Below are 576,716 nucleotides of genomic sequence, written 5' to 3'. Positions count from 1 at the left end.
TACCTTCACTCCTTCTCTGTGCTTCTGTTTGTCCAAGCCAGTAGTCCTTATCTCAAAACATGGAAGTTATGACAAGTCTCCTAGCTTCCAGGAGCATTTGCGCTTAAAGTGTAGCACTCGGAGACCAAAGATCCCAAATAATGTCTTGTAGCTGATGAATTTCTAAACATCAGTGATATCAGCGACTTTCAGAAACATGTCACAGCAAGGTTCTCAGGAGTTGTTTATTCCACCCTAAGACACGGCAAACAATTCCCATCTACAGCAGCTCCAACATCTGCTAATGAGTGCTCACTACCGGCAAAATACCTCCCAACTGCTGTGCAACTCCACATATCAGAAAGTATTCCCTTGAGTTCAACCAAATCATTCACCATGAAATTTCTATCCACCAATCCTAGTGTGTTCACTGGAATACACAGAGCTCTAAGTACTTCAACATGATCGATTAGGTTATTTGAAAAAAACTCGTGACGGCTCCGTGACCCATCTGTCTTTTTGGCTAAACTCCATTTCCATCAGCCCTTCCTCATGTAATATTATGAATCCTCTCATTGTTGAGAACTATGAAGACTCTAAGGTTTTACCCTGTGTGCAAGCTAACAAGGTAGCCTGCCACAGTGTCATATGCTGGCCCAAGACACAAGACTCCCAGGTGAAGACAAAGGACTTACTCCTTATGGCTCAGCAGGAAGCGAGAGCTTCATGTTTGCGTCAGTTCCTCTTGCTCTCCGAGCCCATGTGGACAGGGGCTTGAGTGAATGCAATGCACACCGTGAGTTTTGGTCACTGTGCTAAACTCTGAGCTAAAGAAACCCCCAATCTTATAAGGAACCTGCTGGAAAGCTTGCCCAATGTTTGCTCTGTAGGGGACACTTTATTATCTTTAATATCCTTATTGTCCTGGCCAGGAAACAGATCTGCCCTATGCCCCAGAGTGATGTCATATTTCTATCTTCCAAGCTGTTTGCTGCAGCTGTAAACACCCTTGAAATGATAGTCCATGACAAAGCTGTCAATGTCTCTTGTTCAGAGGATAAACAGAAACACAAGAAACCTCTGGGGAATTGTGTCCCAATATGCACCCTCTTGATTTCGTTGACCCCCCCCATACACTCAACTGGGACAATGCATTCTATACCTGTGGCACCCAGAACTGAGTACAGCTTTCCTGATATGTCTTGACCAGCACAGACTACAACAGGACAATCACCTTCTAAGGTCAGAACACATACCTTTACTAATGCAGCCAAGAAAACGTTGCTGATTTTGAGACTCCATGATTTCCAGATAGTCTGGAAATCTTTCATTATTACTTTGGGTCTGTGGACTCATGGCTACTTTGTCAAGGGAGGGTGATCTCGGAAGGAAAGTGCCATGTCAGGAATCCCACCACCTCAGCCTCAGTTCTGGCTTGGGTAGAAAGGTTCCAGAGGAAGGGAGGGGACAACAGCCCAGCCCAACCCCGCAGTCTTTCACCCATAATGAGCTTTCAGTCACCCAAACCTGTAGGGCTTCCTCACCTGAGCAGTTGTTCAGCTTTCCCCCTTCTATCATGGACTTGCACAATTCGTTATATGAATCTTTTTTAAAAATGCTTTATTTTGCTTTTACCCATGCTAAAATTGATTTTATCAGCTCTGACACGTCCTTTCAGCTCTTTTTAACCTGTTTGGTCCCTGGGTGTGTTAAGTACCGTGATCCCTTCTCTCTAAAGACTTGCTCAACATCGCCCTACAGTCACTTTTTTGCTTTCAGTTATTAATAACGTCGGGAAAGAAACGTGTCTCAACCACAAGGAACTGACGTTTGTCATTTGAGCGACATATATATAAATGCATACCTGTGCATGCCACACATAGGCGTGTGCCCACGCCTCCCACACTAGGCAGAGGCCCACGGCGTGCGCTTCCCCGGGCTCGCACTCACATACACAGCACACAGTACACAGGTGATGGTGTGTACTTGGTGCCACGTGGTAACCGCTGAGAACACTTGCTAGGGCCTAGGCATCCTGTGGCAGGAGGTTGGCAGGAGGCTTGAATATCCTGAACTAGATATGGCTCTCACGGAGCCTCCTGAACTAAGAGTTCTCAGAACAGACAGCAGGCTAATTTGTTGAGCTTTTATTACAGGCCAACACCTTCAGATGAATTTGCTCTTATTGTCACCAAGACACGGTGGCACAGGTCTTATCTTCACTGAATATCAGAAAATGAAGACCCCCCAAAAAGTTAAGCAATATGTCCACGTCACAAGGTTAGTGAGCACCAAAACCAGAACCAGATCCCAGGGCAAACTGATCCAGGCTCCTCCTGCGGCTGCTCTAACCTCCTATAACTTACTAGTAACCTCCCAACCTGCAGCAACCTGGCCTCAGCCTGCTTCTCCCCTGCCACAGTCTGCTGCATGTGTCCAGAGGGAAGCTCACAGCTTGGAGAGTGGCACCCATCCAAGTCCTGCTTCCTCACCTGGACCACAGGGCAAAGCCACTGCCTGTTCGTAGTCATCTCGCAATCCTTTCCCCACATGACAATGCCAGGTCTCCATTACCCACCTCGGGTGAGCCCTACCTCACCCTGGCCCCTTTTCCACCAGATGAGAAGTTCGACTTCTAATTCACTTGGTTCACTTTTCACCAGCAACTTATCAAGAGGCAGAATGGCATTGCGGTCAGTCAGTCACTCTGCACAACCAGACCAAGTCCAGTCTTGGCCCCTCTGCTTTCCAGGTACGTGATTTCAAACATTTAGCCTAAGTCTCAGCTTCCTTATCTGTAAAATGAGAATAATGGCAGTGTCTACCCATTGGACTTCCTAGGTGATTTGAATGAATTGACGAATGTGAAGCCCTTAGAACAGTACACTTGGCAAACTGTGAACACGACATGTATGCTGGTTCTTGCATGTGTTACCTGTGGGATCCACATTGACAAAACAGGCATGGCCCCTGCCTTAATGCTAACACTAGAGTGATGCTAAGCACATAATTGGACAAATAGCTAATTAGTTAAGATGAGCACTCTGAAGGAAAAGTACAAAGTGCATGAGAGCATCTACCAGGAGGGTCAGCATGAGAAGGAATCAGCTAGATCCGGGGTCAGTCATTTATGGCTCAGCTCGTTTTAGTAAATAATGTTTATTGGTACACAGCCTCCCCTTTCCATTTATGGATTGTCTATGGCTGCTTTTGCTCCACAACCTTACAGTTTAGCAGAGACCTTGTGGCCCACAAAGTCAAAAATATTTACTACCTGGCCCTTTCAGAAAATGTTTGCTGACCCCTGAGCCAGATGAAGAGGGAAAGGGAGACACTCCATATAGAGGATGCAGGAAGGTTGGCCTGGGGTTCAAAAACTGGAAAAATGTGAGTCCCTCGGGTGTGAACACCCCTACTTCCTGAACCTATAAACCCGTATCTAAAATTCATGTACATATACACCCAGCTTACTTTCCTCCCTCTGGCTTCTAAGGAAAAGGCAAACGTCCCCTGCATTCAAGACTGCACCCTCTTCTCTGCTCAAGACATCCTCTCCTCTAAGCACTCCCTCCCAATTTCTCTCTCTCTCTCTCTCTCTCTCTCTCTCTCTCTCTCTCTCTCTCTCTCTCTCTCTCTCTCTCTCTCTGACAGTTTCAATCTCTCATGCTTTACTGGACTGCTGTACTCACCTGCCTCTCTCAGGTGGAGGCAGCCACCATCACCTTTCCAGCCCACCCAGGCCAAAGCCCAGGGGTCATCTTTGACTCCTTCTCTTTCTCCTTCTCCTCCTTCTCCTTCTCCTTCACAAGCACTGTTGACTGCTTCTCCATAACAAACTCCTATTGCCCCCACGCTCTCCATTTCCAATGACTGTGTCTATTTCAGGCCCTCTTCTCCCCTTCCTCCCTCCTCCCCCATAACTATGCATCCTACCTCCAGCCCCCATCCTTCCCATCTATTTTTCCCCTCTCTGCCTTTAGGTCATCATTCTAAAATGCAAGTCTAACCATGTGACTCCCCTGTACAAACCCAGAAGTGGCGCCCATTTATTTAGGGGTAAGAGTCCAAACTTTTAAACAAGATATACAAAGTTCTACATAATCTGCCCCTACCATGTCTCCAACTTCATTCCTGGCAAACCAGTACCATCTACTCTACCAATCATTTCTCTTTCTTTGTGACTACCTAACACCTTTGGATGCCCTTCCATGTTTCACAAGTCCCTCACTTTATGTGGAAGGCTGAATGAAGAGAATATCAACCAGATGTTCAGTTTCCCAGCTTCCCTTGCAGCTAGGGTATAGGATGCCTGAGATGACATCAGCTTCCCCCGTCAGATGAACTCAAGTGCAAGTCTGAATCTGAGGCCAGCAGCATGAAAAAGAAAGCACTACACAGAATTCATTCTGATGAGGGAGGATACAGTAGTGCCCTGGCTCTAGTGGCAGTGCCCAGTGCCCAGCACTGTGATATCATTAGTGAAAGCCACCATGATTGTGTGCAGCAAAGGGGCAATGCTATCTCCCCTATACTGCACAGCTCTGCTGTGCCACTTTGAGAGTGGTGGTTCCTGGGTCCATAGAATCAAGCCTCCTGTTTTCCATACTCCTAGAAATTCTGTGAGTTCCCTATTCTTTGATAAATTCATTTTTCTGCTTAACCTAGCAGAGTTAATTTCTGTTGTTTAAAACAAAAACTCCCTGATATGCCTGTATAGTCCTTTCTCACATTTCACTCCCAGGGAAAACAAACCTCTTTCTCTTTCGTGCTCCATCATGTCCTAACACACACACACACACACACACACACACACACACACACACACACACTCACACAGAGAACTTCAAGACATGTATGACATTAATATTTATGTCTGCATGTCCGTCACCCTCTCTACTATGAACTTCATTCATCAAACACCTCATGTTTCTACTAATTGCAAGACACAGCTCTAGGTTGGGGACATAGAAGTGAAAAAAAAGAAAAAGAAAAGGTCTCGTTCTTTATTGAGCTTATATTTTAGAAGTCAGAAATTGCATCTTACTTGTATTTCTCTTCAAGTGTCCACGATAGTAGCAGAAACAGAGAACATACTCAGTACATGTTTGACTTTTGTGTCCCAAGCCACCCCTCTGTCTCTTCAATTCAGACCACTGGCTAAGGTTTCGTGGCACCCATGCCCTTCATCATGAGCGCCGCTTTACCACCAGAACAAAGGCTGCGGAAGGGGGTGCAGACTCCATGCTATGCCCTGATCTTGTTGGCTTTTTCCTAAATCCCTGGAACAGGAATAACTATCTTACTCCTTTTAAGTAGCACGAAGCTGAAAGATGGATAGTTGCATGTTCTGGTTATTCGAGTGATAGGTGACCATGAGTTTGATTTACTGGTCGTACTTCATGTCCCCTTTAGCCTAACTCATTCCAGAACATAGTAGGTTTTCCATAGACTTGACTTAGTTGTTAAATATAAGTACATATATATGTATGATATATGTATATGTATGTGTGCATATCCTCACAAACAGAACTTGTGAAGAAAGCCACAGCATCTAATTTTTGCAGAAAATTCAGAATAGCTTCTGATTATTGAGTTTGCTCCATTTCCCAAGAAATCATTTTAACCTTTAAACACAGAAGGTCAGCATTGCCTCTTCCTGCTCATGCATAATTCCCCCTGCCCTCTGCTCTTTAGTGCCTGAGCAACCCGAGAGAGAGAGAGAGAGAGAGAGAGAGAGAGAGAGAGAGAGAGAGACAGAGACAGAGACAGAGACAGAGACAGAGAGAGGCAGCTAGAGGAAGAACACAAGTCCTCAGGCCCAGACTGCCTCCGTGGGATTAACTAAACCCTCAGAATATGTTGTCTCATTTGCTACATTATTAATAAAATCACAAGAAGTTTGGGAGAAAACTTTTTCCCCACCTAGAAAATTAGCATTTATGCCACACAAATGCAAACTTAGGAAGATGAACATCAATAAAATAGAAAATGTTTTCTTTGAACCTTATTCTTCAGTCAATGCCAAAGGAGCATGTTGAAACAATGAAAGGAGGAGGACTTCTCAGGTTGGGTTAAGTCAGGGTTGCCAGGTCATTTGGACACTGTGCGTGGCCCCACATTGGAGCCAGGGGAGATCCAGGCCATCCCAAACATCTGGAGTGTTATCACAGATAGTGGGTGGCAGCACTTTGGAAGTGGTCATTGACAGGGCGTCCTGCAATGGATGGATAATGGTTCACAAAACCCAAGGAGATGTAGATTTACTGAAATGAGGCCCGGTTCAGACAGGCAGGTTTGGTAATTTTCTGAAAGGCCCAGACTTGGAGATGTCATCAAAATGATGGAGTGAGGTGAGCCTCTATAAATCTCCCCTGGAATTTACAACTAATCGAACAACAATAACTCCACAAGGGACACCCTGCACAGCAGATATGCAAGACGAACAGGCCCACTACTGAATTTACCTAAAGGTGGGAGAATTGCGCTTAGCAGGGCAAGAGGGAAGGGAGAAGTGTGGAGACAGAGTCGCGCTGGCCTAGGACGCAGACCTAGCTCCGTGCTCTGAGCTCACTGCATCTGGGAACTACCGCAGCTGCAGGAGAGGGAAGAACTTGGACTGCTAGGGCTCCGCTTATGGCCCACAGGGCTGAGGGGGCAGCATATAACACGGCTGAACCCAACGCTCACGGCAGAGACCTCGGAGAAAAGACTGAGGGAAGAAGGCTGAAAATGGTGGTTTAAGCCCTCACTGCTGAGCAGAGAACTGAAGCCTTAGGCACTGAGACTAGGCGCCCCTTCCCTACCCTCCCAGAGCTCATCCTGCCACTACCTGCCCAGTGCCAGAAGTGGAGCAGTAGCAGAGTCAGATCAAAAGAACAGAATATTTGCTGTTCTGAGAACTGTGGACTGCAGACACAGATTTGCAGCCCAACTAGTTCCGGCAAAGGGGAAGGAGCTGGGGAAGCAGGACTGGCAGTGGTGGTGGTGGTCGCTGCCATTGCTCTGGGCCATCTCTCACAACTCACCCCGCCCCTGACCCCACCTATCTGGGCAGATCCCTGCAGGAGTAAACAGAACTGCTGAAACATACGGGCTCTGAATCTGGTGCAGAAAGAGCTTTGGAACTTCAAAAGCTCTCCACATACCAACACTGGACACTGTGCCCTATGACCTAGGTGAACTTCTAACAGAGGAGAAGCCCGTCTCCCAGGGAATCCCCTCATTGTGTGAGAAGCTGGAATAGTGCAAAGAAAACATAGCACTACTGTGTGAGCAAGGAAAAATAAGGCTGCAGTCAGAGAGAAAATAAAACATTCTACCAACAAGCACTGGAAAACAAAAGAAAGACCTCTTCCTATCAACCGGTTGCAGAAGCCACTCCTATAGATGTCTAGGAAGAGAAATAGTAAATCATTGATTGCCATGAATAACCAAGGCAACAAGATAGCTCAGAAAGAAAGTGACAAGTCTCCAGAAAAGGAACTTAGAGATATGGAAATATGTGATTTAAATGACAGAGAATTCAAGATTGCAATTCTGAAAAAACTGAACGAGATGCAAGAAAACACAGAAAGGCAATTTAATGAACTCAGAAACACAATCAAAGAACACCATGAGCATTTTACGAAAGAGATTAAAATTTTGAAAAAGAAGCAAATAGAATTTCTGGATATTAAGAACTCAATAGAAGAAATTAACAATAAAATATCCAGCTTAGGTAGTAGAGTTGACCAGATGGAGGAAAGAATCAGTGACATCGAAGATAGGAACCTGGAATTTACACAGAGGGAAGAAGAAAGAGACTTGAGACTTAAAAGAAATGAAAGAACTCTACAAGAACTTTCTGACTCCATCAGAAAGAGCAATATAAGAATAATGGGCATACCAGAAGGAGAAGAAAGAGGGAAGGGAACAGAGAATATATTCAAACAAATCGTCGATGAGAACTTCCCAAACTTGTGGACAGAACTGGATCCTCGAATCCAAGAAGCAAATAGAACACCTAATTATCTCAATCCCAACAGGCCTTCACCAAGGCACATTGTATTGAAGCTGTCTAAAATCAATGACAAAGAAAGAATCCTCAAGGCAGCCAGGGAAAAGAAGACGGTAACTTACAAAGGAAAGCCCACTAGATTATCATCAGATTTTTCAGCAGAAACTCTACAAGCTAGGAGGGAATGGAACCAAATATTCAAACTATTGAAAGAGAGAAATTATGATCCAAGAATAATATATCCAGCAAAGATGTCCTTTAGATATGAAGGAGAAATAAAGACCTTTCCAGACATACAGAAGCTGAGGGAATTTTCTAATACACGACCTGCACTATAAGAAATATTAAAGGAGGCAATTCAACCACCATCAACAGGGACAATTTGTGGCAACCAAAACATAAAAAGGGGGAGAGTAAAGGCCTGAACCGGAATATGGGAATGAGAAAGTAAGAGTGCTGAAGAAAATGGAATACTCTAAATATCAAACTTTCTTTTACATAAACTTAAGGGTAACCACTCAGAAAAATCCAGAACTGAAATATATACTGTAATAAAAGAAGAAACAGAGGGAAACATTATAGAATACCACTACACAAAAATAATAGACAACAACAAAAAGGCAAAGAAACAACGGAGACACAGCCTTACCAGAAAACTAAAGATAGAATGACAGGAAATCCTCACGTATCAATAATCACCCTAAATGTAAATGGACTGAACTCACCAATAAAAAGGTACAGAGTAGCAGATTGGATCAAAAAACTAAACCTAACCATATGCTGTCTCCAAGAGACACATCTCAGCTACAAGGACAAGCCTAAACTCAAAATGAAAGGGTGGAAATTGACACTCCAAGCAAATGGTACCCAGAGAAAATCAGATGTAGCCATAATGATATCAGATGAAACAGACTTCAGGGTGAAAAAGATAACAAGAGACAAAGATGGACATTTCATAATAGTAAAGGGGACTATACAACAAGAAGACATAACAGTCATCAATATTTATGCCCCCAATCAGGGAGCACCAAAATATACCAAGCAACTACTAACAGAACTAAAGGGAGAAATTGACCAAAACACAATTATACTAGGGGGCTTAAATACATCATTGACAGCTATGGATAGATCATCCAAACAGAAAATAAATAACGAAATAGCAGCCCTAAATGACACATTAGATGAAATGGAAATAATTGACATATATAGAGCACTTCATCCTAAAACATCAGACTATACATTCTTTTCAAGTGTCTTAAGGATAGACCATATATTGGGACATAGAATCAGCCTCAGCAAATTTAAGAAGATTGAAATCATACCAAGCATATTCTCTGATCACAAGACTTTGAAATTGGATATCAAATGCAAAAAGAAAGCAGGAAAAAACACAAATACATGGAAATTAAACAACATACCTTTAAAGAACGACTGGGTCAAAGAAGAAATTAGAGGAGAGATCAAAAGATACATAGAAACAAATGACAATGAAAATACATCCTACCAAATTTTTGGATGCAGTAAAAGCAGTTTTAATAGGGAAATTTATATCATTACAGGCCTATCTCAAGAAACAAGAAAAATTCCAAATAAATAACCTCATGTTACACCTTAAAGAACTAGAAAAAGAAGAACAAGTGAAACCCGAGATCAGCAGACGAAAGGAAATAACAAAAATCAGAGCAGAACTAAATGAAATAAAGAACAAAAAGACAATAGAAAAAAATAATGTGACAAAGAGCTGATTCTTTGAAAAGATTAACAAAATTGACAAACCCTTGGCTAGATTCACTAAGATAAAAAGAGTGAAGACAGTAATTAACAAAATCAGAAATGAAAAAGAGAAAGTTATCATGGACACCACAGAAATACAAAGGATCATCCAAGAATACTATGAAGGACTATATGCCACCAAATTCAATAACCTAGAAGAAATGGACAAGTTCTTAGAAACATATAGACTTCCAAGGCTGAACCATCAAGAACTGGAAAATCTAAACAGACCGATCACCAGTAACGAAATTGAATTAGTCATCCAAAACCTTCCCCAAAGCAAAAGTCCAGGACCACATGGCTTCACTAGTGAATTCTACCAAACCTTCAAAGAGGATCTAATACCAACCCTGCTCAAACTCTTCCAAAAAATTGAAGAAGAGACAGTACTCCCTAACTCATTTTATGAGGCCAACATTACCCTGATACCAAAACCTTGTAAGGGCAACACAAAAAAAGAAAACTACAGACCAATATCTCTGATGAATACAGATGCAAAAATCCTAAACAAAATTCTAGCAAATCGAATACAACAATGCATTAAAAAGATTATTCATCACGAACAAGTGGGGTTCATCCTCGGGGCACAAGGATGGTTCAGCATCCACAAATCCACCAATGTGATACATCACATAAACAAAATAAAGGACAAAAATCATGTGATTATATCAATTGATGCAGAAAAAGCATTTGACAAGATACAACATCCATTTATGATTAAAATATTTAATAAAATAGGTATAGAAGAAAAATACCTTAACATAATAAAGGCCATATACGACAAGCCCTCAGCTAATCTCATAATTAATGGTGAAAAACTGAAGCCCTTTGCTCTACGTTCAGGAACACGACAGTGCTGTGCCCTATCACCTCTGCTTTTCAACATAGTATTGGAAGTCCTTGCCAGAGCAATCAGGCAAGAGAAAGAAATACAAGGCACAAAATTGGGAATGAAGAAGTTAAATTATCACTCTTTACAGATGACATGATGCTATATATAGAAAACCCTAAAGACTCCACCAAAAAGCTAATTAGAAACAATCAACGAATACAGTAAAGTTGCTGGCTACAAAATCAACGTACAAAAGTCCATTACATTCCTATATACTAACAATGAAATCTCAGAAAAAGAAATACAAAAAACAACTCCTTTTGCAATTGCAGCAAAAAGAATAAAATACCTAGGAATAAACTTAACCAAGGATGTGAAGGACCTATATGCTGAAAACTGTAAGACATTTTTGAAAGAAACTGAAGAAGACACAAAGAAATGGAAAGACATTCCGTGATCATGGATTGGAAGAATCAACATAGTTAAAAAGGCCATATTATCCAAAGCAATATACAGATTTAATGCAATCCCCATCAAAATCCCAATGGCATTTTTTAAAGAAATAGAACAAAAAATTATCAGGTTTGTTTGGAACCACAAAAGACCCCGAATAGCCAAAGCAAACTTAAGAAAAAAGAACAATACTGGCTTTAGCTTGTACTAGATGGCTACAATAATCAAAACAGCATGGTATTGGCAGAAAAACAGACACATAGACCAATGGAATAGAATTGAGAACCCAGAAATAAAACCACATAAATATGGACAGATAATTTTTGACAAAGAAGCTAAAAACAAACAATGGAGGAAAGACAGCCTCTTCAATAAATGGTGCTGGGAGAACTGGATAGCCACGTGCAAGAGAATGAAACTGGACTGATATCTGTCACGATGTACCAAAATTAATTCAAAATGGATCAAAGATTTAAGCATAAGACCTGACACAATAAACTGCATAGAAGAAAACATAGGTACTAAACTTATGGACCTTGGGTTCAAAGAGCATTTTATGAATTTGACTCCAAAGGCAATGGAAGTAAAAGCTAAAATAAATGAATGGGACTATATGAAACTTAAAAGCTTCTGCACAGCAAAAGAAACCATCGACAAAATAAAGAGGCAACCAACTGAATGGGAGAAGATTTTTGCAAACAGTGCCTCCAATAAAGGGCTAATATCCAAAATATACAAGGAACTCATGAAACTCAACAACAAAAAAACAAACAACACAATTGAAAAATGGGCAGCGGACCTGAAGAGACATTTCTCCAAAGAGGACATAAAAATGGCAAATAGACATATGAAAAAATGCTCAACATCACTAATCATCAGAGAAATACAAATAAAAAGCACAATGAGATATTACCTCACCCCAGTCAGAATGGCTATCATCAACAAGACAAATAGTAACAAGTGTTGGAGAGGCTGTGGAGAAAAAGGAACCCTCATACACTGTTGGTGGGAATGCAGACTGGTGCAGCCGTTATGGAAGGCAGTGTGGAGGTTCCTCAAAAAATTACAAATAGAATTACCATATGACCCAGCCATCCCTCTCCTGGGTATCTACCCAAAAAATCTGAAAACATTTATACACAAAGACACGTGTGCTCCAATGTTCATGGCAGCTTTGTTTATGGTGGCCAAGACATGGAAACAACCAAAATGTCCTTAGACAGATGAATGGATAAAGAATTTGTGGTATATATACACCATGGAACACTATTCGGCGATAAGAAAAGATGATATAGGAACATTTGTGACAACATGGATGGATCTTGAAAGTATAATGCTAAGTGAAATAAGTCAGACAGAAAAAGCAGAGAACCATATGATTTCACTGATATGTGGTATATAAACCAAAAACAACAAAAGAACAAGACAAACAAATTAGAAACAAAAACTCATAGACACAGACAATAATTTAGTGGTTACCAGAGGGTAAGGGGCTTGGGGGGTGGGAGATGAGGGTAAGGGGGATCAAATATATGGTGATGGAAGGAGAACTGACTCTGGGTGGTGAACACATAATGGGATTTATAGATGATGTAATGCAGAATTGCACACCTAAAATCTAAGTAATTTCACTAACAATTGTCACCCCAATAAAATTTAAAAAAAGAAGAAGAAGAAGAAGAAGAAACACACAGAGGCAATTGGGGGAAAAGAGGAAAAAAACAAAAAAAAAAGAAAGAAAAAGAAAGGCCCAGGCTTGCCTGCAGGGCCAAGCCTGCAGCTGGAGAAGCTCAGGTGAACTTAGATAGGTGGAGGTATCCAAGCAGGTCACGCTAATTAGTGGGACTAATTAGTCATAGAACCCAGGATTTCAGTAGCTTTTTAGCAGCTGTGTCAAACAGTTGATAGGCCAAATGTTACCTCCTCAAAAAACTCTTCCGCCATTTAAAATACTGTGTTTCCCCAAAAATAAGACCTAGCTGGACAATCAGCTCTAATGCATCTTTTTGAGCAAAAATTAATATAAGACACGGTCTTATTTTTCTATAATATAAGACCAGTACTATAATATAGTATAATATAGTATAATATAATATAATATATATAATATAATACCAGTTATATTAATATTTGCTTCAAAAGTTGCATTAGAGCTGATTGTCTGGCTAGGTCTTATTTTCAGGGGAACACAGTAGCACCCCATCATTCCATTTCCCATTGCCCTGCTTTCTCCTTTTCTCTCACCACCCCCCACTACCAGCTCATATCATATTGTCTACTTATTTTTATTGTATATTGGGTATTACATTACATTACAATCCTAGAACTCAAATTGTTTGAGGATGATGTCATTTTATTCACTCTGTGTCCCTAGCTCCTGGATCAGTGCCTTGCACCAATATTTACTGAACTCATAAATAAATATATTCTGAAGTAAAACTCCTAAGTCTTTTCACTTGAATTGCTCATAAGCCAGGTTTATCTTATCTGTATTTATGCCATGTGTATTTTTGAGTAAAAATGCAGCATTTTATCTTTCAAGTTTTGGTTCAGTTATCCAGACTTTCAAGTTTAGCAGGTTTTGATTCCAACACAATATGGGTCCCCTCACTCTCATTTAAATCCCACCCCCCAACCCCAAGGAGCATGCCATCATCCTTCCACCCAAATTGTAGGTAAAATACTGAACATACAGAGCCTACTGACCTGCCAGTGGATTTGTCCCCTCAAGCCTAGATTAATTGTTCCTGAACATTTGAGCCAGGAATCATTGAGATAGTGGCTCTCAACCTAAGAAATGAACTTATAGAGTAAGTGATCAGATATTTCAATTTTACATAAGGAGATTCTGGGTCCACAATGGGGATGTGAGCCTCATCACGAGGTGATGGCCTCTCTGTGACATCATACAGAGTGCAGTGATGAGTTCATAAAGCTTCAGCCTGTCTGTTAAGTAGGGGTTTCCATAGCAACAAGATCCCAGGGTGGCCTTGGACCAGCACCTGAATTCTCCATCACCCATGCCAGACAGGTGGAATCCATCCATAAAGCTTATCTCTTCGTTACCTTTGCCCGTCCTGAGTGTGGTCCATGTGCAACACCTGAAGGACCTGGAAGCCAGCCCAGGACCCCTGGACTCTCCCTTCCTCACCGTGACCTTCCTTCTCCCTCTTCCTGAGGCAGCATTGTTCCCCTGTTCCCTTCATTTTCCATTCCACAGGGACGAGACGGGTAAACTTATTTAGAAAGGCTGCATATGCCCAAAAATACATTGATGAGCTAGAGCCAACAGCTACTCACAAACGAAAGAGAGGTTTCCTGGCACTTCTGAGAGCATTAAATCCTTTGGCTCTTTTTCAGTGACCAGCACAGAATTTACAGAGAATACGTCCTGAAACAGCCAAAACTACAAGGGTAAAGGGCAGACCCAGTTACAGTATGTATCTGTTGAATGAAGAATGAATGATTCAGTAAATGAAACAAAGTAAGTGGACATAGCAATGGAAACTGTTGGTGATCATTCGCTTACCTTTGTCTCAGTGGGGACATCAGGTGAAATCAAAGCTGGTGCCTCCCCAATTCCTGAGGAAAGGTCGGGCCAGAACAATCCCGTGTTGGGGTGCAGGTCACACTTCAGAGGTCGCTGTGGGACGAGAGGAAACTGGTGAGCAGGCCACATCCTTCCTGAGGCTTCCTCCTCTGCCCTATCCTGCTTCCTTCAATCCCCTGCTCTTGAGAGCACCCCATCAATTAATCACTTTCTCAGAATAAATCACTTCACAGAATCGCTGTGTCAGGTCCTGCTTCTCCAGAACTGGACCTAAGACAACAAACTTCTACAATGTACAACTCAGTGTTTTGTACTGAATCTGGCCCCTCCCCACAGGTATAATTCGCCCCACCCTTCCACTCATTGCTGGTCCCAGAACTCAATGTCATCAGGCTTCCACTTCTGCAGACTGCTTAGGTTCCACAGCCATGACGTTACGGCAGCCATGATTATTCACCAACCATAACGCAAAGACACTTAGAAGTAAACTGTCTGGAGCCACAGTTTTAGACACAAGGTGAGCAGCTTGGCTTGTGAAGCCAAGAAAGACACAAGAGTTTCAAAGCTGCCAAAAGGTGTCTTCAGTTATAGAAACAGAACCCTCTGTTGCAGTCGTTAATTATTTATGGAACAGATTTGGAGAGGAGGAAAGGGCAGGTGGTGAGACAAGCAATACAGAAATGGAGGCAGAAAGATTCGTACTCACAGGTGGTCCCCTTCCCACTCTTCACCCAAGAAAGCATTCACTCAGTCTGCCCTTCATCACTGCCACCTCCCCTTTCTCCTTTCTGGGAGGCCCAGAGGAAAGCAGGTGCTCTGGAGTTCAGAGCTCTGACTTTCTCAGCCTGCCCAGTTTTAGATTCAGAAGAGCTTCAAGCAACAAGCCACTCAGTATGGTCTGGAATTATTACTGCGCCCCTGTGGTCCATATCAGGGGAACTCTCTACGCAGCCAGAAAGCTCCTGGCCAGCTTGCCCCTCCTTTCTCCTCAAGGGCTCCTTCCCCACTCACCTACCTGTTTCCTACCACCTTCTTCTTCATTCTCAGAGGAGCTTGCCTCCAACTTCACAAAATATGTAGAAGACAGCAAATGTGAACTGAACCTCTTGTTTACACACACACACACAAAAAAAAAAAAACAGAATACAGACAACACAAAAAACACATAACACACAGGCACACACCCCACCCACATCACTACCCACCCTTTCCTCCTGAAAAGTGGGAAGAGGCAGCCCTTCTCCTCACACCCCCCCTTCTATTGCTTCCTTTTATATCCTGTTCCTTCAGCCCCTCCAGCTCAGCAGGCTCCTTCCTGTGAGCATCTCAACTGTGCTGGAGTTTCACTTCTTAAAAAAATGGGAAGAGTCATAAGCAACAGCTTACCTCACCTCCTATATACAGTGGAAATAGAAAGCATCAGATGGGTGCTGTCACCTCTCTGCCAGCCCCGCCAGACATTTACACACCTAGCTGAGCCCCAACATGGCTGTCCCCGCTGCCAACATCACCCCTCTCCCACCTCCCAAGGCAAGTCCCTTTCCCTTAATTAAACCTTGTCTTGAGTATGTAACTTTTTCCTTTGCCAGCTTCTCTCTCTCCTCATCTTGAAGTTTGGTTCCTCCAAGTTAGGTCCCAGCCCTCCTCGGGCTCTTCCATTTGCCAGCTTCCAGAGTCTGCTCTGGTCACCTCCACACCTGCATCTCCAGCCCTGCTCTTGGGCCTGAATACATCACAGGAACAACAACTTCCTAACAGACAAGGACCTTGAACAACACGTATCTAAAACTAAAATGCTCACAGCTCTCCTCCCACTGGCTCCTTATTGTTAATGTCTCGTTTTAGTAAATAAGCATTTGCAGCCAGCCAGTTGTCCAAACCAGAGAAACTTGGAAATGGTCCTTGACCTTCTACCTCATTCTCCCTTAACCAGTAAACCTCTAGGTCCTATTTTATGTCTCTTAAGTGTCCCTCAAATCCATGTCTTTCTCTCTGTTTCTTCACTGAGGCCCCATCATTGCACCTTCTAACTCTGGAAGAGCCTCTGGCCTCACATGTGGCCCCCGCCCCTTTTTCCCACTGCAGCTAGGTCACTCTACCATGCAAACTCCAGCTTGCTACCCTCTTCTATGCCCTTCCCTGAACGTCTGCTCCCCCACCCTGCAGGCCTCCTCCCAGGAGAAATAGACTCAGAGAAGAGAAATTGAGCAGAATACAGCAAATCCAGGGGCAGGGAAATTATTGATCCGTGCATTTGTTCGTTCATTAAATTATACCTTCAGAACTTGGCCTTAGTCCTTCTGGGAGTCTCCAGGCCCAAGCACTTCCTTTCCTTGTTTATTTCTTTCAGAACACTTACCTCCATTAGTATTGTTTTTGTTGTGGGAGTGGTGGTGGTTTGGGGTTTTTGTTTGTTTGTTTGTTTGTTTTGGCTTCAGACTTTTTAAAACAAAATAGATCTCGCCTTTAAGAATATACATTTCTTAAAGGTACACTATCTGTCTATTTTATGTGGTACCCACAGCCCCTTGTACAAGGCTGGGCATACGCTTGTCACTCAGTAAATATTTATGGAAAAATGGAGGGATGGATGGATGGCCAAATTGGCACATGGTAGTTTCTGTCCAGAGGCAAGTCCTCCAGCCCTAGTTTGAGAACAACTCTGCCATCATCCATCACCAAGTATTTACCAAGTACCAACTATACTCAGGGTACAGGGCACTAGCAACAGAGATACTGAAAGTGTCCTTTCTACACTCAAGTCCCTCTAGAGAAGGAGACTGAGGTGCAAAGGGCTACCTGCCAGCAGTGTGTGCCCAGGACTCTCCCTTCCGGGGACTGGCTTTGCCTGCGGCATGCCCAGCAGGGCCGCCAGCTTTAGAGTGGGAACCACTCCTCTGCCCTATATTCATCCAGACCCCAGAGACCCTGTCCATGCGCTCAACCCCTAGCAGGAAGGAGAATGGGCCTCCACTCGGGACTGATGGAGTTATCACTGGAGAAGGCTGTGCAAATGTATAAGAAGAAAAGGAAGGAAGGATAGGAATGGGTTAAAAAAAAATCAGTGAAGAGGAAGAAGAAAGAGAAAAGCCAGCTGAGGCTACATCTCTCATTTCTTCTCTACATCCCTGGCCCCGGCTCCAGTACGGCTCACTGGGACAAAGTAAGGTCTTTCTCACCCTCTGCTCCTACCCTCCCCTGCTACAATCCAAACTCCAGCCAGGATCTGGAGCTATCATCCAAAACATAAATCAAACTGTACAGATCTGTGACCCCCCTACTTAAAACTCTCCTCGGCTTCCCTCACATGGGAAATAAAAATCCAAATTCCATGTCCAATCACGAGAAGTCCTACATGAATAGATACCTGTCTCTGTAGACCGAATCCAGCTACACCGACCTACTTTTACACCTGAAAACACCAATCTTGTCGCAGCCCAGGGCCTTTGCTCTAGCTGTGCCCTCACCTGGGTGGCTCTGTCACCTGATCTTCGCCAGGTTGGGTCCTTCTTGACAGTCAGCTGAAACGTCACCTCAGCAAAGGTGATGTTTCCTTGGCTACCCCTTCTACAGGAACCCGTGTCCGCTCTAGTACATTCCTGGGTTTTAGTCTTTAGCACAACCCTCACCACTATTTGAACCTTTCATGTCTACTTTTTTCCTATGGTCCCCTATGGATTAGTTTTCTATTGCTGCATAACAAATTACCACAAACTCAGCAGTGAAAAAACAATACCTGTTACTAGCTCTGAGTTCTGTGGGTCTGAAGTTTGGGCATAGAGGGACTGAGCTCTCTGATAAGGGTCTCACAAGGCTGAAAGAGAGGCGTCAGCTGGGCAGCGTTCTCATCTGGAGCTTGGGGCCCTCTTCCAGGTCCATGCGGTTGTGGCAGGATTCAGTTCCTTGCAGTTTGAGGACGAGGGTCCCCATTTCCTTGATGGCTGTCAGCCAGGGCCTGCCTTTCACTCCAAAAGGCCACCCATATTCCTTGCTACGTGACCCCTCCAACTTTCAAACCAGAAATAGAGAAGCTTCCTGACATAAAGGCCTTCTTATACTTTGAATCTCTCCCACCAGGAAAACCCAGTCTCCTTGAAGGGATCACCTGATTATGACAGGTACACCAGGACCGCCACTTTTAAGGTCAACTGTGCCATATAATATAACTTAGTCATGAACGCGATTGTCCCATCATGTTCACGGGCCACATTCACACCCAAGGGCAGACGATTCCACAGGGCATATACACCGGGGGTAGAGCGCCTTGGAGACCACCTTAGAATTCTACCTACCGTACCCCATTAAGCTGAGCTTTGCCTGCCCTGTGATCTCTGCAGCCCAAGGCCCAGGACAGTGCCTCTAACCACACAGAGCACATGCAGAAAATGAGAATGTTGCACAGTACAGTGTGGGAAGGCACCGGGACTACTCAGCAATGAGTGGTGCCCAGCACCCAGGGGCCCAGACCAGCCCAAGCCCTGCCTGCCTGTCCAGGAGCTGAGGGAATCCGAATCCCGCACACCTGAATCTCGCCATGGTCACCAGTACGCATAGCACATTTTTGGAAGCCTCTGACCTGGAATACTTCCAGCACATAGAATATATTCATTTTTTTTTTCATTACTGAATGGAATGAAAAGGAAGAGGGTGAGCTCTTCTGGAAACTAGAGATGAAAAGAATTAGAAGGATTGGGTGTGGGGAAGCAAAACAGAAGCTGTGAGCCAATCAAGTGCCTCCTGCTAACCTCTCCCCAAGACCTATCCAACACCTATGTCCCAGTCTCAGCTCACAGGCAAGCCCACCTCCTCCAGGAAACCTCCTCTGCACCGAAGGCTGTGTCAGAAGGCTGCCTTTTGACATCTCTCTATTATTGTGGACAGCAGGTCAAATCCCATCTGCTCTTTGTAATCTCCACACCTGTGTCTCAAGTCCCTGGCTCATCTTCACTCTCCTTGAGGAAGGTGGCTGTCTCATGCATCTTTGTCTCTACCCAGTGCAGAGGGAACAGACTCCTCTACACCTGCTTGGGGTATTGGAATGGCAGTTAGCCTGGGGTGGGGTAGCCATGGGGCGAAGCATTCTGGAGTAGAAGGCTGGGGTGGAGAACAGGCAGCAGGAACACAGCATGAGGGCCCTGGCACCATGAAAAGGGGACAGAGACAATAAGGTCAGAGATGGCATAGGAAGGAACATAAGAAGAAGAAGGCAAACCAAGAGATCCAGTCCTTATTAGAGTGGTATGAGAACCCATATCCAGCCAACTGGCCAACTCTGAAAACTCGGGCTACTTGCTTGTCAAAACCTGCCCAAAGAGCCATGGGCACTCAGAATTGTCTCCTTTCTCCCTTCTGTTCCCTCCCAGTGGTGGTCGTGGTCAGTGTTGGTGCAGATAAAACAATACAGTGATGGTAGTGGTGGGGGTGATATATTTTGCCCTTGATATCCAAGGCAGTAAAGAAAAATGATCTCATATGCTGGGAGGTTGAAAGGTGACCGTAAGCCTACGACTGAGACTGTCACCAGTACTCAAACTCCACTTGGGCGCATGAACAGGAAGGTAATATTTATGCCAGAAAGACTCTCACTAGACTGAAGATGGGTCAGAAACTTACGAGACCCCTGTGTCTGGTTGTGGGCTCCCCATCAGGGAGTCCAGCACATAGAGAGAAATCAGAGGGCAGCTCCATAGTGAGGAGCTGGCCAGGCAGCAGAGCCTGGGAGAAAACGAAGCTGGGATTCTTTGGGGGGAAAGACAGGCAGGCAGGATTTAATACAATCTTCAGGTATCAGAAGAGTTCTTAGGCACTGCAGGCTAAGTCTTGGCAGTGACTGGGGAGGATCGAATAAGGGAAGGAACTTAATCCCCAGTATAAGGGATTTAGGAAAGCTGAGGGGGAGAATTTCCTGATGGTGAAGGTTGTTAAAAGTTGCAGTGAGTGGTCTAGAGAGAGACTGGGGTCTGCTCTGGAAGCTTTTACAAGTAGAAGAGATTATGCTCTGGCAGGGCAGCTTTTCTCTAATCCTGCCTGAAGGCAGGAGAATGGGCACGATGACCTTAGGGTCTCCTTCAGACTGGGAAAGCGGGCCTTCCCATCAACAGTGCAGCCAGCACTGCTGAGCAGGGCATGCGCTTTAAGGAAGGCCCAGAGCGTTCCCGGAAATAAGAAGGAGCCAACCCACAGGAGATCTTCTTTTCTCTTCCTATTGTTTAGCCACAGCTGCCTCACAGCAATGGCCAATGTCCTTTATAATTTCAAGTCTGATCAAGGGCAGTTTAGACAAGAAAGCCACGAGCAGCCACAAGACCACTCAGAGACAGATTGTTCTCCACTCTGCAAAGTGGAGGCAACAGAGCCCAGGCAACAGAACCAGGGCTGTGGTCTTCTCCCAGGAGGATTCTGCACTGAACCATTCATGTGACAAACTTCCCGACCTGCCCAGGGAGTAGCAACAGGAAATCTGAGGGCATTCCCAAGCTGGTGCCACCAGCCAAGATGGCAGAAAGGGCTGCACAAGCTCCAGCTTTCCCAATACCACAGTTCCACTTCCTGTGAGTCAATGGACATGCCTCTGGGAACGCTACCCGTGCCCAGCCGTTTACCATGGCAGCCAGGGAAGAAAAGCATGTGATCTTACGGATGACATGGGACACTCCCCTGGGAGCCATTGTACAGACTGAAAGCACAGAGCCCTGGCTGGGATGTCCTCAGAAGGCTTCTGGGCTATACAGAGATCCAGGGAAGGGTGACATTGGGACAGATAGGAGAATACCATCGATCTTCTGAAGAGGTTTCCAAAGGAGCTGCCCAGCTATGTGAACGACTCTAAGGGCCATAGTTGATTCAATGTGTCCTGTAAACGAGAAAGTTAACAAGGGATGACTGTTGGCTTCCTAGAACCTGAGGGTTCTGTGTCTATAACCCTCAGTTATAGTGGAAGTGGGCACGTCTTTTATTTTCAAGTCAATTTCACCAGTGAGGGAAGAACTGCTTAACCCGTAAGCCTACACCTTCACAAAGATTGATTCTTCATCCCCTTCTTAAAGCTCAGCTGAGGTCCTTCTGGTGCCTTTTCTTTGTCCTCCATCTCTGTTTCGACTCTTGCATCACTTGTACCAGCCCATCACTGCTTTCCACCACTCAGTACTTGATAAGTCCACACCTCCATACCCTCCCCCACAGACAGGGCTTTGGAAACAGTGGCCTCCCTTTAAGGTCACCTTTCCTTCTGAGGGCTAAAAGACTTCTATCTGGACTACATCACCCTCAGTTAGCAAAGGTACGGGACTGGAGCAAATGACGATGAATACGTAAGAGAAATAGCATGGGAATATATTACTCTGCCCGTTGCACATGCTAGGAACAGGCAGGAACTTGTTGCAGAAGCACATTAAGCATGCAGTCAGCTGTATCTTGTTGCCCAAATAAAGCTATTTCATTTCATAAAGCAAGAGAGCAAGTCAAGTCATTAGGGAAATAGAAATGGGGAACTTAAATACCTAATTGGAAGCTCTATTGCACTTCCAAAGTACCTTTGGTTTTTCTAAAAATTCAAGGGAAACACATTGAGCTTGTAATTGCAGATAGATCAATGCCACATTCCTTCCTGCATTAGCACAGAAGGAGAGTCCCTTCCTGTGGGCCCATCCCAAGCCCAGTTATTCTGCATAAACAGTAGTCAGGACCCAGAAGGAGACAGGAAACGCTGACAGGAGAGACAAAGTCCTTTGGCTTTCCACAGAAGGCAGGGGCCCATAGCCCCAGCACATTTCTGGCTCTTGAAGTTTAACTCTTCTCCCTCACAGTTAGAATTTTGATGTGTCTCAGGAGGATTGAGGGGCATTTATCAACACCCTCCAATGGAGAGGGGCACACAGAATCAGCAGAAGTCATGGGAGGAATAGGCTTCCCAAGCTAACATCATGGAGTTGCTGAAAATTCCCAAACCCAAGGAACAGAACTCTAACAGTTGAGTATCAGATACTCTAAGTGTACATGGGAGGGACATCTAACGCCTCTGGGCACAGCGTGCTGCCATGTCCCCTCAAGAAGCCAGCCCTGCAAACACACACAGGCTCAGGCCTTGACTTTGTCTTCTGATCCCTAGGATGGGCTCACACTTCACTCTGATGGCATTTCCTCATTCCATGGAATGTCTGTGGTTACCTTTGTTTTTGTAGAGGAGAAGACAAGAAGATAAAGTTGGAAAGCACTTTTTGCCCTGCTCTTCAGGAAAGACCTTCAGTCCTCTGACCTGTGGTTCATGCAAACAAACATTTCCACTAGAGTGACTGTGAGTACATCAGCGGGGCATGCACATGACATGACGTGACATCTTAAGTGTGACTAGGTCCCTAATCACATTGGAAATGAAACCACAGGCATATAATGGAGGACATGAGACCAGTGCCACCCAGTGCTTTATGCAACGTACGGTGTTGGGCATTTGCTTTTGAGTCCTCACAAAGTCTGAGTGTCGGCAGGACACGACACTCAGCTACTCTCCCAACTTAAGAGACAGTGGGTCTGTATCTACTCAGACTCTAGGTTTCCCCAAAGACTTGGACCCCCTAAGAGAGACAATATGTCACTGGAGAAATAGAAGGATGTGGAAAGAGGAAGAGGAGAAAAACCGAAGTAGCAGAGAGAGTGATGAGTGGCAGCACTTGTTTGCTGAACTAGTTATTACTGAGCTGTTTGCCATTTAGCCCCATGTATTTTTAAAGCATACAGTTAAGGAGCATTTATTAAAATGTTTTCAAGTTGTCCTTCTAAAGAAGAGACCCTGACAGGCCACTCAGTATACTGCAAAGATGGGTTAAATACTATTATCCCTGCTGCAAAGATGGGGAGACAACAGTGTAATGGATTACCTTAATTTCCCAGAGACATGCGGTGAATTCATTACTGGGAGGGAAAAAAAGGAAAAGAAAAAGACAATCAAATGAAAGAATCCTGAAGCCTGGGCCGCCTTGCCAAGGGAGCCAACTAGTTTGAGGGAAGCAGAGGCAAGCCCCAAACCTTCTAGGCAGCTGATCCAAAAATGCAGTTCTTCGGAACTCAGATACCTTCAGGAGCTTCGAATTAAAATGTGCAACACCAACAAATTCGCCACACATGAAACCGTGAGCGCTCACCAATCTGCCTCACACTGCACATTGGGAGAGGAGGGGGGAAAAAATCCAGATCCTAATTTAGTTCAGAAGCTTGTTTTCTTACACTGACAAATCCTTCTAAAAATGATTTCCTGATTAGAGTCAAACGGTGGAGGCCAAAACTCTCTGAGATTGTTGTGCTGTCAGCATGTTAATGGTGTTCCTTAGCAACTCTCTCCCTTCCACTTTTCGGAAGAAACAACACCTCTGCCAGGAACACAAAGCTGGAGAAGCCTCAGCTCCTCTGATGATTCATGGCTTGGGAGGGAGACACAGACATCTGAGGCCAATGTGAGGGGGGCACGTTGGCTGGTGGCAGGTCCCAGGCAGGTGCCCAGCTGGGCAGAGAAACTGCAAGAGAGATGGGTCACCACGTCTCTGTATCGCTCCCGTACTTGGAACTATCATCTAAAATTTCACAAGTTGAAACGCAAATCCTGATACATATACCAATCTAGTGTCTTTCTCTCCAGACTCAAAGATGCAAAACGCTAAAGAGAGATCAAGTCGGTGAAGAGTAAGGAAAAGGTTTTCCTGAAGTGATTTTGTTTTTATCATAAACTTTGGAATTTTTAAAACCGGTTTGGAAAGAAATGAAAATCAAGACTTGAATGTTCAGCCATAGATTGAACATTTATTACACATTAACAGTATGCCAGCTCTGTCCTTTGTAATTTCAGAACACTTCTTTGAATTTCAGAACACTGTCAATGCACCCTAAAGATGGAAGGGACCATCAACTTCAACGACCTCATTTTCTAGATGAGAAAAGTGAGGCCTCATGAGGGAGACTTCCCTGAGATCATAAGGGCTTTATTGGCAGATATGGAGCATGAATCCAAGTATTTCCACCATGACTACTAATTCGCAGACCAGATGCTTCAAAACTGGACTTGGAGAGTCTCCTTTGGAGAGGGGGAGAAGTGAGATTCAATTTGCCAATATTCACATCCTTGGAGGAAATGATACTCATCGTAAGCCAAAACATATTGGTAAATTCTCTAATTTAGTCAGATGATGTCTCACTTTACATGATAAATGTTTCTAAAAAGTTGCATGCAAATCAAATTTTTGTAAATTGAATTACTTTTTTAAAAGCACAAGACAGATTGCTTTGTAAAGGAACCCTGCACTGAAAATGAGAAATATTTCTGCAATTTAAATAATAACTACTTCCATAATTTACTCTCTGCTGTAATTCATAATTTAATATTCCTTGGTTTTGTTTAGCACCATTTGTTCAAAACAAGAAAGATCTATATTTATGCAGCTAGTGTCACTAAAAAGTTTCAAGTACCTTAATAATAACTAATGCTTTCCTTCTATACATCCCTTAGAACCAACAAGGAATCAGTATTCCCATTGCAGATGGAAAAAGCCAAGGCCAGGAGTAAGGATAGATCCAAAATCGTGCAGGAAGTCAATGCCGTAGATAGGCTGTGCACATGTTCTTTGTTATAAATCCTGCTTTTTTACCTACAGGGTTAGGATATTGTGGTCAGCTATTGCATTAGAGTTCTCCAGAGAAACAGAACCAAGAGGATACATATCGATATGTAAGAGGATATTTTTAATGTAAATTGGCTCACGTGATTATTGGAGACTGAGATAAGACACAATATGCCATCTGCAAGCTGAAGAACCAAGAAAGCCAGTGGGTACAATTCCATCCAAGTCCAATGGCCTGAGAAAGGCGAGGGGGCAAGGAAAGGGAAGGAGGGCCGCAGGTACAATGCCCACAGTGCGAAGGCAGGAGAACCAGGAGCTCCGATGTCTGAAGGCAGGAGACAATAACGTGATGTCCCAGCTCAAGAAGAGAGAATGAACTTGCCCTTCCTCCACTTTTTGGTTCTATTGGAACCCTCAACAGATTAGATGATGCCCACTCACATGGGTGAAGGTGGTCTTCACTCAATTTGCTAATCAAACGCTAATCTCTTCTGGAAACATCCTCACAGACACACCCAGAAATAATGTTCTTACCAGCTCTCTGGACATTCATTAGCTTGGCTGAATGTAAAAATCAACCATCACAGCTATTATCTCTCAGAAAAACATTTCCCACATCACAGATGCATGGACTCCAAAGAAATTCATGAGCCACCTTGAAGGTATGTATTTCAGGAATCCAAGAAAGCCTCATACCTCCCTCTCTATCCAATCGCTTGACTCACTTAAGAAACATGGAGAATAAAAGAGTCTCAGTCAACCCACGACAAGTGTCTTTACTGATTCCCCATCACAAGTCCAGCCCTTTGACTGTAGGAAAGAAAAGGGGAGAATGTCTACCCCAAGGCCTCCTACCCCAAGACATTAAGCCCACATAAAGAGAAGTGAGGCAAGCACGTGAAGCTCCATCAGAGCTAAAGTCTGCACGTTCTCCCCCACTAGATTATAGCACCCTAAGGAGAAGGACCTTCTTTATTTTTGCAATATTAGCAGCTTGCCTTGGAAAAAGTCAGTACTTGGTGAATTTTGGGGATCGTATTAAATTATGAAAGTGAAAAGTAGTTGGGAAGGATGTTATTATCTACATGTTTCTGGAGAGAAGATAGAGAATAGATAGAACAAACATATGTGTGTCTCCAGAGTGAACTTATCTCCTCTGCAATGTGGGAAGATTAATAATAATGCCAACCTCATAGAGCTGTTGGGACACTTGAGTGGCATAATAGATCTAAGGCAGTTAGCATGTCTCTGGAAAACACTGAGCACTTAATAAGTAGTGCCGATCATTTATATCACAAGGATCACAGGCTGTGGTGACAGAGGGACTGATGACGGATCAATGTGAGGAAGAAGTTCCCCAAAGTATTAAGGACAGCTCACTCACCAAAGCTACCACACGGGCCAATGCTCCCTAACCTGGAGACTGATGGTCATTTCTCAATGAAAATGTCAGGGAGAGTCCTATGCTAGGTAATAGTGGGCTGATAGAACCAGTTCGTTAGTATGGCTGAGCATTGGAATAACATATGCAGTGTTTTAAAAACACAATTCTGGACCAATCCAGACTTCTTTAACAATTATGGAAAGACCCAGAATTTGTATTTTAAGAAGCATTCCCAGTGATTTTTATGCAGCTCATCAAGCATGGATCTAATTACCTAAGTTGCAGAACCACCTGTACAGAGAGAGTTTATGGTCCCTTCCAAATTCTGAGGCTCTGGGCATTTCTTCATCTATCTTGATCACCTTCAGATCAGAGTCATGGAAAATCGTACAAGTTGATACAGTCAGAAAAATTGGGTTTAAATTCCTGCTCTGCCATTTCCTATCTGTACGACATAATATGCATTGATTATTCTCTCAAAGCCTCAACTTCTTTGTCTATAAAATAAAGATGAATACCTTGTGTGAAGGTTCTAGGGGGCTTTCTGGCATATAAGTGCCTGATAAATATTTTATGAATGTGGTAGAAAAGTGCGTCACATAGTGTGAGGAAAATAATAGGGTCTTTCTCACCACCACCCCAAACTGTTGCATTATGTAAAGTGAGCTCACTTAAACCAAGAAAATGCACAGAAGATGAGAAAGTGGGACAGGAGAACCATACAGGGGCACCAGAAGAGCAGTAAAAGAGTTTGGAGGATTCTAGAAGGAAGGAGGATTCCCAAAATCTAAAGTAGAACACCAAGAGAAAAAAAACACAAAGTATTACATTTCAGTGGGAAAGTAAAGGAGGGTGAAAGTATCATAGACCTTTCTGGATTTTGTGGAGTGTTCTCAATCATTAAATGTGCATTTAGAAATATTTATATTTTCTGAAAACCAAGAGCCTTGGTGCACAGGGAGAATGAAAAGAGCAAGGGACAGGGTCTAATTAATCATCAAGGAGCTGTCACATTGACAACTAGAAGAATTGGAAAGTTACAAAGTACCAGCACCAAACAGCATCAATCACCCAACGATGGTAAATAAATTAATCAAAAATCATTGGGTACCAAAAGGTCTGAAGGAAAAATAAAAGGCAGAAGAGAAAAATGATCAGGAGCAGCAAGTAAGCAAAATAGCAGAGCCTGACCTGTGAAAGCTGAAGCCATGGATGCTGGCAGAGAGCCAGACAATCTGCCTTCCATGGTCGCCAACCCCCAAGCAAAGTGCGGAGCACAACTGGCTATGAAAGCAACTATGGATGCCATTGTCTTTGCAACTGTTGCCCCTTCTGTATTGAATGAAAAATCCACCTAGCATTTAGGTCACCATCCTTGACATTTAGGTCACCACTAAGAAGTGGGTGAATACAGAATATATCGGGGGAACCATGAAGAGGCTGGCTTTGCTGTCCAGGAGAGTAGGGTCATGACTGGGGGACAGTGACAAAGGGTTAGGGCGAGTTCTGTAAGTACAGCAGCATCCCTCTGCCCTGAACAGTTCTGACTGTCTGGGTACACAACACTGTCCCTTCTCCAGACACCCTGGGAGGCGCTGTGGGGCGAGATTCCAAAGCGCTGGGCAATCTTCCCAGGTGTCCCTGCATCTGCTCTAGGGCTGGAGTCTCCAAAGATGAGCACAGCAGCCGTAAGCACGCGAGGCTCCGAGGAACTAGTGACTACATGGGAGGCCCGGCAAGGAAAATAACACATGAATAATATCTGACTACAAATAAGTTATCTACAGCTCATGTGCACCCAACCAGGAGATAGACAGGTAAGTATCAAACAGATAATGCGAATGGATATATTTTGGAAACTGAGACATTATATATGTGTAACTGATTAATTGAATGAATCAGACTCATTAGGGTGCAACCGAATTCAGTGTCACAGCTCCACCTTTCAACCTGTTCTATGGGATCGTTCCTTCTGGGTCCTGTATGAATTTCCTGCAAGTCTCATAACATTTTTTGTTAACTCTCAGAGAAAAAGTAAACACTTTTGAGGGGCACATTAAAAAGTCCAGCCCTATGGAATGTTAAAAATTCCAAAATCTCCTCCAACGTTAGTTGCACTGGTCAGCCTTGGAGCCCTGAGGGGGGAAGTCACCTCCTTCACTCTTTCTTTTTGCTCCCTCCTCAACCCTCTACAGCACTGACTGGTGGCCCCACAGGCATGAATACAAGGGAGAGAGAGGGAAAGAAAGGGGCAGGGAAGGTCCTCCTGGAATGGTGCAGATATAATCCAGCTTAGTGCTCGTGGAATACAGGGAATGTTGTCCAAAGCTAATTGTTTTCTTCATTGAGGTGCTTTTGTGGGGACCCCAATCTTTCAGTCTCTTGCAAAATCAATGCTTCTTGTGGTCTGCCGTGCTCCCTCAGTCACTAGCACCCCTTTCCTAGGTCCCCTCATCTCTCCAGGGGTCCTTGTGCAGACAAAGCAGCTGGACCCTGTGCAGGCTAGACTTCCTCAGAACTTCTCTGCTCTACAGGAAACGCACATCCAGGTAGTACCTAGGCCAGGTAGCACCCCAGAAGGACAGACTATCCCCAGAGCAGTTCTGATTCTTTCCTCTCCGCTGCCTCTTCCCTGAAATGACCAACCGGGTCCAGAGAACACATGTAAAGCTTCCTGAACAGCCCCCTTGCTTACAGGGGGAAGCTTGCACCTCTCCTTCCTACTTGGGATATGGGGGGAACAAATCACCAAGTGTTGACAACTTCCCCCAAAGGGATCCTTAATCCTATCTTCCACTTATTTTCCTTTATACCTGGAGGCAGGTGAAAAGCTCATGCTGACAGAACAGCTTGGGGTCACCCCCTTGTAAGTACTGTAGAGATGGGCTAGCCCGTCTCTTTAAATTGTGAGGGTACTTGGCATGTATTTTTCTCAGACTTTGAGCAATACCTGACGTTGCTGTTAATATTGTTTTTATTATTATTCTCCATACCAAACTCTTTGCCCTATTAATTACAGTTGCTCTTGGCTATACATAATTCCCTATTAGGAGACAGTACCTCACCGAAAGATGACAGAGCACTGTAGCTCTTTTTTTTTTCTTTTTTCTTTTTTTTTTTTTTTTAGGGAAGAGAACAGATCCCATTGTCTGCAAAGCTTCCAGGTCATTTTTCTAAATCAATTCTCTAGGACCAGGCATGGTCAGAATAAAGCCTGCACAGCCCTGTTCCAGGGTGGTAGAAAAGCACCATGCTTCAATAGCTCAGTGGTCTCACACCAGCTTTCAGTGGCCTGCAGCTCTCTGAAGAAGGAACTGTGTCTTAAGGGTGAAAAGTTATTGAGTTTCCCTGCCTGACATTCTAGTTTCTGGCCTTCTAGAAACAGAGAAGCTGTTGTCACAGTGCCAGGACGTGACAAATGATGTGAAGGGAGTGTTATGATACAGCCATCCATCCACCGTCAGAGGCCAGGACCACAAGGGGACTGAAAATGAACAGGGAAATTGTTAATTGTGTAGCTTTCAATCTTTCCCAGGAAAACTTCAGCGGGATGTCTGTTTTGCCCCCATCCAGAGAGGCAGAATATTCCAAAAGCCTCTGGGAGGCATGCGACCCGCTAGTCAGGAGACGGGCAGAGTTCGGGCTTGGGGACTGGGGGAGAGGAAACCACCCCAGAGATCAGTAAAAAGAGAGGAACACTGCCCACAGAAGCATTGCAAAAGCACGTGGCTATTATACCTGGGGAGAGAACTCAAGTTACTCTTCATAGGACCTCTGGATCAGTCCCTTAGCATTTAGAGTTGCCAGAACATGTGAAATTAAGAGGACAGTATCCTACTTTCCTAAAAGCAGGGAGCTATTCTTAGGGACCCTCCAGGCTCTGAGACCATGTGATGCAAGCATGTGACGCCCTTTCTTTTCTCCAATTCTCTTTGCCTTTGGTGTAGAGTTGTTTATTTGGGAATCGGGAAATGGGGGATTTCATGGTCCTAGATTTAGTCTCATTCACAAAGAGTTAAGTGGAATGGAGGCTAAATAGACATATAACAAAATTCTATTTCTATAAAACACTGAAAAATGCTAATTTATGGTGGTGGCAGATTATTGGTTACTAGGGACTGTGGGGGAGCAGGGAGTGGCCGGAGCAGGACTTACAATAGGTAGAGTTCTAAGGATCTCTTGTGGAGGATTTACACATAGCTCACTATCTTGATCATGAAGATAGTTTTAGGGGTGCTTACATAAGGCAAGCCTTATCAAATTATACGCTTTAAATATATGAAGTTTATTGTATATCAATTATATTCCCCAAAAGCTGTTAAAAACACACACAGTGGAACCAGCAGCATCAAGGAGCATCAACCATTGCCCCCCACAGGGATCCCCGTTACCCTAGCTGACCAGTATTCACTGTCCCAGATGCCTCGAACATCTCCCACACCCTTCCCTCTGCCTCTTCAAACTCTCTTTGTCCTTCAAAGACCAGAACAAGTCCTGCCTCCTGCAGGGAACCTTTCAGGACGTCTCTCGCCCTGACTCAGTGCACATAGGTACAGGCTACACTTCTCTATGATGGTATCTTGATCATCCAAACAGAAGCTGAGCCCCAAGACCAGGAACCCTTGTCATCAGGGATCCTTCCTTTTCCTTCACAGGCCTGGACCCTAGAAGCTTCAATGAATACCTGTTGATTGTTTTGTTGATGAATCTCCCACTGAGAGATCTCCCTGAAGGGGCTACTCTTCACTCTGTGATGCCCTGTCACTCATTTTAAGAGCGAGTGCATCTTTGTGCCTTGGGCATTTGTCTCCAATCAGAGTATGCCTCAAGGAATGTCCACTGTGCCGGTTTTAGTCCTTGCAGCTGGCTACAGTGCAGAGCTCACTGCAGAGACCCAGAGACCATGGGCCACATTGGTCTGCTCTGTGCTTCTCATCCCCCAGGGGGACGGCAGCTTTGGTACAGAGAAACTGTACCCACCCTGTTGTTATCATTGTCTCAGAACATAACACAATGTCTGAGCTCTTTGCCCAGTAGAGTAAACCAAGGCCAGGAAGATAACGTGGTCAGCTCCAGGTTACTCGCTGAACCTTGCTTCTTCATTCTTACTTTTATTGCATTTGGGGCTTTTCTCAAGAGAAGAGATCGTAAGATAAACAGAAAGGACAGACGTTCCATCGCCTGCCCCTTCCCTAGACCAGAAAGGAGTCATCACAAGTTTTCCATGCTCTTCTACAAATGCTTCATAATCCAATGAGCTGCTGCTCAGCAACTGGGTGGCCAGATGGCTCCGTTGGTTGGAGCACAGGCTCTCAACCACAAGGTTACCGGTTCGACTCCTCAACTCCCACAAGGGATGGTGGGCTGCTCCCCCTGCAACTAACAATGGCAACTGGACCTGGAGCTGAGCTGTGCCCTCCCTTCACAACTAAGATTTGAAGGACAACTTGACTTGGAAAAAGTCCTGGAAGTACATACTGTTCCCCAATAAAGTCCTGTTTCCCTTCCCCAATAAAATCTTTAAAACAAAACAAAAAAATATTCATGATCAAATGTCTCTTCATTTGGTTAAAAGTAATCTCTTCTGCACTTCACACTCCAATCAATTGGTTGTTTTGTTTTGTTTTTTTTAAGTCAATAGTCAATAATAGGCTGACAGCCTTAGAAGTGGATAAAGATATTAGCAGGAAGCCTGCTGTTCCAACGAGTAGCAGACAATGATCGATAGTTTTTATCTCCTAATGACCGGATGGTGATGGGGTAGCCTCTAGCTAAGAACTTTATTGACAAGTCCGGTGTTGCTTTAAGGAGGGAGGGAAAGCCAATTTTTATGAAACCCAAGGAGAAAGGTACCTTTCAGAAACACCTAGATGCCAGTCCCTATGATCCTCGCAGTTGAGTTGAGCTCAATTCTTCTCTCTGCACCTTGCAGTCTCCACGTTCTTTTCTCACACTGTCCTAACCTGGCATCCCTGCAGCCTCCACTCAGGCCAGAAATAACCTCAAATATGTCTGACAGCAGACAGAGGGGCCTTAGTCCATGAAAATTATTTGCATCCTACCATTCCATCCCTGGAGATCTTTGAGGAGGTCCCTACCTCCATTCATGTTTATTTCAAACTCTGCAGTGACCATGGAGCGTCCTCCATTAGCTGTCCTCTAAATTCCTCTCAACAGTAGCCTTTTCTTCTTTTTCAACACATCTTCCTCGTGTATCAGCCAAGGCATGGAGCATCTTTGCTCCCCACCCACCTTCCATTCATTAATTCCTTCTTCTTTCCCTTCTCTGAATTGGCTTCCTCCAGCTAACAGTCTCTTTCCTAGCTACCCAGACCAGCCGTTTTCATACATTTTCACTTAAAAACTCTACCAGATACTATTATTATTAGTGCCATTCTCCACCTCATTTCAATGGTATCTTGTCCCTCTGACCTTTCCCATTTCCTGGCACAAACTGCTCAATGCCATCTCACTCAGGGACCACACTGGGATGGGTTTGGTGATATCCCCAGTGGCATGAATTCTCAAATCAATTCCCAAGAAAAGAAAATGTCTCCTGGGCAGCAGAGGCACCCGAGAGGTGTTTGGCACATTTGTGAGCGAAGCGTGGAGCACAAACGTGCACAGGTATGCCTCGTAGCTTAGTAACACATCCCTGACGGTGCGTCACATGGAATGCAGATTTCCCTCTTCTGTCACAGCACAAAAGGCACACTCAACACACGCAGTCTTAGTTTTAGAAGAAAACTCAGAGATGTGAAAATTCAGCATCCCTCCCCACAGGATGTTGATGGGTACCATAGCTCTCTTTCCAAGGAATTCCATGACCGATAAGCATGGTTGATTAATTAGATTTTTAAAAAGTTAAAACGATCTCTTTACTGCTGAAAGTCTCACTGCCATCCATTTGCTCAGATGAAAAGTTCTCTCCAAGCCAGAGGTATATTATCCATCACTTCCCAATTGTATGCTCATGGAGCCCTTTAACCATAGAATACCACACAAGGTTATCGCATTCCACAAAGCACTCTTTGAGAAACATGTCCCTAAATCATACAGCACACAGTTTCACTTACGTTCACCGAAATGAGAATCTGTTCTTTCCAGAGCCCCAGTTTAGCCAAGCACGTCAGTTTTTCTTTGCTTAATCATCACGTGGCCCCAATGCACCATGTCAGTCTATGCTCAAAAAAAAAAAAAAAAAGAAAGGAACATAATGAAAGTTAAAATTACTGACAAGCACTGAAATCAAAATTATCCCACAATAAGATTACAGCATGAAATACCTTCCAGCAACAAGCCAAAAGGCAGAAAACAAAATTATATTTAAAACTTAAATTGTACCCCTACCACCTGTTTAGCAATCAATACACCATTACTCTGTCTATAGAAGTGGTTTGCAAGTAACCATTTCCAGGCTGTGGTGGGGAAAAAGGCAGGATCGGAGAACAGCCTGGAATTCTTTACCAGCCCAAAGTAGAAACTTAGGTATCTGGATTCCTGCCAGGGAGAAGCACGGCCTGCAGGCCCCATGCTGTAAGCAGATGTAATCACACCATCCAGTTAGACCATGAAACCGGTCATGGAGCCAACTGAATCCTTTTCACAGCTACGGGAAGCTGGGAACAACATCCCAAACTAGACCCTCTTATCCTTCGAATGTCATGAAACTGCCTGTTCCTTTGCATAAGCACTGTAGCCCAACTGGCCAAGAAAACACACAGTACTTATCAAGAGGCAACAGAATAATGAGAGATCTGAGTTCTAGGCAACAATGCTAAAGGAAATAGGCAGAGTTAGCCCAAAGGAGAGAAAACTCAGAGTGTAAAACTGAATGCCTTCCCATGGGTGAACAACTCTTGTGTCATGAGGATTTGCATCATTATAGTGGCAGTTACAAGGAGGTCAATTTGGATTCGAGGTAACAAAACTTTCTAACTGTGCAGATGTCAGCTTGCTCTGCAAGGGTCATATTGCTCTTTAGGATCTACAAAGATTGCCTTGTGCAACCACTCCATAGGTTTTGAGAAATCCAATTTCCTTCCCAAGCATCACTAATGTGTGTACCCGTGTGGGGAGGGATGCTGAATTTTCACATCTCTGAGTTTTCTTCTAAAACTAAGACTACGTGTGTTGAGTGTGCCCTTTGTGATCCAGCAAGAGAGGGAAATCTGCTGGAGAAGGTTTTGATACATGTGAGCCACACTGCAAGGCATCAACACGCCATGGGAACTTTCCTGTACTGACAGATAGGCAAGGTCCGATTTAGTAGTGTGTATTGGGATTCTGCTATTCCGTGAGGGATGGAGATAAACTCTCTTCAAGCTGTGACCTGAGAGCGTGTGCCAGCAGCTTCTAGGAGTTGAAAAGTATCCTCCTGGAATGTTAGTTCTGTGTAATGAAAGTAAGAAACGTTCAATCAAAATAGCTCAGAAAGTTAACACTTTGCCATTACCACCCTGGCTCCAAACAGGTAAGCAATGATCTATTTAAAACAACACAAAAATACCGCCAGGCTGAAACAAGTAAATGTCTTAATGGATCAGCAACAGAACAGCAATTCCGAAACATGAACAGCTCTAAAATCACAGACCCAGACCAAGGCAGTGGTAACCTGGAATTCCAGTCCTCTGAGACAGTAGGCGCTAAAGCAGAATCACCACTTAAAGCTAAGGGAAAGATTTCCCCCCAATATTCCCCCTAAACGCACACATATTGCTTGAGAAAGGAGGCAGAAAAGAACTGCTCCCAAGTGCTCAGGAGGCAAAGCAATATAAATCCAGTGCCAAGATCAGGAAGCAAGCAAGTCACCCCCTAGCTCTGGAACAGAATTAATACTTTCTCTGGTTGTATAACTGGGCCAGAAACAAACACCACCATTACAGCATGGGCTCAGGATCTGGGATTTGGATTCTGTCATGGCAACCACGTAACCACTCAGACAGGAGGCAGCATTCTCAGGCGAAAAGAGAAAGAGAGAATAACAAAGAACAAATAAGACTGCCCCTCAAAACGATGCCATAAATCATAATTCCAAACCATGTAAAGAAATGTAACACTAAGAAAGAAAGGAAACAAAAGGAGCGATTGAAACACAAAAGCAGTCATTGTCCCTGTATTGAAGTGTGGAAATAAGTATGTTCAGTTGGACTAATGAAAGAATGACATCCTTTAAATGAGAAAAAAAAAAAATCTATGGTGAAAAGGCGAAAATGAAGCAAGAAAATGATATGCAAATGAAATCAGTGATAAGTTTCAGAAATAAAAAGGGTTAAATAGGACTCCATCAGTACATACATACATACTTACATAGGAGTTCTACCTTACAGTAGAATGACAACTCACAAGTGTAGAAGGAGTGATGGAATCAGAAAGTTGTCATTTGACAATGGATTCAGGCAAGATTCCCCAATAGATTCTTATGTTCTAGAATGAAGTTTTAATAAGGAGGAGCTTATGTACATAGTCTCAAAGATCCTCCTCTTAAAAATACCTACTAATTAGCTTGACAGTGGAGAAACCAACAGTCTTAAACCTAAGAAACCTAATCATCTTGACGGATAAAAATTCACTGTTTTATCCTTATCACTAATGGGAAAAAAACATCATGTACCTTCTGAAATTATGCACTGAGAAGAACACAGCATCACTTCTGTGACATTCCTGCCAAAAATTGATAACCTGGGTCTATTGATGAAGAAACATCAGACAATATCCAACTGTGAAACAATCAACCAAGTAACCGACCTGTTCTCCTAAAAAAAAAAAAAAAAAAAAAAATTAGTCATGGTCACAAAAGACAAGGAAAATGAAGGAAGTGCCACAAATCAAAGGTGACTAGAAAGATATGGCAACTAAATGAAATGAGCAAGCCCACGTTGGCTCCCACACCTATCAAGAACATTACTGGGACAAGCCAGGTTTGTGAATGGGCTCTGTTATCATACATGCATGACAGTAGTGTGACATCAAGGTTAAAGTCCTGATGGCCTGATGTGCAGTGTGGCTTCCGAGGACGGCGTCCTGTTTTTAGGAAACACAAGTTGAAGTGCATAGAGAGAATGCAGTACCATTGTGTAGTTCATCTCAGATATATGTGCAAAAAGAAAGTAATGTGTATGTGTACAGAGAGACAGAGAGAGAGAGAGAATAGTAAGGCAAATGTGGTAGTGTTTTAGGGCATAAAGGTGACAGAACGCCTGAATGAAAAAGAAACACTTAGAAGAAAGTTGAAGTTTAGATCCACCAATCAATAAGTTGCCAATTAATGTTCAGCAAATTGACATTAAGCCAAGTCATGTGACCATGCAGAGCAAGAGCCCGATACAGAAAGTTAGATGATCATGTTGACCCATAGAGGGTGGAGGCAGACAGACGATCGCTCTCTGCATGGCAGGTATCGATGGCACCAAGGCTTTTCCTCATTGCTTCTTCTCAGAGCCCCAGCAGAACCAACGCTCCCTCTTAATGACAAGCTTTTAGTAAAGACCCTTTCCTGTCCTGAAATGAAAGTCACGGATAACCTGTCTTACCCACATAATTTTTAAAAGTAGAAATATGTTGTCCTAACTATATGTCAATGGAGAGATTAAAGGAAATAATTCACAATAAAATACGTAGCTCATTTCGTCCGTGACCATGACTACACTACAAGGCATAAAGTCATCAGATGTTCACCGCTGGAGCTGAAAGAAGCATCATGAATGTGACACGTGAAAATGCAGCCTGATTCAAGGGTCACATATTTGAGACTCAGATTGTCTAAGCACTGTTTCTATCAGTGAGTTCATTTTTCAAAATGGTGAGATCTTGGTAAAGTTCTGAGCAAAACAAAGTACACCCTTCCCTCATTTCACAATAGAACTATATTCTTACTGAAAAAAAATGCATCAATTTAAAACATGCAAAGACAACCACCAATGCAATGCGCTCAGTGTAATGTAGTGGAGAAATACACAGAATAGAATGTGTACCATAACGTTTCTCCATCCGTAACCGCTCAGGACAATGACTCACTAGAAGACAATAAAGTGGCCAAATGCTTATATCTTTACAGACTCATCAAGAGGGAGGCAGCTATGAGCACAGATTGCTACAGCTATGCTACGGGGCACCTCCCATGTCACAAGAGGCGTTGCCATTGGTGATAATGATTTTCCACGATCAGAATGCTGTGAACAATTCTTGGTCAATTTCTGAACATAATCAAATGCAATCTTTTCTCAACTTACACAGTAGACATGGTCCCTGGGAAAGTCAGTGCAGGTTGGAGCTGCACACAAAACACTTTGTGTTATATACATAGAACCGTTAAGATCTAGTCTCAAATAATTATCAAGCAGTTTTTCACCTCCATCAACATCCATCGAGACATCTGAGATTCATGCAGGACGTGTGACAATTTCTCACGTACAGCACTCATTTCTACCCTTCCTGCCCCCATCACTGGGTCAACAATATGTCCTCACACATTTCCAAGTGGCCCCTGGGAAGCACAACTTCAGAAGTCAAGGAGGTTCCATAAACAACCAGTTAAATCGGGAACAAACTCATGAGCACATGGTTTGCAGATCTGCAGACCCCTGACCGACAGCATTCAGTCCTGTCCCAGCAGACACCAGTGCTGAAGGAGGTTGGATATTTCAGCTCAGAACATTTGCTTTAAGCCCTGGTGCAATGCTGCACCCACCAAAGGCAACTGGTACAACTCTATGAATGAATGAACAGGTCACTTTTCTGATTTGCTTTAACAAACAATACAGATGTTTCTGGGAAGAGGTCAACAAGATCAAGTAATGCCAAGTGTAAATAAAAAAGGGAACATGCCCTTAGATTCACAGTTAGAAACGGAGACGTGTCACAGCTAGGGAACAGAGCCAGCTTTCAAAGGTGTCCTTGTGGCAGCTGCTGCGGTCACTTCTCTGCTCTCAGGCAACCCCACCTTTCTCAGGTTTGAGGGCCAGTATCAGTTCTGTGGGCTTGCTGAAAAGGGGTCCCAAGAATCTCTCTTGTTCAGCTTCTTCCTCAGGGGTGGCCATGAATAAAATCTAAAAGGCATTACGGGATTCTCCTCAAAGCAGGAGAGGGTGAGCAGCAGAGATCTTTCTGGAACTTTCCCTAACTTGGCTGATTGAGCTTCTCTGAGCATCATGAGAATGCTCAAGAGACTAAGCCCTTGAAATCAGTCACCAAGAGCCGAATCACAGATTCTTTCATCTTTGTTGAATTTGATGTAAACTCCTGACTGCCTAACATATTGTAGGTGTTCAAAGAATCACAACTGTGATTGTTATTATCTCCATTATTTTTTTGATCATGGACAGGGCAGAAAATTCAACAGCCTGTCAGTGATATCCTAGGTCTCCCAATTCGGTCTTTACAAGATGAACCTGGGTCTGTGAATCTGTAAAGATCGTTTTCACCTGATGAACATTTTACTGTCAATCGTTCCAACATCTTTTACTGAATTTTTTTCAAAATGCAGCAAACCCACAGCAATTTAAGCAATTAAGTGCACAAAACAGAATTTCCCAAAGACAGATTATGTGCATGAATAAAAGATCACAGACTGGATACCCCTTGGAGACCCACCTCCCGGTGGGGGGAGTGGAAGGCTCATCATTGTTTTCCAGAACACTTGGATCCATTAAAAAAACAGTGCATGCACCTGACCTCTCTTCCCTCCTATTTTCCAAGTATCCTCCTACCTGTGGAGGAGTGTGGGGGCCATCAGGAAAAGCCCTTCACAGAGGTCTCTTTTGCCCCATCTCCTGTGAAGCTCAACCTCAGCTGAGCTTTAACCCTGTCCCCCCACACCGGACAGAAATGTCTTCATGGATCAATAACTGATCTGAATTCAGTCCTCTGAGTAAATCTCTCCCTCCTCGTGTCTCCCTGCCTGTTAGCAGGCCTGCTTGGCACAGGTTTGGGTAGAGTTAGGGCCTCGACCAGATCCCTCTAAGGCTGGCGTCACTGGGCACTGAGTAAACAGATATATTCATTTACTTTTTCAAAAATCAATGTTTATTTGCAACAAATGCATCTTTTGCAGCAAATGCATCTTTTTCTGGGCCAGCTCCCCAGAAACTCTAGGATACATTCAAAAGCCATTCAACAGAGGCATGTCTGAGTCTTGCAACACGGATGCAAAACAAACGGACCCCTCTTTCCTCTATTCCTGGTTCCCGATATTCAGCATAAACACAGATATTCCTTTTTCTTCTTGTGCTGAGTTTTGCGCAGTTAGATCAGTTAGGCCTGTGAATGAATATGACGCTGAAGAGTCAATCATGGCCGTACCCAAGGGGTCAGCTCTTCAAACTGACAGCCCCGCTCACCCAGCCCAGTAAGCATCTGGGGCACTTGCTCCTCACTCATGTCACTATTTCACCCTGGGGTGTGTGTGTGTGTGTGTGTGTGTGTGTGTGTGTGTGTGTGTGTGTGTGTGGTCTCCCCCGACTTGAGGGCAGAGAAGTCTAATGAAAATCTGTCTTCCTTACCCCTCATAGCTCTCAAAATAAGAAATGACACACATTAGCAACCTAAATCATGTTGAACAAAGGAATGAATGAAATAAAGTACTTCTGGCTCAGTTCCCAACTCTGAAAAAATAACTCCAAGCATATGTCCTCCCAGCATACTTGCTGAAATGTCTCCATGAGATTCAGATGCTCGCTGCTGAGACCACAACCCCTGTGCCTCTCTCCCTGACCTGAACAGGAAGAAACCAGGTGTCCTCATCAATTTCCTCCAGTGCCGGGGAAAAAAGGGTGCAATCTCCACACATGTGCCACCTGACACTGAGAGAGGGAGGAAAAATGATTGAAATAAATGCCAATTTTGAAAAGCATCGCACAAATGCAAAAATACTCTCACGTTACCCAGTGTGCTTCTGGGCTATAGCAAGTGGCATACACCATAATTACTACAGACCATAGGTACACACACACACACACACACAGAGACACACACACGTGTGTGTGTAATGCCCGGGCAAATGAAGAGCATTGATGTAATGGCCACCTGAGCCCCCAAATCTCTAAGCACGAAGAGACTGGGAGACTGTCTCTGGAATAGGTCTTGCTAAACCTGTTAGCTAGAGCTGGGAAGTAATCTAACCAGTTTCTTGTGACCGTTTCTGTTGTGAAGGTGATAAATCTATGGCCTACTTAGTATTAAACTTCCCATCAGGGAGGGCACCGCATGGCATGCCCCACAATCACACCAATGCCTAAGAAACACAGGTATTCGCTCCAAGCTCTGAGCTCACTGACACTTTCTTTTCTGAGTGTAAAGAGATAAGTCTTGAAGTTGTAAGGCTGAGAGGTCCCCAGGGATGGCCATGACTTCCAGGTTTCAGAGACAAAAGAAAAAGACGAACAAATCTAGGTAGGAAGGCAAGCCAGGGAGTATTTAAGCCAGTTAGCTAGCAGAGAGCCAGCCAGTAAACCAAGAAGTACTTTTGTTGGACCCACCCCACCAGTCTACCAAGCACACACGATAAGTTTGAATGCCTAGGGAACACAGACTGGACTCCACTATGCCCTCACTACATACACCATAGCACAATAGTCATCATTGGACACTGATCTATGCCTAAAAAAGCAGGCATTCAGTAGTTACAGAATCATCTACGTATGAGCCAAGGTGAGACATTTGTAACAGGCACTATTGACATTATAAGGTGTGTTAGTCACTGTTAACCATGAGCCTCTCAACTCAAGCCTACTATTGAGTTTATGCCAAATGATTGATTAGGAGTGAGATTTAAAGGGTGGTAGGTAAGGCTGGAAATGAAGTACAAGGAGCAGTCTGATGTTGTTGTTTTTTTGTTTTTTTTTTTTTTTATCTGTGAGACGATGCTCAGTGTCCAGCAGCAGCAGAACAACACAATCGAGCTGGGTGTTTTTCACCAACCAGAGCAAGGCATCTTAGGAAAGAGGTACCAAAGGATACATGTGTCCTGAAGCAAAATTGCTAAGTGCAGCCCCTGGAGACCAGATGTGCCCTGAGGAGAAACTAAGCACAGCAGATATCCAAGAGGATTCTGGAAAGACCTGGTACATAATACCCGGAATGGGTGTCAACTCCAACATCGTGTAAAAGAACAACAGAAATAAAATGGCAGCATTCCATTAAAATGGCAACCAACCTGACATTGCCCAGAGGTGGTCAACCTGAAAGACTTATCATAATGAGAATAACCCCACTGCAGGAAGGGCTGTACTTGCATGGGTATGTAACCCCTTATGTGCAGTTCTGTCTAGGGACCTGTGTGATTGGTGCCTGAGAAATAAATGTAATAGTGAACGTATCTGTTGAAAATAGTTATTCCGTTCTTGAGCTCAAGCTGTTGCTAACTCTGTTCCACAATCAAAACCGTCAAATCCCCACAAGAATTTGACAAACCTCCACATGGCTTCCTGTTGGCAAACTGGGGAACAGTGAGACCAGAGTGAGAAGGAAGGCCAGTGTGCACTATTTAAGGAAGTGTGAACTACAGTGTCATCACAAAAATACCTGTGTCTTAAGCATCCACGCCTTGAACACATGTATCCACCTGAGAATTGTTTTTGCACGAAAATGCCTCACCATTGCCTCCTAATGGTGGTTCTGGAAGTTTGGTTCTAAATGTTTACTTCTGTGGATTCCTGACTCCCACTACCTGAAAAAAATGAAAGCTCTCCCAGGAGGCTGACGGGTCCTGCATACAAAAAGACTTTCTGCCGATGTCCCTCACCCATCCATCAAGCAGACATGACAATTTGAGTGCAGTTGGTAAGCACAGATTGGACTCATTCTACAGCCACCCACACATAACTCACTAATACTTGCTGAGCTCAGAGTTTGGGGACTGGGGGTGGGGGCAGATGAAGGTATCCTGAGGCAAATCAGATAAGTATAACCCATAGAAACCTGACATGTCCTGGAGAGAGAAAAAGTATAACAGAAGAAAGAAAGGGAGGAAGAGCAGAAGTGGGGTCCCCTGAGAAATTCACAGAGCAACTGAGGAGAAGGGTGCACTCATGAGACCGAAACAATTCAACACTGAGTGTAAGGCATAAGCTAGGAGTTCTTTACCCTGGTCATACATTAGAGTCATTAGAGATCTTTTAGAAAACACGGTTATCCTGCCCACCCCCATCCCAAGAGATTGTAATTCAATTGTTCTGGGGGTGAGATGCAGGCAATAATATCTAAAAGCTCTCTGGGTGTTTCCAATGTGCAGCCATGGTGGAGACCCATTTATTCTGACTGCAGAACCTGGAAGCGCCAATGAGAGGGAGACTCCTGAGGGGAGGAGTCATCAGAAAGACTTCTCAGGGGGAAAGGTGGAAAAGGAGGGAAAGACCAGCACTAGAGGCTAACAAGAGGAAAGGAAGGCTGGAACATGTCTGATTATGAAGTCCTTCAACGCTAAGCCCAGTAGTGCAAACCCGGTCTCATAGATAATAGGAAGAAATGAGGTGGCGTGGTACATCCTCATACACACAACGCTTTACAATTGACAAGATACGTTTCCATCCATAGTCTCATTTGATACTTTCAACAACAATATGAGGTAGGCAAGCAGGAGAAACATAAACATATCCATTTTGCCAATGAGGAAAAGGAGACTCAGAGAGTTTGAGTGACTCAGTGTTTGCAGAAAATTAGTGCAGTGATGGCACGCCGTGTGAATTACAGTGTGGGAGAGACGATTCCAGGAGGTCCCTGAGAAGACTGTTGCCTTCTCATAAATGGGAGATAATATCAGTCCACAGCATGGCCGAAGCCTTGGGAAACACAGCGGAAAGCATCTAAGAGCTACCTTACTGCTGTGTATCCCTTTATTTGTGTTTGGTGCATGGGCGGGCGCTAATCTTTAACACAGCAGGTTAAAGTTGGGACAACTATGTCTGCATTAAGAATTGGGGAGGCTGCAGAACAGAGAGGATGGAGCACACTTGAGCGGACATGGCTGAGAACTTGACCAGCCAGCAAGGAGAGACTTCCTGTAAAACCAGGAGAAGATTTTCCCCTATTCCTGTAGTTTCCTTGCAAGAGGAAGGAGCTCTATTACTGACAAACTTTGGTCTCTAGACGTTTCTCACCATGTCACTCATTTGACTGGTGAATTTGAGAAAAATAATTAAAGATGTTCAGCCGAAGTCTTACTTTATCACTTGTGGGAACCAGCCAGTCTATGAAGAACAGGAGTTCTTCCAAAACTCTTGCTGCACAGTCCTTTCTCTTTGAAAAGCCCTGTCCTGTTCAGTGCTACTAGGCTGGGTGGAGGAGCCTGCCTGGTTCTGGGGCTTAGAATTAATAAACGCACTTGGGTAATAGACTATACCCACGAAGCTCCAACTCAACTGTTATCAATGATACATTTCGAACCCATTCTTACTCTGCAGTTTATAACTTCTTCAGAGCCAGGGAAGACAAAAAGAGTCCTACTCATTGGGAATTTCCTCAGAGAGCCCAACAGCTCACAACATTACTGGAGCAGGAACACAAAGAAACTCTTGGCTTAAATTTCATGACACTGGAAGCTTCAGGGTGGGTTTTCGTCCCCCGATAGCCACACAAAAAAAGAGAACGGTGATGATGTTCCAAAGGGGACCGGTAGCTTAGTTAATCCACCCCCAGGCCCTGTGGGGGAAGCTGCCTCTGATTTGGCTCCAGGATCGTCTCTGAGAAATACCATCAGGCCACACGAGAGCTAGATTTTGCAGGTGTCTTGTTTAGTTACAAACTATTGCCTCCCTCAAACTCCTTCATCCAAGCAGCCAAATAAATAAATGATTGGCAGGTTCTATTCTGTGATTTTTTATAGCACTGAGAAAGTGCAGAAGCCAAAACAAATTATTTTAAGATTCTTTTACCTTAAACAGCCTGACAAGCGAGCTGATTACAGACTTTACCTTTAAACAGCAAAGATGTTGCAAAGAATCATTTTTTTTTCCTGAGATGAGATAATTTTGTAATCTGAGTTCCTTCAATAAGGCTAAAGTCCATGCTTTTTAGGGAGCAAGGGCCAATATTCGCGCTCTGCTTTTACATGTATTGGGGTTAAACAGCTAAGTCTCAGTTATATATACAGTAGTCCTCCTTTTATCCACAACTTTGCTTTCCACAGTTTCAGTGACCCCACGGTCAACCACAGTCCAAAAATATTAAATGGAAAATTCTAGAAATAAGTCATAAGTTTTAAATTGCACACTATTCCAAGTAACGGGATGAAATCTCATGCTGTCTCACACTGTCCCACCCAGGACACGAGTCAACCCTTTGTCTGGTGAATCCATGCTGTATACACTCCCTACCCCCATTAGCCACTTAGTAACTGTCTCAGTTATCAGATCAGTTATGAGAGAGAGAGAGACCACATTCATATAACTTTTAGTACAGTATATTGTCATATTTGTTCTATTATATTGTTAGTTATTGTTGTTAATCTCTTAGTGTGCCTAATTTATAAATTAAACACTATCATAGGTATATATGTAGAGGAAAAATAGTATATATAGGGTTCAGTACCATCAGCAGTTTCAGGCATCCACTGGAGGTCTTGGAACATATCCCCTGCAGATAAGGGGGGACTATTATATATACATTCTTTGAAGTCCAAGCTTTTCACAAGGTCTTAGACTAGGTTGACCTTGATCTTATAGAGTCTGCAGCTACCCACTCATACCAGGAAATTTGTCCTCTTCACATTGGGTCATAAACTCATTTATCAATGCCATCTCCTTTTACCCAAGGCTCTTGCTTACTTCCTGCCCTACGGAAGATGTGGGATAAGTGCACATCTTCAGCCCACAGTTAAGTGACGTGATTGGTAGAGAAAAGAGAAATTCAAATTTGGGGTTAGCGTGATTCTTTTTTTTTTTTTACAATTTCTATTTTTAACATTTGTTTTAGTAATTTGCTCTCCATTTATCCCAGTTACATTTTTAAGACCCCACTTTATGAGCCCGCTTTGGCTGCATATCTAAATAAGCTCAGCCATGGTTCAAATTTATACCAATTTCTTGGTTTTGTCCTTCTCTTCTTTCCTACTCTTTGGGGCACAAATGGAAGAGGGTGAGGTAGGTGGAGGCAGGGTTTTGGTGGCTCAGGAGATCGGAATTTGGGCAAAAGTTTGTGCTCACTAAACGTGTATCCCCAGATGTGGGGTGCTAGAGTCTAAGTCACTGTACCTGTGAAGAAAGAGAGACTGCATGAAGCCCAGGGCCAAATACAGGAGCCTACTGTCCTATTTCCCTCCTCATTACACATAATGAAGTCCCAGAGAGATTTTCTTCCATAGCAGGGGAGCTAGGAGAGAGCTGTTGTCACTTCCAGAGTTGAGAACATTTTGCTGACACTATTATTCTTAAATTTCCTTCTTTCCAAGTTTATCCATCTGTCAATGTCTAGTTCAAATCTTTCTTCCTCCAGGAAGGCTTCCCTGACTTTTCCTTCTAGAAGGAATCACCCCTTTAAGAATAAAGTCCAGTGAAGCCAAGAAGCATCTCCCATATCTTCAGCCCTATAGGTAATGTGAGCATCTGATTTAGCTGATTGAAGATTTTTCCCAGATTGAGATACAAGATAGAGATACGACCTCACACCTGTCAGAATGGCTTTCATCAACAAGACAAATAGTAACAAGTGTTGGAGAGGCTGTGGAGAAAAAGGAACCCTCATACACTGTTGGTGGGAATGCAGACTGGTACAGTCACTATGGAAAATAGTATGGAGTTTCCTCAAAAAAATTAAGAAGAGAGCTACCGTATGACCCAGCAATCCCTCTTCTTGGTATCTACCAAAAAAATCTGAAAACATTTATCTGTAAATATATACATACCCTGATGTTCATTGCAGCATTATTCAAGGTAACCAAGACATGGAAACAACCAAAGTGTCCTTTGATTGATGATTGGATAAAGAAGATGTGTTACATATATACAATGGAATATCACTCAGCCATAAGAAAAGATGAAATACTGCCATTTGCAATAATATGGATGGATCTTAAGATTATATTAAGTGAAAAAGTCAGACAGAAAAAGTCAAGAACCATATGACTTCACATATGTGGGATATAAAAGTGAAAGGAACAAACAAGAGAAACAAACAGACAAAAACTCATAGACACAGACAACAGTTTAGTAATTACCAGAGGGTAAGGGAGGGAGGGAGGAATAGAGAAGAAGGTAAAGGGGGTCAAATACATGGAGATGGAAGGAGAAATGACTCTGGGTGGTAAACACACAATGTGATATATAGATGACATATTATAGAAATGTACACCTGAAACCTACGTAATTTTACTAACCAATGTCACCCAATACATTTAATTATTAAAAATGATAATACAAGATAGAGTATATAAAATCCAATGGGGAAAAAAAAGACCAAGGAACAACATGAGTTCAAACTATGGCGCATTCAGATGAAAATGAGGGCTAAGACATGACTGAGAATCATGTTCTGACTCTACTTGATGAATAAGTTCTTCTAACAAAAATCTAACAAGCCCTCCACACCAGTCCTACATGAACTCTTATAGAGACAAAGAATGGAGTTCTTCTCCCCAACTCACGTTGGAACCTCTCTGAAAGTCAAGATCGATTCCTTAGGTAGGCTTGTATTGTATTTCCTTGTGTGATAATGGAGAGATGTTATTAAGATGAACTCTTTCATTCATTCTTTCAAACTATCTATTCCAATATCAGTACAATGAGTACCAATACCCTGATTTTATCTATCATCTACCTATCTCTCAATCTACCTATCTAGCACCTACATAGTACAAACGTTTAAGCAGCTGGATGACATTTTAACAAACCAAGCACTCCCAAGCACAGGTAGTCTGTAGCCTGACCACCAGAAATTGAAGCTATTTGTTCATTCACTTATTCATTCACTCATTCATTCATTCAATTCTCTATCTTGGAATATCTACAATACACAAGACATTGTTCTTGAAACTGGGTATACAGCAGAGACCACAACAAGCAGACTTCCCACTCTTTCAAAGAGTCTGCGTTCCAACGAGAGAGACAGACAACAAGAAATCACAACAGCATACATAAGACAATGTAGTGAAAAGTGCTATAAAGGAAAATAGTGTAGTATCAAGGGGTACATGGTGACTGAGGATGTTACTTCAGGTACTAAGAGAAAGTCTGAGGGGGTGACATGTGGGCAGAGACTGAATAAAGCGGAGAAATGAGCTATGTTAATGTCTGCAAGAAGAAGCTTCGAGCAGGAGGGAACACCTGAGTGCCAAGACTGAAGTAGGAGATATATGAGGTGAATAAATCCAAGGCCTGTGCAGGTGGAAAATGATTAGCAAGAAAGAGGCAGGGAGGAACTGAGGTCAGGGACGACACCGGGTTTAATGAAGAACGGTAAGCGCATCGACTCTATTCTTCATGTGATAGAAAGCCGTGAAGGGTTTGGAGGAAAGTCATAGTCTGATGTACGACTTACAACGCACACGCTGGCTGCTCTGCAGAGAACAGAACAGACTGTTCGGTGCCCAGAGTGGAGGCTGAGAGCCCAGGCAGGAGTCCCTCTTGCTTGTTTCTGCTGCTTCCTGTGTATTATCTTCCCAGCTCAGTTGCAATCTGTTCCAGGGCAGACTGTTCTGGTCTGTCTGGAAAACCCACTGCTTGGCTCCAGGAAACCTTATAGAGCCCAAAAAGCTCCTTACATCCCCCTCACCATGTTTTCCTTTCCTTTGCAACCCAATCAAATGTGCCCATACATCACTGTTTCCCGGGCACCATCCCCTTCCCCCAAATGCTCAATCCGCCCACACCCACTGTCATGTCCTACTCAAATGGTGCTAGCTAACTAACCTCCCAATGCTGGTTCTCACTAAGGTGCAAACGGCCAGTAATCTTATTATCTTACCTGTCCAAGGGGCATTTCTTCAGTGTCTCTTCCAAAAGAATGGATCTCTAGCAATGTCAGTTCAGAAACTACAAACAGATTTGGTACAAAGTATTAGCAAGATGTTAGGCCTTTCACAAAAGTACAAGAAAAAAAAAAAAAAACATGAGACTATATATTTCAAATTTGAAATTATTTCAAAGTGATCGTGAATATGGAATTCATTCAGTGCCTGGACTGGCAAAGCCCTAAGAGGCTGTTTAATGGAGCCAACCCATTTTAGAGATGAAGGTATGGAAGTCCCAAAATGGTAAGGCACCGGCAGAAAACCCACAGGATTGGTTCATCCTAAACTCTGAAAATTGTAAAATACTTTGCAAATGGATAGAATGATGCTGATAACTCTTATCATCGTTATCATTTTGCTAATTATCCTCCATCTCCTTCCACCCCTTCCTCTCTATGAAAACAACATTCTGTGGCTCAGAACTCACTTGGCTTTTTGAGTCAAATCCTCAGAGACACAACCCTACAGATGCACATTTTGACTCACCCATGCCCTCTTCAGTAGACCCAGCCCCCAGAAAGAAGAGGTGACTTGGCTTGGCTTGGAAAAATATAAGTAGTTCCAAGCATGGTCCCTAACATGAATCACTGAGAAAGTCATCCATGTCATGTTACCTGGGGACATTTACAAAAACATCCTTTTGCTCAAAAAAAAAGAGAGAAGCCTCTTTAGTTGTCATTCACTGGGCTCAGGTACATTTTGGGGGCTGGCTTTTCAGAGGTCCCTGGTCACCTCAGAGAACCTCGCTCCTCCAAATAGAGAAGGAAGGATCCCATGCTCTAGAGGCTGAGTGATGGTGACACCACTGAAGCAGCAGATTAAATATTTTTGTGATTCCATAGCAGAAAACAAACTGCTCAATGAATGACAGGAGCTGCACAGATGCCACCTATTAAATAATTAAAATAAAGTAGAAATTAAAAATAAACAGTGGGAAATGATTTGAAACACACACAACCAAAGGAAGCAGAAAGAGTAACTTGGGAATGAAGAAGTGAGTAAAATTAGATTTGAGTTATTTCTAAATTCAATTGCATTTAGATTAACTGGCTGTCTTTCTCCCATTGTCAGCACGAAATAAACAATACCTTAAACTAAGAAATCCTAGAAGCAAGTGCAATACTAATGCAGACATGGTGCCTCTTTTGACGGTGGGGGAAGTGCCCAGATTTGGCTGATTAGGACAAGATGGGCAGACACAAAGTGAGATTCAATGAAGGTAAGTGAAAACAGAATTTGTGGTGGTCAGCAAAAGCTGTGCAACGAGCAATCACAGAATCTCCGTCACACAAGGAACATTTACCTCTCTCATAGCTGTGGATCACTTGTGAGTTTGCTGATCTCTCCTGGGCTTGTCTAGGTGGTTCTGCTTCAAGCAGCAAATCAGGCTGGGATTGGTGTGTCTCAGCTGAAGTCTGTGTTCTAGTCTATTCCATGTGTGCTTATTATGGGAACCAGCCTGAAATGGCAAGAGCTACCAGGTGCAGCTTGTTTCATGGTGATGACAAAAATTTTAAGAAGGTTGGTAGAAACACACAATTCCTCCAAAACATCAACCTGGAACGGGCACACTGCCACTCCTACCTACATTCCACTAATCCATGCAAGTCCCATGGTCAAGCCCTATTTCCATGGGATGGGAAAACACACTCCACCCACTCCACTAAGCAGTACTGCAAGGCCACCTGGGAAAAGATGTGGATAGGGAATTCTCGTGCACGAAGAACTGCAAACAGTGACTCGGTCTACCACGGGTTTTACTGAACACAACCCTTTTCCAAGCAAATTGTTTCTCAGGTTCTTCAAAATGATGTTCTATACCACAGTTGGACAAACAATGGCTTCCAGGCCCAGTACATCCTGCCACCTATTTGTGTGTGTTCTGCCAACTAAGAATGGTTTTTCCATTTTTCAAATGAGGGGGGCAGTCAAAAGAATGATGTTTTGAGACACATTAAAACTATCATTCAAATATCAGTGTCTCTGAACAAGGTTTTATCATAGCATAGCCACACTCATTCGTTTATGTAGTAGCTCTGTCCCTTTTGCACTATGAGGGCTGAGTTGAGTAATCAGAAGAGACCGTGGCCTACAAAGTCTAGTCACTAGCTGGTCCTTTAAAGACCGAGTTTACTGACCCTTGGTCTAGACCACTGCTGTCCAACAGAAAAATTACGTGAACCACATATGTAGTTTTATATTTTCTAGTAGGGACATTGTAATACTGAGATTTATAATAAGAAATATATACTTGGTCTTCACCTCATTTCTGGCACAAAGCTTCTAAAACCCTTGGAATTTCCTAAATGACAAGAGTATAAGAGCAATAAAGGTGTCTGGATATTCATAACAAGCACCTTTCAACCACACCTGAGTTTCTGTTAATGAGGTGACTTTTGGAAAGTATTTAAGGATGGAAGCTGACTATCCGGGGTACCAACCATGTTATTGGAGGGTTGTAACTTTCAGTCCCACCTCCCAGACCTCCAGAGAGGGAGAAGGGGCTGGAGATTGAATCGATTGTCAGTGGCCAATGATTTAATCAATCTTGCCTATGTAATAGGATGGGGTTCAGAGATACAGAAAGGGTTTAGAGAATTTTCAGGTTGATGAAGATGCAGGAATTCAGGGGGAGTGGCATGGGAACTCTATGCCCTTTCCCATATACCTTGCCCTCTGCATCTCTTCCATCTGGCTGTTCTGCATTATATTCTTTTATAATAAACTGGTGGTCTAGTAAGTAAAATATTTCTCTGAGTTCTGTGAGCATTTCTAGCAAATTAACCAAACCCAAGGAGGGGGTCCTGGGAACTTCTGATTTATAGCTCATCAATCAGAAGCACAGGTGACAACCTGGACCTGTGCCTGGCCTCTGACGTGGGGGCAGTCTTGTGGGACTGAACCATTGACCAGCGGGATCTGCTGCTCTCTCTCTGGGTAGATAGTGTCAGAATTGAGTTACATTTGTGGCACGCTCTGCTGGTGTCAGAGAATCGCTTGGTGGTGTGGAGAAAACCTGCCACTGGAATTGGTATCAGAATCATACACATTAAAAAAGTAAGGAGCAGCAGATGAAATTAATTGTAATAATATATCTGTGTAATCAAATATATTTAAAGTAGTACATTATAAAAAAAGTATTAATGAGATAGCACTCATTCTTTCTTCATAGTGAGTCTACCAAGCCTGATGTGTATTTTATACTCACAGCACATCTCATTTCAGACTAATCACATTTCAAGTGATCAATAGCCATATGTAGCTGTTGGAAACCATACAGGAAAGCAAAAACGTAGACCACTTTTATCTCCCCTTTGAGAAGCTTAATCCTGTTTTCTTTTTTAAAATCTCTTCTTAAATCAACATTTTCCAAATAATAGCTAAGCCTTGAATGACTGCAGAATGTATATCTCTAGCCAACATTATGCTGTTTCATGCCTTCAGAAGAGCCCCACCCACTGCAGATGCTCCAAAAGAAATTGTTTGGGGGATAAATAAGCGTGAATGAATAATGCACTTGTCCATGTCATGTTTCTGGAGTCAGTCTTTGGCTTCTCCCTGTGTTGGATTCCTGTTCCTCTAATTAAAAGTTTGCTCCTTAACTGTTGATGACCAGGTACCTCTCCTTGGATCAACCCTCCTTCAGATAACAACTATAAACTGTGGAAAACATTTTTAAAATAGTGACATGAAGGTATCAAAAACAAGAAGGAACTTAAAGGAGGATGAAGGGAATAGCACAGGGTTAGTTCTCCATTTTTACATGTGTTTTACCCGAAGGCAGACTACACTCAGCATCAGGTCAGGCTGCTAAAACTTGATAGAAATCCCATAGTCTTACTGGCATGAAGGACCAGAGGACAGAATGCAGGATGCCTATAGCTGCTGGAAAGGGGAGAGCAACGCCAAAGAGAATGAGCCAAGGATGGGAGCCCTATATATGTATTGCATATAAATTCTGCCCAAATCTCTGGCTGTCCCCTCAACATCACACATGTGGGTCAGACGTGAAACCACCCTTGGGTCAGACAGGAAAGAAACGAGCAGAAAACTGTGCTGCTACTCACAACAGTGGAGAGAGAGTGGAGAGTTTTAGTCCAGCCAAGTTAAACTTCAAGTGAAAAAAATAAATCAATACAAACACCCCTTTTCTCAGGAATAAACAGAAGACTCCAGAGTGTCTACTAGGTATCACTTAGGATGTCCTGGATACAATTCGAAATGATGAGACACTTTACTTCTCTGTAACTTCCTGGAAAATTCCTTCAAGACCCAGAGTACATCCCGATTTTATTAAGAAGCTCTTCCTGCCCCATTCTTTAATCACACCCTCCTTTTCCCACTCAGGGCATTCCTCTCCATCGGAATACACATCACAACTTAGAATACTTTATTTCTACATTAATCTCTGACCCTCACTAGACCATGCACCGTACAAAGGCATGAGCCTGATCTTGTTCCTTTTGGTATTCGCAATGCCACTCCCCATAATAAGTGTCCGATAAATGAGTCTTGCATGGAGGGAGGGAAGGGAGGAGAGAGACATATTTTTTTCTAAAAATTAAAGGTCTAAAAAACGTATGAAATCCTTTTGACCTAGATTCAAGCTTCCTCTAATTCTCACATGGCTAAAGTTATAAGTAACAATAACAGCTCTTCACATTTCTTAACATTTATAATTTACACAGCACTGAACAAAATTTTACTTAATCCTTTTGACAACCCAATTATACAGTATTACCCCACTATTACAGATGAGAAATCCAATCATCAAAAACATGCAGTGCTGGCATATGACTAAAAATGAACAAAATTTTGACCAGAACCTAGGATTTTGAACTTGAGGTTTGTTTTATTTTGTCTGTTTTCACAACATATAACCCCAGAGGATAATAGAATGGGTGAAGGCTTAGTGCTTCACTCCCACACACAGGACAGCCATCACCACCCCTGAATACTCTGCCACAGCCTACTAGGTGTGCCGGCTGTGGGGGCTTCCTGGGGTTCAGGCATCACCAGCTCCTGACCTAAATCCAAGACCCAGCTCCCACCTCATGAGTCCAGTACTGCCCTCAGGCTGAACTGTGCAGAAGTGACTGTAAATTTCCGTCTGATTCCTTCTGCCACTCAGCTCTGCGCAGGACACAAAGGAGGCTTCATGGAAGATGGAATGTGAGGTGAGTCTTTGTGGATGGTTAAGAGGATAGATGACAAGGGATGTGCAAAGTGCTTGATGGAGAAAAACTTTGTAAAACAACACTGCCAAGGTGGGGAAGTCCATAGTTTACTCCCAGGTTTTACAGAGACTGGCACCGGTGGGGCTGTCATGGGTTAAAGGAGCCCCGCCCCCTCCACCACCACTTCCTCCATTATGACCTTTTGCTTTCCAAACATGGGTCTGCCATTCACCTTGGACATGAACCTGTAAATGGCTTTATATCCAGCAGACAGCTTTGAGGGGCAAGAGTGATGCCTGCAGCTGTTGACACAAAGTAAGAGGAAGTCTCCGAGATCACCCAGGCAGTGTCACCCCACCCTCGAGCAAGAAGCTCCCTGTCATACCTGTACACATGCCTGCTCGAGTCCCCCTAGCGAATGACAGGTGCTCTATCTCCAAAGGGAAGCCTGAAAATTCATGGAGCATCTTGAAACGGCCAGTCATTTTTGGAAAATGCCTGTCTGGGCACGGGGACCTGCCTGTATCCGATTCACTGTGAGCAGTTTTTAAAAATAGATTCCCCCCATTGCTCTTGTGGTGATTCTGATCCCCTGGGGATAGAGAGTGGATCTTTGAAAAAACATGACTCCCAGACAAGCTCTATACCAGACAAGCTCCATCAAAATGACCCAGGGAGGGGTGTGGGAACTGGTCCTTTTAAAAAAGAATGAAATCTTACCATTTGCAACAACATGGATGGACCTAGAGAATATTATGCTAAGTGAAAGAAGTCAGACTGAGAAAGACAAATACCACATGATCTCACTTATATGTGGAATCCGAAGAACAGAACAAACGAACAAACAAAACAGAAATAGACTCAGAGATACAGAGAAAAAATTGATGGCTGCTAGATACAAGAAGGTCTGAGGGATACAGGAGAAGATGAAGGGATTAGAAAGTACAAGTTAGCAGTCACAAAATAGTCATGGGGTTGTGAAATGCAGTATGGGGAATGTAATCGATAATGTTGTAAAGATTATGTAGGGTGCCAGATAGGCACTGGACCATCAGGGGGATCACATCACAGATTGTGTAGATGACTGACAACTGTACTGTCTGTCTGAAGCTGAAGTAGAATAATATTGAATGTCAACTATAATTATATATATGTATGTATATATATACATATATAGTCACAGGATGTGGAGTACAGCATAGGGAACAGAGTCAGTGGTATTGGAACAGCCATATACGATGTCAGAGGGTTAGTAGACTTGTTGGCGTGATGACTTTGTGAAGGGATGTAATTGTCTAATCACTATGTTGTGTTGTACACCTGAAACTAATAATAACAAAACAACAACAATAATAAACCTGCTCAAGTCGTTCCACAGCAAGGCAGGCTGGGGAACCACTGAATTGCCATATTCTAATTTCCAGCCCAAATCTCCATCAGGCCACTGCTTGTCTCCCCCTGTGCTGTCCCCTGCAGCCTGCAAAGCTTCCAGGGTTTCTCCTTAAGACACCTGCTCTATGTCTGAAAAATAAAAGCCATGATTTTCCCTTAAGTCTTTTTTTTTCAAGACTAAAGGGAACATCACAGCAAGAAAAAGAGTGATTTGCCTGCTAGGAGCCTCCAGAAATTAGTCTCAAAATAGTATTTGCTTCAGGGGCTTTTTTTATTATTATTCAGAAACAACGTCTTTCTAGTGTAAAGGAAACTCAACCTGATTTGTTTCACCTATGGATCAACGTATTCAAGATGCTGAGGAATATCTTTTCTGAGAGTCAGTTTTGTTTTGGCAAGTGACCCTGTGGAAAATCCAAGAAGGAAGTAATTCAGGCAAACCCTGGATCATCTGAAGGTTCAGGCTCCTGACGCTTCTCAGCGGGGATGAAAAGGGGCTCCCTCTTCAGAGGCAGCCTCTCCTCCGTTCAGAGGTACCGAACAGCAAGGTGAGATGCTCGCCTTCATCGGGGTCGGATCTGGATCTGGGAAAAGGGATCATCTGTAGATTCATGTCCTGGGAACCTCCCTGGAGTGGGGTGCTGAGAGGGACAGCAAGGGGCTGCAATGCACGAAGTTCACCCCTCGATCAGAGCCCTGGCGTGTGAGAATTCACTAGTACAGGGAAGCGAAGGCTGAAAAGTGTGGTTACCTGGGTGCAGTGGTACAACATGACACGCGGGTGCTCACACCTACACTGGGTTTATCTTTTCATTGCTCACGTGTTGGTCCAGTCAGTCCCAATGAGGTGGGTAGGTTTTCCCAGTGGGCAACCCCTTTGCGTATTGACCACATTTCTTCATGACAAACTTGATATTTACCAGGACCTTAATACCAATGTTGGAGAAATAAAGAAAGGCATTAAAGTAAACCAGCAAACATAACCAATGTTATTTCTCCTGGGTAGAGACAGTCAGTCCAAAACTGCTGGGCCTCAAAATTGTGTTAATGCCTGAGAGAGAAGAGGAAGGGGACAGGTTCAGAATTCCAGCCATGGATATGGGTATCTTTTACCTAATATTTTCACAGCCCTCAAAACTCTTTCTCATGCTTTATCCCAACTTAGTGTCAAAAAATCAAATTCTGTAGGCAAGATAGCTACTGTTATTCCACTTTACAGATAAGAAAGTTAAGGTTCAAAATTTATATCATTTCCAAAGGTGGTAGACTCAAATTCTAACTTTCTACTTCCTAATTCAGGGCTCTTTCCAAAACACCTTCTTCATGAAGGCTAATGGGACTACATATCAGAGCACACTGGGATCCAGAAGCCCAAGCCCTCAGCGTTCGAGGCCCACATTCCAAAAATCTTACCCTTCCTGTGGTTAGCATGGCTTTGTTTTGGAGAATTACCTGGAGTCATAGCCGGGGCCTCCTCTCGCCATCAGCAAATCTCATCCATGATAATTGGATTCATCGATCTCACAACAGGACTTACACATTACATGGGCCTCCCTCTCTCTTCTGCAGTCAGGGGCAGAGCTGGGGGTTTGGGAGGGGAAACTAAGGTCTTCCAACCCCGAAATATTTAACAAGCTAGTCTGGATGGGGAGAGAGGAGGGCCAATTTCAGAAACCAGAAAGAGGAGAGGTCAGAAATAAAAATTACCAAGGAAATGACTTAGCCCCCATCACACCCCACCTAATTCAGGGGAAAACTGAGATGGACCCACTTTATAACTTCTTCTAGCTGTGTGCCTTCCCCTGTGGCTATCAATTTTACCTAATTCCTGCAATTATTGAATGAAAAAAATCTGAGGTAAACTAAGAGTGGGGATGGTGAGGGATCATGAAGGAAGTAATTCAGGCAAACCCTGGAATTGCACCCAAGTGAGGCCATCATCTGAAGGTTCAGGCTCCTGGCTCTCCCCATGTGGCAGGGGACCTGAGGCAGGGGGCGCCATGGGGTGGGTTGGAGAGCAGATGGAGGCAGAAGGCCTGGCCTGGGGGCAGCAGCAAAAGATCCAGAATCAGTGGTCCCTTGCTAGCTAGTATGGTGGTGACCTTTTACAAATTGTAAAAGAAGAAATGGGCCTTGCTTTCTCAAGACACTTTATGGCCATCTACTGGGAAATTGTCATAATGGTGATATAGTGTTGGATGACTAAGAATGTGAATGGGGCTTCCTAGGGTAGTACAGGCACATTGCACATCAAGAGTGGACCCTTATCTCTGCACCAGTCACGAATAATCCACGCTGCATTATTAATTAGGGGAACAGCACCTGGGACCTGGGGAAGCTCAGCCTCTCCCTTTAGGGCTCCCGCCAGTCCTCACTCAGATAAGGACACCTTGTCACAACAAAAGAGGGAAGGGGAACGAGGACACTGAGCCAGGACCTGGAGTCCAGAGGCTCTTGTCTCTGTTTCTCAGCCATTGGTCCTTGCCAGCCTCTTCTGCTCTCTGGCCTGCTCTGCTATTTCACACATTCGCCTCTAGGTTCCCTCTGACATCCACAGTCACCAGTGTAAAGTTAGAGCAAAGAAATGCGCAGAGGAAAAGACACTTCATCTGGGTATAAGATTCCCCAGGCACACATCATTCGTTCCTTCTTCTTTCCTGCAAGTATAGCCTTCTCCTCTAGAGGAGTGGAAGAGGAGGATTCTTTAGCGACCTGGGCATGAGAAAAGTGGAGAAAGACGAGACCAATGATGTATAAGAACTTAAAAATCCTAGAACCAATGTATGGCAGAGGTGGGAGGGATCTGGTCCCGCCCCCTGGTTTACAGACTGTGAAACTAAGGCATGTGGAAGAAAAGAACCTTGCTGGTGGAGAGCCAGGATTAACTCGAGTCTCTAATAACCTGACCAAAGCTCACCCCTGAAAACTTCACTCTGGAGCTTCAGGGTACATCAGGCAACTCATTTCCTGATGTAAGCTGGAGAGATGTAAGCTGGAGCCTCAAACAGGACCCAATCCATTAAGCCTCAGACCTCCAGCCCACAGGCACCTGCCAACATACATGTGGGTGACACATGTGAAACATATACAGACAGAAACATACCACCCAGACACGAACAGCACTTAGGCACACAGGAAGATGTACACAACACATGTTGGGATAGGCAAGTTAAAGCAACACTAGCACTCATGTATTAAGCTCCCTCTATATGCCAGCCTCTGGGCAGGGTCATTCATATTCATTAGCACATTATCTTCCCAACATTCCCACTTGCCAGCCCCATTTCGCAGATAAGAACAAGAGGCTTGGTGAAATTAAGTAAATTATCAAAAATTACACAAATGCTAATTGTCAGAGTGAGGTCTCAAACTGCCTGTCCCTGAAGTCCATGTTCTTTCAATTATACTATAAAATCATACATATATAATATATAATATATAAACATATACATAATAACATGTATGTTATAATAAAAATAGGCAATATTAGTATAGATCATGGTAATGATTAAATAGATGGCTAATAATGATAATAATAGCTCACTTTCTAAGGTACTACTCTAAGCCATTGATCATTCTAAGCCCTTTCTATGAATGAACTCATTTAATCTTCACAGTAACACTCTGAATTAGGTACCATTTTATAGATGAGAAAACTACGGCCCAGAGAAGCTAATTTCCCAAGGTCCCCTTGCTGGTAGGTGGGAGAGCCTGGATGTGAACTCAGTCACTGGGCTCTGCGTGGATCAGGAGACCCAGGCCCGTCATGGGGTCTGGAGCAGCTCTGAGGATGACCCCCTCCGTCTTTCCAGGTGGCTCTCATGCAGGAGTTGCTCCCACAAGCTCTCTGTCCTTGGCCTTGCTCACCTTTGCTGAATTGGCAGCTCCAATGGGCAAGCTCAGAGGCAGAGGGCTGGGTCTCCTGGGAAGGGAGAAGCACAGCTGGCCCTGGAGGTTCCCTGGAGTGTCCCCAGAGAAGGGGGTCAGTCTGCTTGTTTAACACCTGAGCCCAAGTGGATGAGGCCATTTTCCAGGTGGCTAAGTCCAGGCTGAGGCTGAGGCAGAGCCAGGCTACTGATGGCTTGCTTCCGCTCCCTGCTCAGACCTTGTACCTGGTCTCTCAGGCTGTTTGCCTCCACATGCCCCCCTTTCCTATTGAGAGAGCCCCTCTTCTAGCCCCTCTCTTTCAGCCGTTCAATCCATTTTGTGTGAGAAGAGTGAGGAAGAGATCAAGCTACAGAGATTGAATACACAGCCACGATGAGAGAAGCAAGAACCACCATCTGTGGCACAAGGGGGTGTGGAGGGGATAGGAGCCCAGACCCTGCGCTCTGTCAGCCACACAATGGGCCATATTCAGCAGGAGCCCTCCTGGCCTCTAATCTAGCGGGAAGAGCATCTGTGCAGTCTATTAGCATTTATTTTCCCTTTCTGCATTGTACTGATAACCCAGTTTCTGACCCAACCTCTCACTTTTCTTTTCACTCCGCATTATAATTCTGCTTTCTTAAAATCCTATTCAGCTATATTTTTTTTCTTAAAAAAAAAAAAGGAACTCTCTCTACCTTTTCAAAGCACATCAGTAATTTTTTCCACCTGAACCAAGGTGACTCCTACAAAGGATTCACCATTCTGGATGGTAATGATGGTTCAAGAGCTAAGAGACAGGTAGCATTCCTCAGGCTGTATTTATCAATTCACTAATAGAATTCAACATAAAGGATGAGCCTGGACAGCGAAACACACAGCTGTCACAGAAACCAGATGCTCAGGACAGGCAAAAGGTTCCCAGTCCACTCTGCCCACCAAAGAGCCGAAACTGAGCACATCACAGACAGACTTTCGCTGCACTGTCCTGTGATCACCCAGCGGTCAGCGTTGCTATTCACCCTGCTATTTGTTTTTAACAGAATTTGCCCAAAATCAAATGGAGAGTTGAATCAATGTTTCATAAGTGTGAAAGCAGACATTTCATGAAACCCTCGTAAGCTCTTCTGAGAAAGCTAGCAAACTGCTTGTCATCATAGAAAGTGTCACCCTCTGCCGCCTATGCATTTGTTCATGACCGCAACCTCCTAGACAGGAGTTAAACGTACTCATCATTGGAATGTTCTAGAACAACACCTGGATAAATGAGAAGATGGCTGGGATGAGACCACAGTGCCGAATGTCAAGGTTGTTGTCTGAGTCTGAGTTTTATGCCATGCGTGTGCTAGTTTGGTGTTGCCTATTTATATTCCTTCGGTGACCTAAAAATAACTCGCAACATAACAAAGTGAATAGGCATTTCTTTTTTTTTTTTAATTTTTATTAGGCTGTATTGAATAAATCTTTTTTTGTTGTTTTTTTGTGTGTTTTTTTAATTTATTGGGGTGACAATTGTTAGTGAAATTACATAGATTTCACCCAGGGGAAATCGCCTGGACTTCATGGCGATGCTGGATGGTGGGACACACATTAAGAGGAATTCTGATTCACAACTTCATCATAAGGAGGAATTTCTCACAAAGTCTGACCAACTGCCACCCTTAAGAAATAGAAAAGTCTCCGGGAAATTGGCCACGTGTTTATAGGACAACAAGAACATGGGGTGAGTGACACCCAATTCTGACCCAGCAGGCTTTTCCTTTTCTTAGAAGGCCCTCTGCTTCCTGAGCACAAAAGTGTGAAGAAGATGAAGGACGGGATTTCAAACAGCCTCTTGATGAAGGCTAGCCTCATGTTGGTCAAGGGAAGTAGAGGAGAAAATGTTCTGGCTGTGACACTTAGGCCATTACTTCCTCCAGTCCATTCAGCCCTGGTCAGATAATCCTAAAGGCCAAATCAGAGGGACTTAGATTTGGAGTCATTTCCTCAGGAGTGGAGGCTGTGGTTGACACTAGCGTTCACCCCCTCTTTACCATGTTTCATGTAAACGTCTGAGAAACAGCCACACGTAGACACTGGACTATGGCATGACATAACCAGGCCCACATGGGGACCAGGCACTGGCTCTCAAATCTCCACGTGCCCATTTAGAACTGGAGGCTGATCCCAGGCTGGTGATAAGTGAAAGGTGCTGAAGAAGTGTCCTTGCCACATGCCTACTCAGAAGGATGGTCTGTAGAAATCCAAATTGCCCAGGGTCTCAAACTCAGAGGTCTACAGAGAACAGATGGGTTGTGCAAATGGGTGAAATGGGCTCAGAAAGAACCTTCTGTGGCCAACAGGAGAGCGTGGGTCCTGGCTCAAGGGCAGCCACTTCTCAGATCTGGCATCAAGATGCTGCTAGACAGAAATGCAAGCCCTGTGTTGCCAGACAACCATGACTTTCAAGAGACAGAAAATCTATTTTTTTTATGTTGTCCAATAATTCAACATTTTTAAAACATTGCACAGGCCAGACCTGGACCTCAGGCTGTCAGGGGCAACCTTGGTCCAAAGAACATTCAATCCATGATCTTTATGATTACCGGGCATCTCCCCAGTACCTGTTTGGACCAAGAGCTTGTTTCTCCAGTGAAATTAGGTAAATCATTCTGCCTCTCTGGAGCTTGGTGCCCCCTGTGTCAAACTATATTCACACTGTGGATAAATTGGGGTATGTGTTATAGGTAAAGGCAATAGGATTTGCAAATGGTTTGGATATGGAGAATAAAAAAATTAAAGATGGTGCTTAGGTTAGTGGCTCTCAAACAGGTAGATAAGGAGGCTTACAGAAAAATCAAGAACTTCTCAAGTCTGAGTTGTTTATTAGACATCCAGTGGCCACATCATGTATGGCTCTGCAGACTGTCCCTACAGAAATAAAAACATGCTTTATGGTTTCCCCAATACTACCTAAAAAGTCAGTGGAAGTCGATCGAAAATCTACAAAACTGCTTATAATAACATTGACCTTATCTAGTGACCAACTTGACGTACAAGTCAAGATTCATGCTTTATATCACCAGGCCTTCAATGATATGGTACTAATGTTCCAGAACAATTATTCTTATGATAAAGTTGTGAGAAATATGCCTTGTTAAGCTTTTATAGACCTGTTTAGACGCCTTACTAAAGAAACTGTTTCTATCTTTCCCTAGAAATCGCCCTTGGTGTTAGCTTTCCCTACTTCATCATCACAGGCCAAACCCAAGGCACAGAGAGTCAGTGACCTGGACCCCACGAGCCACGGAACAGGCAAAGTAGTGAGGCGGCCTCCAGATACACACCTTCCTAAATGCACTGAGGACGTGGTCACCTGTGAATGTGAAGAGCTATACACTGACTCCCATTAACTGAGATTATAATTGTATACATGAAAAGTTGCTGACTGGCTCTTGCATTATAAGCAGGCCTACGGTGTTTCTACCTGACAGAGCTCAAGCATTTATAGTAACTGCAGTACTTTTTACAGTGGCTGCAATTTTTTGACAAAGTGCACACTCACTACCGACCCCCTCCTCATTTCCTGAGCCCTTTTGTCCTCCAAGGCACCTGTCAGTGTCTAGTGACTTCTCAGCTCTCCTCCCAAAGGACATCATCGGATGTCCAGGTATCCCAAGAAGGAGCAGAGCCCTGAATGCAAACAAAGGCGACTGAGCCTCTGGAAGAAATTCGACCCAGAGTAGGTGTTCTCACGTCACATGGGTGGTAAGTATTGGCAATCATTCATGCCAGTCGTCCTTGATTCCAGCAAAAAATGGAAATAGAAGAGGACTGTGACATAGAGAGCACCTCCTTTTTTGTGAAACTCCTCCTCCTTCCCCGACAGCAAGAGCACATCTAGGGGGGGGGTGGGGGGGAGGGGAGGAATGGGGGGCTATGCTGGCCTCTCTGGCCGCGGATCTGGTTCAAACCCTGCTCCACGTCAGACAGAAACTGTTTGCTTTATGAAAGGCCCCTAACCAAACTCAGCCTATTCGGATTAATATCAGCCCACGATAATTGCTTTCCAAGTGTCAGGAGCAATGACCAGGAGAAGTGAAAGCTTTATTTAAGAGTGTCGATGTTTGCGTCTATATGTTTGGATCTTTGGATGTCAGAAGATCATAACAACCATTGATTGGAGTTTAATGATCGTTCACTGTCCAGATATGAAACTTGCTATTGTCCCAGTGAAGGCTTCTAGAGAGCAGAGCTATAAAACACGGATGTTCGGTTTGGAACGCAGAAAGTCACAAGGGAGTGACACTCCTGTGCCAACATGAGAGGAAGACAGATAAGCTATAAAACTATAAAACTATTGTTTTGAAACCCATCAGAGAGCTGAGAATGTCAAAGCCTAAATGAATTAAATTCTAGAAAGCAATGAGCCCTTCCTTGGAGAGTACAGACCCACCACTACTCTCATCCGTGGAGAGTGGTAAGAGAAGAAGGAATTCAATATAGACAAAGGTAAGGAGAAACCAGCCAAATATATTATAAATCCCTCATAGCCATGTGTGAGGGGGTGAGACAGGAAGCCCATGTATCCTTTCTACACAATAATTCAGTATCCATGTGCTATTTCTTTCCCATCGGCCTTCACCAAGTGTGTGGAGTAGTATAAAAGGCTGGGGGCAGGGCAGAGACCTGAAAGAGATGTCCCCCCTTCCCCATCCAAAGCATATGGGACTTGCCCTGAGAGCAAGACTGTGACCCATTGCAGGGTGGGGACAGGGCAAGAGAGATGAGAAAATCTCCCCGAGACACCACAGACTTACACAAACTGCCTAGGAGCAATCCACTGAAGGCTGGGGTTCATGAACTTGAAAACAGGACAGTAGAAATTATTTTGATTGAGAGAAGTTTCCGGAACAGTGGATGGAAACATTTTTTTTTAATTTTAGTGGGAATTACACAAGTGTATACAACTGTATACACAAAAACCCATCAAATTGAACCATTAAGATCTATGCATTTTATTTTATATGAATCAAATATCAATAAAATATGAATAGATGAAAATATGGAAAGCCATTACTCAACAAATTTATTGAACATCTGTATATGGCAGATACTTTGGTGGGAATAAAAATAGGCTCACAGTATATATAGATTGCCTTTAGAGAGTTTACATTCCTTGAAAGAGTGAGTAAGCAGTTAGGACATTGTTTTCTCATGGGAGATTTAAAAAAACAAAAACAAAACAAACCCATGTGAGGGTCTGAGTTGATATGAACAACATAAGGGAAATGTATGGGCCTAGTTTATATGTCTTCCAGATTCACTGCGCCCCACGCATCCACACAGGCCTCAGCTGTGTGGTCAGTGAAGAACCACGGCCACCGTTTTCTCTGTGTCTCAAACACACGGGGAAGGGGATGACTTTGGTAAGGCTTCCTGTTCATTTCCCCGACAGAAGCCTGTGAAGCTGCAGCACCCATGTCTGAGCTGACCAGATGTACAGAGACTCTGACTTCCCCTGGAGCTGCCAAGAGGGGCTGGAGAATACCATCCAGAAATTCCAGGCACTCAGAAATTCCACGGAGTGAAGTTTGACCCATCAGAGACAGGAGCTAGAAAGAGCCAATAGATCAATTTCTTTCCCTTTCTCCACCCCCCTCCCCCACTGGACTATTCTCAGGGGCTGTCATTCCATAGGACCCCTCGGCAGAAATCTCTCGTGATAGAGGTAGGCTATGTTTGTGTAAAGCTGGGGCAAACTGAGAACCCCACAAAAGCCCCACTAGCATTGACCCCCCCTTCCTTGCCTGCCCCTCTTCCCTTTTTTCCTCTCTCAGGCTACCTGAGGATTAACCAGCAACACAGGAGCCGGGCCTCAGGCTCCGCTTCCTACATATCCAGACTCATACCTACATGAAACTGTTTCCAAAAAATAAATACATAAATAGTAATAATAATAACAACAATAATACTTATTGAGTTTTTAACCCTGTGTATTTTCCTAAGGGCTTTGCCTAAGTTAACCCTATCTAATCTTCACAATAGACCTAAGCAGTAAGTATTTATTACCATCCTTATTGTACAAATGAGAAAACAGAGACACAGATAGGTTAGCAAGTTGCCCAGAGCTACACAGTTAGCAAAGCAGCAGAAAGACTGGACGGTGAGAGCAGCCTGGTTCACCAACCCACTTCTTAATCGCTATGTTGTCATACTTCCCCCTTAATATTAAATGAGACCCAATCAGTGAGCACTCCTGGCATGCTGCCTGTGAGCCTCTTCAAGAATCTGAATGTCAACTAAGACGCTGGAAGAACAGATCTGAAGCTCGCGTAGGACCTACATACCGTGTTTCCCCAAAAATAAGCCCCAGTTAAGATCATCAGCCAGACGGACGCATTTAGTGCGTTACGACGATGTTCCAGAAGAAGATGACACGACTGTATTTGAATAAATGCAGATTGGTGTGCATGAAAAAATAAGACATCCCCTGAAAATATGCCCTGATACGTCTTTTGGAGCAAAAATTAATATAAGACCTGGTCTTATTTTCGGGGAAATACCGTTGTACAGCCCAGGTCCCAGAAGTATTTCACCTCATTTCTTTAAAGCGACTCATTTGAAACTGTGCACAGGTGAGTGTGCGCACACACTCAGGTAAGCAGGAGTCCCCATGAGGCACACCAGCATGCTGGATACAGGAACAGAGGACAACTGCCCTCTTTCCTCTGTCCATCCCTCCCCCACCCCTGCAGTCCTTGCAAATGCACCAAGAGACTTGTCACACAATAATGAAACACTGAAATGTGACAGATTCAATTACAATTTATATTTTCACTTAACAATCAATTACCTTCCCCTTACTGGACGAACATCATTAAGCCTTGATACCAGCTTTGTAGAGAAATTGTCTCAGGGAGGGAGAAGCTGGCCTAGGGTAAGCTGAACAGGGATGTTAGTCTCCCAGGAACCCGGGGAGAAGGAGAAGGAAAGGCACTGAGCAGGGAGGGTAGATGATGAAGGGCTGGCTTCCTGGGGCTGCCCAGAAGTGAGCAGGGATACTTTCTCTGTCTGTGCCAAGAGAGAGGACAAGGGGACCCCCTCCTTATTCCTGCTTCTGTTCATCTGTCTCTGGGCCCTTCCCCCAAGCTCTGAAATGAGCAAGAAAGGTGAAGCCCCCAATACATGTCACCCAGGAGCAATTGATCTCTGAAGTTAAATGTTTGCAAAGCAGGGATAAAGGAACTTGAAAGCAGCACTGAGCAAGACAGACCCGCTGAGGACCTAGCAATGGTACACAGGGCAGAGGCAGCTTCTCTGTGCAGCCTCCACCAAGATCCTTCAAGAGATTTGGGGCGATCAATGCACACACACTTGCTCCCTGGGTGGGCTCGGTAGAACTGAAGGAGCTCTCTGGGGTTCCGCGTCTTGGAAGCTGCAGTGATAAACCCTACACAGATGCAGCAGCCACAAAAGAGACTGAAAATGGAAATCCCAGCTCTTCAGGAGGAGGCAAAGAAGGAGAGAGTCTCAAGCAGGGTTCTATCTCTTTCTCTATCTTCTCCACAGGGGTGCGGCCTCCCTGCTTCCAGCATCTTTCCTTCTAAGTCTTTCTCCATGCTGCAGCCAGAATGCATTCTGAAGCACACACATCTTACCATATCACTTAAGACTTAAAATCTCATCCTCTAAAATAAAGCCCAAATTCCTTAGCATGGCACTTGAAGGGGATCAGAATACACCACCCCAAAATATGCCACTTTGACATAAGGATTACTGTAACTTCAAGGCTACTGAGAATCAACAGATGCAGAAAGAGTTCTCTGCTTCCCCAATCTGGCTAAGCACAGGGCATAAATTTCCCTTTGTGAAGGGGTTTACCACCCAACCCCCAACTCCAGGAAGGAAAGAGCAACTCTTATCACTGGAGATGGAGAGTCAACACTGAGATGCGTTTGCATAAAGAGACCCTACTAAAATAACCTTTATCTTCCATTAGTTCCCCTCATATATTCCCTAGGTACTTCCCCACAATTTGTTGTTCTTGAAGCCCAAACCCTCTTTCCTTTGTAAAATGGTATATAACTACCCAAGTCTATTTCTTTGAGTTTTACTTCTTTTCTGTGAACTTCAGTGCACGGAAATATTAAAAATTATATGCCCTTTTCTTTATTAACCTGTCTTTTGTTATTTTAATATGCACACCCCAGGTACTGAACCTAAGAGGGTGACCAAAAAAAAAATGTTTTCTCCCCAACACATTCAAATTCCTTCCCATTGCCTTTATCTCGCATACCCTACAACCCTCTCCTTCTCCAAACTTGTCACAGTTCCTTCACCAGTGTTACCTCTTAAGTGCCTCCTGGAATTTACATTAGTCTTGCATTTCCCCAGGTTCTCCACTTAACCCAACTCTTATTAAACCTTTGAGGTTTCTTCAAATAGTTCCCTCTCCTGAAGCCTTTCAACACCCCCAGACAGTTCATGGCTCCTTTATCTTGCTCCCAAAGATCTTTGTTCACACTATTCGCTCACACACGATTGCAATAATTATAGTGTAACATATAGTGCACAGTGAGAACACGAGAGGAGAACTGCTTAGGTTCAAATCCCAGTTCTGTCTCTTTCTAGCACTGTGCTCTCAGGCAAACTTCTTACCCATTCAGTACCTCAATTCCCTCACCTATAAAATGGGATTGATATCAGCTATCTTATATCAATAAGGTGGTTGGAAGGATTGAATGAGTTGCTGCACGAAAACCACTTGGATGAAAGTATAAGCATAGTAAGTGCTCGATAAATGTTGGTTATTAGTTACTTGATTTTAAATTAACTAAAAGTTTTATGAAAGTGTCAGTAAAACCTTAATGATCTTTATACCCAATGTCAAAAAGGCCTGTCACAGAGCCTGGCGTTTCATAATTTCTCAAAATGTAAACAAATAAATAACTAATATCGTGCTGAATGAATGAGCAGTCAGTATGCAGAGATATTGTGAACACAGAAGCTGCTGGTATTCCAAACTGTGAATAGAGGGTTTCGTGGAACATTTCAACTGCTGATCCTGTCAAATGTGCTTACATGTAAGTATTGTGAAAACATTTTAAGGGCTGATGCTGTCAAATGCGTTGAGGAACCTCTGTGAATGTTGACATTGTCAAATGAGGTGTCCAAGATGGTTATATGAAAACAATGCAGCAGCGATGCATGTGACACATAGATCTATATTAAAGACATCGTACCAAGAAGAAGGTAGAGTCCTAATAAAATACAAAGTTCTACCTTTCAGCTCGTTGTCTTAAAACTGTGATGAATCCAGAAATGAGGCACATACTAATTATTTGAAAAACATTATGTTGTCCTGGGTCGGGGGAGTGAAACTTAAGATGAAGGGCCCCTAAAGAGGGGATCCCAGAAGGAGAAGCAAAGGCATGGCCCCCACTCACAGTGAGGACGGCCTCTCCTAAGTGATGCTTCTACATATTCTTCTTCCTCCTTTTATGGGGCTGGTGGCAGCATACGCAATGAGAAAGGTGTGGCTGAGATGCTCAAATTGCAATTTGGGTCTTTGGTCATAAACACTAGTCTTCCATTCATCACGCCAGCCCCAGTGAGAGTCAGAGAGGAGATCCCCTCTGTGTCCATGGGGTCCTGTAAGTGACAGTGGGGTTCCCGGGTACGGCCTCGATGAAATGACCTACAAGCCTATCCCTTGCCCAGAGCTCCCCTGCGATGCCATCGTAAATTCCAGGATGATGGGATTGTGTCCTACACACTATGTCAGTGCTATTTCTGAAAGGTAGCCTTTATGTCCTAGTGTAAAGTCAAAACAAACACAAAAAGATAAAAATACCCTAGTGTTTATACTGTATTAGCTTGTCTCTTATAACCAAGAGGGAGAAACCGCAGTGTTGTTTTATATCTGCTAGTCACATCACATCTGAAGTTTAGTGTCCAGGTTAGGAAAGGGAATAATAGCATTACCTAAAACTTTTGGCAATATGTACATAAAAATGTGTACATCTTCTGCTCCACTAATTCCTAATCTGGGAACTAGGCAGTTTCTCCCATTTGAACATTTTTGAAATTTGGATGCAACGTTGAAATTGACATATGCGTGGAATGTAGTGTTTCTTTTTTAAACTCCCCACAAAAGTACTATTAAATTGATGCTGTGTCTTAAATCAATCGTATTAGTGTGCTCAAGCTCCCATGACAAAATACCACAGGCCGAGAGGCTTAAATTAATTTTCTCAAAAAAAAAAAAATTTTTTTTTTCATTTTTTCACATTTCTAGAAGCTGGAAGTCCAAGATCAAAGTATGGGCAAGTTTGGTTTCTTCTGAAGCCTCTCTCCTTGGCTTACAGTTGGCCACCTTGTCACTGTGTCCTCATATGGCCTTTCTCTGTGCAACCCCATGTCTTTGGTGTCACATCCTCTTCTTATAAGGACACCAGTCATTTTGGACTAGGCCCCCACCCTAATGACCTCATTTAACCTTCATTAACTCTTCAAAGGTTCTATCTCCAAATACAGTCACAGTGGGAGTTGGGGCTTCAACATATAAATTTGAGAAGCGTATAATTTAGTCATCATCAATAATGTCTTAGAATCAAGAAAATACAGCGTAAACTTTATACTCAATTTTATAAAAATGAGTTCTATTGAAGAAAACAAGATACATTGTCATACCTTCTCTGACGGCAAGAATGCTGTGGTAGCCAGTCTGACCCAATACTGACCACCCCAGAGGCCAGGGCTCAGCCATAGATGGGCGGTTACACCCACAGGCCCCTTCAGTTCAGAAATGGCTCCTACCATATTCTCTATTGTCTCAACAATAAGTTTAGACTCCCTCTAGCTGGCAATTGTCACAGACGGTCAGGAGCCCACATTTTGTTCCTGACCATAATGAGTCGTGTAATTTAATCTTTTCTTTTTTTTTTTTTTCTTTTAACCACAGGGTAATCTTCTCCTATTTAACTCCTATTTCTCCTTAAAAATTAGTCTATCATCTTTTTCTCTGGAAAACTTTCTTGACCATTTTCACATGCCTAACAAATATGGGGTAGCTGTCCCCTTTTGAGCTCTCAGTGCCACTACAAGCTTTGTTCTACCTATGTACTATTATATATGAGAAAGAGTGAGAGAGAGAGAGAGAGAGAGAGAGAGAGAGAGAGAGAGAGAGAGAGAGAGAGAGAGAGAGAGAGAAGAGTGAGCCCCTTAGTACCAGAGACTCTGTCTCAGTCAACTTTCTACCTTCATGGCCCAAAACAACCATTTATTAGCTACATGCCCTCTGTGCCTCAGTTTCCTACTCTGTAAATAGGGGCAATCACATAACCTACCTCATAGGATTGCTGTGAAGGAGAAATGAAATGGTGAAATGTAGACAGTGCTTGCCTCAGAATCAATGTTCGTATGTGACGGATTACGATGACTATTATAAAAAGCAACACTCAGAGAATGTCCAGAGGATGGAAGAAAGCTTCACTGAAGCGAGGGGTATGTGTTCTCCACCTTTTCCCTCCCCTATGAGGCCCAGGTACAGAGGTCTAGGCACAGGATTCATTGCTTTAAAAAGAGTTAAAGCAAATAAATGGATTTTATCTTACCTGGCGGCAGGGTGGTGGGGTGGTATTTGGGTTTATAGTGACAAGCTGTAAGCAGGCTGTTACGAGTTTAACCATAATTGATAATGGGTACATGTAAGAGATGAATAAGTATCCTATATAACATATGGAAAGTCAATTCAGTTCCTTCAAAGCTCTTTATCCGGGTCAACAAGTTGCCTGCAAATAAGCAAGCATTCCTTTCTCTTATGCAGTGTGGCTCTGCTGGTGACGTGTCCCCATGGGGCAACCTACCCACACCTCCAGGGAACACCCCTGTTACCGGTAAATAGTGTACAAGTCAGGACCACGCACAAGAAAACACTGCCTTGGGCAACAATAGCTGCTCAACCTGACTCTGAAATCCCACCTCTGGGAATATATCTGCAGAACATTATTCCAAAGGAGGAAACTCTCTGTGTATGAAGAGGTTCACTGCATTAGTGTCTATCATCTTAAAAACACTAACAACCATGTGAAAATAACGCAATGTGCCCTGGCATTTACGACAAAATAGTCTACGGCTACGAAGAGGAGTCATTGGAAGTCTATGTTTCCAGTCAAAGGAGAGACAAAAGTTGTACCTGCACTATTACCTTCTCTGTGTAAAAATATATGGGCTGTGGCCAAAACAGAAAATATGCCAAGAGGAAGCTGGTTGTCCTGGTAAGAAGGAAGGAAACTGGGGAAACGGAAATGTGTTTTCCATCTTAAAAAGAAAAAGTCCTCAGTGCGTTTATAAGAAGGTTTGAACACTAAGAGACCCTTCCTCAGCCAGGTCCCAGCCATTCTGGGAACACTCCCTGAGTCCTGTGGCGGCCATTGTCCCAAATCTTCCATAACATCCACAGTCAGAGAGAGTGGGCCACGAGCATTCTCTGGTGCGGATGAGGCTCGTGACAGATGGTGGCTGCCTGCTGTCTAATTGTCAGGTGCTTAGGAAAGCCTTCCCTTTGCTTCCCTCTTGTTTTGTACACTCAAGTCATTAATTTAATCAACCTGTGCTCACAAAATGTTTTCGAAGAGTTTCTCCACTCGTTTCTGTGACTCAGTGACATTCACGCTGCACTTTGGCCAGAGGAACTCCAAGAGTTCCACCCAGTCAGCTCTGAGGAGGGGGGATCCAGGCGGTGCCCCCAGGCACTGAATATTCATTGCCAGTGGAGGTCAGTGCAGGCGTCATTTCCATAAGTGATGTTTTCCTGAAATGAGTTCTGCTTCACTAACGTTATAAAATGTGTGCAACTAGTTGACTGCGCGATCCCTACGTGATGGGGTATAAACAGGAGTTGTCTCCAGTCACTGCCTTGGACCAAGCCTCATCTGATGTTCCATCCCCATCCCTTAACACCTTCCTCAGATGTCATGACTCGCTGGCCACGTTGGCTTATTAAAAGTCGGGTAAGTTGAAAACTTCCATCTCAAACCTAATTTAACTCTTGCCTTCTCCCCTCCCTCCAAGCGAGGCTGACAGGTCCTGAATGCTTGCAGCGGGGACTCTGGACCCTTAGGCGCCCCCAACCCTTCAAGGCCTGGCCACTCTGGTCTGGGCTGGGAAGGGAGGGGAACTAAGTCACTCTGTGATGGTCTCAGCTCTCTGCAGGGCACAGGTGGACTTCTCTGGGGCCACGTCCCATCCCTTGAACACCTCCCCGGATGGGAGGGCCACCTCCAGCTCTTGCTTCTTACTGTGTAATATGGACGGAATGTTTGTGTCCCCCCAAAATTTACATGTTAAAATCCCAACCCCTAATGTGACCGCTATTAGGAGGTGGGATCTTTGGGAGGTGATTCGATCATGAGGGTGGAGGCCTCATGAATGGGATTAGTGTCCTTATGAAAAAGGCTCCAGAGGGCTCCTTCGCCCCTTCCACCATGTGAGGACACAGCAAGAAGGCAGTCAGCTTATGCACCAAGAAACAGATCCTCATCAGATGCCTAATCTGCCAGCAACTTCATCTTGGACTTCCCAGCCTCCAGAACTGGTAGAAATAAAGGTTTCCTATGTAAGCTGCCCAGTCTACGGAATTTTGTTACAGTGGCACTAACAGACTCTGATACTATATGCCACACACCCCAGTGTACTTCTGCTAGGGTGTGCCATCCACCCGGCAACAGGCACAACAGACAGGGCATTGAAAGCCCAGCTGTCCCCAAACTGGACAAACAGACCTCTGTTTACCTCTGTGTGCACGCTACCCTCTCTCCCTACGTTCCTCTTCTCCTGCTCTTCCAGGAATAAGGTCAGATCAGAAAGTTGGTGATCTAAGCAGACATTTGATCTGGAGTTAGAATATGAACTTCATCTTCTTATTGAGAGCACCCCAATTCTCTTGATTGCCCTCACTTGACTTGGGGTAAAGGGAAGGTGAGGGATTCACCCTCCTAATGAATCATGTACGATGATGACTTCTGCTCAGTGTTTCTCCCCTCTCATCTCTTCTCACGTGTAAAGTGAGGAGGGGCTTGTGGAAGAGCCTACGGCAGCAAGACTACTGTCAGCCCCACATGTAGACAGTTCTCTCCAGCATGCACAGAACTTAACTCTTGGTCCTTGGTGTCAGCCCCAGTCACCAATTCTGGGTCAACAGGATGTCCATTCGACTTCCTGTTACATGTGCAAGTTTCGATGTGGGTCCAAATTGGCCTCTGTTTCTCTTGGGCTTAGTTCACATTTTAAAAAACAGTGGAATCTGGTTTTACTTGGTCTAGGCTTTGGTTAAAGAGTCAAGTTCAAGGGCCAACTAAAACCAAAGCAGGGCAAGAGGAGCCTGCTCAGGGCACAGCCAGGTTCAGACGGGGAGAAAAGGAAGCACCAGAGGAGCCCCCACCCTCCATCTGTGGAACCACCTGACACACGGACACCCCAAGAGACCTCCAGGGCTCCTAAATGGCTCCATCTTTCCGACACGCCCGGCTGAGTCACAGCTGATCTCATTCAGGCAGAGCATCAGTGTCTTCCACTAGAACCAGAAACTATCAAACCTTCTTCAATTTGGGTGACGGTGGGGAGTTCAGTGGCAGTGGGGCACCCACTTCTGCCCTTCATAAGCTGTGGGGGCCAGTTATTGGTCTCTTCAGGCTTCGACTTCTTCTGTAAATGGGAAAAACCATATCTGACCTCAACAGGACGCCTGAGGATTAAATGAGATACACTTTGTTCTATGTGAAGCACACAGGACAGGGCTGGGCACACAGTGGGCAGAATAAATTCCAGTCTATCCCCATGCCCCAGAGAGACCACAGTGACCAGGAAATAAATGGTCTCCTGCCTTCAAATCTATCCATCCTCCAGCCACTTCTTTCCAGGGCCATTGCACCAGTCTGGTCCAAGCCATTATCATCTCTTACCTGGCCCACGGCAATGCCACCAAACGGAATCTCTGCTCCCTCCCTACACACTGTCAGGATGATTCTACTAAACAGCAAGCAGACCCTGATTCTGCACAATACCCTGCAGTGGTTCCTGGCCTCACCGGAGGCAAGGCACCCAACCGCCTACAGGCCCAACTTGCTCTCCTGTCCTTTCTCCATTCCTCGGGCTCAGCAGGCCTGTGCCTGCCTCAGGGCCTTTGCACTGAACCGTCCTTCTGCCTGGAATGTTCTTCTCCCTGATATCCACACTAAGGTCCCTCCCTTCTTTCAGGTCCTGTATCAAATGTCCCCTTCTCAGTGGTCTCCCTGACCACACTATTTAGCATCACGTCATCCCCCGTCTGCCCCACTAGCTGTCCTATCACATTCCCTATAGCATCTTATCTCCTAACATGCCACGTAATTTGCTGACTTACCTGTGCTCTGCCCCTTACACACACACACACACACACACACACACACACACACACACACACTAGACTATAAGTTCCATGAAGGCAAGAATTTGAGTCTGTGTTGTTCCCTGCTGTATCCCCAGCCTCGAGGACAGAGCCTGGCACATACTAGTAGGTGTCCAATAAACAATCATTGAATGAATCACTAACTGAACAAAAGGACAGGATGACTCATGAGCAGGAAATGTAAGACCCAGTTAACTGCTCAAAACCCTGGCTCAGGTCTGTCCTCAGCATAATGTTGACAATGGATCAGAGGAAGCATGAAGTCAGCTTAGGAGATGCTCCAAGCCGAGTCGCTGGTCCCCACCCCACCTCGACTTCGTTTGGACCCAACACTGGAAATCCATTTTGAAAACATCCTCTTTAGTCATTCCAGTCAGTTGTTTCCTCCAAATTCCAACTTGTCTGGGGACCACATCCAAAGTGCTCACAAATGGAAGCTCTGTTAAGCACAAGAAAAGTTCAATCGCACTTTAACCATTTTGACTTCAGAGGGCAAATATGCTGCCTCAAAGCCTCCTCGCGACTCCCCGTGGATTCTCAGGTACCTGCTGCCGCACACTCTCTTTGCCCAGAACCTTGATTCACACCTTGAATCGAAGAGAGACAACCCTTTCATGTGTGTGATTCTCTTCTCTTCGCATGAATTGCAAGTATAGTAACAGCTGGATGTAAGGCAACTCTGACTAAGTGGCAGGTGCTTGCTCCATCTAAAGGCATTTAGATAGATAGATATTTAGATAGATAGATATTTAGATAGATAGATAGATAGATAGATAGATAGATAGATAGATAGATAGATAGATGATAGATAGATATATAGATAGATAGATGATAGAACAAAACAATTTAGACCTGCAAACTGCCAGTTTGCAGCTCGAGTCTTAATTGCAAGCTAAGCCCCTATAGCAATGTTATATAGTAGGCACCTAGTAAGTACCTGTTGGTATAAAGTATCAAATACTAGGTCATAGAAAATGGCCTCGCTCAGTATTAGAGTCCTGTTTCAAGTAGTGATTCTCCCACTTTGCAGACGTAGTGTGTGGAGACTTCTGCTTCTCACCCTCTCTCGTGTGGTCCCATGTGGGGTAACCATGAACCCATTGGTCATTGGGGAGAGGCTCACACTCTCTGTATGGAGGTAATGCCGAAAAAAGGGGGTACAGATGAGAGGATGGGGGCTGGAGGTAGGCAGGGAAGAGACTGGTTCTCGCTCTAGCGTAGCCTGTGTCCCACACTGGATTTTTAATTGGTGCTCAAAGCACTTCCTTCAGGTGTGTTCCATCCATGCTTTCCAATCACATGTAAGTGCATACACACACACTTCACCAACCGCTCTGGCCAGCCTTCCATCTTTCCTTTCCTAACTTCCACTCTCGCTTAACCTACTCAGTAGCTTTTAGAAATCCTCAGGACATTTGCAGCACTAAAACAAGTGTATCTCCATTTTATTGCACCTGTATTTCTTGTAAAGAGCAATTTCATTGTGTGTCTCCATTGTATTCAATCTGACTTCTGCACTCTGGAACTTCTTCAAACAAAGCTCTCCTTGTGAAGCAGAAAACACAGCTGACAGCCTCCTGCTCTCCTGTGTTTTTTCCAGAATGAGAAATATGCACAGGCTAAGCCTGGAGCATGCCAGCCCAGTAGCTGCTTGGTCCCAGGGAAGGGGAGAGAGAGCAGTCTCCACCTATAAGCAGGAGTTACAAGGCCCTGTACCCCTCTCCTGATTCCATCTACTCCCCATAAACCCAGAAGGAGAATTAGGGACTGGTGAGTGGGTGAGTGAGCGAGTAAGTGAGTGAGTAAGTATTTGCATTCTTACTATTGTCCCTCGAAGTGTCTTTTGGCCTAATCTTACCTCCATCCAAATCACACTCCACACACTTCCAGAGTGATCTCTCATGTCACTCTCATACTTAAGACTGTTCAGTGCCCTCAGGGTAAATCCAGTCTCCTTTCCTGATGTGAGTGCCAATGATGTCTCCACTCATTTCTTGCCCTTACTCCCCTTTTCTCTCCCCTCCAGCCAGACCCACCTTCTTCACTTTGGTAAATGCCACCTTCTCTACCACCTTTGGCCTTTGGTCTCCATGCCCTGAACACTCCCCTGCCTCTTATCCCTTTATCAGCCAGTCTTGTCTTTGGTTGAATGAAGAAATGGGTGAATAAATTATCAAAGGGAAATGTGCAGTCTGGGAGTTCAAGAGAAATATTTGGGTCTCACGTTGACTTTGGGGAGTCACCATGTGGCCCTTAAGACTTCTGGTCCACGACTGAAAGGGCAGCATCTATGGTAGGTAGGGGACACTCCTGAGGGTCATCCAAGACTTTAGTGTGTCCCTGACAAACTACGATGACACGCTCCTAAGGACTAAGCAACTTCCCCCATCACTTCCCCAGGCCCCCAGCTCTCTTTTAACCACGTCGAAGTGAGTCACAGACAGAACCACTTCTCAAGCAAAGCTTAGTTTCCCTTCTCAGTAGCCACCTCCCACCTCTGTCTGTGAAAGAGCATGTGTCCCATCAGTGGGACCACACCACCTAGGGCAAATCTTCTAGCAGCTCAACTAGCAGTACTGTGGCCAGAACTAGCCAGGTAGTCCATCTGTGTTACCTGCAAGGCAGTGTTCTATCTGCAGGGCACAGAATATTCACACCACTGGAATCAAAATAAAGCCCATTAGAGAAGAAAACTCTGGGGTCTGGGAGGGAAAGAGCTTAGTTCACTGGGGCAAGAAAAGCACCACCCATGTGTGTGGTTTCACCATGTCCAAGGGACAGGGGCCTGAAGAAGTCCCTTAGAGTCCTAGAAAGACTTACTTTGATAACCTAGGGAGTTGCTTTAATAGGCAGTTAGGAGATTGGATTTGTTCAGAAGAGAGCATAGGTCTATTTCATTTTGATCAGAAGTTTCGGTGCATAAAATGTTTTGTAACAAGAAAGGTGAAAAAACAAATTTTCCTTAAATAGTTTTTTCTCAGTTTGAGAGTTAATATGAACAAACTTGTTATGGGTTGAATTGTGTCCCCCAAATATTCATATGTTGAAGTCCTAACCTCAGGACCTCACTGCAGCAGAACGTGACCCTATTTGGAAATGGGGTCACTGAAGATATAATTAGCTAAGATGAGGTCATTGGGGTGGGCCCTGATCCAATAGCCTGGTGTCCTTCGAAAAGGAGAAAATTTGACACAGACATATGCACACAGGGAGAATGCCATGAGAAGATGAAGGCAGAGATCTTGGTGATGCTTTCATAAGCCAAGGAATCCCACAGATTGCAGCACACCACAAGAAGTTAGAAGACGAGCCTGGAACAGGTGCTCCCCCACAGCCTGTAGAAGGACCCTCCCCTCCTGCCAACACCCACATCTCAGACTTCCAGCGTCCAGAACTAAGAGACAGTCAATTCTGTTGTTCAAGCCCCCATTTGTAGTCCTCTGTAACAGCAGCCCTTGCACACTAATCCAAAAAGCAAGCAAAAGATCTAGAAAATATTTTTCCTAGTCCATGTCCACTCCACACACCGTGAACCACCTCTGAAATCTCAAATGTGCCAGAACCTCAAATCCACAGGTCACTAAAGGCTTCCCAAAGCTGCAGGTGCCACGCAGGTCAAATTCACACCTCACTCCTGACCATCATGGCACGTCCTTGACTGTTTTTGTGACAAAGGGACCATGCAATAATGTCAGTATGAGTGTGGGCTTTGAAACCAGACCTGCGTTTGGCTCCCTGTCTGGCCACCTACAAGCCGTGTGACTGGGGCACAGATGGCCACTGTTCCTTGACAGCAACATGGAGCCAGCAGCCATACCTGCCTCATGGGGTCATTGTAAAGAGCACCTGAGATAATAAGGGGTACAGGACAGTGCCTGGCACATGGTGAGTACCCAGAAATGAGAGCTAGTATGATGCTGACTCAAGAAGATAAAGTTAAGGTTGGGAACATCCCTTAGAATAATGAGCCCCTAAAGTGAAAAGAAAAAAAGATCCAAAAACACTACGTAACTGGCAAAAACGCCAGTTACTGACACAGCCCAGTGAGCTCCTGTACAGCATGCGCTGGCCCAGCAGAGGGTCTGCCCCAAGAGCCAGGAGGAGGAATGAGCAGATGGGGCGATCAGCTACAGGGCCTGGAAGAAGAAGGAACAGAGAAGCTGGAGGTCAGAGCAGCTCAGCACGGGTGCTGACAAGCAGCACCGAGAGGAACTGCAGCCGTCACCTGAAGGTCAAGCAGCCTGTCCCCCGGCTGAAGGGACATAGAAGTCCTACCCCGCAGGGCAGACCACGGCAGCCTGCTACACACCTGCCAAAGCAGAGAGAAGACACCATAGGTCACGCCAAATAAGGAGAGAGTTTGCCTGGAAGTCACTGATAGGAAATAGGTAAATAGTAGCAAAATCTGGGCATGTCGAGCACAAGGCTAAGAAAAGACATCTTCGGGAGAACCCTAGGGAGTGACGTGCTGGTAGGTGTTTAACAATAGGGTGGCAACAGTGCCGGTTTTCATGGTGTGAGCATTGCCACCAGGGCCAATTGGAAAGTACCAAGGAGACCGCCATCAGTTCACCAAATCCCTGAAATGCCACAGTTGGCTCTTCTGAGCCTAGAAGCTGGCTGCAGCACTCAGAAACCCACGTGACATTGGAGCAGACCCTTAAACCTGGTCCGTCAAGATGCTCCTCACTGCCTGCCCTCTGCGCCTGTGCTCTCTGCCCACAGCAGCTGCTCTCCTCTGCTCCGTCCCTGGCCTGCTCTGGCACCTGTGCCCACCATCTCCCCTCTGTCTACTCCCAGAAGGTGACTTGGTAGCTTGGGGTAAGGGATAGAGCCACGGCAGGTATAAAACTGGGTCCCAGCCCCCACTCTGCAGGTGAGGAGCCACACAAGGTGTCCTGCAGGAGTATGCTGGCTGCCCAGAGATCAGCTGTCTGTAGGGTTGGATAAAAGGACACCCACAGACCATGAACCCCGTGCTCTGTACCCCTCAGGCCCACTCTGGGGGTGTGAGGTGTGCTTTGCTTCCCTCTCATACTCCATTTTGCTCAGGAATGGGGAAACGTTCTCCAGCCACACCTCATCAATCACCACGTCCAGAAATGTACTGACACCTGCCCCACTCACTGCAGACTGGAGGGTGCCTCTCTCTGGATTGGCCAGAAACCTGTAGAGCCGATATTCTGGACCATCTAGTCAGCCGTAAGTCATGCTGCATTAGACCATCTACACTTGGATTTTTTCCTTCTGGGGCAAGACCCATCCTTAGCTTACATCTGCCTGTGGGCTCCTTCAAGGGTCGTTTAAGAAATTTACAGGGAAATGTTCTTTTCTCCCCAGGGAATTAGGTCTAGTGGAAAATGTGACTGCCTGCCAGGCTGCCCAGGCAGCGGGTGAGGTAAGCCTTCAGCTCTGACAACTGTCGGAACTTGTGCTGCCTGCAGTCTGCCCATTGGTTAGCACACTTCAGCCTCAGGGGCGCCAGAGCCAGCTCAGGAATGCTCATGCTGGAGGCTATGCCAGGCAGGGCAAGTGCCCTGGGCCACAAGCTGAGAGACTGGCTCCCCATTTGCCCCCACGCTGACTCACTGTGACCTTAGGCAAGTCACCTGAATCCTCTGGGCTTCACTGTCTTCATTGGCACAGTGATCCCTTCTTGTCTCCCATGTAACATTATGAGGAAGAACTCAGGGCATGAGGGGCATGAGGTGCACTGGAGATGATTTACAATCAGTGTTCCTTAAGATGCTATTTACAAAGGCAAAGTAACGGTGGGAATTTGCTGGCGCCAAAATGGGGTTTTATCTGAAATGCTTTATTGATCATCCAGACACTGCTGACCTCAGTAAATCCTGCTGTGTACAGTGGGAGCCCTAATGTTGGCGTAGTGAGTGCCTCCCCAAGTGCGTCTCCCAGCTTGATAACACTGGTAGGACCCCTGCAAATACCCCCAGTGTGCCTGACACATCCAAACAGAAAAATGGTCATGAGTAAAAAGGGGTCGTAATGCAAAGTGTAAGTGAATCCCTCCCACCCAGCATAGCTCCACCACCAAATCACAAAGCGCCATTCCATTGCATGGTCTTACAAATGGGGAAACAGGCTGAGCTAAGCAAGAATGAGGGTTGTTTAAGGGGCCACAGAGGGTGCTTTACTCCTGTGGATTTAGGAGTGAGCTTAGCAAGGACTAAAAGTCAGCCATCACCATGCTCAAAGGTAAAGAAGCCAGAGGAGGAACACTGCACAGCTTTCACGAACACTGGCCGGCTGCAGAATTCTGCTCCTGACTCACAGAAGCCAGATGTCCACCCCATGCTGTGGTTTAGTGTGGCCTGACCTCCAAATGTTTGCATAGTGAGGACACCTCCCATGTCCACAGCCAGAAGCACTTCTCATGTCTGCGGACAGTTGGAACGCAGAGGACAATTGTGTAGCCCAGCCCTACCGCCCACCCGGGTTTTCCTTAAGCTGGAAACTGTATCAGAGATTTGCCTTGTAGATGTATCCCAGCTGGATCCCAGCAAGTCTCCATAAATCAGAAGGGGAGATTGTTTTGAAGCAAAAAGTCTTTCTCACATAACAGAGCTCAGGCAGATGGCAATTATTTATTTTAATTAAAAGAAAAATAGATAAGTTTAGTGAGCATGTTCTATGAGCAAAGTACTGTTCTAAATGTTTTATGTACATTGACCTCACTAATTCATTTTTACAGTCTTATGAGATAGAGACTTTTATGATCCCCAGTTTATAGATGAAAACCTGAGGCCTAAAGGTGAAGTGATTTTCCCAACATTGTTAAAAAGTAATTATATCCATTAGGTAACATTAGCTGCTATAATAAACAAACCCTGAAATCTTCCAGGGTTGACATGTTAGAAACGTGTATCTCACTCATGGACAGTCTCATGGGTGGGACAAATGGACATTCAGTCACACACAGTCACTCAGGACCCCAGTGACAGAGGTGCAGACTGCCATCCTCACCATGAGACATTCAGTGTTGCTCTGGGCATCTACCTCCAACCAGCAGATGGGGGAGGAGGGACACAGAGAGTCACATGGCAGGTGTTTGTGGGCCACTCTCAGAAGGGGCATATGTCACTTCTACCCACATTCCAGGGGCCCAAGCTCAGTCACATAGACCTACCTGGTTACAAGGGAAAGCTGAGGCCTGGTCACCATTCTACACTATGAAAGAAACTCAAATCTTGAGTAGTCAGCCAGACACCTCTGCCATGGCTTTAGAGTTGAGATTCCAACCCAAGTAGCCTGGCTAGAGAATGTGTCTTCTTTATCATTGTGCTACCTGATCTGGGTTCCAGAGTTGCTGGGAAAGTGGTCATCGGGTTCAGGTAGAGCTGGGAATCCGGGCAGGGCTGAGAATGGGAGGAAGGTGGTAGTCATCTCTCAAATGCTCAGCAAGTACCAAACAGCCTTTTTCAATGATCTCCTCCACACAACTGTCATCGGGTCTGAAATCCCACCATTAGCTTGACTTTCTTGGTCATGGGCTCAATATTTAGGAATTCTTACAAAGTGGCAGATACCTCTAGGAAGGGTCAAACTCCAAAGCTTCTTTATTTTACAACTTCCCTAAATGAGTTTATCAGATGCTTTTACCAAGGGGACCCCAGGGTGAGTCTACAATCCAATGGGAATTAGAGATTTTGTAAGATGGAGTGAAAGTACTATAGGTATGAGAGGTGGGAGGCATTCAAAATCTAGGAATAAGCCTTAAGTGGCCAGGGTCGGTGAGCAGTCAGTGTATCTAAGCAGAGAATGTTCTGTGCTGGGGTATGTGATGATTTCAAAGTATGTCCACAAATTCCTTCATACTCCTCCATTCAAGAGGTGGAGGCCAATTGTTCTTCCCTAAAATATGGGCTAAACTTAGTGACTTGCTTCTCATGAAGGGAGTAAAGTAGACATGATGGTGTGTTACCTCCAAGACTAGATCATAAAGGACACAGAGTTTCCTTCCTTGTTTTCTCCTCTTTCTTGGGTCACTTGCTCTCAGGAAGTTTGCGGCCATGTTTTGAGGACACTCAAACAGTCTTTGGAGAAGTTTACGTGGTGAGGAGCTGAGGCCTCCTGCCAACAACCAAGTGAGGGAGCCATCTTGGAAACAAATCCTCCAACCCCACTTAAGCTTTCAGATGACAACACCCCCGCCAACATCCTAACCCTCAGACAAACCCATTCAGCAAAACCACTCCTGAATTCCTGACCCACAGGAACTATAATAGAATATATTATTGTCACTTTAAGCCACTAACTTTTGGTATGATTTGCTTTGCAGCTATAAATAACTCATATAGGAGAAGGAAGGAAACCAGTGGAGGCAACACATTCCCACTCGTGGAATGCCTTGAATGCCAAAATGCTAGCTTTCATCTTAATGTATTATGAGGAGCCAATGAATGTTTCCACACATGACATGAAGTAGAGAAAAGAAGCAGGAAATCATTCCTTTGACCACAAAGTAGAGGAAAACTCATTCTCCCAATGTCTCAAGATGGGGATTTGCCTTTTTCTAGTGCAATAGTTCTCAACTAGGGGGTGAATGCCCCAGGTGACACTTAGCAATGTCTTGAGATTTTGATCATCACAACTGGTGATGTAGTACTACTAGTATCTAGTTGGGAGACACCAAGGATGCTGCTAATTATCCTACAATGCGCAGCTCAGCACGCACAACAAAGAACTATCCAACCCAACTGTCAGTGTGCCACGATGGAGAATACCGGCCCTCTCCTTGAACACCATCTCCCTTGAAGCACCTGTGCTCACTGGGCCTCTCCAGGCTTAGAATCACCATTTGGACTCTCACACTGAGACACTTCCCTATTTTGAGGTCTCAGAAGAGGAAAATAAAACCCTCATTAATCAAAAAGACATTGCCAGATTCCTGGAGGCCAAAGCATAGCTGTGGGCATTGGACTAACCTCTTTCACAGATGCTCAAAGCCAAGACATTATAGATTACACTGTGCTAACAAATTAACTCTGAAGTCTCAGTGCCTTTACACACACAAGATTTCTTTCTCATTCACATAGTCCAGTGTAATCCACGCGTCTCGCCTCTAAGCAGTGACTCAATCTCTACGGCCACTTCCATCTCTGGTTATTCTATCTGCTTGCATTGGCCTTCTCTCATGGCAGGTAGTGAAAAGAGATAAGAAAAGATAGCTCATGGCCAGTCCTGGAAATGCCTACATGCCACTGGCCAGAACAAGTCACAGGGTCGCATCTAACTGCAAAAGAGGCTGGGAAATGTAGTCCAACCATGAGCATGTGAAGATTAGAAAAGTGGATGTTGATTAGCACTAGCAACATCTGTCCTTTAATATAGTCCCTTTTAGTCCTAAATACCCATTCCCGATACTCAGGACACAGGCCTGGGCCAAGCCCATTCGTTTGATGCCAAGAAAACCCATTATTAAAAGATCAGGCATTGCCTGCGGTCATAGTCAAGTTGTCATGGAGGAGATGGAAGACGGCCCAGGACTCCTATCCATTATCTTTGCCTCCACAGTCAGCTATACAAGAACCGTCATTACTCTTTGGTTCAAGAAAATAATGAGAGACCTACCCTCCTAAACCCCCCAATCATAGACCCAAAGCAGATAAACTCTAATTAATGAAAGGACCCTCTTATCTGTCATACTTGATTACAATTTTGTATCTCAGTTGTCAATTCCACTTGAAGGGTTTTTTAACTTCATATATTTTTCCAAAATGAGAATCAAACCTGAAAGTTACTTCATAACACAGCCTTCCTGAGTCCTTAATATCCTTAGTACTAGAACATTGTATAATTCTTTGCAACCCAGCTCAAGTAAAGGTCTATCTGAGCCTGTGCAAAAGCTGAAAGCTTAGTCGTTTGATAAAAAGCAGAGGCTCTAAAGGTAAGGATTAAGGATAAAATGGGAGTTCAACTGCACACTATTTATATACATTCTTGTGGATATATATTTCATTAAAGATTTTTTAAGAGCCCATTCTGTATTCCCAATTTAAAATATTCAAGTGAATACAATATTCTTGGGATAAAAATGAAGGTAACTCCATTTGACGTCTGTACCCCAAATGGAATCAGCTCACCCGAGCCCCATTCTTCTAAGCCTCTGTTCAGTAGTCCTGTTTCTTTTTCCTTTTCCTCTCCGTCCTGAGGAGCTGCCCTCTCTGCTGCTAACTGTCACCCCTGTGGGTGTGCTCTGTAAGCCTACAGAGCATGCTGGAATGCGGTCTGAATACAAGATGCTGCAGGTAATAAAGTTTATCGGAATGGCTTGTCATTATTTTTGCATCATTATACAATTACTGCAGCTTTGGAAGGTAATAAATCACTGCACAGGTGACAAATTGAGAAGCTAAGAAGGACAGTTATTCTCACAGATAAAGCAACTGCTGACACTAACGAGATGTGGTAACGTGGTGTTCAACCTTTTAAAAAACGTCCTGTAGTCCAGCGAGGTGTCAGTGGGAAAGCCATCTGTATCTGAAAGCATGCCAAGTCCATTGCTAAGACCACAAAGGAGCTCGAAACTCCAACAGCTCCAAAAATGAACATCCCAGTTTCATTCCTTGATGGTCCAGTGGGAGTATCATAACACCAACCACCAAACTCTAGCAAGTCTAAGCTTCATTGCCTCAGCTGTGGGTGCCCAGACAGGCAATTATTCATTCATCCCAACTCTGGGGTGTCTCCAAAGAAACCTGCATCGTCCTGCATACATATGCGTGGGCACGCATGTGTTTTAAGTTGTCTAAATACTAAACTGTCTCCGCATAATTTCCTAATACATTAAATTTTGTTTTGTGTTTTACTCTTGGGTAACAAAAAATAGCACAGCATATTTTCTGAAGATTCTAAAAAGCAGATCTCTAAAGTCACACAGGAGGTGTTTGAGTCCAAGAAACAATGCCCTAGGAAAGAATCATGAAGGATAAGAAGGGTTTGAAAAAAGAGAACTGGTTCAGCTCCACTCTGATGCTGACAGCGGTGCTGCTTGGGGTGTTGCCGTCTCCCTGCAAATTTATCCATGCGTTCCTTGAGTACAAGGAATGCTGAGAAAAGAGCTAGGGGGGAACCTCTTCCAGAAAGTTCCAGTGCAGCCATATATTTGTAACCAACCTACAACACTAAATAAGAAAGCATCTTTGGTTTTGATAAAAATCAGCCAACTAGTGCTTGGAAGGGGAAATTCTGGGTCAGGAAATGACACTCCAGAGAAGTGGTTCTCAAACCAGACCAAGGGCATGGGCGTCACTTAGGAACTTATTAAAAATCCAAATTCTTGGGTCCTACGTCAGATCTACTAAATCAGAAACTCCGGGGTATTATACAATTAAGAAACAATTAATCAGAAAGGATGCCCAGGAGTATGCACCTCTCTGAAGCACCAGGTGGCCTATTGTGTATTTTCCCTTTGTGCACAGCTACCACATCTGGATGTGCAAGTTGGGCACTGCACAAATTCTCCCTCATCGGGGGATAATTAGGGAGCTGAAATATCGGCCATGCTGGCTTCTAAATCATGAGTTTAATGTGCTACATATGGCCTAAAAGTGTGCTTTTTTTTTTTTTAAATATGTGCAAAGACATTATGTGGGCTGGAAGCTCATGTTACATTTATTCAAGTAAATCGCAACCTTCAGGAAGAAAGAAAATGAGCAGCAAACAAAAATCAGGTTCTCAGCCTTCCAGATAGATGAATGAGCAGCTTAACCAAAAAATGGTAATTTCATTTCCCATAGTAACTTGAACTCACTAAAGCGAGGTTCTCGTAGCCAATCTCCACTGAAATTAAAACGAATTGCAAAACAAAACCCTGAAGCTCATGGCCTGCAGGACATTTTCCCAACTGCACCCATCCTGAAGTCAGAGTTCTGCAAATATCGAAGTAATTTTTTGCCTTGTTGAATCCAGCTAAGTCCAGGACCAGGAAGCCATCTCACAGAACAATGGGGACGTGGGGAGGGGCTCAGACCAAGCCCACGTACGGAGTGTCTTCCTCTCATGGGGAAAGACAACAGGATATATTTTATAAGCCTCAGTAACTTCCAAAATAGCCATCAAACCTTTCATCCACACAACCTCCCAAGGTCCTGGCATCTCCCAGGATGGGCAACCTCCTTTTCAAATTAAACAAAGTGAGTAAGTACATTTAAGAGGGTACTATTCTTCCTCTGCCCTCACCCCTTCCAGAAAAAAGGCCATGGGGAGGTGGCCCAGCTCATGTCTGCTCATCCCTGTGACTCTATCACACCACTGAGAAAACCCCATAAGATTAGCAAGATTGGGGTGGGGGAGTTATTTCCTTCCTATTGTTCACCACATGCAGAAAAATGATCATTTTGTATGTTGCATGCTGGGTGATCGATTTCAATCCCCTGGAGATTTCCTGGGTCTGATGAGCACATTCATTCTCTTGTTCCTAATCTATTCCTTTGATTTGCACAACTTGAACATACTGTCATCATTTTAAAGAAGGGGAGAGAAGAGGAAATGAGAAAGCAAGGGCAGAAGGAGCAGGAGAGAGGGAAGGAGAAGCTTGATTTTGTCATTCCCGGGCTAGAAATCCCCCTTTATCTATAGTACAAACGTTCCCTACGCCCCCCACTCAAGACCTTAGCACCCTGGTCCCAGAACTTGCCTGCACATGTCTATGCTGAGTTTTCACGGTTAAATATAATGACAATGATAATATAGTAATATCATCATTATCATCAGAGCTGAGCTGGTCTAAACTAAATGCTAGAATATGCCTGACACTCAGCTTGAAGACTTACAATAATCACATGTGTTTGGTTACTATTATTATCACTACTTCATAAGTTAAAAAGTGGAAAATCTGGGAATTGGGCTCCAGCAATCTGATCCCACATCCCCAAGTTCCTAATCATTATGTTAATGTTAAATGTTTCCTGATGTGGAACTCCTGCGCCTTTCTCTGCCCTGAGCTCCTTGCACATCTGGCAGTGACAGACCAGATGAAGCTACAATTCAGGAATGACGTTCCTTATCCCAAACTACGACTGGTTGCCCTCTTCTCAGCCTCAAGTCGGAGGAGACCTTGTATATACAGAAACTGGATATAAAATAATCAAAAGACACAGATAATCTCTGGTCCCAAGAACCCCCTGAATCCTGGCATCAAACACAAGATTTCACAAACTAATTGCTCAATAAATATTTGTTGAATAAGTAAGTTCTCAGATGCATGTTCAGTAAATTGTTGTGCATTTATATAGCAGACAAAGTGCCAGGTGATTTCTTGAATGTTACCTCATCTAAGCCTTAAAGGAGCTCAAGGAAGTATTTATACCTCTGTAATTGGATGAGGGCACTGGCGTGCAGGAAGAAAAGTGGCTTCCATCTTGCCTGGAGGTTGTGATAATCTGTGTGTTCATAACTGGAGGAAGGAAAGAGTTTATGAAAACCAGAAGCTACTTAGGGAAGCTAGATTCTTGGTCAAAGAGAATCTGACTGCTTTATACTCCCACCCAACTCAAATCTCTTTCCCTCATTACCCAAATGTTTACTTCACTGCTGAATTTCGATTCCTCAAACGGAAATAGCTAAAATGGAAATACCTCCAGGAGATTTATGAGGTGTTCCGATAGCATAGCTGCATTTTAAAAATCCTTTCAATGCTTACAGGCTTAAAATAACCGTTTTATTACACTCATCGTTTTGTGGGTCAGGAATTTGGGAAGGGCTTGTCTGAGGGGTTCTCACTTGGGGTCTCTCAGTATGTTCAAGTTTGCGGTTGTAGGGAGATGTCAGCCTTGGCCATGTCATATGAAGTGAAGATGGCTCACTCACATGGGGAGCGGGCAGTGCTGGCTGTGGGCTAGCAGAGGCTCAGATGAGGTGCAGACTAGAGCCCCTCTAGGTATTCTCTACAGCATGTTGGCCTCTGGACTTACATGGGCACCGACCTGGCTTTTCCCCCAAGTGAATGTCCCAAGAGGACCAGGCAGAAACTGCATGGACCTTTTCACCTCGCTTGGAAGTCACCCAGAGTCCCTTCTACTACATTTTTATAAATAGCCACATGCCCAGATTCAAGGAAAGACCATCTCTCTAGGAAGGTGTGTCAAAGAATTTGCAATCATTTTTTAATGCCACATGAGGATATTAATCCTTCACCCCAGGATAAATTTGAGTCAACCTGATTCCTCTGTAGGCAAGTCAGTCTCCACAGATGGCCACCATTGATTCCTTCCCCCACTGTTACACACGTGCTGCTTCACCCAAGGTGGCATCTCTTTTCCCTCACTTAAATCTAGACTGGCCTTATCATATAGCATGTGGTAGAGTGACCACAGTAATTGGTCCAGCCTTTCAAAGGACCAGCAGCTTCTACTTCTTCCGTGGGAAGTCAGACACCATACAGGAAGCAGACCCCCTCTGAGACTATCATGCTGCGAGGAAGCCAAAACTAGAAGCCTAAGCTTGTGACGAGGTTTCGTGATGAGGTCCTCTTCTAATGGAGGAAAATCAGGGAACCCAGCTGGGAGCCAGAAGCAGAGTCCCAGACATGACCCAGCTGAGCTGCCCCAGCCAGTCACTGGCTATGTGCACCTTTCCAGTCAAAACCAGACATCATAGAACAGACACAAATTGTCAACTGTCCCCATATGCCCTATCCAAATTCCTGACCCACAGAAATTTGAGCACATAAAATGACGGTTGTTTTAAGCCACTTGGGTTTAAGACAGTTCATTGAGCATCAGTGTATACATGAAGCACTTTCTAATCACTTCCCAAGACTAGTCACATCAGAGGCTTAAAGGGGAGAACACGAAAGCACTGTGTTCAGAGGACTGCCTGCGGGCTGCAGTGGGAGCTGGGCGAGGTTGCAGAAGAGAACTTGAGAGGAAATCAAGAACATATCCAGCTTGTTTCAAAGTTTTGCTCCTAGTAATAATAATAACAACAACAACAAGAAGAATAATGGAAAGAGGATTCTCCTCCTTCTTTAACTTCTCCTTCATCACCACTGTCCCTCCTCCCAGGACGTGGGGAGGTCAGAATAGTATGTATTAAATTGAATTTTTAATTTATTTTTACATATGAAATATTTTACACATACTGAAACAAGCACAATACAATTTAACAAACACCCTTGTACTCACCACCCAGCATTTAAATAAACTTTTTAGGAGCAGTCAAGAATCTTAGTCCGTTTTCATAGCATTACTTTTTATAGGAAAATATGTTCTACATTCTGAAAAACTGTCTTAGGGATGAATTCCTGGGATACCCTTTGGCAGTCAGTAGTGGGGTTAAGTGTCTGCTTCCCAAGAACCTCGGAGTCTGGAAGGCCCCCAAATAAGGCCAGTGACTTTCATTTTCCATATCCACAGCCCCACCAGCACCACCACTCAGTGTCCAGAGCAGTTACACAAAGACCCCCAGTGGACAGCTTGCCTGCACTGCTTCTTGGTGAACCACCCGAGCCTGTACCATTAACCTCCCACTATTTACCACTATTTCCACCTTACCCATAAAATGTACTTGCCCTGTGTTTCATCCCTGAGACAGCTGATAGCCAACCCATTTGATGAACACCCTAGACCTTTTACTAATGGCTAAGTGTGTCACTTTCCCAAGGTTGGATGTTTGCAAGTTAATAGATACCATCTAGAGACAGTGCAGGACAACCCACGGCAGGAAGGTCATGACAAGAGGAGGTGTGGGTGCATTGGGGTCTCCCATTTCACCTCCAGACCCACTCTTTATTCTTCTCTCCCTGGGAAGCGGACCTCTATGGATTACATGAGGGGCTCCCTTGCTTCTAACTTTCTATTGGATTTGGTCAATGGCAGGGCACCCATAGGACATGAGCAACAGGGAGGAGAGTACAGTCCAGGTGTTTATGCTGTTGGTTCCCTCCCTGTGGGGTCACCACAGGCTATCCCCAACCAAAGCCTACACTCTCATTAGACAGTCAATCTACACAGCCCTCCCTTTCCTGAGTTCCAGGAACTGCTCCCTACCCTTACTTTTTCAGGCCGAGGAGAAGTAAGGCGCCTGGTGTTCCTGTCCTGAGACTCTGAATTATCCCCTGTGGGGTGCCTTCATCCTGCCTGCACCTTTGCACTGACTCTGTTAAAAGTCCTCTCAAAGTGCTTAAACTGCGTATGCCATCATATTCCTGCTGGGAATGAATATAGAGGGAAGTGAACAATATATGAGGGAAATGAAACGTCTCAGCATACCTCAAATCTTGTCACTTCCCCTCTTTTGGAGAGATGACCCAGCCAGGAGCCATCAATAACACAGGTAAAGTAGCCCTGTACCCATGCCCAATAGGGAGATAGAATCCTAAGGCCTCTTTCAGTTCTGTGAGCCCTGAGCCCTCCGCCTTTGGCTATCCCAGGTGTATGAGGTAAGCATGGGACTGCAGGTGAGGACACTTCCACACTCCTGCTCCCACCAAATGCAGTCACCCCTAATTCTGAGCCACTTTCTTATGCTTTATGCTTCTTCATAAAATGACAGGACATGTTATAAGCAAAATAGGCTTGCTAAATATAGTCTATTCAGCCTGGAGAAGACTAAATTATTCATAACCAGACCAGGATATACAATGCACGCTAAACACAAATCCATTTTTGATTTTGGTATTTTTTTCTGGGGCCTGTGTATTCAGTGCCCTTGCATTGATCTATAATACCCCCCAATGCCTGCATTTGCTCAGGAGGAAGATCTCGGCATCGGGACCAATTACCAAGCTGTGAATAACCCCAGTCTCGCCCTCTATAGGACAGCAGGATCCACAAGGTCGTCGATTGTCCATCCTGTGCAATGCGGTCCTCGAGGCATGTGCATCCCATAAAAGGATGGCCAGACACTCCCTGCAGAGCCCCAAGGATAAACGAGCCCTGAAAAAGACATCATCGAAACCTGGACAGCTCAGCTTCTATCACTCCAGAAAAGGCAAGTTGGGACACTGTGATGGTGACAACTAAAGCCACTGAGTTCGTGACATGATCATTGCCTAGAAAACAATGTACAAGCCCCTCCCCCCAAAATGGAGGTCTCCACTGGGCTTGTGCATTTCAAATTATTTCCAATCCAAGCTCCCATCACACAGAAGGTGCTGATTAGATTTTTCTGTAGGATGAGAATCATTGTTATTAATACAGATGTGTCTGAGACACCTTTCTACTTACTACTAGTGCTTTCCAAATAAGATAAAGTAGAACCATGAAATAAAACACAGATCTCAGCTGTTCTCTTCTTTCTGAGTGTCACTCCAGGAACTGAAGACTTAGGCAACTGACTGACCTAGAGGCTTCCTGGGCACCTCAGAATATTCCATGAAAAAGTGGGGACGTGTACAGAGGAGCAAGCTAGAAGGAGAGATTCCTAGGTAATGATTGCCAAGATATGATGTTTCTGTCCTAATAGTACAGAAAATCTGTCATAAATAGATTACTCAATACTAAAATGGATATAGATTTTATGAATAGTAGTTAGAAAGAAAGATGTTTAATTTGAGGACAGAATGTGATGTTCAGATTGAAATGGACAGCAAGATTGATAATGTGCCTATTTCCAGATATCCCACTGTTACTTAAGGCCCGTGGAGATTGGGGTAACCTCTACTTCCTAGATATGGTCACAGGTTATGTAGCTTTAAAGGACAAACCTTCAGCCACTTGACTTGTGTGATTTGATGGACAGTCCTTGACCTGCCAGAACCTAAGGTCAGAGGGTCACTGGACAGACCATCTGACGAGGGGCAGTGAGCAAAAGCAAAACTCGATGTATGTTTTCTCTCCTGACAGCAAAGCTCCTGCTCAGCCCTGGACAGGGACCCAAACTTCAGAGTGTTTCATCTCGGCTTCCTTTCCAGTGTGAACAGAACATGCTATATTGATCAAAGAAAAGAGCCTGGGATGTAAGACTCGTGGAGCAATCAACCCCCCTGGAAGCTAGTGCACATTTTGTTCCATTGCCTGAATCATTGGATGAAGAGCATTCTGAAAATTCAAACCAGCAGGACAAGTCCCATCTGAAGACAAAGTGGTGGGGGGCACTGGAGTCCCTGGGAAACGGGCCTGGGCTTGAACCCCAGTTCACCTGCTTGTCAGCTGGGGGCCTCTATGCAATTAGGCAAGAATCAATACCTATCTCTTGTCTATTGCCTGGGAAGGCTGTGAAGGAATACATGAGAAAGCATGTTGTAAACAGTAAAGCACTTACAACTATGACAGGTAACTATCATTTTCACCTTGGAAGCCATTACAGTCTTGAAGCCATGACAGGCCCACATGAGTTTTCCTTAAACCAGTAGTTCCAAGAATGGTCCCCTCATCAGCATCACCTAGAAACTTGTTAATAGTACAAATTATCAAGACCCAGATGCAATGAATCATAAATCCTGGTGCAGGGACAAAAGGAAGGTGGAAAAAAATCAGTGTTTCAAATCACGCTTAAGTGTGAGAACCACTGCTCAAAGGAAATTGTGACATGTCTGATGTAGGTGAGTCTCTATCCCAAAATGACTGAGACTGCCTAGCTCAGCCCACCAGGCCCTCTTTGGCTTGGGACAGACAAGGGGATGCGTGAGACACGGAGGAGAGGAGAGCCCATCCCCTGTACTGTACTTGGGGTGCAGGGCGGAGTTCAAGGAAAATAAGAGCCTCCATAGACAATGGGCAAATGATCAGAGCGCCCCAGAATGTGCAACGGATTTGCCTTGCAGAGACTGGCACATCGCCAGGGGGTGGTAGGCGATGGGGAGGAAAGTAATCAGTCTCCAAGGACGTTCTCTGGATGTAAAAAGGCAGAGATGAGGAAAAGCACTTGTGTGGGGTTGAAAGAGGGAAAAGGAGGTGAGCACCAGAACGGCAAGCAGGGTATGTGGGAGGGGTGTGAAAGAGAACCAACTCACTGGGTCCAGGTGGCTCCCGCAAGGGCTCCTCTGAGCCCGAAGCTGATTTCCCTCTCTCAGTACAGATGCAGAGTCTCTTAAATTAATAAACTGCACAGACCCTTCCAAGTTACATACTGTGCTTAATCCTCAAGCCTTCCCTAAATCTATCTTTTCTCCCCTGCCAACCACATCAGGCCTATAAATAGAGAAGTTTCAGGGAAAGGAGTGGCTGAAATTGCATGATTTATTAGGATGATTATATATTATTTATGTAAGAATTACATACGTGATTATTTAGCATTATAATCATGCCTATGTTCTAGCTTTGTTAACCATAAAATATCATTTTTGCTTTTAAGGTTGTTATGGTGTTTTAAAAGATTTTAATTATTTGTAATTTTATTTGAATGCACCCTGAGGTTTTAGAATGAAGAATGCTGCTCTAAAATATCTGATAAACAAATATTTAGTCTCTACTATCATTTCAAGAGATTGGCCTACTGTTATAAAGTTTGGTTGTCCCAATGTGTGATTGAGAAGGATACTGTATGGCTTGAAACCATCATGGATAAAAATCATTCATTCTTTCATTCATTCATTCAATCAGTAAAAATGTACTGAGTGCCTACCATATGCCAGGCACTGTGCAAGGAACATCTTGCTGTACCTACAACAGATGGAAAGGGGCTCTAGGAAATGCTTCCAGAGGAGGACCTCCAGTCTACATTCTCTGCAGACTGTATTATTTTGCCTTACTCTAAATAAGGGTATTGTTCAGGGAAGGCTGTAATGCCTTGCGCTCTTAGGGAGCACTGTACTGGTAACAGGTATTCTAACATAGGTCACTAAATACTACAGAGAAAAACCTGATCAAGGATTTGTGTCCCTGGACCCTGGCTGTGCAGGGACTGAAGCTCAGGCCAGGAGATGTGATGTGTGAGGCCAGTGACCCCACTCCAGGGACCATTGGTGAAGTTCTCATTACCTCCTTTGAGCGTTTTTCTCCCTCACGTCCCCCTCCCACCTCAGGCCCGACAGCCCTAAGAGAGCACCCAATAGCCAGTCTAAGCCATAAATAGGGCACTGAGAAACAGAATAATCAAAATGCATGTTTAAACAAATTTGATATCTGAAGTACTTCAAACATCATCCAAGTAATCATCATTGGGGAGATGAAAATGTTGTTGGACCATGTTACATTTGCTTTATGGTGTAGTGTTTATTTTCTTTTTAATTACATATCAAAGGTTCTTTTATCGATTTCGTGTTTAATCCCCTAAAGGTTTAGTGTTTAGTCTCCTTGGCCTCAGGAGAGAAGAACACATAACCTTAGTCCCACTAAGGTGGCTCTAACTTAGACCTCGCTCAACAACAATGCTACTTAAAAACAATTCCTATACTGTTGAACTTTGGGGTATTTGCAGAAGATAGTTTTAATACAAAGGTTGTCAGAATTCCCTTCAAACCTACTTTCATGACAATTGCCTGCCTCATCCACCCATGAGACACGAAGGGTATTTGAGTCAATGATTCCTATGCAATTGAAGAGAATTTTTCAAATCTACTCAACATGGAAGTTATTCTCCTCCCCACAGAATCCAGGGTCAACAGCAGAACTCCTATTTCTGCTGCAGCAAAACAAAAGATTCAGAAAAGTAGAAGATAAATGCCATTTCTAACTTCTGCAGCCAACACTTACGGTAGGCATTTTGCTGACTACTTACTGGAAAAATGAAAACTCTGTTAGTGCTGCCTGAATAGGAAACAATGTTACTAGAGCTAACCAAATGCAGCTGATAAAGACACAACCTAAATATAACTCTGAAATCATCACATAACAAAGACAGTAAGAAGAAGGATGGAGCAAAACAGAGAGAAAACTATTAACAAAATGGCAGTAGTTTAGTCCTTACCTATCAATAATTATTCTAAATGTAAATGAATTAAGTTCCCCAATCAAAAGGCTTAGAGTGGCTGAATAGATTTTAAAAAGCAAGAGCTAGCAACTGCTATCTCCTATAAGAGACCCACTTTAAGGATACACATAGGCTGAGAGTGAAGGACAGAAAAAAATATTTCATTCAAATGGTAACCAAAAGAAAGCAAGGGTACCTGTACTTATGTCAACAATATAAAAAATTTAAATCAAAAACTGTCTTAGAGATAAAGAAGGTCATTATTTAATGATAAAAGGGTCAACTCAACAGGAAGAGATAATAATTACAAACATATACATCCCTCATATTTGTCAATATTTGATATGTATATCAAATATTGACAAATATGAGGGGAGAAATTGACAGAAATACAATAGTAGCAGGAGACTTCAATACCCCACTTTCAACGAACAGTTTACTTGAACAACAATATAGACCAAATGGACCTAAAAAATATATTAAGAACTTTCCACCCAACAGCAGAATACACATTCTTCACAAGTGCACACAAAATATTCTTCAGCCTAGATCACATGTTAAGTCACAAAATAAGTCTTAACAAATTTAAGATAGAAATAATACGAAGGATCTTTTCAGATCTCAAAGGAATAAAACTAGAAATTGACAACAGCCAGAAAACTAGAAAATTCACAAATGTATGGAAACTAAATGGCACACTGTTAAATAATCATTGGGTCAAAGAGGAAATCAAAGAGAATTTTTAAAATGTATTGAGATAAACAAAAACAAGTACATACATACCAAAACTTATGGGATGCAGTAAAAACAGTACTAAGAAGAAAATTTACAGCAACAAACACATTTTTAAAAGATTTGAAATGAACAATCTAACTTTACATCTCAAGGAACTAGAAAAAGAAGACAAACTAAGCCCAAAGTTAGAATAAAATGAAAATAATAAAAATTAGAGCAGATATAAATCAAATAGAGAAATAGAAAAAATAATCACTAAAACCAAGTATTCGTTTTTGAAAAAATAAAACAAAATTGACTAACCCATAGCTAGAGTAAGAAAAAAGAAAGAAGACTCAAAAATAATTGGAAATGAAAGAAAATGACCCAGAAGTAAAAGGGATCATACGGGACTTTTACGAACAATTATACATCAACAAATTGAATAACCGAAAAGCAATGGATAAATGTCTGGAAACATACAACCTACCAAACTAAACCAAGGAAAAGTAGAAAGCCTGAACAGACCAACAACAAATAAGGAGAATGAATCAGCAATCAAAAACCTCCCCTCAAAAGAAAAATCCAGGACCAAAATGATCTGCAGATTCAATGCAATCCTTATCAAAATTCCAATGACATTTTTCACAGAAATAGAAAAAGCAATTCTAAAATTCATACAGAACCACAAAAGACCCCGAATAGCTAAAGCAATATTGAGAAAGAAGAACAAAATTGAATGCATCCCTCTTCCTGATTTCAAATTAGCTGTCGTCATCAAACAGGCACTACTGGCATGAAAACAGATGCAAAGAACAATGGGACAGAAACACCTGTGTGTATAGTCGACTAATCTTCAACAACGTTGTTCCAGGAAGGAACAACGGGAAAAAGATAGATTCTTCAATAAATGGCTTTGGGAAGACTAGATGTCCACATTCAAGGGAATAAAGTTGGACCCTTAGCTTACACTATGCACAGAAATTGCAGGTTTAAATGTATGACCTGAAACTGTAAAACTCCTAGAAGAAAACACAGGAGGAAAACTCCTTGACATTAGTCTTGGCAATGATTTTTTTTGATATGACAAAAGCACAAGCAACAAAAGTAAAAAAAAAAAAAAAAAAAAAAAACACCAAGTCAGACTACACTGAACTAAAAAGCTTCTGCACAGCAAAGGAAACCACCAACAAAAATGAAAAGGTAACCTGTGGATTGGGAGAAAATATTTAAGCCATATATCTGATATAGAGTTTAAAAGGGTTCTGATACCAATTCCAATTTGGGGGATAGGAATCTTTAAACACACACACACACACACACACACACACACACAATTATTGCAGATCCGGAGAGTGTCCAAGGAGAATTTGTCTCAATTCTGACACTATCTTCCCAGAGATAGCATCAGATTCCACAGGTTAAGGATTTAGTCCTCCAAGCCTGCCCCCACCCCCGCACCCACCCAGTCACAGATGCCAGTCACAAGCCCCGGTTGTTTGTTACCTGTGCTTCTGACCCAATGGCTATACTTCAGAGGTTTCCAAGATCCCCTCCTCAGGTTCCACTAATTTGCTAGAGTGGCTCATAGAACTCAGAGAAACATTTCACTTATTAGATTACCAGTTTATTAGAAAAGGGGTAACGGTGAGGATTGGGGGAAATGGGGACATGTTGTTCCAACCGCACAAAGTTTCAGTTATATAGGATAAGTTCTAGAGATCTTATGTACAAAACAGGATGACTATAGTTAATAACATTAATTGTATATATGAAATTTGCTAAGAGAGCAGATCTTAAGTGTTCGCACCACAACACACACATACACACACACACACACACACACAAAAGGTAACTATGTGAGGTGATGGATATGTAAATTAACTTGGCTATAGTAATTATTTCACATTGTATATGTATATCAAAACATCACGGTGTAATTACATACTATTTTATTTTAAAAAAGAAAAAATTTAAGTAAAGACTCACAAACATTAAACTGATGAAAGAGAGAAGAAAGCACAAGCTGAATGAAATAATATGAAGTCTATTGGTAATTACATGCAATGTAAACGCACAAATTATTAATTACTTTTTAATGGTTATGTGATGTATTCCCTAGAATTGGTAATACATTTTTTTAAAGATTTTATTGGGGAAGGGGAACAGGACTTTATTAGGGAACAGTGTGTACTTCCAGCCTTTTTTGCAAGTCAAGTTGTGGTTTTTTCAATCTTAGTTGTGCAGGGTGCCATTCAGCTTCAAGTTGCTGTCCTTTCAATCTTAGTTGTGGAGGGTGCGTTCAGCTTCAAGTTGTTGTCCCTTCAGTCTTAGTTGTGGAGGGCGCAGCTCAGCTCCAGGTCCAGTTGCCGTTTTCTAGTTGCAAGGGGCACAGTCCACCATCCCTTGTGGGAGTCGAGGAATCAAACTGGCAACATTGTGGTTGAGAGGACGCAATCCAACCAACTGAGTCATCTGGGAGCTCAGCAGCAGCTCAGCTCAAGGTGCCGTGGTCAATCTTAGTTGCAGGGGGCAGAGCCCACCATCCCTTGTGGGACTCCAAGAATTGAACTGGCAACCTTGTGGTTGAGAGCCCCCTGGCCCATATGGAAATTGAACCGGCAGCCTTCGGAGTTAGGAGCATGGAGCTCTAACCACCTGGAGCCACCAGGCCAGCCCGGTAATACATTTTTTAACATACCTTTATTGATGAACATTCAAACCATTTCTAATTTTCCTTATTAAAACCACTGCATCATTAGTATAAATACACAATGAATTGTATATGATTATAACAAGTTTATAGAGGGAACAATATAATAATAAAATATTTAATTCATATATAAATTAAATATAAACGATATATATATACATATATATATGTGTGTGTATATATATATATATATATATATATATATATATATATATCCCTGAAAAAGTGTATTTGGTGAGATTAAGAAGTCTAAAATGATTTTTCTGGCATAGACTAGCACAAACATGGAGTACATAGAACACAGAAGATGTGCTCATGATACAGAAATAAAACCATGGCAGCAAAAGACAAAGAACAAAGTAAAATTCTGAGGGAGAAATTTCTCATAATCCCATGTTTCTAAGAGATTCATCAGTTTCATCCCAAAAAGGAACTCAGACCTCAAAAATGCGTAGCAAATAGAATTACTTGTGTGTACTCTTAGGTTAACTGGTTAGTAAGCTCTACCTAGTTCTTATTTAAAAGTCTGAGTATCCTCCATTAATCATTTTGTGGTCATTTTCCAGCTTGAGGTGAAGAACTGGTTTGAGAATTTTTGTGGATAGATTATCTCAACCAGGGAAACCCAACTGCCAATTTCAATCAAAACAATGATGCCCAGAGTAGGCAAATCAAGTCAGTTAATTCTTTCCCAGTACAGGGACTGAAGAAGGTCCAATTCTGTCTGAAGATTTGTGCTTCATGTTACACTAGCCCCAGATCTGAAAAAGAGGGCTGATATTCCAAGGGAAATCTCACCCCATTGTTCTCAGAACAAGTTACCAAAGGATACTTATCCCACCAAAACAGGCAACACGTCTTCGAGGCCTCTGGCCTCCTCCACCTCCCCTCACCCTCACTGGTCTTAGTGGACTTAGGCCAGTACTGTCCAATAGAGGAAGAATGGAAGACGCATACAATTCTAAATTTTCTAGTAACCATACTTAAAAAAGTAAAATGAAACAGGTGAAATTAATGTTAATAGTATATTGTATTTAACCCAACATAGTGAAAATATAATTGTTTCGATATGTAATCAACATAAAAATTATTCATGAGACCTTTCCCATTCTTTCTTTTGTACTGTCTTCAACATGTGCTGTGCGTATTTTACACGTATAACATGTCTCGACTTGGACTGGTCACCTTTCACACTCTCAGCTGCCACATGTGGCTCCTGATGTCTCTTTTGAACGGTGCAGACTTTAGAGGGTCTCATTTAAAGTCCTCCCTACCTGATCATGACACCTACACTGGTGTCAGGCACCAAGCCTGGATGCCCGTACTTGGACTCACCATGGCGTTTGCCAGTGTGCCTGTGAGTCTGCAATGGCCCACAGAAAGCTGGGCCTCTGTGCCCACAGCACCTGGCTGGCAGCCAATGCCACCTGCCCCCTCAGCTGGGCAAGCCAGACCTCTCTCCTCGTCCAGCATCTGCTATCTGAACTTCCTATCTGAGTCTTGATGGAACAGTTAAATCCTTTCAAAGTTTTTCTGAGGGAATGTCTTATTTCTTCATGTGAATTACAAAAGGCTATTTTTAAAATCAAAGAACAATCTTGAGGGAGAAGCAGCTTTCTCACCAGTGACCTGTGTGTGTGCTGTACTCTTAAGGATCACTGGCCTCAGGGAAAAAAAGCCCATCACATCTCGGAAGGTGAGTGTCGAGGCCTCTTGCTGCCCACTCACCATCCACAGGTCAGTGGGGGCGCCTGCCAGACAGAGAGCAAATGAAGATGGGATCTAGAGGCGTAAGTGGGAAAATGTGTTTGAGATGTGCCTTCGAAACTCTAACCCAGGGTGTGGAGGAAGCTCAGAACCTCCTGTACCCGGAAGCAGTGAATAGATAACAGACAATATGGGAAATGATTTGGTGGCCCCTGTGACTTCCTCACAATGATCACAATGCCACCATACTTAAGACAGGAAGCCCAAGAGGAGACACTTGTCGTCATGCCAGAGTGAAGAAGGAACGTGGGAGAAGGAAAGAATACAGAATGGCAGACAGGGTGTGATGGGCGAATTGGCTGGCAGCCCTCTCGGTGTAGGTACAGTGCTCAGGACTGGGCATGCGCGATTGGGCACCAACCAGTCTATTCTTCAGGAGCCTTTGGACTCTCAGAGCAAGCTAACAGCCAACGTTAGCCTGACTTCTCTAGCACCCACATTCCACAAGGCCAGCAGTGATGCTAAATGACAGCCCTGCTGGAAGACTTGATCAATCAACCCACTATTCATATGCTCAACAGATGCCTATTACACCAAGGTCCCCAATTAGCTTCTTAAGAAGATCATCTACTCCCCTTCCCAAATAATTGTGTTTTGACTGGTATTTGGAATCCCAAATCTTTGACCCCACCTTTCTCCCTTCCCTGTTGTTTACCACCCAGGTTGCTGAGTGTTCATTATATGAACAAGTTTCTGTGGGAGCACAGAGCACAGAACTAACTCCTGCGGAGGCCAAGATTTCAGAGCAGTGATATAAAAGCCGGGTCTTAACAGTTGTGTGGAAGCTTGCCAGGCAGAAAAACGAGGCAGGAACGGCTCAGGCAAGAGATGCAATAGATGTAAAGCAGCAGAGCCAAGAGGAGGGGTAGCAAGGTGGAATCTAACTTTAAAGACTTCACGTGCTGCCCCAGGCCAGCTCGGGAAATGGACCTACATCCAGGGCTCTCGCCTAGTTTAGGTTTCTTTTGGCACAGGGCACCTTTGGAATGTGTTTGGTCTCTTCTGTAATTTCACGTGCAAACGTCTGATTTCATATCACCTTTTTTCTAAACAGGCACAAAAATCATCCCCAAAGTTGACATGCCCAGATCTTCCTAACAGCCCCATGCCTGTGAGCCACTCACAAACATCGTAAGTGACTTCAACGTTCCCCACCAATGCAGCTGGAACACTTTTAATGCTTACAGTCCTGTATCACCCTGGTTCTGAGATCCTCTTCCAATTAAAACCTGGTTACACTTCTCCTTCCAAGTGCGAAAGGATCCAATTAAAGTTAATGAAAGCAATCAGTCTGCAAGTCTCGGGGTGTTTTGCCCCATTTGTGAATACAGGTAATAATGCCACTGACCTCGTGGAGGGAGAAGAGGCACCATAGTTCTCTGCAAGTGAGCCAGGCCTGAGCCAGCCAGCCAAAGAAACCTGTAATTTAGGCGGTCACGCTGCATGGATTCCCCCAAAGCTCAGGGTGCCATTAAGCGCTATCCGTGGGAATGTGTCCTTTCAGGAGATTCAAACTCATTTGGCTGCCATATGGCTGGCGCTTAGCAGGGCCTCCCATAAGCCTAAAATCCTGGGACACTCTGCACTTATTTTCAAGAAGCCGTTCATTGCCTTACCCTTGCGTTTCTATCTGGCTTCCAGAAGGCAGTGCTTACTCCCAGAATGCCACCAGTAGAGCCCCCAAAGCCCCTGAGGTAGAATCAGCTTAAGTCCGCTGTCTGAGTTCCTATGATATTCTCCAGCCCTCGGTCCTAACGCTCAGAGCACCACAGGCCCCTTCTGGGTATCAGCTCAGAGGGTCAGCCTAGGACCCTTCAGGAAGCATCGGCGAGGCCCACATCCCCATGCCAGGGAAGCTATGAGGACACATCCCTCAGACACTGCACACACATGCCATGAGGGTTACTTGTCACTATTCATTTCCATGGGACATGTCCTCCCCACTCCACTTCTCCTGCCCAAGTTCAGTTGAAAAACCACACACCCATCTAAGCTACATTTGTTCCTCGCGGTTCTGTATTTATTTTGAAGGCTGACTCACTCGACAGTCATTTCTTGGCAGAATCATGCAGTTTTGACCTCAAAGCAATTGTCGCATGATTTCTGTTTCCCCAGATCACTGCCTCAGATATGAGAATCTGACCCTGACCCCATCTGGCTCTAGTGCATGAGCCATCCCTGTTCTCGGGGAGCTTCAGCTCTGGCTGGGGAAACAAAGCTGACACTTGTGAGCAGCTGGAAAACCGAACAAGGCAGTAAATAATTAAGTGCTACTCAATTACATAATTGATTAATTATAACTAATTGCTACTTAAATGAACTGCTCCAGTCCACATTGATCTTCCTGGCTCTGACCTCCTAGAGTGGCCGTGGTCTGAACCGCTGACTCTGGCACTTAAACGTTGTCCAGAACATTCCTCCTATCCTGTCGTGTATAAGTCTCCTCTCTCATGACAGAGTGTCTCCAAGGGCAGGACCAGTCTTTCTGAGCCAAGAACAGGCCGTGGTTTCTCCCTCTTCTATGCCCCATGGCAGAATCAGCCATTCAAAGCATTAGACTTAGTAAACACTTGTTGGTAAATGTCAACAATACGGACTGGTGTTCTTTTAAGCAGTGTCTCCTAGCAGCCCATGCCCATGTGTGTAAACCAGGGTCACACAGTCATAACTGGTTTTGCTTAGCCCCCTAGCATGCCCTTGAGAATGGCCCTTCTTGTGTTCCTCTATTCTGTCTTGTTAAGCCACTGAGATAGTGCTTGTACAGTCATGTCACGGTCCTGCTAGGATCTGTTCTGCGGTCACCACTCTGACTGCTCATGCAAAACCCTTCTTTCCCTTATGACTTGTTTGATTGATGATGTGAAGGAAGGGAAAGCCAGGGAGTCACCCACCTTTAGGGTTCCAGGCCTCCCTCACTAGGCTCTGAGCAACTGGAGGAATCTTGACTCATCCAGGGGGTCCCCTTACCTGGAGGAGACCACTGTCTCAGTCAGCTCTTGCTGCCATAACAACATGCCATAGACTGGGTGGTTCAACCACACGAGTTAATGTTCTCACAATTCTGGAGGCCGGACGTCCAAGACCAATATGTCTGCAGGGTTGGTTTTATTCTGAGCCCTCTCCCCTTGGCTTGCAGATGGCTGACTTCTTGCTGTGTGTTCACATGGTTTTTCCTCTATGTGTCTGTCCTAATCTCCTTCTCTCGCCAGGACACTGGTCGGACTGGTTAAGGGCTCATGCAGATGAGCTCATTTTACCTTACCCACCTGTTTAAGGGCCCCATCTCCAAAAACAGTCACGTCTGAGCTACTGAGGGTTAGGACTTCAACGTTTAAGTTCCGTGGAAGACACCTTTCAGCCCACAACAACCACTCATGATCTAAGTGCTGACTAAGTGTTGCGGACTTGGTGGAATGGGGTATGACCGATGGATGGATAGAAAAATAGGACAGGTGCTAAACGGGGGGTACAGAACAAATGGTGGGAAAATGGGTTGGGAGAGTCTTTCCCACTCCTGGCCTCTTCCTTCTACTCCACCACATCCTTTTCTTTCTCCCTGGAAGCGGCCTCTTTTTTAAGGTGATAATTCTTGTGTTCCCTTCACAGCCCATGAATGGACACAATGTTGGTAAATGAGTGGAGAGTAGCAATGAGGGATGTGACCCCCCAAAGTCAGTGTGTACCTGGGGGTGCTGCTGTCCTTGTTTGGGCTTCTGAGGAGCCCTCCAGCTCTCCTGGGGGAGAAAGCAGAGACAGAACCCAGGTGGGGCTTCCCACGTGACTGGGAAATTCTAATTCAACACTAAAATGAAGACTTTATAAATAACCGACACTGAAAAGGGAGACAAAGCTCCGGAATCGGGGCCTTTTTCTTTTCATGTTCAGCAAAATTGTTATTGTTGTTCAACAGCAGTCACACTCCCAGCAGCAAGAGAAGCCCCGTAATTACGGTGGGGCTGAGAGAGTACTCAGGGTCAGCAAAACAAAGGGGGAAATTGCCTGCACAGATTGGCTCAAATATCAGGGTCAATGAAGAAGAAAACACAATTTGTTCATTTGGAAAATGACTCCGGTGACGTGAATGCCCTACACATTGCTGGAATTCAGGGGGAAACAGGGCAACAGCCTGAGGGAGGCCACTCCTGGGGAGAAAAGGCAGCTTGCTGCCTTTAGACCCAAAAGCAATTTGTGGGCCAAATAAATGGACAGCAGAGGAAACCCTGTGTTGCCCTGATGAGTTCAAGCATTTATGTCCCACAAGTCAGCAGGGCTCCAAGGGGCTCTGAGTCCTTTTTGAGAGACAGCATCTTTGAGGGTGCCTGGCCCCGCTCCCAGAACAGGCAGCACTACACGGGCACTCCCAGGGCACAGGGCCCTTTGGAGCAGAGCTGAGGGGTGTTGCCAATGCTCCTTTTCACCTGCAAAGCTCATGGACGCTTCTGCATTTGTCAGCCATCCCAGGACCCCACTGTGAGTCCCTTTCTCATCTGCACAGTGGGACACTGTACACTTGCAGTGACCCACTGTAGAGGGGACAGTGAGAGACCTGAGTGCTACCAGTATGAACCTTCATCACACAGTAGCTTCTAAGTCGGATGAGCACCCATCCAATTTGCCCAGAATGGTCCAAGTTTACACCTATGGTCCCAGCATTATCATTAACAGCTAAAGTGTCCCCATTTGAATATTAAATTAAATATCCTCTGGAATATTAGAGGAACCGATCCCCATCCTTCCATGCCCTTCAGCCATGACACTTCTGATGGGTTGGAGCTCCACCTGGAAAAGTCACTTCAGATCAGAAGCCTCTGCACAGTGCAAGCGGATCCTCCCTTTAGGAATTACGAATATAGGGCCAATAAGAAAATAGATCAGTGTGGATGTGGGCTTCACTCATCTCCAGGTTGCTGCTCAACCAATGGCCCATGCTGAGCACATTTTGCCATTATCTCCATGGTCTCTGGCCCACAGAACTCCCCACCTCCCCCCAAGGCGGGGCCCTTCCTGGAGATGAGCCCCCTCTCCATTCTCTCCTTATGTTCCCAAGTACCTTTGCAATTAATCCCCATCCTCAAATGTAACCCAGATATCCTACCTGGGCTAAGACCTCACAGATTTACCCTCAGACACAGAAACAAATAACCAAAGTATAATTAGGGTTCTTGTCATCACTGGGCAATGAGTAGGAAATAAGTAAAGGTTTTGTGCATGAAGAGATCAAAGTTGGAACTTGAGGAATAGGGAGTCTTTGGATCTGTGAGAGACATGCAGCAGGAAGAAGGACATGAAGAGCGTGATGGCCCTGATGTGGGAAAGAGTGAGGAACTGCCAGCGGAGCCTGGGCAGGAGGGGGCACCGGGACAGGGATCTGAGGCCTGGCCCTGACCACACCCCTGAGAAGTCTAGGTCACCTCACGCTCACTCGCCAGCTCCCACAGATCCCGCATCTTTACTATCCCATTTAACGACACTGTCTTGCATTTAATTGACTCTTAAATATAACGCTGCTATTATGGACAAAGTTTAGTTGTCGCTAATTAGGTCATTGAAAATGGAAATAAAGGGCAAATACTGAGCTGCTCACAATCATTCAGTAAAACAAAATGACTTTGTCATCTGAAAGAAAAGGAGGAGAAAGAGGAGGAGGAGAAGGAGTAGGAGGAAGAGAAAGAAAGAAAAAAAGAAACATGGGACCCCATTAGTCTCCTCCCAGGAGTTTCCGTCCAGTCTGGTCAGTTAATGGGTGAGTGGACTCATCAGCACCCAGGGAGGCCTAGGCTATCTGCTCCCGGCATTCTGTGCTCACCTACATGATCTCCCAGTCCCCACTGCTTTTCTATTTGCACAGGAACTGTCTGTGCATTTAAAGTTCCAATTTTTATTCTAATTCTAATTGTGTTTGTGAAAGGTCCTCAGCAATACTAAGGATGAAGTTAGCTGAAGAGTGTTGTTTCCCTAGCCCACCTGCAGAAAGCACTAAAAAGTGGGTAAGACCTACCACTTTAGAAATAGAGAGAAAATATAAAGGATTTTTCTTTTTAATCCCAGCAGCTATTTAAAGGATAAACAGTAAATACAAGTGGAATTATACCAACTAACCATATTACCAGCAGTCAATTGCTGTAGAATAAACATTCTTATTTCCAGGGCGTTCTAATATATGCAAAGACATGGAAAATGGCACCAGAAGAATTTATCACTGACATTTGCTAAATTAGATATTCTCGAGGTTTGCTATATGGATGACAACATTTTTAGCACTTCAAGGTCCTTGCAAGAAAAAGTCTCTATAAAAATTCAGAACGGTATTCTCATCATCAACACTTTAAAAATGACTGTGATTGTTCCAGCACTTTTAAAATCAAAGAGACCGAAAAATAAGGGGAAAATTATATGTGTACTCTATATTTCAATTTTTATACATGAGATTCAAAACATAATATTGTGATGTTTATTTCAGATAAATTCATTTTGACCAAAGACTTTTCTCTTTCTAAGCCAAAGTCAATGCAGAGATCAGCGAGGACCCACCACCCAGAGGACACCCAACAACATCTCGCCAATTAACCCGGGCATCATGCTTGACGGTTCAGTGCCCAACCTGTTCAACCATGCCGACTCTTTTGGCTGCTGTCCTAATTAATGACTAATCTATAAAACGGGAATAATGACGCATACCTCGTACATGCTACACAATCATAAGGATTGACTCAGGTCACATACGGTACCTGGCACGTTAGGTGTTTGGTAAATGTTTAAATTGCATGTTTCTTTTTATTTTTCCCTGACATTCTATAAACGCTTATGATATTTACTCTGTGTCTCCAAGGCTATGTACAAATACATATGAACAAAATAAAAAGACCTTCATGTGTGATAAAAATCTCCTAATGTGGACATTTTCCAAAAGCTAGTCAAAGGAACTTTGACCAAACTGATACCTCTGGGTCTTGGGTATCAGTTTGAGGGTCTCTGACGGAAGCATTCATTTTACACAATGGCTCCTGAGCAAACATCTGCTGTCACTATGGTCCATCTCTGTCCCGGAGGACAATCAGATTAAAGTCCAGAAATGGACTGAATTGCAAATGCTTTTAAACTGTTCAAGTACAAATGTATTTGTACTCCTGCATCATTTTTGTTTCTTTTCCTACTTTAGATTCTCAACATTCTACTTTAAGAAAAATTCTCAAAATTATGATGGTTGCCCCCAGTCTCCCCCTAACAGTAGATCTGGACTTCCTGGTCATTTGGTCCCCAATCTTTCTCTGCCATCCTTCCTCCAGTGGCCTACCAGCTGGACTTACCCTCTACTGAGTCTGTTTACTAAAAAATATGTTTGTTTTTTTTTAAATCACCAGAAATCTCCAGGATTCACAAACAATGAATTTCTTAGGGCAAGGGCTACAGCTTGTATTTGTTCAAAATCCTCTATAAATAGTGTCATAGCTAATTCTCAACCAATAATCTTCGAATGGAACTTAATCTTTTCTTTTTTAAATGCACTGAGGCCAGCAGATAGTAACAGTGCTGTGATTTGGGGCCTAGATATTATGTGCTGAGATCTTAAGTCAAGCTTACTCTCTGAAAGACGAGCCTCACCCAGACCATCTCAGTGCCACCCACATTTGGCCCTTCCACAGTGCCATATGCAAAAATGAACCTGCAGCAGGGGATATGTAGCTTCTGCCAGTGACCCAACCCTCTAATGACCAACGATGGCTGCTAAGAGGGATATACTGAACTTTGTAAAACTACTATATAGCCTAAATAAAAACTTTGACCTTGCTCTTCTTTGAAGTTTCTTCCCCCAACTTCTGCTATGTTTATATTAACCATATATAGTTGTGTATACAACTATAAGTGTCACTTATTGTGACTCACCACGATGAAAAATGAGACCAGGAGAACCAAGTACTTCAATTAAGTTTTTGTGAGTCACAAACATTAAACCTAGAAGTGCCTTTGGAATGCAACCCCTGTCAAATACCTCATTTTACATACTAGGACACTAAGGCACCAACTGATATTACCTAACACTTCATGGTAAAATGGAACCCATTTACATATAATTCTATTTTATGTAACATTAAATATAAGGCATAGACGTGGCCTTTGAATGACATGCAATGAAACGTATCGTACTGTAGTCATGTCCATCAAAGCCCCGTTTATCTACCATACAAGGATGGACGCAAGGGAATTGGAAACATCAGTTAGTGTTCTGATCTGTGAGTAATTCCTAACCACAATTTAACTTTAACCAACTCCACAACTTCTTTGGTTTTTTGTGTGTGTATGTGTTTTGGCAGAAGACCCACAATGCATAAAAATAAAGTACTTCATCCTGGTTTTTCTCCTCTAGGGTGTCTCTTTATGTAAGGATGCATTATAGACTCAGACCCATGAAAAGCACTAGAATTAGATTTCCGTGATCGTTTTATGGGTTGAGGTCACAGATGTATCCTGAGAGGCCATATTTTCTCCCTGCAGAAACCTGGGCACTGGCTGTGTTTACTGCATGGAGCTCTCATCTTTGACCTCTTCCACTTCCATGCTGTAATATTGTTCCACGTGCCCACCGGGTGTGGAATAGGACATTCTCTACGTGCTGTAGGTACTTGACCAATAGTGTACCTTTGTAACTTTCTTCACAAATCAGAGTTTCTAATAAAAAAAGAAATCACTCTTCTCAGATAGCTCCCCACACAACACTTCCCCTGGATTTTCAACTCTTAAGTTGTAGCTATTATGCAAAGGTGACATGTCACTTATTGTGACTCACCATGATGAAAAATCAGACCAGGAGAACCAAGTACCTCAATTAAGTTTTTGTGAGTCACAAGCATTAAACCTAGAAGTGCCTTTGGAAGGCAACCCCTGTCAAATCCCTCATTTTACATATGAGGACACTAAGGCATGAGCGTTGAAGAGACAAGCCAAAAGCCCCACACAGGGAGTACGTTATACCTCAGTCCTGCTCTCCGGACGTTTCACCATGAGGCCTTCCACCCGTCACCAATGCCAGTCACCGACATAATGAATATGCACTCAAAGCTCTAATGTGCCAAAGTGATTTTTCAACACTGAGTCTATTTTCTGCTTTGCCCAACTAACTTCCCACCTCCCTCGATGAGCAGACATATGCTGGAATTCTACGGTGTAAACTGTTTTTTCAAGGAATGCCTTTGTTAAATCCTTCAAAATAGGTGCTGGCAAAAATAACCATAAGTAACACTCCGCATTTTAGAAAACACTTCACTGACATTATCTCACTTGATCAAGTAAATAAAAGTTCTACATTTAGGGAGAGAAACATGGAAAAGGCAGAGAACGCTGAAGGGCCCATAAGGAAAAAAAAAAAAAAAAAAACGAAAAAGAGACTCAAAAGTATGGGTGGGACTCAATGAAAATATGTTTTTCCTTTTTGGAAGGTGGGAGCCAGAAGGCCTCCAGTCTCTTACCCATTTACAATCTCCCTCTGAAGAAGCTCAAGCCTGAGAATCTGTCTGAAGAAAAAAATCACCTGACCTGTCCTGCAGGTGCTGAGCTCAGAGTTCCCAGGGCTGGATTTGCAGACCACACTCCCAAGAACCCTGCACGACTCACAGGGGTCTGGACAAGGCAGGGGTCTGCATTTGGGCAGAAAGTAGAGATTCTGAGCACAGAGGCTTCACTCTAAGGAGAGGTCCGCTCTAGCCAGGAGCCAGATCCAGCCTTTTCTGACCCAGATGGAATGGTCACTTCCTAAGAGCTGGCTGGAGCCCCTGGATTAAAAGGTCAAGGTATCTTTTTTTTTCTTTTTTTTTCCTTTTATGATAGAAAACATACTTATAATGTCAGGGGAAATCCCACTAGCTAATCATATCAAGTACATTTCTCCATAATCTCTGGTGTGCTTTATCCACATTCACACACAGTTTTCACAGCCAGAAGAAGTCTACATAAAGCTGTATATCGTTTTTGTCATGTATTATTATCTGTTTTTTTTTTCCAAGTTTCTACAGTTTCCACATCATAATGGTCTTGATTTTTACAATCATAATTTAAGGGTGGGGAAGAGAGGGTTCAGATTATCCCTAAATTGGTAAATAAAAAGAACTTCTGGGTATAAAACTAGTAAGTCAGTTTAACATGGAACTGCCAAGCTGACCACAGAAGGAAGCCAGGGTCTGATTTGTCAGATGGAAGCTGAGATGCTGGAGACCACCAGCAGAACTGGGTGTAGCCTCAGGGAACCAGGGCTATGATATGCCAGCTCTAAGATCAGGATGTGTCCCAGCAGCACCCGGGAGAGAGAGAGAGAGGCAGCTGAGACAAAGCGTTCAGCCACCAGGGAGGTGCGCGCTTCTGTGAGCTGGAAGTGGTACATAAGACACTACCAGGGCCCCACCTCTGTATGTGAAGACACCATCAGGTTTCTGGGTACACAGAACTGAACAGCAGTGACCATATCAAGCTGCATAACATCAGTAAGGCCTTGCCCAAAGGCAAGATGGCCTCCATCTAGAATGTGGCCTTCTCTCCACAGAACATGTGACATGCCACTAGAGAATAGCTTAACCAGGATATGTTCCCTGCTCCCTGGGGCTGGTTATCTTGCTTGTTCATAGCTTCATGCTCTTCTAGAAAAGACTGACATAAATGCCCTTATACCTTCAGCCTTTTTATTTAAGGGATTGTGAGGAGGGCTGAAGATTATATTCTCATATCTCAGGGGCTTTTTGCCCACAGGGCTGAAAAATCCCAAAATGGTGATTTACAGAGTGTCAGAGGAATCCAAGAGTGAGAGCACAGAGTTCTCAATTTTAGTTTAGGGACTCCAACTCTGACACACGGAGGCCACTGAGCTGCATGGGCAGAGCCTATGATACCAGGGCACGGTGCCAGCATCCCCACCTGGGATGTCACCCAGCTGATCCCCTGTGTCTTCCCCTCCTCTTACCCTCCGACATGTCTGGAATTAGCCCCTTAAAAAAAGCTTGAACTGCTCTAGATCCAAACTATGGCAATATTCCTCTCATCTTCAAATCTCCATTCCCCATTAAATTTAAACTTGAATTATGTATTTTTGCCTTCCCTCCAGATAACATTGTCTTCTGCAATATGAAATTAGATTGAGGTGAGAGGAATAATTGCTGAGTTGTTTGAATTTCAATCATTACACTCAAAGAAGCAATGGTAACTCAACTAACTCTTCATTAAAAGTACTGTATTTCATCCAAGATAGAACATGTCAGAATAAAAGGTTCTTGGGCATATTTCTGTGGTGCATGTTCTTAAAACACTAGAAGATTCAAATTTTCCCAAGTATATTTTACCTTTTAACAAAATTGAAACTAATATGGTTGGTTATCTCAAGGGAAAAGCCATTCTTTTACAAAGCAGAAACCAGCCTGTCAAAGGTGACCTGCATGGGGGTTCAGAGAGATGCCAGGAACTCACAGCACATCCATTTTCTTCACTTGACTCCCAGCATTATTAAGGACTTTGGCTTGGCCTTATTGTTCTGGCTCTGTCTCCTCCTGGCTAACTCACAGAAGAAGCTAAAAATCTCTGAGGAACAGCTCTCTGTCCACAACTCCCTTGGCCGGAGACTGAACTATGCCTGTACTGGCCCAAGGGAGGGTTTGGGCTGCACGTATCCAATGTAACATCTCCAGAATGGAGTATATCATCTCCACAATCCCCTCTACACACACATCCATGCACATGCAGAGCACGCACGCACACACTTAGGCAACACATGCACACACACTCTCCTCTTCCTATATTCTTCATCGCAATGAGTGGCCTCTCTATCCTCCTACTTGCTCAAGCTAAAACCTGGATAATTCTAGATTCTTCCCTTCTCCACTTTCCAGTAGCCATGAACTCTCAGTACCACCTATGCTAACCTTTGAATACCTGATTCTCTACCTCTTGACCAGAGTTCTCTCATCTGAAGTATTATAGTATTGAGAGATACAATAAGTAAAGGAAGGGAATTCCTCAACACCTTAAAAATTCAGGCCACTAAGCAATTACCACATGCACTGTGCTGGGTATAATAGGAACACTCCTGACCTCAAGTCAAGTTCACAGCCTACTTAGACACGTGCTACCTAACCAAGAAGAAATGAGAGAAGAAAGCAGTGTACTGATAAAATGACAACCAAATATAATAACATCCCAAATGAGTTATCTAGAAGGGAAAAGACTGATGGGGCAGGGCTTATCGAGGAAGGCTTCCTGAAAGAAGTAGGAATTGGAGCTAAGCCCCCAAGAATGAGCAGAACTTGAATCTGTGAAGTAGAAGGAACCGTGCAACAAAGTTTTGTAAGCCAAAAGAACAATGGGCTACACAAGCACACAGGAGAGTTGATTCCATGTTCGTGTTGGTAAGAAATGGGGATAAAACAGGATGAGCCAAAATAAGGAGGTAGGTACTTCTGAGCATGGGTCTCGGCAGTTACAGAGATGTGGGAGGAGAAAGCAGGGGGGCTTTTCGGAGTTCCCTGGAGAAAGGGGTGAATGAGTGTGGACTCTCCTCCTTGTCGAGTTCAGAAAAGACAAAATGACTGAGTAGCCAATAAAACTAGGCCTGGAATCAAAACTAGTTTAGCCTCTAGCTAAAGCCACCTCCTTGGCTGAGGCCCCAGCATCTTGTTTTGTCTATTGTCAGCCTGTCCAAACTACCAGGGTAAGTGCCATGGGCATACAGCCCTTTACAACCGGTGGCCAACTTCTCCAGGGATTCAGAAAGTCATCCACTAAGAGCTCTGAAGTCTATAAATTCCAGGGTCGATGTACACGACATTGGACATATGTGGGGTTAACAATAGGGAGTTCAGGAAGGAACATCCAATAGAAAAGCCTTTTATTCATTCAGGAAAGGAAAGGGTGCCTCACCTGACCGTGCAAGGAAGAACAGACCTGAGCTGCACATCCCCTCAGGCGTGGAAACCCACTAACCAGGTTCACAGCATTCATATTAGAACCCAAGCAATAGCAGAAAGAAAGCATGTTTACTTCCTGGGGCCTGAAGAGGTTGAGCCAATTAAAAAGGCCATGCTTAGTTTTTGAAAGCAGGTCCACACCTGGTATCTTCCAACCTACAGGGCAGGTAATTCATGGGGAAGCACTGATGGCCCCCAGGGTCATGTGAGTACCTCCACGCCAGAGAGAGAGCAGCCAAAAGAAGCTGGGGCCAGAGGTGGAAATCAGACAAGGGGAAGAGTGGGATAGGAGAGCTCAAGCTTGAAATTGGGACCCATAACTATTTTCCCAGCCTTTGACAAAACAGAAAGAACCATGGCTGACACTTGGGACACATGTATTTTAATCCCTGCTCTACTACGTGCTGGTGATGACCTTCGAGGATATTGCTTTCCCAGTCGAGGCTTCAGTGCACTTCCCTTTAAAACAGAAATGACGAGACCTCTCCTCCAACCACCACCCCTGCAGAGGGTTTACTAAAGAATTCAATACGCCAACAAGAGCCAAGGAAGCAGTGTGTTGCTGTGTGGCCCGATGCTCAGATGTGGGTTTGCTATAATCATGATGCACTCAACACGACCCCAGGCCACAGAAGTGGGAATATGGTCAGGTAGAGTCTGGCACTGCCCTTGAGGAGTTCAGAATCAGACTTGGAAGAGAAGGCCATCACTAAGGCGATAATTACATGGGTTAAATGCTCCTAACCAGACTGTTACGTGCTGCAGAACAATGGTGGCAGAGAAGATATCCCGGGAGAGTTTGAACATGAGCTGGACCACAAAGGGTCCACAAGGAGTAAAATTTGGAAAAATGGAAAGATGAGGATGGAAAAGAAAACAAAACCTACAAAAATCAGAAATGTAGGCCAAAAGCCCAGCTTTTAGAACTCATTCATGGCTAAAGTACATGGAAGCACCCAGGGCTGCAATTTTATTTACTTATTTATTTATTCATTCAGTCAGTCATTCAGTCATTCATTCATTCATTCATTCATTCATTTTCTTTGTGAGTGACATCAAGAAATCTGAAAGTGCTAAGGTAAGGACCCCCACCAAAAAAAAAAAGATTACTCATGATTCTATCACGAGGAATAACTGGTGTTATTTTACTATATATCCTTAAAATCTTTTTCAAGTATACTTCTATAAGATCATTTTTAAATGCTTATATAAATTTTACTACATAAATGTAAAATAGTTAACTCATTCCCCTACTGTTGGGATTTTAAGATACTTCTAAATCATACAAATAATATTTCAAAATTTGTGTTTGGAAATGTGGATTCTAGAGTAAGAGTAGGTGCAGATGCAGTCTCCATCACTTATTATCTGGTTGCCTCGGGTGAATTTATCTCTATAAATTCCATTTCATATTCTTAAAAATGAGGATGAAAACAGTACCTAACATACAAAGTAGAGAAAAAAATTGTGGTAATATTCACATAATGGAATACTACTCAACTATATACAGGGATGAGTTATAGATACATGCAATAACATGAATAAATCTCAAAATAGTTATGCTGAATGAAAGAAGCCAGACAGAAAAAGAGGGTATCTGCGGTATGGTTTCACTTGCATAAAATTATAGAAAATGCACTCTATAATGACTGAGAATGGTGATGGCACATACAGGAACAGGAGGAAAGAATTGCAAGGGATCTGAGGAAACTTCTGGGTGTGGTGCCTATGGTCAATGCTTTAACTGCTGTGATGATTTCGTGTGTACATACCTATGTCCAAGGTCATCAAACCGTACACTTTAAATAGTATACACCCTGCGTGTGCTATGCGCAGTGTACTGTGTACAGTGTTTCTGTGTCACTATACTTCAAAAAATTTGTAAAATCTTGTTTTAATTTATACTAAAATAAATGACCACCAAGAATGTACGGACAGGCCTTTTGTCTTCTCCCTCAATAACAATGGATATTTCTTTATTTTAAACATTTTTGCCAAACTGCTAAACAATAAAGTTTTCTCATTGTCATTCTAAATTATGTTACTGTGATTGCAAATTAAGTATAAAATATTCCCTTATTTTGTGCATTTGCATTTCTTTTTATGAATTACATGTTTGTATGCTTTGCTCATTTCTGTTGTTGTGTTTATCCATTTCCTTACTTATTTCTTATTGTGATTATGCAAGTATGTTTTTCCAGACTTACCTCATGCAAATACATGTACTTTTTCAGGCAAAAATAAGATCATACTTTATATCCTATTTTGTAACCCACTTTTTACACTAACACGATGTGAATATCTCTCCATGTCAATAATGTGCAGCTATATCATAGTTTTAATGGTTAGAGTAGCAATTCTTAATGCTGCCCGTTAAATCATATTTCGGTTTCAGAAAATGGAATGAATCTCTCCCTCACTTCCAAGGGAGTTGAGAGTAACTTCATAAATCACTTTTTTATTTGCTACAGCATCCTAGAAACTACAGCAGATTCTTCGATGAAAGACAACCAAGAATCCTCCTCACCCTGAAAGGGAACTGTATGCAACTGACTTTTGCTAACATTTCTTACAGTTCCCCTAGAACAGTGCTGATAATGACATTGTAAGCTAGCCACACTTGACTTGAAAAATTATGAAAAGATCACTTTGTTCCCATTAGCCTCCACTTCATTAATACCCGAGATGGGGACCACTCGAGTAAACAGTGAACAATGTTTGGCTCAAGTAGAGATGTCTCTTTGTCAAGGTCTAAAGCAGAGTAAATCAGCAGCCCTTCCTTAAAGTTCAAAGGAAATACTTGTATTAAAATTAAAAAGCTGTTCTTCTTAAAGGTCAGACAAAAAACTGGTAATGTCCTGTGAGAAACACAATCATTATTCAATGCAATGCATTGCTATGACATTGGGCTTGAGAATTTAAAAGTGGCACACAGCTTAGGAGTGAGAAGTGATGGTTTACCTAGCAACAGTCATCTATCTGCTTTGCAAGTTACCTTTGACTGACACCTAATATCCAGGCTCCATCATCCAATGGTCTGAAAGACTTTCTCAAATTGGGATCAGTAGAACCTTACTTTAAAAATCACCATTCCGTTCCCTTTTGGACTGTGTTCCAACAAGTCAACCATATAAGTGAGGAAATATTCAGTCTGAAGGTCAGATTGACTGACCACACTAGCTGAGACATTTAGGTTTTGAAACCACTGGTCAGAAACAAAGCATTATTTTTGAAAGGAGAAAACCAGATATTGGGTTGCAGTAACCAGTCCGTGGCAGCCCTGGCATTTCAAGAGGTCTTACACACACACACACACACACACACACACACACACACACACCTTATGATTAGAAAGCCACTGAGCATTCAGTAAATACTGGAGCCTCCCCTGTGCCTTACGTAATTTCGGGTGCTACTAAGAATGTGAAGTGGAGCACCATGGGCACCCGTCATCAACAGAGTGGATGAGGAGATGGGCTTCCTAACCAGGCTGAGGGGGTTAGATGGAACTAGAAAGAAAATGATCTGCCTCTGGGTGGTGAACACACAATGCAATCTATAGATGGTGTAGTATAGAATTATACCCTTGATATCTATACAGTTTTACTAACCAATGTCACCCCAATAAATTTAATTTTTAAAAAGAAAGGGAAAAGTTCACTGTGAGCCTAAGAAACCAGTGACTGCAACTGGCAGGCTATGGGAGAAGGTTGTTTGCAAGAGAGGGTATTTCCGCCTGACAGGAGGAAACATGAGGATCCGAGCTCACCCATCTTGCTACCTTTAGGTGCATAAAACCCAGGCTGGAAATAAATATTGTGAGGAATATTTTTAAATCTCAGTGATCCTTAAAATAAACTGGAGGGGGAAAAGTGCATTTCCAGTAGCTAAGCAGACGAGCACTTTTTCCATAAAGGTGATAAAAGCAATTACACCTTCACAGAAAAGCTCTCAGTTTGTCTATGGATGTTTCCTCCCCCAATGTAACACTTTATCAAGCTCTGAACAAATATTAGGTGTTTCCAATAAACTAGAAATGTACAGCTCATTTGAAAATGAGAGGAAATCTGCACAGCCAGAACTCCCTGAGAGGCAAAACCCTGGTGAGTGAGGAGCTGGCACCCTTCAGATTAGGTATCAAGCTGAGTGGTCAGGAGGAAACAGAGCAGCTCTCCTGGAGAGCCCCCTAGAATGACAATGACATGGCATGTCACAGGAATCAGGGCTCTAAGGGTTGAGACTGGACATGTGAGGCTGATAGGCTGAGAGAAACACAGGCCGGGCAGTAGGTTCAACCATCCACCCACCATGTGGTGCAGTCAGTGGGGACAGGAGGACACCCCCCCCAACTCCCCACACTTGGTCTGAAATCTGCAAACAGAGGGAAGGGTTTGGGCTTAAAGAATTAGAATCCCAAATTGGGAAAGGAGACTTGATGGTCAATTTCAGATCCTTTTCTGAGATATGAGCTTGGCAAGAAGACAGAGCATTTAGGAAAAAGGAGCCAAAATGAAGGACTGAGGAACAAGGAAAACCTGGCCAACCCCACAGGGAGGTTGTTGCTGCTGGAAAGCTGGTCTTAGAGCTTAGCTTGTTCCCTCGGGCAGGAGTCAGAGGTCCTGCTGCAGATAATGGTGATGCTTGGGCCAGATCCTATCATTGTGGATTGTCTGCAAGGCCTCCTATCAGAGGCCCTAGAGCTCACAATATGGGAGAGAGGTGGAGAGCTGGCGCCTGTGTACTTAGGATAAATACATTAAAATAAATGCAAGATAATAAATATCTTCCAGTGGTGACAATGGAACCAAGGATAACTGGTATCCCTGAAGTAGACACAACACGCAGCACAAAATACATTAGCGATATAATAGGAAAAAAATTTCCCTAAATGAAGAAAGAACTGAATCTACATAATTGAAAGAACATTCCAAGTGGACCATATTGTAGGAAATTTGAGATAGACTGAGCACTAACAAGACCAATCTTGGTAAATTACTGAACATTAAAAACAAAAAAAGAAAAAAAAATGAGAGCATTCCTTAAGCATTAGAAAAGAAGAAACAAAGAAAAATTTGTTCAAAAGGCTGATAAATAAGGCTAGCCTCTTGTTTCTTTACAACAACATTAAAATACGGGGGGGGGGGGAATGGAAGCATATAGTACACATGAGTTTCTGAAGGAAAAGAGTGTGATCCAAAAATTGTAGGCCCAACAAAGTGCTGTTCGAGTATAAAGGTGCCAGACGTGCGTTCACAGACTTGCAAGAACTCAGGAAATTTGGCATCCATTAATTAATGCCTTAGGTAAAAAAAAAAAGTGTGATGACAAAAGTCTAGCCAGTCAAGAACAAATGGAGATGTGTGGTAAAGGCCCTCTACTGAACCTGAAAATTTAAAAGGAAGTTAAACAATTTTACATACACACACACACACACACACACACACCTTATGTCCATGTGGATGGGTTAAAATGTAAAAGCCTGACATTGTTAAAGAGGGTGTTGAACATATGGCACTCCGTGACCACTTTGTGACCTCCAGCATAATGTAGACTAGAAACGTTGGGTGTAGATATCCTTGCCTTGTTTCTTAGATGAAAGTAAGCATTCACGATTTCTCTGTATGATGTTTGCAATAGGTTTATCATAGATTCCCTTTATCATACTGACAAAGCTCCCTTCAATTTCTAGTTTGTCAACAGTTTTTATCATGCATGGGTGTTGATTTTCTGCATCTGAGATGATCATGAGGGGGGGTTTTACTCTAATGACAAGGGGACCGACATTGGTTGATTTTCTAAGGTTAAACTGCATTCTGGAATAAACCACAATTGGTCTTTTTTACATATTGTTACATTTGATTCACTGATAACTTGCTGATTATTGTGTCATAGATAGATAGATAGATAGATAGATAGATAGATAGATAGATAGATAGATATAGATAAATAGATAGATAGATAGATAGATAGATAGATAGATAGATAGATAGATAGATAATTAGTTGTAATTGTCTTTTCTTATATTGTCCTTGTCAGGTTTTAGTTCTTTGGATTGTCTTTATTATTTGTTTTGTGTTGTTTTTTTTTCATTGATTTCTGCTTTTATTTCTTTAATATCCTTTCTTAGTTTGATTTAAATTTGGTCTTAGTTTGAATTAAATTTTCTGGCTTCTTTAGATGGAAGCTTAAATAATTGATTTCAAACATTTCTTTATTTCTATGTATTCTCCTATGTTTACCTTTTCTCCTAAAAGTTTTGTAGTTTGGCTCTTGCATTTAGGTCTATGACGCACTTCAAGTTAATTTTTGCATATGGTACGAGGTGAGGGTCAAGATCCATTGTTCTGCATATTGCAATAATTCTACCACAACTGGTTGAAAACATCATTTCACCACTAAATTGTATTGAGCCTTACAGAACATCAATTGATCAAATTAATGTATATCTATTTCTCCACTCTCTTTTCTGTTCCATTTATCTAAATGCATATATCTACGTCTGTATTATATTCCCTTGGTTACTGTAGTTTTATAATAAGTCCTGAAATCAAACTTTTTTTCCTTTTTCAAAGTTGTTTTGGCTATTCTAGGTCCTACACATTTCTGTATAAATTTTAAAATCCACTTATAAATTTATAGAAAAAGACTACTGGGATTTAATTGGAATTACTTGGAATATATATATAGAGAACTAAGTTCTTGACATTATTTTATATTTTAATCCATGAACATTGTTTACATCTCCAGTTATTTGTGTCTTCTTTAATACTTGCAACAATTCTCTTTAGTTTTCAGGACACAGCTCGCACGATTTTTGTCAAATTTATCCCTATGCATTTCATATTTATCATTTTTAATAGCTGAGCTGATTTTTAAAATTTAATTCTGGTTGCTCATTGTTGCGTATAATAATATATAGAATATATACAATTGATCTTTATATTGATCTTGTCTCCTGCAACTTTGCTAAGTTCATTTGTTAGTTCTTATAGGTTTTTTGTAAATTTCTTAGAACTTTTTTAGATAGATGATCATTTTATCTGCAAATAAAGTACATTTTAACACTTTATTTCCACTTTAGATTTTTTTTATTTTTATTTTTTTTTTTTGCATTAAAACACTAGCTAGCTCCCTCATTACAATGTTTAATAGAACTGGGGAGAGCAGACATTATTGCTTTCTTTCTGATCTTGGGTGAAAAGCATTAATTCTTTCAGAATCAAGTATGACATTTGCTGTAAGTTTAACATAGATGCACTTTATCAAGTTGAGAAAGTATTTTTCTATTTCTGGTTTACCGTAAGTTTTTATCATGAATGTCATATGCTTTTGTTGCATCAATCTAGGTGATCAGAGGGTTTTTCTTTTTAGTCTGTTAATGTGGTGAATTACATTGATTAATTTTCAAATGTTGACTCAACCTTGCATTTTGGGGTTTAACTCCACTTGGTCATGATGTACTATTCTTTTTATGTATTGTTAAATCCAATTAGCTAAGTCTCAGAATTTTTCATCTATTTTTATAAAGGATATTGATCTCCCAATTTCTTTTCTTGTAATATCTAGCTCTCATTTTGGAGTAATTGGAGTAATTCTGGCCTCATAGAATGAGTTGGAAAGTGCTCCCACCCACAATTTCCTAGAAAAGTATACAGAATTGGTATCATTTTTTTTCCCTTAAATAATTCTAGGATGTACCAGTGAAGCCACTTAGACCTAGAGTTTATTTGTGGGAATTTCTTTTACCACAAATACAACGTTTTAATGAATATAGAGCTGTTCAGTTTATCTATTTCTTTTAGAATTAATTTTGGAAGTTTGTCTTTTGAGGAATCTGTCCATTTTACCCAACTTGTCAGACTCATGGGCATACAATTGTTCATAATATTCCTGCATTATATTTTGATGTTTTTTGGGTGTTTAGTGATGTTCCTGCTCTCATTTATGATACAAGCAATTTGTATTTTTTTCTCTTTTCTTCCTGTTTTATGTGGCTTGAGGTTTATCAATTTTATTAATCTTCTCAAAGGACTATATTTTAGTTTCATTGATTGTTCTTATTCTTTTTGTTTTTCTATTTCATTGAGTTCGGCTCTTTATTGCTTTCTTTCTTATGCTTACTTTGTGTTTCATTTGTTCTTTTCCTAGTTTCTAAGGTAGATCAGCAAAACTGAAAATGTGACCAGCAAAACTAAAAATTCATAAAGGATCAGAAAGTATTTTAGGCTTTGAGATTCATATTATCTCTGTTGCAACTAATTAACTGTATTGTTGTAATATGAAACCAGCCATAGACAATGTATAAATAAATGAACATGGCTGTGTTTCAATAAAATTTTATTTATAAAAATAGGCAGCAGGTTTTATTTTGCCTATCTGCCATAGTTTGACAGTTCCCAGTTTACATCAGTTTGAGGCCTTTCATCTTTTCTATTATAATATAGGCACTTACTGCTATAAGTTTCCCTCTAAGTACAGTTTTAGATGCATACCACAAATTGTGATATGTCATATTTTAATTTTCATTGGAAAATGGATAACATTTCGGTTTTTGGCTATGAATCTGATCTTTACTATTCTCAATCGCCACCACCTCTGTGGGCTCATAGTTTCTCCTTACTATGGTGTTACTAATTAAATGCATACCAGCCTGGAAATCTCTACCATTGCTATCCAAGCTTCTGTACTTTCCCTTCTCTGGGTCCTCCATGAGAGGCAGTGTCAGTTTCCACAATTTTCGAAGACAACCAAACCCCAGGCCACTTTCCAATCTCCCTTCTCCAACTATGTCTCCTCCACCTCTTGAGTAAAATGGTTTGATCCTTTGTACCAACACCTGCCCACTAGCCTGAAACATAAATGTTGCAAGTTTACTTATCCCTGAGGATGGACAAACTGGGGAAGGGACTGCATTCATTTAGGTCCCTAAAAAGAGGGCATCAGAACAGGATTAGACATGAAAGGGATTGGTTGGAAGAAGGAACAGGAGAATGAAGAGAGTGTCCTCAGATTAAGAAACTGCTCTGACATTTCTGAAAAAGGAGAGGGAAGAAAAGAACATTCAGGGGGGACGAGTCTTGGCCTACAGAACCATTTCAAGAAGGTTCAGCAAGGCTGTTGGACATCCCCGAGCCGAATTCATCTGTTGGAGCAATAGCACATCATGCTGGAACGGGCGTGCCTGCGCATCTATGCCATGCTTAGTCATTGTCTGGGAGCAGCCCTCAGGAAGTATGACCTTAGTGTGAATACAGGGGTGGAGCCCATAAAGACCTTGGAAAAAGCGTTCAAATTGTTCAAAGCATCTGAATTCTTCTATCTCCTGCTAGTAAAGGAAATGGGTGAAAAGAAGCAAGCATACGCCTTTATTACTTGTTGGTTGACAGCTGCTACAATCACCCAGAAGCAGATCTCACTCCTCTCACTATAAGTCATCAGTGCCAATTGAACCACACACCATTGAAAGACTTTCTACACGCTGACGAAGCTTGGCCTTTCTAGCAATCACACCTGGCCAAACAATACTTGACATACATATCTTGCCTTGCTCTGAACTTCATGAACCTCAGAAAATGGGCCTGCTCCAATGAAACAGTCCAAACAGGCCTTATTACAAAGGCCTCTAGATGTACTTCTCAGCACTTTATCAGCAGACTGTGCCTGCGATCGTGTGTGTGTTATAGGCACCACAGCTATGAATTTCTTGACTGTTGCCCATTAGTAAGAGCCATGGAAGCACTAGAGAATGTGTTCGATGCAGTGATGAGTGTGCATAAATTCTGTGCCAAATTAGATGGAAATCTAGATCAGGTAATGGGTCTTTGAAAGCAAAGAAAATTCAGCCCAATGGACATTTTAGTCTGCACAGGGAATTAGTGAACCCAGAGTGGACAGAGACTAAACCAGTCAGAACAGAGGCAATCTTGTACAACTTCTTCAGAAGCAATTTTCTCAGACACTACAGCAAATCTCCTAGAGGTCCATAGGCAAAATGTTTCTATGGGTAAACTGAGGCAGGAGAGTAAAACCCAAACCAAACACCATCCTCTCAACACCCTCTCCCCTTCATGTGTACGCTACTGAGCCACATCACTGCCTCTTTCAGCAAACCGATTATTACGTAGATGTGCCTGCAATAATCATTTAAGACCTACAGTTCTTTGTTTCTGATAATCTCTGCCCCTTGGTCATTCAAATGCCTTAGAAACAGCTTTCAACCTTTGAAGGCTCTGTGGTGCCCCAGATGTGCATCTGCTGCCTGCAGTGTGCACTCCAGTGGTGAAGTGTGAGGCAGTACCTGTCCACACAGATCAGCCCAGGGTTCTGTACAGCTCCTGGCAGAGGCCAGAGTGCAAAATTGATTTTTAAATTTCCAGGGATATTTATCAATGGTATCCTGGGAGGCGCTTTAACAAAGCACTCTAACCTGCAGAAATGACATTGTGCTATTTTTAAGACTATTTTTCCCATTTATTTCCTTCACTTATTCAACATGTACCTATTGAGGTCCTGTCCTGTGCAAACCCTCTGCTAGACACCTGGGATACAAAGACAAACAAGGGGCTGTTGAAATAGTCCAAAGGAGGCACTTTGCTTTGGATTATGGTCATGGAACCTGAAGGGAAGGAATGTGGGTAGACTAGAGAGAGATTTAACAAGACTAAGGCCCAGCCAACCCAGAGCACCCACTCTATGCCAGATGTATCGTTTTCACTAGCTAGTCCAGACTAGTCCAGACAACTGTGACTTTTCTCACCTGGACTATTTCTACACCTGGCGTCACATACCCAACCTTCAGCTGAAACAATGAGTGAAAAGCAAGACTGACCAGAGATGAGGATGGAGAAATCACAGGGGTCAGACACAATCATTTACATTAGTTTTTCTGCTAAAGACAATGAAAAGCCAAAAACTTAAGCAAATTTCACTATGGAAAGGTCACTTTGTCATATGTGCAGAAGTTGGACGGGAGTTGAGCTAGACTGGAGGCCAGGAGACCAATGAGAAAACTGGTACAATAATCCAAGTCAAACTTCCTGGTAGCCTGAATTAGGAAAGTGGCAGTGAGACTGGAAAGCTACTAAGAGGGCAAAATCGTAGGATCTGGTAGACAACTGAATGTAATAGGTGAGAGAGAAGAGGGGATCACAGAAGATGCCTGTGTTTCTGGAGACTGTATGGATAATGGTGTCATTTCCTGAGCTAAGGACCACAGGGGGAGAAGCACACAGAAGGGGTGGACAGGAAGTGCACGTTTTCTTCCATGTTCTGCTGTAGCTGTTCATTAGACATCCAAGCGGGATGTCTGGTAGACATGGGATGTAGGGATCTGGCATGAGGTAAGGATTCTAGGCTTGAGTATGGATTTGGTTGAGCATCTCTTTGGTAATAAAACCACGATGGGGTGTGAAGTCTTTGCAACGATGTCATCCCCCAACAGAGGCGCAGCAGCCTCTCTTAGGCTTTTAAGTAGGTACCAGGATTGTGTAGCTGAGGGGAGGGCTGAGATTGGATTGCAGAACTCAAAAATCCCTTCAGCTGAACCTCTGAGTCATAAGACTTTTCTACCATCTAAGAATCATTTCCTTTTTCACACCATAAGAAAGTTAAACTTAACGTTAAGGTTAGACACTCTAATACTAAGACATAAAAATTATACTTCCTGGAAGACTATATGCTAACGCATGCTATTTTCCAGGCTTCTCCTCCTCTCTGGGACCTCCACCTCCTCGTGACACTTTTCTCATCTTTTTTCTACCTCAAACCCTGACCTTCCAGCCACTACCTCCTTTCCCCCCCTAACCGCCTGTTTTTTCTTCTGCCTGCTCTTTCTTCTGCCTGCCCTAGTAATTCCCATCATATATTTCTGTGACTGATGAATAGGAACTAAATCAGAGTGCAGTCAGCTGTACCTTTGAATCATGAACTCATTTTGAGTTGTCTTAATTGAACCATCTCCCTGGGAAAGATGAACTATAGATAACAATCAGGAAGCCTTGTGCAAAGGGTAAGGAGATGGTCTTCTAAAATGAATATATGTCAACATCAGATGACAAGAACCTTAGGTTCACCTAAACTTATTCAGTCAGCCAGTCTCCACTCAACAAATACTGACTGGGTTCCACACCACGTTGAGAACTCCAGGAATCCAGGTTTGTGGCTGTCTCTGCCCTCAAGACTTTTTTCTCTGCCTTCGTGGAGAGAAAGCTTGAAGACTATTCAGGGAAGGATGAGCTTGAAGTCAGTTTCCTTGCAACACCAAAGAAGGAGATGATGGGCTGAGAAAGGGACCCAGGTGTAAAAACCCTCTCAACATGGGTTAGTTTCACCTGCTAGAAAGAAGTAAAGAAGATTGCAGCAGACACTGGCTAGTTATTTTCCAAATTGTGTCTCTTCCTTTGCCTGACAGAGCTTCCAGGCTACATTTCCCACCCTCCTTTGCAGTTAGGTGTATGAGAGTTCTGGTCACTCAGTTTTACTAGTGCCAGTACAATTAGGCCAACCCTGCCCCAATGACGGCACAGCTGGAAATGGTGTGAGCCAGTCAGAGATGGCTTCAAGAAGCAGAGTCTTCCTATCATTGGAGGAAGTTGTGTCCAGGCAAAGCCAAGCCCTGATCCACAAATTCCATTCTCCAACTATTTCTAGGACCATATGTGCCCATTTCACCTTCCAGACAAAGAATAGTTAAAAAGCAGAGTCTGCAGGCACTAGAGCCAGGATACATCTTAGCCTCTCTCCAAGTCCTGCTCAGAAGTCTGTGATTATTCAAAATCAAAAGGAGAGAGACAAAATTCAACTTAAACTAAATTCCAGCCAGTGTCCGCACTTGGGATGAATAATGGCAAGGCAATCAGGTTCTGTTATCCTTCTATCACAAGGAAAAATCATTGGTTACCTTCAGCAAGTCTATGTATCACTATTCTAGATGTCAGTCCTAGAGAATACTAATTTAGCCTGGGCTCCTGCTATGAAATGCAACCCAGCTGATATTCAAACATGCATAAACATCATCATTTGCTAATAGTGGCTAATGGCTTTAATCACGGAATAAAACAAATCAATAATTAACCTTAGCAGAAGTGCAACTTGGATTGAAAAATAATGAATTCACTAATGGTTCTTGCTGCCATTAGTACATATATGTCAAGGTAAATATGCAGAAATGTGCCCATTTCCAAGTAGCTAATCTATTCATAAATTGTCAGATTATGACTTCAATTTGGACTTGAGGAAGGGCAATAAATAATACATCCACCAAGATCTCTCTAATTTATTTTTAAAACTGTAAGCTTACACGTGAAACCATTTATTTACCACCTGTATCCCCATTACATTCTGGGTATGTGCCAGAAGCAGGTGGCAGGGAGCAGTAGAGCGAGCCCCCTGGGTTAAGGAGCCCATGTCCCAGAAGAGTAGGTAACTACAGCAACGTGATAATGGCTCGAACAGAGGGCTGCTTTAATGCTGGGGTTGCACGCAGACAGATGCCCTGGAGCTTCCTGGCAAAGCCTGGAAAAGATAGTGATTATGATAAAAGGTGAAAATTGAGTTCATCCTTGAAGGATGAATAGAGGTTTCCAGATAGACAAAAAGCAAAAGACCAAAAGGAACGCAATATCTCTAAGACTCTGCAAGTACATCCACGTGGCTGCAAAGTCGGGACTCATAAGAACACAACAGTTGCTGGAGTTGAAGGGACAAAGTGGGCCTGATCAATCACATAGGGCCTTGGGTGTCTTGCTGAGGTTTGTTTTATTTTCCCCCAACAGGCAATGGGAGCCACAAAGGACTGCCTATTAGTAATTAGAGAAAAGACACACAAGCATGGAGAATTTTGTTCGTATGCCTTTGAGAGCCAATAGAGACAGGTTTTATTTGAGGAAATGTATATGTATCTTGTTTGTCTCGAATCATAAACAATTACCCTGAAGGCTCAAATGACTGAAAAATAGTCAGGATTTGGGAAGTGTAGCGCTGGACAACAATTGTGATAAATATAGAGATTTCTGCCCAAAGGCTAGCCTGTACTTGGTCATATTCAGTTTTATTTACGAGTGAATATGATGTTTTGTGGTATTTTATTTTTGACATAAGTACAAGTTCTTTTAAGATATTGTGGCAGATTCTCTCTCCCTTTTATAAAGGGAGATATGGCAAATATCTTTGGTTACCTACCCAAGGGCAATCCCTTCTTCTTATATTTTGGGAGAGCCCTGATTTTTTTCCAGTATCCACTCTTCCTTCTCCTGACTTGGGTAAATTCTGATTGGTCAAAGTCAATCATTCAGGTAGCATTCTTCCTTGCTAGTGATTGGTTTAGGCACAGGCCTGTGACCAAATTCTGGCCAATGATATGTAAGATGAGATCTGCTGGGGCTTCTGGGAAACATTTTTCTTTCTGATAAAAGGGAATATACTCCACCTTATTCTATTTCAAGAATTATTAGGAGCCTATCAGATATTGTCAGGGAAAGTACACTGAAGACAATGCCAATTCTTAAAAATAACAAAGCAGAAAGATGAAAAGAGCCTGAATCTTCCATTATGCAGCTGAGTTACTGAAATAACCAACTTGGAGACACCGTATCTCCATACTTCTTTATGAGATAATAAATTTCTTCTTTTTTAAGCCAGTGGCCCAGAGCATCCTACTATCACAGATGGTCCACAGGAGGCCTGGTTTAGCTGGTACACACCGATGCCACCATCTCCATTGTTATAGCCAGAACTTATTTTGATAGGACAGAGCCTATGCTATTAAAATATTCCACTATTCCTTGTCTAGGGAACCTGCCAAAAGTCACAAGGAGTATTTTGAAAGCAGCAAGAGAAAAGGGATTCATCACATACAAGGGAGTGCTGGGTGGATTTCTCAGCAGAAACCTTTCAAGCCAGCAGAGAGTGGGGATGATATATTTAAAACACTGAAAGAAAAAAAAAAAACTATCAACCAAGAATATTATACCATGCAGAGCTGTCTTTCAGAAGAAGGAGAGATACTTTCCCAAACAAACAAAATCGGAGGGAGTTCATCACTACTAGAACAGCCTTATAAGAAATGCTGAAGAGTTCTTCGAGCTGAAATGAAAGAATGCCAATTAACAACATAAAAACATGAAGGGGCAAAACTCATCAGTAAAAGTAAATATGTAGTCAAAGTCAGATTCTCTAATATTGTAATGGTATACATTACATAAACTGATATATATATATATATATATATATATATATATATATATATATAATCAGTTTCAATTCTACTTTAAAAGTTAAAACACAAATGTATTTCAGAAAAACTATAAGTAATGTTATTGGATACACAATGTGAAAAAGATGTAAATTGTAACATTAATAACCTGTAATATGAGAAGGAAAAAAGAAACAATTAGTTTCTATTACTATGAAAGTTGTTATCAGCTTAAAATAGGATGTTATAATAATAACATACAGTAATCTCATGATCTGCAGTTTCACTACCCACTGTCAACTATGGATCAAAAGTACTAAATGGAAAATTTCAGAACCAAACAATTCATAAGTTTTAAATTATGCACCGTGCTGAGTAGCGTGATAAAATCTCATGCCATCCTGCTCTGTCCTACCCTGCTGTGAATCATCCCTTTCCCTACGTATCCACGCTGTGTACACTACCTTCCCACTAGTCACTTAGTCGCCACCTCAGTTATCAGATGAATTGTTTCAGTATCACAGTGCTTGTGTTCAAGTCACCTTTATTGTATTTAATAATGTCCCCAAATCACAAGAGTAGTGATGCTGGCAATTCAGATGTGCCAAAGAGAAACTGTAAAGCGCATTCTTAAAGTAAAAAAGTGAAAGTTCTCAACTTAAGACGAAAAGACATAATCATCTACTGACGTTGCTAGGATCTACAATGAGAAAAACATCTTCTATTCATGAAATTGTGAAGAAGGGGAAAAAAAAATTCATGCTACTCTTGCTGTCACACCTCAAACTGCAAAAGTTATGGCCACATTTTGCATAAGTGCGTAGTTAAGATGAAACAGGCATTAAATTTGTGGGTAGGAGACATGAACCGAAAATGTGTTCTGAATGACAGCAACATGTTACACCAGAAGCGTTAAGTCTATATAAAGAAAGACTTCAGCAAGTGATCGCCTGAAACAAGTGATGCCGAGCTATTTATTGCAAGTAATGAATGGTGGTAAAGAAGGTGGTTAAGATTTGGCACTATCCATGGTTTCAGGCATCCATTGGGGGTCTTGAAACATATGCCCCATGGATAAAGGGAAACTACTGTATTTTACGTAATCCTCATGGTACTCACAAAGAGAAAAATGTAAAGTATATACAAAAAAATGAGATTAAGGATAGCATACCATAAAAAAAGTCGTCAAATCACAAAGAAAGACAATAAGATATGATAAAAGGAACAAAGAAACAACAAAATAACTAATAAAAAGGCAACGGTAAATTCTTAGTTATCAATGATTACTTTAAATATAAATGGATAAATTCTCTAATCAAAAGACATAGAATGCCAAAAAAAAGTTTAAAAAACAAAATAAGATCCAATGACATGCTGCCTATAAGAGGCTGAATTTGGCTTTTAAGGACACACATAGGCTGAAAGTGAGGGATAGCAAAAGATATTACACTCAAATGGCAACAAAAGAAAGCAGTAGTGGCTATATTTATGTCAGAAAAAATAAATGTTAAGCTAAAAATGATCACAAAAGACAAAGCAGGTAACTGTGTAATGATAGAGAGGTAAATTCATCAACAAATTATAACAATTATAAATATTTATGCACCTAACATCAGAGCACCTAAATATTTAAAGCAAATATTAACAGTACTAAAAGAAGCAATAAACAGCAACACAATAATAGTAGGGGCCTTAATATCCCGCAGCCAATGATAGATCATCCAGACAGAACATCAATAAGGGAACAGAGGATTTAACTACTACATGCCAAACTAACATAACAGGCATAAACAGAACATTCCATTCAACAGCAGCAGAGTACACATTCTTCTCAAGTACACACAGAGCATTATCAAGGATGGATCATGTGTTTTAGGCCACAAAAAAGGCTCAACAAATTCAAGAAGATAGAAATTATGTCAAGCAATTTTCCAACCACAGTGATATGAAATTAGGGTTTCCAGGTGGGAATTCCTGCCCGTTCTCAGGAATTTTTTTCACTTTCCTGTTCCCAAATCCCGAGAAAAGTTGGTCAGGAAATCGGGAAAATCAGCTCCTTGAACCCAGGTGGTTAGTAGTATCAGCCGTCACTTTGTGGAAACAATTCATCGTGGAGAAAAAACGGTTTATATCTCGGGATTCAGGAATGAGAAAGCGACAAAGATTCCTGAGAATGGGCAGGAATTCTCGCCTGGAAACCCTATATGAAACTAGAAATCAATAACAGAAGTAAATTGAAAAACTCACAAATACATGGATAATAAACAACAATCCTGAAAAAAAAATAGATAAAAGATGAATCAAAATGGAAATCAAAAAATATTCTGAAACAAATGAAAATGGAAATACAACACACCAAAATATATGGAATGCAGTAATAGCACTTCTAACAGGAAAGTATATAGCGATAAATGCGCCCATTAAGAAAAACATAATTATCTCAAATAAACAACCTAATGTTACATCTCAAGAAACTAGAAAAACAAACTAAACCCAAAGTTAGCAAAAGGAAAGAAATAATAAAAATTAGAGCAGAAATAAATCAAATGGAGAATAGAGAAACAACAGAAAAGAGAAACAAAATTGAGTTGATTTTTTTGAAAAGATAAACAAAATAGACAAACCATTAGCTAGACTAACCAAGAAAAAGAGAGGACTCAAGTATATAAAATTATAAATGAAAGATGAGACATTACAACTGACACCACAGAAATACAAAGGATCATAGAGACTACGTGAACAATTATACACCAACAAACTGGACGACCTAGAAGAAATGGATTAATTCCTAGAAACATAAATCTTACCAAGATTAAATCATGAAGAAGTACAAAATCTGAACAGACTATTAATGAGGAAGGAGATTGAATCAGTAATCAAAAATCTCTCAAGAAAGAAAAGTCCAGGACCAGATGATTTCACTGGTGAATTCAATCATCTAATTAAAAAATTAATGTCAATCTTTCTCAAACTATTTCAAAAAATTGAAGAGGAGGGCACACTCCCAAATTCATTTTATGAGGCGAATATTGCCCTCACAAAAAAACAACAACAACAACAACAAAGCCAGATAAGGATATTACAAGAACAGAGAACTACAGGCTAAGACCCCTGATTAATAATAAATATAAATGCAAAAGTTCCCAGAGAACCTAGAATGAGGACAGAAGACTTTACTGTATTTGGAAAACAAAGTGCCGTTGTCAATTTGCAGATCTTAGAAAGAGGGCTGACATTATTGATCTGTGATAGAGCAATCAACCTGATTGCAGAGCTGACAATGGATTCTCTAGGAGCAGTCTGGAGGCAGGGAGTCCAGAGCCATAGTCCTAACAGGAGCAGTGGGGATGGAGAGGAGGGGACAGCTCAGGGGATATCTAGGAAGTGATGCCATGAAATTTGGTGACTCATTGGTTATGTGGAGTAAGAAAATGGGGAGACTCAGATGAGCCTGTTTATATACCACCAGGTCATTGTAGAGACATTCTGTGACATCATGATGGAAAAATACTACGACATCTTGACACATAGGTACTTCATATCATAGTGACAGATAAGTACCATTTATCATGGTGACATATAAGTGTACTGATGATTATATTAGATACACCATAGATATGATATATTTTGCACTGCCTTTATAGACAACTACATGGCAAAACCATGACAAACATTTATCATGTCTTCATGACATATGGTGGGTCAACATGAGGTAGAGAAATAGGCTGCTGTATTGCAAACAACATCTTAGCAACTAAAAGACAAAAGTAAATGTGACAAATTTACTGTGCCATTGTAATAAGTGATCTTGAGTGGATTAAGAGATCCACTCTTAATGAAAGTGATATTATTCTTGTACATAGTTATAAAGCTAACAATGTTTTTAAACAATGGAGAAGTTTTGCATTTTGCTCAAGCAATCATTGCAGTAAGTGCTTAGAACTCTTTACTCAGATTAGCAGTCATTGTGATGGCTGCTGTTACCATTATCTAGCCCCACCTCTCCATGGAAGAAGCAGCCAGAAGGGAAACCACAAGGTCCTTTAGCATGAGCACCAAGTGTTTTTCATTACTTTTTCCCCCTTTTTGCTTTTTATGTGATGTAGCATTTACTATGTTCCAAGCACCATTTTTAAGTGTTTTCACATTCTATCTAAATCCTTATAACAACCCATTGAGGCAGAAATATTATTCCCACTTAACTGATGAAGAAAATAAGGCACAAAAAGGCCACACAGGCTAGTGGATGGTGAAACAGATTCAGACGCAAGCCGCCTGGCGTCCACCTCTTAACCTCCTCATGAAAGCTGCCTCTGCATCCATTGAATGCTTTCAGTTGTAACAGAACTCATCTCAAACTGGCTTGAACATTGTAAGGACTTTATTGACCACCATAACTGAATTAGGTGTGGCCTCAGGCAAAGCTTGATTCAAAGGCTCAAGGGATATGACCGGGACCTGAATTCTAACGCTCATATTCTCAGCCTTGGCATTGGCTCCATCCTCTGCAGGTTCTCTCTGATTGTTACCAGGTAGCTATTCACAGTCCTTGGACATGCTTCCAGATTCTAATCCAGAGGAAGAAACAGGTCCACATACCTGCTATCTCAAACAAAATTCCGCTGGCCCTTGATGACCTGGATTAAGTCATGGGATGTTCATCAAAGTAATTAATGTGGCTAGCTGCAAGGAGGATGGTTGTGGAGTCAGTGAGGTGCATAGATCCAACTAACCAGGGCCACACCTCTGACAGGAGATAGAGGTAATCCCTTCTAAATCACAGCCATGGAAAATTTCCTTTTGGCAGAGAAAACGAGGGAAATAAATCCTGAGGATAAAACCAACAATTTCCATTATACCATTGTATCCCCACCACCTAGATTAATACCTAGCACAGAGCAAATGCTCAGGGAATGTTTGCTAAGTGGGTGGATGCATGGATGGATCAATTAAAAACCCCCAACTAGAACAGAAGAGCTGCACTGGAACATTTTCCAACCTTTACAAGATCCAAATTATAAGAGTTACCAGAAAGAGTTACATGGATCATGGGACCAGAGAGAGAATGGCCTGAGACATGGTTCCTCCCAGAACTCACAGCTTTGCCCACAGACTCTCTTCAGTGATTATAATTAGGCTGTTGGTTCAGACAACCATTCTTGACTCTTAAACTTGACAGAGGAAGGCTTATTTGCATCTCTTCAGGGTTATTAGTGAATCCAACTCTTATGGGATTCACAGAGTATAATGTAAGTCTCAATTGTCTCTCCCCTTGTGCAACCCTGGTCCTCAGCTGCTTCCTATGGAGAAACTATTGGGTTCCTACCTCTACTTGAAAGTCTCCTGGATTTTGTTTAAGTGTGTTTTAAATGATTCATTCTGGAACTCTTCAAAGGTCACTGAGGAAGGAAAACATACTGCTCATTAAAGGAACATATTGGTTTTCCTCATTTCTAGCATGGAATACAAAAGTTCAGGCCCCACTCCATCCTAGCCTCCTGACTGACATCAGCCCACCTGTTCAATAATTAAAGCCCCCTGCAGCACGGGCTCCACAGAGGCCCTGGTTCCTGGACACCCCCTTCCATGCCCCAACCCCACGAGGTGCTGCGCTCTGGCTCTGAGCTAAGTGACAGACAACACATTTGGACTCAATTGTCAGCTTTGGCCTCAACACCCCCAATGACACACAACTTGCTATATTGGCAGTTCCATTCCATGTCCCAGCCTAGGTCCAGTGGAACTAAGGTCTATTCTGTATCAACACCTAACCCCTGCGTCCTATCAAGAGAGGCCAGTAAGACAGGGAGCAAGAGCCTTAGAATCATGGGAAGCCCTTAAAGATTGCATTGTCAAATACCTAATAGCACAACTGAGAAATATGAAAGGGAAAGGGGAGAATAACTTGCCCAGGGCGCCACAATGGGATAAAAATCAGAACCAGAACTAAAGTCGTCCAGTCCCTAAGCCAGGGCTTTGTTATAACACTGAACCGGTTTTACAAACACATACTTGCAAAATGGCCATCACATTCCTCATGCTGCATGTCCCTCGAGGATCCCACAAGTGTCTGTGTGTGCACCCAGGGGGCACGCGCACACAGGAGAAAGGCATGATAAAAAGAGAAGACTTGAGGACTTTCATGGTACATTTATAGGGACATAGCACAAACATCCCTCCAGCCTGGTAATTGCTCACCTGCTCAGAGAGATCATTCATGGGAAGAACTTAAAATATGACAGCCCACTTCTGTGCACAGTGACACAAACCTATTCCTTCTGAAACACCAAAGGCATTCAACACTCAAAATGCAGACTCCTAAAGTCCTTTGCCCTTTTTCTGTGGACTGTGCCTCCTACTCCCCCAGCAGCCCAGGCAGGCAAGGACCAGCGGTTAATGGCTGCAGAGGTAAGGTGAGAATCTGTCGTGCCCTTTTCTCCAGTGTTCCTGCACTTATTTAAAAGCCATTTCATTAAGTTTAAAGCCCCAAGACATTTGTGACTATACTGAAAATCAAAATCACTTAGGAAAGTAGAAAATTGGGATGGCTAGACTCTGATTTGGAGAGAGACATAAGCCAAAAGAAGAAAGAGCTCACCAAAGCTCAGGTGACTGCCAGTTTTTCTTGGTCATCCCTGCCAGGTATGGCTGAAAGTAGAGATGCTTTCTAGAACCATCATAACTTCCATGAGGGCATCTGCTTACCATGCAGTGGGAGGAACAAATGACTGGGGCTCACTGGACAGTGACAGCCAAGCACAGCTCATACTCAGGAACGTGCCCTCCCTGGACAAATATTCACAGAGCACTGCATACACCTCTTCTCTACCGGTTGACTTAAGGCTGGAATAGAGAAAGTTCCTCTCTCTGCTCCACTTGGGACCTGTGGAAGCCTCACCCAGTGCTCAGGACACAGAGTTACCATGTTTGCTTCATTCCCAGCCATGCCTCTTTGCCTCCCTGTGAACCCAAACCCTTTGCTTGTGATCCATTAGTGCCGCCGGGATGTGGGTACATACATCATATCTCATCTTAAGTCTGAACCCCTGAAAGGTAGACTCTACTTCCCTATTATTCGCTTCCTGCCTACTGCAGTGCTAGGGCATAGAACAGCCAAGCAAATGACCGAACAGACGAAGCTTTTGCCGACATCGAAGTTACTTTATACATGGTCAGACAAGTAAGTCGAGAATTGTTACAACAACATGGCTAAACATTTTTGATATCAGAGAGATTATTTATTATGAATTTTTTATACCAAACGGAGAAACAGTTAACCAAGTGTACTATTTGGAAGTGCTGAAAAGGCTGCATGAAAAAGTTAGAGACCTGAACTTTTCGCCCACAATTCATGGCTCTTGCATCACGACAATGCACCAGCTCACAGGGCACTGTCTGTGAGGAGTTTTTAGCCAGTAAACAAATAACTGTATTGGAACACCCTCCCTACTCACCTGATCTGGCCCCCAATGACTTCTTTCTTTACACAAAGATAAAGGAAATATTGAAAGGAAGACATTTTGATGACATTCAGGACATCAAGGGTAATATGACGACAGCTCTGATGGCCATTCCAGAAAAAGTTCCAAAATTGCTTTGAAGGGTGAACTAGGTGCTGACATCAGTTCATAGCTCCCCAAGGGGAGGACTGTGAAGGTGACCACAGTGACATTCAGCAATGAGGTGTGTAGCACTTTTTCTAGGATGAGTTCGTGAACTTAATTGTCAGACCACTGTATGCAGTGGTCTTATCAGACCACCTTTGTGTGTCTTTCATAAAGTACGTATCCAGTGAATGTTTATCTGCGGAAATGTTTGATCGGTCTTTTCTTTCAGAAAGCCTTCAGGTTGATCACTGTGGTCTCTTGCTCAGAGACACATAGTCTGCCTATGACAATCCAAGACGGGGTGAGCAAAGCCAGTTAGAAGCCCTTTGTCTGTAGGAGTCAGAGTTCATCTTTCCAAATGCAAGGAAAGGGAAGAAGTGATGTCTGATCAATTCTAAAACAACATCAGAGCCTATTGCAAGGTCAAAAGTCAGCAAAGCCCGATTTCCAAAGTCGGGATGTATCTGAAGAAGCAATGCTTAAAATCTCCCAAGATGAAAACAGCTGGAAAATGATGTTTGAGGGACTCAGATTTGACTCAGCAAGTGACAGTTCAGCAAGATGAGCTGTGAGTTGAGCAGTGAGACGAGTGATGAGCTCATCCTCCAGCCACCCACAATCTGACCCAACGTGCTACAGGGGGAAAGGTGGAGGCTCAGATTGGCTTTCTAAAAGGTGGACAGAAATAGATGTGACTCAGCTGACCCCAGGGTCCAGAGCAAAGGTTTACTTGGATATCTAATGCAGCTGGGTCTGAATATAACATGGTTTTGAGACAAGGGTGGGGTGAGGCAGCCAAAGAGGAAAGGTAGAAAGGCAATTTGTAAAATCTTTGTATTGTGATAAAAATCCAATGCAGTGGGGCTGAGTGAGGGCTTGAAATTTCATCAGTTCTGTGAATCATCCCCAGAGTGCAGGGGAAGGGGCTGGGTTTTATCATGTCAAAAGTCAACAATAAAAGAACTGGCCTGCAGTCGGGGAAGAGCCAAGCTGACATTTCAGCCTGAGACGCATTCCTTTTAAGGGCCAGGATTTTAAAGAATGTGCTTTCCTGCCTCTTCCACAAGCTCACACAGGCAAAGGCAGGGCAGGAGAAGCTGTGTGTGCAGTGAGATGTGTTTTTCTCATTACCCTTAGAAGCCTTTCACAGCTTGCCCACTTACGCCTCCCTCCTGGCACCTTTCCCAGACAGAGGGCGCTTGGCCGGAAGGCTATCAAGGGGAGTCCACTTTGGAAGGAAGGTGAGAGGGAATGTTTTCAGGCCCAGCTATTTTTGAGGACTCGCAGTGTCTCAGATTTACAATGAGTGTGTGAGTCAAGAGGAGAGTGCTGTTCTGCCTCAGGAATCCACAGATTACCTTCTGATACGTAAAAAGCTCAAGTCTGCATGTTGTTTGAAGTGTTCTGGCATATATTCATTCATTCATTCATTCATTCATTCATTCACTCATTCATCCATTTATTTAACAACTGCTTCTGGAAAACCTTCTCTTTACCCAAACACACACAAAGGAGATAGTGTCAGCCCTGAAGCCACATCTCAAACAATCACAAAGCCACCACTCATGATGTTTTTCTGGTCATGGGTTGCAATGCTTTGCTTACACTCTGGTCTCTACCACGAGTAAAAGAAGGGGCCTGGCTATCTGGAACACTAGAGAGGACCATGTCCGTATTCTAGAGCTCTCAGCCAATCAAGCAATAAATATAAATTGAACATTGCACGGGTCTATACGGGTCAGAATATGTTTCTCGTTAAACTGAAAATATGGGTTTGGTGTACGAGAGTTCGCTTTGCAGACAGGTTGGATAGGGTTGCTCCAATCCAGACTACTGGTGATCAAAAAGCCAAAGGCATTTCAAACCTTCTGGATACAATAGAACTTTCAAAAGAAGTTTATTGGTGAACATTTATTTTGGTTGCTCAGTTAAACTTGAATTTTTTCATTGTAACAATAGGGGTCCTTTTTTGCTTGGAGCTTTATAATATTCAGCCACTGTGAAAAATCTCCAGATAATTTGACAAGTGATTTCTGCACTGGTACCAAAATGACTTACAAAACTAAAGTCTAAGAAAGCATTGCAACTAGCCAGAATGTCTTAGAAGCACTTATGCTACTTAGTAGAACTCTCTAAGGACAGTGCCCAAAGTAAAAGCATTTTCCCAGTTTCTAAATTATTTCATAAATATGACTTGCATTTTACAGTGTAATAACAGTTAATATCAATACAGTAGTCATTCCCACACAAAGTTGTATGAGTTTTGAGACAAAAGTTATATACTTTTTGGTCTTTGTTAAGAGGGTTTTGGATACTGAAAGGCACAAACCATGATTATGAACACATACGTTCACACACATGTAACAAATACCAATTCTTCATGACAACTCTAAGAACAGATATTCCCAGATATTGGAAAGGATATGCCAAGCACACTGCCTGCAGATAAGCCCCCACTCAATTCAGGCATCAGTCATATTTCCTAAACTGGAATGTGAAGGTAAGAATCGGTATGAGATATTCACAGGTGTTCTGCCACACAAAGGTTCAGCCGTCAACTAAGGCTGGGAAAATGGTAGATTAAGCCAACCCAAATAAGTCGGCGTTTTGTTTGTTGTTCGTTTATTTGTCTGCTTTTATTGCTGATCTTGAAGGACCTTTAAGACGCTAACGCACACTGTGAATTTGCAGATGGGAATGGAGTATGTACCATTTTCTACACTTAATTGACCACAGAACGCTTTTCGTCACGGGATACCCGTCTTCTGGGAAACACTTCTATAGAGAACAAGTGTCTCCTTCTGGGTTGCAAATGTTTTAAGACTCCTCTTGATGCTTTATCATTTTCTTTGACTCACCCCTGTAAAGACAACCCCTCCTTTGTGCCCCCACAGCACTCTGAATATAACACACTGACTTCCAAATCTTTTTCCATTTTCATACACCTTATATATCTAAAGTTACATGTGTGGATATGTACAGATCTCGCTCTCCTACTAGACTGTGATCTTCAAGATACAAATGATGCATTATTCACCCATATGTCCTCAGGGCCTGGTCCGTCATCTTCATACTGATTTTGGTAGAATCTTTTTTTAATTTTTTTTTTCAGTTACAGTTGACATTCAATATTATTTTATATTAGTTTCAGGTATAGAGCATAGTGGTTAGACATCTATAAAATGTATGTAGTGACCCCCCTCCACCCCAACTATTCTAGTACCCTCCTGGCACCATACATAGTTGTTGCAGGTAGAATCTTTCAATAAGTGAATGTCACTATTTAAAAATAACCTGCTTTACTGAAATTTCACGTGTATTGGATTCTCTATTTGAAGAATCTCATCTGATATATGGTTAATACTGACCTGTCTAATTCATTTTGCCACATTGTCTTCTGTGACTCAACATACGTGTTGGATTACACATGGGTGCTCTACAATTGTCTTTGTCAGGTTCTGTGCTGCCACATAATCTTCCCCCTGGTAGCACTCAAGGTCTTCCAGGCAGTGGCAGCAGCCCCCCATCATGCTCCCACTTTCACTGCTTCCTTTCACAGACCCTCCACGAAGCCAAACAGCACAACTCCACCTTCTCTAAACAGGGCTGATGTTTCCCAGCCCCTGAGCCTTTTCTGCTCCATTCTCTCCACCCGCAGTCTTATAAGCATTTATCTAAAGGCTACTGAGGTCTGGGGATTGCACCACGTGCTGGGTTACAAAGATGAGTGGATACATTTGCTGTTCTCAAAGAGGTCACAATGTCACATAAACAGAGAAATGCCACACAGTGTGTAACACGCTGTGACAGAGTTCAGTGCCAGGTACCATGTAACACAGCAGGGAGTGCTGTGCTAACACAGATGTATGTCCTGGGGCAGGAGCTTCTTAAAGTGGATCATTCCTTGAACTACAAATTACTAGTGGATCAGTCACTGGTCCTCAAAAGCAAGAATCTGGGCTGAACCCCCTCTCTTCTACTTCTCATTTCCATAGAATAAACATAGGTTTGGTCACTTAGGAGATCCGGCGTCCTCATCCATGCACTGCATTGGATGAGTTATTCCCGAGACTTTTCTACAAATCATGGCTATCTGAGATTAGGGAGGAAGACAGTAGGAAGGAGGAAGTTGCTTAGCAGGGCAGCCTCAGGGTATTGGTGATGGCATCTTACAATTGGTGACAAGCAAGATGGAGGTTATGGCATTGTCACTGCCCACACCTGAGTTTATTCGGTTGTTGTCCTGGTGGCAAGGTTACATAATTGCAAACCGTGGTCTTTCAGTCACCAAACCATTTAAGGAGCATTTGAGGAAGAAGGAAAAATGAGTCCTGGGTTCTTACCGTTTGGAAAGATTAAGAAAGTATCAGCTCTAGAACTTGTAAATGGGCATCCAGGTCAGGGAAGACTACCCAGATTGACAGTGTAGTCTCTTCTGGGAAGAAACGCTCATAATCACTGCTCTTAATATCATAAAGGGAGGTATTGCACACAGAACCACACACACCAGCAACTCTAAATCAAGGAGTCATTCAGATGGGCTTGTCTTGTGAAGACAGTTTAGGAATATTGCAAGCAATGTATTTTGCTTGTATTTTTATTTTCATGCATGTACAAGTGTCTACATAAGTCTTAAAGAGCTCTTTCAATAAGTATAAAATTACAATTCTAAATTAGAAAGCATTGTGGTCATAGTTTAATTGGCAGTATTTGTTTCCTCAGAGGTACATAAAATAATGGTGCATCTTAAAATCAATAGCTTCTTAGACGCTATGAAACATGGAGGGCTACGTGTTTATCCAGTTAACCCACTGAATCCTAACTGTAATTAAGTTTTCTCTTTCTGTATCGCCCCAGTTTTGTTGAAAGCTTCTCCAGTCCATTAGCTATCCACCTGAGCTCTGGAAAATATGTCAGTGTTCTTTGTGTTCTCTGGAAGAGAACAGTAAAATGTGAAACGCTTTAATATTTAATACTGGCCTGTTATCCTCATTTCTGTGCTCAGGAATTAGATGGGGATGACTTCATTGCTCTCCAGGCAGCTGCATTGATGGAATGGGCCTCACTCTGTGCAACAGATGTGCTCCTGGAGTACACGCACTTAATTTAGATATTTTTAAAATTCAATTGTGCTCCCACAGAAAAACAGTTTGCTTAAGACATCTCTCTCTCTCTCTCTCTCTCTTTCTCTCTCTCTCTCTCTCTCTCTCTCTCTCTCTCTCTCTCTCTCTCTCTCACACACACACACACACACACACACACACAGACAGACAGACAGACAGACTTTCACTTGAGAGTCTTACAGACAAGGATCAGAAGACTAGTTAGGAGTGAGCCCAGGTCTGCATGTCAAATTTCCCAACCCTGATGGCCACCTCCCCCCAACTTTTGAAGGACAGTTATTTCTTTATATTTAAAAGCCCAGAAAACTTGAAAACTCGTTCCACATTACCTGGGGTGACACAGTGTTACTAACAAGTATGTAATTCATACATCTACAAGCTTTTGCTATAGGCTTTTGTGTCAAGAAACAGGAAAGTGAAAACCAGATACTCAGCCTCGAGGAGGGGATTGCAACTGATGGGATTTTCGAAACAAGAAAATGGTCCAAGTCCAAGGAAATGGTGTTCAGTCACAGTATCTTAAGAACGTTCACTAGAAGGATTTTTCTCCTCCTGTCATTCTGAAAATCTTAATGGGTTTGAATTGATTCACTGAGCCATGCCGCTGAAATGGAAAGGAAATGTCAAGCCTCCGTGTTCCCAGTCATGCATTTGAGGACCAGACCCAAATGCACTTCAGAACTTGTAAGTTCAAATGTGTTTTCGCACACGGAAACTAAAATCATTGGACAAGTCTTCCCAAACACCGACAGTGTTCCCTGTCTTGCTCTGGATCCCTCTCCATGGAGCAGACAGTGAAGCAGACCTGGTTCATTTTCATTTTCAGGCAGTTGGCCATGGGAAAGAGGTGGTCAGCTTCACACCTGAGGTTATGGGAGAGCCCCTGAGCAGCTTTACTATTCCAAGGGGCTCAGGCTGTACTTGTTGTGAGATCAGTGTGACTGATACCATCACACCATAGTCTACACACACCTTCGCCACAGAGGGGAGATAGACAAATTGTCAGAAAATATGCCCAGAGGCCAGTAGTGGAAATAGTGGCAGGGGGTGTGAAAATCAGTGCAGCATTTTTCCAAGGACCAGGGGCCATGAACTCAAGTTTCCACCAATTAAAAAAGATGCCACTTCCCTATTTGCCCCAGAATAGGAGTTGAGCCCACACTACTGAGCAGTGCCGCTCTGACTCCACCTTCCCAACAAGAGAGGAGAGAGGGGCTGTGAGAGGTGAAAAATACCAACCACAAAGGTATCTCACCCCAACCTCCTCCCCCACCTTTCTGGACACAGCTGTGTGCACCCCCTCCCCCAAGTCCACGGCCACTTTTCTCATTTCTGATGACCAGAGAAGTAGTTTTTTTTTTTTAAGTTTCAAAGTAGATTATCCCAGCAGAGTGCTCAGCTCTGAACTGTCCCCTAAACTACACAGATCTCCAAGCCGGAAATATTCCCTGTCAGTGCCGGTAGATGAGAAAGTAGGGATCATCCTACATATTTCTGATTTACAGGTTGCCCAGGGAATGTCCCAAAGCTGGAAAGCTGAGTTCCATTAATTGGTTCCTTGGTCTGAGGCCAAACTATCAGGCAACACTTCCTGCTAACATGTTGGATTTTCCAACATAGAATTACTTATTCATGAAGTTATTTAGACCTAAATACTATTCAAGCTTTTTCATTTCCTTACCTCCCCTAATAATGTATGATTGGGATTATACATTTGATTCCCAATTATGAGCTAAGACTTACCTCTGGGGCCACGATATTGTCTTAGAAAATGCAGAGTGAACCCAAAACAAAGCCAATAAAGGAAGCATCTAAAATTCCTTGGCACCACCATGCATTTTGAGTCTTATTTAAAACAACTATTCATTTTAATGACTGTTCACATTTATTTTCATAAAAATGTGTTTTACATAAGCCCCAAAGTTTCATATACAATTAATTCCCTTCACAAAGAAACTGTTTCAAATCCAGAATGGTCATGCTGGTCTCCATGACCGTGGAGCTCGTTTCTTTCAAGTTGTAGCTGCCTTTTTAACACTGTAATTAAGCTTGGGGGAAAAATCATAATGCAAACCAAATAAATCCTGCCCTTCATGCAATTATGTATGGTATGTGGTAAGGAAAAAAATGATCTGGCTTCGTTCATCTTAAAATACACTTGGCAGCCACTTCACTTAATAAGCTCCTTTCTCTTTCTGAGAACAAGAAAATCATGAAGTCCACGCAATCATGGAGGAATGCTGGCCCCGCAGGAGGGAAGTGACAATATCCCACAGCACAGACCTACACACAGGGGCTCTGATTGCTGCTCTCAACTGGCTTCTTCGTGGCCATGAGTTTGTCTTTAAGTTTATGTCTGTGGGTCTTGGTTTCCTTATTGTTTCTGCCTTTGGCAGAACCTAATTTTTACGTGAGGAGACAAGGCCCAACAAAGAAGATTTACAAATGCGCATGCTCCCACAGAACACCACGGATCTCACTGAGCACCGGTCTGCTTGCCAGTGTGCCAGGGTCTCACCTTCTCTTCCCACCCTTTCCATTCCCCAGTCACGTAGGACTTGGCCTGAGATCCTGTCCTGCTGGAACCCCACAGAGCTCATTCACTGGGGCTTGCACCCCACACCCAGGAGCTTCTGCATCTGCCATGACATGACCAGCCCCAGTCATACATAAGCAGCCCGCCTGCATCTTCCCCTCTCTTGTTCACAGACCTTGGAGCACTACTGGGAAAGCCACCGGACGGGCCACCCTGCATCTACCACTGGCTCCACTTTCATTTCCGTTGCTGACAATCACAGCGTCTAACCTGGAAGTCCACAGCTATTGAACATCCATTCTGTCTCCAATTCTTCCCTCCAACCCAAAGAACACTGCGGCCAGAGCGAGCGTTCTAAAATGCCTGTCTCATCACGTCAGCTCCCTGCTCGGACGCTTCCATCAGCACCACTGCTGATCACAGTGTGGACAGAACCTTTCACTGACTTTCAAGAACCTGGATCCCGCTTCTTTTTCAAAGTTATTTTTCCCACGTCTGCTTGCTAACATGGTGTAGAAGACACACAGATTATGCGCTGATCCCTTCAAATAGCCATCTTTGGTTTCCTGCCTCGTGCCTTTGCTGATGCTGTTTGTCCCACTTGGGGGGCCAAGTTACTATCCAGTTTGTATCCTACTTACCATTCAGGGCTTGGCTCAAATACCACCTTGTCCCCGTAACAAGAAGTTTCCTCTTCCCTACGTGAACCCAGAAAACCCTAACAGAGAGCTCTTTCTTTGTTTCAGCAACAAACACCCCAGGCCCGGGCTTGCACGCCTGCTGTCAGGAGGATGTCTCACTCCACACACAATCCGAAGGCTCCTGGAGGGCAGAAGCCACATCCCATTAATCTTTCTATTCCTCCTGCCTGGTAAAGTGGCTTGCATTTAATGGGCATTAAATATATATTTGTTGACAGAATAACTGAATAAAACACTTCCCTAGAGTTTTATAAAGAAGAAGGTTGGAGAGGGAAGGAGAGAAGTAAGTTTGCTTAATTCGTTCTGGATCATGTTTGGCACTTCAGCACATTGAAGTAAGTCGCACGCCTTTAAGTCTCAGATTAAATGTCACCTCCCACATTAGGTGAGGTTAGGTTCCTCTTGTGTGCACTACTAACACACACACACACCACACACTCACTCACTCTGACATGTGCGTGCTTCACACACCTGCACACACACACACACACACACACACACACAGGCTATGAGTGGTGTGCGGGACAGAGGAGGGGGAGGCACTTCTTCCCCCCCAAGCCCTCCCCAGGTGTTTTCCTCCACATGAAGTGAGCTTCCAGTAGGATCATCCTCCTGTCCTCTCTCTCTCCTCGCCCTCTGCTCACTTATGCTGGGTTTATGCTAATTCTCATAAAGGGGAGGAGAAGGGAAACTTGGGCCTGGGGCACCCAGTCTCCTCCCTCTCTCCTCCTTCTTAGAAGCAAGTTCCTTGCAGGAAGCCCTGTGCCAGCTGTGCTCCTGCTGTGAGTTTTGCCAGGATGCTGGCTCTCCTGCTGCACGTGGGAGCCTTGCCTGGCCCAGGCTACCTGTGACTCATGGACGTGCTGGACAAACTCTATGATTCAGTATCAGGCACCTCACATGCCTGAAGTTATAAGCTGTGTTCCCCAATAATAGGTACTTCGATTTCCCATCTGCCTTACCCTGTCATCTCATTTCTCATTTGGCTCAGAACTTGGGTGAGAAAGAGGAGAGTCATTCATTGGATCTTCTACAACCACTCGATCTTACAACAATTCCCTATTTACTCATCAGTGTTCCACTCTGGACCCTCAGCTCTGTAAGGCCTGGCTCTTTTCTTCAGTGCTTTGCACAGTGCCCACCAATGACCGGTGTGTGTTGGATGCTAAACCCCAACAAAGATTAAAGAAGGAATGAGTTGTCACTGCTATTGAGAAACATTAGAAGAAAAGAATGAAAGGAGGAAAGAAAAAGGGAGAGAAGAAAGAGGAAAGGGAAGAAGTGTTACAAGAAAGAGACTGGAGAGGAAGAGAAGAAAGGAGGGAATAAGAGTAGCGATGAAAGAAAAAGAGGAGAAAGAAAGGGAAAGAGGGGGAGTCTAGAAGGGAAATGAGAAAGAGAAGAAATAAAGTGCCCAAGCCGGGCCACCCCATCATCCACTACCAGGGTGCCCCTCTGGGAATCAGAGCAACACCTTGGCTGGGTCTTCTCACCCTCATCTCTCTTCCACCCACTACAGGGAGCTTGTGTTCCTTCTCCCCTCCCAACTCCAGCTCTAATTGATTCATCTGAAAAAATGAGCACTCACTTTCCTGCCTCTCTGTCCATGGAGTCGCTGGGAGGAGGAATTAGGATGGATACATCTGAAGTGCCTTGAAAAGAGAAAACCTCACCAAAGCGGGCTTAGTAATGTTGGAAGCCATCTCTAGGATTCCCCAAACCTGCAAAGGTCAGGCCTGAGCCAGTGGGGAGCTTAGAGGATGGCCTCTAATAAAGCAAAATCCATCCGCTCCTCCCAGCACACCTTCCCCAGGCCCGCCCCTACTTTCTTCCCTCGTGCCTGCTTGCTGTTCAATTCTCATTATCCTTCTGCTAATCTCGGGGAGCCGGGCACTTGATCAAAAGGATTGGTCCTGTAACTCACCCAAATGCATCACAAGCAGAGACATTTATGACTGTCCCGGGATATATATTTCCATGATCTACTCCTCTGTGAGCTCGCTGCCTTCCCTGGGAGTCTAGACATCTCATTTCAAAGGATATTTGAAAGAAGGAACCTGAGGCCTGTTATAGGTCTTCCTTCCAGGACTCTACTTCCCTGCTCCCAACGGCTGAAGACAAGAACCACAGAAAATAAGCAGGTAAAGTAAGGTTAATTATTTTGTATCTGTCTGGTCTATAGATGAACTAGTATCACCAGGCAGCATTCACAATTCAATACTCCCTGGGACTCTGACACAATGGAGATTTTTAAAAGAAACGCAGCTCTATTGATAAGAACATGACATCCTGTTTATATCCAAGTTACATCACCTACAAAACGGCTTTTCAGTATTTGCACATGCAAGGTACATTGCCAATGATGTTTAATGTTTCTGTTCTTCTTATTAAAACCTTAGTTTTCCTCTTTGAGCTTCAGATGAGTTGAACAACACCCTGTATTAGCATGCTAGGGCTGCCATAACCAAGTCCCACAGACTGAGGGGTTTAAACAACAGAAATTTATTTTCTCATAGTCGTGGAATCTGAATGTCTGAGACCAAGCTGTCAACAGCTTTGGTTTCTCCTGAAGCCTCTCTCCTTGGCTGGTAGATGGTCATCTTCTCCCTGTGTCTTCACACTGCCTTCCCTCTGTACATGTCTGTGTCCTAATCTCCTGTTCTTATAAGGACACCAGTCACACTGGATTAGGGTCCACTCCAAGGACCTCATTTTAATGTAATAGCCTCTTTAAAGACTCTGTCTTTCAGTACAGTCACATTCTGAGGTGCTGTGTCCACACCACACAGGTGCCTCTCTCTCTTCTCCACTCACCACTCCAGGACCAGCTACAGCCCCACTTTCTCCCCACTTTTTCCAGAATTCTCTAGCACAAAAAATCCCTCCACCTCAGATCACCAGCAGTGTTTCCAGTTGGCCCTGAGCATGGGTTTGTGTTGCCACTACGTGAGATCTTCTTAGCTCTCGTGGAACCCCCTCGGGCGTGAAGATGCCATAACCTCGCCTCTGTCCCTCCAACATGCCCTGCATCGTCAGCCCTCTGTGTCTTTGCTCACATGATGCCCTCCCCCAGAGCTCCTCTTACTACAGTGCAATCCACCCTGCCACCTGGCTAAGGGGAGCACTTCAGCCTCTGCATCCACAGCAGCAAACACATGACTCTTTCATTCCTTTGTCCATTGAAGCCCCACTATGCACAGAGGGCTGTACCCATTTTGACTCCTATTCTCAGACTGTGAGTTCAGTACAATGACCCCCACTCTGCAAGTGAAGAAACAAAGGTTCCGGTGAAGTGACTTGCTCTGGGTCAAGTGATAGGTAAGAAAAAGAGGTTGTGAGTTTCTTAGTCTATCTGGCTCCAAAGACAGCTCTTTTTGTACCCCAGCCACGGTTCTCAATTGAGGAGAATGGATAAATAAAGCATGTGTCGGTCACATGATAGAACACTGTCCAGCAGTAAAAAAAATAAACTACTGCTACACGCAACAACATGAGATATGAGCAACGAAGCCGGACACAAACCATAAATGTATGATTCCTTTTAGACGAAGTTCAAGAACAAGCAAAACTGATCTATATTGATAGAAATTAGGATCATGGTCACTTCCAGGTGAGTGGGGTGGGGGACTGACTTAGCAGGGGCCTACGGGAGCCTGCTGGAGTGCAGGAAATTCTCCAGACGTATCTGGGTGGTACTCATACCAATGCATACGTGTGTGCAAATTCATACACTATACTATATCTGCATGTGATACCTCAACCATTTTTTTTGAGTCTCAGGGAGGACATGTGTAGTTTTTAAAATATATTCAATATTACAATTTCATATTTGGAAACCAAAAGAAAGAAGAAAAAAAAACACTATTGCTTTTGAAACACACACTTTAAAGGAATTTTCAAGATTTATGTTTCTCCACAGGAGACATATGTTTAAAAGGCAGAGACACACTGCACTTTACTGTTCACATTCTGCCTCAGTTCCTCGTGTACCTCTGGCTCCCCCACTAGACTCTGGGCATCCTTGAGGGACGGCACCATCTTGGTACAGTGACAGCAAACAGCACAAGGCCTGCTGAGCGCACAGGAAGGGCTTAGGAAGAGATTATTGAATGGGTCCCACAAACTGACTGCTGGCCAGCCCTGCCCTGCAGAACCCATGACATGCTGAGGCATCAGAGCATGTGGGTCCAGCACTGTCTCCACTCCCAACCCCGCCCATCATTCAGCCACATTTTGCAATTTGGAAAAAAAGAGAAGGAAACAACTTCTGTGGACAGCCTTGCTCTGAACCAAGGGTTGGCTGCTCAGCAGACCTGGCAGGACACTGAGCTGCTGAGGGTCTGACTCCACCCCACTAATCATATAAAATTTCCCCAGCCAATGCCTGTGGGCAGTTGGCTCTACACACAGACTCTGAGCCCAGAAGAGCTGCTAGAAGTTGTTCTTGCAGGCAATGGCCTTTGCTGTTCTTAGAACAAAGCCTTTAATCTGTGTGGCAAGAAGCTTAGTGTATTTCATGCTGTCATTCTCATCGTGAACTCCCAGGGAAGGACGGTAAACGTGAACCTTCCTATACTGAGCACCCAGCACATCAAGCCCCTAGCCTAGGTTCTAGAATATGGTGGGCATATACAAGTAAATTCACTCCCCCTTTTCTGAAGATTCATGATGAGAAGAATAGCATTCAGGAGGCTTGCTTTTATCAGCCAACCAAGGCACAATTGCTTCTCAAGGAATGACCCAACACATGGGATTCTCAAGAGAATGAAGTGTCTTTGGTGGCTGATAAAGCCAAGCTCTTTGAATAGCTGGGCCATGCTGAACACTGGAGAGAAAAATGCAGAAGCTAATTTGCTCTCTTTTAAGGGGGCAAAATGTGGGTTGGTGACACCTTCCTGCAGCCCTTACTCTGTTTAAGTTCCTGCCAGGCTGTCAGCTTTTAATTACAGGTAGATGACAAGGCATCCTAGGGTTTAGTGAGGCCCCAAACAGTACAGCATCTTTCTTGCCTGCATTGCAAAGGTACCTCCTCATCTTTGTCAGATTCTGGGACAATCTCGGGCTTCCACTCACTGCTTTGTGTCATTCCTTTATAGAATTTAAAAAAAAAAATGGAAAAACCTCTAGGAACTGGTTGTAGGCTCGTGAATGTCCAGCCTCTTAGGACCAGCTGGACAGATTAATTGGCTGATCCTGTCTATATATCACAAGAGGTAGCAAACACATCAAGAAATCTAGCAATGGGGAGACAGGGAGAGGAGACACAAGGAGGTCTTTTCCAGGGAAGCCCCAGAGACTGTCAGAGTGGAACATCCCTTACTTCTAGTCTATTCCTTCTACCCTCATTTTCGTAGATGTCCCAGAAAAGGGCAGTAGCCAAATTCATCTTCCCAGAGATGACAAGGTGGGAGTAAGCCTTGGGCTCTGTCAAGTCTTCTTACTCCCAGGCTAAGTCTTCTTAATAACCAAAGCCAGGAGCTTCTCTCTCTTTACAATGAAGCTACAGGGATATTCTCCCAGTTAAGTCTCTCACTCTTTCTCTGCTACGCAGGAATGAGTTCTGTGACCCCTCCATAGATGAGGGCTGAGTGTGGGGTGCAATATGAGGCCCACTGCCACCCTCAGCTTCACTTTATAGAAGTTGCCCCATCTGCCATGAGACCTGCAAGCCACACAGCTAGCAGACTTATTCCCATAATTCTTGGCAACAATTTTCATCTTGATGTAAATAAAAATCCCTTTCACATTGATTCATGACATTTGAGGGTATCTCTAATGTCTGAGGTACAGTGAAGTTCACAGAGGTGAATTAGACATGTTTTCTGCCTTAGTCTGGTAAAAAAAAAAAAAAAAAAAAAAAAAAACTTGTATTCATAACAGAATACAAGTAGACTGCAAGAACTATGCCCAGGAAGCGTCCAAGTCTCCGTGGGGGTGTAGAAAAAGGAGATTCCTCTTAGTTGGAGGAATCAAAAAAAGGAACCATAGAAGAGGGGACATTTGTATTGGACCTTAATATAGATATATCCAGATATGTGAGAAAATAGGAAGGAACTAGCCTGTCAGGGTGAGAGGACTCAGGACCAAAAATGAAGAGATGAGAAAATGCAGGGGATGTTCAGAAACAGTAAGTATATTAGCTTCACTAGTCAGAGTATGTGAAAAGAAGAAAGGGGAGATTAGACCATTTAAGAAATGGTTTAAGTGAAATCTGAATCTCAGAAGACCTTGAATGTCATTTTGGAAACCTAGACTTTTTAAATTAATCTATGAAAGTTATTGAAGAGTATGATCAGGGCAGGGCCAGGGTCAAGGTGGAGGAACTAGGAGTGGCTTCATGAACTATGTCTTCAGAAGAAAGATCTGGAAGCTGAAGAATCAAAGGCAGACAATACAGAATCCCCATCTCAGAGGAAGAAAAGTTCTGCTTCCTTTTCAAACTCTTCGTAATCTCTATTTGCCAGTTTTCCCTTCTCTCTTTATGCAGATTTCCCCTCTCTTCTGGTTGTTGCTTCACAGATCACAAATTATCAAGTCTATCTCTTATATTAAGAAAATCAAGTCTATATAAACCTCCCAAAACTTTTCTTTACAGGCAAGCTTCTCAAATATGATAGCAAGCCTCCTAAAATGAATAATTTTGTATAAACCCCATTTTGAAAACACATGGTATCCACAATGTAGTCCCTTAGAGAATGGGAGTAAAATATCAGAACCTTAACTTGTATTTATTTTATCTAAAAGTATACAAGTGAAATTATGTTTTACTAATCCAGTAGAACTCTGCTATCAATCAATTAGCTGAGTCCAAAAAAATTCAATCATATAGAATTCAGGGTGGTGTTCTTGCAAGGTTAACAAAAAATAGCATTTAGGGATCAATTTGTACTGTCCTAGACAATACCAGATGGAAAAGACACATTACTTGTGAAGGACATCAGCAAATGTCTTAACAGCCCTAATAGAAGACAGAAGACAATAGAATATTCCTTTCAAAGAGATGAGATAAAAGTAACTGTCCTCTTATAATTCTATATCCTGCTAAACTATCACTGAGAGCAAGAATAAAGACTAAAAGAATTTACCACCAACAGACTTTTGCTGAAAGAATAATTTTATATAAAGGATGAAAATTAGGAAAAAGGGAACTGAAGCCAAAGGAGTGGAATGAAGAAGAAATGATGACCAAGATATGAGTAAACATGTATATAAACCTAAACAATAATAATATAAATAAAATATGATTAATTTGGATTCATAAAAATCAAGATGGAACTAAAAACATTGATGATGGAAGGTTGTGATAAGTTTTAAAACTTTGTAAATTCTTTGTATTGTTCAGGAAGAGGATACAGCTATGGATTAACTTTGACTGCTAGGTAAAGTATACACAAAATCATTTTTGAAGTGACCATTAAAAATGGGAAAAGAATATATTATTTTCAAATAATTAGAAGGGGTAATGAAGAATAGAGAAAATGCTATCTGTCCAAAGAAGGCAAGAAAGGAGAGGAGAAATTAAAGCAAAGAAAAAAATAGAATAAATCCAAATATATCAGGAATCATACGAAATTCAATAAATTACATTTTGCTATTAAAACTCAGATTATCAGTTTGGATAGAAAAACTAAATCTGATTACATACCATTTACAAGGAACATGCTCACAACAAAAGACAGCTGTCGTATGTAAAAAGAGGGAGAAAAGATAAGCCAGATAAATACCAACTAAAAGAAGTCTGGAAAAATAGAGTTTCAGGAGAAAAGCATTAGTAGAAACGAAGATGCTCACTACCCAATAATAAAAATAAACCTTTCCCAGGACGGTATCACAATTCTAACATTATTCACACCTAACAATACAATTGCAAAATATGTAAAGCGAAGATCCACAGAATTACCATGTGAAATTGACAAATCAGTAATCACAATGGGAGATTTTAGCACCTCTCTCAATAATCAACACAATAAGAACAAAAATGAGCAGTTACAGAAGATCTGAATAACATAATGAAAAATTTGATCTAATAGAAAGAGCCTTCTAGACACATTCTCTGTCTACACTTGCTCACCTCCCATTTACTTCAACCAACTGCCTCTTTTGAAACTGCCTCCTTTGAAACAAGGGCCCAAGATCTATACCTATGACTTCCCAATTACCAAATTCTTCTGCTGCTGCTGCTTTTAAAACTACTGGTTACTCTCGCCATGAAATTCTCTGATAACTAAACTTCCCTGACCCTAGATTTGTGTTCACGCTAACTCTCTTCTCATTCCCCATTTCGTTTGTGTTTAGCTTCATCTGCTGATCTTCCTACGGTTCGGTCCTCATCTCTTCTCATCCTGTTCCATATAACCTCCCTAGCAAACTTATTTTGTACCATGGATTTATGTCAGAAATTCAAATTTAGGAACTGAGGTTGAGTCCAAGAGCAAACATAGATGCAGGTGTAGGCTTAGGTGTGGGTGGAGGCCTGAAATGGTGATAGTCTCCCCCTAAATTCAGAGTAGGGGCCATGTATGTCTTATTCACCTTTACATGTAACTCAGTTCCTAGCCTTTAATAAATATTTGATAAAGGTTTGAGACTTAATTGAGCACACACTGAGGTTTGCATGTTCTCTAGGGAGCCCCAGAAATACAGTCTATTGAGGGATGGAAAGTTAGCATTAATCTCTGAGCTACCTCAGGGCTCTGACTCAGGCCAGGAGCTGTAGCCCAAACAATAGCCAAGATAATGGTCAAAAGGTCAATCGAAGCCAATCCCCCAGTGAGGCCACTTCCTGAACGCTGCTCATAATGCTTTATAAAGCCAGAACACTGCGTTAAATCCATGGTGTTTCTGCTTATTTCTTCCTGTCTTTTTATTTCCCCTTCCCTGGTTCAGAAACTGCCCTCCTTCCAACGCCCACACAGCGGTGAATATGCCCACAGTCCCTGAAAGAGATGAGACATAGGAACCCTTTGCATCAACGACTGTGGACCAGGGAAATCAGTCCTCAGGCAAAGCAAAGTGGCCGTTTTCACAGACATTTTGAAAGCACACAAGCCAAACCCCAAGCTGCTGAAAAATTGGTCTCCTGTCCTTTCACATTTCTATAGCAATAGAAGTTCATTTTCTCATCATATACTGTAAATTACAGGCTGAAAAGGTGGGTCATGTGTGACTTGAGCCTATATATAGCTGATTTTCCTTTGCCTCCTCAGAGGGGCCATTCTTAAGAGTGGCTTAGCTCCATGCATCCCCGGCAGAGAAACAAAAACATCGGAACAGAAATCAAATCTCTCTTCAGTGAGCTCAGGGACAGAACCTGGAGTTCTTCATGCCATTGAATCAGAGAAGACCCTGCCCAGTACACAGAAACTTTTCTACGAGGCAACATCTAGATAAATCCACTCCTAGTCTCTCTTCATCTCTCTTACGCACCCCTTCTGCAAATAGCTCTGAGCACTGCCCCAGCATCTTGTAAGATAAAAATCAAAGCTGAGCAAATAATTTCAGATTCTCGTTTAAACCTTTCCCAGGTCGCTGAATTCATTGTCTCTTAAAGTGATATGCCTTTGCCACAGGCTCCTGAACAAGCTCAGGATGACAGCATTCCCCCAACCCACTGAAGAAGTATTTTATTTAGTGTTTAAGGAACTTTTCACAGGGCACATGGAGGGCACTTTTTAATCAGTCAACAATATTATTTTTCACCAGCTGCACACCTGACATGAAATACATGCAAGAGTGAATGAAAAACATGAGTTTTGTCCTCAAGGAGCACAGTCAAGTGGAATAGACAGAACGCACTTTGTGGAATAACAGAGAACAGAAGAAAAACGGGACTAAGAGTTCAATGAGTGGAATCGAGGGAAAGCATGACAGGAGTGCCAGGGCAACTGTCTGTAAGGACAGAAGGCTTCTTGGTGAAAGTTGGGGACTGAGCTGGAAGGCTTTGGAGACACAGAGAAGATTAAGGGGAGAATAGTGTGAACAAAGGCAAGAAAGCAAAATATAAACCATCTTTGGGGAGATGTGTCACCTGGATGTGTCACATGCAGGAACATGCATGATCAGTGTTATAGGCTGAATTGTGTCCCCACCCCATAAATTTCATATGTTGAAGTCCTAACTACTAGTATTTCTGAATGTGACTGCATTTGGAGATAAGGTCTTTAAAGAGGTGATTAAGGGAAAATGAAGTCATGTGAATGGGCCATAATCCAATACAACTGATGTCTTTATAAGGAGAAATCAGGACACAGATAGGCACAGAGGAAAGAGCGTGTGAGGACACAGAGAAAACGCAACCATCTACAAGCCAAGGTGAGAGGGCTCAGAAGGAATCAACTCTGCCAGCACCTTGATCTTGGACTTCCAGGCTCCAAAACTGTGAGAAAATAAATTTCGGTTGTTTAAGTCACCCAGTCTGTGGTACTTTGTGATGGCAGCCTTAGCAAACTAATACAATCAGGTTCTCTTGAAAAGAGCTCTCTGGAGGCAGCTGGAGGCTGTCCCAAGAGTTCAGACATAAGGTCATCTTGGTCTGATGCAAGGCAGAGGCTGTAAGAATGGATGTAAGGGAATCAGAGGGTAATATAGACCAGCCTTGGCCACTGGTTGCATGCAGGGATGAAGAAGATAGAGCTTGGATGCCTTGAATCTGAGGAAGAAGGACCCCAGAGAAGCAGGCTACCATTTCAGTTCCTAGGGATGACCTACTCTGCAGAAATCTGGTGCCCTCTACCTGCCCTTCCACAACCCCCAGTCTCTATGCAGCAGGAGACTCGTCCTGGGGAAACCAGTCATTAAGGGAGTCTCAAAAGCAAAGTGTCTGTCTCGTCATTCAGTCCCTGGGGATTCTGGACTCTGCAATCGCTCAATTCTGAGAATCTCAGCTGCAATCATTGATGAATTCAAAGCCCAGACACCACAGCTTGTGCTGGAAGAGGGGAGTTGGGAAAATACTGTAACCCCTTGAGAGGAGGTGGCACCCAGGGACATCCCACCACTCCTGAGACACCTAAGGAACTTGGGCTAACAGCGGCATGTGCTCACTCTGCGCAAGCACTAAGGGCCTTTCATACATCAACGTGTTTTGTTCTCCAAACTGCCCCATGGTGTGCAAATTGTACCACCAATGCAGGACCACTATGCACCCACCAGAAGGGCTACAATGATAACGAAAATCTCAAGTGTTGATGCAGACATGGGGCAGCTGAAAATCTCCTTCATTGTTGGCTGTACAACACTGTGGAAAACTGTCCAGCATATCAACTAAAGCTGGACATACATATACATGATGACCTAGCCATTCCACCCCTCAGTATATGCCCAATAGTGCTGTGTGCATATGTGCACTGAAAGACTCGTGCCATAGCAGCATGCTGCACCAGAACTAGTTCAAATTAAATGGGAAGGAATAACTAGAATTACACACAACAGTGTGGAAGAATTTCACAAACATGAGGCTGGAGAACAGGAACTCAACACAAAAGGCCACCTATTGTGGGATTCTGTGGAAAACTCACAAAGAGGCACAACTAATTAAGCTGCAGGGTTAGAAGTGAGGATACTGGTGACACTTGGGGTGGGGGTGGAGATTGTGTACCCTCTCCCGCACCAACATGGCGGAGGTTTGTGTGGTGCTGGTGACATTCTGGGGGCTGGTTTTATGGGGTTTCCGCTGTAAAAATTCAATCTGCTATACACTTATATTTGTACACTTTTCTGTATGTATATTTCAGGTAGAGTTTTTAAGAATTATAACCCCATATGCTGGAAAAGTGACTCTTTGCATTGAGAAAAGCAAGGCACACAGGACCTAAGTAACTTTCCCAAAGTCAGATGGCCAGCACAAGTCACAGCCAGGACTTGAACCCAAGTGGTCAGGCTCTTAAGTCCAGCCCCTCAGCCACTATTCTTTGCTACCTGTTAGGAGAAGAGGGGGTATTAGCACATGTCCTGCACTGAGTGTCTTGTGCAAACCTTATAGAACCCTAAGCACAGTGCTTGGTACTTAATAGATGTCCAGTATATATCTAATGTTGAATAACAGAAAGTGGTTTCCAGTGATCACATGATTTCCACAAGACACAGCATGGCCATGCTATAAGAACCACTCCAAAAGGGCAGATGGCTAAAGATAACTTTATATCACGGACGTTTGAAATGATTCTTTAGACCTAGAAGCCATTTCTCACCCCACCCCTCCTAAAGACCTCACAGAACACACGAGCCCAGCCTCTGGGTGGAGCACTTCTGTCAACAATTGATGATGGATTCTCTTTCCCGGGGCCTTTTGGAAAACCTGTTTCATCCTGGCATTTAAAAAGATATCTTCATGCCTTAGCAACCAACTCACAGGTCAGGAGGCTGCTGGAAGGATGTAGAACATAAGATATGAGATATGAAACCAGTGGAGATCAAATTGGACAATATTTTTTCATGAGAAGGGCTGGCACCTGACTTCAGTCCATTCGTTCACACACCCATTCATTCAATGAGCTAGTGACGTCATGGCCCAGTACGTAAACGCAACCGACACAGTCCCTGCGGACAATGAGCTCCCCGTGCGGCAGAGGAACAGGACCGAAAAACAGCAAACTTAACCTCCATAAGCCTCAGAAAGTTCCAACCTCACACCATTGCTGAGAGCTACGTGAGATCATGCAGGAAGGGAGAGACTAGCATATGTTAACCACTTTATCGTGGCTAGCTGTGGTTATTATTTGAAGTTACACACTGCAGAAGTATCGGTGGGTTTCAGTGAGGATTCAAAGGAGAAAGTGGTCAACTGAATTGGTGCAGGGTGATCAGGGAAAACTTTCTAGATGTGCTTCTCCAGCAGGCCACTTCACAGTGAGCATTTCAAAGGCATCAGGGGGCTTTCGTGCCCGAAGACTTCCCCCTCCCCTATTCCCACCTGCTCCAGGCCTCACACTTGCTCATTCCACAGAAAACATGGGAAACCGGGCCCAAGCATATTCAGGACCTCTCTGTGCAGAGGGCAGAGGTTCCAGCCTCAACTCACTGTTCTTCAGTGAGCTCAGTACCCCCTAACCTCACTGCTCTCTGCCAACCTGTTCATCTCATATCTCCAAGCAGAGCCTGCCTCTGCCATCTCCCACTCAGCTCACGAATTTCCTCTCATTCCATGTCTAGTGTGACTTTGCAGAAGCAGACTTGGATTTTCTCTGAGAGGCTGACGCTGACCACCCCACGGCCCCTGAGAACCCAACTCTGCCTCCACTCACTCCCTTCTCAGCCCCCACAGGAGCCCAGTCCTTATTCCTGGGGTTGCCCAAGCTTCTCAGAAGCTTCCCATGGCCCAGCAAGGCTTTACACATGGACACAGACGCAAGCATAAGCAGAGCATCTGGGGAGCCCATCTCCCCACTCCCAATATCCCAGGGTAGAAAAAAATAGTGCCTGTCAGAAATGTGATAGAACTGTCAAAAGTACATCGAAACAGCTATATAAATTGTGATCTTTATGTCATAGTTCCATTTGTTCTGTGACAGTGTAAAAAGAACAAAATTTCCATCAAGATGGAAAATAAAACAAGAAACCACTTCAATGGTATTTGAAAACAATGTCTAATCTGAAGTCCCTTTTTTTCCACCCTGGCCATCTCTCAGTGGTAGCCACCATTCCATTACATCTCTCTTCCTCCCATTCCCCATCTCAGCACACTTTCTCATCTCATTCCCCTCTTTCTTTTCAACCTGGACCTTTTTCCTACACCTGGCTCAGACAGGGGTCAAGAGATGGCAACCAACCAAATCTGGGGACAGGTCCAGATAGCACCCCAGAGTTGCCCTCAGCTCACCTCTGCCAGCAAAATTCATAACACACCAAACCACGAAGACACCTAGACCCTCCAACCATAGGATTTTCATGTTTAAATTGCTCTGAATGAAGACCAGGGATGGGGCTACTCTTCTAAAATCCGCCAAGAGAAAATTCCCCAGAGCTGGTTGCTCCATTCACTGTGCTCATATCTGTTACAGCATTGATTATCCCAGGTTGTCTGTTTTCCCATTAAGCCTCAAACTATATAAAGGCAAGGGACCGTGATCTTTCACCTCTCCATCCCTACATTCAGCTCGATTTCTGTCCCAGAGGAGGAAGGAGCTCAAGAAATCGTTATCAAATGACAGAACAAATGAATAAAGGCTGGCATGAATGCATGAATAAATGAATATCTAGATCACATGGAAAAAGCAATAATAATATTTTTAACTAATGTTTATTTGTATCAAAGGAATACATGCACATGGTCTACATAAAACTCACATAGAACTACACTTAAAAGAGAGACAGCAACCTCCTCTGCACCTCCCTCCGTCCACCAGTCCTGCTCTCATGAGACCACACTCCCATCTCTTTTACCTGTTTCTTCTGAGAGTACCTTCATATACCACTGTGGTAGAGTGGAGGGTAAAAACACCATGTCACATTTACAACAAGCTCTAAGAAGAGAATCCCAGCATAGTCCCCTGGAGTTCTGGAGCGAGGCCATGCCATCTGCAGCAGCGAACTATAAACCCCTCAAAAAGTAGTTCCTGGCATGATACTAGGCTCTGGAAGAGACAGAGAATCTGCTCCTGGGGATCCAGGAAACCATGTGGGCAGAACCACCCACTGTAACTGGGTTCTGTCACACCCACCACATCATAAGGTCAGGTGGGCCCAGAAGCAATCTCTAGTAAGATCAAAGTTGTACATCTGGGATAGGGCACAAACAGAGCCATAGGGCACAAGTAAGCTGCATGAGCAGATGGCTCAAACTGCTGGCATCCCTTGAAATTGCACTGACACCCCTCCTTCAGTCCCCACCTATGGCTACAGGACGGGTCCCTTATGACCTGCTGACAGGAGCCAAAAAAGATTGAGCTGTTTACAGATGGGTGGCTTAATAGGTGGGTGCCGACCACAAAGGGGCTCCCGTGTCTCACTCAGGGTCATGTTTTCCCAGAACCCACCTCTCTCTGGTTCCACAGCTGTTTAGATCGTAAAAAATAATGGCAACATATATATACACACACACATATATATTACATATATATGTGATACATAATATATTATATATAATATATCATATACATATATTAGTTGTAAAATACAAAGAACATAAAATTTACAATTTTAACTATTTTCAAGTATACAGTTTCATGGCACTAAGTACATTCGCATTTTTGTGGAATGATCATCACCATCCATCTCCAGAACATTTTTCATCTTGCCAAACTGAAACCCTGTACCCATTAAACACTGACTCCCCGTTGCCCTCTTCCCATCACCTGGCAACCACCATGCTACTTCACTTTCCTTTTCCAGGAGACTTTTGCTTAGGAAGGTAAAAGTACTTCAAACCAGGAACTTTCTGAAAAACTCATCAACTCTTAAACACAAAGCACCAATTGGCAGTTTATACCCAAGACCCTTTGACCTCCTCTCCTCAAACTCCTCACCTTGGTGTGTTTTCCAATCCTAAACTACTAAGTCATGATTCTTATATAGCTTCTTCACTGAAAGATCCACCTTAAATCAGACTGGACAGAGTAAACATTCCCACTTTCTTCTTCCCCCAGTGAGACGCAGCTAGACTGCCCAGGTGGTACCCTCCTCACAGTAAGCAATAAACTCAGCTTTGCTGACCTATAGGTTGTTGTGGTGTTATTTTGGGATCTAGCATGTGGCACCCCATACGTATGTACATTCTGGTCCTGCTTCTCTAAGTCACCGGGTATCTTAGGGCAAGTGTCCTAACTTCTCCATTGGCTCACAGTAAATCTGGAGATGGTAAATAAACACATGCCCCTAGTTATTTGAGACAATACGAAACTGACCTACTGTAGCCTGAGGCAAAGAAAAATAATAATAATCCATCCACAACACAGGCATTTGCAACCTTGAGCTAATCACTAAATCCTTTGAGGATTCCTGTAAACATCATTACAAAACAGACACATGCATTTACTCTGGGCAATGAGGAAACAACAGCCATTTAAACAGAGAAAGTCAAAATTGGGAAGAGGTTGGGAGCAAAGGAAACAAAAAATTACGATTTATATTAGGATGAGAAATCTAGAATATTAGAACTACAGTGAAAGAGTTTTTTCAATGGTTTTATAAACTGAGCAATCATTTTTTTCTTCCCCATTGCCAATACATTGAAGCTAATGGTAAAAGCATTAATTTATCATGAGACTTTAAAGATCTCTCTTGTCAGTAATGAAATAAACACGTGATAGGTTAGCCAGACAGTTATTGTTTATAGGGAGGTTATTACAATAATTAAGATTAATAGCAAATACTTGTTGTGTTTGTGGATTTTTTTTCCTTGGGAAATAACTGTAGCCATATTAAATAACTAATTAACCCACCTCCACATCGGGCTATGAACACACGGATTCACAAGGCACCCCCTTATTCTCCAGTGCCCCATAACCAAATAAATAAACAAGCACCGCACAAAACTAGCTCACATTTTGAAAGGAAACTTAAAGTTAAACCAGTCGCTGGATTTGTGACAGGGCCTAAAATGAAAATCAAGGCTTTCGCCTATTCACATTCTTTAGAACGTTGACGAGCCTGCTGATGGCCGATGAACCGGAGATTCTGGAGCTCCCTGTCTCCTTGTGAGTGTCTGTGTCGGTACATAAATAAATACATATCTCAAGTATTGTATATTTTACATAATAACTTGAATAATTTTATTGTCATGCATAATGGGATTTTTCACTCTTCGGTCACAGCACTCATAAGAGAAACCTTAAAGCCTTAAGTAGTAAAGCCTTAAAGCTATTTTTATTGAACGTCTTCCAGAGAAGCATGAAAATGGATAGGAATGTTTCCACACATTAGAATGGTGTTTTTTAAGGGAGGAAGGAGCGACAAAGCACTCACTTCTCCTCACCCAGAAATGCAGGTGGTCACTGCCAGGAAACACGTGAGGTCATGTACTGTGTCTTCACACAGGACACAAGGAGAGGGCAGGGCCACACATGAGATGGTCACCTGCCTAGAGCCTGTCACTGAACAGAAGCAAAACATGTTTGGAAATGAAGAAGTCTTTGGCAGAAACGGGGAGAGGATGCGCCCGCTTCCTCCCAACTTAACCCTTCTTCCCAACTGAAGCCCCACAACTGTATTAGGATCACAGGCCAGAAAAGCAGCCCCTGGCCAAGTGCTGGACCGTGTCTAAAGGATGGAGATGGTGAAGGTTGTTATTGTCCCGAAGGGGCTTCGCCCCTCCACACCTGGTCATTAAACTCTACCCAAGGCACCTCCTTTCTACTCTCCCTTCTCTTCACACACCAACACACACACACACACACACACACACACACACACACACACAGACGTCAATTGAAAAAGTAATAGACTTCCACTTTTTCCTGAACACTCATTTTCAAACTGGTACATTATATGCTTTCCACAATGAATGTGTGTTTATGTAGATGGGAGAAGGAGCAGAGGGAGGAAAATAGAAGGTATTTATTGAGCCTGCTCTGAGAGAAGCCCATCCCTGAGATACGGCCCATAAGTTGGCAAAGACACAGCTCCTGATCTTCAAGAAGCCCACACCATTCTTCTGTAAGGAAAGCACCTTCTTAGTAAAAGAACACCTCACACTTTGTAAGTTCTGCTCTGAGAAAGGGATCTTGGGAGAGGGGCGGTGTAAGAGGCCTGGACTGCCTGCCGACTCAGCCTTCCTCTGGGATCCCTCCCTCGGGACACACACCACACAGCCCCCAAAAGCTCCTGGTGTCCCCAGAGCAGCAAGGGCTCCCCGTGGCTTCTGTGAGCCCCACTGAAAAAGGCTGAGTAAACAAAGTCTCTAATGCGTGCTGACAGTACAAAGAAGGGTAAATACAGAGGGAGAGAATGGCAGGTCTAAGACCCTGAAGCTCACACACACCAGGAATTGGACCCACCCTGCTCACCTCCCTCCCAAGGCAGGAAACTCTGAGCCACTCCAGCTGTCTATCCTCCAGCCGACACACCTAAATGCAAGGCTCTGCCTCAGTTCCTCCCTTCCCAGCTCCGGGCCGTCCCCCTCGTGGCAAGGACCACCTTGCTTCGCACCCTCTTAACTTTCTCGTGTCTATCAACCCCAAGGCTAGAATAACCGTCACTCTGTGAGCCACCTGGGGTCCCATTTGCTTCAAGGGTCTTGCCTCATAGAATCATGATGGGCAGGAGATCTGACCTCCACTTAGGATAAAGCTCACCCCTGTGAATATTCAGAGTGTGGCCTGGTCTCTTGAAGGGCCACAGTCATAGAGCCTTAACAAACATCCTCCTGGAGAAATGAGACAGGCAGGGAGGCAGAGTTCATTTACAGGAAGGTACCCCACCCCCAAATGAAACAAAGCAAGTGAGATGCCATGCAGATCACAGGAAGGAGTAGCTTTTGGGAGGAGCTGACATCTGAACCTATTTGGGGCCCACAAAGGAGTTCTATCTACAGGCAGAGATGGAATAGAAGGATGGCATGTAAGGGAGAGATGGAGAGTATGAACAGAGGGATGGTGATAGAAATTCAAGAGATGTTAACAAGATTCAGGATCAAAACAAGGTGGGGGGAAATTCAAGCATGCTGGATAGAACATAGGAGGAACAAAGATGGGGCATCTTCTAAAACCAGAGTAAGATTGCCATAAAGTTAAGTCCTGAGCCCTCCAGGGCTGTTGACGTCCAGGGCTGTTTGCATGGATACTGTACACTGTTGGCCAGAATCCACAAGCGGTGGGCCAGGAAGGCATGCCGTTGGGTAGCGAGAACTGGTGCGTTCATGCAGAGTCTGGGCAGGAGATGGGGTGTAGCCTGTCAACAGCACATAGATGGTTGTGATGGCTGTGAGAGGGCTGAGTGTGTGCACAGCAGGCTTGATAGTAGCCCAAGGACAGAACCACGGGGAACAGTAATTTCTAAGGGGCAGGCTGAGCAGGTGCAGGACAAGGAGTTTGCGTGATAGAGGTGGAAGGAAAACCAGCAGATGGAGGGGCTCAGCGACTAAGGAAGGAGAGAGCTCAAGACCAGAATCTGGCCTTCACATAGCTAGTGCCAGTGTCACCCTTCCATCCATTCTCCAGTCTACTGCCACATTAATCCTCGGAAAGTGCAATAGTGACCATGGCATCTGCTTGCTCAGAATGCCTCAAAAGACTCTACAGCATCTTCAACAGGCACAAAGGTTCTCTGTGAACTGGGTCTCACAGAACTTTCCACCCTCCCCCTGTAATTGCTCCCACAGAGACACCCTACTCTAGTTAAATCACTCCCCTCCTTCCTTCTCACCATTCTTTTATTCATGCTGTTTCACCTTCTAGAATGCCTTTCCTGCCTTGACTAGCTTGCCTGTTAGAGAAGTTAGTGAGCATGCTCCCTGAGGCTGTCTTGTAACTCCATCACTTTGAAGTCACCCAGAAGCTAACATGTGTATACATTGAACCATGCTGTGGAAGGCACAGCTGGAACGCCTAGTCTCCTCTCTGACCCCCGTGGGACATACTAGCCAGCCAATGGTCAACAACCACCGTGAGCAATCACACAGCCACCTGGACACACAGAAATGTGTGGGTGTGAGCGCACGGCCCACGACCACGGGAACCATGTGCTCCCTACAGCCCCGGAACAATGGTCCTCGAGCCACTATTAACAAGCCTGTTGGCGTCTCTCTGGGTCTCCATTGTCCTTCTGAGTAGGAAAAAAAACAATTTGCCATTTTTCCATAGCTGGCTCCTGGCTCCTCTGCTCTCGCTTGGAGAAATCAGAGCGTTCCTACAGAACACTTGGAGATCTCCCAAGGCGAGGCCCAGTATCAAAATTAATAAAAAGCAAGTATAATGGTGCTGCTCTCGGCTCTGACACAGTTCGGGAATCCTTATCAAACAAACACCAGCGTCGGAGGAGAGGTCACTGTGGATATTCCAGCGCTAACATTCAAACGTTAATAACTTTACTGCGTAGATTAATTTTAAATGTCAGACCACATTGCTGTGTAAAGCTAAGGGGCTCGGGGGTGGGGGGGAACGTACTTTTTTAGGCTTCCTGACAGCACCAGCACATTCCGTGTTTGATCCCTAGTGGGGTGGGCAGGATCAGAGAAGAAGGTATTTCTTTAACAGTCGCTGCCCCTGCCATGCAAACATGTCGAATAAACAGCATCTGAACGCATCGACCGCCTAGCTTCTCCACCAGGAAAGTGACCAAACCGACAGTAATGAGATTTTACATGGAACCACAAGGCTGTGCGAGGGCCGAGACCTAGTCCAGGATGTCAGGTTCCAAGTCCAAACAAATGTGTGTAACTTGGTTAAGAGCCCCTGGAAAATAGCATTTGTAATGGAAACAGTGGTAATGCGGGCACTGACCTGGCCCTGGGGCAACAGGCAGAGCTGGGAGACTGCCTGGGAAGCTCTGCATTGCACAGGGAGGACGACGAGGGCGCAGCCCCAGCCCGGAAAAAGGCTTGAAAGGAAAAGGCAGAGACTGCAGGAGGCGCACAGAGGAAGGAACAGCTGCTGCACACAAAACCCACCCAGCGCTGCCAGGATTGCAATTAAAAATTCACATATTTTGGATGGAAATTCTCATATTTTAAGAGAACTTGGGCAAACCCCTCCTCCCACCAATATTAGCAATGCAAAACCAGCAGTCAAGACAGACCCAAATTATCATTCATTTTGCAAAAAGGATGAAAATTGTATAGCACGAAGTCCAAAATTCGGAGGAGCGAAAACAATCATTAGTGTGCACCTGGCAGGCCATGGTCCTGCTCCCCCAGGCTCTGGGGACCCAGGACAAAGTGCCTGTCCTCTCCCCGCAAAGCCATGGGCTATCACAGTGCTTACCAGTTGCCAGGGGCTCACGGGATTCTCTTTCAATTAAAGAGGCCACCCTTATTGGATAAATGTGCAGGCCGAATTCAAGAGGCACTAAACCTATAGTAGGATAAAGCGAAAGGGCAAACAGCTTGCCAGGAATCCCAACACAAACATGGCCCCAGGCCTGATGCACCTGGATTGGACTCTGCTGGTTAAGCTGACAAATGGGGTGAGAAAGGGAAAGAGAGGGCCAGGACTGAAAACGGCAGGCTCCTCAAATCCAAAGGAAAGCGAAATCCTCAATGAGCAGGGTTCGGCATGGAGCTGAGCACATGACAGCCAATAAGTCTCTGGCTAAAATCTTTGAAGTTCTACCTCCAAAATGAATCTCAAATACATCTCCCCACCTTCTTCCCCACCCTCACTCTCCCTATTCCACCCTTCTTCCCCACTGCCTGCAGAGTGATCTTCTATAAATTACCCATCTTACTATGTCAAGTGGCCACCACTGCAGGCAGGACCCGTTTTCAGCTCCAGCAAGGCTCTCTGGGGGCTGCAGCAAGGCAGTAGCCCCCACTGGACAGGCTAGTCACAAAAGGTAGGAAGGCAAGAAGCATGATGAGGAGGAACTAGTCCTATCAAATCATAAAAACATGTTTATACATATAAAAATGCTATGGATGAATAGACTACAAATATAAATACAATATAAATGTAAATGGATTCTGAATTCCAGCAGCACACTGCCAGGGCTAGCTGGAGTCTTTTCATTACAGGCCCCAAGACGAATGGACCTTGGCAATGTTCGTAGACCTGATGCACAGAGCAGGAACTGCTGGGATAGCACCAAGATTAGCAGCCAGCACCGTCCCTCTTACCAGGTTAGCATACTCCCCTACAGCGGCTAACGAAGCAGGAGAATGGAGCAATGGCTCTCAACTCAGACATATTCGATTCAAATCTGCCTATGGGTTCCCAGCAATAAAAACTCAGGTCAGTTGCTTAATGTCTCTGAGCCTCAGTTTCCTCACCTTGCTATACTAATAGTACCTACTTCATAGGTTTGTGGGGAGATTTCAATGAGATGATTCACATAATGCAATTATCCCACTGCCCCACGGTTCAGTAAATGTTCTTTATTGTTTTTAGAATTAGGAGACCAAGACCAAAAAGGAGGAAAATCTCTCGCAAGGTCACAAGCAGAGCTAGAACCACAGCTCTGGTCTCCAGATTCCCCATTCTGGCTCCTTCCCCGCAGCAGGCTCCTCTGCGGCAGAAACATTACATCAGGAGCCAGAAGGTAATAAACCTAATTGGGCCATTAGGACCAGTCACTTCCCTCTACATTGAGCCTTTGGGGGACGTTACGGGTGATCAATATAATAAATAATGTTGCATAGTCTGGAGCACGTCTCAAGGGAGCATCTTGGAAACCAAGGAGAGAACAGAACTGAGATCATAACAAGAGATTCAGAGACAAAGCAAGATCTCTGAGCATGACTGAGTTTCAACCTTACCTACCTTGCTTTGCTCTGTGTCAGACACGGCGGTGGGGGTGGAGAGCACGGACAGGTAGCCCAGGTGCTTCAGGTTGGGTAGTTCGGGGTTTGGGGTTACCCCAAGCATTCCTCCCAGTCATGGGACCAGTGCACAGGGTCACAGGGAATAGTGGTAAGGCTTCAGTGATCTCGGCCATGAGCAAGGCTTCCTTGTCTCTTAGCGAACCTTAAAACACATGAGAAAACCTCACAGACACAAGGCACACCTACAGTGGTGGCCTCGACCCCAAGCACATTCACTGGCTCACTGACGTTCGAATCATGTAGAAACATCTGTCCTGAATAAACGCTTCTCTGGTTCCCTAGAATAGCTCTGGGTTCAAAGGGCATTATTGGAATTTACAGAACCAGTTTGGAGGGAGAAAAGTGTCCTCTGGGAATCTCTAGGCAAATCAAGAAGCTGACCAAGGTACCAGTAAATCAGACGTCTCCACATGTTTGCTGGGATTTCACTACAAGTCATGGCCGTGACCTACGGGCATCATGGAGCTTCTGAGAAGCTGGCACCACAGATCCACAGGTAACCCCAGTGTGGGTGCAGCCCAGGTGATACTGGAAGCGGAATGATTGAACCAGAAACCTTTGAGCGCTTCATGCTAATGAAGATATTCAGTGGTGTACACGAGAACGACTACAATGGCCGCGTCTGCCAGCGGGTGAACACGCTGTGAGCTTGGACTTCAGTCAATAGCTCATTCAAGCAGAGACATTCATCCAATAAACACAGAGCCTGCAGGTGTGAAACGCTGTGATATCAAGCCAACAGGCAGAGAAGCCATTGTCCCATACCAAAGAAGGCTATCGCAGTCATGTGCAGAGGGGACTCAAGGATATACAGCTCCTCAGCAATAAAACGACAAAGATTTAGTCCATAAAGGACCTCTAAGCAAGCGCAGAATCAGGAACACAAAATTTTCTCCAGGTCAAAATTCTAAAGCCCAGAGCTGATAAGATCAGAATAGCACAAGATACCCAGGAGAAATGAAGAATTGCAACTGGAACAGAGCAGAGATTATTATCTAAGTGAGAAGGAATTAGAAATTAGTAACAGCACCCATTATGTCATCACTTAACACATTAAGCATGCTTATATTCCCTGTCTGGTAACTATTTCTAGAACTTTCTCATTACATCTCCTCAATTACCCTCTACTAACATCCTCACTGTAAGTCCTCCTCCACACACTGCTGTTGACAAACATGTGGCTTGGGTGAGTGCTCACATCACTTCAGGACATTGCTGCCAAACCTGGCAAAGCCAGGCATGGGGTCTCCTTGGAGAAAGCCACTTCAGCACGGTGGCTTCTGCCTGAGAGCTCTCCACCATCCACTCACCAGGAGCCTGCTCACACACGTAGAATCACGCTCCACAGCAATGGTACCCACAGACACAAATCCTGCCCCTGTCTCATCTTGGCCCCCGCAGCTCCCAGAGAATACCTGCCACTCATGACCTTGGGTCTCTGAAATCTCCATGCCATACCTATTGGAGTAAACATGGCGGCCTCCTGGGAGAAAGTGAAGCCAGGGAGTAAGGAACAAGCGGTGGACCTTCACGCACTGGGTTTCCATTGTTATTCCCCAGAATACAAAAAGGCCATCCCTCAGAAATACCATCTCCCAAAAGCATCAGGCCGGGAGGGTCTAGGGCAGTTTGGTTTCTGTGTCTGAGACTATGCCTGTGTGTGTCCGCGTTTGAGGCTTTGTGTGCGTTGTTCTGCCATGACTGCGGGTGGGACCTGCCTATGCGTATGTGCCCTATCCGCGTCTCCCTGCTTCGCATCTCTGAGTCCGAGCCTGTGCCTCTGAGCTAGCATTGTCCAAGACTCACCATGTCTGTGATTCTTCCCATGACTTCCCACGTCCAGAGCTATACAATTATGTCTGTGCATAATGATTGCCTGTTATATGATTGTTTGTTTAGACCTGTGGTTGTTTCTGACTGTACCTGCCTTGGCGAAAGTTTCCTGCCATTGTGATTATATCTGACTATGAGGGTGACATTCACAACATTTAACTACTGGTCCAGCACCAACCAATCAGAACAGATGCCCACCATGAACGACTGGTACTACTATCTTGAGGCATTCAGCTGGACCATACAGTTTATTGAACAGTCTCAATTCGGTGATGTCTAATCAGAAAGTGCTTTATTTTTTCCATCACTGCCTTCAAACATGCTCTGTCAAAACCCTTCCCTGTCGGGCCGCTCAGGTGGTTAGAGCTCTGTGCTCTTAACTCCAAAGGCTGCCGGTTCGATTCCCACATGGGCCAGTGGCCTCTCAACCACAAGTTTGCCGGTTCAATTCCTCGAGTCCCGCAAGGGACAGTGGGCTCTGCCCGCTGCAACTAAGATTGAACACGGCACCTTGAGCTGAGCTGCCTCCCGGATGGCTCAGTTGGTTGGAGTGTGTCCTCTCAACCACAAGGTTGCTGGTTCGACTCCCACAAGTGATGGTGGGCAGTGCCCCCTGCAACTAGCAACGGCAACTGGACCTGGAGCTGAGCTGCGCCCTCCACAACTATGACTGAAAGGACAACAACTTGAAGCTGAATAGCACCCTCCACAACTAAGATTGAAAGGACAGCAACTTGACTTGGAAAAAAAAAAGGCCTAGAAGTACTCACTGTTCCCCAATAAAGTCCTATTCCCCTTACCTACCCCCCCAAAAAAATAAGTAAAAAATAAATAAAAAACGCTTACCTGTCAGGTAATGACATCTTGAAGAGATCCCACTGGTCTCCAGTCGTGCCTGTTACTGGACGTCTGGTGCAGCCCACAAAGTCTATCTGATTTGAACCCAGAGCAGAGGCGCTTCTAGACTGAGAGAGGATGGAGCAACTGGCTTCTTCCTCACTCTTCCTCTCACCCCTCTTCTAGAAACAGAAGTCGGGGTGGGGAAGATGGTTGGTGACCTCTCTCATGATTGGTCACCCATAGCAGTGGGCAGATGTCCGTTATTTTGCCCTCCATCTGGTTCATAAGCCACTGGTGTGGCTGTAATGTTTCAGATAGATGGTACCTGTGGCTCTCTCGGTGCTGTGTCAGTGTCACCACAACTTACTCCATCCCTGAGGACACTTCCCTCTGGCCCCTTCAGCAGTCGCCAGCCTAGCTCCCCCTCAGAGGGCATCACTGTGCCTGGACAGCCCCATGGCCCCTGAGTCCTACTCTCCAGGCTCCTTCTCAGGGAGCCATAGGAGCCACTGAGGCCTACTTTCCTATCCTCAAAAGACAAAAGCCCCCTGCTCTCACTCTTTCTTCAAAACATCTCCCAGTTCCCTTCCTTACACCCCCTGGCGACATCTCCAGGGGACAAGCAGGCATGAGGCATGAGTCTACCTACCCCACTGTCAGGTAGACTCTGAAACTCCAAAAGTCAGGGGTCAAGTTCTCCCAAGATCTCTCTTACTCCCTCTACAATCCTGACCACTGAAGATAGGCCACTGTATGGAGACCTTTCTCACATGGCTTGGGGGATCACAGGGAAAGTCTTCTTGCCACAAAGCTCACACTGCTGTCAATTTGAACAAGAGTATCTCTCTCGCTACCTGTCTTCTTTTATAGAAAAGAAAGCTGGAAGTGTAGGGTCAGGTGAGAGTGCTGATGCTGGGGTCAGGGTTTGAGGAGACATCTGTTCCCCATTGTTAGCAAACTCCATCTTTAGAATGTGGGGTATTCAGCCCCCCCTCCTCAGCTTTGGAGAAAACTAACAATTCAAAAGTAACTGGGAAAACTTCATTCCCCATCCAGTTCCCAACTGTCTTTTTTCCCTGACCTGTACCACTTCTTGTTGTCTCATGTTGCCTATTGTTGGTTTCGAGCTCTCTCTCTGATCATGCTCCTGGAATTCTGTCTGTCTTTATGCCACATGTTTATGACCATGTCTGCCTGTCTGTGTGATGAGGGACTTTTCTTCTGGAACAACAATCTGCTCCCTCTCATCCCAGGAGTGGCTAGATGACCCAAGCTGGGCAGTTATAGCTTCCCATATCCCAGCCATATAACTGGTTTAGGCATGGGCATGTGCCTCAAACTGGGCCAATCAGAGACCTTCTCTGAGAGATTTTTCTAAGTGGATCTGGTGGAGAAAATCCATCTCTTCTCTGTGCTCGGGGGCTGTAAGGACCTAAGCCTAATGCTCCCTGTATCATTGGTTCCACCTCATAGAACCAGCTACCATGTTTCCCTGAAAATAAGACCTAGCTGGACGATCAGCTCTAATGTGTTGTTTGGAGCAAAAATTAATATAAGACCTGGTATTTATTATATTATGTTATATAAAAACCCGGTCTTATATTATAGTAAAATAAGACCAGGTCTTATATTAATTTTTGCTCCAAAAAATGCATTAGAGCTGATTGTTCAGCTAAGTCTTATTTTGGGGGAAACATGGTAGCTTGAGAGAATGAAGCTCTCACACAGAAAGAAGCAGAGAAAGGAGAGGGAGTAAAGAGTAGGGAGTTTTGAGGCTGGCTCATCTCCTGCCTACCATGTTTCCCCAAAAATAAGACCGGGTCTTATATAAATTTTTGCTCCGAAAGGCATATTATGGCTTATGTTCAGGGGATGTCATCCTGAAAAATCATGCTAGGGCTTATTTTCTAGTTAGGTCTTATTTTGGAGGAAACATAGTACTCTGATTTCATTCATTATATCCCCTCTTTTACTTAAGCAATTGATCTGGGGTTCTGTCACATACAACCAAGAATCCTGATATCCTGTCTCACCCTCCTGATCCAATCTTGTCTCACGCTACCCCCAACCTACACTCTTCATACCTCTTAAGCCAACCCCAAATTAGTTCAATTGAGCAAATATTTACCAAGTATCAAGTTCATATAGGACTTGAAGTACAGAAAGGAAGGGAAAACTGTCCCTGCAGACAAAGAGCACTTGACATGAGTTTTCAAGAATGGGTGAGATCTTCTGGCAGACAGAAACGAGGAAGAGCAGAGGAAACAGCGTGAGTGATTCAGAACAGGAGAGTTGTAGCTGGGGAGTCCAGCTTGGTTGGAGACTGCAGCAGTGACAGGCAAGAGGGGCAGAGCTGTTGTACAGAAGGCCTGGTCTGCCCTGGGCGAATGCTTGCACTCAACTCCAGAGGTTGTGGGGAGTCGTTAAAGAGGTTAAGCAAATGCAAGATCCTTCAGAACGCATGCCTCAAAGAGATGCTTGAAGGTTGATGGAAGCAGGGAGACCAGGCAAGAGATCATGCTGGTCTGAACCAGAGCAGCGGCGGGAAATCTGAGGGAGAAATGAGAACCCAAATCCCAACACAGAGCCATACCCCCTATTCTGGACTGATGGTCTGCCCTCAAGGATCAGTCTCATTCTCACCTACCTCTGCTCTTCTGACTTGCATGCCCCTCACCCGGAATGTCCTTTCTTCTTTCCTCCTTTCATTTAAGCCCTCCCTATCTTTAAGGCTGACTTCAGGAGCAGCATTTTCTGACTCCGGTACTGGCCACCCTTCTTCTCTGAACCCAGACCTTTAGACTACAAAAATTTAGACCCCAAAGATGTCCTGGTTTCCCATCTCGACCCAGGATTCCATAGTTGTTCTGTGTGTGGGTGTATGGACATGGATGGATACATATGGACGTATCGAGGTACATGTCTATTGGGGGGCCGTCCCACACACTCGGGTGGGCAGGGGTCCTGTCAGTGTCCCCTTGGAACCCACTGGGTGTGCACACCCTGAAGGTGCTCTGTCAATACTTGTGTATGTAGGACCCAAGATGACTCTATACCAAAGGCCCTGATCAGTTCTGGCCTTTTCGCAGGAACAGGTCATGTGGACACAGAAAGGGACAGCAATAGGCTGCAGGTCACACAGTGCATCAGTGACCAGGCCAGGAAAGGGGTCAAGGAGGCCCCCTGACGCCCCAGCAGAGGAGGTGCTTCTGTCCCACTTAACTCCAGTCTCTAACTGCACGGACCAAAGGAAAAGCTTTAGAAAAATCGGCTCAGTAAGGAGATGTCCTCTCCTGTTCACTGCTGTTTTATTTTTTTAAGAACAGGTAGTATGGCCCTGCTCTTCCTTTAGTTTACAAAGATTTTATTCCTAAATGAATTATGAATAATTAAAACTCCACTCCATTTGTTCTATATTGTTGTTAATTGAAAAATTTAAGAGATGCATGTGCTGTCACCTCAGGTGGCCCTGAGAGAAGCTGGTGGAGAAACGTTGGCACCTCCCAAGCCTACTGCCAGCACGACCTCTGAGTGGGGCATTTGGTCAACCGCTGTAAGCACCCCTCTTGCCCGTCCTCACTGCTTCCCACCAAGCATGCTGAGAGAATGATGTCACTTCTTTCCTTAAAGCACCTTTCTCTTTGCCCATGCAAAAGCCAGGAGGTGAAAGGAGTATATTTATCATTTGAAAAATGGGGAAAGATGTACTCATGTCTCTCGAGTGGCTTCTCAGGGTAATTTGAGACTCAGGTGCCAGGGTGACCTGCTGGGTATGGATGTCATGTCTTCCAAGGACACCACATAAAATCTGAAGTCTGATGGTCAGACTAATCACACTGCCCAGCCCTTACCACCCACAGCTGACAGTACAGACCTGGAGCCGAACAAAGCAAGGTCAGTATCTTCTCCCTGGGACCTGGGCCCAGTGCATGCTTGCCCAACTTGGTGAGACTTCCCTTCCATCCTTGGGACCTTCCCCTTATCTCTGAAGTTCTTTCTGTCACTGTCTCCTTAGAGCATCAGGCTGCCCCCACTGCCTGTGTACCCCCACTGTTGGTACTCAAAAAATGTTTGCTGAATGAATGAGTCACTTCCATGGGCTGGGCTAACACTCCATGAAATCAGAAGCAGACTTAAGTATGTATTAGGCAGGATACGCTAACTATTATAACAAACAACCCCAAATCCCAGTGGCTTAACACCATAATAAACATTCATTTCTCATTGACCCCTCATGCAATAGTCCATTGCTCTCCTAGGTGGCTCTTCTCAAGCAGCAACTCAGAGTCTCAGGGCCCTTTCTTCTTGCAGCCTATCCCACTTCCTGCAAGCTCCTTGAAGAGCTCTGCACTCGGTGGTGGACAAGGAAAGAAAATGGACGATCCCCCTGTCATGCCTTGCCATCCCTGCTATCCTCGCCTCCTGGTGCAAAGCTCCCCGTCAAGATTCCAGAGACTCTTCCTTCCAGGTCTTCCCCACCTGGCCGCTGCAGCATGAGCTCCTACAATGAGAATGATCTCATTGCTTCAGGCACACTCAGGACAGCCTCTCCACATGTTCCATCTTAACAAGTTTCCCTAGACATGAGATGAACTATTGGGGTTGAAACAATACCCCCGGCTACAAGGAGAAAAACTGGCTGGGGTGTCAGTCCTCTTGGCTGCTGCTCTGTACTTGGTGGGCAGAATGGCCCCTCAGCCTAACGCCACAAAGGCCAGGCTGAAGTGTCACTGCCTAGATGAGTGACTGTTTCCTGGGCAGCACGTAACCAGTGAAGCTGAAGAACATGGCTGCTCCCCCAGGACCCTGGTCCAATTTGAGTTTTGTTTCTCTTTTCCCTTTAGGCAGTCTTGTGAGAGGAGTTGAGACTTTATATCCAGGAATCCAGGGAGAGCGCCATTCTAATGAGCTCCTTTTCTCCTTGGTTTGTGAGCAGTGGTTGCTCGAAGTTGTGCCTTGCTGTGACTTCTGCTTTCTGCATCTCGCTCCCCCACCTTTAATGTTCCCCTGATCCAATTTCCTTTGCAATACATAAATAAATAAATAAATAAAATGTTTTAGTTGAATACAAACCCACTCACTGCAAGAGGCCTGGGTGACACATAAACTCAGAAAGATCCGTTCTCTTCGTTAAAGCAGCCAGTCCTTAATCTCCACACTTTCTTCTTCCCCACAGACTGCCTTGATCACATGGAAGTAAAACCACAGCCTCCTCTCCCTGGGGGAGCTCACTCCCAGAGGTTCAGATACTAATAAACCTCAGCGTCAGAGGATCACACAGGCATCGCAAGCGTTAGAGCCAGCCCAGGGCCTGGGGGAAATACAGGCGGCAGGAGACCAAAGGGACAGGAGTGGTGGTCCAGGCAGCCTCCCTCTGGAGTTTGCTTTTTGTGTGTCTCGGCAGCTCAGGCAGGCACTTTGAGATGCTCCACAGTGAGCATGGAGCTGGAAGCAGCATCCTCTAAGCATTGGACTTGATCAGGCCAAGGTGGGGGGTGCAGGTATTCCCTGCACCTGCTTCCCACGAGAGCCATGTGACCTGGTGACACTGCTTGGGCAATGCCCTGTACCCACCCCGCCCGGCGTCACCTCCACATGTCTCCTGGGACCTCCCAACCCCAGTCCAGGGAGGTGCTGGCTGCCTCCCAAGGTCCTCCCTGGCTCTCAGACTGGCAGTGCCATCACCCACGGCCAGGCTGGCTCACGTATAGGTACCACAGCTTCTCAGAAGAGCACTGGGAGTGTCCCTGCCTCACTCAGTGGACTGAGCCACACCTTTGTATCTTTTCAAGGCCAGGAGAGAGAAGAGATGGTTTGAAGAATAATCACTGTCCCATGGGGTACAAACCCACAAGGATTGGTTAATCAACCTTGAATCTAAACTATCTGCAAGTTGTATTTATTTCAAATATGCATGGAACAAGTGTTTTCTTATTGGCTTGAATCAATCAACAACCCATTGGCAAGTACAGTATCTATGGGAATGAGTGCACCCATCCCTTCTAAGGATCAGTGAGGTAAAGATGAAGCTATCTCCCTACTCTCCAAGAGCTCCGTCTAGTTGAGTGGATCAGACACACACCTGAAAAATGAGACAAAATCAGAGCAATTTAAGGCCAAACGAGAATTCTAAGGAAGGCAGAAAGCAAAATTATAATAAGAGCTACTATTCCCAGAACTCACACCCACTCTGTGCCTCAAAGATCTTTAATCTTCACAGTAACCTACTGAAATAGGTATTATTATTAACATTATCCCTCTTTTGCAATGAAAAAACTCATGCTTAGAGAGGTTAAGTGATTTTCCTGAGGACACACAGCCAGTATGCGAGAGAGCTGAAATGTAAACTTCACTCTAATGACTCCAAGGCCTGTGCTTCTACCCACTGTGCAATCCCAGAGGACACGTGCCAGTGGAGAGAAGACTCAGAGGCAGATCTCAACACATAGAAGGTAGAACTAATAGCCCAGGTTCCCAGAGATGGAATAGGCTTTATCAAGTAAATGAGCCACTCCCCACCCTGTCCCCCCACCCCTACCCAGGGAGAGGTTCAGAGGAGCCCTGGCAAGTTAAAGAATCCAGGCCTGAAAGGAGGTCGGATAAATGCATCTCCATATGGGAGATGTTAGGGAAGTCCATTTGGAAGGCCTAGAATTTGATTAAATAGAAAGGTCAGGAAGGTGGCAAATATGTTGGCCAAGACACAGAGGCAGGAATCACAGGTATGTCTGGGCTTGTAAGTGAAGCTGATTTGCGGAAGCAAAGATTCAGTGTTGGCCAACTCTCCCCTTGCAATGGGCAACGCCAAGCAAGGGACTGGGTTGGGTGAAAGGGACTGATTATTAGAAGCAGCCAGGAAGATTTGAAGAGGTGGGAAGGATGGGGAATAATGAGTGCCACATTCTGGGGAAAGCCATGGTGCAAATTTAGAAAACACAGTCTCTCCCTTCAAGAGCAAGGAGCCAGCCATCTGCATCCAGAAACAAGAGGTCTGGCCCCTACGGGGACAGAAACAGGGGAGCAAGAGCCAGGCTGGGGGTCCTTGGAAGTGCTTCTGGCGACAGTGTCAGTGTAGCAAGTGTCTTTCCTGCAGCCACATGAGTTAAAGGCACAGGGGTTTGGAGGCAAACATTGGTGAGAGTGGTGGGCTCAGACACCCCAGAGGCACCGCCTTCCCCCCTCCCCATGGCACAGCAGAGCTCTCAGAGAATAAACAGAGAATCACACCCTGAGACCAGAATGCCCAGCCCTGGCCAGAGCAGGGTAACATGGCGCCTGTCCCAGAACGTCCATCTGGCAGAGACGAGGAAATTGCAGGCCTGAATCTGCTCTTTGCCATTTTCTAGAAATGGCTTCACTGGTTCACTTGTTAAAAAGAAAGAAAGGAAGGAATATGGGCCAATTCTGAAGCCTAATTGCCTTCGCTCTCCACTAGAGCCCATGCTTTTTCCGGCAAACATGCTCTCCTGTCACTGTGCCGCCAGACACACTCTCCGCTTCCAATCAGCCCTGAAAATAGCCGTTGATAGAGATAATAGGAAGAACAAAGAGAAATTTAGAGGAGCAGAAAGAAAGAAAAGCCATGCCTAAATGGAAGCACAGTTGTTTTCATAAAGAAGCCTTCAGTTAGTCCCTGATTTGTCTCCAAATAGCAAGGTGTTAAATAAATCCCAAGAAACAGGCTTGGACTGCAACCAAGTGTTCTTTGACTTTTTTAGGTCATAGACTCCTTCAAGAATCTGCACAAGCATGGACCCTCGCTCTCACCAGGAAAACACACATAAATATATTCCATATATTAATTCAGGGGCTCTCATAGACTTCCCCAAAAGTCCCAAACACAGACCCTGGTTAAGAATCCATGATACAGGCAATCTCTCTTAAAGGCTTTTCTGCTTGTTTTTCTCTCTCTCTCTCTCTCTCTCTCTCTCTCTCTCTCTCTCTCTCTGAGTGTGTTTACAAGGGAAAGGTTGAGCTGCATTTCTTAAAACGTAATCAAAGGGATTTTTTTTTTAATTGTCCAACTTGAAGTCTTAGAAGCCTTTCTGCAAATAAATAAGCATGAGGGTTTGTAATGCAGGGACTCAGCTCCCGCTCCCCACACAAGAACAAGGATATGGTGAGGCCAAAAAGGAACAACAACGGCCACAGATAGGAGAGTCATACCACTATATTCTCGCTGGCGGCTGGTCAAGACACAAAAGCAAACATCTGCCAGTACCCCAGCGAGGGGTCTTCCTGCACCCCAGTCTCGTGGCTGGGTGAGACACAGGAAGTAAGATAAACACTATCCACAATCCACTTGCTAACCGTACTTGCTGGCTGCAATACGCAGTTCACTTTTCTGCCAATCAACCAACCCCCTAGCATAGCCAGGGCAGTTATATTAGTGGCTATTGGCTAACCGGTAACAGCTGATGGCCACCCAGCCACAGCGAATGGCCATCTGATTACAGCTGATGGCCATCTAATAACCGAGCCAGCACCTTTCCATGTGAGGCCAAGAGCCTGGAAACTGCTCTCAGGGACTCTGTCCCAGGTTCATAGAGGGGGATAGTTCCATGTGAGCCATTCTCAGCAAATAACAGACACCAAGAGAGTCAACACTCAGCCCTCGTATTCTCAGAAGAGCTGGAGTGGTGAGTCCCTCACATGCAGGTCTCAGAAGAAAAAACATACCACCTAAAAGGCCAATAATTGCCACGGGCTATGGAGGGGCTGTGGGAGCCCTGAGACTCACACCTGGGAGGACAGTCTCTGACAGAACTTCCCAGACTTTACTGCGGATCCAAATCACCTGGGGTTTGTTAAAACGCAGATTCTGACTCAGTAGGCCTGGGATAAGGACAGAGTTCCTGCATTTTTAACAGTATCAGGTGACGCTAATGCCACTTTGAGTACAAGAATCTATGCAATTACCTGCCCCTGGCTGAAGCCCTAGCAAACCCCTGAATGTGTGCTCTCCAAGATGGAGCATTGTCAGCAGAAAGCCCCGAGATATTAGCCTCTGAACTGAGTGTGATGCCACCAAAGTCTCAATGACAAGAGTGCCCACATAACCCAGGGCTGGACCTTCCTCCCAAGCCAACCAGGGATGGCACCTCTTCCATCTCTCCATTCTCACCCCAACAAGCCCAGAGCCATGTACACAGTAGGCACCCTTTAAGTGAGTGAGTGATTGAGGGCCCCATAAACTGGCACGATCAGTTCTCTAGCAGGAAGGGAGGTGTGCTCTACAGTCCTGGATCTCTGGGAGGCGGAAGGTAAGGCTGAGGGACCATCTGTGCTCAGAGGTCTGAGTTGTAGCACATAATGCCGGCCAGCGGGCATTTATCAAGCATGAACTGTGTGATGGATTCCATGCTGGGTTCTGGGAGGAGGGGCAGGAGAGGGAACTAGACTATCAAAGAGAGGAGGACTCTTGTTAACTTTATAGTCAAATCCTCTCATTTTACAGCTGGAGGTGTTGAGACCCAGAAGACTTGATGAAGGACCAAATAGCTGATTGACACCAGGGCCAGGAACAGAATGCAGGTCTTCTGACCCCCTGCCCAGCTCCATCTTGTCCTGGGGTCTGGGGAGGGTGTACACAGTGGTGCTTAATGGAAGCTGACAGACAGCTTGAGCAGAGTGAGTCTAAGGCACCTAGGAACCCACACTCCAATGCCCAAGGTCGAACACGCTCCGTCCAGCCCAAGGCAGGTGGGGCTGTAGCTGAAAGAGCTCAGCTGCCGCCTGATACAGCAGAAGGACTTCCACTTACCAGAGAGGCCCCTGCTGGGGATCAGTCAGCCATGGCCGGGCAGGCTTCCTCCAGAGAGGATTCGCGGTCATTGAGGGCAATCCTGTGCCTCATCCTGCCCTCCAGGCAGCCCCCACGCAGCACGGCACAGGCCCCAGCACTTGCAGGTGTCAGGGAGCATCTGTGACATAGCCCAGGAGGGCAGAGACAGGCCTTCCTGGGAGCAGCGCTAACTCAGGACCTCTCCCAACACACTACAGACTGTCAGCCTAATGCGCCCGCACTGAGTGCCTGGGGGAAAGTCAGTTCCAATCAAGCCGCGATGTGTGGCCTGCGGACAAACGCAGGGCGAAGGCAGATCTGGCCTCTGAAGGAAGCCAGCCTGGCCCTCCTGCTCTCTCAAACAAGCTCACTCCTTGAGAAGGGGGAAAATGAAGACGGGGTTTTCCCCATGGCCAGCAAAGGGGTCCCTCTTTCTTGGTTTTGCTCAAAAACACCATTAAGACACTGCAAGTCTGGTTTCCTGAAGACCCTGAGCTGCAGACACTCAGAGCACCAGCGAAACTTTAGCCAGTGTGGCCCAGCCTCAAACTCCTGGTCTGTCCCCAGGGCCCAGGGCCCTCAGATCTATGGTCACAGCCCCTGAGTAAATCACACAGGTCCCTTCTGAAGACAGAATCCATTCCCCTACCGATCACAGATCTCAAACACCCATTTCAAAGAATATTCTACGATACCATGAATGCCACTCCGTGACTGAGACCATCAGAGAAGCTGCCTTCCTCAGGAAAATATGCATGGGAGCAGGCGTCCATCTCTAAGCCGTGACTCAAATTAATTCCCCAAATAACTAAGCACCTACTATGTGCTGCCCTGCGTTCTTCAGTTTCGAGGCTGAGGCAGCTTGCCTGAGCGGGTCTTCTCTCATATTAACTGAAACCAAAGCTCCTCTGTCCCACTTTCTACATCCAAAACACACTGCAGGGACTGGGGATGATGTGGCTAGATTTAAAAGCAAGTGCCTTCATCAGCCTTTCAAAAACTACACAAGGACCATGTGGAACTCTTCAGTCTGCCTTCCTCCCCCTGGAAACCATCCTTACTATCTCCTCCCGCTCCCAACTCTGTGACCATGAAAGAAATCAGCATCCAGCCCAAAGTTCACAGAATCGGACCTCTCTGCTCCCTCCCCTGATATGCACGAGGAGTGACCAATTCCCCTCCGAGTGCTCAGGAAGCCTCACTTTCCTCTGATGTCACTGCCTAGGATTGGTGTGAAAACCACAGGAGATTCTTCGGATAAAGTACTCAGCTCAGGGCTGCTACCTAGTAGGCCCTCAATAAATGGCAGCTGTCATGGCAATGGTTCTGATGCAAGGAGTAAGATGTAGACTCAGGTGCCCCATTTCGCCTACCTGAGTCCTCTCTGCTCCTACCCTCACCAGGCACGGGAGATAGTTATGGTCAACCTGGAATTAGAGACCCACGGTTCCCTCTGTTCTGCGCTGAACCAACAGCCACCTCTGTGTCTGGACTATACCATCCTAAAATAACGGCCCACTGAGACAGGCTATGTCAATGGAACACCCCAGGTTGGAGGCCTTGAGACATTCTGAGTGATGTCATTGGGCTGCAAAGGCTGCTGGTGTGTATGATGTGCTCCAACTGAGCAAAGCACAACAGAAAAGTACCCTGTCAATCACCTCCAAGGGAAGAGGGCCTGGGCAAACCTTAAGACCGTCCTTGGTGCTGCTATTGGAGCCTCGTGTTATATACAGACTATTTTTAGCTCATATGTTGTACACTCTGTTATATTGTCAAAACTGATAGCTGAGTATCCTCGTGGCACCTACAGACCACTCATTCAACTGAGAAAATGTTGGAAAATGTTAAAGGAGTTTCTTCCAACCACGGCCTGAAAAGCGGCTATGTACCATGTGTCATGGCCTCTGATTTTCATGACAGGTGCGTCTGTCCTCTGACCTCCATCAAGGGTGTCCTAGCCTCTGAACTCTGCTGCTGGGATTCAAACTCTGAATTCCGCGGCAGCTGACATCTTAGTCAAAGACTCAGCCGGAGGCAGCTGAGTCCAGGGAGTCCAGTTTGGCAAAGCATTTGCAAAAACATGTATTACAGGGTAAGAGGTGATGGGATGAGAACTCCATAGGCACTGGGGGCCTGGAAAACCAATTGTGACTTCCCATTATGCAATCCCACGACTATGGCGCCCTCCTGGGTCTCACCCCTTGGGAGCCACTGCTTGGGGCCAGCGAGGGGGCAACACCGAGGGTGTCTATCAAACTTGAGGACCCAGATCAGCCCATTTCTCGGATTTCCCTGAGATTAAGGTGTTCTTAGTTTGGTTAGCTGGTTTCACATTTTTGTTTGATATCCTCCTTCACTCACTATGCTCCTCTAATTGTACACCTGCATTCTAGCACCCAGCATGCTCTATTCTGCCCAGAAGGCGTCTTCCCCTCTCTCTCATCACGCAGCTCCTTCTACTCACTCCTTAGAGCTGCTCTGTAGGAATGGCACTTTCACAGCCGGGCTGTCGCAGGCCACGCAGCTTAGGATAGGCCTTTGTTTTCTTTGCTCTCAGAGCCCCCTGCACTTTCCCTACACATCATGATAACAGTTTTCATCTATTGCTTGTTTGTCTCCCTCATTAGCTTGCAAATTCCCTGAGATCGGGACATGCCTGTTCTGTTCACCACTGTTTACCAGCACCTGACAAGGCCAGGCGCAGAGTCCAGACAGAGCAGGAATTCATTAAGTGATACTCTCTGAGTCAAGTGAATGAATGAGTGAATACTAAGAGGGGCCCAAGAAGAGTCTAGGCTGAAAGCCTCCATAATTCTTCGCATTCCTTAATCCTATCCATTAAAGAGGAGGACCTTTTAGGAAGACCCTAAAACAGGTGAATCACAAGCCTCTTTGCAAACATAAAAATAAAAAAAACTGAGCAAATGCAAATGTAAATGTGTGCCCTTTGATGACTGAGGAAGAACCAGGGTAGGGGACAACCCAAAAATGTCTTTTCAGACACTGAGAGGATTCCAAGCAGATCCATGCAAGGCCACTTCAAGTCTTGCCACCCCAAAGAAGTAGACACATAATCAAATTCCAGGACTTCCAGTCTGCTACTGACAAATGCTAAAAGCTTGGTGGGCCTGGCACAAGCCCCCCTCCCCTCGTAAGCCTCTCCTGACTGACCTCTCTCTCTCTTCTGCACTCCCCTCACTGCTTATTGTGTCACCGTGGGGTCCTGTGTCATCGCAGTTCACCCTAAGAGGTGAGCTCTGAGCTCTACCCAGCATGACCATAACCAGAGCCATGGCTGGGCATGCTCCATCAAGGCTAGTTGCTTTATTACTTGATCGTGATTATAGGAATAGTATTTTTCAGCAGGAAAGGCAGATTAAGAAAGGTGCTATAACATGACACAGTTAGCAGAATAAAATGTAGGGTAAAAATAGAGAAGATAGTAGTGAGGCCCAGTGCCAGCTGCCTACTATAAGAATGGCTTTGAATTTGGTGCTATTTCATTTGTTCTCCTGAACCACTGTGCACTCCCAGTGGGTGTCTGGCACAGTGGGAGGTTCTGGGTGGTAAAGGGGGAGAACTCAGTGGGGGGTGCACAAAATAAGCAGGCAGAAGCTCCCAGTCTGGTTGACACTAAAGGCAGGCACTAGTATTACTGCAACAGGGGGCCAGTCATGAAGAGACCAGGGAGGGCTGTGAACCGGCCTCACACTTGACAAGCTTCTCCAGCAAGTCTGCCCTCAGTGCCAGCATTCTGAAACCTTCTTCTCTCCCTGAGGTTAGAAAAATTACAAACGAGAGGTGTAGCCAGGCAGGCAGACAAGGGGACTATCAAGGACAGGGTTAGAAGAAAGAGACAAGGCAACGGGCCACACCTACAGGAGAAAGGAGAGGAAAGCAACACAGTAGGAGGGGAGAAGGAGTCAGGCCCAAAAGTCTTAACAGGAACTGCTCCTTATAGAGCTGAGGACATCAGAGCTTGTTGGAGCCATAAGAGTCATCTTCAGGCAAAGGAGGGAGATAAGAACCCCAGATAGCTCCCAAGGCCCAGAGGTGCAGGGAAGGGAGGGAGGAAAGGAGAGAGGGAGAGAGGGAAGAAGAGAGGGAGAGGGAAAAGGAGAGGGAGAGGGGGAGAGAGAAAAGGGGGAGGGAGAGAGGGAGAGAGGGGGGAGGGAGAGAGAGAGAGAGAAAGAGAGAGGGAGAGAGGGAGAAAGAGAGAGAGAGAGAGAGAGAGATCTCACTGAGAGAACGTTGCTGCCCAGATTGTCATCAGGCACGACGCTGACCTCCTACAAGAGGACACAGCCTTGCCCCAGCCCTGGACAGTCACTAGTCTCCTTCTGTGAGGAGCTCACGATCAGGATCTGCGGAGGATCCCAGATTTATCCGATTTGGAAGCTAACAAGTTGCCACAGTATTATGGATGCAGGTACCTGTAGAAGACGAGATATTCCCCGGTCAGCAAAAAAGCTATTATTCCTCAAGGTCCAGCAAGCAGCATGCCTATGGCATCTGCATTCCTCTTGCCCACCCAAGGCCCATGAGGGCAACGTGGAGGGGCCCAGGCGAATGCTGCACACACAGTAGGTTTGCTGCACAGCTGAGGGCCTCCAAGCTTAGGAAACCCCAACCTTTGAAAATGGGCATGAGCCAGCCTGACTTTTGCCCTGCAGGGAGACATTAACTTTACTACACTACACAGTGAAATTACCTGCTAACTGCTCTTTACCCTGCATCTTCCCAGGCTGTTTGCTAAACAAATATCCGAGAAGACGAGTCTAGAACAAAGGCTGTCAGTGCCTCTGCTCACCAGCTGTGCAGAAATGCAAGAGACCCACGGAGAATTGTCTTGCAGCACTCACAAACTATGACAGAGAGCCCTCTCTTCCCCTGCCTTATCCCTGGGAGAGCACAGGACGGAGTAGGCATGGGCGCTTCGTGAGGAGAAATCCACATGCCTGATCTTGGCAGAGACTACCTCCCATTATGGGGAGGCTCATCCTGAGGAATGCCTCCTCTAAAACGTGGGTGGACCAGGGTACAGAGAAGCAAGGAACCATGCTGAGCAAACGAAACTCCCCTTGCCCTCAAGGGAAAGCTACTCGAGGGATTTTTTAGGATTGCCTAGAATCTGAATCACGTTCGAGGCCCCTCTTTACAGACCCCAAGCTCTTTGTACTCTGTCTGTGCCACACTCCATGCCCAGCCCCCAGTAATGGCATTCCTCAAAGTTATCCAAACAAAGCCTCAAGGATCCTACGTTCCAGGTTCATGCTCTAAATAACCAGACGGGGAAGGGTGCCTGCAAATGTGCTCCCCTCGTCACAACAAGCAAGCAGTGAGAAGGTGAGATCTGGGGCATCTGGCTTATCTTCTATGTTCATTAAGGAGATTATTAATTCACAAAACTTCCTCTTAGAAGACAAGTCAGAAGGCCATTTCAGTAGCTCCTCCAATCATTTTGCCTTTTCTTATAGGAGGAAAGCAGCAGCCAGGATCACTTGGGGTCACTCTTCAGACTTATAAATTCCCAACGATTACTCACAGCCCAACACCCCACCCTGTCCTTTCTCACAGGATTTACAGCAAGGGTGCACAGGCCATGTCACAGGATTCCCCATCTGCACAGCCTCCTCCTAGAATCTCTCTAGAGGCTTCCATAAGCCCCTAATCTCCTCCCTCTCTCCTCGGGATCTCTTAAATAAATGTTATGTGATCAATTACTGCATTGCCCTATTTAATTGATTTATATGCACTTTACAAAGCTTTACACTGCACTGGAAACACATCTATCATAATATTTGACTGAATTGTAGAAAGGAGAAGGGAGAAAGGGAATTAAAATTTATTGAGCACTTATTATGTGCCAGGTAATGCATAAGGTACTTTACATACATTATTGAGTTTAATCCTCACAACTGCTCTGTGAGGTGGGTGTTTTTCCCTATTTTGTAGATCAGGAAACTGACACTTACAAAGCTTAAGGGACTTGCCTAAGGTTGTGAAGCTATTCGCTGGAAGAAGCAGGATTCAGCTGTAGTTCTGATTCCAAGCTAACATACACTTCAGGATTTAAAAGTCAAGTGTTTCTATAAAAAGTTGTGAATGAGAAATATATCCTCACTGTAGCATTGTTTCACTGAGGAAATAAGATTCAATTTGCATTGTTTCCCTGTATCACATCTTTTGCTATAACTGAATGTGCCCAGGTGCACCATTTCACACCAAAGGAGAATGGGGGGTGGGAGAGGAGGGGCGAGGAAGGGGGTGCTGAGAGATAAGGTAAGGATGTTTGCAAAACCTAAGAGATTTCTCTCTAACATGAACACTTTCTAGAAAATGTCAGCAATTAAAAAAACTCAGGAGGGAGGATGTAGAAGAGGGTAAAGGGGGTCGACTATACGATGTTGGGAAGAGAACATACAATGTGATATATAGATGGTGCATTACAGAATTGTACACTTGAAATCTATGTAATTTTACCAACCATTGCACCCCAATAAATTTAATTTAAAAAAAAACACCTCAAACTATTTCTATTTAAGACCATTGTGAAACGGTATAAAGAACATTCATTCATTCAACTGATGGGGAAACTGACCTTAAAATGGTTCCCTGCCACGGGGAACTGACCTAAAATGGTGGCCCGAGCGGAGAGAGAAGTCCCCAGCCTAAGCCCCAGCCCACTTCCGCATAATCCCCTCCAAGCTACACCCCGAGCCAATCACCAGAGGACACCTACCTCTTCCCCAACTCAAGGAAGTCCCTAACCCATAAAAACTTGCTCAAAACCTTGCTAGGGGCTCAGTCTTTTGGGAAGGATCCCGCTGAGCCCGCCAGCGTAATATAAAGCTGACTCTCCTAACTCTCTGAGTGCCGCTTGGGTTCTTTCGGGTCTTGGATTCTGCAACGCAACAAGTGTTTATGGGCCATAACTCACTTTGTGTGGACACAGGAGACAGCAAACAACATGCTGCTCAAGGTCTCTTGGAGCTCGTATTCGGCAAGCTGAAGTGATACTCAAAATCTGCTACAGCCCCATAGGCACAGCCCGGAGCAGGCAGACAGACACATGGCCCAGTGTTGGGCAGAGTCCAGGGGAAGGGACAGCTGATCGAGAACCTGAGTGACAGGAGGAAAAGCCCTGAGCCTTCCCTCATGACACAGGGTGAACATTTTCAATTCAGTCACATGAAGCCCCAAGACCAAAGTAAGTCTTGCTGTATTAGTCTGGGTTCTCCAGAGAAACAGAACCAATAACCCTATTATAGATAGGTAGGTAGGTAGGTAGGTAGGTAGGTAGGTAGGTAGGTAGGTAGATAGATAGGTAGGTATTATAAGGAAAGAAATTGGCAAATGAAGTTATAGAGGAGAAATCCCAAGATCCGTAGGTCAACAAACTGTGACCCAGAAGAGCTGATGGCATTGTTCCACTCCAAGTCCAAAGGCCTGAGAACCAGGACAGTCAATGGTGTAAGCTCCAGTCTGAGTCCCAGTCCAAAAGCAGAAGGGCAATGTCCCAGTTCAAAGATAATCAGAAAAAAAATAGTTCCTTCTTATTCAGGAGAGGGTCAACCTTTTTCTGCTATTCAGGCCTTGAACTCATTAGATGAGTCCCACCCACATTGGGGAGGGCAATCTGCTTTACTCAGTCTACCAATTCAAATGTTAATCTCACCCATAAACACCCTCCCAAACCTAGAACACACCCAGAATAGTGTTTCACCATCAAATTGACACAAAATCAGCCATCACACTTGAGAAAGTATTTACCCTTTTACTAAATTAAGCCAAAATGCTGAGATCAATGAGTTGTGTCTGTTCTGTAGTTTTTCTGTCTCTTCTGACCATACCATCCACTGTCACTTCTGGTGGTCACTGTCCCTGCCTATAGAAGGACCGCTCTTCACTTCTAATTCACTCTGGGTTTTAAAACAAGAATGCTGTCATTGGAGTTTAAGAATCTTCAATGAGTCTATAGACATGTAAACAAAATGCCTGAGATGTAGGGCTAACACTCTAGGACATCTCTTTTATCTTCTCAGGGGACCTTTTTGCTTCTATTCTGATTCTTAGAGCCATGATCTAGCTAGGGGAAGTTACCAGATAATATGAAGACTTTCTGTATCAGCATGAATCAAACAAAATTGAAATAATAATGTGAGCGCAAATCAGTAGAGATGTTTTCATAACTTTGGGGGTGGGGCAATTAAGTATTCAGGAATTACAAAACACAACAAATGTGAAAACAGGTAATTAAACAGAACTGATTCCTATCCTAGAAGGAAATAATTTCCTCCAAACCCAACAGAACCAGTCCTCACTGTGAATTCCCATGTAATAATCTAGTTAGATCCCACCTAAGAGTTTCCAAAAACAATGGTGTTTTACTTTTTAAAATGATCAGAACATTCAGTACTTAACACAAAAAGTAGCAACCATTCTGTTTGGCACCATTTATCAAGTGTGACTGTCAAAATTTTTATAGCTTCAAATTAACAGCAAGGAGCTGTAATTTTTGTGTTTGTTTGTTTAAAAGACCAGCAGAGATTTTTCTTTTTGCTTGTTTAAGCTTCATTTAATTCAAGCTCCAATCTGCCCCTCTTTGATTGCATTTCCAAATCCTAAATAAAAGTGGTAACTCTTTCTGCCAATTGTAACAAACTGCTAGTGCCAGTTATTGCTTTTTGGAAAAAAAAAAAAAAACGGGGGGGTTGGAAGCAAGCAAAAGCAAAAATATACATTATATATATAATACATGTTATATATAATATATATTATATATTATATAATATATACATATATTATGTATATATGTATAATATATACATATACAGTATATATAATATATTATATGTATATAATATATACATATATGTGTGTATGTACATATATATGTATATATGATCTGTGTATATCATATATACATATATAATATATAATATTATAATAATTATAATAGTTATATTATAATATAATAATAATAATATATAATAATATAATATTTTTTTAATATAACAGCTTTATCCAAAGGAGGGGAGAAAACCCTGGCCTCTCAAATCCACCGCTGTATTTGTAACAACCTATTTACTGAGTTCATGTATCTTCTTTATTGTTCTTCATAAACAGGCTATGTGAAAAATGAAAGAACTTCCTCCCATCCATGTCTCTCTTATCTCATAATTGTTTTGTTCTGAGAGGTAGGGGAGACCCGTATAAATGTCTCTGCTATTTTATCTGTCATCTCCAAGCCCATTCATGCTTTTCTCCAGGGCTTTGACTCCTGTTCTGTTTCTGCCTGAACCTCTATCTGCTTACTGTTTTCTGTATCAAACCCTGCTAAAGTGTTTGAGATTTCATTTCAGAGGGTGGTGTAAGAGAGATAAGAGTCAAAGGCATTTTAGAAACCACTTTTCAGCATATCTGTGCTGGGTAAGTTGAGGTAGAGGTTCTTAGAAAACTGCTCACCTGTCATCACAGAGAACATCCTGCCTTGGGTCTGCAGTGTCCCTGCTACATGTCCCTTCTTCGTTCTTTCCAGAGGGCCCTGTGGGCGGTGCCTCCTCCTCCTGCTGCTGCAGCTTCAGAGGCCCTTCAGTCTCTCTGAGATCCAACCTCATAATCCTTCCCTGGAAAGCTGAGGGACAGACAGGTCTGAGAGCCTGTAGAAATGGCTTGCTGAGGATTTGATGGAATTTGGTAAATGTGGTTAATTTAATTGTCCTGTAAATGTAGGAGATACAAACTCCAGGAAGAGGCCATGGAAAGAAGTTTGGAGAGGGAAAAAAATGGGTCAAAAAAATTTCTCTGTCACCAATCTAATGACAAGTGTCCCCAATCTGGGGTGTCAGAAAAGGAGAAACCTTATTTAGGTGAACAGTTTGCAAACTGGAGAAACACCACCTACAGCGGAAATGGAAAGTGTGCTCTGCAAGAGGAAGGGAAGGCCACCATTTATAAAGTTCCCATCCTGGTTCCTGATTGGTCCATTTTTATGCAAATCAGGAATCCAAATTCACACAGTCTGATTGATCCAAAAAGCACTGTCTTGGTTGGTTGGCTTTCCATGTTCTGGTTGGTCAGTATAAATGCAAATGAGGATATAGCTGCACAATTCTATTGGACAGGGCACGTCTCAGCCCATTGGTGGACAAATGATACTGGGAGGTCCTTTATAAGGGTTGGTTCAGACAACCAGAAAGCAGTGTAGGAGGCTAGCAGTTCAGTCCGGCTCTTCCCTGAAATGCAGTGTGCATAAGAGGCCTCTGTGCACAATGGCTGCTAGTCTCTGCTTATGATTTGGGGCCCAATTAACCACAAGGAGTCCTTCTTGGCAGATATATTCCTTCTCAGTGTTCACAACTGTTAACTAACTCTTGATTCCTCAATGATATTCAGAAGAGTAAGCATCTCTGTTAAGAAAAAGAACAGGTAATATGAGGAAGGAAAAGAAAAAGCTACTCAAATAAAATGGCCAGGGAAGGCCTCTCCAAAGAGGTGGAGACCTGAAACACAGGAAGAAGGCCAGCCACCAAGGCGAGTGTGGTCGGGAGCATGAGGAAGCTGGCTAGGTGAGGTCAGTCATGCAGCTCAGAAGGGCCTAAGATGTGAAGGGAGCTCAAAGCAAGCCAGGGTGTCAGGAGCATGGTGAGCAGGGAAGGGCCTGCATAAAAAGAGGATGGAGGGTCAGCAGATCTGGTTGGCCATCGAAGGAGCATGCAGTTACTCTGCGTGCAGTAGGAAGCCATTGCTGCACTTTAAGCAGGAGAGGGCATGATGTAACTTGGATCTCGAGCAGCATGTCTGTCACTCCCTGTGCATGTACCCGTGCCGTCCTTTGTGGAGGGAAGCCTAACTGGAGAACTTTATGTTTGTCCCAACTGAGTTTCTCTTCATTCCGGCCCCTTTATCCAGCCTGTCAGCCAATAAGCCAGCTTCCTCCCCCAGTTGTGTGCTACCAATATGGGGGCAGCATTTGCTCCATGGCTTTCTCCAGGCCAGGAAATGTGACAAAATGGGGTGAACAGCAGAACCCTCAGTCATATCACCTGAGAGTTTTTTGACAAAAGATTTTAAAAAGCAGATCCTTCGGGAGCCATGATTTGCAGGACCACATAGTTCATCTTCCTAAACAGCAAAGAGGAAATAATTCTTTTTAGGGTAATGGAAATACTCTGATACCATAATGATGGATACATGTCATTATACATTTGTCCAAACCCACAGAATGTGCAATACCAAGAGTGAATCCTAATGTAAACCATGCACTTTGGGTGATAATGATGTGTTCGTGTAGGTTCATCAATTATAACAAACGTACCCCTAAGATGAGGGGTACAGATGGTGAGAACTACGATGGTGAGAACGGGAGGGGGAATGTGTGGGGGCAGGGGGTCTATGGAAAATCTCCATACCTTCCTCTCAATTTTGCTATGAACATAAAACATCTCTAAAAAAAAATTAAATCATTATTTTAAAACGTCTGGAAGCTGTTTGTCAGACAGTTTACAGTCTTCTGAATTCATTCACTGCCTTAGGTACTTATGGGGATGTTCTATGTATCAGAGCCAAGTACCAGAACCAAGCATCAGAATTTAATTCATTTAATATATGTGATTTAATTTCCTTTCTTCATTCTTTCTCTCTCTCTTTTCGCCTATCTGTATTTTGTCATTTTTAAAGTGAACATATAATGATAATGAACCAAAGGAAAAGGCAGCTTCAAAAGCAGGCCTCCTTTTACACCTGCTCCTGCTTCCTTTTCCCCAGATCTCGCACCCCAGGCTAGGCACCTTGTTTGAGAACCTTTACATTTCTGCTGCAGTGCTTGGACCTGAAGTTTCTGCTCTGCTCTTGGTCCTGGTATTCCCTCTGAGCCCCACCTGGCCTCCCCAGGCCCCCAGGAATCCCCAGGGCTGGGACCTGGGTGTCTATGCAAAGTCCCCTCATCTCACCAAGATAATGTGGTTCTCAGTTCATGCAACACTGGAGAGGCAGCAAAGAAGATAAATGGAATTTCTGCTCAATGAGTTGATAATAATAAATAAGGCCTTTTCTCCAAAGCCTTGAAACTTGTTGGCTCATTTCAATACACAAAATTATTCATTTACAAAAAAATCCTCCTCACAGACTGGAAGTAGGTCTTGGATTCATAATCATTCACCCCATTTGGCAGATGAGGAATCCAGGACCCAGCTCCTAACCACCAGCCAAGCAGGTGTCCTGACTCCCAGGCCAGTGCCCTGTTGAGAGGGTACAATCACAGCCCAAGCCAGCAGTGGAGGCACAGGCCTGGAAAGTCCCCCCGGGATCCTCACACGTCTGTGCTGATTTCTCCATCTTCCCCTCAAACTGCTTCCCTCCTCTGACTCTGAGCTCCCTGAGGACTCATCCAGTGTCTCTTCCTCCTCTGTCCTCCCAAGACTGAGCAAACTAAGGGCAGGGCCCAGATGCCCCACTCTGCCTCCCTCACACTGAATATGCCCACAACAGAGTCCCCGAAAGGCCCCCCAACACTTTGAGATTGATGATGCAACCTGGCAGAATAATTTCTCTGGTCCAGGCTCTTGCATTTCCCAGGAGAAATCTGCCTGGCGAGGCAGAGGCAGCCATGTGGTTCCAAGCAGGGAGAGGACATCTTTCTCCTGCTCTGCCTCTGACTGTCAGAGCTTCCAGCCTCAGGTAACCATGGTAATCACCAACATTAACCACAGTAGTGACAGGAGCCTCAGCAGGCTGGCCCTGACCTGCTCCTGCTGCAGATTGTACACTGGCTTCCTGTAGCACACAGGTCCCCGGGTTGTACCCCCGTACCCCTGCTGCCTGTGCCCAGGGACTGTGAAGGATAGTTTATCTACCAGACCCAGGAGTCAATGCGGGAGGGAGAAAATGGGCTGGAGCCTCCTGCACCCTTAGCAGGGCCTGCAGCAGGCAATGTCTGGGATGTGTCTCGAGACCTTGGCGGCCATGTTAGTGGTGGCCATGGACCAGTCTTATTCTCTGTATACCCTGTGCAATTCTAGCCCTGCCTCTAACTGTGGCAGCCACCAGCCAGTCACTACACGAGGCCAGCCCAACTTGAACCTGTGAGAGCCTCTCAAGCCAGGAACTAGGGGCATCTACAAGTACTCGTTCACTGCCCATTACATAAGGGCTATGCCCAGAAAGCCACAGTAGAACCATGAGAGCCAAATTAGAGTATTTCCACTCTGACCTACCCCACAGTACCCAATAGCTCCAATGGCCCCATAGCTGAGGTAACAGGAGTCAGCTTTCCCTGTCTCCACGTCTCTAACAGCAGCTACATGTCCTGCCAACCTGGCCTCTCCTCGTTCCTGAGTCCTGCCACCCATCTTCTCCCTTCCTCTAACTACTTTTCCCAGTGGCACAGAGCAGAGGCCCTGCCCAGAGTCTAGGGGCCTGCCCTCTGCAGCTCTGAGGGTCAGACCACACTCCCCACAGAGGAACAAAGCTGAGACTGCTGCTTTTCTCCGGCCTTCAAGTGCTAGGAAAAGGAACAGCTTCTTTGGGCTACCAGACTCCCTGCCTAGGTCATCCCAGAGTTTGTAACAGGCCTAAGACTGCATCTGGAATTCAAGGGCTCTGCAAATTCCTGACAAACAATGCTAAAGATTCTGGAGTCCAGATGCTTCTGAGAAAGCTTTAAATGGAAAAGAGCAAAGGAGTGAGTTTCCCAGGAACCCCCAAGCCCTGGCTGCGGCCCAGCCCCGCTTGCAGCCCTGGGAGCCCAGTGTTGGTGACTGAGAACGACATGGCACTCCCTCTAGTGGCGAACATCCGGCACAGAGCCCGGCGTCTCCCAGGCCAGCCTGCCCTGCAGTGCAGACTCTGAACAGGACCAGACAGCCTGCCCACCTCTCCCAAGTGCTCAGCTCTGGGGAGCGGGACACCTCACCTGTGCCAGAGAAAAGACCGTGCCACAGAAAGGGAGCCCTTCCAGCCTCAAAGCCACTCCCTGCCAGCTCACAGCAGGATCGCCTGGCCCAGAAGACGCCACCACAACTGCCCTCTGCCTTGGTGAGGCCAGTAGCAGGTCAGGAAAGCTATGTGGCCTCCCTGAAACAAACTATCTGCAGCACACCAGCCCCTGAGCCATGTTGCCAGGTTGAGCAATCTCGTCTTCGCAACCCTACCCGAGCAGGAAGCTTCGCAGTTCCCTCTGAGCTGGCCCTCCAGACCTCTCAGTCTCAGGCACCTACCCTGCCCGGTCACCACCGGAGATGGCTCCTGTGTCCCACCCACCGCCTGGGGACACAGCAGTTATTCATCTCTGTACCCCCAGCATCTTGCACTGTGACTGTCTGTTGGATTCATATAAGACTGAAGAAATCAAACAGTATTTGCAGGGACAAAACACGTCCCTCCACACAGACACCCCCTGGATTGCCGGAATCCCCACAAAACTCTCTGCGCCCAGGGAGTTTCTGGTCTGTCTTAACTGCGCTCATCCTTTCCACATCTCCTTTCCACGCTGCTCTGCCCCCACCCCACCCCCCACGAAACCTAGTTCCTTGAGGATAAAGGCCATGTCTGACTCATTTTTGGGTCAGGGTCTCCAGCAGAATGCTGAAAAAAAATATTTAAGCGAAGGAAGGAGGGATGAAGAAAGGAGGGAGGGACAGAGGGCGAACGTATTACCCAGGTCCAACCAAAGCTGGCATTTGATACAAACCCACTCTGATTGGCCTGTTCCGTCTTGCTATCGTCGGAGGGCCAGGGGCGCCCTGACTTTAATTTCATTAATCGATTTTAGCAGCTTTATGGAGATATAATTCACATACCATACAATTCACCCATTTAAATTGCAATTGGATGGTTTTTACTATATTCAAATACCTGTACATCCATCATCACCATCCATTTTAGAACATTTTCATCACCCCAAACAGAAAGTCCACACCCATTAGCAATCAATCCCCATTTCCTCCAGACCCCCCAACCCTAAGCAACCACTAGTCTACTTTCTGTCTCCATGGATTTGTCCATCCTGGACATTTCATATAAATGGAATCATACAATACATGGCCTCTAGTGACTTCTTAAACTTAGTATGTTTTCAAGGTTAATCTATGTTGTAGTACGTATCAGTATTTCATGTTTTTATTGCCTAATAATAATCCATTATATAGATATATTCATTTTATTTATCCACTTTTCAGCTGATGGACATTCAGATTGTTTCCACTTTGGGCTTTTACTAATACTTTTATTTTACAGTAAGAAGTAATAAAACTGATGCTTTTCTTGCTTCCAAAGAGGATGTGAGGTAATTTACCATAAATATGCCAAAGATACAATAAAATCTAAGACTTTTCACATGGACTTTATTGAATTTCCTCTGTGGGTCAGGCAGCATGCTAGGTACTTTCACCAAACATTATCTGTTTTAACAGAAAATTTTGAACAAATTTTTGTATGATAATTAAGTCCCAAATTTAGCATTCAGCATCCAAGGCAAAAAAAAAAAAAAGTAAGGAAATATACATTACAAAGTTGTCCCACTGCCATCACTGCTGGGTTGGAAACAGCTCTCTAATTTACTCTCTTTCTAGAATTAGGAGAGCCAATGCTGCTTTTGGTTTTCAATCAATCTTGGAGTCTTTTTGTTCCCATACTTGCTTCTCCCCCTGTACTTAGTAAACCACTGACGTCATTGATACTATTCTGTGGTTTACACAGCACTTTCATACCCGTCGTCTCTGTTAACCCAGTGAGGTAAAGAAACTAAGCGGGTATTACTAGCTCCATGTGTAGGGCTTTGGCGTTTCTTCAATGAATATTTGTTACCAGTTTAATACTATGGGTCCAGTACTGTACTAGGCCTTGGGGATACAAGATGAACAATAGAGATATGGCACTGACCTCTCAGAACCAGACAACAAACAAGTGGATAACTAAGTAGTTCCAAAATGTGAAGTGCTGGGAATGAAACTAAAAGAGAATTGTGATGGAAAACATCAAAGTGGATGGAGAATGTGCTCATGTGGAGTGGTCAGGAGAGTCCCCACTGGACAGGTGGCTTTTCAGCTATGACCCTAAGGAGTCAGCCACGTGGTCACAGATGGCTCCTAGATTTTGGTTTTGGAAACTCGGTAAATAACAGTGCCATCTAGAGAGATCCAAGGTATCAGAGTAGATAAACACTGTGCCTGCTTTCTTCCATGAACACATTAAAATTACAACTAAATTATAGAACAATCAACCTGGAGAACCATCTGAAGACTGGCTGAACAGAAGTTGTATAGCTAAGGATACAAAGAAGAAGCCACGTCGAGACTGGTAGGAGAGGCAGACGTGAAAAGGGCTGGCGCGAAACCTCCGTGTGGTGGTTTAGAACTGGGCGGGCTACCCCCACTTCCCCCCAGAGATTCCCCCCAAAGGAGCGAGAGCCCCAGCCCCACAACAGCCTCCCCAGCCCAGAGCCCTGGTGCCAGGAAGAGGAGCCCCCTCAACACCTGGCTGTGAAAAACAGTGGGGATTCCAACCATCCCGGTGGGACAGAAGGCTGTGGGAAACCCAAACATCCTCTTAAATGGACCACGCATGGACTCTCTCACTCGCAGGCACTTACCTTGTGTTCGGAGGGAGGGACAGCAACTCAGGAGGTGTTAGAGACATACAGGGGGCAGACTGACATATGTGGCTTCAGAGCAGGTCTGGAGGACAGTTGCCATTTTCCCTGTGAGAGGGCCTCCTCCCACTCAGCCAGCAGACAAGCACCATCTTTCCTGTGTCGGGCCCACCTCCACAGGCCACATCTGAATCTGATTGTCCTAGGGAGCTCTGCTGCTCCACTGTGCTGCCTCATGGGGACCTCGCCCCACCCAACTCACCCACACCTGAGGCACTTTCTCTGAGAACAGCCAACCCAGCTTGTATTGCACTCTTTCGGCTGGAACCTGGGGGAAAGAATAGAGGGACCAGACGGAGTGGCAGAGATAACAGGGGCAGATCGGGAAAGACCTTACAAATCAAGAGAAGGAGCTCGGGTTTTATTCTCAGTGCAAAAGGATCCAGTGAAAAGTTTTGGAAAGGAGTGATGGGATCCAATTTAAATTTTGAAAAGTGCCATCTACTGAGGTGGAAGAGAGTGAAGAAGGAATGTGTGGGGACAGAGCCCCAGAAAGCAGTTTCCAGGCTCTCCCCCTCATGTGGAGAAGTGCTGGCTCGGATAGTGGATATGGCCGTCAGCTGTGGCTGGTTGGCCATCAGCTGAAGCCATTAAGCCATTGGTCACTGATATAACTGCCGCGGCTACGGAGGGGAGCCGAGGAGAGTGAAGGAGGAGACTGAAGTAGAGTAAGGAGAGTCGAGGAGAGTTGGTCGGTTGGCAGCAAAGCGGACAGCAGGTCGCACGTCGTGTAAACCCAGCCTCCAGTAAGACCATAGTGGTATGACTTCCCTACCTATGACTCCATGGGTGTTCCTTTTTGGCCTCACCATGTCCTGCGTTCTTATGTGGGGGGCGGGAGCAGAGACCCCGCAGGCCGCCCCGCCGGACGCCCCGCACGACAGAATGGTTTTGAGGAAACATCAAGAGCTCTGTTAGAGACATAGTTGGTTTAAGATGCTTGTGCAACACCCACCTGGAGATGCCAAGCAGGTGATTGGCTGTGGGAAACGAGCCTTCCTGGGGATGCAAATTAGGGACCATCAGAATAGAGGCGACATTAAAGGCATGGGTATGGATAAGATCACCTGGGGAAATCTTTGGAGCTTTTGGAGCGTTTCAATATACCTGTGCCTCCCAGCTGCCAAAACAATAAACCAATTCCGTCTTTTTAGAGGGGAAAAAAATTCACAGATGATTCTGGCCATTTGGAGCCATGTAAACAAAACCCTTGGATTAGGCAGCTTTTCTTCCAGTCAATCATGGCCTTGTTTCCATGTGTATACATACAGGGACACAAACCACTCAGATCCCCCTACCAGAGGAGGGCAGCAAGTAGGCTGTCCCCCAACGTGGGAAAACATGTTGCTTTCAAGCAGTTAGATTGCATGGACCCCCATTGCTGCAGAAATGTTGTTACAATACAACCATGATGGACCAAGACACAGACTGGGATGACATTCGTGGGACTTTCCGAAAACCAGAGGTTGACTCTCCCTGAGTCCACACTCAGTTACGAAAAGGAAGAAACGCAGCCAGTTGGATCATCCAAATAGTCCCACACGCCGTCATCATCCTCATCCTAACAGAGGACACTTGTTTTGTCCAATAAAAATCTGCAGAAAAATTTCCTGCTTTTATTTTTCTGATAAATTGGCATTTACTAAAAACTTTGCTTTGGCTACCTTAAGGAGACATGGCATATCCCTGTATTTCTGATACAGTCACGGTGTTTTCATGATTTTACTAGAAAACCAAGAATCTCATCCCCGAGGTAAAAGCACGTCCAACTTTCCTTGTTGATGAACAGGCTGATACAGCCTGTTCTCTGAGCCACAGCGTCCCTGCCTGAGGGGTAGGTGGTGGGGGGAGGCACAGGCCAGCTAGCGGAGGAGGAATTAGCAAGGTTTCGTTCAGATGCAGCTTTGTCTGATCATTTCTGAATGATGAGGGTGATTCAGATACAAAGAAACTAGTGTCCGTTGCATTTTATTTTATGGAAGAAAAGAAAGAGCTCATCAGTCACCCAGGCGTCAGTTATTATCATAAAGAGCCAAGACTCAAGGTGGACAATGCAAGAATGAAAGAAAGGAATCCCATCTTAGTCTCAGGAAAACCAAAGAGCCAAGGAGGCTACGGCAAGGACACATACAAAGTAAGTGGCAGAGCCAGCCTGGGTACTCAAAAGGCCATGTAATTCAGAACCCGACATTGCAGGAGCTCAGGTAGAGACGGCCTGTCCAGGGGCAGTGAGAGCAAGCCACAGGGGGAGAAGACCTCGACCTGAGAGGATCCTGGTGGATTCGGAGAGGCAACAGAGGGTGCAGACCAGCAGGAAAGGGCCTGAGTAAAACTCCAAAGCTGGAAGGTAGGGGTGTGTTTGGGAGAAAGCTGGAGGCCGGCATAAAGATGCAGGAGGAAAGGCAGGAACCCAGCAGGCAGAGTGATGAGTGAGCACCAAGGGCCAGAGAAGAATCAAGGCTTCTTTCCTCAGGCAGGGTCTAATCTGACCTGAAGCCATGTATGTACATCTTTCCACCTTGTGATGCCACCAGGAGCCCTTAAATTAGCCTGACTGGACCCCGTCCTGGTTCCACATTCACTCTGTAAACACATGGACAAGCTGGCTTAAAACTGTAACGTAATGTATTGGAACTCATACGTGCCCTCCTTTGCCAAGCCTCAAACCATGTAGATATTTGGAGGGAAAGAGAGACCAGGTTAACAAACTGTGCAGTTCAATGCCAAAATAAAGCACAAGCCCCCTTCTGCCCACTCCAATTCCCCAGGATAACTGATTCTCGTAAAGCCACGGCATTTACTGCCCACTGCTCATCTTTATTTTAAAAGATCATAAGGGAGCACAAATTACAGTGTGCAAACCACCTCTGGCTCTAGCTGTTTCATGAAAGGTTGGCCCCTGAATCAGCAAAAATGTGTTATTTTATTTAATAACATATCCAAAGGGTAAACTTTCTGGATTCCTGGCCCAAGTGCATGTAAAGAAAAATTCAGGAATTAAGATAGGGAACGTGAAAGCTTATCCACTTGCCAAAAGTCTATTCAGAGTACTCACCAGCCCTTTTTTTGGCAAATACTTCTGTTTTAAGTGGGCTTAACGCTTAAAAAGCTTGAAGCTTAGCGTAAGGAAAGCTAAGCCTGGGAAAGTGTCCCAAGGCCTGCAGGTCTCACTTGTGGCTTGGCTGCTGTGGCCACACGGAGAAGATGGAGCAGGGCAGGGCTGGGGCTGTGGGGACCTGACCCAAAGAAGGTGAATTGCTAAGTGCGAGGGGCTTGTCATTCCATGCCAACACTGAGCTTATAAAGTGCCATGATTTTGGAAATGATTCGCGTGTAATTTCAGAAATCCAGATATTTTTTTCTTTTCCATGCGTCCCTTCAACCAGGCTGGATGATGACGCCTCATGCCCAATGAAGGAGGAGGAAGGCTTCAAAGAGGGTCACAGAGCAGGGAAACAGGGTGTGATGAAAAGATGCTTCTAAATACCTGAAAAATGAAGCAGAACATAATTCCATTGTTAGTAGTGGAGCCGGAAAAGAGGGGGAAAGGAAGGTGAAGAGGTCAGATGTGAATGTCTGGCTCCTTCTAATGGTTGAAACTTCTGAGGTAGAAGAGAAATGGGTGGGTTTGCAGGGAAAGCCCCGCACACGGCAGCTTACTCCTGACTTCCCATGGTGTACCTCAGGAAAAGCGGGGTGTCCTCAGAAAATCCACCTCTTAAGGAAGGTATCCACCTGGGTACTGAGTGGAAAATTAGGAATGGCTCAAAGAAATGCATGGGGGCCCCACGATGACACCCCTTCTCCGCTGCTGTCCCAGGAGCGTTGTATAAGGAACAGGGTCTCGGTCCCACCAAGCCCCCAGGGGCACTCGCTATGCTCCACCTGTGCCAAGGAAACAGAATACGCCCCCCAACAGTGGGCATTTCAGCAATGGATCTGGAAAGGCCAGAGACTGCCCCAGAACACCTGGGCAAGCCCCTCAGCCAGAGGACAATGTGTGGACCAGGCAAGCCCATCAAAGCCAGGAGACGTGAAGACGTCCTGAACACAGGCACCACCCCCCCCAGGAAAGCAGGCAGGAGGAAGACGGGGAGAAAGCCCACATGAGCGGGAGTCGCAGACCTGAAGAAGAGAATGCATTTTAATTGATTTATTTACTGGGACATGGCGAGAGACACCATTTAAATAACGTTACCTTTCATTGTCAAGGTTAAAGACTGTTCTTGGGGATGGGGGTGGTATTTGTGTTTTTGTTATCATTGCCATCTTTCCTGCCATCAGCAAGAAAGCAGAGGAGACTAGTTGTAGAAAGTTTTTAGAAGCCACGTTTCCTGCACCCACTATTATAATAGTTGCCAGTTGAATTTCAGCCCCTCTACCACCTACAATGTCTAAAGGGGCTATTACGAATGGGTACCCAGGGCAGAGGGGATGTCAGGATTGTGCCACTTGGCAAGGTCCAATCAGTAGCAGCCACTCTGTCCCAGTGGGGATCCAGCTGTGTTAAAGAAGGTCTCTACCGGGGCCAGGGGCTCAAGGACAGGGCACTCCGCCGAGTGGCTGACAAGGGCCAGGGAGGATGTTTAGCACCAGCCACGCTTTCACCTCCAGGAGAAATGACGTTCCAGTCAGGAAAACTAGGACAGACAACCAGCTTTTGGTCTGGAGAGTCTTGCTCTAGGTTCCATGGAAAACAGCAACTCAGGGGGTCCTCCTCGTGTGGCCCTTCACAGCAAGGATAGCCTCAGCACCCACCCATTCAGATATTGCCCACCCACCTTACCAGGCTGGGCTCCCAGGGAAACAAAAGCTGCTAATTCCCCAAAGATGCCAGCCCTTAGTGAGCCCCCACTTCCCCCATCTTCCACAGACACACTGAGATGAGATAATGAATTCAAAAGCACACCGTAAACGGCAAAGTGCTGTACAAAAGCTGGCATAATTATTAATATTAGCAGTGGTTTTCTTTTTCTTTTCAAGAGAGAGGTGCCAGCATTTGTGTGTTAGTAAATCATAAAAAGGCTTCCTGTCTGAGCCTTCTTCCCTTCTCTCTCCTTTGGCCTGTGAACTCTCAGGCCTACCCAATGAGTCCTGCTGATGAAGATATTGTTGGTTATAGTGGGTGAACAGGTTGTGACTCTCAGGGCTGGGGCCACACAAGGTCTTTGTCAACACCTGCCGGTGGAACTGAACAATCCAGAGAGCTGCCACCCTTGTGCTGATATGAAAAAGGCTGTGTGAGCTGTTAGATGACAAACAAGCATTTAAGGAGAGTGCATCTCATCCCTGCAGGCTTTTCAGTTTCCCAGGGGGCTCTCAAACCTGACAGTGACCAGCCCGAGCCTCCAGACATGGGTGAAGGAGAGCCCAACTGATCAGCTAGTGATTGCTCAGTTGAAGATATGCTTAACCAAATCCACAAATCGATGTCTGAGTCCAAAGCCCACACCTTATGGGGGAGGTGCTAGACTCAGGAGCGGGAGGTCTGAGTTCTAGTTCTTAATTGCCACAAGTTACATGTGTGACTTTGGAGAAGTCCCCTCCTTTCCTTGGACTTCACTTTCCTCATCTTGTAAATTCAGAAAAGTAGATAAAAAAGATTTTGAATGTATAAACCCACATTCAGTGATTCCATCTATCCTCCTGTTCCCCTGGGCAATGCAGAGAAAACAAAACCAGACAAAACAATTTAGCAAAAAGAGCAGCCTGGTTTTTGATGAGAGTCCAGTGAGGTTAAGATTGTTTTTTATAAGATTTTGCAATTATTTAATGCTATTAGAATATTGTTTGTAGAATGATTGACAGTTGTGAGTAAAATGTGAGTAAATCTGAATGAAAACAGCCAATAGAGCCACAGGTAGGACCCAGAATGTGGTCAAGCCAAAGGGCTGCAGGAACTACCCGATGAGACTTGCCGTATGCAGCCTTGAGAATGAGAAGAGAACAAGTGAGGAATCCAGGCCCTTTGAATTCTGATTACAGCCAACACATGTGTACCTCTAATTTAAGTGGAATCCATGTTTTCAAACAGTTACAACACAATTAGTGCTAAACTCACGCTCAAAGTAGCTTAACTTTGAATCTCTAACAATTTGCAATGCCTCAACTTTAAATGGTTGTGGTACATACACACACACACACACACACACACACACACACACACACACACTCCTCCCTCCCACCTCTAGGAACAATTCGAAGTTTTCGTCTTAACATGTGGAGACATGGAGTAACAAAGGCAGCCAGGACCAATCTTTAGGGACCAAGATTCTGGAGAAAAGAGAAATTCAATAAGTAAACCCTAAATTTCCCTCACATTTTCCCTTCAGGGCATTTGGCAATTCTCAGGGGGTATTATTGAGACAGAGAAGAGATGTTGGTCTAGAACCGCAGTTGTCTTGCTGGTTTGAGAAGATAAAAATTGGAGTTCAAAGCAATCATAGTAGCGAGAACATAGGGAACCTTTATCATGGAGAGAGGGCCCATAGAGAAATAAGCCTGGCATTTTGTATATGATTTCCCCTTAAGGAAATTTCTCATTCCTAAGCTTTCCATGTGATGAGCAATAGGCAAAGAACCTAAGCAGTAAACAATTTCTAAAAGGCTGAAAAAAACAGAGTTTGAGCAGTCTCAAAATGCTAAGGAGAAAAATTGTTGAAGTTCAGTGCCCATCAAGGAGAAGAGGTTTTAGTAAATAACCTAGATTTTCATTGAGACAGCTAAAGGATTATACACTGAAGAAAAAAAAAAAAAAGACAAGCCAGACAGAAACCAGCCCTCACAAAACCGAAAACCCAGCCCCAAAATATCCCAAATCCTGACTTGGTCAAGGTGATCTGCCCTCTCTTTAATTGCCTGCTTGGCAGGCGCGGTGTTGGGGGAATGCTCTCTAAAGGAAGGCAACACTATCCAGAGACTCAATAATTTTTCATTCACATGTCTAGTATTCAATCAAACATTATTCAGCATACCAGGAGACATAAAGTAAAACCAAGCTGAAATATCAGAGACTTTAGAAAAAAGACATATAGGTGACCCAGGTACTGAAATTATCAAACAAAGACTTTATAAAATCTTTATAAATTTATAAATCTAGGAATAATATGTTCAAAAAAATAGATGAAAAGATAGAAAACTGGAATCTATTTCAAAAACAAGTAGAAATTCTAGAACTCAGAAATACAAGAACTAAAATCCAGGGTTCAATAGATAGGTTGTAGATAGGTTTAACAGCAGATTAGAGGCAGCAAAAGAGAGGATTTGTACATTGGAAAATAGGTCAGTAGAAAAATAATCAAATTGAAGTAGAAGAAAAAAGATTAGAGGGGTGAGGGAGAGAGAGAGGGAGAAAAAGAGAAGCATAAGAGACACAGTGAAAAGAACCAACATAGGTGGAATTTGAATCCCAGAAGAGGACAAGAGAGGAAATCGGGAAAAATCAGTATTTGAAGAGATAAAGACCAAGAATGACATCAACGTACAGTTTCAAGGAGCTCTAACAAAACTCAAACACATAAAACAAACAAACAAATAAAAACTACACAAAGGCACATCATATTACAGTTTCAAAAAAAAAAAAAAATGACCAAAAAAAGAAAATCTTAAAATAGCCAGAGGAGGGGAAAAAAGCAATAAGATCTACTCAAAACAAACAAACAAAGCCAGAAGACAATAAAATGACAAAGCTAAAATGCTCGCAGTGAAGGAGAAGAATAACTGCTAGTCTAAAATTCTATATCCAGTGGAAATACCCTTAAAAATGAAGACAAACAAAAATTTCAAGCAAATAGAAATTAAGAAAATGTATTGTCAACAAATACTCATTAAAAGAAATACTAAAGGAAGTTATTCAGACAAAATGATCCCAGTTGGAAGAATAGTAATACAAAAAGTAATAGAAAGTACCAGAAATGGTAAATGTAAGACTAAATCAAAATAAGTATTAACTATTTAAAAGAATAAAAGTAATAATACCTTGTGGGATTTTAATACATACAGAAGTAAAATACATGACCAAAACAATATAAAAGGAAGAATATGTTTGGGTAAATGGAAGTAGTAAACTTATTAATTAAAGGGTAGATTCTGCTCAGACATATGGGAAATCCCTAGCAGAGTTTGGCAAGCTATCATCCATGTGCCCAAATCCAGCCCACAGCCTATTTTGTATATCTTGGGAGCTAAGAATGGTTTTGCATTTTTAAAGAATAGCTGAAGAAGAAAAAGGAAAAGAAGGAGGGAGTCAGGGACTGTATTTGGCTCTCAACACCTAAAATACTTACTATCTGTCCCTTCACAGAAAAAGTATGCCAACCCCTGCCCTAGGGCAACAGTAAACAAATAATAAAAGAATATATAACTAACAAGCTAATAGAGGGAGGAAAGATTTAATAACCTGAAGTTTGTATGCACCTAAAAACAAAAACTAAAACATGCAAAGCTAAAACTGACAGAACTAAAAGGAAAAATAATGGATTTATCATAGTAGAAGATTTCAAATACATCTTTCACCTACTGATTGAATAATCAGACAATAAATCAGCAAATACAAAGAAGACCTGAACAACATGATAAACAAACTTGACCTTGCTGGCATATATGGAACACTGAACCCAATAACAGCAGGATTACATGCTTTAGAAGCATGCATGGGATAGTAAGTAAAATAAACCATATTCTGAGTCCTAAGGCAGATTTCAATAAATTGCAAAGGATTGAAATTAAACAGAGTATGTCCACTTACTGGAGTGGAAAACTCCTAGAAATCAATATGAAACATTTTTAAAATCCACAAACATTTGGAAATTACTAAATAACACTTCTAAACAGTGACAGTTAGCAAAAAAACATATCAGAAATTAGAAGTTTCCATGGAAATTAGAAAATATTCTCAACTGAATAGTAATGAAGAACCAACCACATGTTAAACACCTGTGACATCAACCTTAAAGTAGGCTTCAGTGGAAAATTTATACCCATAAATGTATATTTTAGAAAAAAGAATGGCAGAACATCTGTGATCAAAGAGTTAGAAAAGAACATCAAATTTAAAGCAAATAAATTAGAAGGAAAAATAGTAAAGATACAAGCAAGAAAAAATGAAATAGAAAAAATATAGAATAGAGATAAATCAACTAAGCCAAAAATTGGTTCTTTGAAAAGACTAATAAAATTTGCAAATTCCTAGAAAGACTGGTCCAAAAAAAGAAAGACACAAATTAATAATATCAGTAATAAAAAATACTATTGCTAAAAATTCACACAAATATTAAAGATGCAAGAGATGTTATGAATAACTTTGTGCCGATAAATTTCACAATTTAGATGCAATGGACAAATTCTTTTGTAAAAATCACAACCTGAAAATACTGACACAAAAAGAATTAGGAAGACTTAATTATCCTAGCTACTAAAGCTGAACATTGCATTCCTGTGATCCAGCAACTCAACACAAAAATGTGACTTCGTGCATATGTGGGATATAACACTGGGATATAAAGCAACAAAGGAACAAGACAAACAAACAAACAAGAACTCATAGACACAGACAACAATTTAGTGGCTACCAGAAGGTAAGGGGGGAAGTAGAAGAAGGTCAAGGGGGTCAAACATATGGTGATGGAAGGAGAACTGACTCTGGGTGGTGAGCACACAGATGATGTATTATAAAAATGTACACTTGAACCTTACGTAATTTTACTAACAATTGTCACCCCAATAAATTTAATGAAAAAATTCAAAAAAAAATGTGTAAGGAATGTTCACAGGGACACTATTTCTAATAGATAAAAACTAGAACCTACTCGAATACTTCTCAATAGTAGAAAGGTTAACTATATCATGGTATTCTCACCCAATAGGATACTTACTATATGCAACAATGTAATGACTGAATTACTGCCATAGGCAACATCATGGATGAATTTCACACACATTAATGAGGAGCTAGAAAAAGTCAGATACAAAAAAAAAAAATACATACTGTGTGATTCCATTTACATAGTAACACTAATCTACTTTGACAGAAGCCAGATGTTGGTTACTTTGTGGCACTAAGGACTGGGAGGGGCAGAGGCAGGCCTTGGGAGTGTGGATCCCATTCTCTGTCTTGATCAGAGTTTGTTCACTATCTAAAAATGTATCAGGATGTATCTTTGAGATCCTGCATTTCTCTGAATGTATGACAACTTAATTTTTTTAACTTACAAATAAATACTAAATAAGTCTCTGACGCAAGTTTGTTTCGGGGCATCTGTGTCTTTCCCATAAGTCGTAGACAGCAGTACTAGATTTCACCTCTTTATACTCTTACAAATAGAACGTGAGTGCATTTTAAGAGCTTCCAACCTCGCATCATGCTTTTCCTATACCTTTATTAGAAGAATGACTCTCTTTCTGGTTAGGAATAAACAGTTCTCTGTATCTCATGGGTCTACATCAGAAGGAGGAAAGAATGTGAGGTTAGAAGGAAGGGGATTTGACTCTTGCCCATTAAGTCCTGTTAGAAGGACCAGCTCATGTAAGCAATGGCAGCATACCTGATGGAGGAGCCAACAACAGATTCTGAACTTTCTGACCATTGGGTTTTCTAAAATGGATATTTACAATGGACACCATTTGAGCATTCATTATTCAGTGCACTTTTCATTCCCAAAGGGTTAGATGACTGAATGGTGTCTTTCATGCCAGAAAGGTGGCGACTTGCTAAGGACTGAGATTCACCGGACCAGGCCTTCCATGCAACAGCTAGTTCTTGAGAGGAAAGAAAATCTGACTAGAAACAAATTAAAAAGGCAAAAAGGTAAGGCTGTTTTTGCCATGGTAACTAAGATTTGCCCATACCTAGATTTATTTTGTTGACTGAAGTGGTTTTGTGGGTATAAGTGATTTTTGAAGAGCAAATTAAAAAGATTTTTTTATAAGCCCCAGTAGACAACCACAAACTATTAGCTAATAGCACTTGCCATCTCTAAAATAATTACTTTTGTTATAATCTGTTTATTAATGAAGTGATCTGCAAAATGGATAATGGTTTCTTAAGATTTCAGACACAGGGCTCTTCCTTCTACTTCATTTTGCTTTTTTCACAAAAGTATACTGTGAAGTAACTCGAAATTTGCTGACAGATTTTAAGTAGAATAATTTCAGAAATGCATGTGCAAGTAGGTTGAATAAACCCATATTTCTTGTATTGTGCCCTTAAATTATTCCCTCTGGTGATGGAAATGTTCTAAAATTGGTTGTGGCGATGGTTACACAGCTCTGTAAAATTACTTAAATTGATTGAGTTGCACACTTAAAATGGGTAAATTTTATGGTCTGTAAAGTATAACTCAATAACGCTGTTTTGAAAAAAAAGGAAAAACTCAGTTGAACATTTAAAAAATTATTTCCTCTGTTTTCCCTATCTTGTCACAGGAATGCTGAGTGTGGGGAGCATTCCAGGGAAAGATGGCAAGTACACAAAAGCTAGATCCAAGCATAGGAAAAGAAGATCCAAGATACCTAGTGGGCCACAAGCTGAACAATAAACCCATCAGCAGCAGGATGCTATTTTTAAGAAATCAAGCCCCCTATTGGGAAATTTTCTGAAAAGCTCCTCTTATGCCCTAACACCAGAGTTCTGGCAAAAAAAAAAAAACAAGTCCTGGTTATTCCTAAACTCAGCATTCCTCACTTACTACTCCTGCTACTTCCTTTTATCATTGATTACCACCTTGTTTAGTCCTTATGTTGTCTAGTAAAGGCTAGTAGCCACAGAAATGTGAACTTTGACCTCTCGAAGGCAGGAGTTGTATTGTACTCCTCCTTGTACTCAGGGTCAGTGAAAACCCTTAGCCAGTGCCTGGCACAAAATAGTAAACTGCACTTAGTAAGGGCAGTTTCTGTCCTTTCTAGCCCAGTGGCTGGCACAAACAAGTTGTTCACAATGTTAGTTTCCTTCCCTTCTAGACTCGCAGGGGCTCAGTCAGTACCACCCTTATAACACAGGCTCAATGAACGCTGCCATGGCACAGCTGTGTGAAGCATCTAGAAACCACCTGCCAGGAGGGTCAGCGGGGTCCCAGCAGGTGAATAGGAGCTGAAGTCAGTGGATTAGAGGCCCCTCCCTCCTCTCCAGGTATCCAGCCCCAGCTCAGCACAGTCCACTCATGGCCTCTCCCTCCAACCAAGTCCTTCCTGCACCCTATGGACTCTCTTGCTGGCAAATACTTTCTGGTGTCATCAAGGACCCTCCTCCACATGCCCCCGAGGCCCCTCTTCAGACAGGCTGTGCTCAGCTCACATGCAGCTTAGCTCTGACCTCTGACCCAGCCTAGCACAGCTGAGCACTGTGCAGAAGGAGAGCAGAAAATGCTGACATACCATGGTTACAAATGGTCAAGGTGGAACATGCTGGAAGGGTGACCAGAGAAAAAAGATGATACGCTCATTGTCATGTGCCATATCCCAGAGCAGCAGCGAGTGACAGAGCCAGGACTAGAACCCAGAATCCTCGACTGTCGGCCCAGTCTCTGCCACGAGTTGGTCATATGACTTTGAGCATGGCTCTGAGCCTCAGGGTCTCCATCTGTAAAATGGGGCACTGACTTGTCTCTCCCTCCGCTTTGCAGTGGGATAGAGGCTGTGGATGTTCAAATGTTGAAGGAAATGTTCCAGCACAGAGGGCCTGAGCAGGAGACCTCTCCACTGCCCACCTCAGCTGGGCCTGAGCTTTAGTTTGGGGGGGAGCAGGCTTCAGACATGGCCACTCTACGTCTTCCCTGGGGCCTAAATGCCATGTCATAATGCTGTTCCTGCCGCCTCGTTGAATTACTAGGTGTTTAACCTGCATTTCTGGAATTCTTTCTACACTCTCCCTGACAACTCTGTTACTTTTCATGAAAAGCAAACTTTTGCAACTGTGTAACTTTTTTTAGTCTACAAAGATTGTCAGATATGAATTCAGAAAATAACACTGTTCCAAACTCCTGTAGCTGAGAAGGTCCAAGGTGACAAAATCCAGGAGGGGAAAAAGCTGAGGACGCTGATGGATGGCAGGGGAGGCCAGTTAAACTTCATAGTAGCAGCCAGAAATGTCTGACCTATGTGATATTTTAGAAAAACAAGGTGCAATAATGTCACCACTAAGTTAACATCATTAAAGAAAAATGTTTATTAGTGCTCAGAATTATGGGCTCTAAGAATCATATTAACATGTGTAGTACAGTGTCAGAGGGCTTTTAGAGTCAGAACCCAGTTCTAATTCCTGCCCCACTGTTTCATGGTGGTATAGTGTGTAACTTAACCTTTATGTGGCTCTGATTCTCCATTTGTTAAATGGAAATGATTTCCAACTCTTCAAGATAGTAAGGGATTAAATTAAATGAGACAATATGTAAAGGGCTTGTGGTTGACAGAGTAACAAACCCCCCAAAGATAATGTCGTACTATGAATACGATGTTTTACATGGTAAAAGGAACCTAACAGATGTGATGAAGCTCAGGATCTTGACATGAGGAGAGGAATCCGGATTATCTGGGCGAACCCAATGTAATTGAACGGTCCTTCTGAGAGGGAGGTAAGAGGACCAGGGTCAGAGGAGATACGATAACAGAAGCAGAGAGATAGACAGACAAAAGATATTACACTGCTGACCTTGAAGATGGAGGAAGGGACCAAAAGCCAAGGAATGTAGGCAACCTCTTGAAACTGGAAAAGGCAAGGAAAAAAGTCTCCAGAAGGAACTTGACCTTGCAGACAACTCGATTTTGGACTCCCACTTCCAGAACTGTAAGATAATAAAGTCGTATTGCTTTAAGCCACTAATTTTGTAGTAATTTGTTACAGCAGCCAAGGGGAACCAACACAGGGCTTCAGTGCCCACTTTAGCACTGTGCCTGGCACATCTGAAGTTCTCACAAAATGGTGGGAGGAATAGCAGCTTGTTCTCTCTCCACCAGGTCACGTCCAACGACAGGTGCCCCTATCTCCCGTACAACTCATCTGTCTTGGACAGCTGTGAGATGGCAGCAGAGAGTTCATTCTCACCTGGACCTGGAATCTGCCCATCGGGCCCTTTGAAATCAGCCTGGATCTCTCTGCTCCACACATGCCTTCAGATACCCACATACAGTTAACCCAGAGGCTTCCCAGATAACCTCTGAGTCTGTACTGGGCTTTGGGCAGCTACCCACAGCACTGACCAGTGCCACATTCCTGCATTTTTCTCTCAGACTGCAGCTACTGCCTCTGGGCCAGGGATTCGTGCAGAGGACTGCACCCAAGAGCACAGTCCTACCTTTTGTCTGTTTCACCACCTACCATTACTCTTAGCTGAGTACTGAAGCCTATTCTTTGGGCCTTGTTATGCCAACCAATAGATTCTCTACACATCATCTCAAAATTTGTTAAGTATTAGCGACGTCATCTGCATCTCTAATAAAGACTGTGGCCTTTCCCTAGAAATTTACTTTCACACTGACGTTGACCAGCATCTCTGGATATGGCCACATAACAATACCAAAATTGCCTACTATGCATACCCATCTGCAGTTGGAAGTTCTTCATCCTGTGCACAGATTTGTCCTAAGATCTTTGACAAATACCAACCTGAGGTATGATCTGCCTCAACCATAGCTAACACAATTCCCCGACATAATGATCTTTGAAGACTACCACAAAATTGGGAATATGGTTACCGCACTGTGGCTTGCTCTTCAAGAATCCACATAGGCTTCTAGAGAATTCTCCATTTTCACGTGCTCACAACTCAGCCTTCAATAATCAAATGTTGAACCCAAGAAGGAATGTACCTAACCTTGTGGTTAATTGGGCTCAAATTCATACTCAGAGCCTAGCAACCATTGTTGACAGGGGCCTCCCTGCACACCAGGAAAAAAAAATGGCCCACTGACCCGCCAGCCTCCTGCACTGTGCTCCTGCTCTGTGAGCTGACCCTTATAAGGACTGAATCATCTTTCAACCAATGGACTGAGACCTGTCCTGTCCAATCTGAGCTGTATAGCTATAACCTCATTTGCATCTTTACTGACCAATCAGGGCAGTTTCATAATGACAAACCAGGATGTGAGATTCCAACCAATCTGGACAGTGCTATTTGGACCAATTATACTGTGCAAATTTGGATTTCTCATTTGCGTAGAAATGGACCAATCAGGGACTGGGGCAGGAACTTTCACTATAAACATGGGTTTTCCCTTTGTCTCAGAGAGCACTTTTGGTTTCCTCCTGAGGCTGCATCTCCCCAGTTTGCAAACTTTTCACTTAAATAAAGTTTCCCCTTTTAATGCACCCCAGACTGGGGACTCCTGTTGGCAGTGGATTGGTGGCAGCAAACTTTGGTCACAGCTTAATGAAGGTGAAAGGATATTTCCACTTTCATAGTTTGCAGAATCTTTTCCACTCTTTGTTAGTGACAGCTATATTTTCTCTTTTCCGGTGTTTCATTTTCCTTTCCAGGCTCCATGTTCCTTAAAGATTATCAGCAGAAGTTCTACAGCTTCAGTGGTGAGCTCTCTCTATTCCCTGGAGTGTAATTTGTCCTGGTCAAGACATTTCAGCTCATTTGGTGCTTGTGATAATATCTTTCCTCATCTTGAACTTCAATTTTCTCTTGCCACAGTTTTCTTTTTCTTTTTAGTCAGTAGACTGTCCTATGAGGCAAAGAAGAAGGCGGTAAAATTCTGTTTACTCGCGGCTATTCTATAAAATGCAAATGGCACCATGGTACTTGATCTGCCCTAACCCGTGACGCTGCTTGTTCCCCTTTGCCTCCAGCAGTGATTCTCAAACTCCTCCGGGGCACTTGTTAAAAACCCAGATTCTCCAGAGAATTCTCCTCAGAGGCCCAGTCAATTGCTAGGGTAACACTAGCTGTGAAAACAAACAAACCCAAAAGCGTACAACAGCTCAAACACAATCAAATTTTATTTCTCCTTCTCTTGAAGGCCAAAAATGGTGTTCCAGATCAATGGTCGTTCTCTCCAAACAATAATGCAGGGACCTGGGTCTGCCTCAATTTTATTGTTCTGCCATCTTTAACATGCAGCTTCCAAGACCCCTGTGCTTGCCTGCAACGTGGAGAAAGGAAAAGAGTATGGAGAACATGCAGGGCAGACTTGAACGGGTCGGGTCTAGAAATGGTACTTACTACTTCCATTCGCAGTCCATTGACATGAGTGCATCTAATTGTAAAGGAGGCTGAGAAACAATATAGTCTAACAGCAAAGGAGGCTGGGAAATACAATTTAACTGCAAAGGAGGCTGAGAAATTGAGTCTAGCCTAGGGAGAAGAGGAAACAATTATGGTGAAAAAAATCTGTGGATGTGGACAAAGGGTTAGGCTTAGGAATCTGCATTTTCACAAGCCTCACACATAATCCTGATGCAGGACCCCAGTTTGAGCATTACGACCCCGTGTACCCCCAGTGCAGAGCCTCCAAGGCCCTTTGTGAAGTGGCCTCTTTCCTCTCTCTCCCTTTCTGCCCTCTCCACCCTGCTCTAATCACATGAAGCAATTGCAGCTTCCCGGCCTGCCCTGCTCTCATACCTGTGTGCTTGGCGATTCCTGCTTCTGTTGTTCATTTGGCGAATTCCTGTTCATCCTGCAGGACTCAAGTGTCATCTCTTCTGTACAGCCTTCCCTGACCTGCCTGCCCCCAAGTAGCCCTGGCAGTGCCTTTACTAATGTCCCTGTTCTACCTGTACTGACTCCCATTATGGTATTGATCGTTCTGAATGACGTTTGTTTACATGTACGTCTTCCCATTAGACTGGGGGATCCTGGAGGGCAGAGACCTTTCCTTAATTACCTCTGTATCCTCAGCACCTGGCACTTTGCCTGGTACCTAGTGGCACTCAGTCAGAGTTTTCTCCACAGAAATCCTTAGCATCACACAACTTGCCACAATTACCTATCAGGTCCTTTCTTGATTTTGTGCTCATGTCAAATAAGAAAAACCTTTTTGGTTATCCTTACAATTTTGCTGTCTTAATTAATTAGATCTAATAATCAAATGAGGTCTGTGTGACTCTACTACATTTATGCCCCTTCTCTCCTTTTGCCAGTTGCATTCAAACAGCCAACTTTCCAATAGCCATTTTAGTTTGATCAACACCCATTCCCACCGTACTCCTTCTCTTCGGGAGCATTAGCAATTACAAATTATAAGATTTCTATCAAGAAGAGTTCTTGAGCCATCTTCCCTTTTGGAGTCTCATGTCATGTTCTCTGATTTGGCGGGGACCTTCAGAATCCTGAATTCCTGAATTCCATTAAATACACCCTCCCATGCCCACTCTTCCTTGCCCTCGCTGGAAGTCATGAAATCCATGATGATTGATGTGGTAGTCTGCCTCCAAGATGACTCCCAATGATTTTACCTCCTGGTATTGACATGGTATTCACAGCCTTGTGTGCCTTCTCACATTAAACCTCTGTTTGTCTATGTTGTTCATCTGAGATTAAGTTATAAAAGACATTGCAGCTCCTCTCTCTCTCTCTCTCTCTCTCTCTCTCTCTCTCTCTCTCCCCCCCCCTTTCTCTCTCTCTGTCTCTCTGTCTCTTTCTCTCCCATCCCCATCCCTTCTCCCTCCCTCTCATCATTTGCTGCTCAGGGAAAAACCATCTGCCATGTCTTGAGGCAGCCCTGTAAAGAGACCCATATGGCGAGAAACTGAGGCCTCCAGCAAACAGCCATGTGAGTGAGCATAGAAGAAACTCCTCCAGCCCCACTGGAGCCTGGAGATGACTGTAGCCCCAGCTGATGTCTGACTGCAACCTCAATGGGAAATCCTGAACCAGAACCACCCAGCTGTACTGACCCTTGGACACTGGATGAGATAATGAATGTTGTTTAAGAGATACGTTTGGGGGAAATGCGTTATACAGCCATGGATAACTAATACAGTTGGGCTTCTCTCTCTCATTCTAATTCCACCTTCCAGACTCCTTTACATCAGACTTTAGTTGCATGAGAATGTACAACCATCGGCCCGGGATGCGTAGAGCTTAGCAGTGCACCTGGAATGTGCTTAGGTAGTGAAAAGGCACAACACGATACCCAGCTTCCATTCTGGTTTGGAGACGTGTGTCCAGAATAAGCCAGCCATGTCCCCCATCCAGCCAATGAGTCATGTCAGACTCCCTACAGATCACAGAGCATCTGCCCCGGTCTATGTGTGTCTGCACTGACATTTTCAGACTCAGGATTCATCAGTTCCCACATTTTATTTTTGCTGTGAGGATATAAGAATTTTAAAAAGGAAGTTAAAGGTTTAGAACAGTGTCTGGCACATAGTAAGTGCTAAACTACTGTCGGCTATTGTTGATATTTTCATCAGCAGGACATCATTATTTTATATACTGTTGCCGCAATGAAGAACTCAGTTGCTTTTGAACAGTACATACCCATCTACTGCTACATACTGATTTTGAGTCCCAGGAAGAACAGCCTTGATGATAATGATGAGGTCCTGTCTGCAATCCTTTTAAAATCTTAAACTCGGTTTAATAAGATGTATATGCAGATTGGTATATAAATATCCCAGATTCCAAATATTCTTCTGACTCTTTCCAAGGCCCCTTAGATTTTTCTAAACCCACCTTTTCTAATGTTTAAGTTCTGGTTGTTTCTAGAGAAATTTTACGTTAATCAGAATGCTCTGGCTAATTTTGAAATTGACCTGAAGCTCTATTTACATTATCAAGGGATTAGGCTGTAGCTAGGAGATACATGATGCTTTCTAAGAAAATTCACAGCCACTTTAAGAAAATGTGTCCATTTTGCAACCCTTTTCCTGAATAGGCAATAAGTAAATCTACAAAGGATAGAAATATTTTTTTAATGAAATCACCTGGTAAATATTTTTCAAAGGTTTAGAAGGAGGGGAAAATGTTAACATAACACGCCTGTCGTGTTACACTTTTCCACGTTTAGCATTTGTCTTCAAAAGTCTAGGATAGAAACCTTTTATCTCAACAATACATTTTTTCCATTTATAACAGTCTCTGATTTTTTAAGCAATTTCTATTCAAAACATCTTTTATTACCTGATACAAATGTGCCTTCCTTTATACAATCAGATAACCTGGCACATTTGCCCTTTTTTTCCCTTAGAGAGTCTAATTGTAAAACCTATTCATCTCATGTGCTGGATGTTGCTAACCCCACCTCCCCGCTTTAGGTGGGGTGTGTTCTGTTTCACTCCTAAATGTCTCCTTTCATCCCATGCTTTAACTTGTAAGTTGCTCAAGACCTCTTGAAAGCAGGTAGGTGACAAGTCTTAAATAAATAAAAATAAATTAATGTGTTTTGGACTATGAATGGAATCTCTAATAAATCAGCCACAGATTAAATATCAAAGAGGAAATCTTCATGTACGGGAAACCCATGAATCCTTTTGTAATGCAAACTAGGAATCCTCCTGTTTTATCATTTTAGATTTTCACATATTATATTTTCTTACAGGAAAATTTCTTACCTGGCCCACATGGTGACTTTTATCACAGACTCTGGCTATTTTTAAGACCCTTAGGAAATATTCGGTAGGTACCCTGACTTCAGGCCCTGTTGCTTTTTATTTCCTTGTCTCTTCCGGTTCCCTGAGGACAGAGCCCCTGGGCTCCATGTGTTTCCACTGGGCAGGACCTCACAAATTCTTCCTCCCAGACCCACTGCACAGAAAGTATATGCAGCTTCACAAATTCTAGGACAGATAAACATGAAGATGAAATATAGGGTCACGTATTCCGAAGGATCCAAAATAGCTAAAACCATTAGCTGCTTTCTGCTGCAAAATGAGATTTATTTCAGCCCCTGAGAGTGTGTCAAGCTTGATTCTTAACACCTCCTTCTTCTGGGAAAAAAGTGAAGTTGTTCCCGGGGAGTGTGGGGGGTGGGGGTTGGAGGGGGCTGCCTTTTGCCTGCGAACATGGCAGGCAGCCTCAGCTTGGGGGTATGGAAATAAACACTAACTCCTGAGACAGAGTCCTGGGCCTGCCCATGTTCATTAAATAGCTGATGAAAATGAGATTTGTTGCCAAATGCTCTGCTTCGTGGTCCCTTTCCCTCCTGCTGTGCTCTCTCCACAGCGCATGTGGACCGTGGACCGTGACAATCTCTCGGGGCAGCCTGAGGCCAGGCAGAGGGCAGAAAACACGAGAATCTCTCTCCTAGAGACAGTCACCTGCCCTGAATGGATGGCCATTGTTCTGCCTCTGGCCCAATTCAAGGCTTCAAAATGACCACATTAATGACATGGTCCCAGCCCTAAGTTCGGCTGACAGCTCAGAGGGAGCTGAAAGAGTGCACCAATGGATTCTGGAATCAAATGGGGAACAAGCAGGCCCTTTAGCTCTTTATCCTTAAAAATTGCTCAAAAATATGTTTAGGCAAAGGACTAGAAGTATTCAATCTTCTGTCAAAGTCTCCTGAATTTTCCCTTTAGTGAACCTGCTTCAGTGAGTGAAAGAACCCTCTAACACTGAAACAAAATTTTTCTTACAACCTCTCACAAGACCCTATCCTTTGGGTCTTCTTTTTGCACGCTCTCACAGAGAAACACTGGCCCTTTCTTAAACATCGAAAAATGAAGGTGAACAATTCAACACCCAATAAATATGTATGGAGCAACCATTAAATCCATCTCTTCAACCAGGGTGGATAAAGAATCACCTTATCGATGGGGAGAGTAGAGGCTGCTCTTTTAAAACACCCAAGCAGGGTTTCCTGTCAGTTTAGGAGTCAGAACCACCCTAGGAATATTGTTACTGGCTGTCTCATTAGCAGTCCTACCACCTGCAAACAAAAGGTAGTGGAGGGAAAAAAAGAAGAAAGAAAAAAATAAAAGGTGTTGAATTCCTACCATTGAGAATGCCAAAAAAGACACCATTGGCTGTATGGTGTCTGAATCTTAGAATCCAACAGTTCACTGATTTGGGCAAAGAATGTAAATACAATTTTGTCTTCACCCTAAGGAAATGATTGTTAATGAGTTGTGTTTCAGAAAGTGTGATACAATGAAGCATCTCCCAATCCAGGGACTTACCTCCTTCGCCCTCCTAGGAGGCCCCTGCCTTCCCCTCTGGCTGGTCTGAGCTCCTCTGCCTCCCATGGAAACCTCCTCCCTCTTCGGGTCCTGTCTGAGACCTGCCTCCTCCAGGAAGGCATCCTAACCAGCCCAGCTTTTACAGATCAGCCCCTGGCCCCCCAACAACTCAGCACAATGTCATTTCCTGATAACAACCTCTGTTACCTTAACCTCTATCAAGAACGAGAACCAAGTATCACATTCAGTTGCCTCGATCCCTTTTGGTGTCCAGGCAGGTGAAAATGAGCCTAGTGTAAGCAGCCTGGTATTCCTGAGAGCGCCCAGCGCAGAGCTGAGCACGCAGGAGGTTCTCAGCAAACGGCTAATTGAATGATTAGGATGTGCCTTTGTGACACATCACAGAGCAGGGTGGCCACTGTGAAAATTCAGCAGCTGTGACTTCTGCCTGCTTTAATCAACACTGTGGCGTTGAAAGGCTGGGCACACAGTAGGTGCTAAATAGATTTTTTTTGATTGATTAACCACTGGAGGGACAATGACTTATGTAGGATTTATTAATGCTTTTGATGCCAAATGGGGGTGGTTTTAGTGGAGCATAATGTTAGAAAGGCAAAGCAGCAAACACAAAACCCCAACCTGTGGAGAGGCTGGCTCCTCTCTGTTTATGCCCACTGTGCTCCTGGAAACAGATGTCCTCTTAGCCCTGAGGGTTTCTGATGAGATGTCCACGCTTCCAAGTGACCTGTGCGGTCAGTAATCAAAGAGATGCTTTTCCCTCCTCTACATCAGTCCTCCATCCTAAGACTGATTGCCAGTTCTGGGTCTAGGCCTAGCTGCTGATAAAAGGCAAAATCAGCAATGACTGTGTCTACTTGAAGGAAAAAAAGCACTGGGTTAATGACAAAAGAAGTTGCTTCCATGCATTGAGTGTGGTGAAAAGAATAGAGGCCTTGGAACGAACCAGGTTCAAATTCCACCTCTGCCCCTTATGGCTGTGTGATTGCAGGAGATCACCCTCTCTGTGACTCTCTGGGGTTGATGACACTAATTCCACAGGTTGCTGTGATGATGAACAAGATGTCATGAGTAGAATACCTGGTACGATGCTTGGCATGTAGTAACCACTGGATAAATGATTGTTTTGTTGTGGTTATTATTACAAATACAAAAAGGAGAGAAGTCCATCTGTGCCACAGTGGGCCTATGTAGCACTCCCAGGCAGGCCTTCTGTGGCGGCCATTGGTGCCTCGCTAGGTGACAGTAGCCTGTCCAGCACAAAGCCCTTGTCTGATTGACTGTCTGCCTGACACATAATGGTGTATGCTCTGAGTAGGGATGGGATGTTCTGGAGCATTCCAGCCTACTGCCCTGTGCATCGCAAGTCCATTGCTTCACAGCCCGTCTGCTTGGAACATACACATTAGTCCTGATCCAGAGCCCCTGTCAGGACGTGGGGGGCTGGCTTTCGAAGCACACTCCACAGAGCTGATCCTGTAAACCAGGGCCAAAGGAGTTCCCATGTGCAACACCCAACAAATCCCATGTACCATGCAGAGAGATCCGTGCCAAGCATGGATCAGATCCCACGCACCACGGAGAAGGACAGTGAATAGAACAGATCGCAGACCCCAGCAAGGTCTATGCAGAAAGAGAGGAGATCCCCTCCACAACACAGCGGTATGTCGCCAAGACCCTGGAGGAACTGGGGCAGATGACACAAATGACAGCGCTCTAGATAAAACAGTGCTCTTGTCTAGACCAGAGCAACCCTTCCTAAGCAGCAGTGTCCACACCCAACAGTCCCCAGCTGGGCAGAGCCTCACTGCAGAGGAAGGAAGATCTTGGCGTCAGACTCTGGAAATTCTTATTTGCATTCAGTCTCTGGGATGAAAGAAGGGTGTGGTGAAGAGAGGGTAGAAATGCCCATTGTGAGTCTAATTCACACAGCTTTTCTCATTCTCCGATGAGCCCTCACCCTTGGTGAGCTGTTGTCAAGCTCCAACCCCAGAGGCGTTGCAGCACTCCTGGACTGGCACCCTTGGCATCACCGAGTCCACAGGAGGACCCCCTCTGTGTGGATGCAGGTCCAGCACAGGCTCCCTTCTCTGGTGACAGGCACCAGGGAAACTGGGAGAATCCTTACACTCGCACCTAGAGATACTGCTAAGGAACCATTCTTGGATGCGTATTTTCTTCTTTCACTTGAGGATCATTCAAAATGATCTGCAAGACACTGAGAGGGATATAAATTGCCCCATGGTAACCACGCCCAGACCCTGCAGACTGTAGCCGCTTTTCCATAATGCCTACAGAGGTCCAACGTGGTGGCCCAGGACACAGCCCAGGGCTTCCTGCTTGCTCACAGTTGGTGGGTTCATGCTGATCATTTCAGGGGACATAACTGAACACTGACTCACCTGTGCCTTTGTTCTCCTTCTCTCTACCTTGAGTTGCTTGAGATTTTACCTGCGTAATTTTGAAAATCCCAAGTAATCCCTCTTTCTCTGTTCTCCTATCTACATTACTCTTCAATCAATTTCCATGCATCATTTTAAGAATTTAGCATTCAAACCATATCTGTCGTTCCCCTTCAGGTGTCCGGGACACTTATGCGCTGCCCCCCCACCGTGCACCCCCTACGAGGTAGCCTCTGTCACCCTCTCTTAATGACACACCACTTTTGCTGGCTGACTCCATCATCAAGGGTGGATTCCTCTCTGCAGAGCTTTGCTCTGTCCTCTCCCGGTCCCCAGGCTTCACACACCAAAAACTTCATTTGATTTTTTTCTGTTTTTCAGGAAATGCAGTTACTCTTTAACACCAATAGTCCATTTCCCTGGTGTCTTCCTTCCCTTTCACAGTCCTCCTGCCACCCTCAGTAGATTATTATTATTTATTATTTATCAGCCGCTACACTGTACTCTGCTGCCTACAAGATATTAAAAAAGACACAATCCCTGCACTGAGTTTACAGCCAAGGAGAGCAGAGGCCTGGATTCAGACATCACTGGAGTGAGGAAAGAGAAAGGGACTTACAGACGAAGTCCTGGGGCTTGCCCTGGCCGGTGGGGCGGGGCCCGCAGAGCCCGCCCCAGGCTGACTCCTCCCAGTTAGAGCCACAGAGCCCGCCGCTCCCCACCTAACCACACCCGGGTTCCCAACTTCCACCCAGGCTCAGGCCTCAGCCGCAGTGCCTGGGAGGAGGTGCGGTGGGGGTGGGGATGGAAGCCCACAAGCCTTTACATTTAGGTTGGGGGTGATGGGAGGGGGAGGTGGGGGGAACATATTTCCAATGAAATTCAAAACCAGATGAGGTTTTGAATGGGAGGGGGATGTGGGGAAGCGGGGAGAGGTCGGTGAATAAAAACCAGATCTAGAGAGTTACCAGGGAAGGGAAGACTGGTGCTGAAATGAAAAGTTCTGGCGTAAAGGAGAAGCCCTCATTAGGGGCCGTCACGGGCCTCCCGCCAAAGCTTTCCTATTAGGGTTGAAGTTAGGGCCTGTGTAGACAGCACGTGTAGACAGAAAGGTGATAAAACTAAGACAGTAAGTGAAGACAGCGTGAGGGAGAGACGGGGTGGGGGCGGGCCGGGGTGGTCGGTGTAGACATGCAGGGCTGCTGTGGCCTCGGTGGGGGCCGCCTGAATACACTGAGGTCCTGTGGGTTCGAGGCGGTTCGTGTACACCGGAGAGCGCGCGTACACTGCGGAGAGGACAGTCCCGACGGACCAAGGAGGGTGCGTGGACAGGATCTGCAGGGCTAGCCGGGTTCTGCAGAGATTTGGGTGATTCCTGCTCCTCTCCGTGGCTGGAGTGTCAGAGGGAGGGCGGAAGCTGAAAGACGATGGGACTTTTCGTTCTCAAACTTTTCTGTCAGTTTCCTCAGGTGTTGGGAGCAGACAGGGAGACCGCCCCCACGCAGTCCCTCACCCCCGGGCCCGCGAGGCGGGAGGCAGGGCCAGCAGGCGACCCACGCGCCGTGCATCCGCCGGGCGCTGCCGCGGAGCCGGGCGAGCGCGAAGCCACCGCGGGGGGGGCGGGGGCGGCGGGCCGCGGGATGGACACGCCCGCCAGCGCTCCGCCCGGCCCCGCGCGCGGCTGCGGGGTGTCCCTGAGGCCCCGGGAGCAGCGCCGGGTGCCCGGCCGGGGGCGCCCCGCCTCCCCCCGCCGCCCCCGCCCACCCGGGCGCCGGTGATTGGCTCCGCCCGCCCCTGGCTGCGCGCCGAAGCCCGCCTCCCTCGCAGCTAAAGCAGACGGTACCCGGAGCGGAGCGAGCCAGAAGGGAGCATGGTCCCCGCGCCGCGGCCGCGCCAGCCCCCGCGCCGCCGCCGCCGTCCCCGCCGCCGCGGACCCAGCTGCAGCTCCAGCCCCGGCCCCGGCCCCGGCCCCGCAGCGCCCGCCCGCAGCCCCGGCGGCCGCCTGGCCTGAGTGCAGCCCCCGCCCGGAGCCCGAGCCCGGAGCCCGGAGCCAGCCCAGCCCCGCGGCCGCCGCGGCTGCGGGGAGAGGGCGGGGGCGATGCTGCCGGAGCCGCCGCCGCCGCCGCCGCCTCGGTGAGAGCCGCGCCGCGCGTAGCCGCCCCGGCTGACAGGCTGAAGGACTGACTTCCCTCTCCGGGCATCCTCCCTGGGCTGCCGGGAGGCGGCGGCGGCGGAGGAGGAGGAGGGAACGGGGGAGAAGGCGGAGGGCAGGACGCAAGGAGGTGGACCTGGATCCGTTCCTCCCGGCCAGGACCCGAGCGGCCCCAGCTCCCGCTACCCGCCGGCGCCGTGCGCTCTCCATCAGCCCTCCCGCGCCCACCGGAGACCCCCGGCTCTCTGCGCGTGGGGCCGGGGCCGGAGCCCCGCGGCTGGAGGTAAGAGCCAGGCTAGGGCGCCAGGGATGCGGCTCCGAGACCCGGAGTCCTGGCGGCAGCGCGGGGCCGTGCCGGGCTTGGGAGCGGGGCCCGGGAACCCGGAACGCGGGGCTGGGCGCCCGCGGTGGCGGCGGCGCAGGAGCCTCACGCGTCTGGACTCGCCAGGCTGCGGGAGCCCTTGCGCCTGCGCTGCTCCGGGGGGGAAACGGGGGAAAAACTTCCTGCCCCCGGGTGTGTACGCACAGGGGCGGCCCGGGACCGATGTCGCGGTGGTCGGGGATGCTGGAAGCCAGTGTGACCCCGGGCCCCTGGCTGGGCCCGGCAGCGCGAGTCCCTCTCCAGGCCGCCTCCCCTGAGCCGCCCAGGGCCCGGGCGGGGCCGGGGGCCAGGAAGAGGCACCCGAGGGCTGGACCCGGGGGGCGGCCGCGCGCCCTGCCCTTTGGGGAGGTGCGCGCCTCTGCGCCGCAAGAAGCCGGGTTGGGGTTTCTGCCCCCTCCTGTCTTCAGACCCCGCAGGTGGGGACCGGGTCTCTTCACTCAATCTCAAGTAACTTTCGAGGTAGAGGAGCTTGAAAACCATCGGGAGGGGACCTGCACGGACCTTGTTGTGACCCCCCCCCTTCCCTTGACACCTTATGGGTGCCACCGTGTTTGGGGACGCGGAAAAGCGAGCTTACGCGGATGGTGAGGAAGCAAAGATGTGTCAGGTGGGGAGGGGTTGTTTATGTGTAGGATAGTGTGACCCAGAGATGTGCAATGAGGGAGTGTGGACGCGCGCCCCGACTACTCCCCCCGCGGGGGGCGCTGGGTGGCCGAGGGTCCACACCCGGGTCTCCCGGGCCTGGAGCGGGCCGGGAGCGCGAGGGTTATTCGCGGTCGCGCCGCGGGTGCGGGCTCCGGGCAGCGCTGATCCCGGCCCGGAGGGAGGAGCGCGCTCGCCCGGCGCCCGGAGTGCGGAGCCGAGAGCCGAGGTAGGTCCGAGGTAGCTTCCGGGGCAGGTCGGGTCTGCGCTGGCTGGGGGAGGCGGGGACGCGCTGCCTGCCTGCTACCAACCGTCACCGAGGAGAGGGGATGGAGGCAAAGAGCAAGTCTCGGGTGCCCGAGTCGCCGGCTGATAAGCCAGTTGTGGTTACTGGGCTCTGGAACCCAAGGCAGACGAGGTCAATTGGCCGGTCCTCCTGCGGGTCCCCAGGATGCTGATGGGTGCGGAGCCGCCGTCTCTGCCATCCCTGCCGCTCAGCAAACGCTCTCCTCCCTCCCTACGGTGCTTGCGCCACGCCGCGCCCCAGGCGAATCGTGGACGCAGGTATTTATGTAGCATTAGGCGAGACCTCGACGCTGGAGGGACCGCGCCGCTGAGGACTCGGAGCTGCTGGGGCCGCGAAACTTCCACTTCTTCCACTTCGCCAGCTCAGGGACATTCAGGCGCCACAGCTGCAGGCTCCTCTCTCGTCAGCTGAGCTACGCTAGCATTCGCACTCCTCTTGCAGTGACAGATTTGTCCTGGTTACAGCTGTCTTTACCCTAATTTCAGGCTCTTTAAAGTCATTTGTCTAGTCACTACAGAGTCCCTTCCCTTGCCCTGTGGTCTGATCTCTAACTCAGCGCTCGGAAGGCAGATTTAAGGACTTATTTCCGTTTAGGAGGGATGACAGCAGATTTAATTAGCCCACCTCATTTCTGATGTGTAAAAAAATTATACTAGGGGATTTGATTGCAGAGCTAACTTTTACATTCTCTTTTTTTTTTTTTTCGGGGGAATGGGGAGTGGTGGAGTGGTGAACACTTGTACAGATTGTTTATCCTGACATTGGGCCAAAACGTCTGGTAACACACAGGTGAATACTTTACAGGCTGGCTGGTAGGGATTTGAGTAAGTCACATGCAGCCCCGGAGCTGTATGCCACTGATGAATATAATTTCCCACCTATACATCGTTCTGAGTGTACTTGATATATCATCCTGCTGTAAGTAGGAGAAACACTAGCATATGTGCCCTGAAACTCTATGGATTTAATGGCATTTAAATTGGTTTATGAGCTGATACATTTAACCAATTTTAATAACTTTTCTGCACAAGCATCTAATAAACCATATTTGTCCGTGATTAAGGAAAGCATTTTCTTCTATGCAGTCTCTCCATTTCTGCCCAGTTAACGGAAATAGGTCTCCAACTTTCATTTGCAAGCAACAATCCAAACAAAACACCTAGAGTTGTACTGAAAGAAAATATCCTATGGTAGCCATGGTAACAAATAGATTAAGGGTTATTGGTTTTTATCTGTATGTGATGGGAGAAAGGAATCTAGTGTTGTGTCTTTTTAATTATGTTTCTAATGAGTGGTGGTCATACTTCAAGTACTCAGCGTGGAAGATAAGCAAGACGAGAATTCAGTTTTGTGAGAGGTTTATTGAAACGAGGACTAGTAGAGCCCGAGAATGACTTCTGCTGGCTCCTCATGTGCAGAAAGCAAATGGATAAAACCTTTCTCGTTTTTCAAATAGATGAGAATTAAGTCAGTTCATTTAAGATTTAAAAAAAAGTATTTTACTTTTAGTAAAGGAGCGTTTTAAATCCAGCTCCTGTTTTCTAGGGGTAAACAGGTTAGAAGTGTGGATGTTGCTGTGGGTTGAGTGTTACAGTTGTTACGCACACCTGTCAGTCTAAGTGAGGCATATCATTAGTCTATTCAAATCTCGCCTATTTCAATATTCATGTATTTCCATGGTGATCCATTCCATCTTTGTTTACTTAGTCAACCTTATAAATCTTTGGCATCAATTTCAATTGTGCCATCTTTTTTTCTTTCATTTATCAATTGATTTGGCTGCAAATCATTCCCATTTAAAGCATTTCTTTTTCCCCCCGTCTAGTTCCCAAAAGTTTACACTATTCTCCGTTAAACACAGTTATAAAGGGGTTAAATTTTTTAATAGACTAAAATAACACCACTGGTGCTAATGTAATTTTTTAGCATCTCATTTGATATGTGTGTGTGCATGGGTATTTTGTTTTTCTTCCTGAAGGTTTATGGTAAATCTATCTCGCTTTATGGCCTGGAGATGTCAATCTAATCCAGCAGAATTGACTAAAGGTTTTTCTTCCTTTCCTCCTCCCTTCTTTCCTTCCTTCCATCTTTCTTTCCTTCCTTCTTTTTTCCCCCTAACCCATTATGATTCAAGGATTCTTTGTTTTCAGTTATATCTGGCTCAAACAGACTTTGGGATTTTGTGTATTGGAATGGGGTCTGTTCTTCTAGGATCTTTTCTCTTCCAGTAGGATCCAAAGACAGAAGGCTATGGAGCATCAGAGGGTTTTTCAAATGCAGTATACATTTAGTCACAGCATATAGTATTCCTAGGATCATAGTAACTTGTAAATTCACTGAACAGGCAGTTTTGCTGAAAGTGAGTGATGATTTTGCTCACCCACTTTCAACTTTGGTTTCTAATGATGCAGGCCCATGCTAATCATACTCTATATACTTCAGAAATCAAGGTAAGCATTAACACGCTAGTGACTTATTAGGATCAGACGAAGTAATTAGAACACTTAAGTTCAAAGTCAGATAGAGAAATGGAATTATTACCAACCTTGTGATTTTTATAATCAGTCAACCAAGTGCCTTCTTGGGGGTAGGAGGAGGAAGAAACACTGCAAATAAGAAAATCCAGCCATTGGTTTTGGTGGCTGAGGATAAACCAATGCAGAAACCACGTGGGACGTCTAGAGAACAAGAAATCTCTTTGCAGACAGAAAAGTCACATGTAGACCCAAATGTTTAGAGACTGGAAGAATATTTGTAGGTTGTACAGGAGATGTCATTTGTTATTGTGCAGGAAATCGGGGGTCATTTCCTAATATGCTAAAAAAACAAAAAACCGGTAACATAATCTCTGGCAAGTACTTTTCACTTGAAGAAATTTTACCATAGAATGGTCTTAATAATTTTGTTTAAGAAGGAAAAGTGTGTCAGAATTCTTTGTCTGCTCGTTGGATCAAAAATGCTGAGATTCGGAGCACTTTGAAAGCAAGCTCTGTGGTTCTGCCTACGACAGCTACAAGCTTACTTTCCCAAAGTCCTAGGTCACAGAGGTAGTCTGTCCCTTCTCCAAGGAAATCACTTAAAAACAGGGAAATTGAAGCTGCAAATTAAGATGAGGCAAGTTGATCACTGGAAGTAGTAACACTGCTGTTTATGAAATGAACTTGATTATCTTGCGGCATTTCCACCTTTAGGGAGACAAGGGGAAGATTTCTTATTTCCCATGAGGGAGCATATCTGCATGAAATTCAAATTGTCCAGAGACTGACTGCAGGAGCCAATGATGATTCAGAAGCTAGAACAGGAACAGTCCAGGATTTTTATGAGAGGGTATCGGGTTTGAGCCAAAAAGTCAGCTCCCCAAACATGTAAAGGCTGCCATTGGCCCTGTAAGTGTCAATTTTTATAATTGTATTTTTTTATAATTATATTTTATAATTATTATAAAATAATTTTTATAATTATTTTATAGTTGAAATGTTTAAATCATTGAGTCTTTTAAGGATACACACACAGGTACGTATATATAATATACAATATATATATAGATATAGATATAGATATAGATATAGATATAGATATAGATATAGATATAGATATATGTATATAATACAAAATAATAAAAAAGTGGCAGACTGCCACTTTTATTTCCATGTTTAAATTGTGGTTTTTAAAAAAACCACGTAACAGACCTTACCATCTTGATCACATTTAAGTGTTCAGTTCAATAGTGTTAGTCTCCAGAACTTTTCATCACACGAAACTGAACGTCTCTACCCATTAAAAATCAACTACCCATCTCCCCCTCCCTCAACCCCTGGCAACCACGATTCTACTTTCTGTTTCTGTGAATTTGGTGACTTTAGATACCTCACAAAAGTAGAACCTTACAGGACATGTCTGTGGACATGGGTGTGCAAATATCTCTTTGAGGTCCTGTTTCCACTTCTTTTGGATAAATACCCAGAAGTGGGATTGCTATAGTTTAACACTTTTCACACTAATGGGTTCCATTGATGTCCTGTTTAAGAGATTTGGTGAAAATGCAGTCAACAGCACACAATCAGATAAAGAATGCAGTAGGTGTGACTGACATTTGTTCTTCTTTTTCTGTGCGTACGTTTCCTTGCAAGTCTCAGCAATCTCTGACGTGTTGAGTCTAGGGCTTGCCTGAGTTGCTGCGCTATCGCTGAGTGGGTGAAAGCATGGGCTTAGTGTAGAAGCTGAAGTCCAGTCTCTGGTGCCTGCTGCTCTGTGACCTTGGAAAGCTCCTTAATCTCGGGAAGCTTCAGGTTTCTTTCATGAAAATGGAGGGAATCATTGCGGCTGAGAAAACCCTGGTAAACCCTGCATCACAGTGCCTGGCCTAGAGCAGTCCTCTAGAAAGGAGAGCTTAGGTAAAGAAGTAGTGATAGAAGAGGCAGCTGCAATCCTGAAGATCTCAGAAGCCATAGATACCAATCCTGTTCAAGTTCATCGTAAACAATTTCATGGGATGCCAGAGTGGGAGTATATGTATTGTACTCTGTGAGTCTTATTAACAGGACTTATTCTGAAGAGCGTAAGAGAGTGCATCACAATTGCAATAGTTTAAAATATCCTTGAATGGATTTGACATATGAACTTCTAATTCCATTTTTGGTATCATAATTTTAGAGTTGATGTGGATTTTAGAGGTCAGCTAATTCACCTGTTATTCAATCACCATACAGATATGTAGCCCCAATAATATAATAATATAATTAATAATATTAATATAATAATAATAGCTTCCAGTTATGGTTGCTAACTCTATTTTAGTACTTCCCATGTATTATCTCTAGTCTTCATATCAACACTGCAAGGTAGGGATAATCCACATTTTACAAATGAAGATGAGACTCAGAAAGGTAATCAACTGGCCCAAAGCCACAAATCTAGCCACGTTGTACAATAGTTGTGTTTGAACCCAGTTCCATCAGCTACCAGTCTGTCTGCCTTGTCTTTCCTTTTCCGTATGTAGTGTGTGTGTGTGTGTGTGTGTGTGTATTTCTAATACTTCAAACTGGATCTCAGTGCATTGACACCACTTCACGTTGCCTGTTATGTGCCAGGTACTGTGTTGTCTGGGCTAATTAAATAAATAAAATAATTCTCTTATAGGGAAAGACATGAGCTTAAATAAGAATGTTTACCAACTCTGACCAACATTCATCGTCCTTTTGGATTTGCTCACCTGCTTCCGTTTACTCTGGTTTCTGGAATGCTAATGAGAAAAACTTTTAGATGCTTGAATGGCATCTGTTCCATATTGAGCCAGCATAAGAAATAAATAGCAAATCATATAGCAAAAAGCAAATAAATAGCAAAAAGAGCAGACACAATGTAAGATTAGGATATATCATGGGCCAGTAAAGACGGATCTGGGCTCGTTCACTCTCGAAACTCCAGTGCTTAGTATAGTGCCTGGCACAAACCTCTTTAGTAAAAATGTTTGCCTGGATAAATTTATGTCCAGAGACAGTATCAGGTAATAGACATCAAAGCCTTCATTTGGGGTAGTTTTTACTCCGTGGCTATGTAGTTATCTGTCCGTGGTTTTTCACTGTGTGGAATTTTAGATGCTATATTTGGCCGTATATCTATTAAATATGCTTGTTGATGAATTCTAACTAATCTAAATGGAATCTTCTAGGATTTATGACTTGAGACTTTGAAGACTAATTTTCTTGTAGCTTCTTCATTCCATTGAAGACTTGAATCTATCTCGCACTTTTGAGAGTTGACACAAAGCCCGTTCTTCCTATCACACTATTAGCAAGGTATTGTCCCCACTCAGATTTTTTAATTTGTGGTATTTCACAAAAGGCATTGTTTTAAAGAAGCATGAAACACCTAGAAATCACATAGACCACCACAAAAGGGCAGTAACACTGCATTTACCAACTTCAGTCTTATTTTTTATTTTTTAGATTAATCTGCGTGTTTGTCTATTGGAAATGGGTAGAGGATATGAATCAAGCCTCACAAAGACGTGTTTGCTCCCTCTTTCAGCTCTTCCAACCCTCGTTCAGCCAAGGAGTGGCTTCCTCAGGCTGAGATTCACTGTGAGAAAGGCATGGTTACAAACCTGTAACGCAGTGATGGCTCAGGAAATGCCAGGCGAGGGTGAGACTGCAGAGGGCTGGCTGTCCCTGGGTTGGCACAGGCTGCTCCTGTGTGTCTGCTTGTCCAGCTCCACTGCCTCCCCCTTCCTTTCTCCCGGGGTTGTTTCTACCCTAAGGGTAAAATCAGGCCTGAGGCTTCCTTTTTCTTAAGGCATCCCCACAAAGCTCTCAGAAGCAGCAGGGTGGGGTTGGGGATGATGAGGAAAGAGCAGACAAGAGGACGCTGTCTTGTGAAAAGCCAAAGCCAGGGCAGTGGGTGGCTCGTCCTGCTCAGAATGATTGCTATTTCAGGTGGGCTGTGAAGAAGGGTGCATGCTCTGCATTTATGTGTATTCCTGGGAGTCTCCCTAATGCTGAGAGAGAGCTTCGGGGTCTGAGCTCAGGAACCTCACGTCCACATTCATCTTGAGGCCCTTTTGTTTCAATTCTGCACTGTTTTGACCTCTTGAGATCGGAGTAGGTTATTTTGCCATTGAATTAGCATGTTTGTTTGGGTTAGGTTACTTTGTCGTTGAATTAGCTTATTCGATGGATGTGAAGGAACATAAGATGACCGTGCTCTAATTCTGGCTTTCTTCACCAAAAGCCAGGGCCGTGGAATGGGGAAGTATAGGTGCCGCGTTTGGAAGCTGGGTTGGTGAGACCTGGAGGCAGCATGCCTCGTGTGTGTCTGTCTAGCCGAGCGTGCTAGCGAAGAGCCTGCTGTAAGGGGAGTGCTGTCATCTATTCGGCTCATGCTGTTGCAACCAGCTTTAATAATCAAAACTTGAATAATATTCAAACTGTGAAAGGAACATATTTCTTGCTGAAGCCTCGGTGTGCCTAGTAGAAGCGCCAAAGCTTCTCGATCTACCCATCTATGGCAACACATTCCAAAAAAAGGGAACACCTGGATTGCTTCATGCGACGTGGGGAAACTGCCTTTCTCCACAGTCAAATGACATGAAGATTTAAAATTTCCTCCTTTGCCCCCAGAGGAGAAAAATGATGTTCATGGAAACCATGCTTCATGGAAGTCACCACCTCCCTTGTAAGCTAAGGAGACGTTTCCTCCCCAGCCCCAGGTATCTGACAGGGTCTGCTCTGGCACCCAGAAGGAAAGGTCTGGCGGTTCAGGGGCCCACAGTGCTCTCTGGAGGAGAAGATGAGAGTTGTGGATTGGGGCCTGAGGGGAAGGTGGCAGGCAGTCCTCAAAAAGACTAAGAGGAAAGCAGCATGAGCTACTGCCCTGCTGGGATAAAGACATGCAAACCTTCATTCTGTGGCAAGGGCTCAGCCCTGCTTTTCTTGATGATAGCCCCTGCCTCTCCGATGCTCTCTCCCCCCACTTCCCATGAAAAAGGCATTCCAGAGCCACCACCCTACTCAGGTTCCCACCTAGGAATTTAAAGCTTGTCTCCTAGATTCTGCAGAAACTACAAAAAGCCATCTTCTTGGGTGAGGACTCTTGGGGGAAGACGTGGGGGTGGGGCGCATGCTCACAAAACCATGATGTCCCAATTCCAGAGCTGTCACTGTCAGCTGTTTTTATTCCAGGTATGCCTCTCAGGATGTCTGGTCTTCAGAAACAGTTTTTGATATCTGGACTAGACACCTGGGCCAGATATCGTCACCTTGGTCCTAGGAAAAGGGGGAGGCACTTGCCTGTCTGACGCTTTACTCCTGTGCTCTGCGTGACCAGTGGGCCACTAAGATAGGGGACATGAGATTGACATCTAGGGACTGAACCTGTGACAGTGGAGAGGGCAAGACTGGGTTCTCAGTCCTGCACAAAGTGGCAATGAGAACTTACTTACTTTCAACTCAATAACAAACAAAGAGACTGATTTAAAAATGGGCAAAGATCTTGAACAGACATTTCTCCAAAGACAATATACCAATGACCAGTAAGCACTTGAAAAGGTGCTCAAAACAACTAATCATTAGGAAAATTCCAATCCCAACCACAATGAGATACCACTTTACACCATTAGGATGAGTATTATAAAACAAACACACACAGGAAATAATAAGTGCTAGTGAGGATGTGGAGAAATTGGAACCCTTAGCTGCCCGTGAGAATGTAAAACAGTGTAAGCACTATAGAAAATGGTATGGCAGCTCCTCAAAAAATTAAACATAGAATTACCATAAGATCCAGCAATCCTACTTCTGAGTATCGACCGAAAAGGAGTGAAAGCAGACTTGAGTATATATTTATATACCCATGTTCATAGCAGCATTATTCGCAATAGGAAAATGTGGGAGCAACCCAAGTATTCCTCAATGGATAAACAAATGGATAAATAAAAGGTGGTATATACATATAATGGAATAGTATTCAGCCTTAAAAAGGAAGGAAATTCTGACAACTGCTACAACATGGATGAACATGAAAGACATTATATTAAGTGAAATAAGCCAGTCACAAAATGACAAATACTGTATGATTCCATTTATATGAGCTACATAGAGTAGTTAAATTCATAGAGACAAAGTGGACTAGTGGCTGCCAGGGGCTGGGGGAGGGGAATCGGGAGTTGTTGTTTAATGGGTGCAGAGTTTTAGTTGGGATGATGACAAGGTTCTCTAGGTGGACGGTGGTGATGATTGCACAACAGTTTGAATGTACTTCATGCTGCTGAACTGTACACTTAAAGGGTTAAAATGGTAAATTTTGTGTTACATATTTTTAGCACAATAAAATAAACCAGACTTCTAAACCTATTTCAAACTGGTTCTCCTAATAAATTCTTTGAACAATTTGCTTAGGGAAAAAAGAAGGCATTTACTTTAACAGTTGAAAAATGCTTATCGAGCACTTGCTGTGTACCTAGTTCTGTGCTCGGCATTGTGTTTATTTTATTTGAGGTATAATCATTGAGGGCAATACAGTAAAATCCACAGATCTTAAGTGTTCAGTTCACTGAGTTTTGATAATTGAATATACCTGCATAGCCACCATCCAAAACAAAATATAAAACATTTCCATCACCCCAGAAAGTTTCCTTGTGCCCCTCTACGAGCAACTCCCCTTCTCCCCAACCACTTTCTGATGTCAGTCACCATAGATTAGCTTTGCCTGCTGTTGACTTTCGTATAAACAGAAACACACAGTGTGTACTCTTTGTGCCCAGCTGGTTTCACTCAGCATACTGTGTCTGCCCTCTATCCATGTTGACACGTGTCCCAGTAATTCATTCTTTATGTCTAAGTAGTAGTCCGTGGCACGTTCCACAGTTTGTGTGTCCGTTCTCCTATGGATGGATCCTGGGTGCTGGGTGCTGTGTTGGGAGACAGCCCTCAGCAAATGAGCATGTTAGCTGGTCACCTCGGCATGTCCCGGCCAGGTGGGGTTGTCATGCAAGTTCTCCATGCTGAGGGTCATCCTGCTTCACTGGCAGCACACCCAGAGTTGAAAGTCTCCAGGTAATGGTGTTTTGGTGATTTACACTAAAAATATGATATCCAGTAGACTAAGTACAAGTGTTGCTGCTGAACAGATTTCTCCCCTGAAGGCACGTCACACAGAAAGCGAAATCTCTATCAGGAGGATGCTGGGTAGTCTGAAAGGTCCGTGTCCTTGAGCTGTAAGTGCATCATGCCCTGCTTAGGCAGTCACCTGCGGAACTGACCAGATGCCTGCAGGGCACCCTCCCCTCGGGGCAGGGCTGAGGTGCTCAGTCTCCATCTGGGTCCCTTTCCCCCTGGTTTGGAGCCTCAGGGCTGGCTGACATGTTCTTTCAGTAGCCATGTTAGCACTTTAGTCTGAGACAGAAGCATGAGAGCTGGTCTCTCTTTGTGGTGTCTTTGCCCTCTGTTTTCACCCATTCTCTGGTGAGTCTATGAGCAGTGTTCCCCATTTCCACATTGGTGGCCACTGTTTCATCTCATGAAGCAGTAAGCCCTTATGTTAAGAGCCATGACCTTCAATGCCAGGTAGATCTAGGCCCAACATCCTAGCAGGGCCATCTAGAAATAGTGAGGTCTTAAGCAAGTTACTTCCTTTCTTAGAACCTAGCTACCTCCTATGACACTAATACTAGCTTTGCTGCCCTATGCACTGCCTGCAACAGGCCTGTAAGAGGTTGGAGGTGAGAGGGTAATTCCTTCCTTCAGGAACTCAGACAAAATTCATCTGTGTGGAAGCTGAATTGAATTCAGTTGCTCCCCCTATTTCCACATTCCCCGGCAGTGCCTCATCACATGACGTAGACCGTACAAGTGGAGAGTGCGTGGGTGACAACTTAAACTGTTGCTCTATAGTAGAGAACGGAGACACAGGAGGGACTGATCAGAGCAAGCTTTGGGCACTGAGAAGCCCCACGGAGCAGGGAAAGTTTGGAGGACCCCAAAGGCAAGTGGATTTATGATTCAGCAGCCACACTCTGTACCCCTTGTTCCCATCCCAAGCCCACTATCTCACAAGTTCTACTCTCCCTTGTGAGAAGTAAGCCTGGAAGACCCAGCTTGGGTTTGCACAGTGGTTACTAAAGGACGCGTTGCTCTGAATTCGCCTCTGAGAGATGTTGGTGGCATAGTTGGGGGATACAAGAGCCCTGTGACTGTGGTTGGCGCCCTCCACAGCGCCCACAGTGTTGATGAGCATGGGACGGGGAATGGTGTATGGACCCCATCTCAGCAAACCAGGGCCTGATAAGTCATGCCTGCCTCCCCCTGGGCACAGGGAACAATGTCCCTGACTTGGCTGAAGAGCAAGAAGAGAGTGTTGTTCTCAGGGGGATGTCAGCTGGCTCCAAGGAGCCATTCTGGCCAGGCTGGGGGCACCCTTGGTTCCCCTCTCCCCTCTTCCTTCTCCAGAGGCTCCTGCAGCTCTCTGCCCAGTTCACAACCTGCCTATCCTATAGGAGGAGCCCCACCCATAAACACCACCTGATGCAGGTTCTCCATGGAACTGCTTCCTGGAGTCCCCAGCCGACTGTGTGCTCCTGGGGGAATTGATTGCCTCACCTTTCCCTCATATTCCTTTGCTGCTTTTCCTCTAAGGGCCTAGGCCAGTGCTGAGCACATGTCACAGTTAGGACAAATGAGGCCCCGAGAAGGGGGACGCCACCTAAGACTTGCCAGGCAGAGGCAGAGCTGGGACTGGAATCCCAAATCCTAAAGCGTGGGAAGAGCAGCATGAGTGGTGCGAGGAGGGGCAGCAGTGAGGGATCTGGAATTCCTCAGAATTCTCTCTGTGGACCTGGTGCTGTAGCAAGCTGTTCTGGGTGGAAAAGTACAAACCCGGTGGTATTTTCTCTCACTCTGTGGCTTATTGTCACGTGGCAGTAGGCATGATTTCCTAAAATGTGTGACAAGATAAAGGATCCCTTCACCAGGATGTGAAATGACTGCACAAAAAGATGATCTTTGCTGTTTCTGCTACAAAGCAGACACACATCTTTCTGGGCCCCTCACCTGGGAGCTTGTCGTAAGCCCTTGGGCCTTGGGGTCTTTGGTGAAACCCCAGCCTGTATTTGATTCCGAGGCTTTGCCTATGCCCCCCAATCCTTTCTTCCCCCACTCCTCCCCACCCAGGTTTGTGTCTCCTCTTTGCCCAGCTATGAAGCGCAGTCTGGCTGGGCTGGGGTTGGCGCAAAGGGGGCATGAAAGCCAATCCTTGCCTTTTTCTGATCAGGAAACTGTAAGGAAAAATACAAAACACTTGTTTGGGGATTGAGAACAAAATGTCTAAAAACTATTCTCTCAAATAACCAAACTCACGATAAAGTGACTTTATTGTGAGTTTGGTTATTTGAGAGAATAGTTTTTAAGAAGCAAACTTAGTTATTTAAAAGAAATGAGGGACCGATTTCTTTTATACACGCACATACACATACGCCTGCGTGTGTGTGTGTATATATACATGTGTATGTGCGTATATATATGTGTGTGTGTATGTGTGTGTGTGTGTATATATATATATATATACATATGTATGTATATATATATATATATACATATGTATGTATATATATATACCATGTTTTCCCGAAAATAAGACCAAGTCTTATACTGTATTTCCCAGAAAATATGGACCAGGTCTTATATTAATTTTTGCTCCAAAAGATGCGTTAAGGCATATTTTCAGGGGATGTCTTATTTTTATCATGTACAACAATCTACGTTTATTCAAATACAGTCATGTCGTCTTCTGGAACATCGTCATAACGTACTAAATGTGTCTGTCTGGTTGACTATCTTAACTGGGACTTATTTTCAGGGTAGGTCTTATTTTCAGGGAAACATGGTGTGTGTGTGTGTGTGTGTGTGTGTGTGTGTTTGTGTATACAAAATGGTATCAAGTATGTAAAAACAAAAAAAACATAGAAAAAAGACTGAAAATATGCCATGTTAGCAATAGTCATCTTTCTACCTTTAAATTCTCCAGATTTAAAAAATAATAATCATATTTTTCATAATGGGAAAAATAACTTGTTTAACAAGGGAAAGAAATTTAACTATAATAATAAGGTGAATTTTTGCCACCCGTAGTAAGTCTTTGTGTACATGCCCACACAAAACCATGAAAAGGACAGGCCATCATGTGGAAGAAATTTTTAAATAACCAGGTTTTAAGGAAGAGGAAGGAACAGAATGGTTCCATATAATCCCACATGAAAATATCCCTCACAATGAATCTCAGACTCACCTTAAATGAACACCCGGTTCTGTTTCAACCTGGGGCTCCTTCAGGAACCGAGATCGGGGGGCTTTCTTCTGAAAGGTAGCTAAGCTAAACACGTCCAACCTTTAAAGCCTGCCTTGTTGAACGCAGTGCCAGCCTTCTCAAATAACTGTGCCCCCAAGTGGTCACTTGTACCTGTAAATTACATCCAGCAGAAAGGTTGCAATTAACCAGGTCCTGGACTACAGGTGACATTTTTTTTTTCCAGATCATCACCCAGAGTCAATCACAAGTTGATAATGATGATGATGATAAGAATACACGACACAAAGGAGTGAGAAAGGAAGAAATGCAAATTGTGTGTGTGTGTGTGTGTGTGTGTGTGTGTGTGTGTGTGTCCGTCTGCGCGTGCGTGCCTGGAGAGTAAAGACGGAAGAATTTTCTGAATGTTTACCTTCCCCATGCCCCTCCAGAAAGGGGGGAGAGAGAGAGAGAGAGAGAGAGAGAGAGAGAGAGAGAGAGAGAGAGAGAGAGAGAGAGAGAGAGAGAGAGATTCCAGTTGCAGAGGGCCCTGGCCAAAAGGCTGTGAGCAGTGCCCTCTGAAGAATTCCGGAGACTTTGCTCTCTTTCTCAGGAGCGCTGGCTCCCCCATGCCTCTGACTGCCTGCTTCTCTGCAGCAATAGTTCCATGATGGTCTCCTTGGCAGTCTGCCAGTGGCTGTAAGTGTATAGAGAATTGTGTTTTAATAGAATGCTTTACCTCTGATACGGATTTAAAATGAGGAAGAAACTTTCTGTTCCTCAGCTACAGTGAAATGCATTTTGCTTCTTGTGAAATGCTGGTGATTACAAACTCATCTTACATAATTTTATTATTTCCAATTGCTGCCTGTCAATCTCAGGTGATGGTTTCCTGAGAGCAGAAAAGTGGCACATTCTGAGTGATCATAAAAAAAAAGAGAAAGTCACCCAGTCATTAGCAAATCGTACAGAAGTTTAGAAAGGAGAATAATTGTCGTTGTGACGATGCTGTTGAAGATAATCAGAAATTGCATCGCTAAGTGAGACACGGGGAAGTGAATTCAGTTCCGTTTAATGGCATTTCAGAAAATGTATTTTCTCTTTAACAAAAGGTTGATGTTTGGAATTTTCTTTAAAAAAAAAATCTTTAAATCTAATGAAGGAATTCTCTTAAATAACCCGCCACATTCTCAGAAATCTCTGACACCCCCAAGGTGGTCCACTGTCAGGCCCACAAGAGGGCATTTTCTCATCAACTACTGTAAAAATGATTTGTTTCCTAAAGAGAAGCTGGGAGGCCTGGGGGAAGGAGAATGTTAATGAGAAGCAGGGGATGGAGAGCTGCTCACAATTGAGTTGTATGTATGTTTCCACTTAATACGTCCTGCCGGTGTGTGAGCCAGTGCTGCCGGCCAAGTATTCTGCTCACTGCGTTTACTCTGTTTTTAATGTCTTATTCCCAGAATGACTGGGCACCAAAGGAAACCTTTACAAGAATTTTCTCCAGATACAAGATAGCATGGGCTAGTGTGTAGCTAGTATATCGTGTACATAGCTAGAATTCATTCCTAGAACTGGTATCACCCATCAGTGACTTGGGTACTAAATTTGATTTCCTAATATTTTAAGACTCTGGACAACATCCTCCCATTCAAAGAGCCCTCCCTCTACCTTCCCCAGCTCCAAGTTCCTTCCTTTGTTTATTTAACAAATATTCATTGAGCACCTACAACTATGCGTTCACATTGAGCCAGGCTAAAACCCTGTCCTCATGAAATACACATTCTCCATAGGAATACTTAGCATAAAAAAGAAAACAAGTAAATATTGGAGTATTATCTGGATAACTCTAAATGCTATGTGGAAAAGGAAAGGGGTAGCTATATTGAATTGGGTAGAGAGGAATACTTCTCTGTAAAGAGTAACAAATAATATTCTAGTTTTGTTCATTTGGAACTAATATTATTTGGATTACAAACATATAAATACTTTAAACTCCCTTTTTTCTTCAAAAAAGTTGCAATGTTCATTATCTTAATGAGCCATGAAACATGATGAAAATGGGGGAAGCAACATGGCATTGCCTGTTATTCGTTTGTTAAATAGCATTTTAAAATTACCACCTACTCTTCACTCCATCATTTCAAAAAACAATGAATGTTTTAACACCAAAGAGTAGAGTGGGAAGAATATAACTGCAGAATATAGGACAGTTGAATACATGTAGTGTTTTGGAAAATTCACTACTTATTCTTGGATTTTCTCCTTTTCCATGGACTTTGAGAACTTCATCACAGACTGTCCTGTTCATGATAATCATCTACCTTTTCCCCAAAGAGGAGGACCGAGATATGGAAGGTACAGTAATGGCAGTTCTATTGGCACCAGTTCCACGAGCTGACCCAGCTCACAGGCAGACGTATAAGACGCAAGAACAGAAGATGACATACTCCCCACCCTAGAGGTTCTAGGAGACTTGCAGGGGAGTCCAGCCCAAGAGCTATGATGCCCTTAGAGATCCCTGTGACATTTTCTGAAGCCAGGAGTCAAAGCTCTACTTTGAATACATGATTTGGAAGGTCAGAGCAGTTTGGGCTGGGCAAGTCAAGGTGGGCTTCATGGTGGAGATGAGCCTTCAACTTGGCCTTAAAGGAGAGATAGGTATAAGAGGGTCATGGAATTTAAGGGGTTGCATGTTCATATTTTTTTCAGTTAATGTGGAAAATTTTTTTCATCATAAAAGCAATACCCATTGTGGAATACTTTCAGGAAGAATGAAGTAATAATCTCTAAAAACCTATTATCTAGAGGTGGCTATTATTAATATTTTACCATATTTTCTTCTAGGCTTCCTTTTGGTTTGGATTTTTACAATAGTCAGGGCTACGTTGGATATGAAATTTGGCATCTCGATTTTTTTACTTCGGAACGCATTCCCATGTCATTAAAAATGATTCTTAAACATCACTTCTTAATGCCCGTAGCCCATCATGCCTACAGTCCGCTTTGCTCAGCCATTCCCATCAGACATCTTTTTATTTTCTTTCTACTATAACATTCTAGCTGGTATTCTTGTGTAGTATTTTGGTTTATAATTTTGTGTCAGAGAGGTCTGACAAGGACCAGCTCTGAGGATAACATCAGGCTGATTACGGTCTCCATCCAAGCCTCTGTCTTTTACATACCACGTGGACATAATAGTACCAGCCTGTGGGGTGGTTGTGAGAGTTGCATGACAAAGTGATTTGGATAGACTTCTAGAAACAGAATTACCAAGGTTTGATCTTTTAAAAATTATATTACTTTCCAATTATAAGAGTAATGTTCTTTATAAAGAATTTTAACGGAAAGAAAAACCATGCCTAATTTTACCACTAAGAGATAAAAACAATTAACGTTTTAGAATCTATTATTTGTCACTTTTAGCAGAATTGGGATCATACTATATCTATGTCATTTTTATCTCCTGCTTTTTTGCCCTCTTAACCTTGTACTTATTTTCCATTGTTATGCATGCAGAAACATGATCTTAAAAGGCTATATTTCATTATATTCCGTTATATTAATGTGCCATATCTTATTTCACCAACTTCCTATTGTTAAATATGTAGGTAATTCAGTGATTTGCTGTTATAAATTATCTTGCAATCAGATATTGTCGAGCATAAATATCTGCAGACAATTTGGATTATTTCCTTAGGATTAATTCCTAGAACTGGTACTACCAAATCAGAGGTAGGAACATACTGAAAACTGTCTTGCCACATTGCCCCCAGAAAGCCTGTGCTATTTCCCCTCCCATAAATAGCACATCAACAGCCATTTTACCGTACTCTTACCTATTATAATTTTTTAAAAATATCTCCATCTGTTGGATAGGTGAGTAATGGTATCTCGTGGTCTCAATTTGCACTTCCTTGATTACCAGTGGGCTGGAGCATTTGTTTCTGTGTATTGACATTCTTGTCCTTTGCCTGTTCTTCTATTTATATTTATCTCATTCTTATTGATTTGTAAGAGCTCTTTATGCATAAGAAGATATTAACCTTTTGATATAATGTTAGGAATATTTTTCCCAGTTTGTCATTTGTCTTTTAAATTCATTTATGGTTTCTTGGTTGTATAGAAGCCTTTAATTTGCTTGTCATCCTATTTATCAGCTTTTTTCACTTTGATGTTTCCTCTTGTTTTTATGCTGAGAAAATCTGTCCCTGTCCTGGCTCTCACTGTCTATTGATTTACATTTTCTTCTGCTTGTTTGATTTCATTTTACAAATTCAGCTTTCTCTCCAGTTCTAAGTTATCTCGTTTTGTTATGAGATATAAGATACGAATTTAACTTTTTTTTCTTAATAGTTAAGTCATTCTTCTGGTTGTTTATTGAAAAATCTTTCTTTTCCCACGATTTGAAATGCTCCTTCTCTCATACACTAAATTCTTGTACAAGCGAGGGCGTGTTTTCTATCTGGCTTAGTGCTATACCACATTGTAATAATTATAGGAGCATGTGTATTGTTTTAGAATCTGGAACTACAGGTCATCTTCATTATTATTATTTTCCAAAATATTTTAGTTACTATCTCTGACACATCTAATAGCCCGATGTACTTCGGAATCATTTTGCCAAGCTAAAAAAATATTTTCTTGACTTTTTTACATGATAGTCATACGAATTAGGTGATGTTTATAAATTGATTTATAAAGACTTGACCTCCCGACCATAATATTGAGTCTTCTTGTTCAGGAACACGCTATTCCGTTTATTCTCTCTCTCTCTCTCACTCACTCTCTCTCTTTTTGCTTATTTAAGTTTACTTTCATATCTCTCTGTAAACATTTGTGGTTTTCTTCATATGAGCTCTTCACTGTTCTTAGAGATTTCATTCCTACATGCTGCATATAGACAGAGTGAGATTTCTGTCCAATTGTATTTTCTAATGAGTTATTACTGACAAAGAAGAAATCTGTTTATTGTCTATGTATTTATTATGTACCTTGTCAGGTTATTGAATTTTATTATGAATACAATTTTTCAAGGCTTTTAAAACATGCTGATTATTTTACCAAAAGATTGTATATACAACCAGTGGTGTCTGGGAGAGCTTACATTATCATTCTTAAGAATCTTCGTTAATTTGGAGGAAAATAGCATTGTAGCCTACGTACCATTTCAAAGAACGTTTTTTCTGATGCTATTCCTGAGTCCTGGTTCACATAATTTATTGGGAGCATACAGTCTCAGTATGCAATACCTGTGTGCAGTCCTCTCCTGAAGCAATAGATAGCTAGGTGGCCTTGATGTGCTGAAGGGTGCATTTTTGACGTAGGAGTTAGAGGTCCATAGCCCTACCTTGTGGGAAGGGCTACTCATGAAGGAAAAAAGGAGGCACAAGCTCTGGACATATGTCCCAAACTGTTAGGGTACAGCCTGCTAGTTATTGACATTAGCTTTAATTTTACCCAGATGTACACTTACAGCCAGACAAACTCGACTGTGAAGAAACAGTCAGCAACCACTTGCCCCATTGTTGAGCCCTGAAGGACATTCAAGATGTCCATTCACAGCACAAAGACAACCCCTCAAAGTGAGCAAAATAGAAGAGAAAGGCCGACCAGAAATATAACAGTGATCTCTAGGCACTTCGTTCTCAGCAGCTTACTGAGCTCACGTCACATCACCCGCTTCTCCAAATTAAGGAGAAGTTATGTCAGTTATGGGGAAGGGAAGGATTTCTCCTACCCCGATTCTCCCTAGCATATGGCTCAGGGTGGGAGTGGAATCTCCCCACAGCCCCACACAGAACGCTGGTGAATGTACCGATGATGTGCCTTTCTTCCGTTAGACAACTCCACTTTTACTCTTCGATTTTTATGTCAGTTGGGGAAGGTTGTTTTTCTCCCACTTGAAAAATCTTTCTCAAAAGGAACACGTTGCCATCAGCAAGTCCTCTATATTGTAACTATCTCCTGGGAAGTCAGCCCCTGAGGCAAGGTATCATCCGCTCAGTAAAACTCAAACCCATTATTGGTGGTTCAACAAATATCTAAGTACCTTCCGTGTGCCAGGCATCGTGCTTGGCATTGGAACATGACGGTGAGCAAAGACACGCCTGGTTCTTTCCCTCCGTGAGCTTCCAGTCTGCTGGAGGAGACAGATGCTTGTCAGTTCAGACAACAGGCATACTGCACTGTTAAAGGGAGCCTGGTCTCAATTCAGCTTGGATTCTAGAAGTAGGAATGACAGATCTGGGGTATAAAGGAATGCTTGACCTCAGGATTTAAAGGAAAGTTGCACTGGGGAGGAGATCATGCATTGCAGGCAGAGGGATAGATGTACTGTGGCCCTAATATGGTGTGTTCAAGGAAAGGCGAAAAGACCAGGGAGGCTAGAGCTGAGAAAGCAAGGGGGAGTGTGACCAGGAGATGGGAGAATTAGGCAGGGAGAGACCATGCGGGGTGTGGTTGGCCACGTATAGAATATAGCTCTGTTGTTATTGCAAGGGCACTGACTGACTTTGATGGTTTTTAAGCCAGGGAATGGAATATTTGAAGAGATCGTGCTGGCTGCCATGTGAGAACCTACTGAAGAATACTAAGGAATAGCATGGGGTACAGTTAGGGGATGATTCTCAAGTCCAGGCAAGAGTGGACGGCAGCGCCTGGGACTGAGGTGATGGTGCAGATGGAAAGAAGTAAATGAGTTTGAGACACATAAAAGGCCAAGTTGGCAGGCCTGGGTGGTAGGGTGGATGACAGGAGAGGGATGTCTCAAAAGTGATGCCTAGATTTCTGGTCTGAGGAACTGGACACCTGAGGTGCCACTGATGGTGTTGGGAACACGGGGAGGGGTCACGTGTGTTGGAGTTTTGTTTAGGACCAGGTGTAAGGTGTAAGGGCTGCTGAGACGTGGTGGTGGCAGGTGTATGTTAGGTGTGTGCGTCCGACTCTCAGAGAACAGATCAGGGCCAGAGACATACATTTTGAGGGATCATCCAAATTAGGTTCAGAAAGAAGAATCTTTGAGGTAAGGAATGAGCTGGTAGGCCAGCCAGCACGCCACACTCCTTTTGGGCCCTCTTGCTGATTCTCGCAACAACCACACTGTGGCTTCCAGAGGTAGTGCTTTCCCAGGTATGGAGGAGACTTCCTGTGGCTCCTCCGGCATGTGCTGCCTGAGTCAATACTGGAAGTTAAAAGGGGCATAAACAAAGAGAAACCACACATCTCAACCATCCAGTCTGTAGCTTCTTGCTTGCCTTCCAGGCTCATAGGTCCCACCCTTCAGGGTGAGTCTCTGAGTAACGAGATGGAGCCAGGGTCACTCCTACCCACTCCTGCCTCTCTCCTGAGCCTTCCGTTCCTCACTGCACTCCCTCATTTCTGAATGATGAGCCAGTCATTTTGTTACATGAGCCAAGAAGAACATGATTTGCTTCAATTCAACATCATTTTATAACCATACATTCAATAAATATTTATTAAACACCTGCTACGTGCCAGGCACAGTAGCATGGATAATAATGGTGACAAAAACATGGTCATACTCCTCCCAAGGCACTTCTTGTCTAGGGGAGGAGACAAAGATGAAAGAGATGGGGTTTTCCCGTTGCTGTGACAAATGCTGTAATAGAAAGATGTTCAAAATTTCATATGCTGTCAGGCAAGGGAGGGCCCTAGTCAGTGAAGTCAGGGAAGGACTAGGGTGATTGGAATACATGACAAGTAGGAAAGGGCAGGGGTGGGGCAGTGAGGGCATTTGGGGCAGAAGAAACAAACAGAGGAGTTATTTGGGGAATGTGAAATGGTTTTCCATGACTGGGAAATGTCGCATATGTGTTGGAAAAGTGTGTGTGTGTGTGTGTGTGTGTGTGTGTGTGTCTGTGTCTGTGAGAGAGGAGTGGGGTGGGATGGATGGGCATGGGTGATGGGGTAGATACAGGGAGATGGAGTTGTGATGTCTAAGCTGCCAAGGTGGACAGCATCCAGATAATGCAGGGCCTCAAGAAGAGAATCGTGAGGTTGGCCAGATTTCCTTTTGTTGTGTGTGTCCGAAGAGTTTTCTCAGCTTCTTCCATTCCTGCTGTCAGGAGAGGAAATGACACAAAAATATCCTTATTCTTCTTGCATTGGGAAATGAAAGCCTAGACTGAAATTTTAACAGGTACTGCTGGTTCTACCTCCTTTGCTTCCCAGATGTGAAAATGGCAGCTCCCAACATCAGCAGTGCTGAGTGATTTGTCCTGGAGGTCTCCTTGAGCTCTTGGAGCAGAACTGAGAAACTTAAGTCTCTATCTGACTCACTCAGGCCCTGTGCATTGGCCCGATCTAATAATTAATAACCTCCTGGAGGTGCCAGAATTTAAGTCATGGATGGTTTATGACTCATGCTCTCATTGGAATGACCTTTAATTCCCTTTAAGGTGTGTCTTACTTCCAGGCCCTTAGGAAACATCACAGGGCTCTGACTTAAGGCAGCTGGGGCTGGGCTTCGTCCAGCACCTCTGAACAGATCCAAGGGTGCTGTAGGGTTGTGAAAGGGTAACCACTTTCACCTGGATCTGCTCAGAGCTTGTTAACAGTTGAGGAATTTCGGAGAAAGACTATAAACAAATCTATGTCATTGCTCTGAATTGAGGTACCAAGCAATGTTTATGATTCTCATCAGCTCTTTATTGAATGTTCAACCCAGTTGGTTGTAGGCGTTGCGGGGGGGGGGGGCAGAGGAAGGTGAGTAGAGGAGACAAGAAGCATGGTGGAGAAAAGACAGATGGGGTCGCATTGTGCCATGTGGGTCTCCTGCGGGGTCTCTGCTCCCGCTCCCCACTTAAGAATGCAGGATATGGTGAAACCAAAAAGGAACACCCACGGAGCCATAGGTAGGGGAGTCATACCACTATAGTCTTGCTGGCGGCTGGGTTGGCGACACAGGAAGCAGGAGCCACACTGTCTGCAACCTGCTGTCCACTTCTCTGCAATCTGCAACCCGAACTCCTCCGTGCTAACTGCAGTCCGCACTTGTCAGCCCAGCCAGCATCTTCTTGCTAGCCCCCATTTTCTTGCTAGCGTAGCCACAGCAGTTATACTAGTGGCCAATGGCTCACTGGTTACAGCTAACGACCAACTAGCCACAGCTGATGGCCAGCCAATCACAGTTGATGGCCATTTACTACCTGAGTCAACACCTTTCTATGTGAGGCCGAGAGCCTGGAAACTGCTCTCGGGGGCTCTGTCCCCACAAGGAGACAAGAAGCATGGTGGAGAAAAGACAGATGGGGTCACATTGCCAGCCGGTGGAATGCAGTGCTCAAAGCTTGACCAGCAGATATAAATGGTGTTTCATGGGTGAATCGTCCTCCTGAGCTTAGGAGAGCTCATAGGATCTGACCATCCTGTCTTGAACGAAAGGGTGCCTGTGACCCCTATACCTGGGGATGGTGCTCTAACAGTCAGAGAGAGTGGACCAGAAGCATCCTGGAAGGTCTTCTGAGTACCTGGCCCTGGATGAAAGAGTTTCAGAGGTTCTTTCAGAAGATAATTATCCTGCATTTGGTAGAGGGAGAAAGTGATGGGTATCGGGCTGGACCATTGCATGGCACCTGCCCAGGTCTCTTCTGCTCAGGGTCCAAGGCAATGCTATAGAACTCCTCTACCAGGTCTGATGAGGCTGACTGGTGTCCACGTGTTGTCCAAAGATGGCTTGTCTCCTTCGCAAGAAGCTCATAGCTCAAGTGCCCTTTCACAAATGGGCAAATGACAGGTGTTGGGACTGTCGAGGGAGAGAGCTATTTCAAGCTGGTTCAGGAATCCTTCCCTCTCTGCCTCTGACTGTTTGACTGTTTCCAAGTCACCTTTAATGTCGTAAACCACTGCTTGTCACTTTGCCAAATTCCTGTGCTCTTACTTAAGCATGATTCACGCACTGGATGTTTTTGACATTTGAAGATTACTTGGTTCTTTGGGCAATTTTCTTGTTTGCCTTCAGGAAAATGCCTGCAGTTCTCTATTTTATTTGGGGGAAGGTGAGTCCCAGAATGCATGTAATGAACTGGTTCAAGCAGGAGAGGCTGGGCCTGGTGACTTGGCGGGGTGTGGCTGAGCTATCAGGCTTTTGCTCCTAAACACATCAAGGCAACTCACCTTCGTGTTAGGGGTCTCTGTAAGTAAAGATAATCCATCTTCAAAATCACATCAGAACTGAGTGGGCCTGTGAGTCCATCTCCGCATGGAAGCCAACCATGGGACCAGCCCTTGGGTGGCGGGGGCACTTGGGTGGTAGCTGGTCTGCCCCTTCTGTCCCAAAAATACCCGCATGTTGTGCAATCCTTTTTTTGTGTGGCAAAAGTCCAGTCACTCCAGACCCATGGACCCGGTTGTCACAATATTGTTCTTTCCACTCCACTGAGCCAGGACTGCCATTACTAGGGAGAGGTTAATTAAGATTTCATGTAATTATCCACTCATTTATTAAGATCCACCTGCTTCTCCCACCTCCCCCCAACCGCCCTCACCCCAGTGCGAACACTGAGTAACCCCACCTTGAACAAAACCACTGACCTACTGGGAAGAACCACAGATTCGTTGCCACATACTGCCTGTATCAAAAGGTTGTTAATCTTTTTCTGTTAGTTCCCTATTCAAACTATCCACTGCTCTCCACCCAAACCTAGTGCTCCAGACTTGGCATTCAGGACCTGCAGTTTGTCCCTAACCACCCTCCTTTCCTTTCTATGGTTTCCCTCCCTTTCCCATAGGTTTGAGGTGAGGATTGGGTGCTCTGCTGTGGGGTAAGATGGCGTAAGGCAAAGAGATACTGAACTGAGGCAGTCTTTGATAAGTAGCCAGGTAATTTCACTTGGCAAATGGTGTGAGAAGAGTCTGCTGCTCTCACAGACATCTGCAAACCCCATGCCGAACCCCCAACCCTCCAAGGTATGGTGTTCCTTGGATGGACTCCACTCCATTAAAGCACTGAAAAACAGGATTCTTACAGACAGGGTAAAGGATTATGGGTAATTTTGTTTCAAAAGAAAGAGGCTGGGGAGGGACTCAATTGTTATTAAAGGGTGCTCCTATGGAACACCGTTGAGTTGAGAGAGAGAAAGAGAGAGAGAGAGAGAGAGAGAGAGAGAGAGAGAGAGATATCTCCTGCTCTAGCCCTTGTGGGAATGGACAGGACAGGTTGTGTCGTCCTCTACAATGTGTGCCTCAAGGCTCCTCACTTGACAAAAGGCAAATGACCGACCAAGTCACCTGGCCAGTGAGTTGGTAGCAGAGACTCCAGGCTCTATTCGTGCAAATATAAGAGATGCTCCATGGAGTTACAGTCCTGGGCTGGACGGACTGCCGTCCCCTTCTGCCTGTGAGGTTCACGTCACCCTGTCCTTTGGAATGTTCCCAGCTCTCCATCAGTAATGCCTCATAGATCTGTTGTTGGTGCATTTATTGAAAGTCTTCCTGGAGGAGCTGCTTTTTGATCTATGTGTCCTATCAGTGTACCCAGTACACTGCCAGCAATACATACAGTGACCCTCCTCGCCAGGTTCACTGTTCTTCCCCCTCCCGGGGCTTCATCTTTGTTCTCCTTCTCACTCTGCTCGTTCTCCTTGCGTGATGTCCTATACTCCCATAAACAACGCTTCCCAAATCCATGTCTTAGCACAGACCCTACTCCTGATCATACGACCCATTAAACCATCTGGCCCGGGGTCCTCTACCCTGGACGTCCCACAGGCACCTCCATTTCAACCCTTCTGAAACTGACCCCAGTCTCTCTTCCTATGTCCACCCTCAGCTCTTCATCCTTGGCCTTGGAGGCCATCCACCCTGTGTGAGATGGAGTGGGCACAGGCTCTGTTAGGAACCCCTGGGGAGGACGTGTCTTGAGGAGGCTGGCACTCCTGAGTTGGGACCGGAGGCAGATCCCTTCTCCCTCCTGTCCCTGTGGCCTGTAGAGGACGATGCGGGACGGTCGGAGGGGCCAGCCCAGGAGGGCTTTGGCTTCGCACTGTTAGACTTCAGCATGATTTAGTGCCCTGGCATTTCTGAGCTAGTTTACAGTAATCAGGCATTTGTTAATGTTCCCTTTCTCCTCCACAGACTGGTGCTGACACAGGAACTTTCTTTGTTGATTAGGTTTCAGCCGTGCTAAACAGTAACCAATGTGGGGTAGTGGGAAAGGTGGACTCCAGCGGCCACAGGAACGTGGAGAATGTGGATGCCTGTACTGTCACTGTCACTCGCTATCTTTGTTGACAGCTTAACCCCTAGTCTCAGCTGTTTCAGCTGTAAAATAGGAAGAACCATATCTTCCCCTTTAAGGTCACTGTGAAGATGAAAAGAGAAAGAATATAAAGCATTATGCTTGACTCATAGTATGCACTGAATAAATAGTTATTCCCATTTTATTGCCCCCTAATACGCATGTTAACTCTGGCTTGTTGGGACGTTTGTTCCCAAAGGTGCCCGATGAAACTTTTCAGTGTAAAAGAATAGATATGTAATGAATGGGCTTTCTCTGAATAAGGCTGAAAGGCAGTACGGCTTTTGTCCCCTGCCCTGTCACATTTCCCCATCAGACTAGACTTCTTTAGAGTCTAGAGTTGTAGACTACAAATACTAGTAAATTGTCCTACTGACTAAATTAAAATAGGTGGAATCAGAAACTAGGCTTTTAGATTCCCAAGTCAGTATTATTCACCCCAAAAGAAGAGAGTCTATAAAGTCAAACTTGTGACAGGATTTTGAACCCCCCTTGAGCCACCTCAAAACCATCTCACCCTTTCTTCTCACTTTCTCATGTTCTCTTCCATCATTTTTGCCATATTTGGAGTCAGTGAAGGTGGAGGCCAGGTGAAGGCCCCCATTTTTCAGGTGCTCCCTTTGGCCAGATGCTTCCTGACTAGCATGGGGACAGCCACAGCAGGACCTGCTGGGTGGTCTCCTTGCCTGCACTTTCTGGGGAAGCCTGGCTTGGGCTTGTGGCTGGATGTTTGGTGGCAGTATGACTGCATGGCTGTGTGACCCCTGCCCCTGCGTTCTGTGCTTGGCGGGAGGCCAGAAGCCAGCTCAGGACATAAGAATGGGAGGTGGCATTGTCCCCAGCCAGCCCCAGAAGCCATTCTTCCTGGGGATGCAGAGAATGGCCCAACACTGGGACTCAGAGCAGGAAAGCTGATTTATCTCCTTTTAATCACTCTCTACTCGGACGGTTTATGTTATTTTCAGGACATCCTCTCAATTTCATTCTAAAAATATGTCTTCACTCTATTCAGAATAGATTTTTAATTGTCCTTTTGCTGAAAAATGTTGAGCAGAATTAGTCTTCAGGATACCAGTGGCCTTAATGCAGAGCCCGGTTTTCCGTTCACTGCCCGAGGTGTACCTCCCAGCAGAGCTGCAGTGGCTGCGGGTCAGGCTGCACTTTGGGGGGCGGCCAGTTTCTACACGCCAGCTTACTTCTCTTCCTTAAGGGTGTTGTTACTGGCTCCGAGGTGGTTTGTGGGAAGGAAAGGTCTGGGGGCGGTCTGTCATTCTGGAACTGGCATTCTGGTCCCAACTGGCTCTTGGCCGGCTGGGTGACTTCCCACAACTCCCTTCTCTCTGACCTTCAGCAGCCTCCTCTATAACGTGTCACAAAGACCAGGTCAGCACCTCCCCATTTGTTCACTTCATGGAACATGTGCAGAATGAAATCGTTTTCCACACACGGAGTTTCATGATCCTCATGGTGACCAGCCCAAGGTCTCTGGCTGCCCCAGGGGCCGAGGGACCATTTGGCAGCACATGGCAGCCATTGCCTCGGCCCACCATGGGGACTCTGGGCCAGACGACCTGGAAGCCCCACCAGCTCTGACCATGTCCCCTCCTGTCCCCTCCTGCCCATGGACCCTCGTGGACTCCCGCACTCTATCAAATCAAAGCCACCTCCTTAGCCATTCGAAGGTGTCCACAGTGGGAACTCACCCAAGGCTTTGGCTGCCCCTTGATACTCCGTGTCCTCACCCTACTTGCTGTCCCCAAACTGAAGGCCTCTCGCCCTTCTGACTACAGGGGCCAGAGGCTCACTGAAGGGAGGCAGAATCCCACGGAACTGAAGACTGGCTGGTGCCAAGGACCAGATGACCCTGTTGTCCTCCTGCCGGCAGGAGCATGAGTTACAGCCTCTTCTCATGGCCCTGCCCACCAAATGGCTTCCCCTTTCTCAGTCCTACCTTTGCTTTTTTATCTCTCTGCTTTTTCTGTTGCTGATGGATAATGTATATTTCTTTGTTAAGAATGCCAAAGGAAGAGAGTCTAGTGGGCTTAGCTAATTGGCTCTTCCCCCACCGGACAGAGCTCTTGATGCTAGGGCAACTCTATAGAGTACCTGCTAGACTATGTATAACCGTGTGTCTGAGTGTGTGTGTGTGTCTATGTCGTGCGAGTGTGTGTGTGTCTGTATCTGTGTGTGTGTGTCTGTCTATGTGAGTGTGTGTCTGTGTGTTTTGTCTGTCTGTGTCTGTGTGTGTGTCTGTCTGTGTGTCTGTGTGTCTTGTCTGTCTGTGTGTCTGTACATCTGTGTCTGTGTGAGTCTGTGTGTCTGTCTCTTGTGTGTGTATGTGTGTGTATATTTGTATCTGTGTCTATGTGTGAGTCGATGTGTCTGTCTGTCGTATGTGTGTCTGTCTTGTCTGTCTGTGTGTCTGTGTCTGTGTGTGTGTCTGTCTCGTGTATGCGTCTCTGTGTTTGAATCTGTGTGTATGTCTCGTGTGTGTGTCTCGGTGTGCGCACGCACACAGGTGGGCAGTCAGCAGGCAGAGGTGCTGCCCTGAGTTCCTGACAGATGACGCTGTGCTCCCTCTAGGAGCCTCTAATTTCCCATTCAGTGCCAAGCCTGTGAGGGATCCAGTCACTCGCCCACACCTTTGTCAGTAAAGTGCCAGCAAGCCATTTATGTCCCTGTTTCTTAGAAAATGAAAAATTCAAGTGATTCAACAAAAGCAGCCTATGAATGGGTCTTACAGATTTGCCTTTCAGGATGGCGGTGCCTCTGCAAACTGGAGGCTCTGCCAGAATGCAGGCCAGTGCCCAAGGGGTGGGCAGAGGCACAGCTAAGAGGAGCCCACCTGAGGCAGGCACAGTGGTTCTGCTGGTTCACCTGGAATGAGCTCGGCCCTTGAGGGGAACATGGCTGTTCCTGGTGCCTAGCCATTGCCTGGCTATGTGACGAGGTGGGCAAAGACCTCGGAGGATTGGTGAGGGCTCCACCCTGGGATGTGTTAGTCCTCTTGCCAAATGAGAAGATGTGTAGGCATGGCTGTGGGAGCCCAGTGATGGCAGGACCCCACACTGAAGCCTGAGGCTGGTGAGAATGCGCCTTTAGAGATGTGGGTGGATGGGTCATGCTAAGAGCGCTTCTGGTAGTGATCCTCTTCTAGCATCATCCAGGCAAAGTAAGGGCCCCCCGGGTGTGGGTGGAGTGTGCAGAGGCCTGGGCCGGGCTGGGTTCCATCACCACTGCAGCCTGGAACTTCAGGCCCCAGGTAGTGGCGCTGGCTGGATTCCACAGGTGGTTCCCAGAGAAGCTATCTGGGTCATGGGAAGTGGATTTCGCCCACCTGCTTATTGTTTGTCTTCTTTCTGGGAATGGAAAAGCCTCTGTGATTCTCTTAAGCTGCCATGCTGATGCTGGGTCTGGGCAGGCCTCTTCTGGGGCCTGCTGCCATACGTGGTATTTACTGAGCAAGAAGATGCCGCTGCATGGTCACTCACAAGTGGACCCCTGTGAGCCAGCACCTCATACCAAGGGTCATTTTTCTTCACAGAAGGGGCTCCTTCTGCCCTTCTAGGGGCTTTCCAGTGCTCTGTTAGCCCTCGAAGTCAAATCCTCTTTAAGAACTTCTTAAACAGCTGCAGGATTGATGCATTTTGTCTCTCAGATTCCCAAACGACTTAAAGAACTCCAGAACTCCCTCAAGGGGAAATGACCTCCGAGATGTCTGGAGTGTTTGCTTTCCCTATGGCTTAGCGGGTCTGTTGCTGGTGGTGGAGTCAGTCAGGAGAGGCTAGCCTCAGTGAGGGGATGGGAAACTCATGGGAACTTCAGCCAGCTCTTCACTAGCAAGTGTGTCCAAGCGTCTTGCCCTCCTAGGTTGGGCTTATGCTCAGGAACTCCTTCTGAGCTCCTTCTCCATGCTGGGGTGTCCCAGCCAGGTAACTTCAGCACAGCCATGTCCCCCCATGGCCCGGTCTCCGGCAGTGACACATAGGAACCCACAGCACATCTTTCTCCGTGAAGAATAATCTGGAGCTTTGCTACAAATGTCCTCGAAAGGGTTGCAGTGGGAGCCCACGTGTCACGTCCCCAAGGTGCATCCGCACACCATCTTTGGCACTTCTTACCTCCTGGAAGTTTCACCGTCCAGACTTCTCCCCGTGCTACTCACCACACATAGTGCCTTTATTCTCTCCTCACTCACCTCCTTTCCAGCCCTCCACCCTTCACCCCGCACAAGCCTGAACTGCTGTCCCCTGCACACACAACTCCCTGCAGACAGTCTGTGTCTCTCCCGCTGCTTTCCTTGTAGTCAAGCCCCGCCCACCACTCCTCCCGCTAAGGATGGGTAGAACCGGTAATTTTAGATCAAGTGCATGGGGCTTATTGTTCAAGGTGATAAACGCATCTGTTTCAAATTACATATTTTTAAAGTCCAGAAGTGACTGTTTACATCGTTTTCCCTAAAATGGAACTTGGGGACCTCTGAGCATGTGTGTACACATGTGTGTGCATGTATGCGTATGATGGGGAAATGCATGGCTAGTGGAGATCGGGTGACTTGTGCTCGTTAGTCCTCAGTTGGTTTATCGCTTTGGTTCACTCTGCTGTATACTTTTAAATCACTTTTATTATTTGTCATATGGTTTCATTTATACCCAACATGGATAGCTTTGGCTATAAAAAGTGACAAAGACAGGAAACACAAAGAACATTTATGTTGAACCACCCAAGCTAATAAGGAGCCTAAGAAGATAATTCTGTAAATTTGCTTCAAAGTCATTTTTTCCAGGTGCATATATTGTGATCATCTGACCGAAGCTCTTTTATAAGTTGTCTAAATGTCTTTAGTATGTTAAAAGAAGGGGTTTGGGTGGGGGCAGAAAATACATTTGACTAGCTTGTCTTTTTGTTGATTGGAAAAAATTATTACCAATAATGTGTTATTTTAAAGAACTCATAAATCTCTCTGAATCCCGCTTTATCTTATCATTTAAATAGCATGTGAACATTCCCAAAACAGTGTGGTTGATTCTTCTTAAGCTCAAAATGCAAGAATTCTAAAGATCAGGTCACAAAAATAGTTTTATCTGTGTTTGAAACTGATGCACGTAATTAAGTTTTAATTATGTTTAAATATATAATGGTCCCAGAACCAAAATGTCATTTTTCATTTGTCAACAAATCAGTCTTTCCTTGCACAACTAATTTTAAGGAAATTAAATGTTGTGTATAACTTGTTAAATGGAAAAATGTTGAAATATGTCCTTAAATATAAAATGAACATTATTAAAAATTGCCTTTTAATGCTCATTTAATATAATCTTTGAATAATATATTCATATAAAATATTTAACTAAAAATCTTTTATACCATGCAGAAATGATAAAAATGACTTTTTTTTTTTACTTTGTAAAAATTACTTTGTTTGTAAAATTACAAATTATCTGTGAATGGAGCTCATTAGTCAAGCATTGGATTGGAAATGCTGATCTAGGGACGCAAAACACAGTAGGGGACTTGCAGTAGGGAGCAGGGGTGAGAGAAGAGAGGTGAGCTGCAGGCGTGGATGGGAGGGACCAGCCTCATGTGGTATGGAGTGTGCAGTTTCTTCTTGGGTTCTAGTAAATTCCCACCTCACCTGCAAGAGCCTGTTTCCACGGCAAATTCCAAAAGCTGGCCAGAGGTCAGAGTACTGCCTAGGGTTGCTTCCTCAAACCACATCACAGTGAAAGTGCATCCCTCAGAGATGGGAACCCCAGGCAGATGGCAGGTCTGAGTCCCGTTCCTGTAGCCACCAGTGAAGTGTGTGTCTCCCCAAACAGCAGCCCCAAAAGGTACCTCCCAAGGCTAATCCCCAGCTAAGCTGCTTTGCCAGCCTGCCTTAGATTAGATGGGATGGACAGGGTGCAAGTGACATCATTTCCAAGAAGTGGCTGTCACATGACTTGGCAGAGGCTAGCAGTCAGGCAGGATATCATTCCTAACAACATTAGTGAGAGCTGGACGGACCACAGGCACCGGTCATCTCGGCCAGTTCTCTTTCTATAGGGGGCACCAATCAAGGCCCAGAGGATGGGAACAGGCTTGCATGCAGCCTCATGGTGGCCCAAGAGGGTCGCATGTGTGCATTCTTCCAGGGAATCTTCAAGTGTGGTCTAATTCAAGAGCATGTGCCATTTAAAAAGTACTAATTGTAGAGGATGATGATGCCCTTCCAATGCCCTGGGAGATGGTCTCAGGGTCATGGGGAAAGGCTCTTGTCAGAAGGGAGAAGGGAATTAAGTTAAGCAACAGCAGAAACCATGCTTCTGAGGTCGGAGCTCTGTAGGTACTCAGTGACCCATCATGTGGGAACATTTATTTGTATCTGTTCTACTTGGTTGACTTGCCACAGCCCATCCTCAAATGTATCAATCCCAGGTACCATTATTTATAGAATCATTGACTTACAAGCTCCCCAGGGCTCCTCTGCCAACTGACTTCCCAACCACTGCTGGTCACCTCTAGGGGCTGGAATGCGCTGCCCTCCCAGCTTTCTATCCCTTCAGGAGCAGCCTGACTGAGGGGAAGCCCATCCACTAGTTTCTCCCTTTGGTGCCAGTTCTTTCTGCCCCTCGGGAGTCACCCAGAGTGCCCTTGGACTGCCTGTCATGGGTTAGCCTTCAGACGTGTGCAGATGGTGACGAGACCCTGTTGCTGCAAATAAATGCCAAGGAAACAATAACACTTCCTTCCCCGATCTTCGCACAGACTTTTTACATCCTCTTAGCTTCTCTGTCACACGTCTCTTAATGGGCTTCAGTTTGTCCACATCCCACAGAAAGTGTGGCCCAAGAACCAAATGCAGCACTCAGAGCGATGACCAGGGTAGCCAGGCCAGGGCTGCCAGCTGTGTGTGCCAAGGTCTCAATGAACAGCTGGGCCTACTTAGAGCTGACAGCTCTTCTCCAGGCTTCTGTGTTCCGGGGGCTGGGGGGCGATGTTGCTTGACATGGGGGTGAGGTGTGCATGAGGGGAGGTAGAAACTGACCTCTAAAACGACCCCAAATGTCATTCAGAACATTTCTTGCCAAAGCGTTTTTCTGTTCTAACCAGAAAAGTAATGTGAGTCTTCTACAGAGTGGTATAGACTTGAGACGTCAAAGGATTTCCTTACTGATACCCAGGCCTCCTGATCTGGTGTTTCACAGGCCAGAGGCCTCTCCGAACGTCCCCACTCTCTTTCCCAAACCAGAGGACCTAGTTGGAGCTCAGGGTCCCCTGAAATTTCACAAGAAGGTGCCAGTTAATTAGACAGCAGGAGCATCATGCAAGAGCCTCTTCTAAGAAGGGCAGCTGGTGTCCTGTTGATCATGCAAGGCTGAATATTTTTACATTGTTCTATATTTACACCAAACAGGAAGTGAACTTCACAATATGGCGTTACCACAGAAAACGAATGAATCTGTCAAAACTCACTCTTCACTGAACAGTGTCTTTACCCCACTTGCCGGGAAAGTCTATCAATTGTGGGAAGTCATGCTCCGAATGATGTGTCCTGATGAAAACCTGATATTGGTGGAAATAACCTTTTAAAACATTCTAGGTATTCACAGTAACTTTGTGTTCTGTGTGAGGTATAGAACGCGGGGTGGCAAGTTCTGCACGTCCATATATGTGTTTATTAGTTTGTAACCTTCCACTGCGGCTTTCCATTATCACAGCCAAATTGCAACCTTTCAGCGCCTGTGGACAGTCCTGTTAAAATGGCCGTGAGGGAGGGATGGCTCACACGGTCAGGCATTTTGGTGTCACACTCAATTGGCTAAACATAGTCATTTTGGGTTCTATTATTGACTAATTTGGGTAATTCACCCACTGAGAAATGTTTAAGGATAAAAATGCAAAATCCTGTGGGTTCATGAGCGAGGTCCTTGATGTCAGTTCTGTGACATTTTTAAACACAGGAGGCTGTTCTGAAGGAACATTCTGGCATGTTGTAGTTAAGTAAAACAATGTTGAGAGCCCATCAGCTGTCTCTCTGCCCATCTTCCATGCTCACGGAAGTTCCTATCAGGGTAGCTATTTTATACCTGGGCGACTCCATTTTAATAGAGAATGCCATTAACAAGCGTGCCAGAGTGTGTCCCCGTCTGGAGCCTTGATTAGCCATCAGCATGCTCACAAGCTCATTTCTTGATTGGTGTTGAAATATGTCACACCCCAATGGAGCATTGCAGACTGTCGCCGCTGATGGATTAATGACAGAGCACCTGCCACACGGCCTCACCCATGACAGCAGCTATCCAGAGGGAACATTTTTGTTGTATATTTTACAGGGTTTTTTTTTTTTTTTTTTTTTTTGGCTTTTTCTGCAGGAGACCTTGGGATGCCAAGTTGGGCAGCTTCTAGGCATCTCCATGGGCTGAAGTAAAGGGGCACAGTCACTCTGGGACAGGTTGCTATGTCTTTCTCTGTCCCCTGCATGTCACGTTTGGGAGCTTGAGGCCCATGTTCCTCTAGAAATGTTTTTGAGGTGTCTAGGGTATGACATAGGCATAGAATTTTACTAGTTTTACCCCACTTTCGTCCCTCTTCCCTTGCATTCCATAATCACTTGACCCTGTCTTGTTAGGAGGGATGTGTCCTCTTACCTATCCACGCCAACTGTGACTGCGCACCCCCTGTGTGCAGCCACCATTGCCAGAGTGAATCTGGGTTATAATTACCTTGGGGTCATGAAGGGCAGCCTATTGCCCCCACCCTCCATGCCCCTCACACATTATTTTATGTTACCCGGGCTAAGTCATGATGGATACTCAGTATGAGTGGCTGAAATGAGTCAAGCAGGAATATCTGGCTGAGTGGGTGGGAAGAGCCTTTCTCTTGTTCCTAATTATTGCTCAGCACACCCTGAAGATTACACACGATTTCAAAAGATGCAAGGAACAGTATGAGGGCTTTCACTCCCCAAACAGAGCCAGTAGCCTCCAAATGCTTCTTTGGTGTTCGCTTCCCAAATGGCCCATTCTATCCCTTTAACGCACTTTTCCAGACAATCCACAGAAGGTTCTGTGCTCCCTCTCTCAGCCCAGGCTTGAGTGAGGCTGGGCTCTGGGCTCTGTTCCTGACTCTCCTGCTAACTCACGGTATAAACTTGGTTGGGCAATTATCTTCTCCTCTCTGGCCCTTCGTTTCCCCATGAACACAATGAGGGGGTGTGGAACAAATGACCAATTCTTTGAATTATGATTGTGAACATTCACCTCTCACCAACACAAGCCTGTACTTGGGTGCATATGTGCACACACGCACACACACACACATGTACAAACATGTTCAGCCGGGTCCTGATCCTTCACTGATGAGCTCAAGGTCATTGCCCTCCATGTGAGTTCCTTCTGTGCAGCCCAGGGAGTCATGGTTGCTGACATTGGGTCCTGGGGCCCCACAGGTCCTGGGAGAGGCTGCAGCCTCACCATGTAATCCGCCATTTGGCCCTGAAGGATATAGCAATGCTCTAGTCATGGGCTCTCACTGAGCTATGTAAGTGTTTCTCTTTTGCTTTATAAGCAACATCACTGCTCTACCAAAAGTTCAGAAAATAGAGATGAAGGGAAGGGAAATCACCTATAACACCGCTTCCCCAACAGCTACCACTATCATTTTGTAAGTTTCCTTCCCGTGATTTTTCAAATTTATATTTACCAATCTTTTCTCATGCTTGGCGCTGTACTAGGCACTTTACATATATTAACTACTTGAATCTTTGCAACAATCCTCTGGATAGGAATGAACAGGCCCTATGTTATAGAAGAGGAAACTGACTCAAGGTTGAGGGCCCTGCTGAGGATATTCAGCTACCAGGGCTGGGATTCAAACCCTTGCCCTGTGACCCTAGACCCTCCTCTCCTTCCACTGGCACAGTGGTTCTCAAATGTCGCCTGTATGAAAATCACCTAGCAGGCTTATTACCACACCAATTGCTAGGCCCACCTCCAGAACTTCTGATTCAGTTGGCCTGGGCCTGGGATTCTGCATGTCTGACAAACTCCCAGGTGTGGCTGCTGCTATGAGCCTGAGGACCACACTCTGAGAACCACTTTTCTAGATCCTGATTTCCCTACTCATTCCAAACGCATTCCCCTATGTTGCTATTTGGTTTCACGAGCATTACTTCAGTGGCTGTATGGTCTGGTGTGTGTTCTTTATAAGAAATGTATTGATTATTTGATGCTCTGGAATTCACAAATCATGCCTTTAGTTCAGCTCCCAGGAAAGCCTCTCACAGCCTTATCCCTCCTGAGAAGGGCTCTCTGGCCAAAAATGACAGTACCTTGGATCATGCCATTTTCAGTTATCTAAATCTGACCCGTTCAGCTCTCACCTCCACTAGGAAGTCCCCCGGCCTGCGTCAGCCCCTAGGAAGCTCTTCCTTACTGAGCACAGTAACATGGCTGTTGCTGTGGTTGATGGCCTGGTTTAGAACCTGGGGATGAATTTTGTCTCTTCTAAAGAGTGATCCTCAGATCCCAGAGTCATACCGTCAGCCCTGCAAGACTTTTGGAGGACATTTAGTCCAGCCCCCTCATTTTATAGATGATGAAATGGAGATGCAGAGGTGAAGAGAATTGTCCCAGGTCACACACAGCACTGTCCCTATGAACTCCGTTTTGAATTAATTCATGACAACTGTAGATTTGGTTTTTGACCTGAGAGTTGATAGACATTCACTGCTTAAATGACTTCCCAGATATCCCTACCCTGAAAGCATGCAGGCTTGAGATAGACCTGGTACAGCAGCTTTCCCTCCTTCCCTCCCTCCCACGCAGCCTGGGGACGGCTCTGGAGCCACTGTCACCATCCTGCCTGAAGGTCCTCTGGTACCTGTGCGGGGCCTGTTCTAAACATGCACAAAGGGTCCACTGGGTGCAAAGCCCCCTAGGCTCTCCTGACTCTCCAGGGGCTGGAGCTGAGTTTACAGGTACCCAGTGTTTGCAGATGGGTCCTTTATCTAAAAGTGCGACCTGTGTGTGACGCTCAGGATAGAGAGCAGCAAAGGGATGAGTAACGTGGAAGAAAGCCACAGCTGGTCTTTCTCTGTGGGAAGGAAGTGTGTCTGGAGGCTTCTATTTACTATCTAACAAGTGTATTTTCTCTGAAGCAGGCTCAGAATGATTATTCCCTGTGGCCCCACGTCTGCCACGTCCTCTCAGGGGGCTGTCACGACAGGCTCTGGGCTGCCCTGAGCCCTGAGCCCCTGCACCTGCAGCTCTTCCTTGGTGGTTACTGTGAATATGGATGGCGGAAGATGATTCTTCATGTCAAGTTTCCCTTCTTTTTTTTCTTATTGCAAAAGCAATATATACTCAGTATTAAAAATCAGAAAATAGGAACGAAAAAGAAGTGAATGAAAATACCTATAATACTACCTACCCTAAAAATCACCACAGCATAAAACTATGGATATCAATTCTAGACTATCCTGTCCCTCTTTTTCACTCATTCTGTCTTTCATTTAAGGTTTTCATTTACATATAAACATGCTATTTAGTGTTTTGGGGTGGTTTTGTTTGTTTGTTTGTTTGTTTATTTGATTACCATAAATGAAATCATGCTTATATATATTATAACCTGCTTTTTCACTTAGAGTATCCTGGGCACCTTTCCATGTCAATGCTTGGAGATCTAACTTCCCTTTGTTAAATAGCATTCACTAATTAATAATGCTGAAGCATTAGTTTGTATAGTTCTCTTTTATTGGCCATTTAAATTATTTTCAAACTTTGCCCTGTATAACAATGAAAAATTCCCAGTTACCTCCAGTTAATTCACTGGGCATATTTTAAATGGTGAAGCTTATTTATTCATTTGTTCAAGCAGATGTTTATCAAGCTCCTGCTACGTGCCTCACGCTGGGGTTACCATAATGCACAAGACGACAAGGTCCCTAGCCTTGCACTTCCAGAGAAAGAACACGTTTCATCAACAAGAAACAAGTAAATTTGAAAAATCCCTGCAGATTGTGAGAGGTGCTGTACAAAATCACCAGACTGATGTGCTAGAGAGATTGAAGGAGGAGGGGATGGGAGGGCAGCGAAAGCCTCTCTGAGGAAGCATGTTTGAACTGAGACCTGCAAGAGAAGGAGCCAGGCCTGAGCGAGAACAGGAGACCGAGGCAGGAGGTGCTGGTGTGGTTGAGGAATGGGCAGGAAGCAGGGAAGAGAAAACCAGGGAATAACTGGTCTAAAAAGAGGATGGAGAGGTTGGGGGGACCCCATAGGCTGCAGTTAGTATGTAGATAGATTTGATTCTGGGAACAATGTGACATGGCAGTGGCAGGGAGATCAAGAAACAGGAAAGGATTTGAGATTTACTTTGGAATTGGAACCTGTAGGCTGTGATGATGGAGCCTGGAGGGAGGAGCAGGGAAAGAGGGGGATCAAAGGGGACTTCTAGTTTCATCCATGAAGAGCCTGGTGCTGCCTCCTCGCTGATATCCAGAGTGAGTGCCCTGAGTGGTCCAGATGATGGCAGGGGAGCCTCCTGCCCTCTCAGCAGGGTGCAGAGCACCCTCAGGTCTGCCAGAACTTGCCTCGGCTCTGAGGGCTCTCTGGCCCCTGGAGGACAGACATCTATTCTAGGCCTGGGTCTCTGCCAGCAGAAGGGTTGGCTCTGTGACAAGAAAAACCTACAAATCATGTACTGAAATATATTTACAGGGTTACCAGGGCACCTGAATTATGGGGTTAGAGACCTATTAGGATGTTGCCCAGATCCTGTAGTTCTAAGATTTCTTTGCTGCACCACCATCCCCAGGAGGGAGTGTGGGGTTGGGTGAGGGCAGGGCAGTGGCCACAGAGCCCACAGACCCACACTTCACCTTACAGTGCTGCCCTGCTGTCCTGGCACCTGTGGGATATGGGGCTGGGAATACACTGAACTCCTGCAGTCGCTGGGATGAGAAGGCCACCGATAAGAGGCACATCACATAGGCAAACAGATTCCCAGTCAGATTTTACAAAGCAAACATAGCGTCTTTTACAAAGATGAAAAATGCCACTGTTAAAGTGCAGTCAGTTTCCTCCCTGTTTGAGAGTGTGTGGGGGTTGGGGGGACGGTATATGCCAGTCTACAGAGTCCTTTAGAAAAGCCAGACCTGTGGGTCACGGTCCAAAGCCAGGAACTTGATGCTTTCACACAGCGCAGAGCCACTTTTTTGTCGTCTCAGTATGAGAGAAAGGCCTGTCCAAACCTTGCTTTCAAATGAAGGCACCAGGCAAGAATGCAACCGTAATTAAAACTCTAGGCAGTCAATAAATTACAGCTCCAGAGTGGGCTGAAGTTCTCCTGATTTCATGCTTGGGCCTTTTAGACAGGAAGGAAGAGAGATTGAGGTTCCTTTCCCCGGGCTATTTCTAGTGAACCAGTTACTGGCATTTTATACACATTTTTGCAAAAGGACAAATATTTGGGTCAGATGGAATGGCTTTGCAGGGGACTGTGTTTTGACATGCTGTAAATAGTTGTCCGTGATGGGGCGAGGCCGGCTACACTGAGCTATTACCATGATTAAATCCTCATCATCCTCGGGGCCTATTGGCTGTTGGTCCCCTGTGAGCTGAATACAATCATCCTGTCATCGTGTGGCCTGGGCAGGCTGTGGGGTGGGGTAACGAGTAGCCATGGAAATGAGCTGTCTTCCCACCTGCCTGTGGGAGGCTCTGGAAAGCAGAGACCAGGTCTGGGCTGGGGCTGGCTAAGGAGACGGATGGCGTTGTCACATACAAGAACAGCCCCTTGCCCTCACAGAGCTGATGGAAGCATCATCCCATAACCTCATGTACTGGGCTAGTGTAAGGCAGAAATTGGGTGTGATGGAGAGGAGGGTCTGATGAATTCATTGGTGAAAGCACACAAAAAGTGGCAGCATGCGAGTATGGCCTTCGGAATGGCGCACGTCAGCAAGTCTGGGGGAAAGGTGGGTGCATTCTGGGTAGTGGGAACCATGTGACCAATGGCATAAAGACATGGAAATGCTTGGTGAGCATCTGAGGCACAAAGTGGGCTGTTGGGAGATACAGGGTATTGGGAAATGACACTGGATCTGGAGACATAGTCAGATTTTGAATGATCTTGAAGGTCATCCTGAAGCTTGTCACCTTCAGGCTACAGAAGTCTTTGTAGGGTTCTGCGCGGATGCGTGATGGCATCACATTAGAAAGATGGCTGCCAAGTGGAGGCTGAAACTAGAGGCATCAGGGTGAAGCTAGAAGCAACTGGAAGCCATAGCATCCCGGTGGATTTGACAGTCCTAAACAGGACAGTCGTAATGGGCATGACAAAGAATCAGCAGGGCTTGGGAATCGGTTTGGGTGACAAGGGGAAGGAGAAGTCAAGTTCAACTCCCAAGTTCGGGAAATGAGCTGCTGTTGCACGTAAATCAATTTTCTACTCCACTAAATTTATTCATTTAAGTGCCCAAACTTAAATTAACTCCTTTTGGCTAGAAAGCTTTCTAAAGGTGACCATTGAACATCACCTCTGCCTTTTCAAGCCCAGGAAGTAGAACACAATGTAACCACAGTCTGATGGGACTGTTGCTATGAATAGTTATGACTGCCCTCATTGCCACACGCCTTGAGGCCTGTTGAGGTGTTTAGGACCCTTTTCCCCAGCACTGAATAACCTTAGGCTATTGTACTTACCTAGTTCTGGGCCTTCACTTAAAAAGAAAAAAAAAAAAATTTAAAGCTATTGCTTCCTCCTGTTCTTCTCTTATTTGCTTCCGGCTGTAATTTCTCAGTTAGGACCCTCATTCTCCTGCTATTTCTAATCTTCTACCCTGAGCATTTCAAATCTACAGCTTTTCTTAAAAAAAGGTATATGGCCATTGCGATGGCTGTTTTCCTCATTAACTGATGGTTGCTTTCAGGTCCTTTCACGTCCATAGCTTTACTGCAGATGACTGATCTCTGAGTATACTGGGATGTTTTCAGATTCCTTTGGTGTATTTCTTACCCCCAGTGCCTGGCACTGCACTGACTGAATTGTCCATACGTAGTAAACACATACAGATTCACGAGATGTAAATAGCTTTCTGTTTATTTTTCCCATCTTCAAAGGAGTTTACCTTCAGTCCCTTGAAAGCTGGTGTGACAAAGCCATCTGGGAGAGCCAGTGTTTCCTCCGTTAAATATGGTGTTAATTGTTTGGCGATTGCACTGTGTAAGCCGGCATTTCAGGAGCAGAATAACTGCCTTGCCTCATTGTCTGTGGATTTAGGCACTGAGTGCAGCACAGAGAAAAGCAGATGAGTCACAAGTGTGGATCTGCTGGGCGGCTCTTGTCCTACACAGTACAAAGCCACAGGTGTGCGTTCAGCTGTGCAGAGCAGGAAGAGTTGCCTTGACGATTTTGAGTGTCTCAGGGTCAAGTTAGTTATGTGTAGACTTGAAAATGCTTTGGCGATGCAGCCAGGCTTTGGCAGCCGTGGAGAAAATAAGAATGATTTTTACTCTTTGCCGTTGGAGCACCATTTAAGCGCATGTCTTGCTAGGTCAACGTTTTCATGCCTGTAGCTATCCATTTAAGATATGCCTTAGACTTGGGTGCTGTTTCTCGGACTAGAAGCTGGGTCTGTTTATTCCTTTGCAGTTGCTAGGGGCATTGTAGACCAGAAGAAAGGGAATGGAGGGTGAATGATTTTAAGTGTATTTACCAAGAGAAATAAAAACAGCAAACGCAAATTCCCACAGACCAGAAAGCAACTGGTTTCTACCCAGTGTAGCAACAGCTCATTGCCAAGATCAAGACTGTCTGAAAATCGATCCCCTGCACAGTGGTTTAGGGAGTTGCTGGCTTGACTGAAAGACCTAGTTCAGCGAAATGTGTGGGAAAGGTGTAGTAAGTAGGCCAAGTCTATATGCAAACCAGCATCTGGAAACATCCATTACTTAAAACAACAGACTGGGGTGAAATCAACAATTATCCTACTCTAGTTCATCTTGCAGCAGAGTGTATCTCAAAACCTCATTTAATACCATGAGGTTGAGGCTGAATTCTTGATACATATGATTACAATTGCAATCACAAAAATCCTGTGGTATCCTGGTTCCTTTGAGTGCGGAATTTAAAACGCCAAGATCTAGCTCGTCATTCTAAGACTATTTAACAGATAGAACCAGGAAATACATTTATTTAATAAATTATGTGTTCAAATTCATATTTCCAATTCAAATTTAATACTCGAAGTTTTCTTCTTAACGTCTTTGTATTTTGAGTATTTGTATCGCTCGTCTCAAACTGAAATTTTGAATCCTATACATTAACATGCTTACCTATTTGTACATAATACACATGAACACATGAAAGAGTTTTAAACTTACACCACCAATATTAGTCCTAACATAAAACTGCTGAGTGAAGTGTTTTTTTGCATTTCTTTTGACCTTAAAATATATCCGATTACGAAAGCATGGTCAGAGTACCATGTTCTAAAGTCATTCTTTGTATGATTATGTTATCAATCTGATGAACAAGTTCATTTGTTGACACTTATGTTGGGTCGTAAGGCTTATCCCTCCTCCTTTTAAAATTAATCTTGGTTTTTTTAGAAAATGTAAAACATTTGCATGGTTTATAAGTCAAAACTCTATAATAAGGTAACCTCCTTAGAAATCTTGATTCCATACCTGTCTTTTCTACCCCATCCACCTACATAGGTAACCATTTTGTTAACTTTTACTCTTTCCAGTGTATCTTTTTGTAAAAATAAGCAGATCTGATATTTATTCTTATTTCCCCTTCTTTCTTAGACATGAGTGGCATAGTATATATGCTTTTCACATTTTTGGTCCACTTTTCAACAACACCTTGACGCCTCTCATTATCAATGCATCGGGCTGTCTCCCTTCTCCCTTGTGTGTATGTTGGGTTGTTTCCAATCATTGACCAACAATGCCACAGTGTGTAATCACTTAGCACATGTTTTTACATGCATGAGAAGGTGTATCTTCAAGTGGGATTAATAGGTCAAATGATAAAATACCTACGTAGTTTCATTGGGTCTTACTAAATTCTCTTCTCTGGGGGTGGGACCGTTCTGCATTCTCCCAGTGATATGTGAGAATGCCTGGGTGTCCACAGCCTTAACCACAAAATGCTTGTGAAACTTTTGGATTTTGTCAATCTGGTGATGGTATTTCAATTCTGTTTTCATTTATATTATTGTGATAAAGATTGAGCAGTATTTCAGAGGTTAAAGGGCCACTTTCTCTTTCTGTGAACTGTATAGCTCTTTAGTTCATTCTTCTGTCATTTTGGCCTTTTTCTTCTCAATTTTAAGAGAGTTTCTAATATTAGAGAGATTAAACTTTTATGTCTGATTATAAATTTCAAGTGTTTTCCTTTCTTAGTTGGTCATTTGTCTTTTGACTTTACTTATATGCGTGTTGCCAGGCATTTGTCTCATTTTTATGTAGACAAATGTATCAATCTTGCATTACTTCTGGAGTTTGCATCATAATTACAAAAGGGTTTTCCTCTCCCAGGTTATCAAGGAATTGAGCCATATTTTCTTCTAGTGCATGTATAATTTCATTGCCCATTTAGATTATCTAATCCATTTGGGGTTTATTCTAGTGAAGAGTATGAAATATGTATTCAGTTTTGTTTCTCCAAAAGTCCATGCATCTTTCTCCCAAACTCTTGAGATGCCCATTTTATCATATACCAAATTTCCACATGTACTTGGGTCTACTTGCCAGTTTTCTATTCTGTTCACTGATGTGTCAGACCTGAGATTTGTGAAGACCACTTTGACCCACCTCTGGGTGGGGGAGAGTGTATCTCTGTCATGTCTTTCCACAGTCTAGGGTCAACCCAACCCCAGGGGTGAAAGCCCATGACTGAGTACTTAACCTCAGTGTGGAACAGCTGCAGTCCATGCGATTAGACTTTGATTGACATCATACACTCTGCAACCCAAATCATACCACAGCTTCATTAAGGGCAACAGTATTTACAGAAGGAGACTGGGGTATACCTAGCACATCTAGTCCTTGGAGAAGATGTTCCGAAAGCTCTTCCTGTGTCATGCTGGACTGTTAGGCACCATGTACCAATCTATTTTGGGTCACTGTGGAATTGCTTTTGAGGAACACACTTTAGTGACAGGTCACGGTCCTATATTGAGGAATGTACTAAGAAAATCCCTGTGAAACTCAACAGTGTTGCTGAACATTTGCTATACCATTCTCTCACTCCTGGTTTTATCTCACTTTTCTTGTATTTATCCCGATTTCCTGATATTATTTACTTCTATCTTTTCTAAAAATATTAATGCACCTTTGCAAACTGTTTTGGAGTCAGGGTATATATATTTTTAAGGAGAAGGCAAGGAAGGGACTCTCACAAGACTAATGGCAATGCATGGCTGAAATATGCAAGCGATGTGCAGTGCTCGATTTCAGGCTGGATTTCCTGCACTTTGCAAAGATACCTCTCTTTGAATGCAGGAAAACACCTTTGCTTCCAGGTCAAGCAGCTTCCATCCTTTAAATCTTATCATTTTAGATCAGAGAGGCATAAATGCAGAAGCATTTTTAAAGTCGATACACGTTCAGACAAGTGTTCTTCTGAGCAAAGCCAACTCGAGGCATTTGTGTCCGACTTGATTGAACAGGCCTGCCGCCCGACTCAGTTTTGCCTTCATGGGCCTTGGCTGGGGCGAACGCTGCATTGCTCTGTGGACCAGACGCAGACCTTTCTGCTGGTGGTCACCACCATCCAGCCATTGTTTTCTCACCTCCTTGTACTTCTCCTTTGGTTCAGCAGCCCTTGTAAACTGTGTGTCGACCCCAACACCTTTAAGAAGCCTTGGTTACCCCATTCCCTTTAAATCCCCTTTGCTCCAGTCTCCCCAATCCTGGGCCTTACTTGTACCTAAAATGACTAAATTGACCTTGCTTTCCTGTTTCATAAATTTGTGCCTTTGTTGCAGGTGTGTGCACAGAATACCAGAGCTAGAACACCACTACCTGAGTGTCCTGTGTGGTCAGTCCTGTGGGTAGGACGTGGACCCGCCCTGCAGGGGTGCTGAGAAAGATGGCCTGGGCACCAGTATTCATGATGCAGGCTTTGCAGGGGCACAGTGAGTGGGGAAATGGTGTCCTGAGACGGCTCCATGGGGAGGCTCAGAGCTGCAGGGACAATAAACCTCAGAATTAAGCCCTTGACACTGGAGAATGCTGGTTCCAAGTGTGCGGCTTCCTCCTGTGCTCTGGCACTCTCCTTTTCTTCCCCAAATGAGTAAACTTCCCTCTTCGCTTCTAGACACATCTTCCTTTGGTTTCTTGTCCTCCTGTTTTTTTTCAATGTTTGAAGAGAGAAAATAGCTTTGCTGAAGTCATTGCTTGGGGGCTGCCTGCCTTGGCTGCCTTTGATCAAGCCTCCTTAAAACGATGCAGAGTTGCTCATAACTGATCTGCCTGCCATGTCTCCCAGACTCTGCGGACTGCCCTGCCTTGGACCCAGCTCACCCTGTTCTCCGAGGTCTTAGCACATCGGCCCTTGTCATGTCGTTATTCCTTACGCAAAGGTGCATGTCCGTATTCAAAAATCTGAAATAGGAAAAGCCCTAGAAACAGGAAATCATGTAACAGCAAAAACTGACCCAACCTGACATGAGGCCATTCAGAGTCCTGATTTATCCCATTAAGTGTGAATATTCATACCTTTTTGCTATAGAAATATTAATACGTCTGATTCTGGGCCACCATTTCAGCACCTCCTGGGAGTATCAGGATATATGGCATTTGTATTCTGAATTCCAAAACAGATCTGATCTCAAGGACTGGATGGAGGTAAGGGATTATGGATCTGCATAAAACCAGAGGCTTGAGATACCTATAATTTCAGTACACGTGACAGATAACTCATGCGTGGAAATGACCCATGCACAGTGAGTGACTGTACACAATGTCCAAGACTTTGAAATTTTCCAAACCTAATCAGTATAGGAAGGGCTTCCTTATTCCTAAAAATCTACAAGAGATGTGTGAAGCCTAGACAAATCAGAATGTAACTAGATGTCTCACAGTCCCCAGAATTTGTCAACTCTGGGTACCCTGACAGCAGCAGTTTTCTAGAAATCTAATGATAATAAGATTTTTAACGCTTTCCATATGCCAGGCACTGTTCTAATCACCTAATTTGGGTTATCTAATCAAATCCTTGTGACAACCTTTTGAGGCATAAAAGAGCAATATTCCTTTACAGATGTGAAAACTGAGGCCCAGAGAGATTAAGTGTATCCATTACAATTCAGATGCCAGAAAAGGAACCTTTGTGGCTACTTAAGCAGAAATTAATAGAGGGAACTGTGAGATTCCAACAGCATGAGAAGATCAGAATCTAGGCTCATCCTCAAGGAAGTGATCCCCCAGCACAATTCTGCAGAACCAGACCCAGGGTTGCTTTTCTGCAGTTGGAAGGTTGGGAATCAGGGCCCCACTAAGGGAACTACAGACCTCAGAAACACCCACCTTAGCTGCCATCTAGGAACCAGCAGGGGTAACTGCAACTGCTGGCTTCAGAGTTTCATCTGCTACATAGGCACTCGGCTTTTCAACATACCCACAAAGCTGGTGACTGGTCTCCTGGCCTCTGCTTGAAAAGAGAACAGCAGAATCGACAGCCATATGGTCCCATCTCATTTCCTTGGCCTGACAGATCATATACAAGAACCTAAAACATCTGGAAGTGCAAGGAAGGATACCATTTTAGCTTTCTAAAGCTATAGGAAGGCACAGCAGGAGGAGGGTTGACTGGATATTGATTGAGTCAATGTGTGGTTCCATGCAGTAAGTAACTTCCCCAAGATGGCACAGAAAGTGGTAAAACCAGATTTGAAGCCTGGCTCCAGAGTCTAAGCTCTGAATTCTGCTGCCTCTCCTATCGCATGAGCTCATGCCAGGGCTGGCTGGACCCCCATGACAAGTTTTCTCCACGCTCTCTTCCTTCAGCAGGTCTCCAGCTGGACCATGTGCCTGTAGGAGACAAGGTAGCCTGTAGAGCTAGACTGAATCCTGCTGGGGCTGGGATGGATAATCTCCATCTATCATGTATCAGTTACCTACTGACCCATCGGTGCTGCTCAACAAGTCACCCCAAAACTCAGTGGCATATGAAAATAAACATCTAGTATTGCTCATCTAGTCTGTAGGTTTGTCGGTTCTTCTGGTCTTAGCTGGGTTCACTCGTGCCACTGTGGTCAGCTGTGGTCACTTCGCTCTGTTACCTTGGCTGGTCTTTCTCAGACTTGGGTTTGGCTGACAGATCTCGGACTGGGTAGGCTGGTCTCTCGTCCTCCAGCAACCCAGGCCAGCAGCATATTTTTATAGCAATTTCTGGGAAATGAGAGAGAAAGTGAAAATGCACACGGACTTTTCCAAACCAAGTCACATGGTCATGCTCAGGGTCCCGGTGAAAAGGTCACTACAAAATTACAAGGCAAAGGGTGTCAGAGAGGCTATTAGTTGGGACCATCAATGTGAGCATTCTACCTTATTGGGGACCATGGGCACAATATTTAACCTCTCAGACAAGACCATACACCTGGGTGCCTCAGAAAGCAGTGCTTGGATGGGAGGCACGGAGGGCCAGGCCTTCTGGAACCTGCAGGGTCAAATCTAATGCAGAATTCAGCACCTGAGGGCTGTCCAGGGAGATTGTGCATAAACTAAACTGTCCATTCCTTTGGCTGGTTCAGTTCGGTGCTCAAGCCAGGCTCACCAGCTGATTCAGTGTCGCAGCCATTAACTTGTGGGGCCTCTGCTTAACAGAGCTGCTTCTTAACAAAGACAGTCTTTTGACATCTCAAGCGGCACGTCTGCTCACTCGCCAATTAAAACACTCCTATCCTCAATGTGGCGAATACTGGGGAAAACAACCCTGTGATTCAGAACGCAAGTAGGGAGAACATGAAGCGAGTTACTCGTGAATCAGGCGCCAGCCTTGTACTCCAGCTTTCATCTGGCTTCTCAGTGAGACAGAACACGACTCTCCCAAGATTTCCCAGGTGGCGCGGCCTCTGCCAAGGCAAGACGTGCCACCGCCAGGCAGAAATGGTTCACCCGTTCTGCAGGATCATGTGAAGGGTCAGGGTTGTTTTTCCGTAGCTTAGATTTCGGCTGGTAGCTCTTACGTTTTCTTAATTCATATTTAATAACCTGACAGAGCTGTCCGGTGGCTGTATTCCAGGGACAGAGGGAAGGCCCAGGTCCCCCCTGCAGCCCATATCCCTCTGTTCCCTGTTCTGAAGAACAGGAGGGACATCCCCCTAGCGGAGGGTTCAATTAGCAAATCTGATATGGGAAGGCACCAAAGAAAAGGGCATTCCTCCCATTTTTTTCATTTGGATCCATTTCCCTTTCAAGTGAAGTTGAGCTTCAAGCTGTGCCTGGGACAGAGGGCTCAGTAAATGTGAGTTCTTGCCATCTTTCTCATCCTGGCCTTCCCTGGAAGCCTTTCTGGCTTTGTTAAGGGGGCCCTGCCTCTCTGCTTTCATCCCTTCAGCAAACATTCACTGCAGTTTGTATAACTCCATAGAAGCTTCACCATGCGTGTGCCTTGCAAGCTCTCACCCAAGCCTAGAGTTTCCTGTACCCCACTTCCTCTTTCCTAGGCAGTCTTAGGACCCCTCTTTGGGATCTGAGGTTCAAACAGTTCTGAGAATACCACCTAGAACCACCTCGGTTATTCACACTCTCAGCCATCCCTTTGTATCCTCAAGGTTTTTTATTCTCAATTTGGAAGGAAGTATAATTACAGCCCTCGGTGAAAGGAGCCGCTCTCCCTTTGCTCTTATTCGCCAATGTGCAGTAATATTAATATTATCAACCATAAAAATGAAGCAAACACATTTAGAAAGCCCACAAGATAAAATAAAGGGAAATATATCCCTCAAGCCTGAGATACTTCTGACTTCCTTTTGGAGCACTCTTCTTTCCATCTCCAGGTGGGTAGAAATTAATGAGACGAAGTGGGCTCCACTGGGCTCTGAGAAGACGGGGTCCCCAATGCCCCCACCCCACCCCAGAGCACTCGAGCCGCTCTTCTGCATATCGCCTCCATTTATGCTGGGACTATGGTTTCTTTGTGCATTTCTGTCTTCTCTATGTCTGGGTTTGTCTCCCCTGAGAGATTCTAAACTTCTAAAGAACAAAAACCATGTTGTCTCCTTGTATAGGAGTGTGCGTTTCTAAAAACTAAGTAAAAGTAAAATTATAAAATGTTTCCGATCTATGCCGACAAATGTTCTCTTATTGACATGAGGGTCCAGTGTCTGCAAATTGTCTGGCAAACCGACCGTTATCAGCTGGTTAACAGAACCTAACCGTGGCTTCGTCCTCATGTCCGTCCAGCTGTGACTTTTGCCCCCAGAACTACCTGTGCTACATAAGATGACAGAAAAATGCAGCAGTGGCCAGCATCAGGCTGAGAGGCAGGCTTTCTCTGAAGGTTCAAGATCTTGTTTGTTTAATAGGGCCTCTCCCATATTGAGACTTTTCAGAAATACTGTTGAATACTATTGAAAAATAGCAGTGTGGGGTACAACATTTTCCTCCCTGCCATATGGGATTTCTGGGAAAAGGACCCGCCCTATATGCGAGGCCTTCGCTTCATTTCAGACATTGTAGGATGAGGGAAGAAGCATTTGTGTAACGATCACGGCCCTGTCGTGACCCGATGCAGGGTCATCACTTGTAATAAAAGTGGGTAGCGTTTACTGAATGCTTACCACGTGCCAGGCCTTATTCTAAACATTCATGCGCTTCATCATCACATCTCATCCTTACAAAAATTCCTTTGAAGAAGAGACGCTCATTTGCCAGTAAGGAAACTGGGGCACAGCAAAGAAAAGTGACAGGCGGCCGGTTGGCTCAGTGGTTGAAGCGCGTAACATCAAGGTCACCAGTTCGATTCCCACATGGGCCAGTGAGAAACAACGGCTAAAGCTTGGAGCTGAGCCGCCGGTGGGCGGCTGGTTTGCCCAGTGGTTAGAGCGCCAAGGTCACCAGTTTGATCCCCACATGGGCCAGTGAGCTGCCCCCCCCACAAGTAGATTGAAAACGACTTGACATGGAGCTGATGGGTCCTGGAAAAGCACACTGTTCCCCAATATTTCCCAATAAAAAACAAGAAAGGAAGGAAGGAAGGAAGGAAGGAAGGAAGGAAGGAAGGAAGGAAGGAAGGAAGGAAGGAAGGAAGGAAGGAAGGAAGAAAAGAAAGAGGGAGGGAGGGAGGGAGGGAGGGAGGGAAAGAAGGAAGGAGGGAGGGAGGGAGGGAGGGAGGGAGGGAGGGAGGGAGGGAGGGAGGGAGGGAGGGAGGGAGGGAGGGAGAGAGAGAGAGAGAGAGAGAGAGAGAGAGAGAGAGAGAGAGAGAGAGAAAGAAAGAAAGAAAGAAAGAAAGAAAGAAAGAAAGAAAGAAAGAAAGAAAGAAAGAAAGAAAGAAAGAAAGAAAGAAAGAGAAAGAAAGAAAGACACATGACTTCAAAATCCCCCAGCTCGTCCTGGTGGAACTAGGAACCAGCCCACTCCAGCCACACCTGAAAACACAGAGTAACAACATCATCTATAAGCGCACTCCTTCTGGTTTGAACAGTGCTTCATGGTGGGCAAAGCACGCGGCCCCATTTTCCCATCAGAGTCTAGATGCAGAAGCATCTTTGTGAGGTAAGGAGCATGTCACAGGCCCCAGGCACTGGAGTACAGGTCCAGGTCTTGACTTCACCCACTGTTCATCTCTTGCATTCATGGCTTCTTTGCTAAACATTCAAAAAGAAGGGAAGGAACTTCTCATCAGATCCTCACAACAGTCCGTCTGCAGGTCAAGCAGTAGCATCCCCAGAAAGCTTAGGAGAGGTGCTCTGTGACCAGCTAGGGATGGGGAAAAGCGTCTCCACCTTAAAGCACTCTGATGTACATTTGTTGAGCTTACTGTTGTATGTACTTGGTCTAGTACAGCAGCTCTGCGAATATAAATGGGGGGAAAGATGTGCCTTTCTTTTCCAGGTGAAAGTTAGTGTGCCCTTCGACTGATGAATGTAAACAACAAACCACAGCAGTATTAGCAGTACCTGTGACTTTGTCACCAGTAGGAATCACAGATAGTTTTATCCTTGTGGCACATGTCTCAAAATATCATTTGTGCTCATCACTGCTTTGAAATTATGGTAGTTTTCAGCATGACCCTAGACCATTTCATGCCTTAATAAAGAAGGACCTTTTCTATTTTATTAACGTTTTGTTTTTTTAAATATTTAGATAACTTGGTTGAATATAATTGGTTTCTATTATCATCCTATGTGCTTTATTTTATGCATTCAAAAGCATTATTCTGAAAAGGGGTCCACAGGTTTCACCAGGCTGCCAAAAGTGTCCCTGGTCCCAGGTGAACTTCTATTAACGGTTCCCAGGAAAGCACTTGGGGAGATTTGAAAATGAGAAATGCTGGGGGAGGGTCGTGTGTGTGTGTGTGTGTGTGTGCGCGTGCGCTCACGCTCAAGCACACTCTGATTCTTGCTGGGAGTGTGGAGTGGGCCTTTCCCCTGGAATCGCAGCCCCTGCAGGGTCCTGGCAGCCCTGTGATGGATGCCTCCCTGAGTTCTGCTTCTCTGAGCACCCTGAAAAATGGAAACCAGCGCCCCTGACTCATGGTGAAGACACAGCTTCAATTAAGCCAGAGAAACACAATTTATTACCAACATGTTTTCAGTTCCAGATGATGCTTTGAAAAGGTCAGCTTTTTCTAAATATGAATATTTAGAAAAAGCAAGATCATAAACTTAGAGGGACTTGGTATTTTGTTGTGTGGGGTTTTTTTTTGTTGTTGTTTATTTTTTTCTTTGACCAAGAAAATTCAGGCTCACTCTCACAATGGGCAAACTTTTCGCTTGACCTGCATTTTACTCTTTAAAAAGGAAGTTGTTTTAGAACAGCATTTGAGAAATTTTCTGTCAAGGGGATTTTACAGCATTTGAAACCAGGACAGCGAGCCCTAAATGTGGGACCAATGGCCCACTTGCTGTCTGATGTCCTAATGGCACATTAGGAGAACATGTCTGCTTTGATGATCCAGTTCCGTGCCTAATTGTTTTGTGTTCATTTCAGCGGGTGGCTACTGTTTTCATTAAGGGCTTTTAATCGGCGGGTCATCTTTTGAAAATACAAATTTAATGGAGTCAGTTCTTCCTTTAAAACCTGTACTGGCTCCCACTTGCTGCAGGGGAAAGTAAGAAATCCTTAACCTCATGCCCAGGTCCTTTCTGCTCTGGCTGCAGCTTTTCCTATTGGCCTCCTAGGTCAACGTTTCCCTTCTCCCCCATCGCTTCCTGTCCCATTCACATAGTAGTGGAGACTTACTGGATTATCTTGTAGGGTGAGCTTGGTAAAAGAGTAAGCTAGTGTGTTTAGTCTTTGTTTTCATATAGAAATCATTTTTAAAATGACTTTATTTTTATGCTAGGATGGATTTTATTTAAACCCCCAGATTACGAATTGGTCTATAAAATGTATAGTCTTGATGTTTTGTACACCCTTGATGTACATTCTTCACAAAGTTCTGGGTTTATTTTTGAAAAGATGCAGATTGTGCATTTTAAAGCAGTTATTTATTCCGCATTTTCTGTTTCCTTTTATAATCATATCAAAAAATGGAATAATGATTTACTGATTTCTTTGCCGCAATCTCCCTTGGTTGGTAGAATGTTCTGCCCATAGTTTCTCTGTGATTTTCGCTAACCCTCTAATCCTGCATTTTCCTATAGTCTTCCCCCTTCCTACATCTCTTCTGTAGTGAATGTGTTTTTCTAATTCCATACGACAAATATTTCTTGATGCCTACTGCCCACCAGACAGGATGCGAAGTGCCAGGTGTAGAGTATGGAGTAAACAGCTAGGCTGTCCCCGGTAACCCTTGTCATCCCATCCACGAGCGAGCCTTTAGCTTATAGAGAGCTAAAATTTTTACACCGAGTTTGACAACTCGTAGAAACAGAAGTGGGAGTGGGGGGTGGGGAGGTTCTCGTTTTTCTTTTTTCTTTTACGTCACATCCACACCCAGTGTCCTATCAGTGCATAGTCTCTGGAGACAAACTTATTGTGAAGTAAATAAGACCATCTTTTGATGCCTCCAGAAGAGTCTCTCTTCTTGGGACTGGCTCCTTTTGGTAGAGTTGTCTTTAGTCTCTTAAATAATCAGTGACAGTGTTTTGGTTTTTCCATAAAATTGGACCACTTGTACAGTCCATGGCATCTTGAGATACTCTATGAAAAAGTTAACTAAATATACAGAGAGTGCCCAAAAAAGTATGTACATTTTTAAAAAGGGGAAAAAATGTATTGAAATTATGCTGATGGTAACCACTTTGAGCACCTCTTGTAACTGCAGAAGTCAAACGTGACTTGTATTCATCTTTTGTTATTGGTATATATCGAGTATTACAATTTTAATACAGTTTTTTCCTGTCTTAAAAGGTGTACACATTCTTTTGGCACCCTCTGTATATTTTATAAATACTATGTATTGTAGTTCAGAGTTACATTTCAGATCTAAAACAATGCTTCTCAAATTTAACCCATTGAAACACTTTTAACTTAAAGCGTTTCAAGCTTTGCTTGGTATGATTGGTTGTTGGTTGGTCTGTGATGACTATTATTATTATTATTGATTTGTCTATCTGTTTTTAGTGAAGGCATTTGTTAAAAATAAATACACAAATGAAAACCCAGTTAATGGAAATATTTTCATTATAAATTTTATTCACTTCTCTGCTCAAGAACTTTTCTCTGAGGGCAGGTAAGTTTGCCATTGGGTGAAGCGTCGACAGAGGGATGGTCCCCCAATTTCCTTAATTCTACCATAGGATGCTAAAGCATGCCCTTTGGCTCATTTGTTAATCATTGTTATGCACTGCACTTGTCTCCCCTTAAACTGATGTGTTGAAGCCCTAACCCCCAGTCCCTTAGAATGTGACAGTATTTGGAGAGAGCGTTTCTAAGCTTTTTGGAGAGAAAGAGGCAATCAAGGTTAAGTGAGTCGTGTGGGTGGACCCTAATGCAATCTGACTGGTGTCCTTATAAAAAGTGAAAATTTAGACTTACAGAGCCCCACCAGGGATGTGTGCACACACAGAGGAAAGATCCTCACAAGAAGGTGGCCATCTGTAAGCCAAGGCGAGAGGCCCCAGAAGAAACCAACCTTGCTGACACTTTGATCTTGGACTTCAAGCCTCCAGAACCGTGAGGAAATAAATTTTTGTTGTTTAAGCCACTCAGTCTGTGGCATTTTGTTATGGCAGCCACCACCAAGCCTATTTCAAAGGATTCCACTTTTGACCAGATTCCTGTGTCACGACAGAAGCCGGCATCCTCTCCATTTTTGTAAATAGAAAAGCCAAGACAGAAAAGACCCAGGCAGGGACAGGGCTGAGAGGGAGCCACCTCCACAAGACCCCCAGTGGGGTCCCCTTAGTAGCCAAGTGTCCATAGAGCTATGCTGGGGACCAGGGACGATGCAGGGGGAAAAGGGTATTCTGGAATCCTGGGAGCAGTGAGTGGGGCTTTGTTCAGGAGTGTTCGTTCTCCTTGGATCTTAACAAAACATCTGAGAACTGAATCTAAAACTCTTTCTCTAGTAAAGCCATGTGATGCGTGCGTCTAGCACCCACGAGTGAAGAGCCGGAAACATTCTCCCACGCCAACTCTGCAGGTTTCTGGCTATTTGTGCTTTGGTGTAAATGCTCACGTTGCGTTTTCTGTTCCTGCCACATTTAACACTTCAGCCTGAATGCAGCTTTATCGCTGCTTTGGGAATTTTCTACAACTTATTTATGAGTATTAAAATTCTGGAGTCTTCCCCCACACGAAAAAAGGGGGTGGCTACTTCTTGATGTTGAAATTGTCCCAGGATTGCAGCTTCAGGATAACCCTGCGTGGAGTCCAATAACTTGCAAGGCTAGACAGTGGATGCCCCCAGGCTGGTGTGCAATGTGCTGACAGGGCCCCAGTGAGACAGCTCTGGGCAGAGGGAGGAGGAAGCAGGGTCACTCTGGGTCATGCATGCCACTGAAGGAGCAGGCCTGGGCAGAGGGAGCTGGGTGGCAGCCATCAGCATCTCGGGTTTCAGGTGCAGTGCAGCTCGGATCAAGTGCCTTCCGAGGTCTGTTTGCCTTTCCCAGGTGTTTGCTGAGACCCTCCTGTGTGCCTCGCTCTGTGCCTGCATGGTCCAGAGATTAGAATGGGTGTGCCTGAGGCAGGAGGAGGAGAAAGCAGGCTCTGCTCTGCGACAGTGCAGATCACAGAGAGAGTGACCCTCCTGTAGACATAGGGACCAGTATAGGATGCTGTTTGACCAATGGGTGCACTCAAAATGGGCTCTGAATGAGGAATGGCCACGTCTTCGGGGACTGGAGTGGCTGAGGCCATCTTTTCCTGTGGGTAGTGGTAGCAGGATCCCTAGGAGGAGGGACAGCCAGGGGTCATTAGTCAGTCCTTCATCTCCCGCTTTTCTCTCCTGTGGCTCTGCCACTCTAGGGATTTGGGCATGTGTCTGAGCTCCTTCCCCACCCAGGAACCCCACTGTGTGGTTGAGGCTTCTTTGGACCCATGGAGTTCCCCGCCCCGCCACAGTGTCCCCAAGGTGGAGGTGGCTCTGGAATTCCCTATTCTTCTCTTTTTTTTTTCCATTAGTTTCAGATGTATAAAGCAATGTAATGGTTAGACATTTACACCCCTCACAAAGTGATAACCCCCTCCCCCCAGTCTACTACCCCTCTGACATCACATACAGCTGTTACAGTTCCAGTGACTCTGTTCCCTATGCTGTGCTCCACATCCTGTGACTATATATACACCAGGGTTACCAAAAATTTATATACAAGTGGACACTTTGGTTAAGATTGCTCAAGCAGTAGTTCGCTGTAATCAGAAGTGTCTGGATGCTGATGGTAACCACTTTGAGCATCTCTTGTAATTGCAGAAGTCAAACGTGACCTGTATTCATCTTTTGTTATGGGTATATATTGAGCATACAATTTTAATACAGTTTTCTTTTCTTAAAATATGTATATATATACATATATATATATATATATATATATATATATATATATATATATATATATATATACATATATATATAGGCACCCTGTGTGTGTGTGTGTGTGTGTATTTAATAATAGTTGACATTTAATATTATTCAATTTCAGTTTTAGGGGTATAGCACAGTGGTCAGGTATCTACACCATCCATGAAATGGTCTTCCTAATAAATCCAGTGCCCATCTGGCACCCTACATAATCTTTACAACATTATTTATTATATTCCCCAAACTACCTTTCATATATCCGTGGCTATATTGTGGCTACTAATTTATACTTTCTAATCTCTTTACCTTCTCTCCCATTTTAACCCCCCTTCCATCTAACAACCATCAGGTTTTTTTCCCTATATCTCTGAGTCTTTTTCTGTTTGTTTGCTCATTTATTCGGTTCTTTAGATTCCACATATAAGTGAGATCATATGGTATTTGTCTTTCTCAGTCTGACTTATTTCACTTAGCATAATGTTCTCTAGGTCCATCCATGTCGTTGTAAATGGTAAGATTTCATTCTTTTTTATGGCCGAATAATACTCCATTGTATAAATGTACTACAGTTTCTTTATCCAGTCGTCTATCCATGGGCATTTCAGTTGTTTTCAGGCATTTTGGCTTGGCTATTGTGTATAGTGCTGCAATAAACAAAAGGGTGCATATATTTTTTCGAATTAGTGTTTTGGATTTCTTTGGATAGATACCCAGGAGTGGACTTGCTGGGTCATAAGGTAGTTCCATTGCCAGTTTTTTGAGATACCTCCATACTGTTTTCCATAGTGACTGCATCAATCTGCAATCCCACCTGCAGTGCACCAGGGTTCCCTTTTCTCTACATCCTCACCAACATTTGTTGTTTGTTGGTTTATTGATGATAGCCATTCTGACAGGCGTGAGGTGGCATCTCATTGTGGGTTTTATTTGCATTTCCCTAATGATTAGTGTTGTTGAGCATTTTTTCATATGTCTGTTGGCCATCAGAATTCCCTCTTCTTCTTTTAGGGCTGCCACAGGATTGTCACAGAGTCCCACTGGTGCAGGATGGCCAATGAGAGTTCTTTAGGATCTGAAACACCAGGAGCAAGGGCCCCGTAGGCGATGAAAGACCCCTCTTAGCCTGGAGTGGGCTGTTGGATGGGAATCCAAAGAAAATTCAGGGATTCCTGCTGCTGGGGAAGAGAGTGAGTGTCAGCACATTGACAACTCACTGCCCCCGGGGCTCCAGGGTAGGTCTGAGGGGCCAGCACTGCCCTAGAGAGGGCTCACTTCAGTTGCTCACTCAGCGACACCAAAGCATCTATCAGAAGCCCATTTATTCAGTTTGCCCATTTATTCATTCATTTAACAAATTCACATTGAGTGTATGCTTTCTATTAGGCACGGATGCTCTAAGTTAGAACAGCAGTTGGCAGACTTTTGCTGTTAGAGAAACTCGTTTAGGCTTTGAGGGCCATAGTTTCCATTGCCACTACTCAGCTCTTGTAGGGTGAAAGCAGCCACGGACAATACACACATGGGTGTGGTTTTGTGCCCGTAAAACATTAGTGACAAAAACAGGCATTGGGCTGGAGTTGGTCCATTGGTTGTAGTTTGCTGAGCCCTGGACTAGAAACACAGAGGTAAACAAAAGTGGGCATAGTCCCTGTCTGTATGGAGCATTTGCTATAGGCAAGGAAAACAAATCAATTACATCATCACAAACATATGTTTTAATTGTGAGCACTAGTGCTTGAAGGAAAGATATATTCTCAAAGCTCTACAAACAAGGTTATGATATAGTCTCAGGACAGGAAAGCTTTCCTCAAGAGTTGATGCTTGAGTTGGTCTCTGAATCAGCATTAACCAGGTGAAAAGAGAAAGGAAACAGCACATGGAAAGGCCCTGTGACAGGAGTATGGAACATTTTGAAAACTGAAAGAAGGCCAGTGGATGGGAGGGCGGAAGTTATAGAGGGATACTGGAGAAGGGTGAGATGAGGCAGGAGAAGTCCGTGCACAGACTTGGGGCCATGCTGCAGTCTCCCTGAGACTAGTAGGGGAAATTAAAGCAAGAGAAAACAGCATCAGATTTGCATCTTGACAAAAGTGTCTCCGGCTGCAACATGAGAAAAGATCGGAGAAAAACAAGAGAGGATACAGGGGGAACATGTAAAGGGATTGTTGCAAGAGAAGAAATTGTCAATGGAGGTAAAGAGAAATAGATGGAGACAAGAGGTCTTTCAGAAGGGATGCTGATGGGGTGGGTATGAAAGGAGAGAGCCTGCAGGATGGCTCTTGGATGTCAAGGTTTGTACAATTAGATGGGTAGTGGTGCTGTCTACTGAGCCTGGGAGCACTGCAGAAGTCCCTGGTTTGTTTTGTTTTGTTTGGGTCAGAGGAAGGGGCATAATAGTTTCAGTGGCCTTTGAGACATCACAATTAGAGGAGTCAGATAAGCAGGCGATGTGTCCAGATCTGGAGCTCAGAAGAAAGGGAGGAGCGGAAGATAATATGAGAAGTCATCAGCATATGAAGGGTGAATTGAAGCCTTAAACATGTATTAGGTTTATGGGGGAGGAGAATCGAGTTAAAAAAGAGAAGAGGGCCTCAAGGAGCTTTTATATTTAATAGCCAGAGAGAGAAGGGTGACAGCAAAATAGATTGAGAAATAACCAAGGGAGTAGGAAAGAAATAGATTGTTGTGTCTTGGAAGCTACTGGAAGAAAGTGCTTCAGGCGAGGCTTGAGTGCAGCCCGTACACACAGCACCATGGGACTGACCACTGATGCTGGTGCCAGTCTGACTGCTCAGGGCATCTACTGTGATTGGTTAGTGCCTGTGCCACACCAGTTGTTAAATATCATGACCATCATCCCTGCTTTTCAGTGTTGAAGGCTTGTGGGGCAGCAAACAAGATGAAGAGTGGGGACATTCCATTGGGTCTGGCAAATCGTCGGTGACCTTAGCTAGAGAATTTGAGGTGGAGCAAAGGGCTGAGGGGTGAGCAGAAGAGGGAATGGGAGGTGAGGGAGTAGACAGGAGGCCAAGGCAGTCCCAAAGAAGTTACACTGGGGTGCAGGAACCTGACTAGGGCAGGTAGAGGGGAAGCTGTAATGGCTTAGGGGGCTGAAATTTTTCTTTAAGATATTGAAATTATGAGAGGGACTTATTTGTTCAACATACTGTATATTTAGTCACTTATCAGATTCTTTCTGTATCTCATTCCTTTATTCATTATATGATCCAACATGCTTATCTCATCCTTGGGAGAGATGTTTACTATGTTATGAGCACTAAATTCATTTTATTTCCTTCTTTCCTTTTCAATAGGATTTATCGAGCACTTATTAGTTCCAAGTACTGGACTGTCTCCCAGTGCTATAGAAATGAATCAATTCTAGCCTTGTGTTCACAGGGCGTGTAGTTTGGTGCAGCAGTTATCAACCAGGGGTAGCTTTATCTCTGTCCCTTCCCTGGGGGACACTGGGCAATGTCTGGAGATGGTTTGTGTTGTCATAACTTGGGGGTAGTGGGGAGAAGGGCATCTAGTGGGTGGAGACCCACAATGCTGCTGAATATCCTACAATGCAAAGGACAACCCCCAAACCAGAGAATCATCCAGTCCAAAATGGGAAGAGGGTGAGAAGTGTCTCAATCGATGTACGCATGTGGTAACTGCCAGAGCACAGAGGAAGGGTCCTTAGGCATGCCCGGTAGAGCTGGCCAAGTAGAAAATGGTGGGCAGATAGGACAAGTGGAGGCAACACCTGTGGAAAGGCATGGAGGTATGAGGGAGCGTGGTGCAAGCTCAGGAGCTTCCAGCAGCTCAGAGCGGTAGCCCATGGCCAGAAAGGGCAGAAGTCACTCGAGTAGAGCTGGAGCCATAAATGCCATGCCAAGGATTTTGAATATTGTCTACTCAATAGGAAACCACTAAAGGACTCCAAATGAGAGGAAACCAATTTGTGCCTTAGGTAATCATTCTGGTGGCAGGTGAGATCAAACAGTAATCACTAACGTTGATTGAGAACATACCATATGTCAGGCACGCTTCTGAATTAGCTCATTTAACCTCCCAAGAATCCTATGGAGGAAATGCCCTTGTTACCCCATCTTACAGCTGAGAAGACTGAGGCAGAGGAGTCATGAGGCTTGCTTAATGTCGCATGACTAGTAAATGGGGGAGGCAGGACTTGACTGAGACAGGGTTGTAAACAAGCAGGAGATAACCTGGGGTTCTTTCTGTGTCCCCCTTTGCACCTGGGCTCTGGAACCAGGCTTGAACAACCACAGGGTCTCAACTCATAATTCCCATGTTCCAGCACTTCCTGCGGCTGCTCCAAGAATTCCATGCCTGAAGTTTTGAGGAGTGTGGCCTTGAGGTAGCCAGTTTAATTCTTCCTGATTAGGAGTTCTTATGTAGCTGTTAATGTTTTAGGCACTTGTGGTTGAAATGCCCCCATCAAAATACAAGCACTTGAGGAAAGTGTGGTTGTGGGGAAACAAACAAAATCATTGCCTGCTGTCTGAGACCTTTACGTGGACCCCAGTAACCATATATAAGTCCTCCTTCAGGACACCCCCACGCCATCAGCAAATGCACCCTTTCTCCTCTGTCTTTGCTGGGGGATAAAGGTGGATTTGCCTGACTTATGAAATGTAAAGTAGGTCTCAGGGCCCAAAGCTACGTCATTAACCAACGCAGATCCTGCTTTCCAACTTTTCATTACAGCGGCTCCTCCTCCCGTGACGAGGGATGGTCGAGTGTGACAGCCCCTGGCCAGGACTGACAGGCATAGAAAGCAGGAGACTGGGGTTTGCAGGTGGATGGGACTACTCCAGGCCAGAGGGGAGAAGAGACTTTTGCAGCTCAGGGAGGCCAGGGGTGATAGACTGAGGTGGGTCCAGGGGTACATTTTAGCAGTGTGTTCCTCCTGCGTGGAAAGACGATCAGGCACGCATTTTCACATTTATGTAGGCTTTTAAATAAATTTATGTCTCCCTTTTTTTAGGCAGTGGCAGGTTTCTGGCAGGGCTTAGGGAATGCAAACTTGTCTGTGATCTGGAGGGAAAGCCCTCCTGAAGAGAACATACTAGAGGTAGTGGCTAGAATAACTACTATTCTTTGAGGTTGGTGTATGGAGTCCACAGCCCCAAATTATCCTCACCTGACAGATGAAGAGCCAGAGGCCCGGCCTCTGTCACATGGGGTGTCCATGGGAGAAGCCATGGTCACATGTCTGGGCTTTTTTCTGGGTATTACTTCTTCCTTCAAAGATTCCGTGGTAGGATAGAGAACTCACTGGGCTTCAGTTTTTCCATCTGCACAAAGAAGGGTTTGTTGGACTAAAACCCTTCCGGTGTCCCTAATGGCTTTGATTTGTAGATGAAATCAGGTATTTTCCAGAATGGTGACTGGGCACCTACAGCGCTAAGAAAACTAACTTTACAACCAAATATAAGGTAGTTCCCCACTTTCCCAAAGAAAAGGTTTCTAAAAACATTTTTTAGCCAACCTGACTATACAAGTTTTTGTGGAATGTAGATGAAGCAAAGTATTTAATTAATATCTTTAGTTACACATCTTTAAAATTATAAAATAGATAAAATATGAATTTTAAAATACTGCTTTTTCCCATTATATATTTTATGGCTCATTATTCAAACCTGTCATTTGCAGTTTCAACTCCGGCGTGTTTTGTTCCCAGTGTGTTTTCTGTTTTTGATCGCTAGAATGGCTTTTTGAGTCCTCTGTCAGTTTTCCAGAGCTCATAATCCTCACTTCCGTCCACGTTTTCACAAGATGGCACTTTTTGAATCCAGGGATCACACTTTCCTTTACAATTTTATCCCAAGCCACAGGTCCCAATTCCCATACGTTGAGGCAGTTGTTTTTTTTTTTCTTTTCTTTTTCATTTGCCTTATAGGTGAATATTCACAGTCTCTTGCAACAATTAACCATGTTTAGGTTTCTTTTTAAAGTGATCTTTAAAAGTCTTACAACAACACCCAAATACTAAAATTATGAAGTCATAATTCCAAGAATAATTACTACATCTGTGTTAACTAAATTAGGTGGGAGAGTACACTGGAAGATGAGTCTTTGTATTGATACAGAATCTATCAATTGATATATTGGATATGTGGAATATAAGGCAACACCCTTTTTGTTCTGAGGAATCATGGGGATAAAGGGGAAAGAAGGCCATTGACAAAAAAAATTTAACTTAACCAAATTCTCCTTTAAAACCCATCAGCTTGTTACACTGTACATGTGAGCGTTTCTTTACTGACTAATTGGTAGCCAATGTGTGTGGAATGTAGGTAGAGGTCTCCAATGGAGACAGATCCCAGAGGATGGTGCTGGGTCGGCTGGGCCCCCAAAAGCTCTGGTCATCACCTTTCCCCACCTTCCATGTACCAGGAACTGCAAGCCCCTTTTGGCCACCTTTCTGCCTATACGCCACTGGGCTTTTGTGTCATTTAATGAGCATAGAGTCGTTTGGAAATGTGCACTATGCTCCACAAAAGGAAATAGTAACATAATCAGCAATGATTATATTCCAGCACTTCAGCACTATTGCTACTATTAATGTCCATTATCACTATATTGCCTGAAATGTGTTCAACTGTCATAGTCACTGATCAAGGTGCCTGTCCTGGAAAATGTGTGTTCTCTCCGTCTGGATCATACTATATTTTGCTGTTACTGTTTTAATTTTTTTTTTTTTTGGTAGATAATTGGAACCTGCTACTTCATACTTTCAACGGTAATGTAGTGGGTGAAGCCCTGAGTGGTGCAAAGCCTACGCTTCCATCAGGGAAATGATGTAATTTCCACTCAAAAGTGACCATAATATTATTCAGTGATTACATGGGGGTGGGGGGTAGTCTGTTTTTGTTAGACTTTTGAAAGTGGCAAATTGAATTCCATCCACGTAATGAGATGTTATGAGTTTCCAGCACAGTGTGTTTGCACATGTTGGCGTGTTGGGGGCTCATTTCCCCAGGGTCCTTCCCAGCCCAGGCTCCCCAGAGCCTTTGCGGACCCCTTGGGGCAGACCTGCAGTGCCAGCGTGTTCATGTCCTGGCAGCAGCTCTCAGCCCCTGAGTTGGAAAATACTCCAGCTTCCTCACCCCCCTGGTGGGACAACTCTGAGACAGGCCCCTCTCTGTCCCCCACAGGCCCCGGGGCCTGCCCTGGTGACCTGCTTACTTAGGGCAACCTGTGTTGGCTCCCTTCACTTACCTGTCTCACTTCTTCACTCATCTACCTGAGCTTTCTGGGATCACTCTCCAAATAAGCCGCTTGCCTCAAATCCTTGTCTAGGTTCTGCTTCCAAAGAGAGGCACCCCTGTCCTGTCAGCTCTCTCCTTCCCATTTTGAACGCCATCAGGGACCTCCCTGGATTCCTCTGTCCTGTAACCCGTTTTGTGCAACCCTTAGAGAGAAGTCTCTGTTTTCAAGCGTCATCGTCCTGAAAAATGAGAACTCTGAACTTTTTTTTTTTTTTTTTGGTCAGGAAGGTAATGAGTATAATTCATTTCTCCCACCTCTTCTCTTAATGATTATTACCCCATTCAAAGGAGACAAGATGATTTAATCCAGGTTGTATTTAAAATACCCGTGATCAATGTCCTCATTCTGAACATGTATCTGCGTGCTCTTAGATAATTTATATATAATTTTAATAAATTTGTCAACAGCAGCCCTTCCTCATCTTAACAGGCTGATGGCAGACAGATCATTTAATTTGCTCCTCAATGTTATTTTTCATACATGGTTGCTGCACGGCCGACAGATAGCAGATGATCCCATTACGAACACATTGACACAGCATGTACTGTGGGGAAGAGTAAATTCAAGGACTCCTATCGTGGCAGTGTGTGTCTCCTTCTCACTCGCGAGGGGGGGCGGTCCCGGAAACCAAGGCACCTGAGCAGGTGCGGAGGCCTCGGTCCAGAATTCAGGTGCTCAGGGAAGCCCTGGCTTTACCTGCCCTCACACAGGCCGTCAATGCCCGGCCCTTTCCCCGCCTGTGAATCACCTGCTGACAGTCCTGCCTCTTTCTGCGTGAGGGTGTCCAGTCCGCTCACTGGGCAGGCTGGAGGTGATACCCCAAAGCACCGATGAGAAGGGGAGGCGATAAACAAGTACCCCAGCTTCCTTCCTTACCTCCTGCCCGGCAGGATTAAGCCCCAGTTGGCTGCAGCAGTAGCCCACTCCTTACTGCATGCCTAATGGGCTTTTCTCCTGTCCTATCTCGAATCCCTATTCTCTCATTGCTTTGGATTAACCTCGCCCCCACCCACCTCCAAAACAACAAACAAACAAACAAAAATCTTGCATTCAAATTCATGTTTGGGGTCTGCTTTGGAGGGGAAGCGAAATTAAGATGCTCGCCCCTCTGAATGTATCCATGTTGGTCTTTCAGACGCTCTCCTCCTCCAAGATCTAATTAAGCCCTAATGTGGAGCTCACTCAGCCCGGGAGCTTTCCCTCCTCTGACCACTTTCAGTCTTCCAAACATAGTTAAGTTAGCACCCGACCATTTGTAGCCTGGTGCAGTCCTGTATTTCTGCACGTGAGTGTGTGATGGGGTAAAGGCCCACTCTGCCAGCTCCTAGCTAACCTGAATGTCCATCTGAGACCTGATGGCACTCCAGACACATCCTAATTTGGAGTGAGGGTAGAGGATGAGGAGCTAGACAATGCTGAGAGTGAACACTTTGGGGGTGGGGAAGTACAGAAACCACTCCTTTCAAAGACTAATGTGAGCGCTGATGGATTCTTTGTGCCATTTCTGTCTGCTGGGGTAATGGGAAGGCCAGTACGTTGTGTTCCAAAGGAAAAATGTTCCCTAGCCTTGGTAATCTTTGCCATGCTGGCTTGTGACAGAGAAAACAACATTACTTCTAAATTTTCTCAATGGAGTGAGATGTGTGTAATGTGTAATAATCTATAAATAAGCCTTTAGGAAGCATCTATGTGTTTCTTTTTAGATGTGTTCAAGCCAACTATAATTTAATATGAATTCTAGATGATATGTAATATTTTTATTTGCTACTTCATTGCTCAATGTTTCATATAAACCTGAAGAGGAAAAAAACACACAGTCCCACATATAAAAGAAGAAGCAGATGGCTAAATGTGACCGTGGGAGAGAAGCAGTGAATGGAATGGGTCCCGAGTGGAGGCTTCCGCCCTGGGCCTGGACCCAGATGGAATGGAGGGAATTTCGGATGTGTGGTTACCTGTGTTTGTTAGCCATTTGTTTTTAAGCCACTGTGTTTTAAGCAGGCCATTAGTATTCAGAAGAATCCACAGGTATCTTTGTTATGGCTTTTTTCTATCTTTTAAATGTACATATAAATGAGTATGTATTATTTATAGATGTCTTTGGACTCAGAAACATCGAGCTTGAGAAGTAATTCAGCAAGGAATATTTGATTTACTGCTCGCTGGAGAGGAGAGGGAAGACAGGGGGACTTTCCACAGGAAGGAAGGCTGGATTGTGATAACTTGTTTAACCTTTCTAGGAGGCTTTCCTGGAATCTTCAGTTACAGTTAAACTGTAGAAAGATGACCGGGTGAAAGAAAGAATAGCAGCCAGGGGTGAGGAAGCCACCATGGTCATCTTAGCTCTCCTGCTCATCAGCTCTATGACCTGAAGCTTGTCACTCACCTTCTCTTGCCTGTGGTTTCCTGCCTGTGGTATCTGGACATGAGGCTGCACCAGGCTGCAGCTCAGTGATGTGGTGCATTCATATTGACTGCTCTGGGCTCTGGCCCGATGCCTAGGTTGCTGGGTTCTTTTGCAGAAGTGCGGTGAGGTTGGTGAGCGGTGGTTCCGTGCTTTTACACACGGGACATGAAGCCATGTGTGATCAAGCCACTTGCACACGCTGGTAAAGATCAGGAAAACGGAATTTGCTTCTAATTCTGTTTGCAATTCCTAGGCTGTTTCTAGATTGGCCAAGAAAAACAGAGCACTTAGGAAATTCCTGGGAATGACTGCTTTCTGCCTGGGTACGGGAAAACATGCCTGTCTGGGGTTTATTTTTAAATGGATAACTCATCATATCTGGGTAAAAACTACTGTAATCTTCAAAGGCTTTTCTTTCACAATTTTTTTTTTCTCTGAGAGTATGGAAACAGCCTCAGATCTATTCACATAAAACAGCTTTTTACTGAGTAAGGTAGCAATGCCTCTCAGACCCTCTTGGGGGCAGGAAGAGTTTTTCAGCTGCTGGCTCTATAGTCTGGGGTTCAGAGGAGAGCTGAAATCAGGGAAGAGAAGCCATAACTGGCAGCATCTGCCCTCAGGCCTGGAGTTTGGTCTACCAAATGCTGGGGAAGAGGAGGGAGGAAGAGGGGTGAAACTGTCCTCTCAGAGGAAGTTCGGGGAGATAGCTAGAGGGAGCAGAGAGTGGCAGCTGACCAGTGACAGGTCTCCCAGGTCTCCTATGCACAGGAGGGGACTCCCAGGTCTCCTATGCACAGGGCCAGCCCACTAGCTCCCAGAGAAGATCCCTCGCCATTCATTAGTCCCGCACATGCTCACTACATGGGAACAAGACACCCTCAGTGTGATTCTCAGGCCTCTCCATGGCACTGTAGGTATTTTGGGGGCACTTATTCTGTGCTTCAGTTGGCCAGCATGGCAATAATAAAGGTCATAACCACCCGTTATATGTGCCATGGGCTATGTTAAGCCCATGGCACATTTGAGCATTTAACTCTCAGAAAAGCATGGATGTTCAACGATATCCCCCCTACTGCACAGATGAGGAGGTGGAGGCGGGGTCGGGGTGGGGTGATGGGAGTCACCAGTGTGATCCCCCTGCCATTTACTAGATTTAGACCTAGGTCTGTTGGATTTACGTCCTCCAGGCTCCTCACCAATGCATGGCCTGAGCCAGCCCCTGGGCTGGGTGTGTCAGGGACGAAGACAGAAATCCAGAAGGAAGCTCTGACGGCCATGCAGGCCATGCCTGAGACCACAGGATTCAGATTGGGAGAAGGGGATCCCAGACCTCTCGGCATCTCCATGAGGGGACCAAAAACCCACGGAGCCTACAAACCCATCTTGTTTTACTCTGTGACGTCACTTTTTCCCCATCACTTCTCTCCAAAGCTGTCAAGAAGCCAAGGCCCAAAGGGACGGGGCTGCTGAGGGAGCCTGAGCAGTAGCAGCCGAGGCTCATTTCAGCCCTGGCAGTGAGCGGACATTGGATCCAGTGAACTTGTTTTGTGGCTGCGTCTCCTGTCCTCACGACTGTCTCCAACCCCCTGACCTGTAGAGCTATGGCCCAGAAAGAGGGCTCAGGGTGTTTTCTGATGAGGCTGGCCAGTTCAGTGCTTGAGATACAGGTCAGAGACTCCCCTGAAGAATTGAGGGCCAGTCACTCTGAGCCCCAGTCACTCTGAGCCCCAGCGTCGGTCACCAGGAAAGGGATGGGGCAAGTGGAAGGGAAGAGGGAAGTCCTACTCTCTCCGGGCTCAGCTTGTGAGGTCCAGACTTGAGGTGGGCTTTTGGCTGGGTGTGAACTCCTCTGTGGTTGGTGCTAAGATGGGGGCCACCCCATGGAGCTGGGATGGGCCCTCCTGGACAGGAGGAGCCAACTTGTCTGGCCACATACTACTTCCTCTTCCTACTGCTCTTCCCCACGTCCTGGCTGAGTGTTGTGTTTCACTCCCCCAAACTAGACAAGTCTCGTTGAAATGTTCTAGCCTGGCCCCAGGAGTGTCAGGGAGAACCACAGCAAGAGACTCGGCCATATCTGAGTCAGAGTTTGAAGCGGGCAGCACTGCTATGGACAGCGCGGTGGTGGATATGTTTCCTCCATCGATGCTCCACCCACCGGGCGACCTGGCAGGTGCTGGAGAGGAGGGGACTGCGTTGCTCTCATCACCAGGAAGAAGAGGGAGACCTGGACCCACCGCCGCCCAGCTTGGGAGCGTCGGCAACTGGCCTCCCTGTCAATAAAGTGGGATGTCCACGCCTGCCCTTCCTCTCCCGGGGTCCGCATGGCCGTCTAATGAGGGAGAGAAGATGCAGAGGCACTCCAAAGAGCCCACAGCATCCGCAAGTGTGAAGCGTCGTCATGAAAAGCTTAAATTTATGGGTCTGCAGGAGAAGCAACATCTGGGAAAAAATTATTGCAATTGAAAGGGAGGATGCAGGCCTGTGTATAAGAGGGAAACGTGGAAGCAGTGTCTGATTTTTTTTAAAACTGATTTGTATTCCAGTCATGAAACGATGGTATGAACTTCCAGATGTTCAAAGCAAAATTGTCGAAAATGCATTGACTCTTATAGGCATCTTCCTTCCTTCAACACAGCTTTACTGAGCACCTACTATGTGACAGCCACTGCACACTCTGCCGACGTCTTAAACGCTACTGTGGGCATGTCAGGAGGTTAGCGACACCCGCACCCCACCCCTCCCTCATCTTGTAGTCTTCAGAAAATGCCAGGGCCGCACCAGTTCTGGTTCCAGTGACCGGCAAATCTGCATTAACCAGGGCGCATGTGCTGGTGCTGTGTGGTGGGCTGAGTTGAACAAGTCTTAATTAATTGCTGGGAGTCGATTTGCAACGTTTTTTTTCTGCAACATTTCAGTCTGGGTTTGTGACAGTCTTGTCATGGCATAACTTAGGTTCCCATCAGGCTGCAAACACCCCATTTTCCTTATCTTCCCATTCTCCTTGCCCAGTGCAGATGAGAAGGTCCCAGAGAGGGGCCATCAACAAACCTCCTTGGGTGACATAGGTGTCCTTATCGTGATGTTCTCCAGTGATTTGCCTCAGGAGTGTGTACTCTACAGAATGAAGGAAAACTTCCAGGGAGGTGTTTTTAGGAGCAAAAGGAGAGAAGGCAGGTGGGAGGGGGTTCAGGGGGGGCAGTGGATGAATGGCCACAGAAGCAGAGGAGAGCTTGGGGTGTCTAGGGGACAGGAGGCCCAGGCGGTCCAGGACCCAGGGAAGAGTCTGGATGAGTTCTCTGGGGCCCAGGCCAGGGAGGGCACCTGTTATGGGCTTGAGCACAATCCCTCTGGCTGCTGTGGAGCCACTGGGGGCCTGTTGCTGTGAACCAGGTGAGAGGTGGGGAAGCCTAGCCCCAGGCAGCAGTAATGGACATAGAGAGAACAGGTTACCAGGTCACCCAGCGCACTATTTGAACAATGCTGTGTGTGTGACAGGAGCTAGAGAAGGAGGAGTTGGGGCTTTAAAGACAGGGAGGTGGCAATGCTGTGACTTGAGATAAGGGTCCAGAAGTAGCAGATTTGGAGACAGTCAAGATGTTAATGCATGCATTCCCCATGGCAGGGGGGGGGATATAAATTGATTCTTGGAATGGGAAAGGTAGTGCAAAAACCCTTAGATGTTACAATGGCTTATGACCCTCCGAAGCTCCACCCTACCCGACAAAATCTTATTCTTTAGAATTGAATTTCTTTCATTAGAAAGAATTTCAATTTAATTTAATTTCTCTCTTGGGGGAGGGAAGATAATGGAAAAAGGTTGAGAAACACTAAGTTAATAGAAATGGAGAATTGGGGAGCTGCCTTACTGCTGACAGAGGTTCTGTGGTTGAAGTGGGGGCAGTCTGTGGCCTCTGTGCTGTGGGAGGGGCTGGACAGGGTGAGGGGGTCACTTGGGAACCTGACCACTACCAAGGCACCTGGAGGCTTTGAGAATCGGGCAGCCAGTGGGTCATAGGGTTGGTTTGGGCTCCCTGGGAACTGCTGAGGACCTCTGCTGACACCTGTACTTCTATTCAGTCTGGGAGTGGTGACTCCAGCGTGAACACAGGACAGCTCTAGTCTCCTCCTCAACGGGGGTCCCAGGAACAAGGTGGCCGGGTAATTGGGAGCAAGGCGTGGGATGGGAGGCACAAATCTAGAATTCCAGTTCTGGCTCCCTCCCTCATTTTTTGCCATTTAACTTGCAAGTCTTATTTTTCACAAGCCTCAGTTTCCTCATCTATAAAATGGGGGAACTATTTGTCATCAACTCCTAAATTTGTTAGAAAAGGTAAATGAGAAAATATGAATGAGTTAAACTTCGTAAACTTCAAGCATTATGAAAATTGTGTGATTGCATCTCAGTGAGGAGTCATGGCCTCTGAAGTTCCTGCCTATCTTTGAAGAACACATACTCACACAAAAGCTTGCCAGGCGTGGTATCCCTAACATTAGAGTAAGTAATGGATCTCATCAGTAGCCATTTCTAGCTCCTTAATGGAAAGAGGAAATTTCTGCCTTGCGCCGCGTGGGCTCTCGTAAGGTACTCCATCTTTGTGTCTCCATCCTGTCCTCTTAAAAGCAGTGCTTTCCAGATCCCTTGGTCCATGAACTGTCATGAACCTGATGGATAAACCTTCTGAGAGCATTTATTTTGGGATTGGCAAGATGCCTGCAGCCTCTGGTGAACCCATGGTTGATATTACAAGGGGATGGCCTGTTCTTCTGTCTTCTCAAAAGAAAGAGTATGTGAACCAGCAAGATACATTCAGAACAGACATCCACGACCCATGGCAGGTGTGCTGTACAGCTCTGCGCCTGGGCTGACAGGAGGCGGGTGTGGTAGCTGGTTTTCTCGCTACGGTTTTCAGCCTCCAGTTCCTTTGCTTTTTTCTTCTAAGGAAGAAAGAATCCCCATTTCCTAGCTGGTTGGGGGATGGCGAGCTACCCAGTGCTGGAGATATGATTGGGTAGCGTGGTCAAGACCCAGGCAGGGCTGCTCTGTAATCCTGCATTAAGGAGATTCCATAATTGGTTTCACCTCTTACAGGAATTTCTCTCAAAAAACAAACAAATCCTGGGGCCCTTGTTTAAAATTCTCTTGGTTATCAATTTGATTCAAGTCAGGAAACATCTTTTTTTATAGGCCTAAAGTTCGAATGGGTCTCAAACATTTCTTTGAGTTTAATTTTGAAGAAGTCCTAGCTTTTAGGCAGTTATTTAACCCAAAGAGCCCATCCAAGGGTCTTGCTTTCATATTGCCTTTTATGCCCTGTCAAACTCAAAGACCCATTTCACAGGTATTGATTTACTACCCACTGTATTTTTTAAAACTAAGTTAAGGACTCCCTCATCCTTTGGCTTTTGAATTTTATTATCCTTAAGGCTGGAAGCTGTCATTTGATGATGAAATTAGTGGGAAAGGGCCAGTTTGACCAGAGATATCAGAAGTCAAGTCCTGAGATAGCGTCTTCCTCTCACCTGGAGATGGAAACCATACCTGTCTATCTCCCTGTGGTCACCTGGGTTCATTCCTGAGACTCATTTTCCCAGGCCATGATCTTTGGAAACAAGGTTTTTACAGCGTTAACTTGGGAACAAAATTATTACTAGAAATCGGTTTGTAGTAACTTATTTTAAAATCACTTCAAATACCATGAGTGCCATTACAGTAGAATGTGTTTAGGTACATGGGTATAGCATGTAGGCCATCTAAGAAGAAAGGATAATGAAGGGTGGTGTATTACACACCACCATGTGATGGGTGCCATGGAGCAGAGATTCAAATAATAAGATACTCTCTTTCCTCAGGAAGCCCAGGATTTGACCGCAAGGGGGAGAGTTTGGGTAGAGGAAGAAATGCAAGAAGAGGAAATAAATAAAATCTCTGCAGCATGAAGTAATGCTGATGTGAGCTGAGAACCCTTAGAAACCCCTCACGGGAGGACCTTCTGGCTGGGGTGGGCAGCAATGTCCTAAGAGAGAGGCTGCTTGCCCAGGTACTCGGACTAGCAATACTGAGATGAGAAGGAGGATTAGGTACCCATTTCTCTAGTTTTCAGAATGGGAAAGGAAGGTTCCTAGGAATTACATAACTTATCCACGCACAAAAGTAAGAGTTGGAATTCTAATTCAGATCTCATTCCAAAGTGCTGCTTTTACCCTTCTCTGGGAATGTATCCATTAGAGCCTTGACAGGAAAAGACACATTCAAATGTGTGATTTGAAGCGAGTTAAATGAAAGGATTATTCACAAAAGTGTAGGCCGGTGTGAAGGGATCACAGCAGTACAATACCCCAGGGCTTATAATGGGTGTGGGGCCCTTATACCCTCTAAGCCTAGGGCAGGGGAGGGAGCTGTTTGTTACTGGAACCCAGACAGGGAGCTCTGTGGAGCACTCCCAGGCCAACCAGAGCCGTGACCTTCAGTTGAGGAACATAGCCAGCCCACGAAGGCGCTGCAGGGAAGGTGGGAGTTTGGGGAATAAGCATCCGACCACATCCTCTGGCTCCTGCTGCTACCTGCATCGGCTGAACCTAACCAGAGGTTGCAGGTCTCAGAGCGCGAGCGATGCCCTCCACGCAGATCAGAGGAGCCTCCTAAGGCCCAGAAGAGGGAAGACAGAACACCTGGAGGGGCAGACAGAAGAGTTCCAGCAGAGCCTACACATTTGAACACGTCAGCTCGTGTTAGGATCTTTTCATAAGCACATTAGGGAAAAGTCCCAATAAACTTGGCTTTGCATGTGGTTTATTGTTGTTCAGAATCCTGTAGTTATCCCCTCTAGAAGTGGCCTCCGGGGACCACAGAGGAGGAAGGATGAGGCCACTGTCATCAGAACAAGTTAGACAGCCCTGGTATTTTGCCTCCTTCCACTGCTCCTCCAAGCGCCTGTCTGGCCTGTGCCATATTCATCCGGCGCAACCTGGGTAGTTGCACCATCTGGGTTAAAGAGAAGGGAAGCACATTAACGTGACATTGGCTTCAGAGAGATTTGTCACAAGAGAATGAGAGCTCCCTCTACTTGGTGTCTTTTAATTAGCGAGTAGCCTTTACAGTAGCCTACAAGGCCCTACGTGATCTACATACTCACCTCTCTGGCCTAATATCCTGCTAGAATCTTCTTTGGCCAGCCACAGTGGGCCTTGGTGATGCAGGGACCGTCATGCCCCCACCAGGGTGTTTGCACTGCCTCTTCCCTGTGCCTGGAATGCTGTCCCCCAAATACCCAACTCCCTTCTCACCTTCATGTGTGTGCAGATGTCATTTTCTCATGAGGCGTCCCCTGACCACTTCCCTGAAACTGCATCACAGGCCCCCAGCTCTCATCCTCTGCTTTACTTCTTCTCTAGTAAGTAGCACTGACTACCTTTTAATACGCTATACCATTGGTACTATTTTCTTAAGTTTGTGCTTATTGTTTGTTTCCACCCACTTCTAGGAGATGATCTCCATGACAGCAGGAATTTTTGTTGTCATTGTTCACTCATGCATTCCCAGTGCCCAGAACATAGCACGACACAGAGCAGGCACCCAATACATATTTATTGAATGAATGAACGAACGAACGAATGAATGAATGAATGAATGAATGAATGAATGAATGAATGAATGAAATTCTCAACGATCTAAAAATAGTCTGACCGCTGTCTCCCAGACTTCTCCACCAACACGTCTCTGCCAAAGATCTTTCCCAGAAATACATCGGTCATCTTATTATCACCAGTACTGTCAATATTTTGTGGCCAAAGGAATGGATTTATCCATGTGTTTCACATACACTTGGTAGAGGAAATGTACTCACGACTTTGGCTCTGTGTCAAAATTAAATGGTGACCTTGGCTTACTTTGCTTCCCCGCAGAGGTTATTTCTTAATCGTAAAGGGAACACTCTATCCTTGGGAAAAATAATATTTTTGCCACTTTCAGCTTTAAAATGGCTATTTGATATGGCTGGCATGTGTCTCTGTCAGAGGCAGCTGAAAAAGCTTAGGTTGAAAGGCTTTGAGAAAGACCCCGTGTGTTGTCGGAGAGAAGCTCGCCATAAGACGGAATTAGTTTACAATAACTTATTTACCTGTCCAAATCCTTCATATCACATTAAAGCTTTCCCCTGCTATCTGGGACTCTGGAGTGCTAAGAGGAAAAAGGGAAATCAATTGATAATGATATATTCAGTTTAGAAAAATATATTGATTCCCAGGTAATGACAGTCGTGGGTTTTTGCTGGGGAGAATGCCATTTCCTGTCGTGAAGATGGCTTTCACATAGATTCCATTTGAAAGAGGGAACTAGGAATAGCCCTGCCTCTCCTTAATAGATAGCCTTTTTCTTCTAAGTATTAAATCTATCTATATATATACATTTTTTTAACATCTCTCCAGGGAACCCATCCTTTGCCTCCTCAAGTTCTTCTTGCCCATTGTCTAAAAAAACTAACAATTTGTTTTTGTAATTCTAGAGTTTGTGTCCTGTTCTCTTTTCAGCATTAGATTAAAGATTTTCATTTCTTATTTTTTTCCATCTCTGGAGTATCTTGGTTTGGATTAGATGGAAGACAAAGCTACCATGCTTCCCCGAAAGTAAGACCTAGCTGGACAATCAGCTCTAATGTGTCTTTAGGAGCAAAAATTATTGTAAGACTCAGTCTTATTTTACTATAAGACCTGCTCTTATTATAATATATAATATAATAATATAATAATATAATAATATAATATATAATATAATATATACAATATAATATAATACCGGGTCATATTAATTTTTGCTCCAAAAGATGCATTAGAGCTGATTGTCCAGCTAGATATTATTTTCTGGGAAACAGGGTATTATCCTCTCCCTTATTTAATGTTAATAGGTCCATCATGGGGATTAGGGCTTTGTGTGTTTGGGGGCTGGGAAAAGGACATCTAGTGTCTCCTCCCTGGGGTTCTCTACTGCCCACTTGGCCCCCTTATCTGATAGTGCCGTGGCCGAGTTTGGGCACAGCCTGTGTGAGATTGTCCACACTGGGAAATCCAAGATAGGGACAAGTTTCTACTTAGGGTGGGGACCATCTACCATGTTTCCCCGAAAATAAGACTGGTCTTGTATTAAGCTTTGCTCCAAAAGATGCATTAGGGCTTATGTTTAGGGGATGTCATCCTGAAAAATCATGCTAGGGCTTATTTTCCGGTTAGGTCTTATTTTCGGAGAAACATGGTAAGATACTGGAATTCCAAAGAGATCATTTTGCAAAAGCTGGTAACTATTCCTCACCGAACTTCCACTTTCCGCCCCCCCCATCTCTTTCTAGACTGTCTGGCCTTCTGGTGATACTCACACTGAGCTAAGTGTCGGTGGCCATCGAGGGTTTTGCATCCTGGGGACAAATCCCGAGCTTGCCAGAGACGGACAGCGCAAGGTAGGTGTCTGCTCAGCTCACCTGAGCTGAGAAATAAAGGCGTCAGACCCGGGCACAGTCAGCTGTTTTCACTACCACTGATTTTCTGGGGGAAGAAAGGAAAAGGTAGCTAGTCCTCTCTCCTTATCGGTTGGTGGCATTTTTACCATAGATGTGAGATTAACTGGTGCCCAGAGCCTAGCTAAGCCATCTGGACCCAATCTTCCTGGAATCAACCTACGAACTTTGCTGAATCTCTTCTTCACCTTCTTAGTTCTCGGGTTGCCCAGATGGTGGATTTGGGGTCAGCCAGCAGCGAGGTGACCCTCAAAAACTATAATTCTTCTTTTGTAATTTAACTTTTCTCATTATTAAAATAGGATTGTAAATACCATTAAAATATTATTCGTTCATTATAAAAAATATTTTAAAGATAGCACCTATAGTATATGAATTATTATAATTTCAAGAAATAATTATTTTAGTGTCTCTCTCCAGGCGTTTTTCTATGCACAGCCATAAAGTGTGCACACACACTCATACACTCTCACACACAAGTGGGATCACACTATATGTACTCTTTGGTGGTGTGCTATTTTGACTTCCCAATATGTCACAGGTTCCTTTTTATATGTCAGTAAATGCAAATCTATAGCATTTTTAAAGGCTTCATATATATGATAATCTACATGATTTACTTAACTAGGGCCCTAATGATGGACATTTAGTGAATTTTCAAAATTTTGTCCTTACATATAATATCACAATAAATATTTTTGCATATGTATCTTTGCATAGTGGTTTGATTATTTTCTTGGATTAAATTTATAGAGGTCTGGCCTAAAATTTTGATTTAGGATTCTCAAACCTAGATTATGAAGACCAGGCAGCCAGGGGAATTTGGGGGAACATGGCCCAGTTTGTGAGGGCAGAAACCTGATGAAAAGAATCTGCAAGGTTGTTTTAACACCCACCCAGCATGCCGGGAATGTGCCTGCAGAAACTAGGGAGCCTGGAGCTGGAGTTGCCAACATTCATCCCATTTATCATTGCTCAAGGAGCAGGGCCTGGGCCTGGAATGAACGCTGCAGAGTGGGGGCCTGGGCACTGGGATTTAGGACAGTTGAACCTGAGCTGGTCCAGCCTAGCATGTCTTGGTGGCACTTGAGCCTTTAAAAGTCCATTAGTCAAAGCCACCTCTACATAGCACAAGGACTGGATGAGCACAGGTCATAGCTGCCCCAGGACTGCTCATTCTCAGCAGCGTCACATCCTGGTATCCTCTGACCAGGAGCCTCGTGACCTCTACCTGGGGCCAGCTTATGGCCTGAACTCCATCCAGCTTCCTTCCTCAGCAGGACTAGAGCAGCAGACCAACAAGACTCCTGCCATGTCCGATTTTCTACTGGCCAGAAAGCTTTCTCTTTGGACTCAGAGACAGTGGGGTTGGGGATGGTCCTCCATTCCCAGAGCTCTTGCACAGAGACAAGAAAATGCAGCTCTGGGGTCCTGGGTTTCAGGTAGCCGTGATTGTCAGCAGGAAGTAGGACGAGGCTCCAGGCTGAGCCTGCATCAGCTGCCAAAATGGAAGAAACATCCACTGTGTATCCAGCCTGCTGCTACCCAGCAGCCCCGGGGGGGGCGGCCAGCAAGGACAGATGCGTTCCTGCCCTTGAGAGCTGGTGGGCTATTGGCACATGCCTAAAGGCACCACTGACCAGCTGGATAGCTGTCCTGGTTAGTTGTCCCAAGAGCTAGGGAATGGCAGTCAGATCGGAGAAGGACAGTTAGAAAACCACACAGTCAAGCCTAGATTTGGTGACCATAGCCTTCCCAGCTCCTAGAGGAAGCAGAGGCAGAATTAAGCATCTGGGAAGAGATTCAGGAGGTGATCTTCACAGAAGTCAGCTTTCCCAGTCTATGCCTTCAAGTTGTAGACAGTGAGTGTGGCAGGGGTGAAGGAGAGAGAACAGTGGCAATGTGTTTGATCGTTCTTATGGTGGGGTCTTCTGTTTCCTGCCACTGATGCAGGGTGGCACATGGCTCTTATTCATCCCAACCTTGGAGGTGCATGTATTTCAGGGTGGGGAGGGATTGGCATACCTAAGAGGATACATGCCTTGGGCACATATTAAATCTCTGTACCTGCCAGCCTGGTGTCCCCACTTGAACTCATGTTGGCTTTCCCTGCCATCTGGTGGGTACCTGGAAGATGGAATCCCATCTGATTCATCTCTGTATTCTCCCGTCCCCCACTCTCAGCTAGCACTGCTGGGGCTTTCAGTAAACAGCACTGTACCAACCACCACTCTTCCTGGGAGCCTCACAGCACGCCGCTGGGTGCTAGGTTGCGCTTTCCCCTCCCATTGCAGGACTCCCATTGATTCCCAAGAAGATAGGAAGGTTCCACAGGCCACTATGGCCCCTGGTGCCCAGTGGAAGAAGCTATCACTTTCCTATGGAAACTGGGCCAGATCACTGGGCCCCGTGTGTCCTGCTCCACAACGGGGCCTGTTCAGATGCAAAGCATGGAGGGCTGCTCTCTGCTTGTCAGCGGTTTGATGAAAATTACCCCGGAACCCGGAACGTGGTGCCAGAACCATCTAGCGGGAGTGAAATCTGATACCTACCTGCACTGCAGTGTGTAATCCTGGCTGGGATGGGGCTGAGAGGAGGGGACACTGAGCACCTAGTTTGTGCAGAATCTAAGGCTGAGCCAAAAATGGCATTAACACGCAGACACCCAGGCTTTGGAGGTGGTGAAGGGCAAACATCGGTTCCCATCTGTGCCGAGGGGCGTCCTGTGCACCTCCGCAGCTCCCGTCCCTGTGACTGTCTTAGTACTGCCCCCCGAAGCCCTTTGTCCCCCTGTGCGTCCTGCATCCTGGGAGGACATTGCGAATGTCTCCGGACTTGGAATTGTTCCGCTAGAGAATGTCCTGTGCTGCACCTGGGACTTCCGCACTCCTGACAGCCTCACCCAGCAAAGCTGACCCAGAGATGCCCTCCCTGTTCTGATCACACTCCCTGTGCTTTGCTTTCCTCATGCCCTCACTCCAGATGCCTTGCTTCATTGGATCCCCAGGCCCTCCTCCTTCCCTTTCTTTCTTACCATCCCCCTCTCGCCTCCATGGCTTCCACCCCAAGGACAGACCTGTGGGCAGACATTTCTGTGCTGCTGCCACCAACACTGTTTGTTGTCCATTCGTCCTGTGTTCTTACTGCCTCTCCTGGCCTTGCCCTGGGAACCCTACGGGCCATCAGAGGATCCTCTTTTCTTGCCCATCACATTGATGTGCCCACATTTCCTTTCCTGGGCCGTTGTCATTGTGTCTCATGTTAACTCATGTTGCAACGGACCAGGTTCTTGCTTGTCCTTGCCAAGTCTAAGCAGTGGTTCGCAACCCTGACTGCATATTAACATCACATAGGGAAATTTTTAAAATCCGGATATTTAGACTTCACACCAGATCAGTTCAATCATCTCTCTGAATGGGACCCAGGCATTAGTGTATTTGTGAAGCTCCACAGGCAATTCTAATGGAAGCTGAGTCAGAGCCCTGCCACGCCCGGAGGCCAATCTGTGACCCACCTGTAGCAAACATATGGGGCTTTGTACGCAGGGTTTCACGGAGGCAGCAGCTCCTGGGCCGTTCCCTGCTCTTCTCTCCGCTTTTGATTTACGTTGGCTTACATGTATCCTTTTAAGTCCCTGGCAATCCTTTCTGGAACTCCAGGAGGTGAAAACAAACAGAATAGAAAGCTTCCTGCTTTTCCCTGGCTGGGCCTTGGACACAGCTCCCTCCCGTCAGGCCTCCTAGGACAGAGGGTTGGAGACCCCTTCCTCCCCCACAGCGTGCAGCGATGTCCTATTCTGGACGGCCTGCAGTGGGGGATGGCAGCCAGTTCTGCCAGGACCTCCCCAAGGCCCAGGAAAGAGAATGGGTCAGTTCATAGCATCTGTGTGCTGAGACGGGACTAGGGGTGGCGTCACTGCCCAGGACAGTGGCTGTGCCACCATTGTCTGCCCTCTTGGGTCTGTGAAACTCAGCCACGGAGAACAACACACTGAAATTATTGGTCAAAGGCAGGAGATGCTGGGGATGGGACCTTTCTCCATTTCTGGAAGCAAAGCAGTTCAGGAACAGCATACACCCGGGCAGTTCCCTTCAGCTGATGGCCCTGGAGTGGGGCGCACTCAAGAGCTCACTCTAGCTGCAAAACCTCATTTGGCACCTGGGCTAGAAATAGTTCATCTGCAAACCTCAGTTTATTTTTGTGGCCACATTTGATTTTCTGTGTGACTTGTCTCCTTCCTTATCTTGCACCTGCCCCAGTGGCCAGGCTATAGGAACAGTTGTGATTCTGTGCCCCATGGGAGGGCACCAGGTCTAGGAGGCATGGGGGTGACACCCTGCATGCATTCTGCAAGCTTTGCTGTGCACCGTCAGTACTCAGAGGGAGGGCTGCCTCTTTCTGATTTGCACAAAAATTCCGAATAGGCCTGGTGTCCCCGGGTGGTGTCCCCGCCAGAGTCCTGCTCAGGGAAAGCACTGTGCACACCTGTCCAGGGCCTGTCTGTGGGCTTCTGTCCCTTATTGATGACCTCATGCAGCCGCAGGTTGCTCAAAAGAACTTTCAAGGGTTTGTCTTCTCATCGTAAATCCCCTCTTCCTTCCTCTCCCCGCCCCCCACAACATGACAGATAATGTCAGGAGCGCAGAGGCTATGCAGGGGTACCTACCACCATCCATTCCTTCATTTCTTCAGGCACTTACTGGCAGCCGCACCGTGTATTGTTCTAGGTCCAGGGTCCAGTGAGATCAGACAAAAGTCCTGTCCCCAAGGAGCTGGCAGCCCAGTAGGGAGACCAGCAAGTAAATGCATTCTTGTAAAAAGATGTGGCAAAAGCAACAATAGGAATTTATACAAAGTGCTATAAGAGAACAACTCATTCACTCGAAAGATGTTTCTTGAGCAGCTACTATATGCCAGGCATCCCTCTGGGCCCTGGGGATACAGCCGTGACCATTTGAGACAAAATTCCTGGCCCCGAGCTCATGTTTAAGAAGATGCGACAATAGTTTAGTGGTTACCAGAGGGTAAGGGGGGTGGCGGTGGGAGATGAGGGTCAGGGGGATCAAATACATGGTGATGGAGGGAGAACTGACTCTGGGTGGTGAACACACAATGGGATTTATAGATGATGTAACACAGAATTGTACACCTGAAATCTATGTAACTTTACTAACAATTGTCACCCCAACAAATTTTCTAAAAATTTAAAAAAAAAAAAAAAAAAAAAAGGATGCGAGTGCCCCGCAACTAACAGTTTGGTCAAAACCACAGGCTTCCAAAACGAGGTGGCGTTAGGCTGGAAATTGAAGTCTAGGGTGTGTGTGTTTGTGTGTGTGTGTGCAGGGAATGTTCCAGGCAACAGGAACAGCTTGTGCAAAGGCCTGGCGATACAAAAAGACGAGAGAGCTCAGAGACTCTTTGGGCAGCCACTGCCCCACCCCTGATTTGTTCGAATGTACACGACCAAGGTCATAGAACTTATTTTATCTCCTTGCATAACCTAGTGCTTTTAGGTTGCAAAGTGTTTTCACATTTCCTGTACTTGGTCCTGAGATGGACCCCAGAGGGCAGACAAAGAGGGTTTATTATGGCCATTCATTATATTAGGTTGGTGCAAAAGTATTTGTGGTTTTTGCAATTATTTTTAACCTTTTAAACTGCAATTACTTCTGCACCAACCTAATGCCAAGCAGCAAACTGAGGCCCAGAGATAACCAGCATGTTGCCCAAAGTCACACAGCCGATCAAAGCTGAGCAGGACCTAGAGTCCTTGTCTCCTGGTGCCTGTTCCAGAGGCTCCTCCTGTCCCCATGCCAACTGTTTCTCCTGGTATTGAAGCCTAAAGAAGTCTGGGCAATTGTCAGTCATATGCCTGCCCGTCTTCTACAAACATTAAGTGAACATCTGCTACGTGTCAAGCCCAACATTGAGTGACCATCCTCTGGGCCTCAATGTCATCCCAACCCAACCCAGGAAAAAGCTGAAAGAGTCACGACTGGGTTGTCCTTCCTCCCACCTGCCATGACCCTAAAGACCCTGGGTCAGCCAGACCCAGGCTGTCACCCACTTGTACCACATTGAACAGGGAACAGAATTACCGCCATAGGCTGGACGCCCTCCACGCACTCACTGAGTCTTCTCTTCCAGGCCACTCAGAGGTGCATTAATTACAGCTGCCAATACAGGTTTTTACTCTTACTTGTAAGTGAGCTGGATGCTAAAAGAATGGGGGAGACTTAAGCCTCATTCGCAGAGCTAGCGCTGCCTGTGGAAGACAGTCGCAGCTTAGCAACCCTCACGGGCCCTTCCTTTGATTTGTAGCAACTCATTTAGATAAAAGCATCTGGTTTGTAAGGTAGCAACAACAACAAAATCATTAAAAGCATATTTCTGCTTTTACAAAGTAACCTAGTAACAGCCCAGGAGGTAACAATTAACGTGCCCCCCTCCTCCAGATACACAGACTGGTGCTCAAACGGGGAGATGAAAGTCAGGACACAGAGAGGGTCTACCGGGGTCCCTCCTCAGATCAGCGCTTACGGATGTGCAGGAGGCAGCCCCCACCAGCCCCCCCATTAACGCGTGGTGGAGGCATCCTGCCTCCCCATTCCAGAATAAACAATGCGATTATTTATTCAGCACCAGTTCAAAGCTTTCTCAAATGCACTCAAAGTGCTCTGCCATCTTGCGTAGGTGTGTGCTGAGCTGCGCTGCTGCCGACTCTGGGAATCTGATCAAGTAAATCTGACCCCGTACCAGCTAGCCAAACTCGCCTCCCATGACCCCCATCCCAGCATGTGCGTGCACACACATGCACACACACACACACGTGCACACCGCATGGCCTCTGCGCCCATCCAGACACACCGCTGTGCTCCTGACTGACCCTGCATTGCACCTCTGGGCACTTGTCCTGCTAAGCCCAAATCTCCCAGAAGAGTCGCTCACATCCCTACCCATCTCCTGACAAAGTGCTCCCAGCCACCCACCCGTGGGAATTTTCTCTCCTTGGATTTCCTGGCACCGTTACTCTCCCCAGCACCCATTAGGTTCTTCTTGGGTCAAGTGCGGTCCTTTTACTGTCCAGTGTGCTCAAGGCTCATGCCCCAACCACTGGGAGCTCTCTTGGGCCCAGAGAGCTCTCTGAAGAGCTGAGCACTTACTGAACACTGAGATGAAACTGATAATAGGAAAAGTGAACTCACGTGGCCTCTAGCTGTGCTTCTAGGCTGCTGGGTCCCTCAGCCCCTCCTCCTCCTTCTATCACAGAACCCTCTCACTGGCAGCTGTTTCCTTGTCTGCCTTGGGAGACAGCTGGGCATCCCCTGAGAGCAGGAGCTGTGTCTCAGTCGCTGTGTCCCTCCCCAAAGTTGGCACAAAGAAGGCTCTCGAATGTTCATGGGATGAGTGTTGTTGGCATGCATGCTTCACTCAAAAGCATCTCATTTAACCTGTCTCACTGTATGCTCAAGGACCAGCCATACCTGTCAGAGCCGCTCACAGCTGCCCACCATAGGGCAGTGAGGACAATGTACTGACCATGTCCTTCCAAGGCCGCTGCCCCCTGGGGACACCAATGCGCCCCAGGCTGGAGCTCTCCCTTCTGCTATTACAGGCATAGTTCACATCCAGGAGGGCCCGCCTGGAACCCAGGGTCTCAGTATGCTAAATTTCACATTTAAGCTACCTTTAGAAAGGTGTGTCCCATCTTCAAAGGGGCCTCACAGCATTCATTCATTCGTTCGTTCATTCATTCATTCATTCATTTGGGAGACATTTATAGTAAGCAGCATAGTACAGTGGTCAGCACAGACAGAGGAACCTGGCTGCCGGGGTGCTAATCCCAGCCCTGCCCTTTACCAGCTGTGCAACTAACAGACCATTATTACACCTCCCGTGCCCCCGTGGCTTCATCTGAAAGACAGGGTTCATCATACTATCTACCTCACATGGTGGTTGTAAGGATTAAGAGAGTTAACATAACACAGCACCTACCCTGTTTCCCCGAAAATAAGACCTAGACAGACCATCAGCTCTCATGCGTCTTTTGGAGGAAAAAAGTAAGACCGGGTCTTATATTAATATTTGTTCCAAAAGACGCATGAGAGCTGATGGTCCAGCTAGGTCTTATTTTTGAGGAAACACAGTAGCATAGTGAATGAAACCGAGTTTTGACACAAGAGTTTGCTCTCCTAAATATCCTAAGTATCCTTAGTATTCTAAGGCACTAAGACCCAAGCCGAGCCATGGACTTCATTCAGATTCACTTCAGGACCAGACCCCTTCGAGGAGGGGGTGATGTCCCCCTGCTCCCCACCACGGCAGCCAGTCAGCCTGCCTTTGCTTGCTGACTGCATTCAGGCAGCAGGGGACTGCTCCAGGCAGCCTAAACCCAGACAGTAGATGAATGACCGTCAGAGATGCTGGCACTTGTGCCGCCCAGGGCTTCTACTGGCTAGCTTGGGGACCTGGAAGCATGTCCTTGCCCCTCTTTGGATCTCGGGGTGTTTTTCATCTGTATCATGAGGGGGTTGGATTCATGATTAATGCCCAAGAGCCAGTCAGGCTCTGTCCCTAGGAGTGACACTCTGGATATGGCCACATGGGGGCTTCTGGGACTTTGCCACAATTAGTACTGTGGCTTCAGAAGGTTTGTCAGCATGTCCTTGGGGCATCTGTCATTAACAATTATAGAGTCATTATCTGGTAAATAATTCATAACCAGAGATGGGACAAGCTGCCAATAAACAATAATCCATTTAGAATGAGGCTTGGCCAGGGTGAAGGCAGTGGGGTGATGCAACTCACTCCTGGTGTCAGCACTGCCTGAAAAGCCAGCTCAGCCCTGGCCTCTCTGAAGCCCTCTCTCCCCACTTCTGACCTGGGCAACGGCAGGATTTAGTCTCTGGAATAATAGTGGGTACTGAGTGCTGCCCAAGTGCCAAGGGGTGTGCTAAGCAATTTCCATGCACCTTCTCCTCCAATCCTCCCAACAGCCCTAGAATGTGGGGATTGGTATTGTCCCCCTTTGCAGAGAAGTAAACTGAGGTTCAGAGAGGCTAAATAACTTACCCGAGATCTGATCCAAGGTTGGGTCTGGGATTCAGCTCCGTGTGACTTAAGAGTAACTCTAAGCCAGGAAGTATGTCCCAATCCCTCCCACTATGAGCTTTAACCTCTCCGTCATTTGTCTGGCTTTTGTTTCCCTGTGACCTGTGCCCTTCCAGCGAAAGTAGGAGTCCTGGAGGCCTATGTTCACTCTCATGTCTCCCTCACCAAGGGTGGGGCCCAGGAGGTGTTTCCTAGAGGCTGAGGACCACAGCCTGACTGGGCTGGCTGGCTAGTTAGTGGTGTCACTAGGCTTGTCAGTGGAGGCCGAACCAAGGGCACAGAGGAGGGGAGCAGGAGGGGATGTCTTCTAACAGGATGTCTTCCTGTCTCTGAACTTCCTGTATCTTCTCATAGGCCTGGTTCACTTCTCCTTATCAGGGGAAATGCTGCAGCCTTCTGGCTGCTCCCACAGAGAGCTCCATCTGGGGAAAGAGCTTTCGCCCAAATGGCCTGACCCCGGGCTGTGTGGGTTGTCGGCCTTTAGGATTAGGTTAGCTCTGCCAAGAGCTGTCCCACTCCTACGCATACTGTCACCCCACCAGCAAGGCCAGCAACCCGCCCTATGCCGGCAGGACCATTTCAAAGGCCTGCCAGAGATTCCCAGTCGGGGAGGGGCCCCGAGGGTGTCTGTCTGACTGCTGAGAGTCTCCAAGGGTTGCTCATCCCTGCAGGGAGGAGTGTATCATCAGCACCCATACAACCAGCCCTCCCGAGGTCTGAGGTCACAAAGGGTCTTGGTTACACATCTCAGGTGACCAGAGCCATCCTACTTGGGAGCTTTAAGGAACGGGATGGAGTTTCCGGATGGTAGGCGCTGTAGATTGTCACACGTCTGGAATGTTACACAGACCTCTGCGGCCAGGCTTTGTGGTGGAGGAAGCCACAGTGGTTCCCAGGCATGCTCAGGTCTTAATAATTGCGGTCACCAGCCCCAGAAGAGGCCCCTTTTATCCTTCTGACCTCTCCTGTGGTCACGGGGGTGGTCAGGACTGGCAGACACACAAAGGCCAAGAGAAAGGTCACCTTGCTGTGTCCTAGAACAGGTTGAAACAGCCGGAACCGTCTCATCTCTTTGAACAGAATTGCCTCACAGGAGGCAGTACTCCTGTCCTGCTAGTCAGGCTCCCCCCTACCCCCCACGCTGACAGACACACATTCCTTGACCGTTTCCTGAACTCCTTTGTTTCCAGAAACCGAGACAGCTCCCACCCCTGGCATCTCCTGCCTTTGGCTAATGACCTCAGCATGTTGTTCAGCGTGGAGCCAAGCCTCACAGACCGAGGAGGTGGCACAGCCACTGTCCTGGGCAGAGTGACGCCACCCCTGTCTGTCCCCTCGTTACCCCAGTCCCATCTCAGCACACAGATGCTATGAACTGACCCATTCTCTTTCCTGGGCCTTGGAGAGGTCCTGGCAGGACTGGCTGCCATCCCCCACTGCAGGCCGTCCAGAATAGGACATTGCTGCACGCTATGGGGGAGGAAGGGGTCTCCAACCCTCTGTCCTAGGAGGCCTGACGGGAGGGAGCTGTGTCCAAGGCCCAGCCAGGGAAAAGCAGGAAGCTTTCTATTCTGTTTGTTTTCACCTCCTGGAGTTCCAGAAAGGATTGCCAGGGACTTAAAAGGATACATGTAAGCCAACGTAAATCAAAAGCGGAGGGAAGAGCAGGGAATGGCCCAGGAGCTGCTGCCTCCGTGAAACCCTGCGTACAAAGCCCCATATGTTTGCTACAGGTGGGTCACCGATTGGCCTCCAGGCGTGGCAGGGCTCTGACTCAGCTTCCATTGGAATTGCCTGGGGTTTCTGCTGACTAATGTAAGACGATCTACCTCTCGCTTATCCCAAAACATTGGGAGTGGGGGTGCACATCTACCTGTGTGTGGGGCCTCGTTCCATGGGCCTCCTACTTCCTATCACCCTGGCAGTTCCAGCCTGAGGCCCTGCGTTGCCGCTCCACAGATGTTAGGACGCCCCCACTTCCCACTGTTAGGACAGGACTCTGTACCACCAGGTGGTGGTGGATGGATTGACAGGAACAAAACTATCTTTTAGGTAAGCGGAGGACAAGTTTTCAGCTCTGCTATCAAAGTGCAAGAGAAATCGGCCTTTGTCAGGAGGCAGAGAGCATGGCGTGTCGTGGGCTATAACAGATAGAAAGTACAACCTTCCGTCAGCCCCCAAGAAATGCTGCTCTCTCACGCGTGTGCTCACATGTAATCTGTCCTCCTGTTCTCAGTGAGGGGTGCTGCGGGGCTGCTGAGTGATATGCTGTGTTGGAGGAGGTGGCAAGGATCTGGGAGTCCTTCCCTACTGCAGTCCGCCCTGGGGGTGGCCGGGCCCTGACACTACAGCTGCTCCCGGAGAATCTCCAGGGAAGGAAATTCCATCAGCTCCCAAAGTCCCCGTTCTGGTGGCTCCTGAAGGCTTTTCTTCTATCTGACCTAAATCTCCCTTGCTGCAATTTAAGCCCATTTTCCCTTGTTTTGTTTTGAGTGGAAATAGAGAACAGCTAGTCCCCAGCTGTCTCTGAAAGCAGGGTGAGTCAGAAGTCCTTCGTACCTCCTACTGAGCTGAAGCATTTTCAGAAACCTTCCCCATTGAATCCCTGCCCGATAAAGCCACTGAGAGAACAGCCTTCAGGTTAATGCAGGAGACAGGCTCCATGCGGGGTTGTGGGGGGCTTGGTGGTGACAGAGCCCCTCCTGTGGGCTGAACGCTGAGGTGGCCCTTGGGGTGAATGGGGGAAGGTGCAGGGGGGTGATGGGCGTGAATGCATCGCACTCCACAGTGAAAAGTGCCAGGATGGAATGGGGGGGGGGGCGGGAGTGGGGGAGCGAAGCTTCCTGCAGGAGGTGACACCCAGGTTAAATTCTGAAGGAGGGAGGGAGTCAGCTGGAGGAGAAAATGGAGGGCCCTCAGGCAGATACCAGGAGTATTCTCATCCACTCCAGGTCTCACGTTGGGATTTGAAAAAAAATCGTCCTTTTACTCGTATTCTCCTTTACCCCAGGGCTTGAGTGGATTCTTTGCAGCTTGCCTCAGCCGATGGTGAATGAAGAGTCCCACGTCCTCACACATTCATTCACTTTTTAGTGAACATATAACAGGGGGAAAGCCACCGCAGGCAAGAGCATATACGCAGTACACGTATTCTGTGGGGTTTGCACTGACTGGGCTTTCCATCTCCTGGACCGCTGGGCTTCATCTTGTTTTTGTGCCTTTTTACTTCTGGGAACAAATAACCTCGACTTGTTTCTGCTAAATATTTGTAGGCCATCGAAGCCAGTTCCTGGAAGAGATGGGTTTATGGGGAAATTTTTTTTTTTTAATTTGATTGGAAAGCAGTAGATCACAGCTAAGTTCTGACTTTTAAAAGCAATGATGCTGAGTGTCCCCGACAGCACTCAGGCAGAGTCCCGTGAATGCAGGAGAAGAATTTTTATTTTTCCGAGGCCAGTGGAATTAAAACCTTCCTGCTCTGTAGGGAAAACAGGAGAGAAACCGAATCCCATTTTCCTAATCTGTTATCTAACTGAAATCCTGAAGTGTAAGCAGCGTCATTTGACTTTTTGTTTCCATTGTTTGGTCAAAAGCCCCTTCCAAACTACTTGGCTTGAACGCAAAGGGACAAAAAAAAAAAAAAAAAAAAATGCTTTGATTGGATTCAAATAATGGAATTGCCATTAATATCTTCCATAAAAGATGATTGATTCTGACTTGGATTTATGGGAAATGGGGGCTTGTAAAAGTAAACTAAGTGGCAGTCATTCAATATTTATGCTGGTTTATGCACCCCACCCCCAGCGCTAGTTAAATGGATGGGCTCCCAGCCTAACCCCCACCCCCATGCCAGCAGCTGGGTCACAGGGGCCTCTGGAGGGTGGGGAGAGCAACCTGGGCCCAGTCCAATTGCCAGCAGTGCCAGTCTAGGACGGCAGACTGCACCCTGCCCCTTCTCCCTTCACATTATCTCCTAATGTGAAAATTACTGCCCTTTTTGTCAAGAGGCTGCATGTGGGTGTCCTGGGGAGACCAGCAGCTTTCACCTGTGCTCTGTGGAAGCCCACTGCCCCTAATAGGACCGAGGACTCCCTAATGGCCCCGAAAGTCTCTCCCTCTCCCTGTGTCCCTTAAGAGGCCCACCCTTCTATGGGCATGTGCCAAGGTCCTGTGCAGGTGAGAGGGTGTATGAGCCCCTACAGCCTCTAGCTCTGCTGGTCTTATAGCCCAGCTCTCAGATGGTTAGACCTTTAGTGCACGAATGTGTGGACTGGTGGTTTCAGAAGGAGTTTTTCCCGTGACTCTTTACTCCTGCTCGGGGGAAAAGCAGAGGTGAGGCCTAGGTCCTCCAGGAAGGAGGTGGCAGGGCCCTAAGTTGCCTCAGGCTCTTCTTAGGAAGGGCTGGTGATTGAGAATGATAGGGGATGTCAGTCATTCACAGTGCAAATAGCTCCCACGGGTGCCAGCCTCCCAGCCAGCTGGGCCATCAGCTCTACTCGTAACCCTCTCACTCTCCGGTAGCTGTCTTTCATCCCCATCCTAGCGGTTTGAAACACTTATCACTGTCTTCCAGCTCTAGGTGCTATTGATCTCTTGTCCTTCAGCTCTGAACTGGCAGCTCCCAGACCTGTTTCCAAGGTCTGTCCAACATATACCATGTTCCTCCCCAAGATGCCCCTCAGGTGCCATAAGACTTCGCAAAATTTGTCATCCTTCCTCCAGCCCACCCCCGCTTCCCGAGCTCCCCTCCTTCGGGAATGGCCACACCATCTACCCAGTCCCACGGGCGGAAATGCATGAGTGACACTAGTCCTGTTCCCCCATCTCTCTCCAGCCTCACGCCCTAGGCTCTCAGCTCTGTCCCCTCAGCTCTCTCCCACCCATCCTTGCTCTCCATCGTCACTGTCCTTGACTTGGTTCAGCAGACCCTCACCGATTCTAACCCAAATGGCTGCATGGTCTCCCTGCCTCACTCTCTGCCTCCTTCCAACTCATCCTGAACACTGGTCTCCAGAATGGTCTCTCTAGGGTACAAATCACACTGGCAGTCCCTGGAGGATAAAGCCCAGATTCTGCCTTTTGAAACCCCCATCACACCCCATGCTGAAAGCACCATCCATGACCACACCCTGGTACTTTATATCATGTGCCTTTTCCATGATGTTTCTTCTACCTGGAGCCAGTTCCATCGCCCTCTCTGAACCTGCCAACTAGGTCCTCTCTCTTGGCAGAATCAGCCATTCCTTCCTTTATGCTGCCATGACATGCTGTTCAGACCTTTAGTGCAGGAAAGGAAATGGAACTTTGAGAGCCCTCTGTATCAGAGATGTTTGGGGCTGCCTGCCTTGCCAAGACCACCTTCTGCAAATGTCCACACCCATCCACAACCCCTGCTGCTGATAGCAGGTCATGTGACCCCATCCCTCCAGCCTCAGCTTATTGGATGAGGGGCAGAGTCCTGACTTTCAGGGTGCCCTTCCATTGGCTGCCCAGCAATGCAGGTCCTGACTTTCAATTCACTAGACCAATAGGGTTTACCTCCTCTAGAAAGGGAACTAAGGAAACTAAGGGAACCAGAGTATTCCATGTGGGGCCAGCACGTTAGCTGAATGGTAATACAGATATAAGACAAGAGCAATTATTCTGGGAGGGTCTATGCATAACAAGACAGTCTCAAAGGCAGCTGACTGGGAAGGAAAGGAAAAGGGAGATGATGTCCCAGGAGAAAGAGAAACTTGAGTGAGAAACAGCTCATTATGGCTGGTCCCTGAAGCTCTTCTTGTTTCTGCCCATCTGCTGGTGTCCTCTGAAACCTTACCTTTGTCTCATAATACGAGCTGGTGTGGGTGGGTTCCCTGTAGTAAAAGCAAAAGAACCCTAACTAGAATAACTACTTTTGAGTGCCTTGCAATAATCCTGCCAACTAGGAATGATTGACTTGGTTCAACAGACCCTTACCAGGTGTAAAAATTGCCATTTTTACAGATGAATCAAGTGAGATTCAAAAATACTGGGCAACGTGCTCACAGTCACAGGGCAAGGAAGTAACAGAACTGAGATATGGGCCAGTCCTTCTCACTTACACCCGACGCTCTTTGTCAGCATTTGCTGCCTCCTCCGTTAGCTGTGTTCAGCCCCTCGTCTCCCGCTCAGGGCTCTAAGCTCCTCAAAGACAAGGGCTGCATCTCATTCACCATTGTGCCCCACGGCCCATCACACGCTCTGGCATGACGCAGGCATCAAACGTCTGATGGATATGATTCAGTTTTCTTGCAACCCTCAGAGAAAGCATTGGACTCTGAGCCCCAAAGCCAGAATTCAAGTCCTGACTCTCTCCACTCTGGTTGTGGTGGATCTTTCATCTCTCCCTCACCTGCCACAATGGATATAGTCTATAAGTTGTTGGATGAGGTGATTTCTGAGGTCTTTTCCTGCCATCACAGAACACGGCTCTGTTATCTGTGCCCTGCCTACCTCACAGGAATGATGTAAAGTAAAAAATACTCCACACGCTTGGCCAGCTGGGTGTTTGCCCCAACCTCTTCTTCAAATAGTACTGCTCTTTCCCACTCTGTGTGTTGGCTCAGCATTATTCCCCACAGCCCCCTCACCTCCGCCTTTTCTTCCACTGCTTGCTGTTTCAGAGGGATTTCTGCCGTGGCCGAGCGGGCCATGATTCCATGCTCCCCTGATAGCCGCTGAGCCTAATGAGGATGAGATGCTTGTACATATTTTCATTCTTTTTTTAAAAAAATCGGCTATTAATTTGTCAGAATTATTCATATTTTACTGATGATATTTTTCATGTATCTAATCAGGGAGCTCATGAATAGAAATGAAACTATTTAAATACAGAGATGGTGTACATTGTAAGATCTTGTTTTCTCAAGCTGTTTCATAATGCAGTGAATACATTTATTTCTTCTAAAAACAGGTTTTGCAACCATCAAAAGTGTTTTTTTTAAAATCTTTGATTAAATATGACTGTATTCCAATACACTAAGTTGGTGTGAGTGGTGAGAGTGTGTGTGTGTGTGTGAGTACGCATGTGTGTCTGTGGCCACTTGCAGCATATACATTGTTTTCTGGTCTTCTCCATAGGGACAGGAGACTGTTTTCAGAGAGAAAAGTAGAAAACACATTTGGATCAAATCTTTAGGATGGATGGATGGCAGAGTGAAAGTACAAATTGAAATTGGGCTGAATAATATTCAAGATAATTATTTGTGCAGTGTAGACTTTTAAACTGCTCAAAATTCCAGCAGCACTTACATACATTGAAAGAGGCTTAGAATCATTAAACAAAGCCAGATATTAAATATACTACTGCTATCTCTCGAAACATTAGGAAGTAATGTAAAACACATGGCATGTACTCAATGGAAAATCTGAGAATACAAATTATAATAGTTGTCTTATAAGACCTCTGGGAAGCTCGAGCTAAATTGCTTAATTCCATTAATAACAAACTATTACTCTAGCTATTAAAGTAACATAAGGTAATAGAGATCATGTCGAGAGATTGCACTGAGGCTCTTTCTTCACCTAGCACAAATTTATTCAGGGGCATTGATAGATTTTAATTGACTATGGCAACTGAATAGCAACAAAGGAAATTGAATGTCTTTTGAAAAGCTCCACGTTTTGTAGAAGCAAATAGCAACACCGAAATGAGGGTTTGGGGGTGCTGGGAGAGGCGGGAAGGACATTGGAGCGTGTCTGCCCTGGCAGCTTCTCCACAGAAATGCTTTTCTGTGACCCTTACAAAAAGCTTCTTGAGAACAGACAGGCCACAGGCCCAAGCCCCTTTTGGGCAAGTACCTCTGAAATGAAACCAACCCAGCCTGCTGTAAATGTACATGCTTTGTCATGAATATCCATGGGGTATGCTTCCAAGACACAGAACTGGAGGGACCTTCATGCAGGCTGCTACGTCCTCTCTAGAGAGTTCTGAGAAAAGGGCTTGTTTCAGCCTGAGGGCCTGGCAATGAAACTAAATGAGCCCCATCATGGCTTTGAAGCTGAGGACCTGTCAGCTGCCATCTAATCCCAGATGGATTCTGGTGACCTGTCACCTGCTTTTCTCTTCCACTTTTGGGTCCCCTGCCCACGCCTCATGATCCTCTTCTTGCCACACCCCACTACCATCAGCATGTCTTTCTATCCTGCATCTCACAGGGGCCTTGCTTTATAAAAGTTACTTTTTGTATTAGTCTGCTCAGGCTGCCATAAGAAAATACCACAGACTGAGTGGCTTAAACAACAGACATTTATTTCTCACAGTTCTGGAGGCGGGAAGTCCAAGATCAGGGTGCCAGCATAATCAGATTCCAGTGAGAGCGTTCTTCCTGGCTTTTAGCAGCTGCCTTCTTGCTGTACTTCACATGGGGATGAGGGAGGGAGAGGAAAGAGAACATGAGCACGTTGTGGCATCTCCTCTTATAAGGACACTAATCCTATTGGATCAGGGCCCCACCCATATGATCTCATTTAACCTTAACTACACCTGGTTTTTGTGTTTGTCCTGAATATGGTCTCATTTCAATCTGGAGGATGCTCCTTATCTTCTACTCTGGGTGGTAGCAAGTATAAGGTTCAGCCCTGTTGCTCCTTTATTGAGATTGGGGACATTCTCTCTCCCAGTGTCCCATTAGTCCAAGCTTATCTCCAGGACATCACGGAGGAGCTTTGGAAGGCTGGCCTGCTCCACACACCATGCCCTCGGTGCCCATAGTCCCAGCCAAGATGCCAGCCCTGTCTCCTCTGTCGGAGCCAGGCTCTGGGTGTGATGCCCAGGAATGGGCTCTGCTCGTGGCTGTGGGCACCGGCCTTGCTGGGGCTGGGAGAATCTAATCCCGCTACTACTGTAGCACATGCATGTATTTGAAAACCTCCTTGGCAGGCAGGACCTCCTAATTTTTTTCACGTCTTGTGATTAGCGTTGCAGACTAATCCTAGCACCAGACTCAACACCAGCTGTTCTGCTTATTTTTACTTATAAACCAAATCCTGGAGCTGCTGCTGCGTTGGCTGGCCCATTCCTCCCTGAGCTGTGGCCAGTCATCTACAGCATGACCTCAGGTGAGTTCTCTTTCCACCTGGCTACCGGTGTCCTGCACACTGCCTGGGCAGCACTGCCCCGTGGCAGAGGGCTAGTGAGGGCCACTCAGTTCCAAAAAGGACGTCTACTTACCTGCTAAGACGGTTTGATAGCAGCAGTTCCTGCAGGCAGACTGATCTTAGAAATTTGATTTTGCATGCCAAGACATCAGACATCACTGGATATCACATACAATTTCTATCTCTAATAAGAGATAGTCAAAATAATACATGCAACATTTAGATACCAGAACTGTGAGAAAGATACAACTTGACCATAAAACAAACACACATGAACCCCCTTCTGAATTTAAGAACTAGAATCATGCCAGATTATTGAAATTAACTGTTTTTTGCTCCATTCTTTGCCACATCCTTTAAATTTGAAAAGAGGTCTACAGGGAGAGCAGTGGCCTTGACACCCATCTCCTCCCACCCCCCCACCTCCCCATAGGGACCCCCAGTTAGCAACAGTAGTACCTCTACCCTTCAACCGGGAGGCCCGACCACGAAGCAAAGCTTTGGTGGCCTCCCGCCCAGCAGGAGTGACCAGAGCTGTCCCGTGAAGTCCAGGGAGGGTGACAGGACAGGAGCTCTCCGCTTTGTGCATTTCTCTGGCGTGTCCCCTTCTCCCCGTGACTTCGATGGCAGTGTGTGGAGGAAGGTTATTTACAGCAAACAACAGAGGAGCTCAGACCCTACATCCATGGTGCCATCAATTTGCATGTCTATGAGAGTTTCTCACTTACCTGGAAGGCCCTAAAAACAAATCGGCTGTATGGCATCTGGGACATTTGCCCTCTGAGCCCTCCAGCGTCAAGAAGAATTGTGATTGTCAGAAATATCATATTCCTGTTGAAAGCACATGAAATCAGCTCTGTATATTGGGAAACATAAGTCACGGTTATATTGGTTCTGCCACTACATAGGAATCACGGGCTTCTTGTAGGATAGGGAACAAAAGCAAACAGAACTATGGGCCCTTTTGGAATGACTTAATGTCCAGTCACAGCCACCTATACCCAGCCGTGCTGTTTCTTTTGGTACAATATTTCTGGGGCAGGTTGGTTTCTTACTTGGCAATTGCCAGGTACTTGAAAACATATTAGGTTGGTGCAAAAGTCATTGCAGTTTTTGCAGTTATTTTTAACCTTCTAAACCACAATGACTTTTGCACCGACCTAATAATGAAAGGAAATCCCTCTTTGTGACTCGTTGGAGATCTCTCCATGGTTTTGCCTCTCCAGCGCCCACTGTCCATTTGGTTCTCTCCCCTTCCTCCTTTCTGTCCACTACTTCTTCCATCGCTTGGTTCAGAATTGCTGAGTCAGGGGACCACACAGGGGAGACGATCGTTTCCTGGCTTGGAGTGGTGCTCAGCACCCCAGGCAGGGCACATGAGGGTGTGCTCTCCATATCCTACCCACCCCCCGGAAACATACTAGTAACATAGGCTTGTGTGGGGGACAGTGTGACAATGACTCAGACAGGAGGAGCATAAACAGACCTAACCTTACTTCTGCCCAGAGAGACAGCCCCGTCAGAAGGTACTAGACGAATCTCGGAGGGAAACCAAGACATGGAGGAGTCAGGGAAGGATTGTTAGCGCCCCACGTCTCCCACTGGGTCCCACAAAGCGATGTAGCCTTGCGATGTATGGAGAAAAGTGGAAATACAGCTGGGTGGAGAGAGAAGGCTGGACTGAAGCTGGTGTGTGTCGGCCCACGACGAGAGGAGAGCCCTGAGCTGGCAGCATGACTGTGGTCAGGCATGGGGGTCTGGGGCTGCTTCCTCAGCACTGAAGTGAAGGGAAAGCCACTGTCGTGCAGGGGACCCTGCTCACTGCGCCATTTGTCGTGCAGGGTCTCAGCTCCCACTTCCCACCCAAGAACGCAGGACACGGTAAGGCCAAAAAGGAACACCCATGGAGCCATAAGTAGGGGAGTCAAACCAATATATTCTCGCTGGCGGCTGGGCTGGAGACACAGGAAGCAGGATCTACATAATCTGCCTAACAGCCGTCCGCGCTTGCCAGCCACCATCTTCTTGCTAGCCCCCATTCTTTCTGCTAGCATAGCCACAGCCGTTATATTAGTGGCCAATGGCTTACGGGTTACAGCTGACGGCCAACTAGCCACAGCTGCTGGCCATCTGATCACAGTTGATGGCCATTTACTACCCGAGCCAGCACCTTTCTATGTGAGACCGAGAGCCTGGAAACTGTTTTATTGGGGCTTTGTCCCCACAGCCACCGTATGGAACCAGTCTGGAAAAGAAGCCTGTGTTTGGTGAGCACTCAGTAGAGAATGTCCGGGGGTTCAAAGATTGGCCTAAGGGCCACAGGAGGGGTTGACTCAGGATTACAGGTCAGAATTCTAGGCTCCCATATCCTGGCAAGGAAAGCAAGAGCCTATGAGCTCGCAAATTCAAATTCTGGGCATGATAGTTTTATTTGTTTATTTGAATGTAAAAGTTATCACCTGGAAAGCAAGTAAGGATTTCCCTGACAATCAGGAAGTCTGTGACTTGGGCAGCGGTTAATTTTCTTTCTCTGAGGTCCTCATGTAGATGCCATTCTTCCTTCTCTACCCTGGCCTCAATGCCAAGTGGGCTGGGGGGCTGGAGTGCCACCGAGGGGCCGTGACATCCAGTGGGTGTGGCAAATCAGAGCAAACGCCCAGCCAGGCAGGATGCTCGGCAAAGGAGGGAGCTCCAGGCCTCGGTTAGAGAGAGCCCCTCTGGCTGAGCTCAGGAAGCTGGGGGAAAGGACAGTGAGTGGACTAGAAGGAGATCTTGGTTCTGCCCAAGACAACACCCGGCCACACCACTGCTTTCTTGGCACTTCCGTTAGGAAATTCGGACAGCTCAGGGACCACCTAGGCCAATACTACCCACAACCCAGAACGTTCCCTCATCACGGAAATATTCTGTGCTGTGCTGTCTCGTGCTACTGAGCATTTAGAATGTGGTTCGCCTGATCAGGGAACTGAATTTTTAATTCTGTTCAAGTCAAATTAAATTTAATTGAAATAGCCTCAGTGGCCAGTGGCCACAGTATCAACAGCACAACTCTAGAAGACACTAGGCAGGGCCTGGGCGACGCTGCTCCAAGACTCCAGGACAGCTTTGATTTTGTCCCGTTCTATGCCTCAAGGTGGCAGAGCCTACAGAGCTCTCAGACAGGAATTGGCTTGGACTTGAACATCAGACTGGGCTCCATGCTTACAGAGGTCCCCGGACCCAGAGCATTGCCTTTGGTGGTGAGAAGAATTGTGTTAGGCACAGGAGAAGACCCTACAGATTTTCCCAAAGCCCTTTTCTCTTGCTGAGCGAGATTTCCTCTGCCCCAGCTGTCCAAGGAAATGGTTTTGCAAAGCTTTATTATTTTTGGATTTTTTGGCATATCCACTGAAACCATCTGTGGGTTCCCATTTTCCACTTAATTTCTGGCTGCTCAGGATTCACTCCTGCCCAGGGTGGTGGGATTTCCCATAGACCAGTTTAGAGTTGCCCCTATCTCTCCCTTCTTTGGGGTGATTGGAGGGGGAATTGAGGGGCTGGCTGCCACCACTTATAGGAAATGGGCAGAGCAGGGCAATTTGATAAACATTCCACTGAAACAGGCTATCTTCATTGGGTGTAGGTTAAAAATGTCTAGGAAGATATTCTTTTTCTTGCTCCAAAACTGCCTGACCCCAGCAGTGGCTGAATTTTCGGTGGTTTGGTAAAGTGCCCTGGTTCTGGGGTGACTGGTGGAATAAGGAGAATGTCCGTCTGATTTCAGTAATCTCACTTCCTGGAATTGGGCACTAAGGAGCAAAGGGACGGCTGGGGCGAGTCAGAACCGGGGACGAGGAGAAACAGGTCTTCAGCCCTGTCTGTCCCCATCTCACCAATCCCAAAGACATAAATCATGGAAATATTTATAAGTGGAACAGGACTTGGAGCCGCAGAATCTCCCAGGACCCTGAGGGGTCTCAGTAAACGAGAGGGGTGAGGAAAATAGCGTGGCAATCTTGTTGTGTTCATGATACATCTTTTCTCCACGGACTGCTTTAAGGATTCTAAAATCCTAATCTTTGAGGCCCATTCTCTAGAAATAGAGCCCTTATCCACTGGCTGGGATGGGTAGGAACAGATGAGTAGGGGTTGTTTGCTTTCCCTAGGGTAGAAGGCTCAATGGTTTATTTACTTGCATTTGCTTTGGGTTTAGCATTGGGAGAGTAATTAATTTATATGGGACTCTCCTTAAATCCACAAATATTTATTGGTGCTGTATGGCAGGCCCTGTGCTGTCCCCCAGGAGGGGACAGGGGATGAGATCATCTCTGTTCTAAAGGAGGACCTGGGAGGGAAGAACAAGGTATTCAGATAGTGTTAGCGAGGAAGGATACAGGGTGGAGTGGTCATGCCAGACACGGGTATGCAAAAGGCAGCGAGTCCAGGAGGGCTTCCTGGAAGAGGAAAAAACTTGAGCTGGGCTTTGAGATGAGTAGCAGCCTTCATATGTCTGGAAAGAGCTCAGGGGGCTCTTTGATAGTTGGAATAAAGATGTGAAGGTGGGGAAAAGATACAGATAAGTGAAGGGAAGCCATGGACAAAGTTTTATGATTTCCAATTATTTGGGTATATGTTTGCTATGTTTAAACCTTATGAATTTGCAGATCACCTGGTATTATTTTATTAGAGCCAGGTTTGTGGTTCTAGCAATCAGGATCAATGTTAGGAAAAAAACTCTGTTCTCTCTATCTAGAGACATCCCCTAATCATCACCAGCCTCCCCCCAGGCCAGAAAGGTGGAAAAATAGACAGCACTCTTACATGATTTTTATGTGATGGTCAATCAGCTGTACCTCTGAAACTACTTTGAACCCATCTTCTCTGATTTAAAAACCCGTTTGAAGCTTTGGAAGTTGATTTCCAGGTTTATAAAGAACCGATCTATTTTGAGTTTGGAAACATAATTAACTATCTCCTAGAAAAGAGTTTAAAAACCTGATTACTTTCCCCAACTCCTTGAGGCTATTAAAAAAAAAAAAATCAAATTTCAAATCATGCACACAGACTGAGTAGCTTTTTCGAGTTCAGTTGACGAGGTTGCACTTTGACATGCTTTTCAAGATCTGAATATTTTTATAAATCATGATTATGCTACTGTTTAATGAGAACAAAAGTGGAAGTAGCATCTGCTTGTCTGCGGCAGAGCGTCTCCCGGCCCGTGTGTGCTGTCTGGAAAAGTTGTGGCCCAGTCTGGAGAGCTGATGAGCGTCTTGATTAGCTGAAATTGCTTCCTGCGGTAGTTTAGGGGTGTCAGTGCTATGATGAACTGGGTCATCTCAGGGATCCAGGACACAGAAGCTGCTCTGAGACTGACAGCTGCTCGGAGTGGCTGACAGTCCAGACTCAAGTCAGAAATCCCTGGCTCTTTCCAGTATGACACGGGTCAGCCTAACCTTTGGGTCCAGGTTGGGATGTTGGGGATCCATTCCTTGCTAGACTGTGAGCTTTTCCAGGGCAGAGTAGGGGCTGATCCGAGTTGCACAGAACCTAACTGAGATACACTGTAGTGAGTAGTGGTTATGGGGAAAGAGTCGGTATGGCACGGGCAGATTCAAGAGGGTGAAGAATGGAGGCAGCCATAAGACAGTGGTGGAAATAACCCGGCAGTGTGGGCAGGGAGGGTAACTGCAGGTCAAAACGCTCGATTCCATTCTCATTCAGCCCAATCATTGATGTTCAAGTGGAAGGGCCTATGTCAGCAAAAGAGTTTAAATAATTTGGTATCCATTGTTGTTGTTTTTCTAAGCTTTGGAATGTTGCAGCATGTTAGTTTTCTTTCACAATAGGGAAACTAAAAATATTTCTGATATTTTAACTGTTACTAGTTTTAGCTACAAAACTCATTACCACCACCACCCTGAAACTCCTCTCTAAATTGTGTGTTGAATGGCACACTTTTAACCAACGAAATGCCTAGATTTTAGACGTACAGTTCGGTCAGTTATGGACGGACTGACAAATACATTCGAGTAACTCACCTCCCTATCAAGTCAACCCCTCTACTCCAGAAGCATCACTGACTGGTTCATTTTTAAGATGCATTTTAGTTTGATGTTTTCATTTAAAACATCACCTGTACTTCGAAACTACATAGGACTCCTTCCTCCACGAAAGGTCTGCTGCTGGCTCCTGGGCACACTGGGTGCCCCTGGTATAGCCAGGTCCAGGAGGACCTGCTTCAGAGGTTGCCAAGCCCTCTGGCTCTCGTGTGGAGGTTGTCTGAGGTCCCGTCAGCTGTACAGCTCCACACCTGGACTTTCAGACCTTAGCAATACCTCGAGAACAATGGATGGCATGAAAAGTCACTCTGTGCTTATGCTAGGATCTCTTGCATGCAATTGTGCCTGCTGAGCAGGACGACTCCAGATTAGAGAGAGAGAGAGAGGTCTACTCCTAGGTCTACTCATTGTCCTGCATAATCAGCATGGACATATTTCTGCCCTGACAGAGAGAACAGTGTTCTGACAAGCTGCTATGCTGTGCTGTGGCTCACTGGTGGGCGATTCTCCTGAGAGGGGGTTGGATTTTTCAGCAGCTCTCCCCACACCCACCACCACCCCCCATTTTTGCCCCAGACTTTCTAGCTCCCGAGGAGGGGCCACTCCCACAGGGCCACAAGTTCCCATCCGCACCACCTGTCACGCTCGTCAATGAGTCGTCAGCAGTGCTCTGCTAGGTAGGTACCATGGGCATTTCCAGGTAGAAGCAGCCAGGCTTCCAGCTTGCAAGACGGAAGTGAACAAATAGCCAGGCTGAGGTGGGGTCCAAGTCTCTTCTGGGTCTGGTGTCTCCTCTGGAGCCATCTGTAGTTCACTTCACTAGTTTGGCCACTAAAACCCCATCAGAACTCAGGTCTACTTGGGGTGACTAAGGTTGACAACTGAGTTCTTTCCTTCTCTTCCCTTCCCTTCTCTTTCTTTCCCTCCCCTTCTCTCTTTCTCTTTCTCCCCGTCTCTCTCTGTCTCCCTCTTTCTTTTTCTCTTACCTGTAATTGTGTTTTCCTCTTTAATCATAAAGATTTAAATAACCTGAGACTGTATGAATGTACGTGTGTTCTTTGAATGTCACAATTGTTACCTTTGTAAAATTACCCAAGGCGTGAGAAATAATTAAGATGCGTAGGCCTGCAGCAGGGGAAGGCAGGGCAGAGCTGGCATGCACCTGTGGGAGGGACTGCAGGGCACAGCCCTGGGCTGTCACTCTGACCATTGACAGGTCATTTCCTGGACTGTGCCCCAGTGCCCCATCTGAATGAGAGTTGGACTAAAAGGTCTCTAAGGTCACTTCCAGCATGACCTTCTATGGCTCCATAATTCCTTTGATATCACTGGTCATTTATATGTTTGCCATAATCACTGCCAATTAGACTGGTGGAAGTTTTTGTAGGTTTTTAGAGACTCAGACGGGAGAATACAGAAAAGGCCATATGAGTTCACTGTCCCATCAATGGCTTTTGTTCGTGAAGCCTCCTCATACGTCACCACCACTACCCAGCAGCCCCCGAGCCACACCAGATGGCATGGCCCTGCTTATCCAGCACGCTGGCAGCAAAGGGCGCCTTGGAGGCCCACGGCCACGAGGCTCCTTCACCACCTTTTGTAGCAACGACCCCATCCGTGCTCTGGGTGCCCCCAGACCCCCGTGAATAAAATCAGGCCACAGGTGAGAAGCGAGGACCCTGACCCTGAGAGGCAGCAGCTGCCAGCGAAACAGGAAAAAGAAGCAGACAGAAGATGTGGGAGCACGATACGGCAGCCTTTTGTCCTCACGTGCAGTGCTGCACATACTGCTTTCTTTGTTGAAATGAAGGAGGGGCCAGCCCTCAAGGCCGCATAAAGTATAAAACCCCCTCATGTGCCCACATTCTTCCCCCTTCTCGGCCAGCAACCTCTTGTTCCAGCCTCAGTGAGTCCACTGGCCTGGGAACATCTCAGAAATCTCAGAAATACACTGTCTATACGAGCCAGCGAGATCCCCAAAAGCAGGCCCAAACCGTATTCTTTCGGATGCTCTCTTAGGTCCAGAGGAGACCTCCAAAGTCCCTGGGAGCTTTGCCGGTGACAGCTCAGACCGGCAATAGGTCTTCTTTGGGACAATTCCAGGTCATTAAGGGAAGAGAATGTCATGCTCCATATACTCTATTTAGAGCCAGACCAGTTTGTATTTCAGAAGTGTCTTTCATCCCCCCAAAATCTTATTTTTTAAAAAAAATAGTATTTGGTGCTGAAAGTGACAAATTTAAGTTCCTTGGAAAATTCACTGCTTTGGAAAAGTTCAAGCAGAGATTTAGTGCTTTGACAGCCCACCAGCCCGAGCTTTTTGGAGCAGGTGGTACCTCTAAGGTCCTGACAGGAGCGGTTGGTGATTGAAGCAGGTAGGGGATGTCCGCAGGTTGTCTGAGGTTGCGAGCCTGGTTCAGGCTGTCAGCGGACACTATCCTTGTCCTGGCAGGTCCGTCCCTCAGTGTCCCTGGCCCCAGGGACTGTTCACCATCAGGTGGGGCTGTCACCTCCCAGGTGTGCTGTGTGCTGGGAAGGAACTCTGTCAGATGGATGGGACAGGCTTCCCACAGGGTAAGCTGCACCCAGGGTTATACCACGTCTCCCCTCCATTCAGAACCCACTCTCCTGGCCACACTTTGTCCACACTTTGTCCCCTTTCTGCCCCTTACGGTGGATGCTTTAGTCCGGTTCTGTGGGTCACACCGGCTTTGGTGCTGCCTCCCCGGTGGGCCAGTCCTGCCTCCTGCCTGCATCCTGGCAGGCTCTCCAAACCCCAACCCAAATCTGTCACTTGGGCCTCATTGTCCAGAAGAGTAGTTCCCCCCAATACTCCCCTAGAACCACTCACAGACAGGTCCAGAGAACACTGGGCCAACCTGAGGGGCTGGATGACCAGCAGGAGCACTTTCAAAGGTGGGGCCCAGTCACCCAGACTTGCCAGCAAACACACTGTGTGCAGCTTGGAAGAGAGACCAGCGAATGGTGGGGGCGTGAATGGGGTATGTGCTGCCGGGCTTGTAGCATTAGCTCCTTCCCAGCCCCTCCCTGGAGGGTGGGCTTCAGAGGACACTTGACCCAGTTTGGGAACAGCCTCCCGGCCCTGGCGGTCTCTGAAGAGGACAATCCGTCTGTCACTGCCAACACCAGGCAGCGCGTGGCCAAGCTAATTAGGTCAGCTTCCCCCTCCCCACACAGCGGGCGCTGACCATGGGGGCTGCACTCAGGTAGAAGGACCAGCTTCTCACTCAGCCTCCTCGGTGACCGAGCGCATTGCGCCTGCGAATCCCTGGGATCCTTTCATCTTCTCTTTTAAGAAAATGATGGGAAAACAGGTCAGCTTCCCCAGAGCGGGACGCTGTCCACACATATTCCACATGGGCATGATTTGGAGTCCTTTCCTGCCACTGGTGGTTTGTCTTCCAACAGGCTGCACAGCTGGCCTTGTTAACAGGCCATTCATTAGAAGATGGAGCTGCTTATGTCCATTCAATTGCAGGAGTGGAAAGACTCGTGTCCCGACTCTTCAGCCACATGTTTAATATAGACGCATTGCCCTGTGTGCCTTTGCTGTGCAGTTCTGCCTTCATTAGTAAAATAAGCGCCAGAACCCGCGCACTGAAGAGGGGGTCTGCATGGGAACATCAGGGCCCTATAACGTAAGATGCAAGAAAAGAACAAAGACTTGCAGAACACTCAAGGTGAGAGAAAAAAATAACCCGCGAGGGAGGAATGCCCATTGCAGAAGCCTGTTTGTATGCTCTGACCCACTGGATAATAGGATTACATACTTCTCACCACCACCACCAACAGGCTCGGTGCCAGCCCCCGTCTGAACAGTGTGATGGCGGGACGTCCGTCCTTCCTCTCCCACTCCACATCCTTCACTGCAGCCACAGCTCACTTTTTGGAATCCGATATCCCCCGGGAATCAGCTTTCTGATTTCGTAGAGGCTCTAGGAAGAGGTGACATTTTAAGCCTAAATTTTTAGTGTCTGCACTCAAGTGTGACTTTACCCATTTCTTGATTCAAGAAATCCAGACTGAAGACTCAGGATATGCATTTCTGTGGGCAGTTCGGAGGGGTCGGCCTCACTGGGGCCTGATCTTTGGAAATTCACCCAAAGCCCTCTGTTTGCTTCCTGGGGTGCTGTCTGTCTGTCTGTCCACCAGTCTGTCAGACTGCTACTGTCAGCTCCCCAGCCGGGGTCTGGGCCAAGCCCCCTATGGCCTGATGCTGAGCAGAGGGAATAGCGAAAGGCAGGCACCAGGGAAGCTGTGTGACCTGGCATCTGTCCCTGTCTCTGTTGCTATGTAATTAACCACCCCAAACAACTATCTTATGCTCATGGAGTCCATGGGTCAGGGTTTCAGGTGGGGCACAGTGGAGAGAGCTTGTCTGCAATGTCTGGGACCTCGGCTGGGTGATAACACTGTGAAGGCATCCTCTCCCACAGGGCTGGCGTGGACGCTGTTGGGCATGGGACCGCTACTGGGGCCGCTACTGGGGCTGCTGCTGGAACGCCTGCATGCGTCCTCTCCTCTGGGCCGGGGCTTCTGCACAGCGTGGTGGCCTCTGAGGGGGTGGGTTTCTTACATCAAAGCTTGGGACTCGGGGAAGAGAGTGTCCCAACTCACTGGTGGAAGCCACCTCAGAAGTCACGCCTTGTCACTTTTGCTCCATTCTCTCAGTTACAAGAGAACCACAAGTCCGCCTGGATTCCAGAGGAGGGAAATTCGACTCTGCCTTTTGATGGAGGAGGAATGGGGTTCTAAGAGAGCATGAGATTACAGCCTTCCACAGCATCCCTGCTGCAAGTTCCTCCATTCCGCAGACAAAAACCCAAAGCCTTCACATGGTGCCTCGTGAGTCTGATCTGAGCAGATTCCACAGCCCTGACCACGTTTGGGGTTCCCACCATGGGTTCCCATGGCCCATGAATTTAATACAAGCAATTCGGTAAACCAGTTCCCAGTGACAATGACTGTTTGTGGGAACATTTAACATAAAACACAGCCTAGCACATCAAAAGGCAGCTTACATGGCACAATCAAAGCAGAGACTCAGCTCAACTGCTGCTTCCAGGGCTGGCTCTGCCACTTGCAGTGTGACCTTGGCCAAGTTACTGAAGCTCTCTGTGCCTCTGTTCCCTCATCTATAAAATAGGGATGATAAAAATGGTACCTCCTGCATTAGTCAGCCCAGGCTGCCATAATAAAATACCTTAGGCAAGGTGGCTGAAACAAGACAAAATTCTTTTCTTATAGTTCTGGAGGCTGAACATCCAAGATCAAGTTCAAGGTGCCGGCCTGGTCAGTTCCTGGTGAGAGCCCTCTTCTTGGCTTGCACGCAGATGCCCCTTCTCATTGTGTCGTCACATGGCAGCCTCACTGGTGGCTGTCTGGTGTCTCTTCTTATAAGGATACTATTCCCATCATCTTGTTTCCTATGGCTTCACCCTCATGACCTCATCAAAACCTAATCACCTGCCAAAGGCCCCACCTCCAAATATCATCCCATTGGGAGCTGGGGCTTCAACATATGAATTTAGGGGAGGAACAAATTCAGTACAATGAAAACAACTCCTTGTGGGATTTCCATGAGGATCGAATGATTTACGTTTCGGGAACGTGACTAGAACGGTGCTTGGCCTATAGTAACCACTGTACCATCAAATGAAAAAATCTAGAGAAGAGCCCAGGGCAGGAAGCAGCTGCTCTGAGCGTCCGGGAGCACTGTGGCTGTGGAGTCTTAGGGACTCAGGGAAATCTGCCTCTGCATTGCAAGGACTCGCATCTTTGATGAGAATGGCAAATTACACCCAAGTGAGCTGGGAAGTGCTGTGTGAGACGATGGGCTGGCTGCCAAGTCTAGGGTCTTGCATTAGATTGCAGTGTGGAGACTTTGCTTTCCCTCATCTTTGCATGTGTGTGTGCATGTGTGCGTTTTTAAAGTTCGTAACTTATTCTTGTCAATGAATTTGGGAGAGTGAGGGGAAGAGCTGAAGATGTCTTTAATTAAATATTGCCACTCCTTCCTCCTTAAGGGCATTTACAGTCAATAAGGGGGAGGAGAAATCTCTCTCGAGAAGGCCTTGCAAGTGAAATAATGCGAACTACTGAACGTAGAAAACTTCTTATCTAGCCCAAATCCTTCCTTCGGTGGTGCTTTAATATGTGAACAGTACGATACAGAACTACAAAGCAGCCTGGGAAAGAGTCTCAGCCCTAAGAATCATATAGTATGAAAACTCAAATAATCCCACACAAGAGAAAAATACAGCAGAGCCTGAGGTTGGCCCCTGCAAACTGGCGTGTGACCCAGGGGCTGTGGGAATCCCCGAAGAGCCTACCCCGGGCTGCTTTTGACAGCCAAATTTTATTCACTGTTTTTTCGTTACTTCTGATGAGCCTGGCAATGAGCTCTTATCAGTGTATTGTGGTGAGTACAAGTCAATTAATTTCTTTTAATAACTTCAACTGAAATCCTATTTGATTTATATTCTTTAAAAATGATTTCCATTCCATTCCTTCCTGAGATTATAGTCCTGGCTGGGTTAATCACACAGGCTACACACAGTCACCCATACCCCAGGGAGAAAACAGGATCAAGGAGAGGAGGAAATGAGAAGAAGGTGGAGCTGAGAGCATTCTAAAGACTCTATCCATGCGCTGGGGGCCGTGCGCTGGGTGACAGGATAGCTCGTTTAAATTTTGCCTGCAGAAAGACTTCTGTCTGATCTTGGTGGTGACAGGTGACTTGAGAAACACACAAGATGTCCAGAAGGTGGAGTCCTTACCAAAAAGCATGATCGGTGGCCACTATGGCTGCTGAGGTTTGATGACAAACCACTTCCTCATCTGGTACAGAGTTGACTGTAGTTTTTGGATCTGGTGTCCCAAGAGTCTCTCCCTTAGTTCGGCCTCAGCTGTGTGCACCTGAGCTTTATATGACTTGCTGTGTGGGGCCACCCCAGGCATGGTGGGGATGACCGTGGGCGGTCACCACGAGCAGAGCTCCAACAGGCTTTGCCGCCAATCTGCCCATCTCCCAAACAGAGGCAGGCACAGTAGACGTGCCACCTTCCTGAGGATCTGCCCACAGGGCCTCTGTGCCACCCGCTGGGCCTTCCAGGGGATAATGCCTGGCTTATGTAGCAAGCAGGGATGGCAATCACGCCCTCTCAGAGGAGGTAGAGTAAGCTGGGTGGCATCTGGCCATGGAGAGCAGAGCTTAGTGACGGCTGGTGACAGTGATGAGAGGTTGGAGCTCCAGGGAGGAGGGTGCTCTGGCTGAATCCCAAGGCCGGGCAGGTGTGGGGCTGGTGAGAGAAGCCTTCTCAAGTCACCTTCTACCCCGACGGCAGCTGCCGAGTCAGCCCTGGCAGGCTACTGGGGACAGTAGGTCATCACCCTGGGGTGGTCATAGCCAGTGAAGAATTCAGGGCAGTTAAAAAGTTTGGCAAAAATGGCTTTGGAGAAAAAAAAATATATATGTATTTGCAAAATTTCTGGATGCTGTGTTAGTTTGCTAGGACTGCTGTAATAAAGTAGCACAAAGCAGGGGGCTTAAACAATGGCACTTCATTTTCTCACAGTTCTGGAAGCTGGAAGTCAGAGACGAAGGTGTTGACAGGATTGGTTCCTCCTGAGGGCTGTGAGAGAGGATGTGTGCCAGGGATGGCTATCTTCTCTCTGGGCCTTCTCATCGTCTTCCCGCCACATCTGTCTGTGTCCACGTTTCCTCTTCTTAGAAGGACACCAGTTGTATTGGATTAGGGTCCACCCTCATGACCTCAGTTTAATTTAATCACCTTTAGAAAGACCCTCCCTCCAAATGGGGTCACCTTCTGAATCACTGAGTTAGAACTTCAACATATGCATTGGTGGGCCGGATGGGGAACACAGTTCCGACCGTACGATGATGTCCAGTGTTTTCCAAAACGTGAACCTCAGATGCACGTAGAGCACTTGACTAAAAATGTGAATTTCTGAGTGTCACACCAGGTACACCGAATCAAAACCTTGAGGGGGGTGGCTCTGGATTTGGCATTTAAATAAATGAAATTGGCTCCCCAGGTAATTCTGGTCCCCTCTGAACTTCTGGGCAGGGTGAGGGGGGCAGGGAGAGAAGGGTGTAGCCATGGGGAGGACAGAGCTCTACCTTCAAGGAGCTCCTGAGTCTGAGCAAAATGACTTATGTGAGACAAGCAGAGAGAATATAATGCAGTATTTCATCAAGTGACCAATGGGACAGCACAGGCCCTGGTACCGTGGTACCTCGGAAGGAAGGAGGTTCCCATGAAGTGGGGGTGTTGGAGAAGCAGACGCAGAGGGCGATGTTTCTCACACTTACCTCTGCCCAGAACTGATTCAAGGCCCAAGATTAGAAATACATGACGACGGGGATGCTGGAAGGTGTGAGGATCTTTCTATACATATATGGATGTACAAAAACGGGTCTCAGTGTTAAGAATCTCTCTGAACAGTGCATTGCTTTTGTCTCTATCAAAAGGCAAGTTTTGTTGTTTTGTTTTGTTTTTTCTGGAATTCCTGTTGGCTCTCTTGGGAGGTGATCCCGGTGTCTGACACATTGACACTCAGCAAACGTCTGCTGACTTCAAGGTTTTGAACGTTCTGTGTGGTCTGTGGCTGTGTTTATCTCTCAGAGGGGAAGCGTGTGGCTGAAGCATGTGGCTGGTGGGGAGATTCAGCCCGTGAACAAGACAGAATGGGTTTGGGCGTTATTGGCGACTTGTGAATCCAGCAGGTGAGTGTTGATGTTATTGTTTTAAGTGATACTTGTCCCACCTGTCTTTCTATACACATATCGATCCCGGCCAAGGAAGATTTGACAGGCAAGCACGCGAAAAGAAATATATGAGGCCTCTCAGTGAAAAAGAACGTTCGTGAAAATGGCAGGAACCATAGTGGGTCCTGTGGACTTTGAAACTGTGTTCACGCTTAACAGCTGGGTGACCTTGGCAAGTTACCTTCTTTCTCTGTGCCTCAGTTTCCTCATCTATAAGACTGGGAGAATAATAATATCTTTGGCATAGTTTTGTGATGCACATTAACTAAGTTAATTATGCAAGGAGTTTGGAAAAGTGCCTGGAATATAAGTATGCAATAAATGGTAGCAATCAATATATTTTTGCCACCTGGGTGATACTCTGGGAATTTGCTTCAAACAAGATAATGTGGCTGTTCTCTAGGGGCTAGGTAGTCACTAACAAATCCATTTGCCTTATTGTGATCTGTATAGCTCAGTGATTTTTCTGTTCTCTGCTCCAAGCTAAGGCAAGAGAGCTTTTCCTCCAGGACTGAAATGAAGCCTTAGCCAGCGGGGTTATGGCCTTCCTGCAAAGGACAGGGCCGTGGGCTATGTGTGTGTGTGCGTGTGTGTGTGTACATACACGTGAATATGGACTCCTTCAATCCCGAGAGGGGCTGCGTGTTTAAAGGGTGTTTCTTCTGGCTCCTGGAAGTTCCAGGAGTGTCCGATGCACATGATTCACTCTGCCTCAGTTTCCCTTAGAACCAAGTCGCTGTGCACAGGCTGTGGAGTACGGCCAAGGTGGCTTGGTGCAGTCCACTGTCACTCAGCCTTGGCTGTGGCTACATGTGTGACAGTCCCATGAGAGGAGAGGGCAACATCCCTGCCCTCCTGGGAACAGCACGCTTCTTCTCAAAGTCCCCACTGTCACACTGTCTTGGAGTGATTTCTCCCTGTGCCTGTACTTTAAAATCATGGTGAAATGTTGAATTCAAGGAGACAGGAAAAAGCCAAAGAGGCAGAACTCACGGACTCCTATTTGGGGATTAATTCTCTAATCCAATTTTTGGGGGCAAACAATCTTGCAGAAACCCTCTAGAGATGATTAATAAAAGCAGAGCTCCCTGAAATTCCCACATGGAGCCGAGGATGTCTCCAAACCCACCTGGAAAACTGCTCCAATTCGGGCACCCTCCTTGCTTCCTAAGCCTGTTGCCTGCTGCTGGCCTCTGGTCCTGACAGTGTCCTCAGCACCTTCCCTGCAGAGTAGACGGGACAGCATCCGGGAGGGAAGGGACCTCTCCTGCCAGAATTGGGCCAGTTTCCTTTTGCATAATCACTGCAGACCTCTTGGCTCAAATGCACTGTTTGAACTTGACTTTTCTGCTCTCTCCCAGTATCTGACTACCAGCACTCACTGAGACCTGAGCAGGAAAATTGAACAGCTTGATATGTTAATCCAGACTGTCCCTTGGCCCACACTGGTTCCTATTCTCCTTCTCCCTCCCACGTCACTCAGGGGCCAGGAGGACAGTGGGAGGGGCCAGAAGTGCTGGACATCAGGAAGTGAGGAAGAGCCACAGGGAGGACCCACTGTGGATGGATGGGCTTTGTCAGGGCAGCCTATCAGCCCCGAGCACCTCTGCCTTTAGACTTCTGCATCAACCTCCAGCCACCCCAAGTCTTCCATTATTATTTTAACACCACATTGGCCCTATTTTTAAAATCTGCTGCGCTTGGGCAATTTTTTCTGACGTCAGCTGACTGCCGGCAACTGCTTAAAAACAAGAATAACCAAATCTTCTAAGGAGTAATGCTGAACCTGCTTCAAACGCAATAAATCACAAAAACCATTGTTTACGATAAGTGGTATCTGATTGCTGTTAGAACCTGTGTTTATTGCTTTTGTGCATTACAGTCTCTTGTAATTTGGACAGCCAGAAATTGTATTCCTTTCTGCAGCACGTAGGAAGGGTTTGTAAGGAGGGAGGCGTCTGTAATTATGCTGCCAGGGAGTGGGGTTGGAGAGCCTCCGAAGAGCATGAAATGCAATTGCCTGTTTCTCATCCAAGGAGCTGTGCATCAGGCTTCCTACTTTTCCAGTTCTTGGGACCCTCCAGGCTCCTTTTGACACCTGGGCAAAGGGGGACAAGCAGGAGGGGCCTTGGAGCCGCAGTGACCCAGATCAGAGAGCACTTAAGTGGCCTCCGGGAGGGAGCGGAGCATGGAATAGGTGGGCAGCAGTAGCCCCAAAGAGAAGTGGGCAGATGCATTTCCCTGGAAATTTCCTTAGATGCCCCTGCAGGCCGCTTGCCTCTGTCTCCCCACCTGACAGTGTCCCCTCAGCTGTGTTGATGTGGGCTGACTGCAGGGATCCAAGCACAGCCGAAGGCAGTATTCCTGGTGCCTCTGTCTGCAAAATTGGAGCAGCTACTTGGCCACAGAGCCTAGATCTTGACACGTAAGGTGTATTGTCATCGTTAATCGATGAATCACCGGTTTTGCTTGATTTCTTTGGGGCAGTGTTAAAAAGAGGGCCCGTGATCTGGGGCGTGGTGGGTGAGCCCCCATTCTCAAAACTCAAACATCAGGACTCAGGGAAGGGCGTCGAATTTCTTTTTCATTGAATTAGACCACACTCCATCTGCCCTCACTGTCTTTACTTCCCCGACCTGGAAGGCTCCTTCCCGCCTACTTCATCTGGGTGGGACCCACCCAGCCCTCACGTTCCTCTGCTTCCATCAAAGTCATCCCTGAACTCGCTCCTCCTCCAATGTCCTCAATCTCAGTAGGATTTCACCACCATCCCCCCAGTCTCTCAAGCCTAAAAGCTGACATTCATCCTAGACACTTCTTTCCCTCTCCTCACCCCCCAGTGCTAGCTCAGCACCCAGAAGGCGCTCGTTAATGTCTATAGCCAGTCAACTGCCAAGTCTTATCAAAACTGCCTCCTCACGATTTTCTCTACATCATCGCCCTTCCCCACCCCTGCCATCTCTGCCCTGGGGTGGTCCCTTAGCTGTTCTCGACTGGCGCCCTGCCAGACCCCGGCACTCTGGGACCTGGTGTGAGGGCCCATGTCTTGGTCTCTGGCACCCCCACCTCATCGCTGCCATTCCCCCCTCGCCTGTTTTGCTTCATTTATCCCAACCCCCTCTCAGTTCCGGAACACACCTGACAACTTCCTGCCTCTGTCTTCATTACTAAGGTGATTTTCTCTGCCTAAAATGTCCTTCGCCCCTTCTTCGCCTGCCTTCCCCACTTTGGAGACAGCTCAGGCACACAGCCTCACAGGAGCCTTTTGCAACCATGGCGTTGGGCCTTGGAGGCCCCCGTCTCTGCTCTCACATCTCCCTGTGTTTCTCCCTGTGATCGCTCTTATCACAATGATGATAAACTGCAAGTGCCTCCCCTTCACGGCAGGAACACTGTGCTGAGTCGTACTGTCCCCAAGCACCTAGCACCCCCGGCCCACGGAAGGTGTTCCATAAACCTGGGCTACAGCGAACTTGCACTAACGCTCAAAGAGCACATGGAGGGCAGAGTTCAGTTAAGTCCCAAATTGTGCACGACTGTGTGTTAGAGCAAGTTCATAGATGGCTCGCTGAGGAACCACACCTCTGCACAGCAGGGACGACAAGGACCTTGCACAGCCCGTGGGTCAGTCCCTCCTGTCTCCCCTGAAGCCCAGCACTCACTCAGGACAGGACTTAGCCTGAGAAGTCTGAGCTCTGGATCTCCCTCCATGGAGGCTCTGTGAGCCAGTGAGTGAGCGAGCCCTGGAGAAGCCTGGCCCCACATGGTGACTGATATTTATCTCCCGCAAAGGATGGCACTAGTCAGGCGTGCTTTACTGAAGAGGTAAATGATCGGTCTTGATTCGCAGGCTATGAGCTCTGGTCTGAGTGCCCAAGCCCGGGCCTTAAAAAACACTGAGCTGGATGGCAGGGTTCCCTGGGGCCCCTAGTGCTTAGAAGAACTCTCTGAGGCTCCTAGACTTGAACTCCAGGGTAACATATGGATCCCTCCTGCCCAGCCAAGCCTGGCCATCAGAGAAAGCGGGCAGAGAAGGCAAGGCAGGGCCCCACTTCCAGAAGACCCTCACTTCTGGGGCTGTGAGCACCTACCTACTGGGCTGACTGGGAGCAGCTGGTCAAACAGCCTCCTGCAGGCAGCCCAGCACCTGCATTTGTCAAGGCCAAGCATCAGTTTCAAGATTAGTTCATAACAACAAACCTCCCCTTATTCTCTCTCTCTCTCTCTCTCTCTCTCTCTCTCTCTCTCTCTCTCTCTCTCTCTCACACACACACACACACACACACACACACTCGAGAATGCTAAAGAAGGAAAGCGGACCTGTTCCCTCTCTTCCTTCTCCCCCCCCCCGCAGACTCTCCGGGGTGATGTACATAATTTGGGCTTTTGTGCTACTGCTCAGCAAGCTGGATTATGACATCGGCCTCTGTGGTCTTGCCAGGGAGCCCCATGACCATTGGGCTCATACAACAGACTCATACAGTCTGACTTACAAACAACTGATTTCCTGGCAGACTTTTTGGAACTTGAGCTGCTCACAGTGAGGGCTTGGGAAGGGGACCCTCGGGCGAGTTGGCCAGTGAGCCAATCGGCGGGGACCCTGGTCTGGTGTCGGCCCTGGGGAGGGTTAGGAGGACTTAGTGTTCAGGACCCCCGCTTCCAAAGCCTGCAGGGCCTGCTCTGGGATGTGGCAGTGGCATCTCGGTGCAGAACCAAGTCTCCCTCCCTCTGTGTGTTCATGCTCATGGCTCTGAAGTGGGCAGTGGGGTGTTAGGGAGGGGGAGGCAGAGGGGCTGGGGCAGGCTGGTGCCTGATGTGCCATGCACTGTCACACAGAGAATGCAGGGCGGGCCCCTGTGTCGGTTGCCCAGCAGAGCTGAGGCCACAAAGCCCACAGGGAGGAAGCCAGCAGGGAGCAGAATGCTGGGTGCGCGTCCACTTGCATGGGCAGCGCAAGGCCCAGGAGTCCCCCTTCTAAGTCTCTCTCGTCTGGCCCAGGGGCCTGCTATCTGCAGACTTCTTTTTTCTTTAAACTTAGAAACATAGCAATCTGACAGAAAAGAATTTAAATCCAATTAATATATTTGACATTATCAGCCTTTCCAAATTCACCTCCTGCCTTTTCAACGTGCAGACACAGAGTGGATACTGGACTCTCGTGGTTCTCATTTCTCTCCTAATGGGATGCCACTTCCGTGTCTCCGTGTGTCGAGAGTCCGTACCAGGGGCTGGATGGCTACTCTAGGGGTCCTGTGACCAGGACTGAGTTTGCTCACCAGCTCCCACCCTGAGAAAAGCACTTTAGTGCAACACCTCCTTCCCGCAGATATACTTGGCTTTGCATTCTTTGAGCTTTTGTGAGGTTAAGGCTATGGAAGAGGGAAGTAGGTGTTTTGCTTTCCCTCAGACTGTTAGGTTCAAATCCTGACTCTCTCAGTTACTACATGGACAAGTCATTTTTCACTTCTATGCCTCAGTTTATTTATGTATAAAATGGGTGTGATACGAATACCTGTCTCAGAGGATTAATGTGAGGAGTAAATGAGAGAATGTGTGGCTCCTAATAAAGACTCAGTAAAGGGTAGGATAGAAATTGTAATTATATTAAATACTACTGCTATTCATATAACTGTTGCTACTATTACTATTATTATTATTGTGGGAAAGCAGACGGGTTCAGTGGGCTGTGGGCTTACTTCCCAGGCATACCTGGAGCTTTAAGAACATCCAATTAACTACTGCAGGCTCCAGCCTCAGGCCAGAAGCTCCTTGCCCCAGTCCCTCCCTCAGAGGTGGCCTATGACACCTTTTCTCATAGCACCCTGATCCTTTAAGATTTGCATAAAATGCTCAAGCGGGTTTCACCTTGACATATTTTTCTCACTCAACCACCTCGTTGAGGGTGAGGGAGGCCTCAAGGGAGAGATGGGCGTCTGGCTGTCTGGACCACCAGGACCAGAAATCAGGGAGGCACTTCCTTCCTCCAGGAGATATTCCAGGTACTCCAGGACGTTCTTCTCTCTGTCTGATGAGCCCCACTTTCCTGATTTGGGCTTGTATTTCTGCTATTTCCTTGGCCTGAAAAGTCAACCTCAGAAATCCTGCTGAGATCCAGGCAAACCTCATGTTTCCCAGGAAGCCTCTGTGTGTCTCCTCCGTCCCGAGTGGGCTCCCTCAGGCCCCGTCCCCAGCGCAGCCCTCCTGGGGTGCCGTGTCCCACACCTTACCATCCTCTGGCCTGTGGCAGTGCCTGGCACACCTCTTAGCCCCTCACTGGGCACCATCTGTTCTCAGCTCTCAGTCCCCACTTCGGCCCAGCCCAGAGCTACCCACCCAACCCATGCCCCTGTCCTGGGCCCTGGGCCATCACTTGCCCTCTGAAGTCACCCCCAGCTCTGACCCACCCCACAGCTCTGACCCTTTCTTCTCCTACCCCCATATTAGGAATCCGGTGACCATCTCCCAAGAAAGTGTATCTGGGTGGTGTGTGGAGCCGTAACTCCCAGACCAAGTCCTAAAGCAACCAAAGTGTCCCATCCCCTTTGAGCACTCAACAATGCTTTTTTGTATTAGTGACTCCAGGTTGCAGGGAAACGGCCGGGTCTGTGAGCCTAGCAAGGGCCACTGCTGCCAGGCAGCGTGTGGAGAAGGAGCTTGTCTCTGGAAGTCCTGCACACAGTACCCTAAGATGCACTTTCTGGGCCCAGGGCTGTCTTGAAGCTCCATGGCAACCTGTGCTCAGAGGCTCCAATAGAACCTGCAGCCGCCAGGCAGGAATGGGCCTCCCTGGGTACACCGACCCTGTGCCATGCCCTCCGCTGCTGTCAGGCCTGACTGTCCACTCCCCAGCACTCCACCCAAGACACTTTTTTCAGCCAGCTTCAGCTCTCACCTCCCCAGCTTTTGAGACCCCAGGGCCCCTGCCCCCCTTCCTCCTCCTCCTGGGTATTCTCACCTGCTAGCTCAGCCGGGAATATGCCTTCTGTGGTGTCTGTTAACTCCCTACAGGACAGTGTGTCATGGCCTCTGGACAGCTGCTACAGCCCCCAGCCAGCCCAGACCAGCCCCACAGCAGGACTGGGCTTGGGCCCAGGACTGGAGTGTCACCCTCCCTAAGGGCTGTTAGCAGAGGGGCGTCAACATAAACCACTTTTGAGTATTGCCTGCCTGGGAGCAAAGCCAGGTAAGGGAGACTCAGGGGGAGCAGGATGGAGCTGAAGGCGTCCCCATCTCGTTTTCGGGGCTCAGTGGCCACTTGAGGGGATGGTGAGGCCTCCATCAGACAGACTCCAGCCCAGGCAGGGCCAGTCCCCTAGAAATGGGGTACTGGGTGGGGGTGTGCACTGTGTTGATTTTCTCAAGCTTGCCCGCTGCAGTTTCATGTGACCCAGGGCAAGTGCCTTCACCTCCCAGAACCTCAGTTTCCTAATCTGTGCAATGGGAGGTCTAGAGGGAAAGAAGCCTGCAGGAGCCTTTCAGTCTGGCCTTCTGTGACTCATTGAATACTTACAACAAACACATAGGCTTGGAGCTGGGCAATGGAGAGAGGGGAACAAAGCACGCCTTGTTTTCTTGTGTTGGAATCAAGGAGTGGACTCACTGGGATTTCCCACCGTTTACTGGAGGTCAAGGCCAGGGCACTGCCCTGACTCCTGTTTCCTCAGTTCTGAGACCATGAGACCAGTAGAATTCACTGGGAAAGGGAGATGGCGGGGATTAATTACACAGGTCTTTTCTTTCAGTGGACTTGGTATGAGTACACACCTCGACGCTTTAGGGAGATACGAACTTCTCTACTGCAGCGTATGAAAGTTTCCCATGCTTTATGGTCACTTTTTCATATATTTTTTTCCTCAGGATAACACAAATCTTTATTATAAATATTTCCGTATTTTAGCAAATGAACCATACCCAGTAATGAGATCCCCAAATAAAGTTCAATTCATTTTCATCGTTTTTCCTCCCTAAATATTATTGCTGGAAATGTTACATTATCATAAACCAGGGTTCAGGCTGCAGATAGGGTTTTAACAACTGTCATTTTTCTCTGGGTACAAATTCTGATTACTACCCACATTTTACAAAGACCCATCTCCCTCACTCCAATGGTTTCTTTGTACGTATTGTTCTTTGCTGGATACACAATTCAAATGATGAGAGTTAGGAGAGTTTATGATGGAGCATTCCTGTGGCCTCTGTCCCTCTACCCTGCCAGCCATCTGGGACAGGGAGCCTGAGGCAGGGGTGGGTGTAAAGGTAATGTGGGAGGGGGCTGATTCAAGGGCTCCTTTGTCAATCCTTTCCCAGTTCTGGAGAAGGCTCTGGCCCGAGCCCTCCTGGCTGGGCCCTCGCTGCAGGAGGAAAGATAGCGGTCTCCTACATGGCACCCTTAGTGGTGAAATTCATGTTTTGGAAGTTTCCACGTAGACTTCCTTCCCCTCAACCATGTCACAAACCACGAGCAGAACCGATACTCTGGCTTTACAAGGGGGGTTCAAAGGCTTTTTCCCTGGTTCACTAAAGCTGCATGTGTACACTGCCCTCCAGGCCTGTGTGTGGACATCAGGGCCAGCGGGACAGTCAGGCCCAGGCCCGGCGGCTGCTCCTCTCCACCTCCTCCCTGGTACCTGCAAATACCACCCTGTGGCCCTTTTGCAAAGCCCCTCCCTCGTGTGCTCCCAGGCAGTGTATGGGTTAAGAAACTGGCTTTGGACCTGATAAATTTGTATTTGAATCCCACTTACGAGCTGGGTAACCTTAGGAAAGTGTATTCGTGTCTGCGTAAGATCCTTCATCTGTCAAATGGAGTTTTGTAATAACTACGACCAAGTTGGGAGGATGGAATTAGATAAAATGTGTCAAGCACCTTATCCAGTGCCTGGCACCCGTAGGTGTCCTATAGGTGATGGAGAACTGTGCCTATCTTCATTCCCACCCATACTTCCTCTAGCTTCTCCTCTGGGTCTTCTTCTCCCTGTCACTGTTACGCCCCCCCGCCCCCGGCAAAGCCCTAACTTTGTTTTATTTTAACTGTGTTAGGTAAATCGCCCATGCCTCTTTTCCATGGACATTGGATGTAAGGGAACATCCTGTGCGTGACCAGGCATTGTCCACCAAGCACTTCACAGCCAGCCTCCTCCCACAGCTAAAAGTAGGAACTACTTGTATCCCCATTTCCTAGGAGGAAACACAGGCTCCAAGAGTCCAAGCCAATCGCTCATAGACACACAGATGATAAGTGTCAGAGCTGGGACACAAGGCTCTGTTGAATTTCAAAACCTGCTCTCTTAACCAGTCGGTGGCCGTTTATTATGCAGGGATGCCTGGAAGCCTAGGGGTTCTGTGGAGGAAGTTAGGATGTTTGGCCCTGAACGAAATGACCAAACGTTGCGCTGTTTGCCAAGGCTGTGCTGCTGCTTTTCACAGTCATTCTCATCCATTAAAGTTGCCATGGTCATTGTCTTCCCTGAAGCAACAGCACGCCCCCTCCACCTTCTGTGGGCCTGCTTGTCAGAATCGTGTGCAAAGGAAGTGTTCATAGGCTATAAACAAAGGTGCTGGGGCTTTCCTGTGAGCAGGGAGCTTCTGCATTGTGATGCCATCGTATTTGCTTGTTCTAAGGCTCTGTTTGATTGCTTCTTGACCTATAGCTGTGCTTGGGAGAAATGAACAATGTCTCTTCCTTATTTCTATACAGATTGGAGATCTTTTGCAGTTTTTGAAATCTGATCAGAATAAAAAAATGCTTTTTTGCAAGGTTGGGTAGTCATCCAAGTGGCGTAGGAAGGTGAGGCAGGCCTTCCCACAGAGTGGGCTGGTTACCCCAAAGGGTCCCAAGGTCCTGGAGTTCAGGAGGAGAAACCGAGGCCCAGGCCCTGGGGAGAGGGTTTGGTCTCTTCCAAACAGCCCTAAGTCTAGACCCCCAGATTTTATTCCTGACTCCAGTGTCAGCTGTCTTCAGATGGCATCAAGTCATCTACCATCTCTAGGGGCCAGGCTGCACATCTGTAAAATGGCTGTGTGACAGTCCCCCCACAGCCCCAATAAGAGTAAACTCTACCCCTCAGGGGCAGCAAGTGCCATGCAGATGTGAGGACTTGTTGGATAGACTTGGCTTTGTGGTGGCCGTCATCACAGTCCCCAAAGAGTTGACCTCATGGGCAGGTGTCAGAGCTGACTCTGTGGGGCCTTAGAAACCGTGCACTTGCCCCTCAAGGTGCTTATGGACATTTGGTGAGGAGGGAGGATGCTTTCCAAAGCCTGAGGCCAGAGAGGGAGGGCAGAGGCATTCTGAACTGCCTGGCATTCAACTTTCACTGGTTCCTTTCCCAACCCCGATTTGCATTTTGTTCAGCAAACTCCGAACTGGGAAAGCTTGCTGCCTGGGTGCCTGTGGGTAAGAAGAGCACAGCGCATCTGGGGTGGGCGGGGGCAGAGGGCCCACATTTCACAGGAGAGCAAAAAGGGGGCCTAAGTATTCTCCAGAGTGCGTTTTCGAATCCCTCTTATGATCCTCCCTCCATTCTAAAGCAAAGAACATAAATGCTAAACTATGGTTCTTGCCAGTGCTGATAAGGAAAACTAGTGAATGCTGGAGTCTCATTAAGAAAATCCTAAAATTTTAGTCTTATCACCACTGCAACATAATACAGTAAGTATGTTAATTCTAACCTCCCTCGGCTCCCCCGCCCCCTGAAATCCCTTTCAGGGAAGGCTGGCAGAATGAACTGCCACTCCTGCTACAGCCTGAAGTCCTGTCTGACTCGAATTTGTCCCCTTGCCTCAGCGTTACGGAGTGAATCTGCAATTCACTGGACAGGGCTTTGCCCCCTCACACCTCCAGCTGCCTCTGCAGTTTTTCAGTTCAACATCATTTAAATCCCTACTGTGTGCAGGGTCCGGCAGCAGGAGCTGTGAAATGCCAGAGTCTAGCTGAGTTCATTTCTTTGCAAGAGCCAATGAGCTGAGACGGGAGCACTGATTTATAGGCCAAGCCTGCCAGCCGACCTTGTCCCCAGCAAAGACTCATTTCAACAGGCTTCTCGTCCAAGTGATTATTCGCTGTTTGTACCGCTTGCACTTGGCAACAATTCTACAATTCCTGTTAGCAAGAGGAAACGGGAACCTTGAAGTAAGTACTGATCTCAGAAAGAGACGATTCGTGGAGGAAGGCTTCTGCCTCTCTCGGGAGCTTGCCTGGACACCTCCAGCCCTGCTCTGTAATGATAATGAACTTTTTGACTAGCATGTTTTACCCGTCTAAATGCCTTCCCCATCGGAGGTATTTTTTTCTCGCCATGACACCTCGCTGAGGTAGGTAGAGTTGACTCAAGTGCCAGAGAAGGGAGCTGGGGCCAGAGAGGTGAGATGGCTGCTCAGTACTGCACTTGGGAGTGGCAGAGCCCGCCCAAAGCCAGTGCCCAGCTCCTCGTCTGCATCTCTTTCCACCACACCAAACCGTAAGCTGGCCGGCCGAGAGGGCAGAAGAGCTTGCCGTGACACAGGTGCCAGCGGGCCTGCTGGGCTCCATGCCGAAGCTGGTGCTCAGAGGGGCTGAGGACCCGGGAGATGATGTGCTACCCGGACACACAGGAGGTGCCCCGGGGAGAAGCCAGGCCACGGCTGCCGAGTCACGGTGACAGATGTTCGCGGCTGACGGGTGGGTGCTCGTGCGTGTGCTTGTGCCAGGGTGGCTGTGCTGCTGGCAGGCCAGCGGGCCAGGCATCACATGTCAGCAACACGATCTCGCACAGTGAGACTGAGGGGAAATGTGCCCGCCAGTATCTGTGGTCTTCAACTCGGAGGGGGGCTGGGGGCCAGTACAGGGGCGGGCAGTGTCAGGAACCTCTCTGGTTCTGTCTGTCCCCTTCCTTTGCTGGCCTTGCCAGCTTTTTCACAATAAGCAATGCTGGGTGTCCTTCCCAAGACCCCATAAGAAAGCCATGTTTAAAAGTCAGTTTCTGAAGGACTTTGCAGTGAGAGGAGCACATTTGGTACAAAAATGTTCCAGGAAAACAAAAGCCTCCCAGTTTCCAAGCTTCTCAGCAAAAGAAGTGGGAAGGCATTTTCAGAGGAAGGGGGTGGAAGGAAGAAGGCAATTTTTATTTCCTAAGGATCTTATTTGAAAGTAATTGTGTTCCCTATCATTTTTTTTTCTTCAAACCCTCTCAGACTTTGTTTCTCAGATGGGTGACGTAGAGATCTCCAAAATTTGCTGGCATTCTGGCCTGTAAGAATACATACTGTTACTTTTAATGACTGGGATTTGTTTTTAAAAGATTTCCCTGAGCCAGTCGAGCACCCAGGTGCTGCCACAGTGCTGGTCCCGAGGAAGGGAGGCCAAGCTCATGACTTAGGGGGACCAGCAGCTAAGTATTCCGTCTAGACACGGAGGAGGGAGGAGAAAACCAGAGGAGACTGGGGTTCTGAGAACTGGAGAAGGCCCAGCCTGTGCCTGAACGAGAAGAACCCTCCCTTTGTTCCACTGCCCACTGCTTGTCCCTGAGCCTGGCCCCGCAAGAGGTCAGAGGAGACTTCTGGGGCTTGGCCTGGAGAATTCCTTTCTTTTCTTGCTTCCGTCTGACATTTGGCTTCAGATCATGACATTTCTGTGAGATGCTGTCAGTGCCTTGGTTTGAAGATAATGTCTGTGTACCCAGGTCCCTTGGCCAAGAAGAAATGGTGCCTGGGGCCTGCTGGCATCTGCTCCTGCCCAGTGTCTCTTCCCCTTTCATATGACCAGCAAACAAGGGATAGTTCCTTCTCCCAGGCAGTAGGGCAGAGCTAAGCGGGAGGTGATGGGTTAGGCCTAGGACCCCAGTCCTGAGCGTGCGTGTCAGGCTGCAACTCAGCTTCAGCCCAGCCCAGCAAGGGTAAGGTACAGACCCAGCGTGGCTAGCCTCACTCCTCTGAAACTTAGTGATCAAATAACCACGAGCCCCAGCCCCTGCCCCTACCCAGAGGGGAGCCTGCAGAGCCAAGGCCCACCATCTATTTTTAGAAAGCTATCAGGTGCACAGGACGCCCAGTTGCCTTTTTCCACCTGTTTGGGGTCATTATGGGGATCCTGTGTCTCTGCCACAGGCCCTGCCCATTCTGCCATTAGAGTTTCACTGCAGCCAGAGCAGCCACTAAGCTCCCTCTCAATATAACCCAGCCATCAATCTGGCTTTGCCTGGCCGTGGCACATGAGTCACTGAGATCCTTGGGCCCACAAGTCACTTTCCCTTTGGAAGCACAGATGTTGGACACTAACGCTTGCCCTTCTCTGCTTCCACGAGAGGGATTTTTCAAAGGTCGGAGGGAAGTTGACAAAGTCAGTTCAGGAAGAATCTTGATGTTGGAGCCCACCAAAGGCATGTTGATCCACTGAGCAGAAGGTCTTGGAGTCTTTGTTCTGCCAGGAAGGGGCACAGTGTATGTAGCCAAGCCGGGGTGTGCCCGGGTGCACAGTGGAGTTCATTACTACCAGGGGGATCTGTGGGCATTCAGAGAAAGGTTCGTAGAGGAGACGGTGTGTGAGCTCAGCCTTGATGGACAGGCTGAGCTGTCCGTCAGGGAATGTGGGAGGGGAGGTGTCCCAGGCAGAGGGAACCTCGGAAGCTGCGCTCTCAGCCTAGAAGTGGGAAAACCCGAGGTGTGACAGGAGCCTCAGGAGACAGTGGGGCTAGCACACAGGGAGAAGGGCCTGGGGACAGTGTGCCAGGTGATATGTTTGGACATGATCTGATGGATCAAAGCCACTGAGGGTCAGAGCAGGGGGAGGCCGAGGAGCGTGACAGTGTGGTGCCAGCTCTCTCCCTGCTGCCAGGATGACGTGGGGTCTTCCTGGTCACAGAGCAGCAGCAACAGCTTTGGGGGCAGCATTTGCAGTCCCACCCTCCACACCCTGTTCACAAATCCCGAGAGTGCAGTGAGCTGGCGCTGCCTTGGCAGCTCCCAAGAGCCTGCTGTTGACATCTGTGGGGACAGAGTCCCAGCGAGCAGTTTCCAAGCTCTCGGCCTCACGTGGAAAGGTGCTGGCTCGGGTAGTAGATGGTCATCAACTGTGACTTGTTGGCCATCAGCTGTTACCGGTTAGCCATTAGTCACTCATATAACTGCCGTGGCTAAGCTAGCAAGCGGAGTGCGGATTGTGGATTGCAGAAAAGCGGATTGCAGCTAGCAAGTGGGGTCGGTTGGCAGAGAAGCAGACGGCGGGTTGTGGATCGTGTGGCTCCTGCTTCCTGTGTCTCCAACCCAGCCGCCAGCGAGAATATAGTGGTATGACTCCCCTATCTATGGCTCCGTGGGTGTTCCTTTTTCACCTCACCATGTCCTTCATTCTTATGTGGGGAGCGGGACCAGAGACCCCGCATGACAACCTGCATGACATCATCTCTTCCCAGCATCATGCTCAGGGACATGTTGGTAGCTCCAAATCGAAGTGGGGATATTTATACAAGAGAAGCAAACGCTATAAATCAGGGTCTACCTAGTTTTATCTCTTTGTTCATTTTGTGTCCCCCTCCTATGCCCCCCACCACCAGAGCCGGCTGTTAAAACACTTACCAGCACAGCACTGGGCGACGGGGAGGCTCTAAAGGGACTTCCGCAGAGGAATAAGTGGGATCTCAGTGACACACTGACCTGGCAGAGTGCCTCTGTGGACCTGTGTTGTCCCCTTCCCTGTTGAACAGGCTGGATGGTGGGAGTGGGGACAGTCCCCCACCAAGAGAGTTGAGCAGTTTCAGCCATTTGTGGGCCAATTTTGAACCAAACTCCTTAACCTGAACTCCCAAGACCTTTGACAGACACTCCTCACTAGGAGGAAACATGGTGTCTCCTACCTTTCCACTTCCTCACCTGAGCAGGCTCCACCCCAGCCTCAGCTCCTTGAATGGAACCTGCTTCCCCTGCAAGCGTGGTATGGGTCACCCCTCCCTCAGCCCCTCAGCTCACCCCCACGTTGGTTTCATTTAGACCCTGTGTCTTGGGCACTGAAAGTCCTGGCCCGGGCCTGGCCATTAGGGCATGCTCAGTGAATGCACGCCTGTCTGTCGCTCTCCCACCGCATGCTGGCAGAGCATGAGAGCCGGGATGGGGAGGGTCTGCCTTTTCTGGGGTGGGCAGTGAAACTTGCAGGCAGAGAAAGCATCTGAGCAGGGCTTTCTTTCTTAACCACGTGTCTGGTTAGTCCTGACGACACAGTGAAAGCACCAGGATTGGTTCAGTGCTTTAGAGTCACAAAGCACTTAGCCCACAGAATCCACCTGGTAAAATGAGTAGCATTCCTATTTTAGAGGTGAGGAAACTGGGGCCAACAGGTAGACCACTAGCCTTAACCCTGACTCCTGGGACCCTACATCCCAAGCTGGCTCCCTTAATGGAGGGCTTCAGATCACTCATCCCAGATGAACTCGGACAATAGGAGCTGCCCAGCCTCCACGGGAGATCAGGGTACAAGACCTGACTCCAAAGACGTCTGCAAACCCTGTGACCACCATCCCTCCGGGCCTTGCTTCTTAAAAGTGGGCTTTAGTGGCGGTGATGAATACATGCATGCATTTGTTGTTCTTTTGGGAAAAGAAAAACCTGGCTTCTTAGAGCTGTTGTATTTTATTTTTCTGTAAAGCGGAAATTAATTTTAGTCTTTCTTTTTGGTTTAAAATGTTGTTCTTTGCTTTTTCTGCCCTACAATTTAAAAGGAAACATTTGTCTGTTGAGAAAAGAAATGATAATTATAGGCTAAAAATTGTTTCTATTCTGATTTGAAAAAGTGACAAAAAAAAAGTTCCATCGCACAGATGGAGCCCTGCTGACGGAGAGCGTTTAACAATGGCGCCCTAGGCCGGTTTGGGGTACAGAATGACACTCGAGGTAGATTTGGGCTCCAGTAGGGTCCGGGCCAGGGGCTTTCTCCAAGGCTGTCTCCATTTCCGATTCTAGTCTGCAGTGCCTGTGGGGTCTAAACACTGCTTCCTCCACATGTTTTGCCTGTGGGAGGAAGGAAGGCGACCGGTCAGTTTACCTGTGAGTTGTGTGGCCCCTGAGCCATGTGGACGAGGCCAGGTGCTCCAGAGTCACCTACCTTTATTCCCTTAGCCACGAGTTTTACCTCTCAGCCTTACAAAATTAGAATTGTTCCAAGTCCTTTGATCAATAAAGCAGGAAACTGATTAGACTGTGAAATTAAACTAATAATGTCATGCTATTAACCCTCGATCAATGGGGAAAGAGCTCAAAGTGAAGGCTATTTCCTAAATCCATATTACCCTTTGGATACATGTATTTACTTTTTAGAGGAACTCCTAGGAGTACACGCATCCCCCGGGCCCCTTTCTTTCCCAAAAAATGCAGTTCAGTGCTACCTGATGTGTGTAGTGGGAGGTCACGATAGATCAAGGAGAGCCAAAACTGCAAAGGGTACAACAGCCCCTTGGGTTTGGGGGGGCTGGGGTGGGGGGCTCCAGTGCTTCTGCTGCATGTGTGATCCCACCCTCAGCTGCTGCTTGTCACCAGGAACTCCTCTTTGGGGTTAATGCCACCCCCATCCCCCATACCCAGACTGGCGACTCAAGTATGTAGTGCTGGCCAGAGAGATCCTTTATAAAATTGCATGTGATTCCTGGGTTCACACACCACCAGGCACACTGCAGTATGGAATTTGCTAAGCCCATGAGAGACAATGGTGGTCTTGGTCCTTCTCATTCTCCTTCCTCTTCCCCGTATTACGCCCCCCCTTCCTCCCCAACCAGAGGCTGATTGGAGGCAGTAAAGTTACTTGAGAGTGAGGGGCACTCATCGGGGCTGTTTTCTGATATGTCCTGATGACTGTCAAGGGCCAGGTTGGAGGTGGAGTAGAGTTCTTATCTAGAAACAGTCTTCCGCTGGGACCAGCCTCCACCTGCAAACCTGGCTCTGGGGGCTCATGGACACTGGGCTCAGCCTGTCTCCCCCTGAACTGGTCTGTCAGTCAGGACAGCCTCCTGAGACAAGCTGGGTGGCCAGCAACGCAGACTGGGCTTCCATCACAATGCAGCAAAGGCTCAGTTGTCACAGTGTCAGGTACCATATCTCAGGTGTGGCCAAGTTCTGAGAGGCCTACCTCTCACTCACCCGAGAGCTGAATGTGGACCCAGCTGGGCCTCCAACATAAGCATCAAGACCAACTGAACTACAGCACTTTAGTCTTTCGAGCTCTTTCCATATGCTTTGCACTTCATAACCTAACCATGCAGAGCAAGGAAGGCAGGTGTTATTGCCCCCGCTTCAGGGCTGAACACACTGAGGCTGAGTGATTGAGGGACTTATGTGGTCACCCAGATAAAGAAGACACAAGGCCAGCTCTAGAACCCTGGTCCAGAGCCCTTCACTCGCCTGAGTTCTCTCTAGGAGACTATTCTAGAATTAGCCAAGTCTTGGTCCTTCCCTGGCTTTGCCCCTGAAGAGGAGTGAGCACACCTTTCCCATCATCCCTCCCTTGGCTTGTCCTCCTCCAATACCTGTCAGTTCCATCATGGTGGAATGTTGCCAAGGATCAGACCCCCCCCAAAAAAAGTGGGGATGGTATTTAATAACTAATTACCCTAATGATCCTGCAGAAATTCTGGAGACCTGGTTTAGGAGAGATGTCAATTAGAGCCATCTGCACGGTGAATAAAGGAGCCCTACCCCAGCTGTACTGTTGAAACATGTTAGCGTTTTCCTACCAGCGGCCATATGGTACTTAACGAAAGTGAATTGTTCACACTGCACAACCCGCGCCTCCTGATGAATACCAGCATTTTGTTTTGGAAAATAGTTCTTCAGTCGTGCGGAATATTTTTCAATGCGATAAGTAGCAAATTGGAAGGCGGCAAGCCCTTGCATGCAAACGGACTCGCAGCACCTCAAGATGTTCTTCCCTCCCCCCCAGCTCCCGCCCAGCCCCCGCATCCCACCTGGGCCTGGTCCTTACCATCTGTTTCTGAATCTGCTCAAGAGGCCGAGGCCACCCAGGACGCTTGCCCCACCCCACCTTAGTGTTTCCAGTTGTGTGCAATTGGAGGCAGGTCTGAAGCTATGTACAGTGAGAGCACTGAGCATCGTCAGGAAGGGCACAAAACATTGGGCAAAAGTCCCCCAAGAGCTGGAAAGTAGTACAAGATGTTTCATTGCTTTTGTGGCTTCCAGGAAGGGTTAAGTTTCTATTTGCGACCTGTTCGTTTTAAGAAGTGCAAAGCTCCGGTTGACACCTGGATGCAGAGTGAGGTGGAGGAAAAGTGTTTCTGGGGCTCAGCAGAAGTGCCTGAAGCCTCTCTCCTTCTCACCAGCACAGACGAGGCCTCCAATCAGTAGTGACCAAAAGTCGTTGCCACCTGGTGGTCAGTCTCTGACCTGTTCCCAGATAACTGGGCCCAGGTGCAGCCACCCTGTGGGTAGTGTTAACTGAGAACAGGCACGTTTCAGAAGCAGACCATTGCCAAGATCAGGCGTATGTTGTACCAGGAGGAAAGCTGGTGACTGCTCTGAGTTGCCCCCCCACCCACCCACCCACGCCAGGTCATGCTGGACAAGGAGACCCTGCACTCCGTCTTGGGGCTCTGTGTCCTGGGGGAACTGAAGGCCCAAGGCTGCCAGGACGAAGCTGTTCGTTGCAATCTGCTGTGGGAGCAACAGGATTTCATTTGCTGGCAATGTCTGTTTTGGAACTTTCCCTAGAACCGAAGTCACTTACTGAAGCTTAATGGAAGGCAAGATTGACTGGAGTTACTGACACACAAGATCTACGGCGAGAAGATCTGAGACCCAAGATTGTGTTCCACAAAACCATGGTCCCATAAATCTCCCTTATTTCCACTTCGGCAGCGACTGATCCCAAGTTACAATAACGATTCTAAGTTCAGCCAAACACGTCCTTAAAGGAAATCCTTCTGGGTGAAAAATAGCAGAAATGTGCTCACGTGGGTCCCTGACCGGCAGACCACATCATTCGCTTCCTGCATCTATGCCCTGCGTATTTCCTCATCCTCACTGACACCTGGTACCATAAGACATGTGCCTAAAAGAACCAAGTCACGGGGACTCCCAGATGGCCATTTCAACAAGGTGACCAAGGCCCAGAGCAGCCTCTATCGCCCGCTGGTGAAGGGACCCAGAGCGTCTCAAATAAATCACCAGCCTTATGCTGATTCCAGAACAACCCTGAGACCAGAACCCACCCTGCTGCCCCTCTCCCCACCCCATTTGGAGCCTCGCCTGGCAGTTAAGCTAAAGAGTTAACCTTCCTCATTTGGGGAAGTGGGGGTGGGGAAGGCTGGGGCTGGCTTGACATACGCTGCCTGGTCTGAACGTGAATGCTGTGCTCAGACACTGAATTTGATGAATTGCATTATAAAATTTAAAAACAAATTTAAAACTCTATTAACTCCCTGTAATGGCCTCCTCCTGGAGTACACAGACAGCAACGGCTCACTGGCAGGGAGGAAAAATACTCTCGTTTGCAGTGTGCTTCGCTTGCAGCAGAATGGAGATGGGTAGGAGTCTGTGGATTGTGGGGGGCGGGGGCCATACACCCTCTGCACCGAGCACTGTTTCCTGCTCCCAGATCAACAGCAGGCCACACAAGCAAGCCATCGCAGGACGCACATCTCCAAGGTTAGATTCTGTCTGGCTCCTGTGTTAAAATCTAAATTCAGCTTTCTTTTCAAGGCTAACACAGTGATTTCAAGATGAAACTGAGGGAGTGATGAACTTACAAGATGTGGCTAAGGCCTGCGGGTTGGGGAGCTCATTCGCAGTAGAGGCCTGTGGTGTGTGGGTCAGCATGTGGGTGTCAGGCAAGAGGAGGTGTGTCCCCAGTGTCACCCACCCCACCCTCTGCATGGGGACAAGGGAGGTTGTTCGATGTTTGATGTTCGCTGCAGGCCTCTGCAAATCAAAAAGCATTTGGGGGTGGGTGGGGGCGGGGGAGTATTGGCCTGGCTCCAGACTACCAACTGGAGAGAGATGAACTTTTGTTGAGAAAGGAGGCAGCCCTGCAGCTGTGAGCTGAGAGGAGGAGATCAGCTGGCAGTGAGAAGTCCTGGGGCCCAGGGGAGAGCTCTTTCCGTGTCTCTGCAACTGAGACCCCAAGCTGAGGTCTACAAGGGGTTATGGGGCCTAGACTTTAGGGAGCTCAAGGTGTTTTCTGCCTACAGTGGCTTCTCTGTTTGAGAGGCAGCTGTCAATCCTTCCATGTACGTGAAGTGACTTGGAAATATTTTGGGAGTGGTATACAGTGGTACAGCAGGCCTGGCTGTCCACAGATAACAAAGAAACTATGTGTGTACAGGAGTGTGTATAGGGTTACTGTGTGTTTGTGTGTGTACATGCGCACACGTGTACATATGTGTATGTAAAAGTAAGCTGTGCCTTGTGATGTGGCTGCCCGTTGGCCATTCCTGGCATGGGCTTAATGTGGACTCTGGATCCGATGAGGTCTATCTTTCTGAGAGCGCCCTTCAGAGCTGGTGTTGCACCCATGCTTGGGAGAAGGCCGGGATTGGCTAGGTGGGGGTGCAGAGGAGACTGAAGGCCCCAGGCCTGGCAGGACTTGTAGCATTTGGTGTCAGAGAATAGGTGAGCGTCTCCCAGGAGTTAAGCAGCTAATACAATGCAAGGAGCTCCAGGTAATGGACATAGTTTTGTGTAGCCCCTTGGAAGCTTTGACCTGGACCAGCAGGTAAAAGCCAGAGAGGTCTTGGAATGCTCCTCTCCTAGCAGCTCTGGATGAGGCAGGATGTTTGGGGTAAAAGGAAGAGAGATGACATTTATAAAAGTTTGAGGACGCCCTCCCCGCCTCTCGGGACTAACAGTATAAGCAGGATCAGGAGTATCCACAATAATGAAGGGAACAGAATTTTCTCGTGCTAGCACATTCTCTAGGACATCCATTCCTGGACAGTCGTGCTAATTAGAGGCTGACTGTGCTTCCAACCTTTGTGAGCCTGCTTTGGGCCATTTTGTTTAAACGACTGCATTTAGAAAAAATAATGTTACTAATTAGCCCCCATTATTTTAAATAAATGAGATTTTCCTATGACATTTAAGAAAACAGAGAGATATCTATGCATAATGCAGAGTTTACAAACCTCTTTTTGTGAGGGTAATGTTGTTCCTGCCATTCCAATTGAAATTTGAACCAAATGAGGACAGTGTCTGGTCTTCAGAATGCCATTTACGTTTGTCCCTCTCCCACTTCCCCTCTGTGCAGCCGGCGATGCTTCAGTTCTAGTGTATTTCTTCCCGTACACATTTCTTACATCGCATAGTAAATAGCAGAATAACATGGGCTTCAGAAACATCCAGACCCGACTTGAATCCAGGTGCATTGCTTTGTGAACCTGGGAAGGCACTTGGCCACACTGCACACAATATGACTTCTCTCGTAAGGGTATTCGTCATCGTTATTATTTTATTTTTGTTAAAACAAAATCCTGAATGTGAAAACCTAGCCCAATGCCTATTGCATAATAGGCATTCAATAAATTATAGTTCTTACTATGTCTGAATGCCTTTGTTGACACGTAGTTTCCTCCCAGCCTGGAATTTTCTTCTCATTCTTGCGTCTGTGGAAATCCCGTGCATCCTTGAAAGGACGAGCCTGAATGCCCCTGCCTCCAAAAAGCCTTCTTTGCCAGCCTCAGTCAGAATGCTATATGCCTTTACAGCGTCACAAGATTATACTTATGTCCCAGACCAGATGGCACTCTTCTTTCTGTTCTGCTCAGTGTCTCCCAAGCTGCACTGAGTTTTGTGCACGTGGAGACCATTTTTTACCCTTCACACGCCAAGGCAGAGCCCAGCCCCGTGCTTGCACAGAGGGGCTGCTCAAGACGCACTTGTAGAAGGAATGGGTTTTGACTTGTTGAGTGAAACTGAAATTCCACAGTCTGTTTGGGGCTCCTGTGGCTCAGAACTTCCCTTGCCAGACTACTGGAGGTGGCTATTCAACTGCAAACTTAGAAGAAAAAAAAATTTTTTTTAAATGCCTGATGTGGTGACTCAGAGTTGAGGACATCTTGGGTTTCACAGCCTAGAACCCCCAACAGGCTTTTTATAAGTCCCCTAACTCTGTTGATGCTGCAGCAATATCAACCAGCTCTAGAAGTTACTAAAACACAGTTTGGCACAAAGGGACTTTCTGGGGTGATGGAAATAGTCTATAACTTGAGTGTGTGGTCGTTACGCAGATGCATACATTTGTCAAAACTTGTCAAACTGTACATGTAAGATCTGAGCATTTGTGTTATGGAAATTTTACCTCCATAAAATTAATTAGTTAAAAAAAAATGAAAATGGGCCAGGCAGAGGGGCCTGTTCTGGTCTTCACGTCTTCTCCCTCCACTGTGGGTGGTGGCATTGAGAAGTGTGACTACAGCCAGCATGTCACAGGATTGCTCTGGGAGGAAAGCAACAGAATAGCTTCTGTATTGTGGAATGGTAATCCTTTCAATCCTGAGCTCAGCCTCAGTGCACAGGTGCCCCCCCATTTTTCTCCCCCAAGACCTCACCCGTGCCTGCCTCTGAAGAACTGCCAAGCACTAGCTCTCAGCTTTGCAGCCTTGCTCAGCCACAAGCTGGAGTCCACCTCTCACCGGAGGGGAGAGGGTTAAGATCAATGTAAGCTCCGAGGCCCCTCCAACAGACATTTGCACACCTATGTTTCTATCAGCAATATTCACAACAGCCAAAAGGTATAAGCTACCCAAGGGTCTGTCCATTGATGAATGAATGGACAAACAAAATGTGATCTAGACATACAATGGAATATTATTCAGCCTTAAAAGGGAAGAAACTATTGCATTCATGGGTATATATTAATACTACCACATCGATGAACCATGAAGGCATTATGCTAAATGAAATAAACTAGACACAAAAGTCCAAATATTGAGTGATTCCCTTCATATGAGGTACAAGAGTAGACAGATAAATAGAGACAGAAAGTAGCAGGGTGGTGGCCAGAAGCTGTGGGGAGGGAGAAATGGGGAGTCATTGTTTAATGAGTACAGTTTCAGTTGGAGAAGATGAAAAGTTCTAGAGATGGATAGTGGTGATTGTGACACAACATTGTGAATGTACTAATGCCATTGAAGTACACACTTAAAATGGTAAATTTTGTGTTCTGCATATTTACCCCAATACAAAAAAATTATAAAGAAAAAGTACCAAAAAAAAATTCCAAAGCCTAATAAGCCCCCTTAATTTTTTTTTTTTTGGCCCCCTTAAATTTTGACATCTCCTATTTCAGAGGTGATTCTTGGCTGAGGGTCTGATTTCAGGTACTGAAAACAAAAGTGTAGAAAACACAGGCCATCTCTGACTGCTTACTGCTCTCTTAAAGTCAGAGTGCAGGCCCTTGCAGGGTGACAAGCATCCATCCTGAAAGCCAGGGTCCTTTTGTCAAGATGGACACAGTCACACCACTGTTTTAACTTGATTTTCTCATGTTGACTCGCTCAGGCAACATGCGGCTTCAAGCTGACAACCAAGGGGTGAATTTTTCTTTGTCTCTCCAGAAACTCCCAGCATCATAATTGGGGTGACCCTGTCCTCAATACCCCTGGGGCCCCAGGCTGCAGAAATGAGAGCACCGCCTATAGAAGGGGCCTGGCTGTCAGAGTGGGTTGGGTAATCCGGAGTGACACCCAGCACTTGTCACGGCAGGGAGCCGGGCCCAAGACAGGCACATGGCAGAGGATTTAAGGAGGCCAATTCTCCCACCTCTGCTTCGGGGGACCAGATTGGATTTGTCTCTCCAGTGTCATGCTGTACCCATCAGCACCTGAAATGCACAGCTAACACTTTGCACCCTTGGAGGAGAGAATGTCTCAGAAAAGCAGCATCCTGAAAGGGGCTGCTGACCTTTCTGTTTGCAAAACAAACCAGGAATGTTGAGGCCTGATCTCTCTCCATAAAGGTTTATTGCACTGAAGCCTTAAGAGGAACAGAGAGCATCTGAGGGAAAGGCCTGAGCCCATGCAGTGGGAAGAAACTGTATACTAGGGTCAATATAAATAAATACACACATACCTCACATGTAAACAAGGACAGGGACATTCTAAAACAAACTTCTGGTCTTTCCTCCCACCTAATGAATAGTGAAACAACAGAACACTACACACACACACACACACACACACACACACACACACCCTTCCCAGGTACAGTGGAAAGGACTGCTCTCGACCTGCCTGGCACCCCCTTTAGTGTGATGGAGCCTAGAGGAGTATACATTGCTCTCGCCCTGCACCAGCCCACCCCTAGTTATCATTTTCCTGTAATCTGGCTTCCCGTCTCTGCACCTGCATTTGTTCTGAGTTCCCTCTTGGGCCGTCTGTGGCCGTGGCCCTCAGGTGGCTGCCTGTCTGCCTCCCCTGGACATCCTGCACCCTCATTAGACACTCCATGGACTCAGGGGAAGGGGTGTGCTTCCCCCCTTCCCTCCTCCATTGTTCTACTGTTGAAGGGAAGGGCACTTAAAGTCCCCCAGGAAGAAAGAGTGACTTCTCAGTACCTACAATGGGCAGGAACATGGACTCCCTGACACTTTATATGTACCACAGTTACACACACACGAAGATACACATTTCCAGCAGATCAACAGGCAGTGTCCTGTTTAACCATTCATGACCAATGTTACGCCAGCTGCATTAGTGCTTGGAATGCAGAGTTGTTTGAACTATAAAACATACTAGGATTCACCTGTTCGCAGAATTTAGAACCCAGAACTACAGGGTGTAAAGGAAGCAGGGGACCCCCATCTGGGTCTTTGGGGAGGGCCCTTTGCTGAGATTTGGGCGTTTGGGGTTTGGCCTCCTCCAAGAAGCCGCATGTTAAGGAAGATGGAGAGGCAGGTGGCCGTCCAGCCCAACACCTCTGTACACGCCTGTCAGGGATGGAAGGGCTGGACACTAAGGACGCTCACTGGATCCTTGTTGGTTTGGTGTTTGGGGCTGCTGGAGACTTTGGAATGTGTCCAGTTGTCAGGATTCTTGCCATAGCCTTCATGATGGTAAGAAACGCTTCTGAAATCCCATGGTGACTTCTCCGTGAGGAGAAAGGAGGCTCTGGTCTAAGTGTACCACAGACCTCACCTTGACTGTTAGAATATGGGTGCACCATTGAGCCTCTTGGGCTGGACCCCAATTAGCCTTTGCAAGAACAAAGGCCATAAAGGAGAAGAGACTTAGCCAAAATCACACTACCAATACGTGTCAGAACAAGGACAGGAGCCCGTGTTCTCTGTAGTTCCGAGACAGGGATCCTTTGATCAGCTAAACTCATTATGAATGGGGAAGGGAGAGCTTCTCAGTGCACCCAGTTCACCTGAGGATTTGTTAAAATGAGGTTCTGATTAGCCTGGGGTGGGGACTGAAGTTCTGCATTTCCAACAAGCTCGCCCGCGCTTCCGGTCCTGGGACCACAAAGATGCCTGAAGTCAGCTTCACTGGCCAGGAGGCCAGAGGGTTTGGGTGCAGAGCTGGCATTCCTAGTTCTCCATTGTACCTGCTTGGCTCTATGCTTGATCTGTTTTATTTTTACCAAGATGTCTAAAAGCCGTTGGTCCAGACCCCCAACAAGGAGGTTATCTGTCACCCTTTGTCAGCTCCTTGCTACCCAGCTCTCTGACATCTCTGGCAGGCAGGAAGCTGGAATCATGCCTGGAAAGTGCATTCCCGACACTGGCAGGACTGTGCCTGTGGGGCTGAGCAATGATCTCTGGTTGTGGGAAGGAACGCTTTGTGGAATATGTCACTCTGTTGGTTTTCTGGGCTGCAGCTTGACTAACTCTAGTGGATGATGCCTGTCCTCGATATTTGTGAAGACGTGACGATGTGTGTCATTGATGTCTTTCAGAATAAGAGGTCCTCAGTGGCAAGATTGCCAGGGCCTCTGCTTTGTGGCAGGTCTCTTTTATCTGGAAACCTCTCCTACCCAGAGCCTAGATTGAGAAAAGACCAGAAAGCGGTTCTGAGGGGCTGACAAAACAATGAGGGATCGCCAAGTGTGTGCACCCAAAATCTTGTTTGTTTTTCATCATCAACCCCTCAGACTTTAATTCAGAATTGTTCTTGAAAACACATACACACACACACACACACACACACACACACACACACACACACAGATTGGCTGTAAGATTGATTCCTGGGATTCTAAATTCAAACCAAATTTTGCAAACTCCCAATCTGTGAAGGGTAAGGAGAGGGGTCGGAAAGATAACAGAAGCAAGAGACATTTGCTAGAAGCTAATCGGAGATGAAGTGACTACAAAACTCTAGAATTCGACGTGCAAGGAGGCGCCACAGCCCGGGGCTGGTTAGTGCGAGAACACTGGGTCCTACGGGCTCCTTTGGGCCTGAGCGTGATGCCGTGTAACAGCCCAGGAACTCCGTTATGGTAAGTTCTGTTCAGCACAGTGGGGCGTATGCACTGTTATTTCAGAATGTGTTGTTGTCTTTAAAATAGCTAAAATACTTTGTTCTTGTTTAAGATTGGACCTTTAGAGGAATCCATTTCTGTTATCTCAAAAATATATCTGCCTGTAAGAAAAATAAGACTTTCACTAATAATCCCGGCAGGCCTGGACGATGCCAAGCTGTCTTTATTCTGCTTCCTCTGGTTCTTCATACATCTCTTTTCCTTGTTCTTTTTCTGACCTCTTAATAGGAGTATTAGCTGCAGTGTGAGGCTTCCTATACTTTTATCTTTCTAAATACAGTTTGACCAGTCTGGCCTCCTAAATCCTGATGACTTCAAAAACTGGTGTCGCCAGCCTCCGACATCCTTAGATTCCATGCTCCCACCTCCGAGTCCATACATCTCAAATTAAAATCGTGTACTTCCCTGGTATCCCTCACTCCAGTCATGGTCACACCACCACCCCGCCCTGTAACTTGGCTCTGGTGTCTTTCCGCTTTGTAACTTCTCATCTCTGTCTCTTCCCTGTCTCGTCGGCCACAGCTCAGATCCTCATAAACCCTCCCCGGGGCTGTTTGCATCTGTGTCCCAAATGACCTCCTGTTTTCGGTTCTCCACCTCCAGTCCATCTCCCTCATGTCTGCCCCAGACTCAGAAGTGCTCCATCTTCCTCAAACTCTCTCCTCAGGGCCTGTGTCCACACCTGCATTGTCCAATATGGTAGCCACCAGCAGACGTACTAGTTAAATTAATCTGTTCCTCAGTCATATTAGCCAATTTTCGAGTACTCGATAGCCATATGTGGCTAGCGGCTGCCGTATTGGATAGCCCGGATGATAGAACATTTCCATCAAAACAATGCTCTCATGTCATCTTGAGCATCTTTCTTTCCCTCTCCTTCTCTCTGAATTCTCCCTGTTTCCCAAAGAATCACAAAGACGTTTCCTTACATCCCACACCTCATCTTAAACAAGATGCAACGCAGTTCTTCTGAGAGTGTATTAGAACGCATTAGAACTCTTGATTATAGCAGACAGGCACCCACCCAACTCAAACTAATTGAAGCGAAAAAAGAGAATGCATTACCTCTTGTCACTAAAAGATTGAACAACAGCTTCTGCCACGTTAGACCCAGGAGTTCACAGAATATTAGAACTCTTGTCAGCCTCTCATCTCTACTTTCTCTCTCTGGCTGGCTTCATTCTCTGCTCTGCAGATTGCTTCTTCCCCATGACCAGGGAAGATGGCCAGGAGACATTCCCGTTTATAACACCCATACTATTCATGATCCCAAAGGAGGAGAGACCCTGGTTTTCTGAGTTCGTATGTCATATCTAAGGGATATGAGTCTGTCTTGGGCCATGAACACTGAATCCGTCGTTGTGGCTAGGGGATAAAACACACTAATTTACCTGGTCTGATCACATGCTCGCCCCAGCGGTGAGTCAGAACACCCAAACCTTATCTAATGGGCTCCATGTGAGACATATATTCTACTCTCAGATGAAGGAAGGTGGGATGGATATCAGAGGCAACACAGATTTCACTACTGAATAATGCCCGGGATCTTTCTCACTTTGTTCGTTTGATGGCAATCTTCCTGATGCCTGGCAGAGTATCTGTATAGATACCCTGTACAGTTCATGCACTAATAGATGGAGAACTGAATCTGTGGGTGGGTGGTTGAGTGCAGGGATGAATGAGTGGATGGAAGGATGGGTACATATATGCCCAGCTAACCCTGTGGGGTGCTGTGGGGAAGGCAAGAGGAAAGAACCAGAACTCCAAGGGCTCACACTTACACCCAGTAGAAGCAGCACTTACTCTCTGATAGTCTAAGAACCCCTTGAGGATTGGTCCAGCCCTGCCAGACAAGGCTTCCTTGAGGTTACCCCTCAGCCAAACTGATCTCCACTAGCCCTCACAGCCTTGGCACAGTGCTGAGTGCCAGCCATGGTTGGCTGGTGGGTTGTAAGTCTGGCAGCAGCTCTGTGCAGCTTTTGTTTTAGAGAGACAGTGAGATAGGAGCTGTCCAGCCACACAGAGCGATTCTAGGTATCTGAGGCAGCAACTCTCCCTGGATTGCTGGTCCCAGACATACTACATTCATCATTCTTAAGCCCCTCACAATTAAAAACATGTTTAAAAAAAAAAAAAGTCCAAGCCAAAAAAATCCACAAAATTGGTGCTCCCAGTAGATGGGCAGCAAAGCTGGTGCTTCCTTCTTGTGCAAGAGGATGGGTGGGTTTTGGCCCAAAGTCCAGCTCCTGGGAAACAGGAGGTGTGTCCTCCATCCATAAGCTGTCATTTCTGGCAGTGGCCACAGCGACACGGCTGCTGGAACTGTCTAGCAAACTGAAGAATTAATCCCAGGAAGTAATTAGCACTCCTGGGAGTGGCCAGGGTGTGGGCATGTGTTGTCATCAATGCCATCATGCCGGTGGCCTTGGGAAGCAGCATTAATGAGCCTAAAGGGCTCAGTCAGACAACCACCGTGGTGTGGTGTTTTGTTTTGTTCTTGTTTAATCTCTTGTTTAAAATAGCCTCTCAGAATTTGGCAACCATGTCTCTTCCCTGGTAAGCTAGTGCTGTCCCCTCCTTTCTTTAATGGCATCTTTTTTCTGTGCACATGTTCATCAAGGAACAAAACTTCAGTAGGCATCTGGAGGACTTATTTCAGCCTCAATAGAGCCATCCATCTGGAGGCGTGTACATTCCGGGTGCTCCTGCAGATGAAAGGGCCATCTGAACAGGGCTCAGCCTGTTGGCTGTCACCCGGCCTGTCGGGGGGTCGGGGGAGGCGTGCCCCCTCTCTGCCCATGTCTTATTCTGTGTCCATGTGACACATGTGCTCCAATGACCGCTCACAGGGTTTGGCTATTTGGGAATGTTCTGAGTCTCCTGCTTTCTGGAGTTGACCTTTTCTACAAAACACGTGCCATCCACAGGGCTTGTTGGGCATTTGGAAGAAGACGGTCCCTGGGGAGCCAGCGTCCAGCCTCTGTCCTTACATTCTCTCCCCAGGGTGGAGGCAGGGGAGGGACCTGGACCCCTAGGGAGTCAGCCTTGGTGTGGTTCAGCCCCAAGGAGATGAACCTGGAAGGTGGGCTCAGGACAGCTGCCTCTGCCTCTCCCCTGGGACACCTGAAGGGGGGGCCAGATCTAGTTAACACTCAAACAGCTCCTGCTTGGCTGGATCCAGGCTCTTAGTGACCTTGGGCAAAGTCACTTTCAACTCTCTGAGCCTTTGTTTCCCCATCTGTAAAACTAAGATTGCATTAGTCAGGGCAGGCTAACTGCTGACACAAACAACCCCAAAATAGAGTGGCTTAATCCAATAGAAGTTCGTGTCTTTCTCAGGTCACAGTTCAGGGGGCTAGGGGGTGACAAGAAGGAGCTCGACTCTGTGGCCCCAATAGGAACCAAGGCTTCTCCCAGGGTTTGTCTCTCACAGCTGGACCTGTCCTCCCGTGCAGTGAACAGGGAACGAGAGAGGGTGAAAAAGGTAGCCCTGCTCGTAACCATGTAGGCCTGGAGGACCCAAGTCACTTGCACACACATTGTGCACACACTGATGAGAACTAGTCACATGGTCCCAGCTAGAATCAAGTGGGACTGGAGAGTGTTGTCCCACTGTGGCCCCCAAGAAAGAAGGGGACACGGACACGGGGAGCACCTGTGGCCTTTTCCAGAGACAACAATAAAACGTCCCTACCGCAACTGCCCGTGAGGGTTAAATGTAAAATGCCATTGTTCTTCAGGCTCTGAGCCTGGTCCCACAGACAAGAAGAAATTGTTATTTTTCTTCTCTTTCGCCTACCGGTTATTCCCTTGAGGCTTATGCAAATAGCAGACCAAGGCAAGAAATTAAATATACGTCCCTCACCTCTGAAGCTGCTTATTTCCTTGTTTCCTTGCAGTGTAACATTTCATTAGACCTTCCAGATGGGGAAAGAGCAGGCAGATTAAAAGTCTGCTAGAGCCTAGCAGCCTGCTTCATCGGTTTCGGGGACGGCTGGGGCTTCAAAGCTATTTGGTATTTCCACTGCCGAAAGGCCTCCTCGGAGCAGTTGTGTTTTAATAAATGGCTGCCTGAGTAATTTTCCTCGAAGGAATTGCATCGTGGATGTGTCTGCCCCTGAGGGAGCGCTGGCTGTTCCCTCCGAGTGCTCATGCTGCTGGTGCATTATGAATACGACCCTTGAGGCTGTAGGAGCCCGTCCAGTCTGCCCACCCCGTACTCCTAATGTTCCCCCAGACCCACCCAGCAGACACTCCAGGTCTCTGTGGGGGACACTGGACAGGAGAGAAGGGTGGGAGTCGGCTGTGCCACATGGGAGTCTCGACCACAGTGCTGAGAAGATGATTTGTCCAACGAGACTGAGCTGTCGCTTCCCCATGGCCACGCGCAGAAGGAACCAATTTAAGACACAGGGCAGATGCATTCCCTTAACTGACCTTACCGACGTTGCCTTCCTCAGATATGGGTGGCCTGGGGGGTGGGGCAGCATAGGAGGGAACAGCAGAGTCCTCCATTCAGGCTCTCTGTCTGTCTGTGGGGAGAGAAGACAGCACAGGAACCACCCTGACGTGGAACTGCAGCATTCATTCGTTCATTCGTTCGTTCGCTCGTTCGTTCGTTTGTTCGTTCTTTCGTTATTTACTGAGCCCTTACAAGAGGCCAGGTGCTGTCTGAGCCAAGAGGCAACAGTGAACAGACCTGGCAGTGGAAGAGCGTGGTGGCTGACAGCCACCTGGGTAGGAGTCCTGGCTCTGTCACTTGCTAGTTGGGTGACTTTGGGCAAGTTGCTTGACCTTTCTGTGCCTCAGTCTCCTCATCTGGGAAATGGAGATAGCCATCACAACAGCTGATTATTATGTGGATTAAATGAATCAATATTTATAAAGCACGGTCTTTACAGAACTTACATTCTAGTGTGGAAGGATACAGTTTAAATTCTATGTGGGGGAGACAGAAATCTAAGTACATTACGTAGTCTAAAAGAAGGTAGTAAAAGCTATCAAAAAATAAGAGGGAAACGAGCTTACCATTTTAAAATGAGATGGTCAGAGGAAGTCTCACTGAGGAAGTCACATTTAAGAAGAAATGAGAGTGTTAGCCACGTGGATCACTCTCCTGGAAGCATGGGGCAGGCAGAGGGAGCAGCGTGTGTAAAGGTCCTGAGGCGGGGGGTCCCCAGGGGCTGGAAGAGCTGCCAGGAGGCCAGTGTGCTGGAGCAGAGCTGTTGAGGGAGAGGCAAAGCAAGAGAGAGAAGTGGTTTCCAGGGCCTCATGGATCTTGTAAGAGCTTTGGCTTTTTCTCCGTTGAGATGGGCTCCACTGCAGGGACTTGAGCAGAAGAGTCAAGTGATGTAATTTGGGTTTTATCGGGACCACTCTGGCTGCTGTGTGAATACGCTGAATGAAGGCAAGAGAAGAAAAGAGATGAGTTAGGAGGCTCTGGCAGAAACCCAGGTCAGAGATGAGAGAGGCTCAGACCAAGGTGGCCAGGGTGGAGATGGGGGACGTGGTTGGAGTCAGGTAACTCACAGCTGTCGGTCAAGGGGTTGGACCTATGAGAAGTGCTGTGAGCTTGAGGCAAAGGATCTGCAAAGCTGAGTCCAGATGTGAGATCCAGATGTGAGGCACTGGCCTCACAGCCAAATACAACAGCTTTCCTCCGGGGCACTTCCCCTGGGTAGGAGGCCCTGGAGGCTATGGGAAGAGCACACGCCACACGCTGTTCCTAGGTGTGGGTCATTTCCTAGGCAGCCAGGGAATGGGTGCCAGGCTAATCCTCTTGTCTGGCATGAGCAATTCTGAGCTGCTGTTATTCTGGCCCCAGAAGTTCATCCTGATGGTGCCAGGTCGGTGTCTGACACCCGAGTCCCCCCAGCCTCAGGCAGGGTCTCCCTTCCTCCCTCTCCATCCAAGCCCAGACCTCTGCAGCACCCTTTGTTGAACCCAGACAGTGGGGGGCGGTCAGCCCTGCTCTGGGTACCGGCTGTAGGCTGGCCCTCTGTAAATGGACTGCTTGTGCATGCAGACTGGGCTGGGCTGAGCTGCGGACAGATGGCCGTCTCACCCCTCTCCCGGGGCTGCTGCAGCTGAGAGCGGGCCTGCAGACAGCTCCCCATCACCCAGTCAGTGGCCCTCACCCTGTCATCCCCAATTGTCCTCGGTGCCCACTCCCTTGCCATCAGTAGACCCAGGGACTGAGCTCTGTGCAGCTGGGACCTGCACAAATGTGGCTGTGGACAAAGGACATGACTGATGGGTGTAAGTAAGGTTCCACCCAGGCGGTCAGTGAGGAGTAGCCAGTGCTGTGTGTTTTCAGAGCTTAGTATGTGGGACCCTGTAGAACAAGGGCTAGAAGGGAGCAGGGCCAAAAGGTGAAGTGGCAGAGGAACCTGTGCCATCAGGAAGGCTTCTTGGAAGAGGTGAGCACTGAGCCGGAGAAGGACTGAGCATCTATAGCAGATGTTAAGTTAGACCTGTTCCTGTGTGTTGGAGTCTGTCTCAGACAAGGCCCAGTGTCCACACGTTAAAAAGGGGAGCTAGGTGACCCCAGGACTCCCACCCTGCCTCCTCCAGCCCATAAGTTAGGAATGTCTGGTGATGACTACAGAGAAGTCAGTTTCCAGAGAAGACAGTTTTCCTAGGAGGGAGTGCTGAGGCTTTTCCCTCCCCTCCTGGGAGGTGCCAATCCTCCACAGGACCTGGTGCTACCTGAGACTGCAGCACTTGGGAGGATGTGACCTGTGTTCTCTGGCCCTGGGGGCACCAAGGCAGTGTCTGACTCTGCCAGACCAGAGTTGGTCGGGCGAGGTAATGTCATGGTCATGCTTCCATAGTGGACACTGCACAAGGGAGCCAGACCTGAGCCACCTTGGAAGAGCCATACAGGGAGTACCCTCAGGGAGAACCCTCAGGGAGTACAGCCATACAGGGAGCACAGCCAGACCTTTCCAGCCGCTCCAACAAAGAACCCACAACAGTGCCCACTGGCAGCAGAGCCAGCATTGGGTCTCTGACTCACAGAGGCCACCTCTGCAGGTGGTGCTCCAGCCACACCTTGCCTTTGTCCTTTCAGTTTCCCTCCTGGCCACGGTAGGGAAGCCAGAAGCAGCAGTTAGTGAGTTGGCAGCAGGAGGCCCTGGAGAGGACTGCCCCGTGACAAGATTCTGAGCCGAGAGAGCTGGGTCAAGGGAGGAGCTCTGAATGGGATAGAAGATCAAAGTTCTGATACAAGATGGGAGTGGGCTAGGGAGAAGCCAAGGGTGAGATTGGGTTTAGAGTTGACCTTGCCAGTTACTAGCTGCGTGGCCATATAGGTTACTTAAACCTATAAGTTACTTAAGCCTCTCTGTGCTTCAATTTAATAAAAACACCCTCCTCTTGGGTTTGGTCTGAAGATGAAAAGATTGGTGCACAGAGGGCCCTTAGCATGGTGCAGTGCACACAGTAAATGCTCAGTAAACGTCAGCTCTCGGTAGTAGAAGTAGTAGCAGCAGCAGTGACAGTAATAATAATAATAGAATGATAGTAATAATAATAGTAGTAGTACCCAAAAATGACCCCCCCAGAAAAAAAGAAAACAACCATTTGGATCCAACAGAATAGTTCGAAGGGAAATAGTGGGAGAAAAATAAATCTGTTTGCTGCTGCTATTCCACTGAGTTCAGCCTGTTTAATAAAACCATGACGATCATTTCATAGGGTCCATAATGAGAAGAGAGCAGTGCTAGATGCCAGGGGAGGCCCTGAGTGGCTATCCCTACTATCTGGGTGGTCTGGGAGGGCTTCCAGGAAGAGGTGGCACAGAGGAAGGCCTCAAGGGATGCAGATACCCCACTGGGAGAAGCACCGGTCCAGGACCCTTGTGCATGTCACATTCTTCTTACTGATACCCCGCCGCTGGGGCAGTTCAGCTCAGTGACTATTAGCGGCTGGCAATACACCCAGCCTGGGGCAGGCCCTGGGACAATGAAATGAGGAGGAGGCAGGCTCTGCCTTCAGGGAGCTGCCAGCCTCCTGGGATAGAAAGATAAAAATCGCAGAATGTCAAGTGAATGTAGTTGCTGCTGAGATGGAGGGAGTCAGGGATGCCGCAGGGTTCAGAGGAGAACTCAGGCACTGTGTAAACACACACACATGCGCGCACACACACACACACACCCTCCGATTCCCCAAGCCCTCCTTCCCTTTGCCACCGTGGCCAGCAGATCCCCAGTGAGGGCCACTTTCCCTGTGTGGGTGCTGGAGGAGGGTGTCTTGGAGCAGGGCCCCCAGCTGACCAGTAGTGACCACATAGCATAAGTGAAAAGCACACGCTGTAGTTTAAGCCACTGAAATCAGGGCTGTTTATCATCATATGGTAACCCACCTATGCAGACAGACGTGACCATCATTTTTAAAACCTAGCACAACTAGGAATCTGACCCTGAAAGAATCTTCTCTGAGCCTGTAGCCCTTCCTGTGTCGGAGCCCCCTTGCCCTGGGAATAACAGCAGGTCTGGAGTCTAGCTCCATCTCTGCCCTAACACTGTGCCTCAGTTACCACTGCTATCCAAGGGGGTGTCTGCCCCCAGAGCTGCTGTGAGCATGAAGCATGGTGGTGATGGAGGCAGGCTTCAGGGACCTGGGAGTTAGGGAAGTAGCCAGCAGGCCTCCTGCATTCATCAGCTTCCCTGCCTTGGGCCCTTGGGGTCATGGTGAAGACCAAACCCAGAGTCAGGTGCAGGACAAACCCAGGATGGGGGACCCTAGAGGGCATATAGTGGTCCTTGCTGCTGGTGGACAGAGGCCCGTGCTCCCAGGCTGCCTGACGGGGGTAGCAGTGGGGTAGCCTGGAAGCCAAGCATCTCTGCTTGGTTAATCTAAAAATAAACAGAAAGGCAACAAAAATCTATGTTTCAATTACTGCACACAAGCTGTTCAAACAGCCAGTTCTACACTGGAGACGTGAACTTGTCAACAGGGGCTGCTTCATTTGCATGCTCGGGTGGTGATAAAACACATAACCTCACAACAGGCTGCCCTCTGGTCTGGGTGGGTGTTTTTTTTTTTTTAATTAAATTAAATTAAAAACACAGACTAAGAATCAAGACAGTGAAAATCTGAAGCAAGTACTTCAAGAGAAGGCAGCAGCTCCCCAAATGAGGGCCAAGGAGGCTGTGAGGTCTGAGAAAAGCCTGGCCCTGGGTAGAGAGGTCAGCAGGGGAGTGGCTAAAACAAGGGGTCAGTGGCCAGAACCAGGGGACAAAAGTCTCTCCCACATGGCCCAAAGCACTCCTCCTCTTCCCTGCGGATCCTGGAGGAAGCAATGAGGACCTTCAGCTTCCTTTCAGTGTCAAAGGGAAAAGCTCTGTGGCACCCCTCTCTGTGGAGGAGAGGCGTTTACAGCCCTTATCTGTGGGGAGCTCAGCAGGTCAGATGCGTGGCGGGCAAAGCTGGATTTCCATCCTTGGACACTGCATTTATTCCATCATCCATGTGCCTGCCCTCGTACTGTCCTAGCTCAAGTACAGTCTGTTTTCTGAAATGAATGGAACCCCAGGAAGCTGGACTACCCTGTTTCCAGGGGCACACCTGACCTACTCTGCCAGCTCCAGCCCAGACTGACCACTCCCTCCCCTGAGCCCAGGCAGGCACTCTCCTCCTGAGCATTTCCCTAAAGGCAGGAGCCAGTCCATTTCTGCTTTCAGGATCTCGCACAGAGCTGGGCACGAGGAGGAAAAGGGTGGTTAGTGAATTTGATGTGATTTGAAGAGGACAGAGCAGAACATGTATTAACCTGCCTAGGGGCTTGTTTGGCAGGGGCAAGGGGGCACAGAGTCCTAACTCGTGAAAGTAGAGCCAGAAGAGGAAGTCAGCTGCTTCTTGGTTTCCGGGGGAGGGAGGGATTCGGATAAGCAGGAACCCCCACCCCCAGGTCCCACCAGAGATGGAGATGAGAACGCAGCGAGCTCACACTGAAACCAGTGAAGGTTCTACCTGTGCTGCATGCTGAAGCGGCTGTCGGTTGCACATTTACTCTGGACAAGATTTTAATGTCCTCAGCCCTCGGAACAATTCTTCAGCCATCAGCCCAGACGCTCCTTACTTGGGGAAATAAAAGAGCAGTCGAGTCTCTCCCAAAGAAGATAATATCCTGTCACAGGCAGTATGATGAGATGGCCGTTCCCTAATGTTTCCAAATAGACTTTTGAATAGACTCTTGTCTAGAAAAAAGCAAATTGCAAGAGCATTTTTGGCAGCCAAATAGAGAGCGAACATCAGTCTTCCTTCTTTGCAACTCTTGCTCTGGGTCTGACTCCAGGCACTGAGTAGGATTCGTTCATCAGCTTGGGTCACTGATGAAGACCATTTGCTGTGAAGAGAGATCTCACTGAATTAGCCAATTCTGCAAGTTTCAGAATAATCAGGTGTGGGCTGCAAGAAGGCAGGACTGCTCAGAGAAGGGAGTAACTGCAAAGCGTAGCTCCCAGTGCTGCAGCCGTCTGTTTGCAGGACCGTGAGAAAGCAGACTCCAGATTTTGGTGTTTTCATTCTCTGTGGAGCCACCAAGAACAAGGAGTCAGAGGGAGCAAAGATGGTGACTGTAAGAACTCTGGTTAATCCTCCTCTAAGCAATCAAACCAGACCTGCCCTCCATAGCCGCCTCATCAGCCCTGATGTTTAGGAGCCCCTCCTTGATGCTTCCCTTCTTCCCTCAGTTTATGCTGATATTATGTTGCCAACTGTCATTTCCAATATCTTTTTTATTTTTCATTATCACCATTATAATGATTTACACAAGTAGCAATAGCACAAATGCCTAGTCAATTAGTCCCATGAGAAAAGTCTCTGAATCCTGTGTGCCTTTTTGAAAAAAAAAAAAAATCACTCCATCAAAACCCACAGCCAGAATTTCTCAAATCAGAGGTGCACCTGGGAAGGGAGGGAAATGGGAAGCTTGTTCTTTCAATATTGTTCATCTAAAACGGACACTGGATACCATATTCCCGAGGCAGGGAGATTGCTTTTTGCACGAGCAGTTGTGCCCAGAAAAGGAATCAGTGGCTTTTTGCCTGAAAACTGTCATCAGAAAAGTGTTTTGAAGCCTGTGTCTTTTTAGGTCATGTATTAAACACTGTGATTATGGAGTATGGCTTTTTCCAAAAAAAAAAAAAAAAAAAAAAAAACCTCTGCCCCCCGGGGCCCTCTGAGAACCACGGCGCAGTAAGGAGCACGGCCAGCACGTCAGGTTGCCTGGCTACCTAGGGCCCACACCTGTCCTGCTAACAGCCAGATCTCAGGCTGGTGCGTCTCTGACTCTAACCAGCACTTGAGTCTCTTCCCCATCATGGCACTCCACCCCACCCCCAGCTTGTTAAAAATGCAAATTCTGACTCCTTGCTGCTGGGGCGGGGCCTGAGGGGCATTTCTAACAAGCACCCAGGTGGTGCAGCGCTGCAAACCACAAACAAAGCTCCAGGTAGGGGGACTCAGGCCACTCTCCTGGCCCTCCTGAGGAGCTAGTCTTCATGCTCTCTGTTTTGTCCACTTACGAAATGTATCAGTGCACCCCTGTCTACACCACCCACCGGGATGTTGTGAGGAGCAGATGACCTGGTGGCTCTCTTACTCTTCTTAATGTGTGAAGAATCAGGACTGTGGCTCATAAGGCCACATTGTGATTGCTGTGACCGCCGCCGCTGCTGGGCTTAATGCAGGACCTCTCCCCGCCCTCCCCTGCTGAGTAGGGTCAAACTACCCCCTTATGGAGACATCCCAAAGATTGTCTGGCACTTTGGTTCAGGAAGGATTTGCTCCAGTCTCTCGCTGGCTTAGGATACTAAAAGGTACATGAAGTTGGCTCAATCGCTTTGGGCTGACATGGGGCCGAAGGGGGACTGGGAGGTGGCCTGGGACAGATGGGCAGAGCACGAGGTGGGCTTGAGTTCTTGTGGTTGTGGTTGTGGTGCCAGAGCAGTGAGCTGGTGGGCTGGGCAGACGAAAGCCACTGCAGCCGCAGTGCTGCCCTTGGCCGCCCCGTGTCCACCCATGACCAACCACCTCTGTCCACAAGAACTTGAGCCCACCCCTGTGCCTGTCTTTTTTTTAAAGATAAAGATGATACCCGAAAGCCCTCTGTGACAGATACTGATGCTGCCTGGGGAGTGGAAGGGGAGGTCAGAGATCCCCGAGCTGTGGCATGCCTGCCTCCCCTCCCCCCACCCTCAGCCTGGGGGATGCTTGGTTGCCTCAGGCCCTGGAACTGCAGCAGGTCTCGGTGAAAGCTGCTAGAGTCTAAGCAGCAGGGCTGGGATGTATCACCCGAACCTGGCTCTTGGGCTGCTCAGTCTCCACACTGGCCCTGCTGAGTGGGGCCTGATAGCACGGTGACTGATGATGGCAGGATCAGCGGTAGGGACGGAGTGGCACACAAGGAAGGTGATGGCTTCTGGCTCGGCGAGGCGCAGTGGAAGGGAAAGGCCCTTTCAGAGCAGAGGTGAAGTGTGGCAACAAAGGCGGTTCAGTTCACTGGCTCCTTGGTTTCTGAGTTGGTCCAAAGGATTTGAAATGGGGCCTTGTGCCCAGGCTGACACGTGCACTGGCTCCCACTACCTGCACATTTCACGTCCGCTGGGAGGTGCTGAATATCTGTACCCCTGAGGAATACCCCACCCTGGGCTTGGCCGTGCGGATTGGGACTGGGGCAAGGTGGGGGAGGCCTGGCTTTCAGGGCCGTGCAAACGCAGGACAGACCCTGCCGGGTGGCCTCCTGGCTTTTGTCACCCTAGGCACCTTTCACACCTCAGCCTCGTCCCCACCCTACCATGGGCTCCAAGCTGGAAACTTCTGCTGCTTTCCTCTGGGAGCATTTCCTGAGCCCCACCCCAGGAGCCCAGCCTATGCTGTCAGCTACATGAGGGAAATCGAGAGAGGGGTCCTGCTTTAGGGTGTACCCTTGCAGGAGCACGCCCATGTGGGGTGGACTGTGCCAGTCCATCCCTGGGTCATAGGCCTGCCTATGTGCACTGAGAAGAGAAGGCTGGTCAGAGAAGGCCTCCTGCAGGAGGAGGTGGGCTGCCCGCTGCCCAGACTCCGCCAGAAGCTCGTCTTCAGAGTTAGTGGGGTCTCCGTGGGGATGGGAGTCAATGAAAGCTGGAGTGTCCCTGAGAAGCAGAGAGGCATTTCCATGGGGCACCCCCAGCTCCAGCTAACAGCCTGTGCCAAGTCCTGGCCAGCTTCTCCAGAACCACCCAGACAATTCCTTTGTGTTGCATTTGCCAAGATGGCGTTCTGGCTGGTGTTTATTATTTTGATCCAGAAGAAAGGCTAAAAGATGCAGAGAGGGAAATGAAAATAAGAAAGATGGGCACGGACTGTTCCACCCGACCTGGCAGCACGTCTCCCCCACATGAGGCAATCATACATTTTCCATTCGGGGCTGGACAGTCCACGGCTCCGTCCTCAGCTCCCTGTGTGGGGGCAGTGTGGGCTCCCCACCTTTCTGTGGATTAATCACGCCTCAGGGTCCTCACAGCCGGCAGCTACTCCTCCAAGTGCCTTAGTGACAAGGACGTAGGAAGGGTCACTAGCCACCTGTGATCCTGAGCACAGCATGTGCACAGGGGACGTGGCAGTAGGTGTGGGCCACGACCAGCCTGCAGAGGACACCGAGCAGGTCCCTGGACACAGAGCTCCTGGACCATGACCACCCTGCCCCAGCCCCACAGGGACCACACAAATGACTGTGACACATGAAACTTCATTATTTACTCATGAATTATTCATGCTGAGGCAAATCTGTGCAGCAGGGCTACTGATCTGGTATCCAGCGAGGGTCCAGGAGACAGAATTACAGAGACACCACCCGGGCACCAGGGCTGAGCCTGGTGTCAGCTGAGGCTTCTCCTCCAGGCAATCCCCACGCCCTGGATGGCCACGCTGTCCATAAGCCTGGGCCTGACTCCGTGAGGTTGCCCCTGAGCTAAGGGAGAAGCCCATCTGTCAAGGCAGGCAGGCCCTGGGGTTCCTGGTAGGAGATCCCCAAGGGCATGGGTGCTCAGCTGACGATGCCCTTCCCCCCACACCTGTCTGTGGTTGGTTCTCAATAGCCCTGGGTAACACCTCCCTACAAGGTCCCGACCACCTAGCTCAGGGGAGCTTAGGGAGTCCATGGCTGTGTGTTTCAGACACCAGACCACGCACAGCTTCAGAACTGACAGTGTCCTTTGTCCTCATCCCAGAGTCTTGCCTAGCTCCTGATGGCCTTGGAGTTGCATGTCTATCTTTTCTGCCCCATAACCTTAGGATCTGGTCAATACCCATGATTGCGCTCTGCTAACTGGGGGATGCTCCTTTTGAGAGGCTGCAGCAAACTGAGGGGAGAGGTTGGGGTGCAGAGTGGAGGCCCCAGGCATGTGTGTATGGGTATCAGGAGCGGAGAGAGAAGAGAGCGGCAAGGTGATCGGGGTTTTAGGGACAGGCCACGGGCAAAGGTTTGGGAGAGGAGCTCAGAAGAAGTCAGGGCTGAGGCAGTGTTGTCATTTGGTTTTTATCCTGGTCAGCAACCTGGTATCTCCTCCAAGGGAACCTAAAGAGCCTCAGGGCGGGTGGTCACTCATTCATTCCTGAAGCCCTGGTGCCCTAGTGGCGCTTGCCAAACTGGGGACTTGGCCCAATGGCCAGCAGGCAGGGAAGTCCACTTCTGTTCACTCCTGATGAAAGGGGAGCCCAAGGGTGAAGCAGGGTTTTGGAGGCCCTGGGACGGCCCTGCCTGAGGGGAGCACCCTTTCTGGGGAACAGTGAGCAGTCATGGGTCCTTGTGCCTCATCCCTCAGGAGCAAAGCAAGCCGCAGGAATAGACCCCTCACTCTCTCCCAGAGAGGAAGCAAAAGACCTTACTCGTGGGGAGCTGGGGGTGCTACTTTTCTACCTAGGGTGGCCTCTGTGCCACTTCTGAGGGCTCATCTCAGTCGTGGGGTAGTTGTGTTTCCACAGAGCTGGTCGGTGTGGCCTTGCTGCGTTTCTGGGATGCTGGGACTCTGTCCTTAGGTTTGGGGGTGGGCCTGTGTGCCTGGAGGCACCAGCATGGTGGCTCTGAACGGGAGTCTGCAGTGCGAGCAGTGGGCCAATGGCCAGACATTCACAGAAGTACGTCCCATCAGGCATGTGCCATGGTGACATGTTCTCCTGCATCTTCACATTTGCTCTGATTCTCAGGATGTCCTGTGCTCCCCCATCTCTGCTCCCTGGAGGAGGAGAGGTATGTGCAAAGAGAAGGGAACTGGAAACCAGAAGGCCAGGCCGACTTCCTTAGGGGTATGTTGGGCCCAGGTTCCACCTTCTCTGAATCTGGGCCTGGCTCTGAGCATTGAAACCTAGATGTCTACACATGGGGCCACCATATAAGATGGTGGAGGTGCAGGCATTTTATGAACTGGGAGGTTCTGTGCAAACATGAGATCAGGCAAGCAAAAATGGAGCTCAGCTCTCCCCTGGAAGGGTGCAGCCTCCTTTCCCTTCTCTCTGCCAGCCCAGCGTCCCTGGGACGGTGCAAAGCACAGCACCCGTGGTGGGGAAACAGCTTGGCCACACAGGATCCCCGAGGCCAGAGCCAAGTTTCGCACATAAAACGCCCACCTCTGGGAGACCTCTCAGATTTAACCCAGGACGTGCACTGAAGCCTCTCTACCCTGGCCCTTGGCGTGGCCTGCCTCCACCCATAATACAAGATTTTCTAGACCCCGGAGCTTTTTCTTCATACATGTGCATGTAATTTAAACAGTTGCCACACAGAGTCCTGGTTTCTTTATAAACGGTCCCACACATGCGCTCAGAGGAATGGCTGCTGCCCAGACTCCCCTCCGTCTCTTGAAGGGGCCCAGGCCAGCCTCTGCCAGTTCACAGGCAGCCTGCCAGGGAAAGGTGCCCACCTTGACGAGGAAGCATTTTTATGTGTTTAGTCTGTAATTGCTTGACCAGTCTCATCTGACACACCTTGTCTGAGATACCTCCTCCTGACCCATGGAGGGCTTCCTGCTGCCCCCGCCACAACCAGCCCGGGTACACGTGTGGGCACACGGGACCTTTTTGAGATGTTGGCTCTGTGCCCAGCAGGAAATACTTAAGTTGCTACCTCGGAGCTGGCTCTCTGCCGTCTTGCCCAGGGTAAACTGTGCAACACATTTCTTTCATTCCATTTGAAAGGAGAAATTAAATTGAGGAATGAAGTCCAACCCAAACCTGGCGTGCAAATGGTTGACCTTTGTTTTGAATACACTTCATGAGGCTGAAAGCAGATTGTGTGGCCTGCAGCTGCCTGTCTCCATCTTCTCTCTAGCATTTTAAGAAGACTTGAGCAGATGAGCGGCAGGGTGGGGGTGGTGTGAAGTGCAGGCAGTGAGAACTGTGGAGCCACTGTGTGGTCCAGCAGGGGTTCCCCGAGACAGCAAGCAGACAGGTGTTATTGGGGTCAAAGGTTTCATTGGGGCGAAGGAGGCAGGCCCCTTTGACCTGATCCCAAGTACGCTTGTCATCTGTGGGCATATCGCAGAATCTGCCCTCCTCATCTCCACCCTTACCGGCTGGAAGGAGATGATTTCCTTTTTTCAAGGTAGCAAATATACAACAGCCATCTGTGGTGGGTGGGTGAATGTCGCTGGGTGCTCAGGGGATAGAGAGGCCTCTTGCCGGTCCCGGAGGGAAGGGGTCAATGCAGCCTCCTAGGAGAGTGGGTGTCTGAGCTGAGTCCTAACAGATGAGCAGGACTTAGCCAGGGGGAGGGAGAGAGGCCATCCCTGCAGAGGAGCTGACAGAGATGCCTTCAGATACTACAAGACATTTGGAAAGGCCGGGCATTGCCTCTGGGGCAGCAAAAGGGAACGTGATGCTATCAAAGGGCCCCAGCCCAGCTCCTCGCATCTTCTGGGCCACCCTAAGGAGTCTGGACCTTACTCTGAAAGGTAGGATTTAAAGCAGGAGCATAAAGTATTGTGATCAGATTTGTGTTTTCAAATGTCATGAGGGCACTTGGATAGAGAATGGATCAGAAGAGAGAGGCTGGAGGGAGGAAGACTGGTTGAGATAATCTGTGTGGAAGGCATTGAATTGGGCTGGTGGATGTGCAGATGGCAATGGGGGCAGATTTGAGGAGGAACTGGGGCAGAAAACCGCCCTGTCAAATATGGAGATGGAGATGGGGAAAAGGGATGGCTTTCTCTAAGAAAGGGAATTCCTGAGGATGAGCGTCCGGGCAAAAGAATAATGAGTTAATTTAGGGACATACAGTATTTAGGTACCTGTGGAGCAGCCAGGTAAAGGTGTGCTGCAGGCAGTAGGACGGCGGTTGTGGTACTTAGGACGGAGAGAGTCATCGGTAAAGAGGAGACAGCTGAATGACGTTATCCAGGGAGGGTGTGTAGGGTGAGAAAAGAAGAAGAGAAAAGGTGGACTTTCAAGGCTAAGTCAAGAAAGAACAGTCTGCAAAGGAGAGTAAGGAGGAGTAGCAGAGAGGGAGGAGGAAAACTAGGAGGGAGCATGGAGTCACAGGAACCATCAAGAAGTTTCCAGAAAGAGAGAGAGGAGATCAACCACGCCAAATGTGGGAGAAGTCAAGAAAGACAAGGGCGTCAGTGTCCCCTTGGACTGAATCAGCAGATCCTTCAGGACGTTGGTGAGAATGGCTCCCAAGGCGTGGCCAGAGCAAAAGTTACTTCGTAGCAGGTTACAGTGAGAGTAGGAAGAGGAAAAGTGACGAGAGCTAAGTTTAGACAACTCTCTGAAGAAAAGTCTGTGAGGGATGGTCAAAGAGGGGATTCATTTTTATTTTTTATTATGTAACATTGAATAGATTTTTTAAAAAATTGTTGTGGCATTGTGTAGGCTGTGAAGCATAATGACGAAGAGAATGGTGTACCCAGCCCCCAAGGTTAAGACGTCATAGTCAGCTCTGCTTCATGTGGGCCTACAGGTTTAGCTCAGGTCTGCTCCATGTGCCTGGTAGAGGGGACAGTGCCAAGTGAAGGGACAGTTGCTGCCAGGGCCTGAACAACCTCACAAGTATGACATAGGTAGCAGGTTATTGGGATGGGGCCCAGGCTGTAGCTCTGTGGAATTAGAAATTGACAACTAGGTCTGGATGTGCAAAGGCCAGAAAAGGATCGGGCTTGATAGAAATTCAAAAAAAAAAAAAAAAATGGCCTGTCCATCCACTAGCCAATAATTCCAGAATCTCCCACCAGGGCCGAGCTGAACTGGAGGGATGGGAAAATGAGCCAGGAGCTCATTTTGACCTCCAGGCACTCACCCGAGACAGGACATGGTTGGAGAATGGAAGAGTCAAAGAAAAGCAAATGCTGCCTGAACCCTGGCCAGGGCTGGGCATGTGATGTGCAGGGAAGACACCACCCTAACTTGCCCGTCTGTGGCCTCTGCCTCGCTGTGGCCTCTCTGACAGAGACACCCTCTCCTAGGTCTTTACGTCCTTTCTGACCAAGGGTGACGTCAGACCTGGCTGGGCAGGGAGCCAGGCAAGTCCCCACAATTCTGAGGAAAATGCCGTCCTCATGATGCAGAGGGCCCTGGGAGGATCCTGGTTGTCTAAGTCTCCATGACAACACGGAGGGCCTTATGTTCGGATATTCCTGGAAGCCACATGGGTCTGGTTAACAGAGGCCAGGGAGTGCGGTGTCTCTTGTGTCAGCGAAGAAATCCTGACACCTTTTCAGACTTGTATCCTACCTTGAGCTGTGACGGGAAGGCCAGAATCCTGGCCACATTCTCACCTTCTAGTTCTCTGACCTCAGGGGAATCACTGATTCTTAATGCATTCCCTGGTCCCTAAATAGGAGATGACCCATGCCTTTTCAACGCATGGCTCCTATAAGGATCAGTGAGGTTTATGTAAAGAGCCTTGTCCGATATAAAGTGAAGGTACAGACGTGGCTGCTGTCACCCCATCACTGAGGAAAGCGTGGCCTGAGGAGTCCACCGGACCTTGCTTTCAGCCTGGGAATGTCCAGATAAAATCCCAACCATAATTAAAATATGCACATCCAGGCCAGTCAGGGCAGTGTGACACCGCAGAGCAAAAAGCATTGCTTTAAACTGCGACTGGGTTCAAATCCCGTCTGCTACACTTTTGCCATGTGATCCTGGACAGACCATTTATTCCTCGTCTGTGACGTGGGGCTAATGATCCATGTTTTGTGGGCTTGCTGTGCATGAGAAATGAGCTAACGTTTGAAAGCCCTTTATTGCACACAGAGAAGGTGCTTAATAGATGCTGACGGGCGTTGCTGCTCTCCTTGCGTCCTAGCAGGGCCGATGTTTGTCTAAGTCACCCTCTTTTCCACTCTGTGCCAGCAGGTCCGGCCTCTGTTTCCCTGTGAGGAGCCGCCGAGGCCCATCGAGATGTCCCGGCACCACAGCCGCTTCGAAAGAGATTACCGGGTGGGCTGGGACCGGCGCGAGTGGAGTGCCAACGGGACACATGGGACCACCAGCATCTGCAGTGCCACCGCCGGGGCCGCCGGGGCCGGTGGCAGCACAGCCAGCAGCCTCAGTGCCCGGCCCGGCCTCTTGCCACTGCCAGTGGTGCCCTCCCGGCTGCCCACGCCTGCCACGGCCCCTGCTCCCTGCACCACCTGCAGCAGCGAGGCCATCACCAGCCTCGTCGCCAGCTCTGCCTCTGCTGTCACCACCAAGGTAAGACCTAGTGTCCTCTCTGAGCAGAAGCCAGGCAGAGTGGGCCCTGCTTGCCCTGGAGGCCCGGGCCAGTTCTGTAGGCTTACAGCCCGTGTGCTGGACACTGCGTTCTCCTGAGTATCGGTGCCCCCGGAGCCAGGCCAGGCTACTGTTTCAGTTAACATGGTTTTATTTTCCATAATGTTCTTTCTGTGACTAACCTGTTAGGGAGCCAAGCAGGTGCTGAGGCTATTCATTGTCCTGTGCCGTGTTGATTAAATGCTATTTAATGAGTGAAATGACAGTGAAACTCCCACATTGGCAATACAAAATCCCTACATGAGTGAATTTAGACCAGGCAAGTCCCCCTGGGGGCACTGGTGACTCGGGTTTGCAAGACAATACTGACTAGCAGTAAATCATAAATGGTCATAAACCCATCACTTGTTGACCACTGTGCTGAGAATTCTCGCGCCATTGTCTCGTCCAAGCCTCAGACAACCGTGTGAGATGAGTAACTTTTTCATCTCCACCTTACACTTGAGGATACTGAGGCACCCCGAGTGTGTGGGAACTGGTCACGGTGAGCCTGGACCTTCCACGGGGCCCCTGGCCTCGGGCCCCAATAGTCGGACTTGGGGGTGTTAGCTCCAGGCCATTCCCTCTCTTCTGGAGGCAGCTCGAGACTCAGGAATGACAGGAGAAACTGGGCTGCGTTGTTAACCAACAATCGAAATGAAAATGTCACCAAGGCTCTTGCCTGGCTTTGGGCTGAGCTGGTCCCTCTCATGTTACCCAGAGCCCCAGGGCCCATGTCTGGTGGCAAGAAGCCCATTCATTACCATCCTGTCCCCTCTGCCGGCCAAGCAGGGGCTCTACAGGCCACCTTTGCCTGTGCCAGCCATTCAGAGCCCCTCCCAGGAGCCTTCTCCAGGCCAGAGTGTGTGTGTGTGTGTGTGTGTGTGTGTGTGTGTGTGTGTACGCACATGCACGCGCCTAGTCTTTTATTTCCTGCTTTTGTAAAAGTTTCCAGAGAAGTTAAAGGAGGGAGCCCTGGCCCAGCCATTGTGAGGGGCCCGTGGTGTTGGAAAGCCGCGCTCCAGGTGTGCTGTGCCTTTGTCTCTGTGATTTTCACAACTCCCTTTCAGCCTTGCTTCCCATTAATAACTGAGTGCTGCCGGCGCAGAGCCCGGTGCGGCTGAGACAATGGGGCTACTGGAGGCCAGCGCGCATCTTGCCGCAGCGCCTTATTGATTTTATTTTCCTGTTATGAAAACAACACCCCACTGAGGTGGGGAGGGAAGGAATGTTCAATGGGAGGGAAGGGGAGGAAGGATTATTTGGGCACATTGCCCCCAGACTAACCAAACGCATTCCTCCCGTGGGCGCCAGCCCCCAGAACTGTGCCGATGCAGTGACCTCTGCCCAGTGGAGCCAGCCGGCTGCCATGCCGGCCACATCTGGCAACCATTTGGCAAGGCCAGCTGTTGGCCATCTGGAAAATGGCAGCTTCTAGAGCTGACTGCTGGGGGCTCCACGTGGGGAGAGAAAAGCTGGAGCTGGGAGCCCACTTGATGGTTTCTGCCCTCTCAAGGATGGGGGCATTTTAGAGATGGCGTCAGGCTGTGCCTGGAGCAGGGGCTTGGGCTCTACCAGGCAAGGGAAATGGAGGAGACTCAGCAGCGAGGGCCCGCCCACAGGGCTGCCCTCCCCACACAGCTCCCTGTTGGCTCCGTATTCACCATCCCTGACTGGCCGAGCCCCAAACCACAGCACATGGGAAGAAAGGAACCCAGCCTCAGACAGAAAACAACAGCTGGGAAAGAGCTGAGCTGGGTGGCTGGGCGGGGAGAGGGGGCGAAAGTTCATGCCTGTGAGGACAGCCAGCTCGTTGGCACATTTCCCGCTGTAACCAGCTCCAGCCCAGTTGCATACCTGCAGAGGCTTGTCTGATCAAATCAAGGTGCCTGATGAGGCCCTGGAATCTTCGGGGTGCTCAGGAGAATGGGGTGTGCAGGGGACAGTGAGGACCGCAGCCAGCAGTGGCTTCTGTCCAGGGGACTTTTACTGAGTCTGAGCCGTGGTGCCTTTCTACCATTCTGGCCATCCTGCTGCCCCCCGCACACCTGTCCCCCAGTGGCTTTGTCTCACCCCGTGCCAGTACCACATCAGTTGATAGCGGTCTGAACTGAGGAATCTCTGGTCTTTCTGGTCAACAATGAGGAATCTTTACTGGGGGGAGGGGGGCTATGCCCTCAGTAAGGTCATGGGCTGGGATAGAACGAATCTGTGGCCTGGAGATTGGGACCAAATGACCCGAGAATGTCTGTCCCATTGAGATTAATGGCAGAGGCAGCTTAGTCGTGTGGATAAAGGCAGACTTTGCAACCAAACTGCCTGGATTTGAATTCCACTCTATCTCTTGCTAGCTGAGCGACCCTGGGCAAGTTACCTAACCTCTCTGGGCCTCACTTCTGTAAAATGGGAATAGGTAGCAGTAGCTGCCTGCCAGAACTATTGTGAGGGTTGTGATTTAAAACACAGGTAAAGTGCTCAGCACAGAGCTGAGCCTGCCATGTGGTAAGTCCTATATAGGTGCCGTTGTCACCGCCATCACCATTCACTGTCACCCAGGTAAGGCCTGTGGCGACAAGGCCATGCCACTGTAAAGAAAGGTGATCATTTCTAGCCTCACCAAGAGGACAAGATAAGCCTTCAGATAAGAAACAGGAGCCAGGCCCCAAGCAGTTGGGGAAATGAAATTGTGTTTCTGAATGGTTGGGGTTCAAGTTGACCTTGTGACATAGAAGCATGACCTGGGCAAGGTGACATGGCAGCAAGAGAGGTTAGAGGGAAGAGGGCACGTAATGGGCCCCACACTGAAACTGAGTCAGCACTACCTGGTAAGCCAGATGATTGAGTGAAGGGATTTCAGAGCGTTTTTCAGCCATGCGGCCCTTTCCTCAAAGGAAAGCCCAGTATGTAAATGGGGTGAGACCCCATTCTGGTGGAAGGCAGGGGTATGAGGAGAGAGCTGCGTAGAAGCCAAGGGCTGAGCTGTGTGTTCCTCTGTGTGTGTTCCAGCTGCCCCAGCGTGTGGGAAAGGCTGCTTGAATGTATTGCTCTGGCTTCCTCAGTGAGTGCCGTGCATGGGTCAGAGCAACCTCTGAGGACTCAGAGAAACGTCCCCGAGAAGGTGATTCTCAGGGATAAGTGTCAGTGGTGTCAGTCCTTAGCAGCCCTCCTGGACTCAGCATCAAGTAGGGTGAATGTCACGTGATCTGGGGGCTGTGTGCACCCGACGGTATACCACGCCACCACACCAATGGAGAGACAGCCTCTCTCCCGTCATGCCGTGGCCTGGTCACCAGCTCATTCCCACTGCTGAGCTGCTTCTGCCACGCCACGCCACGGGGATGGTCCCAGGTTCCCAGAGCCCAAGAGGAACAGAGCAATCATGCCCTCCAGCCCTTCTATTGTGAGGTCAGAAGAGTGAGGCCCAGAGAAAAGAAGACTTGCGGAGGTCACCTAGCCAGTGAGAAACAGTGAGCCTGCACTGGCTCCTTCCCCACCCCAGGCTGCCTTGCATTCTATTTCATTCACCATGGTAACCATGATTGCAGTGTTATGGCAACTTTTCCCATCCTCTCATCCACCTAGCTGACAGCAAATACCGACTTTCAGCAAGAAAATGGGCATGTAGCAGGTCCTCGAATAACTTGTTCGACATTATAACACTGATAAGAAAAAAATCTATGGCTGGCCAGGGCCACTGTCTATGTGGAGTTCGCACATTCTCCCCATGTCTGTGGGTTTTCTCTGGGGACTCCAGTTTCCTCCCACATCCCAAAGATGTGCACCTGAGGTGAATTGGCGTATTTTAACTGTCCCCGTGTAGATGTGGGTATGAGTATGCCCTGCGATGGATGGGTGTCCTGTCCGGGGTGGGGGTCACACCCTGTGCCCTGAGATGGCGGGAGAAGCTCCAACCACCCTGGACCCTGGACTGGAATAAGTGAGTTGGAAAGAATTCTTTTACTTGTTTTTCATTCATCTTTCTTAAATGTATGTGTAGCTCACATTTATTTGAATGTTTAATATTAGAAGTGTTTTGGGTCTTTATTTAGAAGTTTGGTGATGTTTTTGTGTCCAGAAAATGCCTTAGGAATTTAACTCTTGTTTCTATCAATTAGCCTATCGTAACACTGGTTTCGTTACACATCATTTCGCGTAAAGTCGCAATTTCTAAGAACCTATCAGTGACGTCAAGTGAGGACTTACTGTATTTACCTCTTGTGTAATAGGTGGGAAAATTTAGGTCAAAGATTATGTCGACTCTGTACTGCACAGCTGTGAGCATTTCAAATTCTCTAGTCAGCCAGAACGGGTTTGAATCTTACCTCTGTCACTTAGGAGCTGAGTATGTCTCTGCGTCTCAGTTACGTTGTCTAAAAAATGGGAATGACAATAGCATCTTCCCCATGGAGACGTTGTGAGGATTGGGTTAAATTAATCGGTGCGGAAAAGCTTACAACAGGACAAGCCACTTGTTAAGCATTCAATAAAAGTTAAAAAGTTAAATCAGACATCGGGTTGGATCAAGTATCCATACATTTGGGGAGCACAAGTTCCCCTGGTGGCTGCTGCTGGAGGGCTGAAGTGAGCGCAGTGGGCTGTCCCCTCCCCTGACTGATGTGGCCCGAGGCAAAGCCCAGAGCTGGGACAGTGCCAGTCCCTGGCCAACCACTGGCACTGGGCTCCAGGCCGTCAAGTTCCTGGGGGGTGGCGGTTGGTGCTGAGAAGCGAAAACGTGCACCAGACCTGTTTGTAGGATGGAAAGGAAGCCGCGCTGCCCCGCAGTTGCTGCATGAAATTTAAATTATTCTCAGCAAACCTACTTGACAGATGAAACGGAAAAGGGACAGCTTCATAAAATGCAATTTTGTTCTTGAAAGAATGGACTTTGCAGAATCCTTGCTGATGTCTGTGAAATGTTTTAGGGGCTTTTTTTTTTTTTCCTTGTGGTCAGGAGCACTCATGCTGAAACATTCCCATCATTCCTGGGAGCGAAGCCCTGGAAAATAAATCTGGGCTGGGAAGAGAGAAACTTCGCCTATGTCAGAGGCCTGAGGAAAACCAAAAGAGGCCATGAAATCTGCAGGCTCCATTCTCAAAGCACTAAACACCCAGAGTTTTGACATTTATAAGCATTTGGGGCTTTCAGGATGGATATTTGTCATCATAGAGATGACCCAGGAGACCATGTCCTCTGCATGCACCCTAAATTCCCTGAAGAAGTGCTCCTTTTCGGAGAGTTGGGCTGGGATTTCTATGGAGAGTCATGTGAATGTATGTAAGCCTCCTCCTCTCATGTGGTTCTGGGAGTCCGTGAATGGATAAAGGAACTTTTGCACAGAGTGAGAATCAGACCCACCCCCCCACCTTTCCTCTTTTATTCACGTGGAAAATCAAAGACTGCTGAATGGGCTTGGTTGGGAGAATCACTCAGGCCCTTTCTGTGGTGAATTTACAGATTGTGCATGATTTTCTCCCAAAGACTGTTTCTTCTTCCATATGTGAGAATTTGTGAGTTCCCTTGTGATAAATTATCAGGCACTGGTAATACATTGTGAGACAACTTACGAATGTTTGTCCTGAGCTAATGGCTTTGCCCGCACTTTAAGCAGCAGCCACAATTAGGACTGTACCTTCATTGACTTAAAACCCATCTGTCAGTCACAAAAGTGTTGGAAAATGTCATGACTTCCAAAGTACCCAGTTCAAAGCCTACAGCTTAAGGCGGGTAGACCTGCGTGGCTCCGTCTTAAATTTCTGATTCAGGAGGCAATAAAAGGGGAAAAGAGATTATGCATTTTCCTACATTTGTGAATAATGAGCCATCATCTAGATTCCAATGTATAAGTTAGCTTTTGCTGTATAACAAGCCTCCCAAAACTTTGTGGCTAAAAACCATCCCAGCTCTGTGGGTCAGCTGTCAGCTCTGGCCTGGGCTGGCTTGGTTGACCTCTGCTGGGCTTTCCCATTGTTGTGTGGTCAGCTTCTGGTTGGCTGGTGGCTAGTGGCTGATCTAGGGTGGCCTCACTCATATCTGTGCTTAGCAGACTGTCGGCCAAGGCATTTCAGTTCTCTCTGCATTGTGTCATCCGCCATCCGCCTAGCTCAGGCTCACTCACATGGTGGTCTCAGGTTTCCAAGAGCAGCAAGAGGGCAAGGCTAGAGCTCAAGTGCTTTCCTGATGCCTGCTTGAACCCCATTGGCCAAAGCAGTCACATGGCCAAGCCAGTTTCAAGGAGTGGCCAAATAGACCCTGCTTCCTGATAGAAGGTGCTACAACTCCACATTGCAAAGGGGCAGGTGTAGAAGGATGGGACGTATTATTTGTGGTCATTTTGCCAACATACACCCAGTGTTTCTAGCATATATGCTTAAACACAGTTATTCGCCTCTAGCTCCCAGTCAAGGCTCGCATGCCTCAGACAGAAAGGGTAGGATCAGTCTGTTACTCTCCTTTTCATGGCCTGATGTAAGAGATCTGGGACATGCAGAACCTATACACATCTGGGTTACACACATCTTATCCACACCAAGAGCTGCCTAGTGAGGTCTGAAAGAAGGCACCCAGCAAGGATTGTGTTGCCATGGAGAAGGCAACGCCGCTGACCCCCAGGGAACCTCACGGGGTGCCTTTTGCTTGACAGTCCACCACTGGCCACTTCTGGGCCTCCAGTCCTGAAGGTTCCAACACGTGACCCTGTCACTGCCATAGAGTTGGTGGGACTGAAACACTTCTATTCCCAAAACATTCACAAGGACAGATGCTGTACACCTGAATCAGAATAAATAATCCACCCCCAGGAGACCACCTTCATGGATTTGACCAGTGAATTTCTCCCTGTGCAAATCTACATGGGAAAATGAATTCTGAACAGATGTTTCGATGAGTCTGAAATCAGGAAGGGGAGCCAGTTACGTGGTGCAAATGCTCAGTAGCCCAAGGTCAGACAGCCTGATGGCGCTTTCTCCCAAACAGACTAAATTCCATGCAATTCCCAAAAAGCCCTTGGAAAGGCCTATTCTTAAATTAGTATTTCTGCAAACAGCATCATTCAAGATGAACATATATCTACTTCTTATTCAGTTGTAATGGTTTTCCCTGTTTCATTTAATTATTCATGTTGCAATTAAACAATTTTTTTCATTACAAAAGGACAGTATTTTAGCGACATCATGGGTTAAACAGGCTTTGGAGGACTAGCCTGCAAATCTCATCACCATTTATAACACTGTTTTTTATAGGGAAAGTATGTTCCAAAATCTAAACAACCAAATTACAACTGAACTTTCAGAACGCAGCCCGTTTGTTAACTGGGAACTGTCTGTAATGCTAAAAATAACTCGGGGAAATAAACATAAAAAGGACAGCTTCATGCCCCTTGATATCATCTTTTCCCATCAGCATCTACAGATTTAGTTTCATTTCGGGGAGGAAATTTTCCTCCAAACACAGACTGACCCTGTCCCTGTTTTACTCACTTTCATGACACAGGCAGCTGAATTGGCATGAATCCTCCCAAAGCGTAGTGCCCCCAAGCAAAGTCACTGTGAAGTTCCTGCAGAGCTCAGCTGATGTAACGTAGCTGATTATCCATCACCTTCAACAACACTCTATTCACTGCCCTAAAATGAAGGCTTAGGAGACCTCTGTGAGCTCCTCTGGCTGCAGTCTTAACTAGTCGCAAGATATTCATGTGCGCCGTGAATTTGCCCCTGTAGAATCCATAGGCAGGAAACCTCGTTTTCCTCTGTTAAATCAAGAGCCCTGATTGCTCAGCAGAGCTTCAATGTGCATCTGGAGACACCTGGCACACACCTTTCCTACTGATCAGGGTAGACGTCCTGCCTTCCCAGCCTCCCTCCTCCTGCTTCCTAGACGAGATGGGTGAAAGCTATGGACCCTCTGGCACCACGAAAGGAATCCTTGGAGCTGGAGGTAGAATAAGGTGCAGGCCCATCACAAAAGGCCAGTCATCAGCACCTCCCTCCCTTGACTTAAACACTTGGCTGCTGGATGCCAATCTCTTAAGGAAAACACTTATATCTCCACACAGGCCCTTCCTTGCTAGACCTGCTCCTGAGGCCCAGGTGTCGCCATTAAGCTTGCTATCCTCTCTCCCCTCCTCTCCAGCCCCTGCCCTCTCTTGTCCCTAGAGTGCCACAAGGGCTTCGCTGTTGGGTTGCCAGCGTGGAAGGAGTCACTCACATTCCACATCCTCCGGTGTTGTTCCCACCTGGAGGTGCAGAATCAGAGCTCACCATACTCCCCTTGGCGAAGACATTCTGGGTGAGGACAGTGGGGGAAAGTTGGGAGTATCCCAGTCACTCATCCTTTCAGATTTGGCTTTTTTTTTTAATTTATTGGGGTGACAATTGTTGGTGAAATCACATAGATTTCAGATGGTACAATTCTGTATTACATCATCTATAAATCCCATTGTGTGTTCACCACCCAGAGTCAGTTCTCCTTCCATCACCATATATTTCATCCCCTTTACCCTCATCACCCACCCCCACACCCCTTACCCTCTGGTAACCACTAAACTATTGTCTGTGTCTATAAGTTTTTGTTTCTCATTTGTTTGTCTTGTTCTTTTGTTGTTTTTGGTTTATATACCACATATCAGTGAAATCATAGGGTTCTCTGCTTTTTCTGTCTGACTTATTTCACTTATTTGGCTTCTTTAATTTAGAAACATGGACTTGAATGACTGACAGACCCATAGGCCCAGCTTCATGGATGGTCAGACCCATCAGGAGCTTCCTGAGTTGGTTCTGTTTCTGGTTGGCTATGATGTGCAGGCTAGGCTCTGCCTCCCAAACTGAAGGCTCCTCTTCCTAGTCGGGAGTGGATTTGCCCAACTCACCTGATTCCCTGGCCAGCCCTGGACCACAGCTGTGACTCCTCTGTGATCATCTCTGTGGTTTCAGAACAGCATCTGCCTTGAGGTTACCCTGGGGAAGCTTCTCTGGCAGGACAGAGACCCTCTGAGCACAGGATAGCCCTTTTCCAGATTAAAAAGAAACCCAACTTAGGGCCAGACTGGCATCGACAGGACACAGGTCCTTGACCTACTACTTAAAGAATTCCTTCATCAGTCAGAAGTGGCCCTAAGGCAGGCAGGCTGAGGGGTAGGAAGCAGGAAGAGGAAGGTGCAGTGGCACGCCTGCAGGCGCGTCCCTTAGCTCACTGTGGGAGCGCAGAAGGGAGAGACCCACGCAGGGCCCACACAGCGACCTTCGGGGTCTGGAATAGGTATTGCTGGCTGTCGGCCCAACGTCCATCTTCTCTCCCTCTTCCTTCCTCACAGATCCTGTTCTGCTCAGGTGTCCACCACCTCCCATGCTTTGGGGGAAATGAACCCTAGATCCCACTGGGACTGGGACGAGTCTAAGCCAGGCCTAGCAAACCCCTTCCCCGTCATTGGTTTAGGAAGGGACATGTGACCCAATCCTGGCCAATGGAACATGAGAGTAATCCTGCCTGGGGAGGGGGCTGGGGGCTTTGGGGAAAGGTTTTGTTCTAAAGAAGAGTCACAAGAAAAAAGTAATCCTTCTTCCTCGGGACACTGTCGTGTCTGGACATGATGCCTTGAACTGCGATAGCCATCATGTAACAAGCCTGAGGATGAAGCCAACACACAAGGACTAGGCAACACAAGAGAATTCCAGAAATATGGAACCAGAGCCCTAATGCTGCATCCCTGCCTGCCCCTGGGCTTTGTTACATGAGCTAATATATTTCCTAGTTGTGTAAAAATAAGTAAACCAAACAGCTGCCTCCGTTGATGCTGGGCTCCCAAGTGACATTGTGGATGCCTGCTTCCATTTTCCAGACCTCACCTGGCCCACAGGCTTGCTAAAACTAGCTTCAGTGACCTTTGTGCTTATCCTCTCCCTATTAGTCACTCATTCGCAGCAATTGCTACTGTGTACAGGGGTGCTGCCATCTGCTTCCCTGAATGCCAACACCAGAATGTAGCTTACTGCCACCGCACGCCTGTGTCTCTATGGAGCTGTGTGTCTGTCTGAGGGAAATCCACCAACATACTGTGTGCCTGAACCACTTGAGAGCCTCACCCCTACCTCCCACTTCATCCACAGTTCCCCAAACATAAAAGGAGTTCTCATGCCCTGGGGCCTTTGCACTTACCATTCTTGTCTGCCCAGAAAAACTCCTATCAATCCACAAACGTTACCACTTCTGTGGTGTAAAAAAAGATATTATTTCTCTTGTTCCCATAAAACATTTGTTTACATCCCCTCGTCATACCTATAATATATGGTACTTACCCATTTATTCGTTTGTCTCCTTACTAGACAGTGAACTCCATAGGAATAAGATACATGTGATGCCCATATATAGAGGTCCTCAATAAGCGTTTGAGGACAGAATGGATGAATTCATGCCTATGAGTATTTATTCATGTATTTAGCCCTATAAATGGGGTAGAGAGGATGAATGCTTTTGACATCATCTCTACTACATCGTCTCTACTTACGTCTCTATCAGCCTTCAAAATTCCAAGCAAGAGTCAATTCTGTGGGTGCCCCTGAGGAGGAGAATGAAGATGGGACCTGCGTGGTGAGCCGGAGTGAAGCCTCCATGCGCTCGCTGACACGGTCTGTGTTCCGGTGGTGAGCCCACCCTGGCAGTACGGGCTTTAAGTATCCAGGCCTTTGCCGGCCGTCCTGCACTCCCTCCCATCGCTCCAAAACATTTGCATTCACACCCTTTGTTCTCAAATATCAGTATTTCCTTGGGATTTTTCTCTTGTTTGCCTGTACTTCTCAGCAGCCTTTTGCATTTGTGTATTTTATTTAAGGCATTCGCCTAGTAATTTCTTTGTTCCGGGCACTATTCTAAGCATTTTCCCAACATTAACTTTGTAAGTCCTCATCATAGGTGACGATCGTTACCACCACTCAGAGAAGAAAGACTAGCGACTTGCCCAAGACCACTCAGCAGGCCCACGTCAGTCTAACTCCAGGCATCTACCTCTGTGCAGGCCCCACCCAGAGCAATCCTCAGTGAACTTTGTGGGATAAGCAACTGGCTGACCATCTTTCTGTTATGATCTTTCCCCAGTGATACTGGCATCTCCTAGAGAGATGGCTGCAGGCTCCCCACAGAAGCAGTTTTGCTCATCAGTGGTTTGAAACAACCACAAATGTCAGGACCACAGTGCGGGTCGAGTTCCGTGGTCCAGCCCCATACCTCCTAGGTGCCCAGGCGCAGTTTTATGCATTTTCTCTCTGATCAGCTGACCTTTTCTGTTTCACAGACAAGTCACGTGGGTACCATAGACTCTGCATTGAGCTTTGAGGTCGCAGCCTCTCTTTCTCAGGGTTTCTTATTTTGGTCCAGGATGTAGTACGTGGCTGGTGTTCACTTTAGCAGCTGCTGTCAGACTGCTTTGGCCTGTTCCATTGCTGAAGGGCAGTCTAGGCCATCATAACTGCCCACAGGTATTGCCAGGTGGGCGTGGAGCAATACCCAAGCTCTAGGAGACTGCTCCCTCTTGGTGGTCTGTCAGTCGTTCTGTTAGATTTAACCCTGGGCTGAGGAGTATACGTACCTTAGAATCACGGGCTGTCCCTTAATGTCGGAACAAGGTTAGAGCAGCCATGATTGCCGCTGCCTTCTCTGTAAGCTCAGCATTTCTTGGGGAACAGAGAGAAGGAAAAGCTTCCTGTTCGTTATGGATTTTGTGTCCACACCCCTCCTTAGTAGGGAGCAGTCCTCCCTGGAATGCGGGAAACGTCATCTTTGAGGAGGCTGCCTCAGGTGAGAAAAAAGCCCTAGGCTAGGGACAGGAGATGGGGTTCAAGGCCCATGACCACATTCGCTGGCTGAGTGACCTCACGTCAGGACACTTCATCTCTCTGAGACTCAGTTTCCTGACGTGTGAGCTGGATACAGCAATGCCCACTTCCCTGGGTTGTTATGAGGTCCATGTGAAATAGCAAGGCAAAGAACCCATGAAAAAAATAAATGCCCTGGTGCCTAGAGATGGAAAGTAGTAGATTAGAGAGTAGAGGTCACCAGAATGCTGGAGTGGAGTGGTTATTGTTTAATAGGTACAGAGTTTCTGTTTGGGGCAATGAAAAAGTGTTGGAAGTACATAGCGGTGATGATTTCATGACACTGTGAATGTAATGAAGGTCATTGAATCATACACTTAAAAATGGTGAAAATAGCGACTTTTGTGTCATATATATTCTACCAAAATAAAAAAATATATATTTAAATAAGTAAATGTTCCACCGTCAAAAAAGAGAAAGAAAATATCTGTGTAAATTCAGAGAGAGGTGACGCACCAAGTAATTTCCTTTATTAAGAGAAATGGAAGTGCCAATCACAGTTGGCTACCATGGAGGCCAATCAAATGATGGCACTTAACACAGACCAACATGGGCCTGATTGAAATGTGAAGAACTCAAGGCCTGGGTGGGAGGGCAGCCCAGCCCGCAGGAGGCCGCCTGGGTAATTGTGGGATTGGTGTCACTGAGGAATCCCCATGGTGACTCATGGCAGCCTGACTGTCTTGGGGAAGAACTCAGCTATGCCACTCGCTCCTCTCCTAACTGCAGGAGCCCCTCAGGCTCTGCAGCTGCCCACAGTAGCAAGGTGGGAAGGCCAAACCGTGGGAAGGCCAGGCCTTTGAGAAGGAGGGTCCAGTAGGGTGCTGGAGCCATTGGAGGGTATTTGTGGTCATTTTCTCCAGCACCTCTAGAGCTAGGCCTACGGGGGAAGCCTCTGCTGTGCTGTGCGTAGTGGTGGTTATAAATCTCAGCAGCAGCAAGTGTCTTGCAAGCTAGAGCTGTGGTCCATCCCGGCACGAGTGTGCATATTAACCCTGTGCACTCAGAAGCTATCTTAGGAAGCAACTCAGGTCAGGAGATGTGTCGTTGGGGCTGCTGCCACCATCGTCTTCATCATCATCATCACCGTCGCTAATGTTTATTGAGTGCTGACTATGAACCAGCCAGGGTTCTAAGTGTTTTTGCGCATGTCAACCCCTGCATCCCACAAGGATTGCAGGAGGCCGGTGCTGTGACCGTCCTCGTCATTCCATCACAGTGACGCTATGCCACGTCCAGGCTCGCCTGGCGACCATGGGATCGCCAGCTTTCTGCTCCTCGTGATGCGGCTCTAATGTGGAGACACAGGCCTGCTGTGGGGCGGGGACACCCCGTGCTCTGAAGGCGAGGGTGATCGTGAGAAGACAACCTTGGAGGGAGAAGGAAAGCCCCCTGCTACCACCGCTCACCCCGACTGCACTCAGGGCCTTGCCCACCATCTGCCCAGCACGGGCGCCTCCACCCCAGCCAGGAGCAGACAGACTCACCTCACGCATCAGGAATATGCTGAGGGTCTGATTTTTATTCCCCCACATTATTAGGCTGAGTAGAGGATATTGGACAAAATATATTGTACTCATACTTCATATTAGTGGGAATTCAATAGTGGCAACTTGTCATCTGCTGAGATTAGGAGGGAATATTGTGAATATTGTGTTACAAAGGCATTAAAAAGGCGTTATGAATTAGGTTCTGCTGCACCACATCGTGTTCCTTGTAAATAATTGAAGAAGAAACTGGTGCTCAGAATTTGGGATTATCCATTTTTGAGACCCAGCAGTTCCCTCACCAGGCTGATGGGGCCCCCATTGATCTAACGGCTCTCATGGCGGTGGGGAAAGTCTGCACCTGCAAGTCCAAATGCTCTGTAAAATGAGAATTACACTTCCAGAAAGACCTTTCCTCCCAGCAGAAATTAGTAACTGCCACCTTCAATAGGAGAGTGGGTTTTTCTTGCAAAATCCTCCGAGTCCACATATCTATGTCCCTGGAATTCTGGCTCCACGGCCGGGGCCCAGGTGGGCTCTGGGGCGTCACTAAGTCAGCAGTAGCCTGCCCAATCACTCACGCCCGCCGCTGGCTCCTTCGGAGGCAAAGACCTGAGCACCAGTGCAGCCGTGCTCAGGCAGCTGGTCAGCCAGCGGCAGTTTCAACCCCGCGGGAACGAGTCCCGCCCGCCAACACCCAACTCCAGTGGGCTTTTCGGTCCTGCTCTGCCACCCTGAAGGATCCATCATGTGCTTGCTGTGCCACCTCTTAGCGCAGACCCTTGGGGCTTCCTGGCTGGGACCAGGTTCCATCTTTTGTTATCAAAGCTAATAGAACTTGCTTGGCTCAGAGCAGAGGAATGGCTGCCTCCAAGGAAATTTGAAAGGAGGGTAGGGGAAGAAGCTCTGAGTCTTTGCCCCACATGCAGAGCTGCACAGAGCAGGTGGATGTTCGTCCTGTGTCCTGGCTTTGACTATTCAAAGTCCCTCTGTCGCTGACCCTGCCCCATCTAGGGACTCTGGGGGCTGAAGAAATTTTCCACTGCTAACTCTGTAGTCAGTGCTGAAGCTGTGGGTCATTGGCAAATCAGTGACTCCCTGTGTCATTAGAGGTGTTGTTCCAGGATTTCAAATTTGACCTCTGTTAGCTGGCGTGGCTAGGGGTGACTGGAGAAAGGAGAAGGCGCTGTCATTTCAGAGCAAGTAAGGAGGTTTTTTACATGGTTTTTTAAAAGGTTTTTTACATGGAGGGTGAAATGATCAGTTGGTTAGCCAACCACACTAATCAACCCTGGTTGGGGCACGCCAGACATGTAAGTGCTTAACACAGCTGTCTGCCAGCACAGTGATGGGGTTAGGAGCACAGACTCCATATTCGGGCTTCTCAGTGCAAAGCCTGACTCTTCTGCTTCCTAGCTGTGTGACCTTTAGCAAATTACTTACCCTCTCAGAGCCTGGTTTCTTCTTCTATAAAATGGAATCATAATACCATCTATTTGACAGAGGTGTGGGGTAGAGGACAAAATGCGTTAATAATGCAAATGTCTACACCAGTGTCTGGAGTCTAGTACACACTCCATAGGCGGGATCTGTTATTATTATTACGCTGGCCTTCAGTGGGTGGCCTTCCCCCTCTATTCATCTCTCCCTCTAGGATGTGGGTCCTTGAGACAAAAGATCCTGTCTTCTTAGGTTTCAAATTGCTCGCGCCTCACACCTGCCTGCTATGTGCTCAGTAAATATGTGTTGAGCTATCAAAGTGAATTGTGGGTAGAAGAAGGTGTAGTCATGGAAATTCACTTGCTTCACTAAAAAAAAATAGCTGTGCCCTTTTGAAAATCATATTCCACTTGTCTATGGTCTTATATTCTCACTTCAGAGAAGCTCCGTGACTGCCTCTCGTTCTTCATGTGGCATCTCAGTGACAGCAATCAATAGCCTACAAAATACATTAAATACAAGTTTGAAATGCACGGAACTCCTCACTGATTCAAAGGATTCCAAAGTAAGGCATTTTACAAAGCAATTACTGTGCTTTCATGACGAAAAATCATCTGTATTTGATGATCTCAAATCCAGAACCGTGTTCTGAGTGGTCCCAGGCTCCAACCCACCTTCTGTCTGTTGGCGGTTGTGGTGATAGCTATGTTTTTTGTTGTTTTCTTTTGTTTTGTGTTTTAAACCACTTATGGAGGCCCGGGCACCGTGCCATGAGCTTTACGTATTTTTGTCTCAGTTCTTATAACACCATGTGGTAAGTCAACAATTACCCCCGTTTTACACATGAGGAAACTGAGTTTCAGAGCCGGGGGAGCATGCTTAGTGCTCTGGCTTCTAAGTGGTAGAAGAAGGATTTGAACTCAGCCCTTTCTTACCTCAAAGCCCATGCTTCTGACTCCTCATTCTTTTCCCTGGATGTCTGCCCTCAGATATCTTCCAGGAGCCTCAAATATCAAATGCCCAGAATTAAACTCCATACCCTCAGCCTCAGACCTGCTCCTCCCCTGTGTGCAAGCCCCTGGGACTGTCCCCATCCATCACCATCCTCATCACTGCCCGTCAGGTTCACCTGCAGATGTTTCTCAAGTCTGTCCATTTCCCTCCATTTCTACTTCCACTGCCATACTCCAGGCCTCCATCAAATTTCACAAATTTCACAGATTTCACCTCTCTGCCCACATCCTGCCATCCATTCTCCCCACCACTGCAAATCTGATCTTGTCACACTTCTGCTTTGAAAAAAAAAACAAAATGCAATTACTCCAAAGTCGCCCTGAAGATAAAGTTGGCTTAGGGCCTTTGGGGACCCACCTCCTCTCACCTCACCAAGCCTTGTCTCTCATCTCCGCACTTCCACCCCCCTTGTGTCCCACATTTCAGCCAAATGTCAGCTGCAGGCCCCCGCTCTAATGGCTGTGAGTCTGGCGCCGTGCAAGGCAGAGCATGAATGGGAAAGAACACAGGCCTTAAGGACGGTCAGACTGGGGCTCAGTCACTGGTAAAGTGCTTACCCCTTCTGTGGCCTATCTTCTTCATCTGTAAAGCAGGGAAAACAACAATATTAAGTTACAGGACCCGTGTATGAATCAGGGAAATTCCAGGTAAAAAAACCTAGCCCATCACTGGGCAAACAACAAGTGCTCTGTAAATGCTGGGAACGGTGATGACAGTATGTGAAATAGGAGTTTTGTTTTCAAGATAAATTTCTGGGAGCTAATATTTTAAGGACATGGACTCTCATCTGAGGAAACACAAACTGTGAGCATTTAATCCATGATGTCTTGCTGTTTTTACCCTGTGTTCCTCTGAGGGAGTCCACACCTCTTGCCTCCCCGCACTCCTTGAGTGAAACTCTGTCTGGCCTGTTAGTGTACGGGGTTGGCCCTTTCCTTCCAGACCCCATCACCCCACCTGCCTGGGATTTTGCACGTCACCTGGATTCTCTCTCATTTATTCATTCAGCAAATGTGCACACTTTGTTTACTGAGCAGGTTCTTATGGGCCAGCCGGTTCTGTAAGGGCAGCTTCCCTAGTGGAGAATAACCCCAGTGCCCGCCCATTCTGGGGCAGAAGGTTTGTGGCGCGGACTCACCAGCAGTAACAGCTGAGAGACCTTATGCTGCAGCCACACACACCTTGCTCGGCTCTGTGAGGACCCAGAATCACTGTGTGTTGAAGCACTAGTGTTTGCCTTTGAAAACCTCTCCGAGGACACCGTCGCTCAGTAGGCAGGTTGCGTTCTGATGACCTTACGGGTAGCCTGTCCCCCGGCCCTCCCCATCGGAGTCTGAGCCTCTGGCTGCTGCTCCAGCCTTGTTTCCCTCATGTGCCACGCGAATCGAGGAACCAGAGGCCTCGCTCAGAGGTAGCACCACTGCCTCCAGGCTCCCACCTCGCAGTGCCGCCCAGCTCCGGTAGTTTGCACATCAGGCGAGACCACAAGACGAGGAAGAAAAATCTTTTTAGACGGGAAAAATAGGGCTGCTGCTGTTTTATGGCGGTGTGGTTTATGGTTTTCAAACATTTTAATTAGTTTCATTTTTTAATATAAATGCACCCTGATGTTTTGTGCAGGAAGGGCACAGTTCTTAAAAAGCTCAGAAATAAAGTAGGAAAATGACAGATTGGCTATTAAAACATCACACTCAGATGTGTTATTATTATTATTGTTATTTAACATTTCTAGGCGCCAACACTGAGCCAGGAGTGGTGGTGGAGGGTGGGGAGTGAGAAGGCCCAAAGGTGCCTACCAGTCGGGGTGGTGGTGTTGGAGGCTCTTGGAGAATTGGCAGTTGCTTCCTCAGCTGCCTGAGGTTGCCCTGCCCCACAGGGAACTTCCCAGGATGCCAGTCAGCCATCCATCCGCTTTGTGGCTGAGAACACAACTGGGGTCTAGGCTTTGTGCCCCAACCCTGTCCTGTGGTCACTGTGATGCTGCTAAAATTTCCCAGCCACCGCCACCCAACCAGGTGGGAATTAGAGTGATATTTTAGGATGGGCCTCCTCCAAAGAAACCTATGTCTTCTTTAAAACATTTGAATCAGTGAGAAAGCAGCATCAAATAGACAGGACTTTACTTTCAGGGCACCCTCCATGTAGTGGTTAGAGCAGTGGCTCCCAAGTTATATATCCACCCAGAACCTCTGAATGTGTCCTTGTTAGGAAATAGGGTCTTTGCAGACGTAATCTCCAGATGAGATCATTCTGGATCAGAGTGGGCCCCAAATCTAGTGATGAGTATCCTTTTAAGAGAGAGAGAGATTTGACACCCAGACAAGCAGAGAAGACGGCCATGTGAAGATGGAGGCGGACATTGGAGGGATGCCTCCACAAACCAACGAAGGCCTGGAACCACCAGAAGCTGGAAGAGATCAAAGTGTTCTCCCTTCGAGCCTCCAGAGAGCGTGGCCTGCCGACACTTTGATTTTGGACGTTGGGCCTCCAGAACTGAGGGAGAACCACTTCCTGTCATTTAAGCCCCCAGGTGGTGGTGATTTGTTGTGGCCACCCTAGGAAACGACTACACTCCACGAAAGGCTCTCTTCCCAGTATCCCCTTCCACGAGACCCACCTAGTGGTGCTGGTGTTTTGCAAAGAAGGCTGCTCCTCCTATCCACTGTGTCCAAATGAAACACCATCACACCTTTTTCCTCCATGTCATAAAATGTTTCCACAAGCTTTCTAGTGACCCCCTGCCTGCTTCCTGTAACATATGGGCTCCAGTTTGGAGAACGTCCAAAGGGCAATGAAAGCAAGATGCTCCAGGCCTGCAACGTCCCTCTCACAACCTACGGCACTGTCCCTCAGAACGTGAAGGCACCTGGTGCGTCATTTATACGTGCTGGTATCTACAAAGAAATAGGGGTTTATGCGTGCGGGGTAAGACTTTCCCTGTGGCCGCCATGAAAAGGGAGCCTCTGTCAGGTCTCTTATTCAGCTGGAGTAAGAAAATGGGAATGGACAGGCTCCGCTGGTTCTTCCTCTGGCAGACGTCTCTTGATCAAACTCAGAAAGCCATCAAGGAAATTCTTTAAATCAAAAAGCCACACAAGCCAAATAAAAGCTCCAAGCACTCACGGCTCCTCGCCTCTCCCTGATTTTAATTCAGAAGGAAATTCTCTTTGCTGCCGTCTCAACTCCTCTTTATCTCATTGTTATTGAAAGGAGAAAAATTTGCTGGAGCTATGGTCTCGGCCACTCCGCGTCTTCGGAGGTCATACTTTGTGTTATCGCTAACAGATCATTTTACAGAGTTACAAGACAGTGTTGGTCCCAGTGACCCAGGTGGGCCCGCCTCAGGCAGAAGGCCTCTCTCAATCCACACACCCACTTCCACGACACTGTCCCCAAACATGAGCCAAGCTCTACGGGCCTATTTCAGGGGACAAATCCCCAGGCAGGCTCCAGTCAGTCTGGAGGGTCTGAGCCATGTCTTTTCCCATCTCTCCCTGTGAGTCTGGGTATGAAATTAGACTGCAGCCCAATTGTTCACCCAGCTGTTGCTGGCAGCCCATAGTCCATCCTGGGGCAGGCGTCAGTGCTGCTCAAAGGTTATTTATTCTTCAGCCATCAGGGATTGGTTAGGAAGCAGAGTTGTGTACCACGCTCCTGGAGAAAGGCCCCCGCCTCCCAGATTTGCCCTCTGGGGATTAGAATGGCAGAAACTCTGGGAGCAGAGTCCATGTTTGGGAAGTATTGACTCTGCCCAGTGATGTTCACACTGGTACCTTACATTTTGGAAGTGACTTAATGACTTGGGTTTAATTTCTTCGGAGGAACATATGAACCATGTGAGCGAATGATATCCTCCAAGCCTTTGGTGACACTGAGACCCCCAAGCTGGCAGTGCTGGAGTCCTCAGGCATGGAGACTGCAGGATGACCGTAAGGGACAGAGAAGTCAAGGGCAACACCCTTTGGTGTTGAAAGTCACACTCTACCTCAAACAAACAGGTTACGGGGAAGACTCAGACCGAGGTACCTACCAGACCCCATAGTAGAAACTGCCGTCAGTGGGTACGGATGTGCAGAGGGACGCTGAGGGTCCCTCAGAAAGACCAAAAGAATGAATGGGTTGGTTCCATTGGCCAAGTTTGTAAGAGACTGCTCCAAAAAAAACGGCTCCTTTAAAGATCACAGCGGCCCTCGCAAGCGCTGAGCAACATGGCAGCTGAAGTCGGTATAAGAAAGGAGATGGATTACAGGAGGTGGAATCTGTTACTGAAAGATTCTTGGAGTCTAGCAGCAGTAGCTCAGCTCACTGCTAACTGGGAGATTTATGTGACAAGATTATCGATGGTATTAAGCACATTTAGAAGACAGGATTATACCTACTTCTGGGTCAGTTCTGTGCCATCAGGCCCCGGTCTGGCCAGCGTGTTAACAGATGGACTGCCAGCTCCACAAACATGAAGCTTAGTATTTGCACAGTCATGGGAAGGGGGGAGATTCAGGTGATGAGCTCAATGCTGAGTGGCTAAGTTCAAATCCAAGGAAAGGATCTGGCTTGCGGTCTCTGCAACTTGAAGGAAAGCTCCACTTCCACCTTCTCCCTTTCTCCTTCCCCCACCACCCTCACCCCTGGGGGAACTCCCCAGTCATTGGCTTGGTGAACCGCCCCCACCAAGAGGAGGTGGGCCACACATAACTGGACGTAGAATGGTGGTGTCGGGAAGCATTAAGGAGTGAGAGAAAGGGGCCTGTGCCGAGGCCACGAGCCACATTCCTCAGAAGTAAACTTCGCAATAGCAATCTCCTCTCAAGACGAGTAGCACTGTGGTTGCTTTGCCACAGGAGAGGGTTTAAAATTAGACTAGGCAAAGCTCCAGAGAACATGCTGTTGGGAGCAGTTCATGGTGGACTTTTCAAAGGGAGGCTGTAAGGTGGCCTGATGGGCTCCTTCCGTCTCTGATTAAGCCCCGCGGCGGGAGGGGAGGGCAGGACTGTGCAGGAGAGCCAGTGGCCAGCCTCTGGGAAAGCTTCACCATCTGAGGGTGCCTCCCCGTCGCAGAGGTTGTCGGTCAGTCCTTGAAGTGGTACATAGAGCTCAAATGGAATGTGATCTCAGAACATGTTACTTTTTTTTAAATTGGGGCAAAATATACAGAAACGTAAAAGTCACCATTTGCAAGGGCACAGTTCAGCGGCATTTCATACATTCAGAAGGTTTTGCAACCATCATTAATTACTCTGCAGTTCCAGAACATTTTCATCAGCCCTAAAGGAAACCCAGGCCCATTCAGCTGCCACCCACCATCCCCTCCCCCACCACACAGCCTTACTTTTTGTAAGTATAACAGAATGGACTCATGGAACGTCCCCTTGGCGGAGGTGGGAGGAGGGAAGAGGGCCTTGCCTTGGTGATCTGCCATCCTCGGGAAGCTACGCGCTCCGTTGCCTTAGCACACACCACACTGTATTTTGGTTGTCTGAACTCTCTCTCTCTTTCCCCCGCGGGCACTGCCAGTGTCTTACTCCTCTCTGTGACCTCAGCGCCCAGCATAGCAGCTGGCACATAGCAAGCCTCGACAATACTTGTTGGATGGAAGGAGATAAAAACCAGTAATTCAGTAGCCGAGGTGCTACTTCTTGTTGTTTGGGGACGTAACTCTTTGTCCTTGAGTTGTCATCCTTTTGAACCCTGCACAGAAAGAAGCAAAAGGCAGAATAGGAAGAAAAGGCCCTTCGTGTCCCTCCTTTTAATTAGACGCCCTGTTAAATTGCAGCAATTTTGCACTGTGGTTCCCTCTCAGCATGTCTGGAAGCTTTGAAGAAGCTCTTAACCAAGAAAGCCAGGGGTTCATTTTATTCTTTTCCTCCTTATTTTCTTTCGGAGGCCAATTTACTGTTTTTTAACATTTTGCTTTTTGCTTGTGCCATTTGTTGAGATTTGCGTATATAACAATGCTCCTTTCACAAAGAAAGTTAGTGTGGTACAGTGGAATCCCCAGGGACCCTACTAATCACTTTTGATGGAGTAAGTCTCGGAGAATCAATTATTTTGCCTTACAGTCTAAAGAAATTCACTATTTTCTCACCCTCTTACATGGAAATCGAGCCATTCGGGGAGCTCAGCTCCAGCCCCCTTTTCTGAAGTCTCCCTGGGCCGCTTGCTTCTCCTCTCCACTCTCTGGTGGGACCCGGAAAGATCAAGGGAGAGATGACAGTGCTTGGCGCCCATTTGTCACTCCATTGGAGCGAACCAGTTGCAGTGTTAACAGTCAGACCTTGTCCCATGTTTCATGAATATTTTAGAATGTTTGCTGGCAGAATTCTAACTGTGCTGTGTCCTCCTCGGTGTACGTGTCACCCATATTCCAGAGTTTAATCGGAGCTTTGGGGGAAGGAAGCACCACCTCTCCATGAGCCTTCTTTATTATCCTAAAACATGCCAGCTAAGCTGTTCCGTGTCCAGGGTCTAAAGCCCATGTGATCTTTCTTGTCGCCCACACTGAATCCGGACACAAGGACAGGGAGAGGGGGTTCGTTTTTATTGACCAAAAATGTATGAGCTAGAGAAGGAACAGCCTGTGTGCTGGCCCCGTTGGAACACTGTTCTCATGTGTCTTCCAGCCTGTTCTTCTGTGGTGGTTTGTTTCTGAAAAGCCCTCTCTCCTGCCTCCTGCTCATTCTGACCCCGCCTGCCTTCCAGATCCCACCTACTGCCCACCCCGCTGGTCAGTCTTCACAGAAACCTCTGACAATTCTGGACGTTCTAGTCCCCACTATAAACTTTGGGCTTGACCTGTCCCCTCTGTGGGGACCCAGTAGCAGGGCCTGCTCTTCCTCCTGGCTTCCCCACCACCTAGCCTGGCACAAAGCTGGATACCAGGCGACCTCAGGAGGGAAGCTGAATTGGGAAGAGGCCACATGGGGCCAGGCCTCTCCCTTTGTCCAGTGGGAAATCACACCCACCCACTTGGGAGCAAGCCGAGGAGGCAGTCAACGGGCCCCAGCGCCCCTCAGCAGCTGCAGCTGACCCCTCCCGCCAGCTGCAGGCCAGACCTCCGTAGGGCACTCCTGACGCACACCTAGGCCTTCCCAGGCCCCCCTCACTGGGTCTTCGAGACACACGCCTGTACCACAGGCGAGTCTATTTTTCCTTCTGTGTAGTTTTTTCTTCACACCGTGACAGTGGCACCTCCGGGCTTCTCACTCCCCATGATATTTGTGACCACTGCTGCCGAGGTTCTCTGGGGACAGAGGCTGTCATCATGGAGCTGTTTTGGGGAGAGACAAAGCAATCGACTCTATCCTTTGCAAAGCCGTCACATGGACTCCCAGCTTCTGAACAGAAATGACACTGTGTATGTTGAGTGTCTCCATCCCCCTGAAATGGAGAAACACTCTGAATTCCAAATTCCTGACTGGCTTCCCTTGAAAGAGGCTCCCCCTTTGCATACCGCCACCTTATTCCAGGTGGTACACTGTTTGTAAGGCCAGTCACCTTGCTAGGGTAGGCTCCAGAGTAGCCAGGGTGAGGGCACCCTGGGGCCTGGACACTAGTCAGCCAGAGATGTTTGTTGAGGGCCATCTTGGTGCCTGGGTTGGGCTCAGCCCTTGGCAGACTGCACTGAGCACCTCAGGAGTGAAGCCAATGTGGGTCTGGCCATAGTGGAGCCCAGTGGGGAATCAGGATGGCTAACAAGTTAAACAACATACCGAAATGAGAGAGCCTTTGTGGGAGCAGGTGGCTGATGGTAGATCTAGAGCCACGCTTCCCATCACCCTCAGGTCTCTCGTGACATCTGAGGGATGGACAGGTAGAGGGTTGTGTTGTATTCAAATCTTGGGCATGTAGAATTTGGATCCTTCTTGGACCCAAGATTCTGTAAATAGGCTCACAGCATACACTCACGCACTTATGATCCACTGACATTGAGGTCTGTACGGTGGAATGTCACAGAAAACTTCCCAGAGTCAGGCCTGGACACACAGATTTGTAGTGTGAGAAATGATCCCTAGAGATCAGGTGGTCTGGGAGCAGCTTTGCACCCCCCTGCCCACTTTCTCACCCTGGGAGAGTAATCTACAGCATTTCATTCATCAAATGCTGACTGACTCCTGGGCCATGGGTGTGGGGGAAAGGGAGCGCAGGAGCTGAGGGGAAATGAATGCCCCTGGCCCTGCCCAAGAAGCCCTTGTCCAACCCCCAAGGTGCCTGTGTAACAGTCTGATTCCCAGATACCAATGTTCCCAACCCAAGTTTATTGACTCTGAATCTCTAAGGTTGCAGCCTAGATCTGCATCTTCACCAAGCCTCCCAGGACATTTTATGCACTGAGGGTTGAGGCGGGCATTGTTCTGGGTTATTCTGAGCTGTCCCAGTAGGTGGTCTAGAGGATAGAGAGAGAAGGCAGAGAGAAACTGCTGGGCCTGGCCTGGAGAGCTCCCCTTAGGCCTGGTGAGGTTTGGGGGCACTGCCTCGACAAAGACCCAGGAGACAGCTACCCTGCAGCCTCAGACCGTGGGCGTTCTCGGGGTGTGCCGGGCCTGGTTCTCCTTTGTGTCAGATCCTGACTGTGCCCCAAGATGACCCCTGGCTTCCCCCCATCTGCCCCACTTACATGTCGCACCACAACTGTTTGTTCAGGTGTGTTTCCTGCAAGCCCAGGACCCGTCTTACTCATCCTTCTGTCCCTCACACCCCCTGGGGTTTGACATGTTAATGAGGCTCAATAAATGACTGTTAATTTCATGCAATCAAATCAGAGAACTGAGTGGAAAAAGGCCTGGTAGCCGGTGTGCCCTTTTCCTCAGACCCAGTCAGCAGGCCTGAAGGGAAGGCCAGCCCTGCCATCTGAAGACCCTACACCTACCCCTGGGAAGGAAATATTGATTCTGTTGTTTGTTTTGCTAGGAAGCTGTCCCCAGTGGGAAAGCCAGACCTAGTGCAAGTGAAATGGAAACTGAAGGAGGCAGTGCTCTTGCAGCTGGTCTATTAATAGGGTGGAGAGGAAGGCCCTAGCCCCGGGGCCGCCCTGTAGCTGTGGGCCTTGGGGGGTTACTCTGGAACCCCGCCCACCCTCCCAGCTCAGCTCAGTTTCACTCCACACTGCAGACAGAGATGAGAATTGCAGCAATGTCAATCCAGGTCACCTTTTACGGGGGAGCCAAGTTGAGCAGCCTTGGCCCAGGACTCCAGCAAAGAACTCCTAAAACTCCTACTGGCCACAGCACAAGGGTCAGCAAACAGAAGGTACCTTTGGGACCTACAGGGGAACAAGCTTTTCCTTTTTGCTTCAGAGGAAAACTTGAGTTGAGCAAAACAAGGCCAACCCAGCAGCTATCTGGATGCTACACAGTCCAGAAGCTAAATCCAATATCCCCATTACCCAGAACAGTTCTCAGAAAAACCTTCCCAAATATTGGGACTTGATGGTCTTACAAAGAGGTGCTAGTGTCTAAAGTGCAGGGCAGGCTGCCTTGTACAGCACCACAACCGTGGACTTTCATTCTGGGTCCTGCTATGCTGTGATAACTTTCAAAGGAACACAACTGGCACCCTGAGAGAGCCTAGCTCCCCAGTTTGAAGGAGGCTGTCTAAATACGAAGAAATGGAGAAGCTAGAAGAGCCGGCAGGCCCAATGTTTAAACCTCTTACTTTACTGACAGAGACAGAGGCCTAGGGAGGGAAGGGACATGTCCAAGGTCATACAGTATCTATGACAGACCTAACTGTATGACTGGGCCTCCTGGACCCCAGGCCCCTCCTGCCTCTTGTTACCTTTTCTATTTGATTCCTCTTAATATTTCACCTGAAAACATTCTGGAGTTTTCTGCCTCTTCCCAAGTAGCATTCTTTTTTTTTTTTTCTTTTCTTTTCTTTTTTTAATTTTATTGGGGAATATTGGGGGACAGTGTGTTTCTCCAGAACCCATCAACTCCAAGTAGTTGTCCTTCAATCTAGTTGTGGAGGGCGCAGCTCAGCTCCAAGTCCAGTCGCCGTTTTCAATCTTTGGTTTCAGGGGGCTCAGCCCACCATCCCATGTGGGAATTGAACCGGCGACCTTGTTGTTGAGAGCTCCCGCTCTAACCAACTGAGCCATCTGGCCACCCTCTTCCCAAGTAGCATTCTAAGTTGTGATTTTTCTCAAAGGCCCTAGGCTGGGCTGGCTCTTCTGACTGCTGTTTGTTCAGGCTTTGGCCCATATGTTTTGTCCATTTCACACTCCCCCTCCAGCTCTCCCAAGATTGTTTCCTGTAGGTTTTGGGTTTTATTTTTTGCATCTGCCCCCGCCAAAGTATGTGGGTTGATGTTCAAGACCTTAAAACTCAGGGAGCCTTCAGAGCAATAAATTCCATCCAAACTCTAGGCGTCCTGCCCAGGCTCTGCGTTCCTCCCCAGACCTATGTGAGGCCCGAGAGTGGCCAAGCACGCGCTGAGATCACCCCCCACAGGGAGGCTGCATTTCAATCTCTGGACTGCAGGGACAGCATCAGAAGACCAGGCCGACTGGAATAAAGGGTGCTGAGGAGTCCCTCCAGGGCCTGATACCTTCCGTGCCCAGACCTGGAGCTGGGTGAGGAGGGGAGGGCACCACCCAGAGTCAGCAGCAAACCAGTATGTCCTTTATTCGGTGGAAGTGGAGATGGTGCCAGCCAGAGGACACTAATGTATTTCTTCATCACTCAGTAAACAAATGTTTATTTAGCGCCGACTATATGCCTAGTCAAAACAAACATCCCTGCCTTTGGGGTGCTAATGGATAGCAACAGATAATAAAATAAATAAGTGAATGTCAAATGATGGAAAGTGCTCCAGAGAAATGAAGCCGAGAAGGAAGGCAGAGAGTGCCAGGGTGGAAAGTAGACCTGTTTAGGTGACATTTGAGCAAAGACCTAGAGAAGGTGGGTGGGTGGGAGCCACATGATACGTGGGCAGGAGCATTTGAGGCTCAGGGATAAGGACGTGCACAGGCCTGAGGGAGGAGTAGGCCTGGCCTGCGCAAGGGTGGAGCACAGGCTGGTGCCCCGGGGCCCGCTCAGGCTGTCACTGGAGGGAGTAGACTGAAGGGGGCAGAGCAGAGTTAGGACACAGTTCAGAAGCCCACACATTCCCTCCCACCTTCAGGCTAGCCCACTCTCTGGACTCCCAGTCCATACAACCAACTGCTTCCTGCGCAAAGACTTGGGTGCCCGTAGGCACCTCAGACTCACTTGATGTAGCCCTTTAACTCTCAGCGTCCTCTGGGTTTCCTGACTAGGACCCTACGTCCAGCCCAGGTGTCCAGCCCTAACTCCTCCGTCCCCCTTACCCCACAGCCAGTGGCGAATCACCATCAATTCTACGTGTTAGACTATTCCAGGCATCTGTCCCCTCCCCTCCTCGCCATGGCCACTGTGCCAGTCATGGTCCTCACCCAAACTCCCCGGATCACTAGAAGGTGTCCCTGCCCCTCCAGCCTGCCCCCCACCTCCAAGACCCCTGCTCACCAGCATGCACTGCCCCCCTCGTTTCTCTCCAGCCTTTTCTACTGTCCATCACCCTGACACCCCACCTGCCACCTGGGGAGCAGGGTGCCATCCTCTGTGCGGTTTCATTCCAGCCTTTTCCCTCCTTCCTCTTCCTGAACAGCCCCCATCACCCCTTCCTGGGGAATGCTCACTCTTCTGTCACAACCTGACCCTAGTATCTCCTCCCTGAAGTCTTTCCTGCCACCCCTCCTCCCCAAAAAGAGATGGAATGGCCTTTTCTTCTCTCTCTGTCCTGAGTCTGAATAGGTCCTTGGGAAGTGTCAAGCGGAGAAGTGAGGACTCTTGACTATCACCCAAACTCCTTCCTCCAGCACCTTCCCACCTTAGCCTCTGAGCTGTTCTTGGGCCCACTGGGCTGGGAACGCGGAAAGTTTTCAGTAAATGTTTGCTGAGGGAGCGCACGTTTCTTGAGCACCTTGAGCCAGCCTGTGCTCGCTCACTGCTGTGGGAAAAGAGAAGTCCGAGAAGCCTCCTGGGGCAGTGCGGGGGGAAGACCTTCCTCATTAGGGGCCAGTGGTCCTGGCCAGCTTCACAAGAGGAGCACAGCCTGGGCTTCAGGAGGGGGTGAGAAGCCCCGGGCATTAGGCCGCATGATGGCAACTCTAGAAGAGTGGGTGGACGGCGGGTGTCTTTGATCCCAAAGAAATTGATTCCCACATTGACCCCCATGCTGCCCGTCCAAGCTCCAGGTCAAAGACCGAGGCATCCCAGCAGCTGAGCCAGCTGTCTCTGAACTTGGCCTCCCAGAAAGAAGTGTTGGTGCCCTAGGGTGGCAGCACAGGCACATTCTGAGCTGAGGGAGCAGGGCTGAGGCTGGTAGGTGAGCCACCCCAGAGAGGGGCCCAGTATCCACATGGCGGCAGGCCCAAGGCCACCTGGGAAATACAGAGATCTGGTCAATCCTCTGACAGGCCGGCTGCAGCCCTGGTTCACCCCAAGGTCAGCCCTTACTTTGGGGTCCCATAGGTGTTTTAGCAGGAATTACCATCATCTTTCCAGAGTGGACATGTCAGGGTGCAGCTTATCTGCCCAAAAGAGAGGGAAGAACAGAAAGCTGGAGGTGACCTTCTCAGAGACAGCCAAGAGGAGAAGGTGTTTTACAAGGCTGTTGGGAGAAAGGGACCATCTTCTGGCCCCCAAACGGGTGTGGGAGCCTCCCTGACCCTCGCAAACTAGTGGTTCCCCCCGCCCCCCCCCACCCCCGCCAGCCTGCACACAGGTCCAGGAACTTTATGTCTGTCCTGGAAGCCTTTTGTAGGAAATTTCCACCATTTGGTTTTGTAGGTTTCTAAGGCTATTTTCGCACTGGTCCTCTCAGGGGCTTTCTTCTCTGCTCAAATGCTGTGGCTTTCCTTGTCTTTGTGTCCATCATGGAGTCACACAGAAATGAGCAAGCAGAAGCAGGAAGGGGTCCCGAGTGCCCTCAGTGAATTGGAGTGTCCACAGATTTCCTGTGGGAGAGGGCCTCCCCAAGCTCTGGGAGTACTTGGCAGAGATTGTCACCCAAGCTGAAGAAAGAACGTCTCAGTCATCAAGGTACTTTGTCTGGTGGCTTGTTGACAGGTCGGTGATTTCTAATGTCTGAGACTTGAAAGTGGAGAAAAGCAGTCATTTTTTTCTAGTGTTTTGTTTATAGAACCTGGATGGTTTGGAGCCATTCAAACAATGAAGGACTTGGGTTAGATGTTTCCCCTTCTTTTCCACCTGGAAGAGTGGTGCATCATAGCAGCAGACTGAAGAGCGGTGCAATAGCTCCACAGGCCTCTCCCTCTCCCTGAGGGCCCCTCTCCCCAGGATGCTGAGACTTCTAGGTCCCCTTGATAGCAGAATGTGTGGATCCCTCCTTCCTGCAGGGTGGCCTCTCCCACCATTCCTTTTGGGCAGTAGTGAGGGGGTGGGAGGACGTCAGATCCCTCAGGGAACTTCGGGTCAGGACCAGGGTGCCCAGTGAGCCTGTCCCCACCTGCTGATCTTTGGCACCTAAACCCCAGACTCTGAAACATAAGGTCTACACCTAGGAAAGGCCTCCCTTGGGCCCGTTCTTCCACTTTCGATATCTCAGCCTGCAGCAGCTTGGAAGCCATGAGCTCTCAGAGAGGCCTCACATTTTAAACATAAGGAATGAGAGAAATCAGGGGCATACCTGAGGCCAGGTCTGCTGATGAAGTACTCCTTGGCTTCAAGCTTTCCTGTCCATCCCCACTTAGAGGTCCCTAGTTACAGAAGAGCAGCAGCCTAGAGCAGGATCCTGATCCTTTCCCTGTCACTCACGTACTCTGAGCTCTTGTGCCTCAGTTTCCCTGCCTGTCAAACTGGAAATAGCCATCTGCCCCACCCACTTCACAAGGGAGTTATGAGACTGAAATGAGAGGCTGAGTGTGGCAGGCCTTGGAGGAGGGGACAAGATGAAAAGGTGTCAATACGTTTCTTATACAGCAATGGTTGAAAGTTTCTGAGTTTCTACCTGGAGTTTCCTGGGTTGGTCTTCTTCGGGGAGCCTGGAGAGCGTCAGGCTTCATGGAACATGTATGATTTCATGGTGCAGCAGACGCTGGGCTATCAGGGTGTGTGTGGTGGGGGGTGCACCATCTGGAACCGATTGGCGTTTTCCTGAAGTCAGAGGCCGTTCGCAGACTTCCTGCCCGGCTTCTGTGGGCCCTGGAAGGGTTCCCACCTGGACCCAGGACCAGGGACATTTCATTCCCCTGGATGATTTGTGTCCCAGACCCCTGGAGAGCCCACTCCCAGCCAGCACCAGTGCCATTCCTTGCCAGCTTCTTTTCATCGTCTTTCTGTATGTAAACATGTTAAAAACTGCCTTCCTGAGACGTTTCAGTTCTCCACCGCTCCAGCAGTCTTCTGGCCTCCCCTGCTTTCAGCCTCCAGATTGAAATTCTTTTTCCTAGTCTCTATGAGGAATTGGTGAAAACAGAAAAAAGGAAAAAAAAAAAGCAGGAAATGAATGTCCCAGCCTCAAGGCTCCACACAGCATTAGATGGAATTAAAGCAGAATAATGAGTCGATACACACACAACTCTGTTGTTCTTTCATTTTCCTTTCAAAATTCATGTAGTGAATGCTGCCTCCATCCCACACCGTCTTAGGCTGGAAGATTCGTGAGCGCCCTGAATGAATTTACATACCAAATGGGTTTTAATTTTATATTTTCGCTTAAGGTCAGGACATTTATTTATTATCATTATTTATTACTGAAGCACGAGTGGTTTTAATTATTTTAGTGTTCCTCCTACAAAGCAGGATCGCTGCTAGCTATGGAACATTTTTGGTTTCCGCTCACATAAATAATATAGTTTTTAATTTCATGAAGATTTAGTATTCGTCTGCTTTGTAAATTAAAGTCATCGCTTACACAACAGACATGGAGTGTTGGGAACGTCCTGGTGGACTTTCTCCGCGTCTCCTTTGGTGGTCACTTTTCCCAACTTTCATCGTCTCAGGCAGGTGCCTGGAGAGAGGGGCCGGCTGACAGGCCGGGAGGACACAGGGCGGGGGCTGTGGAAAGGGAGGAATGCAGGGGAGGGAAACGAGCCTCTTCTGTCACAAGGTATCGCTTGCTTTTACATCTGTTACCCCGTGTGTTTCCACAAAACCCTTCCCGAGCCGGTGGTTTTGTCTCTCCTCTACAAATAAGGAAACTGAGCTTCCTGCAACTCACTTGCCTGAGGCCACTGAAATCCAGACACAGGTTCAGGCTCACGTAGGTCTGACTCCAAGGCCCAGCTCTTCTTTTCCTTCCTCTTCTGAGCCTTCTCTGTGTCAGCTGTTGTCAGCACCCAGGCCCAGGGGAGGCTGGCGGAGTCTGCCAGCCCGCACGGGTGGGAGCAGAAACAGAGAAGGAAGGAACAGGCAGGATGGGTGGGGGGCAGAGACCAAGGGCTGGGTGTACCCGTGTGGAGGGAGAAGCGTCCTGATTGTCTCAGGGGCAGAGGTGGTACCTAGACGCAGTGTCCCCAGCTCACAGCCAGGAGATTCAGTCCGGCTACTCTAGAGTAGCTAAATCCTGCCAGACTCCCCTGCCCGGTGCCCCTTCCCACCCTCCCACTTTTTCTTTCCACCTGGATCCTCATCTCTTTCAGGCAGGCTGCCGGTCACTAAATTGTGAGCTCCCAGTGCGGGGAGAATCCCCATCCATAACCAGGATTTCTTGTCTGTAATTCACTGTCCTCTGCCTCTCCAAGGTCCTCCCTGGCCACCCCTAGGCTGGCTTCACCCTCCGGAAACATTTCCAGAAGGCAGCTGACTGTTAATCAGGAACCGTTTCACACTTCCCAGCGTTTGTCACGAGGACACCATTCCGTGGCACCAGGTCCACGTTGCTGCCAGCGAAGCCTCTGGACCAAGCAGGCTGTTTGGGGTTGCCATGGAGAAGCTGGGCCCTTTGGTGGTTTGAGCTGTGCCGCGCTAATAGCCGGCCCGCGCCCACCAGGCAGGGCAGCAACCTCACACCCTGCTGCCCTTCCTGGGCAGTCGGTGGCCTCTGCTCAGACCCAGCCAGCCAGCTGCATCCCCATCTCTTAGGGCTATTCGCAGGTTAAAAAAATCTGAAATTTAAATGACGCCAGTTTCCTTCTGCAAGAGTTTGCTTGAGTTCTTATCCAGGCACCGTCTGCAAATCAGCCCCTGTGAGATTCAGTCTCCAAGCAGAGGTCTCCGTGTCCTGGTGGCTGTGTCCTGGGGAAGAGGAAGGAGTCGGTTTCAGACTCGCACTCATGTCAACACAGCACAGAGTCGCTTGGACACTCGTTTGCCGCGATAAGTCAGGGGCCCTGCCACACTGTCCTTGTGCGCCACGTGGCTTAAGTTGAAGCAGAAAATAGAGTTCACACTGTCATCCTTCTCCATAACGGAAGATGAGCTTGTGTTCTCGGGAGTACGTCCCCTGCCAGAGCGGAATGTACCTCCTTAGCACATCTTTAATCCGTCTCCTGTGAGCACCTCCCTCTGAATGAGGAGCTAGGAAGCCTTCAGCGCTGGGCAAAGCCATTTCTTACCTAGAATGATGGAATTCTTTTCTCCATCTCTGCCACAGTCCCCCCCCCAGGAGGACATAAATCAATAGGAGATTCCTGGTGCTTACTTTACCCATTTTTCAGATTTTCTTCCTTCTCACTCATGGCATTAACGGAAGGGGTACTGCTGGATCGATACCAGCCAAATAGGTGCCTCGGGACATGGGAAGTCTCCGGGGCTGCGTTTACAATCAAATGCTTAATGGTGAAGTCTCTTCCCATTGAAAAGGGAAATAAAAGAGCTTTCAGAGCCAGACCTCATGCTGCTTTATACAGGGGGCCCGGCTTTTGGGGAGGTGGGCTCTCCTTGAAATCCAGACCCATGCATTAAAAAGACATTTTTCAGCTTCCTTTTAAAAGGTACAATTAGGCATTTGTTTACTATGTCCTGTTTTATAGAGAAGGCAATTGAAGCCCGCAGATTGAGGAGTTGGCCTGAGGTCACATAGCTAGGAAGAGACTGTGCCTCCTACTCTAAAATCTCAAAGCTGGTTCTGTGTGCTCAGAAACATGCTGTCTGCTGAGTGTCCACATGGGTTCAAGCCTCTGAAGGGGATATTGTTTCCTCCGCTCAGCCCAGCACCTGCTATCAGGGACCCTCAGTCTGGCTGCAGAAGCAGAACGAGGCAAGGAGAAGGTCAGGGAACAAGATGAGGCCATTTATAATTAGGCTTCTGGCTACAGCAGGCATGGTGGCATCCTGAGGAAGGCTGGGGAGGATGGGTTTGGGTGGGCAGAGACTGGGAAGGGTAGGCTGAGGGGCAGCCAGATGGTTAGAAGAACCAGCAGATGGTACCCAGCAGACAACGGAGAGAATGCGGCTGCATGAGGGACAGGGGGAAAGAGCAGGGGCTCTGATGCCTGGATGAGAGTTTGGGCTTGATGTCAAGGGAGGCCACGCAGGGGAAAACAGTCCCAAAATCGAGATCCAAAGCTCTGGACCTCCTCCAGGCTGTGCCATAATTCACTGGGTGTCCCTTCCCCCATCTCTAAAACAAACCAGAGTGAGGTCTCCTCAGGCCCTGACATACAGCCGATCCAGGGCAGGACATGGGGAGCCCTTGTAGTTTCTTCTACAGAGACGAGGTGCATCTTCCAGCTCCATTTCCCCACCCTGCCTGTGGAGCCCTGAGCCCTTGCGCTGGGTTGGCTGCCCCTCCTCTGGGCCCAAGGTGTGGTCACGGGCCGCTGCTGGGCCTGGTGCCAGGAGTAAGGCTCCTTGCCAATCCGGGCAGCACTTGGTTCCGCAGGGCTTGGGGATGTCATAAAGTCAGATGGGCGGATCTTCAGGGCCTGGAGGGGCAACAGCATCACATCCCGGGGACAATAATAACCAGACTGAGCTCATGCCAGGTCGGTAGTAAGAGCAACGCTGATGAGGGTTGGCATTTATTGAATCTTTACTGCCTGCTAGGCCTGAGTCGGTGCCTTGCGCACGTTTTGTATCAAATCCTATCGGACAGGCATTGTTGTCCCCATGTTAAGATGAAAAAACTGAGGTGCAGGGAGGTTCATTTGCCAAGATCATTCGCAAAGCAAGTGACTTTCCACGGTTTTGACCTTCGGTTCATCTGACTCTAAGACTGACACCCTTGTGTTTGCCTCAAACAAAACTGAAAACGCAGGTGGTATGCATGCACAGTTCGCATACACACGTGCACACTCACACATCTGCTGGGCACAGACACACACTGCCCTGTCCTGGCCACAGCCCCTTTCTCTGAGGCACAGCTCCCCCTGCAGCCATGGAAGGCTACATGGGAGTGAGCGCTACACAGTCACAGAAAGAACTGATGGCCGCTCTCCAACAACAGATCACAGACTCACAGCACAGCAGGCTCTGCAACAGAGGACACTCCCAGAATGCCTGCAGTGGCCCCATGGCCACCAGGGGAAGGCTCAGCAGAGACCTGGGCTGCACTGCATTTTGTTTTTGATGGCGATCCTTCATCAGGCCGGGTCACTGGGCTGTCCTCCTTCCAGTACTGGCATGGGGGGCTTGATAGCTCAAAATGGCCAGCACTGAAATTAGGCTTGAGGGCATAGCACTGTGATGCCTATGCCTGCCAGACCCAGAAGGGTGGGGGGAGGGCAAGGGAAAGCCAGGCCTGGCATGGAGCCCCTTGGGAACTGCCATTGCTCAGGCCAGCCTGCCTGGGGAAGGGTCCCCAGAAAACCCTCAGCATTCTTTCCTATTTAAAGAGTGTTTATTACTTAAGCAGCTACACTGGGGCAGGCAAGGGCAAGAGACGTAGGGAATGCTAGGTTGCTCAAGGTCAGAGAACGGTGAGCAGAAAAGAACATCATGTAGAATCGTCTGGAGCTGGTCAAAGGATGATGCTGGCTGAGCTTCAAGCTCTGGGCTCAAGGCCCAGGTGGGCCTCTGGCTTTGCCTAACCCTTTGGCCTGTCTTGGTCCACTCTTCCTCATCTGGTAAGTAGGAGAAGTACAATAGCCCTGAGTAACTCATAGGCTGTTGTCGAAAATGTCAATGAGCTCTCCAAATGAGCAAACCAGGGCTTTTCCCATCAGAAATAACAAGAAAGGGTATGGAAGGAAGGTTTCTTTAGCCACCTTTTCAATTACCATCAACTCCAAAAGTGGTGAAATACCTTTAAATATTTTTAAGTATATGTTCTGTAAGATGCTATGTACACTTAACATAGAACGTATAAATATACATTTACATGTATGTGTGTACACGTAAATATGCACAAATACATACACATGTGTCGTCTGGAAAAGTAAGAACATGAGGAATTCGAAATGAGGATACTGGTACTCAGTCTTAAGAGGACTCATGTTTCATTTTTATTCTTGTTTTGTTTTTATGTCCTCTCACATTTTCTGTTGTGTGGTCAAGGCATGTGTGTATTACTTTTTGTAACTGAGAAACACAGGGGGAATGAGTCCAGCCTTCTGCAAGGTGCCACTGGATTCCATGCCCCCATCTAGTGCTTCCTTCTGTGCTAGGTTACATAGATCTCCTCTGGGTTCAGCGCTGGCTGCCCAGGTTTCCTCATTCCACTGCTTTCCTTCGGGTATTCCCCAAGGGTCGTGTGTGTGTGTGTGTGTGTGTGTTTGTGTGTGTGTGTGTGTGTGTCACTTGAGGGGATACACCACATTAACCAGAAGGTTTCTTTATATTTTAAGTGTGGGGCTAGAGTAGGAGTGAAGAGGGAATTTGTCCCTGCGTAGTAGCTGGAATGCAGCCCGAGCGGGAGGTTGGTGACACCAAAATAATTGGAGGTAAGAGCTGTGAGGCCATTAAGATAAATTTTTGACATAAAAATGTAGGCTGGTTCATAAAAGGTTGCAATGACAATAGGTTATAGTGACAGCTTTTCAACAACTGTATAAGCCTCCAGATGGAAGCAAATTCAGCATAATGAATTATGGGCAGTCTGGACAACACAGCTTCCTTTCATAGGCATAGATCTGAGGGGAGAATAAAGTTATTCAGACTGACCCATATTAAATAACATTATTGTTAAAACAGGAGTGGAGCCAGAGTGAAAGGGACAGAGGCTTAACGACTCGGCAACTGTGGCGGAAAGGCCTTGGTCTTCCAACCCGGGCACTGGGCCTGTGCAGCTCCATTCTCTGGGCTAATGAGTGTCTTTGCCTGCGGGATCCTGCACTGAACAGCCACGCTCGTCTGGCAGGGTTCCCGGGCCTTCCTGTGAAGGCCTCCACTTTTGTTCCTCCACAGCTCAGCTATTTGCGAAGTTTTGCCCTTTTGATGAAATTGCCTCCATTGACTCGTGGATGAGACACGTGTAACCCTTCTTAAATGGGATGTTCTCTGGATGGGAGAATCCTGCCAGAAAGAAGGGAGCACCAGGAAAGAGAGGGATCCATCAAGCCAGGAGATGGGAACAGGCCTGACTCCCACAAAATCCTCTCTGCCAGAGTCTGCCCTTGACCTCTAATCAAGTTTTAGTCCCTGAGTCAGAGAGCACCTTTACTCAGCTAAGAATAACAGCCACGGAGATAGCCATCAATTCTTAGATGCCCACAGGGTCCTCTTCTATGTCTTGTTATTCCATTCTACAGATAATGAAAACTGAGGCTGAAGGAAGTTAATCTACAACGAGCTAATGTTCAAACTGTTTGGAGTTTAAATCTGGATTTGTCTGAGCTCCTGGCCACTGCACTGTCCTATAGCAACCCATGAACACTCACACTCACACTCGAAGAGTGAACAAAAAGTGTCACCAAAATGGGAGAAGAGCTGGTAAACACCTGCTAGGGCTACAGAGGGGCTCAGTAAGTGAGGATGCCCCATTTGCTCAGCTGCTAAAACTCACACATGTTAAATGGGTTTTGGTTGAGAGGAAAGCATCCTTGACAGTAAAATGTCTGAGTTCAGTGATTTCATTCAGGGTGTGCGCACTTATATTAATCATTTCCTAATGGCAATTAAATGAGATGAAGTAATTTATGTGGCTCTAAGGAAGCAAATGTCCACACTGGAACAGGCATATATTCATGCCTCCACTCTGCGTGGTTTGCCATAGGAAAGCACCGGCGGGTTTGGGGTTTTATTAAACCATGCTTGTGCTTGTGAATGAGCCCCTCTGGGGTCTCTGCCCTCAGATAAAGGCAGGCCCTTTAGGGGCCACCTCAGTTCCTAGGGTCTATTAGAGCTGAGCTCTGTTCCCCAACTCTGTGATTTCCTTCCAGCGTCTCTGTTCTGGAACAAGACCAAGTTCCTTTAGGCAGGACCACTGGAGTGTGGGGGGATGTCCTCTTAGCTCTGAGATGCCCCGTGAAAACGTGAGTGTACCTCTGCCTTAGTCAGTTCTGGCTGCTATAACAAAAATAACACAGACTGGGTGGCTCATAAACAACGGAAATTTATATCTTATAGTTCTGGGGGCTGGAGTCCGAGATCAGGGTGCCAGCATGGTGGAGTTCCCATGAAGGCCCTCTCCAGGCTTGCAGACTGCCTACTTCTTGTATCCTTGTATGGCAGAAAGAGCATTAGAAAGCTCTCTGAGGTCTCGTATAAGGCACTAATCCCATTCATGAGGACCCCACCCTCATGACCTAATCACCTCCCAAAGACCCCACCTCCTACTAGCATCACATTAGGGGTTAGAATTGCAACATAGGAATTTGGTGGGGGGGTCACAAACATTCAGTCCATAACAACCTCCCCACTAAATAGCGTCTCTTGGCTGTTAGGTTCTCAGGTTAGCCCACCACACTGGCTGAGATGGTCTTCCCTGATGACTTTTCTACGTTGTCCCCAGGGATTTCCACCCCATATCCTAGAACGTCATTTGTTTATGTCCCAACTTCTCACAGGCCATGCCGTATACACGCCCTAGCCCTCCCCAGGGTTGGGCCCACGTGGACCTCGGTTAACAGCTGCTGCTTCAAAGTCACACAGTGAAGAAAACTCTCAGCCCTGGGTCCAGAGGAGGGCAAATGGCCAGGCTAAGGCAGAGCAGAGGGAAAAGAGTCCAGTGGCCACAGCAGCCACGGCCCTGGAGAATAGAAAGGGTCCCTGAGTGTGTCCCTGGCCCTCTAAGGCCTCAGAGGCTTGCCAAGCATTGCCGAATTTATGCAGGACCTGTTCACCTAATAAACAAGGGGACAGCCGTGCCTGCCGGACAGTCAGACATGACATCGTCCCTGTGTCTCCTGGAGCATGTCCTGAGTCATCTGTCCCCTCCCCCACCCCACCCTAGGGCCTGTCCGAGGCAGGCGTGTCATGTTACCCTTTCTCCTTGGGCTTTTCTTAGTAACAGCACTGGCTGGGTGGCTACACAGAGGCCTCCTGGAGACATTCTGTACAGGTCGGCCCCACGGCTGATCCTGAGTCAGTATGTCAGTATGTCCACCGACCCAGGGTCCTAGGGAAGTCAGTGGCACAAAGGGGCTCAGCAAAGCTATGACCATGGCATATAAGCTAGTGACGTCCCTCTCAGCCAAGGGACATCTCCAGGCAGCTGTTCTAAGAGAAGGGCTTATTTAAACTCTGTCTTTTCTCCCGAGGATCTGATTCCTGGGCCACAAGGAATGACCTGGAGGTATGTGAGGCTGGATCTCAGGGGCTACCCAGGCGTGGCCTCTGTAGGCCACACCCCATTGCCTCAGAGAGATCAGGAAACAGAGAGGGTCTGCCCAGTCCAGGCCAGCTTAGACTGGCCAGCATTCTGGACCCCGCTGATTTCTCAGGAAAAGAAGTTGCAGCTCTTGCCATCTGACAAATAAGACACTGAATGTAGAGGGAGTGGCCCCCTGTTCCCAGCCTGGTGGTAGCAATCTGGGGTGAGGTCACAGGTCAGGACAGTGCCTCTCCTCAGAGTAGGTCAAGGGCAGAACAGTTACCCGTACCCCACCAAGAGCAAGTAAGGGCTTTGGAAAGCAGATCCAAAGGCAGAGGTAAAGTTGAGCAGAATTCTCAGGACCTGGAAAAATGGGGAGTGCCCAGCCTATGGGGGTCCTGGTGCCTGACGCTCTGCTGTACACCCCTGGGGGCAATATGGGCCAGAAGAGGCAGTCAGAGGTGGGCCTCAACCCACAAGCCCACTCCCACCTCCATCCAGAAATCAGGGAGATTCCTGGGCCTGGTGTAGAAGCTGGCATGGAGGGGTTGAGGGGTCGGGACAGGGTATGTGCCCCAAAGAGGTCAGCCTGTCCCTGGGCTGCTGGAATCTCAGGTGGCTTCTAGCCAGCCCTGAGCTCTGTATCTCAGTACAAAAATGAGGGATTTCAGAGTTGCAGAAACCTCAAGGTCTCCCACCCATCCATCGTTTTACAGTGGGTCTCTACGGCTCAGGCCCTTTGAAAGTCCCTGGGACGTGTGGACGAAGAATCTTCCCTGGTTGGTTTTCTGATTGTGGCAGATGGAGGAGGTGTGGCCAGGGCAGCACGTCCTCTCCCCGGTGCTGCGTCCAGGAAAGCCGTATGAACAGACATGAGTCCACACCCCACTCTCTCTCCCCAGGCCTGTGTCCAGTCCTGGGGAGCAACCGCCCAACCATGGAGCCCAGTGGACTCATTATCATACGTGCTGATGCCGCTGCATTTGGGGTCCAGAGGGAAAAGGAGTCTGCGCTCGGCTCCTTCCAGAGCTCAGAGCAGGAACAAGTCTTGTGGGGTAACCCCTGGTTGCCCAACATTGTTCCTGTCCCCTCCGAGTGGACTGTGCCCAGAGGAGGTGCCTGGATTTGCAGTGAGGTGGCACCATGAAGTCAGTGCCATGGACTTAGGCGTGGGTGTCTGGTGGACAGTCCTACCGTGGGCCTAGACTCAGTGCCCAGGGACTGTGGCAGCCCCAGCAGGGCCCCTGTTGCCATCCAGCAGGAGACATCTGGACGCAGGACCGTTGGATGCCTGGAAGTCATTCTCCTCTTGTAACTGAGGCACTTGCTGCCGGTTACAAGGCCTGCTGATAAGTGGTCCCATTGGGACGTGGTGTCACCCGAGAAAAGAATTGACAATGATGAAAGTGGCAGATTTCCTGGGAGACAGCGTCCCTTCCAGGCAGCAGCAGGAGCCCTGGAGGTAGACGCTGGGAGCTTTTCCTTCTGATTTGGACACTGAATGTGCCCTGAGGACTCAGGCCCCTGGAGCACTAGGTGCCCATCTGCACAATGGAAAGACCAAGTCACTTAGGGTCATTTGACTTCATATGTATATATGAGCCAGAGTGAGCGTGAGGACACAAAGGAGAACTTTAAAATATGCACAAATTCTACACCACCTCTCTCAAGTGAAAGAGCTCCTCTTCTCCTCCTCTCACACGTTTCCTCCTCTCTGCTCCTTGTCTGGCTGTGGGCATGAGGTCCCCATCCTGACTCGGGCTCCCTGCTCTCGTCCACGGCTGCAGCCAAGGCCTGGAAGCCATTGTCCTCATGGCCACTTGCAGAACCCAGGGCCACACCTCTCTGATGGTGAAGCAGGAAGGTCCTATGAGACCCTCAGCTGAGGGCCTGCCTGCCTGCCTGCTAGAGTCAGGCCTGATCCAGCCTGACCTGAACTCCTTACTCTGAGAGACCCTGGAATAAGCCCGTCACCACTTGGAGGACAACGTGGCCCTGTTTCTTGTCAGATGACATCCATGCTGCACCATGTCCCTCCTGGAGGGCCCCGAGGGCTCCAACCAAGTCCTCTACAGAACACTGTCCCTGTCTCCCAAGGGACTGCTGCCTGGTGAGGAACATGGGGAGGAAGCCCTCCCCATTCGTCTTCTCTCAGTTTTTTTGAGATATAAAGTAAATTTTAGTTACGTTTTCAGAAAATGCAGATCCTTGCTGATTAAATCCTTACTGCCCATGCAAATTGACACACATCCTAGCCTCTGGGCCTGAAAGAAAGAGGAACTATAATGAAAGCAGAAAAGTTATCCAGAACCCTCCTTCTTCTCAGGTACGTCAGCTCTGTGAAATTCTGCCAAATCTTCAGGAGCTGGGACATTTTTTTCTTGAAGGACAGATTAGAGTATATGAAGGTGAGGGTCAGGGTCAGCCTATTAGTGTGTTTGAGTTCATGTGCGTGTGCACATGTGGGTGTGTAAGGACGGAAAGAGAGAGGTAGGTGGATGGATGGATGGATGGATGGATGGATTGATTCCGGAACATTCTATTGATACTCGGGAAGGTGGCATAGGTAGAGGTCATGTTTCAACTGCAAAACCAGGCCTTGCACACAGTAGGTGCTCAGGAAGGCTAGGAGGCCTTTTCCTCTGGCAGGCTCTTCTGTGAGGTACAGGGGTCTCCGTGCCCTCATTTATTTAGGGTCCCCTTGTAGGATTGCCCCTCCTGTGACTTGCTACATCATTGCCTCTCCATGAGCTGATTTTCGATTCTGTCTGGCTGCTAGATCTAAGGCACCATATTAGGCACTGCCTGAAAACATCTGAAGGGATCTGCCCAAAATTGTGTGTTCAGCCTGACATTTAACAAAGGTTCACTTTATGAAATTCCTTTTTTATAAAACACAATTAGCAGTTTTAATCTCCTGAGGGAACAAATCATTCACTGCTTGGTGTGAGTTGGTTTTATCAGAGAGTTTTTCTCCTAAAGCTAAACGAAGTAAGAGCGGTGTGGCAGTGGAGAGTCACGGATGGGGGCAGTCTGGGTAGCCAGGGTGTGGACACTGTGGGCAGGCCAGGGAGGGAAGGAGGGAGCTGGAGACACGCTGAGCCACACTAAATGGCAGGCATTACCCTTGTACCATAGACGCCCAAGGAGTCGTTAGGACAGTGCCACTCTACAGACAGCAGATGGTGACTCGGAGCGGGCCAGCCAGTGGTCAGAGCACACAGGGAGGCAGAGATGGGCAGGGGATATGAAAGAGGTCTGACCCTAGAGAGGAATCTCTGCTCCCTGCTCCCATGCTGGGGGTCTGCGGGGAATGAGGTGGGATGGACCTGATTGAGGAATTCAGGGGGAAGGCAGAAAAGGAGCAGGGAGACTGTCAGTGACCCACTTTGGCTTTTTATTTAGTCTTGGACCAAATGGACCACTTATTTTTCATTGAGTATCTGAAATCGAATCATATCCGATTATACCTGTACACTTGGTACCTCATTCTTTAAAGAACCCTGAACTTACTTCTTTTGTGAGCAAGGCTCTGTGTTCATGTAAACTGCCATTCCCCAATTTCTCTTTTGGGTCAATTTAGATGCTTACACACCCCTCTCTCTCTAGGGGCCCTTGAATTGGCCCCGGATGGGGAAGGGGGGGGCAGTAACACTCCAGCCTAGAGGTCATCAGTAGTTGGCCCAAAATGTCACCTTTTGATGTCTACACAAAGACAGTAGTACCCATCTCTGTTCCTGGTATGATGAGGGAAGGTGCTACCATATATAGAAGGGAGTCAAGCCGTGTCTGTAAACACTAACATGGCAGTATCTGCTGGTGAAGTTGTACTCTTTTGTTTTATTTTCTCCTAAACATATCTCTAGCTCATTGTGTGTGCCAGGCACGCCCCTATGCCCTGTGAGATCTCTTGCCCAGTGTCCCGAATTGCAGTTGAATGTTTCAGTTTTGTGTACATTCTTCTTCCCCAGCAAGGCTGCAGTCTCCTTGGAGGGGGGCCCGGCTCCCTCCTCTTCCGGCTCCCTCCTCTTTGTGTTATCTTCAATGCCTGGGATATCACAGGAGCTCAGAAAATGTTTGTTGTTTTGTGTTTATTCCAAGTTAGAGCTATAATTCACAAAATACACACCTCACATGTACTCTGGTAAATTCTTCCTTTAATTGAAATGCATTCATTTGGAGAAAGCGACGCTGATAGGAACCAGATAACTGGAGAACTGATGATTTTCTAAGTGCTTTGGGCCCCGTAGGATGTGCATTACAGTACGGAGCATTTAGATACCAAACCTGTTGGGGGAGGCACTGAGGATTATCCATTCTCGCACAGAGCACTCAACACAAACCCCAACTCATAGTAATTAAAAATTCTAAATCACGCAATAGTTTTTTTCTGGAAATACTTTTATGCTCTGTTTTATTTATCACCATTAATAATAATGATAATGATAACAATAACAATAAAACTACTATGTGATTAAGATGCAGATAAGCAATTAGGAAACAAAATATGGGTTTTTAGTGAGCCTTGCGCTAGGAACGGGAATAGAATAATTACAAGGAGGTTTGTAGGAGAGCTGGTTCCAGAAGATTCTTCGGCTGGAACTTGACGTTGAGCACAGGGTTCTATTTGGCCTGTGATTTTGTTAACCTGTGCCCTTGATATCAGTCAGTCACTCCTCCATTTGACAAATATATGTTAAGTGTCTCGTATTATGCCAGAGAGTGTGCTGGATGTTGGGGAATGTAATTAACTAGAACTGTCCCCACTCTCTAGGTCTGGGAGTGGTTACAGACAGGCATATGTCTATGATGGCAATTGTGACATAGCAGCAATGTTGGTGGTAAGTACTGTGAACTAGATGGGTGTTTTGTCTAAGCTGAGGCCTATAGGTCGAATTAAAGGTACACAGGCGACAGTGGGTCAGTGAGGGACAGAGAGTTCCCTGGAGAGACCCAGTGATGAAAAGGAGCTTAGTACTTTGGAGGACTGGAAGTAGTCCGATCCCTTTACTGAGAGGGGTAGACATGAGCGGAAGAGGTCAGTTGGGACTGCCTGCTGGGGGCAGTAGGGAGCCAATAAAGGTTGTATCGGAACAGTGATCAGGTGTGCACATCAGAATGTTCTGTCACTGTGTCATGATGAGACAGTAAGCAGGACTCTCCACCAATGTGGAGCCCGATGCAGAAATTCACGATGATGGTGGCCCAGATACTGATAATAGCAGTGGGGAAAAAGAGAAATGGGAGGGTTTGAGAAATTCTGGAAAGGCAATAATAATAACAAAGACAAGTATTTAATGAGCTCGTACTACGTGTCAGACCCTGTAGTAAGCACTTCCCATGTTTATTTGGTATAATCTTTAAACAAAACCTATGAGCTAGTGTTTATTATCCCCGTTTTCTAGGTGACAAAAATGAGCACAAAGTAGTTAAATAAGGAGTCCAAGACCACACCACTAATCTTATTGGCAAGTGTAAACCAGACTCCTGTTTGGATTTGAACCCAGGTCCCTGCTTGATTTCAGAGCCCACGGTCCCAAGTACTACATCCAGTGACTTGGTGATGGGAGGTCTGTCACTCAGGAAGGAAGGGCGGGCTGAGCAGATGTGTGTTGGTGTGACAAATACATCAGACGGTCCCTCAGGGCTCAGTGGAGAGTCCTCCTCCCCCCGTTGGCCTTCTCCCTTCCCACAAAGCCCTTTCTCCCAAGGCTTAGGAGTGTGAGTGGGGTGGGGGTGGGGGTACCTCCTCCCTCTGCACACACTGGGCCTGCTGAGCATGGCCTGGCCCCCACTCCAAACCTGACTCGCCACCAGCCCAGTGCCGAGTGCCCCTGATGTATTTGTCCTGGTGTGGCTTGGAGAACCGATTGATTTCCTCACTCCTTATCCCATCACCCTCTGACTGAGCTTTTGCGGAGGGTCTGCTATTCTTTGAGCAGTTTTATGGACATTTTCCTCATTTTTTGCATGGAATAAAGTTCATAAATTGGTGCTTTTGGAGGTGGAGCACAGATGAGCTGCATGAAACAGCGAGGTTCAAAACGTCTCCTGATGTCCCACTGCCCAACAGGCCCTCTGTCTGCATTTGTCCTGTGGAGCTTGTGTGGTGTCTCATCCTGAACATCTCAGTGTCATCAGTTCCCTGAAGTGCAAGCTTGGTCCTTGTCACCACTCCAGCTTTGTCCTGGTGCTAGAACAGGAACATAACTCTGTGCAGTGAGGACAAATGCCCTGAAGTGTTATTCATAAGCCCTGGGTCCTGACCCTGTCCCAAATCACTGCAGAAACCTGGCCCAAGTTGCCTTACTTTCTGGACTTCTATGTACCTACAAAAATAGAAATGCAAATTCCTGCTTGTTAGGTAAATCTTTGCGGCTGTAAAGTCAGATAATAGATTCATGCATTCATTCACCCACCAAGTGTTTAGCACCTCGTGTGCCAAGCACATTTTCAAGTGCTCTGGAAAGAGCAGTAAACAAAACAGACAAAACGTACTGCTCTCACAGAGCTTACCTTCTAGTGAATGGGAAGAAAAGAAGTAACAAAAGTGTATGTTAGATGGTAATAAGTGCTACTGAGTTCCATGCTCAAAATAGTCAACTAGAAAATGCTGACGAATCCTTCTGCTCATTGGAATGTCAGTGAGATAGTGTGGAGCTACCAGGTCAGGGTCTGGGGGCAAGCCTAGCATCTTGGGCCAGCTCCGAAGGCTGCCGGTTTTCCCCTCAGACTGTTGGCCAGTTCTGAAGGGACAGCTGAGCACTGAGCAAGCCTTTTGACAGCCGTGGGATTGTAGCCCAGAGTCTGTCAAGGGGCCAGTGGGAACCAGTAACCGACCCTTCCACTTGCTTTGGGTTGGGACCCTAAAGGGATGCGCCCTGGGCCCTCTCAGCCTCAAATCATCTGTTCTTCAGATTGAATTAAGGTGATGTCAGATTGCTAGTGCACCCAGGTGGCCAGCGGAAGCAAACAATCTTGGAAAGGGCCGGCCCAGTGGCTCAGGGGGTTAGAGCTCCGTGCTCCTAACTCCGAAGGCTGCCGGTTCGATTCCCACATGGGCCAGTGGGCTCTCAACCACAAGGTTGCCAGTTCAATTCCTCGAGTCCGGAAAGGGATGGTGGGCTCTGCCCCCTGCAACTAAGATTGAACATGGCACCTTGAGCTGAGCTGCCACTGAGCTCCCGGATGGCTCAGTTGGTTGGAGTGTGTCCTCTCAACCACAAGGTTGTCAGTTCAATTCCTCGAGTCCGGAAAGGGATGGTGGGCAGCGCCCCCTGCAACTAATATTGAACTCGGCATCTTGAGCTGAGCTGCTGCTGAGCTCCTGGATGGCTCAGTTGGTTGGAGCACGTCCTCTCAACTACAAGGTTGCCGGTTCAACTCCCGCAAGGGATGGTGGGCTGCGCCCCCTGCAACTAACAACGGCAACTAGATCTGGAGCTGAGCTGCACCCTCCACAACTAAGACTGAAAGGACAACAACTTGAAGCTGAACGGCACCCTCCATAACTAAGATTGAAAGGACAACAACTTGACTTGGGGGAAAAAAAAAAAGGCCACACTGTTCCCCAATAAAGTCCTGTTCCCTTTCCCCAATAAAATCTTTAAAAAAAAAATCTTGGAAGGACAATAACCTCATCCAAGGCCTCAAATTTTTTTTAATTAATTCACAGAGACAGAATCTACCACACAATTAAAAAATAGATAAATAACCAGACACACAGAGACAACGTGAACAAACATCAGTGGAAAAAACAAAAGAAACAGAGACCCACAGGGGTTCCAGATATATTGGAGTTATCAGATACAAACTTTAGATTAACTATACCTTATCATGATCAAGGTGTTAAAACACAAAATTGGGGTTTTCAGCACCGGACCAGGAACTTCATTTTTTAAAAAGAACCAAATGTAAATAATACCTCAAATTAAGATCTCAATAATGAGTTTAACAGAAGCAACCAAAGAGAGACTTATGAACTAAAAGATTGGTTAGCAAAGAAAAAAAAAATACCCAACATGAAGTACAAAAAGACAAGAGGAAAAAATACCAACAACAGAAGGTAAGAGACACTGGGGTTACAGTGAAAGGAGCTAGCATATGTATGATTGGAATTCCAAAGAGAGGGGAGAGAGAAAATGGGCCAGAAGCAATAGTTCAAGACAATGGGTGACACCATTTCTAAACTGTTAAAAGACATCAAGTCACAGATTCAAGAAGCATTACCAACTCTAAGCAGGATTGACAAAAAGAAATGCACACTGAAACACTCACACTGCAGGCCTGCAGCACGCCACAGCTTGTCAGGCCTTTTATCTCATCCTCATGAGCCTGGAGGTAGGCGTTATTCTTCCCATTTGACAGATGAGAAAACTGTTTCTGGGATTTGGAAACCTCAGCCTCCTTACAGATACAATACCTTCCATTCAGTTCATTTGAACTGAAACCAGGTTCTGCTGGTGGCCCAGCCAGCCACCTCCAGTGGTCACCACTCTTCTTCCCACCCTATACGTGTCTCTGGGGCCAGAAAACAAGTCGGGACCCTCAAAGCTTCCCATAGGCACTTCCAGTTGCCCCCGGACGATACCTTCTGCACTCATCACTACCTGCCTACTTATTGTACATTAAGTCATCTGTTTTGTTTTTATCTCTCAATCCCACTAGACCCAGGAGGGTGGGGATGGTGTCCTCGTCAGGTTTTGGGTGTTTGTTTTCCATTTCTGTCTCCCAGGTACCTAGAATAATGCTGACCTGCGGCAGGAGCTTAATAAGTATTTGGTAAATGAATGACTAAATGAAGCTGATATTATCCCACTTTATAATTGGAAAGACTAAGACTCAGAGATATAATCAGTCGGGGTCCCTCAGGGAAGCTGCAGCAGACATACCCAGGTCCTCAGACCCCCGTGGCATGCTCCTTTCACCACACCCCAGAACACCAAGTTGCTACAACTGCTGAGAGGATTATCTGTTCCAACTACTCTGGTTACAGGTGGCCCCAGACTGTGAGTCCTGGCCCTTCCAAATCTGTGGGCTTCGCACCACATCTCTAATGCTGGGTGGGTTTATTCAAAGTTCAGCATGGTTTAAAATCCTGTCGTGCCTTAATAAAATCAGCAGAAACATCAAAGTACTTTTCTCGATCCTTCGTGTTTGCAGCTAATAGGTTTTCAGCATCCTACCCCTTCCAGATACCCACCTCATCCCCAATCCTGCCTTTGGCTTCCGAGCCATTGGGAGTTTGCAGCGCTCACGGTTAGTAAATGCACCCGCAGAGAAGGCCACGTCCACGGCCGAGAGCCACGTGTCCAGGGGCCTCTCTACTGCTTCTACTTGACAGTTACCTTGTGGAAAGGGGCGCCATGCCAGGGAGGAGGTCCCTCTGCTCCTGCCCACTGAGCCTGCTCCTGCCATGCCCCCCACATGGCAGCATGGCCCCAGCTTACATCCACTCCCTCCGTCCCACAGGCTCCCCCACTGATCCTGCATCCCAGGTAGCCCAAGAAGCAGTTGTCCTGTCTTTCTGACCCATTTCTATTCTTCTGTTGAGGTCTAGAAAAAGTTCACACGCAGCCTGGGTTCATCTTATTCTTCAGTTCTGTGACAAGAAGGCTACAGAGGTGGTTGGAGCCTCGTAACTCTCATTTTACCTGAACTAACCTCTCTTAAATCAAGGGAAGGACGGAAAGATGAAAGGAGGAAAAAGAAAATGTCGCAATGAACATTAGCATGAGAGATTTGTCAAATATCTAAATATTGTACTCATCATGCTCCCCGTTCCACTGAATAAAAAGAATAGAGAAGCCTTCAGGCCTTTTTCAAATCAAGATTTTATTACAAAGAAACAAAGTTTCAATCACCGAGCAAACAATTCACAAAGACATTTTCTGGAATAATGAGAATAATCAAAGCTATCATTGTGGAGAGGCAGAATCCGTGCCAGGCCCAGGGCTATGGATCTGGCCTCCATCATTCTTGCCCACCTCATGAACTTTTTCCACATCAGGAAGCGGCTCGGAGAAGTCTGGTGACCTATCCAAGGACACAGAGCATGTGAAAGGTGATGCTGTGGTTGGCACCAGGGCTGGGTGGCTCTGGCAACTCTTCCCAGGGTCACTGTCACGATGGAGCCCCACTCACAGCAAGGCCGGCAGCCAGAGGCCATGCGGAGCTTCCGAGGGCACCCCTACCGCTTGGAGCTGTTTTGCCTTCCAAAGCTAAGGGCACCTCACAGGGGAATCCCCACGTTTGGTTTCTGTTTCCCATTTCTGTGTTTTCTCTCTGGATAAGAGCTGTGACCATGTCACAGCATGTTTGCCCAGCCCGGTTTGAATCATAAGCTCGTGAAATAGAACTATCCTTGTGAAAATATGAACACACTCTTATTTACCTGTGTAAACGAATGTAAATGAAGCCTTTCACTGGTCTAAAAGGTTTCCATTTTTCTGCCTTTCAGCTACTCTTCTCAACTCATTTTGATTGCCCATAACATTAACCTTCAGAAAAAAAACGAGGGTAAACAACCTGACAAGTCCAAACACCTGATTTCCTGGCTGCAACTGCCGCGGACCCTCAGAGGAGTTACCTGGCAGGGAAACCTGGGTGGGCCTCACACCCACCCCACACCTGTCCCCTGTCCTTATATGGGGAGGGAGTTCCTTGCTGGCTTTTGATCGTTGTGAAGTTTGCGTACATAATTATTGAGCTTCCCCTCTGTCCAGCTGGCCTCGGCAGGGTTCAGCCACAGCTCTGCTCATGACTGTGATGGAAAAAAAAGGAAGGAAAACACATTCCGTGCAGAACTTGTTATTGCCGTAGAAACGGTCAGTGTTATTTTCAGGGATGCAGTGTTCATAGCAAAAGGCTGTTTCTTAGAAAAGATCACTTTAAGTACCGTGACTGTTTTTCAGGTTATATAAAAGGGCATTAGGCAAACCCTTGGAAATTCGGCAGCTGCCTTTCTTAAGAGGGCAAATGGCAGGTAGACAGGTTACCATGCGCGACCGGCAGCAGCCATGCAGAATAAGAATTGGCTGCAGTTACCGTCCTCCTCAGCCCTCGGTCTGGATAACATCAGCAATACTAAAGGTTACAGCTTTTTCTGTGGTATATTGCTTCTTCAGAGAGTATTAAAGTGTTTTGAATCTATTTTTTAGGAATCTTGAAACCTCCCGTGGAACATTTTTGATGATGTGGGTAATGCGTAAAGCAGTCACTTGGGAAGGCTGGGCCAGGGGAGGTACCCAAGGGTGTTGGTAGCACGAAGACACTGCCGGTCTAGTCTGAGCAGTTAGGAAGCAAGCTGGGTGGAGCATATGCTGAGATGGGGGAGCAGACGTGGCTGGGAAGCAGTGCTGTTTCCTTTATTTGCTAGGGGGTGGAGAAGAGGCAAGCCCTGTGTTTCCTGGGAGTGGGCAGTATTTATTCAGAAGGGAGAGACAGAGGAAAAGTTCCATCATCATGCAAGGAATTCTCAAGCCCTGTGTAGTATTCTTATTGTCTGAGCTCGTTTTTTCCCTGCCTGAACTCTCCTTACCCTGAGCATAGATTCATCTAAAACCTGCAACAAAAGGTGATATAATTGTAGAAGGTGTAGTAAATAAATGGTGAGATGGTTAAAATTTTTTTTTATTGGGGAATATTGGGCAACAGTGTGTTTTTCCAGGACCCATCAGCTCCAAGTCAAGTCGTTGTTTTCAGTCTAGTTGTGGAGGGCGCAGCCCACTAGTCCATGTGGGAATCGAACCTGCAACCTTGGTGTTACGAGCACGTCACTCTAACCACTGAGATAAGGGATGGTTCATTTTATGTGTCAACTTGCATGGGCCAAGGGGTGCCCAGGTATTTGGTCAAACATTATCCTGGATATATCTGTGAGAGTGTTTCTGGGCGAGATTAACATTTTAATTGGTAAACTGAGTAAAGTAGATTGCCGTCCCCGGTGTAGGTGGGCCTCGCCTAATCAGTTGAAGGACTGCTGCATAGAACAAAAAGGCTGAACCTCCAACAAGTAACCGGAAATACTCCTGCCTATTTGAGCTGGGATACTGGGTTTTTTTCTGCCTTCAGACTCAAACTGAAACATCAGCTCTTCTTAGGCCTCTAGCCGGCCAGCTTCCAGACTAAAACATACACCATCAGTTCTCCTGGTTCTCCAACTTACCAACTACAGTTGTTGGGACTTCTCAGCTTCCATAATCATGTGGGCCAATTCCTCATAATAAATTCTCTCTATATATTTTATATATATATGTATATGTATACACACAATATATATATATATACATATATGTAGAACATATATATACATATACTTATATATAGGATATATATATATATATATAATCTGGGGGTGCCAAAAATATATATACACATTTTTGGTTCTGTTTTTCCGGAGACCCCTGACTAATACAGGTGACATCAATAAGGCAAGGGCTGAAGTATTAAAATCTTTTCTGAGTTCATAACCTGACCAGATCAGCTGTGTCCTCCATGAGAAAAAAAGGTCCCTGAATCCCCAACATGTTTCGAAAGAGGGCAGTGGCACCAGAAAGCTCTCTGGCCACACCTCCCTGCTGAGACTATCAGAGGCCATGAACACTGTGAATACAAACAAGGAGAAGGACACATGAGGGAGAGGGACATGTACATCTCCCGGGCCCCTCTCACCTGGTAGCTCCTGGCTCCTCCCACCCAGAATGCACCTCAGAAGAGCAAAGGTCCAGCTCCACACCCCCCACTCCCAGCCTGGCCTGGGCCTCTCAGTAGTAGGCCTAGCCCTGTGGCCCTGATGAGTAAAACCTAACATTATCTGAGTGGCACAGATACCCATTTACTGTGATTGAAACCCACCTCTCTCCTTGTAAGAGTCCCTCCAACACCCACAGAACTGCCTTGGTGGAAAAAACAGACACTCTCTAGCAGCTATCCTCTCACTAACTGCGTCTCTCCAGGTGACCCTCGGCCACAGAGAGGTCCTGACTCTTTTGTACCAGCGTAGCTTCTGTTTCTGCCCAGGTGACGGGGCCTGTGGCTGGTGGGAGGGCAAGAGAGGCCGCAGGCACAGACCCTGGACTGGTAACCAAGACGAGCTGAGGTTCCTACCTGAGAGGCTGGGCATCCCGGGCGTGGGCCCAATGGTCAGCTCTGGCCTGGGGGGTTCATTTACGGAGTTCCATTTGGGATGGGGATTCCAGTTGGTACAGATGCTATAGCCCACCTAGACACTGTTACCAAGAATAAAAATAAACCTAGGTTTTGTAGCTCAGTGGTTAAGCACACAGGTTTTCTAATCGGATCCAACTTCGTATCCCGACTCCACTTTGTTAGCTGTATAACTTTGAGCAAGTTAACTAACCTCTCTGAGGTTGGTCTGTGAACCTTGTTATAAGGAGTAGATTCAATTATATAGTAAAGAGTTTAGCTCTGTACTTAATAGAGTTAGCACTCAATAAAATTTTATCATTTTCTGTTTAGACCACCCACACTTTTCACCAGCTATATCAATATCCATAAGATGACACATAACATTAGGGCATGAGAAAATAGCAGCATTCCATCCATGAACATGGTATAAAAATTAGTCTGGGTGACCCCCTGGAGTATGTGAACTGGGGAAACACCAAGAGAACCCATATGAAGTCACCATTTCAATTTTAATCTCATTCATTCATTCAATAAACACTTCTTAACTTATTATGCCAACTATGTCCCTGCCCAGGCCGTTGAGGAACTCACAGGCTAGAGGAGGAAGCAGACCAAAGACCAAGGTCAGCCCTGAGCCCCATCAGAGCCCAGAGAAGGAAAAGACAGCCCACGCATGGGCATAGGGAGTGGTCGTAGAAGTCTTCTCGGAGGAAGTAGTACCTGTGCTAAAGTTTTAGTTCCAGTTAGGAGAGCAAAGCTGTGGTGGCAGAGCACTCCAGAGAAGACTATAAATACAAAAGGCAGAGAGTCAGAAAAAGAAAAGGTGGGGATGGAGAGTGAAGGTTCAAGAGTGTGTGAGGAGAGTGGTGAGGCCTGAGGCTGGAGACCACACTGGCTCAGTGCTGGAGGGACTCAGTGCATGGCAAGGCTCAAGCTTTGCTCTGAGGACAGTGGAGGGTCCCTGAGGAGCTTGAAGTAAGAGTGACATGGCCATATTTGCATGTTTTAAAGCTTGGGGGGGCCTGCTAATCTACCCGCCTTGGAAAGTCACCGCATAGGATATATCAGTGATTCTTTTCCTGTAAGAACATCACAGAGGCTCAGCCCACCAGGACCTGGGACCCTTCAGACCAGGGCCTGCCCAAGCTTTCACTAAAAATACTATATATTATATATTGATTAAATGTTACACATAATATTTATTTTAAGGAACTGGCTCATGTGATTATGGAGGCTGGCAAATCCAAGCTCTGCAGGGTGGGTTATCAGGCTGAACACCCAAGGAAGAGTCAGTGTTGTAGTTCAAAGTTCAAAGCTTTCTACTGGCAGAATTCCCTCTGACCCCAGAGGTCAGTCTTTTGTACTATTTAGGCCTTCAACTAATTGGATGAGGCCCACCCACGTTGAGGAGGGCAATCTGCTTATTCAAAGTGCACAGACTTAAATGTTAATCTTACTCAAAACACCCTCACTAAAACATCCAGAATAGTGTCTGACCACATATCTGGGAGCCATGGCCCAGACAAAGTGACACAAAAAATTAACCACCACAGCTGCCCCTCCAAATGGACATGATCCTTTGCCAGAACACAACTCAGCAAACCACATATGTATGGTAACTGTGTCTGTGGGACTCTGCTCTCTAGCCTCTTTTCTGCTACCCATCCCTGGACCAAACCTGTGGTTGTCGGGAGACAGAGCAGTTGCAGCTCCTCAGTCAGGGAAGGGAAGCCTCTCTATTGCTGATGGCAGGTTCTAGCCAGAGCCCCTGCTCCTTGGTCGCTAGACACAGTGCGTACCCCTCTGCTTACCCCCTGCAAGAAGGGAAAAGGAAATGTGAATGAAATGTTTTCAAATAACAGGTCTGTGGTTTTCCCCACAGCAAGTGAGGCTCTGAGCCTAATACATCACACACGGGATTATCTCCAGATGAACTAAGAGCTAGAGCTCGCTTCTGCAGTGTTAAGCGCTTGGTCCTGTCCTGGGCCGGTGGAATATTTTGAAATCACTAGGTGCTCTCCGAGGGGTCTGGGACCTCCAAGGGACTGGAGGACTGGGGAGACATAGCTTAGGGAAATGGGCCCACTCATGCAGGCCGTGGCTGTAGCTCCTCTAGAAATCCAAGCATCCCAGTGACAGAAGCACTGACACTGGTGTTAGAAAGCCAGGTTCCAGGGTCACTGAAGCAGGCCACAGTCTGATGACAGAAGAGATATTGTCTAAAAATATGAACCGACTACTAGGACACAAGACCACGAGGGGAAGCCTCCTCCCCTTTGGCAAAAAAATCAATGCCGGGTGTCAGGACTACCCATTGACAGCTTGATTAGAAAGGACTCGAAGCTCACTTTGCCCTGGAATCATACGAGGAAGAGAAAGATGGAGGCATGACTGGGCCTTGCGGAAGCCAACAACTGCATTACGGCCAGACTGACCCAGCCCACCCTCCCAGAGCAGCATGGACAAGCTTCCCTGTCAACTTGCTTCTCAGACCTTTCCGGAGCAACGGTAGCAAGTCCTCGAAATGAAATAACATCATTTCATTCGACATCGTTTAGTTATCATGCTGATGAGATAACATAGCGACTTAATTCTTGTTTATATCAATTAGCCTACGGTAAAATTGGTTTTGTTATACGTGGTTTCACCTGAAAGTCACAGAACCTACTGACGAGTGAGGACTTACTGTACTGTGTTCCATGGAGATAAAACACAGTCTCGACATCAAGGAACTCATGGTCTAGGGTGAGACATAGGAATTACAATTAGGGGATGTAGGTGAGAATGAAGTGCCAGGCTAGGAGTGACCGAGAGCTGGTGCCCAGGAGGCCAGTGGGGCTTTGGGAACCACCTCAGGGAATTGGAACTCGACCCCTTAGTCTATGGTACAGGAGGGTTTTAGAAGGAAGAGTGGCATGGCCATATTTGCATCATAGGAAAAAACCTGGCTGTAGCACAAAGAACATATTAGGACAGGGAGCCAGGTGGAAGGCACGTGTAAGGGGACAGGGTGGCCCGCAGTGCTAGAGAAGTATGGAAGACAGCATCAGCAAGGCTGCTGGTGGGTGGGAGTGTGGTAGGAGCAAGAGGGGCTGTGAAAGCTGACAGCAGGTGGTGGGGCCAGCTCTGGCACGGAGCATACAGCAGAGGGAACAGACCTAGGCGTGGTCGGGGAGGGAGAGATTAGGAATCCAATGGTGGACACGGTGACTTTGAGATACAAGCAGAACATCCGCGTGCAGATATCTAGTCGGCATTTGAATATGTGGGATCTGGAATTTAAAGAGGGCAAAGATTTGGCAATTAGGCAATATTTAAGTTTAGAAGCATGACAGGATCCCATCCGGCTGTGGGAGAGGCAAGCATGAGAAGAACATTACAGAATCCTAAGAAACACCAACACTTAAAGAGAGACAGCCAAACCCACAGAGACGGATATATAAACAGAGGCCGACGTGTGCCCTGGATGATGGGAACTACCCACGTGGGCAGACCTGCATGGGAAATCAGAACCCCGTCATGGGACCAGCGTTCAGGGCGAGAGTGGGACCTTGTTGTAAATGGTGCTCATCAGCGGGGAGCGCGAGGCACACATTGCACCGCAGAGACAGCTAAGATGGTTGCTGTTTTCTAAGTGCCCATTTTTCAAATGAGGCCCAGAGGGGTAAAGGGTCTTGTCCAGGTGACCCAGAGCCCAGGCCTCCTGACGCTCAGTCTGCGGCCCTCCCCGGGAAGCTTGGGGACAGCGTGGCAGAGAGCAGGGGAAGAAACAGCAGTGGTGTCTGCAGCGTCTCGGAGGGCAGGACTGTGCTTGTCCCTGTGCTACCAGGACAGACTCTTCCAGGCCGGGAAACGGACAGACTGAAAAGAAGTTGAAAATGCTGAGTCCCCCCAAGAGAACAAGATGGGGCATCAATATGTTTTAAAATAGAAGAAGCTGCCAAAATAGTATGTAGCACAATGTCTCCCTTCTCCACGTTGGGAGTGCTTATCACACAAGCTGCCTGATTCGCATTTGTGAGTAACAGGCCCGGGGGTGCAGGGGTGCGGGGTGAGGAAGGATAAAATACACCCTCCTCCCCTTCATCCTAGAGCTTCTGCAGCCTGTGTCTGCCTGACACTCACAATGAGCCCAGAATCATGTCACGCTGTAGTGGGTAAATGCAGCCCACCTTATCCAGGGCCCTGGAATGGGGGCGGCCCCTGCAGACCCCCAGAGGCTAGAGGCTCAGCAGAGTCGGGAGGTGGGAGAGAGAACCAGCTGTAAGCAAAGGGGAGATCTGGGGCGTACAGTGCGTGCCAGCTAGGGTCTCTGTTACCCGTGCATGTGAACCTGTGGGAGGCTCTATGTGTTGTCTCAGTGCAGGCTGCCTTAACCAAGTGCCATAACCTGGGTGGTTTATATACAACAGAAATTATTTTCTCACCGCTCTGGAGGCTGGGGGGCTGAGGCCGGCACAGTCTGGTTCTGGTGAGAGCAGACTGACGACCTCTCCTTGTGTCCTCCCATGGCAGAAAGCAGAGGGGACACAAGCTCTCACGTGTCCTCTTATAAGGGCATACATCCCATGCATGAGGGCTCCGCCTTTGTGACCTAACCACCTCCCAAAGGTCCTGCTTCATAATACCATCACATGGGGTTAGGATTTCAACATAGGAATTCTGGGGCCGCAAACATCCAGTCCAGAGCAGTGAGAGGACAATTGTGATCACTGTGTTCTGGGAACCGTTTATGCCATGTGAGAGCTTGTGTGTCTGGATGTGTCTAAGGACAGGACACATGGAGAAAGCCCTGTCCAAAAGTCAGGTTCACAGCAGCCCCGCAGTGAGCACCTCGGCGTGCTAGCAGTCAACCAAGCGTTGTTAATACACAACCTGACATACATACCCCACAGGCCTGAGAAGGAGGGGATATTGTGCAAGTGGGGAAACTGAGGCTCAGAGACATTAAATCCTTGCCTGAGGTGCTCCAGTAATGGCTCAGATCCCTCACTCTGAGCACCCTGCCGCTCTGATCCTCAAAGGTATCGAGCTTCCTCTTCCCAGAATTCACATCACCCCTCCTTTCAGCCCTACACCTCTCTTCCTGTCACTCCAGACTCAGCCGCTTCTCCCGGCAGCCTTCCCAGACCCACTCCTCTGAGGTAGGTGACCCCCTCTGACACAGCACTTGGTCTCTCTGGCTTGCACCTGTCCTTTTCGTTGCCTGTCTCTCCACCAATCTAATCTGCTGGAGGACAGAGCCCTTGTCCTCCTCCAACCACAACGGATGGACAAAGGGCGGGTCCCAGGAGATGTGGCCAACTCCATGTCAGGACCCTGGGCCTACCCATCTGCTCCCAGACCCTCAGGCACCCAATACCAACATCGGGGCTTATTTTCTCAGCCCTAATTTTTTTGCATGGTTTCCCCTGCTTGGAATGCCCCGTCCGTCCCTCAGGGCACAGCTTAGGACCTGCCTCCTTACCAATGCTGACTGAGTGCCAGACAAGAAACTCTGCCTGGGACATAACGAGACAGAGCACCCATGTGGCACCAGGCGCTGCGCTAAGTCCTTTGCACGTTTAAATGGATAATCCCATGGTGTCAATTCTAGAATTATCTCTATTTGAGGAGTGAGGAAATGACGACACAGAGAGGTCCATTAGCCTGCCCCAGCTCACCCCACTTGTAAGTGGCAGGACTGGCATTTGAACCAGGCAGCCTGGCTCCAACCACCGTCCACCGTGAGAAACCCTCCTACCCTTAGGAGCTCAAAGCCTGGTGAGTGAGGCAGGCTGCCGCACGGCAACGTGAGGAGGTGGTGAATGCCGGTCGCCTTGGGCCCAGCATCCAGGCAAGGCAGCCGTCCACCCAGCTCTCAGGCCTCAGACAGGCGGGCGTCAGAGGGAGTGAGGTAGCCTGGAATGTGCTGGAACTCCTGTCCTTCCCTCCCTGGAGAACTGGCCGTTGCCAGGTTCCAGTGGGCCTGCCCAGTGGTGTTGGCGCCCTTGTGGCCCCTCCAGAGCTGGCCAATCTCCCACAGTGGGGACGGGCCCTGGGAGCCCTATGTCCAGGTTCCACAGTAGTGGCCGGGGATGGTGCACTGTCTGGGGACAATATGTTTGCCTGCCCTTGTAGAGGAAACAGCTCTGCTTTCTCTCTCCTGTAATTGTTACCATCTGTTTCCCTCCACTGTGTTTGTTGATATTTTCTGGCTTTAAAACTGAAGTTAGACTGGAAGCGGGTTTAGGAAAAAGTATCTGGGAGGGAAGCTCAAAGTGGCCATGGGGGACTCTGTGTTTCAGAGCCTTTGGAGAACAGATTCTGTGGGGCCAGTGGGAGTGTCTGCCAGCATCTCCTGTCCTGTGGGGGCTGGAGGCCCCCCAGAGCCCGAGCAGGTTGTGGCTCTGTGGATTTGTGCAGGATGTGAAGGCCTGTATGTGGGCTTGGTCCCTAAGCAGGAGGGTGTGTGTGTGCGCCCACTGTGCACCTGTGTGAGTGTGTGTTGTCAGGATTGCGGCAGGATTGTACAGCATGGACAGTGTGGGTGGTTGGAGTCTTGTATTCAGAAGGAGGGAGCTGCAGGCTCGGCCGTGACCATGGTCTAGGTTTGGAGGGTCCCCCCATCTCTGCTCTTGACTTATATTTGTGACCTCAAGTGAATCGGTACCTTAACCCTGCCTGAGCAGTGTAAGTGGTGATGTCATTGCCAGACCTAGACGACATTGAGTGAGGGGGCTGGGCTTATTTGGGGGTATTTACAGCCCCCAGAAGTGATTCTTATGAGGGACCCTTGGCATGGTGGGTGAGCTGCACATGGCTGCCTGGAACATCCCTCTCTGGGGCTCTTATGACCCAAAATATTGTATTGCCCTGCCTGCCCCCACCCCATCTCCACCCAGAGCTAAGCTTAGGGTTTCTCTGTAGGGCCAGGAGGGTTCAGTGTCCCGCCAAGCACCACAGGGAAGGAATTGGCTTTCCGAGCTAAGAAAACAGAAGCCTTTCAGCTGCCATTCTATGAGGAATTTTGAGTCAGTGCCTTGTGCCTTCCTCTTCCTATTCCCATCCACTAGTCACCCTAAACTCTTGGCTCCTAATTATTGTTCTTTAAGCCGAGGAAGGGTGCCCTATGGCTCTGCCCCTGGCTATTGGGGTCTACAAGCCCAGCACAGCTCTACGACCTTGACCTACAATTCAGATCAGCTGCCAGCAGAGTTTGCAGTGCCCTGGCTTTGGTCTCATGGCCAAACAACTAGGCTTCCCATATCTATGGTGTGTGAGTCAGGACCCCGCCTGCTCTCCTGCCCTCTATGCCCCTTGATAATCACAGCCTGTGGGGGAGTCTCTGGCCCCAGCAACCCGGGCAGCACTGATGGTGACAAGGGATCCTGTCTTGGCCACGGCATCCTGTTGCATTCTCGGGTCCCCTCATTATACTAATCACTGCCATTTGCTGAGCCCCTGCTCTGTCCTCACTTCTATGCCGGGCCCTGGAAGCAGGGGATTTCCACTCCTTGCTGAAATCAGTCTTTTAAAGAATTATCATGCTGGTTTTATAGATGAAGAAGCAGGGGCTCCAAGAGGGGAAATGACCTGTACAAGGTCACAAGGCAAATTAGAGGTGGAGCAGACTCGAACCCAGACCTTCCATCTGCCAGGCCAGAGCTCTGATCATTGTGGAAGGGGAGGCACTTCAGGAGACCCATGTGGGGTCAGCCAGACAATGCAACGTGTGGTCACGCAGGCTGGCTGGGTTTCCAGCAGAGACGCTCTTGGGTCCTGCTCTGCACTGTACCTTGAAATCCAAGCTTCTCCTTCCTGGAAGCCACCTGGCATGTTGCACTCAGCCTAACAGCATGATGCAGAGTATGCAACTCACTTCACTTACTGTGATGTTTAGGAGCAAGTCAAGGAAACTTCTCGTGTCTGCATATTTAAGCGCTTTTATTAAGTGGAACAAGCTATTTCTGAACACGAGAGTGGCCAACAGCCTTAGAGGAAATTAAAATGAACCATGACAATGGAAAATTGCACAGGGGCACGGCACATTCTCCGGAGATAAATACAACAAGCCTTTCGACAGCATTCGGGAAAGACTAGAGATCATGGAGATTATGTTGTGAGAGGAAAAAAGCAAACCATCAGAAAATTAGAGCTCAGGCTAGTGGGAGGACCAGTCGTACACTTGTCAGGCTTATGGGTGTCCCGCTATGAAATCACCCCCTCCCCGGGGTCTGGTGGACAAGGTGGAGCAGACAAACAACAGTCAGATAGGCCTCCACTGAACTCAGCAAGCATTTCCATTGCACCCACTGTATGCATGCTATGTGGGTACAATGGACGGAATCCCACCCATATTCATATGTTGAATCCCTAGCTCCCATTGTTATGGTATTCAGAGACGCAACCTTTGAGAGATAATTAGGATTAGATGAGGGCATGAGGATCGGGCCCCCATGATAGGACTATAAAAGAGGAAGAGACTAGAACTTCTCTCTCTCTCTTTCTCTCTCTCTCTCTGCCATGTGAGGACACAACAAGAAGGCAACTATTCACAAGCCAGAAAGAGTACCCTCACCAGAACCCAGCCATGCTGGCACCCTGATCTCAGACTTCCAGTCTCCAGAACTGTGATATTTTCTGTTGTTACGGCACCCAGTCTACAGTATTTTGTTATGGCGGCTGAGGTGACTAATACAGTGGGGAATGGAGATGGATACACTGACCTCAGCTTCAAAAAACTCCTGGGTCTGAGAGTTATAAACTGGCATACCTAAGGGTTCAATACGTATTAGCTGTGATGGTTATGATTCCTCCATTAGCCTGGGTGCTCCCCTAGACCAGAGACTATTCAGTACAGGCTAGTTTCTCAATAAGTACGGGGTGAATGAATGAATGACTGAATGAATGATGCGCCTGAAGGTGATAGTCCCCAGCACAGAACAGATGGAGCCGTGGTAGCCAAGCAGTGCTGCAAGGAAGTGAGGGAAGGAAGCCTTGGCTCAGGCAGTCTGAGCCACTGCTAAGGAAAGGGCGTCAATACAGCGTGTTTGTCTGGGATCCCCTCTCCCTGGCCCAGGGCTCCATGGCAAGCACCGTCGTTGGAAAGCCTCACAGACGGTCTTCCAGCCCTCTCCATCGTGGACTAGGCCCCATGGCCCCAGATGTTGGTACAGTGGCTGCCCCATCCTCTTGCCAAGCAAGGCAGAGTCTTACACAGCTCGGGTCACCCAGAACCCCACTTCTCTTCCAATGTCACAGCCAAGGAAGAGAAGCCTGTCTGTCTATCGATCCTAGAGGGCTGCTTCCCTGTGTCTCCCTCCTTCTTCCACCATTTCTTAAGGACTCTACCACTTTCTCTCTTGCACCTGGACCTCAGTGAGTTTAGCGAGAATCTGCCCCCAGAAAACTCTCCAAAGCCTGAAGAGACAGGCTGGTGCTGAATGGTGCCATTTTCTTTAAAAAATAAAAAAGAATCCCTTAAACTACCTCAATTTTGAACTAAGGGAGCTGAGCTGGACTGTGGCCTGAGGACGTGCCTCTCCATCAGGACCCTGCCTGGCCAAACAGTGTCTCATGACAGAGAGCCTGAGCAGAGCAAGGATGCCGGGGAGCTGGAAAGATATAAACCGAGCCCCCGTTTCATGCTTCTGGAATATTCCACTGGCAGGCCTGCTCAGTCCCATAGAGCTCCTAGCCCCGCTGTGCATTGGAATCCTGGCTCCAGTCCTGAGACGCACGCTCGGGTGCAGTCTTGCTTCAGAGAGTCTTCAAGTCCCGGCAGTAAAACTATTTTAGCTCCTTCAGCTGTGCCGCCCTGTCTGAGGAGCCTCCTCACAGGGACATTTGTGCTGCGTCGTGTGTTTCTTTGTCCTGCCTGACCTCGGGGTGACCCTGCCACAATCCTCTCTCTTGTTAGGCGTCTAATGAGGTCGCTGAAGATGTCTGTCTCAGGACCGCCTTGCTGGGCGTGAGAGTCAAGCGCTCAGTCAACTTCCCACTCACAGTCGGCTGTGTGAGTCACACAGCAGAGGCTTCAGAGATTAGAACTGTTCCTTGTCTCCTGCGAGCCTTTGTCTGTAATAAAAATAAGAAATGCTCTGTGGAGGCCCACCGAAGGTGGATTGCGGGGGGCTTTAGTAGGAGTGTTAGGTGTTTGTTGAAGAAGGAACCCCGAGGGAGTGCAGACAATCAGCGGGGACTCAGTCTTGGGTTGTTTCTGGCTCCAGGGCGGGGGGTGGGGGGGAGTTTTGCACCCAAGGCGTGCTTAGTTAATCCTAGAATGCCCTCCAGGGCAGGCCTGGAAGGGCCTTGAAGGGCAGAGGGGCCAGGCCAGCCTGACCAAGCCGCTTCCCCTGATGTGGTTAGGAACCACTTCCAGGAAGGCCTCCGTAGCTGGGATTCACATTAATATTGGGGACTCAGCGTGTAGGCCTTTGAGGGCCAAACTGGAGCTCACATAGTTCAGTAAGGGACCCGCATGTGTCCCCACACCAACTTCGAGCTCAGCTCCCTTGCACAGAGGACTGTTCCTCACCAGATTCATTGAGGATTTCAAATCCGCAAATAACAAAGGCTCCCAGAAATGGCTGTTGTCTAATGTGCGTCTGTGAGTCTGGAGGTGACCCTGGGGAGGATGGGCGTGTCACAGGCTCTGAGGCTGGGAGGTCAAGGGGTGGTCCCAGAGTCACCGCCTGCAGGGACAGCATTTGAGGAATGTCCCATCAAAGGCCAGAACAGGGCTGCTCTTGCCATGCCTGCCTTCCCGCCCACTATGACAACAAGAATGAAGATGAGTCGCTGTGGTCCAGAGGAAGCTGCGCTGTCACGAATGCTGAGGTGAGTGGGAATAGGCAGGGCGGCTGAGCCTCTGAGCAGGCTGGACAGGTTACAAGGCCCACGGCTGTCGGGGAAGCCATGAACGCCGATTGAAGAGGGGACAATGAGAGACCCACTCCAGCTCTGCGAGCAGGTGCCCCTCACGCTCCTCCTCATCCCTATCTGTCCGTCTGGGCCACTCGCTCCTCACATCACAGGCGTCTGCTGAGGGCCAGGCCTGCCCTGCACCTTTCAGCAGAATGAAAGGGAAACTGCTATCAGAGGGGAGCTGAAGCACAGGAAAGGGCCTCTTTCTTTTCAAAGACTTTCATTTGTGATGGGCTTTTTTTTTTTTTCCTAGGTGATCTTATTTCAAAGCCCCTTTGAAAATTTTGTGGGTTTTGTAATGGATGAAAAGTTACTTGGAAATGGGACTAAGAAGTTTTCCGTTGACAGTTGTCAGAGGAAAGTTGAAAGCTTTCAGTTAAAGGGTCTGCCAGATTTATCATTTCTTTTGTCCACAAGGCCCGTCCATTGGGAGAGGGTCTGGAGGAAGGGGCTGGGAGGACCTGGACAGGGCTTGCGAGAGAGCGTGGTGCACAAAGCATCCCCTGCCATGGTTGCTTTGCATTTGCAGGGGAGCTATCTGTACTGAACTTTCAGCAAAAAAAAACCTCTCTAAGGTAAAGACTTTGATGTTGGAAAACGGAAAAGCAAATATACTTGCAGAATACGATAGGAAGCTGGGTCCTGTCAAAGACAATGGCTACCACACACACAAATACTTATGAAAGAAGATAGGGCCCAGCAGGACCTGAGAGAGGGAGAGGGAGGGCCTGGCATGAGCCCTGGGGCATGTATGTCCACGTGGGAGAACTGGCAAGAGAAGCCAGTGGACAGCACAGACAAGGAGCCCGAAAGTGGTAGAAAACCAGGAAAAGCATTGTTACAGAAACAGAAGGGAAGGCAGCTTCAAGAGGGAAGACGGAGGAAGCCAGTGCAACCGAATTTGGCGTCAGGAGGTGACTGAGGTGACTCATTTAAAGGTGATGGTTTTACTGAAGTGCAGGGGTGGGAAGAGTTACAAAGTGAAAGCTGAGGGGTAACAGGAGTAGACTAGCAGGTGTCCTGATCCCCCATGGTGAGGATGACCATGAAAGAAGGAGAGAACGTAGATAGAAGCTGGAACGGCTGGTGAACTGGTCAGACAAGGGTTTTTCAGTCCCTGAGTTGGAAAGCCAAGGGGAAGGGGCTGATAGAAAGGAGGAGGAGAGGGAGTAGAGTGTTGAAGAGAGAGGGGATGTGAAGGGTGGACCCTGCAGTGCATTGCCAGCTTTGGAGAGACATGGAGGTGTCAGTCTGTGCTGCACTGGTCAGAGACTGAAGAACTAGCCCCCGTGGAGAGGGCCAAGACCACACTGGCAGTGTTTGGGGGAACCCGTCAGTGGTGGCCTAGGGCCTGGGGGTCTGAAGGTTTAGAGGAAATGATGAAAGCCCACTGGGTCTGGCTCCTTGGCCCTAGCTTGCTGTCAGGATCTGAGCAGGAGGCCCAGTTGGGCTGGACATAGTGGGGGAAGGAGAAGCTGTGGCTGGCACTCCTGTAGGCACCGTGGGGGGGTGGGGGGGGCACCAAGTGTTCCCCAAATAGGGTAATGTGGACATGGCCTTCATATGACTAAGCCTGTTTATGGGGCTGTCAGCCACAGCAGGGGGTGGACTGGAGAGAAGTGGCCTGGGAACATCCCAGAGCGCCTCTTAGAGCAGAATAGACCTGAGTTAGAGTCCCAAGTCTGGCACGCTCTACCTATTATTGTACGTCTCCAGGCCTCATTATGCTCATGTGTAAAATGAAGGTGAGAACATGTAGGAGGTGCTCAATAAATGTGAGCCAGTAGGATGGCGGCAGGCCAGGCAGCCTCATCTCATCTGTGCCTGGTATCTGTTTATGGTTGGGGCTTATTGGGTCCTTATGGTGAGAATGATAGCACAGGAAGTGATTGCAGTGACCCTCAGGGCAGGACACAAAATGTGGGATCACAGGACCAGGTTAGAGGCTGACCATTGGACTCTGCAGTTCTGTCTCCCACCCCAGCACATGGCTGCGCTGGCCAAGCTGTCCCCTGGGGCTGCTCTCTCCTTATTGGACCCCGTTACCCTTCCCCACATAATATCCTCTGTTCCACCCAGGCTTCCAGCAGAAACACTTGCCCTCCAGAGACATCATCATATTCTGTAATATGATTGGAATCTGAATATATATTTAAAATGACAAGATTGAAATTAAAATTTAAATAAAGAATTACTTTTCTGTAAGTTGCTCTGAAAGCAGTAATTTAGCAGCAAATTGATAGAGAAAGGTAAGCAGTGGTCCTTTAAACCATCGGTGCAGTTTCCTGCATGCGAGCCAGAAGTGTCTCAATTTAACACATCATTGGTTAGTATTATTAGAAATTTCATCGGGCTCCGGAGCACATTATGGCACTGCTCCAAACGGGAGGCTGAGGGCTCCGGCCTGGGACCAGGGGGCCAGAGAGGGCAGCCTCATTAATGAGGGCAGGAGGGGGGCTCCGGAGAGCTTCTCCTGGCCCCAAGTGGGAATTTAACTGCAATTATTCTCTTGTTTGTAGTTCAGTAGCAATCATGAAATGAGAACTGGGAGACCCATAAATGTCATTTGCTCTTCCCAGAGGCCACAGATTTATAGCGTTGGTGTCTGTCAACGTCCTTCTGCCCCCTTGAAACCCGGGCTGGGAACAGGAGTCCATGAAGACAGCGTGACCCAAGAGTTGGTGCCTAGGAGCCCCATGAGCAAGACCCACAAGTCTGTCCCAGTCAGGACCTGCCGAGCAGCTGCATCCCCAGTGGTCCCCCCCTTCCAGGCATAGGGGCCTGAGAGCTTGAACATCAAGACCATCATTGCTCCCCAGAGTGAGGTCCATGGACTACCTAAAGAGATACATTTTGGGGTCTCCCACCCCAGACCTACTGAATCAGAAGCTCTGGGGGTGGGGCTCAGAAACCTACATTCTTAACAACGCCCCTGCCCCCCAGATAACGAATACACATTCATGTTGGAGAACCCTGGTGACAGAGGTGGTGATCCTCTACCTGTGTGACCTTGGAATCAGTGCTTTCACTGATAAACTTCCAGTCCTAGGTGTATAAACCCGTAAACTATAATCTGAAAAACCCAGACACCAAACTAGCTCTTCCCCAATCCTGAATTTCCACCATTAGAATGCCATTCCTTTAAGTAAGAATTGCCTTCCTGGGGCTTCACCTTGGTAGTGCAAGGGCCCCTGGGAGGTTCCCACACTTAAGCCCAACACACCAGTCAGAATAAGTTTACAAAAATCTGGACTCCGTCAGTCCTCACAGGTCCACTATGAAGACCCTAAGTGCCTTGCATTGGGGGGCAGGGGTGCTGAAAAGGAAGTGACACGTCTATTCTGCAGGGAGTGGCCTGCCCAGCTATGCTCAGTCCTAGAGCTGGCAGCTGCTGTGATATGGTGCCCGAGGGCCTGGACATCCCCTAGCATATCCACTTATGCTAGGAGCTGTGTGGTATCCTGCTTTTGCTGTTCTCAGAGGAACCCTGAGGACTCTCCAGAGTTAGAACGAAAAGAAAACTACAGCATTCACCACTGATACTAGGCCCAGAGTCTCCACCATCTGCATGCTCCCAAATTCGTGTGCCTCTGCCACCAGCCTCTGCAGAGTGTGGACTCGGAGCTGTGCTGGCTTCCTGATGTTGCTCCACTTCCAGAGCGAAATCTCACCAAGTGTGTTGGAGCAGGCAGTCACAGGCCTGTGCTGTAGCTGCAAGGGAAGCTGGCAGCGCAAGTTTTCTGGCTTCCATCTCAAGTCAGAAAAGATGCCAAAGGTCCACTGCAGGACTCAGGTCACATCAGCAGTCCCTTGCCAAAAGGAGTCCTCAGAATCCAGAGCCAGAGGGTGTGGGGGTGTCACACCAAAGCTTGTCTTTCCCAAATTAGGTGGAAATTACAGGTGTCGTGAGACAAAAATGGATCTGCCAATCAAGCTCAGAGTGCAGTCCGACCCAAGTCCCCCCTTCCTACCACCACCCAGCTGGGGTGTGCTTAGGGAGAGACTGCGCTAACTTTAGCTTTTGCATTTAAGTAATTACAGCCCCTGCTATAGTCATGCTGCCTCTGATGCTCTGGAACACAAAGGGATATGTATAAAACTGTTATATTTGTATGTCAAGAGCAACACACAAGTGACTTTTGATCTTTTCCTATTTTTCAATATATACAGTAGACCGTGTATCCATTTGTTTCAGTGGCTTTAAACAACGTTTTATAATATCTCCCATGTTTGTGCACAGACACTCTGGGAGGGCTTGGCTGTACCATCTGAGCTCCCATGGTATTGACTCGTCACTCAGTGGTATTCATCTGATCGCTGGTCTGGTCTGGAGGGTCTGAGGGACCAAGCCAGAGGCTATGAGTCCTCTTAAAAGGCTAGGCCCAGAGCTGGTGTAGTGTCACAACATTGTGGTCCTGTCCCCTATGGTCACTCTCCCAGGCTGTGTCATCCTCACGGGTCCGTGGTACAGGCCTATCGCATCCCACTGGACGTCTGGCCCACAGTGAGCATGGAAGCATTTTCTGACCAATTAAACTGAGGTGAGGACTGGGGGACTCTGCTCCCTGAAGGGGAGGGACTCATTACTATGAAGGATGGGGCAGGCTATACTCAGTGCCACTCAGCAGAAGGCAGTCCTTGTCAGCACCACACAAGTGACAGCACTGTCATGGCTTACAGGTTCTAGTCTGTAGAGGCAGGGTCATCACCAGCACATGGGTGCTGGCATTGCCATTCCCCGCAGAGGAGGCCCACACGAGCCTGACTGTGTCATATGTATTTGGACTGGAAACACACTAGTTGCTGTGGGGTCCTTTGGAGGCGACTTCAGCCCAAATCCATCAGCCTTATTCGATCCTGCCTAGTTTTTATGACCCAACACTACCCCATCTCTTCTGGAAGCCCTCCCTGACTTTCAGGCTCCATGGATTCACCCTCTTCTGATCTTCTTGGGCAAACGATGGAAAAGGTTGAATTCTGGTTTCCCTGGGTGGTCCCCTAATCCCACAAAGGCAGGTGTCAACATCAGCATTCCACATCTTTCGTAACACTCAGGCACATCCGTGGGGGGCAGTGGATTGCGGCACTGGGCCTCTGAGTACCCTCCAGCAGCATCCGGGGCAATGGTGTTGGGGGTCCCCGCACATGAGGCTGCCAGTCTGGAAATCTCATCTCCCCTGCATCATGTTGCCCAACAACACCACGCTATTTCACACCTCTGTTCATTACCCACATTATTCACTCTTCCTAAGTGAACTCCATGCATTCACACATTTGTGACCCTCCACTGATGCATGCTCCTACTGTTGGCCAGCACTGTAGCCCAGAGACCCTGCCCGTATTTATTCATTCCCTGCGCATCTACCCCATGCCAGGCACCAGCTGGGCCAGGCACTGTGCCGGGTCCCTGCCCTCGTGGAGCTAGCCTGCCAATGCATGGTCAGTACAGCCTGAGAGGCAGTGTGCCGAGACTACGATGGTCGTGTGCACAGGGCATGGGGGTAAGAACAAGTGAGGCCTGTGCGGGCCCCGGGGAGGCTCATCCCTTCATCTTTCAGACACCCCTGACCACTAGGGCATTGCTGGCCTATATGGCACCTTTGTGGAAAGCAGGAAAAGGTGCTCCCTCTGGGTGGACAAATGAGGAAAAAGCAGCCCCTCTGGGCTGTCGCTGTTTCATGGGTCACAGCCGGGGAAGCAAATGGTTGTCTGTGGGAGGAAAAGTGCCCCTGCCTCCCCAGCAGTGTCGGCCTCCCACACTGTGCCCCACCTGCGGCCCTGCACACCTTCCCCTACATGGAGCAGGCCCCGGTGTAGCTCTGTGGGCGGCGTGTCACTGGTCCTCCCCAAGCGGGTAGAGCACAACTCGGGGGCCCTGGGAGGCCTGTTGCAGGGTGGAGGTTCCCAGCCCCCCTACCAGCAGATGTTTCAGCCCAGGCCACAGCCTCACAGAGCTGCGTCCATTAAGGACCAGGATCTTTAGTTCTTCAGTTGCTGAAAGAAGCAGGATGCTGTCAGCCACCGTAAAAGTGTGACCTTTGAAAATTTACAAGAGCTCGGGGTTTAAAAGCTGCTGCGTTAATGATGCATGCCATTAGCATCTCATTAAAGGGAAGCAGAGAAAAGCCTGCTCTGGCCAGATGATGGGCAGATAGGGCCACTTCTTGGTGCCAGGCAGGAGGAGGGCTCTCCTCATCTGCCTCTTTCTGTCAAGTGCCATCATGTCACAGGAGCAGAAGCATGGCCAGGAACACTGGGGAAAGGCCAAATGTCTGGGTGGCTTCACTGCTGTCCCAGACAATGGCAATAGCAGGGTTGAGGGGAGGCTCCCCCGCCTTCCTCCTGCTAGCCTGAGCTGTTCTCCTGGTTGGTTTCTGTGGCACTCTTGTGTTCCGGACAGCCCCCTGCTGAGAGGTGGAACTCCAGGAGGCCTGGCATTTAGGCTGGGGGGAGCCTGGAGAGCCTTTGGTGGAGTCTTGGAGCTCTGGACCCTGGCGGAAAGGCTTAGCAGGAGCTACATTCAGAGCTGCACCCACACATATTCCCCCAGAAGCTTCCAGAACTCAGGACTGGGGGTTTACTTTGGACCTGGAGCCTTTTGCAGGAGGAGGGGCTCTGGTCAGGCCAGGCTGACTCACGTGACCAGACGTTCCTCTCCCACCTGGGCGCCCAAGGCGCCTGGGCAAAGAGCAAAGCACGCAACCCATGTCCATGTTTTTTCTGGAGGAAGTAGAGGACAGAATGTTCGTGTCATTATTTTAATAAAATAAATAAAAATTCCTGAACTGAAAGTTGCTCATAGCTTCAGAAGCTGCTAGTGCCGAGTAGAATACGAGTGGCTTTATTTATCTTTCCTCAAGGAAAAAAAAAAAAAAAGACTGTTTTCCTTCTCACAGCAGAACAAATTTCTTGTACATAAGAACTTACTTGTAATATTCATTAAAGACATAGCCAGACAGCAGGCCTGTTGTAGCCACACCCCATCGCCCCCAGTGCTCCAGAGCCCCCTGCTTCCTTCTGGAGTCTAACTCGGTCACAGTTTGCAAAGGGAGCTGAGAGCAGCCCCTTCAAGACAGGCTGAGTCTCTGTCACTTAGCATCCCACGTGTCTTGGGCAGGGCCGGGCACAAAGCAGGGACCCAGTGCTTGTTTACTGCACAAACCAGCTAACCAACAGAGGCACAAGCGATCTAGCTGGCAGGAGTGTTTTGGAACCAAAGGCCTGAGCCCTTGGAAAACTGTACTGTTTTTCAAGTTCAGAAACTCCCTCATGTTAAGGTGAAAACTGGAACCCCTGAAGTTTTGAGAGTTCAGAATCCAGTTATCCACTCTGGAGGAGGAGACCCCAGCCACCTCTGCTGGCAGCACTGCCTGTTGTAAAGGCCAGGCCCAGTGCCTCTGAGTTCCCAGAGCCCTCCCCTACCCTGTCAAGGTACCACCAGGCTAGGGTCTGGATGCTGATTCAGCAGGGGAGAAATGCGAAGGTAGGACCCTGAGAATCAAACCTGTCTCTGGCCTGGGAGGCCTCCAGGGACCGGCAGCATCAGAGAGGGGCTGCAGCGCCCCCTACTGGCAGGATAGGTTTCTGTCTTGCCAGTAAAGTAGGGTGCTGTTGGGGAGGTTGGGGTCTCCGCCTTCAAACTTCACACCCAAACAGGGCCCTGAACGGGACATCGCAAGATTCCCTCCTCCCATGGCTCTGATTATTATGGGGAAAAAACCTCTGCGCCTCTGAACCCACCAGCACCCCAAGAATCTGGAAATACAGAGGGGCTGCCGACAGGGCACACTGGAATGCTTTCTAGTTAGAGAATGCTGTAAAAGCCACACTATTGTTCCACAAGTACAACTTTGGGTGAGTGTGGCTAATCCCAAACCCCCTTACACACCCCAAGCTCCCATCTGTCCCACAGACAGAAATGGGGCAGGAGCCTCTGATGAGGAGGCTTGTCTGTTGAATTTTTCCTTCCTCAGGAGATTCACTCTTTGTTTCCTGCTCTGTTCACAGATGTGAAGCATCTCAAATGTAAGCCAGAGATAAAGTGCAGCCTAATGCAATTAGCTCAGTGCATCCTACAGTCCTAATGGGAGGCTACTCCACTCCTCCTCCCAGCAGGCCCTAGTGCAGGAGCTGGCTGTCATCTGCATGAGGCATCAAAGCCCCAGTAACAGCTCTCTGCCCTCCCCACTCTACTCTCCAGTGAGTCGGCCTGCTGTGGGACCAGGAGAGACCTGCTGGTCAGAGAGACCCAGTAGGGGTCACTACCCCCCACCAGCTGGGTCACTGGATCAGCTTCCATCAGAAGCCACGAGGATCATGGCCCTCACCTAAGAAGCGGCTGCAGATGCCCCTTGGTGGTCCTCTGGCCTTTTGTGACTGTCCCCAGTGGGCAGATGTCTCTGCCCGCACCTTACCTCACCTCACCTCATCTCACCTCACCTCATCTCACCTCACCCCACCTCACCCCACCTCACCTCACCTCACCTCACCTCATCTCACCTCACCTCACCCCACTTCACCCCACTTCACCTCACCTCACCTCACCTCATCTCACCTCACCTCACCTCACCCCACTTCACCCCACTTCACCTCACCTCACCTCACCTCACCTCACCCTTCACACCAAAACTGGTTGGGCTATAGCTGCACTGCTGGGAGCCATGCTCGTTCCTCCTGAAACCACCTCTTTTGAGATCCACACCCCCTCACATCCCAGTTATGCGTCCTGGGCTTTCCAACCTTCTTTCTGGATTTTTGTTGTTGATATTATAATTACAATAATGGTAATGGCCTTAGTGGAAAATTTGGCAAATACAGAAAAGTATAGACAAGAGAATAAAACTTACCCATAATCCTCTCACCTGAGAACAACAACCCTGCTAACATTTTACTTCTTTCCCTCCTGCATATACTGTTTTACACGATGAGGTTATATTGGTGTCATTTTATGTACTGCTTTTCTCACTTAATATTATAGTGTAAGCATTTTGCCATCTCATTAAGAATTCTTAGTAAATATGATTTTTAATGACTACATAATATCCCAGGTTGAGGCTGTAGCTCAGGGAGACCAATGCTGTCCTAATGGTTGTTTTCACCCTGAGGTTCATTTGCTCATTAATCTACATATGTAAGTAGGAAACTGAGATCCTGGAGCAGGGAGCCTGCATCCCACCTGAACTGAGGGTCCCAGTGAAGTTGCTCCATGCCTTCCAGCCTTGGTGGCAGGATTGGAACTGTCCTCTCATGGGCCTCAGCCACCACCCTCCCCATGCCTCCTCCATTGGAGTGGGACTTCTGGGGCCTTGCAGTGAGGGCAGAATGGGGCCTGATGGTGGAACTTTGGAGAGCCATTCTCTCACATGTCAAGGGGCCAGGCATATGGTAGCACTGAGCCTGGGCTGAGTATACAGTTGGTTCTCAGCACATGCCCATGGATGTTGTGGCAGTTTATTAATGCTCCAAGGGCTAAGGGAACTTCACATCTCACAGCACAGAACTCTTTTTCCTTTGTGATTGCTTGGGTGGAGAGCTCAAGTGCCACCCAGCTACAGAGGGTGGCCAGGGAGGCACTGGGTTGGGTGCTCCTGGAAGCAGGAGCTTAACAGAGGTCACTGCTGCTACTCCTGTGCCCAAAGGCTTTGTGATTCCCCCGAGGGACTGGGTGTGGGGCCATGGCTCTGCCTCTGACCCCATGGCTCCGGCAGCAGGACTGATCAGGGGGTAAATCCCAGGGCAGGACCCTGGCCTAGCTGTGCTCACCCTTCTGCTCTGCTTCTCCCCAGGCCCCAGGCATCTCCAAAGCGGACAGTCAGTCCCAGGGACTTACGACCAGCATCCGGTGGGGGCAGACGCCCATCAATCAGTCCACGCCCTGGGACACTGATGAGCCGCCCTCCAAACAGATGAGGGAGAGCGACAATCCAGGTATGTACTTCCTCCGTGGACAGACACCTACTCCCAGGGATGGGAGAGGTGCTAGCGGCCTCCTGGGTGCCCCAGCTCGTCAGCAGGTCCTGACCCACTGGCCTGCAGCAGCCCAGACCTCAGGCTGCATTGGGGTGGGAGTGGGGGCACTGTGTGTAATTTCCTGGGCAGTATCTGTGTCTCTACCCCCTTTCTCTGCTACTCAAGAAAGTATCTGGGAGGGCAAGGGACTGAGAATGACATGGGAAGAGTAACTTTGAATGTACTTAGGGATTGAATGGCCAGTCATTTCCAAACCTCAGTACTCTGACTCATACCCAGTTTCTCAAGTCACACCTTGCAGTGAGGTTCTGCCTCGCCATCAGTTAGCTGACAATGGGGTGCTCCACATCCCTGGGACTGGGTATCCTCCACCTCCGACAGCACCCTCGGCCTTCTTTGGACAGCTGTGACCGTAACAAAGGCCTGGCCTGTTTTCCCCCATTGGTCCCACACCTCCTTTTAGGATACACAGAACACATCTGCTTGGCTCTGTATACCACAGCCCATATCTGGAGACTCCACTCTTCCCGCTTCAAGTCTTCCGCATGATAAACACCCCAAGACCATCGGCCACGCCCCTCAGTCCATGGTTCCAGTCCTTTTACCTGTGAAGGGGTTGCTCTGATCTCTGCATTGCTCAACCGCCAGATCCCAAACAACCCACGTGCGGTCCGCCCAGCACCTCCTTCTTTCAGCCCCTCTGCTTCCATCACTGCAGCTTTACTTCACTTCTGCTCTGCCGGTAGCCACAACACATGCGGTCCCAACAGTAGGAACCCAGTACTGTCACGTGGCTACTCCGCCCCCTGTCCATCCCTTCACAGTCTGGCTAAGGCAGCTGGGTATGAAGACCCAAGGGCAAGACCTTAGCAATATCTTTTTGAGTGACTCAGGCTCTCTTAGATTCCTGCTTTTATTGCTGACCTGCTCTTAACCCTCCTAATACTATGTCACCTGCAGATGTAGTCATGATGTCTTCCACATCGTCATCCAAATCATTGGTAAAAACGGTGAGCAGGGCCTGGTGCACATCACTAGAAACAGCTCTCCAGGTCTCCAGCACCCTCTGCGCCATTCCTCAGTTCATAAATCAGTCAACTCCGTGGCACAGCATCTCTGTATCTTCGCCACAGAGCTATCTGAGATCTCGCCAGCTGTGCTCTCAAGTTCTGATGCATTTTTCCAGGCTCTCTGACTAATCCTAGAGAAAACTGAGCTTAGGAGATCATGCCTTGTCCTTAAGACACCAGGCTGGCCCATGGTGACACTACCTTCTCTTCTTCAGGCTGGGGGACAATGCCCCTTAGCAGAATCTTGCAGAATCCCCTTTAGCAGAATCCCCCATTCTAGAATCTTGCTGGCATTGCTTCCCCAACATTTGCCAGCTTCTAGTTTTCTCCAACCTCTCTCATTATGAAAATCAGAACTATTTGTTGCACATGTACTATGGGCCTTGTTTTGTGTATCGTCTCTATGTTCACAGCAACTGTGTGAAGTTGGTGTCCCATTGCAGACGAGGAAACTGACTCAGGAAGGCTTATGCGTAAGGTCAACCAGCTAGTGAGGGCAGAACCAGCACTAAAGCATTGTCTGACTCCGAGCTGGGCTCTCCACCACCAGGCCCAGTGGCTCTCCCTTTGGACCACTTCTCAGGGACAGCACCCACTGGTGGTTTAATAGTAGCTCTGCGTCTTGGTTTCGCCCTACTCTGCAATCTTATTTCTGAAAGGGAACTCCCAGCCCCACTTCCTAGCCTCTGGGGCTCGTGGTCCTAAGAGTCCCCCCTAGCCCCCACTCTCCTTCCTCAGCTCCCTGACCTCAATCTACACTGCCACTCCAGAGGCATCATGAAAACCAAGGTGACATTCAGGTGACAGAGGCCTAGAGCCACACTCATTCAGTCAGAGGCAACCCACACTGGCCTTGCCTGTCACTGTATCTCCCAGTCACACTCACAAGCCTGCTTGAGTCACCTCAATGTCAGCTTAGCGCAGGAGGCCCTGGGCCCTTCTCTGCCTGACCTGGGCACTGCTGGTCTTGTATCTTGTCCTGGGTCTCAGGAGGCATGTCTGGACTTCCTTGTTCAGCCATAACTTCCTTAATGGCAAAAATGGGCTTCTCATGTTTCCCCCAGGGCTAGCCATGCAGAACAGAGGTTACGCAGGACAAAGACTGCACCCCCATCCCCTCTATCCCCGCCCCTGCCAGCAAGACTGTGGAGAGCAGCCCCCACCAACCTTCCCACACTGCGCACACCCCCAGTTCTCCCTCCCGACACCACAGGACCCTTGCACAGCTTCAGGCCCTGGTGCCCTGGCCTTGCCCAGCAAAAACCTATCCACACAATCCAGCTCTCATTCCCTCCCTTTCTCACACAGCGATTCTCCAGTAAAAAAGGAAAAACACCGGCATTTATGGAACATTTAACATATGCTAGATACTCTGCTAGTTTTTGTGGGGTTTTTTCAAATACATTTTTGTCATGCGATTCTTCCCAGGAGACCTGTGAGGTAGGTGTCGCTAGTTCAATTTAACAGATGGGAAGAATAAGGCTCAGAGAAGATAAGCAACTTGCCCAGGGCTCTTAGCTAGTAAGTGGCAGAGCCAAGATTTGAACTCAGATCTCTTGGAAGGTCTCCACTTTTTTCTCTCTACTTTATTCCCTCTCAACTTCTCCGAGGCAGATTGTGTTTCCTCCTCGGAGCCCTCACTGCCATCTGTTCACATATTCCTAAGGCACTTATCTTGTGCGACTGTAATCACAGATTCTTATTCTGTGAGCTCCTGGGCACAGGTGTCTTGTCCAGCTCTGTAACCCCAGCACCCAACCCAGACAGGGCCTGGGGAAGTCAGTGTTTGTTGAGTGAACGTGTAACCGGCAGATGACATCTCTTCCATCTCCCTTGCAGGCACAGGGCCATGGGTGACCACGGTGGCCGCCGGGAGCCAACCTGCTCTGATCGCACACTCCTATGGAGTGGCCCAGCCTCCCACCTTCAGCCCGGCAGTGAACGTCCAGGCCCCAGTCATTGGGGTGACCCCCTCGCTGCCTCCACACGTGGGGCCCCAGCTCCCGCTGATGCCAGGCCACTACTCGCTCCCACAGCCGCCCTCTCAGCCACTGAGCAGCGTGGTGGTCAACATGCCTGCCCAGGCCCTGTATGCCAGCCCGCAGCCCCTGGCCGTGTCCACACTGCCTGGTGTAGGGCAAGTGGCCCGCCCAGGACCCACCACTGTGGGCAACGGCCATATGGCAGGGCCCCTGCTGCCTCCACCACCACCAGCCCAGCCATCTGCCACTCTCCCCAGCGGTGCCCCTGTCACCAATGGGCCCCCCACGACTGACTCAGCCCATGGGCTGCAGATGCTGCGGACCATTGGTGTGGGGAAGTATGAGTTCACCGATCCCGGGCACCCCAAAGGTAAGTCCTGCTGCCACATGCTCCCTGTGTGCCTGCCTGTGTGCCTCCCCACGTGTCACTACGACAGCATGGACAGGAGTGTGGTCCCTGGTGGTCTCTGCTCTTCAGTAGCTCCCTTAATGGACTCACCTGAGACAGCATGGCGTCAGACAGAGGAGGCAGAGGAGAAGGAGCAAGACGAGGCAAGGAAGACAGGGGAATGTGCATGGGCAAGAACAGGAGGGGGGGGAGAGTCTGTAAAGTCCAGGGCCCTTTTGCCTCCAGCCCAAGCCCTGGGCCATTCTCACCTCTGACCCCAAGGCCAGGCCAAGTGTAGAATGAGCAGGAATCATCTGCTGCACTTAGGACTCCATGGAACCGTACCTTCAGGGCCTTCTCCATCTTTCACTCATGAGGACAGTGAGAATATGAATTGTCTGTGTCCCTCCCCAGAATAGTACCCTCCAACATGCCATCAGATGAGAGCATCTCCCTGGGCATTAGCTGAGGCCCAGGGGACACTCGAAGACCATCCTGAGCCGGTTGAATTTTTTTTGTTTGAAGGACCCAAGGGTGGCTCTGTGAGGCTCCAGGAAAGAGCTCAGCCTTCAGTTAAGCCTCTACCCCCAACCCCAGGGCAGGTTTCAAGGCAGATCCTTGAGAACAGAGCCTGGAAGAGGCAGCACACCAGGACCTGGCTCTGGACATGAGCCCCCAGCCTGAGGGTTAGGGCAAAAGGCCTCAGCAAATAGGTCTCACTCTGCTGTCTGTCTGAGGTGAGCGGTCTGTCCAGCAGGGTCCAGAACAGGCGCAAGGACCAGGGGCCAAGGACGTGAGGCTGGTGGGCTCATCTGCCCAATGTGCCTATCACGTTAGAGCTCCATACAGCCGGGTCCTGCTCCTACTGAGTGCAGAGGGAAGGCAGCCAGGCCTGGCCCCACGTGCAGGCAGGAGGGCACATGGTGGGCAGTCTGCCTGCTGGGGCATCCAGGCCTCACTTGGAAGGGGCGAGGTAGATGGTCCTAGGAAGTGTGGACTTCTGGGCACCATTCTCAGACTCCCTACTTACAACCCCTTGAGATTGCATCTCGGGGCCAGGGAGGGGATGGTCTTGCCTCTTAGCAAAGCAATGACTCCTACTAGCCATTGTCTTTCCCTCCGGCCTCTGTCTTTATCCTTTCAGGCAATTTTCAGGCCTTGTCACGCCTCCCAACAACAAAGCTGTGTCTAGCTCTTCATTGGGTTTAATTCCCAATCTGATTGCGCCCTGACTGCCTTTGTTTTGGAAATCAGCACTAGTTTTAAATGACAAAATTATAGAAAATTACATTTGAATTCTGGTAAACTCTCACTTTATTTAAGATCTTTTTTTAAAAAAAATTGACTAAACTGATTTTTTGTTAGAATTGTTTTGGTTAAGCTCTCTCTCCCTTTAAAAAGAAAAAAAAAATAACTTACTCCCAGTTTATATGTTGTCAACACTGACACAGTGGGCACTGGGTGCCCCAGCTGCTCCCAAGGCTTTGCCAAAGCCCGAGGCAGTGGGTGGGCTTCATTTTCCCCACCACAGGGGGCATACCACCCACCTCGAGAACCTCCTAGGGCTGATGCAAGGTCTTGTTGACTTGCCAAGTTTCAGACATGCATCTAGGACAAGGACTTCTGTGCAAAAAGGTAACTAGCTCAGATAGTACTAGGGCTTAGGGGGAACTGGGATGCCCTACCCCAACGCTGCCAGACACAGATGCACGTCATCCTCATCAGACACCTGAGTTCGTAAGATCAGGAAAGTACAGTGATGGAGAGAGGTCCCTGCTGACCCCTGTGTGCACTGGACCAGCAGACCATTGCAAAGCCACGCCTGTAAAATCTTTGTGAGGCCAGAGGATGTGAACCATCCTCTCTGGTGGGTCCAAGCCCATGAACAGAAGGGGAGAAGAAAGAGGGGCCTTGATGGGATTCCATCTTCCAACCCCTCTAGGGTAGATTCAGATAAGGGCCAGGGATGGGATGGGCCTGGAAAGTGTCCACAGCCTCACCTTCTGTGAGCCAATGAGATCCGTCCAGCTCTAGCCAGTAATAACCGGTCACACTGACTTCCATAGTTTGCCAGTGAGCTGGCTGTTTCCCCAGACATTACATTTAACTCACTTCTCTATTTATGACCCTCATCAGCTGATTTATCCCCTTCCATTCGGGGTGAAGAAAGACAATGAAACAGGCACATACAAAAGCCGCCAAACTCAAGCCTGGGTGGGTTTGTTGGTTTTTTGGGTTTTTTTAAGTAATTTCTCCTTTCATTTCTAATCTTAAAAGCCTTTATTGCTAAAGCTATAATTTATCTGTCAGAGCTAATGTCAAACAACTGCATATTTTTAAAAATAAGAAACCGAATTTTGAAACCAAATCTTTGAAACTTGCCATGTGAGAATCATATTCCTGACAAGACCGTGTGGGTTTGGATTTGGGTCACTTTTAATTTTGCCCCTCGGGATTTTACATCTCCAGAGCCCAATTGATTTCACACTCCCAAATGACAGACAGCTGGCTCCAAGCGGGAACCAGGAGGCACTGCGTGATGGTATCAACACTAGTCTGAACTCCACTTTCAAAAAAAAGAACTTTCCTTTCCTCCTGTTCACTGTTTGAAACCTTGCCCAGGATTATAATAAGATCCACCATAGAGCGCTTTGAGATCTAGCTCATTAAAGTCCCGTGATGTTTCCGACTATTGTTTGACGTGACAACCTGGCCTCTCACAGGGTTGAGTAATTATGGAGAAATCCCACCCATAAAGAGCAGGTCTTGCCAGCCAGAGGGATGGGCCACTGGTATTTTTAGACTTCATTAGTGCCCTGATTTAAAATTTCACATTTTGTTTCTTGTAATTATCTTCCAATCGACTGAGCTAAAATTTCAGTTGGGGCTATTTATGTTAGTCTGCCTTCCCAAAAAGGGTGTTGGGACTTTAATTTAAAACTTAACCATTTGAAAAATAAAGGTGTCATGGAAATGCTTTTTGATTTGCAATAGGTCAAGCGACTGTCTCTCATCTGTGACTAGAGGAGCCAGCTTGCATGCAGTTCACTTTAATGAGTGTTATTTAAATGCATTGAGCACATATAGATTTTCTTAAGAATCTTACAAGATAAATCTTCCTTTCTCTAAGAACTATTTGGGGGTGGGAGCAATCTGTGGGATTTCTTTCTTATTTTTTTAAGATCATCTACTGAACACTAATTAAAATAGATTTCATGTGTGCAAAGTGATAAGGGAGGAAAAAAGAATTAGTTCCATTTGAATCCTGTTATAAAATACCTGAGCCATTTGTCTTGTTGGATTGGAACCCCTGAGCTCATCCGTGGCAGAGGTGGTGGCCAACCTCAGGCCTGGAGACCTCCGAGTTTATTGTCACTGTACTGGTACCATGTGAGCCCAGCTGAGTGTGTCACAGCAGAGGTGTAAGTTATTGATGTCCTTCTTTCTATCCCCTACCTTCTTCCTAAAAGAACTTTTGGTGACTAAGAGGGTAGCTAGAGGCCTTGTAAAGCCCCAGCCCCTGGGCCTAGTAGTGGTGAGCTGCAGAAAAGCTATTGTATTTTCACCTGCGTATCTGGGTTCAGAAATGCCAGGCTGCTCCTGCTCCCACATGCTTCTGGACCAAAAAGTAAAGTCTGCGTTGACCTGAAGTAGGGAGGCTTGTCTCTTCCAACGTTAGATTTTGTACGCTCAGGGTGAGGAGCCACGAGGATTCCCAGGGCCGGAGAACCACGTGATGGGGTGTGCCCAGCCCTTCCTGTGGTTCCAAGTCTCCTCGCTTCCCACCCTTGCCCCTGGCCCTTGTCCCCATGCAGCTCTGTGTCCTCATGCTGCCTTCTGCTAAGACAGCAGCTGCCCCAGTCTCCACGAGTACCAAAGACAGGGTCTGCTAAAGATACGTTGAGGCATAGTGAACCGCTGTGTGACTGGGGCTAGTCTCCTAACCTCTCTGAGCCTGCTTTTTCTCGTCTTTAAAATGGGGTGATAGTACCACCCTCATGGAGCATAGAAGAGGATTTCATGCAACCACAGACAGCACTGTGCCTGCTTAACACCGAAAACAGTTGTTCTATCGACAGTGGCCCCAGGCCTGGAGAGTTCAGCAGAGAAAGAAGCCCGTAAAGTGCTGGAAAGCCAGGGCCCCCCTCCCCAGACCAGAGGAGATAGAAGAAGCCCAAGCTTGTTCAGAGGGCTGGCAGCCCCTGATCAAGCCGCTTAATGGGACCTCCCCATCCCTAAAAAGCAGTGAGATGCATCAAGTTCCTGGCGGGAGGGTTCGGGACTGCCGTCCTCAGCTGTGGAGCCCAGCATAGCTCTCATCTCTTCCTCCTCGGCCCTCTGCCATGCCAGCACACACCCCTCCTCTGCAACCTCAGAACATGTTCTGATAAAGCTGGTTGCCCTCACACAGTTAACCCAGAGGCACGAAACATCCAAACTGAACTCATCTTCCCATCGACCTGCTCTTCCTGTGTCTGTCTCAGAAATAACGTCATGAATCTATCCAAGAGCTCAAAGTCACAGCCTGCGGCTGTCCTTGACCCACCCTTATCCCCCTTAGGCCCCGAGTCTGAAAACTTCTCGGATTTGGCCTCCTCTGATCAATCTACTCCTCTCTGTCCCCACCACCCCCCCGGGCTGCATGGGTGACCTCCAGGCCCACAGCGCGTCCCCTCCCGTCCACAGTCCATGGTGCAGCCAGAGTGGTCTTTGCAAAACACAGGTCTGGTCCTGTCGCTCCCAGTCAAATGCTTCCAATGGCCCCTCTCCTCTCAGGAAAGTGCCCAACCTTTGACCTGGTGCTTCAGGGTCTGGCTCTTGCCTGTTTCCACCTTCATCGCTTGCCATTCTGACCGCAGGCGGCCCTGTCACCACTCCACGTCCTGGGTTCTCTCCGTCCAGCAGTGCTCTGTGCCTTGGCCAAGCGCCGGCGCCTGGGTCATTCTCCCAACTCGACTGTGAGCCCTGGAAGCGGGGTCCGGCAAGGATCCCGTCCGATTCCCACACTGTCCCCAGCCAGTGCTTGGCACTGAGGGACACTCTAGAAGCGTGAGGTGTAAGAGAGCACAAAGCACTGGGCTGGGAATGATCCGCTGAGGTCTGGGGACTTCCCTCCTTTGAATGTGGAAGCAGGTTGGTACTCGAGGGCCCAAGCATATAGGAAAGTGCCCATGTAAGACTTCATTCTGCAACCGGCCACCCCCCATACCTGTCCCACACTTCTGGGAACTGAAGTCCGTCTACTTCAAAGTTCCTCCTGTACCAAAGCACTCCACCAAAATACTGGCCCCAGAGCATGTTGGATATGAAACTCGGCCTCAGCTTCTACATCTGTAAAAGGGGGATGATAATAGAACCTGCTTCATCCAGTTGTTGTGATGATTAAGCAAATTATTTTACATAAAGCCCTTGGAATGGTGCCTAGCATACATTAATAGCTATACGAGTATCTGCTATTATTATTATTTTCACGATTGGTACCAAAGCCATCTTTCAGTGTCCGTGGCCTCTTTGGGGTCCAGGGTAAAGTGACAAAGTCAAAGACCAGTGTGCCTCCCAGAGTCTTGGGAGATTGCATTAACGGCATTCACATGGCCATGTTCACAGCACCTGATTCCCAGGGGCCTACTCTGAACAGAAGGAAAGTGGCTTTCTCCTCCCCTTGTGACATTTCACAATCCTGCACCATTGCCATAACAACTGGAAGGAACCAGGCTGTCTCCGGGCCCTTCCCCCTGATTCCAGGAGCTGTTTGTCTTGGGAAGGCTCCTCCTAACCACCCTCAGGGGTTCTCAGTACTCTGTGACATTCAGCTTGCTAGGAAGGTGCCAAGGATATTGCAGGGGCCACATCAAGAGATGGGAACAAATCAAATGGAGTCGTGCTGAGCAAGGAACAACGGCTGCAGGGGGGGAGCTGGTGAGGAGCACGTGGCTGGCAGCGTGGAAAGTGGCCAGGAGCCCCGGTTCTGCACCACACTGCCTGGGTAGAATTCTAACTCCAATACCCACTGACCCAGTGAACTTGTGCTAGAAAGCTGGTGCTTCTAAGCCTCCATTTCCCAGCTGTAACATGGAGACAATAACAGTGCCAGCCTCCCAGACATGCTTTAAGGATTTAATAATGTATGTAAAGCCTTAACACAGTGTGCGGCACATAGTCAGGTCACAATATGGCACCTGTTGCTGTCACTACCACTACTGTGAATTCTAAAGAATCTTGGAGAAGAAATGTTGGAGCACCTTTGGCTCAGGATTGTCATTGTGTTTAAAGCCAAGTTGTCCAAAATAATCTCCCTGATCTGACTGACATAACCCTCAGCCCAGATCTGGGGCCATCCCACACAGAGTCCCACCGTTTCCCTAACTTTCCCCTTTCCAGCCCCCACCCCAACACACCCTCCACCAGGAAAGCTGTGTCTCAGAGCCTGGGGAACTTGCAGGTCCGTGTACAGGAGGTCTTTCCACGTCGCCTGGACAGTGCCTACCCCGGCCCTGCCTCAGAAAGCCTCCTCCTCTTCACAGAGCTCTGTCCTCAAGGGGGTTGTTATTCACTAATTAAAGGGTTGTCTGGGCTTAACGGTTCTGTTAACAGATCACATGACGAGTGAACCAGGCCCGCAGAGAGATTCCGCAGAGGCAGGCAGACCACCCAGAGACTGTGTCCTCCTCAGCGCAGGAGGTGCTGACCCCTGCCCCGCTGCTCAGCAGGACACAGGCAGAGCGAGGCCCCCGGGCCTTCTCACGGAGCTGAGTACACAGGGCTTGGGAGTAGCATGTGGGCTTGGGCCCCAAGTCTCGGCTAAGCACCTTCAAGGTGGGAAATCCTGCTCTGGCCAAAGGGCTCAAGACACTGATGGGAACAGGAGCTCATCGGGTGTCAGGAGGGGCAGGGAACGTTTCCTTCCCAGGGGATTTAGGAGCTGGTGCTGATCCCCAGCAGAAAGCCAGCTGCCCGGGTCCCAGGCTGTCTTCTCTCAGGAGTGGTGGCCGTGCAGACACCAGCAGGGGTGACCACTGAGTTCTAGATCACTGACACCCAGAGGCCACTGAGGGGCTTGAGTCATGTCACGCCCATCCCCGCTGCACCACCAACTATTTGTTGAGCAAGAAATGTGTACAGCATTAGGCACCTACTGTGTGCAGAGCCCACATTTGTCTTCTCCCAGGCAAAAGCCACAAGGCAGGGTGCCCGCTGCCCACCTACGTCTCAGCTGCTGCTGGACGTGAGGCTCTGTAGTGATGCCCAGAGTGTTCCAGGCGCCACCAGGCACTGGGCGGGATGAGGTCTTCCTGGAGGAGCCTGCACTCCACTTGAGGGGTCTGGGGGGCCAGCAATAAGAGCGACGGGCTGGAAAAGAGGTCAGTGTGGACCGGGCCTTTAAAAGCAGTCAGAATGATGGAGGGGAGGGAAGCAGAAGGCAGGTAGTTCTACAAATGCCAAATCCTAGGGAAGAATGCTTGGGATAAGCGCCAGGGACACAAAATGATTTCTCAATAGATTCATCTATCATAGAGTTACACACACACGCCTCTACTCAAATGGCTCACAGGGCCTATCCTGATTTGAGACAGGTTGAGTTAGTGATTTACACTTAAGGGCCCAAGAATTCCATTCTCTGAATCTTTGGCACACGAAGTCCAGTCCTGGACGTTCCTCGGGCTTCATGCTGCCTCCTTTGCCTACCCAGCCAGGGGTGGCCGGTAATAATCCATGCTCTTGGGCAAGAGTCTATTTTATCAGTCCCCAAGGCCATTTTGGTCCTGCAAGGTGAAGAACCCCTTGGTCTTCAGGGGCTTTGATCTGGCTAGGAAACACCTGGGAGCCATTAACCCCTCTGACAGGGAAACCAGTGCATTTCCGGGGTCCAGAAATTCTCTGTAAACCTTTCTCTCTTCTATTGTGACAGAGGTTAATGGCAAGTTTCCTGATGCCTAATCACTCTTCAAACATCCAGCATGTGCTGTCTTTGCCAGAAAAGACTTACCTTGTCAGGTTGACCCCTTTTTGAGGCTGGGAAGGACTTTTTTGGCTTTTCAAAAATGTTTTATTAAAGTATAGTTGGCATATAGAAGTATATTAGTTTCAGGTGTACAGCATTGTGATGTGCCATTTAGATACCTTATGAAGTGATCGCCACACTAAGTGTTGTTACTATCTGTCACCATGCAAAGTTAGTATAACATTATTGAATATATTCCTTGTGAAGTATACTACATCTCTATGGCTTATTTATTTTATAAGTGGTTTTGTACGTCTTATCCTCCTTCACCTTTTTTACCTATTCTCCCACCCCTCTCCTCTCTGGAAACCATCAGTTTAGTTTCTAAACCATCAGTTTAGAAACTCTCTGTTTCTATGTGTCTGTTTGGGTTGGTTTATTCACTTGTGTTTTTTCATTGTTTGGTTTGGTTTAGTTTTTAGATTTCACATGTAAGTGAAATCATACAGTATTTAGGAATGAGTTTCGGGAGGAGGATAGCAGTGCAAAGATCTGGCAAGCCAGCTGCCTGTCCCTATAGGATGGGAAGGTCACGGTACCCCAACCATCAAACAAAACCGGAGAAAATGTGGCACAACCGTGGCTTAATGAGAAACGATTTGGTTAAAATTACATTCCATTCATGGGCACACTCACTATTCTAAAAATATGAAAGGTGAAAATAATACCCTCAGAGTAGATTAGGAACACAAAATCTACCTGCCTGAAGAAAATAAAAAAATGGTCCAAAGGTTGCTACCTATTGAAATAGTTGTTATTCCTATTTTCTTAGTGTAATTCTCTTTTCCCTTAAAAAAACATATCTTAGCAGGAAGCCCAAGTGTTTTCAGTGCATCCCCAAGACAATGCTGTTCCCTACTCCCTCTTCTTCCTGACTCCCTCCTCTCCTGGCAGCCTTTTGGGTGACCAAGCACAGCACCGTGGACTTTCTGGCTTTGTCCACAGGTCTCTCACTGCCTTTTCCTCCCGTCTTCCAAGTGACCCATCAATGTCGTCTCAGACAGAGGTCTACACACATCCCAGGCAAATATGTATTGGTTTTTTACCACCTTCTGTGGGGCCAACGTCAGGAGCATTGTATGTATGCGTGGGCTAGGCTGCCATAACAGAAGACCACAGACGGGGGTGGGGGATAAATGACAGAAACGTATTTTCTCACAGCTCTGGAGGCTGGAGGTCCAGGATCAGGGTGCTGGCAGGGATGGCTGCTGGTGAGGATTCTCTCCTTGGCTTGCACATGACCAATACTCAGTGTGGCCGCACATGGCCTCCTGGTATCTCTTCCTCCTTGTAGAAGGAAACCAGTCATATTGGGTTAGAGTCCCACTCTTAGGCCCTCATTTAACTTTAATAATCTCTTAACGGCCCCACCTCGAAATCCATTGGAAGTTAGGGCTTCAACATATGAATTTGAGGGGACACAGTTCAGTCCTTAACCGGCTGCATGTCAATCTCTAGCTGGCAGATGGAAAAGGTAGCCTCTGCTGTAGCACAAGCACTATGTAGTTACAATCCGTGGATGACTTGACTGTGGATATTTTCAGTGGTTTCGAGTTATTTGAACCTTTTCAAAAAATGTACTGTTATCATTTTTACCACAGTTAATCTACAAGCTGCCCACTTGGCTTCCTGCTCACAGAGCACTGACTATATTTTCCATTATTAGAATCATCCATATTTGGGGTTAACTTTTTATTTCCATAGAACCTCCGTGCTGGGAGGGATCTCAGAAGCCATCTAGTGGAAGCAGGAATCTGCCCTCCACCCCTGGGGACTAAGCAGGGGCCATCGATTGCTAGATGGTTCATCCTGTTAAGTGGTCAAGAGCTTCTACCACGGTGCTGCCCTCTGAGGCCATCCAGAGCAGAGCTGGTCCCTGTTCTACATGACAGCCCTTCAGATTTGTGACGGTGGCAGAGTTTCCTTTTCTACAGACTAAACATCTCCTGTGACCTCAGCTGTTCATCTTTTACCTTGCTGGGGTCATTCCTGGTCATGCTCCAGCTTCTCAAAGTGACTCTTAACGCGACACCAGGTGACAGGCTGGGTGGCCCAAGGGAGAGGGGACTGTCACCTACTTGGTCCTGAGCATCACACTGCAGATATTCTAAATTTTCTATAAGGGTCGTGACTTATTTGTATAAAACACACACTCATGCACACCCAAGCACACACACACGCACACTCCAACTAAGAGAAAAGGGCGGAGGGGGAAGTCTCACAAAGGTCCTACTGTCCACTATACTGGTTTCTTTGGGGTTTCCTCCCTCCTCTTTCTCATCAGGATTAAAACTGTTGATCGTCCCTTTTTCTAGAACGCCCTTCACTTCTGTGCCTTTTTGCCCCATAGGTTTGGCCATAGCAGCAAGTTAACCTTTCCACTGCAGTTTGAAAATAACTCCCTTTTCAGTCTTTGCTGTGCTCTCCTAAGCAATTCCTCACCTCCCCGTCTGTTAGTGAGAATTTACTCCTAAGCGACAAAAATTCATCCCCCTCCTTCCCACCACTTCCACCCTCTCCCTCACCACTGCAGTGAAGGTCAGTCAGATGTTACTTCACACGTCATTTAGAACCACCCCTCATTTTACAGGTAGGGAAACTGAGGTTCAGAGGTGTCACCAAGATATCACATTACCCCAAGAATCTGTCTCTAGAAAATCCCCTGAGGGGCCACCCGCACCCCCTAGGTGCCCTGTCTAGTGACTTCATTTGCTGCTAGGAGTTCTTTATCCCCGAAGCCTTCTCTGTCCCCACAGAAAGAGGTCCAGCATCTCCCGGGCTGCCCTGGGCCTGACTGCCGTGCTCTCCAGGCCCTGCCATGGGGCACACACTGCCAGGCTGCTGTGATCAGAATGGCACATCCCACAGGGGCACTCCACGCGCACCAGCTGCTGCACAGAGGAAGAGTAGGGACAAGACACGCACACACTTAAAGGGGGGCCAAGTCATAAATGGCACCACATGGGCAAGGTCCATGATGAGCCTGTGAGTGTGGTCTGACTGGGCAGAGACACTGTCCAGAAAGGAGAGGGAGAGAGGACAAAGGCAAACTCTAACTCCGACTGCAGGACCCTCACCGTCACTCCTCATGGCTGGTGGCTGCTCTTGAAAATGCTTGCTCAGTGTGCCCTCCTGAGCAGAGTCCTGCCTACAAATATTGGAGGAGTGGTTTTCTGTGGGTTTTAGAAACTGCCCTTATATGGTGGTTACTTCAGTAAGTCGAGGCCCCTTTAAAGAGCCCGTCTCCTTCCTGGGAACATAAATCCCTTGAGTGATCATCAATGCTTGTCCATTCGGGTCCAGAGCACCTTCGAGAACCAAACAGTGGTCTAGTTGGCATGCCTGGGATGCACTGCTCTCAATTCAAACTGCAAATAGAACCTGCTGCAGAGGACCTCGGAGGCCCCTAAGTTAAGGAACCACCATGTGGCGATTCTGAAGGCTCTTGGCCCATCTGGCCATTTACACAGACAGGTTTCAGAAATTCTGACTGATCCAAAAATAATTCCTAGATTTTCAGTCTTTCTTCTATATGGAGACATTCATTACCTTCTTGGACTAAACAAGAATTTTATGAGGCAAGGCTTTTTTGGTGTGGACAGTGACTCCAGGAGTCCTAATTTAATGCCATTCATCCCAGAGAGCAGAGAAGTAGAGAAGTGGCCTCCCCCTGGGTCTTTGCAGTAATGACAACAGCCGGGACCATAAGGCTGGCCCTGCCAGGTGACCTTGGGCTGTGGGTCAGGGACCACCATTGCAGGGCAACTGGTGGGCATGCTGATAGATGCATTCTGGAAGGGCACAGAGTGGGCGTTTCATATTCATTATATATTCACTCTATGTGTATGTCATCCTTGCAGCTGCCCTGTAAGGCAGATTTGTAGACGGAAAACCAAGGCTTGGGGGAGGAGGCTTGGCCAGGTATAGATGACAGAGAAGGAGTGACAGTCAGTATGAAACCCGCCTGCCTCCTATGCCCATACCCTTTTCACCGCACCACACTCTGAAGCTTCCCGGTTGCGACCTCTATCATCACTAGGCTAAGTTTTGGCTAACGACGTGGCCAAGTCGCATGATGGCTGTCATATGTCAAGTCACACGATGGCTGTCCCAGAGTCATATGTCTAATATTTCTCAATATAAATTGCTGATTCTTGGGTTCTTTCCTCATTTCCAAAAGGTTATGTGATGGATGGGTGGGTGGGTGGACTTAATTCCCAAAGTAAATCCATGAGGAACATTGGGCCATTTCAGGAAGCTGCAGATAGGGCACTGGCCACCACAGAAGCCACTGGAGCTCGGGAGTCAGGCGGCTCTGGAGAGACTTTCTTGCTGCTACATGTCCCATGCCTTATACAAAGTATTGCCGATGCAATAAAGTTAATGGAGCAGTCATCCTACGAAGGAGCCAATTCCGTGCAAAGATGATACATCTTTGAAGTCAATGAGGTCTATTAATTATGCCCTTTTAAGTGAATGAAATTCTTGAAATCTACCAAACAGCATTACGTCCATTTAGATATAGAGATTGACGCTGCATATCACTGGCACCAATGGGTGAGGAGCCACCAGGGCAGAGCTCTGGGAATTGGCTTCCCACTAACAACTAACACAGCCTTCAGCTCTTTGGGAGTTCAACAGATGTCATGTCTAGCCAGACATTCTTGTCCTTTGCAAAGGCCCCAAGTCAGCCCAGTACAGCCATGGGGACTGACTAACCCAGCGATGAACAGCTCAAGTGAGAAAGTAATAAAACTGAACCAGAGATCTCCTGGAGAGTATCCACCCAGCCCACAGCCTTTAGACTTGGCCTCAGGATTAGTTGGGAGAGGTACACAGAACACAGCTAGACCTTCCAAATGGCCACTGCACAGGTGGACCTGGTGCTGGGTGGTCCCTGGGCTCAATGAGGGCAAGCAGACTGTTTCCAGGAAGTGCAGACCTGGAACCAGCTGAGCAGAAACACAAGGTCTGGCTGCAGACAGAACAAGGACCACCACACTATGGCCAACTGAATGCACAGCAATGATCTGCCCAATTTCAGTCTCCTCCCCAGTTAACACCGCTCACAGTTGCTGAAGAGCACAAAGTGACACTTGTTGTGCCCACAGTACATCTGCTGAAGGCAAAACTTGTGTTTACAGCTCTTCACTTCAAAAGACTGGCCGTGTTATAAAAGGAAAGGGACCATCTGTCCCTCTTCTGGACCCCAGCGCCTCTTGGGAAAGATTTCTGTGCAAGAAGACAGTGAGAAGTCAGCACTGACTTCAGGGAACTATTCTGAGGCTGGGAAAAAATGGTGCCTCCCACAGGGGGCAAATCCGGGGGCAGATGACGGCCAGCTTTGTGGAGGCCATGATGTCAGATGGTGGCGGGAAGGCGGCATCTGTAGCCCAATGGCACTGCCCAGATGCTCTGGCTGTGCAGAGAACCAACTGGGAGGACTGAGGGGTGTGAGGGCAGGCAAAGGGGAAAGGCCAGGAGGCATTGGGGTCCCCCGGAGAAGGAGTGGAAAATGTCAACGCCAGATTGCACACATCTGTTGCACTAAGTCAGATATCATCCATTTGCATTCCTCCATCCGGGCTTTGTCCAGCCTTTTTTATCCGAAAAGCCCTTTAGGACAGTTCTGCATCTTGAGGAACACCCTCAGGCTTAATGATTTCCTTCTACTGGCTGATAATTGAGCAGTTCTTCCACAGTGCGGAGGGATCTGATCTGTCTGGGAGGCCTGCTTGGGATTTGTCACCCTCTAGCTCTTCAGTACCAAGATAGAAAAATAATGTGAGAGGCTAGGAGTAGCTGGGTGGGCGTGGAGGTGGAGGTGAGGTGAGCTCCAAGTGAGACTCTCAGGGGAGGAATTCCCTCGGCTTCCTGGCCACACTCTCCCAGGCTGAGCGCCTGACTGCCACTTCTTCCTTCCCAGCTCTTCCTTCTGGGTCTTCACACCGGCTATTTCAGCTCATTGGTTCTGAAACAGTCCTGCTCTTTCTGCTCTCTCCCGCTGGAGAATGTTTTTTGTATTTTTTTTAATTAAAGTAGCATTGGTTAATAACATTATATAAATTTCAGGTGTACTGTATTATAGTTCAATATCTGTATACTCTAGTGCATGCTCATCACCAAAAGTCTAGTTTCCTATTCTAAAATGATTCTTGCAGATTCCAGAAAGCCTTGATCTGTGAACCTCTAGGCTTGAGGCTTATTTTGTTTCAGATCAAACCCTGCTTTTCTTCTTAGCTTCTGTCCTGGGGTGGAAATGGGGCGAGGGGACCTGGAGGTCAGATGTAGGGGTCCTCTGAGGACACCCCCTGTTTCCTTTCCTGCTTGCCCCTATTGGGTACCCCAAGGGCTCATCTTGGAGTAATGAATTGAGAGCTTTGCCTCCATCCTAAGGAGAGTTCACAGGTTTTCATCCACATTCTCAAATGCACTGAATTCCTGCCCTCCCCCCTAGCCACCCTCCCGCCACCACCACTTGGGTGCAAGCATTTAGATTCTGAGGACTGAGGACGAAGGCAGTTCCTGGTGTAGCGTATTCAAGGTTCCCAGATCCTAAAAGGTCACACTCCTTTGATTCTTGCCTCTTTTCACTCCTTTTCTGTTCTTATTGATTTCTTTGAGCACATAAGAAAACACGATAGGCAAAGCCTGCTACTTCCATTGAAATAAAATATTCTGCAGTCAAACCACACACCATAAAGAAATAATTGCAGTCTGTATATATTGCTAATGGACATCTCTCAGCAATTCCCTGTCTCATAAGCTTTAAACACAGACATTAGTATAAATATGCAGAAATCCCCATTCGGGCAAATTACTCTGCATTTCTGAACAGAAGGAAGATTAACCATGTGTTGATATCTTTGAAGGAGCTCAGCAGAGCAGGAAAAAATTCACTGGCCCTCTCTCGGAGGGAGGTTGGGACTCCGTGAGGCCTCAAGGACAGAGCACGAGGGCCTGGTTAACATCTCCTCCCCAGGGGCCTGGGGCTCCCCTGGAGCTCTGAGGGCTTGGCTTGGGAGGAGGGGACTGGCCGGCACCCCAGCTGGATCAGCTTCACCTAAGCTGCTTGGTCACCTGGGTGTCTGCTTCCGGGGCTTTCCAGGCACCCCAGGCTCTGGCAGGCTCAGAAGCAGAAGTTGAAGATGCGTTCTTTCCCAGCCTCTCAGCAACCTGACAGGACCCTTAGAGATCTATCCTCAGGCCTCTGAGGTTAAAGGTCCAGGAGGAGCCCCAGGGAGCTATGTAGAACATCATCACCACGGGAACCATGGCCTACACTCCCTTTCTCTGGCCCCTCACATTTGACCCCTCCTACCCACCCCACTTCCCCCCCCTGCTCACTCCCACTGAGGGTCCCTCACTTCCCCGCAAAGTCCAGCACAGGAGTGAGGGTCTATTTCTGAGGCTCAACAGCTTGTGCCATCAGAGCCTACACCCAGCCTGAGCTTCGAGGGTCTGGAGGAAAGCTCCTCCCTTTCAGAAATCACCGCTGAGTCCTGGTCATCAGGGTGGGAAGATGCCCCTGTCAGCACAGGTTGCTGAGTCTGGGGGTGACAGGGCCTGGCCTCCACCAATTGCTGATTGGACAGGGGGCAGCAGAGGCTGGGGAGGGCAGCCTGACCCTAGGGCTCGCCACAAAAACCCTTGTGCTCAGCACAAGCCCACCTTGTCCCCTTTACAGACAGAGGCCAGGGGCTCAATTTTCGCTGGGCCGAGTAACCGTGGACGAGGTGAGCTGGCCAGGAGGGCTGCCCCAGGAACTGTGAGCCAGCCTTGCTGGACCTGGGAGGTGAATTACGAGCTAGTCAGGAATCACCGCCGAGTTGGGGAGCCTGGCATGCAGACGTCTTCTGGTTATTTGTTTTGTGCTTGCCAGCCTTGCCCACAGTGGACTTGAATGTGGAGGGAGAGCAACTGAACATTTCTTTTCCGAGGCAGAGAAAAGGGACTTGGGCCTCTCAGAACTGGAGCCACAGCCTCATGGCCTTGCCTGGGGCAGTAAATTCTGGACAGGACAGGAGGAGGGCGTGGGAGACGGTTCTCCTCAGCCCCAGGTCACCCATGAGGCCAGAGTTTCTGGAACACCCCATGCCAGAACTCTGAGGCACCAGCCTCAGCCAGAAACAGAGAGCAGGAAGATTAGATCCTCTCCTCAGCTCACCCCAGCATACACAGACTTCACTCACCCGTCTCACCAGCAAGCATCTTGATGGTCTATTTTCAAATCTGTCTCCCCCACTTGATTGTGAACGAATTTAGAACACCACCTCCACTGGCTGGTTTAGCAACTTTATGTGAAATTTTAAAAGATACCCTTTCTCAAGACCCTTGCCTGCCACCTACCAGCAAACTGTCACAATAACTAAGAAATCTGTGATAACTGTGAGGTTAATGGCGCCCCCTGGAGTTGTGCAATGTGCAGCTTGAGCCGCCTGTAAGTAACTCATTGAGGGTATCACCTTTCAGGTGCACTTTTAAGCGTGTTATTCATATTGACATGTTTCATTCTCACAACAACCCTTGGAGGTGGGTACTGTTATGACCTTCATTTTACAGATGAGGGAACCTGGGCTCAGAAACATGAAGTCTCTTTCCCGTGCTTACCCACCTGGTCAGGGATAGTCAGGATGGAAACCCAGACTGTCTGGCCCCAGAGCCTTGCCCTTAGCCCATATGTACTAGTTCTGTGTCTGGCCATGGGAATACCCAGGAAGGGTGTGTTTGGTGTGTGACACACAAAGGGTCTGACTTCAGCACTAGTTTAGCCTCCCTCTCCCCCACCTACATACACACACTGAATGTCCGCCTCTCATTTGTAAAATTAGAGTCTCCGAAGTTTGTAACACTGAGCCCCTACAGAGGCTGCTACAGATTACCGTGCAGCTAGGCCCAACGAGGTGCCTGGACATGGGCCCAAGCTGTGCCCGGGGCTGGCAAGCTCCAAGCCCCCACAAGGACTTCAGGCCTGTCAGCTCTTTCTTACCAGGGCCTTTCAGATTCAGCCGACCTGACCAGCCTCCTGGGCCCCTACGCCCCCTCCTTCATCCAGGCTCTCCTTCCCACCTGGTCAGCCTCAGTGTGGTCTCAATTCTACCTCCCATCCTGTGCTCTGCAGCCCACCCCTTAGGGCTCCCCAGGTGGCCAGGCGGCCTTCTCACCTCCAGGCCTACTCCCTCACAGCCACTCTCCACTCCGCAATCAGAGCAGTCTCCAAAGTGCCCAGCTGACCGGACCCTGCCCTAGTCAAAATTGCTCAGTGGTCCTCATTTCTCACTAAGCGGCCTCACCTGTCACCCAAGCTAAGGCGTGATTGGTCAGTCCAACTGCAACCCCCAACACTTTCCACCACCCCCATGTCTTCTGATTCGCCCAGGTGCTTCCACCAGAGTTGAGGCAACTTGATTTCCTTGAAGGATAGTCAGGTGTGGCCTCATCAGGGCTCCCCAGCCAGACTCCCTGCAGCAGATCCCTTGCAGATGCCCGTCGGAAACCAGAGGGCCCTCCTGAGGAACTATAGAAAACAGAGTATGTATGTTCCTGTCAGAGGGTTCTGGGAAAGACAGAGAATTCCAGGAAAGGGGAACATTCCATCCCAACAAAAGCTGCTTCTCACAGCCAAAAAAGGAAGAGGACTCAGGTAACTGTCTCCCCAACCCCCAACCTATGCCTTCAGCAGCCTGGGAATCCAGCTCCTCCCCTGAGGGCAGGTAGCATTGGGTCTGGAATGAGAGCTGGGGCAGATTAGAGGCCTCCAGACAGCCTCTGCCCTGATCAATCAGTAGGAAGGGGAAAAGCCCAAGGTCAGAATGTACCGTACAGCCTAGGGACCCACCTGAGAAGGCTCCAACTGTATCCCAGCCCCAAGACAGAGGCACCAGCTCACATGTACCGGGCCTCCCTCTGCCGTCATCAGAGGACCAGTTCTCTGCCCTGCTTAGCTCTTGTTGGCCTTGGCTCGGATCCCTCCTGGCACTGGGGCAGAGGGAGGGGGAACATGAGTGTATAATCCCCCTCCCAGGACTAGGTCATTTATCTGGAAGGACCAGGTCTTACTTATCTGGGAGTAGAGATCCCCTCTACCACTGACCCCTTGTCCTGGGAAGGATCTCCCAAAAACATGAGCAACACCCCCTTGCCGGCTAGGAAGAAGGGCAGAGAGATGATGAGTCATGAGGCTTGAGGCTCTACAAAGCCATTTGCTGGGAGCTCTGGGACCGATTTCAGCCAAATGCATGAGTGAGGACACCTCTGCATGACTCTGCTGCCCAGCCCTCGTGAGCCAGCTGGACCGCACCTGCCCTTAAGAAAAGGGAGACAGAGAGGTCACCAAACATCCTCGAGAACCCGTGATCCACAGGGGCTGAGCTTTGGTCTTTTTGTTCATTGCTGTATCCCCAGTGCCTGGAACATGGTAGATGCTCAAAAAATATTTGCTGAATGTATGAGTGAATAATGGATGAAAGAAGGACTGTAGCTGAAAGTGATTGATTCTGCCCACAGTACTGAAGTGTAAAGCCCACAGTGCTGTGGGCACAGAGCAGCAAGGGTGGGGATTCAAGGGGGATGGGACAGTCTGAGCGACAACATAGAGGTGGCTCCAGAGTTAGGGCATCTTTAGGCAAAAGTCATCCTGAAGAAAATCGTCTCCTTTCGGTCATCAGCTTCTATGAGTTTGCAGAACTTAATTCAAAGCTTCCGCCCTTTGTCACGCTCTCTCTTGCCCAGACACTTTTGCAGGGTTTAACCTTATTATCTTATTATCGCCCACTGACCATTGGTAACTCACTTTTTGATAGATCCTGGCCCTATGCAGGACCACATCATGCTCCTGGGCAGTGAACAGAGTTCCTTTCTCCTGAGGGGTTGTAATCTCAGGGGCTTTGGTCATTTCTAGGGAGACCTGAGGTAAAGCAGCTTCTGACCTGTGGCCATTGAGTTCACCAGCCCCAGCTGGTGTCTCAGGCCTTCCCAGTGGGTCCATCCTATGTTCCCTCCTTCCTGAAGGCTTGAGGTCCCTTCACCACCTCCAGACCCCCAGGTGGCTCCAGACCTACAACCGGGTTTTGCCTTGTCTCCATCCAGCCAACCTCGGGATTCTCCCAGGGATCTCACTCAGCTGGCCCCACCAGCCAGTCCTCCATCTTGCCTCCTGAGCCAGCTCTACCCAGACCCAACCTCAGGCAACTCTTTCCTTTGTCTACATGATCCAATTATGATGCTCCTTGGAGCTTGGGCCTCACCTTCCTAAATGACCCTTACATCTTCTTAGGCCCCTGGCCCTCACCCTGCCCTGCCCAGAGGAAGGCGGCTTAGCCTAGCAGGTCGTTGCGAAATACAGCGCTGTAAAATGATAAAAGCAGGGCTTTGAAATAAACAGGGCTTGATTCACATCTTGCTTTTGCCACTCTGTTGCCAGAGACAGGTTACTCTCTCTGAGCCTCTGTGGGAACAGAGTCCCAGAGAGCAGTTTCCAGGCTCTCGGCCTCACGTGGAAAGGTGCTGGCTCAGGTAATGGATGGCCATTGGCTGTGACTGGTTGGCCATCAGCTGTAACCAATTAGCCACTGATATAACTGCCGTGGCTACACTGGTTGGTTGGTTGGTTGGTTGGTTGGTTGGTTGGTTGGTTGGTTGGTTGGCAGAGAAGTGGACAGCAGATTGCGGAAGATGTGGCTCCTACTTCCTGTATCTCCAACCCAGCCGCCAGCGAGAATACAGTGGTATGACTCCCCTATCTAACGCTCCGTTGGTGTTCCCTTTTGGCCTCACCATATCCTGTGTTCTGGTGCGGGGAGCAGGACCAGAGCCCTGGCATGACAGCCTCATTCTCCGCATCTGTAAAATGGGGACCCTCAGTCATAGAGTTGCCTTGATGATTAAAGGAGATAATGTCAGCAGTGGATCTCAGAGTGGGTGGCAGGAAGCATGCACCGTGGAGGCTCTTCAACGTGTGGTGCTTCCTCCTTCTCCCCCCAACCACCCGCCCCAGCAAAGAGAGATGGGGGAAGGGACATTGGACATAGATGACAGGTATATAGTCTGAAGGACGGCTGAAGGCGTCGGAGGTAACTCAGGTGCCCCTTGGCCCAGCACTTGACACGGGGTAAGCAACCCAAAAAGGTAGCACTGGCGCTCCTTCTGTCCCAGCCTTCCACGCCAGTCCAAGAACCCCATCTAGCAGGTCCCTAGATGGGTCGCAGGCGCCTGCGCAGGGGTAGGCGCTCCGCCCCTGGAGAGGGGAGGACCCGCCCCCCGTGACGTGTTGGGCCCGCCCCCCGCGCACCGACGCACGCACGTGCCGCGGAAGGAGGAGGGGCCGCCGGAGGTTCCCGGGCGGCGGGCGCGTCTGCCGGGTCTTATTAGCATATGCGCAGGCTGGGTATTTATAACTTGTCTTCAGCCCGTCCCAGGTTATTGATGTCTTAAAGTGACTTTAATCTGAGCCTTCTTTTCTTCAAATGGGCTTTTGATTTCCGGAGCGATATTATACATGGCTGTGAGCTCTTGACTGAGCGGTCGCCGTTGTGTTTTCCATGTGCTGATGCTGAAAATCTGCGATATAAATAAACGTCCTCTGGTGGAACCATTATAAAGCACAAGCAGCAGAAATTTATGGAGAGAACAGATTAAATGCTTAGACTTAAATTCTTCAGCGCGCTGCTTGCCCGAAACTGCTGTGTCTGGAGTTTGGTCTGCTGATTCAGGTGGAAAAAATCAAACGGACACATCGCTCGTCGGTGCATTTTTTACTATGATCTATTGTGTGGCCAGCAGAGAAATCTCAAAAGCTGCCATTGATAATCCCGGTTAAAACTTGCAGCATAAATTATGAAGACGTGTAGTTTCTTTTCGGAGTGGTTGGGGACTGGGGCGTGCAGCGCCGCAAAGAAATAGAACATCAATATGTGCTTATGCATTGTAATGTGGGACATTTTTATGCCCACAATAAAACACTCCGCCTACAACGATGTTTATGAAAGCAACAGATAGGAAGATCCATAATGCCACTTAATAGAATTAATCGCCTCCCATCGGACCGTTTTAAAAGGCTTTTTATTGCATGTTGGAAAGCGCTGACCATAATTAATACTCCACACTCTGTCACTTGCCAATCAGAGGGCTTGAGGCAGCAAAGGGCGCTTTGGAGCACAGGTGAGCAGACAAGGGTTCTCAGGATTCAGTCCAGTTGTCTGCGCTCCAAGTTTTTAATCTAGCCGCAGTGTCAAGCTCTGGCGGGGCCTTTAGGTTCTAAATTTCAAGTTTGGGACTCTGGGTATACATTCTGAGTTTGTTCTGGTCTCCAGGTGCTGGGCTGTGATGAGGGACAAAGGAGGTAAAGGCATGTCCTTTGGAGAGGAAGAGGGGGTGACTCGCCCAAAGCCTCCATGGCTGGTTGGCTCTGTGGGGTCTGGCCAGGGAGTCTGGGGTCTGTTCCACGGCAGGGGACAGTCTGTTCCCCAGACTCATTTTTTTATTCCCTGAAATGTAGTTGTTTTTAATATATTTAAAAGCACACGGAAGTCTCCTTGATTTATAAAAAATAAATACATAACATGACAAATTTCTTCATGATCCTGGGGCTCTTATGAGGTCAAATTCTTTAATGGACATGATGTAAAACACACGATAAAGACACACACAGGGAATCTCCCAAATAGCCCAGAAAAGCTGAGGAGGTAAAGGGTCAACCAGAAATAATTAAAGAATGAAATTGCCCTTGATTCAAGTGAGCAAGAGTGAAACAGACAGCAAGGATTCAGTGCTCCCCCCGGGCCGGGCTTCTCAGCGGCCTGAGTAGCACTTCTGGGGAGGCTGGTAGCTGAGCTAGAGCCGGCTGGTAGTCTGCAGAGATTTCTCCGAGTGTAAAAGCTCTCTTTCCTCTTGGAAAGCTGAGCCAACCAGAACTGAGAGTGACCTTTGAAGGCAGAGCTCATGGGAACACAACATGGGGGACTTCACTGGACTGGAATCCCATGACACATTAGGGCTTAGATGGATGGGTTGTCACTGGGGCTCAGACTTTTGTGCTTAATGGAGAGGTCCTTGTCATAAGTCTTTGCTGAGACAGAATCACACCTGAACTGACTTCTGACATCCAACTGGAGCACTAGTCACTGGGTTTCCGTCTTGGCCTGATACCTACAGTGAGAGCTGTGCTCAGGTGAACTGGCTTTTTAACAAGGGGGCCTTGTCCCAACATGGGTTGTGCACTGGGTCCGTGGGGGGGGGGAGGGGGTAGAGTGTAGGGACAGCTGCCCTCCTGGAGGTGAGAACTCTCATGGGGACAGACCATGCCTCCCCTGCCCCAAGTTCTGCATGAAGTCACAAGAACAGCTAAGGAAGACTATGAGGCGTTGTTGTGGAGAAAAGGCTCTTTCATTCCATCAGCCAACAAAAATGTCGTGAGTGCCTACCCCATGCGTAACAAATAGAACTCTGCCCACACAGAGCTCACATTCTGACTCCCCAAAGCCTCCCAAATGGTTATGGCCTCCACCTCCTGCATGTGGCAACTAGAAAAATAAGGACCTTTCCAGGGCTGTCCACGGCAAGGTGAGGTAGGATCCCAAAGTGCCAGGGCCTGGCTTTCAGTTGGATCTTCAGAGGTACGTCCCAGCCCCCTTGGGGAACACCCTCCATCGCAGGTAACTACTGGGGGAAGTGTGCCCAGCTTGGGGAGGACACCTGGTGAGCACTGGGCCTATAGGAAGGGAACAGTAGGGCTTCAGTTCCTCTCCACCCTTCTCAGAGAGCAGGGCCAGCGCGTCAGTGGGTTATAGAACTGGCTCATCCGTAAGGCAACAAAGCAAAGGTATCCTGAGTTCCAGAGGCCATGACTATTCGACGAGGCCTGGGATAAGGGGTCGCAAACTAGTGCTGGAGCCACAATTAGCATCCCTTGAAGAAACATACATGGGGGCAGGAGGGCAGTGCCAATCTCTCATCTTGACTGGGCAAGTTTTCTCAAGTCCAGTGTCTCCCACTGCATTTGTATAAATGAGTTCTAGGATCTGGTCAGACAGACAGCATACATGGGGCAACCTGTCTGAGTGGGGTCAAGTGCCCACCATGTGCCAGCCTACCCAGACTGGCACAGAGTTAAAGGCAGTCCAGCCCTTGGCAATCAGGCCTGTCCTCTAAGAGCTATCAGGCTCCCAGCAGTTGCCAGATCCCCACTCTCTCTGCCCACAGCCCTGCTGGCCTTAGAGTGCCCACCAGGCAGCTTCTCATGATCCCTCCTTGGCCTGTGACCTTGAGTGAGCCCTGAGGCCTGAGTGAATAGGGGAAGAGGTTTGGGGGCACAGAGCTGGGCTCCATGAGCAGTTCCCTGGGGCACTTCCAGGATGAGTTTGCTAATAGAGATGTCTGTTCTGAGAGGTCATGATACCACCTGTCATTAACCCGGGCACCCTGCCCAGGGTTCTCACCAAGAAATTGTAGGCAGCTGCTTGCAGGCGGGTGAGTGATTTGCAAGGACCACAAGAATATTTGCATAAGCATATGTATGGAAGTGTGTGTTTATTTGCATTCATTTGCATAAATTGCTGGCTGTCGTGCCTTAATTTTACTTTTTTTTTTTCAGTACATTTCTTTGAGCGCTGAGCACAGATCTGGACACTTGGGGACTAAAAACAAAAAGACAAAAACAATAACACTGGGTCACGAGACCAGACATTCTTAAACTTTGTTGCACATTAAGATTTCCTGCGGAGGTTTTAGAAATCCTGGTGCCTAGTTCACCCCCATACTATTGAATCAGAAACAGAAACTCTGGCATGGCGCCAGACAGCAATCTTTTCTTTTTTTGAAGCTTCCAGATGAACCTGAAGCACAGGCCAAGGTTGAGAACTGTTACCTTAGACCGGGCGGGCCCATGTCAGATCAAACCATCCTTGGCCTCCAGCTGGAGACGGGGCACCTCACCTCACCTCCCTCGTATGTACAAGACACTCGAAACTTAAGACAACACCATAAGGAAGGTGAAGTGCCAGAAACAGGCCACACCCCCCGGGCTCTCAGTCAAAGGTCACCATGCCGTTCATCATCGCCACCATTGAACAGTGTCATCTGTGCAAACTAGAGCGTCTGGAGACCTGTGCTCCCCCTGGCCTTGTCCCCCCCAACCCAGATCACCCTGGATTCCACTTAGGCCTCTAGTCAGCCCCTAAGAGTAGTGAATGCTGTAGGCCAGGGCCCAGGGTCTGTTTGGTTCAAGACATACGGTCCTTTCTCTTTCCAGATGACTTCCAGGCTGATGATTCCATCACTGTGTCCCTGGGAGGAGGACACTGTGTGTCCGGAACAAGCCTACCCAGCCCTGCCTACCTCCATGCAGGCTGGGAGACAACCAAGCACTAGAGATTGCAGGTGTTCTCCTTCCCTGGTGGGTCCTACCTGGGTGAAGAAGAATGCAGGAGATCTGGGAATGCCTAACATCCCTTAGTTCCCAGGGTTCTGCCCTCTGCAGCTTCCTATTATCGCTGTTTGATGCCAGCACTCCACCTGTCCACCCTCCTGCTACCCAGACTCTAGAGTCGCTGGTCCCTTCACGCCCTCCTGCTCTGTGCCTCTGCCTCTGCCATGAACTCTGGGAACAACCTTTTTTCCATGGCTTCCTGCTCAACTCCTGTCCATCAAGACCCAGCTCAGTGCCTCCTATTCCAAGATATCTTCTCCAGTCTAGCAACTACTCATTCATTCCCTCCATCACTCCTTCAAACATTACCTGAAACCTTTCTGGGGCCAGAGCTATGCTATGCTAGGCACTGGGCTACTTTGGGGAGTTTTCTGAGCCGTGACCAAAGTTTACTACTTCCCCCCTCTCCAGGCCCGCCCAGAGAAATGTCTCCTCCTGCTGTGCTGATGTGTCACATTAACAGACTCTGCTCAGAGCAGACAATGTAGGGTCTTGCTAACAGGACACAAGCACAGCCTTACTTTGGCCTGCAGGGGTGGAGAAAGGAGGAAAGTGTTGTTTCAAAACCTTCAGGAGGCAGAAGGGAGCAGATGGGAGCTGAGGGGGCAGCTTCTGGTAGCAACCAGGTGGCCCAGCCCACTCCTTTCCTGAATCCACCTTTGCTAGAATGTGTGGGGAGGCCCATGGCTTGGTTTGCAGTCCCTCCAAGCCCAGGTCAGCTGTACTTGAGAAAGCCTTCTCCCCAACCTGCCCCAGAGCCTGGCTACTGCCCCCTGGGGATGGGGCTGTAGAAACCCACCCAGACCCTCCCATCCCATTGAGGTCCCCTCACCTCCACCCACCAAAGGCAGCACTCACCCCAAAAAGAGCCAGCCTGAACCACCGCAGTAGAGTTGTAGAAGCTCCAGGGAACCTGGAGATGGCTTCCGTTCCTAAAAGGAACTGTGGCACCAATGGACGCCATTATTCACTTTCAAGGCAGACCTGGGCAGGAAGGCCCCAGCCCACAGTGACAGGGACAGCTCCTAGGTCAGGCCCAGGATTGCCTTCTCCATCCCTGGGCCCCAGGCTGGAGGCTGTGGCTGGAACCAAGGACAGTTCTCCATCAGATTCTGTGTCATCCAGGGCATGGCAGACCCAACGGGTCTGGAACGCCCCACATGGCCAGACTGCAGCGTCTCCACACCCCCGAGTCCTGGAGGGACTCTTTGCTTTCTTGTCCCTTTTGGTCCAAGCCATTCACTCAATCAGCAAACGCCCTCCTTGCCGTCTCCTGGTACTCAGCTCTGAGGCCCTGCCCCTGAGCAACCGCCAGTCCCAGGGCCTAGCAGAGAAGACAGTCAGCTTGGCAGAGTGGTGAGCCCAGTGCAGTGGGACCACAGGGTGGTATTTGAACCTGGTCTTACAAGGATGAGGAGAAGTTTTCTGGGTGAGTAAGAGGAGAACATTCCAGGCAAAGGGAACAGCCTGTGCAAAAAGCAGCCTGCATGCTGGCCCTCCACATTCACACCACACCTTTCACATCTCTTTGCAGTAATCGTCTCCCAGTGAGTGTATAATTGCACGTCATGCTGAGAAAGCTCGAGAGGAAGGTCAGAAAGTGGGACAGCTGGGTGACTTTGTCCCCTCCCCACCTGCACACAGCAGTGCTCCATGGGCATAGAGTGACTGTGCAGGACACGGCCTGGGGAGGGACTGGGGTGGGCCTCGGCCTCTCAGCTTTTGTGTCCCAGCAGGTGGTGGAGCTGCCCCACATGCCACCCTCAGTTGGTCCCAGAGCACAGCGGCAGGTGCCCGCATTGTTTGCACGGAGCAGGGGCCCCACGACCCAGGACTTGCCCCACCCATGCAGGACGGCTCCTCCTGGGTAATTAGTTCCAATGAGAGTTTGTAAAAACAGTACTCTGGCTTTATTATAGTCTAATAGGTTCAGTTTCCCAAGAAAAATGGACTGTCAGGCTAAATACATGTGGGGAAGTGCCCGGGTGGAGAGGGGTATCATTAAAGCCAGTAGCTCAGCTGAAATAATGAGAACAGTATGAAAGGTCTTGTGTTGGGGAAATCAATCCAGAAGGTCAAGGAGCGTGGGCACGTGGGCCCAAACACTCCTTCCTGCATCAGGATCTTGGACGAGTAGGTCATTGCTTGGAGTCCTGCACCTGGGGGCTACCCTGGGACCCCTCCTGTGGGTATCAGGCTGCACTGGGCTCTGGGAACATGGGGAGTGAAAGGCAGCTGTCTCTACCCCACCAGGGCTGGCAATATAACCAGAAACAGAATTGGGCTAGCAAAGATCACACATCGAGGACAGAGGGATTGGCTGGGGAGAGGCCTGAACTGGATGACGGAGTCAGAGGGGGTGGCAAGGGGCGGGGATGTCAAGAGAACTCACCTGTTGACCCTTCCAGGGACCTCCTGGGACCAGGCCTAGGTGCCTACTCTATAGGCTGGTTTATACCAAGGACCCTGCTGGCCAGCACGACCAGCAGGGCAGGTGTGCAGGACACGGTGGCTGGTAGATGAGGGCACAGAGATAGTGGGCCCAGCCAAGGCCAGCCTAGGACCTGGCTCCTCCCCAGGGGGTGGCTGTGGTTCTTCCCTGGGTGTGATGCCTCGGTTGCCAGCTGCCAACAGTCTGAGGCAGACCTGGCCCTATGACCCTACTGGTGGCTCCTGGTCACCTGGAGGGCACAGCCCCACTTTCTTCTTTTGGCTTATTAGGATTTCCTAATCTTCTAATAACTGTGGCAATTGCATGGTGGTTAAAGGCCATTTTCATTATGAAATTCTAAAATGATGCCTAGCTTTCTGAAAGGACAGGATGCCCTGTGTTGCCCCAGACCTGACCCTGGCCAGGCCTAGCAGGAGGGGTGGGCACAGACAGAGACACGGGGACAGATGGCCTTGGAGAGTCCCCTCTCTGTGAGGCTGTAGAAGGCACAAGTGGGACAGAGAGGGGTCCCTACCAGCCCCCCCCACACACACACACAAGCTCATAAGAATGCTCCTCCCTGGTACTCAGCCTCTCACCCTGAGTTTCTCAGCCCTGACTTCTCTCCTGCGAAGGGATTCACAGTGCTCTGAGCTGCCATTAGCCTTGGCATCTGGGATTTCCGTTTCACTTACCTCTTTACCTGGGTAACTGAACTGATTGTACTCCCAGCTCTGGTTCACTAATTCTTGCAATCCTTTAAAACTATTGATTTATGTGCTGGGACTGGCTCTCAGAATTCTTGGGGAATACTGGCTTTTACTAAAGCAGGTGGGGGAGGGCTGTGTTTCCCCCCCCCAAACCCCCAGTCACTGTGTCTTTTTCCTGCCTGTTCCCTCCCCTTGGGTCTGCAGTGCTGAGTGCAAAGCCTTCCTCCCAGCCAGCTTCTTCTTTCCCCCACAAACCACCGTCTCACCCAGACCTCCCAGAACCACAGTGGAAGGCAGGTCAGTCGAGGCCTCTGGATGGAAAGAGGACAGGGGCGGTCATGATGGCCAATTGAGGGTGAAGAACTCAGCTCCTCTGGGAAGCCTGGGCAGTGAAGGAGGGACCCAGGGCTCCCTGTGGGCCTCGCCTGCCCTGGGCTGCCCGCTGGCCAGGAATGGAGGGTAGAGAGCACTCTCCACTTGCTCCCCAGATGGAGAACCCACATGTGCATGATGGCACAGTGTCAGGTTTGGCACCCGGGGCCCCATCTTCACCTGGGGCCGGGCTGTGTTGGAGGGTGTGGTAGCCCCTGTCAGCTCTCCTCTGTGCCTTAGCTGCGCTCTGCCTCCAGTAAGAACCTGCTAGAGTTTATACCCGTCCGGGGCACGTGCAGTTCTACTGCACTTGGGACTCAGCTTTATTCTCATTCTCTCCGAGAGCTGGCTACAGATTCTCACACGTATTTGGAAATCTGACATCTTGTCCCTAAAATACATGAATAGAGAAATAAAAAACTGTAGACCAGACAGAGCCAAGGACAGAGTCCAGGCCTGTGGCCCCTCCTCAGAGGACCTCTGTGCTCACAGCCTGAGACGCCAGGCCTGGTGACCCATCAGTGTGAGGGACTCATCTAATGATGCAGGGGTGAGAGGCAAAGGCCAGCACCTACTTTCTGAAGGTCATGTCCCAGGCTCAGCCCAGACATGGGCAGCACAGGGGTGCCGAATACAGGGACAATACTCAGAAAATTCTCCCATTGGCCCCCACCCTACGTGGACTCTGGAAATCTTGTGGCCCTGCTTCCCCCTCAGGACTCAGAGCCCCCCTTTCACCATCCTCCAGGCTGTAGACTCGGCCTCATCCCCTCCTCTCACCTGCCGTAACAGCAGCAGCCCCTCTGAGGAGGGTCTTGCTACCTCCAGACACGTACCCTGCCTCCCTCCCACCCCTCTGTGCCCCTGGGGACCTTTTCTAATTTCCCTCCCAGGCCTCAATCTGTAGATTCCTTAACACGCTTCTGCGAGCCTGTCACGGGGCCCAGGCTGGCTCTGCAGCCTCATCCTGCTGCCTCCACCTCCCACACCCCAGCCCTAGTCAACTGCCCACTGCCCCTGGCATGTGCTTGCGCACGGCTCCAGGCCTTGACACAGGCGGGCCACTAACAAAACCTTACACAAGTCCCACTCACCTCCCAAGACTAAGCCAAGTCCCGCACCCCTGTGGGCCTTCCTTCATGCACTCCCACTCTGCCTCCAGTACCCTGAGTGGGCTCTGCTGCAAGGAGCATTTATCACACTGGGTGTCTGTGCCAGTCAGGGTCCTGGGGTGCCAACCACAGAGTCCAGCTCAGAGGGCAGTAAGCAAAACAGGTACTGATTCGAGGCTGAGGAACTGGGCTGGGGGCTGGGGCAGGAACAGGCACCATCTCTCCCAGAGCCTCACAAGCCACAGCGCCACGAGCTCTGCCCGTTCTCCATGGTCACCGCAGTCATCGCTAGCTATCTCTGCATTCCTCCGCCTGGACATTCAAAGTCCAGGACATGAGCATGGGACTGGCCATGTCCAGGTCTCCTGGCTACGTGCCAGCTACAGGGAGCGACATCCCCTCAGCTCCACAATGACAGGAAGCAGTTCCCCACCCATCCTGAGGTTCTCCTCAATAGAAAGGGCATTCCAATGCTGAGCAACCAAACTGCAGGGTCTGTTTCCCCCATCAGACTGTGAGCTCCTTGAGGATGGAACCTGGTTTCCTCTTTATAGTCTAGAGTCTGGCACATAGTAGGTTCTGAGTAAATGTGTGTTAGACTATGAGCAGTCTAACTGATCTAAATTAAAAAATTTACCCTCCTCACATGCATTTGGTTCTCTACTGGTGACATAGTGAACCAATGCCCGACACCCCCTGCATTTCCTGGTCCCTGGTCCCTCTCTCCCCAGGGCCACCTCTCTCTCCCTCCTCAGAAGGTCGTTAGCACCACCGCTGACTGTCCATGTAGCTCTTGGTCAGCTTCTTACCGTGAGTGCTCACTGAGCTGGCTTCTCCCCTGGGATGGGGACTCTCGCTCATCTGTGCCCCTGTCCTCCGCAGCTCCCTCCCCACCCCAGCTCTCAGCCCAGTGGCCCACACTTTACAAGTACCTGACAAATGTGTTTGGCTGGTTGACTGTGTACCGGGAAGATTCAGAGGAGGGGCATCAGAATGGGTTGGAATAGCAGAGGGCAATCCAGTAAAAGAGGGTGCCTGGTGGTGTTCAAAGGGGTGGGGTCGGTGAGGGAGAGGGGGCTTGATTCTGAGCAGCCTTTTTGAGTGTCAGACACAAACCTAACTCACCTTCTCGTAAAATCCACCAATGGCCCCCAGTCTCCTGTGGGATGAAGACCATAGGTGGCTTTGTTTCTTTCACAACCTGATGTGGGCTTCTCTCTGTGGCTTCTCTCCCTGTTGCTCACATACACACACCACACACTCAAACACGCACATGTGCTCGTACACATGCATACATGCATACGTGCTCATACACACGCACATATCACTCTCTCACACAAACACCATACATTCATAACCACATACACCACATACTCAAGCACACACTCAAACACACACACACACATGTCCCTGTCATTCCCACCTCACCCCTCCAGCCCATCCGGTGAGCTGCTAGTTATTTTCCGAGGGTTCCCTTAACCACCCATCCTCCGCTGCACCCTCCATGTACCCCGCTGAGTAGAGCCAGCCACGCCTTCTCTGCGACTCTTCTGCCCAGGGCTTGCCCCGATAAAACTCTACTCACTGAGCATCACTGAGAATGTGTCCCCAATTAAACCGTGACCTCCCCAGATCTGCGAACACGTCCATTCATGTGTGTCCCCGCTATCCTGCCCAGCACCCAGTACACAGGAGACAAATAATACCTAGTTAATGAAAAATGAAAGTGCCAAACGGACACAAGCCGTCTGCAGGTCCCAGAACTCAGAATCTCAGAGTCTGCCTCTGACAGGGGATGTCCGCACCTCAAGCTCCTTCAGCTGTGCACCCAGTCACCTCTCCAGGGTCTTCCCCGCTTTCTGCCCTGGGCACTTGGAACTCTCCGCGGTGCTGAAATTGGCTGTCTCACTTGCCCCCAACTCTGTCCTGGCTTCTTGACTCCAGTCCCTCCAGGCAAGAACCACCCCCCCACACACCCACCTTCCCAGGGCCCACCCTCCAATGGAAAGAAGCAGTATTTCTAACTGTGCTATAAGCAGAACACAGCTTCATGGAGGCACAGGGCATTGTGAAACCCCAGACATGGGAGTGAGCCACCCCCAACCCGACATCAGCTTCAACTCTCTCCCTGGAGACAGACACAAGTCTCATCCTTCCCAGGTCCTGTGGCCAAGTTCTAGTCCCTGGAGGGGGTGCCCACATCACGCAGGGACTGTAGAGCCACCCCTGGCTGCTCCCAGCCTGTCTGCCTTGGCCTCCCACCTAGCCCTTCCGAAGCCCCCACACAGCTCTTCTGTGTTCTGACTTCCCCACTTGGTTGTTTAATTCACTGGACAGCATCCCTCCCCAGCTCCAGCAGGTCACCATAGAGCCCCAGCTCCCTGCAGAGCTCTCTGCACACTGGTCTCGACCTCATTTCTCATCCAACTCTCCCAAGCCCTGGCCTTCTCCCAAGATCTCTCAGCCCTGATCTGCCATAATTTCATCTACTGCTCAGAGTATTCCCATCACCCCCTCAGCCTCCATCCTCTACACAGGGGAAGGAGCCACGTGGAAGCTTCTTTACCGGGGGCAGGAAGGACTAACAGCTGCTAGTGTCGACCTAACCAGGGCACTTCCTGTCACGTGCAGCCTCAGGGTTTGCCCAGTGGTCTTCTCTGCTGAGTCAAGGGTCTTCTCCCACCTCTGCAGTGACCACCCTGTGGCCAGACTCCTTGAGCTGCTCTTGGGGTCCTAACACTCTGTCCCCTGCCATCCCCCTTTCACATGAAAGACCATTCTCTTTGACTCCTACTCTGCTACCACAAGGCAAGAGCTGTCAATGAAGGTGATCAGTTATTGGCTTGTGTGTAGGTAAATCTTACCATTCGGGCAGCTGGGAACCCGGAGAGTTGAAAGAACCACCTCTTTCTGGCCACTGTGTGTGGAGGTTTCTATTCTGCAGAGTTGGCCCCAGGGCTTCATGCTGCTCTGTGCTCAGCGGATCTGTGAGGGTGGTCAGTCTTTCCCAGGAGGGCTATTTAGCATTCTTCAAAGCCACTGAAGCTGAACAGACTAGATAAATCCCTCCCCAGGGAGGACCTAGACAGTGAATTTAACAATGCCTCAGCAGCCATAGATTACTATACAAATTGTGGGGTCATCACCATTGTTTTTAACGCTGGTGTCACCTGAGGTTAGAGGGGGCTTGATTTTTTACATTCCATCCAATTCCACTTCAAATGGTTCTGTTGGATCATATTTTGGAGATGCTATTCTTACCCCCAAGAACCTGTCTACATCTGGTCTATAACCCACACTGAATTCCAATCAAAGAGGAACATTTTGCGCAAAACATGATTCCAGGTGCACAGAAGGCCAGAGAGACAAGCCCTCCAGGAGATTACAGCCTAGAAAGGAGACAGACGGGCATTGCTCTGAAATTAGGCAGCCAGGGATCGCTCAACGTCTCGTGGGACCACAGGAGAGGTCTGTGATCAGGAACTTGGTAGAGTTCTTATAGGATTGGATTTAAGCTGAGGTTTCAGGAATGGATGAGACCCTAAGAAACATGTGTGGGGAAAGAGTTGGCCAAAGGAGCAGAAAAAAGAAACTACCAAAGCCAAGGAACAGGGTATACTGGGTATGAACTTGGAAGATTGAGGGGGATGTGCAGATGTGAATAGAAGATGAAACTATGAAGAGAAGGAACAGGTCATAGGAGACTCTCAGAGACGTGGGGGAAGAGTTTAGAAAGAAGGGATCAGGCATTCCTTGACTGGGTGTGCCTCTAGATAAATAAAGAGCCCTTCCTCAAGGTCACCAGAAGTTGTGGTGATTCTGTGGCTTGATCTGTGTAGCCAAATCAAGCTGCCCCCAACAAGCCCAGGCTGGAAGCTGGGCTTTTAAGGAAAAAATGTAAATGACATTTATATCATCTTGGAGGGCGTGAGAATGTTCCCATTGAGGGTTAATTTTCAGTTCTGCCCAGCAAACACATATTAAGCACCCACTTGTGTGCAGCCCTGGGTCAGGGGCTGTGGGCATGTAAAGGACCTTTGGTGCCCAATTTCACTGCTTAAGAAATAGGTTTTATCATCCAGCATTGGACAACTTGGAAAAGGCAGGCTGTTGAGAGGTGGTAACTGTTCTTAGGGCTTTTGTTCCCTTTCAGATAAATGACAGGAATTTCCACTTGTACAACAGGAAAACCAGAAAGTCTCCTCACTAAAACTCTAAGTCAGGCAAGATGTCTGAGTCTTTCGTGCTTCCCGTCTACAGAAGACCCTGTCTCCTGGGAAGGTTTGCCTGCATGGGGCTAGGGCTGGTGTGACTTCCCAGTAGGGAACACTCCCCTCCAACTCAGGCTGGACGTGCAATCCACAGGTGGTTTGATTCCATCTTACCTGGAAGCTGGAACCCATCTGGCCCTCAAAGTCTATTCTGAGGCCAGTTCAGAAAAGGAGAGGGGGAGACGAGTCTAATCTGATCAGCTGGTGGAGGGGAGGAAGAAGGGTAGCGTTCAGCTTAGGAGCCCATCCGCTCAGGGTCCTCTCTGACTGGCTATGTCCCCATTGAGCAGGAGCAGCAAGAGGCTGTGTGTGTGTAAAGCCACCGTGTGTCCCCACAGTGTGTGCACACATGGTGCCCCTCTGCTTCTGGATGAATTAGCCTCTGGGGGTGCTTGGCACAGTCATCACTAGGCTTTCTCAGTATATTTCACGACTGCTCTGAGTTTATGATTTTTTCAGGTCCTTTATCAAATATGTGTCATAAATACCAATGGAACCGGGAGCATTTATCATCTAGCTGGGTTCTTACTTGAGCTTGAAAAAAATTATTTGGCCGCACAACCTTTCTCGGGGCTCTGATTTAATGGACTTCTCTGCTGTGAAGCTACTGAAATGCGTTGCCTTTTAATATTTGACTCCGCTTCCTCTTTATTACCACCTCAGACAGCCCTTCTAGCCCAGCTGGAACGAGCCCATTAGTCTCTGACAAATAACTTCTGTCATTTGGTGAAAAATATGCAGAAGTTTGGCTGCAACTTTATCTCCAGTCTGGGTTCTGTTTGTGGCGTCACTCGCCTCTAAACAACGCATCTAGCCCCAAGCCCACTCTCCCCAATGTCCCCTTTTCCCTCTGATGCCACTTGCTGCTGGGTCCACAGTACCAGTTTACCCTGTGCACTTATAATGGGGTTTGAGACAGGCACTGAGAGATGTCCACAGCTGGGTGTTAAGAATTAGCCTCATAACAGCATTATTCACAGTAGCGAAAAGATGGAAGCAACCCAAGTGTTCACCAACAGATGAATGGATAAATAAAATGTGGTACATACATAACAAATAGAATAATATTCAGCCTTAAAAAGGAAGGAATTTTGATATATGCTAGAACACGGGTGAGCCCTGGAGACATTATGCTCAGTGAAATAAACCAGTTACAAAAAGACAAATACTGTAGGATGTTTGTCTACATATACAATGAGAAGCCTAGGATAGCCAAATTCATAGAGACGGAAAGCAGAATGGTGGTTGTCGGGAGCTGGGGAGAGAGGAGTGGAAGTTGTTGTTTAATGGGCAGAGTTGCAGGTTTATAAGATGAAAAGAGTTTTAGAAATTGATTGCCCAACAGTGGAAATGTAATTAACACCTCCAATCTGCACACTTAAAAATGGTTAAGATGGTAAATTTTACCACAATTAGAAAATAATAACAATTAGCTTCAAACCGAAGCAGCGAAGGAGAAACTGACACAGAGAAAGTTTTCTGAGCACTTGAGTCCGTCATGTTTGTATGTCTTCTATCTCAGTTGACTCTTGCTGCATAACGAACAGTTCTAAGATTTAGTGGCTTAAGACAGCAGCGTCTTATTTAGGTTCTGATTCTGGAGTGACAGTTGGGTTAGGTCAGGCTGGGTCAGGATCAGCTGATACTGGTCAAGGTTGGCTCGTATAAATGGCTCATCTGGGGCAGCTCGTCTCTGCTTCATGGTCTCTCAGCCTCCAACAGGCTGTCCCAGGCTAGCGCAGTGGGTGGTGGTGGCAGGGGTCCCGAGAAAATTAGCAAAAGCAAGCAAAGCCTCGTGAGGCCATGGCTCACACTCACACAACGTCCTTCTGACCACATTCTGTGGTCCAAAGTAAGGCACGAGGCCAGTCCAGATTCAAAGGGTGGGGAGATAAACTCCATCCCTTGGTGGGAGGGGCTACAAAGAATTTTTGCACTCTACTACACCCACTAGATATAAGCCAGACCCTGTGCTAAGTGATGAAGATAAAAATATAAATAGAACACAAGGAGTGCAGGAGGCAGACGTGTCAATAAATCCTTACAACACATCGTATGCTCTGCAGAGGTGAGCACAGGAGACTAGGGGGGCATGCCAAGGAGGGCGGAAAGCAGGGGGCTGTCGTAATACCTTCACCAGCATTGAAACATAGTCAGAAAAAGGGAGGCAGAAAGATCAGGAAGAGGGGCAGAAACGTGAGTGAAAGCTTAGAAGGGAGACGTGCTGGGTGAGGCTTCTTGGGGAGTGAAGGTTAACCCTGGCCGGCCCTGGAGTGGAGGAACTAGGGTCCATCTCAGAGGGCCTTGCTTCCCCTGCTCAGCCTAGAAGGGTTTCTTTCAGCAGCCGTTGGTGGCTGGGTTGCTGTGTGGAGGTGGCTTGGAGAGGGACAGGTCGGAAACAGGGAGACATCCTCCGAAGCTGCTGCAGTGGCTCAGGTGGGAGGATGACCACTCACTAGGACACTGGCTGAAATGTGGCCAGAAGAGAATGGATGTGGAGATTTCTAGGTGGTAAAAGAGGCGAGACTTGATATAGGGAGGGGTAGGGGTGGAGCCAGGGAGGCGCCTAGTGAACAGGTGGCCCTGGGCTTTTGCCAGGTGTGCAGCAGAGGGCAGTTCGCCACAGAGGGGCAAGGCCAAAGGCAGTGGGCAAGCAAGGGCATGGGGTCCCAAAGACACAGGAGGGGCATCCCACTCAAAGTTAGAAAAAACACTCAAAGACCGGAAAGCCGGCCAATAGGGAGGGATCCTGAGGTCAAGGCTTTGCTTCCACTCGCTAGGATGGAGCCCAGCCCTGCTGAGGCTCAGACTGGCAGACCTCTCACTCACTAGGCACCGCCGTGCCTCTCCTGGGGAGGCCCAGACAGTCTGCAGGCCATCCCGTCCTCCACAAGCCTGAGGCAGCCAAATTCCGCGGGGTGCTGGGGTGCTGCTTGGAGTCACTCTGATGAGCCAGGCCTGGCCAGGCTCTACCTTGAGGCCTGTGGACTGCCCAACATGGGCACCGGTGGTTTGCTGGAAGGCTGCCTCAGGAGACCTCCATGCCCCTCCGACATTAAGGGGCTGTCCTTTGCCGATACAGGGGTGGGCAGGAGGGCAGCTCGTGCCCAGAGCTGGTGCCGGCTTCCTCCCATGGACCCTGGGTTGTGATGTCCCGAAATGCTACCTCTCTGGCTGGGTGCCCCGCCGGCAGCAGTAAGCACATTCGGACTGATCAATCCTTTGAAGGCGCTTGGGCCCTGCTGTGAAAAAGGAATCCCCTGGTGAGCACTTTCATAAATTGAAAAATTCTTCTGAAACAGTAATCCTGCCCAGCTATAAATACCAGATTTCCACAAAGTGGGAGTAGAACGCCTACAGATAGAAGAACCTGGATGTCCAAGCACCTCCCAGATCCACTCGGAATTCCCGGGAGCAGGCGTTGCTGCTGGGGCTGGGGCTAGGGCTGTCATCATTACCTTGGTTTGAAGGACAGCCTTCCCAAACAATGAGAATGCTTTGGGCCCAGAAGGAGTGGCATTTTGTGTACGCTGTGCTTTCCAGGCGCCCTAAGCAGGGTACTCAGCAGGCACGCGGGGCTGCGTCTGTCATTCACAGCAGTGTAAACACCGGAGGGCAAAAGAGCGGGTGCCCTTGGTGCTTGAGGGAACTGAGGCCCTGAAAGCTGGGGCAATGTGCCCAGGGTCACGAAGCCAATTAGTGGCAAAGCTGGAATGAGAGCCTTCCACCAGGTCTTTGAAATTGTAGCCCCACACCCTGCTCTTTCCCCCTACACTGCTCCACCCAAAAAGGTGACATCATCCACCTGGCTCATGGTTTGGGAATGAATTCAGTTGGTGGCTTTGGGAGCTGACGCGTGAGCACAGCCGCTCAGCCTCCACCCAGCCTGACCCTGAAGGCTCTCCCTGAGCAGCCTCTCCATGTCCAGGCCATGGGCTCGTGCTCGTCCTCCTCATGGCCACAGCCTCGTCCTCCAGCCCAGACCCCAGCCACTGCCTCCTCTGCTCCCACTGTCCCACAGGCCCTAACCCTGACCCCAAAACTTAACTCATCATCCCCGCTTCCCGACGTCCCTCCAGAAACCTGGAAATGGTCCTCACCCTCCCCTTCCCGCGTCCCCTCCAGCACTGAGGGCCACAGCGTCCACCGCCTAAACACTCCTCTTTGTCTGTCTTCCTGTGGCTGTGTGTGTTCAGGCCTTTGTCACTTCTCACTTGGATTATGGAATTATCCTCACCATCGACAATAACATGGAGCCTGTTTGTTAAGCATTTACTGTATGCCAGGCATGTGGCTGACATGATTTTAACCTTCAACAAAGAAGGAAACTGAGTATTTGGGGACATTGGTTAACTTTCCCACGGTCACACAGCTGAGGGGAGGCAGAGTTCAGGTTTTCCTAGGTCTGGCTCTGAAGCCCAGCTCTCCGCCTGGCACTTTCCTACCTCCGCCCATCATTCCCCCTCCTGCCCCTAACGTGACTGCTGGAGTGATGTGTCTGAAGCCCAAGTCAGACCCTGTCACTGCTCTGCACGGAATCCCTGGTGGCTCCTCAGTGCCCAGGGGTTACACTCAAGCCATCTGCCTGCCCACACATCGAGTCCTCCTCACTCCCCCAGACCTCTGCTCTGCTGTATCTGCCTCACAGGCACTTCCACGTCCTCTACCTGGTGCTCTGTGCCCCGCTGCTAACCTGAGCACACCTGTGAGCAGCCTTCAGGAGGCCTCAGGCAGCGCCATCTCACACACACACACACCCCTGCAGGTACCTGGCTGTGACTCCACCTCAGTCTGACTTGGGGGTGGTGGGGGTTTGTGATTTGCGTTGCCTGCACACCTCTGTCCCCCCATGTGGGGTGTGCTCCAGAACCCCGCTCTCACTGTCTTCCTTGGTCTCCAGCAGAGCCAGAGTCAGGTGTGTCCTCACAGAGAAGGGCCTGCCCGACCTCAAAGCCCGCAGGTCCTTGCCCATCCCTGAGCCTGAGCATCCAATCTTCACCAGGCTCTGGGAATACAGTGCGAGCCTCCATCCCCACTTCACAGATGTAGAAACAGAAGATCAGGGAGTGTGGGGGCTTTTCCATGGGCATACAGATATCAGAGGCCGAGCTGGGCTCAGCAGGGCATCTTGGCAGGCAGCTGATGGCAGCTTATGTGGACAGAGATGACTGGTAAGGCTGGAGCAGGGCACACTGGAGGGTATTTCCAGAATATCAGCCAGGGTTCAGCAGAGACCTGCAGGGCTGGGGAGCTGGTGTGGGGCTAGTGGGCTGCACTCAGTTCTGCAGACCGCCCTTCCCACTCACCTGCCAAAGGACATGGCATGCCTGTTAACAGTCTAGGTGCTTCTGGCCCTCGGGGCCTCTGATGTCCAGCTACCAACAATGCTGAGGGCAGGCTCCACCCAGGAGTCCAGGGCACAGGCAGGCAGGGCGAGGCTAGTGGGAGCTTTTGTCATCCGAAGGCCCTAACTTTTGCAAATGAGTGTTTATAATCTAAGTAGAGTAGCAGTCAGACTCTCCTCCTTCCGCCTTCTGTGCCTTAAGGTGGGTCTGGGAGAAGCTTCTGACAGCCCCAAGGTTCGGAGCCCGTGGGCCTGGCACACTCTGTGCCAGCCCCAGGTGGCCAAGACACCAGGCAAAGGTAGGTGTGCACCAAGGTGGGAAGGTCCCAGAGGCCACTACCTGGGACCTGGTGGGGCTGTAAGCCAGGCTGTCCCAGGCTGAAGCCCCAGGCAAGGGTGGGACTCCTGAATGACCCAGGAAGTGGGAGGAGGTACAGATAATCCTGCCCTTGGCTTGCTTCTCCCAGCAGTCCCAGAAGTGTGACATGGAAGGAAGCGCCCACCAGGCCCTCACTCCACCCCTCCTTTTGAGGGATTCCCTCCCCAAAAAGCTCTCCCCAGCCATGGCTGCGTCTAACATAAGGGATGCTGTTTTTGCAGCGTTTGTGGGTTTTATTCCTTTGAACCATATCCAGCCATTATACATCATAAGGCCATGCTTTTCTTGGTATCAGGTACATCGGCACTCATTGGCATTTGGAGAACTTGTTCTGTAGTGGGATCACAGTTTTTAGTTGTCTGTGATAACGTATTCTCTATGTTTCCAATTGTCACTATGGGACTCTTTTTCCCAGGCCTTTCAATTTCTGGGTTTGATTTTTTTTTTTTTTTTTTGTAGTTGGGTTTTCTGTTTTGTTTTGTTTTGTTTTTGTTTTTGCTTTTGAAAGTTGTTATTCCTTTGGTTATGTAGTCCCTCCCAGTTGCTGCTTGTTTATGCATTATGTTTGTGACTTCTTTTGACTGTCAGTGTTGAGCCAGTCTGGCCAAGAAACAGTATCAAGTATTTTCCTATTTCTCTAATTCTTGAAAAAAAATTTTTTTTAATTAAAAAAACAACAACAAAAAAAACTCTTAATGGGAACCTGGCCCTGTCTGTCTTCTCTGTTCTGCAGAAATGTTGAAGGAATTGAACCAGCAGCGCAGAGCGAAAGCGTTTACAGACCTGAAAATTGTTGTTGAAGGCAGAGAGTTTGAAGTCCACCAAAATGTTCTAGCTTCCTGCAGCTTGTATTTCAAGGACCTGATTCAAAGGTTTGCCTTCCTTCCAGCTGTGGTCGGGTCTGTTCCTTTGTAGGACGCTTTTGTGTCGCTTTTCTCCTCCCCTCTCTTGCAGGTTCCTGAAGCGTGACTCCCTGTCACAGAGCCAGTAGCCATCTCTCCTCCTCCTCCTTCCTCCTCCCAAGTGCCCTCTCACACGCAGCCTCAGAACAGCCACTGCCCCCAGCCCGGCCCACACAGCTTTGCTGGTCCCCAGGAGCCTCTGCCAGCAGTAGACAACACCCCCGCCCCACCACGAGGACCCTGCGTTCTTAGTGGCTCACAAGCTCTCCCTGAGATTAGGACTGTAGACTCCACATTAAGGGACCACTGCACACGGCCCCCCCTGGGCTAGCACAGGGTCCCTGGCACCATCGTCACTGCTGTCGATGGTGACCTAATGCCAGGAAAGCACATTGACCACACCATCCCCTGCTAAGGAGACGAGGCACCCAAGGGGGCACTTTTCCGCAGCCCGAGTCAGGGAGAAGAGACTTGTAGCCAAAGCCTCCTTCATGCTGCATGTCTTAATACTTGTACACTGAGCCTAAACCGGCATTGTCTGAGGCCAGACCAGGTGTGTCCTAAACACGGTCTCTCTCAGCCTTTGCTCCTCCCCGTCTGCCCTCTGCCCGCCTATTTCCACCTGAATGAGTCTTAATGGTGCATGAGCATCTTTTCTTTTTTTTTTTCCATTCCGTTGACTTTTTAAAATTTGTCTGCTTCATACCCTTGCAAGAAGTCAGGGGCCACCTTCTAGCTCCTTAGTGAGGGAGAGCAGCCGAGGGGGCCAGCCCAGGGTAACACTTCCTGTTTCTCTCACCCGTCAGCAGATTAATGCCGCTGCTCATTTTGCCTTGCAGCCTCTCCGGGGCAGACGCTGAGCCGGGACTGTGCTCAGAGTGGGAGGACAGGACCTCTGCTTGCTTCCCAATGCTGTGTTTGGACTTGCCAACTAATCCCAGAGTGACTGTGTTTTGTTTCAGGATGGCACACTGGCTGGCATCTCCCTTCCAATCCGTTGTGTCCTTTCACTTAGAGCTGAGCTGCCCGGCGTGCAAGCCCTGCCCAGCCCTCCTGGCCCCAGCCATGCAGGAAGGGGCAGGCTCTTTGTGACTTCCAGTCTCATGGACAGCTTGGGTCTCCCGCCCCTGCTGCTTGGGTTCTCTCTGTCTGAGCACTGGTCAGGGGCATGAGCTCTGGGGTGAAGGGGCATGTTCAGTGGCTTCTTCAGGCCAAGAGAGGTCTTTGTGCTGCCACTCTTGGCAAATTCGGAAATGGGCAGAGACCAGCACCTGGCTTCTGAATTGCAAATGTGACATCCTAGGGCTTTGGTCCCTGCTCCAGCCCAGCTGGAGAGCACAGAATGGGCAGGATGCAGGGGCAGGTTGGTACTGAGCAGGGGCCCAACGCTGAGCTAAAAAGATGTGGGCAAGAGGAGCACAGGGTCCCTCTGACTGTCTTCAGAGACTTACATGTAAAGCCAAACTCTTGCACACCATGGAAAAGAGGACACTACTAGGTGGGAATCCAAAGTAGTGAGGCTTCTTAAACAGTCCAAAAGGGGGAAGAACATTCCAGGCAATGGATGGGTGGCCTGGAATGTTCTAGACTGCAAGGAATGTTCTGGAATGTTCTAGGGAAGGGATGGGTTGCCTGAAATGAAAAGTTGGGAACAGAGACAGTCATGAGAAGTGGGGAGGGGCAGATGGCCTTTCCAGAGATCAGTGTGAGCTGGGGTGGGATGGGCAGGCAGGCTCTGACTCCTGGGTTAGGGCCCTGGCCTTGGCCTTAGGTTGTGGACGTCATCAGAAGCAGTGGGGAAAGGATGCCCACCCAACAATGGGAGATGTGCCTCAGTGACCCTAACCAGGTAGACGGGTACTGGGCCTAAGAGGCAGTCTGTGGAGGAGACAGGGCACCCCCTTGGGAGCTAGGAGACCTGGGTTCTACACCTGACTCTGCCACTTGTCCTATGGCCCCAGGCAAGTCACATCCTCTCTCTCAAGCCTCAGGTTTTCTCATCTGTAAAACAGGATGTTGGTTCAAATGATGTCTAGGTTTCCTTCCAGCTCTGACATCCTAGAGTGACAGAAAGGGGATGGGCAAGGCCAGCCCTGGAGAGGTTTCCCAGGTACAACACCAGCACTAGGACATGAGAAGGGAGAAGACAGGGAGGAAGGCAGGCCCACGGACCAATGTCAGGAGAGCCGAGGGAAGACGATGAACTGAGCGTTTGATGTGTCACGTTTCAGCAGCCTGAAGGCCACCCCAGGACAGACACCTGGTAGGCAGCCAGACGGGTGGAAGCCAGAGAGGTCTGAGATCTGGGGAGCAGGGCTGGGTCTTCAGAGTGAGGGAGGAAGCGGGGCTGCAGCCCAGCCCAGAGGCGAAGCTGCCCTTAAGTATCAAAATGTTAACTTGTAGCCATTTTAAATTTTATTTCCCTCGTCCTAACTACAGGCACACATCACCATTTCTGCTGATAGCTGCAAACAAATTCTTTCTGTGGGGAGAAAAGCAGACTCTCTCTACAGGAAGATGATCTCCTTTCTGGCCATGTGAAATCCACAAGAATTTCACATTCTTACAGGTCAGGGAGCAGCTGATGTTACCATGTCATTTCAGTCTCCTCGCATCTGTGACCCGAGAGACTTAGTGTGCAGCAGCCTGAATGGCCCAGTGGGAGAGATGTGACCCTCTCCGCCGAAACCCAATCAGGGGCTTCCCTCTCAGGCGGCTGCACTAACATGAGCCGAGGGAGTAGGGATAATCTGTGGAACACGACATCCTGGTCCTTCCCTTCCTGTGGGCCTTACGTGAGCACTGTCAGGGGCAAGTGGCCTGTCCTCTGCTGTCCCAGGACCCCCAGGCATGGAGACTCAGGGAGCTTCACTCCTTCCCACTTCCAGCCTGGGGCAAGTGACGAGTGCACCCCTCCAGTCCCAGTGAGCCCCAGGTGTGGATGCCTCGACAGACAGGACCCCAGGACAGACAGAGGGATACCAAGTCCAGTACTCAGCTTAGCAAACAATCAGGGCCCCCTCCCGAGTGCCAGGTCTCACAGGAAACACTAGACGAGATGGAGACCTGCCTTTGGGGAACCCACAGTCTGGTAGGGGAGAAAGGGTAAAGCAGCGCAAGGGGCAGAGCAAGTTGATGCAGAAAGGGAAGTTTAATACATCCAAAACTTTTTTAGAAATAGGAGCCACAGAGAGTGTCACAACAGAAAGAACTGTAGGAAATCAACCTTGTTTAACAACAACAACAGAAAAGGAGTTTTAGGCCAAGTGCTAACTCTATGGGGGGAGGGGCGTTCAGGGACAGCCCGGGAAGAGGTGGCATCTGGCATGGGTTTTGAACCGAGAATGGGATTGGCCCGGCAGATGAGTGGGAAAGACTGCAGACAGCAGAGGAAGATGTTCAAGGCAGAGGACAGCTGGGGGTGGGGGGTGGGGCAGTTAGGGCACTGCAGGTACCTCAGTGCTGGTACATCTCCAAGCGTGAGGTGAGCACGGAGGAAATGAGGCTGCAGGACACAGGGGCCAGATTGCAGGGCTTTGTTTTAGGCCTCGGGGTGTCATGGTCAGATCTGTGTTTTGTGCAGATGATAATCAGACTATAAGCAAGCCAGAGAGCAGGTCTCAGATCATCCTCTCCCAATGAGTGCCTGGGTTCCCCTTCAGCTCAGCTGCCCTTCAGCCCTAAAGCCATGCAGATGTCCTGCCCAGAGCCCCTGTTCTCCAGGTCCAGGCTCCAGGCCGAAGCCCCACTTTGTCACATGTCCTTTCTTCACATGTGTTCATACCTTTGGCGAGGCTGCAGCCGCTTCTTTCCCCTAGCCTTCCCTTACTTAGTTTCAAACTCTTCTTCCCCTGATGAGGGCAAGACCAGCCCACAAGGAGGCTTGTAGAGATGTCTCACGTCATCCTGGGAATCCTCCCCCTAACCCGAGAAGTAGGTACCATGAGTATCCCCACTTTGCAGATGAATAAACTGAGGCCCAGAGAAGTTTACGTAGCCAGTAGATTTGAGATTCAAATAGAAGTCTGACCCCAAAGCTCATGCTCTTACCATCCATTGCTAACCCAGAGGAGAATGAAGTGTAGTTTTATTTGTTCACAAAGTCTGTGAGGAAGGAAAACAAAATCTCAGGGCCGGCAGTGTGGCCCCACGTGCAAGGAAAAAGGACGCAGAGATTTTGTGTGTGCGTGCATGCAGTGTGCATATGGGTGTGCTCGTGTATCTGTTGGTAACTGGTCATTGGATCTGCCCAAAGAAGACATACTCCCCACCTGAGACAGGTACCTAAGTCACGGGCACTCACTCTCACACCTGCAAGGGGTCCATGTCCTCTGGCGAGAGGTCTGGAGGCCCCGGAGGATTTGGAGAAGAGCAGTGAGGCCAGAGCTAAGCCTTTGCTGAGAAAGCTGGACCTGCCCACCATCCCTTTGTGGCCCCCTCTGAGTCCCTATGACAATCGTGAAAACCCTGAAGCCAAAGGAGCGGCTTTGTCTTTGGATAACATGAAGGGTAGTACTGCCCCCCCTCGCCTGCCTCCAGGCTGGGGGGTGGGAAGGACCCTGCAGAATTGAGTGGAGGAGAGGACAGTGGACGTAACCCCGGGTTTTGGGAAGGAAGGAAGATATGTGGAGCAGACTAGGCCTTGTGGGGTCCTGGGGTTCCAACCTCCCAAGTCCAGAGTCACTTCTCCACTCCAGTGAGCAGGCCCTAGATCTGCCCTGGCTTTTCTTTTTTGGCCCTTGGAGGAGTCCCTTCACTTGTTCCCTGGGTGCCAAGGAGCACTCAGGGATGATTGGAGCCACAGGGGCATTGGCTGCAGTCACTGGCCAGATTGGCTGCGGGCCCATCAGAGAGGACAGGGACCTTTCTTCTTCAGAGACAGCGTGGCCACCGCCCTCCCTGCCAGCACTTCTGAACACACTCCCCAAGTCCAGGTGAGGGAGGAAATGCACAGCCCCAGAGGAGGGCTGACCCCTCATCACAAATGGGACAGAGACCTGGCCCTCTACCTCCCAGAGAACACCCTCTTTTCACAAAGCCTGTCGGAGCCAACGACACATTTGAGCTATATAGTCTCTGTTCATATTGAATGAAAATGGACGGACAAATTGATTTGTGGAAGTTGATTTCACAATCACCATGTATAGGCTCTAGGCTTCTCATCCATCTCCCTCTCCAGAGGAAGCTGAAAGGATCTGAGTGGCACAGATCCTGGACATAGGGGTGCCTGCTAGACTTTAAAGCAGTAATCAAACCATATGCCTCTCCCCTCCTTCCCAGTGAAGCCGAGCAGTCTGCCCCCTTTCCTGGTGGAGCAGACAGGTGTGGCTGTAAGACTAGTAACAAATGGAGAGATTCACACATCTCAGAGGCTGGCAGAAGGACATGAGCAAGACCCATTGTCCAGTCACCATTGGTGGGCAAGGCGCGCCTGAGCTGCCCAAGTCCTCAGGACCCAGGAAGACTGGTGCGTGCCCATGTTTGTGCCCTGAAGCTGATGGCATGCCTGGGCTCCTATGTATGGGGCAGGGTCAGAAACACATCAGAAGGGCAGGGACCTCCTGAGCAGAACAGGGCACCAGCCACATTCGACACCTGCTCCGTGACTGTCTCCCACCCACCACTGCCCCACACTTCCTTCTCATTATTCCAGGTCCAACTTGCAAAATGAAAGCATCTGATCACTGAGGTGTGTGAGGAGTAGGTGAGTGACTGTCCTGAAGGCTGGAGAGGGCAATTCTTATCCCAAGTAAGAGAACTGCTAATGGAGGGGGAGGGTCTCAAACATTTTAATATTTGGGACAAGGCGTGCCTGGTACGTCCACAGACCCAAGCCTGCCAAGCAGAGGCTATGTCCCATACCCTGGCTCTCCTAAGGCCACACCCCCTCTTGGGAGAAAGTGACCCCAGGAAGCTTTAGTGAGTCCTGTGTGGGCTGAGCAGCACCAGCCTGCCCCTCACTCCCACGCCCAAGTGTCAGGTTCATAGTCCCAACCTAGCAAGGTTATCACTGCCCTTCCCACCGTGCTTCCTGCCCCTCCAAGGTCATGCCATGACCCTGATTGCCCAGCAGCTCCTCACATACTCCATGAGTGGAACAGGACACTACAACCCTGAGGCCCAGCTGACAGCGGGGACAGATGGTCATCTTTGGAGGACATAGCTCCCTATCAGTGACCAGGGCCACCCATCAGGGGTGATGCCTCCTAGGATCTCCCTGCTCAGAAGGAAGAGGCCTAAGGAGCAGTCTGACAGTCATGGACACACAGGGACTGCCGGCCTCCGTCAGCCCCCACCCCCGTTTGAGCCACACCCAAACACAAGGCCTCACTGTCTGGGGCCTCGCCTTCTAGAGACCCTGAACTCAGACACCTGGCACAGCCTCCATCATGTTCCCAAGTAGTCCTCTGTGGCCAAGTGGAATGGCAGCTCAGCTCCAGTGTCTGGCATCTGGCCCCAGCGGCCTCCAGCCACTCTCCACAGATCCTTTGCCCAGCAGTCCCCTCTGTCCCTGGGTGGCCCCTACTGGGGTGCCTGGAGGAGAAGAGCCATGGCCACAGGTCACAGGGACAGTGGTCCTCTCCAACCCTGGACAGCACCTGTGATGGTGGACGTCCCGTGTGGCTCCCCATGCAATCCTTATGCTCCTCAGCTATGCTGGCCCCACCCTGTCCCCAGGACCCTGTCCCTGGCTCAGACTCTGGCCAAGACAAGCATCTCCCAAGAAGTGCAGCCATGCTGATCCCGTCAGAGACATCATTCACTCAGGGCCGTGGGCTCCCCTGGCCTTCCATCTGCTAGACAGCCCTCCTCACAGGTGGTTCCACGGTTCCCAGGCTCCCAGGTCACATGCATGTCAGTGTGTGTGTGTGTGTGTGTCCTGAAGTCTCATCTCAGCTTGTCAGTGAGTTTGGGCTCCCCTGCTGAGGACTCCTGGGAAGGCAGGAAGGACTGGGGGCCTTGGCAGAAGGTGAACAGCCCTACTTAGGCCTCGTGATCTCTGCAGAGTACAGAGGGCGTGAGGTGGACAGGTCAGACAGTGGCATGTAGGACAAAGGCACAGGCAGCAAAGACTTAGAGGTTGACCAGATGGCCGCTGAGGCCTGGGCCGTTCAGAATCTCTATGGTTTCAAGTGATCAGCTAATGCACTGTTTTTACACTTAACAAAGTCTCCCAAGCATGGACGTCCATCCTGACAGCACAAGGCCAGGTGTGTTAAGGCCCTTTAAAGTCACACACAGTGTATGTCTATGGGTTTGAGAAGGGGCTCTGCTCAGAGCCTCTGTTTAGCAGCACTTTCCCCCCTCAGCTTTCTGGGGCTGCCCAGGGCTTGGCCGCAGAATGCCCCTTCAGGCCCCTGGTTGGATGAGCCATTCTGTGGGGAGAGGAGCCCTGGCCCTTGCTCAGGCACCTGTCCCCTGCCAGGTCATATTTGTGTTTTAAAGGCCTGGGGGGGGGGGTGTCGGGAACGGGCAGTGCCTAACCAGAGAGCGTGTCGCTCTAATGGTGGCATTTCAGGTGCTGTCATGTAGAACAGGCTTTCCTGGGCAGGTTTTTCAACCTGTCACGTCAACTCTCCAGGGGACTTGAGACATCCAGTTCAGTACACTTGTTCTGCAGAAGAGGAGCCTGGCGGCCAGAGAAGTCAGGGCTGCCCATCCGTCGGGGGCAGAGCGGGGGCACCCAGGTCCCTTAGCTCCCTGCCCGCACAGGAGTCAGCCTCTCTCTGGGGCTAGCCTGCCACTTGCCAGATACCTCCAACACCCCACTGCCAGCCACAGGTGCACCCAAGGGACCGGGCAAGACAGTCTTGGACCCTGCCCTCCTCGGGAGCGATGGGAATGCAGAAGTCGTTTCCAGCCACATGGCTGAACCCCACCCCAGGCAGGACCCGGCTCGGTGAGACAAGGAGGGCTGGTCAGAACGGCCGAGACGGGGTGCCAAGCCGATCGCCTCTGAGAAATCTGCCTCCTGATTCTTAACGCTCTGGGTGTTTTTCCTCCTGGTCACTTCTGTATTGGTGTGATTTTTGCTTCATCTTATCTGTTTCCTTCCAGGTCCAGCTTTAGGGCGCGGCTGCCAGGCCTTGGGAGCCTTTGCAATGGTTTTGTATTTCTGTAGACACCAGATATAAACATATTTATATATTTGTGTCCCTCCCCTGCTCCCCCCAGTTCACAAGCCCGATGCACACTCTACACGCAGGCCACTCTGACCTCTGACCCCGTGTTCCATGTGGCAGGAGGGCCCCGCCCCGGGCCAGGTCCCAGGTCATGGCTGCTGGCTGTCTGTGGCGGAAGTCCTTGGTCGTTCCCCCTTCCCCTCCTCCCAGCTCTAACCATTCTGTCCGTCTATCTCGTCTCGTCCTCAGTTTCAAAGCAATGTCATGAAGGGCTTCCTTTCCATGCCTAAAAGGAAACAATATGTTCTTAGAAAGAGGTGGGGTTGGAGTCAGTGTTCCGGGACAGCGTGGGGCCTTCCGTCTTTGGGGCCATCAGGGAGTCTCCAGATTGGCTGTGATCACAGCCAGTTGGGAGCCTCGGTCTCGTTGGAGAACCTCCCAGAGGGGCCTGTTTGGCGGAGATGCCGGGGCCAGCAGCGGGCTGAGCCGTATTGTTTCCCTTTGAGGCCCGTCCTGCTCCTCGTCCCCATCCACAGCTCATGCTTTTTGATTTGCATCTTTTTTTGCATGGACATGCCGAGTAGTGATAAGCAGGGTTTTCTGTTCTTTGGGGCGTCTCTGGTCAGACTCTTCTCTTTCAGATCCCGCGTAAGGTCATTAGGTTCAGGTGTGTCACTGCCGTGTCCCTTGAGTCCTAAAATGAAGGGCGTGACCGAGGTGTGCAGGGAGATGTATAGCCCTGTGAGGAGGCGGCGTCGTGGCCGCGGGGTGGCAGGTAAGGACAGCCTGGTCTCTGTGCCTAGGTCGGTGCAAGACGGCAGCCAGTGCGGCCGGGAGAAGCTGGAGCTCGTCCTGTCCAACCTGCAGGCCGACGTCCTCGAGCTGCTGCTGGAGTTTGTCTACACGGGCTCCCTGGTCATCGACTCCGCCAACGCCAAGACTCTACTGGAGGCGGCCAGCAAGTTTCAGTTCCACACCTTCTGCAAAGTCTGCGTGTCCTTTCTGGGTGAGCCCAGGGAACACCCCGGACACCTGGGGCAGGGGGAAGAGGGCAGATGTGCGGAAAATTCAAAAATAACAAGGATTTAGAGGGGAGGGCTGTGTGTGCCCGCCCACTTCAGGTGAAGCCGGAGTTCACAAAGCAGTTCTAAGATAATTCAGATAACTGTATGCAAAGGACTTTGCTCCCCAGCATGACAGAGGACTCCTGTGCGTCGCTTCCCGGAGCCGGGGAGGCTGCACTGTGACCCCAGGCGGCTTCGTGAGGACAAGTGGGGCCGCAAGGGTTCTGTGAACGGCCCGTTCTTCCGTGGGGAGCCTGGGCCCTGGCCTCACATCCCTGTTCTGTAAACACTGAACAAAGGAGCCACAAACTTTTTTCCCCTTTAACTTAATACCTACACCACACCAGGTATCCACACAGGTCTGGACGTGTAAACTGTCCCCTGGACACCCAGACCTGCTGCCCAGGATGGGGACTGAATGTCAGGGCTTCCAGCAGGCCCCCCGCCCGGAGAACACACTTACTTTACAGTTGGGAGCTGCCCTGCTTGAGTGACAGTAGGGAGAGGGAAGGGTAAAGACAAGAGTCACAAGAACCCGTGGCCACGGTGTGGAGTGCAGAGAGAGAGAACTAGGAGCTAATCCTGGAGACAAGAACAGATCAGGTGGGAACAGCCAGGGGCCTGAAATGTGACCCCGGGGGAACCGAGCAATCGAGAAGGGCCAGTTTGAGGACAGAGTCCCAGAGAGCAGTTTCCAGGCTCTCGGCCTCACGTGCAAAGGTGCCGGCTCGGGTAGTAGATGGTCATCAGCTGTGACTAGTTGGCCATCAGCTGTTACCAGTTAGCCATTAGCCACTGATACAACTGCCGTGGCTAAGATAGCAAGCGGAGTGCGGATTGTGGATTGCGGAGAGACAGATTGCAGTTAGCAAGTGAGGTTGGTTGGCAGGCAGAGAAGTGGACAGTGAATTGCGGATCGTGTGGCTCCTGCTTCCTGTGTCTCCAACCCAGCTGCCAGCAAGACTATAGCAGTATGACTCCACTGTTTATGTCTCCATGGGTGTTCCTTTTCGACCTCACCATGTCCTGCGTTCTTATGTGGGGAGCGGGACCAGAGACCCCGCATGCCACCCTGTATGACAGCCAGGAACCACAGCTTCAGAGTTAGGCTCACAAAAGTATGGATGTCCTGGGACCCACACACTTCTAGGCTAGAATAACCGTTAGTCAGATCTCAGGAGAGCTGACCAGACTGACCTCAGAACTAGAGATCAGGCGGGGTGAAGCTGAGGGCCATGGGAGATGGTAAGTGAGCATGTATGGGGTGTTACTGCTGCCGTGACCCTAAAGTAGGAGTCTGCGACCCCACACATGCCTGTCCCACTTATGGAAGATACCATAACCTCTGCAGTGTACCCCTCTCCCCACCCCTGGCCCACAGCCAGTGAGGGAGCTCCGAGTGTGGTGCCAACACCTTATCACCTCGGTCCTGCTGGGGCCTGTAGGAGGCCCTGGGAGAGTCAGCATCAGATGGGGTGGAGGGAACCCCAGGAAATGGACACAGGACCTGGGCTTGTAGGGACTCTGGATGCTGGAGGCAGGTCACCAGGATACACAGGGACAGAGGGTGGGAATGGGAGGCAACCAGCTCGGGGCCCTACAGTCAGTGGCCATGTGCTCTCGCCCCCAGAGAAGCAGCTGACGGCCAGCAACTGCCTGGGGGTGCTGGCCATGGCTGAGGCCATGCAGTGCAGTGAGCTCTACCACATGGCCAAGGCCTTCGCACTGCAGCTCTTCCCCGAGGTGGCCGCCCAGGAAGAGATCCTCAGCGTCTCCAAGGACGACTTCATCGCCTACATTTCCAACGACAGCCTCAACACCAAGGCCGAGGAGCTAGTGTACGAGACAGTCATCAAGTGGATCAAGAAGGACCCCACATCCCGGGCGCAGGTAAGGCCTGCCCCTCCCTCGCAGCCCACCCTTTCTCTGGTGTCTGGGGCATAGTGCAGGTGTGGCATCTGGAGCAAAAATGAAGGAAGGTAGAGGACGCAGGATCTGACCGGCCATGGGAGTGTATAGGAGCCAGCAGGCCTGGGCACAGGGAGGCTGGAACTGCTCCCGTGGGCAGCACAGAGGTGGAGGGCAGGATGAGAGATGAGAAATCAGTCACCAGAGGATTCTCCAGGGCCGGCATTCCACCTGCAGGAGACCCAAGCTGACCAAGAGGTCGCAGAGCGTGGTGGACAGCATGAGGGCCCTGTAGGGAAAAATGTGCCTGAGCCAGGATGCCCCTGGGGCTCCAGTGAGCTCAGACCCAGCAGGAGCAGCCCCACCCCAGTTCAGGTTATTGAGAAGGTGGAGAGCACCTGGATGTACTGCAAATCACGCTGGAGATAGGAAACCACTGTGCACATGACAAGAGGGAGGTGAGTCCCTCAGAGGGGACAGCTGGAGGAATCAGAGCCAGAGTCCAGGGCAGAAGGAAAGGAGGGCAGGGTCCCCAGAAGGGGAACCTGAATCACAGGAAACCAAGCACAGCCCAGCAGGATCTCCGGCCAGAAAGCACCAGCTGGAGGCCCCACTAAGAGCGGAACTGCCTTGGTTCCAAGGTGTCAGGAGCCCCTGGGAGTTAGTGAAGCCACACAGGCGCCACATTCTTCGGGCCACACACACTGCTTCCCTCCTGCTTCCTCCGTCCCTCTTAAGTGGGTCGGCTTGTCTGTCTCCTCCCTCAGGCCCCCGCTAGTCTCACCAGGATTCCTACAGTCATCTCTGAATGGTTTTCCTGCCTTCAGTCTCCCTCCTTCCAAGTCCATTTCTGCCCTGCAGCTTCAACACAGTGACAGGGGCCAGGGGCCAGTTTGAGGCAATGGGACACCACTAAAGGGGTTTGTTAGTATTGGGGAAACACAGGTTCTGACAGTGGTGACTTGCAAGTTTGCCGATCGATCACCATCCGCTTTCCTGGGTCCTCCCATATGTTCCTGAGTTCCTGCGGTGTGCAAACCTGTCCAAGGACCGGGTCATCCTCATCTAAGCCCCACTGCAGCCTGTTGTGAAGCAGACGCCCACGAGCAGGGTGGAGGCGGGAATGAGGTGCTGAAGAGACAAATGGCAGGTCCTCCCCAGGGTCAGCTGCAGCAGACCAGCCCTCCCGGTCCTTCCTGTCCTCCTCGCCTCTGGCTGACGGGAGCTACCTTTGTCTCTGTCGAGGCTGGGTGAGCGGAGTATCCACCTCCCCAAGCCAGACAGACTGGCCTTATCCACGTCGTGCCGTCCCACACCCCCACTTCCTTTCTTCTCGTACGAGCCTCGGGGTGGGCCCTGTGCATGATCTGAGAAGGCTCCGTGTGCCCTTGGCTTGGCAGCATGCGGCGGAGCTCCTGGCGGTGGTCCGCCTCCCCTTCATCCACCCCAGCTACCTGCTCAACGTGGTGGACAGAGAGGAGCTCATTAAGTCGTCGGAGGCGTGTCGGGACCTGGTCAACGAGGCCAAGCGCTACCACATGCTGCCCCACGCACGCCAGGAGATGCAGACGCCCAGGACCCGGCCCCGCCTCTCGGCAGGTATCCAGAGACACGACCCAAAGCCCCCACACACAGCTGCTGTGGAGTCAGCTCGACTCTGGGGGTCCCCCCAATAGGGGCACGGGGTACCGATGTCAAGAGTGTTGGGGTGTGTCCCAAGGGTGCCCATTTGTGTTGCTGCAGGTGTGGCTGAGGTCATCGTTTTGGTTGGGGGCCGTCAGATGGTGGGGATGACCCAGCGCTCACTGGTGGCCGTCACCTGCTGGAACCCACAGAACAACAAGTGGTATCCCTTGGCCTCACTGCCTTTCTATGACCGCGAGTTCTTCAGTGTAGTGAGTGCCGGGGACAACATCTACCTCTCAGGTGAGGCCCTCAGGGCTGGGCTGGGCCTGGGCCTGGGCTTCCCAAGGGGGCCTTCCCACACAAGTCGGGGCTGAGGAAGGCCAAGGCCCCGCCTCCTCCTCCCGCCCCCTTCCTCACGCCTGCCTGCTCTCTGGACCTCTCACCCTGCCTCCAGGTGGGATGGAGTCAGGGGTGATGCTGGCCGACGTCTGGTGCTACATGTCCCTGCTCGATAACTGGAACCTCGTCTCCAGAATGACAGTCCCCCGCTGTCGGCACAACAGCCTTGTCTATGATGGGAAGATTTACACCCTCGGGGGACTTGGTGTGTCGGGCAACGTGGACCACGTGGAGAGGTAACGGGGCCATGGTCACCCCAGGGGCACCTCCGACATTCACCAAAAGCTCAAATCGCACTGCTCCTCCTTCCCAATACCCCCTTCCCCAAGTGAGATGACTAGAGACAGGACATTTGTCAGGTGACTGTCCCAGGCTCTTCACACACAGCAAAGGGAGAAGACTGGAGATGACAGCTGCCCTGTCCCTGAGATGGGGCACTCTTTTCCCGACAGCCCATTCAGGTGTCAAACACACTGGAGGCACGAGACCCAGTGTCGGCAAGGCACAGGATGGGCGTGGCTAGCCTGGCTGGGCAGGCAGGGAACACAGTGGGACAGGAAGCGCCCGCCCAGAGACTTGCTGGGATTTCAGGCAAAGCTGGAACCAGTGGCCCAAGTGTGTACTGTGCCACTGGCTGTGCCTCATGTCTCTGCCAAGTGGGAGATTACACTCCAGGGGGTTCCCTTCTTCCCTCCATCCCACACATCCCAGGAAACCTGCTTGTAACACAGGGAAGGACCTCTGCACACAGGTCTGGTCAACTGCCTCGAATTCTTCAGAAAAGAACATAAGCCAATGGGCCCCCAGAACCTCACGCGTATGCCATTGGAATCGAGCGGCACATATAGGGATCAGGGCTGGCATGGAAGTCAGCTGCAGAATGGGGGAGGGGCAGTCTTCGGTGCAGTCCTGCTTCAGGACAAACAAGTGCCCCCGAGAACGATGACTTAGGCTGAGCTGGCCCCAACTTTCAGCCCAGGAGGACGCAGCAAAGATCACCGGCGCCCTTTCCCATGTCCTTCCCACACCCTCACCCACCACCCTGGCCCACATCAGCTGCCACAGAAACATATCTTCCCCTGTGACAGCTTTACGCCTGTGGAGCCACACATACCCCTCAATTTGTATTTTTCCCTTGGTGGCTAATTGGACACTTGACAAATGTTACAGCAAAGATGGTTTCAGAGTGAGGCAGACTCGGTATGTTCACCGTGGGCTTTTAACTCCCCCAAGTGGAGCCCAGAGATAGCTCAGTAACATTTAATTGTCATATTGATTTGGAGATAATGGGGAATCCCTGTGTGATTAGAGGATGTTAATACTGCAGTTGAACCTGGGTCAGCCCTAATGCTGACAGCCTTCGGTGGGGCCCACTGCACAGCCACCGTGCCCCAAGCCTTCCAGAAGCACCAGCTCCCAGTCGTTTGTCATCCAATAATAAACACATAGAAAAAGGAGACGTTTTCTATGTAGGAGTACACCAAGCTAGATCTGTCATCCTGTCTTGCTTTTGTCAGCTATTTTTAATCTCCTAAAGACATTGATTACTCATTTTGCAAACTTACACTTGTTAATAAATACAGGGATTTGTTTGAGGATCAAATACACGAAGAAGGGGACTAGCTCCCCTCCCGTTGGGCCAGGGAGCCGTTCTCCAAGGCCTGGGAGCCGCCGGTACCGGCTTTCCCTGGGGGGCTAGGCCTTCCTTCTTCCGTGAAACATCAGCTGGGCACAGAGGGACAGAGACCACCGTGAGGCCCAGTAAATGGAGGAACAGTCCAGGACAACAGGGCACCCTGAGCCCTTTGTCATCCCACTGGTATCTGTCAGCTGTTCTTGTAGGGATAGCACACAGACCTGAAGACCCCTGGGTCTTGTGCGTGCAAGTGGTGGGGAGGGTGCAGGCCTCCCAAGGAGCACAGCTAAGCCCCTTTGGGCAAGTCAATTTCGATGCCACATGGTGGCAATGATGAGAATTCAGGGTGACAGGAAGGTCAGGGTAATGGGGACAGACACCGGGGTGCTTTGTTCCCCAGGAAGCACTAATGGTACAAATTGCTCTTATATTGATAATGAATGAGATATATGATGCATTATAATTATATTACATTACTGTATTACAGGAATAGAGCAAGATTATATAATTATAGATTAAAACAACAGTGCAATAGACAAACCTGTATTATATCATTATATAAATAACTGGGTCTAATATTTTATAGCAATGTATCGCAGTAGCTGTGGTTACTGGATAAACGATAGCGGAGCGCCTCACTCTGCAGGGTCATTTGCATGCATTAGCATATCCTTCTCAAGCAGCAAGCTCACAGATTGAGCTGACGGAAGGCTTGTGGCTTGGCAATCAGCCACCTGGAATACCAAGCTCTCGGAAAATTTGCGTTAGGCGGAATGGGCCATCATACCGAAAGCCTGAAGACTATCAGCCACATAATCTTCCACAGTCTCCCAGATCTTTCTGCAGGAGCTCTTTGGATCTCTGCCATATTGGCTTCAGAAACAGATATCTGAACTTCTGACACTGTCCAAAAGACACTTACTCTATCACCTATTAGCCACATATCATTCGTCTGAGTTTGAATTAAATCAACCCCCTGCTGCCAGATCCCAAGTCTTCACAAGCTCAGAGCTGGAGGTAGCACAGTTCCCTCATCCCGCCCCCCACCTCCAGAGCCAGAGGCACCAGCCAAGAGAGGTCATCTTCCTGAGTCACAGAGCTGTGACTGGGTTATGGCTCGTGCTCCAAGGAGGCTCGTGGGGAAAAGTGGGCTCGGTGTGCTTACCAGGGAAGGTGTGCTGGAAAAAACCCACAGCAAACCTGTGGGTGCAGCAAACCCACAGTGGAGGCCCTGCGTTGGGTCCAGAGCACACACAAAAAAAGCAGTCAACAAGGTGATGGTGGACCTGCAATGGGAGGTCCACAGTAAGTGCTTGAGAGGGCAGCCGCAAAAACACTTGACACAGACACTGAGAACTGAGACCCAAGCTGCCCCAGAGAGAAAGAGCTCGAGGATCCCAGTTCCTTGGCCAGTTCTACTTCTCCTGTCAGCTCCTTCCTGTTCTCGCTTTTATCCCTGTCTGGTCTGGAGCTCATGTTCCATCACTTCTCCAGGTTCAAGAGGAAGGCTGAGAGAGATAGTTTGGGCAAGATCCTGGGTGGCCTTGTGTGACTCGTCCCAGGGTCCCCAGCTGTGTGATCTCTGGCTGTGCCAGTGGTGCTGAGGGCAGAAAGCACATGGTGCTGCTCCCCAATGTCTGCTGCCTTGGTGTGGCCCCTGCCGCGGACAGGGCGCACCTTAGACCTTAGGCTCTTTTTCTCCTCTCTCAACAGGTACGACACTATCACCAACCAGTGGGAGGCTGTGGCCCCTCTGCCCAAGGCAGTACACTCTGCAGCGGCCACCGTGTGCGGTGGCAAGATCTATGTGTTTGGGGGCATGAATGAGGCGGGCCGAGCTGCGGGCGTCCTCCAATCTTATGTTCCACAGACCAACACGTGGAGCTTCATCGAGTCCCCAATGATTGGTGAGAACCAGCTGTCTCCTGAGCCCAGGGCCAGTGCAGCATCCCCACCTCGTGTTTCATTCTGTCTCAATAGCCCAAGCCCAGAGGACTGGCTAAGGCCAATGGTTCTGCAAACCCAGGGGGTGGGAGGAGGAAGCAAACCCCAGGCAAGGTGCACCTGCGCAGCCCACCTGGACAGAGGACAAGCTACTGTGTGCGCCAGGTGCCCCCTGGCCCCGGACCTTGTCCTCAGGCCAGTGACACAGGCAGTCTTTCCACGTCCCTGCCTCTGGGGGGCCCAATGGGGAAGAAAAGGGGAGGGAAGGCCAAGAAGCGATCCGCTGACCTGCCTGCCTTGCTCTCCCCACAGACAACAAGTACGCTCCCGCCGTCACCCTCAATGGCTTGGTATTCATCCTGGGTGGGGCTTATGCCAGAGCCACTACCATCTACGACCCGGAAAAAGGGAACATTAAGGCAGGCCCAAACATGAATCACTCTCGCCAGTTCTGCAGGTGAGGGGACCGCAGCAACTCAGCCAAAAGGGATGATGGGGGGCAGGAGGGAGTTTGAGCACAATGAGTGACCACCGGTGATTTGTTGACCAAAGCAATTCCCAGGCCAGGAGCAGCACCCCCTGCACCAACCACGGGTATCGATGTGAGTGCCAGAACAGAGGGTGAAGCACGCCCAGGCAGCCCCTGGCCCCAAAGCCCAGCCCTGTATCTCCAGCTGACCCCATCTCAAAGCCAGAAATGAAGGACTTTCTATAGGCCCCAGGTCCTTCAAGGCCGCATGACGGCAGGGTGGTGTCGTGAGGTCAGCTTTCCCCCACGACTACCTGCCCCATCACAGACCGGAGGCAGCACCAGGCCAGAACTGTACGATACCCTACATGGGACAGTGGCTTTTTGAAAAATGCTCTGATGGCATGCGTTATCCTGACGTCCCTTTGGAGCTGGACTCAGTGAGAGACTTCAGGCACAGCTGCCCTGGAGTCTCCAAGCTCACTGGGCAGAAACACACACAGACCAGCCCCCGCAGGAAGAGAGGTAGTGGTCAGAGTGTAGCTTGGTTTCCAGTCGGCCTGGCCCTGTGGTCCACAAAAATTAATTCCCCTGGGCAGTGGGACACAGACCCTGCTCTTCTGCCCCATCCTTTCCTGGACTAAGATGAGCAAGGAGGACGAAGGGGCCCCCAAAGCCCGTGATCAGCATTTCCATAGCAGAGCCCTCCAGAAGACATCTCGTGCCCGTGAAGAGGTAATCACCAAATCCTCAGTATATGAATAACATGAAGCATTTACTGAGTGCCCACTGTTTGTGTGCCATAGCTAGAAAAGCTGTAACCTACTATCCTGTCATGTGACCTTGAATAAGGAACTTTCCCTGTCTGGGGAAGTTCTATGTATGAAACAAGCAGTTGGATGAGACAAGGAAGATTCTACAGTTCTCTAGCCTCGCTTTCATGTCCCATACTGTGACTGGTGGCCACGTGCAGGGCAGCTCTGACGAAACTTTCCACTGATAAAGACAGCTGGAGCTCAGCACTGCTGGTGGGGAGGACTCCCACACCTTATCTGAGACTCAAAGTGCGGCAGAAAGATTTGATGCCTGAGGGGAGAGTGAAGCTGGGTCTTGCGAGAGAAGCAGGGAAAGACATGGCACAAAGGGAGAACTATGAGGAGCCCGGATGGCGTGGAGCGATTAACAGAGAAGGCTGGGACCTTCGGTGTCTGGTAGGAAGCCTAGACTGACGTGTTTTGTTGGAGGCTAAGAATTTCAGGACCGCGTGGACACTTTGAAAGGGTGTCTGTTCAGTGTCAGGAGATAGGCAAGAGGAAATGGCTATTCGCTGAAATGAGCGAGAAATCTGGGCTAGAAATGTGGACCTATGTGACAGGATAGCTGATTGGCAGTGAGGGAGGAAGTACAGACAGGAGCAGGGTGTGGAGCTCGGCAGACTGAGACACAGGACCAAGCTAAGCCAGTGACGTGGCACAGGGGAAATGCGTGGTGACTGCAGGGAGCACGCTGGGCCTGACAGTCATGGGGAGAAGCAGCACCCGGCCATAGTTACAGAACCACAGCTCTGATGCTGAGCACCTCGGCAGGGGTGGAAATCACAGTCACGTGGCCGATGCTCAATGATGACAGCTGCTCATTGTCCTGTCTGCTATCATTCTGGTCAGTCACGTCCCCGACTTGATCTGAGCGGTAGGAAGGCTCTGTATGGGCAACACGAAACCATGCTCAATAGAGACTCAGCGAGGGGAGCCGAGAGCCTGTGCACAGAGGCTGTTCATCTCCCAGGCATCTTTCGTCCGTCTGGCAGGTCCTGGGGCACCCAGTATAAATGTCACCCGCAGCTCAGAGGGTTAGTACAGCACGGCATCCTGATTGGCTCTGGAGGAAAGATGCTTTTCTTAGACGAGCTTGGGTCAGAGAGCAAAGAAGAGCCGTGAGATCCCATATGACTTTTGCAAAAGAGGACAGGCAGCCTGCAACAAGACAGGGTACCAGGAATCTATCTCCAGGTCCAAGGTGACAGTTCAATGTCTGATGCTCTCTGCACTTTCCCCGACAGTGCCGTGGTGCTCGATGGCAAGATTTATGCAACTGGAGGGATCGTCAGCAGTGAGGGGCCTGCACTGGGCAACATGGAAGCCTATGAGCCCGCTGCCAACACATGGACCCTCCTCCCCCACATGCCCTGCCCTGTGTTCAGACACGGCTGCGTGGTGATAAAGAAGTATATTCAAAGCGGCTGACAGCAGCAGAATGCCTACACGAGACTGTGGACAAGTCTGGTGAGGCAAATGCTACTCACAGTGATTGATTTTCAGCAACACCAATAAGAGGCCGACAAACACAATCAAGGCACCCACTGCGTAAACATTCAAATACTCTCTACATTGAATGTAGAAAATCATCCTCGCCTTTGGGGGAACGGGGGCTCAGCGCTCAGAGCAGCAGGGACCACCACCAGAGCGAGCGTGGCCTCTGGGCTCCTGCGGAACTTGCTCTGAACGGAGGCGCTCACTCTGCCCGGTGCAACAGAGTTTCACATATTTTTCAACTGGGAGAGAGAAGCTGTTTTTTCCTTCCTGCAGAGCAAGCGTGACCCCTGAACAACCACAGATCGGTTATCCTATGACAAAATTAGGCGTCAGGCTCTCTTGGAATAAGATCAAAGTGTCCTTATCACTTTGATTCCTACTTTTGTTTTTAACCAATCTACACTTCCAGTGGTCGAGAGAAAACAAGGGACAATACTGTGCGGCATGGGCCCGGGAGGCTGCTGGTCCCCACTGGGGCTGAAAAGAAGTGCGGCCACCGTGCAGAGGCAAATGTGGCTGCAGCAGCACTGCAGGGGCAGCCGTAGGGGCAACTGGGGGGTAGCCGTCTGCCCTTCACAGGTTTTTCTACCATGTTTTTGCGGGAGAAGGACAGGATGATCGTGCTAGCTTTCCCTTATCCAATATGAATTATTTAGATTTCCAAGGCATTTTCTTGATACACAAAAGGCTATTTTTAAGTACTGAGAGGAGGAGGCGCGAGAGGGAGCACGGGAATTCCCAAAGCTCTTTGTAGGTAGTGCCAGAGTGGGGCATTTGCTCTAATTTTTCTATGTGCAGAGTAGAGGATCTCTCCTGGGAAGGAGGGGTAAATGCCCCTGTTTTATTTTTAGAAAAAGTGACTCCCAGACAGCCCCAGAAAAGCGGTGCCTCATGCAGGCATTGTCAGAAAAAAAAAAAAAAAATCTGTTCTAGAAGGAAACACCAGTCCAGCTCCCTCCATGAGGTAAAGCTGAGGACCCAGGCCAGGTGGGAATGGAAGGAAGGAGAATAAATGTCTACAAAGCACAGGAGACTATTTTTGATATTTATAGCTATATATTAAGGCACGTGCCACAAGAGCTCTCGGGATGGGTCCAGCCTTCTTAGATGAGCCACTGACAGCCAGGGCCTAAGGGCACGAGCAGAATCACTCTCCTTACAGCATGTTAACCCGGGAAAGGGAAGCCAGGCGGGAGGTGACACCACCGTGGCTCAGGCGAGAAAGGCCTTCCCACTAACCCTCAGACCCTCAAACCTCACGCAGTGATCAGTTTCCATTCCAGGGCAAGACCATGCCGCCGCCACTGAGCTGTTTAGTTGAAGTTGGTACCAAATACACATTTACTGTTTTTATACCTGGGAAGTCAACTTGCTGTCATGTCACGATAAAAATCATTTATAAGGAGAAAAGAACAGGACCCGCTTTCATTGTTTCAGTATTCGATGACACAGAATTCCACTTCCAACGTCGGGCATCAGCTTCTAGCACTACAAGCGTGGCTCCCACTCGGAGAAATACTGAGCTTCGTTATGCAGTTTTTAATATTATTTATTCTTTTAAAAAGTAATAAGCACAAAACTACATACATTGTATGTCATTTAAAGTATTTATGTCAAACAGGGTGCAAGTGTGAACCCAAGGACTGGAGCACAAATTTCTAACTGCCTGGGGCAGGGCTAATGTTAGCATTGTTGTGCGTCTGCCTCCAAAGGAGGTGTTAGCGGTCAGCAGGACTCAACACAGATGGCATTGAAATTCCGTTTCTCTCCTCATCTATCACACTGGAGCAAAACTGGCTATTTCTGTGAATGATCTAAAACAGGGTTCTCTGTAATGGTATTGTACATAGTATATGTTTATTGTTCTTGTTATATTATAATAAATATATTTATAGATCTAGATTCAGAAGCCCATGTAATGTCTTTATGTGCCACTGTACATGCCACAGTGATGGGAAACCCCAGGGCTCTGGTACAGACTGTAAGGCAGGTCTTGATGATTAGAAAGACTAGGACTCCTTAGCAAGGGAACGTATAGGAACGTAAAGGAAGCCAAGAATAAAGGGCCATTAAAGGTCAAAGTTGAAAAGTACTTGCAAACACTTTGGAATTGCCTGTGGGGATCTTCCTTCAGTTCTAAGCGCTCTTCTTATTAACACTTGTGCAGCTGAAAACTTCCACATTAGCTTCCCACAGTCTAACGCCAGTGCCGGGGATCCTTTTTGGGGGCACTGTGCCAAAGCCACGTGGCAACCCCAACTCACCAGCCTGAGAAGAAACACAACATACTTCCTCCAGGAAGAACAACGAGGTGTGATTTCTACCCTAACATCCAGTCCAAGTGGCCTCGCTGCCTTTCTCAGTCTCGCCTCAGGCTGTTCTCTACCATGTCACACAGACAGACTTTGCCCTGCTAAGGGTACCCATGCAAGGCTTGCCAGGGTGAAAATGGAGACCACGAGATAGGACTGCCCACTCTCTTGCAGGGAAAGAAGTTTAGATTAGTAGAACAAGGTCGATTTACCAGCATTCCTTAATCCCCAAATCTCATCAAGACCTAGTGTCTCCTTGCAAGAAAATGTGAGAAAAGTGGGCCAGGGTAAGTGGGAGTAAGAATTCAAAGAACTTGGCTGAGGCTTTATGATGAGGGAAACATACACTTGCCAAATAAATATCTGGGGCCCGCCAGTGGCTCAGCTGGTTGGAGCGCCGTGCTCTTAATGCTGAGGTCGCTGGTTTGATTCCCACATGGGCCAGTAAGCTGCGTGAGCTTGCACCAGATAAATAAATATCTGCAATGATATATTCAGCAACATCAGTCCTAGGTGAAGAATGTCTGGTAGATTCCAATGGTGAACTACTGAAATTACATAAGCTGTTATAAAAACCAAGCAATAGTTTCGTCAACTTCTTGTCTACTCTATTTCCCAAAATCCAGGGAAACCTGTTCTCTGGGTCTATGAAGAACCTGTGTACTTTTGACTTAGCTCTGGAGTGGTAAAAAAAAAAGAAAAAAATAGATTTTACCATAAAAGGTGTGTGTCCACTACATTAGGAGCCCAAGTAACCATGGGGAATCTCTTGTTGGTCTCAAGGAACTATCCTCATACCTGGCACGAATGATGACAAAGTTCATTGTGACAATCACAAATGGAGATGGATCACTGTGTGTGTGTGTGTGTGTGTGTGTGTGTTTGTGCGTGCACGTGCACGCACATACACATATGTGTATAAATTTTTTTAAAAAACTCATAGCCAAAATAAGAAGTCAGGAAAAGTATTTGCAGTCCCTATGACACAGGATTAATATCTTCACTAAAGAGTCCATGTGATTCAATAAGAAAATGTTAAATGATTCCAACTGTTAAGTCATAAACAGACCCGACAAAGAGGAAACATTGCTAGTAAACATTCAACAACAAAGTTCAATACTGGTCGTTATTAAATAATGAAACTTAAAATAATGAGGTTACATCTTTACCTACTAAATTACCTTACCAAACCTAAAAATACAGGGCGGGGGAGGAGTTCACGCCCTGATGAGGAGTGGTGAAACTCTTGCGTAGCGCCAAGGGCTTTTGCAAACTGAAACAGCCTTTTAGAAAGCAATGTGGCAGATGCCGGGTATCCAGAGCCCAAAGGGGTTCTGACCCAGGAAATCCACTTCTGGGCATCCACAAGGAAATCATACCAACTACGGGTGAGTCACAGAAGAACAACCAGCTCCCATTCATTGACACTCACTATACGTCAGACTTACAGTATGGAATCCTGACAATTCTAAGAGATAGGTACTAAAGACATACAACAATACAGAAAACATTGTAAGAGAGAAAAAGCATGATTCATATTTGTATATGATCCTCGTTACATAAGTTATATATATAAAGATATGTAAAATATGTATACAAAAATGACAGGTTCACAGTCATAAAACTACTATGACTTGTACTGATGGAATTACGTATGGGCAAGTTTTCTTCACTCTTCTCCAAAATGTATATAAACTGATGACATTACTTTTATAATAAAGATATATATTTTTTTAAATGGGGAATGAGAGACAGAAAGTAATCTTTCCCCTATAGTCTGAGAAATTTTTGAAGATCATTTCCTACCTTGGGCACCATAAGCAATGGAGATGTTAGAAAGGGTTCAGAGTAAAGTAACAAAGAATTCCACGTAATCGAGAGGCTCCAAGATGGCGAGGTAGATAAACGCTGTCCCTGCCTCCTCCCGTGACCACTTTAAAATTACAACTAAATTACGGAACAATCAACCTGGAGAACCATCTGAAGTCTAGCTGAATAGAAGTTTTATAAATAAGGAAATAGAGAAGCCACATCGAAACTGTGAAAGAAAAAAAAAGAATTACATATAAGAAAATGAATGCCAGTAGTAACCCAGTCTTTTTTTTTTTTTTTAACCTAAAGGCCAGGGGTGAATGAATGGATTATATCTTTCAGTGCATGAAGATGCCCATGAAATGAAATGAACATCAAACCTTCTCTGTGTTCCTGGGAGGTCAAGTAAGACGAAAAGGACAACAATGAAGGAGAAAAATTTCTAGTTCAACATAAGGGTACATGTATTAGTGCTGAAACTCTGGAACGAATTACCAAGATCCTTGTGAAGGTCTTCTCTAATTAAACCTCGATAATACATGGATATAACCTAATTGCACACTCTCTCATTTTACCCTCTCTGTTACCCTAAACGGCCCAGAGCACCATCTTCACTCTTTAAGAGGAAACAGTGTCAGAAAAGTTAAGTGACTTGTACAGTAATAGCTATGCCATACCCCAGTGTTCCCCACACATTATCGCATTTAATCCTCCCAACGGTCCTGCAGAGGATGGGCATCCTCAGGACACAGATGAGGCCACAGGTGAAGCAGAAACTTAGTCTGAGGCCCAGTTCAGTTAGACTCCACGGGGCCTGTGCTCCATCCCACGGCCTCTCCGAGCCCGTCTGGAGTTGCATGGCCTTCATGACTCCAAAACTCAGGCTTCTTCTTCCTCCCCAACCTATCTCAGAAACCAGTTGTGGGGACAGGGTCCCACAGAGCAGTTTCTAGGCTCTTCGCCTCACGTGGGTGCTGGCTCAGGTGGTGGATGGTCGTCGGCTGTTACCAGTTAGCAATTAGCCACTGATATAACTGCCGTGGTTAAGCTACCAAGTGGAGTGCGTATTGCGGATTGGGGATTGCGTGGGGGGAAGGGCATTGCAGTTAGCAAGTGAGGTCGGTTGGCAGAGAAGCAGGCGGCAGTTTGTGGATTGTGTGGCTCCTGCTTCCTGTGTCTCCCGCCCAGCCACCAGCGAGAATATAGTGATATGACTCCCCTACCTATGGCTCCGTGGGTGCTCCTTTTTGGCCTCACCATGTCCTGCGTTCTTGTGTGGAAAGTGGGACCAGAGACCCCGCATGACAACCTGCATGACAAATGGCACAGCGAGCAGGGTACAGTGTTGACCGAAACTCTCCAAAAGGTAATGGAGTTTATATATATATGAAAACTCAGTTTCAGGAAGCCCATGAGGAGCGGCGCTAGGAACAGGAGGCACAGTCTGTTTGGGAGAAATGTTACCCCTCGGTGAATTGGTGGGTCTCTCAAGCCGCCAGATGGCACGCCACCCTGTTGGCCGTGGCGGGTGTCACCTTCCTTTTGGTGGTCTGCTGCTGCCGTGGGCTCCTAGAGTTCTGGGCCTCTGACGCTGAACCCTCCACCCAATCGGACGCCTGGCACAGCGAGCAGGATTCTGGGCAGGTAGGAATGGTGTCCGACTCTGGGCAGGAGGACATGTGGCCCCCACACAGTGTGTGGTACCGGTAGCCACTGTTCAGAAGTTGGACCCCCGAGGAGGGGTGGGAGGACATGGATGGCTCTCCGGCCAGCGTGGAGAGGGCCCTGCAGGTTCTAGCTGACCGGCTGCCAGAGGAGGCGAAGGGTGCAGCTGGCCGCGTGGGCTGGATGTTCCCCACCACCTTGCGTCGTCACATGGAGGACGGGCTTACTGAAATAGCTCAGGTGCAGGACCAGCAGCCCCAGGGGGAGGAGCTGGAAGCTCGGGTCGCCAGTTGGAAGAGGTTGTCACCGGGGTACATCATAGGTCGAAGGAAGCGCTTGCTGGAATAGCCCAGGTGCAGGACCAGGTGTCCTGGTGGGAGGCGCTGGAAGCTCGGTCTGCTTGTTAGAGGATGAGCCCCAGAGTGGAGACTCTGAGGCAGAGGCGGGCGTAGAGAGTGGAGACAATGTAGCTCCCAACCCCCACTCCCGGCCCATTATGAAGCAAAAGGTAAAACAGGAGCAACTTTTGGGCCCCGGGGCATTGCTGCCGGCAACCGAGCTGTGACCTGAGTTCACGACCTACACCCCTTACACTCCCACTGAGTTACAGGAATGGGGAGGTGGTGCCAGCAGCGCCCTGGAGAGCCAGTCTTGGCTTGGCTACTACGTTTATGGGATGAGGGGTAGACAGTATTCTCTGCTCCCCAGGCGAGATGGAAAAGCTAGCCTTTGTGACAGTGCATCCGTCCCTGCAACAAAGGTTACAGAATTGCCACAGGTTGGCCCAAGACCAGGGCAACCGCACTCTAATGGAGTGGCTCACTGCTGCGGTACGCACGGTATGGGGACAGGCTGGCGAGCTGCCAGACACTGTGAGTCAATGGCAGTCATATACGGAACTCACTCAAATCATCCGTGAAACGGGTATGAGACATGCTATATTCAACCCTAATATGCGGGGGCCGGATGACGAGCGTTTTACAGCCAGCATGAGAGATCTGGTTTTGGAGACTGCCCCTGCGAGTGCTTTTGGATCCTTGGTCGCCATTCTTACGCCCTATGTGGGGCGACGGATCCATGAAGTTACAACTGCCATGGCCACCCGAGGGGATGTTGAAAGCTGGTGGCAAGGGACGTTCAGACAGGAGGTCCGAGAAGTTAAGGCCTGGAAGCCCAAGTCAAAAGTAAGGGGGCGAGGTCGCGGGCCTCCGAGAGTAGCACGCGCACAGAGATCACAGGCGTGATCTCGTGGCAGCAGGGCTTGATTGGGAAAAAATAGACCGACAACCCAATGCACTCTTGTTGGAACTCTGGAAACAGTCACGTCCAGAACAGCAATTCCGGTGACGCCTAAAGGACAAGTCTGGGAAAGCGCGACCTGTGTCCCTATAGGACTTCATGGGGCCACTTGAGGCCGATTCCTTTCAGCTTGATTAGGGGTGGGGCCAAGGTACCCGGTCAGAGGGGACGAACAGGGATCTGAAGCCCCACGTGGAACTGTCCATACATTGATCCCTTTCTAATGTGCAGAGGGTTTGGGCCCTAGTTGACAGGGGTGCAGACTGCAGTCTTGTTTATGGGAACCCAGAACTGTTCCCCGGACCAGCAATCTGCATTGATGGCTACGGGGAAAGACTGTGACTGTGAAAGACGTTTCCTTACCACTGGGTATAGGAAGGCTTCCCCCTCGTACCTACAAGGTTTATGTCTCCCCCCTTCCGGAGTATATTCTAGGGGTGGACGTGCTACATGGCCTCCGCTTACAGACGTTGGTAGGAGAGTTCCGTCTCTGGAGCCAGGTGGTGAAAGCGGTGACACACGGGCATGCTCACCACCCTCCTCAAATGTTGCCACAACCCTGGCACGTAGTTACAGTGCGACAGTACCGCCTGCCAGGAGGGCAGGAGGAGATTGGTCGTACAATATTGGAGTTGGAGAAAGCACATATTGTGAGGCCAACGCACAGTCCCTTTAACTCCCCAGTATGGCCTGTCAAGAAGCCAGATGGGACCTGGCGAATGACTGTGGACTATAGGGAGTTAAATAAGGTGACACCACCCTTGCACACTGCAGTGCCTTCAATACGCGATTTGATGGATCGTCTGACTGTCCACCTGGGAACATATCTCTATGTAGTGGACTTGGCACATGCCTTTTTCTCCATTGACATTGCACCCGAGTGTCAAGAGCAGTTTGCTTTTACTTGGGACGGGCGGCAGTGGACTTTTCAAGTCCATCCGCAAGGATACTTGCACAGCCCCGCTATCTGCCACGGGCTCGTGGCCCAGGATTTGGCACAGTGGGATCGCCCGTCCTCTGTGGCCTTGTTTCATTGTGTCGATGATATTTTATTAACATCTGATTCTCTTTCGGATTTAGAGCAAGCAGCTCCCTTTCTTCTCCGCCACCTAAAGTCACATGGCTGGGCGGTGAATGAGGAAAAGGTCCAAGGCCCTGGCTTATCCGTCAAATTTTTGGGTGTTGTGTGGTCGGGTAAGACAAAGGTCATACCTGAGGTGATTATTGACAAAATACAAGCCTTTCCCCGGCCGACCAAGGTCTCCCAACTGCAGGCGTATTTGGGTCTGCTGGGGTATTGGTGGGCGTTTGTACCCCATTTGGGATAAATGGCAAGGCCCTTGTATAACATGATAAAAAAGGGGGCCTCGTGGGATTGGACAGAGGCTACGGAGCAAGCCTTTGTTGCCACGAAACGGGCAGTGCAGCAGGCACAGGCTCTGCAAGTCGTGGATCCCGGCTGCCCTTTTGAACTTGATGTTCACATAACCCAAGAGGAGTACAGTTGGGGCCTCTGGCAACAGCAGGAGCATCTCCAGTCACCAGTGGATTGGGATTTTGGTCCCAATTGTGGAAAGGAGCGGAAGTCCGTTACTCTCCAATAGAGAAACAGCTGGCTGCTGTGTACGCAGCCCTAGTGGCCACAGAAGCCATCACAGGAACGGCACGGGTGTTGGTTCGAACAACCTATCCCGTCCAGGGGTGAGTCCGTACATGGACCCAGGGACCCAAAACAGGGGTGGCATAGACCACCACCCTCGCCAAGTGGGGTGCCTACTTGGAGCAACGTAGCGCCCTTAGCTCAAGCCCTTTTAGCACAGAGCTACAACAGGTCCTGGGGCCTGTGGAGCTTGTAGCCCAGGCTGAGCCAAGCGCTCTGCCTAGAGGGAGGACTTGGAGCCCTCGCCCTACAGAGTCGGACAGCCCCCAGTACCCGAGGATGCCTGGTTTACCGATGGTTCTAGCCGAGGAGCTGCAGCCGTTTGGACGGCTATTGGTGTGCAGCTCCAAACAGACACCAGGCTATGGCAGAAATGGAAACATTTTGCTGCCAGCTTGAAAGCAGGGGAACGGCAGCAATGGACTTGGCCCTGGCGGGTCAAAAGCCCCCACTGTTGATGGTTGGGCCTAATAGCCCCATGGGCGCTGGTTTGACTCATGATTTGCAAGTGACACCAGGGGTAGTGGCCGAGTGGCCACTGCAAGTGACTCTAGAATACGGAGGTCCCAATGCCTGGATGATTTTGCAGGGAAACTATTTGCTCTTGTGATGGCCTTTTATGGGATCCCCTGTTCTGTTACATGTTGAAACTCCACAAGGAACCCCAAGCACTGCCATAAAGGTCTGGTATCACAAACTGGGAAAGGTGCCAGTGGCAGCGACCCTCCTTTCCCAGGACAAAAAGCTGGCATGTATCCTCCCAGATGGAAGGGCTTTGCCATTGTTGGTTCCTAAGACTACTATTTCTTTCCACCTGTAGGTGACTATAGGCTAATATGGCACAGGGACCCTCCTGGAAGACACTTGTCGCATAGATTGTGAGGTAAACCCTGTAGGAGTGGAGTGTGGGGACAGAGCCCCAGAGAGCAGTTTCCAGACTCTCGGCCTCACATGGAGGGGTGCTGGCTTGGGTGGTGGATGGTTGTCAGCTGTGGCTAGTTGGCCATCAGCTGTTACCGGTTAGCCATTAGCCACTGATATAATTGCCGTTCCCCGGATTGTGAATTGTGGATTGCAGAGAGGCGGATTGCAGTTAGCAAGTGAGGTTGGTTGGCAGAGAAGTAGATGGTGGATTGCAGATCGTGTGGCTCCTGCTTCCTGTGTCTCCAACCCAGACGCCAGCGAGAATATAGTGGTATGACTCCCCTATCTATGGCTCCGTGGGTGTTCCTTTTTGGCCTCACCATATCCTGCGTTCTTATGTGGGGAGTGGGACCAGAGACCCTGCATGACACCCTGCATGACACCAGTTATAAAGATAATTCTGTAAATATGATAGACATTCAGCTCCATGTTAGACACAGTCCTCGTTAGAAGCAATGTTTGAAATGCTGGTAAGTCTCAGCAACACACTGGCTTCCTGCAGCTGAAGGCTTGGCTTTGTGCAGACAACTTAGGTGTGGGGGAATGAGAATGCAGGAAAACGTCAGACCACCTATTGCTGCCTCATTTGAAACCCCCGCTGTGAGCCTTCATTGTGCAACGAACTCGTAAGGAGTTCCTAACATTCTTGCCGACCACAACCCCCAGCCTGCGAGAGTAAAGGGGAGAATAGCACTGGCCCAGCTGCACCATTCTGGGCCCCAAAGGGAGTATCATAACCTTGGCATCCAAGGAGGCAGAAGGTTAAAGTGTTTCCCCACCTGGGCCAAGGAGCTGGCAAAACCAAGGACCCAACTGCAAGAAGTCAGCCTTTGCCACCTGATGGGACAAATAAGATAATCTAAAAATCTGTGTTCACCTTCCCAAACATATAATCCGTGTGCTCTGTTGCCCTCTATGTGACAGATTACCCAATCTCTCAGGGCAGCATGAAAAATGTTTTCAGTGGTGAAAACTTTAAAGGCAAGGTGATAACTCTGTGCACTGCTTTTGCCCTCCCTACAGGTGACTACAGAAGCAATGGTTTTCGTTACAGGGTTTTATTGGCCATGTGTACAGAATTCCTTCGTCCTCGATGAAGTAGCCACCGCTCAAGTGCAAACCTGTGCATGGGAGGGTCCAGCACAGCTGTCTCCTCAGGCTCCGGCCCCGGGACTTCGCGTCCCTGTCAGTAAAAATCTGTCCCGAGGCGCTTCGGTTCACCCCCTCCATTCTCTACGTACCTTTCCAGCTCCACTGCCTTGTTTTAAGCCCTTCTCACTTCTCACTTTAGTTGTTGCTATAGCCTCTTGTTAATGGTTATTTTTTAAATAACAGCTTTATTGACATATCATTCACATATGATAAAATTCATCCTTTTAAAATGTACACTTCAGCGGTTTTAGTAGACTCAGAGTTCAGCAGCCATCACCACTATCTAACTGCAGAATATTTTAGTCACTTCAAAAAAGAACCCGTCCATTAGTAGTCACTCCCCATTGCCCCTGCCCCCAGCACATGGCAAACACTAATCTACTTTCTGTCACTATGGATTTGCCTATTATGGACATTTCATAGAAATGGAATGAAACAATATGTGGTCTTTCGGTCTCTGGCTTCTTTCCCTTAGCTTTGTGTTCTTCAGATTCATCTATGTTGTAGCATATATCAGTACTTCATTCCTTTCAATGGCCAGAGCATATTCCATTGAACAGATACATTAAATGGAGATACATGTAAATAAGACACATTTTGAGGATCCACTCATCAACTGATGGACATTGGGTCGCATCCATGTTTTAACTATTATGAATGATGCTGCTATAAATATTTCTATACGAGGTCTTGAGAGTAAATAAATTTGGGAAATGCTGGGTTTAACAAGATTAAACAGGTTTCTTTACTATAGGACTTACAGAGTCAAAAACAGACTAACATTCATCCTAACTTTACTAAAGTGGATGCACGAGGCAGTGTTTTTCCAGACTTATTTAGCCACAAATTGTCCCCCGTCCCAATCTAGAAAACTTTTCTCTCTTCTAAATTATGATACCAGCTCAAATAGTCAGGTGAGGTCCTGGAGTCAATACATTCTGCCCCTCATCTTTGAAAGAAGCACAACAGAAAGTCAAAGTAATATTGTGAAAGACTCAGAAACAAATTCTAATTTAGAATTCCCAAAATATTTCTTAATAAAAATTGATCCATTTTTATATGGTAGCAGAAGAAATAAGTTCAGTATTCTTTAAAGTCAACAAAATCCTTTTTCTGAATACAGTAAAATGCTTCACTGCAATTTTCTAAGTCCCCAAAAGACTTTAGCATCTCTTATACTGTAATATTAAAAACTTGAAAAAACTGAAATAAACAATCACACAATAACCACTCTACACCACTACAATACCCAACTCACACATCCAATGATAGTTGCAAAAGTGCGACCTGACATTTTCTGAAAAGACTCTTGGGCGTTTTGTACTTTATTAATTTTAAGTGACATGACAATCTTCTCAACAAGTCAGCTGCAGCAGAGAATAGAGAAATCAATCACTGTTCCATCGATACTTAAAATTCAAAAACTTTCATATTAATTCTAGCCTTCTCATTAAAATATCATAGTAAAACATTAAAATATTCTATTTAATATTTGTGTTAATAGTGAGAAAAAGTTTCATCAATTCCAGCTACAAAATCTTGACTATGTGAAGAAAAACGAAGCTTTTTAATGATCTTTTGCTCTTTTGTTTCAGTAGAGATATATTTAAGTTCAAACAATGTGGAAATTAGTGTAAAGAAACATTTCAGATGTGAAATTGATTTTTTACAGTGTGACAGGCAATTACTCCTTTCTTTGCTACAAACTCCATTTTAAACAATCTATTTAAAGAAATCTCTTTATTAAACTATAGTAAACTACAGAGCTGACAGCTTACTGATGTTTCCTTTAAATATGTGAAGTAATTTGAGACTCCTACCACAAATACCTTTATTTCAGTAACATATTAAGTATAATGTAACTTGTGGATTGTCACATTTAAAAACAAAACAAAACAAAACATTGTTTGCAAAGTCTCCTTAAAGTACTTTGCATTCATTAAAATGTTAAAATAGAACATTGTAATTAATTTCCAGTACTTTCTCAAGGAAAATAAGCTATAAAGAAAGTAACCATACACAATGTTTGGAAATAATGCGATCTCATATTAAAATTAATTTTGCTTTGTTGGCACAGTGAGGATGTTAGAAAAGCTCTGTCCTCTATGTAGATAGCTATAAACACACGACTCGGGCTAGTCATGTCTTTTTTATGAATACTCGTTCCAAAGTTTCTTAAGCCTGTGGTTTTACTTGTGGCTCCTAAGCTCTGGTGACAATATACAATTTTAGAGTAATGCTTACTGATTTGCATTTTGTTGAGAAATTGGCAATTCCAAAGCATTTAATAACTTACAACGATCAAATGCATTAAACCATACACGACACGGAACCTTTTTTTTAAACCTGTATCCGTTCTACCTAAGAAATCTTCAACTCTATGCTGACAAGTCTCCAGCCAGCACATCCACTCAGCCCCTCCCACTGCATTTGCTCTTGGTTTCATTACAGACATTCAGTTCCTAGGTCCTTCCATGGCCCCTCAGTTTAGTGGCCTCACTCGTTTCACTTCCATCCATACCCGTTAACAGAATTCCTCTCCTAAATGTTACCTCAACAACCTGTAACATTCTGGTCCTTTAATGGGACCAACAAGGAACATCTGCAAACTTAATTGCAATCCCAATCCAACTGTTTGCCGCCTCTGAGGCTTCACTTGAGATGTACCTGCAAGAGAGAAAAACCCCACATTCACAAAGGCTGGCCCCACCCTCACCTGTTCCCTTACCTTATTCTCAGCTGTTCCTGAGAGCTCCCTTTCCCTTTGTCAGTGAAGATTCTAAAGCTTCACTTCTCCCCCTAACTATCCTACCCGGAAAAACTCACTCTTAGCAGAAGAACACACCTTTTCATCAAAGTAACTGAAGTGGTGGGACGGCAGCAGGGGCGGTACGGTTTTTTTAATCTTCCTGAATTGCCCATTAGAAACAGAGAAACCAGGAAAACACTCAAAGGCTCATGGGTAACAACTAAAACAAAACTAAATAACAAGGAGTCTACAGAACTCCAAACCTCAAGTGGGTAGGAACAAACCACGCACACCTACGAGAAGGTGTGGTACATGTGTGAGGAAGGAGGTAGAGGAGACTCACTGGCATCTATTGGAACTAAGAGCCCCCGCAGGTATTCACTGGAAAGCTGGGATGGGGGCTGGGGGCCCAGCTGAGACGGGCACCTGACAACAGTGCTCAGATGAGTACAGGATTCTGTGGTAAGTACGAGCCTTGGAAATTCTCAAAACTAATCAGCCAAAGCCCCCTTTCAGGACCAAGCCCCATACTAAGACAAAACTACTAGGAACAGAGTCTAAATTGAAAAGCACACGGACAAAAGAGAGATCCAGATAAAAAAAAGTAGGGGAGGAGAGCGAAGTCAGATTTCAGGAAGATACATTTAAACATTTCACAAAAATAACAGAAGAGAGAGCTCTAGAGCCATGAAATTCAGGCTTCCTTCTAAAAGCAAGAAAAGCAATTTCATATAAAAATGAGCAACAGAGGATGGAGGGAAAAATCCCATGTAAATATATTACAAAAAAATTTTTTTAAAGAAGACCCCCTGTGGGCCATAAGAGCCCTCCAGAAGACATGCTACAAAATACATAAATATATAAGCCACCTCTTTAAAACAAGCAAAGGCTCACAGAACACTAATAGCAGAATGTAAGAACAATATAAGCCAGAATTAGAAAAACTCACAAAGGATGTACAAAAACTCAGGAAAAGAGTCAGAAAAAAATCATTTTAGAAATGTACACTAAACTAGAAAGAACACAAAAGTTAATTTAAAAAAAAAACAACACAGAAAATACCTTAAGAAAAGAAAGGGAAAAAGGCAGGACATTTTTTTAAAATAACGAAGAAATGAAGAAACTTCTGGTTCTGGTTAAGATTGAATAAGTAAACTAGTAAATTAAAAAAAATAAAAAGATTGAATAAGTAAACTCCACCCTCTCTTTCTCGCTGATTACAACTAAAAGTACTGGACAAAACACATAAAGCAATTATCTAAGGGCTCTGAAAAATAAATAAAGCAGGTGAACCAGGTAGATAATTCAAAGAACGACCCATATAGTAAGGAGTTCCCTGGTTTGCCTTTTATCTTCCGTATCACCCAGCTTACACTCAAGGGCAGCCAGATTCCTGGAAGAAACACGCGCTCTCTAGACTCTCTGGACCCAAACCCAGGTGAATCCCAGGAAAGAATCAGCCACTCCACGGTAGCAGTGACAGTGCTGCCTGCTATAGGCATATCCCTAAAGATTCTTTTCTCTCTTTTGAGCCAAACCACCAGGAAAGGGAGCTTTTGGGAGCCTGAGTGTGTGTGAAAAGATCAAAGAGTCAGGAGCTGGAGGAAAAGGTCCTTTAATTATGGTAGGAAATCCTGAGCTGCACAAGCACAGAATTGACCAGGATCAACAGAGCCAAAAGCCTTTGAGATCCAAACTCCGGTGCAGACCACCCTCATCTCCTGCTAGACTGGTCCTCGGTGCACACGGGAAGCTGAAGTAGTTTCCTATTGCTGCTGTGAACTCAGTGGGTTAGCACAGCACAAATGTATTATCTTATGGTTCTGGAGGTCGCAAGTCTACAGTGGGTCTTAGGAGCCATAATCACGGTGTCAGCAGTCCGGGAGGTCTCGAGAAGAATCTGTTTCCATGCCTTTTCCAGCTCCTAGAGGCTGCCTGTACTCCTGGGCTCATGGCCCCTTCTTCCGTCTTCAAAGGGTATCACTCCAACCTCCGCCTTCATCATCACATCTCCTTTTTCCTGACTTTGATCATCCTGCCTCTCTCTTCTAAGTATCCTTGTGATTACACTGGGCCTACTCAGATAATCCAGGATCATCTCCCTACAAAACCTACAAAAAAGTTACTTTTTCAAAAGCAATGTGCAAAGGAATATCTAGAATAACTCCCTTTTGTGTGAGAAAAAAAAAGGCAGGAAATAAGAAAATATACATGCAACTGTTTTTGCTTAGCAAAAAATACACCAAAGAAAATCTAGTGAGACTGATTACCTTCCACAGTGGAAGGATTGAGGACCACGACACTTTTCTAGGTTCTTAACTATTTCGAAGAACAATGACTTTGGTAAGTATGTTACTGTTTTATGTACTAAAAACAACAACAACAAAAACATGGGAGAGAAGGACCTCAAAATTGAACACAAACATAAAAACAAAAGAACCTAACTATAGCTTATTTCAAAGAAAAACACTGCCAGAATAAATGGGGGTAGAGAAGATTAGCCCAAGTAACTTTTGAACACACTATTTATACTGTCTGCCATCAGGTTAAAGACAAACAGCAGTATAAATAAAATGTGAACTTTTAGTAAGTTTGTTTTTTTCACTGGTATGGTTTAACTTTTATTTAACTGCTTTTTATGTAATTGCAAATTCAGAAAATAAATACATACATTCAGAATAATGGGAGCCATCATTCTCCTTGTATAAGAGGAAGTTACATACTGTATATGGAAAGATGAAAGGCTAGGACAAAAGAAAATAAAATGATGGGAAAAGTCATACCATGAAAATACTAATAAAAAGAACTGAAGTTGCTATAATAATAACAGAAAAAGTAGATTCTGAACAAGGACAATTACCAGACATAAAGAGAGCTATTACATAATGGCAAAGGGTTCTTCTATTCACCAAAAGACACAATAATCCTAAATGTGTATAAAACCAACAATAGAGCTTCAAGACACAGAAGCTAAACCTGATAGAACTAAATGGAGAAACAGAGAAATCTGCAGTTATGCTTGGGGAGTTCAACACTCCTCTCTTAGTAACTGACACAAGTAGACAGAAAATCAGCAAGGATATAAAAGACCTGAACAATATTATATAGAGAACCCTCCACCCAACGAGAACAGAATACACTTTTATTTTCAGGTTGATATAAAACATTAACTGAGATAGATCATATGCTACATAACAAAACAAACCAGAATAAAATTAAAAGAATTAAAATCATAGAATATGTTCATTGGCCATAACAGAATTAAGTGAGAAATCAATAACACAAAATCTGAGAAATCCTAAATATGTGAAAATTAAACAATACATACTTAAATAACCCAGGAGTCAAAGAGGAAGTTTCAAGGTAAAGTAGAAAACATTTTGAAATGGATAAAAAGGAAAATAACAACATGTCAAAATGTGTGAGATGCAGCTAGCAAAAGCAGTGCTTATAAATTTTTAACATTGTTTATATTTGAAAAGAAAAAAAATCTCAAGTAACCTAACCTTTCAGTTTAAGAAACTAAGCACAAACAAGTACAAGGAAGGAAATCAATTTAAGAGCAGAAATCAAAAAACTGAAAAGCATAAACAGCAAAAAAACAGGGGGAAAAAATCCATGAAACCAAAAACTAGTTTTTTTGAAAAGATGAATAAAAACAGGCTGATCAAGAAAAAGAAAACAAGACACAAATGGCCAATATCAGCAATAAAACGGGGGATACCACTACATACAGATCAGATTAGAAGCTAACAAAGACTAGTTACCTTTGTGGCAAAAGTACTCAGAGGCCAACTTGAAAAGGTTCCCACTGGCCAGAGATGGGACTTTTAGCAGCAACAAGCATAATAATGGCAACGCAATGCATTGAAATATATAAAATATGTTTCAATCTATGAAATAATAGTGATACCAAGAAAACTAATTCATCACTTTTGGAGAGGAAGATCATTCATTTTTAAACTTGGTTAATAAAAGTAAAGAATCAAGCATTAATACTACCTTTCCTACATGACTTGCTCTACTGAATAACCAGGTAATAGACAAGGCAATAATAAATGAGTAGGAGTGATTTCATTAAAACTCACCCTTTTGCAAACTCTAATGAATTAAGATATCTAGGTATTGAGTATCAATCACTGCTGACATCACAGAAAGGATAACCAGACACTAATGTGCTTCCTCACCGAAGAAAACATCCTCATTTATGAAGCAGCCTTCCAAAAAATAATGAAATAAAAACCAGAATCTGATTAAGCCTCTAGATCAGTGCTGTCCAACAGAAACATAACACAAGCCACATATGTATTTAAGTTTCCTAGTAACCACATTACAAAGACTGAAAAGCAACTAGGTGCACATCACTTTTAAATAGATTTAATTTAACCCAACAGATCAAAGATATTATCATTTCAATACACAACCAACATAAATACTAATGCGCTTTCACATTATTTTTTGTAATAAATCTCTAAAATAAGTGGGCATTTGACACAGCACATAGCACTTTGGACTATGCACATTTCAAGTGCTCAGTAGCCACGTGTGGCCCGTGGCTACTTTATCAGACAGCACAGCTCTAGAGCCAAGTATGAGAAATACAGACAATAAATGCACATGTTCACCTCACCGCAGGGATTCCATCAGCAAAATCCGGATGGGGGAATTCAAAAGGTCAAAACCTGGTTTCTTCAACAAGTGAACAGCAAGGAAAAAGAGAGATTGAGGAGAAATCTGTAGATTAAGAGGCTGAAAAGACAAAGGAAAAAAACGGCAGGAAAAATTTAAAGACAGTGTTTAGAAATGGACAGAGGTGATAAAACTATGAGAAAAGTGAAAACGTCGTTCCCATAAATGTTAGTAGTTCCCATTTGGGGAGAAAAAAGGGGTTTTAATTGGAATGAAGCACCTGGAGAGCATCTGGATTGCTGGACAAAGTGTTATTTTCTTTGAACTGGGTAGTAGTTAGTCATGATATGTTTGCGTTAAGCAGTTTTACAATAAAGAGGTATAAATTCAGTAAGTAAATATTTAATGGAAAAGTTTGGTATAACCTGGTTATTCATTTCTTAACCTTCACAAATAGCCCACCCCACTCTCCCAGGCTTTAGATATAGCTCTCTAAAGCTCTGCTGGGTCTGGATGTCAGAATGTCTCACACCACCTTCACTCCAGATTTGCTGCTGTCTCCTGTTCACTCTCAGTGAATGGCACTACTCATCTGCGTGATCACCCAGGCAGAAGGAGCTCGAGAGCAATTCCAGGCTCCTCCTTTACCCTCACCCCCAAATCCAATCCCTGAGTCCTAATGATTTCACCTTATACATTTTTGAGAAACTGTCTCTTTCTCACCATCCCTTCCACAGCTTCCCAAGTTCAGGCCTATAGCCTCTCTCACCTGGAATATATGACAGGCATATATTGTTAACTTGTTAACTTCTAACAGTAATTTTTTCTTTACTTCGCTTTAGAATAAAGCAAGTTAGAAATGCCCACAATTTGCCTCTGTTTCGATGCCTTTGTTATACTGTTCCCTCTGCCTGGAATGTTCTTCTCCAATTTTTTACTACATTCCTTCTTTTTTTGAGATGTTTAAGATGTTTAAGATGTTTAAGATATCATAGCCACCAGAGAAACTTTTCATGAATTCCTAGGTGGGTTATCTATGCTTCTCCATCTATGCTCCAACAGCACCTCAGCATTTTCATTGCACTTACCTAATTAAAAATTATTTCTTTTCACATGTCTTCTACTGAATAGTTATTTCCAAGGGCAGGGACAGTTTTACTTAGCTTTGTAACTGCACTGCCTAATATATACTGGGCATTTAACAGGTAGTCAACATTATCTTGTTGAAAGGAAGTAGTTATTTTCTAGTTCATATATTCCTGTCAAATTAATATTTCTAAAATTCCATTATCATCATGTCATGGTGCTGTTAAAAAAACATTCAAGGGTTGTCCTATAACGAAATAAAAATATCTTTAGTCTGGTCTTTTACCACAAGACCCCAAACTACATATACAGCTTTATCTTCCACCACACTTTCTTATCGATATCATTGATTCTAAACTACTCAGTCTTCCAAACCAACTTGTTGACCCCATATCTCCCCAAACCATTACAATCCATAAAAATGTTGACCTTTTAAATTCAATACTTACATAGCAACTCCCTAGCAATTAACCCATAATACTGCATGATGTTAAAAGAACAAAAAAATTGCTGTAATGGATACCTGAATGGAATGGTCACACTCCTAAAATTTGTGTATCTCCAGCAGATAAACAGTAGGGGAAAGGCCAAAATAACTTTTTGTTTAACTTATAAAAGACATCACATATGTAAGGAAAACACTAAACTTTTTTCTGTTTTACTCACCTTTTTTCTCCAGTCCAGCCTTCCTTCATCTTTCTTGGCTTGAAGCTCATTAGGACGAGGAGGAAAGAATTAGGACTCCTTTCCCTGAAAGTATGTTTCCTCTGTTAATCAAAACACTAACCGGAAAAAAGTTCTAGCTAGCCAGAATTCCAGAAAGAAATAGAAATTCCAGGAAGAAAATCAGGTGTCTTATGACTTTTTCTGTGTGACCTGACCCTTTAGCCATTTCATGGTCAGAACCATTAACCCAAGTGGTCCTACACAGACCAATCGTTTGTTTCTAGATGGAATAGTTGGCATTAACAGAAGTCAAAGGGAAAGCCTGACTACACCATCTCCAAGCACTCTGAAAATGACTGCCGCTCCTAAAGTGGGGGTGGTGGGGAGCCATCAATGCAAAATCTTCCGAAAAAAACACTTCAATGTCTTTTGCATTCTTGCATCTAATATACTGGCCTAATGAACGGAACAAGGTAGGAGGGCAAAGATGGAAGCAAACAAAAGGAATGCATATGAATATTTTTTTTAAATTTCAAAATCATTTGTAAAAATAATCTAAAAATGAAGGTATTCCTGCTAAGAGACATTTATTGGGATAACCAACCAAACTACAAAGTTTCAGGTCAGTTCTTAAAAGAATGATGTTAAAGTAGATAACATTTATTCAACTTTGTATTTATTAGTACTAATCTATACAACTCTGTCAGGCGATCTGGCTGGATGGCCTCATAAGGGAACCCCCAATATTACTCTCTTTAGCTTTTTTCCTGTTGGGCTGATGGTTATTTCCCAGAGAAGGCTCTGCTGCTCTGCCATCTGGAGATGCTTGCCCTATGTTCTATAAAAGCAGCTTTTTAGTCTCCAGTCTTAAATATGAGCAGATAGCAAAGAATTACTAACCATTTGGGGAAAAGCTGTAGTACTACACAGGGGCCAAAACAAACAGGAAAAGCAACTTAAAGGTCGGATTCTATGCAGGAAGAAGAAAAGCTAAGAAAGAAAAATTAATTACTAATATCCTCAGAGAGATGAGCTGATTTTGCATCCAAGAAACAAGAACAAAATGATACTTTAAACCTCAAGAGAACGAACATAGCTCTTGAAAATTAATTACAAAAATAAAAATTGGGAAGAAAATAGAATTTAGAGAACAGTCTGGGAGGGCCAACATCTGAATTAACAGTGGTTCTAGAAATAGAGAACAAAGAAAAAGTGAGCAAATTATAAAGAAATACCTTAAGAAATTTTCTCAGAACTCATGGACATGAGCTCCAGAGTGGAGAAGCTCAGAGTCTAACACTGACCCCTCCAACAGATATGTCTGTGAAATTCCAGAACGTGTCTGTGAAATTTCCATCAGGGCAAAAATGAAGATTCCAAAGCTTTAGGAAAGGAAAACAAAATCAGGAAAATGGGCCAGGAACCAGACTAGCACTGGACTTCTCAATAGCAACACGGGATATAAACGACAATAAGAGAAAGGTCAAGAATGCTAGTGAAGGAAGGTCCCAAGAAAACGGCTAGGCAACACCTAAATACACACCAACGCAAAACTGAAAAAAGTGAAAATGCTCTGGGAGAAATTTTCTCAAGATGAAATGCTAGAATACCTTATATGTTTGAAGGAACTAAGAAGACAGTTGGAATGCTGGGGATGAATGTAGGGACAAACTAGCAGTTAATACATAGAAAACTAGGCAAATAATAAAGACTTTTTAACAAAAAAGTGTACAGAAAAGGAAAACTAATCACAGTATACTAAATAACTCAGCTGTCAACAGTTTTTACGTAGAATACTGAATAATGATCTAATGAAAATTATAACCAACTGGGAGGATGAGAAAACAAGACGGTGGCTGTGTGTTGGGGACAGGTATGATTTATCTCTTCCACGGTAGGAAATCAAAGGATAATGGCAAAAACTGGAAAATAAAAAAGTAGCCATATAAGAATATTATGTAGAGATACACAGATTCATACTAAAATAATCAGTTACAGGTGTAGAAAACAATTGGTTCTGAGGCAAAGCATGTATTTCCAACTTAAAAATATATCTAAATTTTAAAGCCAAATGTGAAAAATTCATCCCACGTATGCACTTTTAAACTCCCAAACCATTTCTATGGATACATACAAATATAATAGTTGTAATAATCAGCGTAGAAAGACTACGACTTACTGGGCACCTACTATGTATCTGGCCTGTTCTAACTGCTTTTCTGGTGTTGACTCAAATACATATTCCTCACAGTAACCACGGGGGGCCTGCTACTATCATTATCGCCCGTCGTCTTACAGATACACGGATGTACAGAAAGGTGAACTGGCCTGCTGCACGTCACACAGCCAAGAAGGAACAAAACCAGGAGTCCAACTCAGTCTGGTTCAGCACCCAGACTATTACCTTCTCTAGTAATGGATTAAAAACGCAGACAGGAAAGTGTTCATCAGTCATCAGAGTGGATGCCTCTGGGGAAGAAAGAAAAGGAATGGGACTGGGGAGGGGTGGAAAGAGAACTTAAAGCTTACCTAAGTATTTTTTTTTTCCTTTAAAGGAAGAACTATGGAAAACTGCTCCAGATGGTGGGAACATGCCATTGTATTATTCTCTATAGTATTCTATAGGTGTTTTTAAAAAACACACACACAAAAAAACAACTGTTTAATAGGGGAGAAAAACCTGAACAAGGGCCAATGAATTTATTAACCTTAATGACAGATCAGTTAAGAATCCACACAAGACAGAATCCCAGCTACCGCTCATTAGCTATATAACCTTGGGCAAGCTGCTTCACCCACTCTGTTTCAGCTTCCCCTCCCGTTAAGTGGGACAACCAACAGTACTTGTCTCACAGGGATGCTGTGAGAATTAAATGGTTAATTCTTCAAGCAGTACCTAGCACTCAGAAGTTGGCTGCTACTATCCCTAGTACATACAGCACTTGTTTAACATCTCGTTTCTTCTTTGCCCGCTGAATTGTAAGCTTCAAGAGAACCAGGACCTTGCTGCCTTGTGCTCAGCTGTAACTCTACTGCCAAGAACTGTGCTTGGCAAGTGGTGACCTGTGGGCATGCGGAGCTGCTGTCCTTCCCCCGGAAGTTGCCAAGCTTTTTCACTTCTGGGTCTATGCTTCTGTTGCTCCTTCCACCTGGAAGGCCTCTCCCATCTTGGTGCTTCAGCTCAGGCATGAGATTTCCCAGGAAGCATTCCCTGAGGTGGGGCTACGTGCTCTTCTCGGGACACCTGGGGTGCCTCATGCGTAACTCAACTGTGACACTTGTCATATTATATTGAATGATGTGTCTGTGTACTCCCACATTATACTCAATGCTTCTGTGTACCCCCATATTATACTGAAAATGTTCATGTCTGTATACCCTCACATTATACTGAATGATGTTTGTGTGTCTGTGTGCCCTCACAACAAGCGGGCAAGGATAGTGATTAGGAGCCAGACCACCTGTATTTGAATCCTAGCTGTGTGACCGTGGACAAATTACTGTTTCTTGGCCTCTGAAATGGGGGTAATAATAACACCTACTTCTTAAGGTTCTCACAGGATTAAAAAAGTATTTGTCTTTGTCTTTGTAAAGCACTCAGAACAGTCCCCAGCACCTAGCAAATGTGATATGTGAGGTCTGATCAAAAGATACAGTGAATGTTTAAATAAAAAACAATTTGTTACAGTGAAAAACACATTGCCATTAAATCCCCCTCACTTCCAACACACTTATCCCATCGTTCTTGCCACTTTCTGAAGCAGTTCTGGAAGTCCTCTTTCCTGAGTGTCTTTACTTCACCCTCCATCATGACAACACTCCATGTCACACATCGCTTCTGGTGCAGCAATCTCTTGTCAAATAACAACATTCCGGTGTGCCCTCGTCCACCTATTCACCGGATCCGGCACCATGTGACTGCTGGCTCTCCCCTAAAGTCAAAATGACCATGAAAGGAAAACGTTTTGAATCGATTTAGGACATCAAGGCAGCCACCACACCACAACTAAAGACACTCATGAAAGAGGACTTCCAGAACGGCTTCAGAAAGTGGTAAGAAGGATGGGATTTCTGCGCTTGAAGCGAGGAAGAGTATTTTGAGGGGGATAAACGGCACTTTTACTGCAATAAACATTCACCGTATTCTGTGATCAAACCCCGTATGTTAAATTATATTACAAAAAACTCAAGACAGACCCAGTACCATGCCCAGGAGTACATTCCCTCAAATCGCTGACTGTTACACAATGTCCAAACAAAAGGATAAATGAGTGCCCAAACTATGTCAGCTACAATTAAGATGGAGAAGGGGTGGTGAACATGAAACGTGTAGAGGGAGGAAAAACATCAACGGAACATGCTAAGATTTGTACAAGTCAAGATAAAGATATTCCAGAGTGACTGGTATGAATAGGTGATAGGATGTAATATATAGGTCACACACACAAAAAAAGCCCCAAAAATAGTTCTGATAAAGTGTGGCTAGACTCTAGAAGAGCCAGATAGAGGGAAAGGGCAAATAAAATGCCAACTCTCTATGAAAACTTACCTCATTTTCCCCCTTCCTAGACAGAATAAATCGGTTCCTTCTTAGAACTCTGAACCGCAGTGTGTTCCTTCTGTTACAGCCCTTATCCCACTGGGTCATTACACACCAACCTCCCCTAGCCGACTATAAGCTACTTACAGAGAGAATATGTCACCTGTTATCACATATGCCTAGCATAGCGACTAGGACATAGAAGACCTACTGTGTGGGTAACAGGGAATTTATATAGTTTTAGAAGCCAATAGATAACTTTGCAGGTGTAGGGTATAGGGATAACATGAAGTAGATATTCAAAGATTAGCCTCTCACTTTACTGAAATTTGAATCCAGTGGAAACTAAAACTGGGAAAATAAACCTAACCTAGAAAGTTACAGCCCTAGAAAAGTTAATTGAGATTCAAATGCAACTATAAACTCCCTACTGAAACATTCAGATGCAATTTTTTCAAATGTTTCCCAGGTTTATCATCACAGTCTTCTGACACACAGGCAGACCTCGTTTCACTGCGCATTGATTCACAGCACTTGGCAGATATTACATTTTTTACAAATTGAAGGTAAGACCTTCCACTAGCAAAAAGATTACAACCCACTGAATGCTCAATGATGGTTAGCATTTTTTAGCAATAAAGTATTTTTACATTAAGGTGTGCATATTGTGTTTTTAGACATAATGCTATTGCACGTTTACCAGACTGCAGTGTATATAGTGTAAATGTAACTTGTGTGTGCACGTGACTCGCTTTATTGTGATACTGGCTTTACTGCGGTGGTCTGGAAGGGAACCTCAGCATCTCCGAGGTATGCCTGGATACACACGGGCAAAAGTAAAAATTATACCATCTGTGAAAATCAAGAAAAGCCAACTCTTACTCAAATTCAACCGGGTCCATTTCTCTGTGATTCAAAAAGTAAATAAATAAAAGTAAAAATTTATATTGAGGAATATTAGTACATTAATCTTGGGACATAAAAAAGAGACAGAAGAAATGGGCAATCTAAAAGCCAGGAACATTCTAGTCACTTAAAGTAACAAGCCCTTGAAAATTCTGGTATGCAATCTCTCTCCATATTTAAATTCTACGTACTGCTCAAAGTCTGCTGATAAACTACACGATGATGAAAGGGAAAACACTGTAAAATAAGTAAATCACACTACCTGATCGTCTTACTATAGCACAGTCTTGCAATTAGTAAAACATATTTCAGAAGTAATCCATTTGCTTCTGTACAATATATTTTAGACAATCTTCAACTGAAATTAAAACCATACTTCCTCAACACAAAATCTTTCAGCTAAAAAATACTGAGGGCTACTAAAATCTAAAGGAAACATAACAAGACTTTTTGGATGCTTAATGAACATCAGTATGTCCAAGCTGCAAAATATATGAATTAAACTAGAAAAGTAACATTGTATTTGCAGCCAACAGTAATCATAATTAAGCTAAAGAAAGACATGTTTTTCTTGTCATCTTTATTCAAGTATTTCACAGCAGTTATATTACAAATTACAGTAAATGTTCAAAATTCCAGAATTCAAAAATTAAATAATTTACTTCAAACTAATGTAAAATGAAGTCAAATGCAAAACATCAATTTAACACAATTCTAAATTAAACTACAAACCCAAAATAGACCATAGTTGATGAAGTTTACTTAAATCTACAAAGTAGACGTACATGACTGAAACCAAAGAGGACTCCCAAAGTCTAAATAATCGAATGTACAAAATACAAAAGATGCAGGTACAAGCCCAAATTCAAGCTTACAACGTGATTACAAATAATAATTATAATAACAATGGCATTCAGCTACGGGACCTGACACTGACAATACCTACTTGAATAGCACCATAGCTGAACCAACTTAATCAAAAAGTGGGAAGATATAACCACCCACTCCCTAAAAATAAAATCCAGTAAACCTACAAATACATTGGCATATGAGAAAAATCAAGTCATGAAAGGACATAAAAACAAAACAAAAAAATTAATCACAGGTGAGATTCAAGCTCAAAAACACAATTAACTCCACAGCCATCACTTTCAATCCTAGTGCGGTTCCATCATCTTCAAAAAACTCCCATGGTCCCCACAGCTGAGCATTAACTATTATTGGGCTGTGCTGCGATATATATTTTACTGATCTGAGAGCAAGGTTTTACACAGGAGCTCATCATTTATAATGCTCACAATAGGAAATAAGAACAGAGGTCAATTTGTACATAGTTTTGCCAATGCTATACAGCAAAAATTAAGAACTTACAGAAAGGTAAACAAAATTGAGTCCACTTGGATAATTTCACAAGCTGCTTTAAACTATAGAACCACCAGATATCTGTAAAGTAAGCACAACGTGTGTATAGTGTGTTTCTTTTGTGGGGAAAAAGGGGCTGGAGGAGTTGGTACAGTTTCAGCTCATTTTTCTCCCCTTGGCATTAGATTGGCTTTCTCTTTAAGACCTAAACTGTTCAAAGTGGCAGTTCCTATCATACTGAGGTTGCCTCCTATTTCTCCATCTATATCAAGATTAAAATTAAAAAAAAAAAAAAACTTGATCTTTTGGAAGCATTTTAATGCTGAACATAAATAAATTTCCTTTGTCAAACTCACTGATGGCTAAAATCGTAACTTGTACAAATTTAGTAACCTACTAAGAACATGTGCGTTTTTATTTTTCCTTTCACAAGTGCTGCTGTTACTTGAACAGAATGCTTCTGACTTAGAGTAACTGGAATAAATATTTAAAAAAAAATAGTGCAGCAAGAACCTGAGACTTGCAAAAAACCCTTTTACCAGAAACTTGCTACAAAAAATCTGCTACATCTTATTTCTTCATCAAATCTTTAAATTCTGTAACAATTTCCATCAAAATACAAAATGCTAATGTATTAGACAGTAAAATAGCCTGAACTGGTATGATGGTAATAAATACTAAAGAAAGCATGAAAATCCTCCCAATAATCAAATTCGAGGTTTCAAATAACCTCCCCTTTAAAATGGTTCATCGTTAATCGCACTTGCCCACCTTAAAAATACAGTGTGTCTACATGGGTAGCATCTTGAATTACGTGACTGAGTATCATGAAAATTTTAGACTAGGTATAAAGAAAACAAGTGGCGTTTTTCAAAAAATAAGCTAGAATTAGAAGGCGTAAAATGTCAGTGGAAATGCAAAGCACTTAGGATTACTGCAGCAGCCTATGGCCGCCGTGTGCTTTCTGCGCTGGCACCCAGCACACGACGAACAGCCAGAGACAGGAGACAAGTACCTTAGCTTCAGCATGTAAACGGTGGCAAAGTGATTACAGGACTCTGTAAACACTGTTGGTAACTAAAATACAAAAAGCTGAGGTAGCTCAGTATCTCTGCAGTAGTCCAAGACCATTCGCTCTAATAAAACCCAAACTGCATGTGTTGCATATATTGGAAAGACACACCTGTAGCTAACAGCTATAATGAGTGAAAATATCAAGCCAACTTGTCAAAATTTTCTACATTTTTGTTTAAAAATTATCTGATAAAAAAATGTCACTGCACTCCCTTTGCCTCTTTGCAACTGCCTAGATTGTGTCTCCAAATTTGTAGAAAGTTTTTGTAAAACTAGTAACCTAATTAATTATAGGTAAGTACAACTCACAGAAATCACTCAACAAGATTGAAAATGGGTTCCAATCAAAATGAATAGTTGTGAAGGTTAAGCTTATGGTAAGGGATTTAAACATTAATACTGTTATTCAAGTACCATACCAGAGCTCACTTGCAACGATGCATATAGAAAACGAATTTTATAGAGCTTCTGAAATATTTCTCTTTTCTGTCCATTTGGCAAGTTCTGGCTTTAAAATAAAACAGTAACAATTTACTATACATGAATCATTTTTCTCTGGGAACTCAAACATGAATAACTATTAAATTGCTACTGACAGAACAAAAAATGGCCACTATCTATTTATTTTCTAGTGATCATTGTCAGCAATACCAAAAAGTGTGTGGGTTTTTTTGGTGGACTGTGGATTATTTTTTGTTGTTTTATTAGGTGTTTCTTAAACAGAAACAGACCATACAGGAAAACTTACATTTTAGTATATTATGTGGCTTAACGAGTGTCTTGATTGAATTTTGAAAACAAGACAGGCATTTTATACCAAAACACTGTTTGCCTCTTAATGACACAGAGTATCAAAACTTATTTTCAAGGTTGTGACCAAGGAAAACATTCTAATTCGTTTGCTACAAATAAGCCCATCCTTTTGTTTAGCCTTATCTTTCTCAAATGAATAAAAAGGCACATTAAAGGCAGTTCTAAAGAGCCTAATCTAATTTCATCCAGTTTCTTCAGTTTCCCACCAGAATATACCATAGCCAACTCTTAAACCGGTTTCAGTCCATTACCCAGAGGAAAAAATAGAAACAAATATGATAAAAGGGGGTAGAAAGGAGAAAAAATAAGAACAGGTTGCCCACTGTTTAAACAATTCAACACAGTTAGAACTGCCCATCCAGTTTCTCGTGTTTGCTGGTCTGCTCCCTAGGACAGAAGTCTCCTGAAAAGAGGAGCAGAAGCGAGAGCAGTTTCTGTAGCACCAAAATCTCCAATCTGTGGGGTTGTATTTTTTATTTGTGGAAAATACAACATGTTTCTGAAGTTCTGTTTGGTTCTTGTAGGCTGGTTGGTTTCAGGTACCTGAGACAATAGCACCAAATTCAACAGAGAGAAAGAATGAGTGAGAGAGCACTTTACACCAAGGCTCTGCACGTAATTGGTGCAATTTGAAATTGAATGGCTCAGAAGACTGCTCTGTCAGGAGCAGATTGGAGAGGATAAACCACTCATCTCGAAAAGTTCATAGGAATGTCTCAAACATATGAACTGTTCTTTCCATCTCCTATAAGGGGAAAAAAAAGTACATATTGTCTATTAAAGGAAAGACAAGAGTATTATGGGAAAATTCACTTTATATTAACTTTCAGAGAATTTTAGATACAAGTTAAGCTTTAAATAGTTTCCTGATTATAATACCATAGCTGCTCAGTAAAACAGTCTGTCCTAGACACTTCCAAATGCCTCCTATTTTATATTTAAGCTTCTGGAGATGATGCTAGTAACACTCAACGAGTACTTATTATGCCAGGTAATTGTACTAAGACATTTATATACATAAGTAACTTGCCAGATAATAAATAGAATTTGAATGCACGTGGCCTCATCCCAGAGTCTAAACTCTTCATTATTCTCTACATTCGACTAACTTCCAAAGCAAAAGGAATGTATTCAGTACAGTAAAACTTATACCAGAAGTAGAATACAACCTACTCCCACCACTATTCACTCCAAGCAGAACTGAAACAAAAAAGCCAGAAGGCAAGAGACACTTCTGCCACCACTACCAGGAATGCAACTGATGGGATTCTGTAGATCCCCTTCTCTCTCTAAATGGGACCCCTAGAAAGCAGGGTTCCAAGTCCCATACTGAAAGATGTTTCAGTACTAAAGAGCATTCCATCCATTCAAGCTAAACAAATGTCAACAATGTGAACAAAGACGGTCTAGAATAAGAAAAAAGAAGTAAAGAACTCTAACCCACACATTCATTCAGATAGGCAAATATTAAATGTATCTAAGACATCTGGATTTCCTTTCTCCCCTTAAACATCTCCAAAGAAATTATAATCTACAGCTCTGTAGAACAGGTCATACTAACACATTATCATCTGATCAGAAAGTTCTTCTACATGATCAATCAAAACTACTCCTGCAAATGTTTCATCATATATTGCTGAGTAGGAAAAAACCCAGGTTATAAAACAGAATATACAATGTGATCCCAATTTTAAAATATATATTCACATACTTATGCACATCTAGACATTATATACATCTAGACGTTATGTACATCTAGACATTTTTAAAGGATGGAAATTATTCCAAAAGATTAACACTGACTAGTTTCCTCTAGACGAGGTGGGGGGGAGGGTGATATGGGTGATGTTTTTATTTTCACATTTGTGCTTTTCTGTTATTTCTATATATTGTATAATTATGACAATATGTTTGTAAAAGTGTGTCTCATAAAAATATGATTATAACTTTCACATGCTCTCTTGCTTTGATTCAAGTTTACACATGGAAAATAATCACATCCTCTACATATAAACCTTTAATATACTAGAAATGCTCCTTGAGAAGGGGGGCTTTGTCTTATTTGTTTTTTGTACCCCAAACCTAGCACAGTACCTGGAACTGTAGGTACTCAATAAATATTTAATACCTAGACTACCAGATAAACTAACAGGTACATGAACAAAGAGAGTTTAATAATGTCACTTAGCCATTTAGTGGGTATGAGAGATTACACTTGCTCAGATGATCTCAAAAAACAGAAGTATGGCATAATGATGTAAGTTATATGAACAGAGATCTAAGTTCATATTTTATAAGGAAGAACTTTCTTAGGGCCCAAAGTTGTCTAGAAAGGGAAGAGTGTACCTCTAAAGCGTCTAAAGAAAAGGACCCCTCTTTCACATAGCTACTTTACAGGACTAGATCTGATTAAATGAGATGACTTTTAAGTTTCCTTCCAGCTATTAATGGGCTGGCTAATAGGTCTCATTGCCCATGCCAACTCCTTTTCGTCAGCAGTGTTGCCCAGGGAGCAGTGGTAGGACTGAGAGGCCATGCCCACACGCAGCAGGCGTCGTCACTGATGTCAGTAATAAGCAAGGGAGAGGATGAGGGCTCTTTTGTGTATATGCCAACCCAGCACCATGAATTTCTGTGTTTTGATAAACAAAGAATCCCAGATTACTTATGTCCTGAGACAAAAATGGTACAGAGAGGCTTTGTTCTTCAAACTATAACTCTTAATGATTCTTCTAATCTTAAATCTTCACAATATTCTTCAGTTACTTGATAAAAGATATAGATTAAAACAGCTTTTCTTTTCTCTTTGGGACAAATAAAAGCACATATTTATTTATTCTACAGATGAACTAAGCACTTACCTCTACAAGTTGTGATTTGTCATAATCTTTACGGTGACGATAGATGCACTGACTAAGAAGAGAATATAATCTCTCAAGTTGATCAACTGCCAGATTGTTGCTTTTATCTACCAACAAATCGAGCAATTTCTAAGAAAAATTGGAAGAGAATGAAATAAAGTTTGATTTCATTGTTCAAACTAAAACAGTTATATATTCAAATAGCTAGGCAATAGACACTACAGGCTATGGTGTAACAGTGATTCCTGAGTTTAGAAGATTCTAGGGCTTATCAGTTTATTACCAAGACCATTCTTGTGTTTCTAAACCCATCAAAACACACATAACACTTTTTTTTTTAATAGAAGCCCCAAAGCACATATATTCCCAGCTAAAGCAAAAGATTATCAAAACTAGTTTTATTCAATTGCTTACAAAACATATTCAAATCTCTTTCCATTCTCTTAAAACTGGGAATGGATAAGCTTACCTTCAACCTCTCATGATCAACTATAAGAGGTGGCACAGGCTCAGATGGCTCTTCTGGAACCAGTTCCAGGCTTGTTGTTTTTGCCTGCTCTAAAATTAACTTACGATATTTCTTTACTTTAGAAGCACCTACAATTAACGGGAAAAAAAAGAAATGCACTGCAGCAAGTAAAAGTTAAGAAAACAGGCTTAAACAACTATAAACTTTTACCCACCACAAATCCTTCTTGAAATAAAGGTGTATTCTTTAAATAAATGACTTTTTGGTAAGAATAAGTAACAAATTAAAGCGAACTAAACTACAACTATGAAAGCCAAGTCATACTAGAATACCATTTAATAAATATATCCACTAAAAAGAGGATAAAAGCACTCTTTGCCTCTAAGCACTAATTTATAAACAGCTTTCACTCTCTTCATGATAGCCATCGCTTTAAAATTTGGAGCTTTCAGAATTGGAAGAAGGGACGTAAGCTAGAAAAGCAGATACTAACACAAAGTGAAGCCAACCTGTCTACTACATATCTGCCTTCTCATGTAAAACATTTTTCTCAACACTGCCTTAAATTTCTTACTTTTCTCTATTATACTGTCTAGAATTCTATTATAGATCAATATGGGTTATAACATTTTTTTCTTAAAAATATAGACCCATTAAAAGTATAATAGAGCTAGCGATCTTTTCTAGCTTAAGAGTTAATGAGTATAATCTAATCACTTTTCTCCCAACATTTTGTTCAGACTAGCTATACTGGCGGAGAGGAAGAAATTTTGAGGTGGCTGAGCGTAATTTGACAGCACCAGGCACTTTTGGGGGTAGACAGGGGAGGCAGACCATCAGGCCGTGTGCTCACCTAAGAGAAGGAATACTCTAAGAGAAGGCCCAGAGGGAAGGAACACAAAGACAAACTTGGACCCTTTTGGAACATTATACAGGACCTGGCCCATGTCAGGGACACTGAGGAGAACCTCCCTCCTGCATTAGTTCTCTATTCCCAAGTCTTTAAACAATTGCTCTCATTAATGCCTGCTATGTAGGTAAAGAACCAAAATGTTGCCTTCAAAAACATATTCCACAACACAGCAGAGAAAATTTTATATTTCAGACAGCCTTAAGAGTGAAAACCTTGATTTACAGTTCAATTCACATACGCTAGGAGTTTTGTTAAGACAACACTGATCCTCACGACTACATCCGTGGACTTCTAGAGGCCTGAGAATGTCGATGAGGAGCCACTGCACTCGGTTACCTGCCCCGACAGTTACAAACGAGAACTTCAGGTAAAGCTTTGGCACCACAAAGATCTTTAACACTTCTAAACCACTAACTGCACATAATATTAATTTAAACCTTTTCTGCAAGGCTTCCTAGAATCTCATAGTGAAGTAGCATATAAAAATATCCCTCCCCCACACCCATTCTGCCTCATAACACAGATCTCTCTCCTTTTCCCACTCTGTCCCATTCATTACTTAACCCTAGCATGATACATTATTAAAGTTCTGTCTATATAACAGCCCAGGATAAATATTGCTGTTAAAACTATTTTCTATTACTAAATGTTGAAGAAAAAGAAAAAATCTCAACAGATAGTATTTAAGAACAGTACATCACTCTTTATCCATGAAAAGAATTCTAAGATTTTGAATAATACCTACCTACTTCCTAATTCTGCTAGAGGGCTCAAAAACCTGGCAGCAAAAAACTTTTCCTACCTACGTAACTCTAATCCCAGGCTAAAGCTATACATATTCTACACAGTTTAGAGAGCACAATTTATATATACAATATCAAGATAGCCTACCATAATAAGAGTAACTGTTCAGGAAGAAAACGTATATTGAGCAGGGTAGAGCTCTAACTCACCCCACCCTACTGTGAGCTAAAGAACACAGTCAACAAAGCAGGGCCAGAAACCCTCAACTTCCCCTTTCTGCTGCTTCTTAAGAGAATCACAACCATACGAAGTCGGGAGCAGAAGAAGGAAATTTCACAATGAGGGCTTTGCTGCTTTCCTCTACAACTGGCCTTATAAAGCAATGGAGCCCCTTAGACTACACATCCCTCAGGGTCAATTAGCAGTGATTGCCTGGAATGAACATACCTCAGTATGTGCCAGGTACCAGGAGAGGTGATAATAGACATGACTTATGTAATCCCTGCAGTGACACTATTCTCAAGTTTAATTTAAGATGAAAAACAGGGTTGGAGAGTACAAGTAATTAGCTCAAAGTCACACAATTAGAATGAACAGGAGTGGTAATTTAATGTGGGTCTATATGGCTCGACTATACCACACTGCTACAGTACCCACGTCTTCTCAGACCATCCTCACCCCATCCCACCCCAATAATCTTCTGTTAGAATTCATCTTCTTTACACCTGTGTACGTACTCAGGTTTTAGCCATGAATCCATTATGACAGGGACGACAATCAGCTGGGAGCCAGAAATGTAAGCGGCCAGGAAAGCAACGCATTCTGGACCATAAGCCCTCCGAAACTTTCACCAAAATTTAGTATGTGGGTGTATACTTTTCCAGGGCAAAGGGATGAAAAGTTTAACAAATTCTCAAAGAGGTATAATTATTTATCAACTATTGCTACTGGAGACCATACAAAATATGCAATTAATTAACTCTGGAGTTTAAAACTTCAGGTGATTTGTTAAAACATTAGCTCTACCTTCTTTATCCAGTTCTGCATCTTTCACCTCCACCTCGGGGCCAGGTTCTAACTTCTCATTATTGCTACATTCCAGTGCCTCTAGTTTCTCAGGATCATCTTCATGATTTTCATTCGAAGTTTCTGGTTTCTCTTTTGATGGGTCCTCCAGATGAATCTTTTGTTCAGAACTACATTTATCTCCACTACTACAGAAAGAAACTACTTCAGCTTTGCCATTCTGACACTCCAGAACTGGTATTCCTTCAGAACTGTCAGTGGAGGCCTCACCGTTTACACAGTTTCCTTTAAGGAAAGGCTCTTTCCTAGATGTCTGCTCTGGATTTAGAGAACTGCTGCTGTTGACGAGTAGAGATTCATTTGAACTTTCCTCTTCAGTAGATGCAAAGTTCTCCTTCGCGCCCGCTCCACGGTTAAGCCTCTGCCCCTGGTCCATGTCCATGATGTCGCACGACGATTCATCGTTGGTCATAGACAAGTCTCCGGTCTCCTCTCCATTCTCTTCATGGCAGTCAGTGCTTACCTCAAACTCTCCATTCTCTAGCAATTTCCTGCCCTCCGTATGGTTCTCATAGTCTGCAAATTTGGTGTCCTCTTCATCTTTTTTTAAATTATTGACTTTCCTTTTCTTAATAATTCCTTTACCCCACTGTGAGCGCCGCCTTGATTTTCTCCGAACTCGAACTATTTTACAAGGAAGGAAAAAAGATATGTAGAGCTTGGAGTGTAATACTTGTTTTACAAATGTACACTAAATAAGACCTGAAAGAAAGCAAACCCACACCGGTGTAACACACAAGCAAAAACGACTTAGCTCTTGACTTCCCTGCTGACTAATCCTCACTGCTACAGGTGGAATGGATATGAAGTCAGGGAGGAACTCTGAAGAATGAGAAAAATTTTAAATGTATTTCCTACAAGAGTTTCCCCAGCATTAATTTTTTCTATTACCTTAGATTCTACTTTATAGCTGTTCCTAATTCCTAACATCCAGAGGCCAAGCATTTAGGGAATGACCCCATTACCAGGCTGCCTGGAAGGTTTGAGGTGACAGTCCTAGATTTCCACCAAGAAGGTGAGTGTTTTGCCACCAAGATTACCCAAAAGCGCCTAAACCATGAAAAGAAATAAAGGCATGATCCAGTATATCAAGACAGAATAGTTATAGGTATCCCTACAGAGAAACTTCCACTGTCTCTGCTTCCCGAGGAATCATCCCCAGTTGATATGCTCGTGGACAGAAGCCCTAAGACAGTTACACGGACAATGTGGTTAGAAAACTGTTCGTCTCCTCCACCACAGCAGTTCACCTAGCAACATCAACTTCTTGCAAAGTTGTTATTTGAAAATATGTAGAAAAATGAAACCCACCGCTATCATGGTGGCAACAACAACATTAACCAAATATTGAAAATGAATATTTGGTCAGTTATGTGAAAAGGGAGACCTACAAAAGTTATAAGGACTATACTCTTAGATGCTAGAAACCACATGAGTTTTATGAGTAGCTAGATGGTACCTCCAGGTAATGACGGGCCAGGAATCTTTAATTTCCCATGTATGTATCAAAGGTATTTGGTTATACAAGTCTAACTCACTGTCCCTTAAATAAGTAAAAACTTAACACTTATTTTGCAATTTGGGACAGATGCCTAAATACACTTAAATACAAAAGTTATCAAAGCAAACTAGTTAAGTTAGAGACCTATCCCTTCTGGTGCCTAACACAAAATTCAAAATATTAGTTTGTTAAAATCCATCAGGGTAAAAATAATTCATTTTTTTCCAAAGGTATAAAAGTAATTCAAGTCTGGCTTAATTTTTTAAAAGACAATAAATAATTTTAATATGTCAAAGTTGAGAAGCTTCTTTGGCAAAGACATTTTAAAAATCTGAAATGCAAATATGAGATAACGAAGTGTAGATTGCTTAATCAGTTTAAAAATTGCTTCTGAAAGACAAATAGAAGGGAATATGGTCTTATGACAACCCTTGTTTCTTACATTCCACCACTTACTATGAACTTGTGATCTGTCTACTTTTTTCATCCTTTCATTTTTAATCTGTATTGAGTTTCTGTAAAGACACCAAGGTATTCACAAGAAATGGACAAATTTTGTGTGTATATTTATATATATGTAAATATAATACACACACACACATATATGTATATTACTCTTCTTTCTTATCTAAGAATAAATCTACTAAAGGTTTCTGAAATCATTTCCAAAATTCAAGTTAGTCGCTTGGCTCAAAATACACTGTATCTTCAAAACTACAATATCATTAGAATCATCTCTCTACTCCTTTCCCCCCACTAATTTCCATTTACAATTTACAGTTACAGGATAATTGGAGAAGAAATCTCTGCATGAGTCAGTTAAAAGTTGTACAAATGCTAACGTGATGGCATTCATAAGCATCCCATTAACTGTATGAAAAACGAATCCAGTCCACACTAACAGCGAAAGGAAAGTATTCAGCTTGCTCTTTCTCTAAAAGATGGAACTGTTAGGTTTTTACTACCTAACAAGTCACTCCTGACATTGTGGCCTCACTTATTTTCCAGCCATGTAACCAAAAGTACAAGTGGTTCCCCTTTTCTTTCCTCATTAAGCCACGGAACTCTCGAGCACGAGGCTAAGTTCTGCTCAGTCACGAGCCAGCCCGGTAACGATGTGCAGTACACTGTACACAGGCCAGGAGGCCTACTGAAGCAAGTTTACTTTTCTAATGCTGTCATCCTGGCTAAGAACACAGAAAATGTTCTCATTTGAGGAGAGGGCAAACTAGAGATACATAACTGTTTCTAATATAACTATTTCTAATGGTTAGTATGTTTTGGTAAAAAAGAAATTATCATATAAGCTCCACAAGAATAGGGATTTTTGTTGTAGTCACTGCTGTATCTCCATAGCACCTGGCATGTGGTAGGAGTATATATTTGTGGAACTAATCTTTAACATACCACTTCCTTTATCAGGAGTGCTTTGCATGAAAAGCCCATTTAGAGGCACAATCTTTAGTCAGTTTTTATAGCATCTCTGAGATTGTTTCCAAAACTAAGACCTTAGGAAAGCAACTTTGCATTAGGTACATTTAGATTTATGATTTAAGTAAGTTAATGTAAAACAGACACATGATGAGTCACATATGCCATCTACTGGTAAGAGAAAACAAAACTCACATTTGTAGACTAAAGTAACATTTTCACATTTAAAGAAAAGTTCAACTGCTTAAAGCCAATATTCAATGTGTTTTAGTAAATATTTGTTTCAGGTGCAGAGAATGCAAAGAATTTTAAGGTTTAAATTAGAGTGTTGTGTTATATAATCCAGGTCACAATCTGAGGTACACAATCTGAGTCCAAATAACTTTAATCAGTTTCATGGAACTAAATGCACCATAAGTCCTTCAAAATTTTCTCATGTATGAGAAAAAACATACTTTTCTAATCACAACTTATCACAAAGAGAACAAGCGGAAAAAAAATAGGTATGTTCATGCATTCAAATTTGATGACACTGGTGAAGGAACCTATTGTGGCCAGCTTTACTGACAGCTGGAAAAGTATTACCTACCACCTTTACACCAGAAGTACAACCTGTACATCCAAGGATGGCTATGTTCAGTGAAATGTAAGTACTACATTAGAAAGATGCTATGTTTCTTAACATTTGTCTTTTAAAATTTCACAGATCACCATGAATGAGGAAAAATGAAGAAAACCTAGGCACTGAATATTCCCTCTCTAAATATATCTCACTTAAACAAAACTAGATAAAGAAGGCTGTAGGCTGTACAGATTTTTCAAACTGAGTACAAAATATTCTCTCAGAAAAATCAACTTCTACCGTCAAATCAGCCACTCTCTTAAGTCAGAGTTTTCATTTCCCACCATATAGAGAACATCGGGCACAGCACACAGCAAGGGGTTGGAGCTGGAGACAGGGGTGGTTAAAAAGTCCATTGGCTCTACATCTCTATCCAAAAAAACCAAAGTTTAAAACTAAAAAAATTCAAACCCAGTTCAATTACAACAGTAAGTACTGAATGGGGATAGACAAGATCAAATAAGGCAAAAGAAATACATTTCTGATTCAGCGTCTTACCCCACAAGCTCTTCACCTCTGAAAAGAGAGAAGATTAAAAGAGCCATGGGAAAGCAGCAGTCCTCTGGTTTGTGTACCCAGTTTCTGAGAAATCGGTATCATTCTCAGTTGTTCCCACTACTGGATAACATGATCTCAAATACTCACACGCACATTTATTTGCAGAGTTGTGCCAGACATCCATGGGGCTTCTTGGTTTATGCCGAAATGCCTCTTCTACTCTAGCTTCTGTCTTCCGAGCTCCAGTACCATGAGGATTTATTTGTTCTGCTGTTACCGATAAGCCTGCAAGCGGAAGATAAGCAACACCTATTTAAATATTCCTCACTACATACACCAACAAGGTTTAAAAAAAAAAAGTCTGAAATACGGAACTGAGTTTTAAAGCCATTAATTATACTTGGACAGTTCGTAATTTGGATGAAAATTGTATCTTTTGTTTTAAGAAGAGAAAGAAGCTAGATATAAAAATCATAAAAATAAAATAACCCGGCAGGCCATGATTACCCTTAATTCCCAAAGGGGCCCTATGTTTACTCATTTTAATTTACAAAGGGACACATTTCACAATTTTATGACTATGGGACAATAAGTGACTATGGGACTGTCTAAAAGTTATGATTTCTGCCATCTTAGAATGTGTGTTTATCGGGCCAGTAAACTCCATTAACATGAACTGTTTCCATCTGCTATTAGCTGCCTGTCACATCACAATGTAGTAAATTTGTTTTCTTCCACTGATGTTCGTAAGAGTAACCATTCCATCTCAACTTCCTCCACTAGATTTTTTCTATGTGATCCTTCAATGTTGCTGTTTCCCAATAATCCCTTTCTTCTTACTCTAATCTACATCTTCCACTATAAAGTATCATTCATGCCTTCAGCTTCCATTATATAACGGTAGCAATATACAATAATTCCCAAATCCACATCTTTAGCCCAAACATCTCGTGAGCTTCTGATCCACATAACCAACTGCCTATTTGATATCTCCAACTAGGTATCTTAAGGATAGGTCAAATTAAAGATAACTGGTTTATCTTTCCCCACGAAAAAACTGTCATCCTTATATTTTTCCTTATCTCTATTGGTGGTATTAGCATCTGCTCAGTCATTGAACCAGTAATATGGCAGCCAATTTTGACTCTTCCTTCCCCTCACAATACCCCCCAACCCTGCAGCCAGCCACATCTCTGTTATATTAATTCTGTCTTCAACCCCATTTCACTCTGGACTACCCCAACAGTTTTCCCTCCCAACAGCTTTATTAATGTAGAATTTACATAACTTAAAAGTCACTCATTTTAAGCGTACAATTAAATGATTTTTAGTAAATTCACAGACCCATGCAATCACTACAGCAATCCAATTTTAGATAACTATCCCAGGCAATCACTAATCCACCTTTTGTCTCTAATAGACTTGCCTTTTGTGAGCATTTCATATAAATGGAATCGTACAATATGTGGTCTTTTGTGACTAGATTCTTTCACTTAGTATTTCTGAAGTCCATCTATGTGGTGCCGTGTATCAGTACTTTGTTCCTTTTTATAGCTGAGCAGGATCCCATTGTATAATATACCCTGTTTTGCTTACCATTCACCAGCTGACAGGCATTTGGGTTGTTTCCAATTTTTAGTTATGAATAATGCAGCTATGAACATTCATATATAAGTCTTTATATGGGCATATGTTTTCATTTCTTTTGAACAGATAGATTCCTAGGAGTATGGTAAATGTTATGTTTAACTTTTTAGAACTGCCAAACTATTTTCTAAACTGGCTCTAAAGTTTTTTAACAGGTCCCTCATCCTCCTAACCTCCACACTGAGACCTTGCTATTTCGTGCTGCCAAAGCAATTTACCAATTCATTCCACTGCTTAAAATACTTGAATGACTCCTACTGACTATGGCAATGGGTCTCAAACTTTGGTGTATAGAAAAACCTCTTGTACGGTTTCTTCAAGTGCAGATTTCTCAGGCTTACTCCCCTCAGAGAGTCTAATTCACTAAGTCTGATGCGGGTAATATTAAGCACACCATTTTGAAAAACACTGGCCTATATAATCAAGTCCAAGCTCCTTGGCATAGCGTCAATTCATTCAAGCATTTACAGCAAACCTATTGTAAACAGTTCTAGGGACTGCAGTGGAGCCATGAACAAGACATTCACAGCACTAAATAAGGAAGAGAGAGACACCAAAAAAACGACAAAATGCCAAGTGCTAAGGCGACCACAGCCTAATTAGATCAGGTAACCAGGGAAGGCCTCAGGGAAGGAAGAAGAAAAGCCTCTTCATCATTTCAGTGTCCTGGATCCAGCTCACCTCTTGAGCTCTATTTCTCACCACTCTGCACAGCTTCAGCAATACCAGTTTGCAGTGCTTCTAATATACCACAGTATTTCACATCTCGGTGCCTTTACACACGCTGTGTGCTGCACTTACAAAGACTTCCTCCTTCTCTGTCACTGCCACGCTTCCTCTCTCCACTAGACAACACTCCTGTATTCATTCCCCAAACTCTGACCAAAAATGCTGGGCTCCCCACCAAGAGGTCTTGCCTCTATCCTATACACATACTTCAACCTGTACATATTCCACACTGCACTTGATTCGTTTTACTTTTCGCTCTCTCTCCTACTAAAGTGCGAGTTCCTCAAGATAGGATTTTTAGGGAATGAACAAACCACATTTGCTAATTCTGTGTTTATATTAACAAAATTTGCACATAAACTTCAATAGGGTAAAAAAAAAAAAAAAACTATTCCTAAAAACTTTTAAAAAGTACTAGTATTGAGTGTAAACTCATGAAAAATAAACCCTCTTCAGCTATGAAAGCCTAATTAAATCCTTTAAGAATAGAAATCAATAATTAACAAAGATATACTGCAAAATAATTTTCACTGAGAGGCATTTTATTTCTGCAAGTTGCACTGTCATACTAAAACTTTCCCAGGAAATAAAGTTTTTAAATATCTTTAATAATTTACATGACACATAGTAGTATGAGAAATTAAGTAAAGGCTGTGCCTCAAAATACATTATTTTCACAATACCAGCAACCCTACAGAAACACTACTCAATGACATTCAATGACTCTTGGTCTTCAGCAGCAACTTCATTTTTATAACTTACCTCTTTTTATTCTTGCTTCTTTTATTTCTTCGCAGAGTTTATTAAATTCTGGATCCAACTCAGCAGCAATGATGGCATGTGCAGTGTCCTTCAGGGTACAAGCCCTGTGCCTAATTATTTTATCTGTTAAAAAAGTTAGTATGCATTTATTATACAAATGAAATAACATTAACAAAGAGAGTCTTAAAAAGAGAAGTAAAAGAATACAAACATTTAAATAAAACTGCAAAAAGCATTTCTGGATGAGAAACAAGTTCATTTAAGTGACGAGTAAAAAAATAAATAAGCTACTCAATCAAATTGATAATTCTGCGGAAACTGTACTTTAGAACTTCAAAATACTAAGAATATTTAATAAATCATTACCTCAAAGATACAAGGCTTTATTGTATATTTTTGAAAACAAAAATGTATGATTTTCAATAAAAATTTTTAGAAGATTTAGAGGATATTCGCCATATGCCCAGCACCAGAGGTGCCATGGAAGGATACTGAGAATGCAGATAATCTTGCATAATTTTCCCCATAAGTAAACACTGGTCAAAACTGTGCTGAAGAATATAATATATCCTAAGTAAGGATGACCTTCAAAAACCATGACAGAAACAGACAAATACAACAAGACACTCTAAGCTAACGAATGCAAGATGGTATATAAATTGTAGGTAGATCCAGGTAGACCTACTCCCTTCTAAGTAAACTAAACCTAAAATTGGTCCTAAAAGAAGAGTCTCTGTTTTAGACTATTCCAGAAGTCCTCAATCATAAACAATACAATGTAAACAGTGCCCTCTAGAGCTGTGTAACTGTGAGATATTAGGAGTCAAGTAAAATATCAAAGTCCCTAATTTTGTAACAGTATCAATAACCCCAACCCAACATCTGCCTTTTCATCCCTAGTAAAGGTAAAAAGTATAAAGATATTTTATTTATAACTTTTCTTATTAGAAAGTCATAAGTTATTGTGGAAATCTTATAAAAACAAACATGCAGTACTCAAAGGACAACCACTGGTGTGTTTCCTTCCAATACATTTTCTCTCAACATTTATTCAATAAATATTGATCGACAACTGTACCGGGAACTGAGCCAGGTGATGGTGACAGGGTGGTGAGCAAAACAGGTATGTCTCCACTTTCAAGGACCTTTTCCAACTAGTATAGGAAAGAGGTGCTGACGAAATAATCTCTCACACACACATAAACACCCACAAAACCCCAGAATAACAGCTATGATGAAAACCTACAGGATACTGGTGTTTGTGCCAACTTAGACTGGGTGAAGTCAGGACAGGCCTCTCTGAAACAGGCATATAAGCTGAGACTTGAAGCATACGTTGGAGTAGCCACTGACAGGGCAGAGTAAAACCAGTGCAGGTTCAGAAAAGACCACGTGAGAAAGTTCTGGAGTAAAAATATCTTGGAGAATTCAAGAAAATAAAAGGTAGCCTATGTGCTTACAACACAATTAAGCAAGAGGCAAACAGGAATCCAATCATATTTAAAGGCTTTTAGATTTTATCCTAAAAGCAATGAAGCAACTGAAAAAATATGAGCAGGGAAGTAACATAACTTAGATGAACATCTTCAAAAGACCTTCAAGTTTAATTATGTACTTTATTTTTCCTTGCAAGTCTTTCAGTTTTTGCTTCATGAATTTTGAAACTGTTATCAGAGGCATAAATGTTTAGAAGTATTATATCTACTTAATGATTATGAAATAAACTTCTTTATTCTAGGTAATATATTCTTGGCCTGAAATCTACTTTGATATTTATATAACCATACCAGCTTTCCTTTGCTTGGTATCGGTATGATAAGTCTTTCTCATACTTTTCTTTTAACCTATTTGTAGCTTTATACTTAAAATAGGTTTGTTATAAAGGAGCCACATTAGCGCACCAGGTAGTGTGTCAGTGTCATAAAGTGGATTTCTTATAAGCAGCATACGGTTGGGTCTTGCTTTTTAAAAAAAAAAAAAATCTAATTTGATAATCTCTGCCTTTATTTGGGATGTTTAGGCCAGGTATCAGCAAGTTTTTCTGTATAGGCCCAGATAGGAAATATCTTAGACTTTACAGGTCATGAGGTCTCTGGCACGTACTCAAAGCTGCCCTTGTAGCACAAAGGCAGTCCGACAATACAAATGTGTGGCCGTGTTCCTATTAAGAAAACTTCATTTATAAAACCAGGCAGCCAGTTTGCTGATCCCAGGTTTAGACCACTTACTTTTAATGTGATTTATGTGATTATCAATATGGTTGCTATTTATTTTTCTACTTGTCCCACATGTTTTGTTCCCTTTTTACTCTTTTTCTCACCACTTTTGGATTGCGTACTTTTTAATGATTCCCTTTTATCTCCTTGTTGGTTTATGTGCTGCATGATTGCTAGCCCTGTGTGAGCTTCAAAGACTATTCCTTCTCTTTCTCTGGCCTCGGGTGGTCTCCTCACGTGTCTGCGCTGATCAGCGTTCAACTAATGACTGGACGAGGACCTTCTGCAGCTCTCCAGAGCTCTCTCCAAGCAGCTGGCATCTTCCTGGTACTCCGCCTTGAGAACTCTGCCCACCATGGCCTCCGTACATTCCCAGCTCTGTCTAGTTAGTTAAGGGAGACTTCCATGCCTGGGTTCTTCCTTCCTGTGCCACAGTCTGGAAACTCTCCAGGCACCTACAGTGCTCCACTTGTTAGTTTCTCATCTTTTGGAAATTACTTTCCTGATATCCAATGTCTTCACAACTGTTTTTTCATATATTTTGTTCAGCTTTTTCTTTTCATTGTTTCAGGTTGGGAGGTTAATTCAGTACCTTTTACTCCATCTTAGCCAAAATCAGAAGTCTCCCGATATTCTTTGTTTTGTTTTTTTTTAATTTATTTATTGGGGTGACAATTGTTAATGAAATTACATAATTTCAGGTGTACAATTCTGTATTACATTATCTATAAATCCCATTGTGTGTTCACCACCCAGAGTCAGTTCTCCTTCCATCACCATATATTTGATCCCCCTTACCCTCATCTCCCTCCCCCCACCCCTCCCGATATTCTTTGAAAACTAAACTTTAATGGCTGTGCAATAATCCAAATGTGGATTGTTGTACCTCAATTTTCAGACTTATTGCTCTACTGTTGAAAGTTTTAAGTTGCTTCAAATTTTAGCTGCTATAAACAAAAAACTACAATGAACACCCTTAGAAGGAGCTATATTTTCAAACTAATAAAACATGTTTGTAGCCCATGCAATACCACCACTGCCACTGATTTTCCACCTCAGCTTGAAAAAAGCTTTAAAAAAAAATAAAAAAGGTAAAATTAAATATAAAGCCATGTACCTGGCACATTATCACTGTAAAATAAATCAATGGTCTTTATTTATTTATTTTGCTTTTTTAAACACAGGCAGCCTACCTACGTTCTATCCTCAATAAAGGGGGTGGGGGGGAATGAATGAATGAACGAACGAACAAATGGGGAAAAAAAGAATTCCACAAAATTTCCTACCGGTCTGCAGGACAAGGAATTTATTTAAAGAGCATCAGAATTTTATGAGTGAACAACACTTTTTCACGTGCCTAACATTGTTATTCTTTTCAATGTAGAACAGTGTCTGAGTTCATACGTAGCACTATTCATAAGCTTACAGAGTATTAGGAGGTGTCCACGTCTTGGCTCTTCATCTGTTTGGAGGATTAGGGAGTCATCGTGGACCTTTTTAAGCACGTGATGAAAACGGAAGCACACATGCGTACAATTCTGGATGTGGTTGTTCAGACTCTCACAGAGACCATACTCAAAATCTTTGCATTAAAATTGTGCATGAATAAAGGCTACATATTTACCAATTTTTACTTTGTCTCATAATTTAAGATCTTAAGATTCTCCACATCCATGAAATTTGAAAGTATCATAAGCACAGTGAAAACACCATACACATCGGCTTTGAAGTTAAGACAGATCTCAGTTCACTCAGTTGTGCCACATAACATTTGTGGATTTGTAGACAAATCACATAACCTCTCTGAGCCCCAATCTCCTTATATCTAGAAAATAAAGATAGTACCACCTACATTTGCCTTCAGTAAAAAGTAATAGCTGTTACGACAAATTGATGAATATCTATAAAATTAATATTGATGAGTATCTATAAAAGTAAATCACTGCTGTTATGACAGTCACAACTCCTTCTATGTGTCAATTTGGGTAAACAGAAGTATATGAGCTGACTTTTTTCAATAAAATTATTATGAAAGATTAATATTTTAAGAAAAACTAATTTTTATGGGATGATTTTTCAGCCCACATCATTTCATAAAAAAGAAAGTTCATTGTATTTACTGGCTCCTATCTGCATTATGTTATTATTCTCCATTTTATAATTTCTACATAATCTGAGACTCCTTCAGTTAGTATGCAACAAGAGAACAATTGATAAAAATTACTCACTGGCCATATTTATTAAGAATATGCTCCACAGAAGAGGCCTATACAGATCCTATTCTCAATCAGCTTAGAGTCTAAAACAGGGATAGGATATGTAAAAAAGTCCCTACTTCAGAAAGAAAAAGACAAATAGTAAGTGTCTCAGAATGTTACAGACTTCTATGATTCTGAGATGAAGGGATTATTTATAACTGGAAGGAAATCAGAAAACTTTTATGAACATGGCATTTAATACTCCTTGAAGGATACATGAGATTTTAAAAGATGTATGTGGTTTTAAAAACAGTGCATTTTAAAAACTTTTGTTGTATATAACTTAACAAAATTTAATGTAATTTAAATAAAATTGATTTAAAAAGCAAAAAAATGTACACACTCCCAGTACAGGCAGTACCAAGAGTAAGACTAGGCCATAAATTGAGAATTTGGGACCTGTTTCCTCGAGAAAGGTTCTTCCTAGTCTCCCCTCTCTCCTCATTCTATTATATATACTGCCTATGTGATCTCTTCACTCCTATACAGTCATGACTCCAACCATGTCTCATGCCCAAATTTATAATCACTAGAATCACATATACAACTACTAGTGTACGATGTCTGCATTTTATCTGGGTGTACCAAAGGTAACTCACACTAACACGTCCAAAATTAAACTTAGCACACTGCCCATGCCCATGAGTCTATTCCATCATTAGTTTACTTCTCAGATTCCTTAATACCCAGACCAAAAACTCAGGAGTCATTCTAGCTTACTGTCAGACATATCTAATTGGTTGATCATTCAGCCTTCTATGTTCAATCTCTGCCATCATTGCAACTGAATCTTAACTGGTCTTCCAACCTCCATCTCACCACTCCCTTGACCACTACCCCAAAATTGATACTGCCTCTCATGCTGTCTACTCTTAAATGCAAATAAAATCCTATCACTTTGTCTCAAAACCATCTAATGGCTCCTTATCATCCAGAGAACTCTGAAGTCCTTACTCAGAATCAAAAGAAGACAGAAAACTTACTATGACATTTATCTGCAGGACTCTCCACTAAGCGGGCTTTAGGCATCTTACAGGCCAGAGCTATATGTGTATATCTCCAGGACTGAACACAATTTATACATACAGAATATTTCATAAACGGATAAATGGAGTCAGTGAGTAGGAAAATGGATGACTTTCCAACCACTCCCCCAAGCACTATATTCCCCAGCCATATTCTCTCTTTTTACACCTTTGCATACTACTTTGTACACTACTTCTCAGCCTAGAATAAATGCTCTTCCTAATCTTATTCATCTCCGGGTCGTGTCTTCATCTCTGTGCTCCATTCACACTGTGTACATATTTCTAATACAGACCTCATGAAACTGCAATCATCTGCTGCCACCTCAAGACAAAATTCATAATTACCACTTCTATATTTAATCTTTCCATTATAATTACCAATAATGAGACATCTGTCATTCCTATAAAGCAGTGAGAGTTTTTAGAAAGTAGGGACTGGGCTTATTTATCTTTGTATATACAACTACTAGGGGCTGAATTGTGTTCTCTACCCTCCAAATTCGTATGTTGAAACTCTAACACCCAATACCTCAAAATGTGACTGTATTTGGAATAGAGCCTTTAAAGAGGTACATAATTAAGGTAAAATAAGATCATACAAATAGGTCCTAATCCAATCTGACTTGTGTCCTTATAAGAAGAGGAAATTGGGATACACAAGGGGTGCATGCACATAGACAAAGCCCATGAGGACTTAGCAAAAAGGCAGCCACCTGCAAGCCTCGAAGAGAGACCTCAGGAGAAACCAAAACTGCAGGCACCTTGATTCTGGACTTTTCGCTTCCAGAACTATGAGAAAATAAATTTCTGCTGTTTATGCCAACTGTGGTATTTTGTTAAGGAAGCCCTAGCAAACTAATACCATAACATATAGCATAATGTCTGCTACACAATAATTATTCACAATTTATTAGTGATCTGAATATCTCTATCTCAAGAGGCAAGGACTGTCATAGTCATCTTTGTACTCTAAGCACCCTGCTCAGTAACTAGTCATGACACTCACAAATACTAAAAAAAAAAAAAAAAAAAAAAAAAACGAGTCTGGCTGAAGCATAGCCCACAAAGGGCTCCAAAAGCCAGGGTAAATCTGTGAGCTTTACTCCTAAGTAATTGGTATAAAATAGAAGATTTTGAGAATACTGCAATAGGGCTAAAATTTCAGCAAAATTAGCTAACTAATGGTATGTATACGAATGCGCTTGAGGGTCAGAGGAGAGATGCACTACAAGACAAAGAATGGGGAACAGTTTAACATAATATAGCACGTATCCATAAGGTAATAATTAGGGTCAAATATCTGATACTGGTCTCATTTAGAATCTACAAATGAAATTTCTTCTGACTAAAATATTTAATTCCTGTCCATATCATCCTCGAGGGAGAGAATCTGGGTACTTAGAACACTTAGGCAACATGTATAGCTTTCAAAATGTTGGCTTTTGCCTTCTATGTATAAGCTAGTTTTTTTCCCAAATGGCCATGTATGGTATTCTGCAAAACAGAACACCGTAAGCTTTCAAATACTCATGGGAGCTTGTAAAAGTAATACAACATTCATGTAATTTCCACCTGCTACACAACAGACCCTGAGGTTGTTTTTCTAATACATAACAAGTGGTTCTGTTGCTATGAAAAAGCCTCTTAACAAAAGATATGAAATAATCTGAACAGAACAAAAATCATGCTTTTGAATTATATCACACTTTTTGCATCTAAACCAGTGATGGTGGAAAGGTACAAGTATAATCATGTCAACTCTGTGAAATAGAGCCATATTCTTTAATTATACAATTGCATTCTGTAGTAAAAGGTTATCATGAACCAGAAACCACTGTTTCTTTCTTAAAAGCAATATTATTTCAATGTGGTTATAATTAAGTTACATAGGGGGGAAAATCTGGATTGATCTTCTCAACTGGCTTTCTCTAAACACTTAAATTTATTTTTCACTATTAGTCCTGAGACTTGTGCCAAAATAGGATGGAAATTTAAAAGTGATTCAGGAACTAAAACAAGCACAAAGTATAAAGGATCATTCTAAAGCAATTATGCAGGTCCCCACTAAAACCAATTTATAAAAATTAAAGTACAATTTAAATAACAATGATGAAAATAAAAATATGAACAACTAATCTCTACAGAACACTACCACATTCCACGCACTATGCTAAGAGCGTAACATATTTAAGTTGCATCATATGAAAATAGCGATTTCATAAAATTTAATCTATTTTCTCATTTAATCCTTATAATCACCCTAAATGAGAACACTATAATTATCCCTATTTTACAGATAAAGAAACTGAAATTTAGAAGATTTATCTTCGTCAACTTAAACAAAACTAGGAACTAGTAGAACTGGGACTCAAGCCTAGATGTAAACCCAAAGCCCAAGTTCATTACCTACTACGTAGTTTCAGCAACCAATCTCCGTGTCTTGGAAAACTGACAGGATGAGGATATAGGCTCTCATACATTGATCAAAGCCACTCTAAAGACAAATGCAGGCTGTTCCCTCACCAAGGATCCCAGCAAGGGAATCAAGTGAGGCTGACATCCAGCCCATTCTTCACTACCCAAACTGTGGCCCTGCTGCAGGGCGCCTTCTACACTGAAGAAAGAGACTCTCTCATTCACACAAAACTATTATACTGGTTAACAGATGCCATGATACTACTGGTAGAAAGGGGAAAAAATGTGAGAAAATTTTAAGAGTACAGATTAAAAGACTTATAAGAGACATATATTCTTTGATCCAGAAATTTCACTTTAAGAAATTTATTCTAAGGAAATAACTAAGAATGTACATAAAATTTATATTATAAAGATATCCAACAGCATTATAATAGAGGAAAAAACTTTAAAAATCAAGTATATCCAACTATAGGATATTAGCTATATGATTAAAATAATGTGGTATGGGGATGTGAAACAGAACATAAGGAATATAGTCAATAATATTGTAATAATTATGCATGGTGTTAGGTGGGCACTAGACTTATCGGGGGATCACTTCATAAATTATATAAATGTTGAACCATTATACTTTATATCTGAAACTAACATAAAACAATACTGAATGTCAACTGTAATTGAAAAATAAAAAATAACAAATAAAAATGTGGTAGAAATATATTAATTCATAAACTTTTCACCAAACATTATATGAATGCCAAAGTTTACAAAAATTGTATTTTCATTTTAGTAAAAACATTATGCACTGATGTCTTCCACATACAATATGTGGGGGGGAAGGGAGAGAGGAAGAACACTAGGTAATAAGATTATAGGTTACTTTAATTTTTTTTTATTTTTATCTTCATAAATTTTTCTATGTAACATATACAATAAAAAGTCAGAAGGCACTGAAAGAGTTGGGACTAGACTTGTGTACAGGGTGGGATTTGGAGTAAAATAATAAAACTACATAAAAATACCCACAATCTGTAGAGTAGATAATGTGTACATAAAGAGGTCTTTTGATATGTAAAAGTATCCTAATTAGTTCCCACAAATTTAAAATTTCCAGTGTTTACCAGACTGGTGATGTTGACTAAACAGTACATTTTAAATTCTCAATTACTCAGTTTTCCATCTTACCTGAACAAAATAGGAACCTTAGTAAAAAACTGAAGGGTAAATGAAGAAACTAAACCCTGAATATAATACCTAGAATAATAAAATCCTCTACTTTAAGTATGTTATTTAATATATTAATTTAATGATTTAAGTATATTAATTCCCCTTCAACAAGTTTCTAAATACAATAGTATGTCATTAAATGTATCTATCTGAAAAATGGGCATGTTTTAGTATTTAAACTTCAAACTGTCTTCTCAGTGATTACCAATGTGAACCCTGCCCAGTGAGTCCTTACCTCCTGGGTCCTTATCTGGATTGTACTCTAAAGCATTGCTACAGATGAGGTCAATATCTTTCAGGAAGTCCTTAGCAGTCAGGTAATTATGTTTATCAATTTTAGTTATTACTGTTGATAAATCCATTGGTTCTTTGATTACTTCAAGATAATCAGAAACCTAAAACAAATAGGATATTTTAATGAAAATTACTTCTGGTATTTCATATGATCTACTCATAAAAACATAAAATAAAACCATACTTATTTAAAAATTAAATCTACGTATCTAAATAAGAAATAATTAGACAAGGATAAATTACAGAGCGATTTATGCTACTAAAGTTACTATGTCATACTTTCCATGAAAAGCTTCAGTTTCGAGTCATATCTAAATCAACTCTGAAATTTTCTCATCTTGAAATATGAAACCAATGTGTCAGCTTTTTTTTTTTTTTTTTAATCCTTTGGATATACCTGAGAAGAGAATGTATGGGTAAAAACACTAATAAATATCAACAAATGTTACCTCAAAAAAAATTTTTAAAAAGGAAAATAAAAAGAAATATGAAATTTTTCATATTGTTAAAGGTAAATCTCTTTAAGATCTTTAAAAGGAAAACTTTTTTCTTTCTCTTCAGTTTAGGGTGAATCGTTTCATGGAAAGTGTTTTCTCTCCTTTGGAGTCATTACAAACATTTTGGGTAAATTATATAACAAAAATAGCTATTGCTTTTGTGACTAGTAAAAGATTTATTGGTCTTGTCCTTAAATATAAATACATCACAAGCAAAAAATACATTTTGCTTTATGTGTGGATTTTCTGGGAGATAACCCCAAATAGGAGATATTAAGTCATGATTTGCCCAATACACTGTATGCTTTATATCACTTGACCAATAACAAAGCTCTACCAACCTATATATCTGTTGCCTCCCCCAATGCAAATCTCAAATCAAGTCATTAGGTCTGATATAAAAGCAGTCTTAGAAATGTCTAATTAGTCCAGAATCGCATTCTGGGGCTAGCCTGATTTCTGCTCTAAGAAACTAAAGGCTAGTTTTCTCCATTGCAGATGGCATTGATGCTTCAATTTTTAAATATATATATATATCTATACATATATATGTATACTCATATGTACACATATTTTATGTATGTTTTTAAATTTTTAGCTAGGTGTGTGCATGTTTTAATTTATTTTTCAACCTCTAAGAGCTGAAAAGCCAGTCAGTCTCCTTATAGGTGAGATAGTGAAGCTACGCTGAACAAGCAATAGTTGTGAAAATGTGGGAAATGTTTTACAAATTATAAAGCACTATAAGAATTCATATTACTAAAGACTGTAAAATTTTATCAATTGTCTTAATTTTAAATTCAACATTCATTTTCTAAACTTTTGTTTTCTCTGCAATCTGCTTTGGAATTTGATAAAGTTTTTAGACATTTCAAAGTCATTATTTAAATATAAATTTTTGTGTTTTAGGTTATCTAAATCTTATGTTGTTTTCCCCTTTCTATCCTTCCCAGAGATCCTTTTGTCTTCAGCTTTAGGAGCGAAGAACCAGTAGCAGAATGAACGTGAGAAGAACAAAAGAAACAGGAACACATAGCCCTTCAATGGCATTGTGGCAGTTATGTGTGTTGTAGATTGGGGGGAAGGGGGTTATCACTTTGTGAGGGGTGTAAACATCTAACTATTATGTTGTTTTGCACACCTGAAACTAATAAAAACAAATTTTTAAAAACGAAAAATATAGCCCTTAAATAAAAGTGTTATTTGCCCAACATTTCCTGTCCCCTTCCACTGCTGTACCATCATTTATAAAACTTTTACCCTATCACAGATCGTATCTAAAATCTGATGACCTCTTCTGGTTAGAAAGAAAAATAATTTTCCTGGGCAAAGGCAAAATTGTTTATACCCAGCACGGGAGGCTTACTTGGGGGCAAGCCCTTATCAATTAAGTGTCAGAATCCCAAACCCAATTTGAAATAAAAATAAACATTTAAAACAATCTTTAAAATAGGCTGATAGTTTTAAGATTATCTGAAAACACTCGGAGGAAAAAATATTGCTCCACAATAAACAACAGTATGTATTAATTGCAAAAGCAAATTAGGCAAGTCCTGCCTGGAATTCCAGTGGAAAAAGGTATAAGGCAGCTGTGATGTAATGTAAAGAATGCAAACTTTGAATTTTAAAAAACTTTTGAGCCTTGGTTATGTCACTTGCCAAAGAGTCCCTTTCCTTAAGGGCAACATAAGAATAATGATAATGACCTTGCGAGATTGTTGAAAGGGTCAAATGGATAAAACTATGTACTGTGGATAATTATACAAATGAAACTATAGATAGTCCCTTTATTCCAAAAACAGGGGTAAACATATTTTCAGGCTAGCCAGGGGAAAAAACAATGCTAGCTCATTTTCCCAGTCATAGATGAGGTAATGGTTCCAAAGGAATCTGCTCAGGTCAAAAAGTACAGGTTTCACAACGAAGACGCAACATTAAACTTTGAATCATTTCATAATTCAAATTTTTTAAAAAATGAAGAAAAAATTAAAACTAAAAACACCAAAACTGTTCAAACATGGAGTCTGAACTATAAGAACAAGGCCAGTAAAGACGGTATTGTGTTCATCCACACACTATATTATCCCAGGATAAAAAATTTAAAAAAAATTCATCTATAGTATTATAGTAGATTCCAAATGGAAAATTTCTTCTCTCATCATCACAAGCCATGCTCCCACAAGGACACAAAACAATAAACATAGAAATTGAGAAATTTTCCACTAGGAGCAGAGAAAAATCTTTGGAGAGAAAAATAATTTTAGCTGCACAGGATATGCTTAACTTCAATGAGCACATTACTCACAGGCATTTCCAAAATATGAGAGACAAATTTCAGGTTTCTTAGCCACCTCTTTCGATAAGGTATACATAATTTGGGAAATGCCAGTATTAACTGGTATTGTTTGGTTAATACCAACATACTTTTTGAGAATAGAATTTATCCTGGAATAAAAATAGGCTCGTATGGACATTTCACGCGTTACTTTTACTTTACTCCTCTTCTTAAAGTGAAGAGTAAGAGATCACAAAGATCAATACCAATTAAGAGGACATATATACAAATTGGTCACTGAGTTCATCCAAAAGTCACCAGGTGTTTGCTGATGACGTTGGTTATTATCACATGGATTAAAATTTTACAGGCTAGGGGTAATATTCATCCATGCCTTTGCTTTTTTTTTCCTTCCAAAAAAAGATGTCAATATTTTTTCTGTTAGCCAGTTCAACTTCACTGTTTGCACACTACTGAGACAAGACCTCGTCAATATCCACCGGTTTGCTGAAGATGCTAAAGCGCTTATCTGTGGCCAGCCTCTTGGTCACATCCCTGAGAAACAACCGCAGCTCTCGTAAGGTATTTTCCTCCTGGTCCTCCATCCGGCTTTTTTCTGATTCTGATAACTGACGAGGTGGAGAAGGCAGTGCGAGAGGAAGCACTTCCATAGCACAAAGACCTAAAGAAAATAGAAGAAAATGCTAATTCCAACATAGCAGGGCCAGGACCTCAGTGACTTCTCTTTCAGCATGTTCTTTTAGGAAAAGGAAAATTCCAAATGTATGTGAACCATGCAAATCCAGCAAGTAAAAATTTGAATGGAAACCAAAAGTATGTTAGGGAATAACTCTACTTTATAAAGTAACTCACAACAGAGCTCGTTGAAAGGACAAATGATAAGATTTTAACTAATTTGATTTTAAAATGTTAATACATACAACTTATGAAAAATATTTCAAATCAACATAAATATCTTCAGGTCAAGTACTATATACGAACATAAGTCACCTTGTTTAAAAACTGCTTCTCAAAATGGGGTTGCCTTATATGCATGAAAGTGAAATGGGCAATTAACAATTCTTTGATCTTTCCTGTTCCCCAAAGAATTCTGATTTTAGACAAGTCTCCTACTCTCATACTCTTTAGTACAACACAGTGGGAGATAGTAAGTGGTACCTGATGGGAGCAAAAAAAAAAAAAGTAGAAAATAAAAAAAATCCCAGACACAGAGAAGATGGAAAACCAAATCTGAAGTGTTATATGTAAAATCTATAGTATTTACTATCTATCCAAAAAACAAAACAAAATTCAAAAGGTTTAACTTTTTAAACCATAGTTCTCTAATTCTTTAAAAGGTTTATCTTGTATCACACTGAAGCTCGCGATTAAATTGCTAAGGATTCTCGCTGCTTTCAAATAGACCCTAAGATGGAAAATGAAAGTCAACAGAAGCAACTCAAACAGAAAAAGAATTATGTTAATCTTTAACAGAAAATTCAGTTCTATAGGACTAAAACATATCTAGGAGCATGCAACATACCTTATTAAAATGAATCATTTTCATAATGAAATATTTTAAATACTGTTATTGAGATTAAAATGAGGCAGTAACACCAATAATCAGAAGGTATAAATTCTATATTGAACTTCCCAAGGTTTCTGGGGGAGAAAAAACCAAGAACTATAGCCATATGATAGGTGTTCATTCTTACAACACTGGAGAAAATGTGGAAAGGAGACACTAAAGGGCCATAAAATTATTAATGTGTTAGATAATATAACGAAGAAAAACAAAGAGCTAGAACAAATATGGAAAAACAAAGACTTGGCAGGGATGGGAAATGTATTTAATACCCTATAAGAACAGCCACAGAAACATAAAAGAACAAGGGGAAAGAAGCTTCAAATTTTTTAGCAAACAGGATTGCAATTTTCTAGAAGACGTTGAAAGATTAAGCAAGGGAATCTCATCTTTGAGATTTTTTTCTTTGAGATTTGGAAAAGAAACTCTCTTTTGAATGACTTAGAATGCAGTCCTTACTTAATTTGGGACTGAAATCTGACAAATTTTGAGGCCCCTCTTAATGCTATGAGCCCAAATCCAAGAAAACTCTAACACTTAAAGCCATGACAGATTTCCAAGTGCCTAGCATAAGCTATCTAACATAATAGGTGCTCAATAAATATTTGAAAAATTAATAAGTAAAAAAAAAACAGAAAAGGAAAAGGTTCTAATCACCTCTTGGCTTATCAAACCTATGCTGGCCCACAAAGTAATCAGCACAACACCTGGTGTTCACAGCCTGCTAGTTCACGTCCTCGGTACTTACAGTGACTAAAACAGAGCAGAACCAAAAACTTTTTTCGACTTTTTGAGTCTCAAAATGTGAAATCTACCAAGAGCATCTGGATTGAAGTGATTAAGGAGAAGACTTCATTAAGAGTCACCTATTAGTAAAGCTTAACAATGAAGCTGTACTTCCCAATGTCCTCAAGTCAAGTGAACACAATGGACACTTCTATATGTGTCCATCTAAAGATAAACAGAACCTGAAAAACTGACTTTACTTCCACAAAGAAACAGTTAAAAAAAAAAAAAAAACTGACTCCAAGAAAGGGCATTTCTTAATTGCACCCCTACCCCCATTTTCCTAAAGGCTTTAGGAACTTTACCAGTGTGTTTCCTTCTCGGTGGAGCCATTGATGCCTGATTGAGAATCAATTCTTGGAAAAATTTCCTTCTGTCTTCTTCAATAGGCCTTTGAATGTATAAGACCTCTTCATACTGTATTCTAAAGATACATTTAACCTACACACACACATACACACACACAAAGAAATTAAATATATAATTAAACGCTTATTTACTATACCAAATCACAATTTCTTCAATTTCCAATACCATTTTTAATCTTCACGCATCATTCATGTAGGGTTGGGGTTAACCCAGTCCTAAGCTATGCTGTTGAGAGGTTCAACATCAGGGACTAAACAAGAATGGAGGAATGATGAAGCTGCCCAACTCATTAATAAATTATACTGTATCTGGGAGAGTCAGCAGATAATAGCAAAAAAGATAGTAGTAGTCAGATGGCAACAATCTCAAAGAGCTTTTGCATAGGAGCTGAACAGCAATTACCTAGGATCTACAACAGAGAGCTGGAAAGATGCCGACAACACTGCCTTCTCTGACGCTGGTTATGTGTACTTTCCCTCCTCTGACTTCCCTTTCTGGGCTCTTTCCATACCAAGTCTATTCCACAGAATCCTGGTTTTACTGCAGATAAACTATATACCTTCGGTCTCTTTACAGAATGCTCCACAATGACACCACCCTCTATACAAAATTAAGCCAGTCATTCTTGTATCCCTCAGTTCCTTTCAACTGGTGATTACCTACACCTTTCCTTTGTTCACCTGCTCTATAAAGACTTTGACCCCAGATGTCCCCCTTGAAAGGTATGCTGCTTAAATCCTCTTTACATCATCCACATTTGTCTACACACTTTATTTATTTTATATGTTTTTCTAGAAGGTTTGCTTTCCACTTGGTAGACACCAAACTCCCTGAAGAACACAGACCATTTCTTATTCATCTGTTTTCCTATACCTACCACAGTGCCTGGCACATAAGTCACGCATACTAAGCATGTACCGAATGAGTACGGCTTGTGGTTTTGTTCCCTAACCCACATCAAATTGGAAACTGCAATTGAAAAAAGTTAAGAGTAGTAGGAAAGAAGTATCAACGATGACAGTGTGGAAATACTGGATTAAAACTCAAGACGTCAGATTTTAGCCCAAATGTAGCCATATATTTGTGGTAAACTTTGAATGATCCATTCAATTTGTTATGTCTAACCACTTACTGAATTGAAGACTAAGAATTTCATAAATATTATTTCAATCAATCTTCATAACAATGAGGTACGCAGGCATCCCTCATTTTACAGATGAGGAATCTTGGGCTTAGAAAGGTTTAAGTAAGCAGCTTAAGGTCACAAAGTGAATAAACAGAGAAGACTAGATTATATAATCTCTCAAGGCCTTTCCCAACTCTAAAATTCTAAGACAGAGAAGAAATAATCTATGAAAGTAAACAATGGAGTTCAAAATTTGGATGGAAAATTATTTACCCCAATCCAAAGCCAAATCCTTTAAGAGTTTATAAAATTTCATCCTGTGTCCTCCCAAGATTTTTCTGTAGACTACCTTCAGGTACAATTGCCTCCAACCCTTTGGTCTATGCTTTGCTGGCCCTCTTCAAAAGTTCTGGCATGCAAATTTACCACTAAGTACCCACTATATGCCAAATGTAATGGCAGACACTGCAGTTATAAACTTGAAGAAAATATGCTTACTTCCTGCCATCAAGGATCTTCAGAGTCTCATAAGAAAGCACTATGATACCACAGAGTACAGAAACATAGAGGAGACCCTGCAACACTGACGAGGCACTTGACAAGAGATAGCAGAAATAGCTAATATTAAACTGGGTCTTGAAAAAAGAAACAGAACACAGTACCATCCAGAAGTACCATCCAGAAGGATTTTGTTCAAAGGTAGCAAAACATTTAATTTGTTTTAAATATTCTTCCTTCGGAACATTTTTCAATATTGTGTTACACTTTGTGACTAGAAGCAGTCCAAGAGCAAGTCTACAATAATCCCCTGATATTCCTACCAAGTTATTATAAAAAAGCTTGAAATCCACCATTTTATAAGCAGGCTGAATTATTTTTCTTTCAATTTACTAAGTTATATTCCCAGCCTCAAACTTCATGCTTTAAGAGACATGCCTTGTATATATAATTTCCTGAAAAAAATCACGCTCTCTTTCACATTGGTTCACACTGGTCTTTACATATGCTATTCACTCTTTCCTAAACCGGTTTTTAACTCTCCACTCAAGCCAATGCTTTCTGGGTAATGCTTTCTCTGACTCTCCCAGATATACTTAGGCAAACCTTCTAATATCTGTCATTAAACCTTTTCTAGGCTCAGTGATTTTCAGTAAATTAATTCAGTTGTGTGAGCATCACAGGTTTGTTTTAGAACATATCCATCACCTCCAAAAAGTTCCCTCAAAAAAGATTTAGAAAATACAGGTAAGGAAATGAAAATTGCTATAATCTTAATATCCAGAGATAATTACTATTAGCATTTCTGTTAATAATTTTATATATACACATGCACATATACACACAGTCTTATTATATATATATATAACTAATATATAGTTATTTCTATATAAACTGGAATAACACCATACATATTTATTACCTGTATTTTTTAACAATATAATACAAACATCTTTTTATAGTAAGTATTTTCCATATCAATATTTTTAATGGTCTCATTGTGTTTCATGGAAGGAATCTACTATAGTTTAACCAATCCCCTACTACAGGACATTTATACAAGTTTCCAATCTATGAAGAAAGGCTATGACAAAAACTACTGCATTTCTTGTGTTGTCTGTGCTTTATCTTTTTGTTTGCCCATGAAAAACTCTTTGGATATGAGTAATTACCTATAAATGGTATTGCCAAGTTAAAATGTACGTACACACAGTATTTAAATCTATTATTATGGACTGCTGTGGACAGAGTTTATTTAACTGTTTTCTATATGTGCCTATTTAATAGGCTAAAATCTGTATCTTCCTATTATTTTAACTTACCTATTGTATTTTCTTAAATACACCATAGTAACTAGCCATTTCTTTCTTTTAAAATCAGTTAGGTTTTTTACTACCCACTGTCTACTTCATTTCCTTCAGAGGTCAGGCACTTGCTAACCTATGGTTATTTGGTCTACAACGCTATGCTTTTCATCACCAAATATTTCTCAGTATGTGCTAAGTATTATTCACTATTATCTCAGTTTGTGACCCAAACAAAGCAAGCATTCTAATGGCTGAAATTAAAATGAAAAGCTTGGGAGCAGAGGAGGATTTCCTATGAACAATTAATATAAAACATGTTATATGTCATCAGTAGTCTGAAAGAATTCTCATAATCTTCACCCCACAAATGTGAATACAAATGATAGCTACTTGGTTAATAAAGGCAAAGTATACAGAAGACAAAGGGTGGGGGGAGTTAAAATTTCAGGACTCAATGCTACCGTGTTTCCTCGAAAATAAGACCTAGCCGGACCATCAGCTCTAATGCATCTTTTGGAGCAAAAATTAATAAGACCCGGTATTATATTATGTTATACTATATCCAGTCTTATAGTAAAATAAGACCCAGTATTGTACTTTATATACCATATCATATCATATCATACCATACCCAGTCTTATAGTAAAATAAGACCAGGTCTTATATTAGTTTTTGCTCCAAAAGACACATTAGAGCTGATGGTCCGGCTAGGTCTTATTTTCAGAGAAACACGGTAAAAAACTTCCAATATTTTAGCTACTAATCAAAGGTATTGATAAGCGAATGAAAAACTATGACAATACAACATTGAAAATGTGTACAATTATTTTAAAAAATGTGTACAATGTAATGTGAGCTTTAAAAAACTAAACCAACAATAAAATCACATATGTGAATAAACAGAAATAAGCAAAATTAAAATTGCTGTGTCAAGAAGATGGGTTCATAAGACTTTTATTTACAAATTTTTCAAACAATATAAGGGAAACTTCAAGTAATTATATATTCCTAACTAGAACCCTTAATTATTCCAAATTTTCTTTATCTTTATAAAATGATAAAATTAATTGACAGTGAGGATCTAATTTTAAAAAGTGGTTCCTAGGTTATGTCTAGGTTCAGTCCATTCTTCTAAACCAATTTCAAGTACATTCCTACTTTACAATACTAATATTTTATAGCTCTGTGGTTTCCAAAATAAATTGTCTCATATATTTGAAGCCTGTTATCCACATTTCATAGATAATGAAACTGAGGCTTTTCAGGTTCAAACACCAGGGGTGCCAAAAAACATATACACATGATTTCTATTCATCTTCTATTATTGGTATAGTATATTGAGTATTACGATTTTAATAGTTTTTTCCTTTCTTAAAAATGTTTATACATTTTTTTGGCACCCTCTGTATTTATCCAAGGTCAAAAGACTAGTATGTCAGTATCTTGTGTTTTTTTTTTACTCTTACTACATACAACATGCTACTAAACTACCATTACCCCCTATGATAAAAACCATTTTGATTAATGGTCTTTAAATAATATCTCATTCTGAATAACCAAAAATGTATTATTCTACATTTACTATATTTTTCTTAAAAAAGCAGTAAGTTGTACAAATCCACTTTAGCAAGATAGCTAACAAGCACTGAAACAAAACAACTCAGTAAACAAGTATCTTAATCATAAAATTCTACATAATCAATATTTATATTACAGCACTTAAAACATACAAATCTCTTATATGAACTGTGTCACCTGGGCAAAACATTTCTAAGCATTTCTAAAGGAGATAATCTCAAGCCTGGTAAACTCAGGGTATTAAAACAATTTTTTAAAAATCAATTTTATATACGTGAGTTGATCTACTAATGTTTTCTAAAACCAACTGATTTTACCTTTGATTTTAATATATTAAATATTAATTGAATTTGAATTCAAAAGCTAAATATCAGCTTGGAAAAATATACACAGTAGTAATAATAGTCAACTTAACATGATGCTACTGATGAAAGAGTTGAAAGGTCAAATCCTACCAAATAACCTAACAGATGATAAGAATGAGAAGGATAATTATAATGGGATTGACAATGACACAGCTAAGATCTTCTTAGTAGGTGCCATATATATGTCATACACACACACACACACACACACACACACACACACACGTATTGGGTTCTGGTCTAAGCATGAATTATCTCAAGCTTCACAACGTTGACGAATATATCACTATTATACCAAAAAAGAAACTGAAACATAAAACATTAACCAACTTGCTTAAGTAACACAGCTAATAAGTGGTACAAACCAAGGCATGAATCTTAACAGTACTGATTTTAAAGTAATTAAAATGTGTCAAATTTACAAGGTCAACTATTTTAAAACAATATAATAAAGATAAAATATTTAACCAGTTCTTACCTCTTCAGGCAGTTCACTGTACATGGTTTCAGAGGTAGACAACAAAAATATAGGTGAAAATGATGGTATATCTTGTAGCAAAGTCAGAAAAGTTGCTCTCACAGTTTCACTGACAGCTTCCCACCAATCACCAATGTGAGGCATGTAAACAATACTAGGTACTGTTCTTCGAGCTTCACGAAAAATCTAATTAAGGAAAGAACTGGAATTAAAAATTCAAACTGATATTATTCTAAAGACTACCCAGTAAGTCCAAATACATGAAATGTGTCAGGCCTGTTACTGTAATTACTTTCAGCCCAAATATTTAGGTTGTGCAAGACATGATGCACAAGCCTTCATAGTACAGCGTCTATCTACTCTTGCCCCACCTAAACAAAGAAGTATTATGCCGGTTTCCTATTCCTACTCAGTATGTATTAGTAGTACACATTGCTCCACTTATTTATCATGTAAAGGTAAAGCAAAACACCACTATACAATATGCTGCAAATGAAGAGGTAATCATGCATCTCTATGTCAGCTATGACAGTGGTATCAGTAAGCATAAAGAAAAGACATAGTTCACGTTTGTGCACATTGCCTAAAGTCACTAAACATGGGGTGAATAAACACTTTACACAAAATGTACCACCCTAGACTTAAAATTAATGAACTACCTGCTGAACTACTTCTTTACCTACCATCAATTCAGTCTTCAATTCAAAATTGTCACAAAATACTCTTACATCTCTAAAGAGCAATAAATATTAACAAAAAGTTCTGAGATACTCCCACTGTCAGAAAATACAAAATAAAGTTCCCTCAGGTGTTAGAGTCCTAAGCATAGCTTCAGTAGCACTCTGCCAACACTTACCAATAAGGAACAGGTGGGCTATTAGTAAGCTGCCAAGCAGGACTCCTGCCCTTTTCATGTACGTCAACAACAGCTCAATAGCCCATCAACAAATTCTCGCAGGTTAATGACATCTCTTCAAGGTTTTTAATAATTATAGGAATAAGTGTAAAACTCTATCTTCTGTCAATTTGAGAATTCTAAAAATTCTCTGTTTTCCCTTATTTTAAACATGTTTCAATTAACTTGTGTAATGTGCAAGATACAGAAATAAGAAGCTAATATTTTAAATGATTAGGATTATCAGAAACAGTCCTAAGAATGAAAAGGATTATTTTTCTTTAATTGAGTAAGCCTACCAGTTGCCTGAATTTTTTAAATACCCTGTATAAAATAAAATATACTGCCAATTTAATAATAAACCAGATGAAAGATGCTCAAATAAATGTTTCCCCCAAATTGGAAATGTAGATGTTATGATCACTCACATCAAAAGTAATATTTGCTCCTTCCCTTCCTTTAATATTTGCATATCCACCAATCCAGAACAGTTGTACGTACAACTCCTTCAGGACTCTCAAATTTTGACCTTTTCTGCAAACATGCACCCTCTTATCCTGGATCTTGAAAAATCCAAGGATTATTGTTTTCCAAAGTTCTTGTAGGAGATTCATAAGAGAAAAACAAGCATAAATATCGGCAAAAGGGAGGAACCACACAGCAGGACAAAGGCAAGTGAGGTATTTGATTCCAAAAATTAAAAAAAACTATTACATGCCACTCAAATCAGGCATGGTATGTGGAAGACAGTGACTGACACCTTTTGTCGCTTTCCAACTCCCACTCTGTGCTGGTAAAACTAGGGTGAGTCAGCAGGGAGAGAAAGGTGATTATACAAAAAAAACTAACAAGCTGTATATAGCTTATTGCGAAACCTCACAAAACTAACCATCTAATTCAGTCATGCAAGTTACCACGTGCACAGGGAGAGATGAGAAACCCATGCCTTTGTAAAAAATGAAATTGTGCCTTTCATTCTAGTACTGTTCTAAGCCAATGTGCTGAGAACATCTAGCTACTAACAAGTATCAGAGTATGGGCAAAGCAACAGAGGGTTAAGTGATAACAAAAACTTTACAGAGCCAGAAGTTAAATAATACTGTACTGCAGATGTTTTAAACTTATTTGCAAAGCTGAATTGGGTATATAAGCATCAACGACTCTGACAGAGTTGAGGGTTTTTTCAAGTTTCTTCTCCTGAGCCTTTAGAGGAAAGACATTCTTAATTTCTAGAAAAATTTAAAAGCACTACTAAAACACTTTTTCCTTTCAATTCCTTACTACATGGTATCTCAGAATATTAAAATAAACTTTCGTATTTTCTTTAAATATACAGTCAACCTGTACTAATTCTCCAGTTTTTGTAATGAAAATTCAAAAAGTACAGATATTGAGAATAGCATTTAAAACTTCAGAAAAAAAGCTTAATCCTATTGTGATTTTTCTGTAATGTAAAACCAGCTCCTCAGCAGTTTGCTGGTAACTTTTAAAGTTGTGGAATGAGATACACTATGTGAAATCAATTAACCAGATAATTCAGAGTAGAAAAATAAAGCCTGGTTTTAGTGAAGCGGCAACTGTCTTAGGAACAAGTGATGCCATTTGATAACTAGAAAAATACTCACCTACAGGGTGTCTTGGATTGGTGGATGTGCAAGGTGTAGTAGAAAACAGAAAAACTGTTATAGAGAAAAAAAGACAGTAGGCCAAATTACTGAACC

General features: G+C 46.4%; 2 protein-coding genes across 6 annotated transcripts in view; one reads left to right on the top strand and one right to left on the bottom strand.

Annotated features, from left to right (window-relative positions):
- Positions 1 to 221,253: 221,253 nt before the first annotated feature.
- On the top strand, positions 221,254 to 513,778 carry KLHL29 (kelch like family member 29). 5 transcript variants are annotated; one of them, XM_081069766.1, is made up of 14 exons: positions 221,254 to 221,448; positions 297,146 to 297,253; positions 376,181 to 376,519; positions 448,833 to 448,974; positions 451,926 to 452,438; positions 492,234 to 492,372; positions 501,329 to 501,531; positions 503,220 to 503,479; positions 504,898 to 505,096; positions 505,241 to 505,423; positions 505,578 to 505,758; positions 508,872 to 509,065; positions 509,415 to 509,559; positions 511,631 to 513,778. In XM_081069766.1, the coding sequence occupies exons 3-14, from the start codon at positions 376,226 to 376,228 to the stop codon at positions 511,812 to 511,814; spliced, it is 2,637 nt and encodes an 878-aa protein (XP_080925892.1). In that variant the 5' UTR covers positions 221,254 to 221,448; positions 297,146 to 297,253; positions 376,181 to 376,225; the 3' UTR covers positions 511,815 to 513,778. The 5 variants fall into 5 exon arrangements, with proteins under 5 accessions (XP_080925892.1, XP_080925891.1, XP_080925889.1 ...); XM_081069763.1 differs by lacking the exon at positions 221,254 to 221,448 and adding an exon at positions 221,576 to 221,906; XM_081069762.1 differs by lacking the exon at positions 221,254 to 221,448 and adding an exon at positions 221,732 to 221,906 and having other exon boundaries at positions 376,178 to 376,519.
- A 24,078-nt stretch (positions 513,779 to 537,856) lies between these two features.
- The window catches only part of ATAD2B (ATPase family AAA domain containing 2B), a 112,841-nt gene continuing 73,981 nt past the window's right edge, over positions 537,857 to 576,716 (bottom strand). The window contains exons 18-28 of the mRNA XM_081068856.1: positions 574,760 to 574,832; positions 574,101 to 574,286; positions 568,685 to 568,820; positions 566,494 to 566,690; positions 563,178 to 563,337; positions 553,796 to 553,918; positions 550,805 to 550,942; positions 546,546 to 547,229; positions 543,863 to 543,990; positions 543,394 to 543,522; positions 537,857 to 541,277 (exon numbers count right to left, since the gene is read on the bottom strand). Of these exons, the coding sequence (XP_080924982.1) occupies positions 541,236 to 541,277; positions 543,394 to 543,522; positions 543,863 to 543,990; positions 546,546 to 547,229; positions 550,805 to 550,942; positions 553,796 to 553,918; positions 563,178 to 563,337; positions 566,494 to 566,690; positions 568,685 to 568,820; positions 574,101 to 574,286; positions 574,760 to 574,832 (1,996 nt within the window). The 3' untranslated portion in view covers positions 537,857 to 541,235. The remainder of the gene's footprint in view (positions 541,278 to 543,393; positions 543,523 to 543,862; positions 543,991 to 546,545; positions 547,230 to 550,804; positions 550,943 to 553,795; positions 553,919 to 563,177; positions 563,338 to 566,493; positions 566,691 to 568,684; positions 568,821 to 574,100; positions 574,287 to 574,759; positions 574,833 to 576,716) is intronic.

Source organism: Rhinolophus hipposideros (genome assembly GCF_964194185.1).
Source record: "Rhinolophus hipposideros genome assembly, chromosome: 12".
Lineage (NCBI taxonomy): Eukaryota > Metazoa > Chordata > Mammalia > Chiroptera > Rhinolophidae > Rhinolophus > Rhinolophus hipposideros.
This window is presented reverse-complemented; position numbering and strand designations above follow the sequence as displayed.

What these genes read in the sequence shown, in the direction of transcription:
- KLHL29 (XM_081069766.1), top strand. Translation starts at nt 376,226, where the DNA reads ATGTCCCGGCACCACAGCCGCTTCGAAAGAGATTACCGGGTGGGCTGG. An exon ending in GAGGGAGAGCGACAATCCAG is followed by an intron (nt 448,975 to 451,925) that starts GTATGTACTTCC and finishes TCTCCCTTGCAG; the next exon opens with GCACAGGGCCATGGGTGACC. An exon ending in CACTCTCGCCAGTTCTGCAG is followed by an intron (nt 509,560 to 511,630) that starts GTGAGGGGACCG and finishes TTTCCCCGACAG; the next exon opens with TGCCGTGGTGCTCGATGGCA.